Source organism: Schistocerca cancellata, chromosome 3 (assembly GCF_023864275.1).
Source record: "Schistocerca cancellata isolate TAMUIC-IGC-003103 chromosome 3, iqSchCanc2.1, whole genome shotgun sequence".
Taxonomy (NCBI): Eukaryota; Metazoa; Arthropoda; class Insecta; order Orthoptera; family Acrididae; genus Schistocerca; species Schistocerca cancellata.
This window is the reverse complement of record NC_064628.1, coordinates 868,832,614-869,266,022: the sequence shown is the minus strand read 5'-3', so window position 1 is coordinate 869,266,022 and position 433,409 is coordinate 868,832,614. Positions and strand designations below refer to the sequence as shown.

At 43.0% G+C, this 433,409-nt stretch overlaps 2 protein-coding genes, 1 non-coding gene and 1 pseudogene across 3 annotated transcripts; 1 reads left to right on the top strand and 3 right to left on the bottom strand.

Annotated features, from left to right (window-relative positions):
* Window positions 1–2,990: 2,990 nt before the first annotated feature.
* LOC126176624 (uncharacterized) lies at window positions 2,991–81,158 on the bottom strand. The gene is made up of 6 exons (XM_049923783.1): window positions 81,024–81,158; window positions 72,737–73,218; window positions 53,441–53,540; window positions 35,783–35,896; window positions 16,469–16,624; window positions 2,991–3,259 (listed from the first exon to the last, which is right to left on the bottom strand). Exons 1-6 carry the CDS (start codon window positions 81,156–81,158, stop codon window positions 3,200–3,202), a joined length of 1,047 nt encoding a protein of 348 aa, XP_049779740.1. The 3' UTR covers window positions 2,991–3,199.
* Window positions 81,159–91,336: 10,178 nt separating this feature from the next.
* LOC126176622 (15-hydroxyprostaglandin dehydrogenase [NAD(+)]-like) lies at window positions 91,337–248,236 on the top strand. The gene is made up of 7 exons (XM_049923782.1): window positions 91,337–91,419; window positions 171,548–171,566; window positions 205,460–205,583; window positions 210,370–210,476; window positions 219,269–219,442; window positions 239,343–239,497; window positions 248,050–248,236. Exons 1-7 carry the CDS (start codon window positions 91,337–91,339, stop codon window positions 248,165–248,167), a joined length of 780 nt encoding a protein of 259 aa, XP_049779739.1. The 3' UTR covers window positions 248,168–248,236.
* LOC126177740 (5S ribosomal RNA) lies at window positions 167,099–167,216 on the bottom strand (annotated as a pseudogene).
* A 131,331-nt stretch (window positions 248,237–379,567) lies between the features above and the next one.
* Trnas-cga (transfer RNA serine (anticodon CGA)) lies at window positions 379,568–379,642 on the bottom strand. Its single transcript has one exon. It is a non-coding gene; the product is annotated as a tRNA-Ser (tRNA).
* Between the last annotated feature and the right edge of the window lie 53,767 nt (window positions 379,643–433,409).

The window sequence follows — 433,409 nt, the reverse complement described above, 5'->3', positions numbered from 1 at the left end:
CACTACCTAACCTTTGCTACATTTTTGTACCTTCCATTATGCAGTCTCCTACCTCTGTTCATGGTATTGGAGCAATTTACTACTGGTATTCATCCTTCAACATAAGTGACTTTGTTTGGATCTAAATCTCTACTATGAAGAGCAGAAATGATGCTGGTCATCATATTCCTGATATTATGGTAATCAACAACTGTGGTTGTTGGCAATCTGTTGCTGAATACTTCTTGTATCTCTGCACATGAATGAGGAAAATAATATGGAGTTCAGATGTACTGGTACACTGGATGTAATACACATTGGTCACTACTAAGTTACTGAACCTGTACAAAACAAAAAAGGAATTGACTTTATGATGCAGTCACTTCAACATGCTTATAGGCTTCAGCCATGATTCTTCCTTTCCCTTGCCCAATCCTATACCATTATCTTGACGATTAGGACTGTATACTGATTCTGCTTTACATGACTTATTTATCAGCAACCGTGTTTATGAGACACTTTACTCATATTATAACCAGATTATGATTTATACTAGTGCACCTGAGCACTATCAATTCTTTCGAGTTTAATGATGTTATAGAGTTAGATAAATTTACCACACATTTGTTGTACAAGGTACTTCCAAATAATTGTCAAATTTGCTAAACCCCGCTGGAGGGTTGTGAAAGGGGTATACTGGTGTACATTTGTGTGTGGCACCCAAATATGATTCTATAAAAGATTTATTTATTTGATAGGCTTTATATCGCAGACCCAGAGATATTGCTAGTCTTGCAGTAAGAGAGCGCTTGGGGCACAGTTGTAGGTAGCTGTTTGTGAGGACAAGACGATGGTGTAGGCAGTTTTTGTGGTGTGCTGTGGGAACCCACCACGAGTTAGATTATGGAGTTCAGATGTATTGGTACACTGACTGCAACTCACATTGGTCACTACTAAGTTGCTGAACCTGCACAAAACAAAAAAGAAATTGACTTTATGATGCAGTCACTTCTACATGATCATAAGTTTCAGCCATGACTCTTCTTTTCCCTGGCCCAATCCTATACCATTATCTTGACGATATTGTTGAACTTGGAAGCAGAAGTCTTCATGTAAGCAAGGTAAAGATGTTAAATAATTATGATTTCCGTTTTTGCCAGCTCGTTAGTATAGATGAGTTGGCTGATAATTTGTAATCGTTGAGCAACCCCAGAAAGTACGTAAACGATTTTTATAAAACAGGCTAGTTAGATATTTAATTTTTGTAATGCTTCTAAGATTTGTTAACAGAGCTATATTGAATTTGATTTGCATTTATGTTGGATTAATGAAGTCAGATAATACTTGCTGTTTAAATCTCATTGTAAAAATGATGTAATTTTTTGAGTAATGTAACTTCAATTGTCAGATGTTTTTGAAAAGTCAAACTGAACTTGCAATATAATTTTGCGAAATAAACTCAGTGTTAGTAATTCACCACAATCTGTACCGCCTCCATTTACAGGTCACATATTTTTTAAAGAAGTGGGTTTTCAAAAATGTTTTCTTTTATCAGCCAAAAGAATTTATTGTGTATTTCGAATGTTAAATCCATCATTGCACACTGCTGAGCCTGTAGCTAGCTTATTTTTGTTTTTCACAAGAGACCAGAATATATAGCATTCTACTGGTGCTGCTCTAGAGGTAAGACAATTTAATTTATTTGTTATGCGCACAACAGGCCATATGACTCGTTGCCTAAGGGGCTGAATGTGTTTTTGCAGTGATTGTATTTCTTTGTGGTATTTGGAGTTGCATTGCCCAATCAGTTCGTATAAGGTTTGCTAACAATCACACAGAGTAAGCACACCACTTGCACTTACAATATACAACACGACAATACGAATTCAGTACCCATTCCACAAATCAGGCATTCAATCAACGTAAAGTTTATTATTTCACTTATTTAAAGAACGTTACAAGGTTTTAAATAGCACCCAAAGCTAGTGATCGATCTCAGTTCGGTAGTCTATTTTCTATGGGGGGGGGGAGGCCAGTCTTCTACGTTTGCTTCAGTCTTGTTTCCAGACCACATGGACCTACAGCTTAGGCAAGAGTTCAAATGAATACCTAAGAGATCAGAAGCTAAGAAGTAGAACTGTTGGTTTTGTCGAGTAAAACTATTTACAGTTATACCGCTCGTTAGTCATGACAGCTAAGTATAACGGAATTACGATGGTAGTTCGTAATCGAGGCCGCATCCACACCATAGACGCCTCTATGACGCCGCTAACACAAGCAGTCTTCTACATTATACTCCCGACCTCGTAAGATCTGGTGTTCTGCTAGCATTACTAGACGTAATACATCTCTCTCGGCTTAATTTGCACTTTTGATTTTTTATATTCATCTATGTTCCATCATGATTTCGTGTGTGTGGTTTTTCATTATTGACAGAAAGCTGTCTGTCAGTCCCTTGACCAATTTTTCTTTACAATAGCAGCACTTTTGTCATTTATTTCAGTAGTTCGTATTTGTTAAATGTGTGAGTCTTCTTGTAAATGTATTTGCAGGCCTCTATGAAAAATATCTTGTTTAAATGAGCCTTTAGTTAACTATTATTGTAGTGGATTGCTGCTGTCTGATTCTGTACTTAATTTAAACATGCTGACACTATCACTGTGATCAAGGCGAATTAAGTCTGTTGCACGTACGAGAAAAGATGCTGATTTGGGCAACAATCACGACAGTGGGTTGGGATGTTAGGAATGCTTGTATTAATCCACGCTGGTAAACAAAGGGTCAGTGTTTTTCGCTTTTCCCATTATTTACTTCAGTCTTTGGCGGTCTGAATTAAAATTGTAGTGGTAGCTTGTTTCACTTGTTGAGAATATCAACTACAATCGCCCCTGCAATATTAAAAACAGAAAGGGATTGTGTAAGCGTATAGGAACAGGAACATTTATTTTCTGGAATGAGAGAGTAGATCAGACATACTAAGCAACAGCTTATTTTATTACAACCGTCAAAAAATAAATAATCGAAGCATTGAAGCAAGAAGGTATAGCTTAAAATCTTGACAGAGAACTATGGTTTTGATTGGCACTATGACCTTCCGGAGGCTGCCCCCAACCTGCTGGTGGTTGTGCATGCATTTTCTAGTAATGTGGTTGTCTTTTTATATTTTACGAGCTGAGGGTAGGTCCATTACGACAATGTGTATTCTTCCAGATTACATCCTTCACTTGTTCCCTTGCACTTGATACAGCATGTTGAAGAGAGAGTACGAGCCATTAAGAATCTGAAATATCAACATACATAGGCATAAAGTAAAGTTTAGTAGGAAGGAAAATGCAATTTAAGGATGAGTGTGTGAAAAAGAATATTTGAAATTGTCGTGCAAGTGCGATTTTTTACGTGAACATATACAGAAGTTTTAAATTAATTTATTTAGATAGTGTTTCACCAAATATCTAGATCCTGTGTAATGCGCTTAGGATTAAGACACAAGTACCACGATTTCGCAATTATTAGGTGCGCTGTTGGCAGTCAGAAACAGATCTGTGCTTAATTTTTTTGTTTTTCTTAGTACGCCATTAGTAATAACACTCTTCTAGACATACATACACACAAAGTGAAGTCTAGTAGGAAGGAAAACACACTTTAAGAGTGAGTATGCGAAAAAGAATATTCGAAGGCGTCATGCAAGTATCTACGATGTCAAGCAAAACCAGAGGAGAGTAATCAAGATACCACCTCGTTTCAACATACGAGATGAAGAAATTAAAAGTGGCCTGAAAATTACGAAGCAAACAACAGTCTCAAAATTATTCAACTGCGTTGCAGCGTACTGATAAGCGATTCCTGATACAAAATGACGCGTGTTCCACCGTGAGGCTGTTAACTCCCTTGCTGTGGCCGTTGAACGTCGAACGACGGTCGTAAACGGCTTGCCACGGAGTTCCCTGAACGTAGAAATTGACTCAGCATCTAGGGGCGGAAAACTGCAAACTACAGGAATTTAATTGATATCTCAGTCCCAGGGAATGCAGGCAGTAAACATTGATCCTACTTGCCGAGGAATCCAAATTAATTAGGAAATTGAGGAAATTTAACAGAGGATACAACTCTAATTAAAACAGAGTGAAGTGTAATAATGGGATATATTACCCTAAAATTTATGAACGTGTAACCGGCAGCAGCTCTCACTGAAAAGATAAGCTACAGATGCAAAGAGACAGTAATCAATATATATAATCATTAAAAAATTAACGCACCCATGAATTCTAACGAACAGGAAAGAGCTGAATTCATCTGGGGAGAATCCTAACATATCACAGAGAGAGCTAAATATAGGGCCGACATTTTTATGATCTGCTCAAGATAATGTGCAAGCAAACATTAACCTGACTCAAGGCGGCAAGTGCTGAGATTTCATTACGCCCGCGTCAAAGTCATCTTGCTGCAACAGCTGGACCGAAGAGAAGGTGGCAAACCGGGGCTGAGGCGGGTGCACTCTGAGTTTTGTGACATCTGTTAGGAACAGCCGGACTCCGATCAGCTCCCGACCTCAAAAAGAGGGGCTTGTACCAACTGCAAGCAGAGGCAGTGGTAAACGACTGCCGGCTGGGACTTGCAGACCAGACAGTGACTTTTGACCACAGAGGTTTCCCATTCTGCATTGACAACAACTGTCGAAACACAATCCTTTTTGTAGCGCTGCGTTCCGTCTACGAAGAAGAAAAGTTTTATTTTTTTTTCTGAAATTAACAGTTGGTGACATGTTGAGCGAATAATCAGATTCTTTCAAAATGAAAGCATTGGAATTTAGATTTTGGATTACTGTTCCTCAGGGTGTCAAGTATGTATTTATTAGGGCTCTTTCCTCTCTGAATACTTAATCTGGAGAAAATTAGCATTTAATGTCTGGAGAATTTGAAATAAAGTTGATTATACAATAACATGATCGCCCGCGAGTAACTCATTAAAAATGAGTCGGTAATTGATTTTTACTGATCTAAGTTTCTTTGTTAATGGCCTCTCGAAAACGAATACGCTCGCGTCCCCACGACGACGCGCCTTGCTATGGTTGCATTATAAGTTCGCGTACTCTCGTTAATTGAAACAGGCCTCACCTGATGAAATGAAAAGCTGAGGAGCCAAATGTCCCAGTATCTTTTCGTTCAGAGAACGAAAAAGTACAGCTTGGTCTGGAACTTATATGGACTAAGATGCAGGTCCTTTCCTACAATGTTCTAATGATTGGCTAACTCCCACATGCACAGCTAATTAGCATTTCTTTTGAGTCGAACTTATTTGGAACATATCTTTCACTTGGGATAAGTTTTCTGGTGTTCACACTCGTTTCGGATAGTATTCCAGTGATTGCTTTACGTTTTGCATTACATTGGCTCAAAAAAATCCTTTGGGACTATTTTTTAATGCCACATGTGCACTTGTGGGCATTAAAATTTTAGCACTATGAAGACGGAATGTAAGAAACTTCCAATTCCCATGGAGTGTACTAGCTGGTCGGATTTGCAAATGATTTGCGACCACAGAAAGAACACAGGCACAATGCCATCTACATCATTATATAAGGAAAGACTACACTAGGCCTTTCTCATAGAGAAATCGCACTCTAATGTTGTTTGTTTGTGAGACGAGCGTGTTACGGCGTGTCCAAGGTGGAGAAAGGCCTGCATGAAATTTGAAATTGACGAGTTCAGGAGAACTATAAACTACACTCATTAAAGAATAATGCTGATACATGGTGAAACAACGCACTAGTGGGCGGTTTGCGGGTTTAAATCACCTCGGGGTATTACGATGCGGCGCATTTGACCTGCAGTCGTCGCACGGTGGCGCTGGCAGCAGTCCACATACACAGAGGTTTTTTGGTGCATGTTAGAGTACGGTGCATCGAGTAAGTGTGCAGACGTTTTCAGACGTGCTAATGGTGACTGTGTGTTGAAAATGATTCAAAGAACACATATTGATGTCGTTATGAGGGGTAGAAAACTAGGGCGACTGGAGGCTGATCACAGGCCATCCGTGTGCCACAAAGTGTGATCTCAAGATTATGGCAACTATTCCAGCAGACAGGAAATGTGTCCAGGCGCTACAGTACGGGACGTCCAAGGTGTACAATACCACAAGAAGACCGATATCTCACCATCAGTGCCCGCAGACGGCCACAGAGTACCGCAGGTAGCCTTGCTCAGGACCTTACCGCAGCGACTGGGACAGTTGTGTCCAGACACACAATCTACAGATGACTGAATAGACATGATTTATTCGCCCGGAGACCTGAAAGGTGCATTCCACTGACCCCTGGTCACAGGAGAGCCCGTAAAGCCTGGTGTCAGGAACACAGTACATGGTCATTGGAACAGTGGTCCCAGGTTATGTTCACGGACGAGTCCAGGTGTAGTCTGAACAGTGATTCTCGCCGGGTTTTCATCTGTCGTGAACGAGGAACGAGATACCAGCCCCTTAATGTCGTTGAAAGGGACCTGTATGGAGGTCGTGGTTTGATGGTGTGGGGTAGGATTATGATTGGTGCACGTACACCCCTGCATGTCTTTGACAGAGGAACCGTCAGGTCAGGTGTATCGGGATGCCATTTTGCACCAGTATGTCCACCTTTTCAGGGGTGCAGTGGGTCCCACCTTCCTCCTGATGGATGATAACGCACGGCCCTACTGAGCTGCCATCGTGGAGGAGTACTCTGAAACAGAAGATATCAGGCGAATGGAGTGGCCTGCCTGTTCTCCAGACCTAAACCTCATCGAGCAAGTCTGGTATGCTCTCGGTCGACGTATCGCTGCACGTCTTCAAACCCCTACGACACTTCAGGAGCTCCGACTGGCACTGGTGCAAGAATGGGAGGCTATACCCCAGCAGCTGCTCGACCACCTGATGCAGAGTATGCCAACCTGTTGTGCGGCCAGTGTACGTGCGCATGGTGATCATATCCTGCATTGATGTCTGGGTACATGCGCAGCAAACATTGGCGTTTTGTAGCACATGTGTTTCGGGACGGTTTTCTCATGATTGTATTTAAACGGTCCCAAGCTATTAGCGCCCAAAGGCTGCGGTGCGCCCAGCTACAACCATGGACATTGCAGGCGGCACTTCGTTGTCTCTTCAGACTAGTCTCGGTTCTGTATGGAGCGACACAATGGCCATACCCACGTGAGGAGGCTTCGAGGAGAGCGCACGTCGCCATATTAATATTTGACATCGTCATACTACAGTACAACACCTTCGAGGAGTACTGACAGCTTCCGGAATCCAAAGATGACATTGAGTATACACGTAACTTAAAAGTATTCCGTGTCAACTTTTTCTTTGTAGTTTGTTTAGAGAACAAATAATGTGGCGTCAGCATCTACTACTACCTTTTCTTTTCTCGGCACTCCTCCTGACTGCACATTATGCAGAAGGTGGTTTCATTCTTTTTTGTATATTTTTATGATAATTATAAAATTAATGAGATGCAGTTGGTAATTACACATTATTTTAAAGATTTCCTTGTCATAAATTGTTTCTCTAAATGTTTTTACAGCAAAAGTCGGTCGGCTTAATGCAGTAATGCCATTGGTCAGCCCCGCCATTATAGCAACTGTAACTGCATATCGCAAGATCAGTGATAGAACCTGTCTTCGCTTTAAATTTTCATTATGAGGTCCGATATTATTTTGAAGAGCCATTTTTCTACAAGGCCAATTTTGGCGCTGAGATTCTTAATTGTCTTCTCACGGTCACGTATCACCTTATTAACGACTGACAGTTTACCATGGGTTACGCCGATTTTTCCATCCTCCTCATCAGTCATTTGTAAACTGCCCTTCCGTAATTTCTTAACTTTTCCCATTGCTAACAAAATTTCAAAAAATCGATACAACAGGAAGTGTAGGTTACAATAAAGGCTCAGCACCTTGGGTGATGGTATGGGGTGTCAGTACACAACACCATCTCCCTTGGTTCGCATAGCTGTTAATTTGCAGAGCACCCGTTACATTTCTGACGTGTTAAAGTTGTTGGCTGTGCTCATACTTGGAGGTTATCTTTTAACAATATAAGACAAGAAGTGTTTCCCATGTTTTAATGACCTGCCTACATACAGAGTTCTCTGCTGTTGCTCTGACCAGCACGTCCTCCTGAACTTTCATCCACTGAACACATCTGTTCTTGGTTAGTCACATGACAGTCACGCCTTCACTCACGAGCCACTATGATTGGTAAATTGTGCGATACATCTATGTCATCCAATCTCAGATCACGCTCAGCCTGTAAAGCTTCATTTCCTTTGCTGCTCCACTTCTGGGTCATTCACTCTTTCGGCAGGTGGTGTATATGCAATGACTTAGAAAATTTCATGGGATAGTGGGGCACAGATGGCGCAGGTAAGGTGTATGCGCACCGCATGGTCCCTGTGTCACCTGCTATTGGATAGGAGACATTCTGAGAAATGGTTGTGCAAGTGATATGTGTAACATGCAATATCGCCGTGAGCTGACGCCGTTCGAACGGGATATCGTTGTCGGTGCCCGACGGATAGGAGTTTCGATATCGTGCAGGAATTAGGCTTCACACATTCAACCGTGTCCGGGATGTATCGTGAATGGCTGAATAAGGGTGTCACAATCCACAACAGACAAATTACCGGCCTTCCAGCCGCCCTCGATCACCGTCACTAGCGACATCTGAGATGGATCGTCAATAGTGACAGAAGGGCAACAGTGCAACAAATCACCGCTCAATTTGACATAGGACCTGCTGTCGCAGTGGACAATCCACAGGAACATGGGTGTTTCATAGTGTACGGGAGCTGGCGTGACACACTGGTACCACTTTTTAACCCAACGTGATTGGGCAAAACGACTTGTATTTGTCGCCAATCACCAGGGATGGGCACTGGAACATGCCGTAACGTGCTATGGTCGGACGAATCACATTTCAACTGCACCATGCAGCTGGGAGGCACTGTGTGTGGTGCAGACCAAGAAGATGTAGTACAAGGCAATGGTGTCTCTGTTATGGTCTGGGATGCATTTTCCTGGCATGGAATGGACCCCCTAGTTGTTCTGGAGCGGAATTTGAATGATTCGCCATATGTTGAGCTGCTCGGAGACCATCTTCATCCATTTTTGGTCTTTCAGCACCCTGACGGTTCTGCGGTGTTTCAAGATGATAACACACCACCACATTACTTCTATGACGCTCAAGACTGGTTCCAGGAACAGCCAAAGGAGTTCCAAAGACTGAAATGGCCATACCAGAGTCCAGATTTGAGCTCCATCGAAGATATCTAGGCTCCATGCCACGTGTCCTGCAACCACGAACAGACCAGAATTGGCTGCCGTTCTGCAACGATTTGGTGTCAGCTGCTTCGAGAAGTGTACCAGGGACTTGTAGACTCACTTCCACGGCGTCTCATTGCAGTCTACAGGGACAAAGGGGCCCCACGCTATATTAGGTGCCTATCACCATGACATTTGCTAAGTCAGTGTACACTCCAGTGCTTGGGTGGGCAAAAGCGCTATTGTGGGTGCGGACACCAGTAACTGCCCACACCGCCTGCCCGTGGGCGCTGTCAGCCAGCAGTTCCCCCTCCACCCCTCCGCTGACATCGATCGTTTGTTATCGATACTCACGATGGCGATGCAAGACAGGCCTGCTTACTTCATGTTGTTAGTGTTGGTGGTGTCGAAGTCTCTTTGGCGATCGTGGTAGGACAATATTAGTGAGAGGAAAATGGCTAAGTAGGCGTTAACGTCCTCAAAACTAAAATCGGTTGAATACCTACGCTCCAGGTCACAGTGGGAAGAATATTAATTTTTCATTGAAATGCAATCCGGCCCGCTGTCAGTGTCTATTTTGTAATGCTAGTTTATAGCGGTGGGAGAGGTACCACGTGAAGCGAGTTTCAACTCCTTCTTGAGAAAATTCGTGATCACTTTTGATGATGAAAGAAGGAAGGCCAAACTTCTCGAGCTAAAACAGGAAAGAGAGAAAGAAGAAAGTTCATGTAGATATATGTCACTTCTTGAAAACGTTACTCTTATTTATAAAGCGTTATGTGGTTTTGACCTCGATTTTACCTTCACTTGTAATGGGACACCCTTTTGTAGCATAACCTTTTTTTTGTAGAAATGACCGATACCATTTATACTATCGATCTCTGATTATTCGCGTAGCGTGACACAGAGTGTTGGAGGAAGTCCAATTACTGGCACAGATATGAAGAGGTCACGATGTGGCTGGTGCACAATACGGGGATTTTCCATTGTGGTGGTCAGACGTATTCGACCAGAACCTCGACGACGAATATGCCTGCCACCACGCTCCCATGCAGCTCATCATTGTGCCACTGTCTCTTCCTGATGTCCTATAAATCTGGTTATTGCACGATTCGACCAGCAGGCCAAATGGTGGCCCACAATGAGGTCCATTTCAAAATCTTATGCTCATAATGCTGTCTCTGACGAGTACATCTCCTCCACAGAGATCACTCAGTATCTGATGTGTTCACACTCATTACATATCCCACTAGATCTGGTAACAACACTAAATACGAACAGCCCTAATGAACTCTGTCGCCATTCTACCTGTTACAGAGAATCACAACTCTAATAGTTTACTAACTGGCGATGGTGTGTACATTTTCTAAGTTACATTGATATCAATGCAGCTCATTTTTCGTCAAGCAGTGTAATTAATTTCAGCACTGTAAACAATGAGCAAGATAAGCTTTCCTCAAAGGCTGACCACCACAGTCTTTTCATAGGCATGATGTTACTGAATGTTGTCGAAAGGTAGCTCTCACAGCAGCAGCAGAACATCAGAGTACTGCGAGCTGACATAGCTTCTCATTAGAAGCGACTTATTTTAAATTTCGTCAGTGTTCTTTAGCTTCAGCCCCTATATTTCGTGTGTGTTTGTACATTTATCAGGCACAGTTCTACGCCTTAGTGCACAGAACCGATGTTTAAATAGCACCAACCATTTGTTTTGTGTTTCAAGAGCCACTTGATAGCAGTTAGATCTTTCAGCCGAATGGTAACTTTCATAGCAGCAGCAGCCCATTAGAGTACTGGGAATTGATTTACTTAAAATTTTGTCAGCTCTCCTCAGCTTCAACTCCTATATGTCGTGCTTGTCTGTGTATTTATCATGCTATCTTTAGTATGGATATGAACTGTGATTGCTGTGCTCAGATGCGAGTTGAGCTGGTGACTTTTTGCTCACAACTCCAGGTGGTATTGACTTTGGTCACACATCTTGAGGCTGTTGCCAGTGGGCATCACTGTGGGAGCGGGGGTGGGGCAGACAGGATAATCCGAGGGACATCCAGCATGACCCACATGTCTCCCAACTGGTCCACTACAGTGTTTGCTCTGGGTACTACCTGCACTGAAGTTGAACCCTCACCAGCAGTCAAGTCGGAGGTCGTTCCAAGTTGTGGCTGGCAGTGAAAGACTTTACGGGGGCCAATAGGAGGCCCACCCTGGTTCGTCTGATGAACAGGTTTAAGTTGATATCTGTGATTGACGAAGCCCCTGAGCAGATGAAGCCGCTCGCCTAGTTCCAGAGAACACCACTCAGCTGGCAAGGTCTGGGCATTCACAGAGAGTGGGATTCCTGGTAGTTGGGAGCTCCAATGTTAGGAGCATAATGGGGCCTCATAGTGATATGGCTGAGAAGGACGGGAAGGAATCCAGTGTCCATCCTGTGTACATACTAGAAGCAGTCATTTCAGATGCGGAACAGGTGCTTCGAGATGCCATGAGGAAACAGGGTGCAACCAACTGCAGGTGCTGGCTCATATTGCTGCTAAAGGTGCGTGTTGCTCCGGATTGGAGGAGCGCACTCTGGTTTTGGGCGGCTAGCTGAAGTAAAGACTGCCAGTCTAGCTCGTGACATGAAGGTGGAGCTCACCATCTGTAGCGTTGTCGACAGAACCGACTGTGTTTCTTTGGCACAGAGCTGAGTGGAGGGTATGAATCAGAGGCTCAGATGGTTCTGTGACCTTGTAGGTTACAGATTCCTCGACTTGCCCCTATGGGGCAAGTCGAGGGCTTCCAGGTTCCTCTACATAGTTCAGTAGTCCACTACATAAAGAAAGCCGTTACACGGTTAGCAGGGGCTGTGTGGTGGGGACTGGGCGGTTTTTAAAGTTAGAGAGTCTTGAGAAAGTGCAGAAAAGGCTTCAGATTCAAAGGGTGCAGGGCGAGTACAGGAAGATGGTAGACATAACAACAGTCAATATCGTGGCTGTAAACGGTCGTAGGTGTGTTGGGAAAGAGCCAGCGCTCCAGATTCTAATACAAAGCACTGAATCGCAAATCGTTACAGGTGCGGAAAGCTGGTTAAAGCTGGAAAAAGTTCGGAAATAAGTTTGTACAAAGCATCTAAACATGTTCAGAAATGATAGATTAAATATAGGCGGTGGTGGAATGTTTATTGTTATCATATGTAGTTTACCTACTAGTGAAATCGAAGTACAGAGTTTCTGTGAGTTAGTATTGGTAGAGGTTATACTTGACAGCCGGAATGAATTAATAACTGGTTTCTTTTACCGAGACCCGATTCAGATGATACAGTTGCTGAACAGTTCAAAGAAAATTTGAGTCTCATTTCAAATAGGTACCTACTTATAAATTATAGTTGAGGGTGACTTCAATCTACCCACGGAATTCTAGCGAAATACATGTTTAAAGTCCGTGGTAGGCATAAAACGTCTTCCGAAATCACACTAAAGGCCTCCTCAGAAAATCATTTTGAACAGTTAGTTCAAGAGCTCTCTCGACGTGCAAATGGTTTCGAAAACATACTTGATCTCTTAGTAACAAATAGGGAAAATCATGACAGAGATAGGGTTTAGGGAACGCCAAGTTACTGCAACTAGACTGAACATCGTAATATCCAAAGCCTCCAAAAATTAATGCAAAATACATCTATTTAAGGAACAGGTAAACATTCACATGACAACAGTCTCCACTCCTTCCGATCAATGTAAGAGTAGACCAGATGTGGTTTAAATTCAGAGAAACAGCATTGACAGCAGTTGAGAAATATATACCAAATAAATTAATAACAGCTGGTACTGATCCACAATGGTACATAAAACAAGTCAGAAGACTATTGCAGAAGCAACGAAAAAAGCATACCAAATTGAAACATCGCAAAATTCCCAAGATTTACCAAATTTTAAGAAGCCGAAATTTAGCACAAACCTCACTGCAAGATGCATCTAACAGTTTTCACAACGAAACTCTTTCGAAATCTTGCAGAAAACGCAAAGAGATTCTGGTAGTGTGTAAAGTACACCACGGCAAGATGCAAACAATACCTATACTGCGCGATAACAATGATGATGTTATTGGAGACAGTGTCACTAAAGGAAACTGTTAGTAAACACATTTTCAGAAATTCCTTCACAAAAGAAGACGAAGTAAATATTTCAGAATTCGAATCAAGAAGAACCGCCATCATGAGTAGCTTAGAAGTAGGTATCCTCAGTGTACCGCTGCAAATTAAAACATTTAATAAAGGCAAGAAGTGCAGTACACGTTGTATACCAGTCAGATTCCTTTCAGAGTATGCTGATGCAATAGCTTCTTACTTAGGAATCCTATACAACTGTTCATTCGTAGAAACATCTGTACCCAAAGAATGGAAAGTTGTACTAGTCACACCAACACCCAAGAAAGAAAATGCGAGTAAATTGCTGAATTACAGATCCATTTCACTAAATTCAATTTTCTGTAGGGTTTGGAACATATACTGTGAATGAACATTATCAATTACTTCGAAGAAAACGATTTGTTGATAAATAGCCAACAAGGATTCTGCAAATATCGTTCCTGTGAAATATGACTAGTTTTTTATCATCATGAAGTAATGAGTGCTATCGACAGGAGACATCAGACTTATTCCATATTTTTAGATTTCCGGATGGCTTTCAACACGATTCTTCACAAGCGACTTCTAATCAAATTGCGTGCCTATGTAGTATCGTCTTAGCTGTGTGACTGGATTCGTGATTTCACAGAGTGTAATAATCGACGGAAAGTCAACGAGTAAAATAGAAGTAATATCTGGCGTTCCTCAAGGAACTGTTATTGGGCCTCTGCTGTTCGTGAGCTACATAAACTATTTTGGATACAATCTAAGTAGCTATCTTAGATTTGTTTTGGAGATGATACTGTCATTTAATGACTGGTAAAGTCTTCAGTGACCAAAGCGAATTGCAAAATGTTATACAGAGGATATTTATATGGTGCAAAAAGTGCCAGTTGAGTGTAAATAAAGAAAAGTGACAAGTCAATACTAAAAGAAATCCGCTAAATTTCGGTTACACGATAAATCATACAAATTTAATATTCAACTAAATACTTAGGCATTACAATTACACATAACTAAAGACTACTATTTATTGGCAGAACACTGAGAAAATGCAACAGGTCTAATAGAGACTGCCTATACTACGTTTGTAAGTCCTCTTCTGTAGGATTGCTGTGTGGTGTAGGATCCACATCCAATAGGACTGACAGAGGACTTCGAAAAATTCAAATAAGGGCAACTCGTTTTGTATTATGGCGAAATAAGGGAGAGAGTGCCACGGATGAGATACATGAACTGGAATGGGATTCAAAGTCGTTTTTCGCTACGGCAGGTCCTGCTCATGAAATTTCAATCACCAACTTTCTCCTCCAAGTGTAAAAATATTTTGTTGGGGCCCACCTACAGAAGAAGAAATGGTCGACATAATAAAATAAGGTAAATCAGAGCTTGCACAGAAAGATTTAAATGTTCGTTTCTCCTGCGTGCTGTTAGAGAATGGAGCGGTAGAAAATTATCTGGAAGGTGGTTTGATGAACACTCTGCCAGTGAGAGTGCCACGGATGAGATACATGAACTGGAATGGGATTCAAAGTCGTTTTTCGCTACGGCAGGTCCTGCTCATGAAATTTCAATCACCAACTTTCTCCTCCAAGTGTAAAAATATTTTGTTGGGGCCCACCTACAGAAGAAGAAATGGTCGACATAATAAAATAAGGTAAATCAGAGCTTGCACAGAAAGATTTAAATGTTCGTTTCTCCTGCGTGCTGTTAGAGAATGGAGCGGTAGAAAATTAGCTGGAAGGTGGTTTGATGAACACTCTGCCAGTCCCTTAAACGTGAATTGCAGAGTAATCACGTAGAAGTAGATGTGGTATGGCCTTGCCTTCTTCTGAACTGAATTAACTAGCCATTTATTGAGGAACCTACAGTTCAACAAGGACTCCGAACTACGGTACAAGTCGGCATATTTGATGTATACAAATCATTGGCTGAGAGGAAAGAAGCTATAAATGAGTGAACAATATCTTAGGATAATCTGGAGATTGAACCACTGATCTTTGTCCAATAATTGCTGATTTAGTCTCTGATTACAATTGTTAGTAACTTTAAGCAATTTAGTACAACCTTGGAAGACGTTTCGATATTATCAAAAATTGTATGGAGAAGAAATACACAGAAACGGATCTTATCTGAGCCACATTTGATTTGCAGACGACGCTGTTTTGTTTTCTTCAGATCGAAAAGAACTTAACCGAAGGATAAGAGAAACGGACAGGGGAAAGTTTGTCGATAAGTCCAGAAAATTAATAGCAGCAAAACAATGTTCACTAAGTATGCCGGCAGGAAAAATATAAAGATTCGTAATAAAGTTATAGAAACAATCGATGAATTTATGTACTTAGGGCATTTGAAAATAAATGTGTATGGACTGCTAAATAAGCAAACAGGAGGGTATAAACGGCTCAAGTTCATTTGGGAAACTAAATGCCGTATTTAGAAGTATATTCCCCACTTGCCTTACATGGAAAACATAACCATTGCATAATATTAGTAATAATTTACAGAAATAAAATATGGACGTTAAGTGCTCTAACAGTTCAAGAGCTAATAGTTTTCAAGCGTTTAGTGGAAAGACAAACAAATGGATAATGGAAATGACAGGTACTTGAGGACTGTTAACGAAACTGAAATGGAGATAGTTGGGATGGAGATACAGCGAGATGAAATGGTGGGAGATGGGCTAGGAAGGTGCTACGTTGGATTCTTTGTTGTAAGGAAAGATCTAGACGACTGCCTAATGGAAAATGAACTGACAACATAAAAAAAAACAAGCATGGCAAATTAGGTTGTACAAAGCTAATGATAATTCAGTGTGTAGAAGTTTGGAAGAGGCCTATATCAACCAGCTGATGATAAATGGATGCTGCTGGATGAAGTCGCCAATTTTACTACACTTAAAAAAAAGTACATCGTTGACTTCTTTCGATATCTCAGAAACTCCTGTCTTTGGGGTCCACGGGAAGCAATTCATGTGGTAACACACTCTACTTTCTCGATCCTGTCGACATTCTGGAATGATAGCAGCAGGGAAAACTTGGGTATACATTTCATTTGAGCGACAATGCAAGAAGAGACGATAATGACAGGGTGTTACCTGGAGAAAGGTGTGCCTGGAGAGCGTGTAGGTCTTGCCCACGGTTAGAGTGAGGGGGTGGACGGCACGTGACGTCAGCAGCAGCAGCGCCCTCCGAAGACGCACGTCGCCCTGCAGCCAGGTGCCGCTGTAGGCCGAGCTGGACAGCCGGTCGCTCTGCAACAACACCACTTTCTTTTGTATGTCCGTCCTTTTAGCAGGAGGTCTCTGGGCGACGGCCGGTTACTATCGTGACAAAAAATAAAAACACCTACAGCCGTCCTTATGATTTAATTTATTTTGTCACTACCAGTTTCAACGCTTCATTGCGTCATCTTCAGGCTGTCTTTGATGCGATACAGGTTGATATGATCCCCATGCTTAACCCATCAGTTGCGAGCATTACTGGATACACAGATAATGTGTCAGCACTCCAACCGTGGATGGTTTGGTGGACGGCAGAATACCACTGTGAGAGGGGTGGGAAGGATAGTAGGCATGACATTTCTCATTTCAGGGCACAACGAGAGGTAGTCGAAATCCTGGCGGAGAATGTAATTCAGTTGCTGCAGTCCTGGATGGTACTGAGTTACGAGGGGAATGCTCCTCTGTGGCCGGACGGTGGGACTTTGTGAGGTGGTGGGAGACTGGAAAGATAAGGCACAGGAGATTTGTTTTTGTACAAGGTTGGGAGCATAATTAGTGTTTGTGAAGGCTTCAGTGAGAGCCTTTCGAAAGTGACTGCTCCGCAAATAAAGTGGCTAATGATCGTGCTACATTCTCATGGTTAAAATACAGCAGACAATCAAAAATACCAGTGACTGGTTCAGTAACCTTATAAAACATAAAATTAAAATTAAAACAGAAGAAGAAATAATTAACTTTATACTATGCTATTATATTGAAGCTTTAATAAATTGTACAAACAATTCCAATCTCATAAAATTAACATTTAACTGTCTGTGCATTATTCAGTATAATACCCTGAAACTTATTCAAGTTCCATATGGCTATATATTGTCTCTGCTTGACATGAAACTAAACAAACTACAGCCATACTTTAGAAATTATCCCCTAAAGAATAAATAGTTAACTGAAGCACTAGGTATCTTACTATATAACTAAAATAATTATGACACATCAAGTGTGTATTAATTGTAAATCAGCTTCAATCAGATGAGTAGTTAAATGCTAAAATTTTGATAAAGGCTAGATGAGGTGCTAATATACAAAAAATTAATTTTCTTTGACATACATTAATTACTTCATAATCTAGTTTAATACTTATAAAGTATCTTAAAATATCTCTGTTTTACAAAACATTCTAATTCAGTAGCACTAACAAAATTATTTCTATTAAATTTTAAAAGTAACAGAAAGAAAGAAATATAATAAATATTCAAAATATTCTGATATATACAGAACAAAGTCAATGTACGTGAAATACTTCACTAGTAAGTTACACGTTGAACCTCTATAACTTACAGTACATCTACTTTGTTCTTATTTGCTTCATATAATCTGAAACTACTACAAATAACCATTAATTAAATCAGTCATAGTGAGAGGCACTATCAGTTTGGTCACATACATTAAAGAAATTAAATTGCTATCAGTAATATCGTCAACCATAAGTTTGTTTGGTATGAAAGGAAAAAAATACAAAAAAAGTTTAATAATTTCCATTGAAAATCCATAATTTAATTCCAAATTAATAAATAACTGTTTCAAATGATAATATACGATTGTCTGATGGCTCAAAATATTTTGATGCTAAATATGTTTGTTAATTGCAAACAGACTTGATTACAATATGAAATTACTGCATAAAGGAAAACTTATTTTAACAAGTCTTTCATACACTTAGTGATAAATAATGAATGTATCAAATGTCTCAAAAATGATATCGACAGGAAGAGCAAAATAGCTAAGCAGGGATGGCTAGAGAACAAATGTAAGGATGTAGAGGCTTATCTCACTAGAGGTAAGATAGATACTGCCTACAGGAAAATTAAAAGGACCTTTGGAGAAAAGAGAACCACCTGCATGAATATCAAGAGCTCAGATGGAAACCCAGTTCTAAGCAAAGAAGGGAAAGCAGAATAGTATAGAAGGAGTATATAGACGGTCTATACAAGGGCGATGTTCTTGAGGACAATATTATGGAAATGGAAGAGAATACAGATGAAGACGAAATAGGAGATATGATACTGCGTGAAGAGTTTGTCAGAGCACCGAAACACCTAAGTCAAAACAAGGCCCCGGGAGTAGACAACATTACATTAGAGCTACTGACTGCCTTGGGAGAGCCAGGCCTAGCAAAACTCTACCTTCTAGTGAGCAAGATGTATGAGACAGGCGAAATTCCCTCAAACTTGAAGAAGAATATAATAATTCCAATCAAAAGGAAAGCAGGTATTGACAGATGTGAAAATTACCGAACCATCAATTTAATAAGCCATGGCTGCAAAATACTAACACAAATTCTTTACAAACAAATGGAAAAACTGGTAGAAGCCGACCTCGGGGTAGATCTGTTTGGATTCCATAGAAATGTTGGAACACGTGAGGCAATACTGACCCTACGACTAATCTCAGAAAATAGATTAAGGAAAGGAAAACCTACATTTCTAGCATTTGTAGACTTAGAGAAAGCTTTTGACAATGTTGACTGGAATACTCTCTTCCAAATTCTGAAGGAGGCAGGGTTAAAATACAGGGAGCGAAAGTCTATTTACAATTTGTACAGAAACCAGATGGTAGTTATAAGAGTCGAGGGCCATGAAAGGGAAACAGTGGTTGGGAAGGGAGTGAGACAGGATTGTTGCCTCTCCCCGAGGTTATTCAATTTGTATATTGAGCAAGCAGTAAAGGAAACAAAAGAAAAATTCGGAGTAGGAATAAAAATCCAAGGAGAAGAAATAAAAACTTTGAGGTTCGCTGATGACATTGTAATTCTGTCAGAGACTGCAAAGGACCTGGAACAGCTGATGAACGGAATTGACAGTGTCCTTGAATGGAGGATATAAGATGAACATCAACAAAAGCAAAACGAGGATAATGGACTGTAGTCGAATTAAATCGGGTGACGCTGTGGGAATTAGATTAGGAAATGAGACACTTAAAGTAGTACATGAGTTTTGCTATTTGGGGAGCAAAATAACTGATGATGGTCGAAGTAGTGAGGATATAAAATGTAGACTGGCAATGGCAAAGAAGGTGTTTCTGAAGAAGAGAAATTTGTTAACATCGAGTATAGATTTAAGTGTCAGGAAGTCGTTTCTGAAAGTATTTGTATGGAGTGTAACAATGTATGGAAGTGAAATGTGGACGCTAAATAGTTTAGACAAGAAGAGAATAGAAGCTTTCGAAATGTGGTGCTATAGACGAATGCTGAGGATTTGATGGATAGATCACAGAACTAATGAGGAGGTATTGAACAAAATTGGAGAGAAAAGAAATTTGTGACCCCACTTGATTAGAAGAAAGGATCGGTTGGTAGGGCATATTCTGAGGCAGCAAGGGATCACCAATTTAGTATTGGAGGGCAGCATGGAGAGTAAAAATCGTAGGAAACCAAGAGTTGAATGCACATAAACAGATTCAGAAGGATGTAGGTTGCAGTAAGTACTGGGAGATGAAGAAGCTTGCACAGGATAGAGTAGCATGGAGAGCTGCATCAAACCAGTCTCTGGACTGAAGACCATAACAACAACAACAATGGATGTATGAGCAAGAATAAAATGTTAGTGGAAATAGGAATACTTGTAGTAATAAATAAGAAGTAATTAAACTTTAAAAATTAACAAATAAAAAAGAATATACGAAAAATTTAAGAATGGCATACTCTGCACTAGATGACCAAGCGAAATTCTAAGTTGTATGTAAAGAAAAAAAGATGTTTGAACAAAGATAAATTTTTCTAACAATTACATAAATATCATTATAATGTATGTAATATTATTCAGTCCTATCTCTTTTTTACAAAATAATATAATTTATATTTGTTCAATTATTTTTTAACTTTATGAAATGTACTAATAAATAGTTAAGTATGCTACATATATGTAATAGATAATTTTAATATTTCAATATAAAATTATAATAATTGTACTAATAATTTTAAAAACTGTTAACATTGATTTAATATATTAATTATGGAAAGCAGTATAAGATATTTAATTACACTACTCTAAGTGTTTTGTTATATAGTCTGTATTCTTTCTCATAAAATAGGTGCCTGTATAGAAAGAGAGAGAGAGAGAGAGAGAGAGAGAGAGAGAGAAAGAGAGAGAGAGAGAGGCAGAGGCATGGAGGGGGAGAGTGATTTATTTCTATTAATTAAGTAGTGGTATTTATTATATCATAAATAAATACTACTAAATATTTAATGACAGTACTGGAAATAACTTACCAGATGCCAACCTAATGTGAAGCTGTAATCTAACCATATATCTTAAATATAAATACACTTATCCTCATGCCACATCAGCCAGGCAAAAAGAAAAATTATATAAAATGTACCTTCAGAAAATTTAATTAGGAGAACTATCGGTAATCAACTTTCTCCTCCATAGAGTAACAAGGAATTTGAGTTTCATAAGACTGGGGTGATCCAGATTGTTCAGGTGGAGAACTGTGAAATACTAGAAGAGACGCTACGGTTTCCATGGTATACACTCACTTAACTGTGTGAAATACGCTATCTGGCGTAGTCGAAAGCAGGAGCGGTATTGGGCTGTTCTTTTTTTCTATTTCATGTACGTACCAGGAGAAGTCGAAGTAGCATGTAGGCGTATCAGATGATGCCGACGCTAGACCCTCAACTACCAACGTCGGATCACGTATCACAAACAAAAGGTGATGAACATCCGAAGTAATCGATAGTGAAACTAATAATCAACGAACGAGTTAGCATAAACTATGCGCCTCTGTTTTTTGACAAGTTAGAGAGCAGGATTTCATGCAGAATATAAACGAAAACCATTATCTCTGTTTATAAGGTTACTTGTAAATTTAATTTCAACATCTTTCTTAATAACACTATCTCATTAGTTAGAAGAGGATGCCAGAATCTAGGTGTTGTTATATTCTATAGGATGATCGGTGCCAAGACAATGTTCTGCAATGGCGGATTTGCTCGTTTGTTGTAGGCGTGTGTGACGCTTCTGCTCCGTATCCCGGTCCTCCACAGTCTTGATAGTCTGACCAATACATGACAAGCCACAACTGCATGGATTACGATAGACACCCGCCTTATGCAAACAAAGATCATCTTACACGGAACCTAAAAGTATCCTGGCCTGCGATGGTGGTCGCAAAACACCAATCACATCATATTTACGCAAAATGCGACGAATCCTGTTCGAAATGCTCTCTGCGTAAGGCAAACAGGCCGTAGACTTTGAAGCTACCTCGGTATTATCATCGCTCACCCAGTCCCTCAATTGGTCGATGGCGAAATGCACATTTAATTAGTCTTTCACTATAACTATTCTGTCGAAAGGTGACTTCGAGGTGATCTAACTCAGCTGGCAAACTATCAGCGTGCGAGATGACTCGGGCCCTGTGAACCAAGGTACGAAGTATTCCTTTACGTTGAGCCGGGTCGTCACAACTATAAGCCTACAGATACAAGTCAGCTACCTATAAACGGCATGTGCCAACGTACCATCCATCTTCCTCTTGGCCGGCACATCTAGGAAAGGACGACAACCATCCTTTCCTACCACCACCGTGAAACGAATGTTCGGGTGGACTGAATTCGGGTGTTCTAAGAAGTTGTTCACATTGTCCCTGCCATGAGGCCAAATAATAAAAGTATTATCCACATATATGAAAAAACACGCCGTTTTCAAAACCGCCGATCCCAAGGCTCGTTCCTCGAAATCTTGCATAAAGAAACTGACAATAATAGGAGACAACAGGTTTCTCATCGCTACTCCTATTTGTCTGTTCCTAGTACTAGTCATTGAACAGAAAGTAAGTGTCAGTCAAAACATGTAGGTTCAACAACTCAGCAGCAAACCTAACCTCACTGAACCGTAACGAATCAGACAGGGGAATCCGGGTAAAGAGAGAGAGAGACAACATAAAAACTTCCTAGAATATCAGTTATTCAAACGTATTCCCTCCAGGTATTTGTATGGAGTGTAGCCATGTATGGAAGTGAAACATGGACGATAAATAGTTTGGACAAGAAGAGAATAGAAGCTTTCGAAATGTTGTGCTACAGAAGAATGCTGAAGATTAGATGGGTAGATCACATAACTAATGAGGAAGTATTGAATAGGATTGGGGAGAAGAGAAGTTTGTGGCACAACTTGACCGGAAGAAGGAATCGGTTGGTAGGACATGTTCTGAGGCATCAAGGGATCACCAATTTAGTATTGGAGGGCAGCGTGGAGGGTAAAAATCGTAGAGGGAGACCAAGAGATGAATACATTAAACAGATTCAGAAGAATGTAGGTTGCAGTAGGTACTGGGAGATGAATCAGCTTGCACAGGATAGAGTAGCATGGAGGTCTGCATCAAGCCAGTCTCAGGACTGAAGACCACAACAACAACAACATTCCCTCTAATCGACGTAAGAAATCCGACGAGTTCTTAGTGTGGAGTTCCCACCGATTTACTATAGGGCTTAACAGAGTAGCAAGGTCCACACACGATATGTCGGACTAACAACGTTACTCACAATCGGACGAAGAGGAACACTTTCCCCGTGGACTTTAGGGAGGTCATAAACCAAAGGGGACAGCACAGTTAAGAACTGAGACTCTTGATAGTCTCTTGTGATAAGTAACTTTTCTTCGGGAGGGTGTTAGTCTTTCTCTTAAAACTTTTTGAGGGGACAACAGCGATCCTGTGATACTCTGAATCAGATAGTAAACACTGCATCATTTGAACGTGTGGACAAGTTACAAGCGTTTTACTGTTGAAAAATGGCAAGTGTGAGTGAGTGTTATCTATCCGGAGTTTCTCTGAAAACTGAGTTTTCAAATTCGCTTGGACAGCGCTTAGTTGCGGCAGTTTTGCCTTGAAAATGCCGTCGAAAAATCAGGGGTTGTCGGCGATGTCACCAGGTTGCATTCCCGTTACTTACTTCACTTACGGGAAATGCTTGTCCGCAGGTAAAATGACAATATCTGGATCAACTCTAAGTGATATTAGTTTTAGGTGGATGTGCCCCTGTCAACACACCCTCCTAGCCTCCTCTGCAACATCACGAGGTAGTTTAAAAATAGCCTGTTCATTAAAGCCAGTAAAATCAATCACTGGCAAACGCTTGGGAGTCGATGCAATATTTAAATCTTTCGCTAGCACGGATAAAACTGCAACTACACTACATTTTGCTATGGTACTACTGTGGCCAGCAAGATCCCGAGGCGTGTCCCCACAGAATATGTGTGATACCAGCTCAGACGCCACTCCATTCCAGTGGCACTATCCAGGATATTAAGGGCTGTAAGACAGCTCGTATCAGGAGAGTATGTAACGGCTACACGACACCCTTCCAAACAGAGTCAGCGCTTGCATCCGTACCAGAGGAAGCGCAACGTGATACTGATAACTGGGGTCCTACTGCCAAGTTCTTTGCAAATCTGACTCGATTTAGTAGTCGCTGAAATAACATCAGATACTCTCCAAACCTGTGAAGTTTCGTTTTGCTTCTTCCTCCCCTCCTGGGTGCTTCACTTTGTTCGTCTGGCAGTATAATATGTAACCAACACCTCGAAAAGGAAAAGAACAATTAAGGTACAAAACCAATTGACGATATTTTGTAGTTTTTGGTAACTGAAGAAGGCAGAAAAAGAAAAAAAAAACGGGAGAGTAAAAATCGAATGGAATGTTTTTGGTAAACTAAACAGTACTGCCTATAGAGAGACATGATGAAAGAATTGAGAATTTCTCAGCGAGCATCAGAGAGAAGGATGTTGGGAATTATTAGGAGAGATATGCACAGAGAGAAAAGCGTCAGGGAACAGACTGGAGTGTCAGACACAATCATGACTGTAGTGAAGATGAAATGCAGGTGGGCACGAGAAGTATGCAGGCGAATGGATGGTAGAGAGACCAGGGAGGCGATTCTCCAGATTTACACTGATGTGAAAAAAGTCATGGGATACCTCCTAATATCGTGTCGGACCTCCTTTTACGCAGCATGCTGCAGCAACTCGACACGGCGTGGACTCGACAAGTCGTTGTAAGTCTCCTGCAGAAATATTGAGTCACGCTGCGCCTATAGCATTCCATAAGCGAGGAAGTGTTGTCAGTGCAGGACTGTGTGCATGGACTGTTTTTGGTAAACTAAACAGTACTGCCTATAGAGAGACATGATGAAAGAATTGAGAATTTCTCAGCGAGCATCAGAGAGAAGGATGTTGGGAATTATTAGGAGAGATATGCACAGAGAGAAAAGCGTCAGGGAACAGACTGGAGTGTCAGACACAATCATGACTGTAGTGAAGATGAAATGCAGGTGGGCACGAGAAGTATGCAGGCGAATGGATGGTAGAGAGACCAGGGAGGCGATTCTCCAGATTTACACTGATGTGAAAAAAGTCATGGGATACCTCCTAATATCGTGTCGGACCTCCTTTTACGCAGCATGCTGCAGCAACTCGACACGGCGTGGACTCGACAAGTCGTTGTAAGTCTCCTGCAGAAATATTGAGTCACGCTGCGCCTATAGCATTCCATAAGCGAGGAAGTGTTGTCAGTGCAGGACTGTGTGCATGGACTGACCTCTCTATTATATCCCATAAAAGTTCGATGGGATTCATCAGAATGTTCTTCAAACCAATCACAAACAACCCAGTAACATGACGCATTGCCATCCATAAAAATTCCGCTGTTGTTTGGGAACATGAAGACCATAAATGGCTGCAAAAGGTCTTCAAGTAACCGAACATAGCCATTTTCAGTCAATGATCGGTTGTTTGACCAGAGAACCCAGACCATTCCATCTACACACAGTCCACGCCATTACGAAATCATCACCAGCTTTCACAGTGCCTTGCCGACAACTTGGAACTATGGCTTTGTGAGGTCTGCTCCATAGTCGAACGTTACCACCAGCTCTTACCAACTGAAATCGGACTCGTCTGACAAGACCAAGCTCTTCCAATCATCTAGGGCCCAACCAATATGATCACAAGCCTATGAGAGACGCTGCAGCCGGTGCCGTGCTGTAAGCAAAGGCTCTTGTGTCAGTCCTATGCTACCATGGCCCACAACGCCAATTTTCCCTGCACTGTCCTAACGGATACGTTAGCCGTACCTTCCACATTGATGTCTGCGATTATTTCAAGCCGTGTTTCTTGTCTGTTAGCAGTGGCAACGGTATGCAAACGCCGCTGCTCTTGGTCGTCAAGTGAAGGCTGTGGGCCACTGCAATGTGCGTGGTGAGAGGTAATGCCTGAAATTTGGTATATTCGGCAAGCTCTTGACACTGTGGATCTCGGAATGTTGAATTCCCTAACGACTTACGAAATGGAATGTCCCATGTGTCTAGCTCCAACTACCATTCCCTGTTCAATCTGGCCGTCGGTGTGGCCGTGCGGTTCTAGGCGCGTCAGTCTGGAACCGCGAGAGCGCTATGGTCGCAGGTTGGAATCCTGCCTCGGGCATGGATGTGTGTGATGTCCTTAGGTTAGTTAGGTTTAAGTAGTTCTAAGTTCTAGGGGACTGATGACCTCAGCTGTTAAGTCCCATAGTGCTCAGAGCCATTTGAACCATTTTTTTTGTTCAATCTGTTAGTTCTCGTCATGCGGCAACTATCACATAGCAAACCTTTTCACAGGAATCATCTGAGTACAAATGACTGCTCCACCAATGCAGTGCCCTTTTATACCTTGTGTACGTGATACTGCCACCATCTGTATATGCACATATCGCTATCCCATGACTTTTTGTCACCTTCGTGTAAAGAGATAAGAAAGACCTAGTAGACTACATAATGGAAGGTGGGTGGATTGCATTGTAGAGACTGCAGGGGCACTATAGGAGCGTGTAGCTGCATGTGAAAAGTCTAGAGAAGGGCTTGCACCTGCGGGATGCGCCAAATGGTTGATGATGATGCTGGCAATGATCGCTGAATAATTGACAATTCCCTAATGGCCGAAACCTGTCGTGGTGAGATGCAACCAAAGGTGTGGTTTATTGAAAGTGTGGTTCCTGTCTTTCTTTGGCCAAGGGTTTGTGCGTGTATCCCAGTTTGATTCTGAAATGACACTGTGACGTGTGCTTATGCCAAACCACTTATGTCACTAACGATTTTGCGTACAATTTATTTATCTCCGGTGACTACATAAGATTACTAACACAGCGAGGTGGCGGCAGGAATCCTGATCTGGGTTTGAGTGTTTTCACTCAGTGATATCTGCCTGAAATGAGAATGTCCAACTGCATCTATCTGACGGTTTAGTCCAAATATCCTTGTACATTTCTTCTTGTCTAGTTACAAAATGGATGCTAAGAAGTGTCGCTAAAATGCAATAGAAAATGCTTTCTCAGTGTACACCCATGTAAAATATTACATTCGACTTTCTAGGTCCTGGAGAGGAACAAAATGTTCTGTTTCAAAACCATTACAAAAAAGGTGCCTTTTCAGAATTCGGAGATTGGCAGCCTGATTGAAAATTGATTTGCTTTATTTTCACTAATGCTTCACTAACTCATTCCGTGGTCGTACACAACAGTGCGATGAGTTGCAGTAAAAATCGGTAAATTAGCTACACACTGTATTAGCCAAATCTATGAGTACATTAGCTGGTAAAATGAAATATCCCAAATAATATATGCCGGGTGGTTTGAAAAGTTCTCGGAACGGAATACAAAAAAAGTACTTACCTCACTGAAACTTTTTTTATGTTTCAATGGAGTCTCCTTGTAGATCAATGCACTTGGTCCAACGATGTTCCGGTGCCTTGATTTCATCTCGAAAATGAGTTTCTTCCAGGCCTCCAAATAGTCATCAACTCCGGCTGTCAATTCTCCGTCTGAAGTGAATCTTCGTCCATCCAAAAAATTTTCAGTTTTGGGAAGAGATGGAAGTCTGACGGAGCCATACAAGGTGACTAAGGCGGGTGTGGCAACAATTCATAACTTAGTTCGCGTAATTTTGTCATGGCGACAGCACATACGTGCTGGCGCTCATTGTCTTGATGGAAGATGACTTTCTTACTTGCTAAACCTGGCTTTTTTCGCGTATCTTTTGTTGCAATTTGTCCAGAAGGTTAGAATAGTATTCTCCAATAATTGTTTACCCAGTGGGGAGATAATCTACAAACAGAATCCCTTTCGCATCCCAGAACACTGATGCCATGACCTTTCCCGCCGAAGGATTTGTTGTTGCTTTCTTTTGTGGCGGAGAATCAGCATGTTTCCATTGATTTTACTATTGTTTTGTCTCTGGGGTATAGCAGTGCACCCAAGTTTCATTTGCGGTCACAAACTGGCGCAAAAAATCTCCTAAAACGGGCCAAACACTGTTCTCAGGCGTTTTTGATCCAGCGTCAAGAGTCACGGCACCCATCATGCAAACTATTTTTCCATTTCTAATTCTTAAGTTAAAATGTGATCTACCCTTTCAGATGACATCTGTCAAGCGTGAGCAATTTCACGCACTTTCAATTGGCGATCCTCCATGACCATTTTGTGCACTTTTGCAATGATTTCTGGAGTAGTGACACATCTTGGCCGACCACTACGCTGGTCATTATCTAAGCTCTCCCAACCAAATTTAAATTCATCTGTCCACTTGGCAAGAGTTGAATATGAAGGAGCAGAGTCACCTAGTGTATTCTCGAAATCCGCATGAATGTCCTTTGCTTTCATACCTTTCTTTCGAAGTAGTTAATCACTGCTCGAATCTCAATTTGTTCCATCTTCGCAAATACTAAGCAGGAACAACAACAGAGCCACGTCTCCGCCACAGCTCTCTTCCAAGCCCACTGACGTGGCACGCGTTTATAGGCAACAGTCCAATGAGTATCACGTGAACAGCTCGTTGCGCCAGCGCTACCTCTCGTGGTGATTCCGAGAACTTTTCAAACCATCCTCTTACTTGCCTCTTGAACAAAACCGAAATCACTTGTTCAAATGTGCCACTACTGCTGAATGTGTGTGTGTGAATTCCTAAGAGACCAAACTGCCCAGGTCATAGGTCCATAGACTTAAACACTACTTACACTAACTTATGCTAAGAACAACACACACACCCATGCCCGAGGGAGGACTCGAACCTCCGGTGGGAAGGGCCGCGCAATTCGTGACATGGCGCCCCTAACCACGCGGTCCACTCACTACTGCTGATAAAGACTGTGAAGGAACTACGCAAGTATTCCTTAAGTAGAAACTGATTTTAATATATGCAATAGCACTTCTCAGCACAAAGCGAAATGCAACTACAGACTACGTACCTGGCGTCATAGAGACATGCACTGCAAATGTGACAGCATATTTTCATCAAATGTCGTGCTCTCAAGAAGACTTCTGTGTGCTATATGTGTCAATTTTGACAACAGCGAGTCTACATCTACATATACATCTGCATCTACACTCCGCAAGAGACCTGACGGTGTGTGGTGGAGGGTACCTTGAGTACCTCTATCGGTTCTCCCCTCTATTCCAGTCTCGTATTGTTCGTGGAAAGAAAGATTGTCGGTATGCCTCTGTGTGGGCTCTAATCTCTCTGATTTTATCCTCATGGTCTCTTCGCGAGATATACGTAGGAAGGAGCAAATATACTGATTGACTCCTCGGTGAAGGTATGTTCTCGAAACTTCAACAAAAGCCCGTACCTAGCTACTGAGCGTCTCTCTTGCAGAGTCTTCCACTGGAGTGTATCTATCATCTCCGTAACGCTTTCGCGATTACTAAATGATCCTGTAACGAAGAGCGCTGCTCTCCGTTGGATGTCCTCTCTCTTTTCTATCAACACTATCTGGTACGGATCCCACACTGGTGAGCAGTATTCAAGCAGTGGGCGAACAAGTATACTGTAACCTACTTCCTTTGTTTTCGGACTGCATTTCCTTAGGATTCTTCCAACGAATCTCTGTCTGGCATCTGCTTTATCGACGATTAATTTTATATGGTCATTCCATTTTACATCACTCCTAATGCCTACTCCGAGATAATTTATGAAATTAACTGCTTCCAGTTGCTAACCTGCTATAATGTAGCTAAATGATAAAGGATCTTTCTTTCTGTGTATTCGCAGAAGTCTTTTATAACGTGACGGATAATGAATTTCAGCAACAATGTTAATTTAGTAAGTTAGCCGTGACTTTTTGTTAACGTTTGCAGGAACAAACTCACAAGATAATTTGCAAAGGTAGGAATTATTCGAGTTATGCTTGAATCATCTAATGAAATATTGCAGTATTCTGTTGTTCTTGTAGTTTCCTGTTACAATCAATGGCATAAGGTTTGTAACCAGGAATGTCGAAGTAACCCTGAGATACAACTTAATGTGGTACCATCTGCGGGTCTTACACATAGTCCCGGAATGATAGCCGTTGTGAATCTTGTGAAACCTCGACTGATGCCTAGCGACCCACACAGGCCGCCCCACAGACATTCGCAGAGTATGTTTATTCAACGACCTATGCATGGAGGTTAAAAAAGAAGGAAGTTGTCATTACGTCATAAACTTGAAGCCGACGTCCACCATCTTAAGTAACCCAAAAGATAAGGTTCACCGCGTTCATACTTCACAGCGGTGATACTGCCACTTGTCTCGCTGACTGCCCGTGACTGTTTCGACCGTGTTGGGCGCTTTGATTGTATAGAGACGTAGATGTTTCATGGAAAATGCCAGCTTGATTTGTTTGCGGATGTAGGGCAACTAGTCGAGCCGATCGTAGTCTAAAGTCTACAGGAATCGCATTTCCTTCGTAAGTGGAGCAGTTCAAGCAATATTTTCTTGTGTATACGTGAATTATAGTTGCATTGTTTGCTTTTATCGTAGTGGTTTTATTTCCGTCATTTGACTTTAGATTTGCCTTACGCTACTCAGTGTCTGTTCTTTCTCTTCTTTTCTGCTTTTTTCACTGTCTTCCAAACCGCAAACACTCCGACATCCGAGCCACACTGTATCAACGGTCTCGACCCCGCAGAACACTCGGCTACGTAACCGCGCTGTTTGTTGGGAAAGCATTTCGTGCCCTACATTCCTCCCATCAATAATTATTCATTGCTCTCATTTACTCCTTTTCTTAAAAAAAGATTCTAGCTAGAACAACCGGAGACAGCGGTCATGTGTGTGTGAGTTTTGCGAGTATGATTCTACACTCCTGGAAATTGAAATAAGAACACCGTGAATTCATTGTCCCAGGAAGGGGAAACTTTATTGACACATTCCTGGGGTCAGATACATCACATGATCACACTGACAGAACCACAGGCACATAGACACAGGCAACAGAGCATGCACAATGTCGGCACTAATACAGTGTATATCCACCTTTCGCAGCAATGCAGGCTGCTATTCTCCCATGGAGACGATCGTAGAGATGCTGGATGTAGTCCTGTGGAACGGCTTGCCATGCCATTTCCACCTGGCGCCTCAGTTGGACCAGCGTTCGTGCTGGACGTGCAGACCGCGTGAGACGACGCTTCATCCAGTCCCAAACATGCTCAATGGGGGACAGATCCGGAGATCTTGCTGGCCAGGGTAGTTGACTTACACCTTCTAGAGCACGTTGGGTGGCACGGGATACATGCGGACGTGCATTGTCCTGTTGAAACAGCAAGTTCCCTTGCCGGTCTAGGAATGGTAGAACGATGGGTTCGATGACGGTTTGGATGTACCGTGCACTATTCAGTGTCCCCTCGACGATCACCAGTGGTGTACGGCCAGTGTAGGAGATCGCTCCCCACACCATGATGCCGGGTGTTGGCCCTGTGTGCCTCGGTCGTATGCAGTCCTGATTGTGACGCTCACCTGCACGGCGCCAAACACGCATACGACCATCATTGGCACCAAGGCAGAAGCGACTCTCATCGCTGAAGACGACACGTCTCCATTCGTCCCTCCATTCACGCCTGTCGCGACACCACTGGAGGCGGGCTGCACGATGTTGGGGCGTGAGCGGAAGACGGCCTAACGGTGTGCGGGACCGTAGCCCAGCTTCATGGAGACGGTTGCGAATGGTCCTCGCCGATACCCCAGGAGCAACAGTGTCCCTAATTTGCTGGGAAGTGGCGGTGCGGTCCCCCACGGCACTGCGTAGGATCCTACGGTCTTGGCGTGCATCCGTGCGTCGCTGCGGTCCGGTCCCAGGTCGACGGGCACGTGCACCTTCCGCCGACCACTGGAGACAACATCGATGTACTGTGGAGACCTCACGCCCCACGTGTTGAGCAATTCGGCGGTACGTCCACCCGGCCTCCCGCATGCCCACTATACGCCCTCGCTCAAAGTCCGTCAACTGCACATACGGTTCAAGTCCACGCTGTCGCGGCATGCTACCAGTGTTAAAGACTGCGATGGAGCTCCGTATGCCACGGCAAACTGGCTGACACTGACGGCGGCGGTGCACAAATGTTGCGCAGCTAGCGCCATTCGACGGCCAACACCGCGGTTCCTGGTGTGTCCGCTGTGCCGTGCGTGTGATCATTGCTTGTACAGCCCTCTCGCAGTGTCCGGAGCAAGTATGGTGGGTCTGACACACCGGTGTCAATGTGTTCTTTTTTCCATTTCCAGGAGTGTATAAATGTGTTTGTGCCTGCGCCTTGCCTCCTTTCTGAAGAAGGCTTTGCCTGACAACTTATGTTTACACAGTTTTCGTCGTGCCTGCCTGCTGCTCGGAGCGTGAGTAGGAATGTAATCACTTCACAGTATAGTTATGCCCTTGTGAAATATGTAGTAAATAATCCCCTGCACTTCAACACGAACAGTGATGTACAAGCTACAATATCAGCAGAAAAAATTACATTCATTACGCCACTTTAAGGCTGTCTGTAGCACAAACAGGGGTTCGCCGCACTGCAGCCAAAACTTTTGCTCACTTATGGAATGATATAAAATGTCTGAAAGACAGCAAAGTAAGCCGGCCGGAGTGGCCGAGCGATTCTAGGCGCTTCAGTCTGGAACCGCGCGACCGCTACGGTCGCAGGTTCGAATCCTGCCTCGGGCATGGATGTGTGTGATGTCCTTAGGTTAGTTAGGTTTAAGTAGTTCTAAGTTCTAGGGGACTGATGACCACAGCAGTTAAGTCCCATAGTGCTCAGAGCCATTTGAACCATTTTTTTTGACAGCAAAGTTAAATTTGAAATTTTATGACTACGGGTAGGTGGCGCTCGGTGGTAGTGTGAACCGGCCGTAAGGCGCACCGAGATACACTGTGCAGTTGTGATCGCGGGTTTCGAGATGGTTACCGCACCTGCCAGGTAAGCAGGAGATTCTGGGTTCGTATCCCGGTCCGGTACACATTTCCTTTTGGCACCGCTGATTCCGCTTAATGTCCTGCTGCAGCTGACAGCAGTGATCTCCCATTTAAATATAAAATTTTAAACTACACTGAAAACTTTTCTACTTGACAACTCCTATTCCGCAGAAGTCTGTATACGAGGTGCTACAATAAAGTAATGAGACTGATTTTCTTTGCAACATGTGACAACCCTGCAAGCTTGCGTAGGCACAATATCTTTGACCTTAGTCTATAAGCTGCTTCTAGTCCAAGTGGCACATCGATGCAGCTGCTCAGTCGTGAGTTGTGACGGTATGCCATTTCTTTTTGTGTAAAATTGGGTGAAAACGCGACGACAGCTTACAGTAAGCTTCAGAAGCCTTTTGGAGAGGAGGTTATGACAAGAGCTCAAGTTTTTCGTTGGCATAAAATGTTTAGTGCAGGCAGAACGAATGTTGAAGATGAAGACCGCAGTGGACAACCATCAACCTCATGGACGAATGTCAACTTGGCCATGGTGCGTGAACTCGTACAATCTGATCAAAGATTATCCGTGAAAATGATTGCAGAAGAACTGAACACCAATCGAGAGACAGTTCGTCTAGTAATAATTGGATTCTGCATCACGATAAGGCGCCATTCCATACTGCTCTGTCAGTACATAAATTTTTAACCTCAAAACAAATTTCAGTACTATCACAGCCACCTTATTCACCACATATCGCTCCGTGCGACTTTTTTCTATTTCCAAGAGTCAAAACGGCGGTCAAGGGACAAAAAAATGGTTCAAATGACTCTGAGCACTATGCGACTTAACTTCTGAGGTCATCAGTCGCCTAAAACTTAGAACTAATTAAACCTAACTAACCTAAGGACATCACACACATCCATGCCCGAGGCAGGATTCGAATCTGCGACCGTAGCGGTCGCTCGGCTCCAGACTGTAGCTCCTAGAACCGCACGCCCACTCCGGCCGGCGTCAAGGGACACCATTTTCAAATAACACAAGATGTTCAAAAAGCTATGACGAGGATCTTGGAGGATATTACAGAAGATGAGTTCCAGAAATGTTACCATCAATGGCAGAAGCGCTGGAACAAGTGTGTGCAATCAGAAGGGACCTGCATTGAAGGAGACAACACTAAACTTGACAAAACGGTAAGCAACACTTTTTTCACATGAGTCTAATTACTTTATTGTCGCACCTCGTATTATTTAATGTATAAATGCTGATGACTAGGAATTATTGACTAAAATCTGCTTGTCTTTAATTACAAAATAAAAAACTGATAAATGATCAGTGTCGAGGCATATTTACAGAAATATTGATGTTAATATAAAATGACTCGTTCCACATCATCAAGATTTATCGTGCAAATGATACACTGAATATGAAACTAATTACTCATTGGCATATTACAAACCGTGATACGGAGCAAAATGAAATTAAAAAGTAAAATGAAGCAAATGATCAGAGTAGACCTACGTTCCAATTGTGATATGTTTGGTTATACCTGAAAAACTGACAAGAGTCTGAGAGAGTTAAGTGTCTAGAAATATTCCGGGAAAAGAAGCAAACAGGTTACTGTTGGAAAGATAGGCTTATATGTTACACAGATTCGGCTATTATTATTTAAAAAAATTATTTACATACAAGTTAAAGCAAAATATTCATTCCACAGGGTCTGAGTCTGAAACCATCTCCTTAATCACATTTATAGTATTTCACAATGTTGGAACATGCTTAAAAAGCTATATCGTTTTTTAACGTTATAAATTATTATTATTGGTGTCACAACATAGGTAAGACTTGAAAGTGAGAAGATGTGCAAACTACAGTGAAACTAATGTACTGGGAATCTAATAAAACAAGAACTCTATTCTGTATGGAGGTACACCTCTATGTTGTTCTGTTTCTTTGACATTTTAACAACCGTTCACTTATTTGCCAAGAACAAGGTGCATCTTCCCTCATTGCACACGTTTATGAGCTAGCAAAGAACACGTAGGTAAGCTTTTGCAAACGTGAACATTAAAAACGTTGTGCCTACTAGCTAAAAGCTCAAAATGTAAGGAACAAGGAGCAATACCAGTAAGCAGACAAGCATTAGTTTCGGAGTTACACTTCATTTGCTACCGATACAAATATAGTAAAAGCGAAATTAAATAGATTACGGAAGCATACTCTTCGTATCATTTCCTTCTCTTCTTGGTTATTCAAAATATATCATCAAATAATAAATTACATTAAAGAGGCTAAATATGTCAAATTACTAGAGCAAATATGCATTTCAGACGTTCGAAATTTCCTTCCTGACACTTTGCTTTTCATGAAAGCGCTGCAATTTTTAGTACCTAAAACAGCTGCTGCCTGCACACGACAGAAATAATGAACAATAAGCAGTCGTAAATGGTAGTCTGCTAATGTTTTGGTGGCAGCAAGCCCCGCCCACTACGGTTTCAAAACAACATACAGATTGTTTTTTTACCTCCATGGACTTATGGTGCACACCAGTGATCTCTATACAAACTGGATGTAGAAGTGTGGTCTCTGAGTATAGAACTGTAGCCTGTCTGCAGATTCATGTGCTTTGCATAGTCCGCCATGTTGTAGTGTGGCAGACAAATTTCCATCCGACTGAAAGTCATAAAGAATTGCAGACTGATTTTTTATTTTGAACTTTATGTTAACATGTGATGTAATAGGCTGATTCGGGAGTGGAATCAAAAAGTATTTTCTTTTTGTGTTCTAGTAACATTTCCTAACAGTCATGCTATAGTTTGGCAAGAAACAAAATAGAAGCTTCTATGGCAGGCGTGATCAGACAGCTGATTTCAACATCCAGATAGTATAGAGATCACTGGTGCACACTTACACTGATATATCAAATATTATCATGTCTCTGGCTGCACTTACCTGGTCGATAATGATTTGACCAAACACGCAATAAAGTCCAGTCTCATACAGATAAATCGGCAGCGTGAACAACACCTTGAAAAGCGTTGTCGAGTCATTGTCCTTCTGCAACAGCTGTTAAAAACACCATTGACACAACAGCTTTATTATGAACTGTGAATCAGCACAAAATTGTTACCAGAGAAAATCGTTTTGGATCGTTGTCCTTCATCAACAGCTCTGTTAGAAAACCCTCTCGACACGACACATTTATTATGAAATTTGAATCAGCATAAAATTTTTACTTGCGTAAATTTTAATTTGATGAACGTCGTGCGATAGCAGATTGCAAATAATGCTCATCAATGTTTAGGCTAATTTCATTCTGTTTTTCATTCCCGTCATCCTAATCTCACTTTTATTTATGTGCATATTACAGTAATCGTCTGTAATACGTTTCGTTTCATTAAGCACCTAACTCAATTCTTAATTGCTTTAGATAATCATTGCTAACTCATCAACTAATTGCACAACACTGATTTTCGGTCTGTTAGAAACTACTCCCGCATCGAGAAAGTTCTTTACTTCCCCCATCATCTCTTCAATGTGCTGATCAAATAAGAGAGATGAGAACAAGCACTACCGCCTTCCATCTCTCCTCATTTTGCCCTCTTGTATCCTTCCGTCAGTCCTGACTACTCCAGTCTCCTTCACATAATGGCAATGGTTTACCCTTGTTTCCCTATAGTTGATTCCATACTACCTAAGAATGGGAAGCATTTTATTCGAATCCATGCTATCAGAAACCTTCTCCAAATATGCGAACGCTATCTTTCCTTGCATTTTTCTAAATTCGTTCGTTATTATAAACTATAGTGCGAAATTGCTTCCAACGTGGATCACTTCAGCTAATACCGAATCGGTTCTCTCCTTTCGGTTTATCTCTTCCATTCTTCCATAAAGTGCTCTGGTACTTGAATATGAAATTAGAATGATTGTTCGGTAATTTTAACGTTCTTCCTGTGGTGCTTCCTGTGGAGGTATGATAATTAAATTCCTTAAAAAAATTTGATGGAATTTCCGCAGTTACATAAATTTCATCCATGAACTTACAATAGTTCTTATCTCGGCCCTTGACCTGACGCACACAGGAGTTTTCGCTGGCATTATTAATAAGTGAAGAATTTGTTCCTTCCCAGTTTGCGGAAAGAATGTTGAAAGTCATAAATAATGTACTGAATCTCCCCTACAATTTTCTTGCATCGGATTCTTATTTTCAATCAGCCTATTTTCTTCTGGGTAACTATAAAGTATCTTAAAGTATTGTTTCGATCTTCTCGCCTTATTTTCAGCTTCCATTGCACAGTCATCTTTCACCATCTCTAACCATTATGTTCCTTGTATTGTGTAATTAATGAGTGGTGATTGAATCAAAGGTGAGATGATTAAAACGCCAAAGTGTGAACAGTGCTTTTTTTGGAATTATTCGTATATTGTAGTAACGCTTGTGTCATTGAATATGGCTACACGAAAAGTATCCGAAAATGAACACGTGCCGTTCACATGTTGGTGAAATCACTGCAATCACTTTTCCCGTTGTAGATATGTGCCAGCAAGCGAGTGCGTTCTTTGTACCAGCAAGCACTGCCCAGGTGCGTGTGCAAGGGTTCACTGGACTCAAGGGACAGGAAAAACCTAGCATCGTCTCATATGCGACTCCAGGTTATACGGCCTAATGGTAGTTCGACTGTGGGATAGCGTCTGTGCAACAATGGACTACGTTTGTTGCCAGTACACTTTGATTATAAATATGATGTAGATGATTTAGTGGAACAGAAAATATGTGTGAGTGGAAACCCAGTGCGCGGATTGTAAAATTCTTGACCAATTACGACACGGCTTCAGTGGCACGTTTCGTTAATTACAAGTACAGGAATGTTCATTTGAACCACAGTTGAAATACTTATCTTTGTGGTCGATTGTATAGTCCAAGGTTAAATATTAAGAGATTCAGTAATTGAAAATTTTTGTTTTGTGGTACATTTCATTAACTTACAGACTCACAGAGAACTTATTACGCATTTATTTTGTAAACAAAATAACCATCTTTCACTCTAACGTATGTGGCGACATACCTGCCATATTACTAATCTAAAATTCCTAAAAATTATATACCACAAGTCGACAGCAAACAGCCGTATTGCTAGAGAGAGAGCTCAGCACGAACTGCACTTCTGTCTGAAGCTGTTGTACGTAAAAACAGCACTAATTATACCATTATTTATGAATCAAAATGCATGGGAAATGACGTTATCGTTGCCTGAAGCGCAGACTCAACTACAAATTAAAACGACTGCTACTTCTGACAGTGTCCCAGCGTTTTCCAGTCCTTTTGTTAAGAAATCATTTAGCAGAAGTATTTGATTTAACTGGGTTCTAAGAAGAAAATGAGTGAAATTTATAAACGAAGATCAACATCTTACTACAAAAACTTGAGTGACAAAATAATTTTCTGATGCATGACATTCAGTGACATCTCAGACGGCAAAGTTGATTTTGAAATTTCCTGTGATGTAGTTAATTATTTAATGTAGATATAGTACCCTACTGGCCATTAAAATTGCTACACCAAGAAGAAATGCAGATGATAAACGGGCATTCATTGGACAAATATATTATACTGGAACTGACATGTGATTACATTTTCACGCAATTTGGTGCATAGATCCTGAGAAGTCAATACGCAGAACAACAACCACCTCTGGCCGTAACAACGGCCTTGATACGCCTGGGCATTGAGTCAAACAGAGCTGGGATGGCGTGTACAGGTACAGCTGCCCATGCAGCTTCAACACGATACCACAGTTCATCAAGAATAGCGACTGGCGTATTGTGACGAGCAAGTTGCTCGGCCACTATTGACCAGACGTTTTCAATTGGTGAGAGATCTGGAGAATGTGCTGGCCAGGGCAGCAGTCTTTCTGTAACCAGAAAGGCCCGTACAGGACGTGCAAATTGCGGTCGTGCATTATCCTGCTGAAATGTAGGGTTTCGCAGGGATCGAATGAAGGGTAGACCCACGGGTCGTAACACATCTGAAATGTAACGTCCACTGTTCAAAGTGCCGTCAATGCGAACAAGACGTGACCGAGATGTATGGCACCCCATACCATCACGCCGAGTGATACGCCAATATGGCGATGACGAATGCACACTTCCAATGTGCGTTCACCGCGATGTCGCCAAACACGGATGCGACCATCATGGTGCTGTACACAGAACCTGGATTCATCCGAAAAAATGACGTTTTGCCATTCGTGCACGCAGGTACCTCGTTGAGTACACCATCGCAGGCGTTCCTGTCTGTGATGCAGCGTCAAGGGTAACCGCAGCCATGGTCTCCGAGCTGATAGTCCATGCTACTGCAAACGTCGTCGAACTGTTCGTGCAGATGCTTGTTGTCTTGCAAACGTCGCCATCTGTTGATACAGGGATCGAGACGTGGCTGCACGATCCGTTACAGCCATGCGGATAAGATGCCTGTCATCTCGACTGCTAGTGATACGAGGCCGTTGGGATCCAGCACGGCGTTCCGTATTACACTCCTGAACCCACCGATTCCATATTCTGCTAACAGTCATTGGATTTCGACCAACGCGAGCAGCAATGTCCCGATACGATAAACTGCAATCGCGATACGCTACAATCCGATCTTTATCAAAGTCGGAAACGTTATGGTACGAATTTCTCCTCCTTACACGAGGCATCACAAGGTTTCACCAGGCAACGTCGGTCAACTGCTGTTTGTGTACGTGAAATCAGTTCGAAACTTTCCTCATGTCAGCACGTTGCAGGTGTCGCCACCGGCGCCAACCTTGTGTGAATGCTCTGAAAAGCTAATCTTTTGCATATCACAGCATCTTCTTCAAATGGTTCAAATGGCTCTGAGCACTATGGGACTCAACTGCTGTGGTCATAAGTCCCCTAGAACTTAGAACTACTTAAACCTAACTAAACTAAGGACATCACACACGTCCATGCCCGAGGCAGGATTCGAACCTGCGACCGCAGCGGTCGTGCGGCACCAGACTGTAGCGCCTTTAACCGCTCGGCCACTCCGGCCGGCCACAACATCTTCTTCCTGTAGGGTTAAATTTCGCGTCTGTAGCACGTCATCTTCGTGGTGTAGCAATTTTAATGGCCAATAGTGTAATTAATTCAGTAGTAGGTAAAATATAACCTCACATTTGATTTCGATTTTTCTTACTGAAGTACTTTGACACACTGGATTGTCTGGAATAGCACAGTGACCAATATGTAACATAACAAAAATGTTCCTTGCGATCTACGCACTTCTCCACGTACCAGGTGGGATAGATTAAGCCATTGAAGCAGTTACTAACAAATCCCACTCTGGTACAGTGAGCTAGGAGAACCTCTGTCTTCCAGTGAACGTTGGTATAGGTTTGTTATTGTGGCCATCATCCGCAGCAGGTATACAATATAGAAGGCAAAACGCGTCTGTATGTAAATACGTCAGAGTATCCTAAAAGGATGTTAGCACAACAGCAAAACAGAGTAATGGTCGTGTCTCTTGGATTTGGTTTTAGATATCCACAGAAGTAAAGTAAATGTATTTATTGCGTCTGGTGTTAAACAAATCACACACTCGTAAGCAATATCAAGGGGATCTCAGAACAATATGTTCGAAAAATCAAAAATTAACTGAAATACCACTTAATCTGGATTATTAGCCATAAAAATTCAGCCTACAGGAATCAGTCAGTTATCGGTCATTTCAATGCAATGAATGTTTTTCCCATGAAAGTCAGCAGGTAACTGGAGTAATATCTCGAGCTGCGATAGTTTTCTTGAACATTATCAAAGCATGACATGGCTACGTTAATCGAGAGACAGGGATCTCATCAAACATATTCCCGAGTTTATTAGATGTTCGACAAGTTCCTGTAATGAAGGTTCTACATTAGTTCAGCAAATATGGTCAAATGTGGTGCACTTCGATGGGTCAATGCAGCTCCCAGCCGGAGGATGGCAGGAGTCCTGTGATCTTTGTCATATTATTGCACATTCATAAAACAGAGACTGTAACATTGCCGTAAATGCGCCCCCTACATTTAGGTTACACGACGTTTGTTGTTTACAACATTTGTTACTTAGTTCATTAGTGTCGACATTTCCCCATCCTTGGAAAATCAGTTCAAAGAATTTCTCTCTCCAGCTCGTCAAATCTAAGAGAATTTCTGTACTATGGCCGGAAGGAGATGCGAAAACCATATGACGACATTAGAAGCCGTCACGACTCCAGTACTGTCACTTTCATTTTTTCTCCAACTAATCAATATTTCGACTTTTGATTATGTCCTATATCTTTTTCTAATTTCTACTAACGATTTAATCTTAACGCAAGCGTTAGGCTCCAACACGCTCTGTAATCTGTTACATATGTTCTAGTCTTCACCACAACGTTTTTCCACGTAACTGCTTCTTGGAGCAATAAGATATACAGAGGGGTCAAAAAAAATGTATCCACTGTTTAAAAGTCCATAAAGGGCAAACTAATTGACGGAGTTGTCTCATCTTTTGTAGTGTAATAGTTTGTAGTTTCAGCAATCGCCACACAAGCGTTGTATTGCGTTGTTTTGTTTTGTCAGATGACAGTCGCCAGATAGTCAGTGTTTTGTTCTTAGTTGCGCAACGATGAAGAGTTTGCAGAGATGATTGTGTGGTCTGATGAGGCACAGTTCAAACTCAATGGTACAGTAAATCGCCACAATTGCATCTACTGGGCCGCCGAAAATCCGAACGTCCATGTAGACAAAGCCGTGAATTTACCAGGAGTAAATGTAAGGTGTGGGTTGTCTTACAGGGGCTTGATTGGGCCATTCTTCTTTGACGGCACAGTTACCGGTGAGGTGTACCTTCAGAAGCTTCAGACATCCATTCTACCTGCCATCCGAGACTTGTATGGAGACGGAAGAGTTTACTTTCAAGAAGATGGTGCCGCAGCCCACTACCAAAATCGTGTTAGGGCGTATTTCGACGAAAATCTACCAGGAAGATAGATAGGCCGTAGAGGTGCTGTGGAGTATCCACCACGTTCCCCAGACGTAACTCCTCTGGACTTTTACCTGTGGGGAACACTAAAGGACATCGTTTATCGACAAAAGCCACGCACATTGCATGAACTTCCAGAATCCATCGTACATTCATGTGCAAACATCCAACTGAACACGTTGCAGTGAGTAGTTTGTGCTGCAGTTTGGCGGCATTGTTTGTGTGTGGATGTTAATGGTGACCATTTCGAACACCTACAAGGATAACTTTGAGTTGGACTTTGAGCTACACTTTCACAAAAAAAAGAGACCGTGAATTAGTTTGCAAGTTATGGACGTTTAAACAGTGGATACATTTTTTTGGACCCCTCTGTATATTTCTGAATGTGGTAGCCCGCATTACGTACCTGATCCTCCTTCACGTAAGATCTTCCACAGATTTCTTTCCTCATTTATTCTTTTCAGCACATTTTCATTTCCTACTTCATCTGCCTCCATCACATTCAACATTTTTCGATAGCATCACAGTTCAAAAGTTTTCAGCTTCTTCTATGGTTTTTCGATGGTCCATGTTTCACTTCCACAATGCTTTTTGGTCTGGATGTGCTCTTTCAGAAATTTTTTCCTCATTCCCATATCCCTGGAACACGTAGAGCTCTTTTAATATAGGAAGTTTTCTCCACTTGTACCAATCCACTTCTGATATCTTCCTTGCTTCGGCGAGCCTGCATTGTCTTGCTGCCAAGAGTGGAGAATTCTTCAGTTTCATTCACTGCTCTGCAATCCTCTATGTTAAGCGTATCATCACTCGTATTTTTAATATGTACATACATGAAATTTGCCTGTGCTCTGTTTATCCAGATGTCATAGATGCCATATTCCTTGTTTTGTATGCCGTTTATTCTACTCACAATCAGCAAGTTTTATTAGTCTTTTCTGTGACGAAGAGGTACATCGTCTGCAAAGACTAGGATTGGTACCTGTTTCCCTTGCAGTTTTGTTGTTCTTCTGAAACTATCTTTCGCTTCTTCCACTGCTTTTTCTGAGTACAAGTTAAACCACTGTAGTGTTAGCTGTAACTCTACCCTTCTTAATGTTAGTGCTGCGACAACCTACTGTTTTAAACAGCCGATAGGCTGGTCGATTGTTTTTTCTTTCAGTCGGTTTCTTTAGTCGAATGAAACAATCGAATGAGAAACTAATTTGCGGCCGTGTCACTCTCCAGGTTTGAGTGATTTCACGTAATGTGAGACAACTGACAGACACAAATATCTGTCGGTTACGTCAGTTATATGAATGTTTTGACTCGGTCTCTGAGTTTGAGTGATTTTCACTTACACACTTTCTTTTCACCTTTTTCCGTGGTGGTCGGTCGTTGGGGGCAGGAGTGTGGCGCCACCGCCGTAGCCGCCTTCTGCGGTTAGCAGAGCCAGGGCACAGTCGGCGTGAGGAGGTGGCGCGGTAGCCTGCGCTAGCGGCGATTGGCTATCCGCCACCTCCTCTCACAGGGTTGCGGCCCTGGCCGTGGCAGACGCAGGACGCTGACGTGGAGCGTGCGTGACGCAGGCGCAATCTCAAATTTTAATTTTAGTTGATGGACATGATCTCTTTTCAGTAAAACGTAATGCAAACAGTCACAAACAAATGTGACAATGTTCCTTTTTTCTTCATATATTCTAAGAGAAGATCTATGCTTGCTCAACATTGTGCTCCTAATGAAACTTTATTAGTTACGTGCTAACTGCACTGCAAGATATTTACCAATTGTAAAAGGAAAAGAAGGATTAGTTTTTCAGCACATAATGAAACGAATGTGTTTATTGCTTGTCTTCACATACAGCTGGAGGTATGTGCACCGCAGTTTGTATTGTATACCAGTGATTTACTTCTTACTTTACTTCATGGAAGTAGTACAGACTGTTTTGGTCAACTCGGTCAGCTAAACCGCCGAACACTTTTTTCAGTTGACTGAACAGATGAATGCTTCAACTAACAGAAAAAGTACAGACCGGGTTCACTCAAAAGAATGAGTAACTCAGCCGATACGTAAAGCTACAACCGAGTGGGGCGATTATTTTTCAACAATATACCGAGTCGGCTGTTTTCATTCGGTTGTTCTCATCACTGCTTAATGCGTACTTGTCTTTCTTGACCTTGTAAGCGCCTCCCGCACTGTTTCGGTATGTATCGGTACTATTTTAATACGTTATTAGACCGCTTTGCCTTTACCTGTACATGGCGCGCTAGGAAATAAAAAGTGCTGTTGCAGTTTTATGTTCACTAATGTCCAACCAGATCACGATGCAGTTTATGTCGGTCACTCGATTTTCGACAGTACCTAGGCTGCAACCGTTCACCGTCCACACTGCAGCTGATCGTACCTGAAAGTGTTAATTATATGGGTAGCAAGGCGAGTTCCGAATAATGTACCACAAACCCGCATATATTCTCAGAATCCTTCGATGAAAATAACATATTTCACTTTACGCTTGATGACAGTTAATCAGATATGTATAGCCTTAACTACACTACTGGCCATTAAAATTGCTACACCACGAAGATGACGTGCTACAGACGCGAAATTTAACCGACAGGAAGAAGATGCTCTGAGATGGAAATGATTAGCTTTTCAGAGCATTCACACAAGGTTGGCGCCGGTGGCGACACCTACAACGTGCTGACATGGAAGTTTCCAACCGATTTCTCATACACAAACAGCAGTTGACCGGCGTTGCCTGGTGAAACGTTGTTGTGATGCCTCGTGTAAGGAGGAGAAATGCGCACCATCACGTTTCCGACTTTGATAAAGGTCGGATTGTTGCCTATCGCGATTGCGGTTTATCGTATCACGACGTTGCTGCTCGCGTTGGTCGAGATCCAATTATTGTTAGCAGAATACGGAATCGGTGGGTTCAGGAGGGTAATACGGAACGCCGTGCTTGATCCCAACGGCCTCGTATCACTAGCAGTCGAGATGACAGGGATCTTATCCGCATGGCTGTAACGGATCGTGCAGCCACGCCTCGATCCCTGAGTCAACAGATGGGGCGTTTGCAAGACCACAACCATCTACACGCAGTTCGACGACGTTTGCAGAGGCATGGACTATCAGCTCGGAGACCATGGCTGCGGTTACCCTTGACGCTGCATTACAGACAGGAGCGCCTGCGATGGTGTACTCAACGACGGACCTGGGTGCACGAATGGCAAAACGTCATTTTTTCGGATGAATCTAGGTTCTGTTTACAGCATTATGATGGTCGCATCGGTGTTTGGCGACATCGTGGTGAACGCACATTGGAAGCGCGTATTCGTCATCGCCATACTGGCGTACCACCCGGCGTGATGGTGTGGGGTGCCATTGGTGACACGTCTCGGTCACCTCTTGTTCGCATTGACGGCACTTTGAACAGTGGACGTTACATTTCCGATGTGTTACGACCCGTGGCTCTACCCTTCATTCGATCCATGAGAAACCCTACATTTCAGCAGGATAATGCACGACCGCAATTTGCACGTCCTGTACGGGCCTTTCTGGGTACAGAAAATGTTCGACTGCTGCCCTGGCCAGTACATTCTCCAGATCGTTCATCAGTTGAAAACGTCTGGTCAATGGTGGCCGAGCAACTGGCTCGTCACAATACGCCAGTCACTACTCTTGATGAACCGGGGTATCGTGTTGAAGCTGCATGGACTGCTGTACCTGTACGCACCATCCAAGCTCTGTTTGACTCAATGCCCAGGTGTATCAAGGCCGTTATTATGGCCAGAGGTGTTTGTTCTGGGTACTGATTTCTCAGGATCTATGCACCCAAATTGCGTGAAAATGTAATCACATGTCAGTTCTAGTATAATACACTCCTGGAAATGGAAAAAAGAACACATTGACACCGGTGTGTCAGACCCACTATACTTGCTCCGGACACTGCGAGAGGGCTGTACAAGCAATGATCACACGCACGGCACAGCGGACACACCAGGAACCGCGGTGTTGGCCGTCGAATGGCGCTAGCTGCGCAGCATTTGTGCACCGCCGCCGTCAGTGTCAGCCAGTTTGCCGTGGCATACGGAGCTCCATCGCAGTCTTTAACACTGGTAGCATGCCGCGACAGCGTGGACGTGAACCGTATGTGCAGTTGTCGGACTTTGAGCGAGGGCGTATAGTGGGCATGCGGGAGGCCGGGTGGACGTACCGCCGAATTGCTCAACACGTGGGGCGTGAGGTCTCCACAGTACATCGATGTTGTCGCCAGTGGTCGGCGGAAGGTGCACGTGCCCGTCGACCTGGGACCGGACCGCAGCGACGCACGGATGCACGCCAAGACCGTAGGATCCTACGCAGTGCCGTAGGGGACCGCACCGCCATTTCCCAGCAAATTAGGGACACTGTTGCTCCTGGGGTATCGGCGAGGACCATTCGCAACCGTCTCCATGAAGCTGGGCTACGGTCCCGCACACCGTTAGGCCGTCTTCCGCTCACGCCCCAACATCGTGCAGCCCGCCTCCAGTGGTGTCGCGACAGGAGTGAATGGAGGGACGAATGGAGACGTGTCGTCTTCAGCGATGAGAGTCGCTTCTGCCTTGGTGCCAATGATGGTCGTATGCGTGTTTGGCGCCGTGCAGGTGAGCGCCACAATCAGGACTGCATACGACCGAGGCACACAGGGCCAACACCCGGCATCATGGTGTGGGGAGCGATCTCCTACACTGGCCGTACACCACTGGTGATCGTCGAGGGGACACTGAATAGTGCACGGTACATGCAAACCGTCATCGAACCCATCGTTCTACCATTCCTAGACCGGCAAGGGAACTTGCTATTCCAACAGGACAATGCACGTCCGCATGTATCCCGTGCCACCCAACGTGCTCTAGAAGGTGTAAGTCAACTACCCTGGCCAGCAAGATCTCCGGATCTGTCCCCCATTGAGCATGTTTGGGACTGGATGAAGCGTCGTCTCACGCGGTCTGCACGTCCAGCACGAACGCTGGTCCAACTGAGGCGCCAGGTGGAAATGGCATGGCAAGCCGTTCCACAGGACTACATCCAGCATCTCTACGATCGTCTCCATGGGAGAATAGCAGCATGCATTGCTGCGAAAGGTGGATATACACTGTACTAGTGCCGACATTGTGCATGCTCTGTTGCCTGTGTCTATGTGCAAGTGGTTCTGTCAGTGTGATCATGTGATGTATCTGACCCCAGGAATGTGTCAATAAAGTTTCCCCTTCCTGGGACAATGAATTCACGGTGTTCTTATTTCAATTTCCAGGAGTGTATATTTGTCCAATGAATACCCGTTTATCATCTGCAATTTTCTTGGTGTAGCAATTTTAATGGCCATTAGTGTAACTGTTGATTGTTCATTATTGTACGAGAAAGTTCAGTTTTTTTTGCGACGTCTTACTGTCGGTAAACCCGTTTGTGCACAAGAACCACAGTTAACTTTATTAATGTTACTGGAATTTCGTAATGATGCACACACAAATATCTTGGTGATAATTATTCGTGCTTGTGTGTGTATAAATACTGTGATTAGACAGCACTTCTAAAAATATTTCGTCGTATTTTTCACAATATTCAAACCACATTGGAATAAGCCTTTAACAGAAATATTACTGCTTTCCGCATAACGTGATTTGAGTTATGATACGGCAATGTATAGTTGCTGAAGCGAGTTCCCGACACACGCTGACTGTCTCGTGCTGGGAGTGACCAGCTCAAGCGACTATGCCTCAAACAAATTACTACCGCCGGCGTGCTAGTTTAATGTTCAAATATTGGGTAAGGCGCAGTGATATAGTACCGTTCAGCTTTTGTAGCTTGTCGACTGTTTGTCTGTCTGTAACACCAAACTTCTAAGGAATGTCAACATCTTATTCTACCTTACACGGTCGTTCTCTAGATCCACAAATGCTAGGAAGGTATCGTGGGTTTCCGTTAGTCTGCTTCCCATTACTAGGGGCAACGTCAGACTTGCTCCTACTTTCTCCTATCCGAAAGCAAATTAATCTTTGTTCAGAACGTCTCCGATTTTCTCTCTATTCTGCTATATCCGACTTTGATCAGCAGTTTACAAGTCTGTCTTGCCAGACTAACCGTCCGACAGTTATTACGTTCATCTGCAAATGTCTTTCTCCATAAAGGGAGTGTCATGCTTTTCTGGAAGCCTGGTGGTAAGTCACACGTTTCATAGATTTTTTAACACCAAATTAATTTATTTTTTAATTCCTACATATCCCACCGATTTTAGTGCCTCTTTCTCCGCTCTCGTCATTTAGTGCTCTGACGAGCTCTGGCTGAGCCGACCCTGTGGCCGAGCGGTTCTAGGCGCTTCAGTTCGGAACCGCGCCACACTGCGGTCGCAGGTTCGAATCCTGCCTCGGGCATGGATGTGTGTGTGATGTTCTTAGGTTAGTTAGGTTTAAGTAGTTCTAAGTTCTAGGGGACTGATGACCTCAGAAGTTAAGTCCCATAGTGCTCAGAGCCGTTTGAACCATTTTTTTGAACTCTGGCTGTATTGTTGGTTCACTTATCTGTCTGCCCTTCCTTCACAATTCGATACAGTCTTTTCTTGTTTTCAGAGGCATTCCTAAGCTATCCATCTTTATTTGGAAACGACTCGGCCACACGATTGATTAGTATTTTTGTTTCTCCGCAATTTGGAGATTATTTGTGGTGTCACCGCCAAACACCACACTCGCTAGGTGGTAGCTTTTAAATCGGCCGCGGTCCGCTAGTATACGACGGACCCGCGGGTCGCCACTGTCAGTGATGGCAGACCGAGCGCCGCCACACGGCAGGTCTAGAGACACGTCCTAGCACTCGTCCCAGTTGTACAGCCGACTTAGCCAGAGATGGATCACTGACAACTACGCTCTCGTTTGCCGAGACGATAGTTAGCATAGCCTTCAGCTACGTCATTTGCTACGACCTAGCAAGGCGCCATAGCATTTGATATTGAGATTATAACGTGTACCGTCAAGAGCGATGTACACCAATTGTGGATTAAAGTTAAGTATTATATCAACTACGTACTTTATTTGCTACTATTAATTCCCTTAACTGTTCCAGACCTCACGCCAGTCAGCGTGTAATTAAACGCGTGCATTTCGGTCTCCTCTAGCAACACAGTGTTGGCTCTTCTGCCAACACTTCATTATTAATAACTGTACTGCATTGTTGTCTCTAAAACTTCTAAAAATACTGAATATTTTTATAGCATTTAGATAAGTTCACAATACACAAGTACAATATGTTCGCTATTGCCACCACGTAGTAAATCTGATGGGCATGAGACACAAGAACCAAGCCTCCCGTACCTAGGTAGGCTTAGCAAGTAGCAGGACCTGTATCTACGGAACAAATCTCTGAGTAGTAGTTTGTGGGCTAATGTTTCAGTCTACAGTGGATCGTTTCATAGTGAACATGTCCTCTGATGCGATTGCTGATACTGGTACAGTTAGTAGAATAGGAAGGAAAATGGTGCTTCAGAAAGGCTACGCTATCGGATTCCAAAAATTGTTAAAAGATGGTGTAGTACAGATGTGTTCATGACTCAAGAGGACATAAATCACATGGAAACAGCTGGCGACGTAATTCAAAGACAGATAATAGTTTGTGATCTGACGCAGAAGCTATAGAAGATACAAGAGTATGTGAAAGACCATCAAAACTAATATATAATGAACTGACAGGAGGCCACACGAAAGAAGTAACCATGTCGACTGCTTACAAAATTCCATTTTCAAAGGTAGACAGCAGATTCTGCCTAAATTACCTACTAATATTCAGGAGGGTTATATTGTTGTGAACAGATTAAAACGTGAAAACTACATACGGGTTGCGTTCTTTCTTACATAATGATGCTGACAAAACCACTGTAATAGTCTGCGAAGTTGAAAATCTCAAAATTCTTAGCATGACGCACAATATACGTTGATGGTAGTTTTAAGCATTGCACGAAGTTTTTTTGTCAGCTATTCACGATCTATGGGCTTATCAATGGACATTTGCTGAACGATAAGAAAAATTCATGTTATCAATAAGTCTTTTCAACAGTTTCTGACAAATGTGATAATCTTCAGTTTGAAATTATCTCCATCAACAATGTTTTCAAACTTTGTAGAAAGCTTTATGTGTGGACTTATGTAAGAACCCGAAGATGTAAATTTCATCTAACGCAGAGTTGGTGTCGAAATAGAGAAAGACAGAGACTTGCACATGACTGCTATTCAAGAAATGAAATCGGAAAGTCTTTATCTTATATATTTTGTTTGCCAGCGCTGGAACCCTGATTGTTTGTTGTTCATTCTGTTGAATACTTAATGTAGGCGGTGCCTATGTCTGAAAAACTGCAAATGTTTTGTGACTACTTAGAGGATACTTAATAGACGAAAACGCACTCTTTCCTCCATGCAGCCGGTCGCTGTGGCCGAGCGGTTCTAGGCGCTTCAGTCTGGAACCGCGCGACCGCTACGATCGCAGGTTCGAATACTGCGTCGGGCATGGATGTGTGTGATATCCTGAGGTTAGTTAGGTTTAAGTAGTTCTAAGTTCTATGGGACTGATGACCTCAGATGTCAAGTCCCATAGTGCTGAGAGCCATTTGAACCATTTTTCCCTACATCCACGTGGGCAGAACTAAGTTTCAGTAGACAGAGAACCATCAGTTGTAAGTAGGCTGTTTATGTTTTCTTATCGACAACGTTACGTAGCGCTCGGTATGAAAATCACTGGCTGTGCTGTGTGCAGTCTGTGGCTAGTTTGCATTGTTGTCTGCCATTGTAGTGTTGGGCTGCGGCAGCTGGATGTGAACAGCGCGTAGCGTTGCGCAGTTGGAGGTGAGCCGCCAGCAGTGGTGGATGTGGGGAGAGAGATGGCGGAGTTTTGTAATTTGTAACACTGGATGTCATGAACTACTATATATATTATGACTGTTAAGGTAAATACATTGTTTGTTCTCTATTAACATCTTTCAATTGCTAACTATGCCTATCAGTAGTTAGTGCCTTCCGTAGTTTGAATCTTTTATTTAACTGGCAGTAGTGGCGCTCGCTGTATTGCAGTAGTTCGAGTAACGAAGATTTTTGTGAGGTAAGTGATTTGTGAAAGGTATAGGTTAATGTTAGTCAGGGCCATTGTTTTGTAGGGATTATTGAAAGTCAGATTGCGTTGCGCTAAAAATATTGTGTGTCAGTTTAAGCTCAGTCCTGTACAATTGTTCAAAGGAGATGTTTCACAGTGATTACGAAAGTTTCCACGGCAAGTACAATGTTGTTGTACTCAGCCCAAATCTATGCGGGTCTCTTGAAGTACTAAAGCGAATTCAACTCGAAACCAAAATTGCAACTATTCCTCAAAAATCAAGAAAAAGGAATGGTTCTATCTGAGTTTAGAATTCATGAAGCAGCAAGTGGCGAACTTCAAAGCTGGTTCAAAATGGTTCAAATGGCTGAGCACTATGGTACGTAACATCTGAGGTCATCAGTCCCCTAGAACTTAGAACTACTTAAACCTAATTAACCTAAGGACAGCACACACATCCATGCCAGAGGCAGGATTCGAACCTGCGACCGTAGGATCGCGCTGTTCCAGACTGAAGCGCCTAGAACCGCTCGGCCACCCCGGCCGGCTTCAAAGCTGGAAAAATTACAGGAGTTTCCTATAAAATAAAACCTGGAAGTGCAAACTAAAATGATTGTCAGTTTTGGAGATGGGCATACGTAGTTCCTATGTCGGGACAAGGCCCTGGGGGTAGACAACATTCCATTAGAACTACTGATAACCTTGGGGGAGCCAGCCCTGACAAAACTCTACCATCTGGTGAGCAAGATGTATGAGACAGGCGAAATACCCTCAGACTTCAAGAAGAATATAATAATTCCAATCCTAAAGAAAGCAAGTGTTGAGAGAAGTGAAAATTATCGAACTATCGGTTTAATAAGCCACGGCTGCAAAATACTAACACGAATTCTTTACAGACGAGTGGAAAAACTGGTAGAAGCCGGCCTCGGGGAAGATCAGTTCGGATTCCGTAGAAATATTGGAACACGTGAGGCAATACTGACCCTACGACTTATCTTAGAAAATAGATAAAGGAAAGGCAAACCTACATTTCTAGCATTTGTAGACTTAGAGAAAGCTTTTGACAATGTTAACTGGAGCACTCTTTTCAAATTCTGAAGGTGGCAGGGGTAAAATACAGGGAGCGAAAGGTTATTCACAAATTGTACAGTAATCAGATGGCAGTTATAAGCGTCGAAGGGCATGAAAGGAAAGCAGTGGTTGGGAAGGGAGTGTAATAGAGTTGTAGGCTATCCCCGATGTTATTCAATCTGTATATTGAGCAAGCAGTAAAGGAAACAAAAGAAAAATTTGGAGTAGGAATTAAAAGCCATGAAGAAGAAAAAAAAAACTTTGAGGTTCGCCAATGACATTGTAATTCTGTCAGAGACTGCAAAGGACCTGGAAGAGCAGCTGAACGGAATGGACAGTGTATTGAAAGGAGGATATAAGATGAACATCAACAAAAGCAAAACGAGGATAATGGAAAGTAGTTGAATTAAATCGGGTAATGCTGAGGGTATTAGAATAGGAAATGAGACGCTTAAAGTAGTAAATGATTTTGCTATTTGGGGAGCAAAATAACTGATGATGGCCGAAGTAGAGAGGATATAAAATATAGACTGGCAATGGCAAAGAAAGCGTTTCTGAAGAAGAGAAATTTGTTAACATCGAGTATAGATTTAAGTGTCAGGAAGTCGTTTCTGAAAGTATTTGTACGGAGTGTAGCCATGTATTGTAGTGAAACGTGGACGATAAATAGTTTAGACAAAAAGAGAATAGAAGCTTTTGAAATGTGGTGCTACAGAAGAATGCTGAAGTTTAGATGGGTAGATCACATATCTAATGAGGAGGTATTGAATAGAATTGTGGAGAAGAGAAGTTTGTGGCACAACTTGACTAGAAGAAGGGATCGGTTGGTAGGACATATTCTGAGGCATCAAGGGATCACAAATTTAGTACTGGAGGTCAACGCGGAGGGTAAAAATCGTAGAGGGAGACCAAGAGATGAATACACTAAACAGATTCAGAAGGATGTAGGCTGCAATAGGTACTGGGAGGTGAGGAAGCTTGCTCAGGATAGAGTAGCATGGAGAGCTGCATCAAACCAGTCTCTGGACTGAAGACAACAACAACAACAGTACGCTAAAAAGACAAAAAAATGTAGATCTATTTCAAAACAAAAAATATGAATTTGTAAATATTTTTGGGTGTTGGAGTGTACAGGTATGCTTCTTCGTGCTGCACTCTGGGTAACGCTAGACTAGGTGGTAGAAAAACTACTAATTTATATTTAAGCATTAGAGGCTCATTTTCTTTTGATCGCGACATGTAGGATAAACAGGGCCATTATTCCTTGTTACTAAAGACAGACGAGAAGACTGTTTTACAGCTTGTACTAGAAGTATACAAAGACCTGGTTTGAACGGGAGACCGGGTCATATCTCTGATCTCGGGAGGCGTGGTTCTAGCGCCCTGTCCATAAGCAAGTTTAAAGGGCAAGAAGAACAAATTTCGCTTTTAATCATGTTTACTTACGAGAGAGGTTACGAAGATCTGTGCGCAGATGTTCACCATGTGTAGAAACAAAAGAACGAAGATGGGTAGGTTCATTATAGCCTCCAGTTCCTTGACACATCTGCGAAAGATAATGAGAAGCAGCACTTTTAGGCGTAACTTATTAAAGCAGTTGCTAAGTATATAGAAGTATCCGAGACAGCAAATGAAAACTCTTTATGCTCAATAATTATAACAACCTATCGCCTGGGAAGCAGAATAAGTTCAGATGCCCCATTAACTGAATACATGTGAGTTCACTACCTAAGCTGTATTTCAGGGTGGCTCATTCGGCTTCGGAGAACGACGTTTTGTGTGCAGAATGAGATTTTCACTCTGCAGCGGAGTGTGCGCTGATATGAAACTTCCTGGCAGATTAAAACTGTGTGCCCGACCGAGACTCGAACTCTGGACGTTTGCCTTTCGCGGGCAAGTGCTCTACCAACTGAGCTACCGAAGGACGACTCACGCCCGCTACTCACAGCTTTACTTCTGCCAGTATCTCGTCTCCTACCTTCCAAACTTTACAGAAGCTCTCCTGCGAACCTTGCAGAACTAGCACTCCTGAAAGAAAGTATATTGCAGAGACATGGCTTAGCCATGCGTATCTCCACGACATACTGGCAGAAGTAAAGCTGTGAGTAGCGGGCGTGAGTCGTGCTTCGGTAGCTCAGTTGGTAGAGCACTTGCCCGCGAAAGGCAAAGGTCCAGAGTTCGAGTATCGGTCGGGCACACAGTTTTAATCTGACGTTTTGTGCATTCATCAAGTCAAGTGACCCTGTTATGTATTAAGTCATTTATATAATGAGTGACATCAGAGGTAGCTGTATCGAGCATCATGCACATTAGGCAATGATCATGCGGTTATTTTATTATCAACTTGCCTGACGTCTGGAGCATATTATCAGTTAGTTTGGCACATGGTTACTATCCATGCTCATACATTTCATCAGATTAGGTACTTGGTCCGTCACTCCAGTGCCATAGAAATGCAACGAAACATCTGTTAACACTCTTTGTCACACCCGCCCTCAGTCCTGAAGTATAACTCCGGCAGTTGGATGTTAGGGATGGAATGCTTACAGAAGTATCTGAGTAGGTGCACTCATCGCATAGCAATAACACATCACGTAGAAATGTCACCATGTACAACGTGCCTTCATAAAGTGTTTAAATACAGTTATTAACTTTTTCATGGTCAGACATGAAACCAAAGTTAAGAACAGTTTATCTATATCTACCTGATTATTATGTACTCCCAACAATGCGCTCCTGACTGTTTTCTAAATCTCACCCACTCTACAAAAATTACTTACATATTTTCAGAGTTTGGAACAGCGAAATCCTCCAGAAAATTCTGCATACTGAAATGGTTCTACAGATCCACTGTCGCCACCAGTCAATAACGTCACTCTTTTGAGTGCTTCAGTGATGGGTGAATGGTAATGAAATTTTGAATAACCTGTGTCTTGCTTAAAATAAGAATAATTTCCTAAACTCAATAAATACTGCATTTTGGTTTTCTATTTCCATAATAGTTTGTTTAGGTTACCTGGAAAGAGTAACTTTACAGACTTAACTCCCATTTTGTTTAAATGTATTTGAAAGCACATGCAGATCTGGGTGACCACAGGGAAGTGGGAGTAACTTTTTCCTTTCTGTCTTACGGATGGACCTACCTAAAAGTTGCTAGCGACCTATTTCTGTGTTCTCTATTACTTCCTGTTTTTTTGAGGAAGAGGAAGACAAATTTTCAAATGTTTTCTGTAAATTTTCCACAAAAAATTGTAATGATTTTATAATGGTTTTGATATTGGAGTTGCCAGAAGAAGTTATGAGCCCAATTGCTTTGGAACTTGAACAAATTGCAGGAATTAACGAAATGTTCTGGTGTTTGGAACAATTCCATCTTTCTTATATACAATTCACTATTTTGAATAGTGATGCTCGTATATTTTTTGATAAAGTGATTATATAGACACATAAGGAATCTATAATTCTTGTTCTGACTAATATAACAACTTTAATTAATAGTGTTATAATTTCCAAGTATGGTACTGAATCAGTACCGTAGGTACTTTCAAGTTTTCTTTCCCTAACCCTTTTCTTAGGTGGTGAATTCAAACTGGTGTTTTCTTCTTCCTCTTCTACGACAACTTCAAAATCTTTTCGGGGGTTTTAGGGGGTTCTTGATCAGTGACTCCCTCACTGTCAGAATAGTTTGAAGATGAAACAGTAGCACTAATTTTATTACTGAAAGGTCATTGTTAACCAGTAACTCACTAATCCTAAGATTTAGAAGAATTCAGTTTTTCTTACATAAAAAAAATTCATTCTGAAATATTGATTCTAATCTCATTTCATACAAAATTTTGTCGCCCTGAAGCTTTATTCTCATTCCGTTTTTGATAAAGCAGCGGTATTTAGCATTTTTCACTTCAGGTCGTAGTGCATATCCTGAAAGTCCCAACAAAACTAATTAGTTTTGACTACTATTTCTCTTTCGCATTAAAATAATGTATATAAAAAAGGAATATCATTATCTGTATCTACATGCGCAATAAATATTTTTCAGCAGTGAATTTCATTTAGTGCACTTTTCCTCGAAAGACTTAAAGGACAATGACTCCACATTCAGTTTCTACAACATGAACAAGTATGGATTCAAGGCAGGAAGACACGATATTTTAATTGACCACATGTCTTACCAAATCTGAGGCAGTAAGTTACCTTCTTTCTTGCCAAGTCTTACATTGTTTATTTTAATACTTGTGCAGTGCAGTTGAACAATAGAGATGCTGCGTGAGAAGAAGCTCCAGGTTTTTGGGATAATGTTAAGATACCCATCAGACACATTAAAGATCATATGGGAAGCTGGAAACTTTATCATACCGGGTGGTTGTAATTTCAGTGCAGCTGCTCACGGAGGTTCCAGTGAGGAGTGTAATTACCGTAGGGCAGAGAAACTTGGTAAATGTGCTAGTGCGTTAATGCAGAACCGATTTACACTGGAAAAAATGAGTACCAATTTTAGCCACCAGGTGCAAATCTGGCACTGTGAAGGGAAGAAAGATATACAGAAATACACTCCTGGAAATTGAAATAAGAACACCCTGAATTCATTGTCCCATGAAGGGGAAACTTTATTGACACATTCCTGGGGTCAAATACATCACATGATCACACTGACAGAACCACAGGCACATAGACACAGGCAACAGGCTGAATTCATTGTCCCATGAAGGGGAAACTTTATTGACACATTCCTGGGGTCAAATACATCACATGATCACACTGACAGAACCACAGGCACATAGACACAGGCAACAGAGCATGCACAATGTCGGCACTAGTACAGTGTATATCCACCTTTCGCAGCAATGCAGGCTGCTATTCTCCCATGGAGACGATCGTAGAGATGCTGGATGTAGTCCTGTGGAACGGCTTGCCATGCCATTTCCACCTGGCGCCTCAGTTGGACCAGCGTTCGTGCTGAATGTGCAGACCGCGTGAGACGACCCTTCATCCAGTCCCAAACATGCTCAATGGGGGCAGATCCGGAGATCTTGCTGGCCAGGGTAGTTGACTTACACATTCTAGAGCACGTTGGGTGGCACGGGATACATGCGGACGTGCATTGTCCTGTTGGAACAGCAAGTTCCCTTGCCGGTCTAGGAATGGTAGAACGATGGGTTCGATGACGGTTTGGATGTACCGTGCACTATTCAATGTCCCCTCGACGATCACCAGTGGTGTACGGCCAGTGTAGGAGATCGCTCCCCACACCATGATGCCGGGTGTTGGCCCTGTGTGCCTCGGTCGTATGCAGTCCTGATTGTGGCGCTCACCTGCACGGCGTCAAACCCGCATACGACCATCATTGGCACCAAGGCAGAAGCGACTCTCATCGCTGAAGACGACACGTCTCCATTCGTCCCTCCATTCACGCCTGTCGCGACACCACTGGAGGCGGGCTGCACGATGTTGGGGCGTGAGCGGAAGACGGCCTAACGGTGTGCGGGACCGTAGCCCAGCTTCATGGAGACGGTTGCGAATGGTCCTCGCCGATACCCCAGGAGCAACAGTGTCCCTAATTTGCTGGGAAGTGGCGGTGCTGTCCCCTACGGCACTGCGTAGGATCCTACGGTCTTGGCGTGCATCCGTGCGTCGCTGCGGTCCGGTCCCAGGTCGACGGGCACGTGCACCTTCCGCCGACCACTGGCGACAACATCGATGTACTGTGGAGACCTCACGCCCCACGTGTTGAGCAATTCGGCGGTACGTCCACCCGGCCTCCCGCATGCCCACTATACGCCCTCGCTCAAAGTCCGTCAACTGCACATACGGTTCACGTCCACGCTGTCGCGGCATGCTACCAGTGTTAAAGACTGCGATGGAGCTCCGTATGCCACGGCAAACTGGCTGACACTGACGGCGGCGGTGCACAAATGCTGCGCAGCTAGCGCCATTCGACGGCCAACACCGCGGTTCCTGGTGTGTCCGCTGTGCCGTGCGTGTGATCATTGCTTGTACAGCCCTCTCGCAGTGTCCGGAGCAAGTATGGTGGGTCTGACACACCGGTATCAATGTGTTCTTTTTTCCATTTCCAGGAGTGTATTTCCATACGTAATGGATTAGAAACTGGATGTGAGTAGAAAAGGTCAAACAAGTAAGAAAGGAATATTGTTGATTTATTACTAACCGCTGATTACACAATTTTTTCAGTACGAGCGTCAGAGACGCCGATGAGATGCTGCATCCATAAAAACACAATATCAAACACTGCTCGGCCGGCCGGAGTGGCCGACCGGTTCTAGGCGCTACAGTCTGGAACCGCGAGATCGCTACGGTCGCAGCTTCGAATCCTGCCTCGGGCATGGATGTGTGTGATGTCCTTAGGTTAGTTAGGTTTAAGTAGTTCTAAGTTCTAGGGGACTGATGACGTCAGATGTTAAGTGCCATAGTGCTTAGAGCTATTTGAACCATTCTTGAAACATTGCTCGCAACAGTCCCCGTGGAATCTGAGCAACGTGTTCCAGTATACTGGCCTTCTCATCAGGTAGACCAAACATATCCCTGGTGAATACCTTCTTTTAGACATCTCCAGAGCCAAAAGTCACATGGATTTAGATCGGTCTATCTTAAAGGCTATGCATGTGGAAAACGTCTGGAGATAACACGTTCGTGGAGAGCTACATTCAGCAGATCTTTCAATGGGCCAGCGACAGGAGATTTTGTCCCATCTTGCATGAGAACAGTGGTTTCCACACAGCTGCGCTCTTCCAAAGCAGTAATCACATGCTGTAAAAAGAGGTCTCGATAAGTTGCAGACATCACAGTACACCTGACAGGCCCTCTGGGCGTATTCCCTTCAAAGAAGAACGAACCGAGAATAAGAGTGCTTGTGAACCCACACCACACAGTCACATACGACGAGTGCAGTGGCTTTCGTGCACAACACGCGGTTTAACAGCACCCTAAACTCGTTCTGTAAATTTACTGCACCCTGCAATGTAGAGTGTAAGTCCACTTAATGTTGCCCAGCCACATATCATCAACTCCGATCCATGCCAGAAACTGAAGAACATATTCAGAAAGTTGGTGCTGATCATGACGTTTCAGTTGCTACGCTGCCTCGGTCTTGAGCGCAAAATCTTCCGAGCTGTTAACGCATGGGAGGGACGATTATCGTGACATGACACGCTATCACTACCCTGGGCATGTGCTGTGTGGTTAGTTAAGCAACAGCAACCTCGTCAATAATTTCACCGGAATACGCCACCTTCCTCTTCCAGGCGCCACACCAAGCTCACTCGTGTTTTAGAATTTCATTGTCATCTTCTTTAAATCATTTAATGACGTTTGACTTCTCCTCAGACCTTCCAGGCAGTGATACTCTCTCAATACAGCACTGCAATTGCTTCATATAAAACAGATTCAAAACAGCACTTAAGGCTTGTCAGAAGACAACATGGATGTCATACCATCATACAAACAGTGTACAATGTCTGATTTGCACCTGGTGGCCAAAACTGCAAATAACTTTTTTCCCAGAGAAAATTGGTTCTGCATTAAACCATTTGCATATCTACCACGTTACGCTCCCATTTAATAATTGCGTTCTACAATGGTATTCTACGAATAGCTGCAGTTTAATTACAATCACATGTTATGTGAAGAATACTGCAGAAAAGTTTAATCTGCAAGCTACATTCAAAATCGAAAAGTAGAAGCTTTCAAGTCAATCCTTGACAACCTATATGATGTTGCACAATTAGATGCATTTATGAAACCTCCGTAGGACACAGATAGTTATTGTTATTAGAGAGAGAAGAAGGATGTCCTGGGTACATGAGAGGTATAGACATGAAATTCGTACAAGATGAAGGGAAAAGAGGTGAGAAGTTCAGACGGCAGTACTGGAAAAATCAGGAGTAAGTTTCGATTACGTAGAGTATTTCACGCAATGTTATTAAGTTCTACTTAGACTGACAGTTAAATATGAATTATATTTTGTTTCAGAAGGTGAGGACATAGAGCACTAGAATCTGTAATAATCACTAGCAGCACGTTATATGAAGAGGAGTTGATAGAAGAAGATACGGATGATAATTTTTCACTCTTACAGGACGCGGGACCAGTAACAAAGAGAAGACGGTACTGTCACAGTGATGAATACTGAAGTATTGTCTATATTTTTACGCGGGTGTACTTTTTCTGATAGAGACTTGCAAGGATAATGTCAATCGCAGCAGAAACCATTTATGCCCTCAACATATGTTTTCAGGTATTAATTTTTGTTAATGATTCAGAGATTTATATATTTTTGTTTTTATTCATAATTAATATACATGTAATAGTGTGGGTCAGCATCCCTAAATCACTTCAATCGCTAAACAATACCCACAATTAAAATGGTTTTGTTAATTACGCGATAGAAAGAGGTTGGAGACAAGGTGTTGTCAAACTGATGTCTGTGATCTTGGGGAAAGTTTCATTGTTATGCTTCACTGATACTCTAGGATACAATGTCACAACACGACTTGTTCGAAAAATTTTGGTGTATTAGGAGTAGGATACACTAAATTTTTTCGAACAAATCGCGCTTTATGAGTAGAAACCCTTCCTCATGAACTATGCACCTTGTAGTTGGTGTGGTGGCTTGCATATTTCGGTGATACAGATAGCCATACCACAGGTGCAACAACAACGGAGGAGTATCTGAGAGACCAGGCAAACGTTTTGTTCCTCAAGAGGGGCAACAGCGTTTTCAATAGTTGCAGGGTCAACAGTCGAGATGACTGACTGATATGGTCATCAACAAAAACGGCCTTGGTGTACTGGAACTGCAAATGGGTGAAAGCTAAGGGAAACTATCTCCATCATTTATCCCAAGGGCAAGAAGCACTGCTTATGGTTAAATGACGAGGGCAGCCTCTTAGGTAAAATATTCCAGACGTAAAATAATCCTCCACACCGATCTCAGGGCCCGGAATACTTAGGAGGATATCCTCATAAGAAGAATCAAAACTGGCATTCTACGGGTCACAGCGTGGAACGTTAGATCCCTTAATCGGTCAAATAGGTTAGAAAATTTAAGACGGGAAATCGGTAGGCTGAAGTTAGATATAGTGGGGATGTGAAGTTTGGTGGCAGGAGTGGCAGACCATCTGGTCAGGTGAATATAGGGTTACAAATACAAAATCAAATAGGAGTAATGCAGGAGTAGGTTTAACGACAAATAAGAAAATAGGAATGTGGGTAACCTACTATGAAGAGCGTAATGAACGGATTATCCTAGCCAAGACAGACACAAGGACCACATCCACCACAGTAGTAGAAGTTCATATGCCACCTAGCTTCACAGATGATGAATGAAGAAATGTATGATGAAATAAAATTCGATAGTAGGAAAAGGAAGATGAGGAAAAATAATAGATGAATATGTTGTGGGGGAAAGGAACGGTAGAGGCAGACGTCTGGTAGAATTTTGTACAGAGCATAATTTAATCATTGCCAACACCTGGAAACATCGGAAGAATTGTATAATGCTAAGACAGAGATGTCGAAACGAGATCCTAAACTGTAAGACTTTCCCACGGACAGATGTGGACTATCACCACAATTTATTGGTTGTGAACTGCTAATTGAAAATGAATAAATTGCAAAAACATAGGAAATTAAGGAGACGAGAGCTGGATAAGTTGAAAGAATCAGAGGTTGATGAGAGCTTCAGAGGGAACATTTGGCAAAAATTGACTAGAACAGGGGAAATGAATACAGCAGAAGACGAATGGATGGGTTTGTGGGATGAAAACGTGAAGGCAGCAGGGGATCAATTAGGTTAAAAGAGAAAGCCTAATGGAAATCCTTGGTTATTACCGCAGGTATTAATTTAACTGTTGAAAGGAGAAAATATAAAAACGCAGTGAATGAAGCAGGCGAAGGAAATACGAACATCCAAAACATGATAGTGACAGGAAGAGCAAAATGGCTAAGCAGGAATGGCTAGAGGAGAAATGTATATCATTGGGAGGAAAAGATGGGTAGCAGCTACAAGAAACTTACAGAGACCGTTGGAGAAAAGCGAAAAGAGGTCAGATGGAAAACCAATACTAAGCAAAGAACGGAAAGCTGAAAGGTGGAAGGAGTATGTAGAGGGTCTATAAAAGGGAGATGAACTTGAGGGCAATAACACAGTAAGGAAGGAGGACGTAGACGAGGATGAGGTAGCAGGTATGATACCGCGAGAAGAATTTAACAGAGCACTGAAAGACTTAAGTCGAAACAAGGCACCGTCAGAAATACTGATAGCCTAGACTTCAAGAAGAATGTAATAATTTCAGTTCCAAAGAAATAATCTGCTGACAGGTGTGAATATAACCGAACTACAAGTTTAATAAGTCATGCCTGAAAAATACTAACACGAGTTCTTTACAGAAGAATGGGAAAACTGGTAGATGCCAACCTTGTGGAATATCACTATGTTTGTTGTTGTTGTGGTCTTCAGTCCTGAGACTGGTTTGATGCAGCTCTCCATGCTACTCCATCCTCTGCAAGCTTCTTCATCTCCCAATACCTACTGCAAACTACATCCTTTTGCATCTGTTTAGTGTATTCATCTCTTGGTCCGCCTCTACGATTTTTACCCTCCACGCTGCCCTCCAATACTAAATTTGTGATCCCTTGATGCCTCAGGACATGTCCTACCAACCGATCCCTTCTTCTAGTCTAGTTGTGCCACAAACTTCTCTTCTCCCCAATCCTATTCAATACCTCCTCATTAGTTATATGATCTCCCCAGCTAATCTTCAGCATTCTTCTGTAGCACCACATTTCGAAAGCTTCTATTCTCTTCTTGTCCAAACTAGTTATCGTCAATGTTTCACTTCCATACATGGCTACACTCCATACAAATACTTTCAGAAACGACTTCCTGACACTTAAATCTATACTCGATGTTAACAAATTTCTCTTCTTCAGAAACGCTTTCCTTGCCATTGCCAGTCTACATTTTATATCCTCTCTACTTCGTCCATCATCAGTTATTTTGCTCCCCAAATAGCAAAACTCCTTTACTACTTTAAGTGTCTCATTTCCTAATATAATTCCCTCAGCATCACCCGACTTAATTCGACTACATTCCATTATTGTCGTTTTGCTTTTGTTGATGTTCATCTTATATCCTCCTTTCAAGACACTATCCATTCCGTTCAACTGCTCTTCTAAGTCCTTTTGTGTCTGACAGAATTACAATGTCATCGGCGAAAATCAAAGTTTTTACTTCTTCTCCACGGATTTTAATACCTACTCCGAATTTTTCTTTTGTTTCCTTCACTGCTTGCTCAATATACAGATTGAATAACATCGGGGATAGGCTACAACCCTGTCTCACTCCCTTCCCAACCACTGCTTCCCTTTCATGTCCCTCGACTTTTATAGCTACCATCTGGTTTCTATACAAATTGTAAATAGCCTTTCGCTCCCTGTATTTTACCCTTGCTACCTTCAGAATTTGAAAGAGAGTATTCCAGTCAACATTGTCGAAAGCTTTCTCTAAGTCTACAAATGCTAGAAACGTAGGTTTGCTTTTTCTTAATTTAGCATCTAAGATAAGTCGTAGGGTCAGTATTGCCTCCCGTGTTTCAATATTACTACGGAATCCAAACTGATCTTCCCCGAGGTCGGCTTCTACCAATTTTTCCACTCGTCTGTAAAGAATTCGCGTCAGTATTTTGCAGCTGTGACTTATTAAACTGATTGTTCGGTAATTTTCACATCTGTTAGAACGTGCTTTCTTTGGGATTGGAATTATTATATTCTTCTTGAAGTCTGAGGGTATTTCACCTGTCTCATACATCTTGCTTACCAGATGGTAGAGTTTTGTCAGGGCTGACTCTCCCAAGGCCGTCAGTATCAGAAACACATGAGGCAATACTGCCCTACGACTTATCTTGGAAGACAGATTAAGGAAAGGCAAATCTACGTTAACAGCATTTGCAGTCTTAGAGTAAGATTTTGATAATGTTGACTGGAGTACTCTCTTTGAAAATCTAAAGGTAGCAGGGATACAGTACAGGGAGCGAAAGGTTATTTACAGCTTTTACAGAAACCGGATGGCAGTAATATGAGTTAAGGGGCACGAAAGGTAAGAAATGGTTGAGAAGAGAGTGAGACAGGATTGTAGCATATCCCCGATGTACATTTGACAGTCGGCTAGCAGACGGTACTTTCCGATGTAAGCGGGAAACCAAGCGGAAAATCAACATAAGTACAAACAGACATATTGTTAACGAACTGTTTTTCGATCTTAAAGCAAATCAAAATGTAAATAACTTAATTATAGACCACTTATGAGGCTTTACCTCAATAAAGCGAAACGCATTTGGTGAAAAAAATGCGCATTTTTGTATTTCTAATGACAGAACAAAAATACCCTCAAGAATTGTAAAGCAACTACTAACGACATGGCCATACAAATGAAGAATTTAAAGAAAGCTTTTGATGATATTGACGGGAATTCTCTCTTTGAAATTCTGAAGGCAGCAGGGGTAAAATACACGAAGTGAAAGGCTACTTACAATTTGTACTGACACCAGATGGCAGTTATAGAAGTCGAGGGGCACGAAAGGGAAACAGTGTTTGAGAAGGAAATCAGGGTTTTAGCCTGATGTTATTGAATGTGTACATTGAGCAAGCAGTACAGGAAATAAAGAAAAATTTGGAGTAGGAATTAAAGTTCAGGGAGAAGGAATATAACCTTTAAGTTTTGCTGATGAAACTGTAATTCTGTCAAAGACAGAAAAGGAGTTCAAGAGCAGCTGAATGGAATTGACAGTGTATGAAACTTCCCCCTTGAATGTAAAGAACGACTGTGCTGGAAAAACTTCTACATTACTTGATTTTCAAACTCCAGAGTGAAACTAAACATACTGAGACAGTTTTCTGTTTGCTTATTCTGATCATTACTAAACTGACACGCAATATTTTAGAGCAACGCAATCTGACTTTTAATAATCCCTACAAAAGTATAGCCCTGACTAACAATAACCTATACCCTTCATGAATCACTTACCTCATAAAAATCTTCGTTACTCGAACTACTGCAAGACTGCCAGCCAAATAAAAGATTCTAACTACTGAAGGCACGAGCTACTGATAGGCATATAGTTAGCAAATGAAAGATTTTGATATAGAACAAATAATGTATTCATCTGAATAGTGTTCAATATATATATATATATATATATATATATATATATATATATATATATATTAGTGACATCCAGTTTAACAAATCTCTTTTTCGGACGGACACACATCCAGATCGTCTGCTCATATCTCAGAACTCTGGCATCTCTCTCCCCACATTTATCACTGCTGGCGGCTCACCTCCAACTGCCCAACGCTACGGGCTGTTCACATCCAACTGCCCAACAGTACAAAGGCGAAAAACTTCTAACAATGAGTCCAACCAGCCACAGACTGCACACAGCGCTGTCAGCGATTTTAATACAGAGCGCTACCTGGCGATACCAACATAAAAACCTAAACAGCCTACTCACAAGTGTCTTGAAAGAAAGTTATGAGATTAACATCAGCAAATGCAAAACAAGGTTAATGAAATATAGTCAAATTAAATTACTTGATGTTGAGAGAATTAGATTATGAAACAAGACAAAACAGTAGATCAATTTTGCTATTTGAGCAGCTATTTTGCTATTTGAGCTGCAAAATAAATAAGAATAGCCGAAGTATAGAGGAAATAAAATGTAGGCTGGAAATTGCAAGAACCATTCCTTAAGAAGCGGAATTTATTAACATCGAATATAGTTTTAAATGTTAGCAAGTCTTTTCTGGAGGTGTTCGTCGGAGTATAGCTATATACGGAAGTGAAACGGTAAACATTTTAGGCTGGATGAGAAAGGAAGCTTTTGAAATGCGGTGCTACAAAAGTATGATAAAGATAAGTGGGAAGATCGCGTAACTAATGAGGAAGAACTGAATAGGATTGGGGAGAAGAGAAGTTTGTGACACAACTTGGCAAAAAGAGGGGATCGGTTAATACGAAACATTCTGAGACATCAAGGGATCACCACTTTAGCATTGGATGGAAGTCTTGGGGGGGGGGGGGGGGGAGAAATCGTAAAGGGAAACTGAGAGATGGATACAATAAGCACGTTCAAAAGCATGTAGGTTACAGTAATTATTCGAAGATGAAGAGGCTTGCACAAAACACAATAGCATAGAGAACTGCATAACACAAATCTTCAGGCTGCAGATCAGAACAGGAAAGAAGGAGATTACGGACGCTCAACGTCCAGACTGCAATATAGGATCAGAAAATGTTTTAGATGATTGTGACGACACGTATGCAAGAGCTACACATAATCTATAACAAACTGAAAATTTAATCAACACAGGAGTTATCTTTTTGTTTCTGCTTCATTCTCGAAGTTTTCTAAGCGATTTGAAGTCGATACAGATTTTTAAGAACTGACCTCAATGTGTGATGTAAAAATCAACGTGATTTAAAAGTTAAGAAAACTGTGAAAGATTAAGGGATTTTTAGTGACACAACTGAAAAGAGGATAAAATTAATCAAGATTTAGCAAAAGGCAAATAACAACATCAGTGTTCTACTTGAATGTAGACAATTTTTTCAGACTTCAAAAGCTAGTTGATTGGGATATATTTTAAAGAAAAATTAATGGAAGTGAATATGAACAGTATTTCAAGTAATTTTGACACACTCCTTGCTATTGTTTTTCTCAAATAGTGTCATTCGCAATATCGCTTTTTTTTTTAAAAAAAAAACACCTCAAATTAATTTCTTTTGTAATGAACAAAATGAACGACACAAAAAATGTTCTTGTGTGGTCTTCAGACTACACTTGATTGATACAGCTCTGTTCTGTGTAAGTCTCTTCACTTCTATGTAACTACTCCAAGCTACATATATTTAAGCCTGTTTACTGAAGCTGAGCCTTTATCTTTCTATACAGCTTACAAAGCTTTTTACGCCCCTCTCTTCCCTCGATTACAGAATTAATGACACTTCAGGATATGTCCTACCAACTGAACCCTAATTTTGCTTAAAGGTTCAGGAGAGTTATTGCAGAATAAAGTTAATATACATTTTAATTTATTCCTCAAACAATATGAAAGATAATTTCACGCAATTTATTGTGTTAAGAAATACGTATACAGGCAAACAGAAAAACTGATAACTGGATAACTAACTAGTTTGCAAATATTTTAAGTAACAAATAAAATTTTACCTTGCAACGCTGTTGATTTTCATAGATTCCTTGATAAATTGATATGTAACGAAGATTTTGCATTTATTCTCGTTTGGTTTTATAGTTATAATATATAGGTAGAACATTCACTGGGATCTTACAGTCATTCCTTATGGAAATAGTTTTATAATAAATTGAGTCACCTAACAACTTTTTTTACCATAATTACATTACACGACTTTCCGTCATGTATACAATAAAAAATCACGAGAGATATTGTTCTGCTCTCAACTTTAATTACAAATTCGGTATGTTGATTACATTTCATTTGCAGATCTGGATAACCTAAAATCATCTACATGCATATTATACACAGTGCCTTTTTACTTGTGGAAACTCTTAAAAATTTCGTTCACTCGTTTAATTAGTTTCGTGCAGCACGGTAAAAATGGAAATGAGCGTATGGTACTGTGGGCTGGGAGTCCCCCATTCGGGGAAGTCGGCCGCCGAGGACAAGTACTTATTGCATTCTACGCCGCCTTGGGCGACTTGCTCGTCGGAGATGGGGATGAAATGATGATGAGGACAACACAACACCCAGTCCCTCAGCGGAGAAAATCTCCTGCCCCAGCCGGGAATCGAACCCGGGCCTCTTGGCGTGCCATTCCGCCGCGCTGACCACTCAGCTAACGGGGGCAGACCTGCAGCACGGTAACTAAGATAAATAACGAAAAGGAACCACTCCTTCATCGGGTGAAGATACCAGGCTGTGAGATGTGAAAGAATCAATTTTTTTCACCAAATAATTTTCTTAAAAACTGGGTGTAAGTATTTAGTAGGAAAAGGTGGCTTCGCACCAGGGCTTCATCTGAAAGACTCATAGCTGTTGCTAGCACTGTCGCAAGTGCTGCAGCGACAACATTCAGATATGTTTAATTTCAGAATTGCCGATTATAGAAGACGACAAACAGAGGCACGAATATCGCCAATCTAGGACACTTCCTTAGCTTTACCTACGGTCATGTTTTGTTGGCTCAAGCAGTCGTGCACTGTCAGTTGCTAGAGTCGCTCACGCAGGACGCGGTCTTGGACTCACAGTGATACTGTTCCGCTACGAACATCTATTTCAGACTTGATGTTGATTATAAAGCTATAAGACAGTTTGCCATGTCCGACTTAAGCACTAAGTCTTGTTGTGTTTATGTGACTGAGTGACTGCAACCCTTCTGGTTTTGTGAGATGTGTCTCTTTCATGTTACACCAAACAAAGTGTGTGTTGTTATACATCTAGGGCTTGCTCTTATTTAATGAGACATTGTCACGTGACTTCAGTCAATGTCGACTAGACATTTCACTTTAAGTTTCCCATAACTTCTAGGTTAGACGGTGCTCGTAAGACAGTATTTAGCATATATGATGTGCTAACATTCAGTTCTCGTTGTAGAATGTCTGGTGTCAACGCAGATGTGACCACCCAAGTGTTCTCACTATTGGAAAACATACAACAAGCGCCATATTGGAAAAGATACCAATTTCACTGCGTCACCAGAAGTTTCCAACCAACTTTCATGAACCGACACCACGATAAAAAGATTGCGGGCGTCACTGCTACCATTTCCTTATTCTGACGGGAAAGCAGAACTATGGGCTAAGTATATCACACACTTGGATCAGCATGAGGTGATACCCATCAATGAGCTCTCTCTGATAAGCATACTTAGATGCTGACATTTATCACAGTTGAATCCTGATGTCGAACCTTGTGACTTGTTTAAGGTCAGTATAGAACTAAATTAATGAAATATTATGATTGCCAAATCCATGTGGTAGTTGTCCACCACAAATTCTTGAGGAGTCATAAAAGAAATGGTCTAACCAATCGGGAATGGGTCGTGCAGGTATAGCGACTTTCTTCGGACTATCGTTGCAAGTGCAGTAATTCCTAGTATAAACAATGGTATGCTAATTCTTTGGTGAGAGATATGATACTGGCCCAAGCACCCAACAAAGGCTTCAGTAACAGTCTGCAGTCCCTCGTTGTTGGCTTGCTTTCCACTCATTCGGGCATTTGAACGAACATCGAGTTCTTCAGTGAACTTACAAGACTTAATGCAACTGTTTTACACCACTCATGCACACAGGACCCAAGCCCAACATCTCTGATCAAAAATCACGTCCCTACCGAATGTGGCACCGCATTCTTCTGAGATTTCGACCAGCTGTGCTTCCCTGAAGTTGCAGTTTTGCAGTAGTTCTATTATTTCTCACAAATAGCAACAGTACTATTTTCGAAACGTAAAATGTTCATTTTGGGGAAAATTGGGTTACGAGGTGGAAATATGTAGTTTCATGCAGAAGATGAATGTGGGTAGAACACGTCTTCGGAACATGGACTTGGTTTCAGAAGCTGGTTAACTGCACTTAAGTCTGGGTATTTTATATGAAGAAGCTGTGTTTCCTATTTGAAATCGGTTATTGATATTGGAAGTATCCCTTAATAACATTCCAGTCACATTCCACATCAACACAGCGTCATCCACAGCCATCATTAATTTGCCAACTTACAGGCAGCTTGGATCATTATCACTTCAATCATTTACTGATCAGTCAAAGAGTTACAGTAAAAATACCATTTACGTAATTGGCCAATTTTGCTCTACCATCAAATATCACAAATCTTCTGTTATGACTGGCTGTTTGTTCGTCAACACCAAGGGTGGTAGAAACATTCTGAATTTGAATCTTCCCACGACCTGGCTACGGAAATACACGATTTTCTTCTCCTGGTGGCACTAGGGATTGCTCCCCAGTGTGGCACGGTGCAGGACAGGACAGGGCAGGACAACATTGGACAGGACACCAGCTCTGACAATGGGATATATGCTCCTGCATGCACGTCTAGTTGGTGCCTTTGGTTCCTTACTTTCAGCTTCATGTCAGATCAATGACCAAATTTTCCAACCACCCCTCCAGTTTTTTTTTTCAGATTTTCCCTATTCTAGTTCCAGATGGGTTCATTCTATACTGCAGCAACTCCTCAAGATGGGGGATCCTAGTGGGAAGGGTACATGGCCACCCTCAGCACTCCCAGCTCTTCACTGTGAACCCTTTAGCCTCTGACCACCCTTCATTTGGGCTGCATTACCATCGCTACTGGATCAAAATTGACATGTGATGAATGGTCTTGTCATGGGGTGGGCATCAATGGGTTCCAACATGCATCAACTGCCACCTCAGCAGAACATTTGTGGAGGTCCAGCTGCAGGATGAGTCCCCATCCGGCAAGCATATCAATCAACGGTGCCTTTAACAGCCACCAGTGTTTCAACCTGTGGCTACACCTCTATCACTGTTCCAGATCTCCAAATCTGAGCTAGATCAACCATAGTTGCAGCAGCAGTGCCCTATCGAATGGGAGGCCACCAGTCAGCAATATGCTAGCATCCTTCATGGTGTGTCAACTGCTGTTGATGCATCCTTTCCCATAGATGTTGACTGCAAGGGCTCAAAGCCTTTGCTTCTGACGGTCACTGATTCTAGTGCTTTCAGACTCTGTGACATCTAGGCAGTCGTCCATCTCGCCTACAGATGTGGAGGGAGGGAGAGATGCTGTGTTGGTCCATATATTCTGCTGACATAATAGGCCTGTGCAATTGGTGGCCAAAGTATGCTTGTCATTGTGAATCAAGCAAAAAGAGTTCTGGAGGACAGTAGAAACAATGGCTCATTTTATAGGCGACTGTTGGAGCCGCTATTGCAGCCAGAGTCTTCCTCTTCACCAATAGTCGGTCCCCACACTGCCAACAGGAAGCATGGCAATTGTGGCACTAATTGTCTCTGTGATGTCACGTGCCTGAAACTATGTTGTGCTGTATTCCTCTCCTGGTACAGTATTCAGGCCACCTCATGTCCACAGCCAGACAGTTGATGCCGGCACACCATCTTGGATACCATTGCTTTGGAAGTCTTCTATGAGCCACCAGCCATCTACAACGAGCCATGCTCCTTCACCATGGCTCCTCAGGACTAAGGCACCAGATTCTGTTATCCACCAATCTTAGGCTTTTTGTGATTGTGATTTTCGTACAGCCATTCAAACTGTGCTTCATCTGGACATACATTTTGTACCATTAGACTCACAGTGATAGTGTTACACTATGAATCTACCATTTCTAATCTACTATCAGTAGTCCAGCTTGCCATTGATTATCAAGATATAAAACAGTATGCCAATTCTGATTGAACGAAAAGGTCTTGTTGTGTTTCTGTGACTCCATAACTGCAACCCTTGTGGTTTAATATGAAGTGTGTCTTTCATGTTATACCAAATAAAGTGCTTCTTATTATATGTCTACCTATGACCTTGTTCTTGCTTAATGAGCCCTTGTCAGGTCGATTCACAAATTTTAATCTACTTAGCCCCATTGGTATTTTTAGTCTCTTACGGTCTGGAACCACGTGACCGCTACGGTCGCAGATTCGAATCCTGCCTCTGGCATGGATGTGTGTGATGTCCTTAGGTTAGTTAGGTTTAAGTAGTTCTAAGTTCTAGGGGACTGATGACCTCAGATGTTAAGTCTCATAGGTCTCAGAGCCATTTGAACCATTTTAGTCTCTCAATAACTTTTGATCTGCCATCCATCCCGTCATTAAAAGTAATCACAGTATCACAGATCTCCAATTGCTCTTAACGTCTTCGAAAAAGTCAGTATCTGGACATATCTTCCAAATTTTGGAATGGAATGAATCATTAGCATTTTAAGTGGATCCATCTACACACCTTTTTAGCGATTTTGGACCACAAATGTCATGAAATATTGGTTTCACCATCGCCACTGTAAGGTTATTTTCGTGTTTAAATTAATCCAAAGTTTTTTCGTGTAGTGGTGTTTGGTATTTCCACCACATCAAGCCTCACTTAGCATTGACTACAGGAATGTTTGGCTTATGAGGAGCTGCTTGAGCATTGTACCCCATTCTTTTTAACTCTCTATGTGCACTCATTGTGTTAGCTGCAATGCTGATAGATCTGGAAATCTCACAAGTGATTCCCTCTGCTGATGTTATGCGATGCTTCACAGTCAATCTCCATGACTCTCAACATACCTGCCTGTCAGTACCTAAAGTCTACTTGGTCTTGGTTTCGCTGTGGCTGTACCTTTACATTTCCACTTGACAATCTCATTATGAGCAGCGGTCTTAGGTAGCATTAGAATGGTTGAAGTACCCCTAGTAGATTGTGTGGTCAAGTGAAATTCTATGACTAGCCTTCGTTTGAAGCCACTGAGTTGTTCTGATAGACCCAGTCTGCTGTTACGGATGCTGTAGAGGTAACTAAATACTCCGATCTTCTTTTATACTGTCAGTTTCCCTCCCACCACATCTAGTGGACAGTTCCATGTTAGGATACTTTTGATCAGATACTGTATGTACGTACATCAGTACTGCCGAATCGGTATAATTGTGCAATATGTTATATGTAACAAAAAGGTAATTATCGAAATGAGAGTGGGGTTCGGTCAAATGTGATACTCACCTTATAATCAACTGATGATGGCGAATGTTGTTCGCCAAGTCGCAATACATCTGTCGCTGCAAGTGACTTCTCTCAAAACTGGTGACTGCGCCATAGTTTGCAGCATCTACTTCAGAAGCACGGTGGCTTTTCATCGTGGACAAACTGTGTTGTCGCCTGGGAGAGCTCGACACCTGCCCACTGTTCCCGGCAATGCTGTCGTTGAGCACGTGCAGCTCGGCAGCGATGCTGAGCATGAGGACGAGGAAGAAGATGCCAGTGAAGACGGAGGTCTGCAGGACCACCAGCATGGAGAATACCTGCAGCCCGTACACCATCTCGTAGGCGGGTGAACTCTGCAGCGCCGGCGGCAGCCACATGGGCAGCGGCGTACTGCGGCTGAACGCAGGCTCCGTCACGTTGGAGAGGGTCGCGGCGCTGCCACCAGGCGGCACCAGCAGCGGCTGCAGCGACCACAGCAGTGTCGGCACGCTCAGTATCGCCTGAGGACAACACAGCGCTGGACGCACACCTGCCCACCTGCCGTGCCACCAGGAAGAGTGGTTCTCTTCCTGTCGTCACGACACGCAAAAATGGAGGTTGGCAAGCCGTTCTAGGTTATGTGGTTGTAACTGCCCATAGTTGGATGATTGAAGGTGGAGGAATAATTCTCTGAAATCAATATCCTTTAATAATATAAGTTGAGGCAGAAGTTAATTTTATTCACTTAAAATAAAAAACATTAGGACAGAGTTTAGGCAAAGCCCATGCCCAAAATATCATCTTTGTAACTGCAAGACAGGGGAAAGGGGGAGATGAAGCGCTGGTGAAGCGTGCAGATTGCCTTGAGGTTTACCAGAGCTGGATGATGTGTGTTTTTCAAGTAACATAAGGAACACTAAAGAGGTTGTGTCTGCCTGACACACATCAAAGACAGTGTTTAAGTTCCACCTTTATGATAACACCCTGAAGACCTGCAACACCGCATTGCAGCAGCTGTTCTTAACATCACTCCTGATACAAGGTGTGTCTGGAAAGTAACTATTGTTCCGTTCAACTACCACCAAAGCACTAGTGCCGCAGTTCCACACATTCACACTCGTCTCTCTGGTTTGTTGTCTACCTCCTGACGACATTACAACTGCACTCTGTAGTGTTCACAATTGTAACTGATGGTTCAAAATGTTTAAGACAATCTTTGAACCTGCTGATTGTGAAGTGCGAAGTGCATTCTGTAATACGATTTTTGAATGCAAAGAATGTTATGCCAACTGAGGTTCATTGTCAATTTGTAGACATTTATGGTGAAAATGTAATGACTGATGGAATGATGAGAAAGTGGGAGAGGCAATTCAATGATAAATGAACAATGTTTATGACAAAGCATGGAGTGGGTGGCTTTCTGTTGAGAAAGTGAAAGGAAAAATTCGTGAAAACAGACGGTTCACAATAAGAATGCTTTGTGATGGGTTTCCACGAATCATAAAAACTGTTTTGCACAGGTTTGACAAAAATTATTTTAACTTTCGAAAATTATGTTCCCATTGGGTTCCGAAAATGCTTACAGATGTCCACAAAACGAACAGACGTGACAGTTCTTTGACATTTCTTACCCAGGACAGGTATGAGAAAGACGAATTCTTAAACAAAATTGTGACCAGTGGTGAAACTTGGATTTGTTCATGGAGTGGAGGCACTAGGCACTCACGGGCTCCCTAAAAACAAAAATTCAAAACAACATTGTCAGCACAAAAAGTCAAGTGCAGTGTGGTCTGGGACGGATAGGGCGTTCTGCTCGTCGAATTCCTTCCCAGAGGTGGAACCGTCAATGCGGTACGATACTGAGAAAACTTCAGCGCGCAATTCAAAACAAAAGGCTTGAAATGCTTAGTCAAGGCACTACGTTGCTTCATAATAACGCACGTCCCCATTCTGCTGGTGTCACATAAAATCCTATTCAAGAATTCGGTTGGGAGTAGTTCGAACACCAGCCATACAGCAACAATTTGGGCCTTCTGACTACCACTTGTTCTTAAATTTGAAGGGTGACTTTAGAGGAGGCACTTTCACAGTGATGACGACGCAAAAAACAGTATTCGGCAGGGACTGCCTTCACTGGCGCCATGTTTCCATGAAGAGGGCATAGAAAAATTAGTTTCTCACTACGACAAATATCTGGAGAATGGTGGCAAATATGTAGAAAAGTAGTTTAAGGAATGCTCTTTCCTGTAAAAGTAAAGTTTCGTTTGAAGAAAATGTTTTATGAGTTTTTTCCAAAATGGTACTTTCTTTCCAGGCATGCCTCGTAATATGGGTCGGGTATGGATGGATGTCGACTACCAGTTAGATGTGTGCTGTAGCCGAAGAGTGGATGCACTGAACATTTATAAACTCTGTAAAAAAAAACTCTGAGAGTTACATACTGTAATATTTGCTAAGTTGTTCTTTACCATTTATCTATACCAATATTTTGAAATATTTCATGGACTTTATAATTGCCTCGTATATGCAAAAATGTATATGATTTAATATAAATGAATTTTTAAGGGGTTATGGCAGGCGTTAAACTGGCTTTGAGAGGTGGAACCTCAGGCTGCATATGAACCAATCTTATTACTCATTGGTAACCTACATAAATTAGTATGTTACGAGCAGCCAACAGAGTGGCTATAGTACTGGTGCAATAAGTTCTCTGCCAGCCCCATGTGGAATAATTTGTGTCAGCTGTTCTCTGTTGCAGATTGCTGCCAGCCTCAGCTACCCTAAAGATGTGGCACTGCAATTCCTCGAGGCAGTGATGCTTTGTCTGTTTGACCAGACAATTAATTGGTTAATAAAGTAATTGTACTTATATTTAAATGCATTATGTAGAATGAGACACGATCACAAATGTTTACTAAATGTGTTAAATGACGTGTTTCTTCTATTCATTGCATCATGCTTGATTTAATTTCATGTCCCTTGTGACAAAGACTCCCTTTGTCAGAGAATTTCTAGGACAGTTTTTTTTTAAAGATAGAAAATTTCATTTACCAGTAATGATCCTAGCTCCTATCAAAGTAGTCGCCTATGCACTGTTGCCAACGTTTGTGAAGGTCTTGGAAGAAAGCAGGGAAATCTTAGTCTGCGATGCCCGTAAGCTCATTTGTCACAGCGCGTTGGATGTCTGCGATATTTTGATGAAGCTTTCCTATCAGTCGGCTTTTCATTCACGGAAACAAGAAAAACTGGCAAGGCGAGAGGTCGGGCGTATATGGTGGATGTGCGATGGCTATAACAGAGCGCCTGGCTAGATACTCGGTAACAGATAAAGTAGTATGGGGTCTTGGATTGTCGTGCAGTAAGAACCAGTCCTGAGAGTGCCCCAAATCGGTCGGCGACGTACAATTACTTGCCGCAAATGCTTCAAGACTTCGATGTAAGAGTTTGATTTACTGTTTGAACTGAAGGAATATATTCATGGTCAACCAGTCCTTCACTGTTTTGTTCCCGAAGGTTGTCGTTTGACTTTTTTCGAGGCTGGTGATCCATGACTCGGTGATTCAGCGCTTTGACGCTTCGTGTGGGTGTCACACTGGTGGCATCAACGTTCATCTCCAGCAGTAACCTCTGACAGCAATGGGGGATCACGCCTGGCCCTATACAGTAGTTGAGCAGAAATCCTACGTCTTTCCTCTTTCTGTCCATCTGTTAGTGTGCGAGCGACAGGTTTTTCATTAAGTTTCCGTTTCCCTAAATCTTCGCGTAAAATCTTATGACACTTCACGATTCAGATTATGTCAATCTGATATCTCACGCACAGTTACATGACGATCTTCTTACAACAACTACCTTAAACGCACCGCGTTTGCATCGGTATATGCTATAGGCGGGCGACCAGCTCTAGGATCGTCTTGCATTAAATCTTTGCCTTCACAAAACCTTTCGTGCCACTCGTAAATACTTCTTGAAAGTGCCTCGCCTGCATATCCTTGCTTAATCATTGTCCATTTTTCACCAGCGATTTTCCAGAGCAAAACGCATAACTTCAGCATCGTTGTGTCAGCGTTACTAATGCGCCGAGAACCCAAAGAGTGTGCTACTAACAAAGGAAACTCCCCATTGCACCCACTTCAGATTTAGTGGCAAGATGGCCCATTGGATAGCCTGTCAAAAACTGAACGCAGATCAAGCATGATACTGGAAGAAGGTGTACTGAACTGTGAAAAAAATCAAATTAGAAACAGTGAACGGTCCAAGAACAAGAAGTGCAATAAGGAGCATCCTTTAGCAACACGCGGCATTTGTTTTATTTTATTTTTTTCACAACATTATGAACTGTCCGTTCGGTCATTTAACTCTTTGTTCTCTTTCCGTAGTCTTGGCAGTTGTCATACTATAGTTATAGAATATGAGTCATGTGGCAAAAATATGTTACCATCGCAAATAAACGTGGTGAATAGTGAGAGCAGGCGATATACCACATAGACGTCGTACAGATATGAAAACAACAAATAAACGGGTCTGAACTATGTGTCAGCAAAGGAATTCAATAGTCAAGACTTCCAAAACAGAACGCAACTTCAAGAATGTTAAAAACATATGTTTCGACAGGGCACAGAGAAACTGAGTGATTGTGAAACTGTTGCTTTCATTTGTTGCGGCTCATGTGATAAACTTTTATGTTTTCATCATTTCCTAGGGAATGATCACATCCATATTCATACGAAAACCTGTATCGGGCGAGGACGCATATCTCATTCACTTTCCAATTGTACAAATTTGGTGTGTCGATAAGAGATTCCTAAAAAATGGTTCAAATGGCTCTTAGCACTATGGGACTTAACATCTGAGGTCATCAGTCCCCTAGACTTAGAACTACTTAAACCTAACTAACCTAAGGACATCACACACATTCATGCCCGAGGCAGGAGTCGAACATGCGGCCGTAGCAGCAGAGCGTTTCCGGACTGAAGCGCCTAGAACCGCTCGGTCACAGCGGCCGGCAAGAGATTCCTACCATCTGACACGCCTACTGTCACTAATGCCGTGTATAGTACCAGATGTGTTTTCCGGTGGAGGGTTCGGTTGACTTTTCACCTTGTCATCAAACGTTTGCGGTTCCCATTCGAAAGCCACTTCCTTTCAGCTGCTAACAGAGTTATGCAGAATCAGCTGTCGTTATAGGTCCCTAGCTTAAACCTCGTTGTTGCAAACGGACGTCACACAATGACACAGACACAAATTTGAATAAAGCTAATAGCGAGGAAAAAAAAAAGAAAAGGCACCATGGAGGTTTCAATACGGCTCGGCCTCTTGGTAGTCTGACAGCGTAAACACTTAACCACGACGTCATTTGTCTTCTCGATTGCATTATATTGCACTTCTTCTTCTTGGATCGCTCACTGTTTCTATTTTGCTTTTTTTTTCACAGTCCAGTACACCTTCTTCCTGTTTTCATGCGTTATCTGTGTTAAGTTTCTGACAGGCTGTCCACCGGGACCTCTTACCACTAAATCTGAGGGAGGGAGGGGGGGGGGCGGATGCGATAGGGAGTTTCCCTTGTAAGCACAGCCCTGCGAACTAGTGAGTTTGCGTACACATACCAGGGAACATTATTTGTTCCTTTTTAGTATGGAAAACTCAGAAATAAAAAAGAAACCTCACCTGGAAGTTTTCTGACAAAGATAGCATTGGAAGACGTCTGTCTCTATAGTACGCATTCACGCAGGGATGGATTTTTACGTAAGGATTGGAAAAACCGACCGGTTAATATTGATATTGGTATTTGTTTGCTCTTGATTATAACAAGTGGTGTTATTTTTTGCCAATAACCAAGTACAAAACCGGAATAGCAATTAGCCATAGCAGCAGCCTACAAATTTTCGTTTTAAATAAACTTCTTTAAAGAAAAGTAATTTTTATTCATAAAATAATCATTGCTTTAAAATAAATGTTCAAATGGCTCTGAGCACTATGGGACTCAACTTCTGAGGTCATTACTCCCCTAGAACTTAGAACTAGTTAAACCTAACTAACCTAAGGACATCACACTCATCCATGCCCGAGGCAGGATTCGAATCTGCGACCGTAGCGGTCTCGCGGTTCCAGACTGCAGCGCCTAAAACCGCACGGCCACTTCGGCTGGCGCTTTAAAATATTGCGTTACTGTAATAATAGGATAACGATGAGTGCTATTTTAATAATAATGAGGACAGAAACGAGCAACAAACACATGCCATAATAACTCGTGACAGCATTGCTGAGACAATAATGTGCACTTGTCACAGCTGGTCTGTGTGGCAGTTTCTGATTGTCGTCGCAGTCAGTTGTGTTAAGGAGTGGCATCATCTCAAGTCTGGAAATTTTTACGAAGTGCGGCATCTGTGGAGTACAGTGCTCCATTTGCTTTATAATATTAAAAAAAGGGGGAGCACGACGAACTTGTGAGATAGTCGTCGGCTACAACTCGATTCCGTGTATGCACAACTTCTTCCGGCGCAGAATGGGCATTTCAACGTAACTTACGGCTGTGTTTCCGTTGGTTAAACAGACCAAAGCTGGCTTAAATCATGCGTCCACACAAATCGCACTGAATGGTTGGAGGGGAGCAGAGTTACAACTGACGGAGCTTTCTTGCTTGTCGCTTGGCATCTTCGTGCCTGCGACGATCTCCTTCTAACAGGTTGACAGCGGTGGATGCAGTATTCCTCCACAGCAAATGGTCCACAGCAAATTCTCCCCACGTTTGTATGTTTATGCCAATCGTCTTCATGATGCGTTTTATCTGGTCCTCAAAGCGCTTGAGAGGGGTCCCATGTGGTCTACTGCCAGAGCAGAGTTCACCATAAGGCATTTGGCGGGGAAGCCTTGTGTGAATCATGCCATGTACATAGCCTAACCATCTCAGTTGATGAGCGATAACGATTGTCTCAACGCTGTTTACATACGCTTTCTCAAGAACCGCAGTCTGGACCACATGGTCCTCCCACTTAATGTTCAAGATGTATTCGATTTTTTTGTTGATGGAAGCGCTCAAGTTTCTTGATATCATGGCGATAGAGTGTCCAAGTTTCACAGCCGTACAGGAGCGGAGAAATGACTACAGCTTTGTACATTACGAGTTTGGTATGCAGCTTTAGGTCTTTATTGATGAAGACTCTGTGTATTAACCGCCAAAATCCTGCATGAGCAGCCCTATTTTTTTATCGGTATTTTGTTCACAGGTACAACGGCTGGACAAAATACTTCCAGGATACAAAAAGTGCTCGTCTTATTCCAGTGCTGTGTCTAGGATGGAGATATTGAACTCATGGAGAGTTAATCCTGGGGAAGGTTGTGCGAGTACCTTCTTTTTTCCGGCATTGATAGTAAGACCAAGTATGTGACATAACATAAGGATAAAGACAAGGAGAAAACTTAACAGTTCATTGACAGTTGGTTGGTTCAAATGGCTCTGAGCACTATCAGTCCCCGAGAACTTAGAACTACTTAAACCTAACTAATCTAAGGACATCACACACATCCATGCCCGAGGAAGGATTCGAACCTGCGAACGTAGCGGTCGCGCGGTTCCAGGCTGGAGCGCCTAGAACCGCACGGCCACACCGGCCGGACATTGACAGTTCAAAATGAAAAGAGAAAGCACCTAACGTGCTGCCTGTGCCTACATAATATGCCTTTTCCGCTTGCAGCCCTTAAAAACGGAAAAATTAAAACCTAAAATAGAGTTCCTCGACCTCAGTTTTCATCCTTTAGTACTGGCTATTAGTAATGTCCAAATAGTGATATGATCCCCGTTTAAAACATGATTATTAAACAGATTTAAAAAAAATTAGAATCAATAAGAGAATACTGCTGTTTTTTTTTGTAGTAGTCAGCAATTTATTACTTTTCGAGAAAAGCAGCGAACGAAGAACAGACTAAGTTTTATTTGCCTATTTATCTAGAAAAGAAACCGAGGGAGTCAAAATTTTTCCATCTTTGTTCGATTTCTACGTTTGTTACGAGAAATAATAGAAAAAAACCAAAAACGGTATTTCAGAAATCGGTCATTTTGACCAGTTTTAATAGTCCAGTTAAACTGGTGTTGGAAAAAAAACCGATGTAACCGAAATGGCGGTTACAACCGTGTTTTAGCGATAGCCGCCATCCCTAGTTTGGCAACTGCTAGGTTGGGGGCTCACGATCCCCATGAACCCCATCCCCCAACACGTTGGGTCGGCTCCCAAGTACTGAGGTATCTCGACAGGCGGCGCAGCCTCCCTAGCCGCTGGTCTTGGAATAAAGAGTGACAGAGCACAAGCTGGAGAAGTGCGGCCCGCCAGACCTGCAGGTAGAGGAAGACCTCGCGGCCGCGCTGGCGGTAGCGGCGGCGCGTCTCCGCCCCCACGTCCGGCCGCAGTCCGCCCCCGCAGAGCTGCGTCGCCAGCTGCAGCAGCCGGGGACGGTATCTCAGGAACATGGCTCCCTGCAACACCGTAGCACACGCACCAGCTATACGAAAAGCGCGGGACGAACTGAAAAGCTTTTCGTGGAGATCCCTGCAATTGCAAAGAAAGAGCAGGATGAAGTCATACTCAGAGGATATGTAGAGGATAGTGTACTAATGTGGACTCCCCCCCCCCCTCCCGCAAAGCCAGCCCCCTGGACTCTTGGCTCTGCGTTCTCCTAAACTCTAGTGGGACTGGGACCAAGTGTAAACTCACCCTAACAAGAAAGGAAAAAACGAATCCACTCTGAATAAATTATCCAAATGGGAATGGAATCAGTAGATGTGACATACATATACAGCCAAACACAAAACTAAAATTTCAGAAAAATTAACAGAGTTGTTGGATGTACTCCTGAGGCATACCGTGCCCCTTTCTCTCCAAGTGGTGCCTTATTACATATTTATTGCGTTACGACCGTTTTCGTTCATTAAGCATCTTCACGTTGCTGAAGTCTTGACATAAATTGTCTGGTCTTCCCATGTTATGCTGAAGATAGAAAAGACACTGGTCAGAAACATTCTGCAGAGCGCCTGGCGGAAATATGGCGAGTAGATACCGCGTGCTGCGAACGACGAACACTTTACTGGCCTTCCTTCAAGCCATCTTCATTTTCTGTACCCCGTTGAGCCGTGCACGGCTCGCGTTTATTCCATTTATTATTTGTCATCTTCTATTACGGTACTGCCGCCTCGTTTTCTTATTCCATTTACTGGTGTCACTAACTTCCTGCCTTAGTTGCCCGTGAGTTCCAGCAGCAACGCGTATCGATAAGTACACTCTTGTACCATCTCTGGATCGACCGATAGTATTTCCCGGTCGTCGTGTGTCTGGCAGTCGGTTGGAGACGGACCAGCAGTGCAGTCGGGGCGCAGCAGCAGTGAAGTCGGGGACGGAGCGCCGGTGAGGCGTGGACAGCCAGTGCTCGCCCGACCGCTGCCGACACACGTGAACTGTCCGATGGAGGGGGATTGGCGCGGGACCACCGTTGGTTGGTCGTTCAGTTGGTCGTCACATCGGTCGAAGTGTATTTGGTCCTTCACCGTTTCCGGGCATGTGCAGGTGGTCGGTTGGTGTGGAGCAGTGAGGAAATCTCAAATGGTTCAGCTGGCTCTGAGCATTATGGGACTTAACTTCTAAGGTCATCAGTCCCCTAGAACTTAGAACTACTTAAACCTAACTAACCTAAAGACACCACACACATCAATGCCCGAGGCAGGATTCGAACCTGCGACCGTAGCGGTCACGCGGTTCCAGACTGTAGCGCCTAGAACCGCACGGCCACCCCGGCCGGACGAGGAAATCTCCGCAGCACGTAGTTTGGCCGAGACCGCGCGATCGGAGTGTGTGCTGCTGTTCCCATTGCTACGAGGTCCGTGGCTCACCGATCCTGGACATGAAAGTTGACTTAATCTACCAGCAAGTCACGACTATTCACATTGTGTCGTTTAGGTTTCGTTGTCGGCTGCTGGGACATTCCCGCGATCACCAACGTGTGTTTTCAAGTTGCCAAATTTAGGCCACCCTCCGGTGGAGTTTAACTGTACTTGCTTATTTTGAATTGAAGTGCACCAGCGGAATCTTCTGCCTTGTGGCCGCTAACGTTCCGGTTACCGGCCCTGGCCGTTGACATAAATTTAGGCAGTGTATTTTCCTCATCGTTTTGTCGCTGTCCGGCACTGTGTGTCGTTTGACAGCTCAATGTATAATTGGTTGTGGGCGCCAATACCTTCTACGTTGTTCCATTGAAGTCCTTGTTGTGTGCTGGTCGGGTGGAGCCGAAGTTACCTCGTCGGCGCGTCCGATGACTGTCGGCTGGGTTGTCGTCGGGTCGAGAATGGTTGGGCCGACTGCCTGTCTCACCTAAGCGAGCGTTAGTGTTTGAATTCCAGGCCGACCCTCGGAAACTTCTGAGAGCCGTTGGGTGTACTGCCTTTTCTTATTTGTCCTTGTTGTTTGTATTTTTATGGCTTCTAGCCGATTTTTAAATTATGGTAGTTTTGCCTCTAAGCCGTAAGATTGTTTGAGGCTTCAGCCTAATTTAAGGAGCTGTTTTTAGTAAGGCCTTTGGCCTTTTTAAAAATTTGATTTTGTTGAATCATGAGTGATGGGCCTTCAACCGATTTTTAATTAAAGTTGTTTTGCTCTTAAGGTGTCAGATTGAGCCTTCAGCCTAATTAAAGAAATGTTGTAAGATAAGGCCTTTTGCCTTTTAAAAATTTAATGTTTAAGTCTTAAGAGATGGGCCTTTAGTCGATTTTTTTTAAAAATTAAAGTTATTTTGCTCTTAAGGTGTGAGATCGTTCGGGCCTTCAGCCTAATTGAAACCACTGATGTAAGACGAGGTCTTCTGCCTTTTAAATTTCTGATCTTGGATTGAGTTTTAAGTTATTGGCTTTCAGCTGACTTTAAATTAAGGTGGTCTTGCCCAAGGAACATAGAATAAAAAAGGTATGCCAGATTGGCTTAGTGCGCTCTCATTGGTCAGCGACTTGTTACGTCACCCGGCAGCCAGACGGCAGCAGTCTCCGTTTGTAGAATATGAGAGATTGCAAAATAACTGTTTTCACGTCTCTTCTCTTCTCATATAACGTAAAGTTTCGCGCTCACAGGGTTGAACACACTTCATGTTAATATTATATACAAGGTTTCCGAAAGAAATGCGTTAAATATTAGTAGCAATGATGATATATCGCCACGCAAAACTAGTGGCCGATGTTCGCATCCGCATTCATGCTCGTGTTTTAGGCATCTGGCTACGGTAAATGTTTTACAGTCGGGTACTGCCGATTTTACACATGTTTTTGTAAATAAAAAGATAGTAATCTTCGAACTTACCTTACAAAGCTGATGCAGAAGCTACGTCGAAGATGCTGAAGGCGACGCTGACCAGAGCCGATGCTTGCCGAGTTCCGTTTCATTGCATCAATTTTGGCTCTTTTGTTTAAATGTCTAATCCGTATAAAAGTTCTTGTTCTGACATATAACTGAACTATTTTGCTATTAAGTTCGGGAAATTTCGCACTTATATGATCTGCTAGGGTTGCCATCACTCTATTACAATGAGAAATATTTGATCCATGAAAAGCAGCAAATATAATTTCTAACTCACGTATTTTAGCAAACCAGTCAGTAGAGGGAGAAATGAGGCCCCCTTTCGAAATAATGGTAATCCAGTCTTGCTTCAGACTTAATTCTGTATCAACAACACACTGCCCTGCTGTATTTCCCAAAGAACTGTCAACGTTTTTGCACTTGAATGCTATATATCCTGCTAGATATTTTAGAGCATCGTCATTCACGTCTTCACTGGTACACACTGAATCACTGAGCTCGAAATCTAAGAGCAAGTTTTCGTCATCTGTAGCGACGTCAAATGATTTATCAGTTACTCTTATACATAATTCACTCGAGAGAAAACGTGCAAAATCTTCCTCAGTTTCATCAGCTGGTGTCAGGTAGTTTTCAGAAGCAGAATTCTCATTTCTGTCCTCTGAAGTCGAAGCACCAGAAGACAAAGGTATTTCACTTGCACTTCCAGTCAGTATCAATAAACGAATTCTGTTTTTCACCTCGAAAGGAGTGGGATTGTTGTAGAAGACACCAAGGCCACGGATTCTGGAAAAGAAATTTTCCAGACAATCTTGATTAAGTCTGGCTGTCAATATATAAGTCGCTCCGGAATTTTTCATATCATTGTAAAGTCCAAAAAGTGAATTTATTGATATAATGAATCTCTTCTGAAATGGGAGAAGACTGTTTCTTTTTCCTACTCGCATACTAGAGCACATTTCAAGAAATCTTTTTAGAGAGTTTTCCTGACTTCTGATATGAAACCCGTAACCACTTCTAAGGGGAGCTTTCTCATCTTGAGGGTATCTCGAATTCAGCACATCGAAAACATCGTTCACGAGCTCAATGAAGCTTCCTTCGCGATCTTTATGCAGAACATATCTCACAGCTTGGGCAGTGCGACGTGAAAATATCTGTGCAGCCCTTCGGACATTCTGACGATCACGTCCACTAACGTTAAGACGAACCTCCGATATGTGGTGATTGATCGAAAGATCGCCTTTCTGATGTCGAAGAAGATCTTCTATAACCATTTTTGTAATCAGAGTACCATCAGGCAAAGTGATTCCGTCATCAAGAAAATGATTTCTTAATAACTTAAGCAAATGTGGAACATCAAAAATAACCCAAACTTTTCTGCTGTGATCAACAGGGTTTGAAAAGAATGTCTTGGATGTAGACACACCAAGTTGCTTCCACACATTCATATTTTTTTAACCCATGTCACACGTAACAGCTACAATACGGATTCCTGCTGTTTCAACTTCTTTTATGACATTCTGCAACAAATCACTAGACATTGCAACATCAAAGTCATAATACACTGGCTGCTTCCATTTTGAAAACAAGCTGCGAACCATGACGACTTGGACATTGTTGTGTGGTCCGAGTACTACATCGTCGGACGAATCTTAAGTCACACGACCGTCAATGCTCATCTCGTCGAAGCTTAGGACACCAATCGCCTCTAATGGTATGAACATTTCTGACCTACTTTTAATTAACTCCAAAACTGGTTTCAAAATACCTGGTCGGCACTTGAACTGTTTCGTCCATGTCTGGAGTGTTGACCTGCAGGGAAAAGAATAATTCTTCCTCCTCAGGTAGGCATATGCTTTAGGAGACAAAGCTCTCAATGTGAGAGCATTTGCAATGTCCTCTGAGCACCACTTTACTTGCTTCCTCTTCTTTAACAGACAACGAATTTGTCCTGGTGTGAAACACTGAGAAAGTGTACTTCTCACACCCGAGCATACACATTTGTGCTTCTTAGTGTGAGACACGTTACGTTTTATAGATGTAGCTTGCTTTATAACTTCTTTCATGGACTTAATTCTTTGTTCCAGTCGAACTTTTTAATCTTCAAACTAACCAATTCTTTCTTCAGTGCTTGAATTTCCTGGTCTTTAAGAGAAATTAGTGGATCAGTAAAAACGTCTGTGTTGCTGGATTTGTCCAGCTTACTTTTCTTGGGAGATAAAGTTTTCAACGTTGAGAGAGCTCTTTTTTTTACTGTTCTAGTGTCACAGCGACGTTCTCTCTCTGTTAGAACACTACCGGTAACATTCGCGGTGCTGGGACCTGGAACTTCGAATACATTTCCGTGCCAGTTTGGTATTTTTAGAGACGGAACAGCATTATCCTGTAGCAGTTTCCGTGTAGGTAGACCTAACGATTCATTCTGCAAGTCTCGTTTGTAATCGCTTTCACAAAAATGTTCAGAACAAACTCTTGCATTATTAACATTAATTTTGTCCTCTCGTTTACAACGAGCAATCCACTTACGCTGTAGTTCAACATTTTTTGGAAAATGATAAATTACGCCTTCAGTCTTACGTCCACTATTACTACATTCAGCAACTGCACAATACGACGTATTTGTAGACACAATTCCAAGAACGAAGCTACAAGACTCACGGAACAATTCCTTTCCAACTGAACACTCGGCGGGACAAGAATTACACACAAATTAACGTGTAACACGAACTCGCATGCACGCCTTCGGTAGAAGCACTGAGCGACACCGTTGTAAACAAGCTGCAGTAGCTGCCAGGTGACGTCACAGCTCGAGATTCATCATGGCGGATAAAGGAGTGGGAGGTCGCATTTGCCCTTTAGGCATAGGATTGTATGGCGTATTTAGCCGGTTTAATTTTCTTGGCCCTTGTAATGTTTGCCAAATAAATAAAGTTGTATGTTCGACTGTAACTGACAGCCGCTTATTTTGGACCCTTTCCATAATTTAAACTACCTGTCCTGTCCATTTTAAATGGACTCTACTTTTTTTTTTTTTTTTTTTTTTTTTTTTTAAATGGACTTGTAGTCCGGGGTGATATGTTGCAATACAGCATCACCGGTCTATTGCGGTCTAACTGTGTTGGTGAGGCAGTAAATTTCCACAGGGCAGTGACTGCGTCACTGCAATTCACTTTGGAGGTGTGGCGGTGGGACTTGTAGTCCCATACCACCCTCTGACGGTGGTGGTACTGCATCAGTCAGGCAGAAAATTTTGCCTAACAAGGGCAGGTGAAGGTGTGGCGGTGGGACTTGTAGTCCTGTACCATGTGTGATGATGGAGCACCTTTCCTCTTTATCCTCTTGGAATATGCAAAGCAACTGCAAGAGAACATGTATGTGTGCTGACACAGGTAGACTTCAAACACGAAAAAGTAAGGCGTCTGGTTTAAACTATTGAAGAGGGTACAATTTACACGACTACAACCTACATTTTGTTAATGAAATAATTTTTTAACAAGACTTTTAAATAAAGCGGTTTACCCTTAACCCTATTTTTCACGAACACGTATAGAGTGAAATGCTTATGTGCCAATATCTACGAGAAATAACGAAAAATTTAGCACAATGTTAAAACTTTTTCCATTGTAAAGACATGTTATGGCCAACTGATAATCAAAAAGTGAAGCTGGCGACTTGGGTAACCTGCTGCAGAGTGGCTACTATACTCTAAGGCTGAGAAAAGACGCACTACAGAGGAATTATTCGAATGGAACAAATGATTACAGTTTCAGAAAATTTGGATGATTAATTCAAGAGAAAGAGATTTACAAGTTGAGTAAACCAATAATGTGTTGGGCCACCTCTGGCCCTTATGTAAGCAGTTATTCGGCTTGGCATTGATTGACAGCGTTGTTCGATGCCTTCCTGAAGTATATCGCGTCAAATTGTGTCCAGCTAGCATGATCGTCAAAATTCCGAGCTGGTTGGCGAACCCAGCCTATAACGCTCCAAATATTCTGAAATGGGGAGAGATCCAGCGATATTGCTGGGGAAAGCTGATGTCTTGAGTCAAATTTCCTGCCTTAAAGCTCATTCTCTTAAATATCTTAATGCTCCATTGTTTGTTGTTGTGGTCTTCAGTCCTGAGACTGGTTTGATGCAGCTCTTCACGCTACCCTATCCTGTGCAAGCTTCTTCATCTCCCAGTACCTACTGCAACCTACATCCTTCTGAAATGGCACAATAGGCTACAATTCTGACAAGTGTAGCAGATGAAAATGCGGTTTTAGGGCATTGTTTCATACGAGTGAATTTAGAGACTCATTTGGATTCTGAGTTTTGTCATGAAAACACTTTTTTAGCAGTTTTGGATCGTCCAGAAACCTGTAAGCGGGCTTGACAACATCTAGGATACAATTTGAAATCATCTTCTTGTGAATGTAAGGGTTCTTATATCTCTGAGCCTGTAGATATTTACACCAACTAATGTGGCACAGATGATGAATGAGACGTTCATCTGTTTACACCATGTGGAAATATGTAGCCCCTACAGCACTTTTCATATCACTTACACTGGATAGTTTCTGGCTGACAGAATTCCCATACTACAGTTGAAGAGTCTCTATCGTCTTCTTTGTCGTCTGTTGTGTCCAGCTGGTTTGTTATTGTTTCTAAGATACAGAACAGAGTCGCAGATGATCTATAAAACCAAAGAGAATATATCGCAGCCTACTAGATGTATCCCATGCAAGTTTGTTTGAAAATAATCCACAGAATCTTTGTTTACTGAGCTGGTATTGAAGTGTTGCTTCAAAAAGTGGGCCTGACATCACACATTCAATTATTTTTCAGGAACTTTGGATGCGATTTCATCTTTGAAACTTTGGGAACTTATTGTCCATGAGTTTCTGCTAATAAATAAAAAATAAATTGAAAATTGACATTTTCGGTCAGTTTCGTGAATTTCCCCCCCCCCCCCCCCTTTAATTTACAAATTCCACACACAAGTTCAATTTCAAATATTGTGATTCACTTTTATTCACTATGCAAGTGCAATTTGTGATGTTGCGTTTACTTTTATTAAATATGCAAATGACACATCCAGGTGCAATTTAATAGCATATTGTGAAATTTCGACCACTATAAACCTCGGACTTTTCGAATATGCTGCAGTCATCTGTAATGAAATACTGTATGAAAAAAGTTGCACAAATATTCTGTTGAATCTTGACAAGATTTCAAAGTGATGCAAAGACTGGCAACTTGCTTTAAATATTCAGAAATGTAAAAGTGTGCACTTTTAAAACGAAAAAACATAATATCCTATGACTACAGTATAAACGAGTCACCACTGGAATCTGTCAGTTCACACAAATGCATGGGTATAACTCTTTGTAGGGATATTAAATGGAACGATCACGAATGTCATATGTAAAGCAGGTGGCATAATCGGTTTTTTTCCAAACACTCTTCATGAACTACATCTGGCACAGGTACATTTTAGTGTTGATATTTTACCTAATAAAATGCATAAACTAGGAGAACCAAGGAAGTAAATCGCAAAATATATTAAACCAAATATTATCCGTTATGAAGCAGTTATGACAATCTGTATTCCTCTGATCCCAGATAGCTCCGGAATCAAAAATAGCTGAAAAAAGTCCTGCCCAAAGTTGTCACTTGTATTTTCCACACTTGGAATTGCCTCGTAGGCCCAAAAACAAAACAAACACTACTCTCCACGTATGGTTGTTTCATTGGAATATACAGAAGGACAGCACGAATGGTCACAGGTTTTTTGCCCATCGAAGAGCGTCACAGAAATGCTAAAAATCCTGAAATGGCAACCTGAAGATAGATGCCAACCTCCAAAGCCTACCTACAAAGTCTCAAGAAGCGTAGAGATGAATATACTGCAGCCCTGAACGCATCGCTCCTGAAGGGAACATTTTGTAGTATAGACCATACGAGATGTACAGGAAGAGAGCCAGTGAGGTTCTGGAAGGTGCAGACACCCATGCAGAGCCATGGTGATTCCATTGCCATGGCTGGCTTCTTGGTTGAGCATCATGACGCGCCGGTCAGTGTGGCGGAGCTTCAGTCTGGAACCGCGCGACCGCTACGGTGGCAGGGGTAAAATACAGGGAGCGAAAGGCTATTTACAATTTGAACAGAAACCAGATGGCAGTTATAAGAGTCGAGGGGCATGAAAGGGAAGCAGTGGTTGGGAAGGGAGTGAGACAGGGTTGTAGCCTCTCCCCGATGTTAATCAACCTGTATATTGAGCAAGCAGTAAAGGAAACAAAAGAGAAATTTGGAGTAGGTATTAAAATCCAGGGAGAAGAAATAAAAACTTTGAGGTTCGCCGATGACATTGTAATTCTGTCAGAGACAGCAAAGGACTTGGAAGAGCCGTTGAACGGAATGGACAATGTATTGAAAGGAGGATATAAGATGAACATCAACAAAAGTAAAACGAGGATAACGGAATGTAGTCGAATTAAGTCGGGTGATGCTGAGGGAATTAGATTAGGAAATGAGTCACTTAAAGTAGTAAAGGAATTTTGCTATTTGGGGAGCAAAATAACTGATGATGGTCGAAGAGAGAGGATATAAAACGTAGACTGGCAATGGCAAGGGAAGCGTTTCTGAAGAATAGAAATTTGTTAACATCGAGTATAGATTTAAGTGTCAGGAAGTCGTTTCTGAAAGTATTTGTATGGAGTGTAGCCATGTATGGAAGCGAAACACGGACAATAAATAGTTTGGACTAGAAGAGAATAGAAGCTTTCGAGATGTGGTGCTACAGAAGAATGTTGAAGATTAGGTGGGTAGATCACGTAACTAATGAGGAGGTGTTGAATAGGATTGGGGAGAAGAGAAGTTTGTGGCACAACTTGACTAGAAGAAGGGATCGGTTGGTAGGACATGTTCTGAGGCATCAAGGGATCACAAATTTAGCATTGGAGGGCAGCGTGGATGGTAGAAGTCGTAGGGGGAGACCAAGAGATGAATACACTAAGCAGATTCAGAAGGATGTAGGTTGCAGTAGGTACTGGGAGATGAAGGAGCTTGCAAAGGATAGATTAGCATGGAGAGCTGCATCAAACCAGTCTCAGGACTGAAGACCGCAACAACAACAACAACAACAACAACTGACTTTTTGATCATCCGGTATATCGAGGTATTTCTTTAATAATACCAATATATCGATATATCGAAATTTTATCAATAGCCCTAGCCTGTGTCCGAATTGAGCAGACAGGAGGTGCGGCGTGCGGTCACGTTCACTGCGGAGCAGGGCCGTGCCTTGAAAGTGAAGGAGGAGCCGGTGACGAAGATGAGGGCGGCGATGGCGAGCTCCTCGAGGGGCCGCCACGGCTCGGCCAGCAGCTGGGAGGCGGCGAAGGCGACCACGGCCAGGTAGCAGGCGCACACCAGCCGCGCCCGCGCCCGCGCCGACGCCGACGCCGCCCCCGGCCACACGCCCAGCAGCCGCAGCGCCGCCGCGCTGGGGCCCAGCAGCTCGTCCGCCGCCTCCATGACGCTGCGGGCGCTGCCTCTGCGGACACGTTTATCTGCTAAGGGGCCCACGCGAGTAATAAACGTTGTCAAAACACACTTGACCTCTTGTTGTTGTTGTTGTTGTGGTCTTCAGTCCTGAGACTGGTTTGATGCAGCTCTCCATGATAATCTATCCTGTGCAAGCTTCTTCATCTCCCAGTACGTACTGGGACCATCCTTCTGAATCTGCTTAGTGTATTCATCTCTTGGTCTCCCTCTACGAATTTTACCCTCCACGCTGCCCTCCAATGCTAAATTTGTGATCCCTTGATGCCTCAGAACATGTCCTACCAACCGATCCCTTCTTCTAGTCAAGTTGTGCCACAAACTTCTCTTCTCCCCAATCCTATTCAATACCTCCTCATTAGTTACGTGATCTACCCACCTAATCTTCAACATTCTTCTGTAGCACCACATTTCGAAAGCTTCTATTCTCTTCTTGTCCAAACTATTTATTGTCCATGTTTCGCTTCCATACATGGCTACACTCCATACAAATACTTTCAGAAACGACTTCCTGACACTTAAATCTATACTCGATGTTAACAAATTTCTCTTCTTCAGAAACGCTTCCCTTGCCATTGCCAGTCTACATTTTATATCCTCTCTACTTCGACCATCATCAGTTATTTTGCTCCCCAAATAGCAAAACTCCTTTACTACTTTAAGTGTCTCATTTCCTAATCTAATTCCCTCAGCATCAGCCGACTTAATTCGACTACATTCCATTATCCTCGTTCTACTTTTGTTGATGCTCATCTTATATCCTCCTTTCAATACACTGTCCTTTCCGTTCAGCTGCTCTTCCAAGTCCGTTGCTGTCTCTTCTTCAGAAACGCTTTCCTTGCCATTGCATAGCAAAAATAATCCTCAGCTAACATCCAGCATCCAACCGGATACAGGGATTAATGAACACAGTGTTGTAGATAGAGTGAATATTGTAACCCCCAAATCCTCCAAAAATAACCGAGAAATATACCTGCCGCGCGGGATTTGCCGAGCGGTCTGGGGCGCTGCAGTCATGGACTGTGCGGCTGGTCCCGGCGGAGGTTCGAGTGCTCCCTCGGGCATGGATGTGTGTGTGTATGTATGTATGTGTGTGTGTGTGTCTTTCTGAGAGACAATCTCCACTTCTTCCAAACCGACTATGTAACTGTAGATCGAATTATCAGTTTAATAGGTCATGGTTGCAAAAATACTAACGCGAATTCTTTGCAGACGAATGGAAAAGCTGGTAGAAGCCGACCTCGGGGAAGATCAGTTGGATTCGGGAGAATTGTAGGAACACGCGAGGCAATACTGACCGTACGGATTATCTTGCAAGATAGGATGAGATAAGGCAAACCTACGTTTATAGCATTTGTAGGCTTAGAGAAAGCTCTTGACAATGTTGACTGGAATACTCTCTTTCAAATTCTGAACGTTTCAGGCTATTTCCAATTTATACAGAAAATAGATGGCATTTATAAGAGTCGAGGGGCACGAAAGGAAAGCAGTGATTGAGTAAGGAGTGAGACAGGATTGTAGCCTATCTCCGATGTTATTCAATCTGTATATTGAGAAAGCAGTCAAGGAAACAAAAGAAAAATTTGGAGTAGGAACTGAAATCCATGGAGAAGAAATAAAAGCTTTGAGGCTTGACGATGACATCGTAATTGTGTCAGAGACAGCAAAAGACCTGAAACAGCAGCTGAACGGAATGGATAGTGTCTTGAAAGCAGGATATAACATGAACGTCAACAAAAGAAAAACGAGGATAATGGAATGTAGTAGAATTTAATCAGTTGATGCTGAGGAAATTAGATTAGGAAATGAGACACTTAAAGTAGTAAACGAGTTTTGCTATTTGGGGCGCAAAATAACTGATGATGGTCGAAGTAGAGAGGATATAAAATGCAGCCTGGCAATGGCAAGGAAAGCGTTTCTGAAGAAGAGAAATTTGTTAACATCGAGTATAGATTTAAGTGTCAGGAAGTCGTTTCTGAAAGTATTTATATGGCGTGTGGCCATGTATGGAAGTGAAACGTGGACGGTAAATAGCTTGGACAAGAATAGAATAGAAGTTTTAGAAATGTGGTGCTACAGAAGAATGCTGAAGATTAGATGGGTAGATCACATAACTAATGTGGTGGTACTGAACAGAATTGGAGAGAAGAGGGCTTTGTGACGCAACTTGACAAGAAGAAGGGATCGATTGGTAGGACATGTTCTGAGTCGTCAAGGGATCACGAATTTATTATTGGACGGTAGCGTGCTACAGACGCGAAATTTAACCGAGAATAAGAAGATGCTGTGATATGCAAATGATTAGCTTTTCAGAGCATTCACACAAGGTTGGCGCCGGTGGCGACACCTACAACGTGCTGACATGAGGAAAGTTTCTAACCGATTTCTCATACACAAACAGCAGTTGACCGGCGTTGCCTGGTGACTTTGTTGCGATGCCTCGTGTAAGGAGGAGAAATGCGTACCATCACGTTTCCGACTTTGATACAGGTCGGATTGTAGCCTATCGCGATTGAGGTTTATCAAATGATGACATTGCTGCTCGCGTTGGTCGAGATCCAATGACTGTTAGCAGAACATGGAATCGGTGGGTTCAGGAGGGTAAAACGGAACGCTGTGCTGGATCCCAACGGCCTCGTATCACTAGCAGTGGAGATGAAAGGCACCTTATCCGCATGGCTGTAACGGATCGTGCAGCCACGTCTCGATCCCTGAGTGAATAGATGGGGACGTTTGCAAGACAACAACCATCTGCACGAACAGTTCGACGACGTTTGCAGCAGCATGGACTATCAGCTCGGAGACCATGGCTGCGGTTACTTTTGACGCAGCATCACAGACAGGAGCGCCTGCGATGGTGTACTCAATGACGAACCTGGGTGCACGAATGGCAAAACGTAATTTTTTAGGATGAAGCCAGGTTCTGTTTACATCATCATAATGGTCGCATCCGTGTTTGGCGACATTGCGGTGAACGCACGTTAGAAGCGTGTATTCGTCATCGCCATACTGGCGTATCACCCGGCGTGATGGAATGGGGTGCTATTGGTTACATGTCTCGGTCACCTCTTGTTCGCATTGACGGCACTTTGAACAGTGGACATTACATTTCAGATGTGTTACGTCCCGTGGCTGTACCCTTCATTCGATCACTGCGAAACCCTACATTTCAGCAGGGTAATGCACGACCGCATGTTGCAGGTACTGTACGGATCATTCAGGATACATAAAATGTTCGACTGCTGCCCTGGGCAGCACATTCTTCAGATCTTTCACTAATGGTGGCCGAGCAATCGGCTCGTCACAATACGCCAGTCACTACTCTTGATGAACTGTGATATCATGTTGTAGCTGCATGGACAGCTGTACCTGTACACGCCATCCCAGCTCTGTTTGACTCAATGCCGAGGCGTATCACGGCCGTTATTGCGGCCAGAGGTGATTGTTCTGGGTACTGATTTCTCAGGATCTATGCACTCAAATTGCGTGAAAATGTAATCAAATGTCAGTTCTAGTATAATATATTTGTCCAATGAATACCCGTTTACCATCTGCATTTCTTCTTGGTGTAGCAATTTTAATGGCCAATAGTGTAGATAGTGAGTGGTTCAGAAAAAGAACGTGACTAGTAGTGGTACAGGATACCCTCCGCCACGCACCATTCTATGGCTTGCGGAGTATCTATGTAGATGTAGATGAAATGAAAAAAAGCGAATGCGCATTCGCAGACCAGTTCTCCCGTGTTTTCTACCGTTTGCTAGTATCTGTGAACAAGCGTTTACACTTGCGGGAACGGAAGAGAACACCGGATAACGAGCGTAGCCTATAAAGCTGCGTTTTTTTTCTTTCTTGGCGCTAATAACGGCTAGGGAGGATACAACGATACATAGTATAAGGGGCGTTCAAAAAGAAACGAGCAGGAGGCATAACTACAGAAACCAGTACCTGTATGCTAGAAGGTTGACTCTGGCTGTTGAGACATTTATCCCACTGTGACACAAGATGGTGAATTACTGTCTCATAAAATTCCCGGGGTGCGATGTTAACCAGTTCATCACGTACAGCTGGACGTTGACGTCCGAGGTGAATCGTTTGCCTCTCAGCGCCTTTTTAAGGGGACCAAAATTGGCTTAATCACGGGGAGAGAGGTCCGGACTGTATGGAGGGTGGCCGAGAACCTCCCATTCGAATTTCTGCAGGAGTGCCGCGACTGTGTTGGTCTTATCAGGGTGCAATGTCTTGGAGCAGAATGACTCCACGGGCGAGACTGCCTGGTCGTTTTGATTTGATCACTTGGCGAAGGGTGGTCAAGGTTTGTGAGTAACGCTGGGCATTCACTGTTGTTGCTTGCTGCAGGAAGTGAATCAGAAGGGGGCCGTCTTGGTCATAGAAGAACGTCAGCATAACCTTTTCTGCACTCATGTGGATGGCTTTGGCTTTTTTTGGTGGTGGTGACCCTGGATGCTTCCACTGGAGACTTTTTCGTTTTGATTCTGGTTCAAAGTGATGACACTATGACTCATCTCCAGCCACCACTCCTGGCAGGAATGGATTCCCTTCCCGAGCATACCGCTGCAGATGAGCAAGACAGTGGGCCATTCGACATGCTTCCTGGTGTGGTTGAAGACTGTGGGGGACCCTTTGGACACACACTTTGCACATGTGCAGTCGTTCCTTCACGATGGTGTGAACACTTCCGACGCTCAATCCGACCACGGCGGCTCTGGCTTTCACTGTTGCTCGGCGGTCCTGGTTAATGAGTGTATCCACCAACTGGACGATGTCATCGGTAATGCAGTGTGGTGCTAGAGAGCGTGCATCATCGGCTAACGACACCCGTTCTTCCCTGAAGTGCTTGTGCCGCGCCTTGACCCTTGCAAGGGACATGCAGTGTTCGCCATGCACTTGTGACATCCGCTGTCAGAAAACGAACAACACCTGATTGCTCTTCTTTTGACGCCTCCATGTCACTGTTTGCAATGCGAGTGGCAGCGTTGCACGATTGATGCATCCTGCTGCTAGCTCTGCATAGTCACGTGACGTGCCCTCTAGCGACAGGCTGTGAACTTCCACGCTCTGGTTGGTTACACACGTCACGATATTACCTTCCTGTCACTGGTTTGCGCACTTCAGACTCCGGTTCGTTTATTTTTGAACGCCGTTCGTAACGTATTCAGGGTGTGGTAGAAAAACGAGCTGTTTTCATTAATCTCTAAATGTCTGTCATTACGTTTCAGGTTGGAGAGCCATTTGCTGAGTTGGACCGCTGGGGCGGGGCTGTACATGCTGGTGTGATCTAGAAACCTTGCTGTGAAACTCTAGCTGAGGGTTCTCTTTGTATGATAGTATCATTTGACATGTACAGTACTCATATCTATGATCGGCTGGTAAGTTTCGTCTACTGAAGCCACTTGGTTAACATTTTCTTCTATTTAAACAGAATGTCTCTCCTTACACCAGGTGCTTGTCTTCAACAAATCTTCCTCACTGTTAAAACGCTTCACTGGAGGGTTCAACCGTCTTGGAATTACAGCAACGTCTGCAGAACTTTTAGAGGGCATTTACATCCTAGACTAAGTAATTTATGTATACCACGAGTAGCATTCATTGTAACACATATGTCTGAGACATGCCAAATGTTTCGTTCATATTATAAGATGAATGGGAACGAAACAATGCAAAAGTTTAATGAAGCAAGGATGAGCTGCAATTAGAATTAGTCAGCTCATACAAATACGTAGCTATAAACTACTTGTAGTGGTGTGAATTAGAACGATCACATTGGCTCAATTGTAAGTAAAACAGGTGGAAGATTTGGCGTATTCACAGGAAACTAAAAAATTTAATCACACTAAAGAGGAGATTGCTTTTTTATTTATTTATATAGCATCCATCTATCTCATTATTATAAAAATGACACAGGATTTGTCACAGATGATCTTATATAGATAATAGAACAAGAAAGATTTACAATTATATGTTGCCTTATAAAATATTCTTATGTCTAACTTGAAACCATACACATAACAAGAGTCATAATGTACGAAATCAGAATAACAAACACAATTTATTTTTCGGACGAGAAATTTGGTGACTATCATGAAGGAAATAAGATATTCTATTTTGTTTGCATACTGATGATTCAAGTATTGCTTGACACTATAAAAACTCTTGTTAATTAGCACTTCTTTGAGTTCTTTTTTGAATATATGGAATTTTGACATTCTTTTAATTTCCTATGGTGGTTCACTAAACAGAATTTTAAGCTGTTAAAGAGCAGTCTTTTGATGCATGGCTTTTGTGTAAATTTTTCTATGAAAATCGTCTCTATTACTCGTTTCGTAGTCGTTCTGTTTAACACAGAATGTTCCTGTTATACCTTGAGAAAACACCTACTCTCATGAATATGCAGGGTGTTTCAAAAATGACCGGTATATTTGAAACGGCAATAAAAACTAAACAAGCAGCGATAGAAATACACCGTTTGTTGCAATATGCTTGGGACAACAGTACATTTTCAGGCGGACAAACTTTCGAAATTACAGTAGTTACAATTTTCAACAACAGATGGCGCTGCAAGTGATGTGAAAGATATAGAAGACAACGCAGTCTGTGGGTGCGCCATTCTGTACGTCGTCTTTCTGCTGTAAGCGTGTGCTGTTCACAACGTGCAAGTGTGCTGTAGACAACATGGTTTATTCCTTAGAACAGAGGATTTTTCTGGTGTTGGAATTCCACCGCCTAGAACACAGTGTTGTTGCAACAAGACGAAGTTTTCAACGGAGGTTTAATGTAACCAAAGGACCGAAAAGCGATACAATAAAGGATCTATTTGGAAAATTTCAACGGACTGGGAACGTGACAGATGAACGTGCTGGAAAGGTAGGGCGACCGCGTACGGCAACCACAGAGGGTAACGCGCAGCTAATGCAGCAGGTGATCCAACAGCGGCCTCGGGTTTCCGTTCGCCGTGTTGCAGCTGCGGTCCAAATGACGCCAACGTCCACGTATCGTCTCATGCGCCAGAGTTTACACCTCTATCCATACAAAATTCAAACGCGGCAACCCCTCAGCGCCGCTACCATTGCTGCACGAGAGACATTCGCTAACGATATAGTGCACAGGATTGATGACGGCGATATGCATGTGGGCAGCATTTGGTTTACTGACGAAGCATATTTTTACCTGGACGGCTTCGTCAATAAACAGAACTGGCGCATATGGGGAACCGAAAAGCCCCATGTTGCAGTCCCATCGTCCCTGCATCCTCAAAAAGTACTGGTCTGGGCCGCCATTTCTTCCAAAGGAATCATTGGCCCATTTTTCAGATCCGAAACGATTACTGCATCATGCTATCTGGACATTATTCGTGAATTTGTGGCGGTACAAACTGCCTTAGACGACACTGCGAACACCTCGTGGTTTATGCAAGATGGTGCCCGGCCACATCGCACGGCCGACGTCTTTAATTTCCTGAATGAATATTTCGATGATCGTGTGATTGCTTTGGGCTATCCGAAACATACAGGAGGCGGCGTGGATTGGCCTCCCTATTCGCCAGACATGAACCCCTGTGACTTCTTTCTGTGGGGACACTTGAAAGACCAGGTGTACCGCCAGAATCCAGAAACAATTGAACAGCTGAAGCAGTACGTCTCATCTGCATGTGAAGCCATTCCGCCAGACACGTTGTCAAAGGTTTCGGGTAATTTCATTCAGAGACTATGCCATATTATTGCTACGCATGGTGGATATGTGGAAAATATCGTACTATAGAGTTTCCCAGACCGCAGCGCCATCTGTTGTTGAAAATTGTAACTACTGTAATTTCGAAAGTTTGTCTGCCTGAAAATGTATTGTTGTCCCAAGCATATTGCAACAAACGGTGTATTTCTATCGCTGCTCGTTTAGTTTTTATTGCCGTTTCAAATATACCGGTCATTTTTGAAACACCCTGTAGATACATGGTGGAGTCATGATTTTTAGTTCCTTGAAAAAATTTCTGCACTGACATATGAAGGGCTTATTTAAATAGTGGTACAAGTCCATTTTTGTTCATTTTGAGATACAGAGCCCTAAAGTTAAATGAGAGCTGAAAAATTTGCGGTTGAGATACCAGAAATATTCAAGCATATGGCTTCTTGCTAGAGATGAATCTTTCTTTCTGTTTGTTTGGATCATTAATTTAAGTATCATTATAGGCAGAAAAGTGGAGGTAATGGACTTGTACCACTATTGAAATAAGCCCTTCCTATGGCCCTGGTAAAATAAAGAAACTGACAGTACCTACATTGCGCAAAGGAAACGAAACAATCAACTATTACGAATCTCACCTGCAAAATGAAATACTGGTAGAAACAGCAACACAGCAAGAGTCCGCAACAGCTAAAAAATACTGCTAAAAACTAACCACAGTTGGTACATGGAAATTAGGTTGCTTGACACAGAATGCCCATGAAACACATGACTCAATCTTTAAGTTCTGAAATTTCAGTTAGGAAGGAACTCATAAAAAAATTACGGACTCTAATATGAAAATTCATTTAATCTAATAACTTCCATGGTACAGTAAATTAACTCAGAAGATCGATCAATAGAATAATTATCAAAAACTCGACTGTGACGAGGGTGAAGTGCACAAACAATACAAGTCTACAAAAATAAAAATAAAAACATTTTACCTCATCAAATAATACCTTGTTTTTCATTTCAAAACCTTTTTTATGGCCGTATGCTGTACAGCCATCGTTCTGAGTCATCATTCCTCAATCTGCAACTCACATAGCTCCAAATGTGCGTCCATGCGTTACACTGGAAACTCAACGAACCCCGCCTGCTCCACACCGCACCTATCCACTACTGACTCTCACAGATTCTACAGCTCCACAGTGCTGCCACCGCAGGCACAGATACTGATGCCTAACAAATGTTTCTCTGACCACAACTCTTCAGATACATCATTTTCCTTTACAAATATTATCACATCCAATAATATCATCAAAAAGTTGCCATCTTACACCTTCTCCAGGCAATCGACAAACACTAACTCTTCCATGGGATTGCCACGGAGTACAGCGTGATTCATCAGTCCGAATCACTTGTCTACACTGATCCCCTGCCCTCAAGCGCCATTTAGCATTGCCCACAGAAACGTGTGGCTTATGAGGAGCTGCTCAGCCATCATACTCCTTCTTTTCAGCTCCTTGCACACAGTCGTTGCGCTAGCTTCTTCGGTAGATTTCAATGAGTCTTTAATGTACTGGTCGTCAGCGATAGATCACAGGCTCTGATTATTTCAGGATGGGGAAGGAAATCGGCCACTCCATTTTCAAGGGAACCAGGCTAGCGTTCCCTCCAGAAGATTTAATGAAATACGGAAAATTTAAGAAGTTGTAAGGGAAGCATTCACGCTTGACCACAAAATGTAAATCTAGAATCAGGCATCAACGATGTATCACTGTAATTCTGTAGGGTCAGCAGTGGGATTAAAGTTTAAGGTGAAAACATATCAATAATAAGATTCTCTAATGACAGGCCTATCTTTAGTGAAAATAAAGAAGCATTACTGGACCTGTTGAATGGAGCGAACAGTCTAATGAGTACAGACTGTGGGAGGGAATAAACAGAATAAAGACGAAAGTAATGATAAGTAACAGCAACGATAAGCAATGAATTTAATATAAAAATGGTAACCACGAAGTAGACGAAGTGAAGAAATTCTGCTGCTGTGGGAACAAAATTACACGCGACAGACGAAATAAGGAGGATATAAGATGCCGATTATTACAGGCAAAGAGGGCATTTATCCTAAAAAGAAGTCCATATAACTGAAGTTGAGGAATGAATTTCCGAGAATGTACGTCTGGAGCACAGTATTGCATGTAAGTGAATCATGGACTGCCGAAAAACCAGAGAAGTAAATAATCGAAGCGTCGGAGATTTAGTGCAATAGAATGATGTTAAAAATTAGTTAGATGTATAAGAAATGAGGAGGTTCTATGTAGAATCGGTGAGGGGAGAGAACATTTGGAAAAATACTGACGGGCAGAAGGGACAGGATGAGAGGACATTTATTAAGACATCGGGGAGCAACTTCCGCGGTACTTGGGGAAGCTGTAGAGCATAAAAACTGCTGGGAAACATAGAGCCTGGAATACATCCAACAAATAATTGAGGACGTTGGATGTGAATGTTGTTCTGAGATGAAGAGATTCGCTGAGGACGGGTATTTTTCGCGGGCAGCATCAAACAAGCCATATGACTAATGGCCCAAAGGAGAAAAACAAGTAACAATCTGAATTATACTTCCTTCAGCAAGTCTTTACAGCACACAAAATCTACATTCCGTTGTTCTACGAGCATCTGGGCATGTCACATATGATCAGAAAGCAGTTATTTTAGAGTTCGTTATTTAAAATGTAGTTTCAGATTCGTTTATAGCATACATATAGGCTTCCTTGTCTTGCTTTTGATCACATGATTCATTCCTGAATCCAATGAGTTCTTTTTCAACATCTTGGTTCGTTCTGTTTCGTTTAAAGCAGACCTGTCCTATCACTCAATACCTTTGGCAAGCATTTACTGATTAGTAGCATTAAACAATAAGTTTAACACAAACCGCTTTTTGTTCCACTGATATTTGTGAAGTACGACTCTGATTAGGCTTATTACACTATCGTCAGGTACCAATATCACTTACTACGAGGGTGAGTCAAATGAAAACCTTAAATATTTTTTAAAATATTATTTATTGTGCAGAAGTGGTACAAAGCTGTACCACTTTTCATCCCCCACGCTCAATGCAAGTCCTCCAGCACTTACAAAGTGCATAAATTCCTTTAGCAAAAAATTATTTTGGTAGTCCGCGCAACCACTCATGCACCGCGTGGCGTACCTCTTCATCGGAACGGAACTTCTTTCCTTCCATTGCGTCTTTGAGTGGACCAGACATATGGAAATCACTTGGGGCAAGGTGTGGTGAGTATGGTGGATGAGGAAGACACTCAAAATGCGGGTCTGTGATTGTTGCAACTGTTGTACGGGCAGTGTGGGGCCTTGCATTGTTATGTTACAAATGGACACCTGCTGCCAGCACTCCACGTCGCTTTGATTTGATTGCAGACTGCAGATGATTTTTTAGGAGATCTGTGTATGATGCACTGGTGACAGTGGTCCCTCTAGGCATGTAATGCTCCAAAATGACGCCTTTTTCGTCCCAAAAGAGAGTCAGCATAACCATCCCTGCTGATGGTTCTGTTCGAAACTTCTTTGGTTTTGGTGATGAGGAATGGCGCCATTCCTTTCTCGCTCTCTTCGTTTCCGGTTGGTGGAAGTGAACCCAGGTTTCGTCCCCAGTAACGATTCTTGCAAGGAAGCCATCACCTTCTCGTTCAAAGTGCCGAAGAAGTTCTTCACAAGCATCAACACGTTGTTCTCTCATTTCAGGAGTCAGCTGCCATGGCATCCATCTTGCAGACATTTTGTGAAACTGGAGCACATCATGCACAGTGTGGTGTGCTGACCCATGCTAATATGTAAACATGCTGCAATCGTCACTCAGTGTCACTCGGCGGTTTTCCTTCACTATGGCTTCAACTGCTGCAATGTTCTGTGGAGTCACAACTCGTTGTGCCTGACCTGGACGAGGAGCATCTTCCACTGAAGTCACACCATTTGCGAACTTCCTACACCATTCGTAGACTTGCTGCTGTGACAAACATGCATCACCGTACTGAACCTTCATTCATCGATGAATTTCAATAGGTTTCACACCTTCACTACGCAAAAACTGAATAACAGAACGCTGTTCTTCTCTGGTGCAAGTCGCAAGTGGGGCGGCCATCTTTATTCGGATAATGCGACGGTATGTGTGCATCTGCACTATGCTGCCACCTACAGGTCATTCTGCACGCTGTTTGTACCACGCTTACCAACTTACAGGATAATGGAACGAAATTTCGATTTGTTATTACAAATTTAAGGTTTTCATTTGACTCACCCTCGTAATTAGTGACGAATATTTTACCTACGATAATGTGATTCAAATACAGAGAAAATAATGAAGTTAATAGTGAATTTATCGGGAGGTACAGGATGTCCCAGGAGCAGTGTGAGCAAGTGACTTTATAAGAGTTTTTTTTTTAATTCGTTTGTTGTGTAGCTCGAGATGTCCCTTAGATCACGCGGACTCCAGTATACTTCCAACACGACGGAGCCCCTCCACATTCTGTATAAGACGCGCGAGGGAACATCTCAACCACCCTTACCCTAATCCCTGGAGTTTTCGTGGTAGTGCAGTTAACTAGCCACCAAAATCGCCAGATCTTACGCAAACAGATTCCTGTGTATGGGGTTGGATGACGTCTGAGGTGTGCAAACGAAAGTTGACCAAGCGAAATGAACTACTTAGTCGCATTGTGGACGCCTCTGCCTTCATTAGAGAATATGCAGAAGCATTGACACAAGCAACACATGTTCCCCCAGGAGTGTACAGATGCACTGGAGTTGACAGTGGCATCTTCGAACACTTATTGTGAAATGCATAACAGCTGTAAAGTGATGTGTACCATAATGCTTAGAGGTGAATGTGTTAAAAACAAGTAGTTTTAAATCGATGTTTTGTAACACGCATCTTCTAATGTTTAGTAACTGTTGTACATGCGTAAACCACACAATGTATTGAATAAATTCAGAAAATAAATAACAATGTACATTAAATGCGTTCTGTCTCGGAAACCATTCGGAACAGGGCATATGTCCATACGAAGTTTTTCGCCTCAAATGAACGTTCCTGTCATATCCCTCAATATTTAACATTACTCCTGGGACACCTTATGTAACATTGTAGTGCAAGCGTGAAGGACCTACTGGCATAAAATGTTGAGTACAGACATCAGAGGATCTGACATATCTATGACACAGTACTCAATGACAGCAATCTTCAATAGGGAAAACACAGAGGTAACAAATATCTAGTACAGCATGGTCGTAATCTAATAAACAGCAGTGCAACAATCGAAATACAAGGGGCGTTCGATAAGTAATGCAGCGCAGTTTTCTTCTCGGCGAATCTCGGTTGAAAAAATTCACAATTTGTTGTGGCACATTGTGGAATATTCCCGCTTCAGCACCTATAGTTTCATAAGTTCCGATAGGTGGCAGCGCTGTTCGTAACCTTCAAAATGGCGTGTGTAATGGAGTTGGCTCCAAGCAGAAAAGTGTCACTGAATTTCTTTTGGAGGGAAACCAGAGCATCGCGGGTATTGATACGAGCTTGGAGAACGTGTAAGGAGACTTAGTAATGAACAAAAGCACGGTGAGTCATTGGGCGAGGTGTCACCATCGCAACCTGTCCAATCTCCCACATGCCAGCCGGTTGTGACTCCTGCAGTGTTGGAATGTGCGGACACTGTCATTCGAGGTGATCGAGAGATCACCATCAGACACCTCACTACACAATTGAATGTCTCTATTGGTGGTGCTGACACTCTCTTCACAACAGTTGGCGCAATCAAAGGTGTGTGCCCATAACATAGGTTCATCACATCGAACTGAAATGGAAACGGATACCCATGGTGTGGTGCCACACCACCAATTTATTCCAATGAAGGATGCAGTTCAAGAGAAGGAGTATGTGGATGATGGGGAAGTTATTGATGCAGCAAGATGTTGGCTCCAATGTCGCCAAGTAGAGTGGTACCATGCACGCATAAGCCTCCCCCCCCCTCTTCTCCCCAATAAGGTGGCGTAAGGCTGTCATATTGCATGGAGATTATGTTCAAAAATAGGGTTTTGTAACGAATGGGTGTATTGGAACGATGAATGAAACTAACCTGATTACTTACTCAACGTTTCTTAAAAACGGAATTCATCAGCTGCCAGGCAACTAAAAATCCATTGACATAATAAAATTTTACATCAGCAGGCCTCTGCAGTTCCATCAACTTTTGCGAATGACTTTGCAGTGAAGCACAACTTTTTTTCCTACCATTAGGTAGGAGATTTTGGTATTACTATTTTTGCAGTCTGGGTAATTATTTGTTCACTAACAGCTTTGTGGTTTCCGATCTTAGCGTTTAAATCCTCTATATTGTGAATGGGACAGAATCTCTAAAATACTGATACACTGATGAACCAAAAGATGACCATTGCTTACCGCGAGAGTGAATGCCACCTGGTGAAGTTGCGGGCACATGATATGGTGAAGGAAGTAGACTCTGAGACAAATAAAAAAAGAAAATGGACGCTCCACGACTGAATTAACCGAATGGGAACGGAAATCGGTAGATGTGACGTACCTCTTGACAATCAAATGATTAAAATTTCAGAAAAATTGGCCGATTTATTCAAGAGAAAGGCACGGCATCGGCCTGAAATCTCACTCACTGGAGTAGAATTGTGTTCAGTGATAAGTCCTGCTTCGAAATCAGCCATAATGACCAGCGAAGGCGTGTCTTGAAATACCGCGAATACCAGTGGGATACCAACCTGACTGTTGCCCGCCATACTGCCCAACAACCAGGAATGATGTTCTGGCGTGCCATTTCCTTTCATACCAGGACCCCGTTAGTTGTCATCTGCGGAAACCTTACAGCACAGCTGTACGTCGACCGTACTCTACGCCCCGTTTTTTTGCTGCCCATGGCAAGCCATTCTGATCCTACATTTCAGCAAGATAATACCCAGATGCATACGACGAGAGTTTCTACTGCTTGTCTTTGTGCTTGCCAAACCCTACCTTGGCCAGCGAGGTCCCGGATCTCTCCCAGACTGAGAACATTTGGAACATTATTGGGAGGACCCTCAAACCAGATCGGGATTTTGACAATCTAGCACAAGTGGACACACACAGCTCTCTACGATCTCTCTCAGGAGGACGACCAACAATTCTGTCAATCAAAAATGGTTCAAATGTCTCTGAACACTATGGGACTTAACATCTGAGGTCATCAGTCCCCTTGAACTTAGAACTACTTAAACCTAACTAAGCTAACGATATCACACACATCCATGCCCGAGGCAGGATTCGAACCTGCGACCGTAGCGGTCGCGCGGTTCCAGACTGAAGCGCCTAGAACCGCTCGGTCACAGCAGTCGGCCACTGTCGATCAATACCAAGCCCAATAACTGCTGGCAATATGGCCAGAGGTGAACCAATGCATTGCTGACTTGCTCAACTTGTGAAGCTCTTTCTCTTGAATAAATCATCCAGATTTTGTTTTTGTTTGCCTGTACATCTACATCACATCTACTGATTTCAGTTCCATTTGGATAATTCCTTCGTGGTGTGTCGTTTTTTTTTGTGTTGGAGTGTACACTGAAGAACCAGAAAATTATGTCCACCGCTCACCGCGAGACAGTGGCACCTGGTAACGTAGCGGGCACATAGCACGGTAAGTATATAAGCGGAGGAGAAACGAACGGGCTGCATCTTGGAAATGGCGAAGCTGATCGGCCATTCGCGGTGCTACTGTCTTGAGCATCTAGACAGTGAAACAAGATCTTTGACGTCCAGGCCCCATTACAGAACATGGTGGTCGAAGGCAAGTTCGCTCTTTAGAGCAGTAGAGGCGGCGATCTGTGGCAGATCTGACGACAAAGTGCGATGCTGATGCAGGCACAAGTGATTTGGAGAGTACCGTTCACTGCACGTTGTTGAACTTGGATCTTCGCAGCAGACATCGTACTGACCCAACCGCATCGTAAATTACGTTTGCAGTGTGTATAAGATAATTGAGATTGGACTATGGATCAATGTGAGTGTGTCTCCTAATCCAATGAACCATGTTCCTTGCTAGACCGTCGATGGTCGTTTGCGGTTACGCCGTCATCCAAGCGAATGGCTGCTCGAAACGTGCACAACGGGACGAACGACGTCTTATGGTATGGGAAACATTCACCTGTGGTATGAATCAGCGGTTGGCGTCATTGGCCGGGAGGCCCCTTATGGGGCAGGTCCGGCCGCCTTTGTGCAGGTCTTATTACATTCGACGCCACACTGGGCGACCTGCGCGCCGGATAGGGATGAAATGATGATGATGACAACACAACACCCAATCCCTGAGCGGAGAAAACCCCCTACCCAGCCGGGAATCGAACCCCGGCCCCTGAGGACAGCAGTCCGTCACGCTGACCATTCAGCTATAGGGGCGGACTATCTGTGGTATTAAACGAAGGCACTGTTACATATGTGGAATACGTGAATATTATTGTTGACCACCCGCATCCCTTTATGCATGATGTCTTCCCTGACGGCGATGACATCATCTTGAAGCGTAAGTGTAACCTCACAAAACTAGAATCGTGTTTCAGTGGCTGAGGATCGTAACAGTGAATTCACACGGATGTCTTGGCCACCAAATTCGCCTGATCTGAACCTGATGGAAACAGTATGAGAAGCCTGAAAATGAGTCCGTGATCATATTTTGGCACTTTATTTTACAGGTTCGTCTTGATCACACAAACTTTTACGCTTCACCATTACCGGTTTCGGCTACTGCCATCTTCAGATCTGTTGCAAACAAAAACAGGGTGTGACCAATTAAGCTGAGTTTGCTGACGCTAAATCTACAAAAGCCTAGTGTTACATAATACAGACAAAAAGTGTTAACATGATTAACAGCTATGTATACCAGCCATAGTGCGACTGATTGGCTGAGAGGTTACGTGCAGCGGGCCAGGGTTCGATTTCTAGCCGGGTTCTAGATTTTCTCCGCTCGTGGACTGGGTGTTGTCTCATCATCATTTCATCCTCATCACCGGCGCGCAAGTCGACTACAAGAAGACTCGAACTCGGCGGCCGAACTTACTCGGATGGGGCCTCCCGGCCAACAATGCCATACGCTCATTTCATTTTATGCCAGCCTTTTTTTTTTTTTTTTGTCATCAGTCTACTGACTCGTTTGATGCGGCCCGCCACGAATTCCTTTCCTGTGCTAACCTCTTCATCTCAGAGTAGCATTTGCAACCTACGTCCTCAATTATTTGCTTGACGTATTCCGATCTCTGTCTTCCTCTACAGTTTTCGCCCTCTACAGCTCCCTCTAGTACCATGGGAGTCATTCCCTCATGTCTTAGCAGATGTCCTATCATCCTGTCCCTTCTCTTTATCAGTGTTTTCCACATATTCCTGTCCTCTCCGATTCTGCGTAGAACCTCCTCGTTCCTTACCTTATCAGTCCACCTAATTTTCAACATTCGTCTATAGCACCACATCTCAAATGCTTCGATTCTCTTCTGTTCCGGTTTTCCCACAGTCCATGTTTCACTACCATACAATGCTGTACTCCTGACGTACATCCTCAGAAATTTCTTCCTCAAATTAAGGCCGGTATTTGATATTAGTAGACTTCTCTTAGCCAGAAATGCCTTTTTTGCCATAGCGAGTCTGCATTTGATGTCCTCCTTGCTCCGTCCGTCATTGGTTATTTTACTGCCTAGGTAGCAGAATTCCTTAACTTCATTGACTTCGTGACCATCAATCCTGATGTTAAGTTTCTCGCTGTTCTTATTTCTACTACTTCTCATTACCTTCGTCTTTCTCCGATTTACTCTCAAACCATGCTGTGTACTCATTAGACTGTTCATTCCGTTCAGCAGATCATTTAATTCTTCTTCACTTTCACTCAGGATAGCAATGTCATCAGCGAATCGTATCATTGATATCCTTTCACCTTGTATTTTGATTCCACTCCTGAACCTTTCTTTTATTTCCATCATTGCTTCCTCGATGTACAGATTGAAGAGTAGGGCCTAAAGGCTACAGCCTTGTCTTACACCCTTCTTAATACGAGCACTTCGTTCTTGATCGTCCACTCTTATTATTCCCTCTTGGTTGTTGTACATATTGTATATGACCCGTCTCTCCCTATAGCTTACCCCTACTTTTTTCAGAATCTCGAACAGCTTGCACCATTTTATATTGTCGAACGCTTTTTCCAGGTCGACAAATCCTATAAAAGTGTCTTGATTTTTCTTTAGCCTTGCTTCCATTATTAGCCGTAACGTCAGAATTGCCTCTCTCGTCCCTTTACTTTTCCTAAAGCCAAACTGATCGTCACCTAGCGCATTCTCAATTTTCTTTTCTATTCTTCTGTATATTATTCTTGTAAGCAGCTTCGATGCATGAGCTGTTAAGCTGATTGTGCGATAATTCTCGCACTTGTCAGCTCTTGCCGTCTTCGGAATTGTGTGGATGATGCTTTTCCGAAAGTCAGATGGTATATCGCCAGACTCATATATTCTACACACCAACGTGAATAGTCGTTTTGTTGCCACTTCCCCCAATGATTTTAGAAATTCTGATGGAATGTTATCTATCCCTTCTGCCTTATTTGACCGTAAGTCCTCCAAAGCTCTTTTAAATTCCGATTCTAATACTGGATCCCCTTTCTCTTCTAAATCGACTCCTGTTTCTTCTTCTATCACATGAGACAAATCTTCACCCTCATAGAGGCTTTCAATGTATTCTTTCCACCTATCTGCTCTCTCCTCTGCATTTAACAGTAGAATTCCCGTTGCACTCTTAATGTTACCACCGTTGCTTTCAATGTCACCAAAGGTTGTTTTGACTTTCCTGTATGCTGAGTCTGTCCTTCCTACAATCATATCTTTTTCGATGTCTTCACATTTTTCCTGCAGCCATTTCGTCTTAGCTTCCCTGCACTTCCTATTTATTTCATTCCTCAGCGACTTGTATTTCTGTATTCCTTATTTTCCCGGAACATGTTTGTACTTCCTCCTGTCATCAATCAACTGAAGCCAGCCATACATACCATAAAATATTCTAATGTAGTGTCAACCTCAGACTAAACGTGTAGATACATAGTAAGTGCTGGTGATGATCGGAACACGTCTGGTATTTATACAAGGAAACTGAGGCCAGCAGAGGGCACTATAGCTAGGGTACATGATTAACCAGTATCGCAAACGTAATGGTTAAAATGCGGTATGCGTTGTCATTAATTAAAATTACTTCACATGGCAAACAAAGCGTCTGACAATAAAACATGTACTGACATACTACACGTGCAATTAGATACATTCTTAAAATCCACATAAAGCTGGAAGATTTTGTTTTTTATATGTGATTTTATTCTTAATCTATTTATAATGGCTCTTACACAATTATTTGTTTTACTTTGCCAAGCTAGGAGTTCCACATTTTCAGTATTTGCACTTTTAATGTGGATTTTAAGTGTGGATGTAATTCCACGTGCAGTATGTCAGTACATGTATTATTGTCAGACGCTCGTTTTGCCATGAGAAGTAATTTCAATTAATGAGTACGCATACCGCATTTTAACCATTACATTTGCGATACTGGTTAATCATGTACTCTAGCTATAGCTTTGTTGAACTCAGCTTTTTTTAAAAATACCAGACGCATTCATATCATCACCAGCACTTACTACATACCTATATGTTCAGTCGACGTTGATACTACATCAGAATATTTTGTGGTACGTATGGCTGGTATACACGGCTGTTAATCATGTAAACACTTTTCATCTTGAAACTTCCTGGCAGATTAAAACTGCGGTCCGGACCGAGACTCGAACTCGGGACCTTTGCCTTTGACGGGCACGTGCTCTACCACCTGAGCTACCCCGGCACGACTCACGCCCCGTCCTCACAGCTTTACTTCTGCCAGTACCTCGTCTCCTACCTTCCTAACTTCACAGAAGCTCTCCTGCGGACCAGTAGGGCTAGCACTCCTGAAAGAAAGGATATTGCGGAGACATGGCTTAGCCACAGCCTAGGGGATGTTTCCAGAATGAGATTTTCACTCTGCGGCGGAGTGTGCGCTGATATGAAACTTCGTGGCAGATTAAAACTGTGTGCCGGACCAAGACTCGAACTCTGGACCTTTGCCTTTTGCGGGCAAGTGCTCTACCAACTGAGCTTCCAAGCACGACTTACGCCCCGTCCTCACAGCTTTACTTCCGACAGTACCTCGTCTCCTACCTTCCAAACTTTACAAAAGCTCAGTTGGTTGAGCACTTGCCCGCAAAAGGCAAAAGGTCCCGAGTTCGAGTCTCGGTCCAGCACACAATTTTAATCTGGCAGGAAGTTTCATATCAGCGCACACTCCGCTGGAGAGTGAAAATCTCATTCTGGACTTTTCATCTTTCTTATGTAGCACCAGGCTTTTATAGATCTAGTGTCAGCAAACTGAACTTAGTCCGTCACACACTGTTTTTGTTTGTAACAGATCTGACGATGGCAGTGGCTGAGACCGGTAATGGTGAAGTGTGAAAGTTTCTGTGACCAAGAAGGATCTGTTAAATATCGAAGTGTGTGAGGCGCTATAGGTGCCAGCTCCAAGCCCACAAAGCCACTGGCCAGTGATTTATGGGAATTGTGTACCTGTGCGTAGACATCTGGGCCCACATGCCTTTGAAGACCTACCAACGACTTGACGAACCCATTCCACGCAAAATCGCTGCTGCATTCCATTCCAAAGGTGGATCAACATGCTGCTAAGGACGTGGTTATAAATGTTTTCGCTCACCAGTGTATAACTTCGATTTGGTTGTGTTACACAGTATTCTAAACAATTTTTTGATATCGCATGATACGTGACACCTTTAGTTAACGCTTAACTGCACCAATAAATACCTTCTAATCTGTGGTGTCACCACCAGACAGCACACTTGCTAGGTGGTAGCCTTTAAATCGGCCGCGGTCCGTTAGTATACGTCGGACCCGCGTGTCGTCACTATCAGTGATTGCAGACCGAGCGCCGCCACACAGCAGGTCTAGAGAGACTTCCTAGCACTCGCCCCAGTTGTACAACCGACTTTGCTAGCGATGGTTCACTGACAAAATACGCTCTCAGTTGCCGAGACGATAGTTAGCATAGCCTTCAGCTACGTCATTTGCTACGACCTAGCAAGGCGCCATTACCAGTTACTATTGATACTGTAATCATGTACCGTCAAGAGCGACGCTCATCATTAATGGATTAAAGTTACCAGCTACGTCCATTTTTCTAAAGTCTAATTTCCTTGTCCTGTTCCAGACCTCACGCCAGCCTGCGTGAGCTAAAACGCGTGCCTTTCGGCTTCCTCTAGTACCCGGTGTTGGCTCTCCTGCCAACCCACAACATAATCAATATCAAGTTACTAGGACACTTGAGTGCACTATTTTTAAGGAATCTGATGAATCGATTCGTTACTTCAACAGCTGAGACATGAGGCTGATAATAATATCCATCCAGAATTTGAAATTTGTCTTTGGTACGTACCAGAGAAGCAATTCTGTCATTGCGCTTTGATATGGAAGGCAGGTTGAAGAATATTAGGATCCTTCTTAGTGTTTGTGTACCCAGAGAAAGCCTGCGGCAGTGTGTAGTGGAATAAGAAATCCGCAATTAGTAGAACCCTGTGGCTGAAGTGGAGAAACACACAAATAGTCTACAACTGTAAAGCGCTAGTGAGAGTAATGAAAGTGCAAGGTGAGCAAGACAAGTTTCTCATAAGAAGGGTGTACGCGTAAGAAGAGAAAGGAAGCTGGTAGTCGCCCAGCGCTGCACACAGAGAACGCTGGTTAGCCCACTAGTCAGGGTGCAGCACTGCCATCAGTGGCAGAACATCACGCGCGCTCCATGATCTCTGCAGTCTTTCTCGATTTTGCAGAAACTATTCATTACAAAAAAATCTGATATTTACAGTAGGCTTAGTTTTATATGTTAGCTTTGAAATATGATCACTATTTTTATATACTTGAATTTAGCATATTTCGTGACAGTACTCACTTTTCCGTGGATTTTTATAAGATGATATTTGACTTTTTTGTGTTGGCTTCAGTCGTCTACTGAAAGTATGATTCCATAATGCTGTTTCGTCGGCTGCGAAAATGTCCTGGTTCAATGCGTTTGCCTCATTTTTGGTGCTTCAAATACCATTTTTCCGAATGTGCTTCCTTCTTGATGTTTATATAAAAAAAAGTAGTAGAATAACTCATTTTTGCTGGTCACTTGCAAATTATTATAACGGGGACCTGTACATTGTTCCACCGTCACACACCGAGTGCTCACTGCCGACTGGGTACGGTCAAAGACGACTCCAGCGTCAAAGACATTTCACACAACACATAAGCTTCCACTTGTAACCAGTCTCTTTGATATTATTCGTCACATCTACTAATGTTAATCAATATGCTGTGATTCTCGAACATGTAATCAAATTAGCATAAAATAAGGCAAATTACAATTCACAAAAAATATTCTCATAAAAATATAAGATTTGGTATCGACAAATCCGGTAGAAAATAACACATCTCCCAGATCCATTACAGCTTCATGGTGAAGTGTCCATCATCTCGCTAGTGGTCGTACTTACAAGTATTGTGATAGTCACATTTAAGTAAGACACTGTGCGAAATTAGAATACTTTGGAATGAAAAACTGCTGTCTATTATTTTGCCTCTAGTGTGTATTACACAACATGTTGCTGCGAATTTTTCTTTAGACTAGATGTCTCCAATCTCAAAAAAAAAAACCGATTTTATGTTCCACACTTACTTCCGATCGAACACATGTGAGAATAAAATATTCATAATACATATCGTATCTTCCAACCGTTCGAAATATCGAAACAAGATTTTGGCAAATGGTAGCACACGAAGTGTATTTTTTCCTGTGGTTCCCATATGGGACTTCCTTACCTATGTCGGTATAACAGAAGCTACAATTTTATTTCATTATTTTCAACCCAAAACTGTTAATTTTTAAAAGTCATCGATCGATAGTGACAAGGAAATTTGCTAGAATGAAAGTAAACGTGAAATTTCTTCTCTTATGTTCCTGCAAACAGACACAGTGAGACTTTGTCTTAGGTGTTGACCTCTCTGCCCTCCTATTGCTTGTTTAATAAGACAGGCTGTTTCAAGATTCTGTCACAATAGCTAGTGCACAGTGAGTCTGTGCAAATTATGTTTTTTATGCAAAAAATCAAACCTGTCAACAAGACAAGACCAGAGCTGTTACTCGTAACTGATCATGCTTCTTCAAATAAAAAATAGTTAACAATCCAGACAAAAATAAATCACGAATTGTCCTTCAGTGTTGGCGAAATCTTGAAACCCATCGTATTTTTAATAGGGGACGACTGGAATGGAAACTTATCAAAGGATTTTCCCGTTGTTCTTCATCTGAAAAATATGTAGGACGGAAATTTATCACCACTGTTGCTTAATTTGTAAACGTAAATGTATTCTCCGCTTACGGATTAGGCCTCAAGTCGTTCCGACTAGCCGGCTGCTGCCTACATTAGGGAGCAAGGAGCGGTCTATGATGGTGGGACACGCTATCAACATATCGCCAACCCCTCCAGCCGTTATTGCCAGTGGATGAACTATGGTGGTGCTGCTGTTTCTTTATTCCAGCAGCTTTTCATTTAGCCTCCCGAGACTGAGTGAACGTCACTACAGCCGGCCGCTGTGGCCGTGCGGTTCTAGGCGCTTCAGCCTGGAACCGCGTGACCCCTACGGTCGCAGGTTCGAATCCTGCCTCGGGCATGGATGTGTGTGATGTCCTTAGGTTAGTTCGGTTTAAGTAGTTCTAAGTTCTAGGGGACTGATGACCAGAGATGTTAAGTCCCACAGTGCTCAGAGCCATTTTTTTGAACTTCACTACAGACCTTCCTACCTCAGAACAATCTGAGGAGGTACTAGGAACCAAACCAGGGTCCTTCTGCACCGAAGGCTACTACGCTAACTTAAAAAATAAGGAATGTGGCTGGTACTGAACCCAGGAGCGTGACGTTTTTGGCTACTAGTCAAAGGCGCTACCTCCACTATTTTTGTTCAGCTAGCTCCTTTCGCTTTATGAGCTATAATGAATTTCCTTGATGCTCGTGTCACAGTTTATCATCATTCTTGATAATATACAACTAAATAATTTTCTCCTCATTATGAATAAATGAAAGAGACATGATTATACACTTCTTTTTCTTCTTGGTTCCGAAGTCTCCGTTGGCTATTCTAGTTGACGTGAGCGTATAGTGGCTTCTATTAGTTTGGTATATTAAACAACAAATCAAGGCCTCTTCTATTAAGGGAAATAGAAACATACAGTAAAAAGATAAACAGAAATGTTTTGTAACTGAGTAAATCAAAAGAAACTTTTTGTATAAAATGTGAAAAAACAGTTTCTTGTTTTAAAATCGACTTAGTTCGTATCAAATATATTTCTTTTGTTAAAGGTATTTCTAGAAATTTGGCATAGTTTTCCTTGTAGCTTTTGGTCTTCGCTGACAGAGTGACCTGTGTTGTGATATACAACCAGAACTTGTCCGTACTTTTGGTTCCTCTAACCATTCGGTTATGGAGGCGGGTATTGTTGTTTAACTTGTAAGTGAAAAATCAGCGGAGGAAGAACAATAAAATTCCTTAGTAAAGAATAAAAATGCAAGCGGAACAGATACGATGTCTAAGATTCACAGATGACATAAACCTTCCGGTTGGCTATAATGGAGACTCGATGAAAGCAATACAAGATTGTATGAGATTAAGCAACATGGCCGAATAAGGCTAGGCGAGGCGAAGAAAGTTTCTGCAATAAAAAAAAAAAACCTCCTATAGAGCACCGGAAACAAGGGGAAGCAAATTTGGATGAATTTAAAATGTAGCGCAATCAATGAATATTAAAAATTAAAAATTTCCTTTGCTTTATGTCTACGGCAACAAAGTTTTTGTCATCAGACTTCAGGTTTCGGTCTATAATGACCTTCTTCAGATCTGAAGCAAAATATGGGAAAAACACAAATACATTAGCAGATTGTCTACAGCTGAAAACAATAAAATAGACCACCATGAAACGTATTACTGACATACTTGTGCATTTGTGCGCTTTAAATATGAAGAGGCATACCCGTTTTATGAAAGAGAGTCCTAACATATTGGAGTTATAGTGGCATCGTCAAGTGCTAAACATAAAATTAGCGCGAGCATCGTCAAATGTATATAAATGATGATATATACAAGAGTCATCTTGTCAGCAGCACTACTGCTCAAAGCAAACTGTCGTACAGTAGCGGCAAAATGTTTGTTATTCAAGTTCGCCAGATGTCGCTACTGAAGGCGCTCACATATTCTTTACTGATTAATTGTACGACGAAAAATAGAGGGGGCATACAATCAATAAAGCCTGTAATGGGCTTATAAGGTGTAAGAGGCATTAAAGTAATAAAAAGCAATGAAATAAAACATGACAGTAGTTACATGTTCAAAAGGAAAAAGTTAAGAGACGGTAACTGACATGAGGTCAAGTGGCGATATTATAGATAATGACATAAATAATAAACAGCTTTCCGAGTACATAGAATAATATAAAAAATTACAAAACAAGTAGCTAAAGAAGCCCAATGAATGAAATCAGACTGTCGCACATAAAATTAAGTGAACAGATGAGGTATGCAATCAAGATTTACATAACGATTAAGTGTGAAAATAAGTCTATGGAAGATTCTTGCCAGAAGAAGAATCAGCTAACACGAAATTTGCTATGGTATACTCCAATAGTTATACACTACTGGCCATTAGTGCTTCATGTCATTAGAGACCGAGCTCAAGCTCGAATTAAGGAAGAATGGAGAAGGAAAACGGCCGGGCCGTTTCGAAGGGAAAGATCATTTACCATTTAGCTACAATATAGCAGGTCAGCAACTGGAAGCAGTTAATGCCATAAATTATCTGGGAGCAGGCATGAGGAATGATTTAAAATGGAATGACCATATAAAGTTAATCGTCGGTAAAGCGGATGCCAGACTGAGATTCATTGGAAGAGTCCTAAGGAAAAGCAGTCCGAAAACAAAGGAAGTAGGTTACAGTACACTTGTTCGCCCACTGCTTAAATACTGCTCACCGGTGTGGGATACACACTAGATAGAGAAGATCCAACGGAGAGCAGCGTGCTTCGTTACAGGATCATTTAGTAATCGCGAAAGCGTTACGGAGATGATAGACTCCAGTGGAAGACTCTGCAAGAGAGACGCTCAGTAGCTCGGTACGGGCTTTTGTTGAAGTTTCGAGAACATACCTTCACCGGGTAGTCAAGCAGTATATTGCTCCCTCCTACGTGTATCTCGCGAAGAGACCATGAGGATAAAATCAGAGATATTAGAGCCCACACAGAGGCATACCGACAATCTTTCTTTCCACGAACAATACGAGACTGGAATAGAAGGGAGAACTGATAGAGGTACTCAAAGTACCTTCCGCCACACACCGGCAGGTGGTTTGCGGAGTGTGGATGTACATGTAGATGTAGAACATCCTGGCATTTGCCTTGAGAGATTTAGGGAAATCAGGGAAACCCTTAATTTGGATAGCCAGACGCGAGTTTGAACCGTCGTCCTTGCGAATCCTAGGCCAGTGTGCTAAACACTGCACCACCTCGCTCGGTAACGCAGAAGACATGGTCGGATATCAGTGTAACTTCGTTGCCCGACATCCATCTGCGACTGGTAAGATGGCCACTACAGTGCAACAGCGCTGTTCGTGTTTAGCGTCACTAAAAGCCCTGGTGTGGTCTTTAGGGCTATAACAGCGTCGAATGTTCTCTGTGATACACATAGAGACACCGCGTAATGAAGTGAGACAGCACTATCGGCATCCAAAATAGAAAATGGCGTCATTGTGAAATTCCATTTGGTCATCTGGTCTAACGGTTCAATATCCAGATTTGTGGGATATTTGGATGTGATAATGGACCTATGTTGGACTTCATGGGGACGTACATACACGTTGTCAACGTTTCGCTCGACCACGACTGGCCACCATAAGAGAGTATCGCCGTAGTGTCCACCAAGCATATCGTAATCGCTTCACATCTGCGCCTGCCATCCGAGAATAAGTAATGGACCAACTCGAACATTCCGTGTGATTCCACACCACTGGTCCGACTACGGAACACCGTCCCTTGCGTTGCCTGACGTTAACACCAGAACACAAACAGCTGCGTTCAGATTGGTAGTGTGACCGGTAAATATGGACTGCTGATGAATCTCGTCGCAATGTGCTCAGCACTGAATCGCTGTTCTGCACTACTCTGAATGACAATCGTCGGCTAGTATGGCCGCAACCTAGGGGGGAGGTACCACTCCTCCAATGTTTTGGAGACACACAGCGGTGTCATTGTGTTGGGAGCTATCGGGTATTGCTACACCAAGAAGAAATGCAGATGATGAACGGGTATTCATTGAACAAATATATTATACTAGAACTGACATGTGATTACATTCTCACGCAGTTTAGGTGCATAGATCCTGAGAAATCAGTATCCAGAACCACCACCGTAATAACGGCGTTGATACGCCTGGGTATTGAGTCAAACAGAGCTTGGATGGCGTGTACAGGTACAGCTACCCATGTAGCTTCAACAAGATACCACAGTTCGTCAACCGTAGTGACTGGCATATTGTGACGAGCCAGTTGCTCGGCCACCATTGACCAGTCGTTTTCAATTGGTGAGAGATCTGGAGAATTTGCTGGCCAGGGCAGCAGTCGAACATTTTCTGTAACCAGAAAAGCCCGTACAGGACCTGCAACATGCGGCCTTGCATTATCCTGCTGAAATGTAGGGTTTCGCAGGGATCGAATGAAGCGTAGAGCCACGGGTCGTAACACATCTGAAATGTAACGTCCACTGTTCAAAGTGCCGTCAATGCGAAAAAGAGGTGACCGAGACGTGTAACCAATGGCACCCCATTCCATCACGCCGGGGGATACGCCAGTATGGCGATGACGAATACACGCTTCCAATTGCGTTCACTGCGGTGTCGCCAAACACGGATGTGACCATTATGATGCTGTAAACAGAACCTGGATTCATCCGAAAAAATGACGTTTTGCCATTCGTGCACCCAGGTTCCTCGTTGAGTACACCATCGCAGGCGCTCCTGTCTGTGATGCAGCGTCAAGGATAACCACAGTCATGATCTCCGAGCTGATAGTCCATGCTGCTGCAAACGTCGTCGAACTGTTCGTGCAGGTGGTTGTTGTCTTGCAAACGTCCCTATTTGTTGACTGAGGGATCGAGACGTGGCTGCACGATCCGTTACAGCCATGCGGATATGATGCCTGTCATCTCGACTGCTAGTGATACTAGGCTGTTGGGATCCAGCACGGCGTTTCGTATTACCTTCCTGAACCAACCGATTCCATATTCTGCTAACAGTCATTAGATCTCGACCAACGCGAGGAGCAATGTAGCGATACGATAAACCGCAATCGCGATAGGCTACAATCCGACCTTTATCAAAGTCGGAAGCGTGATGGTACGCATTTCTCCTCCTTACACGAGGCATCACAACAACGTTTCACCAGGCAACGCCGGTCAGCGGCTGTTTGTGTATGGGAAATCGGTTGGAACTTTCCTCGTGTCAGCACGTTGTAGGTGTCGCCGCCGGCGCCAACCTTGTGTGAATGCTCTGAAAAGCTAATCATTTGCATTTCACAGCATCTTCTTCCTGTCGGTTAAACTTCGCGTCTGTAACACGTCATCTTCGTGGTATAGCAATTTTAATGGCCAGTAGTGTAGGTAACTCTGACAACACAGCTGTACGTCACGAATGTCCCATGCCCTCGTATGTTACCTCTTATGCGACATTACGGTGGCGCCGTTTTCCAACAGGACAATGCTCGTCCATACATAGCATATGTCTCTAAGAATACTACGTTATGTTGAGGCATTTCTGTGGCCATTGGGATCCCCAGATCTGTCTGCGACAGGACAAATGCGGAACTAGCATGGACGTCGACTCCGTCTCAGTGCCATTATCCAGGATATCAAGATCAGTCACAATGGTTTTGGGCCAGTTTGCCTCAGGATACAACTGTTCTATGACACTCTCCCCAACATAATTAGCGCACGCATCCAGGCCTGATGAGGTGCAACGTCATACTGACAGGTGGACAAATACTGCCAAGTTCTTAGTAAATTTAACTCACTTTTTAATCACTGAAATAATAGCACATATCCACTCAACCAGTGAAGTTTAATTCCGTGTGTTCTTCCGCCTCTGAATGCTTCACTTTTTTGTCAGGCAACGTAAATACAAGCAACTTGGTCTCGAGATACGGAAGTCCAAAACGGTAGTTTTGTACATTAGTTGTTGGAACATCTATGCCAACAACACACTGTACAATTATCTTGTCAATGTAGTAGCAACAGAAAACCGATAATCTGCCGAACTCGATAGTGAAGCATACACTGGAATACAATTACATCGTCTTATGAGCAAGCTTTTTTTCAGACAGAAAAGATATCGTGTACCACATACAGTCTAGAAACCTCATCCAAACCGACATAAATACCAGCAGCCATCATTTTAGACGAAGTTCTTAAGAACTATAACTCTGAAAACCAAGAATGTCAAGACTAGAAAAAAAAGACTACAAAATATGTCATGTTGTGCGATTGAGACAAGACATTAACGAGAGGCACTCTGAAGCGGAGATGTCGTTGAGATCTTAACTAACGCTACGTTCAATTACTTTGGGAAATAATAGATCTAAGAGCAACGAAAGCGTGGCACGGGAACATTGCTGAATCAACAAACAACTGCAGTTTGTGTTTATTCCAGTGTTTAAAAAACGGTTGCAATAGTTATGTGTTAAACAAAATTGCTTGTTATTTCGTAGTAATTTATCAATGGTATGAATGCATCTCTGTGTCAGACGACTGTTCTCCACTTCATGCGTGCACTTGATGTCTACACCTGTTACATCAAAGGAAATTTATGTAATTGTTCGTAGTACTTGAGATAAATCACGTATTTATTAGTCCAAAAAAGACAAAATTAAATGTTTTAGGAAACATTGCAGTTATAAAGTAAGAACAACGAAAAATAATAAGCTAGACATGTTACCGCGAGCTGAGGCCGATCGTCGATTACCGAAAACCCAGGCTGCACAACAGGGGTTCCTGTGCATATGTGTGTGTATGTGTGTGCGTGTGTGTGAGTGGAAGAGGGAGGGGTGAGAGGTGAGGGGGACAGGTAGTAACCTAACATTCAGTAATTACGTCAGTCCTAAAGATTTAAAACGTAACACGCATTAATGAAGCATCATCTCACACGCGTCGGAGTTTGAATTGTGTGCTGTATTAGACACGTGCGCGTCGATAAAAGGAAACGTTATTTATTGACTACAGCTAAACAGCACCGTCGCAATTGTTAATTCGGTAGTCGTTCTTCATAAAATGCATATACCCTTTTATGACATACGTGACGAAGTCAGAAACACTGCTTTCTTTCCCACAGTATGTCAGCACACAAAGCAATATATTTTTCAAAGTTCTACCACCGCCCAAGACTTGCATTCAATAAACCATTTCGGCTGCCCGTATGGCTGCCAGCGCGTACTAATAATATGCCCTTGTTGTACGTAATAAGAAATGTCTTTTGTATGAAACGTATGGCACACAATAAATATTTCGGTTTGTCGATGTGGGTGACAGCCTTGATTGGAGACAGTCGCTCTGAAATGAGTGGTGGCTACAGGCTTTCTTTTGAAGTATTCTCGGCCGGCCGCAGCTTATAAGGAATTCATCGACCACGTGGTGCGCGCGCCTGCTACTGTTCAGAATGCTCCGACCTCCACATCGGCATCATTGTGAAGGAGCTCCTTCACGTAAGACACTGGCGGCTTCTTGCAGCTGCATCTTGCTCATTGTTTATGCACAGCAAATACGGGACCGTCGCCTGTAAAATTACTATAACTGTTAACAAGATGTTCATTTCGAGCGCACCATTTCACCGAAGTAGTTCCATGTTACTCAAAATATTTTGAATAAGCCTTTTTAAAACTCATATCATTAAAAATGGTCTTTTGTTATTTTTTATCTTTTGCATTCCATAAATTTTATTGTTCTTGATAGTTTTTGAATACATTTCCGATATCTTTTAACTACACTGTCGTGGACATTTTCTAACGAATTATAAGCGACCAGTAACCCTAGATCGCTCAAAAAAAAAAAAAAAAACCTTTATTCTTCAAAAGATCGAGCTCCCGTATATAAAACATCTTCAGACATCAGGTTACTTTAGACATGAGTTTATGTGTTAAATATTTGACGTTAAGCTTCTAAAACCTTAATAACTCAAGCCGAAAGACTCTAAATAAGTTGAAATGATAATTAAATCAAGACCCGACGGTGTCGACAGGCGTTGATAAACATCAACGGGGACAGTTGAAAATGTGTGCCCCGACAGGGACTCGAACCCGGGGTCTCCTGTTTACATCCATCTGAGCCACCGAGGGCACAGAGGATACTGTGACTGCAGGGACCTTACACGCTCCCCGTCAGACCCACATTCCCAACTTAATGTCCACACACTACATTCGTAGTGCCCCTGCCCATTGCACTCATTACTCGTGGCAGACAATCTTACTGAGTCCCGTAAGAGTTCGGGCAATACGTGTGCATCTGCACAGAAGAAGAAGGTCAATGGCAGGTTAGCCTTAACTATATGAAGACGGCATATACGATCTTCATATATCTAAATATGTTGGTTATATAGTGAGTGAAAAAAGTCATGGATTATCTCCTAATAACATGTCGGACACCTTTTGCTCACCGTAGTGCAGCAATTCAACGAGGCATGCACTTAGAAATTCGTTGGAAGTCCCTTGCAGAAATGATGGGCCGTGCTGTCTCTATAGTCTTCCATAATAGCGAAACTGTTGCAGGTGCAGTATTTTGTGCACGAACTGACCTTTTGATTATGCCCCAGAATGTTCGTCAAACCAACAGCGAACGATTATGGCTCGGAGAAATAGCTCGTTAGCTTCCATAAAAATTCCATCGTTGTTTGGGAACATGAAGTTCATGAATCGCTGCAAATGGTCTCCAGGTAGCCGAACGTAACCATATCCAGTCAATGATCGGTTCAGTTGGACCAGAGGACCCAATCGTCTCCATGTAAACACAGCCCACACCATTATGTAGCCACCACCAGCTTGCAAAGTGACTTGTTGACAACTTGGGTCCATGGGTTCGTGGATTCTGCGCCATCAGTTCTTACAAACTGAAATCGGAATCCGACCAGGTCACTCTCTAAGGTCATCTAGCGTCTAACCGAAATGGTTACGCGCCCAGGATAGGCGCACAAGCGGTGTCATGCTGTTAACAATGACACTCGCGTCGGTCGTCTGCTGCCATAGCCTATTAACACCAAATTTCGCCACACTGTCCCAGCGGATACGTTCGTCGTACATCCCACATTGATTTCTGCGGTTATTGCATGCAGTGTTGCTTGTCTATTAGCACTGACAATTCTACGCAAACACCGCTGCTCTCGCTCGTTAACAGAAGGCTGTCGACCACTGTACCGAGCGAGGTGGCGCAGTGGTTAGCACACTGGACTCGCATTCGAGAGGACGACGGTTCAAACCCTCGTACGGCCGTCCTGATTTAGGTGTTCCGCGATACTGCTAAGTCGCTTCAGGAAAATGCCAGGACGGTTTCTTTGAAATGGCACGGCCAATATTCTTCCTCAACCTTCCCTAATCCGAGCTTGTGCTCCGTCTCAAATTACCTCCTCCTCGACCACTGCATTGTCGGTGGTGAGAGGTAATGCCTGACGTTTGGCCTTCTCAGCACACTATAGACACTGTGGTTCTGGAATACTGAATTTCCTAACGACTTCCGAACTGGAATGTCCCTTGCGTCTCGCTCCAACTACCATTCCAGGTTCCCGGCTTGGAGCCATAATCACGTCGGACCTTTTTTCACGTGACTCACCTGACTACAAACGACAGCTCCGCCAATGCACTGCCATTTTATACCTTGAGTACCTGACACTACAGCTATCTGTATATGTGCATACAACTATACCATGACACGTCACTTCAATATATTATTTTGGGGTTAGTGACCTACAGGTAACGGAAAAGTCAAAACACAAAATATACTGAAGTTTGCGGTTTTCTATCCACCTCCATGAATGCGGGCTGGTTCCCTTTATTCCGCCTCAGCTACACTGTGTCGGCGATTGCTGCGCAAACACCGTTTCGACGTACGTGTACACCATAATTATTCTACCACGCAAACATTTGGGGTTCACTCGTCTGGTATGAGACGTTCGCTGGGGGGTCCACTGGGGGCTGAACAGCACAATAACCCTGGGTTCGGTGTGGGGCGGTGGTGGGGTGGGTGGACTGCTGTAGCCTGTTGTGGGGTTGTGAACCACTGAGAGCCACGGCTGGACGACGCCTTTCCGTCGTTTCTAGGTTCTCCGGTACAATACATACATACATACTGAAGTTATAGAGCATGAACAATGAGCTTGTAGCAAGCGATAAAGAACTTTTCTTCTGCTATTTTGTTGGTCTGTAAAAAGTTTAGAAAAAGTTTGACATTATGTTTAAAGTCTGTTGCAAGTCTCTAAGTGTTCTCATTCTGAAATACACAATATTGTCAGGTTAATTTAGGCTCCTTGAGCTGTGCTGCCTCAAGATGTGCACCCAGTTTCTAATTCTAATACTTACATTACTGTGTTAAACTTTTAACGTAAGATTATACCTCTTAATTAGTACATTAAAAGCATTTTAAATTCCGTTGGTTATTACAATGCTTACATGATACTGGAAACCACTTTTTTTTGTTCCTGCAAGCACTTTGACAGGCAACTTTTTACAGCAACTGGGTGACTGGGTGTTCGTTTTAGCAGTTGATTAATATACAAGTGCCAGTCGAATGAGAAACGAGACAGATGGAAAGAAAGTAGCTGAACTGTTTATCTTTTCAAAAGTAAACACCATAACCGTTAATACGTTCACCCGATTGGGAGATAAGATGGTCAGTGCCTTGATGGCAAAATATTTGGGGTTGCCAAAGGACCCATGATTGTCCCCAGGCGTGCATCTCTTTGTCCGTAGCAAATCGAACGCCACGGATGTCTTTCTTCACGGTTCCAGAAATATGGATATTGCGTGCGGAGAGATCGGGACTGTACAGTGGAAGTGTAAGGGCTTCACAGAGAAACTACTGCACCGTAATCGAAACAACTTTGGCAACGTCTGGGCGGGCATTACTCTGGAAGAGAATGATGCAGTCCGCCTACATTCCTGAGTGTTTAGCCTTGATGGTGCACTTCAGTTTTTTTTAAAAAAGTATCCACGTAATCGAGCAGCGAACGCTTAAAGAAATAGGTCATCGTGGCTTACCATAAGCTGATGTGCATGATTTGGGATTATTTTCAGTTGGGCTGAATCCATGTGCAGGATTGTTGGCTCTGACGCTTGCTCTCTGGCTCAAAATAATCAGACCATGTTCCATGTCCAACGACAATGCGGGACAGGAAACGATAGACGCCATCATGATACCGTTCCAGGTGTTGCGGTGACATCGACATTCTATTCAGCTGCTGCTCCTGGCTGCGGGAAAGTCACTGCGTACAGATTTTCTGGAACTTCAGGTGCCCCCTGATGATGGCGCGGCGCTAGCGTGAGTGATGTCCAAAATGAGCCGAATGTCCTCCAGCGTCCGCCGTTGTCTTTCCTGACGGCAGCATCCACCTCAGCGACGACAGAACGGGTAATGACGCGATGAGCTTGTCCTGGTGGACTGCTGTCTTTCAGTGACAGCCGACATTCGCGGAACCGTGTATTCCGCGCAAACGCACGCACACGTGACATACTGTGATTGCCATAAACAGCAAACATGCAGCTGCGAATTTCACTTCCTGGCACTCCTTCCGAAGTCAAAAAGTGGCACTAGACCTCCCTGTTCCTCTTTGCCAGTTATCTTTATCGATGTCGGACGTATATACGAGTCGCTGACCTCACGTGGAGCACGTCTGACAAATAGCACAGCGGTGAATGTACGCGCTGCTTCCTCCTGATTCCCAAAGAGGCCACTTCTACACAGACTCTATAGCGTCCCCAGTGCTATATTACGAAAAGACTTAAAAAACAGTATTTATAAAGAAGAGACATTTAAAAATTGAATAATTATTTTTATCATGTAGCCGTAAAACAATAATTTCTCTGTCTAAGTTTCGAATGCAAATAAATATAACAAAATGACCTAAAGAGACGACAAGATACGCTATTTTGTTAATTTTTTAGTCATCCTTACTTCTTCTCTTGTCTTGGTTGTGTGTAGACGGACATCTTGCGAGTGCTGGCAAATGTAAGCATATTTGTATGAGTTAAGCAGATAATATATTGATTTAATATTATTGTGTACTTTTAATTTGTAAGATGTGATCCAGATTTCATGTCCACCTTCCTTGAATTAACCTGCATTCAAGTAATTTACAATTTCAACAATTGCAGCGGCCGATGCAGCCAACGACGCCATTACGTGGCGATATTAACTTATGAAAAATTAGCGGAAGCGAAAAACTCGCCCGCTATTAACATAATATTAATTTTTCTCCACAGCCGCAAGAAGTTGCAGAAATACGTAGCTTTAAGATTCTTATTTTCAGTATCATAGCCGAGAGCCAGAGCCAGGACTCCGACTACAATACAATGGTTAACGGAGGTAAGAAAAAATACTCTCGCGCGTGTGTGGGCCGCAATTGTAATTAATAACTGAAGATCTTTTGCTTTAAAGTGAACTGACTAGCCGAGGAAATTAATATGAAAAGTTTATTCCAATGTTCAACTTGTATGCTCATGTTTTAAGATTCAGCGAGTCTAACATTCATTAACGTAACAAATAATTTAAGATTAATATTGTTAAAAAGGAGAACTTCACAAAAGCATTTAACCGTAAATCAAAATTGAGTGAAATATCATCTTTATTAAGGCCCACCACGTAAGGCGGCAACAATCAAAAAATCAAAATAACAATAATAATATATTAAATTACGACGGCCGACGGACCCGAGAACTCCTATCTGCGTTACCAAAGTCCGCACCATGCTCCTTACACAACGTCATTCTTAAAGTTTAGAAACCCCCGAAGAGACGTAGATGACGCTGAGACAAGTAATTTAATGAAGGAACGCGGGGCCGCGAATGTCGGGAAGTACCCGTCACCCTGACTTCATCTCATACATTGTATCCAATTTTGATGTTAAGTTTGTCTCTAAACTCTTTTATGCTACTGTTCACTGATTTCGCCTCCCCTTGGTTTCCTCTCCGTCCATATTGTGTACTCAGCAGACTTTCCATCCCATTCTGGAGATCCTCCTTATTCCCACTTTCACATAGGACTGTAATATTGTGAGGGTACAGCTGAGTTTTCAACACACCCCTGTGGATGTCGAAATGCTACATCGGTTGGACTGGTCGATCATATGCATTTAATGAAAAAGATATTGCACAACAGGTAACTAACAGGACGGGGTGGCCCTAGCAAATATGAGACATGGCTGCTGTACCTCACAAAAGATAACAAACAGCGTGTTCATCTAACTATGAAATGAAACAAGGGCCCACATTGATCCTATTACAAAAGTTGCACCTGACACACATGAATAACAAATTACTAAAGGATCTGTTCGATCACAAGAAATTCAAGAAACAAGAAATTTATCGGTTGTTAACACGAGTCAATACTAATCTAATCAGTGGATAACTCAGCAAAGATTGGATGGTTCACGGGAACAGGATAAGACCGCAATCTATACGTGAGTTATCGAGAGATAGAACCAGTGGTGCTCGCAGTGATTGCGTGAATTCGCAAGAAGGATGGAAAGCTAATCACGCTACTAACATTCTCTACTGACCAGTAATGACCCTTTAATCACTCGCAAAAAGCAATGGATCTCAAATTTGGCTAATCCTAACAGCGCACCTACACACGCACATTAGTTCTCCCACCCTTTTCACCCAAACTGCAATTTCTCTTCATGTTAAGCACTCAGATGCATGGAGTGTAGCGGGCGCCGCGACCTACCACAGATTGCGACATATCAGCTCTCCATCCGATCTCCAGACGAAGTCGCTAGGTCAACTAGTGTCTTCCATAACCCAAACCTAAGCCTTAACCACTGTGTCCCAAGCGAAGTGTTCTCTCCCTAATCTCGATCAGAAGAAAAATGTTCTCTACCGAGACTGCCTTCATTCTCCGCTCTGAAAGTCCACATAGTTCTTGTGTCCCAGTGGTAACGGCTCTGCAGAATGCTGGAATGCAGGCCAATGATCTTTTGGTTGCAAGACAACAGTTTCCCCTCCGTGCAAAAGTTTCACAACATTGACCGACCGTTACACACCAGGGCTTGCGTTCTTAAACAATTCTGAGTTGCTCTCCCACTCTTCTACCAATTCGATGTTTTAGCCAGTATCATCACCTCTGCATATCCACATGACGGAATTAGGAGTCCTGAGTTCCTCTACTCTGGTAATTATTTAGAAGAGCTCTCTTAAAACTTTTTAAGCAAGGTATTATTCGTACTACATGAGCAGACGACAGAAAGTTGGTCCAATGGTTTTCAACTCGCTGACCACCAGGATCTTATATCTTTTTTCGACAACCCCTCAAACAATGTTCCAAGAAGACGATTTTTTGGCACAAAAAGAAGTTCCTTTGAGGTTTATTTTTTCCAGATGGCCATGCTTGCAAAAACTGAGAATCTCCGTGAGTGCAGATTTTCTTCATGCAACGTTAACTATTTCTCTGAATGTATTCCTGATCCATACCGCGCAGAGGACTAGGATTATGTGAACGTTGCCGAAAGGTGATGACCTGCGCCAACCCTGGCAAAAGTCAGTGTCCGCTACGTGCTCTTAGCGGTCATCTTATCATGCATTTTCCTCTGAAAATGAAAAAAATAGTTCAGATGGCTCTGAGCGCTATGAGACTTAACTTCTGAGGTTCAAATGGTCCAAATGGCTCTGAGCACTATGGGACTCAACTGCTGTGGTCATAAGTCCCCTAGAACTTAGAACTACTTAAACCTAACTAAACTAAGGACATCACACACATCCATGCCCGAGGCAGGATTCGAACCTGAGACGGTAGCGGTCGTGCGGTTCCAGACTGTAGTGCCTTTAACCGATCGGCCACTCCGGCCGGCTAACTTCTGAGGTCATCAGTCCCCTAGAATTTAGAACTACTTAAACCTAACTGACCTAAGGACATCACACACATCCATGCCCGAGGCAGGATTCGAACCTGTGACCGTAGCAGTCGCACGGTTCCAGACTGTAGCGCCTAGAACCGCTCGGCCACCCCGGCCGGCCTGAAAAGGAAATCGGCAGGTTCCAGATGGGGGTCTGTGCGAGCATCAGGTCACTGGCATCCCGTACAGCGTCAGGCTTGGCTCATCAAATACCGAAACGGTCCACAAGAAAATTACATACAAAACCATCTCCAGCATGAAGGAATTAGTATAGCAGTTCACGGCTTACACCCGACAGTCACTGACGTTAGTCATTCCAATCATTAACTGTTCCTACGATATTGCAGTGTCCGTCTTGTCGAGAAGAACAATGCATCGTTCTTCTTAACAACACAGGCGCTACAGTACCGTATTTATCAGCCGATACCCGACAGAAACTTTCAATTAAAATGTCTTCCCCTCTACCGGAATTACATAATGATGTACGGGAACAGGTTGTGACACAGGAAGGACGACATATTGAGGTTTAGGTCTGGCTATGAGTCTCCAGGAGGGTGAAGTGGCACCACTGCCGCTTGTGCGGACTTTCCGGTACCTGGGCATTACCTTTACCCCCACGGTCACACGCACGGCGGCAACGAATTTCCGTCGCCTGTTACACGTCATCCGCAACAACGTCCGCCAGAACCTCTTGCGCCGCCAGGACACACTTCAACGGGTTGCGTTTATTAATCTTTATGTGGCATCAAAATTGGTTCACATCGCGCAAGTTCTCCCTCTGCCAACTGCAATTGGGCGCAACCTTCAGGCGGCTTTTGGCTATTATCTCACGGCTGGTTCGATGTTCAAAGTCCGTTATGAGACACTTACCCTGCCCTCACGGTATGGTGGCGTCGGGCTCGTCAATGTCCGTATGCGAGCTGCAGCCTTGTACATGAGTACCATGAGAAAACAGTGGATGGGCCAGGGTACAACTCTAACACGCAGCTTGCTTGAGGTCCTCCTACCTGCTTCCACCTCACCACCGGTGTCTGTCGGCCATATCGTGCCTCATTTGTCCCATATTTCGACCTTTTTCGTCGACTACAGTTACATACATACCAGTCTCCCAGATACACGCCCACCTAGGACTAAGGATTTTTACAGCCTGTTGCTGCGCTGTGTTCCCCGGAATGTGATGGAGACCAAACACCCCTCCATCCAGTGGCCCATAGTGTGGACTACCGTCCACCAGCCCTTCCTCCCTACGAACGTCCGGGCACTGTGGTATCACATAGTCAACAGGAAATTTGTCACGAAGCAGCGCCTGCACAACATTGGCTTGTCAGAATCCCCTCTTTGTCTCCTTTGCCAGCAACTGGACACTGATGAACACCGTCTGACATGCGCCTCATCGCGAGATGTATGGCGCTTCGTGCAGCAAATCATTGCCTGCTATCTCCGGGTGCCACCAGACACAGTCGAGCCTCGAATGTTTCTATACCCGGAGGACCGACATTTTCCCGCCGCCAAAAGTCATGCTATTACGTGGGTCAAAGGGTGGGCGGTCGCTTATCTCTTTCATGAGGGACCTAAATCCCGCCTCGACTTCTGGACCTATTTACGAACAGCCCATGCAGCTCTCGAAAACACGCCACGTTACCGAACATTATTTGCTAACGATCTTCGAGCGGTCTTTGTTAGACCTCCACTGAGTTGGGGGTGCCTGGCACAGAGGGCACCCACCCCTCCTCCCCCGGCGGTGTCTGAGTTTCAACCGCCGACGATCTATTCTACTTCTGACCTCCGCGGATGGGAGAGCGCGTCGCAGATTGCGCGGATTTTATTTCTTTTTGCTTTTCCTTTTTCCTTTCTTTTTCTTTACCCAGAATTTATATTTCATTTTCTCTTTCGCATATGTGTTCCCATAATTTCATGCTATTAGTGAATGTTACAAAAACACATGCAAATAAATAAATAACAAAGCCTTCCACTACTGTTGATTCCTGTTTCTCCCACTTCCCTAAGCACAGGCTCGGTGGTGGTGAGGGGGACACTGTGGCCTGGCCTCAGGTTTCGACCCCTGCCCACTTTGCCCCCCGAGCCCCCACCGGTCCACTAAAAAAAAAAAAAAAAAGTGGTTGACGCGGCCGCTCTTGTAGAGCGGGAAATCCGGGTTCGAATCCCGGTCCGGCACAAATTTTCATTGTTGTCGTTCCGTTATACAGCTGTTGGCTGTTCGTATTCGCAACTGCGAATGCATTTCGTGTATTAACTATGTCATTAACCGACCAGAATAAGGTTAAGATAGTAATGACTTTAAATGAAATTATACATAGCAATGGACTGCCGCACGTCAACACAGTGAATCTAATAATTGCCATCCCTTCTTCCTCGGTTATAATCTTATTTCTTTGTTTTCCTTCGTTCTCTCTTTGGTGTACTAGTTAAACAGTAGAGAAGAACTACACTACTGGATATTAAAATTGCTACACCAAGAAGAAATGCAGATGATAAACGGGTATCCATTGGACAAATATATTATACTAGAACTGACATGTGATTACATTTTCACGCAATTTGAGTACATAGATCCTGAGAAATCAGTACCCAGAACAACCACCTCTGGTCGTAATAACGGCCTTGACACGCCTAGGCATTGAGTCAAACAGAGCTGGGATGGCGTGTGCAGGTACAGCTGCCCATGCACCTTCAACACGATACCACAGTTCATCAAGAGTAGTGACTGGGGTATCGTGACGAGCCAGTTCCTCGGCCACCATTGACCAGACGTTTTCAATTGGTGAAATCCAGTCGAACATTTTCTGTATCCAGAATCGCCCGTACAGGACCAGCAACATGCGATCGTGCATTATCCTGCTGAAATGTAGGGTTTCGCAGGGATCGAATGAAGGGTAGAGCCACGGGTCGTAACACATCTGAAATGTAACGTCCACTGTTCAAAGTGCCGTCAATGTGAACAAGAGGTGACCGAGACGTGTAACCAATGGCACCCCATACCAACACAGCCGGGTGATACGCCAGTATGTCTATAACGAATACACGCTTCCAATGTGCGTTCACCGCGATGTCGTCCTACACGGATGCGACCATGATGATGCTGTAAACAGAAGCTGGATTCATCCGAAAAAATGACGTTTTGACATTGGTTCAAAATGGTTCAAATGGCTCTGAGCACTATGGGACTCAACTGCTGTGGTCATCAGTCCCCTAGAACTTAGAACTAATTAAACCTAACTAACCTAAGGACATCACACACATCCATGCCCGAGGCAGGATTCGAACCTGCGACCGTAGCAGCAGCGCGGCTCCGGACTGGAGCGCCTAGAACCGCACGACCACCGCGGCCGGCACGTTTTGACATTCCTGCACCCAGGTTCCTCGTTGAGTACACCATCGCAGGCGCTCCTGCCTGTGATGCAGCGTCAAGGGTAACCGCAACAATAGTCTCCGAGCTGATAGTCCATGCTGCTACAAAAGTCGTCGAACTGTACGTGCAGATGGTTGTTGTCTTGCAAACGTCCCCATTTGTTGTCTCAGAGATCGAGACGTGGGTGCACGATCCGTTACTGCCATGCAGTTAAGATGTCTGTCATCTCGACTGCTAGTGATACGAGGCCGTTGTGACCCAGCACGGCGTTCCATATTACCTTCCTGAACCCACAGATTCCATATTCTACTAACAGTCATTCGATCACGACCAACGTGAGCAGCAATGTCGCGATAAAATAAACCGGAATCGCGATAGGCTACAATCCGACCTTTATCAGCCGGCCGGTGTGGCCGTGCGGTTTAGGCGCTTCAGTCTGGAACCGCGTGGCCGCTAAGGTCGCAGGTTCAAATCCTGCCTCGGGCATGGCTGTGTGTGATGTCCTTAGGTTAGTTAGGTTTAAGTAGTTCTAAGTTCTAGGGGACTGATGACCACAGATGTTAAGTCCCATAGTGCTCAGAGCCATTTGAACCATTTGAGCCGACCTTATCAAAGTCGAAAACATGATGTTACGCATTTCTCCTCCTTACACGAGGCATCACAACAACGTTTCACCAGGCAAAGCCGGTCAACTGCTGTTTGTGTATGAGAGATCGGTTGGAAACTTTCCTCATGTCAGCACGTTGTAGGTGTCACTACCGGCGCCAACCTTGTGTGAATGCTTTGAAAAGCTAATCATTTGCATTTCACAGCATCTTCTTCCTGTCGGTTATATTTTGTGTCTTTAGCACGTCATCTTCGTCGCGTAGCAATTTTAATGGCCAGTAGTGTATATCCGTGCCTCTCCCCCTATTTACTCCGAGTATTCTCACTTGTCTTTCCATTAACTGTCTTTTTGTTCGGAAAACAAACGGAATGTTCGGAAAGTGTGCACCACTCTTTAAGACACGTATTTTTTTACGAACTTGCAGCGTGCTGCAGGTAAAAAATAGGTCCGCATCTTGTTTTATAACCAACCATTTATTTCAATCCGCTTTCACAGTGATTTTTAAACCCCAGTTTATTGTTTTGGACACAATCCTTCAGTGCCTTCAGAAAAAATTTCAGCCCACATAATTATACTATGGGAATGTAGCTCACTAACATCAATGGGATACGAGACAATATGGTTCATATTGTTCATACATATCTTTATCGTTGGTGATGTTACAATCATTGACGCACCCGGATAGCTCAGCACATTAACGCGTCTCTTTCAGTTTTCAGAGAGCTGTATCTGAACCAGATCGAATCCACGTCGAGTTTCAACGATGAGACATGGTGAGTCGGCCAGCATGGATAGGGATTTTAGGCAGATTTCCACATCCAACTAGATGAATACCGTGCTGGTATCCAAGTAATGCTCTCAGATACACACTAGGCAAACATTTAAACAACGTTCTGACGCTTGAATATGAGACTGCTCCAGATCCAGACAGATGAAGTACAGTACACTAAGCCATGTGCGGCTCGTGTTCATACCATTTGTTGCTTGACATCTTGTCATTGCGGTACTGCCGTCCCATTTCTTATTCGGTTTACTGGCGTCACTAAGTTGCTGGCTTGCCTGCCCATAAGTGGCAGCACCAGCGCTTATCGACAAGGGCACTGTCTTACTATCTTTGGAGCGACCGCTAGTATTTGCAGGTCATCGTACGTCGGAGGTCAGTCGGGATGGAGTAGCAGTGAGGTCTGGACAGCCATGACTCGCCTGACCATTGCCGACACACGTGACTTCAGTGGGGACGACCTTGGTTGGTCGTTTGGTCGTTCGTCTCGTGGGATGACTTATATTTGGTCGCCGACCGCTTCTGGGTTCTCCGTATGTGTCGACTTGTTATTCGTCCTTGTTGTTCCACAGTCACTGGTTTTAGTATTGTTCAAGTTGTTTGTGGAAGTGTTTCGTGGAACCGTGTGTTGCTTGTATGGTTTTGACTGAGCAGCTATTTTAATGCTGTCTGCGTGCTGCAGGCAGTCGATCTTTTAGGACAGAGCAGCTAGGAAGTCTACGCTCTGCGAGATCAGGCCAGGACTGCTGGCAGCATGCACACGCGGTCGGATTGTGAGGCGCCAGCTGCGAGAGCTACAAAGTTCGTTGCCCACCGAACCTGGACACTGCAGTTGAGTGATCAGTTAACCTGTTACGAAACCTCAACTGCTGTGACATCTCTTCGTTCATTGCCGGTTGTTGCTTCCTGGGCTAGCAGCAACGTATGGTGTGTTGGAGTCGGCGAAATTTTGCAGCCGTCTTCCTGTATGGTCTTTAACTATTAAATTGGTTGTTACTTATCAGTGAAGTGCAGCAGCGGTATTTTCTGCCTTGTGGCCGTTAACGCCCCAGTTACCTGCCCTGGTCGTTATCGTAGTTTTCCGGCAGTGTGTTTTCCTCACCGTGTTGATGCTGTCTGGAACGGCGTGTAGTTCAACAGCCTTTTAATTGTTTGTTCATATTTTTTCTTAAGACTGGTTATTGTGCCTTGGCTGTTTTTAGATGTCAATTTTGAAGACATAGTGCGGTTGCTATCTTCGTCCGGCTGATATTTTCCATTGTCGTACTGTTGGTCGGACAGAAAACAATTGATTAGGTTGTTCGTCGGTCCTTCAGCCATCCCTGGGTTGGGTTGCAATCCGATTATTTAACCTTACTCTTGGCTGCCTGTCTCACCTCAGCTTACGTTAGAGCTACCTCCTCAGGCTGACCCTTGGAACACTTCTGATCACCACTGTTCTGTTGGTTTTAGATTGTGATTTTCATTTTAGTGTGATGTACTGTGCGAGGCCTTCAGCCATCTATTAATTTGTTTTAATTTTAAAATAATGCCTTCAACAGACATAAATTAAAATTTTAATATTGATTTGCTTAAAACTAAATTTTGAAAGTTTGTTCTATCTGAAATTCTTGTTATCCAGGCCTTAAGCCCTGAGTTGTTCAGTGTCCAATGTGTGGTCCTCAGCCAAGCTTTTACGAGAAATATTTTTAAGACTTAAATTAAAGTTGAAGATTTATCTGCTTGAAAACAAAATTTCGGAAGTTTGCTCTATCTGAAATTCTTGTTATCCAGGTCCTAAGCCCTCAGTTGTTCAGTGCCTTGTGTGTGGCTTCCAACTGAGAATTTAGGTGAAATTATTTAAAGTAAAGTAATTTTTATTACTTGTGTTCAGGCCTTCAGCCGTTCTTGTTTTTGGTGTGGTTTTGGGCCTTCAGCCCAGGAGCTATTGCAAGTTTTCTTAACTAGGCCTTCAGCCGTATTGTTTTAATTTGATCCTTTTAAGGCAATGTGTAATTCAGTGGTTCTTAGGAAAATAAAGTTCGTGTGTTTTGTGGAACTAACAGTAATTGATTACGGCCCCCTCCACAACCATAACCTGATCCACTCTATCCTGCAAAACCAGATTTCATACTCAGATTCCATACCGGCCGAAAGTGGTTGACATCAGGAATGGCACCTGGCTTCCCATTGTCGCTATTATCACCACAACCTATATAATAGTGCTGCCCCTACAGAGCAAACAGGAAAAGGCAAGGTAGAAGGAGAAGAGAAAGAGGATGATGTTATAATTATTGTGATTATCTTTTGATATTTTACACCCAAATGTATTCACATTTTGCCGTCAACATATACAGGGTGCAGAATGAGATTTTCACTCTGCAGCGGAGTTTGCGCTGATATGAAACTTCCTGGCAGATTAAAACTGTGTGCCCGACCGAGACTCGAACTCGGGAACTTTGCCTTTCGCGGCCAAGTGCTCTACCATCTGAGCTACCGAAGCACGACTCACGCCTCCTCCTCACAGCTTTACTTCTGCCAGTATCTCGTCTCCTACCTTCCAAACTTTACAGAAGCTCGCCTGCGAAACTTGCAGAACTAGCCCACCTGAAAGAAAGGATACTGCGGAGACATGGCTTAGCCACAGCCTGGGGTATGTTTCCAGAATGAGATTTTCGCTCTGCACACAGTTTTAATCTGCCAGGAAGTTTCATATACAGGGTGATTTAGCTACGCCTGCAAACCGCAATGCCTTCATGAACTACGCGTAAATTTTATTTCGCTCGCCAAGCAAGAGGTATTAGTATTACAGAAAAAATAAACAGGACCTTTTTATAGGAAATTTTTTGCCGTTTAATTTTTCGCTGAGATACGTTTCCGCTGGAGGCCACAGTTCTCGAGTTATTCAAGAGAAAGGCTGTTGTCGGTCACTGCGGCTTTTAGTGAAAACGTATCCCAGTACAAAATTTAACTACATAAAATTTTCTGCAAAACGGTCCTGTTCATCTTTTCTGTAGGACTAACAGTTTGCGCCAAGCGGGCGAGAGAATATGAAAAACTCGCGTGTGGTGTTAGAAGCCGTTGCAGGTAGCATAACAGCTGAAACACGCAGCATATAGAGTGCCCGAAACCTTTAGGGTCAAAATTATACTCACTGCAGAGAACTTTAAACTGTGAATGAGAATGAACATATCACCTTAATAATTTTTTATGCCTGGCGCCATAGCCACAGATCCGTTGAAAGACAATCCGTTTTTCAGCCCAGCTCTTACATAATCGATGTCACAAATATTTACCTCAGGTTTCCATTAGGGAAAAATATTTCTGCTGCAGCTAAGACATAGTAAAAGGTAATGAATTACCTCTCTGTAGCGAGAGGTTCTGAAAGGGTTAATGTGCGATGTAGCAGGATGTAATTATCAGATAGCAGACTCATGTACAGAGGATAGTTTCACGAGAAGCATCATTCTGACAGAAAGAAGTAGATCGCTGTGGACAGAAGCTTACGAGATACTGACTCGTTCAAGCGACAGAGAGCTGGACAAAGCTCTCGACGAAGAGCTGTTCACACATTAGAATCTGAGTAGGTGACGTTGAGTGGTATGAGAGAAGCTTTATCTCTAATCACCGGCCAATTTGCCCGCGAAATTCAGTCTCCGAGGAACACAGTTTGGCGAGTAGTAAACATTGTGTGCAAGCATGGTGTACTGTCACTGCAATTCTCAGCAACGAGATTGTTACTACAATCCGTGTGTGGTTAATTAATTGCACCACTTTTGTATGTTTACTCTCTATTATATGGACTATCTATTAATGTTTATGCCCTGTAAATGTCAAAGTTTTAATTCGTGCAACGGTTTTATTTTTGTATGATCAAATCTGACTGCAAAACGAAATGTTAGGGAGAGAATCTGCGACGTGTAATATTCATTCTTGAACACTGAATATCACAGTCTTTTTGTTAAAAAAATTTGTTGTGATACCTCTTCTCGCTCTTTACCTAATTGGATAGTGCCTGACTATCTCTAGGTTATGCAGGCTAAGTACTTTGCACTATTCCTGCGCTTCTTAATGTGTATTTTAGGTGGTTGTTTGTGTCGGTCCTATTGTGTGTTTGACATTTTATGGTGGTTAATGTACATCGCTGTGGCGTTTTTTTACTGTCTTACCAGGTCGGGTCATCTCGTTGTGCCCCTTCTGTGCGGTTTATTCCCGAGATTCTAGACAAGCCTATTTTCTGACTGCTGCCACTTCTCGTAGGAAAGTCGAGCTGTCTGTCTGATTCTACCCTTAATTGTCTGTACTCCTGTGATATTATGTAGCTCCCTAGTGGGGAAATCAGGTGGGAGTTTCATGATCATCCTAAGGGTTCTATTCTGGAGGCCCTGCAATCTTCGGATGTGGCAGTCTGCCACATTGCCCCACACGACTGCCGCATACTCCATTACCGGCCTTGTAAGAGCGAGAAACAGCGTAATAGATACGTCTTCTAAAGAAGGGAAGAAGATGATGATCTCCCGTCGACAAAGAAGTCATTAGTGGCGGAGCACAAGCTAGGATTGTTTCAAGGACGGGAAAGAAGTCGGACTCGCCACTTCTAAGAAACTGCCTGGAGCGATTTAAGGAAATCACAGAAAACCTACATCAGTATGGTCAGACGTGGATGCGAGTTCAACCACTGCGCCACCTCACTCCACGTGCGTCTTCTACGCTCGAAGACATATTTTCTGGAGCATGCCAGTAACGTGCTCAGTGGAGAGCCCTGGTAGAGTGCGTCCCCCCTTACATGGTGATGCTCTGAGAGAAACCCACAATTAGTCGCTCTGAGCTACAAATTATTACTCTTGACTTTGCTTTTTCGGCGCCAACTGTTAACACACACTAGTAACGACTGCACAGCCTCGCTTAATCACACTGAAATGTCGAAAGTCTTGGGAGAACGATATGCACCTATACAGATGGTGGCGTTATCGCGTACACAGCGTACAAAAGGGCAGTCGGAGCTGACATTTCTACGTAGATGATTCATTCGAAAAGGTTGTGAGCGTGTGGGTGCTATTCTGTCATTCTGCGCAACAGATTAATCTGAAATGTACCCTTTACCCTGTGGCTCCTGCAAGATGCAATTTGCACCCCAACACTACTACAGAAGTCAGACAGACGCTCCTAACGTTCTATAGAGAAATGCCTGAAAAACTTTCAGCAATAAATATCTTCTGGAGTGGTCCGCTGTAAGGAAATGACACAAAAATTCACAAAATGTCTTACGTAACTAGTGGGATACTTGGGTACTCGAGGTGTGCTAGTTAGTGTAAGAAGAACATGAAACTAACGAAAATTATTATTTATTTTGCAAAAATTCTGAGAAATCACAATGGCACTTTTAGTTATGAACTGAACAAGTTATTTCCGGGTTCTTTTCGGAATGTGAAGTTACCTCTTAAGGATAGGATTCGCTAATGAAATTTCTATACAAAGTTTAAGATTGTTATTGACTTGGCAGAATGGCTGAGAGCTGCACCTACTCAACTTGAATAATTATCTGTTAGAATGTTGCTAGGTACGGTCGAGGCTGTCGCGTGTAAAATGCAGTGAAGTGTACCGTTGTGGAGGAAATATGGGGCTCGCAAGAGCTGTAGCACACAATACCGTAAGCTGCGATGACTGCTGTCTGCGCCGCTCCCTGCTGACAAATAAGGTAACTCTCGTTCTATCTGGATTGACCTTCGCCAATCAAACTCTCCCTACACGTTGATGAAGTCAAGGACTCCCATTCGCCCCTAGTCTAACTATTGGCGTGGTACACTGGTCAGATAACCAGTCCACCGCGATGCCACTAAAAAATTCGCTCGCAGGCGTTTAACTATAACTCTGTTCGTTCACACCGCACAATAAGTGTGGCGGCCAACACAGTGAACAACGCTTAATCGCAAGGACTCAATATAGAGTCGCACTCCGATTCGCTCTCGACAGAGGTGCTCTCCCAGTGAAGTGCTGTGGAGAGACTTTTCCCTCGCTCTTTGAGTACACATGCGAGCGCACACACTCTCGTTACGTCTTCTCGCTCCAAGAGTGACAATGGAACGGCCCCTCTCCACGCCAGACGTGAAGGGGTATATCTTTCAGTCTGTTCCATTACTCCTTCAGCTCAAGGTGTCAGGAACATCGTCTGCGAATCAGCATTGCTCTTCTAAAACGGGAGAATGACGTTTCGTTTAAGGTCACCAATCCGGAAATCTGTAGCATCGGCGTTTGGCGTTTGCTGTCTCCCTGTGAAAACCTCTGAAACTGCGTGCTATGTTTGCAAAGAATGTGAAGGCTGGCCGCTCCCACACAATTTAGCGGAATTTGCTTTTAAGCCAAACAGGGGGTCGTTCTTCCTTTCACTCGGGCAAACACTGTATGCTCTACGGGTGGTCACCGGCCAATGTAGATAGGTTGGCTCGTCCTCTGAAGGGACCGGCCTCCCGGCGTGTGGTCTGCCTCTCCCGAACTAAAACTTCCTGTGACCATCGTGTCTGGAATGTGTGTGTGTGTACGCCATCCCCCAGTATTTCAATCTCGGTGCACATTTGCGATTTACTAGTTATTTGCATATCGTTTACATGAATTCATACAAAATTGACTTTATCTTATCGAGTTTGGGTTCGAATGAAGCGTCTTTATGTGCAGAATATGATTGAGAGAGTGGAATATGTAAGCAACGAAGGTCAGGAGACCACGACGTCTTACAAGGTTACCGAAGTCATTATGGCCACACGAGGGGAATTAATAGACGTTGAATGTGGAATGGTAGTTGGAGCTAGACGGAAGGGTCATTACATTTCGAAAACCGTAAGGGAATTCATTATTCCGAGCTCAAAAGTGTGCCGAGAATACCAAATTTGAAGTGGTACCTCTCACCACAGACAACGCAGTGGCCGCCCGCCGTATTGGCTGGACCCTAGACGACTGAAAAACAGTGGACTGGTCAGATGAGCCCTGATTTCTGTTGGTTAGAGTGTGGTGCAGACCTCACGACGCCAGGGATGCATCAACAAGGCACTGTGCAAGCTGGTGGTGGCTCCATAATCATGCGGGCTGTGTCTACATGGAGTGGGTCCTCTGGTCCAACTGAACCGATAGTTGACTGGAAATGATTATGTTCGGCTTTTTCAGCCATTCATGGAAGTCATGTTTCCAAACAGTGATGGAATTTTTGTGGATGACAATGCGCTATGTCACCGAGCCACAGTTTTTCGCGACTGGTTTTAAGAACATTCTCGACAATTCGAGCGAATGATGTGGCCATCCGGATCGCCAGAGATGAACCGCATCGAACATTTATGGGACATAATCAGGAGGTCAGTTCGCACACAATTTCCTGTACCGGCAACAATTTCGTAATTATGGACAGCTAGTGAGGCAGCATACTGTGCTGCACATGTTAGCCTGTATTTAGCCATATTAGTAATTTTTCCTTTAGGAATGGTCAGTTTCCTGAACGATCAAAGCACTCAGTAGTGAAGCCGCTTTTTTTAAAAAGGGAGAGTCCGCCCCCAGTAGCTGAGTGGTCAGGGCGTCAGAATATCAATCCTAAGGGCCCGGGTTCGATTCCCGGCTGGGTTGGAGATTTTCTCCACTCAGGGTCTGGGTGTTGTGTTGTCCTAATCATCATTATTTCATCTCCATCGACGCCCAAGTCGCCGAAATGGCGTCAAATCGAAAGGCTTGCACCCGGCGAACGGTCTACCCGATGGGAGGCCCTAGTCAGAGAACATTCACATTTATGTAAAAAGGGATAACGCAGATAATTCTAGACATATTTCTATGCCATCATTGTTTGCTGAAGTTATGAAAAGGCTGTGTATGAAGGATAATTGATAATTTTATTTCACATTATTTGCTATCAAATGTACAGTTCGGCTTTAGAAGTCGTTTAACAATTGAAAATGCTATATTCTCTTTTCTCTGTGATGTAATGGATGGATTAAACAAAAGATTTCGAACTCTAGGCATATTTTTTTATTTAACTAAGGCGTTTTTTGTGTTGATTAGAAAATATTGCTCCAGAAGTTGGACCATTATGGAATACGGGGAGTAGCTCACAGTTGGTTCACCTCTTACTTTAGCAACAGACAGCAAAAGGTCATTATCACAATGTTGAGAATGACTGTGATGTGGGGTCTGATAGGGGTACAGTCAAGTGGGGGGTGCCCCAGGGATCAGTGCTGGGGCCACTCCTGTTCTTTATTTATGTAAATGATATGCCCTCTAGTATTACGAGTAACTCTAAAATATTTCTGTTTGCTGATGACACTAGCTTGTAGTAAGGAATGCTATGTGCAAGACTGACTCGGTTTCAAATAGGCCAGTAATTTCATAGCTTGTAGAAAATAAACTAACGCTCAATCACAATAAGATTCAGTTTTTACGGTTTCTAACACACGATTCAACAAAACCTGACGTTTTAATTTCACAGAATGGACATATGATTAGTGAAACTGAACAGTCAAAATTTCTAGGTGTTCAGATAGGTAGTAAACTGTCGTGGAAAGCCCACGTTCAGGATCTTGTTCAAAGACTTAATGCTGCCATTTTTACTATTCGAACGGTATCTGAAATGAGTGACCGTTCGACACGAAAATTAGTCTACTTTTCTTATTTTCATTCGCTTATGGCGTATGGTATTATATTTTGCGGTAACTCTTGCCATTCTAAAAGGATATTTTTTGCTCTGAAACGGGCGGTTCGGGCAATATCTGGTCCAAGTTCACCAACCTCTTGTCAACCCCTGTTCACCAGCCTAGGTCTATTGACATTGGCCTCACAATATATATATTCTTTACTGTCGTCTCGCCGGCCGGTGTGACCGAGTGGTTCGAGGTGCTTCAGCTTGGAACCGCGCGATCGCTACGGTCGCAGGTTCGAATCCTGCCTCGGGCATGGATGTGTGTGATGTTCTTAGGTTAGTTAGGTTTAAGTAGTTCTAAGTTCTAGGGGACTGATGACCTCAGATGTTAAGTTCCATAGTGGTCAGAGCCATTTGAACCATTTCTTGAACTGTCGTCACTTCTTACCAATATCAGATTATTTCCAAGAATTAGCAGTTTTCACTCAGTTAATACTCGGCAGAAATCCAACCTGCATTTGGATTAGACTTCCTTAACTCTTGTACAGAAAGGTATACGGTATACTGCTGCATCCATTTTCAATAAGTTACCACTCGAATTAAAAAATCTTAGCAATAATCCACGCGCTTTCAAATCGAAACTGAAGAGTTTCCTCATGGGTCAATCCTTCAATTCTGTTGAGGAGTTCCTTGAAAAATTAAGCTGATTCTTGTTGTCTTTCCTATCTTAATTTTGAGGTGGTTTTCAGAGAGAAAAGTTTCTAAAAGCTTTGAAATTATGTATAGAGTTTGTTGGAAGTCATGGAGTGCTCTCATTTTCGAACACTGGATCAATGTAATCTGGGTAATTTGTGCACTGTGTTTTGGTGCCTCAAGGCATGCATACTGTTTCGAACTTTAATATTTGTCTTATTGTGTAAAATAGTTAACGTAAGGTTATTATTCTTGATGGGTGGACTGTGACAGCACTTTAAATTTTTAAATTCTACCAATAATTATATGAGAAATACTGAAAATGAAATTTTTGTTGTCCTTGAGACCGTTAGAAGAAGCAACCTGCAACTGGTATCAGGTGTTTGTAGCCGCATTGTAACATAAGTTTTTTCCTCTATTAGGTTGGAACACCCTGTATACTGAGAGTTATGATTATGTGTAATAGATACAATTATCCTATCGCATAAAAAAAGCTTGTGCAAAAGTGGTCAGCAAGACGCTAGATATTTTCAGCAGGGTGTTTGCAAATTCGTTGTAACGTTTGTTGCGGCGGAAACTGTAGTTGTTTCCGTATTGTGTTCCGCGGTTTCTATGTTCCCGAGTGTTCGATCTGGTTTCTCTTCACCATTTCACACGTTTCGTTTATTCTTGTGCCGACGCTTCGGTACCTAGCTCCTGTTACCTGTAATTAGGGAGGGAAAAAATTTTTCGTAGCTGTTGCGTCAGATACGCCGCAATGCGTTGACCTGCGCTCGTTGCAAGCCAAGTTATTAAATTCTTACGCTACGAAGTGCTCTTTAGATGTACACACGTCTCCTTTACTCAAATGGTTACATTACGATACGTGACTTCATCAGTTACGTAAAACTGATTTATCGCACAAGGTCGATAAGCATTCACAGTTGGCATGTTTTCTGATGGAAGGTACTGACCGATGCAAACGCATAGATTAAGCTGTAAGGGACAGCTCGTTACGAGGATGACTCATGGTTAAAATTACTTGTTTACCTCTAAGTCGCAGGTCGTACTTTATGTAACACAGTACGCTCTGACGGTCACGTGTACGAAATTCTTGCACAGTTGTGACACGAGTACTACACTCCTGGAAATGGAAAAAAGAACACATTGACACCGGTGTGTCAGACCCACCATACTTGCTCCGGACACTGCGAGAGGGCTGTACAAGCAATGATCACACGCACGGCACAGCGGACACACCCGGAACCGCGGTGTTGGCCGTCGAATGGCGCTAGCTGCGCAGCATTTGTGCACCGCCGCCGTCAGTGTCAGCCAGTTTGCCGTGGCATACGGAGCTCCATCGCAGTCTTTAACACTGGTAGCATGCCGCGACAGCGTGGACGTGAACCGTATGTGCAGTTGACGGACTTTGAGCGAGGGCGTATAGTGGGCATGCGGGAGGCCGGGTGGACGTACCGCCGAATTGCTCAACACGTGGGGCGTGAGGTCTCCACAGTACATCGATGTTGTCGCCAGTGGTCGGCGGAAGGTGCACGTGCCCGTCGACCTGGGACCGGACCGCAGCGACGCACGGATGCACGCCAAGACCGTAGGATCCTACGCAGTGCCGTAGGGGACCGCACCGCCACTTCCCAGCAAATTAGGGACACTGTTGCTCCTGGGGTATCGGCGAGGACCATTCGCAACCGTCTGCATGAAGCTGGGCTACGGTCCCGCACACCGTTAGGCCGTCTTCCGCTCACGCCCCAACATCGTGCAGCCCGCCTCCAGTGGTGTCGCGACAGGCGTGAATGGAGGGACGAATGGAGACGTGTCGTCTTCAGCGATGAGAGTCGCTTCTGCCTTGGTGCCAGTGATGGTCGTATGCGTGTTTGGCGCCGTGCAGGTGAGCGCCACAATCAGGACTGCATACGACCGAGGCACACAGGGCCAACACCCGGCATCATGGTGTGGGGAGCGATCTCCTACACTGGCCGTACACCACTGGTGATCGTCGAGGGGACACTGAATAGTGCACGGTACATCCAAACCGTCATCGAACCCATCGTTCTACCATTCCTAGACCGGCAAGGGAACTTGCTGTTCCAACAGGACAATGCACGTCCGCATGTATCCCGTGCTACCCAACGTGCTCTAGAGGGTGTAAGTCAACTACCCTGGCCAGCAAGATCTCCGGATCTGTCCCCCATTGAGCATGTTTGGGACTGGATGAAGCGTCGTCTCACGCGGTCTGCACGTCCAGACGGAACGCTGGTCCAACTGAGGCGCCAGGTGGAAATGGCATGGCGAGCCGTTCCACAGGACTACATCCAGCATCTCTACGATCGTCTCCATGGGAGAATAGCAGCCTGCATTGCTGCGAAAGGTGGATATACACTGTACTAGTGCCGACATTGTGCATGCTCTGTTGCCTGTGTCTATGTGCCTGTGGTTCTGTCAGTGTGATCATGTGATGTATCTGACCCCAGGAATGTGTCAATAAAGTTTCCCCTTCCTGGGACAATGAATTCACGGTGTTCTTATTTCAATTTCCAGGAGTGTATGTTGCAATTCACTTTCGTTAAAAGTTACGAAACTTGGTGACTGGTGGACTGTACGGTCATTTCCTCAAGTCACCAATATGCAACTGTGATACCATAAAAGAAAACTGAATCTTGGTATGGAGTTAGGGAAAGAGAGAACTTTTTAATCTGTAAACCACAAACCATGTACCGGCTGGTTGTAATTAAAGTGCAGCTACTCGCAGAGGTCCAGTGTGGGCTGTAATTATCGTATGGCATCGAAACTTCGTAGATATGCTAATGCGTTAATGCGAAACCGATTTACGCTGGAAAAAAATTAGTTCCAATTTTGGCCACCAGGTGCAAGCCTGGCACTGTGATTGCAAAAAAGGCGTATAGAAAGTTTTCAATATGTAATGGATTAGGAACGGGACATGGGCAGAAAAGGTCAAGCATCTCACAGCACCATAATGTCGATTTTATTATTAGCACCCGCTTACACAGTTTGTTCAATATGAGAACCGGAGATGTTGCCGCCGCCAATCGACCGCGTGGTGAAGAGATGCCGGGGCTAGACTTCAGTTAAGTAGTTTTAATTCGACATGGTACCACGGTACTATAGGTTTTAATTTTAATGTTGACTGTGCCTTACTCTGGCATGTTATAGTAATTTTATGCTTCTGAAGAAGGCTAGATTAATTTAGCAGGAAACCGGGTAAAGACCAGAAAAATTGCGCAACTGAGGCTGATCCTTCAAAATATCAGTTAATCTATGCATGCAGTTTGTATTATAGAAAGAGATACCGGCCACCAAACAACATCCTCTCCTTGTTCCCTTGGTGAAAGACTACAGAGACAAGAAGAAGACATAAAACTGTCTTTGGTTGGTTTTCAATCTTTACTTCTCATAGCATTCACCTAGAGAGCTTTTCGAGTTAAGAAACGTGAAGACAAATGACAGTAGTAAAACCACTACAATAAACGTCAGTAAAAGGAAACAATGCAATCAAGATTCATGTAACTAAAAGAAAGTATCATGTGAATGAGCTCACTTACTGACGAAATGCCATTCTTTTACTCTTTAGACAATAATCTGAGTGATTAGTACACCCGTATGTGACGCAAGCTGGAATTTTTGATCAAAACACTTCAACCAGAAGCTAATGTTTGGGGCAACTAACATGGTGGGCGTCCGCTTCAAGTTTAAAACGTCATGACAATACCCCTTATTATGCCTCCATGCAAAATTCTCAGGCATTTCTAACAGTGGTTGTCTATCACTAAAGTGCAGATTCAGAATTACCAGATGTTACAGGCAATACTACGGTTTTTGCAATTACTCCGTCATTTGGGTTTGGTTGGTTGTCAGTTTCTCACGAGATATATACTGTTCTTCAGCGTAGTCTTAGGTTTAGTGCAGTCCTGCAGTTAAGACGTATGCGAACATTTACAGATCAGAGGAAATATGAAGTCCCTAGTCTCCTCATACAGTCATCATAAAAGTGTAGAAAACAATCAGCCCAAAACCCTGGTGTCTGGATTTGGCGGTAAATTCCAAACATCGTATACACACAGGAATCAATAAACCTGACCTGGAAAAAATATTTCATGTACCCTAAGTCAGCACACGCCGGGTAGCTGCGCGTGTTAAAGCACACACTCCCGGGATGGGGAGGCACGCTGTCTTCAGTTGAATTCTGTCCAGCGGATTAACGACGAGAGCCGGCGTACCGTCAGGCTGAATGCGGTTTTTAGGTGGTTTTCCACATTTCGGTAGGTGAATACCGAGCTGGTAACCACATTACCTCAGAGACACACTACGCAATCATTAAAAAACTTTCTCACATCTGCAATCAGAATTTACTGTGGACATAGACGGAAGGGGTGCACTGATTCCGTTCTGAGGGGTGAGTAGGAGACTGACGAGAATTAGATGTTTAGGCCCCTTAAACCCTAATCAGCAGCAGCAGCTTAAATATAGGCAACCCAACTTGCGTAATCATCCGATTTGCAACTGAGAATGACTGAATCAAAATTCATTGCATACTGTACTGAGTACGGCATTTAAGAAATGCTTGTACACAGGGGACCGATTATCAATTTTGTGCCTGTTAAATATTCCAACAGAATTCTCTCTTCTTAAAATGAAACTCTGGACGTACTTGTACAGATAGAATGCTGACGAACAAAATATCTCCTTGTTTAATGTAGTGACTGGAACTAAGTGTGATAGTAATTTCACATACGAAATCTCGGTTAGGATGATAGATCTATTGCATGATCAGAGGTCTTAATGCGGTTGGAATGTGTCGGTTAGGTTCTGAGCGGGCGAAGGCAGCTAATTTAAAAAAGAGGGCACGTTGAAACGTAAAGCTTCCTGATATTTATATTGGTCTCAATATAGGTTGAGGTATTACATGTCATGCGTATTATTCGGTCGACTTCCCGCTTGGATGACGCAAGTTACAACCTCCTGCCACTAGAGGGCTCCGAATTGAAGCATGGAACATGGCGGAGTGTAACGTAACTATGTATGTCAGTGAGAAACAGCGATCTATAATCGAGTTTCCAACCGCAGAGTTCGTCCACATATGGAGCATCCTGTCCTTCAGCATGAAAATGCCAGACAACACATGTTCACTGTCTTCCATACAGTCGGAACTTGGCAGCATCCGATTTTCATCTGTTTCCAAAACTTAAAGAACACCTTCGAGGACTTCACTTTCATAGTGACGAAGCGGTGCAAGCAGAGGTGAGGTTGTGATTTCGACAACAGAGTCAAACGTTCCACAGTGTCGGCATCGACAAACTTGTCTTTCATTGGAAAAAATGTGTTTGTCACCAGGGCGAAGCAAATATTGTCGCTCCTTAAAAAGAGCAAAATTGTCGTGTTCCATCCTTCCCTATCCAAATAAATAAATACTCCTGAAACAGCAAAGATGTCCGATCTTTCCCTGTGCTTCCCCACCACTCACCCGCAGCAAAGCTGCAGCACAAGAGGCGGTAATGCCGGCTACTCCCGCCATCATTTCCGTCCCACTGTCCACCTTCCAGGAGCAGGTTGCCCTGAAGGACCAGCAGATCGCGGAACAGCTGGAGCTGATCGCAGAGCTGATGGGCAGCGAAAACACACGAACAGAAACACCCACACCACACACACAGGCACCTGCTGAACAACAGAAGGACATGCCCCCTATTTCACCTCTGGTGGCCCAGGCACCGACGGAACCGGATCCAGAGCCGACAGAGGACACAACAAACACAGATGGAGACGGGCCGTGGCAGCAGGTCGGCCCAAGGCGCAAACAGCAGCCAACTACGCAAACAAGTGAGCCCACAAACTCACGAGGCAACGGCCGAGCGCTGCTGCCAACACCATCCACGCCGCGAACAAACAATAACAACACAGGGACCAACACAAACAACCCTGCGACTGCAGCAACCACAAACATACACGCAGCTACGCAGAACACAAACAACACCGCGACTGGCTTCCCACCGGTCATCATTCATAACTATGGAGACCTAAGTCTCCTAAACAAAGAATTTAACAAAAAGCACAGCCCCACAACATACTACTCTAAGCTCACCGGGGAACACGCCGCACTGTACGTGGCGAACAAGGCAGACTACACGAATCTACTGGACTTTCTCAAAGAAAGGAAGGTAGAACACTTCACGTACAGGACAATCTTGGAAAAAACACAACAGTACGTGATTAAGGGGATAGACTCACGAACCCCGACCGACACGGTACACAACGAACTCTCTGCTCTCGGGTGGGAGTGCATTCGGGTAAACCGGATGTCAGAGTTTGGCACAGCGAGACCGCCACATAACTACATGGCGGAGCTGGCCGACACGGCCAAATCCCGCGACCTGCTGAAGTTAAAATTATTTCTTCACATGGTCGTTAATGTAGAGGTGTACAACACGCCGCGCACCCCCCAACAATGCCACAACTGCCAGCGCTATGCGCACGCGGGTATCAGATGCGGTCTCGCACCCCGCTGCCGCATTTGCGCTGGCGGTCACACAACCCAACGCTGCAAACTACCCCATACAGCACCTCGCAAGTGCGCCAACTGTGGTGCTGCCCATCCGGCAAACTACAGAGGGTGCATTGCATACAAAGCAGCTCTGAGGCGCAAAATCGCGAAACATGCGAAACCAACCGCCATCACAGTTCCAAAACCGCCCCCGCGCCCAGTAAGAAGTGGAATATCCTTCGCTGGAGCGGTCGTTGGCAGCCCCAGCAGCGCGGGACGGTCAGAGGAGCCCCAGAGCTCAGAACACGCTCAGCAAACACCCCCAGCAACAGACACACAACAGACAAGCACAACAAATGACACCACACCCGCACCGGGCACACCACACGAAAGAAGCAACAACACCACCCTACCCCCTGAGATCGCGAACTGCAGCCCACCACAGGCTACAGAAAACGCACCCACACAGGGACAACCACAGCGCCAGAGGAGGAGGAGAAGGAGAAACAGCCGCAGCACGAGGAACACGACCACACCACAACAAGTACACAGGCAACAGAACACCAACACCCACGAACACATCCCGGACACCAACTCAACAACCCACATAACACACCCACTCACCACAGAAAATACACAGGCGCCCACAACTACCACACGAACAACCGACTCGCAGGCCAGCCCTCACCAAACGCCAACACTGGAACAAGCGGCCGCTAACACGACCAACAACTCACAGGCCGACATGACCAACATTACAACAACATTCCAGAGAATAATGGAAACATTATTCCCCGGACGCACGACCACCGAAATAGTCACGAAGATTATGGGGTGTGTCTCACAACTTTTCATGCGGTTCATGTCGGGTACGCTCAACTGGACTAGCTTCCAAGCCACTATCACACCGCTTTTTACACTACTACATGGATAATACACCACACCAGCCCCGAAACGCAGACTTAAACACAATCACACAGATCCTGTTCTGGAATGCCAACGGGATCGCAAACAAAAAAGCCGAGATGGCCGCGTTCATGGAGCGAAAGGGTATCCGAATCGCTCTTGTGAACGAAACACTGCTTAAGCCTCGCAAACAACTAAACCTCCCAGGTTATTGCGTCTATCGTACCGACCGAGCGGATGGCAGGAGGGGAGGCGGCACAGCAATCATTATACACAGAGACATAGACCACACGAACATCGAGCTCCCAGCACTTGAAAGACTAGAGGCTACGGCCGTCAGGGTCAAGTTCAACGGAGCCAACACCACACTGGTATCGCTATACAATCCTAAAAACATAGTAACACGCGATATCAGCACAGTACTCAACATAGCACCGCGGGTAATAGCCGCTGGAGACCTCAACGCAAAACACCCCGATTGGAACTCACGAATACGAACCTCCAACGGCAAGAAACTGTACGAACACGCACTAGGCCGAAACTACATTATACTCGGGCCGGACGTTCCCACGTTCGTGCCTACACAGGCTCGACATAGGCCAGACGTGCTAGACATAGCCCTCATAAAGGGCATCACATGCACACTCAACCTAACGGTTGAAAACGATCTGGACTCAGACCACATGCCTGTAATACTGCACATGGAAGAGACACCGCAGGACATCGAACCACGCAGGATGCTTAACTACAAGCGTGCGAACTGGACACTGTTCAAGGAAACGCTTGATAGTCGCATTCCTGACACCCACGAAATTAACAACACACAGCAAATCGATGAGGCTGTGGAGGCTCTCACAACTGCCGTCCAAGACGCAATGACTGACGCCATTCCATTTACAACACCAAGACAACACTCTACGGCCCTGCCCCAGGAAATCCTCGGCCTTATCTCAATGAGGAACCGCCTCAGGAGATACTGGCAGCGTACCAGGCGCCCGTTCTATAAACTGCACGTCAACAGACTCCAGGGCATAATACGGAATAAAATCCAAACATTCAGAAACGAACAATGGGGACAGAAACTCGCTCGGCTGGATACCACACGTCCTGGCGTGTGGCAGCTGGCCAGACACTTCACCAGGGAGAAACATTACATTCCCACGTTACAAGGACCAGACGGCCCAGCCTACTCCGCGACGGAGAAGGCAGAGCTCATGGCCACAACACTTGCAGCGTCCTTCATGCCGAATTTGGTTCCTTCAGACCCAGCATTCACACTTGAAACGGACCAGGAGGTTACACGACTTGTAGCCCAGCCCTCGCGCGACGAAATAAGACGTACTAGCACAAATGAAGTCACATGGGCTATCAAGCACACCAACGCTAGAAAAGCCCCTGGGCCTGATGGCATTCAAAACCGTGTCCTTCAGGAGTTCACGGATAAAGCCGTAGAATACCTCACACACCTAACGAATGCCATCCTGACACACCAACACTTCCCTGACTTTTGGAAGGCGGCCAAGGTCCTGATGTTCAGGAAGCCAGGGAAAGACCACTCCCTCCCACAAAATTACCGACCCATCAGTCTACTGTGCTCGCTCAGCAAGATTGTTGAGAAGGTAATACTAAAACGTATCACTAGGCATTGCATCGCCAACGACACCCTAAGACCGGAGCAATTCGGCTTTAGGAATCACCACTCGACAACACAACTCCTCCGCGTAGTCGAACATATAACACACGGCTACAACATGAACAAAGCCACAGGGGCCGTGTTCCTAGACATCGAAAAGGCTTTCGATCGTCTCTGGCACAACGGACTCATACGCAAACTAAGCGAAGCTGGTTTCCCAGACGGACTCGTACGTCTCATACACTCATATCTCACGAACAGATGTTTCAACACTAACGTGCAGGATAAACAATCAACACAACACGGTACCCAAGCTGGAGTACCCCAAGGAAGCATCCTGGGGCCCATCTTGTTTAACCTGTACATTAATGACTTCCCAGCGACACGAAACACGACGTTAGCCGTCTACGCGGATGACACAGCCATCCTCGCGCAAGACTGGAAACCGTCGAACATCAACTCACGAATACAGACAGCACTCAGAACAGCTGAGCCTTGGCTGGAGCGATGGCGTATTAAAGTAAACGTCGACAAGTGCGAAGCAGTTCTGTTCACACGCAGACCGAAACTACTGCGCAAACACCAACACTGTAAACCGATAACACTACATACACGCCCAATACGTTTCCGAGAGAAAGTCAGATACCTAGGTGTCTGGCTGGACCGGAAACTTACATGGGGGGACCACATCGAATACGTTGCCAACCGAGCGCACGCGAGGCCCAAACAGCTCTACCCAGTGCTCAACAGGGAAAGCACACTGAATAGGAGGGTGTCGAGGTCCTTATACATGACACTGATTAGACCTCTGATGACGTACGCAGCTCCCGTCTGGGGATATGCAGCTCCCACACGACTGCGCCGCCTGCAGATCATACAGAACAAAGTGCTACGAATCATTAGCAATGCTCCACGCTACACACGCACCGTGGATCTTCACCATGAATACCGCCTTGATACCCTCAAGGAAGTATTCAAGAAACACGCCACACGACTATACAGGAACTCGAGACACTCGAACAATCCTTTCATCCTCACTCTGGGAAACTACGATCACAACCACAGATGGAAACACAAGCGACCAAAGACACTGCTAGCTAGGGCATAACCACCTATGGTAAACTAACATACGCAAACAGCGACAAACGTCGGTAAGCCCCTGCATACCAGCAACACTGACTGGCAACTACCAGCTGCTGTTAGAGCCGACCAACAGGCCACAGCAGGGACACCGACGAGCTCGCCCACAGACGCACGAACAATCTCCCAACAGTCCCTCACACTGTGCCTCCGGTATATGACCTATCGGACACAAGACCGATAACAAACATAACTGTTGCAGGTTGCAGGACGCTGAACGAGGACTCTGTACCAGCACCCAGCGCCAGCCGCCGAGCAGCACAAACGCACAACGTCAAGGTATCGACATGCATGATACCCACTACTAACAAAGCCTATCCTTGCACAACCTATCGCAGGCAGCAAGACAACCGCTACTGCTCTTGCCGCCCGACCTAACTTTCGCAGAGGTTTTTTTCCCTTGGCTCTTGCCTTGGCACTTTTTTTCCTCTGCCCTTCAGACCGCTACCCTTCGTCAGATTTCGACCAATCTATCTCCAGATGAGCGCGTATTAATGGTTAATCCTAACCAGACGTACGCAAACATCGCAGTACCCACATCCTGCGACACCTCACTTTAGTGAATACTAACCCTTATGCAGAGATGGCAGTAGACCTTTTGTGTTGGCCATCATGCCGGTGTGGGCGTGGAGGGGCTCCACCTCTATTTAAAAAAAAAAAAGGGGCGACTACAGGAGATAGGCAAAAAAATGTGAACAGTGGTAGTAATCGGATGGTTGTGTTTGACGGTCAATAATGCACGTAAGGCAAGCGTCACGCTGGACTGTGCGTGTTCAGTACGGACTAGGCACCAGTGAAGGTTGTTTGCCAGTAGTGCACACGTCTTATTTGCATTCAGAGGCTTAGGTCGACGTGCAATGAAAGATCTAACAGAGTTCCAAAGAGGGCAGATTGTGGGGGCCCGATTAGCTGGACCATCAGTAACCAAGACAGCGAACTAACTGAATGTTTTAAGAGCAACTGTTTCAACAGTCATGGCAGCCAACACAAAATATGAAAAGACATCGTCCTGTAATCGGAATAGTGGGCGCAAACCAAAACTAAATGACAGAGATCGTCGTGCGCTAACACGAGTTGTGTCAAAACAACACAAAACTACTGTGGCTAAAGTGACTGCAGAGCTCAATAGCAATCTTCGAGACCCCGCATCTATCGACACTGTACGCCGAGAACTCGATAAAGCGAATATTCATTGAGGAGCTGCTATAACGAAACCGTTAGTGACGACAACCGACGCAAAGAAGCGTAAAGCATGGTGTCAGGAGCGTAAATCCTGGACTGCTGATCAGTGTAAACACGTCATCCGACGAGTCAACGTTTTCGTTATTTCCAACATCAAGCCGGATTTACGTCTGGAGAACGCTAAAAGAAGCCTACAATCCTGATTGCTTGCTTCCAACGGTTAATCATGGACGTGGAAGTGTGATGGTGTGGGCAGCCATATCATGGTATTCTACTGTTCCTATCATTACTCTCAAAGTCCATGTTACAGCCAACGATTAAGTGAACATTTTACATTATCAGGTGCATCCCATGATTCAAATGTTGTTCCTCAACAATGATTCCGGAAGATAATGCATCCATTCACACAACCAGGGCAGTACAATCTTGGTGTAAGGAGCATGCAACGGAACTGCAGCGTCTTTCCTGGCCAGCACAGTCCCTGGACTTGAACATTATCGAACCCTTGTGGGCGGTATTGGAGCGCAGACTCCGGAGCAGATTTCTGCCTCCCTCGCCATACAGGAGTTTAGAGAAGTTTCTCATCTATGAGTAGCATAACATTGCATTGGAGACTATACGATTGTTATATGTTGGTATTTAAAGAAGAATCGCAGTTGTATTACGGGATAATGGCGACGAACACCTTATTAATAAATAATTCCGAAGGAAGCACAGGCGTTCACATTATTTTGCCTATTCCCTGCATGTTGAGAAATAAATATGTAGACAAGAAGAATAAAAAGTGTAGAATATTTTATTTGAGAAATTCTGAGAGTTTTCACACAAAACATTCGGAGGCATTACTTTTCAGTATGCCCACCTAGGATACAGAGGGTCTGGCAACCAGTTGATGAATGGCTTACAAAGGCCTAACTTTTGTCATTGGCAACTTTTACTCTCTTTTGCTAGACTTGATCATGTCGACACGTGAACCGTTTTCCAAACATTTCCATTTTCAGAAAGAATCCGTTGTAGCAAGCTTTCGCTCCGAATTAAGCTTTCGGTTGTATACAACCAAAATTGCAACGTGCATTCAGAAATTGCGTATTACATAATAGTGTTATCCAAACTCGGCCATTGCCGGTCCCAAGCCCGGATCCTCAGCTTACAAGTGATGAGGGAGGAGGAGGGGGAGGAGTAACAACCTCGTAAAAAAACCTGGGTCCATCTGGCTCCGGATGGTAGCACCCTGTGAGGGCCCCTGCCTAGGGTTACGGGTGAAAACCGGTCAACGATCTCGTAGGCGGATGAGGAATTTTTAACTCCCAACGGCTGAGAGAGCGGAGGAACCAAAAATATCTATAACTGCAAGCGTCTGTACCCAGATTGGGCGGCTTGTGGGCAGCGTCTGTTCCTCATGTTAGGGGCGGCTGTTTTAAGAAAACCTTCTAACGCTAACAACGTTAGTCGTATTCCTGGTAGGTTACGCAAGTAATCTCCCCAACTTTGAAGAATTTCAACAGTTACAATCTTAACGCATGATGGAAATGTCTTTCAATAACGAAACTACCCCAGGTGGCCAATCCACCGTCGGCAACGACGCAAGCAGACCCATGGATTCTGGGGAGTCTGCAACACCATGCAAATCCAACAAGATTACACCCAGAAAAATCTTCAACATAGCAACTCTCAACATAAACTCTCTTCTCAAAGTGGGAAAAATTAAGCACCTTACAGACCAGTTACACACGGAAGACATACAAATTGTGGCGCTACAAGAAACTCGCTTCACTGATGAAAACACATTTGAATCAAACAAATTCAGAATATTTAAAGGAAAACCTGGAAAAATTGTAATGAAGAAATGCCCTCAGCTTGGGACAGCTTTTGCTGTAAACACAAAAATTCTGAACTCTGTCGAACATTTTTGGTCAACATCATCGAGAACATCTTTCCTCACTTTTCGATGTGCAAATAAAAAATACACATTAATCAATGTTCACGCTCCCACAAATGACAAAAATAATGCTAAAAATAGGGAAGAAACAGATGAATTCTGGGAAAACCTTAAGGATCATATATCAGAAATTCCAGAAAACAATGCAAAAATACTTCTAGGAGATTTTAACGCTCAGATTGGAAAAGAAAAGAAATTCCGCGATATTGTCGGCAACTTTCCCGCACACTAACGAACCAACAAAAATGGAGAAAGGTTAATTATGCTCTGTAAGCAGTTTAAACTCAAGCTAATGTCAACACGTTTTAAACATCTTCCCAGAAAACAAAAAACCTGGGTATCTCCGATAAAGAGTATCGGAGAATTTCAAATAGATCACGTTGCCATCTCCTCCAAATGTGAAAAAGAAATATTGAACACACGTGTCCGAAAATCTCTAAACCTCGACTCCAATCACTATCTCACGAAAATAAAAACTAAACTGATCCCACAAAACAAACAGAAAAGCAGAAACGGTGAATATAAAAACAGAAATAAAATAAATTTTGATCTTACAACCCTGAGAAATTACAACCTTAAGTCCAACTCTAACCTCAAGGATTTTCAGAAAAAACTAAAGACATTCTCCCCTTTACAAAACCTCCAAGAATTTCAGAACAACTTGATTGAGGCAACAGAAACAACCTTTCCAAAAAAGAGCAAACCGAGACACCCGTGGTGGGACAGCAACTGTAATGAAGTTCTGCATGAAAGACTTAAAGCCTGGAAAAAGTGGAACTCACATAAAACTGAAAACAACTTTGATGAATTTAAGCAAGCCAGAAAGAATGCCTCGAAAACTATTCGCAACAGCAAGAGACAATATGAAAAACAACAACTGGACTCAATCGAAGAGAATTTCAAGAAATGCAACACGGCAGCTTGGTACAAAACATTCAACCAGAAACTCCGAGGATACCAATCCCCTTGCCTAAACCTTATGAGAAATAATAAGACTCTCGCCACCAACAATACTGAAAACTGTGAAATCCTGGCTGAATATTTTGAGACACTCCTAAACTGCCAAACACCCATCCAGACTCTCAGTTTTACGCAACCAGAAACATTACCAACACATTCAACACCTCCGACACGAGAGGAAATCACAAACATAATCAAAAATCTCAAAAACAGGAAAGCATGTGGAGAAGACACAATTACAGCAGAAATGCTCAAGCTTGGGGGAGAAACATCAGTAGAAGCACTACACAAAGAACTTGAACAAGTATGAGAAACCAAGAAAATCCCAAGTCACTGGAAAACTGCCCTAATTCACCCTTTGTTTAAAAAAGGTGACAAAAGGGATGTTAACAACTATCGTGGAATATCGCTTCTCCCAGTCCCATACAAAATTCTATCAAAAGCCCTGCTCAATCGTGTATCACCAATTATAGAGGGAAAACTTGGAGAATATCAAGCTGGCTTCAGACCAGGAAGATCCTGCGCCGAACAAATTTTTAACCTCAAAACAACAATGAACTATTTATCTACAAGGAGCAAGAAATATTTCATAACATTCATTGATTTCAAAAAAGCTTATGACTCAATCGATAGGGACACACTCATCAAAACACTTCGAGAATATGAAATAGATGAAACAACAATCACCATAATCAAAGAAACATTAACAAATACAACATCAAAAGTAAAATTCCAAGGAGAAATTTCACGGCATTTCGAGGTCAAAACTGGCGTCAGACAAGGAGATGCGCTGTCCCCGTTACTCTTCAACTGTGTTCTGGATAAAGTCATAGCAGAATGGAGAAAACTAACGCAAAAACATAGAGTTAGAAAGTCCAAATTGGAGGGAAGTGATACAAAGCCATTGAAACCAACTGTTTTGCCTTCGCTGACGATCTCGCCTGTTTAGCTTACACACAAAAAGACACAATAAAACAAATAGAATTACTTAAAGAAACTGCTGAAAAAGCAGGCTTGCAAATTTCATTTGAAAAGACAGAAATCATTACAAACATCGAAAATACACCAAAGAAAATAACTACGAAATACGGGAAAATACAGGTATCTAAACATTTTAAATATCTTGGTGAACTAATTCATCCTGTGGCAAGAGGTCATCCAGCCTGCAGGGCTAGAATACAAAAAATAGAGACAGCAACTCACTACTGCAGACAAATGTATTCAAAAACTGTATATCCAAAAACATTAAACTCAGACACTACCAGACTGTCATTAGACCGCAGATACTATATGCATCAGAAACACTGGCAAATTTTACATACGCAGAACAGATACAAAATCGTGAAAGAAGAATTGTGAGGACAATTCTTGGACACAGGAAAATAACAGATGATCAAGGCAAGCCCGTATACAGACTAACAAGCAACAAAGAAGTGTATACGAAGTGCAGCAAAATTACAGACGAAATTAGAAAAAGAAGATGCTCCTTTTATGCTCATATCATGAGGATGAACCCGAATAGGCTTACAAAACAAATATTTTCGTACATCGCAAATCTAAAAAATAAAAAGTATGGTTTATCAACACAGAAAGAGATCTAAAAGAAATGGACATAGATCAGGAAACTATATTTAACAGAAACCTTTGTAGAAAAAAACTGAATTCGTTCACGGGTTTCGGTGTGAAAATTAAGAAGACTTGTGGAACTAAATGGTCTGAAGAGAGAAAAGCCGCCTTCAGCGCAAGAATGAAAGAAGTGTGGACTGAGAGAAAGAAGACTTCCCAGAAGCGCAAGAAATAACTGTTTTCACGGTCTTTAACGGCCAAATTTGTATAATAATAATAATAGTGTTATCCACGATGAGTAACTTGGGCTCATATTATCTACTTATACTATATGCCGTATATTAACTATAGAAAATACAACAGAAAAGGGGGAGGGGTAGGGCAAAACGCAAATATTATAGTATTATTCGTGGATACAGAAAGCGCAGGTCGTGTCATCTTTTTACTACGACCCAGTAGTTTCAATTTCGTCGTTTCGCCGACCATTCCCTTTTGGATTTCGTCGCATTTTTTTCCTGTAGCCTTTAAGATTTAATTTCTTTTTTCCTTTTTTTTTTTTTGCGGCGAAATCGTTTTTTCCCCAACATGTTTTGCTTTTCTTTCCTATCATTCCTTAGATTAATCAATATTTGTCGCAATTGTTTTTCTTTCATCTACATTTTTCTGTCCAATGTCTGTGATTACACGATATCCCAAAGAGATTCTGGCCGTATGTAAAGTACACCAGGAAAAAAAAAGTCAGTACCGTCACTGCGCGGTAGCGATGGAAATGTTACCGATGATGGTGCCACTAAAGCGGAGTTACTAAATACAGTTTTCCGTAATTCATTCACGAAAGAAGACGAAGTAAATATTCCAGAATTCGAAACCAGAACAACTGTTAGCATGAGTGACATAAAAGTACATATCTTAGGTGTTGTGAAACAGCTCAAATCACTTAAGACAGGCAAGTCTTCCGGTCCAGATGCTATACCAATCAGGTTCCTCTCAGAGTATGCAGACACAATAGCGCATTTCTCAGCAATCATATACTACCGCTCACTTGACGAAAGGTCTGTTCCTAAAGACTGGAAAGTAGCACAGGTCACACCAATATTCAAGAAAGGAAATAGGAGTAACCCATTGAATTACAGACCCATATCAGTGACCTCAATTTGCAGTAGGATTTTGGAGCATATACTGTACTCGAACATCATGAATCACCTTGAAGAAAATGACTTATTGATACATAACCAACACGGATTCAGAAAATATCATTCTTGCACAACACAGCTAGCTCTTTATTCCTATGAAGTAATGAGTGCTGTCGACAAGGGATATCAGATTGATTCCATATTCCTAGATTTCCAGAAGCCTTTTGATACCATTCCTCACAAGCGATTATTAATCAGATTGCGTGCATATGGAGTATTGTCTCAGTTGTGTGACTGGATTCGTGATTTCCTCTCACAGAGGTCACAGTTCGTAGTGATAGACGGTAAATCATCGAGTAGAACAGAAGTAATATCAGGCGCTCCGCAAGGTAGTGTCATAGGCCCTTTGCTGTTCCTGATTTATATAAATGATCTAGGCGGTAATCTGAGCAGCCCCCTTAGGTTGTTTGCAGACGACGCTGTAATTTACTGTCTAGTAAGATCATCAGACGATCATTTCCAATTACAAAATGATCTAGAGAGAATTTCTAATGGTGCGAAAAGTGGCAATTAGCACTAAACAAAGAAAAGTGCGAGGTCATCCACATGGGTACTAAAAGAAATCCCATGAACTTTGGGTATATGATATATCGCACAAATCTAAGGGCTGTCTATTCGACTAAACACCTCGGAATTACAATTACGAGCAACTTAAATTGGAAAGACCACATAGATAATACTATGGGGAAGGCGAAACAAAGACTGCGCTTTGTTGGCAGAACACTTAGAAGATGCGACAAACCCACTAAAGAGACAGCCTTGTCCGTCCTCTGCTGGAATATTGCTGCTCGGTATGGGATCCTTACCAGGTAGGATTGACGGAGGACATCGAAAAAGTGCAAAGAAGGGCAGCTCGTTCCGTGTTATCGCTCAATAGGGGTGAGAGTGTCACTGATATGATACGCGAGTTGGGGTGGTAGTCACTGAAACAAAGGCGGTTTTCTTTGCGGCGAGATCTATTTTCGAAATTTCAATCACCAACTTTCTCTTCCGAATGCGAAAATATTTTGTTGACACCCACCTACGTAGGGTGAAATGATCATCATAAAAAAATAAGAGAAATCAGAGCGCGAACGGAAAGATTTAGGTGTTCCTTTTTCCCACGCGCCGTTCGAGAGTGGAATGGTAGAGAAGTAGTATGAAAATGGTTCGATGAACCCTCTGCCAGGTACTTAAGTTTGAATTGCAGAATAATCATGTACATGTACATGTACATCGGTCTTCGAGAGGGGCTGTAATGCGTAGGCTACTTTGTCCAGTTCACCTTGTGTACTGACCTGTCTCCTTACAGCGTGTCCACAACGTATGGATGACACGTGCAGAGCCATTGGTATCTGCAGCAACACGACTGAAAGTCCATTCGATTTGGATCAAGCAGACCCCCCTTGCAACTCGCACTGCATTTACATGTCGCATTGCAGGACAACTGCCCTCTGAGTACCCCACTAGAAAACTCTGAGACACCGGTATTCACTTCTTTCTGAGGGGTCACCTGACACTGTAAAGCGTAACACAGCCAACAGATGGCGAATGAGTTTGATTGTTGCCTACATTGAAAGCGAAGATCTCAAGCCATGCAATAAGACCAAGGTACCGCCTATATCAAAATAAATTATTGGTACTTATCGTACCCAAAAATCATGATGTTTCGGGGTTTTCTCAGCAACCGTCCATGAATAAATTTTGTTTCCATAGCCCGCCTAAGGTCCACCTTAGACCACACGTAACGCAAAAACCCAAACGATTTGCTCAACTTGCCTGAACTGGAGGAAGTGTGTAGTGTTCAAATTTTGACCCTATACTGTAGGATAGCTACTGTATGCCAGTTCTTCCGAAATGTATACAAACGGTCACTAGGTCAAGGGCTGTCCAAAACACTTAACCCCTTTCTGGTTAAAAGAACCGGATATCGGCCCCACTGACGAATCCCATATTCGCGCCCGGCTTTTTGGAACATACGTATTTGTACCGGGCACTGTCGTGCATTGTAACTCTTTCTCGTCTCTCATTCCTATTACCGAGTCCATATTCTCTCGCCACTCGGTCACCTACTCCTATCCTTACTACGGCGTTCCAATGCCTCTTCATTTTTAGATTTTCGAGCCCTTTACATACTGAGTTACCTGACGTATACCCTCATACACCCTCTCCATTTCATGTTCTGCTTGTACATCGACATGTACATCTGAAGCATTGTCGTTAGTGTTCGTTTCCAGTCGATTCTGATGAGAATAACTACATAACACAACCATCTGTTCACAGTTACTCACTCTTTGGGCAACCTTCCTATTCACACCGAAATCTACTCGCATTGTACCACTTTTCGCTGCAGTTGTTACTACACTACGTTCGTCTTCCTTCTTTTCATTTAACCTCACTGTCTCTTAGAAGACCACTCCATGGCAATAGCATTGCTATTTCTTTTATGTTACGAGAAGTTCAGATATCAAATACTAGTTCCTGTAAATAGTTCGACGCAACTCTCAAAAATTCTCGAGAAAACAGACTCTGTAGTCTAGACTGTTTTAATACGTTAAAGTGAGGTGAATTCTTCTCGACAGGTCGTGTGGCTGTGTGTGAAATGTTTCTCTACCACGTGTGTGGCACAGGTTCAATTCCCAGTCTTGCTAAAATTTTAAACAAAAGAGCATGTTACTTGAACATTTCCACGAAGCGTGATATACAAAAGATTAAAACGCATTTAATTTGTAACGTTCTTTATTTAATTTAAAAAATCTGTTGTAAAATATCAGTAATTAAGTATTTATATTTGCAATGAAAACTAGTTTTTGTGTGATGTGTAATTAGAAATACCAAGATGTGCATTTTACATAAAAATAGCAATTAGATATGCGTTAATTGGCAAATAACTGATTAATTTTATATTTAAATGACACAAGTATTCGAACTGAATGGAAAAAATAATGGCCGAAACGAGATTCGAAACAACGTCTTGAGGCTACTGATTTTTTCCGTCTTTATGTATTTTAAACAGTGTGTGTATTGTGTATTGAACCGTGGACCGAGAAACGACGGAGAGGCTTCGCCCCGCCGTATCCCTAGTGGTTCGCAACCCCACAACAGTCCACCCACCTCACCGCCGCCCCACACCGAACCCAGGGTTATTGTGCGGTTCGACCCCAGATTGACAAATCATATGACCGTGTCTACATTTTTCTTTCTTCTTGGATCCATCATCAACCACAATATTGCCTCTCTGGTGCTATTACCTTTCCTAAACCGAAACTGATCGTAATCCAACGCAGCCTCAATTTTCTTTTCCAGTCTTCTTGTAAGTAACTTCGATGCATGAGCTGTTAAGCTGATTGTGCGATAATTCTCGCACTTCTCAGCTCTTGCAGTCTTCCGAATCGTGTGGATGATGTTTTTCCGAAAGTCAGATGGTACGTCGTCAGACTCATACATTCTACACACCAACTTGAATAGACGTTTTCTTGCAATTTCCTCCAATGATTTTAGAAATTCTGATGGAATGCTATCTATCCCTTCTGCCTTACCTGATCTTAAGTCCTCCGAAGCTCTCTTAAATTCTGCTTCTAATACTAGATCCCCTCTCTCTTCTAAATCAACTCCTGTTTCTTCTTCTATCACTTCAGACAAATCTTCCCCTCACAGAAGCCTTCAATGTACTCTTTCCACCTACCCGCTCTCTCCTTTGCATTTAACAGTGGAATTTCCGTTGCACTCTTAATGTTAACCCTCTTGCTTTTAGTTTCACCGAAGGTTGTGTTGACTTCCCTAAAAGCTGAGTCAGTCTTTCCGGCAATCATTTCTTTTTCGATTTCTTCAGAGTTTTCAAGCAGCCTTTTCGCCTTAGCTTCCCTGCACTTCCTATTTATTTTCTTCCTGGGAGACTTATATTTCTGTATTCCTCAATTTCCCTTAACATTTTTGCACTTTCGTCTTTCATCAATCAACTGAAGTAGTTCTTATGTCACCCATGGTTTCTTCGCAGTTGCCTTCTTTGTACCTTTGTTTTTCTTTTCAACTTCTGTGACTTCCCGTTTTGGAGATATTCTTCAGCTGGACTGCCTACAGAGCTATTCCTTATTGCTGTCTCTATAGCCTTAGAGAACTTCAAGAGTATCTCGTCATTGCTTAGTACTTCCGTATCCCACTTCTTTGCGTATTGATTCTGTCTGACTAATCAAACTTCAGGCTACCCTTCATCACTACTACAATGTGATCTGAGTCTATGTCTGCTCCCGTATCTGATTTTTGAATCTCTGTCTGAACATGATGTAATCTAACTGAAAACTTCCCGTATCTCCCGGCCTTTTCCAACTATACCTCCTTCTCTCGTGATTCTTCAACAGAGTATTCGCTATTAGTAGGCGAGATTTATTACAGAACTCAATTAGTCTTTCTCCTCTCTCATTCCTTGTCCCAAGGTCATATTCTCCAGTAACCCTTTCTTCTACTGCTTCCCCTACAACTGCATTCCAATCCCCCGATCACCCATGACTATTAGATTTTTATCTCCCTTGGCTATGTAAGTAGGCTGTTTATATTTTCTTATTGGCAACGTTACGTAGCGCTCTGTATGAAAATCACTGGCTGTGCTGTGTGCAGCCTGTGGCTAGTTTGCATTGTTGTCTGCCATTGTAGTGTTGGGCAGCGGCAGCTGGATGTGAACAGCGCGTAGCGTTGCGCAGTTGGAGGTGAGCCGCCAGCAGTGGTGGATGTGGGGAGAGAGATGGCAGAGTTTTGTAATTTGTCATGAACTGCTATATATATTATGACTATTAAGGTAAATACATTGTTTGTTCTCTATTAATATCTTTCATTTGCTAACTATCCCTATCAGTAGTTAGTGCCTTCCGTAGTTTGAATCTTTTATTTAGCTGGCAGTAGTGGCGCTCGCTGTATTGCAGTAGTTCGAGTAATGAAGATTTTTGTGAGGTAAGTGATTTCTGAAAGGTATAGTTTAATGTTACTCAGGGCCATTCTTTTGCAGGGATCTTTGATAGTCAGATTGCGTTGCGCTAAAAACATTGTGTGTCAGTTTAAGCACAGTCCTGTATAAATTTTTCTAAGGGGACGTTTCACCCTTTGCATACTATGTTACCCTTTCAGTATCCTTATATACTTACTCTAGCTCTTCATATTCAGCCTGCGACATCGGCACCTCCCCCTTGGCAGTCCCCTCCCGGATATCTGAATGTGGAACTGTTCTGGATTCTTTAGCCAATGGAGAGATCATCATGACACTTTTCAGTTCCTGGCCGTATGTTCCGTGGATACAAGTTATGTGACTTTCAGACAGTGGTTTCCATTGCCTTCTGTATACTTATGCCGTTGATCAGTGCTGATTCTTCCGCCTTTAGAGGCAGCTTTCCACCCCAAGGACAAGAGAGTGCCCTGAACCTCTGTCCGTTCCTCCGCCCTCTTTGACAAGATCGTTGACAGTATGAAGGTGACTCCTTATGCCAGAAGTCTTCGGCCGACAGTGCTGATTATCAATCAAAAATTAAGAGGTGGTGCGTTTCGAACCTAGGACCGACGATTAATCAAAGGCGCTACTCCTAGGTCGCGGGTGCCACTTTACGGTTCACAAAAAATAATTGAAATATATAAAAAAACCAGACTCCATTTGGTCCCCTTGTTAGATTTCTTAGCTTCCCTACCACATTCAGACATTCAGATATTGCAACTACTAATCGGAGTTGCCCTTTCGATGGATTCATAATCTTTATTTCACTGTCACCTGTTATTCGTCTTCTGTATAGTAGTTTCCATTGCATATTGCATCCTCATGTCTTTGACCGTTACTCATTCTTACGCAGTTTCCCATAACACAGAAAAGAAAGTACCCTGAACTTCCATCCACTCATCTACCCCTTTGACAAGGCCATTGGCTGAGCGAGGATGATTTATTATACAGGAAGTCTTCGGCATTAATTACTGGTGATCTTTTTCAGAATTTAAACAGTGGCTTAGATCGAACCCAAGACCCAGAAAGTTTTTATTAGTCAGAGACACTACTGTGTTTTGTATTCAGAAATATTTTGTTCGCAAGTTCTGAGATTACCTTAGCTGACTGCTGAAATTGTTATTGTGTATGTAACTTAGACGTGCCCTGTTGGTTTGTTACGATTGACTGGGGTGGAGTTGTACGCGCGTCTCGAGTGTGGTGTTTGTATTCTGTGTTTCCAGTTGTCTGCATCCTATTTTCGACCTTCCCTGAATGTAGCAGAAACGCTTTAATATCTTTACTCCTAATAATTTACATGTGTCCACTCCGTCTACAGGCCGCAAGTGGCCCATCGGGACCATCCGACCGCCGTGTCATCCTCAGAGGAGGATGCGGATAGGAGGGGCGTGGGGTCAGCACACCGCTCTCCCGGTAGTTATGATGGTATTCTTGACCGAAGCCGCTACTATTCGGTCGAGTAGCTCCTCAATTGGCATCACGAGGCTGAGTGCACCCCGAAAAATGGCAACAGCGCATGGCGGCCTAGATGGTCACCCATCCAAGTGCCGACCACGCCAGACAGCGCTTAACTTCGGTGATCTCACGGGAACCGGTGTAGCCACTGCGGCAAGGCCGTTGCCCTAAAAATTTACATCCACAGTCGAATTTTGGAAACCACTGTGGACAGCGGAGGGTCCTTCCAGTCGTATCACATATTAGGATTTTTTTCTTCGTGCACGAAATGACTGAAGCACAGCAGAGGGGAACAGCTCGTAGCATAGATATGGATATTGTGATAACTATATATTTTTTTTTACTTTGGACTGCTACAGGGCTCAAACTGTTTCACTCCGTTGTGTTTTAATAACTTAATTCAAATTCCTCATCAGCACTCTTATGACGAAGAAGGGAAGAACGTACAACAACACAGCGTCTTTTGTTTCGGAGAATATGACTCTATGAGTAATATATATGTAAATATATGTTTTTTCAAGCAAATGTTTAGCTTTTTGCCATATAGTGCCTCATATATGACACTTGTGAATGTGTTGGTCGCAACAGTGTGTTACACTCTATTGTTTCATCACCACCTTACGCTTCTGCAATCTTTGGAGTTGTTAAACTTGTCATGGAACTCGTTGAATCATTAGCCATGGACATCTGACTGCGCCTGTGTAGATAACAAGATATTTTTATCACAAGGAGGTACGTACACGCCATCGGCTGTAAGCTGCTATTTGTAAGGAGCTTTTTTTTTTGTTTTGTTAGTTTAAGTGTAGGGTCTGCCAGTTCACTTTTATGAAATATCTAGCGGTATGTATATCTCGATTTACATAAAAATAAACATTATTATAGGCACGAAAAGGACTTAATTGTTTGCGAATAACTTCCCATATTTTTTAAAATTAATTTATTATTATTATTATGTGCGATTAGACCCTCTTGGATCGCACAAAGCTTCTTGATTGTTTTTCCTTTTTTCCACACTGGTCTCATTTTTTCTGCATGAGCTCTCTTCCTTTCCTCTGTCCATTTTTTTCCTGCTTTCTTCGGAGCTTCTTTCTCTGGCTTAACTTCCCACCTGTCAACTTTCTGCTTAAATACCTTCTGTCAAAAATATCTGAATAATTTATCTGAGCTTTCTTTAGGTACTTTTTGACCTCTTGTATCAAGGGCATAGTTTTAAGTCGTCCTTCTATGTATTTAAGAATTTTGTGCGTAAGTCTTGTTTTGGGAAGCCTAGAGACGTTCTCACAATGTGTGCTGCAAGGTTGGACAATTTCTGTTGTATTGGCCCTAGTATCCTTCTGATGATTTTACATTCTTCCTTTAATAAATTTTCTAGGTCACCTTTTATGTGGACTGTCAGGGTTTCTCTGGCATACTGTATTATAGTGACTAATTTTAGTATTTTTGGACAAGCCTTTTTTATTGTACACCTTGTCGATTCTTCCATAGGCTCTCTTTAGTTTTTGGAGGGGAATGTTTTGGGCTATTTTCTCTCGCCCCATAGGTTCAAGGACTTCACCTAAGTATTTAAAATATGGGACTCTATTCACATAACCGTATTTTGTAGTCAAGTTTTGGGGGTCAGTTTTTGTGGCGATGAACTCAGACTTTAGGAAAGATATTTGCAGACGAACTGTCTCTGCACATTCTTTAAAGGTTCCAACCAGTTCGATTGTTGTTATCTCATCATCCGCTAGTGAGACTAAGCCGTCAACAAAAGCTAAACTTGAAATTCTTATGTCATCCTTGACTCGCCCCATCTGTATATGTTTCCAGCAGTTTTTATTCTTCAATTATTTTTCCCATTCACGGATGACCTTGTCCAGCACAAGGTTGAGTAGGAGAGGAGACAAAACATCACCTTGTCGGACGCCAATTTTAATCAGGAAGGCCTCGGATATTTCACCCACGAATTTCACCTTAGAGGTAGTATCGGTCAATGTTTCTTTGATGAGGTTAAGAGTTTTTGGATCTAACCCTTGTTCTTCAAGGATATAAAACGTGTTTCTTGGTCAACTGAGTCGCATGCCCTTTTAAAGTCAACAAACGTGCAAATCATTGAGCTGTTTCTGACTGCTTTGTATTTCAGCACGGTCTTTAGATTGAAAAATTGTTTTGTATATGATCTACTGGGGCGAAAGCCACCTTCGTATTCACCAATTTTGTTTTCCAGTTGCTCTTGTGCTCTTTGAAGAAGACGGGCTGATAGAACTTTGTATGCGACCTGAAGTAGGGATATGCCTCGATGATTTTTTACATCAGATTTGTTTCCTTCTTTGTGTAACGTATGCGTAAGCGCACATTTCCATTCCTGGGATAATTTTTCTATCTCCCAAATATCTGCAATGATTTGAGTTAACTCTCTGAGAGAATTTGGCCCTAGAGTTTTCAGTAGCTCAGCAAGAATCCCATCTTCACAAGATGTTCTATTGTTTTTTAATTTAACAATGTGTTTATGAAGTTCTTATGAATTTGTTGGTGGGGACGATTCAGGATGCGTGTAAGTAGGTATTTCTTTAGGGACTCTCGAAGGTGGTTCCGGACAATTAAGGAGTGTTGAAAAACAATGTGCCAGTTCCTTGAAGTTTGCTTGGTTAGTGAGTGCAAGTTTTCCGTCAGATTTCTTGAAACATATATTTTGTGGGCTGTATCCGCGAATTTTTTCTGAAAAAGTTCTGCAGAAATCTCGTGTATTGTAGTTGCGAAGTTTTCTTCGATTAAGTTCAGTATTTTCTTTTTGTGTGCCTAATGATTTTCGCCACTTATTTCCTAGTTTCATAACCATATTGAAAATTTTCCGGTGTTTTCTTTCTGTTGTAGTTAAGAAAAACCTTTTTTCGTTTTTAAAGCTTTATCACACGCTGTATCCCACCATGGATGTTTTGTGTGTTTCTTCAGGGGTACTACATCTTTAGCCTTCTGGATTATTTTACTGTGAAATTTTCCCAAGTATCTGCCTGAACTTTTTCCTGTTCTTCTCCAAGCCTAGTTTCTTTGATCCTTCCGGTGTCAAATTTTTGCAGGTACACTTTCTTGTGGTGTGGACTCTCTTTGGGGTAAATTTCATTTTTATTCGTGTTAGATAGTTGTCTGAATTTATGTTTGCACCTCTATGGATTTGTATGTCATGAACTTCCTCCTGTGGAGGATACGAGATGGCTGCATGATCAAGCTGATATTCATCGAGCTCTTTTGTTGGGTATCTCCAGGTCTTTTGAACTTTTATTAATTTCTTTTTTTATTAATTTATTTTATTAATTTATTTAAATATTTCATTTCCTGCATGAAAGACCACCTACTGAGAAAAGAAACACAATAATATTTTTTATCAAAATTTAAAGTAGTGCGAAATGTAGGTTTAAAGATTTTGGGGACATATTAGAGACGGTTTTCTGTAGTGCTGCCTAGGACCTGAACCTGTTTTAAAAACCAGTGAAGAGCGAGTATTAAAAAGTTTTGAGCCCTGCTGTGTGGAGTTAACAAAATGCACAAGGTAAGGTGATTCAGTGGTAAGAACAACAGGGTAAGAACTGCATTGCTGCGTTAAGTCATCACTGTCACACCACAACTATTCGTAACACCAGACTGTCAACCTGCTGCGAAAGCAGCAAAAACGCTCCATTCTCTTTTTGGGAGAAGTGAATCGAATCGAAAATGGTTAATAAAAGAGACTGAGATTTATCTGTCTACATCTAGATTCAGACTCTGCAAACCAGTGTGAAGAGTTAGGTAGAAGGCACTTTCAGTTACAGATTAGGATCTGTTAGCGATCCATTTGCGTTCTTGAAACTTTGCAAGTAAGCTTTCAAAGAATAAAAGGCGTTCTACTTGAAGCACTGCCAGCTTATGTTCTTCAGCATTTCAGTTACTCGCTCCCATGAATAGAACGAACCTTGGACACTTAATGCTGCCCTTTTTTGTTACATTCAAGATCAGCTGTTAGTCCTACTTGGTACGGGTCCTACATACCTGAGACATATTTTAGGATGGGATGCACGAGAGATTTGTAAGCAATCTCTTTTGTTCAGCGACTGCCTTTACCCGGTCCTGTATTCTACCAGTGGACAGAAGTCCACCATTTGCTTTACCTATGACTGAGCGTATGTGGTCATTCCATTTCATGTTTACACTAATTGTTACTATTTATAGCTTTAATATAAAGTGTAATGATTCGCGTGCAAAACTAAACACCGAAGAAGGCCCGTAGTGCGACAGAAGACAACGAATGAGCAACTCCTTAAGCGCTGTCGCATCAGACAAGACAGCGCAAGGGTCGCCACTTTTCATCTGAAACAACGCCGCTTTATCGGGACACGACGCCATGTTTACAAGACTTGACTTGACAAGCAAATAGCGGCGTCGCCACTATCTAACCAATCTCGATTGGCCCGTGTGCGGTCTCCGCGGCGGCCTATATAATCACTTACGTGCGGACGGCAAGCGCGTTCCTTCATCGTTTGAGCAATACTACACCCAGGCAGGTAGGCCTGTATCATTATCTCTTGGAACTAGAAAATAACGCTCAATACGATTACGCTATCGATAAGTCCTTAGTTTTTTAATGGGCATTTAAATTCCGTCTTATGCAATAGATAGTTCTTATGCCATATGTGCTCGGTTTACCGGCGTACGTTCCATTACCTTCTGTGCTGCGATCAATGTGTGACCTTTCACTGCCTCTCTCTTAACTGTGCCACGATGTACACAGTTAGTTCAGTTAAGTCCCGGCACTACATCGAAATAAAATACAAAGTGATATTAAAAACGTATAATCGATTTAGATTTCAACATACAGATAATTCCTCCTCTCGTTAAACACTCGCAGCACCGTACACATTCTATGACAAGTTGGTGAAAGCTTCGACTGAAAAGCTGTTATGAATTTCCGTTAATTCTGCCGAATCGACGGAACAAGCTCTGAAAATTCTTCCCCTTGAAGATATGTTCCAGTTTCGGGAACAGCATGAAGTCTGCTGGGCCAAATCATACAAATACCAGCAATCATACCCCCCCCCCTCCCCCCCCCCCCCGCCGCCCTCCGCAACCAAAGCTTTTTTAAAGAATTGTTCAGGTCCATGGACAAAACAGCTTTAAACGACCGACTACTTTAGAGATGAGTTAATGTGTTAAATGTTTGACATTAACAATGTAAAACCGCTGCCATCGAAGACGAAAAACCAAAATTTTAGAAAAGGTTTGGAATTACGTTTAAAGTTTGTTGCAAGATGCTAACTGCTCTCATTCTCAAATATTGAATGAATACAATCTGGGTAATTTGGTCACCATTTTAAAATATTAAATTCGGTCAATAATTATGACAAATAATGAAAATCAAATTTTTGGCACCCCTGGAAGCCGCTAGATACTCAGGCGGGTTAGTGTAACCGTTTGGTAATGTTGATACGTTACTGTTACCTACTTTCAAGATCTTAAGCCAGTCTGTTCATCAATCGCCGATTCTATAGAGCAGAGCATATTCCCCAAACAAACGCCAAGGAACTTCCAACTTTTTCTGCTGTACTACTTACGGAAACCAGATGGCACTTATAAGAGTTGAGGGGCACGAAAGGGAAGCAGTGGTTGAGAAGGGAGTGAGACAGGGTTGTAGCCTATCTCCAATGGTATTCACTCTGTGTATTGAGCAAGCAGTAAGGGAAATAAGAGAAAAAATTTGGAGTAGGAATTAATATCCATAAAAAAGAAATAAAAACTTCGAGGTTTGGCGATGACATTGTCATTCTGTCAGAGACAGCAAAGGACCTAGAACAGCAGTCGAACGGAGTGGACAGTGTCTTGGAAGGAGGATATAAGATGAACATCAACAGAAGCAAAACGAAGATAATGGAATTTAGTCGAATTAAATCAGGTGATGCTGAGGGAATTAGATTAGGAAATGAGAGACTTGAAGTAGAAGATGAGTTTTGCTATTTGGGGAGTAAAATAGCTGATGATGGGACGAAGTAGAGAGGATATAAAATGTGGACTGCCTCTGGCAACGAAAGCCTTCCTGAAGAAGAGAAATTTGTTAACATCGAGTATAGATTTAAGTGTCAAGAAGTCTTTTCTGAAAGTATTTGCATGGAGTGTAGCCATGTATGGAAGTGAAACGTGCGTCATAATTAATTTACACAAGAAGAGAATAGAAGCTTTCGAAATGTGGTGCTACAGAAGGATGCTGAAGATTAGATGAGTGGATTACGTAAGTTATGAGGAGGTACTGAACAAAATTGGGGAGAAGAGGAATTTGTGACACAACTTAACTAGAAGAAGGGATCTGTTGGTAGGACACTTTCTGAGGCATCAACGGATCATCAGTTTAGTATTGGAGGGAAGGACGGAGGGTAAAAATCGTAGATGGAGACCAAGGCATGAATACACTAAACAGATTCAGATGGATGCAGGTTGCAGTAGGTACTGGTAGATGAAGAACCTTGCACAGGATAGAGTAGCATGGAGAGCTGCATCAAACCAGTATCTGGACTGAAGACCACAACAACAACAACAGCTGTCTACATTTGTCAAGATCAACAGCGGACCTGTAATACTCCTTCGGAAAAATTCAAAGGGTTTCTTTATATCGATCGATTTCGCCACGTTAAAAACGATGTGTTGAGTTCTTTGACAGGACGCTGAGTCGTAAATCTATATTTATCTCCCCTTAGCGAGCTAGTTTCCTTGGTTTCATAACGTTACGACACAAAGTTAGCTAACGGACGTTCGGTACTGTGTGCACTGAACAGCGTTTAGTGACTGTCCCACTTGTCTCGGTCAGGGTCACGTTATCGCAGCGGGCTTGGCAAGTGCGCCGAGCCTTGAGATTACGGAGGCGTGGCTGGCAATGCGACTTCAGAGGGGCACGTGCGCAGCAGTAGGAAGCCGGCTGCCAAAACGTCGAACACTCTGCAGTGACAGTCTGTCTTCGTCATCTAGTCGTTACAATCGGTTACTACCGAAGCGGAGGCCATAGATTCGATTCGCGGTTGCCACGTAAGACTTTTATGCTGTCGGAAGGACTGCAATAGAGCCCCTGTTTCGTGAGACCAAATGATAAGATACTTCAGAGAACAAGCATGGAAACTGACAAGCAAACTGTTTTTCACGAAGCTCATGGCCACACGACGTCCAGCAAACCTGGTTGCCACACGTTCTCCAGACATGTGTCGGCACACCTCTTGATCGCCATCACGCATTACTTTAAGCGGCGTCTCTAGCCAGTTGTGGACGATGGTTCAATCCTGTCTCCAGCCATCCTGATTTAGGTTTTCCGTGATTTCCCTAAATCGTTTCAGGCAAATGCCGGGATGGCTTCTTTGAAAGGGCACGGCCGATTTCCTTCCCCATCCTTCCCTAACCCGAGCTTGTGCTCCGTCTCTAATGACCTCCTTGTCGACGGGACGTTAAACAACACACTAACCTAACCTAGCCAGTTGTGCTAAGAACGACGGACAAAACAAGAAGAGATGCAGATACCGAAAGGTGTCCGACAAGGTTGCGCACTATCCCCTGTTATCTTTAACCTATACATTGAAGAGGCGCTGAAGAAAGTAAGGGAAAATTCACAGACAGGTGTAGTAATTCATGGCCAACGGATAGATATGATAAGATATGCCGATCATATAACTGTCCTAGCTGAAAGTGAAGATGATATTCTAGTCCTACTGAATAGACTGGATGAAGTTATGGGGGGAAGAATATAATATGAGAATTAATAAAGCAAAAACAAAAGTAATGGCATGCGACAAAAAAGACCAAGTGGAAGTCCAAGTTCATGTAGGCAAGTTGATAAATTTACTTATCTGGGCAGTAATATTACCAGGGATGGAAGGAGCAAGGCAGAAGTGAGAAGTAGATTTTGCTCAAGCAAAGGCTGCTTTTAACAAGAGGAAAAACATTTTAAAATCTAAGAGCATCAGACTTGAAATCAGGAAAAGATTTTTGAAATCATATGTGTGGAGTGTGGCATGCTATGGGTGTGAAACATGGACTCTCGGGACAGAGGAAGACCAGAAGCTAAATTCTTTTGAAATGTGGTGCTATAGACGCATGCTCAAAATAAAATATATCGGCAAGGTCACAAACGAAGTGGATCTGGAAAGAGAGGGTGAGAAGAGAAGCTTCTGGAGTTTCATTGTTAAAAGAAAAGTGCAATTTACAGGCCATCTATTAAGACATAAAGGACTCCTGAAGACAATCATAGAGGGATATGTCGAGTGAAAAAGACCAAGAGGAAGACCACGGCTGAGGTACATGGATCAAATGTGGGATGTAACACCTACAAAGAAATGAAGAGAAAAGCTGAAAGACGCACAGAATGGAGACAAGCTGCCATTGTAGCTGTTGCAAACCAATCCTTGGATACACCACTGAAGAAGAAGAAGAAGATTCATTGTATTACGTGCGAATAAAACAGCCCTAGATACACGGCAATAAGAGAAGCCGCTTACATATTGCGCCATGACACGTACTTCCCGGCTGCCAGAATGAAATTTTCACTCTGCAGCGGAGTGTGCGCTGATATGAAACCTCCTGACAGATTGAAACTGTGTGCCGAATCGGGACTCGAAGTCGGAACCTTTTCCTTTCGCGGGCAAGTGTTCTACCACTTCAGGTACGCTAGCACGACTCACGACCCATTCTCACAGCCTTAATTCCGCCAGTTCCTCGTCTCCTACCTTCCAAACTTCACAGAAGCTCTCCTGCAGACTCTGCTGAACTAACACTCCTGAAAGAAAGGATATTGCGAAGACATGGCTTAGCAACAGCGTGGGTGATGTTAGAGCAGTTTCCCGCGAAAGATAGCAGTCCCGAGTTCGAGTCTCGGTCCGGCACACAGTTTTAATCTCTCAGAAAGTTTCACTTTCAGGCTGGTTTTTCACAAACCCAATGGGGCCACGTCGTGCGGTAGGACGTCGCTTCCTAATGTAATGGAGCGGAGATGTTCCTTTCATTTAGGAAAGTCTGGAAGCTGACACTTCTTCTTGAAATTAGCACAAATCTTTAGGCAAGGATACGAGCACTGCTAAGGCGCTGGTATACACCGTCAAACAGAAACACCGTGGCTAGTAGCGCCACTATGAGGATGTAAATTAGGTTTGTTTTAAATACACTCTCTAACGGTCAGCGTTAGGTACCTTAGGGTCATGTGGCGAGTTAATGTTAGTCAACAACGCCTTTAAGGCGACAAGCCGACATTATCAGCACCTCACTGAATTTGAATGAGGTCTTGGAATATGCCTACAATAAGCTGAATGTTCCTTCTGGGATACAGCAGAAAGGCTTGGAGGGAATGGAGGCACTGTGCATGATTGCTGGCAGCGATGATCGAGAAATGACTGGTTGCATAAGGCCGAGTTCCGGACGGCCATGTCGCACTACCGAGAGGTAACACCATCGTATTCAGCGTATGGTTCTGGTGCGTCGTACTGCATCTGCAGCAGTAATCTGAGCAGCAGTCGCCACCACGATGACACAACGAACGGTTACGGCCAGATGCCTTGTAGCGTGCGTTCCACCGACCCTAAACCATCACCTCTTGAGACACCAGTGGAAACAAGCGAGAGTTCATAGGAGTGCAGAGCGGAGGTCTGTTGTGTTTTCTGATGCCTCGGTGGCAGTGATGGCCGTGTGTTGGGTAGAAGGAGACCACTTGGCCTGCAACCAACCGCCCACAGCTCGTGGTCGTGCGGTAGCGTTCTCGCTTCCTACGCCCGGATTCCCGGGTTCGATTCCCGGCGGCGTCAGGGTTTTTCTCTGCCTCGTGATGGCTGGGTGTTGTGTGATGTCCTTAGGTTAGTTAGGTTTAAGTAGTTCTAAGTTCTAGGGGACTGATGACCATAGATGTTAAGTCCCATAGTGCTCAGAGCCATTTGAACCATTTTTTTTTTGCAACCAACCTGTCTGCGACTAGACACACTGCACCTATACCTAGTGTTATTGTTAGGGGTGCGATTTCCTATTACAGAAGGAGTACTTTCGTGGATATCACACGCGCCGTGACAGTAAAGTTTTACGTCAACCTTGTGATCCGACCTGTTCTGCTGCCTTTCATGAAGAGCATGTCAGATGATGTTTTCCAGCAGGATAACGCTCGCCCGCATACCGCTATTATGACCCAATGTGCTCTGTGGAGCGTCGACTTGTTGTTGTGGTCTGCACCATCACCAGATCTGTCTCCAGTCGAGCACATATGGGACATCATCGTACGACAGCTCTAGCGTCATCCACATCCGGAATTAAACGTCCCTGAATTATATAATTCTGCAGGCATGGCCGTTGTCACTGAAGTTAAAATATTCTCGGTTATTAGGCCGCGTCATATTTCTACTAAAATGATCAACGTTTCGACCCCTCTACTGTGATCTTCCTCAGGATCTTATGAAGTCCACTACTGCTAGAACACTGTCAGAGACTGGTGTCGTGTCCTCTTATAAAGGGAGTTTTCACGCGTTCGTGCTGGAGAAGTGATAGTATTGATTAAAGTTCTTGTGGCTACCACTGGTGGGCTATAGTCATAGGCTAATATTCCCGCTCTGGTGCAGAAGAAGGGGCGTTGTTGGTTGATCTCCTGTGGATACCATTGGCGGCCCATCGTCATTGGATAGAAAAGCACTATTCCACACTTACAATGGAGAAGGGAGTATTGGTTCAAATTCCTGCTAGTGCCATTGGTTGGTCGTTTGGTCGTCATCATTGGACAGAGCAAGAGAGGGGGACTGTTTACCCAAAATATTATTGTCCGCCGAGGTGACTTGCAGTCCGCTATTTATGTCGCTCGCACACCGCGGCAGCGTATTCACTTCCTTGATGGCGGGGAGCCACGATGCCGGAAGCCTAGAGCCGTCCTCTCTATTGAAATTGATGTGTTGACATAAGAGCCAACACCGTATAGCTAGAAGAGGCCGAAATGCACGCGTTAAAGCTCACGCAGGCTGGCGTGAGGTCTGGAAAATGACAAGGAATTATAGTAGCCAAAAATAGTACATAGCTTCCGGAATACTTAACTTTAATCCATAATTGGTGTACATCGCTCTTTACGGTACATTATATAATCTCAATATAAACTGGTCATGGCGCCTTGCTAGGTCGTAGCAAATGACGTAGCTGAAGGCTATGCTAACTATCGTCTCGGCAAATGAGAGCGTATTTGTCAGTGTAGTAAAGTCGTCTGAACAACTGGGACGAGTGCTAGGATCTGTCTATAGACCTGCCGTGTGGCGGCGCTCGGTCTGCAATCACTGACAGTGGCGACACGCGGGTCCGTCGTATACTAGCGGACCGCGGCCGATTTAAAGGCTACCACCTAGCAAATGTGGTGTCTGGCGGTGACACCACAGAAATTACATGCCTTCTTGAAAATTTCAACCACTTCTCGGAGTTTCCTTCTATAAATATTTGTTTCCTTAGCCAGTGCACGTACATTATTAAAATCGATGTCAGAGCCACAGTTCTCATGATGTTCCACTACTGCCGATTTTGAGCTTTCTTTTAGCCGCATGCGCCGTTCGTGTTCCTTAATGCGTTCCTTAATAGTTCTTCCCGTTTCGCCTATACAGGGTGTTACAAAAAGGTACGGCCAAACTTTCAGGAAACATTCCTCACACACAAATAAAGAAAAGATGTTATGTGGACATGTGTCCGGAAACGCTTAATTTCCATGTTAGAGCTCATTTTAGTTTCGTCAGTATGTACTGTACTTCCTCGAATCACCGCCAGTTGGCCCAATTGAAGGAAGGTAATGTTGACTTCGGTGCTTGTGTTAACATGCGACTCAGTGCTCTACAGTACTAGCATCAAGCACGTCAGTACGTAGCATCAACAGGTTAGTGTTCATCACGAACGTGGTTTTGCAGTCAGTGCAATGTTTACAAATGCGGAGTTGGCAGATGCCCATTTGATGTATGGATTAGCACGGGGCAATAGCCGTGGCGCGGTACGTTTGTATCGAGACAGATTTCCAGAACGAAGGTGTCCCGACAGGAAGACGTTCGAAGCAATTGATCGGCGTCTTAGGGATCACGGAACATTCCAGCCTATGACTCGCGACTGGGGAAGACCTATAACGGCGAGGACACCTGCAATGGACGAGGCAATTCTTCGCGCCGTTGACGATAACCCTAATGTCTGCGTCAGAGAAGTTGCTGCTGTACAAGGTAACGTTGACAACGTCACTGTATGGAGAGTGCTACGGGAGAACCAGCTGTTTCCGTACCATGTACAGCGTGTGCCGGCACTATCAGCAGCTGATTGGCCTCCATGGGTACACTTCTGCGAATGGTTCATCCAACAATGTGTCAATCCTCATTTCAGTGTTCTCTTTACGGATGAGGCTTGATTCCAACGTGATCAAATTGTAAATTTTCACAATCAACATGTGTGGGCTGACGAGAATCCGCATGGAATTGTGCAATCACGTCATCAACACAGATTTTCTGTGAACGTTTGGGCAGTCATTGTTGATGATGTCTTGATTGGGCCCCATGTTCTTCCACCTACACTCAATGGAGCACGTTATCATGATTTCGTACGGGATACTCTACCTGTGCTGCTAGAACATGTGCCTTTACAAGTACGACACAACATGTGGTTCATGCACGATGGAGCTCCTGCACATTTCAGTCGAAGTGTTCGTACGCTTCTCAACAACAGATTCGGTGACAGATGGATTGGTAGAGGCGGACCAATTCCATGGCCTCCACGCTCTCCTGACCTCAACCCTCTTGACTTTCATTTATGGGGGCATTTGAAAGCTCTTGTCTACGCAACCCCGGTACCAAATGTAGAGACTCTTCTATTGTGGACGGCTGTGATACAATACGCCATTCTCCAGGGCTGTATCAGCGCATCAGGGATTCCATGCGACGCAGGGTGGATGCATGTATCCCCGCTAACGGAGGACATTTTGAACATTTCCTGTAACAAAGTGTTTGAAGTCACGCTGGTACGTTCTGTTGCTGTGTGTTTCCATTCCATGATTAATGTGATTTGAAGAGAAGTAATAAAATGAGCTCTAACATGGAAAGTAAGCGTTTCCGGACACATGTCCACATAACATATTTTCTTTCTTTGTGTGTGAGGAATGTTCCCTGAAAGTTTGGCCGTACCTTTTTGTAACACCCTGTATACATTTTGCCGCAGCCACATGTCACTTGATAGACGCCTGCATTGTTGAGGCAATCAGGTGCATTCGTTTTCCGTCGGATAAAACCTTTTATTTTGTTTTGACTAAAGAAAAATGTCTGAATACCATTTTTCTTTAGAATTATGCTAATGCATCTTTAGAATTCTGCTTATACATAAGCAGAATTCTAAATAAAACATTTTGCATGTGAAACTCGGTGGTTACTGTCACAGGACGCCCAACTGTTTGTGTCGCAGGTCAGATGTTCCCACCTCATCATCCTTAAACTTACTCGCGCAATGACGCACAGTACTCACATCAACACAATCACTACAAACTGCTTTCATTCTCTGAAGAATCTCCTTTAGGGTGACACCTTTTGGTGTCAAGAATTTAATGACTGCACGTTGCTTAAATCGCATTGACCGACCATGTGTACAGGGTTCCATACTTTACACTGTAACAACACAACCGCTCAATGCTAAGGCTTCCCGCCAACTGGAGCTTTAGAGAAGAGGCTACAGAACAAGCCAGTACCTGCCGCATACCAATGCTGCCAACTGTTGAAGAGTTACGAAGGCCTTTTACTTTTCAGTCAACCCTCGTATGTGTGGAAGAGACCTGGAGCCACTTGAAGGTTTCAGACAGAGATTTCAGAACCAGATTGTAAATTGTAAGACATTTCCAGCGGCAGGCTGGTTGTGAACTGTATATTCAAACTAACACCACGACTTTCCACAATTCCCGTCCATGTCCTCCACGCTCGCTAATATTAGATTCGCGCCACAGGCTATGGATTCATTAAGCATCGAGGCACTGTATCCGGGTGGCGCAGTCGTCAACGCAGCTGCCTAATAAGCAAGAGATCCTTGCTTCGAATCCCGGTCCGGCACAAATTTTCATTCTTCACCTCCGGTTCCGCAAAAAGTCCCGATGCAGCTCCCATCACCAGTTCCTTCCCTTTCCTTTCCTTTCTCGCCCTGCCACCTTCAATTTGCACAATTCCGGTGTCCGAAAGAAAAGACACCACGCATTCATATAATGGAAATGAGCGTTTGGCGTCATTGGCCGGAAGGCCTCTTACGGGGCAGGTCCGGCCGCCTTGGTGCAGGTCTTACTGCATTCGACGCCACATTGGACGACAGCACAACACCCAGTCCTGAGCGGAGAAAATCCCCGAGCCAGCCGGGAATCGAACCCGGGCCCGTAGGAAGGCAATCCGTCACGCTGAGCACTCAGCTATGGTTCAAATGGCTCTGAGCACTTTAGGACTTAACATCCGAGGTCATCAGTCCCCTAGAACTTAGAACTACTTAAACCTAACTAACCTAAGGACATCACACACATCCATGCCCGAGGCAGGATTCGAACCTGCGACCGTAGCAGTCGCGCGGTTCCAGACTGAAGCGCCTAGAACCGCTCGGCCACCAGCGGCCGGCACTCAGCTATCGGGGCAGACATATTCATATATTCATTAACTTCTTTGCCAGTTGTATGGGATTTCAATTTAATTTGTCTATGGAAATTCATTCATATAATGAATTTCGCTGGTGGTCGTGTATACACATTCGAAGAGGAGTATCTTTCAATCCCTTCAGTGCAGTACCTTAGAACTACGCCGCAAAGTTAACACTGCTTAGTAATAACACATCACTTAAAGTTAAAAACTTACTAAAGTTAAAAAGACGAAGTCAGGTCCCCACTGTCCCTAATGAAAAACACAGAAATACTGGAAAAGAAATGGTGCAGATTACCTTCCATAAGGAAAACATCAAGTAGCATAAGTAACACCTTGAAGGCAAAGGGTTTCTCTGTATTTTTCTATGTCCCTCAGACAATACGTAGTTTCCCGTTCAATGCAAAAGACAAACAGCCGGCCATCATAAAAAGTGGGGTTTATAAAATCACATGCCGTTGAGTGTCAGCCGTGCGGGATTAGCCGAGCGGTCTTAGGCGCTGCAGTCATGGGCTGTGCGGCTGGTTGCGGCGGAGTTTCGACTCCTCCCTCGGGCATAGGATAATTTAGGTTAAGTAGTGTGTAAGCTTAGGGACTGATGACTTTAGCAGTTAATTCCCTTAAGATTTCACACACATTTGAACATTTTGAGTGTCAGTCTTGCTACGTTGGACAGACAGGGAGGTCAATCAGTACCAGGATTAAAGAACACCGCAGAACCTGGATACTGAAGAAGCCTGGTTCAGCCTTTTCAGAACATCGCCTGAACAATAACCACAAATATGCCATATATGTAAAAGTCTCATACACAGAGGAAAAGGGGGCCAAACTCAACCAATTACAAATTTTAGAAATTACAAGACAGATGTGTGCATCCCCAGACCTATTATGAAACGAACAAACCCAATTCAATTATTCACCTCTTTGAGATGACATCACTGTCCCAGGATAGAAGGAAAACTTTGGGCCCCATTAGTTGGCTCTGAGCACTATGGGACTTAACAGCTGAGGTCATCAGTCCCCTAGAACTTAGAACTACTTAAACCTAACTAACCTAAGGACATCACACACATCCATGCCCGAAGCAGGATTCGAACCTGCGACCGTAGCGGTCACGCGGTTCCAGACTGAAGCGCCTAGAACCGCTCGGCCACCCCGGCCGGCTGCCCCATTAGTTAAAACGTTCTTGGCTGATGCATAACTTTAGGCTTACCAGCATAGGGCAAACACCGGTAACATCCATAGGAGAATGAAGAATGTGTGTCTACATCTACATCTTCATCTGCATGATTAATCTGCAATTCAAAATTAAGTGCCTGGCAGACGGTTCATCGAACCACTTTCAAACTATTTCTTTACAGTTCGACTCTGGCACAGGACGCTGGAAAAACGAACATTTAAATCTTTCCGTACGAGCTGTGATTTCTCTTATTTTATTATGATGATCATTCCTTCGTGTGTAGGTGGGCGCCAGCAAAATATTTCCACACTCTGAAGGGAAAGTTGGTGATCGAAACTTCGTGAGGTGATCCTGTCAAAACGAAAACCGCCATTGCTTTCACGATTGTCACCGTAACTCTCGTATCATATCCGTGGCATTCTCTTCCCTATTTCGCGATAGTAGCTACAAAACGAGCGACCCTTGTTTGAATTTTTTCGATGTCCTTTGTCGATCCTATCTGATGCGGTTCCAGAACCGCACAATAATACTCCAGAAGGAGACGGACGAGAGTACAGTAAGCGGTCTCTTTAGTAGCGCTGTTGTACACTCCTGGAAATGGAAAAAAGAACACATTGACACCGGTGTGTCAGACCCACCATACTTGCTCCGGACACTGCGAGAGGGCTGTACAAGCAATGATCACACGCACGGCACAGCGGACACACCAGGAACCGCGGTGTTGGCCGTCGAATGGCGCTAGCTGCGCAGCATTTGTGCACCGCCGCCGTCAGTGTCAGCCAGTTTGCCGTGGCATACGGAGCTCCATCGCAGTCTTTAACACTGGTAGCATGCCGCGACAGCGTGGACGTGAACCGTATGTGCAGTTGACGGACTTTGAGCGAGGGCGTATAGTGGGCATGCGGGAGGCCGGGTGGACGTACCGCCGAATTGCTCAACACGTGGGGCGTGAGGTCTCCACAGTACATCGATGTTGCCAGTGGTCGGCGGAAGGTGCACGTGCCCGTCGACCTGGGACCGGACCGCAGCGACGCACGGATGCACGCCAAGACCGTAGAATCCTACGCAGTGCCGTAGGGGACCGCACCGCCACTTCCCAGCAAATTAGGGACACTGTTGCTCCTGGGGTATCGGCGAGGACCATTCGCAACCGTCTCCATGAAGCTGGGCTACGGTCCCGCACACCGTTAGGCCGTCTTCCGCTCACGCCCCAACATCGTGCAGCCCGCCTCCAGTGGTGTCGCGACAGGCGTGAATGGAGGGACGAATGGAGACGTGTCGTCTTCAGCGATGAGAGTCGCTTCTGCCTTGGTGCCAATGATGGTCGTATGCGTGTTTGGTGCCGTGCAGGTGAGCGCCACAATCAGGACTGCATACGACCGAGGCACACAGGGCCAACACCCGGCATCATGGTGTGGGGAGCGATCTCCTACACTGGCCGTACACCACTGGTGATCGTCGAGGGGACACTGAATAGTGCACGGTACATCCAAACCGTTATCGAACCCATCGTTCTACCATTCCTAGACCGGCAAGGGAACTTGCTGTTCCAACAGGACAATGCACGTCCGCATGTATCCCGTGCCACCCAACGTGCTCTAGAAGGTGTAAGTCAACTACCCTGGCCAGCAAGATCTCCGGATCTGTCCCCCATTGAGCATGTTTGGGACTGGATGAAGCGTCGTCTCACGCGGTCTGCACGTCCAGCACGAACGCTGGTCCAACTGAGGCGCCAGGTGGAAATGGCATGGCAAGCCGTTCCACAGGACTACATCCAGCATCTCTACGATCGTCTCCATGGGAGAATAGCAGCCTGCATTGCTGCGAAAGGTGGATATACACTGTACTAGTGCCGACATTGTGTATGCTCTGTTGCCTGTGTATATGTGCCTGTGGTTCTGTCAGTGTGATCATGTGATGTATCTGAGACCCCAGGAATGTGTCAATAAAGTTTCCCCTTCCTGGGACAATGAATTCACGGTGTTCTTATTTCAATTTCCAGGAGTGTATTTTCTAATGCTGTCTTTGGTTTGTTTTACCCACAAAATTATCTACGTGATCGTTTCAATTGAAGTTTTTCGCAGTTGTAATCCCTAAGCATGTAGATGATTTTATAGCCTTTAGATTTGTGTGCTTTTGGTGTAACCGAAACTTAGCGGATTTCTTTTGGTACTCATGTACTTCACATTTTACATCATTTAGACTCAAGTGTCACTTTTTGCATCATCCAGATATTTTACCTAAATTGTTTTGCAATTTATTTTGATCATCTGATGATTTTATAATACGGCAAAGGACATCAAACAATCTAAGAGCGCTACTCAGACTGTCTCCTAAATCACGTATGTAGATCAGGAATAGCAGACTGTCTCCTAAATCGCTTATGTAGATCAGGAGTAGCACAGGGCCTATAACACTTTCTTATGGAACTACTGCTGCTGCTGCTCCTCCCGAACAGGCCAAGAAGGCCCAAAAGCACCGACCGGCCGCCGTGTCATCCTCAGACTGGATGCGGAGATGGAGGGGCATGTGGTCAGCACACCGCTTTCCCGGCCGTATGTCAGCCGTATGTCAGTTTCCCAGAAGGGAGCAGCACCTTCTCAATCAAGTAGCTCCTCAGTTTGCCTCACAAGGGCTGAGTGCACCCTGCTTGTCAATAGCGCTCGGCAGACCGTGTGGTCACCCACCCAAGGGCTAGCCCAGCCCGACAGCGCTTAACTTCTTGGGGAACGCCAGCTATTAATTCTGTGTTACTCGATGACTTTCAGTCAGTTAGTAGGAAGTGTGACTGTGTGGCCTTTTCCACAGGAAATCACTAATCCAGTCGCGCTATTGAGACGATACTCCATAGGCATGCAATTTTGTAGAAGTCGTTTGTGAGGAACGGTGTCAATAGGAAATCTAAAAATATGGAATCCATTTGATATCTCCCTGGTATGGAGCAGGATGTCTGTCGAAAAGCGCTACTGAAGAATGGTGTGCAAAGGAAAGCTGCTGCTCCATGATGACGCACGTACCCATATCGCAAATGTCGTAACGTAGAAGTTACGCCAATTTCAGTGGGAGGCACTCGAACAGCCGCCATATTGCACTGATCTTTCCCCATGCGATTATCACGCCTTCCCTTCCTTTAACAAAAAAGGACGGGGATATCGCGAAGGCAGTTAAGGATTTCTTCACGTAGCAGGACATGGTGTTTTCTCTAACGGACATCTTCAACCTGGTGTGTCGGTTAGATGATTGCCTCATTACTCACAATTTTGCCTGACTGGCACACCGATTTTGGAATGTACGGCCTTTGAAAGGAAACTTTTTGATCGCATCTTAAAGAAACGGTTACCCGGTGGTTTCCTATGCAATCCCCTTCGTTGACCGATTGCATTCTCCTAGTGTCCTGACAATAAATCGAAGTAGGCTACCTACTTTTTCTACCATTGATACGACACGATCGTTACATTTCAAATCCTTACAAATTATTAGACCCCAGGTGAGTTTTCATTGAGATAATGCATACAGGGTGGTCCATTGATAGTGACCGGGCCAAATATCTCACGAAATAAGCATCAAACAAAAAAACTACAAAGAACGAAACTCGTCTATCTTGAAGGAGGAAACCAGATGGTGCAATGGTTGGGCCGCTAGATGGCGCTGCCATAGGTCAAACGGATATCAACTATGTTTTTTAAAATAGGAACCCACATTTTTTATTACATATTCGTGTAGTACGTAAAGAAATATGAATATTTTAGGTGGACCACTTTTTTCGCTCTGTGATAGATGGCGCTGTAATAGTCACAAACGTGTAAGTACGTGGTATCACGTAACATTCCGCCAGTGCGGACGGTATTTGCTTCGTGATACATTACAGGTGTTAAAATGGACCGTTTACCAATTGCGGAAAATGTCGATATCGTGTTGGTGTATGGCTATTGTGATCAAAATGCCCAACGGGCGTGTGCTATGTATGCTGCTCGGTATCCTGGACGACATCATCCAAGTGTCCGGACCGTTCGTCGGGTAGTTACGTTACTTAAGGAAACAGGAAATGTTCAGCCAGATGTGAAACGTCAACCACGACCTGCAACAAATGATGATGCCGAAGTAGGTGTTTTAGCTGTTGTCGTGGCTAATCCGCACATCTATCACAAAGCGAAAACTGACTACACGAATACGTCATAAAAAACGGGGGTTCCTATTTTTAAAAATGCAGTTGATATCCGTTTGACCTATGGCAGCGCCATCTAGCGGGCCAACCATAGCGCCATCTGGTTTCCCCCTTCAAGCTAGACAAGTTTCGTTCTTTGCAGTTTTTTCTTTTGACGCTTATTTCGTGAGATATTTGGCCCGGTCACGATCAATGGCCCACCTTGTATATATTTATGCAGCTATGTTTTCCAGAGCTGTCAGAGAATCGTTTGCACCCTTCTCGTTCTGCAGCGCGTCACACAGCAGTTCTCCCGTGTTGCAGGATGGACCCCTCTGGCAAGGTGGCGCTGATCACGGGGGCGGCCGGCGGCCTGGGCAGAGCCTTCAGCAGGGCGCTGCTGACTGCAGGCGCCAAGGTCAGTGTGTGTGTGGGTGGGTGTTTGTGTGGGCGTGAGTCACGTGGCCACAGGTCACGTGGTCACGGCGTCTGGATCAAGGCCGAGGAAAGTGCGCAGCGTCCGCACCGCGCTGATAAGCTACGCTGAAGAGCGCCTCGCGGGATGTGCAGTGTTGCGCAAGTCACCGATTTGTCCGCAACAGCGTCGACCGTTTTTACACATCTGCCATTGTGCACCAGAGGTCAGAAGACTAGCACTTCGTTTTCCTATTACCGGTTTGTGTAGTCGATGTTGCTCTTGTGGGGTGTCATTCGACTCATAGGTAGTCGTGCGACTCCTGGTATAAAGTACCTACAACAAATGGAGCCTATGTTAATCTGTGAAAATGGACTCGATAAGCAATCTGAGCTATCAATAATCGGAATCTAATCTGCACAACGCTTTGTGCATGCTGTATGAGTGTCAGTTTCACTGTCATTTAAACTCTCAACAGATCGTTACACGCATAACATAGGGATACGCTATCTGACTCTGTATTTGAATGCGAAAAACTATGGAAACAAATGAATCTATAAGAATGAATACCTACAAGGTGTGACAAAAAGTAATGAGACTGATGTGAAAAAAAATGTTGCATACCGTTTCAGTCAAGTTTAGTGTTGCCTCCTTCAAAGTAGTTCCCTTCTGAGTGCACATACTTTTTCCAGCGCTTCTGCCATTGATGGTAACATTTCTGGATCTCATCTTCTGTAATATCCTCCAAGACCCTAGTCACAGCTTTTTGGACATCTTGTGTTGTTTGAAAATGGTGTCCCTTGACCACCGTTTTGACTCTTGGAAATAGAAAAAAGTCGCACGGAGCGATATCTGGTGGATAATGTGCCTGTGGTAGTACTGAAATTTGTTTTGAGGTTAAAAATTGCTCTACTTACAGAGCAGTATGGAATGGCGCATTATCGTGATGCAGAATCCAATTATCAGTAATGTTGGCACGGACACGGAGAACTCTTTTACGAGTCTTTCTAAAATTTCTTTGTAGTAATATTGGTTAACTGTTTGTCCAGGAGGCACACACTCTTTATAAACAATTTCCTTGGAATCAAAGAAGCACACATGCGAGCTATTTTTATTCTGAGTGATCCCTGTGAGCACCATTGCTAACTTTGGCGTTTTGTCTCTGCATCACCAGTGATAACATGGCTCAACAATTCTGGATTGATTTCCGTTTGCTCTAAGATCGGCTGCCACATTCTTGCGCTTTTTCGCTGTTGTGGTGTGAGATTTTTGAGGACCATTTCTGCACAATCTTTCTCATATCAAGATCTTTAGTTATTATTAGACGAATCGTTTCTCGATTGATATTCAGTTCTTCTGCAATCATTTTCACGGATAATCTTCGATCAGATCGTACGAGTTCACGCACCCTTGCCAAGTTGACATCCGTCTGTGACGTTGATGGTCGTCTACTGCGGCCTTCATCTTCAACATTCGTTCAGCCTTCCCTAAGCATTTTATGCCAAAGAAAAACTAGAGCTCTTGACATAACCTCCTCTCCAAAAGCCTTCTGAAGCTTACCGTAAGTTGTCGTCGCGTTTTCACCCAATTTAACGCAGAAAGAAATGGCAAACTGTTGCGCAATATTATGTGGTTCCATTTCCGTGACGAGAGACACAAACACGTGTTAACTTATTACAGCACAACTCACGACTGAGCGGTTGCATCGATTTGCCGCTTGGACTAGAAGCAGCTTATAGACCAAAGTCAAAGATATTGTGCCTATACAAGCCTGCAGAGTTGCCACGTCTTGCAAATAAAATCGGTCTCATTACTTTATCTGACTGTGTATTTGAATAAGAATTCACAAGTGATACAGAATCTGGCTTGTTCAACGGAATTTACTGGATTATATTACATGACAATGTTGTGGTGTGTCAGTGTCTCTGGTTTGGACCTAAGTTTTGCACTCACCTCTTTAGTTGAGTGCCTTTTTCCAAGTCGTTTACATCAATTCACAGCGGCATGCAGCAGCTGCGGCTAAAGCTATGGTTACTAAGAATGGATTTAATAAAAAGGAGTTTGCTTGGGACCTGTTAACTACTAAATAACTTGTAAGATGGGATTTCATAAATTAAGTCTATTTAAAAACCTCAGAAATCAAGACGTGTCACGCTGCCCTCATGTCGCTGATGGCAGATCTTACCACACTCAAGGCCTGATTTCATTTATATGGCCAGGGAGATTGAGATGGCTTAATTACGCTTGAAGATGGAACTCAAAGTAAAATTCTCAAGCATAGGGTAAAGCGCAATTACAGGGTTAGGCTCGTGATTGTTAGTCTGAGTTTGCAATAATCCAATGTTTTGCTTGTCAGTTATAGAAGCCTCCTTAACCTCCAAATAATAATTATTCTCCACATCTAATTCATAAATATGCTGTTTTTATTAAATGTTAATGTAACTTTGAAAGTGAAATAATTTTTTAATCTGGGACTCAGTCATTATTGACACTTATAAGATCATTGTCAAGCATTTCGCCATTATTAATACTTCTCAAACTATTATTGGTCATGATGATTCTACAGTTTTTAAATAGACTTAATGTATGAAATCCTTTCTTGCATGTTATTTAGTAGTTAACAGGTCCCAAGCAAACTCCCCGGAGTGGCCGTGCGGTACTAGGCGCTACAGTCTGGAGCCGAGCGACCGCTACGGTCGCAGGTTCGAATCCTGCCTCAGGCATGGATGTGTGTGATGTCCTTAGGTTAGTTAGGTTTAATTAGTTCTAAGTTCTAGGCGACTGATGACCTCAGAAGTTAAGTCGCATAGTGCTCAGAGCCATTTGAACCAGCCAACCAAGCAAACTCCTTTTTATTAAATTTATTCTTAGTACCGATAAGCTTTAGCTGCTGCTGCTGCATGCCGCTGCGAATTGCTGTAAACGACTTGGAAAAAGGCACTCATCTAAAGAGGTGAGTGCAAAACTTAGGGCAAACCAGAGACACTTACACACCGCAACATGTCATGTACTCTAATCCAGTAAATTCCGTTGCACAAGCCAGATTCTGTATCACTTGTAAATTCTTATTCAAATACGCAGTCGGATAGCTTAGGTATTCACTGTTACAGGTTCATTTGTTCCCGTAGTTCTTCGCATTCAAATACAGTCAGATGTTGTTGTTGTTGTTGTCTTCAGTCCTGAGACTGGTTTGATGCAGCTCTCCATGCTACTCTATCCTGTGCAAGCTTCATCATCTCCCAGTACCTACTGCAACCTACATCCCTCTGAATCTGCTTAGTGTATTCATCTCTTGGTCTCCCCCTACGATTTTTACCCTCCACACTGCCTTCCAATACTAAATTGGTGATCCCTTGATGCCTCAGAACATGTCCTACCAACCGATCCCTTCTTCTGGTCAAGTTGTGCCACAAACTTCTCTTCTCCCCAATCCTATTCAATACTTCCTCATTAGTTATGTGATCTACCCATCTAATCTTCAGCATTCTTCTGTAGCACCACATTTCAAAAGCTTCTATTCTCTTCTTGTCCAAACTATTTACCGTCCATGTTTCACTTCCATACATGGCTACACTCCATACAAATACTTTCAGAAATGACTTCCTGACACTTAAATCTATACTCGATGTTAACAAATTTCTCTTCTTCAGAAACACTTTCCTTGCCATTGCCAGTCTACATTTTATGTCCTCTCTACTTCGACCATCATCAGTTATTTTGCTCCCCAAATACCACATAGAGAAGATCCAACGGAGAGCAGCGCGCTTCGTTACAGGATCATTTAGTAATCGCGAAAGCGTTACGGAGATGATAGATAAACTCCAGTGGAAGACTCTGCAGGAGAGACGCTCAGTAGCTCGGTACGGGCTTTTGTCAAAGTTTCGAGAACATACCTTCACCGAAGAGTCAAGCAGTATATTGCTCCCTCCTACGTATATCTCGCGAAGAGACCATGAGGATAAAATCAGAGAGATTAGAGCCCACACAGAGGCATACCGACAATCCTTCTTTCCACGAACAATACGAGACTGGAATAGAAGGGAGAACCGATAGAGGTACTGAAGGTACCCTCCGCCACACACCGTCAGGTGGCTTGCGGAGTATGGATGTAGATGTAGATGTAGATGTAGATGTAGATGTAGGGAGCAGTTCGGTTGGGGACTCCGGAGGAGCCAAGAGTGCAGTGGGAGGACACGCCGGGACCGCTGGCGGCACGCATGCACTGCCGGATGTTAGGGCTGTGGTCGCGACGGTACACGACCTGGTCGTCAACCGGATCCAGCAAGCCTTCAGCTGAGTGGATTTTAATCCGAGTAGTGAAACCTCCACCATTGTGATATCTCGCGATTCTCCAGTGACTTGAATTTGTGTTGCGAGTGGAGCGCTTGGGGAAGGCGGATCTAATTAGCTTTCCTCGACTTCTTGTTACTAATTTCTGCATTATATGTGTTACTGTTTGTTTAATTCAACCAGCGGTATTTTTCCTGCCTAGTAGCCGCTAACGCCCCAGTTACCTGCCCTGGAGGTTAGTGTATATAACGGCAGCGTACGTTTCCTCGCCTTACCGCTGCTGTCCGGCAAGGTGTGTAGTTTTGACGGTTTCCTTCATTTGTAGGTCGGTTGGTGTTTCTTCTACTCTGGTAGTAGTGGTTCCTTTCTCCTTTCGGACACTCTAAACACAGCCTTCTGAGGACATAGTGCTGATCGCCGGTTCCGGTCTTGGCGTGTTGTTCCATCGTTGCATTTGGTTTATCGAACGTCAGGTAGCTTCAGCAGATTATCATTAGTCATTCGTTAGACTGCCACTAGTCTGAGTTACCATCTTGCGATGTGAGTGCAACTCCTGAGTGCTCTTCTCATTGCTTGCGAAAGTGTTTTTTGGCTGATATACTCAGAGGTCGATTCCGGGGACATCATCTGTGACTGGACCTTGTGTTTTATTATTGTGTTATTATTTTATTATTGTATTGCCAAGTTACCATCATTTGTCTCGCCTGTTTGGGGATCAGTTGCTTATTCTTTTGAATTAACCTTATTATTATATTTGCTCTTTTATTGTATCTCCTAATTTTTTTTAAATATAATTGCCACTCTTTTCGTTACAGCCAGTTAAACGGTTGTCCTACCAAGTTTATTATCATTTTGTCTCACCTGTTTGATCAGTTGCCTGTGTTTTAAATTAACTTTTGCTATTGCATTGCTGTTTGACTGCATGTTTGTTAATTTTTTTTTAATAATTGCCATTCTTGGCATTTAAGGCCTTCAGCCATGAAACAATTCGTAATTTATTGCTAGTAAGGCTTTCAGCTGTGAAAAAATTCTTAATTTATTGCCATTAAAGCCCTCAGCCGTGAATGTCGTTACTTGTCTTAAAATTCTAACACGGCAATTGTATTTCTGCAGCGAGCTTTAAGACTTTTGGTCACGTGTCTTTTATATTTTAATAACTGTAATTGTAAGTTGCAGCAAGTTTAATGAATTCTTAATTTGTTGCCACTGAGGTCTTCAGCTGTGACCATGGTTTACTTGTTTTAAAATCCTAGTTTGGTAATTGCATTTTAGCAGTGAGCTTTAAGATCTTTGGTGATTTGTCTTTTATATTTTAATAACTGTAACTGTAAGGTATAATAAGTTTAAACAATTCTTTATTGATGCCCATTAAGGCTCTAAGCCGTGAAACAATTCTTAAATTATAGCCATTATTTTAATTTGTTGTTGATTTTAAATAAATTGTGTGTGATGAAAAAAGGCCAATCAATAGTAACTGAATACGGCCCCATCCACAATCCTGCCTTCCTTGACTACTAGGTTTCAGTTACACTGGAGGTGGAAGGAATTTGCTGCGGATCGCCACACTGGACACTAGCGTCCTACATGAAATTCAAAGCTCTCCGCCGTGTCTCATGAAGTGAAGGCATGCGACACTGTCGTAGTTGATCCGTCCGTCGGTTACATGTTGTGTCTCCCTTACACTCTTTGTGGATCTCTAGTGGATGCAGGAGCGAAGAACGGATGCCGTTCATGAACAGAGAATTCAGATATTAATTTATCCTATATCTACACTACTGGCCATTAAAATTGCTACACTGCTTGCTGTGATATGGAAATGATTAGCTTTTCAGAGCATTCACACAAGGTTGGCGCCGGTGGCGACACATACAGCGTGCAGACATGACGAAAGTTTCCAACCGATTTCTCATACACAAACAGCAGTTGACCGGCGTTGCCTTGTGAAACGTTGTTGTGATGCGTCGTGTAAGGAGGAGAAATGCGTAACATCACGTTTCCGACTTTGATAAAGGTCGGATTGTAGCCTATCGCGATTGCGGTTTTTCGTATCGCGACACTGCTGCTCGCGTTGGTAGAGATCCAATGACTGTTAGCAGAATATGGAATCGGTGGGTTCAGGAGGGTAATACGGAACGCCGTGCTGGATCCCAACGGCCTCGTATCACTAGCAGTCGAGATGACAGGCATCTTATCCGCATGGCTGTAACGGATCGTGCAGCCACGTCTCAATCCCTGCGTCAACAGATGGGGACGTTTGCAAGACAACAACCATCTGCACGAACAGCTCGACGACGTTTGCAGCAGCATCGACTATCAGCCCGGAGAACGTGGCTGCGATTACCCTTGACGCTGCATCACAGACAGGAGCGCCTGCGACGGTGTACGTAACGACGAACCTGGGTGCACGAATGGCAAAACGTCATTCTTTCGGATGAATCCAGGTTCTGTTTACAGCATCATGATGGTCGCATCCGTATTTGGCGACACCGCGGTGAACGCACATTGGAAGCGTGTATTCGTCATCGCCATAATGGCGTATCACCTGGAGTGATGGTACGGGGTGCCATTGGTTACACGTCTCGGTCACCTCTTGTTCGCATCGACGGCACTTTGAACAGTGGACGTTACATTTCAGATGTGTTACGATCCGTGGCTCTACCCTTCATTCGATCCCTGCGAATCCCTACATTTCAGCAGGATAATGCACGATCTCATGTTGCATGTACTGTACGGGCCTTTCTGGATACAGAAAATGTTCGACTGCTGCCCTGGCCATCACATTCTCCAGATCTCTCACCAATTGAGCCGGCCGCGGTGGTCTAGCGGTTCTAGGCGCTCAGTCCGGAACCGCGCGACTGCTACGGTCGCAGGTTCGAATCCTGCCTCGGGCATGGATGTGTGTGATGTCCTTAGGTTAGTTAGGTTTAAGTAGTTCTAAGTTCTAGGGGACTGATGACCACATATGTTGAGTCCCATAGTGCTCAGAGCCATTTGAACCATCACCAATTGAAAACATCTGGTCAATGGTGGTCGAGCAACTGGTTCGTCACAATACGCCAGTCACTATCTTGATGAACTGTGGTATCGTGTTGAAGCTGCATGGGCAGCTGTACCTGTACGCGCCATCTAAGCTCTGTTTGACTCAATGCCCATGCGTATCAAGGCCGTTATTACAGCTATAGGTGGTTGTTCTGGGTTCTGATTTCTCAGGATCTATGCACCCAAATTTCGTGAAAATGTAATCGCATGTAAGTTCTAGTATAATATATTTGTCCCATGAATACCCGGTTATCATCTGCACTTCTTCTTGGTGTAGCAATTTTAATGGCCAGTAGTGTAATATCTAACAGTAAAAATAATACATAACTTTTTAGTTCTATTTGCAGCGTAAGCTGCTAACAGTAGATCTGAATGTAGAAAAATACACGTATTTATGAATCTGTTAGTCTTCAGTACAGTGTGTATTCAGAAGATGTCGAGCCCTGGATATTCGTAAATGTTATTCAACGCGGAAAAAGGCGGTCTCTGCATGAATGTTCGACCCGGCGCTGGAGCTCCGGAGAGGGGATGCTTTGCATCTCATTGGCAGCGGTGTAAACGTTGTGGCAGCACTCTCGTGGCGGCTGTAGGAAACGCGGAGGCGTGACTGGCGGCGCGGGTATTTGAAAGTGCCGCCGATCTGATGGCGGCCGACACCGCAAAACGAACGTTGTGTTTGGCGGCTCCTCTGAAGCTGTCAGAGGAGAGTAGGCTGTGTGTCGGCACTGAGTCTCGCCCTTTCTTTTTCTTATAACCATATTTTAAGACAGAGGTTCCCCACAGCTCTTAAATATTTAAAAACCATTATGATTCATCGCCCAGACCAACCCATAAAATTTCTGTATTATGCAACCAGTCTCAGTCCACAGAGCATCATAAGGTATCCATAAAATATTTACAACAGCTTACAAGGCGATAATAAATTTTATGGTTTTTGACAGTATTGATTACATCATAAACTGTTCTGTCGATATGATTCTCACGTAAGATACACGAGCAAAGTCCACGGCAAACACACCCTCTAAATTTACAGCACTGGGAACTTAATCCTTAGATGTCCTCCAACTGATCTCATTCAATTTGAAACGTCCCCTTAGAAAAATTCATGAATTACTGTGCTGATAAACCTCTTACATTATTTGATCTTCAAACAGCTGAGCAGAACTGAATGTACTCAGACATTTCTCTCTTTACTTACTCTGATCAACACTAAACTGACACACAATATTTTTAGCGCAACGCAATCTGACTTTCAACAATCCCTACAAAAGAATGGCCCGGACTAACAATAACCTATAAGTTTCATGAATCACTTACCTCAAAAAATCTTCGTTACTCGAACTAATGCAATACAGCGAGCGCCAATAGTGCCAGCTAAATAAAAGATTCTGACTACTGAAGGCACTAACTACTGATAGGCACAGTCAGCAAATGAAAGATTTTGATAGAAAACAATGTATTTACCTTAATAATGTTCCAAAGTCATCATATATATATCAGTTTATGATATCCAATATTACAAATTTACTCTTTCTGATGGACACACGTCCAGATCGTCCGCTCTCAAAATTCTGCCATTTCTCTCCCCACATCCACCACTGCTGGCGGCTCACCTCCAACTGCGCAACGCTACGCGCTGTTCAGATCGAACTGCCCAACACTAGGCGAATATTCCAACGATGCCAACCAGCCACAGACTGCACACAGCTCAGCCAGTGATTTTCATACAGAACGCTAAGTGACGTTACCAACATAAAAACCTAAACAGCTTACTTACAAATTGCCTTGAGCATCACTTTTGCACGGCTTTACAAACGTATTACCATCTTAAATTATAGCTAGGAAGACTTGCTAAAAAGTCTAAAACTGTCGAGAACCACCATGTATCGTATTACTTCTAAAAAAATACCGCAAATCATTTAAATTAAACTGATGGACCAAAACTTATGACCGCTGCTCACCGTGAAATTGAAATCCACCTGCTGCCATTTCGGGCACTTTCCGAGGTAGGGGTAGCGTGAGGTGGGCAAAGCAAAACTGGCGTTGAACCAATACTGTACGACACAATTAAAGGATCACTGTTTTCGAAACTCCGTGATTTCCACTCATTTGCGACGCTTAAGTTTGAAGTACGGCTTAAAGGTGGCTGCAACGTTCCACTGTGATGTCAGAAATGCATGGCGCCTGCGACATCACCCCAGGGCTCGACGACTCAGCAAACAGCGAAAAAAAGGCCACAGCTCAGAAGTTACTGTGAAGCGTAAGGTAGGTTAATGGCCTCACACAGGCACCAAATATCACCATAAATCTGCACAATGACACCGTGGAGGCGTCACACCACAGGAAGGTCGTCACAAACTCTCTCACATTTCACCGCTTCTTTTGACACCTCTACCGCGACGCTCATCGTTGAAATCACACGGTTTTCTTATGAGTGACAAAGAGAAACTCCAGACACGCCGCCGCTGAGAGTCAACACGAAGGGGGAGGAGTGGCAGAAGAACGTCTTTTTCCTGGGACGTTGCTCCCATACATTTCGCAAAGTGGCAACACGTGGTCTATGGTCTTCACAATTTTCGACACTGTTGACGCCCTTGGACGTGTCAACCATTTTTAGGAACGTTGTGAGGCTGCATCCCCATCTAACGTGATCCTACCTGTTTGGAGCGCAGCGCGACCGCAGTTTTTGCTCTCGTGTACAGATTGGAACCACTAGGGACCGTCAAAGCCTTTCGATGAAATTTGAAAGTGACCCCGAGGCAGCTACAGGTGCTCATGCTTCCTCGGAGCTCCTATTTTGATTCCTCTAGTGGCGTGATCACAGAGGGATGTGACATTGACATATGAGTGAATAAAACGGTAAAAGGTCCCTCAAGACCTCCCCCCCCCCCCCCCAGTTCGTTAAAACCCTCGCTGGCACCCGCCAACCTATATCGAGAATTTTAAAAATGTACCTTTAAAGACAAGACCCGTGACGAGCGTTCTAGTCGCCTGCAGGCGGGCTAGCTGCTGCTCTTTCGCTGCTACAGTGCTGCTCTTGCGCCTGATAATAGGCCATCTGGAATCGGAGACTGTCAAAAGGGTTGCCAGTCTGAAAGCACCTACACTTCGTCACGGCTTCTGTCCATACAGGTGTTGTTGTTGTTCTTGTTGTTGTTGTGGTCTTCAGTCCCGATACTGGTTTGATGCAGCTCTCCATGCTACTCTATCCTGTGCAAGCTTTTTCATCTCCCAGTACCTACTGCAGCCTACATCCTTCTGAATCTGCTTAGTGTATTCATCTCTTGGTCTCCCTCTACGATTTTTACCCTCCACGCTGCCCTCCAGTACCAAATTGGTGAACCCTTGATGCCTCAGAACATGTCCTACCAACCCATCCCTTCTTCTAGTCAAGTTGTGCCACAAACTCCACTTCTCTCCAATTCTATTCAATACCTCCTCATTAGTTATGTGATCTACCCATCTAATCTTCAGCATTCTTCTGTAGCACCACATTTCGAAAGCTTCTATTTTCTTGTCCAAACTATTTATTGTCCATGTTTCGCTTCCATACATGGCTACACTCCATAGAAATACTTTCAGAAACGACTTCCTGACACTTAAATCTATACTCGATGTTAACAAATTTCTCTTCTTCAGAAACGCTTCCCTTGCCATTGCCAGTCTATATTTTTGATATCCTCTCTACTTCGACCATCATCAGTTATTTTGCTCCCCAAATAGCAAAACTCCTTTACTACTTTGTGTCTCATTTCCTAATCTAATTCCCTCAGCATCACCTGATTTAATTCGATTACATTCCATTATCCTCGTTTTGCTTTTGTTGATGTTCATCTTATACCCTCCTTTCAAGACACTGTCCATTCCGTTCAACTGCTGTCTCTGACAGAATTACAATGTCATCGGCGAACTTCAAAGTTTTTATTTCTTCTCCATGGATTTTAATTCCTACTCCAAATGTTTCTTTTCTTTCCTTTACTGCTAGCTCAATATACAGATTAAATAACATCAGGGATAGGCTAAAATCCTGTCTCACTCCCTTCCCAACCACTGCTTCCCTTTCATGCCCCTCGACTCTTATAACTGCCATCTGGTTTCTGTACAAATTGGTTCAAATGGTTCAAATGGCTCTGAGCACTATGCGACTTAACTTCTGAGGTCATCAGTCGCCTAGAACTTAGAACTAATTAAACCTAACTAACCTAAGGACATCACACACATCCATGCCCGAGGCAGGATTCGAACCTGCGACCGTAGCAGTCCCGCGGTTCCAGACTGCAGCGCCAGAACCGCACGGCCACCACGGCCGGCTCTGTACAAATTGTAAATAGCCTTTTGTTCCCTGTATTTTACCCCTGCCTCCTTCAGTATTTAAAATAGAATATTCCAATCAACATTGAAAAAAGCTTTCTCTAAGTCTACAAATGCTAGAAACTTACGTTTGCCGTTCCTTAATCTGTCTTCTAAGATAAGTCGTAGGTTCAGTATTGCTTCACGTGTTCCAACATTTCTACGGAATCCAAACTGATCTTCCCCGAGGTCGCCTTCTACCAGTTTTTTCATTCGTCTGTAAAGATTTCGTGTTTCGTCTGTAAAGATTTCGTGTTAATATTTTGCAGCTGTGACTTATTAAACTGATAGTTCGGTAACTTTCATCTGTCAACACCTGCTTTCTTGGGGATTGGAATTACTATATTGTTCTTGAAGTCTGAGGGAATTTCGCCTGTCTCATACATCTTGCTCGCCAGATGATAGAGTTTTGTTTGACTTGGCTCTCCCAAGGCTGTCAGTAGTTCTAATGGAATGTTGTCTATTCCCGGGTCCTTGTATCGACTTAGGTCTTTCAGTGCTCTGTCAAACTCTTCACGCAGTATCATATCTCCCATTTCATCTTCATCTACCTCCTCTTCCATTTCCGTAATATTGTCCTCAAGGACATCGCCCCTGTATAGACCCTCTATATACTCCTTCCACCTTTCTGCTTTCCCTTCTTTGCTTAGAACTGGGTTTCCATCTGAGCTCTTGATATTCATACCAGTGGTTCTCTTTTCTCCAAAGGTATCTTTAATTTTCCTGTAGGCAGTATATATCTTACCACTAGTAAGATAAGCTTCTACATCCTTACATTTGCCCTCTAGCCATCCCTGCTTAGCCATTTTTCACTTCCTGTCGATCTCATTTTTGAGACGTTTATATTCTTTTTTGCCTGCCTCACTTACATTATAAAAATTAAAATCTCTCAGGGTAATTTTTCACAGGTTTCAATTATTGTCACTCTGAGACAAGTAGAATACATGCAGATAGACGATAGTGGGAATGCTAAACTGCACATTCATACAAGGTGGTGATCGTTGTGTCATCGGCATCATAGGGCAGCGTGTGAGAGTCGGCAAATAAGCAGCATTTCAGGGCTGTGAGCGAGAAGCCAGAGGCTGCCTGGGCTGCAACTTCATTTATTTGATCTGCTGTGCAGTAGAACTGACAAAGGTACCGTCCAGTTCGCCACGTCGAAACCTACCCTGAAATTTACCGAACAGGGAGAATACATCGAAAGATACACAAAGGCAAAATTTTATCTGCTAAGACACATTGTAAGTATTTTTTTTTAAAAATGTTGAAAATTGCCAAATTTGCAGCTCGCCAAATCTGACGGGAAATGTACACCTCTGCCGTAGCATGCGCAACACGATAGCATACACCCTCGGTTGACAACACAATGGTAAACAGATAACACTGCACAACACGATCGTATTTCCTAAAGCGAATTTCAGTTTCTATTGATTGTTTGTCTGAGGCAATTTAGTTACTATTCGGTTGAAATTGCAAGTCATTTAATATCCCTAACGATTATCAGTTACTTTTTCAGTATTTCTGGGCTTTAACAACGAAGGTAAAACTGAATTAATGTTCTTCCTTCATATATGCTTGATAACAGCATCTACCTTTGCACAGATGCCAGATTTTCACAGAATTGTAGAATATAGTTATTATTTACAACCATGCGAGGACGAAATATGAAGAATATGGTATGCAATCGAAATCCCCCACTTCTCCTGAAGACCTACGTTGTGTTATTTATTCGTTAGTTTCTTGCACATTCATTCAAATGTTGTCGACATTTGATTAGAAGTTGTGGAAACATTAGAAGCAGCTGGAAATAACTAACGATTCTCTGAGTTTTGGCTCGATTGTTCATTGTTGTCTAGAACCAAAACAGAGTAGCTTCCAAGCCCAAAGAAAGTACGTTAACATGCACAACTATAGCTTTCAGTAACAAATAAAAGGCTGTAAATTGTTTGGTTAAAGGAAGGAGGGAGAAAACACTTAACTTAAGCGGCGTGCAAAGCCGGTTTCATTTCGTAAAATCTGAACATGAATTTTGTATAACAGAAGAAAGATTTACATGAAGTATGAAATATGCGTCAAAATGAAACTCGCAAAAGTGTGAAAGAAAGGCCCTTAGAAACATTTAGAACTGTTAGTTAGAGTCGGTGCACCGTTATTGGGAGAGATCTACAAGCCTAGAAGCCTAGAGCTGAAAGTGACATAACCGTTACTCATCTCCAGGTTTCCTCGATCTGGTGAAACAAATTCAGGAAATATACTGAAAAGGAAGTCGTAAAATTATGAAGTTTACTTCAAGTAAACGTGTAGAGGATATATTGTTAATGGATAATACTATAGAGAAATTTGTAGCTGACGTGAAGATGAAGCTTCTTATCCCCCAAAGTGCTGTGTATAAATCCAGTCAGGCTGCCTTAAACAAACTATATGGAAACTTTTAACATTTCGAGCGAAAAAAAAGACCGCTTTTGCAGTCGATGAATGCTATGGCTATACATGTACAACAATCCCAGTCATAAGATATCAGGGGATTACTATTCCGCAGCTTTATATCTGCTTTCAGAGACATTAAGGCAAGTTTGGAGTACTTTTTTTTTAAAAAAAAGGCCTGCTTACTTACAAAATTCTTATAAGCGACGTAGCAAAATATGCAAATATGAGAGAGAATAATTTTCACTATTACATCCGAACGTCTTCTTACCATTTCTTTTGTTGAACTCTTGTCCTGGACATAACGACAGCTTCGTTTTTAAGAGGCGATGAAAAGACTGGTAATATAATTCAGATTCCATCCAGAACTAATAGTGTGAGTTAGCCTCTCGATTAAAAAATGTTTCAACAGTGTAATACATTTTTCAGAAAACTGATGGACAATATAATTTCCGAAAGATCTTTGTCATTTCAGCTATTTCAGCGGAACAGTATTGTTAAACTTCAGTCATTTCTGCACTGTCAGACACATTTTTGGAATTTTATCAAGTACGCCTGTTAAGCAGCACAATATGCAGAACAACAGCCACGAGCATTTCTTATTTCATTTCAGTTCTGTCTGAATAAGACTAGTAATTACTATAAAGTGCCCGAATGCATTCATTTTTCTTTTATCAGGTGTGCCTGGTGTAAGGAAAATGTTTGTTTTCCTCATTTTTATGATGACTACGTGAATAATCAAGGAACTGTTTCATTATTCAAAAACTATCGTGAGAATTGCGCTACAGGAATTGTAATGAAATATTCAGTATCAATAAATTAATGTCCTGATTGATGGATGTCGTCTGCAGTGTAGCGTCGCTCACTGCCTTGATTTTTCTTTCCTTTGTCACTTGTGTAACGATTAAATCTGCTATAGTTTATACATTGACGTGAACTGCAACGTTCAACATAGCTGCTGTAATGTGTTGTTTCCATACCCGCACACAGTAGGTGGTACATAGGGATGTCAGACAGCTAAACCATTGTCTACTAAAAGAGTATTCGGGAGGACGACGGTTCAATCCCGCGCCCGGCCATCCTGATTTAGGTTTTCCGTGATTTTCCTAAATCATTCCAGGCAAATGCCGGGATGGTTCCTCTGAAAGGGCACGGCCGACTTCCTTCCCCATCCTTCCCTAATCCGATGAGACCGATGACCACGCTGTCTGGTCTCCTTCCCCAAACCAACCCACCAACCAACCAACACACACTAAAAGAGTGGATCACTTTTAGAAAAACAGGTTGATCACAGTCTGGGAGTGAAATGGAACAACAGCTGGAAATCTACTCCAAAGTAGAAGTGCGTATAACATTACAATTGTTGTAGACAGACGTCTAAATTTCATACAGATTCATCATGAAATTCTGGTAGTATGAGGACCTGTTGAGAGTTCTGTCCATGTGGTTTATCTCCGTGTATTGGCAACACTGTTAGAGATATTACTCAACACTTTATTATGGCAGTTCATGTTAAAAAAAACTCACACAGTCTACTGCATTCAGTGCTACACGCTATACAAGGGGCACTCAATAGGTAATGCAACTGTTGTGTACATAGTTCCGCGTAGTCAGCGCGTCCACAACTTTACCACTAGAGCGCTCCCCATTAAGCACAACAGCGCAGGCGCAGCACTCGTCCGTCTTCGCACTACGAGATGGTGCTGCCTTAGAGATGGACCAAATTCTGCTTCCGCCAATCCGCGTATTAATATGTAACGCAGCCAATGAGATTGCTGCTAACGTAGAACCTTTTCTCCTCATGGATCACATGAACGTGCGAGGTATTATAACGAGTGTACAGACCTCCGATTAGTCAGTCTGCTTTTGTCTGCAACAGTCTGTATGAGTTCTACATTTGTCCGTACCAGTCTATGTCAAGTTTCAGAAAATGGTTCAAATGGCTCTGAGCACTATGGGACTTTACATCTGTGGTCATCAGTCCCCTAGAACTTAGAACTACTTAAACCTAACTAACCTAAGGACATCACACACATCCATGCCCGAGGGAGGATTCGAACCTGCGACCGTAGCAGTCCCGCGGTTCCGGACTGAGCGCCTAGAACCGCTAGACCACCGCGGCCGGCTCAAGTTTCAGTCTGTGCCTAATAAGATTATCATATTCCTGTACATAGCTATGAAGAGAAATGTATAGACACTTTGTCAAGTATCAGAGATATGTGAGAATAAGATTAACATACCAAGACCAAAGGAACTTCAGATTGTCAATTGTAAACAGCATCCAGAATCAAGTTATGCAATGTCTATGCTTCTTATTATTTTAATAAATGTGTGTGAAAATTAATCAAGTTCTGTTTAAAGTTGGTCACCATCAGTCTGCTACTCTAAGCATGCAAGTGGCATTTCTATCGTCTGACCTAACGGCAGAAGATAAACACCCCACGATAAGACCACTGGACATATTGCTGACACTCGCCTACTTCGTTAGAGTGGCAAGTCAAATAATCTGATGGTGTGTGTACCAAAGGTCTTACAGTACGCACACCACAGCAACATATTTCTTTTCTCGGCCATTTTCAGTTGAAAAAACGCGGGATTTGCTCTGGGAGATCGTGAAATATTCCCGTTTCAGCCCCTATAGTTTTATGAAGTTCCAATAAGTGGCGGCGCTATATGCAGGCTTCAGAATGGCGGCTGTAGCGAAGGTGTGTTCCCATCAGAAAGCTGTCATTGAGTTTCTTTCGGCGGAAAACTAGAACATTGCAGACACTCATAGGAGCTTGCAGGTTGTCTACGGAGACTTGTCAGTGAACAAAAGCACGGTGAGTCGTTGGGCGAGGTGTCATAAACGCAACAAGGCTGTGTAAACGTGTCCGATTTCCCGTGTGCCGGCCTGTGGCACACATCTGTGACTCCTTCAGTGCTGCCCTCTGCATACTGAAGAAACCACTTCAATGTATTCATCGTCACAAAAATGCAAATGCACTTCTCCTTCTCCATTAGAACGCAAGGCCTCACCCAAGTCTGCGCACCCTAGAGGATCTCACTAACGTTCATTGGGCCGTTCTTCCTCATCTACCTTACAGCCCAAATCCCGCACTTTCCTGACTCCCATCTTTTTGGCCCAGTGAAGGATGCAATCCGCAGGAAGCAGTATGTGAATGATGAGGAGTTAATATATGCAGCGAGACGTCCGACGTCGACCAGCAGTGAGGTCATACAGGCTCTTCCACTCAATAAGGCGGCGTGAGGCCATCGCAGTGAACAGAGATTGTTGAAAAATGAGGTTTTGTAGCCAAATAATTGAGGAATAATATGGTGTACAGGAATCCTGAATAAAAACAAACTGCTTTCAGAAAAGAAATGTGCAGCATTACTTATTGAACGCCCCTCGTACAAGAAATTAGATATGTCAGAGATGGTACACATGACATGACAAGACATGAGCAAAGCAAAGACACTTCTGTATAAAAGACAGGCCAAAGATCATGGCTCACAGAGACCACAGATATTCACTCGAATGCTTTGTGTGAGCTCAACGGGACCAACTGTATCGATTTCTGGCCATAGTGAAACGGTGCCAACAATTTGACCAAGGTTGCACAGACGTGTGTAGTGCTGGTTCAGATCTTGCAACATGCCAGTTCCATGGTTGTGGCAAGCTGAGTGAACATCTGGGGGAAGAGGTTTTTCCAACGATGAGGACGTTCACACAGAGGTTCACTGATGGCTCGGCGACCGAGAAGCGGATTTCTATCGTCGAGTTATTGAACGACTGCTGGCGATTGTCTATAGAGACTAGCTGACCATGTTGAAAAATGTCATGTACCTGTGTCACTTTGAAATGTAGTTCAGCATTCGATAAAAGTTACTTGGCCTGCCGTAATGACATGTAGCTTACTATTCAGTTTGTTTACGTTGCTGGCAGCGAGGTGGCTGAGCGGGCGCCATGTTTGCAGGTGGCGCTGTCGGACGTGGACGCGGCCGTGGGCCAGAAGTTCGCGCAGGAGCTGGAGCAGCAGTTCGGCAGCGGGCGGGTCGTCTTCGTCAAGGCGGACGTCACCGACGCCGCACAACTGGAGGGTGAGTCAAGTGGGGCCGTGAGCGATAACGCTATTTGCATACTTGCAACTGATATTTCAAGATTTCAGTTGTTTCTTGATTTTACACCTGAGGTTCTTTCTCTGCCGTGCTAGCAAGTTTTCAACCCTAGGTAGCCAGCTACGCCTCACATGTCTTCGCCAACTGTCTCTTTTCAAGCTTTGACAAGCTTTTAGTCTTTTGGGAAACGCTTTTTTTTATCATAACTGAAGAAAGGATGCGACTTCTAATGCTCAAGTCTTCACTAACCTTAATGGTATAGTGTACAAGTATAAACTGAACTAGCGGTCTCAAACGAAAAATGTATGGAAAAACAAGGAACTGGGTTATGTGTTGAACTGAAATTCTGCATCACTCTAAGAATTGGAAATGATGAGGTAGAAATTGTAAACAACTTACAGCACTTGAGTAGCGCTCTTTGGGTATTGGAACAGAAAACAGAAAGATACCAAACTCTACCGTGTAGTGCGTCAAGTACGATGGGATGAAATATTTCCACAGCCTTTTAAACGCGACATGTGCCTTTGTGGGCTATGATTTAGAGGCAACAGCAGTCACTGGATCAGCTAAACACAAGTAATAGAAGGACCTTCTGTTCTTTGTCTCATATGACAAAAATATATAAAACAAAGTTTGGAAATATCTGATAACAACAGGGATATGCATGAAGATGCATGTTTAAGATGCATGAAGTAAAACGATTATAGTGGTGCATAATATGAATGGAATGGGTTTTCACAGAAGTCTGAGCACACGTTGATTTGAACATTTCTGGAAAAGACCAATAGCTAGACCTCAAAAGCATATTTTTAACGACATCAAAACTAAAGATGAGAAATGGATCAAATGTGTAACTGTAGGAGAGGCTTGTGCGAATCACATGTGGCTTTCGGTGTAAAGTAACGAATGTAATGATTTCAGCCATGATTAAGATTACAAACAATTCATATTGAAGACACAACAATGAATCATTTCACCATTGTTAACTACCAATATTTAGCGATTTGAAAGTCATGAAGTGTCTATAAAAGAAGACTTCAAATCACTTGCAGATGCAAGTAGGGAGACAGACAAGTCATCAGACATTGACGCTCAAGGAGAGCCCCAAAGCACCATGGTCCATCCAGAAGGGACAGCATTTTGTTGACCTACAAGGTAGGAAATATTTACACAATGGAGACGCTAGTGTAAGGATCTTACAGTACATGCAGTTGAATTGAAGCCACAAGCTGGCAAATCAAAAGTAAGCAGCTGCCTAGAGGAAAATTTTGCAGAACGGCATTGATTATCATTCGCACTCAACGCCGGTAGACGCAACTCAACTAGACCACTGAAATGAATGAAATGCAGTTGATTACCGCCATTTGCAGAGAGCTTTTTTTTCTTTCTTTTTTTTTCTTTTTTTTTTTGAGCAGCATGGACATCATGCACTGTAGACACCATCCACAGACCAATCACCACCTGCTAATACCACGAACTGAGGCACTGCTATCAAATTCGAACTTTCTGTGCTTTGTTAAAATTCATTGTGAACCTTCAGCTGTCCTTTATTTTGCACAATTCGTTTCGCTACTAGTTTCAATCAAATGATCATTATCAAGCATAAGCTGGCATGAACGGTTGGAAAGTTATACTATAGTAAGAGTAATCTACTCTTTTACAATAATAGCTGTGTACAATAGGTTTCGTAAACAAGCAAAGTTCAGCACGACAGCTAGTCATCCTCTAGCTAGTGTGTGACTAGCTGTCATTGTAATAATAGCTGTGCACAACAGATTTCATAAAGAAGCAAAGTTCTCCACGACAGCAAGGCACACTCTAGCTAGTGTGTGACTGGCTGACTTTGTGAGCTTTGGGTCTGTATGAAATCTGTTGTACACAGCTATTATCGTAAAAAAATTGCTCAAAAGAGCAAATTACTCTTATTATAGTACAACTTTCCAGCACTTCATGCCAGCTTATGCTTGATAATGGTTGTTTGACCAAAACTAGTAGCGAAGTGCATAGCGCAAAATAAAGGACAGCTGACGGTTCACCATGAATTTTAACAATTAACTGAGAGCTTAACATCCCCTCCTGCAACGTACATGTTTCTCTATGCTTTATTTCTCTGAAAGTAATACCTTATACCCAAAGAATTAACCATGAGATAATTTTAAGGCAATTAACATTATCTTAAGTCTTGGCGTGTGATGGAAAGAAAGTATATCGGAGAAAATGTTGTAAAGTGTAACTGCAATCATTTGGCCCGTTATACAAAACAGAATATCTTACGAAAATAAACAGTTTTAATGTAATTACATTTCAGCAGTTGGCAAACATAATATGTCAATTTGTTATTGATTTCAAACGCTACACACAAGTACATTTTTTATAATTAATAAATGTAAGTGATACAAAATTATTTTTTGAGTAACACAACAAGACCACCATCATCTCATTAGCTTCCCAGTGTGTGCGTAAGAGAAGCAACAATATCTAGTATAACTGTCACAAGTGGTTCTAACAAATTATTTACTATATAAATGGTGCACAGTATAGAGGTAGTGAGGATATTGCTTACTAAAAAGTGAACACACTAATTTAGAAAGCTTACCTTAATTATTTTTTGTTTTATCTCATTTCTGTAAACATAAAGCTTGTGCTCCCCCAATGCGTACTCCAATAGCAAGTAAACAAATGACGCAGACAGCTCACACATCACATTATTTCAAAACTAGGTTTTGTTTGAGACATATTAATGGTAACAAGAAGATGTCTTGCGCCTAAGTCTAGATGGAACTGAAGGCGCCAGATTGGCGAGCTCATATAAAAGCAGGAGCAAGGTAGTTTTCCTGGAGAAATGTATCTGAGCCAGGATCTGACGAAGAGCAAAATCAAACGAAAACTTATTAGGGGAATGAGAAGCAGTTGCCTCGGACAGCTGTGCGTTTAACAGTCCAAAATCCGTGGCCTTGCGACAGGTCTGCTACCGTGCCCCATTTGACGAGCGTGAGCAGCTCTGTTCTATTATAGCAAGTCAACAGAAAGAAACAAGTATTCAGTACACAACTACTTCCTTTCATTGGTTGAATTTTGCAAATTCTTGGTACAGGCAGATCAGGTGAAGCATACGCCACCAGATGTAATTGGAGACTCCCGATGTACGAGGTGCATTCAAGTTCTAAGGCCTCCGATTTTTTGTCTCCGGACTGGCAAGAGATAGAAACATGCGCATTGTTTTAAAATGAGGCCGCGTTCATTGTCAATGCGTCCCAGAGATGGCAGCACCGTACAGCAGATGGAATTTTACCGCCAGCGGCGAGAATGAGAGCTGTTTTAAATACTTAAAATGGCGACGTTTTCCTTACTTGAACAGCGTGCAATCATTCGTTTTCTGAATTTGCGTGGTGTGAAACCAATTGAAATTCATCGACAGTTGAAGTACACATGTGCTGATGGAGTTCTGGACGTGTCGAAAGTGCGTTCGTGGATGCGACAGTTTAATGAAGGCAGAACATCGTGTGACAACAAACCGATACAACCTCAGGCTCGCACAAGCCGGTCTGACGACACGATCTAGAAAGTGAATTGTTTTGGAAGATCGCCGAATGACTGTTGAACAGATCGCCTCCAGAGTCGGCATTTCTGTGGGTTCTGTGCACACAATCCTGCATGACGACCTGAAAATGCGAAAAGTGTCATCCAGGTGGGTGCCACGAATGCTGACGGACGACCACATGGCTGCCCATGTGGCATGTTGCCGAGCAATGTTGACGCGCAACGACAGCATGAATGGGACTTTCTTTTCGTCGGTTGTGACAATGGATGAGACATGGATGCCATTTTTCAATCCACAAACAAAGCGCCAGTCAGCTCAATGGAAGCACACAGATTCACCGCCACCAAAAAAATTTCGGATAACCGCCAGTGCTGAAAAAATGATGGTGTCCATGTTCTGGGACAACGAGGGCGTAATCCTTACCCATTGCGTTCCAAAGGGCACTACGGTAACAGGTGCATCCTACGAAAATGTTTTGAAGAACAAATTCCTTCCTGCACTGCAACAAAAACGTCCAGGGAAGGCTGCGCGTGTGCTGTTTCACCAAGACAACGCACCCGCACATCGAGCTAACGTTACACAACAGTTTCTTCGCGATAACAACTTTGAAGTGATTCCTCATGCTCCCTACTCACCTCACCTGGCTCCTAGTAACTTTTGGCTTTTTCCAACAATGAAAGATACTCTCCGTGGCCGCACATTCACCAGCCATGCTGCTATTGACTCAGCGATTTTCCAGTGGTCAAAACAGACTCCTAAAGAAGCCTTCGCCGCTGCCATGGAATCATGGCGTCAGCGTTGTGAAAAATGTGTACGTCTGCAGGGCGATTACGTCGAGAAGTAACGCCAGTTTTATCGATTTCGGGTGAGTAGTTAATTAGAAAAAAAATCGGAGGCCTTAGAACTTGAATGCACTTCGTGCTATATACCTGGGCCATCTCTTTCATTTGTTGTTTCTGTCCTCAGCCGGGAGAGAAGAGGGATATTCTGTTTGAGTACGGAGTATCCGTATATTTTTTAATTTTTTACTTCGAATTACAACCCGTCATTCTGCAGCTCCCGTTGCCAGGCTCGTGGTTGACTTGACTCGTCTCTGGTATTCGGTGCGTGAAATTCTTGAAAACGGAGGCATAACAGCGGGTGCCATGTACATAGACCAGCCTGATAACGTGTGTGTCGCAAAAGGCGGTGCAATGTTTTTATACTCCTGTTTGTTTCATTTTTCAGAAGTGTTCAAAAAAGCGAAAAGCACCTTCAAGCGCCTGGACATCGTCATCAACAATGCTGGTATCATGCGGGACAGCATCTGGGAAAAGCAAATCGACATTAATATGGTAAGTCACATAGAGGTCGTACTAAGTAACAAGCAAATGAAAAAGTCTTCCAGGCATAATGTTTAGAGTGGCAGTCGACCCTTTTGTATTTTTTGTTATAGGTTCTGCTGGTTTATTTATATATTTATTTCGTGTCAGAAATATATAAAAGTCCGATACGTGTTCTAACATAGCTAGACAGGTCCGCTATGGAACAATGTAAAACATACAGCTAACAAACTAATTAATTCATACACTACTGGCCATTAAAACTGCTACACCAAGAAGAAATGCCGATGATAAACGGGTATTATTTAGACAGATATATTATACTAGAACTGACATGTGATTACATGTTAATTTGGGTGCATAGATCCTGAGAAATCAGTGCCCAGAACAAACACCTCTGGCCGTAAAAACGGATTTGATACGCCTGGGCAGTGAGTCAAACAGAGCATGGATGGCGCGTACAGGTACAGCTGCCCATGCAGCTTCAACACGATACTACAGTTCATCAAGAGTAGTGACTGGCGTATTGTGACGAGACACTTGCTTGGCCACCATTGACCAGACGTTTTCAATTGGTGAGAGATCTGGAGCATGTGCTGACCTGGGCAGCAGTCGAATATTTTCTGTATCCAGGAAGGCCCGTACAAGACCTGCAACATGCGGTCGTGATTTTCCTGCTCAAATGTAGGGTTTCGCAGGGATCGAATGAAGGGTAGAACCACGGGTCTTTTTTTTTTTTTTTTTTTTTGGTCATCAGTCTACTGACTGGTTTGATGCGGCGCGCCACGAATTCCTTTCCTGTGCTAACCTCTTCATCTCAGAGTAGCTCTTGCAACCTACGTCCTCAATTATTTGCTTGACGTATTCCAATCTCTGTCTTCCTCTACAGTTTTTGCCCTCTACAGCTCCCTCTAGTACCATGGAAGTCATTCCCTCATGTCTTAGCAGATGTCCTATCATCCTGTTCCTTCTCCTTATCAGTGTTTTCCACATATTCCTTTCCTCTCCGATTCTGCGTAGAACCTCCTCATCCCTTACCTTATCAGTCCACCTAATTTTCAACATTCGTCTATAGCACCACATCTCAAATGCTTCGATTCTCTTCTGTTCCGGTTTTCCCAAAGTCCATGTTTCACTACCATACAATGCTGTACTCCAGACGTACATCCTCAGAAATTTCTTCCTCAAATTAAGGCCGGTATTTGATATTAGTAGACTTCTCTTGGCCAGAAATGCCTTTTTTGCCATAGCGAGTCTGCTTTTGATGTCCTCCTTGCTCCGTCCGTCATTGGTTATTTTACTGCCTAGGTAGCAGAATTCCTTAACTTCTTTGGCTTCGTGACCATCAATCCTGATGTTAAGTTTCTCACTGTTCTCATTTCTACTACTTCTCATTACCTTCGTCTCTCTCTGATTTACTCATACTGTGTACTCATTAGACTGTTCATTCCGTTCAGCAGATCATTTAATTCTTCTTCACTTTCACTCAGGATAGCAATGTCATCAGCGAATCGTATCGTTGATATCCTTTCACCTTGAATTTTAATTCCACTCCCGAAACTTTCTTTTATTTCCATCATTGCTTCCTCGATGTACAGATTGAAGAGTAGGGGCGAAAGGCTACAGCCTTGTCTTACACCCGTCTTAATACGAGCACTTCGTTCTTGATCGTCCACTCTTATTATTCCCTCTTGGTTGTTGTACATATTGTATATGACCCGTCTCTCTCTATAGCTTACCCCTACTTTTTTCAGAATCTCGAACTGCTTGCACCATTTTATATTGTCGAACGCTTTTTCCAGGTCGACAAATCCTATGAAAGTGTCTTGATTTTTCTTTAGCCTTGCTTCCATTATTAGCCGTAACGTCAGAATTGCCTATCTCGTCCCTTTACTTTTCCTAAAGCCAAACTGATCGTCTCCTAGCACATTCTCAATTTTCTTTTCCATTCTTCTGTATATTATTCTTGTAAGCAGCTTCGATACATGAGCTGTTAAGCTGATTGTGCGATAATTCTCGCACTTGTCAGCTCTTGCCGTCTTCGGAATTGTGTGGATGATGCTTTTCCAAAAGTCAGATGGTATATCGCCGGACTCATATATTCTACACATCAACGTGAATAGTCGTTTTGTTGCCACTTCCCCCAATGATTTTAGAAATTCTGATGGAATGTTATCTATCCCTTCTGCCTTATTTGACCGTAAATCCTCCAAAGCTCTTTTAAATTCCGATTCTAATACTCGATCCCCTATCTCTTCTAAATCGACTCCTGTTTCTTCTTCTCTCACATCAGACAAATCTTCACCCTCATAGAGGCTTTCAATGTACTCTTTCCACCTATCTGCTCTCTCCTCTGCATTTAACAGTGGAATTCCCGTTGCACTCTTAATGTTACCACCGTTGCTTTTAATGTCACCAAAGGTTGTTTTGACTTTCCTGTATGCTGAGTCTGTCCTTCCGACAATCATATCTTTTTCGATGTCTTCACATTTTTCCTGCAGCCATTTCGTCTTAGCTTCCCTGCACTCCCTATTTATTTCATTCCTCAGCGCCTTGTATTTCTGTATTCCTGATTTTCCCGGAACATGTTTGTACTTCCTCCTTTCATCAATCAACTGAAGTATTTCTTCTGTTACCCATGTTTTCTTCGCAGCTACCTTCTTTGTACCTACGTTTTCCTTCCCAACTTCTGTAATGGTCCTTTTTAAAGATGTCCATTCCTCTTCAACTGTACTGCCTACTGAGCTATTCCTTATGGCTGTATCTATAGCGTTAAAGAACTTCAAACATATCTCGTCATTCCTTAGCACTTCCGTATCCAACTTCTTTGCGTGTTGATTCTTCCTGACTAATGTCTTGAACTTGAGCCACGTGTCGTAACACATCTGAAATGTAACGTCCACTGTTCAAAGTGGAGTCAATGCGAACAGCAGGTGACCGAGACGAGTAACCAAAGGCATCCCATAACATCACACCGGGAGATACGCCAGTATGGCGATGACGAATACACGCTTCTAATGCGCGTTCACCGCGATGTCCCAAATCACGGATGCGACCATCATGATGCTGTAAACAGAACCTGGATTCATCCGAAAAACTGACGTTTTGCCATTCGTGCATCCAGGTTCGTCGTTGGATACAGCATCGCAGGCGCTCCTGTCTGTGATGCAGCGTCAAGGGTAACCGCAGCCATGGTCTCCGAGCTAATAGTCCATGATGCTACAAACGTCGTCGAACTGTTCGTGCAGAAGGTTGTTGTCTTGCAAACGTCCCCATCTGTTGACAAAGGGATCGAGACGTGGCTGCACGATCCGTAACAGCCATGCGGATAAGATGCCTGTCATCACGACTGCTAGTGATACGAGGCTGTTGGGATCCAGCACGGCGTTTCGTATTACCCTCCTGAACCCACCGATTCCATATTCTGCTAACAGTCTTTGGATCTCGACCAACGCGAGCAGCAATGTCGCGATACGATAAACCGCAATCGCGACAGGCTACAATCCGACCTTTATCAAAGTCGGAAACGTGATGGTACGCGTTTCTTCTCCTTACACGAGGCATCATAACAACGTTTCACCAGGCAACGTCGGTCAACTGCTGTTTGTGTATGAGAAATCGGTTGGAAACTTTCCTCATGTCATAACGTTGTAGGTGTCGCCACCGGCGCCAACCTTGTGTGAATGCTCTGAAAAGCTAATCATTTGCACATCATAGCATCTTCTTCCTGTCGGTTAAATTTCGCATCTGTAGCACGTCATCTCCGTGGTGTAGCAATTTCAATGGCCAGTAGTGTAATTTGGCGATCCCTTGATGCCTCAGAATATGTCCTACTGACCGATCCCTTCTTCTAGTCAAGTTGTGCTACAAATTTCTCTTCTCCCCAATTCTGTTCAGTACCTCCTCACTAGTTATGTGTTCTAGCCATCTAATCTTCTGTAGCACCACATTTCGAAAGCTTCTATTCTCTTCTTGTCCAAACTAATTTTCGTCCATGTTTCACTTCCATACATGGCTACATTCCATACAAATACTTTCAGAAACGACTTCCTGACACTTAAATCTATGCTCGATGTTAAAAAATTTCTCTTCTTCAGAAACGCTTTCCTTGCCATGGCCAGTCTACATTTTATGTCCTCTCTACTTCGACCATCATCAGTTATTTTGCTTCCGAAATAGGAAAACTCATCTACTACTTTAAGTGTCTCATGTCCTAACACAATTCCCTCAGCATCACCTGATTTAAATCGACTACATTCCATTACCCTCGCTTTGTTTTTGTTGATGTTCATCTTATAATCTCCTTTCAAGACACTATCCATTCCGTTCAGCTGCTTTTCCAGGCCCTTTGCTGTCTGACAGAATTACAATGTCATCGGCGAACTTCAAAGTTTTTATTTCTTCTCCATGGATTTTAATTCCTACTCCAAATGTTTCTTTTCTTTCCTTTACTGCTAGCTCAATATACAGATTAAATAACATCGGGGATAGGCTAAAATCCTGTCTCACTCCCTTCCCAACCACTGCTTCCCTTTCATGCCCCTCGACTCTTATAACTGTCATCTGGTTTCTGTACAAATTGTAAATAGCCTTTTGTTTCCTGTATTTTACCCCTGCCTCCTTCAGTATTCAAAATTATTTCAGTCGACATTGACAAAAGCTTTCTCTAAGTCTACAAATGATAGAAACTTACGTTTCGCATTCCTTAATCTGTCTTCTAAGATAAGTCGTAGGTTCAGTATTGCCTCACGTGTTCCAACATTTCTACGGAATCCAAACTGATCTTCCCCGAGGTCCCCTTCTACCAGTTTTTTCATTCGTCTGTAAAGATTTCGTGTTAATATTTTGCAGCTGTGACTTATTAAACTGATAGCTCGGTAATTTTCACTCTGTCAACACCTGTTTACTTTGGGATTGGAATTATTATATTCTTCTTGAAGTCTGAGGATATTTCGCCTGTCTCATACACCTTGCCCACCAAATGGTAGAGTTTTGTCAAGGCTGGCTCTCCCAAGGCTATCAGTAGCTCTAATGGAATGTTTTCTACTCCCGGGGCCTTGTTTCGACTTAGATCTTTCAGTGCTCTGTCAAACTCTTCACACAGTATCATGTCTCCCATTTCATCTTCACCTACATCCTGTTCCATTTCCTTAAAATCGTCCTCAAGTACATCACCCTTATATAGACCTTCTGTATACTCCTTCCTCATTTCTGCTTTCCCTTCTTTGCTTAGAACTGGGTTTCCATCAAAGCTCTTGATATTCATGCAAGTGGTTTCCTTTCTCCAAAGGTCTCTTTAATTTTCCTGTAGGCAGTATCTATCTTACCCCTAGTGATATATGCCTCTGTATCGTTACATTTGTCCTCTAGCCATCCCTGCTTAGCCATTTTTCACTTCCTGTCGATCTCATTGTTGAGACGTTTGTACTCCTGTTGCATCGACAGTTGCATAATAGGAAAGGTGAAACGCTTCTTCATATTTAGGACAAAACTTGACAGAAATTTCGTTACACTTACACTCTAATAGCGCGATTACGTAATCACTCTTAATTACAAGTAAAAAGTAGCTATTTTCCGTCATTTTACGAAAGGACCCACACTACAGTGACATCTTTGAAGGTCGTATTCTGAATTTTACTCTACGTACAACAAAATGGTGACTGACAGTAGCTGGTAATTTGTTGTTAGAGATACATATTTATTCAAAGACTCTCGATAGCACATATCATACGTAACGTGCATCGATACAAACAGTGAAACTCCTGAATAGTGTCTCGTAACTGCCGTCTCTGTTGCAAGAAAAGTTGATTTATCAGCTCACAGTCCCAGAAAAGGAAAAAATTAAGAAGTGAAATAAAATCGCTGGACGAAAACACCGATATTTACAAAAACAAAATGGCTTCATTGTCAACTGAAGCTAAAAATAGCAGCAGTTCATAGCTTGCACATGTGCAGAATAATGAATTTAAAAGCTTATGTGATAAGTTTTTAACGGAAGATTTATAACAACTTGTTTCATTATGGTTTCATTTGAAAAAAGTTTCTATTTAGTTAGATTACTTCAATTTGATAAGAAACTCCAGCTCGGGCAGTAGCGATAAGCAGCTATCGTTTCACGATTACCCGCTTTCAATTAGGCATCGAGCGCTATGCTACACCTCACACAAATGAAAGGAGCCGCCATCTGCTTTCGTTTCAGTATACTGTCTATTCTATGGTTTAGTAATATTATAGTTCTTTATATTACATCAGGCTTCTTGAGTTAGTTCTACCCAAAGGGCCGGCCGCGGTGGTCTAGCGGTTCTGGCGCTGCAGTCCGGAACCGCGGGACTGCTACGGTCGCAGGTTCGAATCCTGCCTCGGGCATGAGTGTGTGTGATGTCCTTAGGTTAGTTAGGTTTAAGTAGTTCTAAGTTCTAGGGGACTTATGACCTAAGATGTTGAGTCCCATAGTGCTCAGAGCCATTTTTTGCCATCCACCCAAAGCGCATATCGATAGGGCTTTGCTCCGTCAACAAGAAATGATGTGACTTCCTTTTTAATCTTAGAATGTACGTGACCAGAGAGTTTACTTTAAGTGTTCAGAATAAAACTTACTCCACTGTACATACGACGGCTCTGCTACGGACAGCCTGATGTTTGTAACGTACGGCCGTAAGCTAAGTGATGTAAGCAACCACGTTGCAAGTTGAATAACTGATATTATTTTATTGTACGGTGGTGTCACACTTCGTTTTCCCATGCCTCTGAAGATGCTCATGTTGGATGAGTGAAACACGTCAAAATAAAGTTGGATGCTGCTGGGGGCTGCTCTGGAATTTTAATTTGTATATTTTAAGTTCAGAAAAAGTTATAGTTACAATTTAGAAATATTAGTGCAATGCACGTAACTATAGAAATATGTAGGTTTGCATTGTCCCTGCTTCTCTGTATATATGTTTGTAAGGTGTCAGACAAACCCAACACCTTCCATGAAAACCCTGACATGATAGCAAATCCGGCAGTATGTCACATAGCTCCGAATAAATCCTGACATTAAATTAACCCAAGTAATACGATCAACGAGTGAGCAAATGGAATACCACAGACTAACACAAGAACGCCTAAATGCATGTCATACCTTCCTACCGTGAAACAGACGCAGTTCCGAGGGGAGAAACGAGAACAGAAGCCGAGAGCAGAGTCGCGTAAGCTAGAAGGCCCTACGATAAGGGACGGACATCCACTTCGCCAAGAGCAGCCCCCAGCCCATGTTAAAAGATAGTATAGATAACACTAAAAGGGCCACACCAGCTGCAAGTTTTAGCGTGAGACTATAAGCGTCTCTGTTACGTTGCAAACATTAAGAACATTGCCCCACCAAGAAAAGTATAAAGTTACTCATTGGATAGACAGAATTTTTGTAGGCAGAGCTTAAGGTTAACATTGAGACCCTGATTGGTCAGTTGAAACACAGCCAGATACCTTTTTCTTAAACCCACTTCAGTAAATTGTAGTAAAAGAGAGGTTAGAGAGTTGCTTCCTAGATGGCGAGGTGTGTGGAGCTGCGCCGCCCTGACGCTGCCTAAACACCGACAAGGTAACTAACGCACGCGATGCTGCATAACAGCGCATAAAGCTTCACTCAGAACTGCAGAAGTCTCATCTGTTACATCCCCTTTTTACGTAATACTAGTGTCGATCGTCAATTAAACTTCGTGGTATTCACATTTGCTACTAGAAGTTAAAATCTGAAACGCGATGATTTTTCTGTTATATAATTATTGAGAAGCCACATCAGCCACTGTAATTTACGACAAGTTAAATAAGTAATTAAAGATAATTGAGGGTCACTGTAGACCATTTTTGATAGTTTTCTCTTTTCTGAAACTTAATTTAAACGTAGATTATAGATGTGATATGACATAGGTCATCCTTCGATCCATTATAGAACTTGGAAACCCATTCAGGGAATATTTGTTCACATTTTTGTTGAACGCAGTTGGTTTTTATCATCCTGTATTAAAATATTTCCTTTCATCAATAGCGCAATTTATAAACAATATTTTGTGAGTAGAATAAAAATTCCAATGGTAAACTTAACTGCTTTTTCGACGTTATTTTACCAGCTAACTAAAAATAGGAAAGCCTTGAACCCACTAAATTTAGTTAGTATTAAGATTCTTTTACAGGGAGTGCAGTGGAGATGACGCTGAAATCATTAAGTATTTGATTATATCATCGCTAGTCTCACTGAACTCTTCTGAACTCTACATGTCATGTTTGGTCTGGCGTCTCCTTACCAGCAACAGGTCTCAGGTTCAAACTAGTCAATTCCCTAAAAAACACGCTCAGAGCATCGTTGCGCGAAAGTGGTAGGGAGACACGACTTAGAACAAACAGACACCACGCAGAATGTTAGATGTTCCCATTTCTCATTTTTAAAACATATATTTACTTTAGGTACAATAGAACAAGTTGGTTGTAACAGTTCTACAAAGACATGTGAAAGGTAATTTACTTACCTTTGATAATAAATTAAAATTGTAATTATGTCTTGCGAAATAAGATATGTGTTGGCCTCTAGACTGCAGGTCAAAAGAGTAAACTGAAACTCGACAGACAAGTGTGTCCGTTGCTGTCACTGCTAATAATGTCCTTTTCATCTTCCTCACGCCTCCCTTCCCTCCCTCCCCCCCCCCCCCCTCCCAGCAGTCTTGACGTTGCACACTCTTGTGAATGCCAGACAGCTGCTGGGTAAACGGAAGATGTGTGTTTCCTTCCCTGTTCCGCTGTAGTCATCAGGCTGCTGGTCTGTTTCGCAGAAGGGGGTGGTGCACGGGATGCTGCTGGCGTTCAAGCACATGGGCAAGGAGGGCGGCGGTCCCGGCGGGCTGGTGGTCAACGTGGCGTCCATCGTGGGCGTCTCCGTGGTGGCCAACCTGCCCATCTACTGCGGCACCAAGCACGCCGTCGTCGCCATGACGCGCGGCTACGGGGTGAGTCCAGGCGCCGCCACGCCCACTGCACCGCGTCACTCACTTGCAGTCTACCGTCTCCTGTCTCCGCTACAGGCTCACGTCTGTAACTTACTCGGGACATGAAAGTCTGAGCACCACAGTTTTCCGATAATTAACTATTTCAGTTTGATACAATTAAATTTTTCTTGAGGCATTTGAGTCTAAACTTTATTTACGATAATAATAGAAGCTGCAGGAATGAATTAAAATTTGTACCGAGGCCAGGCCTTGAACTCCCCTGAAGATGTGAAATGAAGTATGTGCTAGGGAGTGCACTTTTTATTTTTTTGCGTTTTTGTTTTTATTGCTTTTTATTTTTTATATTTTTTATTTTCTTTTGATTATATTTTTTGTAGTTTTTATTCTTGTTTCTTTTTTTCTCTTATTTTAAAGCCCCTTAGGGGAAAAAAAAGAAACTAAGTGGCACCGCCACTTTTCATCCTACAGAAAAAAAAAGACAGGTCCACTTCAGGAGTTGGCTCCTGACTAAACCTACCCCAGAGAGCTGCCTATATACCAGGGGAAATATGGGAATTCAAGGTTAGGGCTATCCTTACGAACAAAACTAAATCTTCCTTTTTCTGAATATTATTTTTATTATTTTGTTTGTTTGTTTATTTTTGTTGTGTAATTGATCAGAGGCCTTCTGCACCTCGCTGCAAATATGTTACGTCTTCTCGAAATTGATGTGTTCTGTTCAATTGTTCAGAAATGTTCATTGGTTCAAACAGGAAACCTTCTCCCTTGGCTTAACACATTCCAGCTGCGAGGCGGGTCGTGGAAAGCACTCCCAAGGAAGTTCGAGAAAGATTGTCTGTATTTTGGGTGTCGGAGAACGACATAATGACGGTCATTGAGGTATGTCCAAAAATCGAGTACAGAGTCTACAGTTTATCCAAATATGTAGTGAATGGCATGTCCGCGAATCCAATTCACAGCATTGGTCTTTGTCGGAGGAAAATAGTCACGTTTTGGAAATAATAATGAAAGGGGAGTAATCCTATCCGGAATGTCCCGCGTTAGAAAAGCCACAATACGACGAATCGATTGCCAAACCTCCGCCGCCGGTCCGACAACAAACCGATGCTCGTCATCGTCTGGCACTCCACACGTGGAACATAGAGGTGATTGAGCGAGTTTGGCTGATTTACTTACCATTGACTGTTAGGTACCAGACAGATTGAACATTCGTGTCAAGGTAACAGGCGAAAACCGCGCGCCATACATGGCGCCAGTCAACCTGGGGGAACTTTTGTTCAATCGGGTTAGGTGGACGACCTAATTGGAGGACATTATATACTGTCTTTGTCTTGAGTGAAAGCTGTCATGGTAAGGTGAGGCGTAGATAACTGAGTTCAAGAAAGAAGTATCTTATATAATGGAACTGGTCCGGAACATCCGAGATCACCACTGGGGCTGACAGTGAGACCGGCGTATACGCCGACAGGAGGAGACCAGTGAGGCTCGTTGGGCAACGCGTCCATACCGACATCTGGGAGCTGACAAATACGGCGCGAGCTCTATCCGGCACGTGAAACAGACCTATCCCACCTCGTTCACGGGGAAGAGTAAGGGTTGCATAGTTAACTTTGAAAAACAGCCCAGAGCTGACGAAAGATGCCATCGCATGCACTGGACTATGATAGGACATGCAAATGTGTTGCCAATACTGCTGTAATGGCTAGCGTACTTACTTAGCAAGCAAGGAGAGACCTGGGTTCAAGTCCCAGCTGTGGCACAAGTTTCAACTCATTTCTTCAGCTTCTATCATTATTCTAGATAAAGCTGAGCCTCAAATGTCTCTAGGAAAACTTAATTATGTCAAATCTTAGAGACCACCTCCACCTGAGATACAGGCAGGATCTCCCCATTACGTCCAATGCTGCGATGCTATTTAAATACCGGACAGCCTTGGCAATAGTGACGATTTAAGATGAAAATAAGCTTAAGACCTGAGCTGAAGTATGTGTTAGGGAGGGAACTAGACTAGGATAGTCCATGCAGCTGTGGTGGTGTACGTAATGGCTAGCACACCTACATACTAAGCAAGGAACCAGGTTCAAGTTCCACGCGTAGCACGAATTTTAGTTCATTTCTTCACCTTCTGTTATTATCGTATTTCAGTTTAGTCGCATTTACAAATTCGAATTATATCGTGCATGTTTTTCACTTTTAACCGCGTTGGTTCACGGAAATTTTACATTATAATCGTAGCTACATTGCCTGCCAAAAAAAGTGAACCTCTCAGGAGGAGAGGAGGAAACGGAATGAAATTTCGCTGGTTCAGAGAGTAGGTGACATTTTTTTTATTTTACAGATTACAAAATAGCATCAAATTTACAAAAGACTTGGGAGTATGAGTCCTCTGATTGGCACCATGCCGCACGCCATTCGGACTGGATGCTTGTACTGCTTCGTTTGGCAACGCTGTAATAAAGCCATTGTATCCTCTCTGAAAGCAAACTGGCCTACAAATGTTGTAACGGATCCGTAATATCCTGGACACTGGTAGTGGGAGAGAGTTGATGTCATAGCTCGTCCCACGTATGTTCTATTGGGGACAGATGTGGGGACGTTGCTCGCCACTGTGCCATGCAGTCAGTTCATAAAGACATGTGACATTTGTGGAAGAGTACTGTCCTGTCGAAAACTAGCACCGCGATACTGTCGCATCAGAGATGGTACGTGAGCAGGTAGGATATGTGTGACATACCGATGTGACAACAGAATCTCCTCACTCACCACCAGTCGTGACCTAATGCCACACCCGATGGCTTCCCACGCCAGCGTGATGCAACTCAGCCTCTCCAAAGCATTGGGGCTCTTCCACAAGGCACTGCTGTATTCACTGACGATTGTTATCTAGCGTAGTGCAGAAACGTGATTCATTGCCCAACACAGTGCTACGCCATTCATCAGTTGTCCATGTTTTCTGGTCGCAGCACCACTCCAAATGCAGCCGTCTGTGTTGTGGTGTTAAATGTAGTCCACATATGGGACGGTTTTTCCCATGTCCCACTGCTGCTGGTCTCCAGTCAATGGTGCAGGATGACACAGAACGTTGCTGGGACTCCATTACTTGTTCTCAGATGGCAGGCATACATGTGAAGCGAATAACATGTGCTTGGTGCATAATATAGCGATCCTCCCCTGTTGTGATGTGGTCGACTGTAGCCTTGACGACAAGTTGCGTGCCCTCACATTCCCATACAGACCAACAATGGGCCACTGTCACATCCAAAGCATGAATACTCCAGCTAGCCAAATGGGGCCCACAACGAGGCTCCTATCAAACTCTGTTTTGTGCTGATAACCCCGAACCACAAGAGTGGGTGACTTCCGTGTCATTCACAATGATTACTAATCATCTGACGCTGTTCACTCATGTTGTATACCCTACCCTGCTTGGTAACAGCACTAAACACGAACAACATTAATGCGGTCTGATGGCTGTTCTACCTGTCACACAGAATCGCAACTCTAATCATCTACATACCCACCAATGGTATGTACATGAACGAAATTACATTGACATGCGACCATATCTTGCAAGTGTTCCATTATTTCTCTCAGGCAGTGTATCTACCAAACAACTATTGGTCTTCATACCGTGAGGTGGTATTTTCTCTAATTCCTTTCCTCTATCTACAAGGGGTAGTGACAAAGTTTGAATTAATGGTTCGAAAAAAAAAAATCAAGCTGCAGCCGTAAAACTTGGTCATTCTCTAACTTATTAGCTCTTCAATGCCGCATTTTTTTTCTCCAAAGAGAGACGAGTCGGCGGAGGTCTTCATAGTCGATGTCTACATCTCAGCTATTCAAGAAAAATGACACCTCTAAAGCCGCCTGGTCTTCACTATGGAAATACCTGACAACTAATAGTTCCTTCACTTGAGCAAACAGGAATAAGACACTGTGTGCCATGGGAGGAGTGTGTGGGAGGCAAGATTTCATAATCCAAAGAAGCAGCATGTGTAACTGTGCCCTGTGCAGAACGAAATGGATCTTTGTCATGGAACAAAAGCACCCTCATAAGCAATGCATCTTCAGCCTCTCGTAACCTGAAATCACAATTAAATCAATACTATGAAATGAATACCCTTAGCTGCAAATAGGCGTTGATATACGTCAACAACGACAGTTGAAAATGTGTGCCTCGACCGGGACTCGAATCCGGGATCTCCTGCTTACATGGCAGTCGCTCTATCCTTTTTTTCATTGTTCTCATTTTGTTCGATTTTGTTCGTTGCGGATGTCCCACGACACCCGTTCAAGTTCAGTGTTGAGCTGTTGGTTCAAATGGTTCAAATGGCTCTGAGCACTATGGGACTTAACTTCTGAGGTCATCAGTCCCCTAGAACTTAGAACTACTTAAACCTAACTAAGGACACCACACACATCCATGCCCGAGGCAGGATTCAAACCTGCGACCGTAGCGGTCGCGTGGTTCCAGACTGTAGCGCCTAGAACCGCTCGGCCACTCCGGCCGGCGTTGAACCATTGACTCAGTTTTTAATTGCAGAGGGCAGCTAACCCGCTGACCGAACACGCTGAGCTACCGTACCGGCTCCTTCTGAGCCACCGAGGACACAAAGGATAGTGCGACCGCAGGGACTTATCTCAGGCACGCCCCACGCCCCCCGCCCCCCCTGAGACCCACATTCCCAACTTATTGTCGTGCACTGTATTCGTAGTGCCCCTGCCAATTACTCACGGCCTTCACCAGGGCAGTCGAATGGATATTCCAGAATTTGAAACACGAACAGCTGCTAGCATGAGTTTCTTAGAAGTAGATACCTTAGGGGTTGCGAAGCAACTCAAATCGCTTGGTACGGGCAAGTCTTCAGGTCCATATTGTATCCCGATTAGGTTCCTTTCAGATTAAGCTGATCCAATAGCTCCCTACTTAGCAATCATATACAACCGCTCGCTCACCGATAGATCTGTACCTACAGATTGGAAAATTGCGCAGGTCGCACCAGTGTTTAAGAAGGGTAGCAGGAGTAATCCATCGAACTACAGACCTATATCATTGACGTCGGTTTGCAGTAGGGTTTTGGAGCATATACTGTATTCAAACATTATGAATCACTTCGAAGGCAACGATCTATTGATACGTAATCAGAATGGTTTCAGAAAACATCGTTCTTGTGCAACGCAGCTAGCTCTTTATTCGCACGAAGTAATGGCCGCTACCGACAGGAGATCTCAAGTTGATTCCGTATTTCTAGATTTCCGGAAAGCTTTTGACACCGTTCCTCACAAGCGACTTCTAATCAAGCTGCGGGCCTATGGGGTATCGTCTCAGTTGTGCGAAGGGATTCGTGATTTCCTGTCACGAAGGTCGCAGTTCGTAGTAATAGACGGCAAATCATCGAGTAAAACTGAAGTGATATCAGGTGTTCCCCAGGGAAGCGTCCTGGGACCTCTGCTGTTCCTGATCTATATAAATGACCTGGGTGACAATCTGAGCAGTTCTCTTAGGTTGTTCGCAGATGACGCTGTAATTTACCGTCTAGTAAGGTCATCCGAAGACCAGTATCAGTTGCAAAGCGATTTAGAAAAGATTGCTGTATGGTGTGGCAGGTGGAAGTTGACGCTAAATAACGAAAAGTGTGAGGTGATACACATGAGTTCCAAAAGAAATCCGTTGGAATTCGATTACTCGTTTAATAGTACAATTCTCAAGGCTGTCAATTCAACTAAGTACCTGGGTGTTAAAATTACGAACAACTTCAGTTGGAAAAACCACATAGATAATACTGTGGGGAAGGCGAGCCAAAGGTTGCGTTTCTTTGGCAGGACACTTAGAAGATGCAACAAGTCCACTAAAGAGACAGCTTACACTACACTCGTTCGTCCTCTGTTAGAATATTGCTGCGCGGTGTGGGATCCTTACCAGGTGGGATTGACGGAGGACATCGAAAGGGTGCAAAAAAGGGCAGCTCGTTTTGTATTATCACGTAATAGGGGAGAGAGTGTGGCAGATATGATACGCGAGTTGGAATGGAAGTCATTAAAGCAAAGACGTTTTTCGTCGCGGCGAGATCTATTTACGAAATTTCAGTCACCAACTTTCTCTTCCGAATGCGAAAATATTTTGTTGAGCCCAACCTACATAGGTAGGAATGATCATCAAAATAAAATAAGAGAAATCAGAGCTCGAACAGAAAGGTTTAGGTGTTCGTTTTTCCCGCGCGCTGTTCGGGAGTGGAATGGTAGAGAGATAGTATGATTGTGGTTCGACGAACCCTCTGCCAAGCACTTAAATGTGAATTGCAGAGTAGTCATGTAGATGTAGATGTAGATGTATATTGTAGGGCGGGACTGGCCTGACACAGCTGCTGCCTCGGTTCAGCAGACTATTTCGACAAGTGTCAGCAGTCGCCCAATCCAGCAGGAGGTGACTTTTGTCATATTCAAAATGTAGTGCAGGATGCTGAAAACTAATCCATGACTCATCTGCACTTTTTTCACTATTGTCACAGTTGTGATAAAACGGTCTTCAGTGATCAGGGCCTTCTCTTGCAATTCCCAGTTCTTCACAGAGTAGTCTATCATTTTCTTCTTTTCTATTCAGACTCGCCTGACATCATTGGAAGACGCTAAGCCATTTGACAACTGTGTCATATGATGGTGGTGTTACCATGCACAAACACCAGCTAATCAAGACCATTGTGCCATATGATACTGCATTGTTGACACACACATCCACCACCTAATGATGATCATTGTGTCACATGATGATGCATTGTTGCCACACATGTTCACCAGATACTCATGACCATTGTGTTATATGATAGTGTATTGTTACCACATGTCCACCAGATAACAATGACCATTGTATCATAAATTGGTTCTACGTTGCTACACATGTCCACCAGATACGACCATTGTGTCATATGATAGTGTCTTGTTGCTGAATATGTTCCCCAGCTAATTGTGATCATGTTTTGGATGCTGGTGCATTGTTGCCACATACATCCACTGGTAAAACGACCAATGTGCCATATGATGGTGCAATGTTGCTGCTCAGTGAGATGAGCTAATCACATCAACTGTTCCGTATGTTGGTGCATTGTTGCAACACAGATCCACCAGATAATCATGACCACTATGTTATATGATGATGCATTGTTGCCATACACATCCACAAGCTAATCATGACCACTGTGTCATATGATGGTGCATTGTTGCTGCAAACGTCCACCAGATAATTACAACTTCAGTGTCACAAGATGGTTTACTGTTTCCACACATCCACCAGATAATAATGACCACTGAGTCATACAATGGTGCATTGTTATCATGCATGACCACCAGATACACACGACCACCATGTCATGTGAAGGTGTATTGTTACCATATATATTCTCCAGCTAATCACGACCACTGTTGCATATTCTGGTGCATTGTAGCCACACACATCCACCAGCTAATAATGACCACTGTGTCATGTGGTGGTGCATTGCTGTTGCACAGGTCCACATTATAATGACAACCACTGAGTCATACGATGGTGCATTGTTGCTCCACACATCCACCAGATATTTGTGACTACTGTGTCATATGGTGGTGTAATGATGTCACATGTCCCAACAACCATACTGTATAGTACAATAAAGCATTGTTGCCAGACACATCCACCAGATACTCACCACTGTTGTGCCATATAAAGGTGCATTATTGCCTAATGTTCCCAAGCTAATCACAAGCACTTTTTTGTATGTTTGTGCATTGTTGTCATGCACATCCATGAGATGATCACAACCACTGTGTCATATATTGGTGCACTGTTGCTGCACCCACTCACCAGCTAATCATGACTGAAGTATCATATGATGGTCCATTGTTACCAGACATGTCACCAGCTAATCACAACCAGTGTGTCTATTTGTATGATTGTCTGACAGGTCAAAATGCTTTTTCTTGGACATATCGAGCTGAAATTTATGTTACACATTAGAGTCTCTGACCCACTGACAATGTAAGAACGTGAATCATACAAGTCAATGCAACCAAATGATACGGCTATTTAAGTCACATATTTTGATACTCTCAAACTCACTCATCAAATCCTACATGGCACTTCCCACTGATGTAGAGTCATGAAATTTGTCAAGTAGCAAGGTTTCATAGTACAATCAAAGAAACTATCCGAAAATTGTTAATTTGCAATTATATTACACAAAATAATTTTTTTTTGTCATTTGTTATCAGACAGCCTGTCTGTCTGCCTGTCTGTCTGTTGACTCCTTCTTATCAACAATAGGTAGACATATCAAGCAGAAATTTATGTCACATACGGTTCCTTGGCGATGTAACAAACGTCAGCTGTAAGTCAGTGCTATCAGAAGTTACGGCCATTTGTGTCACATATTTTGATATTCGCAAACTCGCTCATTAAAACCTATAGGGTACTTTACGTTGGTCTAGAATCATGAAATTTGGCAAGAAGAAAGGTTTCACAGAACAAGTGAAGGAAAAATTCTGAAATTGTTGATCTGGAATTATGTCACACAAAATAAAACTTTTTTGCCATTTATTAGCTGACAGTCTGTCCGCCCGTCTGTTAAGACCCTTTTTCTCTGGAAAAGGTGTACGTATCAAGTTGAAATTTATGCCATACACGGAGGCCCACAGTTCTTTTGGGGAGTAAAAATATAAAGCTTACATGTCAGTGCAATCAAAAGGTACGACAGTTTACGTTACATGTTTTGATGCTTGCAGACCCACTCGTTAAAACCTGTAGAGTACTTCCCATTGACGTACAATAATGTAATTTGGCGAGAAGAAAGGTTTCACAATAGAAGTAAAGGAAAAGAATCTCAAAATTGTGAATCTGTAATTATATCACAGGAAAAAAATTCCTTTTGTCATTTGTTATCAGCCTTCAACCTTTAAATTAAAACATTGTCGAAAGTTCTGAAGTCTCTGGGACCGATATCTTGTTAGTATCAATGTCGATGACGGACAAGAATCGTCAAGATCCTCGATCCCCGGAATAGATGAACTGCCTACAAACATAATTAAGTTTGTACGGAAACCGCAGTGCGCGAGTTGTACTCTCGCCTGGCCAGTTTTTTTATCTTTGCTCTGTGCCCCATGGTAACCTCGTCCCCTACTGTTAACACCTGATGTGTACTGGAGTAATCGAATCTTGACCGTCTCTTCTACACTGTTCAGTCACATTAATGTTACCACTTGTGAGAAGCCTAAATGACCACATTTTGGAGCGTGGATCGCTGCGTGACTTGCGTGTAGTGTGTCTGATGAAGCATAAAACGATTCATCCGAAAAGACCACCTGCCGCCACTCCGTGGACGTGAAGTTGCGTGCAAATTCCAGCCTTCGTCACCATCGGCTTCACATTGTAAATATACTACCGGTTTTAGAGCAGTATCTTTAAGTACTGATTTATTATTAGATATTTTGTATACCAACAAATTAGCAGCCTGCCCATTCCATTTCGAGCAAGAATTGAAAGAAAAATTATGCACGTTCACGCTTGGCTATAACCATTTTGCTAACAATGTTAGCTGCATGTGAGTGGCACAATAAAAGGTGTCCGACGGATCCGTCGCTCGGTTTCGTCACATATCGGACTTGTCCAGAACACTTCATGTCGACTTCCTTGCTTTTTCATTTCTGCCAACGCCAGCGACCTAGCAGTTGTAGTGTCAAAACTGACAAGGGAACATCCTCATCGCACCCCCCGTCAGATTTAGTTTAGAGATGGCACAGTGGATAGGCCTTGAAAAACTGAACACAGATCAATCGAGAAAACAGGAAGAAGTTGTGTGGAACTATGAAAACATAAACAAAATATACAAACTGAGTAGTCCATGCGCAAGATATGCAATATTAACGATGTGATAATCACTCCAAAAAAAGTGATGAAAACATAAGAGTTTGTCACATAAACTGAAAAATAAAAAGTTAAACTTTTCACTCGAGGGAAGACTTGAACCAAGGACTTCTCGAACCGCAGGTGGTCACGCTAACCACGGGACCACGGCGCTCCTGAGCTCACACTCTCCTTGATATTGCCTATCTTGCGCATGGACTACTCAGTTTGTATATTTTACTTATTTTTTCATAGTTCCACACAACTTCTTCCTGTTTTCTCGATTGATCTGTGTTCAGTTTTTCAAGGCCTATTGTAATATAATAAAATAATGGAATAGATGATAATAAAATACGTGGCTTTTTAAAATGTATTGAATTAATGAGATTAATTTTTCGGCATGAATGACAAGCACAATAAGCTGAGCTATGCCTGGAAATAAGTTCGTATTAGTTCATATTATTTTGCAGGGCGAAGTAGTTTCTCTCTCCGCTGTAGATTTGTGCTTACCATTCTTCCATTCTTTATAATGCTACGTTTGGTCGCCGTGTTCACCTTTGAAGTCTTGACCGTGTTCCCATTAAGCTTATCGGATCTTCGTAATTTTCCAAAGTACACAGGTGGGGTTCAGTTCTTGTAATTATTGTACTATTTGAAATAACAACTCACACGACCTTTCTGTTAATAAAACAATACTGTATTTTTCTAAACGGTGCACATATGAAATACATACTTCTCACTTATTCAAAGCGACCCCAAAATGGCGGTCTACAATTACTCGCTAAAAATGGCGTGCTTCTCACTCGTTCACTAGCTGAGCGCGAATCCTTCCTTCCTCCTACTGGTACCACAAAAAAACCTCTGTTTCTTAACAACTGAAAGTCAAAAAATACATGACGGTAGGCATAGGCTCTATGATGGGCTACCGCTTCATCTTCTCTCCTTGCCTTTAAAGAAGACGAAAACATAAAGGAAATGCAAAAGGTTTATCACACTATCCACTGTGCGAACTTATAACTAAATCTGAGGGGGGGGGGGTGCGATGGGGAGGTTCCCTTGTGAGTGGTGAAGCTAAACGCTGCAGTTCCTGTTGGTATCGTTGAGCGCCGATTACGTCAGCATTTCCCCTCACACGTCTCCGCCCACCGCAAAGACCACTCCTCTCATTTAGATTTTTGTTAATCATTTTCAGCAACTGTTTTCGAAGAATGCCGATGTGAAGAAATAGCACACTAGTCGCATTAAAGATTGTTTTTTAACGGAACTGATGTGCTACTTCTTCACATCGGAAATCTTGTTATTCCAAATTCACACCGACACCCCCCAGTGCAATTGGACTTCTTCTTTGTGCCAGCTTACTTGCTTCATGCAATCAAAGAGAAAGATTGGACGTGATGAAAGCTCAAAAAATAGTAAGAATTTAAAAAGAACAACGTCAAATATGTACCGAAAGTTGTGAAAAATATAAAATAAAAATATCGGTACACGATTGTGACATTTCGAAATCTACACTACTGGCCATTAAAACTGCTACACCACGAAGATGACGTGCTGCAGACGCGAAATTTAAACGACAGGAAGAAGATAGTGTGGTATGCAAATGATTAGCTTTTCAGAGCATTCACACAAGGTTGGCGCCGGTGGCGACACCTACAACGTGCTGACATGAGGAAAGTTTCCGACCAATTTCTCATACACAATCAGCACTTGACCGGCGTTGCCTGGTGAAACGTTGTTGTGATGCCTCATGAAACAAGGAGAAATGCGTACCATCACGTTTCCGACTTTGATAAAGGTCAGATTGTAGCCTATCGCAATTGCGGTGTATCGTATCGCGACATTGCTGCTCGCGTTGCTCGAGATCCAATGACTGTTAGCAGAATATGGAATCGGTGGGTTCAGGAGGGTAACACGGAACGCCGTGCTGAATCCCAACGACCTCGTATCACTAGCAGTCGAGATGACAGGCATCTTATCCGCATGGCTGTAACGGATCGTGCAGCCACGTCTCGATCCCTGCGTCAACAGATGGGGACGTTTGCAAGACAACAACCATCTGCACGAATAGTTCGACGACGTCTGCAGCAGCATGGATAATCAGCTCGGAGACCATGGCTGCGGTTACCATTGACGCTGCGTCACAGACAGGAGCGCCTGCGATGGTGTACTCAACGACGAACCTGAGTGCACGAGTGGCAAAATGTCATTTTTTCGGAAGAATCCAGGCTCTGTTTACAGCATCATGATGGTCGCATCCGTGTGTGGCAACATTGCGGTGAACGCACATTGGGAGCGTGTATTCGTCATCGCCACACTGGCGTATCACCCGGCGTGATGGTATTGGGTGCCATTGGTTACACGTCTCGGGCACCTCTTGTTCGCATTGACGGCACTTTGAACAGTGGACGTTACATTTCAGATGTGTTACGACCCGTGTCTCTACCCTTCATTCGATCCCTGCGAAACCCTACATTTCAGCAGGATATTGCACGACCGCATATTGCAGGTCCTGTACGGGCCTTTCTGGATACAGAAAATGTTCGACTGCTGCCCTGGCCAGCACATTCTCCAGATCTCTCACCAATTGAAAACGTCCGGTCAATGGTGGCCGAGCAACTGGCTCGTCATAATATGCCAGCCACTACTCTTGATGAACTGTGGTATCGTGTTGAAGCTGCATGGGCAGCTGTACCTGTACACGCCATCCAAGCTCTGTTTGACTCAATGCCCGTGCGTATCAAGGCAGTTATTACGGCCAGAGGTGGTTGCTGTGGGTACTGATTTCTCAGGATCTATGCACCCAAACTGCGTGAAAATGTAATCACGTGTCAGTTCTAGTATAATATGTTTATCCAATGAATACCCTTTTATCATCTGCATTTCTTCTTGGTGTAGCAATTTTAATGGCCAGTAGTGTATATATCGGGAAGAAGTAGCGCCGATGTATACCTATATTTTATGGAGAATATATCGATATATCTATGTATTTTCAGCAGCCCTATTTGCAAATCGAGCGGCTCTTAAGTCTCTCGCGAGTTCGTTGCTTGCACGTGTAAATGTTGTTTGCGTTCCACGCGGGCCACCTATTATCGGTTCCTTGATACAATAATTTATCAACAGCCGTAAGTATTGTAGAAATTTATTTTATGAACTTCTTATATGCAACCAGTTTCGTCATTACATTGATGCCATCTTCAGGCCCAACACGTCATGGTTGTAAAACCGCTATACAGGCGAGTGTCGCCCGGCCAACAAGAGCTGTTGCATAGCGATTTGATTCACGGATCCAGTTATATGGCTCCTTCCGTGTATAGCGGTATTACGACTATGACGTGTTGGGTCTCAAGATGGCATCAATGTAATGACGAAACTGGTCGCATATAAGAAGATCACAAAATAAATTTCTACAATACATACGGCTGTTGATAAATTATTGTTTCAAGAAATACATGTCAGCCGTTGCCCCACAGTCCATAATGGATCAACAAAGATGTCATCGGTTCATCCGGTGAACAGAAAGGAGCGCTCGGGGCTACTGAAGACGATGCTGATACGCGCTGAGAAGCGCCTACGCACTCGCAAGCAATGCTCAGGAGGAATCTTCGCGCCAGTCTTTTGTCCGTGTGGCCGACGAGCCGGTCGCGAGGAGATTACTTGCAAGTGTATACTCTGTATACTCAACTTTGAGATAAGCGTCCGTTGATCAGTGAGCAAACACGTGTTACGTGTGGTCTGGCTCCTGTTCCGGGTGATTTTGCTAAATCCCGACAGGATGAGGAGTAAAAAAAAAGGTCATCTGGACGTATGGTCGGAAATGCGTTCCAAGGTAGGCACGCCCACCTGAATGTAAGAGATATTTGACAGGCTAGGTGTCAGTGATTGAAATTGTATAAGAACATTCCAGGCGATTGACAATGTTCTGTCTGTCCTACTGTATTAAAGTTTTAGCTCCACAGTCAAGAAGGCGTGCGTGGTATGTATGGTGCAGAGGCAAGTTTGTACGTAACGAGGCCTGCAGGCGGTGCCAGGGATACACATAGTGGCTGTTGTGGACGACATTGCTACTCTCTTAGGAGTGAATCTAGAACACTAGTACAGACAGCCAAGTGTCTTCTGATGTGTGCTTTCAGTCACTGAAACCTTCACTGTCAAAGATCTTTTATTTCCTGCTTCAAGTCGGTGTACCTTATTTGCAACATATTTCCAGTCACATGTCAATAAGACCTTTTTTTATTCATCATCCTCTCATGCGTAGTTTACTGCAGTTCACCCCCATTTAGCAACAACACCCTGTATGAGACAGACAATAAGATAACAGCGTGTTGTTTCAACAAGCATGAGGACTCGACAATGAATATCAGAGTAAATAGTAGCGATTAAATAAATAAACAGATAGCTGTGGAAATATTATGAGCTATGGGACTACGACAATGTTCTCCGCCGCGAAACACTCTGAGAGCACACAGCTAGCGCCATGTGTTGTCTGTCTTTCGCGAAGTCCTGGCAGCTTCCTACGTCTGTCTCACTAGAATTGATATAGCCTTTATCCAAATCGCTGATGTAATGCATCAATTGTTTCTGTGCCATCCAGGTTGGGTGAACAATCGCTTTTAAAGGACCTGGTTAAAAATCTCCTGGGAAAAATATTTTTACCAGCGAAATATACATTGCTGGGGTCCTGAATGTTCATCTGATTGTGAGTTATAATGTTTCGCTATTGTTCCAAGTTTCTTCGAAATTCCAAGGAATAAACAACTGCCCTAGATTGTATACAATGATTTTTCGTTAAAAACTTTGCTGCACTTTTATAAAATAAAACTCTTGTAAATACTCATTTCGCATCTGTTAATAGCATTTCATGACGCACTCGCGTGCACGCAAACACACACACACACACACACACACACACACACACACACACACACACACACAGAGACAGACAAAGACACACATTTGTGGGGTTGGTAAACAATAAACACTTGAAATTTTCTCTTTCAAATTTTCAGACACAACGTGTCGCTCGCTGTCTTATGTAAACTTAAGCATGTTTGTGTTGCTATGGTCTTTAGTACGAAGGCTGGCTAGATGCAGCTCTACATGCTACTTTGTCCTGTACAAGCCACTACGTCTCCGAATAACAGCTGCAACCTACATCCTTTTGAACCTAATTATTGTATTCATCTCGTGACCTTCCTCTACAATTTTTATTCTCACCCTTCCCTCGACTGCTAAACTGCTGATCCCTTGATGTCTCAGAATGTGACCTATAAACCTATCCTTTCTGTGTGCCTCAAATATCGTTTCTTCCCAGTTCTGTTGAGTACCTCCTCGTTAGTTTCATCCACTACCCCTCTAATCTTCAGCAGTCTTCCATAGCACCACATTTCAAAAGCTTCTACTCTCTTCTTGACTGATTTGTTTATCGTTCACGTTACATGTCAAGACTACACTCCAGACAAATGTCCTCATAAAAAAATTTCATAACAGGTGCATTTCGTACGTTCAATGTCAACAAGTTTTCATATTCAGAAACGCTTTTCTTTCCATTGCCAGTCTACATTTTATATCATCTCTACTTCGCCCATCATTAATTATTTTATTGCCCAAACAGCAAAACACATCTAGTACCTTCAGCGTCTCATTTCCTAACTTAATTCCATCAGCATCGCCTGATTTAATTCTAACACATTTTGTTAGCGTTCATCTTATTCTCCATTCCGTTCAACTGCTCTTCCGAGTTCTTTGCTGCCTCTGACAGAATTACAATATCATCGGTAAACCTCAAAGCTCTTATTTCTTCTCCCTGAAATTTAATTTCTTCGCCAAATTTTTCTTTGGTTTCCTTTACTGATCCTTTACTACTCCATGTGCAGATTGAATAACATCGGGGACATGCTACAATACTGTCTCGCTCCACTCTTAACTTCGCTATGTGGAGAAGTGAATCAAACAATACCCGGCCTGGCGCTAACAAAACCGACGGTCCAATTCGGATATAAAGCAATGGCTGATTCACTTACAGTATAGTATTAACTGTCCCTTCCGAAATCGCATCCGAGTGTGCGCCCCATCGCGCTCCGTGCGGCCTCTCTTCTCCACTTCTGTCGCATCCACTTAGTTTTCCAGGTACTCGGACCTGGGCGATGGCTCAGTGGTTCTGAGACAGCCAGCAACATGAAACTGATTAATAGAAGAAATTTACCCGCTTGTTCTCCTCTAATTTCCTGCTACAGGGAGAATAAATAGATTCAGCTGGACGGTTACAAAGTGCAACTAATGGCCACTATAATGACTTGTTGCTTGAAATGATATGTCACACGTGAAAGCCTAATAACGTATGTGAAACGTCCCCTTTGGAAAATTATTAATTACTGTGCTGATAAAACCTCTTACGTTATTTAATTTTCAAACATCGGAGCAAAACTGAACGTACTCAGACATTTCTCTCTTTACTTATTCTGATCAACACTAAACTGACACACAATATTATTAGCGCAACGCAATCTGACTTTCAATAATCCCTACAAAAGAATGGCCCTGACTAACAATAATATATACCTTTTATGAATCAGTTACCTCACAAAAATCTTCGTTACTCGAACTACTGCAATACAGCGAGCGCCAATACTGCCAGCTAAATAAAAGATTCTAACTACTGAAGGCACTAACTGCTGATAGGCATAGTTAGCAAACGAAAGAGTTTGATGGAGAACAAACAATGTATTTACCTTAATAGTGTTCAAAAGTCATAATATCCATATCATTTCATGACATCCAGTCTTACAAATTTCCTTTTTCTGGCGGACACACGTCCTGATCGTCCGCTCTCAAAACTCTGCTATCTCTCCCCCCATATCCACCACTGCTGTCTCTCTCCCCACATCCACCACCGGCATCTCCAATTGCGCAACGCTACGCTCTGTTCACATCCAACTGCCCAACACTACAATAGCAAATATTCCAACAATGCAAATCAGCCACAGTCAGTGAGTTTCATATAGAGCGCTACGTGGCGTTACCAACATAAAAACCTAAACAGCCTACTTACACATGCTGTACACAAGTACAGGGGTTCGACAAAAACATCAAAACCACAACACATTACCAAACCTAATAAGGTTAGGAAACACGATGGCATTCAGATATACACCCCGTCGTCTCGGAATGGGTTAATACAGGTCCTGTATGGTTTTCAAGGGAATCTTACATCTTTGTTACTGCAAATAACGATTACGGAGGTGGATAATGATCAAGCTCCTTTCTATCCAAAACAGGCCACAAAAGTTCAACGATGTTGAGATCTGGTGACTGTGGTTGTCAGGGGAGATATGGGAATTCATCTTTGTTGCCCTCACAAAAACAGTCCTGGACTATGCGAGCTGTGTAAAATAGGGGACTTGTCTAGGAACACAGTGTCACCACTGGGGAACAGACACTGTACCGTGGGATGGACCTTATCAACCAAAATGGTCACATAATCCTTGGCAGTAATGCAACTTTGCAGAGTAAACGTGGGGCCTATGGAATATACGGCTGCTCAAAACCACCACCAAACCTCTGTCATGTTTCATTCTTGGGACGTGAACGCGACCAGAAGTTGCAAATACTGTGGAACAAGACTCATATGACCGAATGACTTCTTCCATTGTTCCATAATCCATGTATTACGGCTGGCCTACTACGTTTTCAAAGTACGGCCATTTGTGTCACTAATGAGTGTTTTTGGAATTCCATCCCGCCCTCAATTCTCTGTATATGAAGTTCCCTTCGTGTTGTTTTGAGGCGGAGAGGGTTCACAATTGTGACATTCAGTTCTGCAGTAACTTTTGCAGCTGTCATCTGTCTCTCTTCTTTACAATTTTCGTCAAAGACCGTTTGTCACGATCAGTTCACATATATTCAAGTCCGCTTTGTGACATAGCGGATGATGTTTTTCGATTTTCCTTAAATGCGGTATAAATCTTTGGTACTGTGTCTCTTGAAACACCAAACATTTTGGCTCCCTTGTCTGGTACCGCGCGCCGCGGAATTTGAATCCCCGCCAGACGTCATGGACGTCGAAGACCCCTAGAGGTCTCTGCACCATCGCGCCGTAAGCTGTGGCGGCGCGCGCCTCCTGGCCCGCTTTTAGTGTGAGGGCGCCACAGTGGAACACGTGGCTCCAGCGGCCAATAGCGGCGGCCCCGATAGACTACTTAAGCGCCTGCGTCTCGCTCAGCCAGCTCATTGTAGGCAAAACCACCCCTTCCTTCCGCCTCCTTGATTTCTATCTCACCATCTATGGCCGTCCTATCGCCCTCACTCCCACCCTTAAGTACCTTGGCGTCACCCTCGACCGTCGCCTCTCCTGGACTCCCCACCTCCGGACAATCCAAACCAAGGCACGCTGCCGACTCAGTCTCCTCAAGCTCCTCTCCGGCCGTACGTGGGGTCTGGACCCCTCCACCATCCTCCACACCTATAAATCCCTCATCCGCCCTATCCTTTGTTACGCCCATCCGGATTGGATCTCCGCCCCCCCCCCCCTACATTTTATAAATCCCTCCAAATCCTTAAACGCCATGCTCTCCGCCTCGCCTATCACATCCGTCTCCCCTCCCCCACGCGGATCCTGTACGATCTCATCCCCTTCCCCCAACTCCTCCTTTTCCTTGAAAGGTTACGGATCCTGTACACCTCCCGTAAACTCGATCCTCCTCACCCGCTAGTCTCCCCGATCCTCTCCCATCCCCGCCCACTGCCGCGCCTGTATTCCCCCGTCCCCCCTGGTCACCATCTCTCCACCCTCCTTACCCTCTCCCAAGGTGGCTTCCGCCAGCTCCCTCTCCCTGATGATGCCCTCCTCCCCTCCATCTACCCCTCCTACCAACTTTGATCCTCCCACCCTTCTCCTGTGTTTGCTCCTCTGGGCACCCTCCCTCCCTTCTCTCCCTCTTCCCTCCCTCCTCCATTTCTCCCCACTCCTCCCCCGGGCTTCCCCTCCCCTGTCCCTCTCCTCCTGCCCCAATATCCTCAGCCATTGGCATCCTTGTTCTCCCCTCTCCCCCACCTCACCCTTGTTCCCCTCCTGGCAGGTCCCCGGACTTGCACACGCTCAGTGGACATCGCGCGCCGGAGATCACCGCCATCAGTGTCTCGCGTGTGTCGTCGTGTTTAGTGTTCAGTGTTCACCGTCACACTCCATCGTTCACCAGTGCCATCGTCATCTTCAGTGTTTGTGCGTCGTATCAACAGTTTGCAGTGTGGATTATCGTCGAGTGTGAACGGCTCCGTGTTTGTCTTTATGTGTCTACTGTTTTATTGCCCACCGTTCTGTAACTTATGTGTCTTCTCCCTGTTTTTTCTCATTGTGTATTCTATGGCTGAAGAGCAGCGTAGAGTGCTGCTGACAGCCTGCCTGTTGTACGGGTTTTAAAATAACAATAAAGAAAAAAAAAAAGCTCAGCCAGCCAGTCTAATCTGGCGTACGTCTGTGGACACATCGCCTCGCGTTAGACAGCTTACCAACTTTCTTGTTCTGTGTACAAGTGGACGTGTTTGTTAGGTTTCCTTGTGACTCTGTTGTTCGTTCTGTCCTTCATTGGTCGTGTTCGTCCTCTCCTGTTGTGTTGTTGTCCGCGGGCCTCTCCGCGAGTCCCACTGCGCTTTCCCTCATTTCAACTCCGCGACCGTCCCAGTCGCAGTTACAAAACCTTGGTTATGCAAGCACCCACCACACAAGTGCCAACAATTTGCCCACGGTGGCATTCGCTTGGCTCCGACATAGTGCACTCACAACTATACGCAACATTCTTTTGAGAACGATTGACACTTGCAGTGTACTGAAGACATAGCATATGCGCCGTTCGTGGTCAAATACAACAGCAGGACCCGCAGGCTTGGGCCGTATCTGCATTTGTGTTCAAGCGAGAATTTCACGCGGTTTTTTTGTATTTTCATCAAATCCCTGTATTGTTAATCGGAGATTTATGTCTATTATTTTCCGTACAGCTGGTACGGTGCCGTAGTGACTGGAGTGACGTGGTGTTTCAGATGCCGGTGAACGTGGAGCGCACAGGCGTGAAGGTGGTGGCGCTGTGTCCTGGGGCCACCGACACGCCACTGCTCAACGACGCCAAGCACTACCTGCTGCACCCGCAGCTCGCCGGCGACCTCCAGAACGCCATCGACACCTTCGGCATGAACAAGTGAGTCTGATGCCCACGTCCAACACATCACACGGTAGCTACTTTCTCCATCATATTCATCTCCATCACCTTCTCCACCTCCATCATCTTCTTCATTATGAACTATCTCATCCAAAATGACATCGACACTTTCAGCATGTAGAAATGAGCCTGGTGCCATCATCTATCAGAATGGGCAGTGGCCTCTTTCATAATGCTGTACGGTCTCCCTCATCATCTACATCTACGTCCCCATCCCAATCACCATCATCTTCTCCATCTCCATCACCTTCCCCATTATCTCCCGAACGTTGCTGACAACTTTGGCATTTACAAGTGAGCTTGCTGGCACATACAGCAAAACGCACAGTGACCACTTTCATAGTGCTGTAATATCTCTACCACCATCTCCGTCATGGTCTGTGTCACCTCCCCCGTAAGCTCCCTCGTAAGCTCGCCCGTCACTTTCTCTGTCACCTTCTCCATCACTTTCTCCATCGCTTTCTCCATCACTTAGTCGATCTACATCATCATCACCATCTCCATCATCTCCATATCTATAGCCTTTTCTATCATATTCTCCACCTCTTCAGTAACACCTTCGGTATCTTTGGCACTTAAGAGTGAGTAAGCTGCCCAAATCCAGCAACAGTGCATGGTGACCAAGAAGTCAAGCCTCAACCTGCCTCTGCAATTTTACCTCTACAGCTTAACATCTAACGTCCCTTCATTACCAAATGAATCGACGATTTCTTGATGCCTCAGAATTCCTACCAACCAATCCCTTTTTTTACTCAAGTTTGCCACAAATTTCTTTTCTTCCAGCTCAGTTCAGTATCTTCCCATCAGTTATTCGATCCACCCATCTAATATTCACCAGTCTTCTGCAGTACCACATTTCAATAGCTTCCACTTTCTTCTTGTCTGAACTGTTTACCGTCCACATTATACTTCTCTACAAGGCTAAATTCCAAAAAAGAACACTTGATAATACTTTCTAACCCTTAAATTTCTATGTGATATGAGCAAATCTCTCTTTTTTGATAAAAGCTTTTCTTATTACTGACAGACTCCATTTTATATCCTCCCTAACAAAAGTTATCTGCTACTTCAAATGTCGCCTGATTTAATTCAACTACATTTATTTACTCTTTTATAAATTTCGTTGATAACCCTTCTACGTTGAGAATTTCAAATACTTTCTCTGAACCCACAAATACTATAAACATAGGTCTCCCTTTCTTCAGTTTATATTCTGGTAGCTCATAGTCACATTGCATCACGTGTTCCTGCATTTCTCCGTAATACAAACTGATCTTCCTCAACGTCAGCGTCTACCAATCTTCTGTAATTAATCTGTGTTAGTATTTGGCAGCTATGACTTAATAAACTGACGGTTTGGTGATATTCAAACCTGTAAGCACCTAACTTCCAGCAAAATTGAATTATTACATTGTTCTTTAGCTCTGACGTTATTGCGCCTTACTTATGTATCTTGCACAGCACTTGGAATAGGTTTGTCATGCTATATTGCCCCAACTATCCCAGTATATTGACGAATTTTTTTCTTATTTCGACTTGTGTGGTTCCGTGCTCTGTCAATTCAGTTCAATATCTCATGTGTTATCCAAGGATAACATATGTTACCCAATGCGATATCAAATTCTTCTCGCAGTATCGCTTCTCTTATTTTATGTTCATCTACTTCCTCTTCTGTTTCCATAATATCATCTTCGGGTATCTTTATCCTTCTTTCGACCATGTCTTGTTTGGCCACTGTCTTATTATCTAGCTCTTGATGTTCATATAGCTTCTTCCCTTTCCTACTGAAATATCTTTAGTTTTCCTATAGGTAATATCGCCTCATAGTCTCTTCTACAGCTTTGTATTTCTCCTCGAGCTTTGCTGCTTTTCTGTCAGTCTCATTTTCTAGACTTCAGTATTCCCATTTGCATGTTTTATTCCTTGCATTTTTATACGCTTTCCTTCTGTCAGTTAATTTCAATAACTCGTCTTATCCATATATTTTTACTGGGCTTTGTTCTTTTGGGTATGTGATCCTCTGCTGGCTTCACTCTTTCATCTCTCAGAGCTACCCATTCATCTTCTGTTGTATTACTTCGCCCTGTTTCAATCAGTTGCTGCCTAATACTCCCTTCGAAGCTCTCAAGAACCTCAATTCGCTTCAACATATCCATGTCCCTTCTTTTTAATTTACTAGCTTCTTACAATTTCTTCATTTTTAATTTACTAGCTTCTTACAATTTCTTCATTTTTAATCTGAAACCAGTAACCAATAAATTTCTGAAATGTTATGCTGTGGCTTCGAACTCTCGTTTTACCATTAAACTGTACGCAACTTTCCATTCTGTCTAGGCCTCTTACACGTACACAATCTTGTTTCATGTGGCTCTGCGTTAAATTAAACTAGGTTGCTTCTCCTTTTATTCCTTTCTTCCAGTTAATATTCTCCTACCACTCTTCCTTCTGTTCCTTTTCCTACTCCCAATTAATCTCACATCAAAATTAAATTTTAGTATTTTTTAAAAATCTGAAAAATTTCTTATATTTTCTCGTATATTCCTTCAAGCTCTTAATCACCGGCGGATTAGCGGGCTAATAAACTTGTCCTACTGTTTTGTATCTACTTTGTGTCCATGGCTGTGATAATACGTTCACTATGCTTTTCACAGTAGCTCACCCGCATTTCTATTTTCTTATTTATTATTAGATCTAATACTGCATTACCTCTAATTGATAATACGTTGAATAGATTGTAGTCTTCCGTACAGAAATCTTGTTCTCCGCGCACCACACTTCACTAGTGTATCTAATTTTCTCATGTCTGTCTTAAATTCTGTACATCCCGGATTAAGTGATCTAACATTAAATGCTTCGACACGTAGATCAAAAAAATGGTTCAAATGGCTCTGAGCACTATGGGACTCAACTGCTGTGATCATAAGTCCCCTAGAACTTAGAACTACTTAAACCTAACTAACCTAAGGACAGCGCACAACACCCAGCCATCACGAGGCAGAGAAAATCCCTGACCCCGCCGGGAATCGAACCCGGGAACCCGGGCGTGGGAAGCGAGAACGCTACCGCACGACCACGAGATGCGGGCCAACACGTAGAAAGCTAGTTTTGTTTTTCCTGATGACAACATCCTCCTGAGCAGTCACCACCCGAAGATCCAAATGGAGGGTTTTTTCCCCTCCGGAATATTTTACCCATAAGGATACCGTCTTCATTAAATCACATAGCATGCACCATATATATATATATATATATATATATATATATATATATATATATATATATATATATATATATGGTGCAGTAACGGCTGTATCCTTAGAAGTTTCTTTATAGTGTTTGTATACCAAGAAAGGTTCCTCCAATGATAAACTGTTCTGATTGACACATATCGATCCATCGGATGGTCAAGTAGCCTTCTGAGTATGAGCTACAGTGCTCCTATGCACACCTACCCATATACAGGGTGTTACAAAAAGGTACGGCCAAACTTTCAAGAAACATTCCTCACACACAAATAAAGACAAGATGTTTTGTGGACATGTGTCCGGAAACGCTTAATTTCCATGTTAGAGCTCATTTTAGTTTCGTCAGTATGTGCTGTACTTCCTCGATTCACCGCCAGTTGGCCTAATTGAAGGAAGGTAATGTTGACTTCGGTGCTTGTGTTTACATGCGACTCATTGCTCTACAGTACTAGCATCAAGCACATCAGTACGTAGCATTATTAGATTAGTGTTCATCACGAACGTGGTTTTGCAGTCAGTGCAATGTTTACAAATGCGGAGTTGGCAGATCCCCATTTGATGTATGGATTAGCACGGGGCAATAGCCGTGGCGCGGTACGTTTGTATCGAGACAGATTTCCAGAACGAAGGTGTCCCGACAGGAAGACGTTCGAAGCAATTGATCGGCGTCTTAGGGAGCACGGTACGTTCCAGCCTATGACTCGCGACTGGGGAAGACCTAGAACGACGAGGACACCTGCAATGGACGAGACAATTCTTCTTGCAGTTGACGATAACCCTAATGTCAGCGTCAGAAGTTGCTGCTGTACAAGGTAACATTGACCACGTCACTGTATGGAGAGTGCTACGGGAGAACCAGTTGTTTCCGTAGCATGTACAGCGTGTGCAGGCACTATCAGCAGCTGATTGGCCTCCACGGGTACACTTCTGCGAATGGTTCGTCCAACAATGTATCAATCCTCATTTCAGTGCAAATGTTCTCTTTACGGATGAGGCTTGATTCCAACGTGATCAAATTGTAAATTTTCACAATCAACATGTGTGGGCTGACGAGAATCCGCACGCAATTGTGCAATCACGTCATCAACACAGATTTTCTGTGAACGTTTGGGCAGGCATTGTTGGCGATGTCTTGATTGGGCCCCATGTTCTTCCACCTACGCTCAATGGTGCACGTTATCATGATTTCATACGGGATACTCTACCTGTGCTACTAGAACATGTGCCTTTACAAGTACGACACAACATGTGGTTCATGCACGATGGAGCTCCTGCACATTTCAGTCGAAGTATTCGTACGCTTCTCAAGAACAGATTCGGTGACCGATGGATTGGTAGAGGCGGACCAATCCCATGGCCTCCGCGCTCTCCTGACCTCAACCCTCTTGACTTCCATTTATGGGGGCATTTGAAAGCTCTTGTCTACGCAACTCCGGTACCAAATGTAGAGACTCTTCGTGCTCGTATTGTGGACGGCTGTGATACAATACGCCATTCTCCAGGGCTGCATCAGCGCATCAGAGATTCCATGCGATGGAGGGTGGATGCATGTATCCTCGCTAACGGAGGACATTTTGAACATTTCCTGTAACAAAGTGTTTGAAGTCACGCTGGTACGTTCTGTTGCTGTGTGTTTCCATTCCATGATTAATGTGATTTGAAGAGAAGTAATAAAATGAGCTCTAACACGGAAAGTAAGCGTTTCCGGACACATGTCCACATAACATATTTTCTTTCTTTGTGTATGAGGAATGTTTCCTGAAAGTTTGGCCGTACCTTTTTGTAACACCCTGTACACGCAGTGCTGAACCTCCAGGGGCTCAGAAGACGACTGCATAAAATACACAAGACGTACGGAAAAATGAGACGTATCAGTGGATACAGCATCTCTCCAAGTTTTTGACTCACATTATAGGCGCTCAAAATAAGAACCGGTAAATGTCAATACAGGCGGCAGGACACAAGCGTGTAATTATTTAAACTCGTTGCTGCCGTAGATATGGCAGCAGCCCGCTCTGGAAATTTGTTCATTGGGTCGCCTGTCTGCAGGTGCGGAGTAATTCGGTGCGACAGTACGGAGTGGACATTTGTCTTCGTGGTCTGACTCGCCACGGCGCGCGTTACGAACAGAAACTTGGAGAGATGCCCTGTCCACCGATCTGTGACAATTTTTCTGTATTCCTTGTGTATATACTGCAAAAAAAAATTCGGAACAGAAAAATAATAATAAATGTACAGTAACGAATTTTTCGGGAATACATTCGTCTAGGTAATATATTTAAGTGATTAACATTCCATGGTCGCAAGTTAATGTACACGCGAGATAAGCCACTACACATCTGGAATGGTGACATATTAATAACCAGTGTAACCGCCGGAATGTGCATGCTTTCAGACGTCAGTTTGCGGGACTGAGTTCCATGCCTGTTGCACATGGTCGGTCAATACAGGGATGGAAAATGCTGGAGTTGTCGTTCGATGATGTCCTACATGTGCTCGATTGATGACAGATCTGGTCGTCGAGCAGGCCGAGGCAACATGTTGACATTCTGTAGAGCATGTTGGGTGGTATGCAGGCGAGTGTTATCCTGTTGGAAAACACCACCTGGGATGCTGTTCATGATGGGCAGCAAAACAGGTCAAATTTGTCACTTGACAAACCATCCACCGTAGACTTGATTGTCATCGTAAATATTACCGAACTTTGAACCGGAATCGGTCGATTTTCGTAGTACTGACCAACATCATAACGTATCTGTAGGAGCAATTTTGTAAAGAAACGTCCTATTAAACTTTCATATTATTGTGCTTAGGATTAATGTAAAGAAACTTCGAATGAAACTTTCATAATATTGTGCTTAAGATTAATGTTCTTTCAGAGAGTTAATATTTAACATTGTTGTGTATAAACTTATTTCACTTTTTGATGTTGGCAAGATGCGTTATCCATTGCGCTGTTTTTATGTTGGCGAGTTGAAAACTGTGTGAAAAGCTGTAATCTGGTGAGAAATATTGCGACATTAAACTTGTCATTTCACCTCACACAGTTGTTCTCAATTGAAGAATAAGCAAAAACGAAACCCCCACAACCATACACTGCAAACACGACACTCTTCCCTCTCGGCAGTACCACGTGGCCGCCTGGAGCCGGATCTTGTTGCCCCTGTACCTTCCTGTGAGCACCGCTGCCAGCAATCAGGCACAGTGGCTATATTCTTGCCAAGTCTTTCTGCAGACGGAACATCCAGCTTCTCGTAGCCCTATTACGCGACCTCGTTCAAACTCAGCGAGGTGCTGATAATGGTGTCTTTGTCGTCTTAAATGGATTCTTGACGAACATCAACTTACTATGTCCAGTCTCAAAGGCAACTACCGTTCACACCCGTTACGGAGCTTATTCAAAGCAAACTTGGTTTGCGTCCTCATGGTGACACTAAAGCGCCACTCTTATGAGACTGGAGCGAAATATGAATAGATTTCATCTTTCATATGTGGAAACATGCCTAACAACTTTCGTCTGTCTCGCACAACTCCTTCTTCGTGTTGCGATTTTTTTTTTTTTGTCACAGTATGTAACGAGTGTAAGTTCTGATATTTTTATATACGGCACGTTAATATATGTAGATATCAGGGTACCGGTTGTTTTTCCTCTGTGTATAACAATCTTCCCACAAACACGTCACAAACTTTATGACCTGATGTGTCCTGCACAGTCGTAACTGCACCACCGATCGGACTGCTGCTGTTCAAATGGTTCAAATGGCTCTGAGCACTATGGGACTTAACATCTATGGTCATCATTCCCCTAGAACTTAGAACTACTTAAACCTAACTAACCTAAGGACATCACACAACACCCAGTCATCACGAGGCAGAGAAAATCCCTGACCCTGCTGCTGTCACCATAGACTAACCGTTTTGTGTCCACCCTTCAACACCTGACCTGCAGCCCAGTGGCAACAACAGTCGACTCGGAACTGCAGTTACGACTGTGGTCCACGACTTTAGGTCCTAAAGTTTGTGACGTGTTTGTAGCAAGAGTGATGGACACAGAGGAAAAACATTAATGGCTTGCTCTTGTCACACATACTTATAGGTGCTATCCAACCTAAAAACATATTACTCCTAATAGCTATATTCTTAGTCTGCTAAGGATGTAAATGCTGATGAAATGTTGTTCAGTACACCATCCTCACTCACCAATAGAAATGTCTACACTTATAGACATTACATCAGCTCTTTTTTCTGCTTCTTGAGTTGGTTTTGGTAAGTGGGTAATCATTGTTATCACAAGTGCCTCACGGTCACTCACATCCGTTTCAGTGAGAAAATTTCGAAACACACCAGGTATATCTGGTGACGTTAAATCTTGTGTATTGATAATTTACTAGCGAAACTGAAGAACACTCGGTATTGTAGAGCACTCAGTATAATGTCGTTTATTGAAACTAACTACACTTCTCGAAAAATCACTATATACACACAAAACAAATGACCTGTAGACGACCATTCATCAAGAGCGTCGGTGAGGTCCGTCGGAGCTGGTCCTAGCTCGGTGAGGAACTGGCTGTACTGTTTTTTTTTTTTTTCCTTTATTGAGTTTCGATTCCCCCTGAAGGGGGCGGGCTGGCAGCAGCTTATTACGCCGCTCTTCAGCCTAGGCTGTACTGCTGCTGCGCTGGCCTTATAAAGCCGGCGGAGGCCAGCGGAGTACTCCAACATTTCCTGTATCCGTGAGGCGACCTCTGCAGAAAAAGGTTCGCATCAGTCTCTAGCAAGTTCTGTTTGTTTTGAAGAATTGCTTTCCTTTTGGTTGCGCCTGCAAGTGCTTGTGTATGTTATATGGTACACAGGGGTGTCTTGAGTGTAGTCTGCCTGGCAGGGGCCGTCTGTGGCAGACGTAACAGAAACAATATCAAAATAAGATATACTACACACACTATCCACTGACCATTTTAGTTAGCACTTAGTTATCGTTGATCACACAGTCGTGAATGCAGTAGTCCATGAAGCACTGCTCTTGTTATTCAAGGAAACAGAGAGCCTGTTATACAAGGAACGTTCCTAGAGCTCCCTTCTGATGCTTTCTGACATTAAAGTAGACTGTTTATCTTGGTAACTAACCATTTCCAAACTCATCTTGACAGTACTTCCCTTCCTCCTTATACATCACTAAGCCGACACTTCATTATCGGCCACCGTTTACCATACACCTCGTATGTTGCAATGTAGCTGTGAGGAGGGAGCTGTGGTGACTCGTTGAGAGCAGCTACTGCTGTGTTGCAGGCCGGAGCAGATCGCGGAGGGCCTGATGCACGTGATCCGGAACGCCGAGTCCGGCTCTGCGTGGGTCTCGAACCTGGGAGACCACTACGAGGTGCACTTCCCGCAGCTCCACAAGTGAGGCGCGCCCGCCACGCCTCTAGCGCTGTACTCGCCCGCTCTACGCATCCTTTACGATGTATGTTTTATTTGCCTGTACAATAAAATGTGAACCTAACAGTTCCTACAGAAACTCATTTCATGTGACTGACTCCATTTTCTCATACGTTGTTTCCCGTTACCTAGCCTCTAAAGCAGCTTGTGCTACTGTTTTACGACGCTGCTTACTGTACTAAAAAGGTAGCGTTCAGGAATTTGAAGTGTAATAAAATGGTTTGTATGACTTGTAGCGTGACAATTACTGAACTGTATGAAATAAAATCGTCATAACTTCTGAGCAGTTTGCGTTAGAACTAGAGATGGGCAAACTCTGTCCTTCTTGGGAACTAAGTTCACTGGTGATCGCTCTTTTGTGGGAACCATTCATTTTTATTCGTTCACCGTTCATTGGTGCTTGGTATGTGGTTCTTATGAAAAACTGAAAATTAGTAGCATAGGTATCAATCTTTAGACGATGACCGGTTTCAGTCCGTAATGACCATCCTCAGATCTTTTTTACACCATGTCCTAAAGTGATAAGGCCATAATGGCATCGTCAAAACATATAAATTTAATCAGCACATCATCTGGCCTTATCACTTTAGGACATGGTCTAAAAAAGATCTGAGGATGGTCATTACGGACTGAAACCGATCATCGTCTACAGAATTGATATTGTGATCAAAGACTGGAATAAAAAACATTTGACAGTATTGGATCACTGTTTCTATACTCGACCATGTCGTAGTAGCATAGGCGACTGAAGATGGAAGGCGCCAAGAGGGGACACTTGCCTCTCCCCCCCCCCCCCCCCTCCTATGGAGTACAGAGTTTTTATTCATAACAGAATTATCACAAACTTGTAATTTTCGTGATTCTCCAAAACCTCTCATTAAGCCAACTGTAGCGTTATGTGGCTGATCGCAGTGAAATAATATAAGGTGGAGCAAGAAAAACCAGCCCCGAGTACAAACTGCTCGCCAGTTACGCACGATTTGTTGACCGCTACGGGCAGAATAAATAAATACGTAATAATTAGGCAGTGAAGAAATAACAAATAGGCTAATGCAAACAACAACTTCGAAACAGTAGATGACGATTGGTGGGAGACAATGAGCAGCCTAGTGCTAGGGGTCGATTTTTCGTGCGCCACCCCGTACCACTGAGATAATATTGTAGAAGTTTTATCTTTACAAAATCTGACACCAAACACACTGTTATATAGCGCGGGCTTCATTCGGTTGTAAGTCGGTCTGCCCTCCATAACAATGAACAAGCCCTTTTACCTTGGATCAAAACCGACGGAAATTGGCCTCTCGTGTGTGCCGTGCCGACTTGCCTTTTTACAAGTTTCGGAATAGTGAAGTAAGCTGATATGCCGTTTTGTTACCTGAGAAGATGTTTATATTACATAACACGTAATTTATATGTAATTAACGTAGCTATAAAATACATTTTAATTGCCGGTCGTGGACGCTGAATAGAATACAAAACAAACCAGAAGTTTAGAGTTCAAAAAAGGTTTGAAGCAGATGAATGGGCGTGCGCAGCGAACGAAACGAGCAACAACTCTATGCTGAACTAACCATGAGCAGTCGGCAGTGGAAATGCGACGAGTGGTCACGCGAAGACGAGTCCGGCCGAACGAGACAGAAGGGAACGGGACCGAGGCTGGAACGAGACCGGCCAACGTGCCGTTGCGGGAACGAGACAGACCGTTTCCCGTTCCCGGGAACTATAAGTAGAAAGCAGCGACCGAACTAAGAAAGACTGTTCCTTAGAATTTGTTCCTCGCTCGTTCCGTTCATCTTGGTGAACCGCTCCTTCGGCCCCGTTAGCTCGCGAACGACCCATCTCTAGTTAGAACGTTCAAACTGTGCGGTTGTCTGCGGGGTATGATGGGAATTAGTATGCGCATGCGCACGTGGCTTGCTGTTGTCGGCCATTTGTACGTGAAAATGTCAAGGTACAGTGTGTCTGAGCGAATAGCGCTTGTGAAGGTCTACTAAGCGAGTAGCAACAGCCCATCTGCGCCTCAAAGGAAGTTTGCGACCGAGTTCCAGCTGAAGACAACCGGTCCAAATGTGCTAACAATCTAGAACTTGATTCGCAAGTTTGAGGGATGAGACTGTTGGCAACGTCAGTCGTCCAAAAAGGTAAAAACGCCTGAAAAAATCGTGCTGCACAGCAGGTGGGAATCAACCGGAAGACACTGCACAAATTGTTGTTGAAGACCTGTAGCCGGCTGGAGTGGCCGAGCGGTTCTAGGCACTTCAGTCTGGAACCGCGCGACCGCTACGGTCTCAGGTTCGAATCCTGCCTCGGGCATGGATGTGTGTGATGTCCTTAGGTCAGGTCTGGGGGACTGATGACCTCCGATTTTAAGTCCCATAGCGCTCAGAGCCATTTGAACCATCTTTTTTCGAAGACCTGTATGTCTTTGCATACAAAATTCAAATCCGTTAGCCACTAAGCCCTAAGGCCTTGGAAAAGCAGTTGTGTTTCGCCAACACTAATGTGCACAGAATTGACGAACAGGACTTTGATGTGAATATGATTGGGTTTAGCGACAAATCCGACTTTCATTTGGATGGGTTCATCAATAAGCAAAATTGGCGGATTTGGGGGACTGAGAATCCACATTTCGCGACGAGAAGGCTATTCACCCTCAATGGGCGTCTGTGTGGTGTGCAATGTCCACTCACGAAATAATCGGTGCGATAGTTCTTGATGCCGCAGTGGCTATCGAACGGTACGTGAAGGTTTTGGAAGATGATTTCATCCCCATTATCTAAAGTGACTCTGATTTCGACAAGATGTGGTTCAAACAAGACGGAGCTCGACCCCATCAAAGCAGGAGAGTGTTCGATGTCCCGTAGGAGCACTCTGGGACCGCATTCTGGCTCTGGGGTACCCAGAGGACACTGGCATGGCCTTCGATGGCCATTGGCAGCCATATTCTCCGGATCTGAACACACGCGACTCTTTTTTTGTGGGCCTGAGCTGAAAACAGCCATTCAGGAGGTCATCGACAGCATCGTTGTTTCGACACTTGGGATCGGGTTATGCAGAATTTCGCTATTCGTCTGCGCCACATCATCGCCAATGATGTCAGGCATATCGAACATGTCATAATCTAAATCTAAATATCTGTAGTGACGTTTGCATGTTGAATAAAGTGTGTGCACGCCGTTTGTTTGCAAAAAATTTAGGTTTTTTTTCGTATAGTTCAATAATTCTCACCCTGCATCTACTCTGCGGTAACTTAGACGGATTTCCATCTCCGCCAGAATTACGCGGGCTCACTGTGCACTACAGAGCAACGTTCTACGTAACACAAACTAGCCTATAATATGAGGTCCGTTCAAAACGTTCCGGAACATTTCTAATTTCGCGCCAGTGCTGTGTTGAAACGAAATGCTGTTGGAATTCCTGCACACGCCTGTTTTTCATGTGTTACTGCTGGAAGTTGTATGTCTGTTAATTATTGTTCAGTGCTGTATAAAGTACAACGTTGCATCGTACAGTTTGTGAATTTCGTGATGGTAGAGTTAGAGGAGCAATGCGTCTGTATTAAATTTTGTGTGAAACTCAAGAAAACCTTTCCAGAGACACACACTGAATGATGCAGGAAGTCAACGGTGGTCAGTGCTTTAGCCGTACTCGGTGTTACGAAACGGTTCAGACAGTTTAAAAATAGCTGTACGGAAGTTACAGATGACCCTCGTTCAGAACGTGTACCGAGGATGTTCGTGTCAGGAAATTGTGCGTGCCAGTCGAAGACTGACTGTCCGAGAGATTGTAGAAGACTGAAACATTTCAGTTGGATAATTTCATGAAATCCTGACACAGCATCTTTGAATGCATCATGTTGTCGCCAAGTTAGTCCCTACGGCTCATGAGTGAAGACCAGAAAGAGCTTCGCTTCCCAATCTTTTTTTTCTTAAAGAGCTTTCGGATCACGCAAAAGAGCACGAGAGGTTCCTCAAGAGAATCATAACTGACAATGAGAAATGGGTGTACAGCTACGATACTGAGACAAAGGTTCAATCTTCACATTAGGTCGGGAGAGGTCATGTAAAATGTCCAAGCCATGCTATAGTTTTCTTTGACTTTGAAGGATTCATTAATCATGAATTCGTGCCATAGGGACAAACTCTTAATCGATGGTACTATCGTCCGCAGCTCGTGGTCGTGCGGTAGCGTTCTCGCTTCCCGCGCCCGGGTTCCCGGGTTCGATTACCGGCGGGGTCAGGGATTTTCTCTGCCTCGTGATGACTGGGTGTTGTGTGATGTCCTTAGATTAGTTAGGTTTAAGTAGTTCTAAGTTTTAGGGGACTGACGACCATAGATGTTAAGTCCCATAGTGCTCAGAGTCATTTGAACCATTTTGATGGTACTATCGGAACGTGTTTCGATGCCTGCGAGAAAATGTGAGAAGGAAACGACCCGAAATGTGGCGATCCAATCATGGCTCTTGCATCACGATAACGCACACGCACAATAACCCCTGTTGGCGCGTAATTATTCTACAAAAGTCGCAATTACTCTGCTGCAGAATGCGGTTGAAGAGGGAAAGTGTGCTGGCATGTCGAAGGTAAGCAACAGCTTAATGAACAATCAGTAAATAGTTGGAGCATATTCCTGAAACTGCTGTCACATGGAACACACATTAAAGCCCTAATATTTTTGTTTGATACGAACGAACGACACTAACGTACCGATTATTATTAGTCAACAGGAATTGCAACATGGATGCGCAATTACTCACACACAAAGCAAAGTTCACCGCTAACTATTAGTATATGGATCATCAAAGCGCCTACCGCGGTGGCCGAGCGGTTCTAGGAGCTTCAATCCGGAACCGCGCGACTGCTACGGTCGCAGGTTCGAATCCTGCCTCGGGCATGGATGTGGGTGGTGTCCTTAGGTTAGTTAGGTTTAAGTAGTTCTAAGTTCTAAGGGACTGATGACCTCAGATGTTAAGTCCCATAGTGTTCAGTGCCATTTGAACCATTTGAATCATGAAAGCCTACTCGTGACTCACAGCGAACAGAATCACGAGATATAACTGGACACACGATGCATGATGTGGATTGTATCCGATTAACGACCGATTTCAATTCTATATAAATTTACGTAAAACGGTACTTAAATCGTCAGTCGCCAGAATTCCGCACTGCTCCTAACGATTTAGTTTACTCGCTCTAGAGAGTCCTAACTCAAAATCGAGCTAACTCCTGCCCAAAAATCATTTTCAACTGCGTACAGAAACAGCATGTCACACTTACTTGGTCGCGGAGCAGCGACTGCTTTCTGCGGCTGGACTCCTCCGTGCCCCGGTAAAATTCTGTGTCGAATGTAAACTGCCTCGCCTCTGCGCACAGTCTCTGCGCAAAGTCTTGGTGGGGACACACTGACCAACCACCAAGATGATTTTGCCATCTGTAGCAGATCGAGTACGGTAAATCGCGATCTTAAGGTGACCCCACAAGAGAAAAACCATTCGCTGTCAGGTCAGGCGATCTTGGGGGGCCATGCAGTGTCATCGTGCCTCGAAATAACACAGTTACCAAACAATCGTCACCCAGCTCTCGTTCGTATCTGTACCGTAACTGACGTTGCTCCGTGATGTTGAAACCAACTGTTGGCAGGAAATTGGGGCAGCTCATGGGCAACAAAACTTTTCGTCATGGCAACATACGGATCATTACATACAGTGTCTGTTACCGTGACCATCTTCAAAAAAGTAGGGTCGTATAACGACAGTCGATGACATGGCGCACAATGCAGTAACCTTGCTGCTGTGCGATGGAGGCTCGTGTAGCTGACGTGGATTTTTCTGTGACCAACAGTGAAAATTCTGTCTATTGAAAAAGGCACAGGTGGAAGTGAGCTTCGTCCGACATCCACAGGTTCTTAATAAAACTGTCCTCGTCGTGCATGTTTGCCAACATGCGTTCAGCATATTGTCCACGCATTAGCAGATCATTAGATTGAAGTTGCTGAACGATCTGCAGCCTGCACAGATGGAACTTTAAATCCTCTTTCGATATTCGATGCAAGTGTAGAGACTCTGCGTGACGAACTAAGCAGTTTACGAAAGCAGTTTAACTTTTCTCTCGTACGAGCGAGTTCGGGTCTTCTTGCAGATTGCTTTTTCAATTCAGAACCGTTGCTTCAAAACTGAGAACGCAAGTGTTGACTGCATGCGCGCCACGCCGGCCGATGTTGTTACGACGCCGATATTCTTGACCCGCGGCTTTCACACTTCATTCTTGTCATAGGTTTTACGTCAAAGGAACATTGCACACCGCCAGCCGGGGTGGCCGAGCGGTTCTAGGCGCTACGAACACAGGTTCGAATCCTGCCTCTGGCATGGATGTGTGTGATGTCCTTAGGTTAGTTAGGTTTTTAGTTCTAAGTTCTAGGGGACTGATGACCACAGAAGTTAAGTCCCATAGTGCTCAGAGCCATCTGAACCATTTTTTTTTCTACTCGCGAACTGAGCGAGCGAAAACGACTGTCCATATCCCTCCGTACGAACCGGGATTACTCTCATCTTCTCTGCGTGTTCCTCAAGCGAAATGTACGTTGGCGGCAGTAGAATCGGTCTGCAGTCACTCACTAGTGCAAGTTTTAGATTTTCTCGATAGTGTTTCTCGAAAAGAAATCCGAGTACTGCTAGAGAGCTTGGGATCCCCACCAGATCGGGTGAAAGGAACACGTCGAAGCAATTCAAAGGCGTGATGCGTGATTTGTTTCCGGTAGGTTCGGATAGTACGAGAGCATTAGGAAGATTCTTCGTGACGTAAATGGGAATCCCTGGAAGGAAGACGACGTTCTTTTCGCGAAACACTATCGAGAAAATTTAGAAAAAAGACGAAAAGAGTAATTTATTTGCCGCAATATACACGTAACTATGGATCATCTAAAGCAGGGATGGCCAGCCTCTTCGGCAGGCGGGCCATATTTTTGAGAGGAAATTACCTCACGGACCGAATTACAAATTTTTGTTTTGTGAACCAAAACAAGCAAGAAATATTAATTTATATTTTAAAGACGAAAGAATATTTATTATACAGTGTAATGAAATATGATGTTAGCGGGATGTCTGGCTTTGTTTGACTGAACTAAGTGAGTCAATGCTGATGTGAACTGCTGATGTCAACTGAAGTTGCTGCTACATGCAAAGGTTTTCCAGATGAACATCAGTAATTCGTGTTCTCATTTGTGATTTGATGTAATTCTCCCGACTAAAAAGCTGTTCACATACGTGAGTGTTACCAGATAATGAAATCATTTTTAAAGCATGTTTGTAAAACGAAGGCTATTTCTTCTTGTCCCAATATATTTTATAGAACTCTTCAAAACCAACATGATTAAATTTCTCTTTTAACTGTGCATCACACTGCATTTCTCAGTATTCTGTTTGTAAATGTCACGGTACTGAACTCACGCCCAAGAAGAATGGCATAGCAAATACAGAAAGAAGCAGACATGTTTGTTAAAATCTTGAAATCGGTTTTGGAATTTGTGTTTCAAGTCAGATATCAAAAAACGTATTTAATTGTTTCTGCTTGAGTGACGTCCGATTGATTTGACAATGTAGGAAATGTGTGAAATTTTTTTGTTCGAAAGTTTCATTTGGAATGCGGCAATAACATCATGCATAACATCGATCGGCTGATCTTTTACTTAGAGTCGAGTATTAACATCAATTAGGTGGTTAGTTATATCGACCAAGAACGCAAAGTCGGAAAACCATTCTTTATCTTCGAACCCCGAGAGTCTCTTTTTGCTTTCAAAGAGTGATTGTATTTCTTGCTTCAAATCAAACACTCAACATTTTCGCACAGATTGACCACCATCCTTGGAACTGAGGGCGAGTCAATCCTTTCGACTTCACAAAGTTCACTTTGTCAATGACATGGTCCATTTTGAGGGACCTGGCACATAATTTCTCTCGATAGATAACGCAATGAAAGTTTAGCATCGACGTATTACCAACTTTGGGGGCCTCGTTTTCAATCAACTGAACTAAGTCTTCTTGTTTCCCAGCCATTGCTGGAGCACCGTCCGTTGTTAGCCCTGATAGGTCGTTAAGGTTTAAAATGGTTGAAATGGCTCTAAGCACTATGGGACTTAACATCTGAGGTCACCAGTCCCCTAGACTTAGAACTACTTTAACCTAACTAACGTAAGGACATCACACACATCCATGCCCGAGGCAGGATTCGAACCTGCGACCGTAGCAGCAGCGCGGTTCCAGACTGAAGCGCCTAGAACCGCTCGGTCACAGCGGCCGGCGTTAAGGTTTAACGAAAAGCGACTTCATGCAGACATAACTGCTTCCAACAAATCGCGTGACTTCGTGGTATCCATAAGTGGATACAATGCCGCTAATTCTTCTGTTTTATTAAAATGGGCATCAACACCTCTAACATAAATCGCCACTTGGGCGGTATCCGCCACATCTGTGCATTCATCCAAAGTTAGAGAATGAAATATAAACTCAGATGCACGATTTTTTGAATCAACTTCAATTTGTCTTCCATTGTCAGGTTTAGTAATAGTTTGACGAGACAGGCTTATTTTTGAGAAATTCTTTTCGTTTTCTGGAGACAGCATTCCTTAACCATTTTTCTATCTGAATATGGCTTTGAATCTCTTTTTTTTTTTTTTGCAGTATCAGAGATACTGCGTAACTCGCTTTCACATAGCATATTGACACTGAATTCGCCCTTGTAAATACGTCCTGTTGAGAAGAAAGTTTTCATTTTAAGTCGGTTACCTGCTCTTATCGAAACTGTCCGTTGTACTTATCAAACATAACTGCATGTTGAGTATCATAATGTCGTTTGATGTTACATTATTTTGGAACCGAGACAGATTCACTGCATATCAGACATATGGGTTTTGTTTCATATTCCACAAAAAACGGTTTAGAGACCACTTACTTGAAACGTTTGCAACTCCTCTGTAACTTTCATCTACTTAGGTCCTATTTTTTTACTAGTTGACGCCGTACCAAGGCTACGTCTTGATCTGAAATAGGCATTATTTTACCACAAGTCGGAAACTGACAAAGAGATCAGACGGTAATAGAAATTTTATAATTTTTTATATATGTGGTGCGTGAAGTTCAGAATCAAATACTAGTTACCTAAAGTAGTTCGTTGCAAGTTTCAAAAATTCCTTACAAAATCTACTTTAAAGTTCCCCGCAGTTGTTTAACACCGTAAAGGTGACTGTATTGATGGACTGTGTGGCTCTTTGGTAGGATGCCTAACTGGCACGTGAGTGGCCTTCGATTCCCGGTTGTAATAAGCTTTTAAAGACAGGTTCATGTTTCAGGGACATCTCTGTGAACCGTAGGGTACATGAAGATGAAAAAAATTAATTTGAAACGTTTTTCGTTTTTTTTTTTAAACAACCTTATATGTAAAGGAACGGTGATAGTAATGTATATCTGCAATGAAAATTGGATTTTTGTTTGTGAAATGAAATTAGAAAACCTGCATTTTTCATAAAGATGAGAAAAGTGTGCTACTTAGCATATATTTAGATGACGTAGGTATTTGAACTGAACGGAAAAAAACTAAAAAAGTAATGACCGAAACTAGACTCGAAACAGCAATCCAGCAAGTACCAGAATCGGGCGCTTTTTTTTCAATCTTTATGTATTTTATGCTTCACGGAATAGAGCAAGCGACTATGTTTAAAAAATATATATCAATTATGAACTTATGTTTAAAAATGCAACTCACTGGGAATCGGACCTAGCCTCGTATCACAGAGCTACTCTGCTTCTTCAAAAAGAAAAAAGAAAAGGTTCCAATGGCTCTAAGCACTATGGGACTTAACATCTGAGGTCATCAGTCACCTAGACTTAGAACTACTTAAACCTAAATAACCTAAGGACAACACACACATCCATGCCCGAGGAAGGATTCGAGCCTGCGACCGTAGCAGCAGTGCGGTTCCAGACTGAAGCGCCTAGAAAGGCTCGGCCACAACTGTTGGCTACTCTGCTTGTCGAGTTATCGGTCTTTCACTTGAGTATTATACGCACTTGTGAAACTTTATTGTCTGTTCTATGGAGAATTTTTGAGAGTTGTATTCAACTGCTTTACAGAATTGATATTTAGTTCTGAACGTCATGTGTCATAAATATAAAAAAATTACTTATGCTTCACTTAACCTTAAAAATTCGACTTATTTTGTTATTATTCTACATTTCAAGTTGATAATATTATTAGTTACTGTGAATGAGAGGGAAAGACAAATGGATGAAGTTGCACTAAGAGGGTTCCTTTTCTGCCTTTGTAACGCGGAATCCTTAAACGTCAACAACAAAAAAACACGTTATTACAATTAAGTGTTTATTTATTTTGGACTGCTAAAATTTAAAGGAGGTACTGAGGTAGAAACCGTTGCTAAAGTCGATTGATGTACTTGAACACCGTAACTGAATACATTAAATAAATGCAAGTCCACTAAAATTAAAGACAAGAATCACAGCTTAATTGTCAAAAGATAAAAGGTGGCTTTACTTACCTGAGGTAATAACAGGTCTATTGCGATCGAATGTGCGCCACGTATACACGTAAATGGCCTTAACTACATGCCTGATAGTGTTGTGAGTTTGCAGCAAAATTAAATATGGAAAGTATTGGCTGTGTCTGACACTTGTCTCACTCACGCAGCACTAAAAACATACCCGATTGTGGAATCCATACTATTGTAGATTGTTGGTTGCACATCGCTAACGCGAACTTCATTTTCTTCAAGATGGCGCCCGGGCTTTCCAAATCATATCTCACACAGTTAATTTTTTAAACAGGAATATAGACGAAAATCTAACGATAGCTGAATCAATGGATTGAGATATTCCTATTGTAATTGGCTATGATGCGATGGGTAGATCACATAACTAATGAAGAGGTACTGAATAGAATTGGGGAGAAGAGGAGTTTGTGGCACAATTTGAGAAGAAGAAGGGACCGGTTAGTAGGACATGTTCTGAGACATCAAGGGATCACAAATTTACCATTGGAGGCAGCGTGGAGGGTAAAAATCGTAGAGGGAGACCAAGAGATGAATACACTAAGCAGATTCAGAAGGAATGTAGGTTGCAGTAAGTACTGGCAGATGAAGAAGCTTGGACAGGATAGAGTGGCATGGAGAGCTGCATCAAACCAGTCTCAGGACTGAAGACCACAACAACAACAACAATGATGCCAAAGACGATTGATGGAATGCTCTTTTGTGGGAGTCAAAGGGCCACAGATTAGTGCCTCGAGGGCCGCTCGTGGCCCACGGGCCTCGGGTTGGACGCCCCTGATCTAAAGGGTGACTTTTGATGCATACGAAAACGCCACTTGCAGAAAGTGTAAATAACTTACTGTGGAAAATTTCTTCTCCATTACTGTGATTGAGTAATGGTTCAGCAAATAACCAGTAACTCTTGTTCCCATCCGTAATTCTATAAAGAACCGTATTATCAGGTATAAAACTGCTCAGTTTTAAGAAAACCACGTTTGTCACATATTTCGATGTTTACGACGTCGTATCTCGTGAAGTAGGTATCGTACAGTGACATAAATTTGCAGGGACATTCAGTAGTGTATGTGGATGCCGTCTCCAAAATGTGTTGCGAATGGAGTTGGTAGTCATCATCATTAGTCGTTTTACTCATTACTGAGTGTCGTGACCTCATTTCGTTATTCATTTGGACGTAGTTGAAACTTCAGACCCATGTCTCATCCACAGCGATCTTCTGCCTTTCTTAATATGATGTGAAGAGGCAGGCTGGTAATCTTCTTCGCTTGATTCAACTATCTGTTTGCTGCTCTCCCACTTGGTCTTCTGCCCTCAATTTTTCCCTGCACGATGGTCTTTCTCTAAATTATCCCCTTTCCCTCTCAATATCTGCCCAAGGAACTAAAGGTATCTTTGGCTGGCAGGAGAAGATAACCTCCTTGTGATTTTAAGTTCTTCTGTTATTGAAACATATGTTCTTTTTTGTGTCCACGATGCACGTAGCATCCTCCGCCAACACTACATCTCGAAGGCATCTATGGGGCTCTCATGACTACCTTTCACGGTCCAGGTCTAGCATTCGCATAAGAGTACAGGAAACAGCAATGCTTCTACCAAGCGCATGTTCGTTGTCTTGGATATTGACCCATTCTGCCATATCTTAGTAAGTTTGACCGTTGCAGCTCGGGCAAGAATGATTCGTCGTCTTATCTCTTCATCACACTTTGCAATTGATGAGACAGCCTAGATATACTTAATGACCTACTATCTTCAGATTCCTTAAACACCCTGTAAGTTGGATTTTATCGATTCTACTGGCCATTAAAATTGCTACACCAAGAAGAAATGCAGATGATAAACGGGTATTCATTGGACAAATATATTATACTAGAACTGACATGTGATTACATTACACGCAATTTGGGTGCATAGATCCTGAGAAATCAGTACCCAGAACGACCACCTCTGGCCGTAATAACGGTCTTGATACTCCTGGGCAATGAGTCAAACATAGCTTGGATGGCGTGTGCAGGTGCAGCTGCCCATGCAGCTTCAACACGATACCACAGTTCATCAAGAGTTGTGACTGGCGTCTTGTGACGAGCCAGTTGCTCGGCCACCATTGACCAGACGTTTTCAGTTGGTGAGAGATCTGGAGAATGTGCTGGCCAGGACAGCAGTCGAACATTTTCTCTATCCAGAAAAACCCGTACAGGACCTGCAATATGAGATCGTGCATTATCCTGCAGAAATGTAGGGTTTCGCAGGGATCGAATGAAGGGTAGAGACACGGGTCGTAACACATCTGAAATGTAACGTCCACTGTTCAAAGTGCCGTCAATGCGAATAAGAGGTGACCGAGACGTGTAACCAATGGTACCTCATACCATCACGTCGGGTGATACACAAGTATGGCGATGACGAATACACGCTTCCAATGTGCGTTCACCGCGATGTCGCCAAATACGGATGCGACCATCATGATGCTGTAAACAGAACCTGGCTTCATCCGAAAAAATGACGTTTTGCCATTCGTGCACCCAGGTTCGTCCACATGAATTGACTCAGGGATAGAGTCGTGGCTCCAGGATCCGTTACAGCCATGCGGATAAGATGCCTGTCATCTCGACTGCTAGTGATACAAGGCCGTTGGGATCCAGCACGGCGTTCCGTATTACCCTCCTGAACCCACCGATTCCATATTCTGCTAACAGTCATTGGATCTCTACCAACGCGAGCAGCAATGTCGCGATACGATAAACCGCAATCGCGATAGGCTACAATCCGACCTTTATCAAAGTCGGAAACGTGATGGTACACATTTCTCCTCCTTACACGAGGCATTACAACAACTTTTCACCAGGCAACGCTGGTCAACTGCTGTTTGTGTATGAGAAATCGGTTGGAAACTTTCCTCATGTCAGCACGTTGTAGGTGTCGCCACCGGCCCCAACCTTGTGTGAATGCCCTGAAAAGCTAATCATTTGCATATCACAGCATCTTCTTCCTGTTTGTTGAATTTCACGTCTGTAGCACGTCAACTTCGTGGTGTAGTGATTTTAATGGCCAGTAGTGTATAACCATTAGTTTTTTTTTCTTTATGTTTATCTGTCGGCCAAGGCTTCGACTAATATCTTTAACTCTTGACAACGGTTTTCCAAGTTCTTCCTCACTTCCCGCTATGAGTGTAGTATCATCTGCGAAGCCTAAATTGTTGATTTTCCTGCCGCCAATTGATAACCCACCGTCCCAGCCACCCAGCAATTTCCTGATTATGCACTCTGGTTCAAATGGTTCAAATGGCTCTGAGCACCATGGGACTCAACTTCTGAGGTCATTAGTCCCCTAGAACTTAGAACTAGTTAAACCTAACTAACCTAAGGACATCACACACATCCACGCCCGAGGCAGGATTCGAACCTGCGACCGTAGCGGTCTCGCGGCTCCAGACTGCAGAGCCTAGAAACGCACGGCCACTTCGGCCGGCGATTATGCACTCTGCATAGATATCGTAGAGCTGAGGTGTCAGAATGCAATGCCATTTGTCACATTGAAAAATTACGAGTATTAACCATCTACTTTCATGGTTGCGGTATGGCTATTATAAAGACCTTTTAATAACGATATCAGGTGTTTTGGAAGCCCAGACACGTCGAGCACATGCCACAGCTTTTCCCACACGACACAGTCAAAGGCTTTTTTTATAATCTATGAAGAAGATGTAGGCAGGGACACAGAACTCATAACATTTTTTAGTTATCTGCCTTAAATTCAAGACTGCCTCTAGAGTATCTTTACCTGACACGAAACCCTCTTGTTCTGCGGAAATCTGAGACTGGAGAAAATTTTTTAGGAGTTGATTTATTATATGCAGGTATGAGTTGGTAGTAACGAAGTAATAAACTAAAATGTCCTGTCTGACGCTGAAGATGTACTGCATGAAACGCTAAAATATAGTAGGCGATAAACATTATTCGTGTCGTTATTTTGCGGGGGATGTCAGCGAGAAACCATTTCGAATGGGATTGAAATTAAGCGCGAAGTTTTTTCGAAATCACTAAACGCTCACTTTCTCAAACACTGGATGAATATACTGTTGGTAATTTGCGCTCTGTGAGTTATGCTGCGAGACGTATATACAGTTTCTAACTTTAATACTTGCCTTATTGTGCTACACCTTTAGCGTAAAATTACACCTCTCAATAAGTAGATTATGAATCAATTTTAAATATTTCAGTTCTGTCAAATACTGTAACTCAAGTAGTTGTTGCATTTGGAAGCCGTCAGATAGGTAACCTGCAACGGGATTTGGTGATCGGTTGCCGTTTTAGCCGTTTAGTAATACAGATAAAAGCAAAAGTTTTTGTTTTGTTTTATTTTTACTTTCTTGTAGGAACGACCTTTGGAATCAGCCTGTGGCCGGAACAGGCAGCTGCATGCGGATGTTGGAACAAGCAGTCACGCTAGAGGCTTCCTGTTTTGTTGACACTGCACAGCAGATATACTGTACGTACGACGATAAACACAACCACACTCACTCGACGACATTCGCCAATTGTAACTTCCGAGTGCAATGTTTTCACAGCTTCGCTTGGTTCACTACTGAAACTTATCGATCTTCTTGCGGCCAACGAGTTTCTTTTACACGAAGCATCTCTGTGCAATTTTTATAATGAGATCATTTTACTTATGAATTAATTTTATGTTCCTCCGACTTGTGGTTTACGAACTACGAAAATGTAGCGAAAGCTCCGTAACGTTGATCTGCTTGAAAAACAGTACATAACTTTACAGAAGCTTTCTGCATTACCTGTACGTTGTTTGTTTTTCTGTACAAGTCAAAAAGTCACTCTGTATAGGAATTACAGTACTACGTCGTCACTACACAAAATATGTCTGGTTGTATGATGATGATGATGATATCTGGTTTGTGGGACGCTCATCGGCCTTTCGCGGGCAAATGCTCTACCATCTGAGCTACCTAAGCACGACTCGGGCAAAGTTCCCGTGTTCGAGTCTCGGTCCGGCACACAGTTTTTATCTGCCAGGAAGTTTCATATCAGCGCACACTCCGCTGCAGAGTGAAAATCTCATTCTGGAAACATCCCCCGGCTGTGGCTAAGCCCCGTCTCCGCATTATCCTTTCTTTCAGGAGTGCTAGTTCTACAAGGTTCGCAGGAGAGCTTCTGTAAAGTTTGGAAGGTAGGAGACAAGGTTCTGGCAGAAATAAAGCTGTGAGGACGGGACCTGAGTCGGGCTTGGGTAGCTCAGATGCTAGAGCACTTGACCACGAAAGGCAAGGGCCCCGAGTTCGAGTCTCGGTCCGGCACACAGTTTCAATCTGCCAGTAAGTTTCATATCACCGCACACCCCGCTGCAGAGCGAAAATCTCATTCTAAATGTAACATATCCTCACAAAATTACGATCTTTCTTCTTACAGTTAAGACCTCCATAGCGAATAAATTAAAATGCTTTTCTCTCCCATTATCACAAATAACACCTTCTAAAGTGGAGAAAGGTGGAAAACGAAAGAAAAAGTAAAGTTAACGTTCTCTTGACGAGCTGAGTTTTAGGCCTCAATTTTCTGTTAGGAACATAGTCCAACTGATTAAAAATTTCAAAAATTATTGTGAGTCTTCCAGCGTAAGTATAAATCTAAATTACCGGTAGCGCTTTTTACGTTTGTAGATTGTTAATGCTAAGTATCTTTTCGGGTTATGTGAACTTTATGTATATAATAAAGGCGAATCTCCCATAGTTTTGAAATTAATTGAAATAAAATTTCTTTCGAACTTTAGGACTACCATTGTTCTATGTGACTGCGTATATGGATAGGTTCTTCTTATGAAACGCATAACGTACATGATTTCCTGACTCTAAATATCGATGTTAAAATGCGATTGAACCGACGTTTTAACATTGATTTAGTTAGGATTGCTTTTTCTTTTTTCCCATATTAGGACTTGTGAGTACTTTCCACCTTTCATTTCTCAAGTGACCTTGGAAACCATAGCCTGTGGTTTCATTACGTTTAACGCTTCTTTCTGCATTTACTGTAGCAGGCTACGTCAGATGATCATCTACCTCACTAAACGGCCATTCCGGTTCGTGGTCCACGGTGGCAGTTGCGAATTGCATATCTAGTGGTTTCTAGCTGCATCATTAATTTGATTTTCAATATTCTGCATAATTATTGACGAAATTAAAATTTTTTTAAAATGCTACCATAATGTACTCATTGAGAAGTATAACATTATGTCAAAAGTTTAACACAATAAGGGAAGTATTACAGTGAAAAACTTTGTGTTTGTCTTGAGGCAATGTAACTGACAGCGCTCAGATTCCCAGACTTTATTCATCTAGTACTTGAAAATGAGAGGGCCTAGCGATTTCCAACAAACTTTACACATGATAACAAACATGACAAAATTTTTTCTCTCTGACACCCCAGACAAAGGGCCGAAAGGAAAAATTTCACATACTACAATTTCGCTGATTATATCAAAAGCTACTACAAACAGCATAGTGAACGCATTATTGTGGCTAACATAGACACGAAGCCCACGCCTACTACAGTAGTACAAGTTTATATGCCAACTATCTCTGCAGATCAGGAAGAAATTGATGAAACGTATGTTGAGATAAAAGAAATTATTCAGGTACTGAAGGGAGACGAAAATTTAATAGTCATGCGTGACTGGAATTCGAGAGTAGGAAAAGGGAGAGAAGGAAACATAGTAGGTGAATATGGATTGGGGGTAAGAAATGAAAGAGGAAGCCGCCTGGTAGAATTTTGCGCAGAGCATAACTTAATCATAGTTAACACTTGGTTCAAGAATCATGAAAGAAGGTTGTATACATGGAAGAACCCTGGAGACACTAAAAGGTGTCAGATAGATTATTTAATGGTAAGACAGAGATTTAGGAGTTTTAAATTGTAAGACATTTCCAGGGGCAGATGTGGACTCTGACCACAATCTATTGGTTTTGTACTGTAGATTAAAACTGAAGAAACTGCAAAAAGGTGGGAATTTAAGGAGATGGGACCTGGATAAACTGAAAGAACCAGAGGTTGTACAGAGTTTCAGGGAGAGCATAAGGGAACAATTGACAGGAATGGGGGAAAGAAATACAGTAGAAGAAGAATGGGTAGCTTTGAGGGATGAAATAGTGAAGGCAGCAGAGGATCAAATAGGTAAAAAGACGAGGGCTAGTAAAACCCTTGAGTAACAGAAGAAATATTGAATTAATTGATGAAAGGCTCTGAGCACTATGGGACTTAACATCTTAGGTCATCAGTCCCCTAGAACTTAGAACTACTTAAACCTAACTAACCTAAGGACATCACACACATCCATGCCCGAGGCAGGATTCGAACCTGCGACAGTAGCAGTCCCGCGGTTCCGGACTGCAGCGCCTAGAACTGCACGGCCACCGCGGCCGGAATTGATGAAAGGATAAAATATAAAAATGCAGTAAATGAAGCGGGCAAAAAGGAATACAAACGTCTCAAAAATGATATCGACAGGAAGTGCAAAATGGCTAAGCACGGATGGCTAGAGGAGAAATGTAAGGATGTAGAGGCTTATCTCACTAGGGGTAAGATAGATACTGCCTACAGGAAAATTAAAGAGACCTTTGGAGAAAGGAAACCACTTGCATGAATATCAAGAGCTTTGATGGAAACCCAGTTCTAAGCAAAGAAGGGAAAGCAGAAAGGTGGAAGGAGTATATAGAGGGATCTATACAAGAGCGATGTACTTGAGGACAATATTATGGAAGTGGATGTAGATGAAGATGAAATTGGAGATAAGATACTGCGTGAAGAGTTTGACAGAGCACTGAAAGACCTGAGTCGAAACAAGGCCCCCGGAGTAGACAACATTCCATTAGAACTACTGACAGCCTTGGGAGAGCCAGTCCTGACAAAACTCTACCATCTGGTGAGCAAGATCTATGAGACAGGCGAAATACCCTCGGATTTCAAGAAGAATATAATAATTCTAATCCCAGAGAAAGCAGGTGTTGAAAGATATGAAAATTACCGAACTATTAGTTTAACAAGTCACAGCTACAAAATACTAACGCGAATTCTTTACAGACGAATGGAAAAACTGATAGAAGCCGACTTCGGGAAAGATCAGTTTGGATTCCGTAGAAATGCTGGAACACGTGAGGCAATACTGACCCTATGACTAATCATAGAAGAAAGATTGAGGAAAGGCAAACCTACGTTTCTATCATTTGTAGGCTTAGAGAAAGCTTTTGACAATGTTGATTGGAATACCCTCTTTCAAATTCTGAAGGTGGCAGGAGTAAAATACAGGGAGCGAAAGGCTATTTACAATTTGTACAGAAGCAGATGGCAGTTATAAGAGTCGAGGGGTATGAAAGGGAAGCAGCGGTTGGGAAGGGAGTGAGACAGGGTTGGAGCCTATCCCCGATGTTATTCAATCTGTATATTGAGCAAGCAATAAAGGATACAAAAGAAAAGTTCTGAGTAGGTATTAAAATCAATGGAGAAGAAATAAAAACTTTGAGGTTCGCCGATGACATTGTAATTCTGTCAGAGACAGCAAAGGACTCGGAAGAGCAGCTGAACGGAATAGACAGTGCCTTCAAAGGAGGATATAAGATGAACATCAACAAAAGCAAAACGAGGATAATGGAATGTAGTCAAATTAAGTCGAGTGATGCTGAGGGAATTAGATTAGGAAATGAGACACTTAAAGTAGTAAAGGAGTTTTGCTATTTGGGGAGTAAAATAACTGATGATGGTCGAAGTAGAGGGGATATAAAATGTAGACTGGCAATGGCAAGGAAAGCGCTTTTGAAGAAGAGAAATTTGTTAACATCGAGTATAGATTTAAATGTCAGGAAGTCGTTTCTGAAAGTATTTGTATGGAGTGTAGCCATGTATGGAAGTGAAACGTGGACGATAAATAGTTTAGACAAGAAGAGAATTGAAGCTTTCGAAATGTGGTGCTACAGAAGAATGCTGAAGATTAGATGGGTAGATCACATAACTAATGAGGAGATATTGAATAGAATTGGGGAGAAGAGGAGCTTGTGGCACAACTTGACTAGAAGAAGGGATCAATTGGCAGGGCATGTTCTGAGACATCGAGGGATCACCAATTCAGTATTGGAGGGCAGCATGGTGGGTAAAAATCGTAGAGGGAGACCAGTAGAAGAATACACTAAGCAGATTCAGAAGGATGTAGGCTGCAGTAGGTACTGGGAGATGAAGAAGCTTGCACAGGATAGAGTAGCGTGGAGAGCTGCATCAAAGCAGTGTTAGGACTGAAGACCACAACAACAACATCAAAAAACTGCGGCATCGTCACGACTTTTTAACTTAATACCTATTTACTACCTCTTGCAGACAATATCTACACATAACAGTGAACGCATCTGCAAAATGACATCATTGTGCGACACATAGTTCAGGAGATACGCCGACCTTTGCGACCGAGCGGTTCTAGGCTCTGCAGTCCAGAACCGCGCTGCTGCTACGGTCGCAGGTTGGAATCCTGCCTCGGGCATGGATGTGTGTGAGGTCCTTAGATTAGTTAGGTTTAAGTAGTTCTAAGTCTCGGGGACTGATGACCTCAGATGTTAAGTCCCTTAATACTTAGAGCCATTTGAAGAGACACGTCATAAGTGTGGTGATGTGTGTAAATTATCGAGGCAGCGCAACTCACAGCGCACAAATAAGCAGATTGTATTCAATAACTATTGAGAATAAGAGCACTTAGTGACTTACAACAAACTTCAAACTATTATGTAACATCTCATTATGTGACATCTCTTGCAAAATGATGAATGGAAAAAAAAGTTATCGGATTTTTCATTTTCGCAGTTCATGCAGTAAAGTTACCGCATCAGCATACACATATACCATTGAATGTACCTGCAAAATTATGTAAGTGTATGACACACATTTCGGAAGATATGGCGTTATAAGCATTGACATGCGTGGAAAACCAGCTTTTGTTTAAAACTGAGCGCCAGGTACGAAGACTATACTCATCCAGTGTTTGATAAGGAGAGCACTTAAGGACATCCAACAAATATTTAACGAAGTTCCAAAACTTCTCTAAATTTTTTCTCATTTACATGCTTAACAATTATTTAACACATTAACTCATTTGTAGAGAAATCAAAAGTTTGAAACTGTTTTATACGTGGCGATTCGATTGCTTAAAGTATCGGGGCTTTATTGTTTACTCGCCACTGGACAGCCCGTTGCGTCATATGCCCCGATGCCGTGTTCCGCTCCCCAGTTCATTCTGTTAGCTCATGAATTACTTTGAGTTGCGGCTCAGAGATTGCCGTGATTTCATTATCCTTCTCTTCCCTTTTATGGTATTCGAGAATGGAGTTTGGATTTCAATTCTCAGATTCTTCACTGAGTTCCTTACCTGCATTGAACAAGTTACTTTTGTTCGTTTGTGCTTTCGCGATGAAGATTTTGAATGTCACAGATTAGAAGAAGGTTACTTTTATCGCCTCTATTTTCCACAAATTTTTCCAAGATGGTAGCCTCATCGGTCATAGATTTGCTGTCGAATTTGTTTTCTGCGTATTCAGAATAGCTATTTTCACGGTTTTTGAGTTGTTCTTCGCTTTTACTAACGCTTGCTGCCATCTTCACGTCCAATTCTATAGGCGCACTCTGATTTTCCCCACCCTGTACGTTGGCAGCTTCGTCTACTAATTTGCCACGGTTGTCTGCTGTGCCGCTCTCTACTGCGTCCCATTGCCCTGCGCTGCTAGTTTCACTAACACTCGGTGCCGTCTCCACATGCTCTTCCACTTCCATAGGCTCATTCTGGTGCTGATTATCAAGTGTGTCATCAGTGACGAAGATAGCATCTTTGTCGATTGATTTACTTTAATTGTCAGTTTTATCGCACTCCATTTGATTTTATTGTAGTCACAGTTGGATTCTGTAGCTTTCTCATTCACATTTCTTCCACTTCCAGGCCCTGATGTACCCATAGTGGGGTCAGTCCTCCCTGACAGAACAACTACATATGTCACTGCTCCTGGTTGTTATTTTTCAAAAGGCAATTGTACAGGATGTCTGCAATCACTATTTTCCCTCAGGTGTTCAGTGGAACTGCATATGCAACATGTGCGATGCAAGTTTTCGTCCACAACATACGCCCTATGACCACATACACCCACATAGAAGGGTATCTGGTATTGTAATTCTAGTTTAGCTATTCGACTGTTGATGAGCTTGCCAAGCCAAAAGTTTTTTGACAACACTTTTTCTCTGATACTGTAAACTGTCCCAAGTAAACTAAAAATCTTCTATAATCTTTTCCAGCGACACTTCGAACGGTAAATTAAACACTCCCCAAGCCAAGACCTGCTTATGTTACTGATAGTGAGCTGACATAACAATCATTATGCTACAGTTCAGCTCTGCCGTTGATATTCCTGACTATTCACTGACAAACGGCATTATTTATACATTCTGTATATATACTATTCAGATCATTGTAAATCTGAATGCCTATCACTGCCTCATCAAGTGGTTTTATATCAACAGTTGCGCATTTACGAATAGCGAGAGGGGCATGCCTTTCGGTATCATATTCAAACTAAATGTGAAGATTTCTGTCCTCGAGGAATATATGTCACTTACTGTTCAGTTTACACTTCCCTGCAGCACGAACCTCTTCTACATACCCTGCGGGAATAACACTCCTGGAAGAATGGGAGTTGCGGTGACATGGCGTAGCCGCAGCTTGGGTGATTTTTTACGGATTTATTTTCACTCTGTAGTGTAATGTCCGTTGATCTGAAACTTCTTGGCAAAACCGGAACTCGAAGTTAGGACCTTGAAATGAGTTATCAGAAGTTCAATACTAGACTCTTACTTATGCGTTTATATTCTTAAGGGACCAAAGTGCTTAGGTCATCGGTCCCTAGACTTACACACTACTTAAACTAACTTATTCTAAGAACAACACACACACCCATGCCCGAGGGCGGACTCGAACCTCCGGCGGGACGGAATTCTAGACTCTCACTACGCAGCAAATTAATACAGATTTTGGTACAATACGGTACTTTTTAAGTTCTTTTAATTTTACATCACGTGCAACCAAGTTGAACAACAAGGAGAAAAGTCTTTAAGTGAAAATACAAAAATATTTCCAAACACTCTTCTTAATCGCAGTAATTTTCCTAAACTTTGATGTAGAAATCGCACTAATTCTACCAATTGTAATTATTTTCAAAACATCAGACATTATAATCTGAACAGTATAAACAATATTTTTTATTCTAGTCCTATTAGGCGGACTATATCACGAATGAAATCAAGGAGCCTTACAATGAGAAGAATCAAAAGTTACTTAGAACGTCATACCCTTCACAAATATGAAATTGAATACAGTTCACAAGTTTGGTTAACCTCAATAGCACTCCCAGTTGTTGAAGCCGTCAGCTGCCATTTTATTTACGTCGGAAGCTTATCAGAGGATGTGGATCGCAGCAGTCTCTACGAGAGGGGCCATAAGGCATGTTTCAGCTGCGACACAGGTGTCATTGGAAGTCAGCGTTTGCAGCCATTGCAGTTGTGTAGCTGCTGAAGTGCAAACAGGCTGCGCGGATTAATACACCGGAGCGGCTTGGTGGTGTATACCCAATGCTAAGGTACGTTGTTTCGGCTGCGCAGCTGCGATAATATATACGAATAGAAATGTTTTTGTTTGAATTTTGTTTCTACTTTCAGATAGATCTAATTATTCACTATATCGCCTTTTTGTCGTTTTTGAAATGCCACCATGTCTTGTTCCTCATTCTCTTCCGGTAACGAGGTTTTGGCCATTGTAGCGCCAATCACTCGACTCCGGACCGCTGGTATTAGAGCGGATATGAGATGAAGTACGTAGTAGAAGTACGTAGTACGTACCGGTTATTCCATTTCCTTAGTATATTTACACCCTTAACAGCACAAGTGGCGTACAGCTGCAACCAGCATTAAAAAAAAAAGAATTCCGATAAGAGGTAATTCCAAATTCCTGTCCTGTTCCTTATAATCTATGAAATACATTATGTGTGATATATTTCGACAGTTCTTATTGTCAGCCAGTAGCGGCCTGAAACAGCGAACATGGCTTATCCTGTAGATTTGTGATTAGTCTAAAGCGTTAAGGGACTGTTAAAAACGTTCTGGAACATGCTAATGACGAATATTAAGGGCTGCAGTGAGCTATTATGGAACAAGTTTTATATTCATGTGTCATAAGTTAGATAAAATCGTTGATAAATCTCCAAGATGTTACTGTAACAGACAGTCAAATGAAAACGAGACAGATGGAAAAATAGTAAGAAAACTGTTTATTGGAATGAGATTTTCACTCTGTAGCGGAGTGTGCGCTGATATGAAACATCCTGGCAGATTAAAACTGTGTGCCGGACCGAGACCCGAACTCCGGACCTTTGCCTTTCGCGGGCAAGTGCTCTACCATCTTTCTCTTTCCATTTTGTTCGTTGTTGACCGTTGTGTTTGATCGTCGCGGACGTCATATGACATCCGTTCAAGTTCGTTGTTGATCCTTTCACTCAGTTCTTTTATTACAGAGGCCAACCAGCTCTCTGACTGAACACACTGAGCTACCGCGCCAGCTGCATCTGAGCTACCCAAGCACGACTTCCGCCCCATCCTCACAGCTTTACTTCTGCCAGTATCTCGTCTTTGTAAGGTAGGAGATACCGCCAGAAGTAAAGCTGTGAGGAGGCGGCCTGAGTCGTGGTTGGGTAGCTCAGATGGTAGAGCACTTGCCCGCGAAAGGCAAAGGTCCCGAGTTCGAGTCTCGGTCCGGCACACAGTTTTAATCTGCCAGGAAGTTTCAAACTGCATATTATTTAAGAAGTAATCGCCATGACTATGGATACATTTACCCCACTGTAAGACAAGACGGTCAATGCCTTCACGGAAACATGTTTGTGGTTACATACGGAACCGTGACTGTACTCCAGGCTTGCACCTGTTTGTCGAAGCAAATGGACGGCCGCAAATGTTTTCTTCAGGCCTCCATAAATACGGAAATAGTGTGGGGAGAAATCGAGGCTGTAGGTAGGATGTGTAAGGGCTTCCCAGAGAAACTTTTGCAGCATAATCGAAACAACCTTGGCAATAAAATTCCAACTCACATGTTGCACTCCGGGGCATGTAATTTTAATCTGAACTGGTTCAAATGGCTCTGAGCACTATGGGACTCAACATCTTAGGTCATAAGTCCCCTAGAACTTAGAACTACTTAAACCTAACTAACCTAAGGACATCACACACACCCATGCCCGAGGCAGGATTCGAACCTGCGACCGTAGCAGTCCCGCGGTTCCGGACTGCAGCGCCAGAACCGCTAGACCACCGCGGCCGGCTAATCTGAACTCTCTACTAATATACAACAGGAAATGAGAACGCTTGATCTCAAAGCAGTATCGAAGAACTGATGCTTCAGTATGAATGTAGGCTACGGAGCACTGCGGAATCACACTATCAGTGCGGTATCATGCTTGTTAGTCAATATTTTGTGCAGAGGTTGTTCAAATGGCTCTGAGCACTATGGGACTTAACATCTGAGGTCATCAGTCCCCTAGAACTTAGAACGACTTAAACCTAACTAACCTAAGGACGTCACACACATCCATCCCCGAGGCAGGTTTCGAACCTGCGATCGTAGCAGTCGCGCGGTTCCGGACTGAAGCGCCTAGAACCGCTCGTCCACAGCGGCCTGCTGCAGAGGTGGAACATGAAGTTTGGTTGGCATCACAGAAGAACACGATCTACATTAGTCTTTATAGGATTACTAAGAAGCGTGCAGTAAACGCGGCCCGGGAATGCTGCTGTTTGTGGTGTCAGTCTCAACAATGGAAACGCTCCTGAGATGTTATACTGAGGCCAAGAAACCCAGCAGACAAGTATTGCTAACCGGTTTAATTTCAGTACTTTAGGAGGAAAATAACTTTTACATGATATGTCACTGCCAAGTAACATAGATGAAACTTGGACAATACACTAAAAGAACCGTGATGTATACCGCGGAAGGTAACTGAAAAAGATACGCAATGAGATGAACAGAAATTACATTTTACTCAATGGCAATGAATACACTGAAGTCATCACGATTCGATTCTTGATGGTCTCCTGGACATTATAAAAGGCGGGACATGGTTCTTGATAGGGTGTATGATCGCTACGGACATCAATGCATACTCTGCAACGAGTTCCCATACTGGCCACAGGCTTGGTTACGATTTCTTGTGGTATGGCATTCTACTTCTCCACCACTGCGATTTATTGTGGTAGGGAGTTTTGTTTCTCCACCACCGTGATTAACAACTTCTGAATGCCCGATGGTGCATGTCGACCTGCTGCAACGCATACACAAGTGCTCGAAGGCATTGAAGTCGGGGGATACGCGCAGGCCAGTCTGCTCGAGGAACGTACAGTATCATAACAACATTGACCAGAGAGCGTACCGTGTCCAAAGACTTGGGGGTCAGTACTCGTTACGCCTCCCACGCCATAACACCTGGAACACCAAAACGATCGTATTCTAAGAAGTTCTTGGGTGAACTACGCGTTGATGACCTATAAATCTTAGAACTTCCTGAACTCACTGGTAAACGATATTCTGACACTGTATTCTGTTCCCATGTGCGTCCTTTGAGGAGTGCATTCGGCCCCAATTCCATTTTTGTGCATGCCAGTAGGCGAGAGCATGGAACTGCGCATGTTGGAGAACTCTGTGGAAGGAATGGACTGGCCTGCCCGTTCCCCCAACTAAAATCTTATTGAGCACGTGTGGGGTGCGTTCGGGTTGCGTATTGCAAGAGGGCCACATACACCAACGACCGCCCGGCATTTGTCGTCCGTGCTGGTGGAAGAATGAAACACCCTGCAACCCTTATCAGCCTTGGTGGCAGCATAATACACACACCAAAAAAAGTTTTTCGTCACCCCAGTTCCCAGAACTTTTGAAGACAGACGTTGACTATGGATACTGTACCACAAACACAGTCAGTCTGACTGTTCATAGAAGTCACTAAACCCGTCCAAAGATGTAAACGACCATGCATGAGCAGCGCCTAAAGACGGAGGGGGTCCGACAGCCGATAGCCATTCCACGAGGAAGGAGGTACACGGCTCGTGTTGTCTGTAGTTCAACCATGCCTAGACGGTCAATACCGCGGTTCGATAGCGTCCGCATTGTTACTTTGTGCCAGAAAGGCCTCTCAAGAAGGGAAGTGTCCAGGCTTCTCGGAGTGAACCAAAGAGATGTTGTTCGGGCATGGAGGAAATACAAACAGACAGGAACTGTCGATGACATGCCTCGCTCAGGCCGCCCAAGGGCTACTACTGCAGTGAATGACCGCTACCTACGGATTATGGCTCGGAGAAACAGCAACGCCACCATATTGAATAACGCTTTTCGTGCAGCCACAGGACGTCGTGATACGACTCAAACTGTGCGCAATAGGCTGCATGATGCGCAACTTCACTCACGACCTCCATGGCGAGGTCCATCTTTGCAACCACGACACCATGCAGCGCGGAACAGATGGGCGCAACAACATGACGAATGGGCCGCTCAGGTTTGGCATCACTTTCTGTTCACCGACGAGTGTAGCGGATGCCTTCAACCAGACAACCGTCGCAGACGTGTTTGGAGGCAACTCGGTCAGGCTGAACCCTTTAGACACACTGTCCACCGAGTGGAGCAAGGTGGAGGTTTCTTGCTGTTTCGAGGTGGCATTATGTGGGGCCGACATACGCCGCTGGTGCTCATGGAAGGTGCCGTAATGGCTGTACGATACGTGAATGCCATCCTCCGATCGATAGTACAATCATATCGGCAGCATATTGGCGATGCATTCGTCTTCATGGACGACAATTCGCGCCCCATCGTGCACATCTTGTGAATGCCTTCTTTCAGGATAATGACATCGCTTGACTAGAGTGGCCAGCATGTTCGCCAGACATGAACCCTATCGAACATGCCTGTTTATGGACGACGTGACCCACCAGCCACTCTGATGGATCTATGCCGAATCGCCGTTCAGGAGTGGGACAATCTGGACCGACAGTGCCACTACGAATACAGGCATACATCAATGCAAGAGGTCGTGCTACTGGGTATTAGAGGTACCAGTGTGTACAACAGTGTGGACCACCAACTGTGAAGGTCTCGCTGTATGGTGGTACAACATGCAATGTGTGGTTTTCATGAGTAATAAAAAGGTCGGAAATGATGTTTATGTTGATCTCTATTCAAATTTTCTGTACAGGTTCCGGACTTACGGAACCGAGGTGATGCAAAAGTTTTTTGATGTGTGTAGAACGTTGCAGAGCATGCAGAACTGTCATTGGTGATCATGCGCCCTATTACAAATGAGAACCATGTCCCGCCTTTTGTAATGTAAAGAGACCACAATAATTAACGGTGATTACAACGCAATTTAAACAAAAGTGTCATTTCTGTTAATCTCACTGTCAATTTCTTTCAGTTACCTTTCTACATACGGTGCAGATTTCACTGAACTACGTTATTTGGCAGTGACACATCATACGAAACTTACTTTCGTCAATAAGTTTTACACACTAGTGAGCTTAGTGGCGAAAAAAGCATTATTGTGATTTAGTATTTTATTTATACATTCAAATGTAGACCTTCAAGAGTAAATTACTAGGGGACATTGCGCAGTGATAAACGCCGGTAATATCACTGACCCACAACTATAAATTGTCAACTCATAAAAATATCTAACCCTATTTAGGAATATGAAATGGAATGGTCACATAAGCTCAAGGCAAGACTTCGTTTCATTGGTAGGATAATGGGAAAATGCAGTCGCTCCGCAAAGGAGACTCCTTAAAAATCATTTGTGTTTGCCATTTTAGAAATGTTTTCAAGTGTATGGAGCCTGCAGCAAGTAGAACTATGAAGGGATACTGAACGAATTAAAAGGATGGCGACACGAATGATCACGGGTTTGAAATTTCCAAGCAGACTAAAACTGTGTGCCGGACCGGTACTCGAACCTAGATGGCAGGATACGAGGCACTGGCAGAAGTACAGCTGCGAGGAGCGGTCGTGAGCTGTGTTCCAAGAGCTCAGTCGATGTAGCATTTGCTCTCAAAGGGCAACGGTCCCAGGTTCGAGACTCTGTTTGGCACCCAGTTTTAATCTGTCAAGGAGGTTAAGATCAGCGCGCACTTAGCCACAGAGTGAAAAACATTCTGGTCACAGATTCGTTTGACTCAGGGAAGTGCGTCACGGAAATGTGGTCAAACGTCTGTTGCCAGACCCTTGACGATGAATCGCAAATTAACCCGCGAGAAAGAGCATACTTACAAAACTGCAAGAACCAATGTTAAGTGAAGAATCTAGGAGAGATTCTTCATTCCCTGCGACCGAAAGGACGGGATGAGACTAATCACAGCGTGCAGACTCGTTTACGCAAACATTCTCCCCCGCCCTCCAAACGCGATTGGAACGTGAAGATACCTCAACACCTGTTACCGTTCTAAGTATCCTCTGCCGTGCACTTGACAGTGGTTTGCAGTGTGCGTATGGAGATGTAGGTGTGTATGCACACGGTGACAGCTATTGAACTATATGAAATTAAACCGTCGTAACTTCAGAACGTTTTGAGTGAGGACATTCAAACTGCACGGTTGGCCTCGAGGTGTGATGAGAACAACACTGCTGGCCGTTAAAATTGCTACACCAAGAAGAAATGCAGATGACAAACGGGTATTCATTGGACAAATATACTATACTAGAACGGAAATGTGATTACATTTTCACGCAATTTGGGTGCATAGATCCTCAGAAATCAGTACCCAGAATAACCACCTCTGGCCGTAATAACGGCCTTGATACGCATGGGCATTGAGTCAAACAGAGCTCGGATGGCGTGTAGAGGTACAGCTGCCCATGCAGCTTCAACACGATACCACAGTTCATCAACAGTAGTGACTGGTGTATTGTGGCGAGCCAGTTGCTCGGCCACCATTGACCAGACGTTTTCAAGTGGTGAGAGATCTGAAGAATGTGCTGGCCAGGGCAGTAGACGAACATTTTCTGTATCAGGCCCGTACTGGACCTGCAACATGCGCTCGTGCATTATCCTGCTGAAATATAGAGTTTCGCAGGGATCGAATGAAGGGTAGAGCCACGGGTCGTAACACATCTGAAATCTAAGGCCGGTATTACACTATCAAATTTCTTTGTCCAATATATTTGTCCAAAGTCTTTGTCAAAGATATTTGATAGTGTAATAGGGACTTTGTCAAATGTCGTCCAATATTTGATCAAATCTAGGGCCTCGCTGTATATTTGATCAAAGAAACCGCTTGTCTTCTGTTTACTGCAATGTGACATGTTACCACATGGAGCGCTAGCATCACTGCAGCGTACTGTCGTCTGTAGTGTTTTTATAACCATTGCCGGTAAATACAATTGGTGTGTGCCGACAACTACAAAATTAATAGAGATGTCTGAAGCTGATGAGGCGCTTTACAACGTGAGGCACCCTGAATACAAAAATAGATTAAGAAGATTGGAGACCTAACCTGACCTAACCTAACCTATTCTAACATAACATAACCCTCTCCTGTAGCAAGGAATCGGAGTGTTATAGTGAGCCTGTCTTATGAAGATGTAGCAGTTCTTAAGGGAATATTGTGCTTTGTGATATGAGGATACACTTCATTGAGCACATACAAAAATTTATGCTCATCCATTCTTAAGTAATTGATGTACGACTTGACGTCTTCCACTGTAAGCTCACGTAACAAGTTTTGTTGAATGCTTTTATCGTGTCGTCGTAAAACCCACGGCTTCACCCAGATTAGATTAGTTTTTCGTTCCATAGATCCGTGCTGAGGAGAGCCTCGTGGATGTGGAACATGTCGATTTTTTTTAAGCTGAAATAACAATACTAATAGTATGAATAAATACAATACATCATTTGTTTCTATTAAAAATTTCGCCAACGGAGTAGAAGGAGTTGGCCAGTAGTAAGTCTTTCAGTCTCCTTTTAAACTGATCTTTATTTCTAACTAAATTTTTTATGTTTCCTGGCAAATTATTGAAGATGAGTGTTCCTGAGTAGTGGACTCGTTTTTGAACTAAAGTAAGTGCTTTTAAGTCCTTGTGAAGATCATTTTTGTTCCTGGTATTGTATGTATGAACTGAGTTGTTTGTTGGAAAAAGAGATATATTATTTACGACAAATGTCATTAAGAAGTAAATATACTGAGAGGCAGTAGTTAGTATACCCAATTCTTTGAAGAGGTTTCTGCAGGAGGTCCGTGAATTTACTCCACAAATAATACGTATTACACGCTTTTGGACCTTGAAAACTTGTTTGACTTCAAGATTTACCTCAAAATATTATCCCATATGACATTATGGAATGAAAGTATGCAAGCTTTTTCATTTTTATGTTGCCTATGTCTGGTAACACTCGAATTGCAAATACAGATTTGTTAAGGCCTTTCTGCAGTTCTGTAGTGTGCTCCTCCCAACTGAATTTATTATCAAGTTGTAATCCTAGGACTTTTAAGACAGTCAACCTCGTATGTACGGTTCCATTTTTTCCCCCACTTCTTTTCCGCATGTACACACAATGCAATTGAAGTACGGAGAACTGCTGCGGTTAATAACAAGTTGTTGTCAGCCATCTTGAACTTTGACGAAAAATTTGATGACAGTGTAATACACCCTCTAGCGCTACGTCAAAGATCTTTGTCAAATATATTGGACGGAATATTGGATCACATCTTTGATCAAATCTTTGACAAAGAAATTTGATAGTGTAATACCGGCCTAACGTCCACTGTTCAAAGTGCCGGCAATGCGGACAAGAGGTGACCGAGACGTGTAGCCAATGGCACCCCATACCATCACACCGGCTGATACGCCAGTATGGCGATGAGGAATATATGCTTCCAATGTGCGTTCACCGCGATGTTGCCAAACACGGATGCGACCATCATGATGCTGTAAACAGAATCTGAATTCATCAGAAAAAATGACGTTTTGCCATTCGTGCACCCAGGTTCGTCGTTGAGTACACCATCGCAGGCGCTCCTGTCTGCGATGCAGCGTCAATGGTAACCGCAGCCATGGTCTCCGAGCTGACAGTCCATGCTGCTGCAAACGTCTGCGAACTGTTCGTGCAGATGGTTGTTGTCTTGCAAACGTCCCCATCTGTTGGCTCAGGGATTGAGACGTGGCTGCACGATCCTTTACAGCCATGTGGATAAGATGCCTGTCATCTCGACTGCTAGTGATACGAGGCCGTTGTGATCCAGCACGGCGTTCCGTATTACCATCCTGAACCCACCGATTCCATATTCTGCTAACAGTCATTGGATCTCGACAAACGCGAGCAGCAATGTTGCGATACGATAAACCGCAATCGCGATAGGCTGCAATCCGACCATTATAAAAGTCGGAAACGTCATGGTACGCATTTCTCTTGCTTACACGAGGCATCACAACAACATTTCACCAGGCAACGCCGGTCAACTGCTGTTTGTGTATGAGAAATCGGTTGGAAACTTTCCTCATGTCAGCACGTTGTAGGTGTCGCCACCGGCGCCAACCTTGTGTGAACGGTCTGAAAAGATAATCATTTTCATATCACAGCATCTTCCTGTCGGTTATATTTCGCGTCTGTAGCACGTCATCTTCGTGGTGTAGCAATTTCAATGACCAGTAGTGTGGTATGCGCACGCGCACGCGCCTTGTTGTTTGCCATTTGCATCTGAAAATGTCACGGTACAGCGTACCTGAGCGTATACCGCTTGTGAAAGCCACTATTGCAAGCGGTAACAGCTTAACTGCGGCTCAAAGAAAGTTTGCGACCGAGTTCAAGCTGAGGACAACAGGTCCAAGTGTACTAACAATCGCCGGCTGCGGTGGTCTAGCGGTTCTAGGCGCTCAGTCCGGAACCGCTCGGTCGCAGGTTCGAATCCTGCCTCGGGCATGGATGTGTGTGATGTCCTTAGGTTAGTTAGGTTTAAGTAGTTCTAAGTTCTAAGGGACTGGTGACCACAGATGTTAAGTCCCATAGTGCTCAGAGCCATTTGAACCATTTTTTGTACTAACAATCAAGAGTTTGATTCGCAAGTTTGAGAGAACGGGTAGCGTTCGTGATGGCAGTGATGGCAATGCAGGCGTACAAAAATGGTGAAAACGCCTGAAAACATCGAGAAGACACGCGCTGTATTTCAAACCAGCCTCAGGAAATCGATCAGATTGCCACAATTCAAACCCATCAGCCATTAAGCCCCAAGACGATGGAACAGCGGTTGTGTTTCGCCAACACTATTGTCCACAGAATCGACGAACAGGACTTTGATACCAATATGGTTTGATTTAGCGACGAAGCCCACTTTCATTTGGATGGGTTCGTCAATAAGCAAAATTGGCGCTTTTGGGAACAGAATCCGTGTTTCGCGATCGAGAAGTCACGTCACCCTCAACGTGTGACTGTGTGGTGTGTAGTGTCCAGTCACGAAATAATCAGTGCGATTTTCTTTGATGACACGATGACTAGTGCGACTGGTCCCGGCGGAGGTTCAAGTCCTCCTTCGGGCATTGGTATGTGTGTTTGTCGTTAAGATAATTTAGGTTAAGTAGTGTGTAAGCTTAGGGACTGATGACCTTAGCAGTTAAGTCCCATAAGATTTCACACACATTTGAACATTTTTTGACACGGTGACTACCGAACGGTATGTGAAGGTTTTGGAAGATGATTTCATCCCCATTATGCAAAGTGACTCTGATTTCCACAAGATGTGGTTCATGTAAGTCGGAGCTCGACCCCATAGAAGCAGGAGAGTCTCTTGATGTCCTGGAGGAGCACTTTGTGGACCGCATTCTGGCTCTGGGGTACCCTGAGGCCACTGGTATAGCCCTCGATTGGCCACCATATTCTGCGGATCTGAACAAATGCGACTCCTTTTTGTGCGGCTGTATTAAAGACAAGGTGTACAGCAGTAACCCCAAAACCATTGCTGAGCTGAGAAAAGCCATTGTGGAGCTCATCGACAGCTTCGATGTCCGACACTCATGTAGAATTTCGCTATTCGTCTGTGCCACATCATTGCCAATGATGGCAGGTGTATTGAATATGACATAATCTAAATCTGAATATCTGTAGTGACGTTTACACGCTGAACAAATTGCGTGCACGCCGTAGTTTGTAATTAATTTACGTTTCTTCTCATATAGTTCAATAATTGTCACCCTTCAGTTACCACGGAAAGATTACTGTGGATCGACTGTGACGTCATACCGAAATTATCGATTCCTTTGACGCGCTATGTAGCTTCCTCCTACCGCCGCGACATGAAAAAATGGCTCTGAACACTATGGGAATTAACTTCTGAGGTCATCAATCCCCTAGAACTTAGAACTACTTAAACCTAACTAACCTAAGAACATCACACACATCCATGCCCGAGGCATTCCAACTTGCGACCGCAGCGGTCGCGCGATTCCAGACTGTAGTGCCTAGAACCGCTCGGCCACACCGGCCGGCTCGGGACATGACACTGAAAGCTATTGTTTATGAGGTAACATTTGTATATGTAACGGCACTTTTTGTGCCGTGGCCTGAAACAAACTAGGCCGGTCGTTAGAGCCAGTTACGTAAAGCCTAGAAACCTAGACAGGCGCTAAGTCGATGGCTGAAAATGTAGCAGGTAGTAAACTTTATTACCCCCTGTAATGTTATAACACAAATACGGTGAAAAAACAGCGAAGTGAAAATAAGCAGTGGAGAGCGATGTGCACTAAAGATGTCCCTTTTCATCACCTAAATGGTGGTCTTCAAGGTATATGCTCAGTTCCTACTAGATACTGCCGAAAATTGGTATGCACACTTCCGCTTCCTCAAATTGCACCAGCCGGCACTGAACTTCACCGTTCTCGTTACACGAAGATAACACGGACACTATGAAATTAAAGTCACTTACACTTTTTTCCATTTGCGCCTTGTGTCTTCACTGCTCACCTGGAGGTGTTCTACCTCACCTGGCGTCTTCTACAGATGTCTCGTGAATGCCTTTTGTTGACACTGATGTCCCCATTGGATTCTTCTTTTCAGTAGGTCCCAATTCGTTACTCCTTTTCTGAACGGTGCAAGGACGAACAATGGTGCAAAAAATCCCAAATTATGACATGGCCGAAATAAGGGAACGGACGGTGATTTAAATTGCCATAAATGCCTCTCCAAATTTAGACTAACTTTGCCGTGAACAGCCAATAAAAGTAAATTCTAAAACTTGAATGATTTCCTGAAAGCCTAGAATAAGTCTCATTGGACGTAATATGCTTTAACAGTTATTTTATATATCTTCCGTAATGCCGGTCGGAGTAGCCGTGCGGTTCTAGGCGCTACAGTCTGGAACCGAGCGACCGCTACGGTCGCAGGTTCGAATCCTGCCTCGGGCATGGATGTGTGTGATGTCCTTAGGTTAGTTAGGTTTAATTAGTTCTAAGTTCTAGGCGACTGATGACCTCAGAAGTTAAGTCGCATAGTGCTCAGAACCATTTGAACCATCTTCTGTAATACAGCACGAAACATTTCAGTGTCACTCAGTGTCCTATCACTTACAACACACGTCTTTACAGCTTTCAGTCCCGATCGCGATTCCTGCAGACGCTTAACCACCGTTTCGCTCCCGTCTCTTCCTGCTAGCTTCTGATTGGTCCCTATAAACATCTAATAAAAGTTCACCTTAATTAAAACATCTGACTTTTCTCATAAAAATTATTAAGGTTGTTGAAATTATTAAATGATTGTTCTCAGTACAAGCAAGACCACCGGTATGTTTGGAAGTTAAAATTTAATAATAATCTGCAACAGCAAATTGTGAGTGATATGCGGCTTGGGGCGCCGTCCGTACAATTATTCCCCCACTGCTCCAGTGTGGGAAGCCTCTCGAACGTCCCCTGTTCCCATACTGCGTGACCCATCTGGCATCGCGTGGTGTGAGGTCGGTTACCGACTAACGGCTACTGATGCAGCTTAGTCCTATACGCTGCAGCTTATAACGTAATATAGGAATAACAGTTGGGTGCGATGTAGCATAAGTGCTACAACGTGAACACAAATCAGTATCGATGAACAAAGCCAGAATCTTCTTACTCAGCAACACACAACAACATTTCCAGACCCAATAAGAGCGACGTTACATTTGTATTCTGTGCCACTCCCTTAGTTTATCTCCATATCGCTGGAGTGGCGGTGTACCAAAACCCCATCTTTAGAAAATTACGTTGCGGTTGTTGGACGACATTCATTGTTCACAGTTTTTGTGTAGCGTTTCAACAACCTTTCGGGTAGCATCAAAGCTAAAGACTACCAGAAACCTTCACTGTAATTTATGTGCTAACCTAACGTGACACGCGGTGGATCATCCCATAATTTCTCAGCACCCACCTGAAGATGCCAGTAAGGTAGAGGACCAAACATTAGTGCAGCGCCAACGATTCAGACTGTATGAAAACCCGGAAAGAACTGAACTTCAGATAACTCATTTATTCCTCATTCATGTTTCACAGAGACCGAGTTACTCTACGACGAATGGAGCACCAGACATGGGGCTACTTGCCACACATACATCCGCACTCTGGCCGTGTTCACCTGGTCTCTTACTGAACGTGATACTTCTGGAGTTCGTTTAGCTAAAGTTCATGAAAGTGTCACTGAGAAAGAAAGCGCTAAACAACCACTATCCTTGAACGAGTAATGTATTTCATCGTAACAAGTTCCGGTGCTGTGAAATAAATTATTTGTTCAAAGATTGTAGCTGATGGCAGGTTTCGCCTGCACTAATATTTCGTCGGCCGTTGTGGCCAAGCGGTTCTAGGGGCTTCAGTCTGGAACCGCGCGACCGCTGCGGTCACAGTTTCGAATCCTGCCTCGGGCATGGATGTGTGTGATGTCCTTAGGTTTAAGTAGTTCTAAGTTCTAGGGGACTGATGACCTCAAATGTTAAGTCCCATAGGGCTCACAGCCATTTGAGCCACTAATATTTCGGCGGACAGCTGCTGCGTCCTGAATCCATCACTGATAAAATAATTATAAACAATAAATTCAAATGTGTAATGCTTAGTCTCTCAATTAATTACGTGCATCTTCGTCATAAATGGTTCAGAGTTTCAGTTAAGAGATCCGACAAAAACTCCATCCTAATACCTTATTAACTGAACGACGTTAAAAAAGTGATAAGACACACATAAACCATCACGCATGATATCAACACAAATAAAATTGCAGTAGCCATTGTGAATGGAACAGGAAGAAGTTCTACTAACAGGCTGAGTGGGAAGTACCCTCTGCCATGCACTTCTCATTGGTTTTCAGAGTATTGACGCAGATGTAGACGACAGAACTTTCATACCAGATTCTGGACACAAACGAAGAGTTGTAATTTTCTATAGTTACTATGCTCTGCGCGTATCTTCAGAAAACCATGCGCTAGCACAAATACTGGATTTTCCTTCTGATAAACAGATATCACGTGTTCCCTGAAGAACTGCAGTGGAAATTTATATCTGAGATACTGCCTGGAACCATTTGTTTCTCAATCCCTCGGTGTACATATGTGTGATCGCTAAGCTGATGTTGTCCCAACATAAGTGGCTGACATGCTCTAAGGATAATCCTCCATTAATCGCGTCCGAATACATCATACACTCACCGAGAAAATTATTCTCTACAGCTCAGGTTGAGAAGTTTTCAACAAACAAGACAGGAAATTAGGAAACAGTGAAGTGGCCTGTAAGAGCATAGAACTGCATCCCTCCAGAAAGATGAAGACGAGGAAGACCGAGGAGAACATGGCGGCAAGAAGATCAGGAAGTTGTCAACAACAGGCAGCTGAGGAATGATGTCGTACATAAAGAAGACTTTGGCGTATAGACGTAGGAAGTGCGTATGCTGTAAAACAGCTGTTAAAAATGTAAATTATAAATCTAAAAAGAATTTGATAATCGTAACATTTGCTAGTACGTTATTGCAATTCCTCTGTTATTGCAAATTACGATGCAAAATCCCTTCAGACGGATGAATGTCCGAAAGAGCACGCACTGCGGCGACTACAGCCGTATGAAATACATTAAATGTATTCGCAGTTGGGAATATGGATTACCATCAGCTATGTAACGGTTCAAATGGCTCTGAGCACTATGGGACTTAACATCTATGGTCGTCAGTCCCCTAGAACTTAGAACTACTTAAACCTAACTAACCTAAGGACGGCACACAACACCCAGCCATCACGAGGCAGAGAAAATCCCTGACCCCGCCGGGAATCGAACCCGGGAACCCGGGCGTGGGAAGCGAGAACGCTACCGCACGACCACGAGATGCGGGCAGCTATATAATGGAATGACGACAATGATGACGTTAAACAGTGCCTGTTCCTACGGGCAAGCACGCACATCCGAAGGAACTTTGCATCGTAATTCGGAATAATACAGGGTGATTCTAAAGTCACTATACATTTTGTACTTAAACAAAATTTATTAATGACACTGCAACTTATGTTACAATAGCACATAATTTCAGCACATTTCAATGTGACCACCTTGCATGTCTAGGCACACCCCCCAGCGCTCCACTGTAGACCGAAAAACCTGCCCAAGCATATCTGGTGTAATCTCAGCGGCGGCTCGAATCCGCTGTGTTTAAAGTGTTCAGTGCTGCGGATCTTCACCTGGTATACCTTAGACTTGATAAACCCCGATGCAAAAAAGTATAAGGGTGTCAAGTCAGGAGAGTGGGGTGCCCACATCCGTGGAGAGGCACGACCAATCCATCCGCTGGGAAATGCTTGGTTCAGATAATCCCGAACAACGAGAGCAAAATGCGGTGGTGCACCGTCCTTTTGAAAAACAGTCTGCATAATCCCATCAATATCAACTGGGGCTCCAAAAACTGTTCCGACATATCTAGGTGTGTGGTTTGTTCTGCAAAGAAGAAGGGCCCGTACACAGCTGACCTCGTTATCCCTAACCACACGTTCACTTTTGCTGTGTCCCGTTGCCACTCCAGCAGCACACTTGGTTGTTCGCCCAGATCCTGCAGTTGTGTCTGTTCACGTGACCGCAGGTATGGAATGTAGCTTCATCACTGAACGAGACATTTTGCATCAAATTATCATTTTCCACAGCTTGCAGCAGGTCATGACACATAGCTCGTCTGGCTGCGTAGTCCTCCGCTTCAAGCTTATGTACGACCTGGATATGGTACACACATTTGTGCAGCTTGTAACGAAGAACTCTCCACACAGTGCTTTGAGGAATACCAAGCTCCCTACTAGGTCTCCTTCTAGAAGGGCTACGTGTGATTGCATCCCGCACACTTTGCACGGTGTCTGGCGTTATGGCCGGCCTCCCTGGACGTTCTTCATCTGCAACACTACCAGTACGCTGGGATTTATTTACTAGGGTCTTGATAGCAAGCCTGGTGGGGCCTGTTTCCGGAATCGACGGGCAAAGTCTGTCCGCACCTGTTTATACTTCATTCGTCAAAGACGAATAGCGATTCGTTCTTCCTTGGTTAGCATTCTGTCGTAGTACCTGCAAGAAACAAATATTCCGTTACTATATCATTGAAATGTATAGTGACTTTAGAATCATCCTGTACAGGCACTGCAATATCGTATCGAGCAAGCGACTATCAAGTACAATGTCCTCCCCCCCCCCCCCCCCCCCCCAGTACGGGAATATACATAATGGATGCCATATAGAAGTTTGGCGGGGAGCCTGGCTCGTGATTGGATAGCCAAATGGTAAGGCGAGCGCTCGCGATGAGCGGGAAGACCACGTTCGAGTCCCGATCCGGCACAAATTTTCATTGTCGCCATTCCATTATGCAACTGATGGTAGTCCATATTCGCGACTGCGAATACATTTAGTGTATTCCATAACGTCTGTAATCGCCGCGTGCCGGCCGGAGTGGCCGTGCGGTTCTAGGCGCTACAGTCTGGTCCGCGTGACCGCTACGGTCGCAGGTTCGAATCCTGCCTTGGGCATGGATGTGTGTGTTGTCCTTAGGTTAGTTAGGTTTAAGTAGTTCTAAGTTCTAGGGGACTTCTGACCTCAGCAGTTGAGTCCCATAGTGCTCAGAGCCATTTGAACCATTTTTTTGTAATCGCCGCAGTCTTTTTTCACGAGTGTTTAGAGGAGAAATGACACGGAATACAATCGACTTAAAATCCTAGGAAAAAGCGACAATCAACGGTTGCAAAAAAGATTTTTTATTGTCCGTCTTGACTGCATTACTTTTTAAAATACCTGTTTCGGTTCAATATAAACCACCTTCAGTTCTATTGACAATAGTAAAATAACTAATCAACAACTACTTTAGGGCAGTGGTTCCCAACAGGTGGTGCGGACCCCCAGCGGTACGCGAGCTATGCGAGAGTGGTCCGCAAGATGCTATTAGAATGAAAAATATATTAAATATATTTCGTATGATAACAGATTTTTTGTTTTGGCCGCTTCCTGCATGAGCAGAGCTTTAGCGAACGCTAACTTCTGCGTCTAGCGTCTTCCTAGAGCCAACTGACACTAGTACAAAACCAGAATTAGATAGAGACAAATAGTTCTGCTGTATACCGCTAGACTGCGCGTGCTGCCTCTTTGCAGCTGACAACTTACAGTCACTTTACACAGAAACTCGTATATCAGACGACAATCGGCCATTGTTAATTTATTGCCAGTGCTTTCACAGACCGTGTTGTTTACATATTCAATATTCTGTATTAAAACAGTAGTGTTTGTAAAGCGTTGTTTTTCGCGGAAGGTTCGTGTAGTTGGTTAAAAAGTGGTTCGTTAAAACGAGAAAGGCCTACAGATGAAGAGGAAGATAACGCATTTGATGTTCAAATGTGTGTGAAATTTTATGGGACTTAACTGCTAAGGTCATCAGTCCCTAAGCCTACACTCTACTTAACCTAAATTATCCTAAGGACAAACACTCAGACCCATGCCCGAGGGAGGACTCGAACCTCCGCCAGGACGCATTTGATGTTCAAGCAAGTAAGTCAGTGACTCTCGAACCGAAGTTGTCAGTGTCCATTGAACCTAAATCGTCGGCGTCCCTTGAACCTAACCCTTCCAAGATCAGTGTTAAGCTTATCGGAAAAATTAGAAAATATAACTCTGATTACTTGGAAATCGGTTTTACGTTCACTGGACCTGAGCAACAGCCTAAACCTCAATGTGTAATTTGCTATGAAAGCCTTTCGAATGAATGTATGAAACCAGCAAAACTCCGGCGCCATCTTGAAACAAAGCACCCAGAGTACAAAAGTAAGTCATTAGACTAAAAAAATAATAATAAATTAGGAGAGTTGAATACATCTCGTAAAACAATTACCAAACACTGTCGTGCAAATGTAAATGAAAATGCAACCCTTGCGTCTTACGAGGTGGCTCAGCTTGTTGCTAATTGGTTTTAGGCTAAGTGGTTCTAGGCGCTTCTGTCTGGAACCGCGCGACTGCTACGGGCGCAGGTTCGAATCCTGCCTCGGGCATGGATGTGTGTGATGTCCTCAGGTTAGTTAGGTTTAAGTAGCTCTAAGTTCTAGGGGACTGATGACCTTAGATGTTAAGTCCCATAGTGCTCACAAGGGAGCCTCCCCATCGCACCCCCCTCAGATTTAGTTATAAGTTGTCACAGTGGATGGGCCTTGAAAAACGGAACACAAATAAATCGAGAAAACAGGAAGAAGTTGGGTGACACTATGAAAAAAATTAGCAAAATATACAAACTGAGTAGTCCATGCGCAAGATAGGCAACATCAAGGACTGCCTGACCGCAGGAGCGCCGTGGTCCCAGGGTTAGCGTAGGCAGCTCCGGAACGAGAGATCCTTGGTTCAAGTCTTCCCTCTAGTGAAAAGTATAATTTTTTATTTTCAGACAATTATCTGAGTTCAGGCACTCACACATAATCAACTTCGCTCTCCAAAATTCCAGTACATGTTCAGATTTGCTTGGACATATGCAGGATTTGACGGTCTACACACGGACTGTGCTACTGTGAAACTGTTGCATTCATTTGTTGCAGTTTATGTGACAAACTCTTACGTTTTCATCACTTTTTTGGGAGTGATTATCACATCCACGAGAAAACCTAAATCGGGCAAAGTAGAAGAATCTTTTTACCCATTCGCCAAGTGTACAAGTTAGGTGGGTCGACGACATATTCGTGTCATGTGACGCACATGCCGTCACCAGTGTCTATAGAGTATATCAGACGTGTTTTCCTGTGGAGGAATCGGTTGACCTATGACGCTGTGATCAAATGTTTTCGGTTCCAATTGGAGAGGCACGTCCTTTCGTCTACTAATCGCACGGTTTTGCGGTGCGGTCGTAAAACACAGACACTAAACTTATCACAGTGAACAGAGACGTCAATGAACAAACGGGCAGATGATAACTTTGGAAAAATAAAGAAAGTAAAATTCTCACTCGAGGGAGGACTTGAACCAAGGATCTTTCATTCCGCAACTACTCTCGCTAACCACGGGACCACGGCGCTCCTGAGCTCACACTCTCCATGATGTTGCCTATGTTGCACATGGACTACTCAGTTCGTATATTTTGCTTATTTTTTTCATAGTTCCACACAACTTCTTCCTGTTTTCGCGATGGATCTGTGTTCAGTTTTTCAAGGCCTATCCACTGTGCCAACTTATAACTAATTCTGAGGGGGATGCGATGGGGAGGTTCCCTTGTCAGAGCCATTTTTTTCTTGCTAAATATGGGAAAAACCACACAATTGCTGAGGAACGTATACTGCCATCAGCAATAATACTTTGCAAGAGACTGTTACGTGATGCAGCTGCTAAGGTAATAGGAACTATACCGCTCTCAAATAATACTATTCAAAGACAAATTACTGATATGGCATTTAACAATGAATAAACATTGCTGCCTAGACTTTGCATGGGGGACATGTACGTTCTACAGTTGGATGAAAGCACAGACATATCAAAAAAAGCTATAATGTTGGTTTTTGCACTATTCTTATGGGAGGACCAAGTGTTCGAAGATTTTGTTTTTTCATGCGAACTACTGCATACAACAGCAGACGATATTTTTACTGCATTAAACAATTATCTCAATGAACACGATATCACCTGGAAAAAATGTGTAGGCTTGTCGACCGATGGAGCAAAGTCAATGGCTGACAAAAAAACAGGACTTCTAGCTCGTATCAGTGCAGTAGCCCATCAGGTGAAATGGACTCACTGTTGTATCCATCGTGAAGCCTTAGTAGCCAAAAGATTGCCTGAACCTTTGCAAAAGATACTTAACGAAGTAGTTCAAATCATCAACTACATTAAAACTCGACATCTGCAATCCAGATTATTTTCTTTGTTGTGTAAAGAGATCGGCAGTGAGCATGACCAACTTCTTACTCATACGGAAGTAAGATGGCTTTCTCAAGGTAGGATCTTGTCAAGATTTTTTGAACTTAGAGACAAGATTCGTGTCTTCCTTCTTGACGCAAAGTACGTGGATTTTCTCACTAACTTCTCTTGGCTTTGCTCAGCTGCGTGTTTGAACACTTGAATGTGTTAAACTTGAGTTTACAAGGAAAAAAAAAATATAGACAATTTCAAAGTTGAGGATAAGATTAGTGCTATGGTCAAAAAGTGTCAGATCTGGGCGTCAAGGATAGAAAATGAGTCACTAACTTTTCTACTTTAAAACAATTATTTGAGTCATCAGAGGAGAGTTTGACTGACCAGCCGAGCACCTACGCAGCCTAGCCACCACTTTTAGAGAGTATTTCCCTGAAACTGACCCTGAAGACAGATGGATTCGAAATTTCTTCAGCTGTGAAGAAATAGACAAAATCCAAGACCTCACTGAAGAAGAGCCACATCAACTTGTGGATCTGTCTAGCTGTGGTACGATAATAAACATTTTCATCGGTGATAAAATTACAGATTTCTGAGCATCAGCACGCAAGGACTACAAGAAACTTGTAGATAAGGCAATGAAAAAGATCCTTTCATTTGCAACCACATATCGGTGTGAGCAAGCATTTTATTCCATGTGTTTCATGAAAAACAAATATGGGAATGGGCTTGACATGCGGTCGGATTTCAAAGTGAAAGTTTCAAGTTTGAAACCTAATATTTCAGAAATAATGGACTCAAAGGTCAGATTGAACTCATCTCATTAAGAACTGAAAATTAAAACTAATTGTATACTGATGGAGTACTCTGTTGTAACTGTATTTTTTCAAATAAATAATACCTTGTATGAAATTAGCGTTTTCTTCTTTTTCACACATGTCTACTAAATGCTATCTCAAGTGTAGTACACTTGAAAGACCAATACACTCATTTTTAATTTTTTCCTGTCATTTTCAGTTCATACTCAATTTTTATTTTTAAGGAGTTTGTTAACACTAAACACCCAGATTTGAAGACAAAGATTTTGACCAATAATCAAAAATTTAACAATAGCAATGATGGCTAAATTGAAAAAGTTTTAAGCTCAATATTTTTTCAAAAATGAATATGTCAATGTTTTTTCTAAGTACCAAGACTAGAAAACGTATAAAAAGATTCTTAATTTGGCTTTTTTAGGTACTTGATATTGTGACACGACAAGGTAACAATCATGGATCGATGAGGGGGTCCTCGAGAAAATGTTGTGGGGAACCCCTGGTGTAGAGATTATGAGCGTAAGTAGAAAGAGATCATAACGTATATCGATTTGTATAGAGTATAATTTTTTCCTTGTCCATTACGTGAACAGAAAAGGGCAGAAAGACGCTAGTAAGGGAACAAAGTACCCTTCGCCACGCACTGCTCAGTAATTTGCGGAGTGCACGTGAAGACCCAGGCGTAGGCACGGCCCTTTTAGGGCTCATGAGCTAATGATCAACGTACATCGCTGGAACATCCACTGAACAGATTCGATTCTCAATAAATATTAAATTGTTTGTTGTTTCTTTTGTGACTGCATTTTAAGTATTAGCTGACAAATACGACATTCCCGTGTGTTCATTTTGCCTGTTTTCCTGTATTAGAAACGGAAACAAAAAATGCACAGTGTTGGTACTGTAACATCGAAAAAATTTAATTTCCATGTATTCGTGAAAATACCGTTGAAATTTCTAAATAGTCGTACAAAGAAATATCCATAAGGTACAAATATATAAGTGCAGCTATTCGTGTGTCTACAACTCGATTTTGTAAACTTCTCTATGGCAACGCCTCTTCATAGCCCATAGACGCTATTTTCGCCTACAACCTTTTCCGTTTCACAGTTGAAAGCTACCAAAAGCCCTGCTAGGTGTCAGGGATTTCATTAAATTGATGCGACAGCAGCAGTGTCTTAGTAGCAAAGACTAAATGTATTAAAACTTCACGCATGATTCGGCATTTTTTCACGCGGTGTTTATGACGTCATACCTCTTCAACTACATGTCGTGCAATGATGTATTTGAGTCGGTACATTTAGCGGCATATGTGGATACTGTCTGCGAAATATGTTGCGAATGGAGTTAGTAGCAAAGAAGTAATAAATTTAAGCGTTGTTCATTATACGAAATTTATTCACACATCTCAGTATTTATTTTGAGATGACATGCACATATGCACATGACGACAGAATCGCGTAGACCCCAATGTAAATGGGCAATGCATTGGCGGAACTGTCTTTTGTACTCAGGTGGTTCATTTAAAAAGGTTTCCACCGTAATTATTCCAGCACGTCGGGAATTAACAGAATTTGAACAGGGACTGGTAACTGGAGCGAGGCGCATGGGACATTCCACTTCGGAAGTCGTTACGGAATCCACTATTCTGCGATCCACACAATCAATAGTGTGCCGGGAATACTTTAGATTTCATGCATTACCGCTCACCGCCGATAACGCAGAGGTCGACAGCCTTCGCTTAACGACTGAGAGTACAGACGTTTACGTAGAGTTGCAAGTGCTAATAGACAAGCAACAATGCGTGAAATAACCGCATAAATCAATGTGATACGTATGGCGAGCGTATCTGTTATCCAGTATGGCGAAATTTGGCGGTAACGTGCTACGACCAAGCGAGGTGGCGCAGTGGTTAGCACAATGGACTCGCATTCAGGAGGGCGACGGTTCGAACCCGCGTCTAGCAACACAGATTTAGATTTTTCGTGATTTACCTAAATCGCTCTAGGCAAATGCCGGCATAGTTCCTTCGACAGGCATGGCCAATTTCCTTCCCCTTCTTTGACCCAATCCGAAGTTGTGCTCTGTCTCTAATGACCTTGATGTACGACGGGACGTCTAAGAGGCTCCGGAACGCCCTATACTTGCAATGTAAAAATAACGCTTATAAATTACATCTTTCCTCACAAAGTATTTGAGGTAGGAAGTTGAACATTTTACAGATTATTTATTGGAATATGGGCTACAACTTAACACAGGGATTTTACAAAATTTTAGTTTAGTTATTAAAGATGATTCTTTTTCAATTGTAATGAAAATTCACAACATTTTTTTGCAATTTTTTATTTATATATTCAAAAATATACAGTTTTTTGGAAAAAGGCTGTGTTAAATTATGCAGAAGGTACTGTGTAACATTTACTGAAAGTTTGAAAGAAATATGTTTGGAAGATCCTTAGAAAACATGTAATTAGTATGAGAAAATAAAAGTTTTGGGAATCGAGCGACAAAGATTGGATTAACTTTTTAGTGCATTCCAGGTCCATAGGATGGATTATCTTCATCCTCTGCAAACTCCTCCTCCAGCTTCCTCTTGTTCCTCCTCCTGTTTACTCTTGCTTGTATTTCTAGACTCTTTACAGCCCTGTCTGCAGCCCAAAGGCGTTCCTTGTCTAAGGCAAGCATCGCTCGTACCATGTTAGAACCTATCTTCATTCCCATATTTGTAAATACCTTGCACCTTACAATGTTGCCATCATTGAAAGTCGCAACAGCAACTTTACTTTTACTCATTATTATACTTCAACAAAACAGAGACTCAAGAAACAGAATTAATTACGAATATTTTCGAGATAACGACAGAGTAAATAAACATGAAACAATCGACAATCACACCAGCGATATATATTGAACCATCACAGGTTAGCCACAACACATACTTTATCTCACATCACTAAAATGTACCTGATGAACACGGACGTCAATAATAACGCCATTTGACAGCAGTTTAACAGCGCCACAGTGGGTCACGCCCATGTAGAACACATTTAAAAAAAAATTTTAAAAATAGTTGTAGTCTTCGGAATTGAATAAATTATATATCTACTAAAAAGTAATAGTCTGCAGATTCAGAAAACGCAAAAAAGTAAAAATTGAACTTTTCATGATTTTGAGCCTTTCCGGAGCCCCTTAACCCAGTGTTCCTTCATTTTCCTTTATTGTGCTATAGCAACAGACAACCGACGCCACTGCCTTTGCTAAAAGCACGATAAGGCCTCCAGCACTTCTCCTGGACTCGTGACCACATCGGTTGGACCCCAGACGACTGGAAAATCGTGGCCTGGTCTGATGAGTCCCGATTTCAGTTGGTAAGAGTTGATGGTAGGGTTCGAATGTGGAGCGGACCCTACGATACCATGGACCCAAGCTGTCAACAAGACATTGTGGAAACTGTTGGTGGCTCCATAATGGTGTGGTCTGTGTTCACATGGAATGGGCTGGGTCCTCTGGTCCAACGAAACCGATCATTGACTGGAAATGGTTATGTTCGGCTACTTGGAGACCTTTTGCAGCCAAACATGGATCCCATGTTCCCAAACAACGATGGAATTTTTATGGACGACAATGCGCCATGTTACTGGGCCACAATTGTTCGCGATCGGTTTGAAGAACGCTCTTGACAATTCCAGCGAATGGTTTGGCCACCCAGATCTTCCGACATGAATCCCATCGAACATTTATGCCACATAATCGAGAGGTCAGTTCGTACACAAAATCCTCCGACGGAATAATTTCGCTGTTGCGGACTTCTATAAACGCAGCAAGGCTCAAAATTTCTCCAGGGGACTTCCAGCGACTTGTTGAGTTCATGCAACCTCGAGTTGCTCCGCTACGGCGGGCAAAATGAAGTCCGACACGATTCTACAAAGTATATGGAAATGGAAGAGGATGTAGATGAAGATGAAATGGGAGATAGGATACTGCATGAAGAGTTTGACAGAGCACTGAAAGACATAAGTCGAAACAAGGCCCCAGGAGTAGACAGCATTCCATTAGAACTACTGATAGCATTGGGAGAGCCAATCCTGACAAAACTCTACCATCTGGTGAGTAAGATGTGTGAGACAAGCGAAATGCCCTCAGACTTCAAGAAGAATATAATAATTCCGATTCCAAAGAAAGCAGGTGTTGACAGAAGTGAAAATTACCGACTATCAGTTTAATAAGCTACGGATGCAAAATACTAACACGAATTCTTTACAGACGAATGGAAAAACTGGTAGAAGCCGACCTCGGTGAAGATCAGTTTGGATTCTGTCGAAATATATTGGAACGCGTGAGGCAATACTGACCCTACAACTTATCTTTTAATCTAGATTAAGGAAAGGAAAACCTACGTTTCTAGCATTTGTAGACTTAGAAAAAGCTTTTGACAATGTTGACTGGAATACTCTCTTTCAAATTCTGAAGGTGGCAGGGGTAAAACACAGGGAGCGAAAGGCTATTTACAATTTGTACAGAAACCAGGTGGCAATTATAAGAGGCGAGGGGCATGAAAGGGAAGCAGTGGTTGGGAAGGGAGTGAGACAGGGCTGTAGCCTATCCGCGATATTATTCAATCTGTATATTGAGCAAGCAGTAAAGGAGACAATAGAAAAGTTCGGAGTGGGAATTAAAATCCATGGAGAAGAAATTAAAACTTTGAGGTTTGCCGATGACACTCTAATTCTGTCAGAGACAGCAAAGGACCTGCAAGAGCAGCTGAACGGAACTAAAAAATGGTTCAAATGGCTCTGAGCACTATGGGACTTAACATCTGAGGTCATCAGTCCCCTAGAACTTAGAACTACTTAAACCTAACTAACCTAAGGACATCACACACATCGATGCCCGAGGCAGGATTCGAACCTGCGACCGTAGCAGCCGCGCGGTTCCGGACTGAAGCGCCTAGAACCGCTTGGTCACCACGGCAGGCTGAACGGGAATAGTTTGGACAAGAAGAGAATAGAAGCTTTCGAAATGTGGTGCTACAGAAGAATGCTGAAGATTAGATGGGTGGATCACGTAACTAATGAGGAGGTATTGAATAGAATTGGGGAGAAGAGAAATTTGTAGCACAAGTTCACTAGAAGAAGGGATCGGTTGGTAGGACATATTCTGAGGCATGAAGGGATCACCAATTTTGTATTGGAGGGCAGTGTGGAGGGTAAAAATTGTAGAGGGAGACCAAGAGATGAATACACTAAACAGATTCAGAAGGATGTAGGTTGCAGTAGGTAGTGGGAGATGAAGAAGCTTGCACAAGATAGAGTAACTTGGAGAGATGCAGCAAACCAGTCTCTGGACTGAAGACCACAACAAAAACAACCAAGACATTTACCACCTCAGTGTATAGCGTCATATCTCCTGAACTATGTGTGGTAGACTGATTTAATTTTGTAGCTGCATTTAGCGGCATTGAGTGTATACTGACTGTGACATTTGTTGGGATTGAAAGTAATATCAGAAAAGTAATAAATTTCAGCGTCGTGCATGGTGCGGCAGTTTTGTAAGAGTCTCGTTGGTTAGGACATCATATCTCCTCAACTCTGACAGGTATGTGGTTCTTACCCCGCAAGTAATTGTTGTCTGACAGTTGGGGCTACGTGTACAGGGTTTGGTTGAAATCGACACAGTGGTTTAGGGGGGGATGTGGAAATAACACACGCACGCACACGTACATGTGTGTGTCTGATTATAATCTTATTAAAAGAAATCGCATTACAAATACAAAAAAATCCCCTTGTAACATTTGCAAACACGTGTTTCCCCATCCCGAATCATAAAAGTCTTGACCGATGTAAGTATACTCCTTGTTGCATCTTCTACTGGAAGTCGCAGTCGTAAATTAGTTAAATAAGTCTGCATTGTCCCATCGAGATGTATTAGAAAACCCTTCTTGGTCGGCCGCATTATACCCTGTTAATTTCAGTCTGCACAGCTATTATCTGTAATTATTAAGTGATGCCTTTTTTTATTATTTACGTATTAGGCACTAGTCCATACGTTTATGATAGCCAGGTGATTATGACCTCGGCTTGTTGCCATTATCAGGTGATCAATACGTACAGATAATAACTTCAGTATTTTGTAGGTTGATAATATCTGCGCTTTTTTTCACACCACGGGGCCCATCTCTCTGGCGATGGGGCCTGCGGTATATTATGACCAAGTATGAAGTTAATTCACTATCCGATTTTCTGTAGAAGCCAATAATGGCTTCATCGCTTTCATATTCTTTACAAAATAGAATTCCAATGTATAAAACAGCTTCAGACGTCTGATTACTTTACAAATGAGTTAATATGCTAAATATTTTACTTAAGACATGCAGCCGATAAACTTTAGCAAAGATCTGTTATTATTATTATTTTTAGTTTGTCTGATGCAGCTAATTGCTTTCATTATGAAACACTAGACGAATATTTTCTGGGAAATTAGCGCTCCATTGTAAGCATTTCAATGTTTATGTCATCATATCTCTTGAACTATGCGTCGTACAATGGCAGGCCCTTGCAGGTACATTCAGTGATAGATGTAGATTCCGTCTGCAAAGTGTGTTGCGAATAGAGTTACAGTAAAGAAGTAATAAATTAAAACGTCACGTCTGATGCTGAAGTTTCGCTGCGATAAACTTTTTGCCTTTCAACATTTTGCGGGAGATGTCAAGTTTCGCAAAGCTTTGAAATTATGTGAAGAGTTTGTACGAAGTTGTGCTGGCACAGAACGATTTCGCACGTTTTGGCGATGTAAATTTTGTAGAGTTCGTTTCGCTCTATTGAAACAGCACGAGGCAAATAAAATATGGGAAAAGGGGCATTTAAACATTTGTAACATTCTGTATGTAATGTATGTCTTACGTATTCGTGCAGACAGTTCAGTACCATGTACAGCGTGTTCGGGAGGTGGCGCCAAAGATCATCAGATAGCCGAGAGATAACCGCAGAGCGCTGGAGCCAGAGACCATCGTGCACCAGCTGGCCACTAGAACGGCTGACTGCTATATGTTGCTCATTGATAATTGTTAAACAATAATGGTGGCGCCGTGCGTTTGTCAACGAAATGGTTCAGCTAAGGGCTTATGCCTGAGGAAAGGCAGTTACTGTCGAGGATCAGTGAGAAACACTTAAGGGGCTCCGGAAAGGCTCAAAATCATGAAAAGTTCAATTTTTACATTTTTGCGTTTTCTGAATCTGCAGACTATTACCTTTTAATAGATATATAATTTATTCAATTCCGAAGACTACAACTATTTTTAAAATTTTTTTTTATATGTGTTCTACATGGGCGTGACCCACTGTGGCGCTGTTAAACTACTGTCAAATGGTGTTATTATTAACGTCCGAGTTCATCAGGTACATTTTAGTGATGTGAGATGAAGTATGTGTTGTGGCTAACCTGTGATGGTTCAATATATATCGCTGGTGTGATTGTCGATTGTTTCATGTTTATTTACTCTGTCGTTATCTCGAAAATATTCGTAATTAATTCTGTTTCTTGAGTCTCTGTTTTGTTGAAGTATAATAATGAGTAAAAGTAAAGTTGCTGTTGCGACTTTCAATGATGGCAACATTGTAATGTGCAAGGTATTTACAAATATGGGAATGAAGATAGGTTCTAACATGGTACGAGCGATGCTTGCTTTAGACAAGGAACGCCTTTGGGCTGCAGACAGGGCTGTAAAGAGTCTAGAAATACAAGCAAGAGTAAACAGGAGGAGGAACAAGAGGAAGCTGGAGGAGGAGTTTGCAGAGGATGAAGATAATCCATCCTATGGACCTGGAATGCACTAAAAAGTTAATCCAATCTTTGTCGCTCGATTCCCAAAACTTTTATTTTCTCATACTAATTACATGTTTTCTAAGGATCTTCCAAACATATTTCTTTCAAACTTTCAGTAAATGTTACACAGTACCTTCTGCATAATTTAACACAGCCTTTTTCCAAAAAACTGTATATTTTTGAATATATAAATAAAAAATTGCAAAAAAATGTTGTGAATTTTCATTACAATTGAAAAAAAATCATCTTTAATAACTGAACTAAAATTTTGTAAAATCCTTGTGTTAAGTTGTAGCCCATATTCCAATAAATAATCTGTAAAAAGTTCAACTTCCTACCTCAAATACTTTGTGAGGAAAGATGTAATTTATAAGCGTTATTTTAACATTGCAAGTATAGGGCGTTCCGGAGCCCCTTCAGAGTAACTAAATTTGTGAGTAGAGGGTCGGTAGGACCGGATATGTAGTTGCTGTTTGTTCGCTAACTGGAGCTGAAGCGGTTAGCTATCGACATTAATTAATAGGGCGGTTATATTGATTTATGGTGCAGGTGGGAAGTTTCCGCAATGTTACAAGTATGACTGAAAGTGTATTTCGGCGAATGATTGCAACAGCGGGTATAGGACTTATAACGATATGTTTACGTAATGAGTATACATAAACATACAGTTATAAACGTCCCCGTTCGTAGTCGCTAATTATAACAATATGTTTACTTTTGTGCTGTAACATACAGCTATAATCAGCGGTGGAAACATATTTGCGAACGCCGACCGTGTGCGGCTGATTCTTCTTTGATCGTCTGATCAGTCGGAAGTTGCATTGCAGAGGAGAGTAAATGCCTATTCAAAATATAATTATTTTGGATAGCTCAACATGAATTTCCTAAGGGACCGTAGTTTATCATGCATTTATCAGTAGAGTATGGCACGGAGAAAATATTTCGCCGCATGCAACTTCCGTCCGAACTCGACGAAAGAATTCGTGACTGTGAACTCTCTATTTGGCAGAAACATAAAGAAAATTAAATAACTTCATGAAGGAGTGAGACATAGATTCTATATTAAATAAATAGTCCATACACCAGTTCCATTTAACTCTGAATTTATGGCAATTAATAGACGAACTTACACTGCAATGAAGGATTTAACATGGATGCCGTTTTGACTGGCACTTCTCTTAATGAAAACAATTCCTTTGACGTTTTCACATACACGTCGCACAATAAATCTACTGCTAGGCACTTTTAGTATTACACATTTACTTTACACTTGAACAATATTAATTTTAACAATAATAATACGGCGGCAAGACATGCGCGTCCGACACAAGTTACAGGAGACAAGAGAAGAATGAGTAACTGTTCATCGAGAATATCTCGTACCACCAAAAAAAAAAAGAAAAAATGTGTAAAAGTGTTCTTCTTCTGTCCGTTTTTCGCGCCGCGGTTTTCAAAGTCAATAACTCACTGCATCTCTGACGGCGCTTCGACAGTAAACAAGTTACGTCACAGGTCGTTCACCTTTTACATTCTCGCAACATTATTTGCTAACTGTAGCTGTTGCCGAGCGACTGCTCGATTAGTGAATGATTTAAAATGATAAAACAATCACAAAATGTTACATTGCCTTACATGGGAATCTTGGAAATCAAGGAGATTACCAAGATTCACATGTCGCCGTTAACATTATGGGATTGAGTATTCTACAGATTTACATTGATCAAACACAGTATTCCTGTCATTTGATTATTAGGATTACACAAATATGGTGATCTCTCATTCATAGACAAAGACAGTTCTTAAGGTTTTTTTTTTTTTTTTTTTTTTTTTTTTTTTTTTTTTTTTTTTTTTTTTTTTTTTTTACAGAGTTCATACCGACCATCCTTGTGGCCTCAAGTTATTGTCCAGAGCTCATAGGCTCTTTGCTCCTGAAAGAAAAAACATAGGATTCATCTTTTTATACGCACATAATTCTCACACATGGAATTTCTCACACGTGTCCATTCTTATACACATATAATTCTCACACATGGAATTTCTCACACGTGTCCATTTTCCATTGCTCACTAGTTGTCATGATTTTTACGCTTTCACTGTTTGTGTATTGACAGGTAAGTTAAAATTTGATTCTTCTCCAGGTGAAGCTTATGCCTTGAGAAGTTGGATCGCTACTTTGCAGTCTCCGAGTAGAAAACGTTTCATCAGCTCTGGCGGGCGAGTCTCACTCGCACGTTACGTACACACGTTACATGTAACAAAAGAAATATAAATACCCATTAGTCTAAAAACTAAGCTTAAATCTATTTTAGGACTTGGGATTCATAGGAATTTGACTTTGTCACTATTCGCGTGTGGTTTGGCTGTTCACATTTCATTCATGGGATATAACATTAGCATAGTATGTGATATGTTGTGAACTCATATAAAAGTCTTTTATTTTGGGAGCGGCTTTCATGGAAAGTCCGTTTCGTCGAACTGCAGCGGCAGTGCTGTGCAAGTACATCACTTTAAATTTAACGCGTTTGTTGCGTCGATGGACGTTGACACCGGCTGATTGTTAGAGCTGAATCGCAACTCGAGGCGCTCACTAGCCTCCACGCGGTACTTCAGCTTTTCCGCGCACGGTTCAGTGAACACGTTGCGTCGATGGTATTGTGGTATTTTGTGGTTTGCTGAGGCTGGTGAGGAGGGACGAGGATTACCAGGGACAGAGGCTCCATTGAAACCATCCCTGTCTCCACATTTTCCAGCCGATTTTGAAGATTTTAAGGTAGGCTAGCGCTCGCACTTTGCAAAGCAGCTAACACTCTTGGTTTCCGATGCACTGCACGTAATCACATCACCGCCTTCGGTTACACAACCGGACTATCATTGTCCGTCGGCCTATCTGCACGTTTAACACTTTTTTCTCTTCACCGTGAATGAAATTATCACTTACTTATAACAACGATGCATTGCTTCGTGTCCGTGGCAGACTTCCACACCATTTTAAGCCTTCACTTATACTCTACTATGTACACAATTTTTTTTACAGTTTATAATCAAATAGTTTGTCTCACTTTGAAGCTTGCTAAGTGAGAGCTTTGATTATCATGTCCATTTCAATTTCTGTTACTTTGTTGGTAACTACCTTAACATTTCGCTTTACATTGTTCCTCATCTTTCTCTAAGACTAATTATGCTTTTAGTTCACAGCCACAATACATTAGTTTCTCCGATCTGCTAGCAATTATTATTATTTTAATTCATTTCAATCGTTCTTTCTATTTATTAGATTCATTAAAGTTATCACTGTCATTTCAACAAAAATTCTCTTTTTACTAGATGTGAGGATCAATCAGTCACATTTGATTGCCCTCTCACATGAGAACAGAACACCATTCAAGAAAATTTCAAATTCCTTATCGTGATCTCGGTTTGCGTCTCGGATTGACTTTAAAAGGAAAAATAAAGACATTTCAAAACTAGCTTTTCCCGATTTCGTTCACGCGCTTCCTTTTGAAAATCGTATGCCAAACCAGCCTTCCACTTCAACCGCATTTCTCAATCTGTGACGTCAAGTCTGCGGGACGGGTTTAGGCGGGTTAGGATATTTACACAAATTCAGAAGAAAGACATAGATATAATAGTACATAGAAGAAGAAATCTAGCAAACAACTCCTTGTTCCTTATGACTTAGAAATTAATTTTCCTTTGCACCGTACGTCTGCGTACACGCTCCAATTACAAACTAGCTACTTTGTTTTTCCGGCGGTTTCATTGTCATTTTATTCTCGCCTTGACGCCTGCTTGCACTACACTGCGTTGGCCTCTATATATGACCTTAAGTCATAATTGCTTTGTCCTTGCCACTTACGCTCTTATACTTGGTATTTATTTCACTTATGGCTTTGAATGTATCTGTCCTGCGTATTGCAATTACAATTAATGCTACTTTGTTTATCTAGCTGAAGGATAGCGCTTTCGTGGTCATGTTGGTACTTACAAGTAACTCACATGCTTCGTAAATATTACGTTATTTTAATGTAGAGATGAACCTGTTCCAGATTTCTATGTACATTGGAACTTAATGTAGACATAGCTGACTTAGAAACTAGTTACTTGTTTTCCTTTTTAGTGGGATCAGGAACCAATAATTGTCAAGCGACCCTTGTCCTTGACGAAAATAAATTTCGTTTCTGGATCATTGCTCCTTGAACTTAAAAAAAATTCTTACATACTATGTTTTATTTTCACTTCTTTAGCATTTCCTATCGCAGAAGCCGGCTTGTTAGGCACATCCTTCGCTTTATATTTCATTTTTCTCTCTTAAATATTATCTCCTTAAAACTAAATCTTAAAACTAGAGTTCTTGGAGTTGATCACTTTCTTTGTTAAACAAGAATTTTTTTTTATTTATCAGCTTGTCTGTACTTAAATTATGGCTCAAGATAACATATTTTAAATTGTCTGCTGTATAGCAAGATAGACTCACTGTCGTGTAATATATTCTAAGCATTTTTTTTTTAACGAAGTCAAATCAGTTGTCACTTAGTCACTAGCGGCTAACCTTCTCTTGTCATTATAAAGCTTTCCTTTTGACTTATTCTGTAGCATGATATTTTTTAAGTTCAGAGCGATGGTATAACCCTTTTATTTTTCCATTTGCGGGATCAGAAATCAGATAACAACCTGTATGCGGTATACGAAGGATCTCGTAAGGCCCCTCTAAAAGACTTTGCCATTTTCGATTTTTGTGTAAGAGCAACGATGGTTTAAAGTGTGTTTTTAGCAAGACCTTTTCGCCTACTTTATAAGTTAATACCTTATTAATATGTTTGTCATACGCCTTCTTGCGTAAATTGGCTTGGGTGGTCAACGTTGTTAGAGCTTGTCTTATTCTGGCGTCTAAACTAGCACTTGCGTTGTTACACTTAGGAATTGAATTGACCCATTCATTTTTCTCTTGGTGAGAAGACATCAACTCACTCGGAGTGAAACCAGCAGACAGGTGTGGTAGATTATTCACAATTTCCTCAAAAGGTGACACAAAGTCAACCTAGCGAGTCTGCTGATTTGGTATATAAGTACGAATAAAACGATTAAACTCCTTGAACACCCGCTCAGTCGGGTTCGACTGCGGTCTAAACTTGGAGATAAGGATTTGCCTAATTTGATGACTAGCAAGGAAAAGTTTCCATCTTTTGCAGACAAAGTTAGACCCATTGTCTGAGAGAATTGATTCAGGTTTCCGAATCTAGGAAAGTAGTCACGTTCTAAGCGATTGATGATTAGTTGAGTATTTGCAGATCTCATAGCGTACAATCTCAAATGTTTGGTAAATAGATCAATGACAGCTACAAGGTACCTTAGTCCTCCACGACCTCGTGGGAAGGGTCCTGCCAAATCTATGCCTAGGGTTTGTCTAGGTTTCTCTGTGATAATAGGATTCAAAGGCAGTATATTCGAAAGATTAAAGGTTTTGCCTTTTGACAAATGATACAGTGTTTCAAGAGCTTGTGAATTCTGCTATGAAGGTTAGGGATGTAGCAGTACTTTGCTATTTTACGCTTACACTTTTCTGGACCAAAGTGTCCCCACGAAATATGTGTATACCAGAGTAAGTGTTCTACATATTCCTGCGGAATGCATACTAGCCAATTTTCTGATGACAGTGATGTTCGATGGAAAAGAACTTGATTATGCAATTTGTAATATTTGCACATGCGATGGGTAGGATTAGTTTCGAGGATCTGTTTCACACCTCTCCATTTTGGATCAGTTTCCTGCAATTGGACAATCTGGTCACAAAGATCAAGAAAATATTTCCGATGTATTGGATCCTTCATCAATAGAATTCTGTAATTTGACATTTGTTCCAAAAGTTCAGTACTGTCCGAAGAGCCTTCAGGCATGCGAGATAGAGCATCCGCAATAATGTTATCTTTGCCTTTTATGTAGATTATTTCGAAGTCATATTCCTGTAAGAAAATACACCACCTCGTTAAGTGAGGATGTAGGAGTTTGCACGTCAGAAGAAAACTAAGAGCCTGATGATCAGAATAGACTTTGATTTTCTTGCCATTGATGTAGTAGTTGAATCTCTTGAAAGCCCAAACTACTGCAAGAGCTTCCAACTCAGTAACAGAATAGGATCGTTCAGTTTCTGTAAGAAACCTACTAGCAAAACTAATTACTCTGATGTCTGGTTTTCCATTGGTTTCATGGATCTGGAAGAGACATGCACCTAATCCCTGAAAACTTGCGTCAGATGACACACAAAATTCCTTATCCATATCTGGATGATAAAGAATGTTGCTATTTAACAAAGCTTCTTCGATATCGAGGAATGCCTTTTGACAGTCGTCAGTCCAATTCCACTGAGTATTTTTCTTTAACAATTTCAATAAATCAGGGTTGTTCATTACTTGCTTTGGTAAAAATCTTCTGAAGAATGAAGCGAGTCCAAGATAACCTTTAAGTTGTCGTTTTGAAGATGGGACAGGAAAATTTTTAATTGCACTTAGCTTAGCCGGATCAGGACGGATTCCGTCAGATGAAATGACGTGTCCTAAGAATTTGATTTCGGCTCGGCCAAAGTGTGACTTTTGCAAGTTGGCAGTGACTCCGTATTCCAGGAATCGCTGAAACACTTTCTGTATTAGTTCAACGTGGCCTTCCCAGGTTTTAGTAGCAATTAAAAGATCATCAACGTAGAGAGTGACTTCATCAATAAGATCTGGACCAAGAACATGATCTAAGGCGGAGATGAATACTCCAGAACTAACATTCAATCCAAAAGGCATGACCTGAAATTGATAGGATCTGCCGGCGAAGATAAATGCCGTATATTTTCGTGAGTTAGGATTTAGTCTCACTTGCCAAAATGCCATTTTCAAATCTATGCTACTCAAATATTTAACTCCATAAAATCTCTGGAGGTGTTCTTCAATCGCTTCAGGTCTCGTTCGTACTGGCACAACAATTTTATTTATGTTTCGTGCGTCAAGTACGAGTCGTACGGTGTTATCCTGTTTCAAAATCGTCAACAACGGGCTACTATATGGTGAATTAGAATACTCTATGACTTTCCAGTTCAACATTTTCTTAATTTCATTACGAACTGCTTCCCTTCTTGCATACGGTATGGATATGTCGTGCGACAGAAAGTTTGGTGCGGCACCACTTCCATAGTATATTCATAGTCTTTTATAATACCGGGTCGTTTTGAAAACACGTTGATATAGTGTGACAACAAACTGAATAATTCCTGTCGCTGAGGTTCGGATAACTCTGTTGATTCTGTAGTCTTATTGGTTATTTCCTGCTGAGAGGGTAAGTCACTGACTGTTATTGTATCATTAAATGTATCACAGTTACCATAAAACAAATTGAAATGATTACGACAAGGTTTTCTGCCTATCCTTTGTAATCTAATGCTATTGCAAGTGCCAAAGTTTTTTACTCTTTCTTTTACTAACTCCAGTGCAACTTCTGTTTGCTGTACTAACAGTGTGCAAATGCCTATATAAAGATCTATTCGGGCTCTATATCGTCGTAGAAAATCCATTCCCAAGAGACATGGCACTGCCAAATTCTTGACAACGAGGAAAATACATTTTATGGGTATTGATTGAATCTCCAGTGGTACCCAAGCTTGTATACTGACCTTTTGTGTCTGGGAGCCGATGGCTCCTGTTATTGAACATCCTTGGACGGGTAATGTTGGAATTTTAATTAATGTACTAATTTTCTTATAGAAACATAAGGACATAGCATTAATATTTGCACCTGTATCTAGGATTACAGTCGTCAAAATTCCGGCTATAGGAAGTTTTGTCATAGCTTGCACTTGGTCATCTATCGGTTCATCACCGTCAGTTGTCTCTTTCTCTTGTAATAATTCTTGTCTCATGTCAATTCCGTCATTGTATCTCAGTACAAGTACGTCATGGTTAGTCTCTCCGTCGAAGTGGTAGCCTCCATTCTGTCTCACAGCATCACTTAGGGAGCTTTCAGATGCTGAACTTAGTTTTCCTGTTTGTGTGGTTTTGATTGGCCTTCATCATTAGAAAGTTCGACCAATCTGACATTATGAGAACACTGAGGAACAAAATTACCGTTATGCACAAATTTTGTGTCAAAATGTTGCTGCGTTTGTTCTGGTGTCCAATACGTGTTACTGTCTTCCGCGTTTGCGAAAAATACAGGGGGATTGTAATGCCTTCGCGGGGTCTGATGATTTTTATTACTATTATGATTTCCGGAATTGTTACTGTGAAATCCACCTTCACACTGTGGTTTGCCGTTAAACTGTGTGTTTCTGTGCATTCCCTGCGCTTGATTTTTACTAGGCGCGGAGTTGTGTTGGTATGAGTGGGCGTTATCAGCTGTTTGTTGCTGCCCGTAATCTGAGTGTTGGCTGCGCGAGTACGGTGCATTCCATTGCGATCCGCTCTGCTGTTGCCAACCTTTTTGACTGAAACCATTTCCAAACTTCTGCTTGTACGGTTGATTGCCGCACTGGTTACCAGTCGTGTTATAAACGGGATTGAATCGGTTGTGTTGATTATGTCTATTCCTTTTGTGCGGATACCCACTGCCTTTACTTCCGTTTTGCCAATCGTTACTATTTTTTGAACCGTTCCCTGGCTTTTCATAGCCGTTACTGTCGTAATGTTGTGGCCAAGAATTGTGCGGAGTATTCCGCGGTTTGTTAGCTCTCATGTCCTCATAGATCAGGTCTAGGGAATCTAATATCGACAGAAAGGTATCTGGATCATCATCTGGTATGGCTATCAGCTTTTCACGAATCGAAATGGGTAATTTAGACTTGAGAATCATAATTACATCTTTACTATTGATAGGGTTATCCCAATACCTAATTTTGCCAAGATATTTTTCGAAGTACATTCTCAGGCTACTATTCCTGGGGTCAAATTGTTCTGCATTATAGACTTCTTTACGAAGGCGCTTCTGAACACCTTCGCTCCAAAATTTGCTGAGGAAACAGTGCTCAAACTCCTCATATGTTCGACACTTATCAACCATTTCTGTTCCCCATATTGCCGATTCGCCACCTATATATCCGGTAACAAATTGGATACGCTGTCTATCAGTCCACGAATTTGGAAAAATGCCGGAGAATCCACGAAGAAAGACAATTGGGTGGATATTTCGTTTTTCTGGGTTAAAGGTTTGAAAAACTCGATGCTTTATCATGCTTTCTTCCTTCATCATTTTTACTACTGAGTCAGATTCTTGATTTCGGTGACTAACTGGAATATGTGGTGGTGAAGTGTGTTCATTAGATGCAACAGGTATTCGGAATTGCTGAAATAATTCATCTTCTTCCTCTGAGGCTAAAGAGTTAGGATAACTCGGTCTCTGTATTCGGGAACTACCACTCACTTGTGCCTTCAGGTTATTTAGCTGTTCCGTTACCTCTTGCTTCCAATTTGGTAATTCTTGCTGAAGGGTACGCCTAATGCTACCGAGTTCAGACATTACGGTATCTCCGGAGCTTCCAGGAGCTGACAAGATACCAAGAGTGGTTGCTTTCACAGTCTCTACTAGGCCTTCGTTAATTTTATCTTCGACAAATTTGTCCTTTCCAGCAATCCAGTTCTCATACTTTTCTCTAAATTCTCTCTCATGACTATCTAGCCTCTCCTTTACTTTCGTTTCCGTTTCCAGAGTCAAGTTTGACATTCCCTCGGTTAGTTTTTCTACCTGCGTAGTTACTCTGTCTAATCTGTGATTAACCGTGGTTACGGTGGAGTCAAGATTCTTGGTTGCGTTTCGGATGTCAGCTGTCTCGCTTTGTATGGTAGCTAAAGTGTCATTCAGTTCGAAAATTATTCCACTTCGCATTTGAGAAACAGCATCCTTAACTTGCTTTGCTACTTCTTTGGCTACGTTTTCTCTAACAGTTTTTATTTCTTCGCTTACTGTAGAAAGTTTATCTTCAATTACTGTAGAAAGTTTATCTTCAAGTGAGGCTAACATTTGTCTATTTTCGTCTTTCAAATCATTTTTAATGGAATTCACCATTTGGCGATTTCCGTCCTGCATCATTTGACTTATTTGACTCAGTAGCTGTTTGAATACATCGTCTGTCACTACCCCTGAATTGCTTTCACCTGCCTCCCTTGTAACCGGTATATGGCTACGACTACTAGTGGCAGAAAGTATGCTGGCATTGTCTAGTTCAGTACCGGTAACATTATGGTGTGAGGCACCAAAGTCCGTAAGATTTCCCACTTCACTTTCTACAATTGTTTCAATTGGTGTCTCAGCCCTACTAATTACCGTGCGGGACCGTAAGCGACGCGACACTTCACTCGTTTCATTCCGTTCATTTGAATCTAGTGATGACATTTTATCGTCTGCCATAACTCACTTATTTACAAACAGTAAGTCAATGAAGTTCGTTTGAGCTACGGCCGTCAGCTGTCGACAAAGATGTAATTTATCGGTTGCGAGTCGGTTGTCACTGCTACGTCACAAGATCGGAATGTCGGGAGATGCACGTCACGAGAACAAGAGACTATTCTGGACCGTAAAGAAAGTATGGCTGCACACTGTTCAAAATAAATGAAAACTAAGGCTGGTCAGCTCCGTGAACAGGCAGCGGACATTTAAAAACAAATGATATGCAATACACAACAATGGAATTTAAACAATACTTGAAGAAATTACTAATCTACTAAATGCAATCTACTGAATTCAAAGCAAATTTTACTGCAACTTGAACTATGCGTCGTACAATGGCAGGCCCTTGCAGGTACATTCAGTGATAGATGTAGATTCCGTCTGCAAAGTGTGTTGCGAATAGAGTTACAGTAAAGAAGTAATAAATTAAAACGTCACGTCTGATGCTGAAGTTTCGCTGCGATAAACTTTTTGCCTTTCAACATTTTGCGGGAGATGTCAAGTTTCGCAAAGCTTTGAAATTATGTGAAGAGTTTGTACGAAGTTGTGCTAGCACAGAACGATTTCGCACGTTTTGGCGATGTAAATTTTGTAGAGTTCGTTTCGCTCTATTGAAACAGCAAGAGGCAAATAAAATATGGGAAAAGGGGCATTTAAACATTTGTAACTTTCTGTATGTAATGTATGTCTTACGTATTCGTGCAGACAGTTCAGTACCATGTACAGCGTGTTCGGGAGGTGGCGCCAAAGATCATCAGATAGCCGAGAGATAACCGCAGAGCGCTGGAGCCAGAGACCATCGTGCACCAGCTGGCCACTAGAACGGCTGACTGCTATATGTTGCTCATTGATAATTGTTAAACAATAATGGTGGCGCCGTGCGTTTGTCAACGAAATGGTTCAGCTAAGGGCTTATGCCTGAGGAAAGGCAGTTACTGTCGAGGATCAGTGAGAAACACTTAAGGGGCTCCGGAAAGGCTCAAAATCATGAAAAGTTCAATTTTTACTTTTTTGCGTTTTCTGAATCTGCAGACTATTACCTTTTAATAGATATATAATTTATTCAATTCCGAAGACTACAACTATTTTTAAAAAATTTTTTAAATGTGTTCTACATGGGCGTGACCCACTGTGGCGCTGTTAAACTGCTGTCAAATGGTGTTATTATTAACGTCCGAGTTCATCAGGTACATTTTAGTGATGTGAGATGAAGTATGTGTTGTGGCTAACCTGTGATGGTTCAATATATATCGCTGGTGTGATTGTCGATTGTTTCATGTTTATTTACTCTGTCGTTATCTCGAAAATATTCGTAATTAATTCTGTTTCTTGAGTCTCTGTTTTGTTGAAGTATAATAATGAGTAAAAGTAAAGTTGCTGTTGCGACTTTCAATGATGGCAACATTGTAATGTGCAAGGTATTTACAAATATGGGAATGAAGATAGGTTCTAACATGGTACGAGCGATGCTTGCTTTAGACAAGGAACGCCTTTGGGCTGCAGACAGGGCTGTAAAGAGTCTAGAAATACAAGCAAGAGTAAACAGGAGGAGGAACAAGAGGAAGCTGGAGGAGGAGTTTGCAGAGGATGAAGATAATCCATCCTATGGACCTGGAATGCACTAAAAAGTTAATCCAATCTTTGTCGCTCGATTCCCAAAACTTTTATTTTCTCATACTAATTACATGTTTTCTAAGGATCTTCCAAACATATTTCTTTCAAACTTTCAGTAAATGTTACACAGTACCTTCTGCATAATTTAACACAGCCTTTTTCCAAAAAACTGTATATTTTTGAATATATAAATAAAAAATTGCAAAAAAATGTTGTGAATTTTCATTACAATTGAAAAAAAATCATCTTTAATAACTGAACTAAAATTTTGTAAAATCCTTGTGTTAAGTTGTAGCCCATATTCCAATAAATAATCTGTAAAAAGTTCAACTTCCTACCTCAAATACTTTGTGAGGAAAGATGTAATTTATAAGCGTTATTTTAACATTGCAAGTATAGGGCGTTCCGGAGCCCCTTCAGAGAAACTAAATTTGTGAGTAGAGGGTCGGTAGGACCGGATATGTAGTTGCTGTTTGTTCGCTAACTGGAGCTGAAGCGGTTAGCTATCGACATTAATTAATAGGGCGGTTATATTGATTTATGGTGCAGGTGGGAAGTTTCCGCAATGTTACAAGTATGACTGAAAGTGTATTTCGGCGAATGATTGCAACAGCGGGTATAGGACTTATAACGATATGTTTACGTAATGAGTATACATAAACATACAGTTATAAACGTCCCCGTTCGTAGTCGCTAATTATAACAATATGTTTACTTTTGTGCTTAACATACAGCTATAATCAGCGGTGGAAACATATTTGCGAACGCCGACCGTGTGCGGCTGATTCTTCTTTGATCGTCTGATCAGTCGGAAGTTGCATTGCAGAGGAGAGTAAATGCCTATTCAAAATATAATTATTTTGGATAGCTCAACATGAATTTCCTAAGGGACCGTAGTTTATCATGCATTTATCAGTAGAGTATGGCACGGAGAAAATATTTCGCCGCATGCAACTTCCGTCCGAACTCGACGAAAGAATTCGTGACTGTGAACTCTCTATTTGGCAGAAACATAAAGAAAATTAAATAACTTCATGAAGGAGTGAGACATAGATTCTATATTAAATAAATAGTCCATACACCAGTTCCATTTAACTCTGAATTTATGGCAATTAATAGACGAACTTACACTGCAATGAAGGATTTAACATGGATGCCGTTTTGACTGGCACTTCTCTTAATGAAAACAATTCCTTTGACGTTTTCACATACACGTCGCACAATAAATCTACTGCTAGGCACTTTTAGTATTACACATTTACTTTACACTTGAACAATATTAATTTTAACAATAATAATACGGCGGCAAGACATGCGCGTCCGACACAAGTTACAGGAGACAAGAGAAGAATGAGTAACTGTTCATCGAGAATATCTCGTACCACCAAAAAAAAAAAGAAAAAATGTGTAAAAGTGTTCTTCTTCTGTCCGTTTTTCGCGCCGCGGTTTTCAAAGTCAATAACTCACTGCATCTCTGACGGCGCTTCGACAGTAAACAAGTTACGTCACAGGTCGTTCACCTTTTACATTCTCGCAACATTATTTGCTAACTGTAGCTGTTGCCGAGCGACTGCTCGATTAGTGAATGATTTAAAATGATAAGACAATCACATAATGTTACAGACTGGATATTAAAGACTGGAAATAATTTAATGCTGTTGCCATCCTCGATTTGAATTCAAGAATTATCGCTATGACACATTCTTCAATTAGCTGAGTGGGGGTTTAAGTTTTGTACTTGTAACGAGGTTACGAGTTTTCTGCGGATTGTGAATCGTGTCTCGAAGAAGTATTGTTTGACATCAGCGATCTGACTGAAGCTATTTGAGCCGGAGTTCCGGTTATGGTGTATTTGTAGCATGCCTATAAAGTGAGTGCTGTGATTAATTATGAAACTGATCAATATGCACAGATATTAACTTCAATGTTTTGTAGGTTGATATTATCTAAGGCATAGAGTAAGGCCGTGAATATATTGGATGGGTTTGGTATTGAGATGATATGTGAGTAGGATTTTGTGGATACTGAATTACTTTATTGTCGAGCGGAGTTTTCGATTGTTGAAGAGATTTGATGATTGTTACCGAACATCCAGACGGATGTTTTTTTTATTATTACTTTGACAAAGTTTACCTCACTCAGAGTTGTGATACTAGCGTTTCATGTTGATCGAGACCCTGGCTGAACCATATTTCAGCGGAATTCCATTGCAGTCATTATTCATGTAGTTAACAGTGACAAGTGGCATTTTCATTGGGTGTTTGTTAGTGGGATCGAGGATCGCTAACACCTGAAGTGGCTGAGAATTTTGCAATTTGTGTTTTAAATTTAGTTAAAAAACGGTGGTAACACCTAGGATTTTTTTTCATTTCGTTTAGAGTGGGCATTTAGTTTTATTTGTCACTCAACCACTCGTGGGCGTTTGTCTCTGTACGTAGTTTGTAAAGAGAAGGAAATACACCGTTTTGTTTAAAAGTCAAAACCTAGTCCCCGAGTTCTCATTTAACTCGAAGTTACTAAATAATTGAGACAAATCATTCCTGCGGATTATTAACAAGTAGAAGAGAACTGTCAAAGTCAGAGATTCCTGAGTGACAAATAAATGCAAGATAGATAATCCAAAGTATTTACAGGTTAAAGAGTTTTCACTTCAAGATCATTTAACTGACAAAATCATAACAAAATAATTAGGGCTATAGTTTGTGTTTAAAAGGATGTAAAAGGGAGTCATCTATTTAAAAATACAGAAAAATATGAAGGATTGGTTTATTTTTGTTCTAAAGTTGAAAGTTTACGAACGTAGTTTCTTAAAATATAGACAGAGACATTGTGTATATTACCGAAGAGCGTTGCTGTAGCAACAAAACAGATCGCTGACTGTTATCTGTCAAAATTCATACACTCGGAACAATTTTGAAGGTACGCGTAAGTAAGAAGGTAGCAAGGTATAACAACCTTTACTGTGATTTTACTAAATGCTGAAGAGAGAAGTGAGGTCATTTAAGGTCTGTGAGTATGTTAAAGAGCGGTCTGGCGTGTGTACTGCTAGTAGTGATTCTTGGCAACTCGAAAGGCTACGAGTAAGAAAATTAAATTATCTCCGTTATAGGAACAGTTCTAGAGCGCTACCACTTACATTCATGCTTAGACAAAATAATTTCAGATTAATTTCGATCAGTTTATAGTATTTAATCTTTGGCATTGCTGGACTGTGTACAATACGCAATTGCATTTTTCCGTTAGTGTGTTGACGTCAATCTAAGAGGAACTACCTCTTACAAGTCACTGCTATTGACCTTAACATAATAATAATACGTAACGGAAAGGCATTTAGCAATCTACGCAAATAGCTCCCGTTTGTGTGCTCAATCGAAATTCCCCAGAACATGAACTTTTGTTAGTGTTACCGCCCCGTTCCTTCGCATTTTGAATCAGAATTCTGAAGATTATGTAATTTTTTTTCTTTTTTATCAATTTCTTCTCTTATTGGGGCTGGGTTGTGTTTGCTAGTGCGCATCAAGGTTGGTTACATGAAGTTAAAGGCAGAAATTCATGCACAGTGCAAAGTCGCTAGGGATTTCGTTATTTATTTTTGTCATTTCTACTTGTCAATGTTTTCCGTATATTCCTTTACGCAGATTCTGCGGAAAACCTCCTCATTCCTTACCTTATCAGTCCACCTAATTTTCAACATTCTTCTGTAGCATCACATCTCAAACACTTCGATTCTCTTCTGTTCCGGTTTTTCCGCAGTCCATGATTCACTACCATACAACGTTGTGCCCCAAACGTACATTCTCAGAAATTTCTTCAGATTAAGACATGTTTGATACTAGTAGACTTCTCTTGGCCAGGAATGCCATTTTTGACTGTGCTAGTCTGCCTTTTATGTGATCCTTAATTTATCCGTCATGGGTTATTTTCCTCCCAAGGTAGCAGAATTCCTTACTTTGGAGTCACAGATTTTGGTATTAAGTTTCAGGCTACTCTTAGTTCTGCTGCTTCTCATTACTTCTGTTTTTGTCCGGTTCACTATCATTCCTCATTCTGTACTCATTAGACTGTTCATTCCATAAAAAAGACCCTGTAATTCTTCTTCACTTGCCCTGAGGATAGCAATATCATCAGCTAATCTTATCATTGATATCCATTCACTTTTAAATTTAATCCCGCTCTTGAATCTTTCTTTTCTTTCCGTTACTGCATTTTCGACTGAACAGTAGGGGCAAAAGAATGCATTTCTCATAATTTCGAACATATTGCACCATTTTACAATGTCGAACAGTTTTTCTAGGCCGACATATCCTACGAGCATGTGCTCATTTTTCTTCCGTCTAGCTTCCACTATCAAGCGCAACGTCAGATGCACTTCTCTGGTTCCTCTACATTTCCTAAAACCAAACTGATAGTCACCTGACAGATCCTCAATTTTCTTTTCCATTGTGCTGTACATTATTCTGTCAGCAGTTTTGATGCATGAGATATTAAGCTGATTGTGCGATTGATGCTCTTTCTATCTTCGGAATTGTGTGGATGATATTTTTCCGGAAGTCTGATGGTACACTGGCAGCCTCAGAGATTCTGTCCATCAACTTGAATAGTCGTTTGGTTATCACTTCTCCCTTTAATTTTAGAAATTCCGGTAGAATGTTATCCATTCTTTCTGCCTTAATCGTATTTAATATCAAGTCTCATAGAACTCTTTCAAATTCCATATCGACTCCCATTCTTTTTCTATCACGTCATCAAAGACGTCCTCTATCTCATAGAGACTTTCAGTGCATCTTTCCACCTATCCGCTCTCTCCTCTGCTTATAAAAGTGGAATTCGCCTCGCACTGTTAATGTTACCACCCTTGCTTTCAATTTCACTGAAGATTGTTTTGACTTTTCTGAATCCTGAGTCAGTCCTTCTGACGATCGTTTCTTTTACGATGTCTTCACACCTTCCCTGTAGTCATTTCTCCTTGCGTGCCCTGCAATTTCAATTTATTTCATTCCTAAGAGATCTACGTTGTAGTATTCCTACCTTTCCCGAACATTTTTGTACTTTCTTCTTTCGACGATCAGTTGAAGTGTGTCTTTTGTTACCCATGGTTTTTCAGTTATCTTCCTAGTACCTATGTTTGCCTGTGTAACATCTGTGATTGTCCTTTTTAGAACCGTCCACTGCTCTCCTAGTGAACTGCCTGCTCTCGTTTTCCTTATCGCAGTATCCACATCCTTACCGAACTTCCAAGGTTTCTCATCATTCCTCAGTACTTCAATATCCCACTTCCTTCCACACAGATTCTTTCAGACGACTCTCTTGAACCTCAATCTACTCCTCACCATTACTAAAGTTTGATATGGATCTATATCTGCACTTAGGTTTTCCTTACAATCCGATATCCGAAATCTCTGTTGGACTATGATGTAATCCAGCTGGAATCTTCCCGCGCCCTCTGGTCTTTTCCAAATATACCTCCTACTCTTGCGATTCTTTAAAAGAGTATTCGCTATTACCGTCTGAAATTTATTGGCGAACTCTACTAATCTTTCTCCTTTCTATTATTCCTGTGTAGCTCATATTCTCCTGTACCCATTTCTTCTATTCTTTTTCGTACAGATTATCATGTCCCTTTACATAATGAATCACTCGTTCGTTATCATCATGTACTTACTCCGCCCCTTCATCTTCTGCTTGCAACGTAGCCATATGTACCTGAGCCATCGTTGTTGGCATTGGTTTACTGTCAAATCTGATTAGAGCAGCCTTATCACTGAACTGTTCACAGCAGCTGACTCTCTGCTATACTTCCCTATTTATAACGAAACCTGCTCCCCTTATAACATTTTCTGCTGTTGTTGATATTGCCCTATATTCTTCTGAACAAAGCTGCTTATTTTATTTCCATTTCACGTTACTGATTCCCATTATATCTAGACTGAGCCTTTGCACTTACCCTTTCAGATTTCCTAGCTTTCCTACTACGTTCAAACTTCTGACAAACCAAGAATGATATCCCGTTGTTAGTTATTCCATCTTAAATCAAATACTGGATGAATAGAGTCGGAGTATTTGCGCGTCATCAGTTACTCCGCCTCAACATAAATGCACAATTTCTGACTGTAATGCTCCTCTTAACATAAGATTATGCCCCTTAATGAGTAGATTATGACAGCCCTTTAAATGCTAACTTTCAGCATGCTGGAATAATTGCAGGTTAGCAACATATGTTCATCAGTACAACATTAAATCAGTCAAAGTTGCAAATTTCACTTTTTTATTTACTTAATGAGTAGTTTCAGGCCGCGACCCACTTTGCCAATCATCTAGATATTTAAAATGGTATTTCCAAAAATACAAAAACCATGTCAAGATAAGTTATACGGATCATGACGTGCAAATGAACAGTTACAGCACATACAGGTAACTTCTAATGTTTAATGTTTGAATTCGGTCAATAGTTACGCGGAATGTAGAAAATGAAGGTTTTTTGCGCCTGGAAGCCACTAGGCAATCTGCAACTGGTAACCAGTTCCGGGATAACAGTTTACTGCTATATAGACAAGACTCTGGGTTGTAGAAAGAAGTGAAATATTTAAATGCAGTATACTGAAATGACTGAACATCATAAAGTAGTAGTGCACTAGGCGGATAGTGCTTCCGTCGGAGCACGAAACAGGTGAATATGTTTTAAAAGATTCTGATTGAAAATTGTACCTGTTGCCTCACTTTATCTTCCTCAGCATATTCGAATATATTCGCGCTCTTTTTAACATGCTGCTCACTCCCTCAGGCTCCCCTAACTGTAACTCGCTCGCACCCAATAGTCCATCACTGTACGTTGCTCATACCCATCCACTCTCAATTGCCCAGTTTCATTCACTCATACAGCCCAACTCATTATCATTATATTTATGTCCCTCTATAATTGTCACTGTCTTCTGTCTCACAGCCACAATCCCCTTCGTTCTGTCCTACTACTACTTCTGGCTCCTTGCACTGTCACTATTTACCTGTTACTACATCTTACTGCCAGTATCTCATTCATTCCTTCCCACTGCTGTTGCCTCCTCTTACTCTCACTAGCTCTCTCTTCCTCATTGTCATTGTCATACACTCTGTCTTCATTATCATTGTCTCTCACCCACTTCCACTTTCTCCTTCATTCCTCTCTCAGTGGCACCGTCTCCTTCACTATTTTTCTAGCACTGTTCTGTCACTGTCAATTTTGTTCCACTCCCACTGTGTCACTCTCTTTCTGCAACAATGCCATTGTTCCCTTTTTCTATACCGTAACCACTGTCTACTGTCATCCAACATTTATTACTTTTTCGTCCACTCTCACTTCCACTGTCTCCTTCTCTCTCAGCATGAAAAAGCGCGAGTATGTTCGCATGCTAAATTTATTTGGAAAATTTTTAATAGTGCTTATGAAGATAGAACGAGGCAGCTGGTACCCACTTTTCAGATAGTCTTTTAAACAGGGGTTGTTGTTGTTGTTGTTGTCTTCAGTCCTGAGACTGGTTTGATGCAGCTCTCCATGCTACTCTATCCTGTGCAAGCTTCTTCATCTCCCAGTACCTACTGCAACCTACATCCTTCTGAATCTGCTTAGTGTATTCATCTCTTGGTCTCCCCCTGCGATTTTTACCCTCCACGCTGCCTTCCAATACTAAATTGGTGATCCCTTGATGCCTCAGAACATGTCCTACAAACCGATCCCTTCTTCTGGTCAAGTTGTGCCACAAACTTCTCTTCTCCCCAATCCTATTCAATACTTCCTCATTAGTTATGTGATCTACCCATCTAATCTTCAGCATTCTTCTGTAGCACCACATTTCAAAAGCTTCTATTCTCTTCTTGTCCAAACTATTTACCGTCCATGTTTCACTTCCATACATGGCTACACTCCATACAAATACTTTCAGAAATGACTTCCTGACACTTAAATCTATACTCGCTGTTAACAAATTTCTCTTCTTCAGAAACGCTTTCCTTGCCATTGCCAGTCTACATTTTATATCTTCTCTACTTCGACCATCATCAGTTATTTTGCTCCCCAAATAGCAAAACTCCTTTACTACTTTAAGAGTATCTAAACAGGGGTATGTTCGCATTTTTGTGCGCCGATAGGAGCGTTTTTCCGCTAATTCCCTTCTTTTCCCTGTCACAGCAAGGCACGTGACTTATATGAAAATACTTTTACGGGTCAGTAAAATTTTAATAGCTTACTTAAGTGAAACTGAAATAACGCAAAACTAATTTTACATCTCAGACCAGATTTTACGTGCACAAAAATGTTGTATGTGCTTCAGTACTAGTACGTGGGGTTCCCAGAACTCTTCTGATGATAACACAGACACTTCACAGCATATTTTTTCGTGCTACGCCACTTTATAAACTACATTTACGACTCACACTCGATTTTACGTGCACATATAGGGTAACCTTTGAGTCTTCGAATCTCGAAAACGGATACCAAAAAAATTTCCAAGATTGTTCGAGATAAGGATTTTAGAAATACAGTTTATCGTAAAAATTACAGCCATTTTCTCAGCATAGACGACTTGGAATCAGTGGCTTGATTTTGGTATCCAAACACCACATTTTTAGTGTGTTTCTCGACCACGTATAAAAACTTTTAAAAATGTTAAGATGGAACTTCTAGATAAATGCCTAGATTAGTGGTTCCCAACAGGTGGTCCGCGGACCCCCAGGGGTCCGCGAGCTATGCCAGAGGGGTCCACAAGATGCTATTAGAATAAAAAATATTTTAAATATATTTCGTATGATAACAGATTTTTTGTTTTGGCCACTTCCTGCATAAGCAGAGCTTTAGCGAACGCTAACTTCTGCATCTAGCGTCTTCCTAGAGCCAACTGACACTAGCACACTCTAGTGCAACACTAGATTTAGATAGAGGCAAATAAGTTCTGCTGTATGCCGTTAGACTGCGGGCGGTGCCTCTTCGCAGCTGATTTTTCGATAATGAATACGTCTATGTTTTTTCTAAGTACCAAAAATAGAAAACGTATAAAAAGACTTATTTGGCTTTTTTAAGGTATTTGATACTGTTATACGACAAGGTACCAATCATACTCGGTGAGGGGGTCCTCGAGAAAATTTTGTTGCGAACCCCTGGCATAGAGAATATGCACTTAAAATTTGAACAAACTGCTGTGTTAGTTATTTATATATCCGCTGCTGAAGGTGAAAAAGTGATGAAAAACGCTTTTTTCGGGTTTTCTCAGAAACCACCCATGAACTATATGGCGCGTCCATAAGCCCCTTAAGGGCGCACCGTAGAACACATCTAATGCAAAAAGAAGCAACCGATTTGCTCCATTACCCTAAGCTGGAGGAAGCGTGTAACATTCAAACTTTGACCCTGCACTGGAGGGTAGTTAGTAAGAAGGACTATCCAAAGCACTTGACTTAGGTCACCAATAGAAAACCCAGACATGAGCCCCGGATAAATCCCGTTTTTATGCTTGGCGTTTTGGAACATATTGGTAGCGCACGCCGTCGTGTGCTTACCGAATAACAATAAAAATATCCTAATTCGTTAATATGAAGATTTCTTGTGAAGACTTCAATGGAGCAGGAGACGTTTGCTCAACAGGAAGTTCTTTAATATTTTCTTAAATTCCAGTACATTTCATCTACATGGTATTTGAAACTTCCTGGCAGATTAAAACTGTGTGCCGGACCGAGACTCGAACTCGGCACGTTTACCTTTCGCAGGCAAGTGCTCTACCATCCTTTTTTTCAGGAGAGCTAGTTCTGCAAAGTTCAAAGGAGAGCTTCTGTAAAGTTTGGAAGGTAGGAGACGAGGTACTGGCAGAAGTAAAGCTGTGCGGAGGGTTGCGTAAGTCGTGCTTGGGTCGCTCAGATGGCAGAGCACTTGTCCGCGAAAGGCAAAGGTCCCGAGCTCGAGTCTCGGTCCGGCGCACAGTTTTAATCTGCCAGGAAGTTTCATACCAGCGCACACTCCGCTGCAGAGTGAAAATCTCATTCTGGATACATGGCATTTAATATTCCCGGGGAGGTGTTGTATTGATTTTTAAATCATCTATAGCAAAATCACGCTTACCGGTAATGTAGCTATATTTTTCGCTCACTTTATTTTAGGACATGGGTTTTCCAGTTTAGTTGGTGATCACTCTGTAGTCCCAAAAACGTATGCTATTCGTTTATTGCATAGTTTTAGTGGGGTATGTTCATAACTTGAGGACTTGCGAAGAACGATCTGTTGAGTGGGACAGAAGTCCTGTACTTGCTTCGGTAAAAATTACCCACCACACGCTTAATAGTGACTGGCAGAACAAGGAAGCAGGAAAGATTGACGGCAGTGCTACAACATTTTGAACGGGGAAAGTTTTGCCAAGACGGAACCTGGAACAAGGAAATTAGAAAGACCAGCGGTAGTGCTGTAATATTTGAACGAGGAAAGTCTCGCTAAGACGGAGTCCTGCCGCTTTCGACAGCGTTCGGCGGGCCGGAAGGGGCGGCTGTGGGAACCGATAAGCAATCTTATCTGGCAGCTCGGCGCCTTAGCGGCCGATACGCAGGTACAGCTAGGAGCGGCGCCGAGGCAGGATGCGTGTGCGTGCACACAGTCTCTCTCTCACACGCACACACACTCATGCACCAGATAGCGCAATGGCCCACACTGCGGCCGTTACTCCCAACTATCGGCTCAGACCTCATATTGCTCTCGCAGATCTCATTTCCTAGTAGGCCTACACTGAAGTCGCGCGATAAAGGAGAGACCACGCCATATTCTACAGGGTGTTTCCCTAAGAGCGTGCAAAAATGTAACAGGACACAGAGAACGCTCCGCTGAGATAGAGAAACTGGGGTCGGAGAAGCCAGCTTAAGGAGATACGGAAGTAAACTTGTCTACCGCCTCGTCTAGCGTTATTCTACCTCAGCTTATTGACAACTAATATGCGTAAAATTTTACACACAAAAAATGGTTCAAATGGCTCTGAGCACTATGCGAGTTAACTTCTGAGGTCATCAGTCGCCTAGAACTTAGAACTAATTAAACGTAACTAACCTAAGGACAACACACACATCCATGCCCGAGGCAGGATTCGAACCTGCGACTGTAGCGCCTAGAACCGCACGGCAACTCCGAGTTTACACGCACTGTGCTGTTTATTTACATGTAATTTCTTTATTTCTTGCAAGGAAACAAGGAGGACGAGCCTGATTATTAGGAAGTCATGATGCAAGTTTTGTTTACTTAACCCTGAATATGCAGTACGAGGAAGAAATTGCCCCTGGTCCGATGTTTCTGTTTTATCATAAGCAGTTGCGACAACGGAGAATCTAACGTACAGAAATTCGTAAAGGGTACACACCGTTTCTGTGTTTCCTGGATGTGGGTTTTAGACAGTTTCCCACGTCCAATTAGATTAATGCCTGGATGGTACCAACTTTCCGCCTCACATACGTTGACACGTCCCCTTAGAAAAATTATGAGTTACTGTCCTGGTAACACTCTTACCTTATTTGATTTACAAACAGCTGAGCAAAACTCAGTGTACTCAAACAGTTCTCTCTGTAATAATTCTGATCATCACTAAACTAACACACAAAATATTTTTAGCGCAACGCAATCTGACTTTCAATAATCCCTACAAAAGAATGGCCCTGACTAACAATAACCTATACCTTTCATTAATCACTTAACTCACAAAAATCTTCGTTACTCGAACGACTGCAATACAGCGAACGCCAATACTGCCAGCTAAATAAAAGGTTCTAACTACTGAAGGCACTAACTACTGATAGGAATAGTTAGCAAATGAAAGATTTTGATGGAGAACAAACAATGTATTTACCTTAACAGCGTTCAAAAGTCATTCCAATTAAACAAATTTCCTTTTTCTCACGGACACACGTCCAGATCGTCCGCTCAAAACTCCGCCATCTCTCGCCCCACATCCACCATTGCTGGCGGCTCAACTCCAACTGCACAATGCTACACGCTGTTCACATGCAACTGCCTAACACTACAATAGCGAATATTCCAACAATGAGTCCAACCAGCCACAGACTGCACACAGCACAGTCTGTGATTTGCATACAGAGCGCTACTTGGAGTTACCAACATAAAAACCTAAACAGCCACTTACAACATACGCAAACTTTTGGAAAACATTTTCGCACTTGAGAATTTCTCTAGATGCGGACAGTCGGGGTACAGAGAATTCCGTCCCTGACGGAGTGGTGGCCTCGACCGCTACGTGTCACAAAATTTGCCAGAACCCGTATAACAATGCCGACCCCGTAGAGGAACGAGATAGTGTAATGAAGAAGGAGGAAATGTGCAGAGCTAGAGGCCCGTATCACTATCAGTTTCTTGTGGAGCTGTGAAAAGTATTGAAAACGTTCCTCGTCTTTCCTGTGGCGTCACGAGAAATTTCTCACCACGTCAGGAACCCAAGTGACCCTAGCGACGTTCGACACGTGTGACAAATTATCCGAAGCATTGTACCAGTCGTTAACAAAGACACCTTTACTGGTGGACCCGCATCCATAATCGGTACTTCATTAGTAAGACTTATTTAATAAGGGTCACAAGTTTCGCTTTGACCCGCCAGACAAAGTCAGTAATCCTGTGCCAACAACAAATGGCCTGTAGCAACATAATTACTCCCAAATGAAATGTCGTGTGGCTAGGGTCTCCCAGCGGGTAGACCGTTCGCCTGGTGGAGGTCTTTCGACTTGACGCCACTTCGGCGACATGCGCGTCGATGGGGATAAATGATGATGATTAGGACAACACAACACCCAGTCCCTGAGCGGAGAAAATCTCCGACCCAGCCGGGAATCGAACCCGGGACCTTAGGATTGACAGAAAGTTTCTGACGCCCGACAGTTGGGCTGGAAACATGCTAACAGTCGCTGCACCACTTTCAGCTGGTTCTTCCCGACTTCCATAGAAGACGAAACAGGAAATCAATCCACACGTATGTCAAAGGTAACACCAAAACACTTAAAATTTCCACGTAAATGTGTTCACCTTTGATCTTTATATGATCAGGATCAATGGACCAGTTGAAAACTATCGTACAATATGTGTTAGATGAGTATGCGCCAAGCAAGAGATGGAAAAGAGCCACTGCGGTACAACAACAGAGTTAGAAAACTGCTGCGGAAGCAAAGGGAACTTCACAGCAAATATAAACATAGCCAAAGCCTTGCAGACAAACAAAAATTACGCGAAGCGAAATGTAGTGTGAGAAGGACTATGCGAGAGGCGTTAAATGAATTCGAAAGTAAAGTTCTACGTACTGACTTGGCAGAAAATCCTAAGAAATTTTGGTCTTATGTCAAAGCGGTAGGTGGATCAAAACAAAATGTCCAGACACTCTGTGACCAAAATGGTACTGAAACAGAGGATGACAGACTAAAGGCCGAAATACTAAATGTCTTTTTCCAAAGCTGTTTCACAGAGGAAGACTGCACTGTAGTTCCTTCTCTAGATTGTCGCACAGATGACAAAATGGTACATATCGAAATAGATGACAGAGGAATAGAAAAACAATTAAAATCGTTCAAAAGAGGAAAGGCCGCTGGACCTGATGGGATACCAGTTCGATTTTACACAGAGTACGCGAAGGAACTTGCCCCCTTCTTGCAGCGGCGTACCGTAGGTCTCTAGAAGAGCGTAGCGTTCCAAAGGATTGGAAAAGGGCACAGGTCATCCCCGTTTTCAAGAAGGGACGTCGAACAGATGTGTAGAACTATAGACCTATGTCTCTAATGTCTATCAGTTGTAGAATTTTGGAACACGTATTATGTTCGAGTATAATGACTTTTCTGGAGACTAGAAATCCACTCTGCAGGAATCAGCATGGGTTTCGAAAACGACGATCGTGTGAAACCCAGCTCTCGCTATTCGTCCACGAGACTCAGAGGGCCATAGACACGGGTTCCCAAGTAGATGCCGTGTTTCTTGACTTCCGCAAGGCGTTCGATACAGTTCCCCACAGTCGTTTAATGAACAAAGTAAGAACATATGGACTATCAGAACAATTGTGTGATTGGGTTGAAGAGTTCCTAGATAACAGAACACAGCATGTCATTCTCAATGGAGAGAAGTCTTCCGAAGTAAGAGTGATTTCAGGTGTGCCGCAGGGGAATGTCGTAGGACCGTTGCTATTTACAATATACATAAATGACCTTGTGGATGACATCGGAAGTTCACTGAGGCTTTTTGCGGATGATGCTGTGGTATATCGAGAGGTTGTAACAATGGAAAATTGTACTGAAATGCAGGAGGATCTGCAACGAATTGACGCATGGTGCAGGAAATGGTAACTGAATCTCAATGTAGACAAGTGTAATGTGCTGCGAATACATAGAAAGAAAGATCCCTTATCATTTAGCTACAATATAGCAGGTCAGCAACTGGAAGCAGTTAATTCCATAAATTATCTGGGAGTACGCATTAGGAGTGATTTAAAATGGAATGATCATATAAAGTTGATCGTCGGTAAAGCAGATGCCAGACTGAGATTCATTGGAAGAATCCTAAGGAAATGCAATCCGAAAACAAAGGAAGTAGGTTACAGTACGCTTGTTCGCCCACTGCTTGAATACTGCTCAGCATTGTGGGATCCGTACCAGATAGGGTTGATAGAAGAGAGAGAGAAGATCCAACGGAGAGCAGCGCGCTTCGTTACAGGATCATTTAGTAATCGCGAAAGTGTTACGGAGATGATAAACTCCAGTGGAAGACTCTACAGGAGAGACGCTCAGTAGCTCGGTACAGACTTTTGTTGAAGCTTTGAGAACTTACCTTCACCGAGGAGTCAAGCAGTATATTGCTCCCTCCTACGTATATCTCGCGAAGAGGCCATGAGGACAAAATCAGAGAGATTAGAGCCCACACAGAGGCATACCGACAATCCTTCTTTCCACGAACAATACGAGACTGGAATAGAAGGGAGAACCGATAGAGGTACTCAAGGTACCCTCCGCCACACACCGTCAGGTGGCTTGCGGAGTATGGATGTAGATGTAGATGTAGAACCTCCCCAATCCATTACCTTGATCAAATCCCACTTTCAGGTAGCTAATAGTTTCACGATCTAATATAAAATCTCTGTATAACCATGGACCAAAACGATTGCCTACGTAAACAGAAAATCCTGATCTGCGCTCCATGCTCATACACCGAAAAGGCGCCAGTGAACTCTGTTAATCCTTCTGTAGTGGGGAATATCTACATCCATTATAGGTGATCACTACCTTCCGACTTTAGAAACAGTAAACAAATACCACCTCTGAAACTTCCTGGCAGATTAAAACGGTCCGGCACACAGTTTTAATCTGCCAGTTGGTAGAACACGTGACCGCGAAAGGCAAAGGTCCCGAGTTCGAGTCTCGGTTCGGCACACAGTTTTAATCTGCCAGGAAGTTTCATATCAGCGCACACTCGGCTGCAGAGTGAAAATCTCATTCTGGAAACATCCCCTAGGCTGTAGCTAAGCCATGTCACCGCAATATCCTTTCTTTCAGGAGTGCTAGTCCTGCATGGTACACAGGAGAGCTTTTGTAAAATTTGGAAGGTAGGAGACGAGGTACTGGCGGAAGTAAAGCTGTGAGGTCGGGGCGTGAGTCGTGCTTGGGTAGCTCACTTGGTAGAGCATTTGCCCGAGAAAGGCAAAGGTCCCGAGTTCGAGTCTCGGTCTGGCACACAGTTTTAATCTGCCAGGAAGTTTCATATCAGCGCACACTCCGCTGCAGAGTGAAAATCTCATTCTGGAAATACCACCACTTCACCAGACGGCTGACGACTCGGACACCTATGACGACCGCCCACCAACTCCTCGATTTTGCGACCTCTAAGCATTACCGGAACTGTTGAGACATTTCATGATTCATGTGCAGTGTGATTGGCTTTTGACTCAAATCTGAACTTCGCATCGGTCATCCACTACTCCTGCTAACAACTTCCCTGGAAGGCACTGCCTCCTGACAAGACATTTCGTGCATCTCCGCCCCTCTCACTCCCCTTACTTAGATCTGTATTACCACATCAAAAATAATTATTGTGCTAGATAATTAAATAACAATTTCTGTTGTTGTAACGTTTATAGAAAGGCCGATATCATAACAAGACTGCTATGCTCTTCATACAAACAATTGTCCCAACAATGTTATTATTTATTGTATGCTCTGCCGGAAGCAGGTGTTGCCACCGTTGTTCTCCAAGTTCTTCTGTCTTCTACTATTCTCTTCATTTTCATGCAACGTCCACTTCCTTAATGTTATCCACCATCTTGTATCTTCTCCTTCATTTTTTCTGCACACACAAATCCTTTCAATGCACTCGATATCGAACAGTCCCATCACAACATGTGGCTGAACCAAATGCTTTCTTCTTTTTCTTATAAATTCCCGTAGCCTTGCTCTCTCCTCTATTCCTCCCAGTACCTTTACATACGCCATTCTGTTCCCAACTATTTCTTTCCATCTCGAACGCTTTCGATTTCCTTCCCTCCTCTGCTCGGAATGTCCATGTTTCGGCTGCACGCAGCGCCACATTGCGCTTGGCTAGACTTTTCCTCAGCTCTTTATCTAGCTTTGCACGTAATACTCTCCTGTTTCCACTGAAAGTGTCCTTAGCTACAACGGTTCAAGCTCTGATCTCCTGGTGACAATTTAGATATACGCTAGTATGCTGTCTAGGTACTTGAAATCAGTCACTTGACTAATTTTAAGTTTTACTATCTTAACATTATCTTCTTTACCAATCACTATGGTCTTTGTCTTGCTCTTCCTCATCATCGTACCATACTCTACATAGGACTTAAATAGTTCAAATGACTCTAAGCACTATGGCACCTAACATCTGAGGTCATCAGTCCCCTAGACTTAGAACTACTTAAACCTAATTAACCTAAGGACATCACAAACATCCACGCCCGAGACAGGATTCGAACATGTGACCGTAGCAGCAGCGCAGTTCGGGACTGAAGCGCCTAGAACAGCTCGGTCACAGTGGCCGGTTCGTAGGACTCATTCAGATCTATTAATGTTTTGTTTGTGCAACTTTCACTTCCTTCTAGTAACAATGTATCAGCTGGAAATCGTTCACATACTGTTCTGTTTCCAAACATAAACTCCACGGTTTACGATTGAGTTTTTATCAATAATTTTTCAAACATAAACCTTAAAAGGAGGGAAATATAGCAGCCTTTGTTCACTCTCTTTCCGATCATACTTTCCTCATTGTTCTTTCCTTTCCAAGTGCTCCTTTTTCGAAGAATGTGGATCATAAAATTATTGTTTACTAGATCTGTTGGCAGAAAGTTTTCACATTAGCAAATGCATTTAATTTTATTTTATAAAACCAATTATGTAACACAGCTGGAAAACAGATATTAAATGAAATAAGCAACCATGTACACAGCAAAGCATAAAAATATCATTCAATAGTCATGTGGCATTTCATAAGTTAGTAGAAATTCTCTCAATTCTCGTAGAAAGACACTTGTCATAATCAGGTGTGCAGATGTAAGAATTTTTCCAAGTAATGAGCGTGTCGTATTTGCGATGCTTTCTAGAAAGGAATGTCAATAGCGAGGTTAATGGCATCTCCTTTTTTGTTGTGCCTCTGAAAGGCACAGCCTTTTTTTTTTTTTCCGAAGCGACTGTCGCATAGCTTTGCGTCCACAGCGCATTACGTCAAGGTCACTTGGCTTTCTTACCGAAATATTTACGACAGCAGTTTGCACTACAGTGACAGTCTCATGTAAAAAATTTCACAGGTCAAGAATTTGCGTTACAAATGTGTAGAAACAAAATCCTGTTAATATAACAGTGACCAAAAGTTTTCGTCGGCATTGTAATACATTCACACATTTTCACACCTTTCATAACTCTGAAAGTACAATTCCTGGTTTCCAACATCCTTTTTCACAAGTCAGAGTCTATAACCACTATTCATTATTCCTTACCTTATTACACATATACATATTCATCGACACTTCTTCAATAGTTCATCATAATAAATACGTAGCATAATCAAATTCTTAATATAGCATCAGTTTATTGATCATAAACATACCTCAGCACCATAATACACATCGTCATCGTAATAATAACATCGTAACACCTCAGTCAAATCTCAAAATCGTTGTAGCTTCCTCCAATAATTTCAAAACCTAAAAAAAATCTCTGCCACGTCAATAGTGTCATCTACCTCAAACGTACTTTAAAAATCTTGATCCCATACCAAATACATCATTCAAAGCTCTCATAGCATCACAATGGTTCCAAAAAATATGAAGGGTTCACACAGTACAGACAAAATACAATTTCATAAGTCTGAAGTTATTGAGCTGTGTAATTGCGTAAACATCTGTCACTGACGTTGTAAAAAACATGTTTCTCTCTCTCAGTTAAATGATCAGATAGCTGTGTATTTTATGTTTTAGAGAAATATGGTAGCGATGTGTAAAGTTGTATAAGCAAATACCATATTAGCTAGGGCTCCTTGTGCTTGCCAAACACATGGTACACAAAGTAAGTGTGTACCCCCCTGTCGATTAATGTAATTATACCCTCAGGTGTTACAGATTACAGCAATGGAATGAAATGTATCATGGAAAACTTTGTTAGTAATTCAAAAAATCTTGAAAAATAAATGGTTTAAGTACAAAATTAATCACTCAAATGCGTGTCCTGTAGCGCTAAATGTGCGTCTTGCTGTAAGATAATTCTGTGGAAGTGTCGTAGTTATCGTCCTCTGTAAGCAAAGTTCTGCTGAAGTCAATGTACTTACCTCATCATAAATGAAAGTGAAATGCTTTGCGTATAGATATCGTAGTTATTATGCTTATTGCCTTGATGAAGAAAGTACTGTACTGTAACGTATTGTTGTGCTACAAAAAAGGCTGTCTCATTGTAGCTATACCACGAAAGTTACTACTAAAACATGTTTTACTTTCCAGAATAATACATAAAAACTGTGCAGATATAAAACAGGTACACCACAAAAGCAACAATGTAAATTGTGTCACACGTTAGTAGCGTCGTGACATAATCGTGTAGATGTCAAAGAAACCAAATACTAAGTCGTCTTTAATCTCACAGAAAGTACTTCAAATAAAGAATGTCTTTTCAACTAAACCAAAATAGTGCATTAAAATCTCATTAGCAGTACCGGTACATGTTGTAAGTACGTGAGCCTTATAGTCGTTACGTAATCGTGCAAGCAAGAATGTACACACACAATAACATTGTTTCGTCTGTTCACTATAACAATGCATTCGTAATTTCTGTTTAAATAAGTTCTCTTGCTTCTTGACTGGATATTTAACTTCAAACATTGTTGCATGTTAACAGATTCTCAGTGTGACAAATTGTACTAGTAGTGTGAAGTGAAAAATTTTATGGCAAAGACTAAGTTAAAAATCAGATTATCTCTCAATAAACGGTTTTATATTGTGAAATGTGGTGCACTCTTTTACCCTTTCTAGTGCGCAGAGTTTAAACTTCAAAGCAGTTATCATGTTGTATACGTCGGTAAGGAATGCTAAAATTTGCTCAAGGTTAGCGTCTATGTTATTTTTCTCTGAGCCAGCTGGCGCACGTGGCTGCCTGCGGTGCGAGTCATTGTCTGCTATCTCTTTGTTGGCGTGCGTCGTTATTGGGATTAGGAGACCTAACTTCTACAAATTCAACTTGCCGAGAGGGCCCAGCCCTGTTTGAATCCCACCAGTTCTGATGAAATTCAGGTCTGTCGTTATATCGTCTGTCGTCATGTCGGTAGTTCCTGTAGTTTATTACTTGGCAGTTAAGTGGTAGAGAGTTTCTCCCTGAATTATCACCGCATGGTGGATCGTTGCGTCTGAAGTTATTCTTCTCCCGTGAAAATAATAGTTCTCGTTGCCATATTGTCTGTTTCTATGATTGTCTCTGTCATATTCATTACTACGGAAATGCGATCTTTTTCTGTAACTATTACTCTGCCAGTGGTTGTCATATGGGTGGTGTCTGTTTTGTTCACGATTTACGTCGTAACAATAGCCTTGTGGTATCCAGTTATTATTTCTTTCATCGCGTAATTGTGACGAATGTGACCTGTAATTGTTGTGTTCCTGTTTTCGAGTTCTGCGATTGTCAGTGTCAATTTCTAATTCTTGTAAGAGACCCTGAAAAGCTTCAATGTTGTCCTTGCAACGTCCTGCCAAAATAATATGTCGTAAATGTTCAGGTAGTTTGATTAAGCAAATGCGGGTGACTTTTGAGGGGCTGTATGGGTTTGACAGGTACTGATTCTTGTGCAACATGTCTTCAAAATATTTCACAAGACTGGAAAATTCAGATTGTTCGAAATGTTTCATCATTATGATGCTATGTTTTACTCGGTATTGTGTAGCTTGAGACCAATATGCTGAGAGGAAGGCATGATAAAATTCTCCTTCACTGAGACAATTGTGAATAACCGATCGCATTCTTACACCTGGTTCATTCTCTAAATAGCCACACATAAATTCTAATCTGTGCTCTAATGACCAGTTGGGAGGAAAACAATGAGAGAATTGATGGAGCCACGCTTGTGGATGAATGTCGTTGCCGGAATTCTAAAATGTTTTGAATTTACGTGTAGTAATAAACAGCTTATAGTCAAAATCATCATGTCGGCGAGTCGCATGTCGGTCATTGTTACGTCGTTTCGGCGGTTCCATCTCAAAATTCGGTGTACCTTGCCAATTTCTTTCATAATTTCCGAAGTGCCCTGTGTTATTATTTTGTGGCTGTTCCGTATTTCTAGGTCCCTCTTCCCGCATTGGAGCGCGAGTGTCCTCTGAAATATGTAATTCTTGTATTACTTGTGCCAACTGATCTTGTACTTCCTGGATTTCTCTTTGGTGTTGCGTATTAATTTGATTCTGATTTTGCTAGAATTTCCTAATTTCTTCGTACTCTTCTGTGTCATTAAAGTCTACCGGTCTTGTGTCATTCAGATTATCATCTACCTTCGTAGAAAAATTATTTAGCTGATCCGAAAGTTCGACTACTGTCTCTGATAATGAACTAATTTCCTCCATGTGTCTTTCTGAACCAATTTTCAGAGTATCTACTGTGTCCTTTAAGTTTTCCTGAGTTTTTGCAAGTTGCGCAACCAAATTGGTAGATGCAACTGAGTCAATTTTAGCCCACAAGTTCTCATGATTTTCATGAACAATGGTTTGCAGTTCTTTTATGGCTGCTTCGTGATTCTGTAATGCATTTTCACGCCGCGAAAAAATAGGTTGAAAATGCTCACAAATTTGTGTTTTTACGTCATTACAGACTTTTTGACATTTCGATTCAATGTTATGTAACTCAGTAGTTAAATCTTCACGTGTTTGTTCAAGTGTGGTGTCTAACTTGAAGATTTTGTTCCGTTATGTCTAACTTCCGAAGATTTTGTTCCATTGTGTCTAACTTTTGAAGCTTTTGCTGTGTTTGTCTCTGATTTTGTTCTATTGTGTCTAACTGTTGCTGCGTTTGTCTCTGATTTTGTTTCATTTGTTGCATTAATTGCAATAATAATGTATTAGTGTCAGGAATCTGTTCCTCTATGCTTTTCGGCAGTGCATTTGCACCGGCAAAATTCACATTTTGACAAGCAGAAAATGTGTCTTGACTTATTTGAGAAAACGGTGAGGACGCAAAACCTGAATCTACAGTATTTGCAAGATTGTGTCCTGCCATTTCCGATTCCTGAGGCGAGCTGTTGCCGACCGATCGATCGATCGATAATGTTTCCCTGTTCACTAATTGTTTCACTGCCTTCTCCATTATTTGCAGCCCGCTCCATTTCCCTATGCACAATTACCAAATTACTACTTTGAACATTAGTTAATTCATTACTCGGCGGCGCCAACACACTTCTATCGTCTTTCTGTCAAATGGCTCTGAGCACTATGGGACTTAACTGCTGTGGTCATCAGTCCCCTAGAACTTAGAACTACTTAAACCTAACTAACCTAAGGACATCACACACATCCATGCCCGAGGCAGGATTCGAACCTGCGACCGTAGTGGTCTCGCGGTTCCAGACTGTAGCGCCTAGAACCGCTCGGCCACTCTTTACGTTTTACGTTTTTCACACGCCATTATTGTCACAATCTTTCACACGACAACACAGAAAACCACAATTTGAAGAGCAAAATAAGAAAACAAATTAACATAGCATTGAAAATAATATCTCGTTAATTGCAACCGCAGCTGCGAAATACTTGGTGCAAATCTACATGCATGCCACAACTGTTTTACTGTACAAGAATGAAAAACTACAACTACAAAGGAAATTCTCTCTACAATTACGCGCTAGCAATAAACAAAGGCTGCACTAATTACACAAACTACAAGAAAAAATCAGAAGATTCCAGTGAGGTATCCTCGGATAAGGGTCGACATATGAAACGTACCCTTAGAAGAATTAATGAATGACTGTGCTGATAAACCTCTTACATTATTTGATTTTCAAACAGCTGAGCAGAACTGAACGTACTCAGACAATTCGCTGTTTACTTATTCTGATCAATACTAAACTGACACACAATATTTTTAGCGCAGTCTGACTTTCAATAATCCTTACAAAAGAATGGCCCTGACTAACATTAACCTACACCTTTCACAAATAATTACCTCACAAAAATCTTCGTTACTCGAACTACTGCAATACAGCGAGCGCCACTACTGCCAGCTAAATAAAAGATTCAAACTACTGAAGGCACTAACTACTGATAGGCATAAAAATCCGCTATCTCACTTCCACACTTCCACCACTGCTGGCGGATCACCTCCAACTGCGCAACGCTACGCGCTGTTAACAGCCAACTGCCCAACGCTACAACGGCATTACAACAATGCCAACCAGCCACAGACTGCACACAGCACAGCCAGTGATTTTCATACAGAGCGCTACGTGACGTTACCAATATAAAAACCTAAACAGCTTACTTACAGTACTAATCTCTTTTCCTTCCAATCAGTTCTGCATTCCTCAAAGTATGTATCAACTTGCTCCACTGTACTCGATCGAAAGTCTTTTCTAAATGGTTTAAATGGCTCTGAGCACGATGGGACTTATTATCTGAGGTCATCAGTCCTCCAGAACTTGTGTGTGTGGTCTTCAGTCTAGAGACTGGTTTGATGCAGCTCTCCATGCTACTCTATTCTGTGCAAGCTTCTTCATCTCCCAGTACCTACTACAATCTACATTCTTCTGAATCTGTTTAGCGTATTGATCTCTTGGTCTCGCTCTACGATTTTTACTCTCCGCGTTGCCTTCAATACTAAATTGGTCATCCCTTGATGCCTCAGAATATGTCCTACCAACCGATACCTTCTTCTAGTCAAGCGGTGCCACAAATTTCTCTTCTCTCTAATTCTATTCAATACCTCCTCATTAGTTATGTGATCTACCCATCTAATCTTCAGCATTCTTCTGTAGCACCACATTTCGAAAGCTTCTATTGTCTTCCTGTCTAAACTACTTATCGTCCATTTTTCACTTCCATACATGGCTACACTCCATACAAATACTTTCAGAAACGACTTCCTGACACTTAAATCAATACTCGATGTTAACAAATTTCTCTTCTTCAGAAACGCTTTCCTTGCCATTGACAGTCTACATTTTATATCCTCTCTCTACTTGACCATCACCAGTTATTTTTCTCCCCAAATAGCAAAATTCATTTACTACTTTAAGCGTCTCATTTCCTAATCTAATTCCCGCTGCTTCACCGGATTAAATTCGTCTACATTCCATTATCCTCGTTTTGCTTTTGTTGATGTTCACCTTATATCCACCTTTCAAGGCACTGTCCATCTCGTTCAGCTGGCCTTCCAGGTCCTTTGCTGTCTCTGACGGCGAACCTCAAAGTTCTTATTTCTTCTCCATGGCTTTTATTTCCTACTCCGAATTTTTCGTTTGTTTCTTTTACTGCTTGCTCAGTATACAGATTGAATAACATGGGGGGTACGCTATAAACCTGTCTCACTCCCTTGCCAACCACTGCTTCCCTTTCATGTCCCTCGACTCTTATAACTGCCATCTGCTACAAATGCTAGAAATGTAGGTTTGCCTTTTCTTAATCTATTTTCTAAGATAAGTCGTAGAGACAGTATTGCCTCACGTGTTCCAACATTTGTATGGAATCCAAACTGATCTTCCCTGAGGTCGGCTTCTACTAGTTTTTCCATTCGTCTGTAAAGAATTCGTGTTAGTATTTCAGCCGTGGCTTGTTAAAATGATAGTTCGGTAATTTTCACATCTGTCAACACCTGCTTTCTTTGGGATTGGAATTATTATATTCTTCTTGAAGTCTAAGGGCTTCCACCTGTCTCATACATCTTGCTCTCTAGATGGTAGAGTTTTTTTAGGCCTGGCTCTCCCAAGGCTGTCAGTAGTTCTAATGGAACGTTGTCTACTCCCGGGGCCTTGTTTCGACTTAGGACTTTCAGTGCTCTGTCAAACTCTTCACGCAGTATCTTATCTCCCATTTCATCTTCATCTACATCGTCTTCCATTTCTATAATATTGTCTTCAAGTACATCGCCCTTGTATAGACCCTCTATATACTCCTTCCACCTTTCTGCTTTCCCTTCTTTACTTAGAACTGGGTTTCCATCTGAGCTCTTGATATTCATGCGAGTGGTTCTCCTTACTCCAAAGGTCTTTTAAAATTTTCCAGTAGGCAGTATCTATCCTACCCCTAGTGATATGCCCCTCTACATCCTTACATTTGTCCTCTATCCATCCCTGCTTGGCAATTTTGCGCTTCCTGTCGATCTCATTTTTGAGATGTTTGTATTCCTTTTTGCCTGCTTGATTAACTGAATTTTTATATTTTCTCCTTTCATCAATTAAATTCAATATCTCTTCTGTTTCCCAAGGATTTCTATTAGCCCTCGCCTTTTTACCTACTTGATCCTCTGCTGCCTTCACTACTTCATCCCTCAAAGCTACCCATTCTTCTCCTACTGTATTTCTTCCCCCCATTCCTGGCAATCGTTCCCTTGTGCTCTCTCTGAAACTCTGTACAACCTCTGGTTTAGTCAGTTTATCCAAGTCCCATCTCCTTAAATTCCCACCTTTTTGCAGTTTCTTCAGTTTTAATCTACAGTTCATAACCAATATATTGTCGTCAGAGTCTACTTCTGTCCCTGGAAATGTCTTACAATTTAAAACTTGGTTCCTAAATCTCTGTCTTACCATTATGTATGCTATCTGAACCCTTCCAGTATCCCCAGGCCTCTTGCATGTACACAACCTTCTATCATGATTCTTGAACGAAGTGTTAGCTATGATTAAGTTATGCTCTGTGCAAAATTCTACCAGGCGGCTTCCTCTTTCATTTCTCACCCCTATTCCATATTCACCTACTGCTTTTTCTTCTCTTCCTTTTCCTACTACCGAATTCCAGTCACCCATGACTATTAAATTTTCGTCTCCCTTCACTACCTGAATAATTTCTTTTATCTCATCATACATTTCACCAATCTCTTCGTCATCTTCGGAGGTAGTTGGCATATAAACTTGTACTACTGTGGTAGGCGTGGGCTTTGCGTCTATCTGAGGCACAATAATTCGTTCCCTATTTTGTTTGTATTAGCTTACCCGCACTCCTATTTTTTTATTCATTATTAAACCTACTCCTGCATTACCCCTATTTGATTTTGTATTTATAACCCTGTATTCACCTGACCAGAAGACGTGATCCTCCAGCCACCGAATTTCACTAATTCCCACTATATCTAACTTTAACCTATCCATTTCCCTTTTTAAATTTTCCAACCTACCTGCTCGATTAAGGGATCTGACATTCGACGCTCCAATCCGTAGTACGCCAGTTTTGCTTCTCCTGATGAAAACATCCTCCTGAGTAGTCCCCGCCCGGAGATCCGAATGGGGGACTATTTTACCACCGGAATATTTTACCCAAGAAACGCCATCGTCATTAAACTATACAGTAAAGTTGCATGCCTTCGGGAAAAATTACGGCTGTAGTTTCCCCTTGCTTTCAGCCGTTCGCAGTACCAGCACAGAAAGGCCGTTTTGGTTAGTGTTATAAGGCCAGATCAGTCAATCATTCAGGCTGTGGCCCCTGTAACTACTGAAAAGGCTGCTGTCCCTCTTCAGGAACCACACGTTTGTCTCGCCTCTCAACAGATACCCCTCCGTTGTGGTTGCACCTGCCGTACGGCTATCTGTATCGTTGAGGCACGCAAGCCTACCCACCAGCGGCAAGGTCTATGGTTCATGGGGGGAAGCTCTAGAACTTAGAACTACTTAAACCTAACTAGAACTACTTAAACCTAACTAACCTAAGGACATCACACACATCCATGCCCGAGGCAGGATTCGAACCTGCGACCTTAGCGGTTTCGCGGTTCCAGACTGAAGCGCCTAGAACAGCTCGGCCACTGTGGCCGGCAGTGTTTTCTAAGCCAACAGTATTAACGTCTCTACCTCTTTCACTACACCTCTCTCCTGTTCATTACAGCAGTCTAATTACAGATTTTGTTGGTTTAATCTTTCAAAATCCAGTCTTTTTCTCTGCAGTTTACCAGTCTAGCTTCCCATACAACCATTTCAGCACTCTCAATAATACACTCCTGGAAATGTAAAAAAGAACACATTGACACCGGTGTGTCAGACCCACCATACTTGCTCCGGACACTGCGAGAGGGCTGTACAAGCAATGATCACACGCACGGCACAGCGGACACACCAGGAACCGCGGTGTTGGCCGTCGAATGGCGCTAGCTGCGCAGCATTTGTGCACCGCCGCCGTCAGTGTCAGCCAGTTTGCCGTGGCATACGGAGCTCCATCGCAGTCTTTAACACTGGTAGCATGCTGCGACAGCGTGGACGTGAACCGTATGTGCAGTTGACGGACTTTGAGGGAGAGCGTATAGTGGGCATGCGGGAGGCCGGGTGGACGTACCGCCGAATTGCTCAACACGTGGGGCGTGAGGTCTCCACAGTACATCGATGTTGTCGCCAGTGGTCGGCGGAAGGTGCACGTGCCCGTCGACCTGGGACCGGACCGCAGCGACGCACGGATGCACGCCAAGACCGTAGGATCCTACTCAGTGCCGTAGGGGACCGCACCGCCACTTCCCAGCAAATTAGGGACACTGTTGCTCCTGGGGTATCGGCGAGGACAATTCGCAACCGTCTCCATGAAGCTGGGCTACGGTCCCGCACACCGTTAGGCCGTCTTCCGCTCACGTCCCAACGTCGTGCAGCCCGCCTCCAGTGGTGTCGCGACAGGCGTGAATGGAGGGACGAATGGAGACGTGTCGTCTTCAGCGATGAGAGTCGCTTCTGCCTTGGTGCCAATGATGGTCGTATGCGTGTTTGGCGCCGTGCAGGTGAGCGCCACAATCAGGACTGCATACGACCGAGGCACACAGGGCCAACACCCGGCATCATGGTGTGGGGAGCGATCTCCTACACTGGCCGTACACCACTGGTGATCGTCGAGGGGACACTGAATAGTGCACGGTACATCCAAACCGTCATCGAACCCATCGTTCTACCATTCCTAGACCGGCAAGGGAACTTGCTGTTCCAACAGGACAATGCACGTCCGCATGTATCCCGTGCCACCCAACGTGCTCTAGAAGGTGTAAATCAACTACCCTGGCCAGCAAGATCTCCGGATCTGTCCCCCATTGAGCATGTTTGGGACTGGATGAAGCGTCGTCTCACGCGGTCTGCACGTCCAGCACGAACGCTGGTCCAACTGAGGCGCCAGGTGGAAATGGCATGGCAAGCCGTTCCACAGGACTACATCCAGCATCTCTACGATCGTCTCCATGTGAGAATAGCAGCCTGCATTGCTGCGAAAGGTGGATATACACTGTACTAGTGCCGACATTGTGCATGCTCTGTTGCCTGTGTCTATGTGCCTGTGGTTCTGTCAGTGTGATCATGTGATGTATCTGACCCCAGGAATGTGTCAATAAAGTTTCCCCTTCCTGGGACAATGAATTCACGGTGTTCTTATTTCAATTTCCAGGAGTGTATTTTGGCTGCATGAGAAATTAAACTAATAATCCTACGCTCATCGCACTTTTTGGTATTCTTCTTTTTCTCAGCTGATATTATTACTATTATGAAAAAACCGTCACGCTATTCCCCTGTGTCGTATACCTCATTAAGGTAGGTGGTCTATCTTTCTCCTCCCCCTGCCTACCAAGCTCTACATCAGTTCTGCTGTCAATTTGTCAGTTCGCCAGGTCTTGTTATTTCTCATCTTGTTCAGCCCTTTTTGCACACCTACATCCAGAACATTATGCTAGTTTTTGTAATTTGACATTGTTAGAGAAGTTAATTATGCGCATGTTACCCAGAAAAATTTAATAGTCGTGTACATTTAATAATAAACAGCTGCAATAAAGTGAATATGTGTTTGCCATAACCTAATAGTTCAAGGTCACGTTAATAAAGACTACAGATAAAGCAGCAGTTCACGTTAAGTTGTAGTTAGTTTAATGTTTACGTATAAACAGAGAGATTCGAAAGTCATGTCCCTTAGGGCAAGTCTCCATTGACGATTCAATAGTCCTGGGCCATAGGACAAAATCGTATTCAGGGATATGACGGCAACGAACTTTTGAAGCAAAAAAGTCTAGTAAACGTGGGATCCAAAATGCATACCTTAGGAGGTATGAGCACTTCTTGATCTTCGATATTGTGAAACGCATCTCTTCTACTGAACAAGCGCTTATGGCTCTTAAACCGTGAATTTTAGAGCCCATGGTTGCTAGAGCTTTTTGTTTCGAATGTTTGTTCCTCTCATATCTCCGAATACGATTTTGTCCTATGACCCGAGGCTATTGAATCACCAATGTAAACATTGTTCTGTGGTACATGACTTTTGAATAACCCAATACATACGTATAAAAACTGTAATTTTCTGAATCTGTAATTTATGGCATGCTATTTTTCAACATCCATGTTAACAGCAGTATGGATCGATGTGTCTGCCCACTCAACGCTTATGTAACGTACACAAAACCAAAGAGCTCATTCCAAGCGAAAATGTTATATCTCTGTTCCTAGATCTTCACTTCAGTTGCACAACACATGCTGAATGCTGAGGGGTTATTGGTGACACTTAGTGTTTATAGTGGATAGTGATATATTCTGTGTTCGACAGGCGGTGGTAAAGAAAGCTGCCAGATGGATATTAACAACAGTACTACTAACACTGCCATAGTATGTAAAGAAATTCGTTTTTCGACATAACTGTCATCTGAAGCGGTACATTAAAGTTTTTCTATATTATTGGCACATAACCGGAATCCAGATTCATTTTTAAACAGAAATCTGTAAGTTTTACGAGCCCCATCTGAAGACTAACTTGAAATGATTAGAAAACTAGTTTATGGAAATTTAAAAAATATTTCATGAGTGACCTGTCACAGTTATTTGTATTTATATTCGGGTCATGCATTATTACTTCAGTTTAAAGAAGTGGGAGAATGCCTGACGTTACCGTCAGCGCAGTGGACTCAGAACCCAACCATTCCGCAAGCATTGCGAATTTTATACATAGCTCAGTTTAGAGCGTCGTGGACGTAGACAAACTGACATTTTCGGCCTCAAAATGAGCATCCTTAGTCTATGAGCTGACAAACGTCGCAACATCTTGCATCGCTAACAACGGATATCAGTTCCCAAAGTGGCACCAGCCCCAAATAAATGCAGAATCATTCCACCGAATAAAATTCAGATCGGATAATTACTGCTCTGATTTCTCATCTGTATATATCGACTTCGATTCGATTTCAGACTTCCAATAAATAAACAAAATAGTGCATGGGGAATACCGGAACAAGTGACGTTTTCCTTGTCTTCTAGGGTTCAAAATACAAACTTAGGAAATATCGGACCAGTTGTGCGACTGTATGTGGAAATTATTAACAATCATATAAAACAGAAAAATCCGTACCCAAAGACTGGAAAGTTGCACAGGTCACACCAATATTCAAGAAAGGTAATAGGAGTAATCCACTAAATTACAGGCCCATATCGTTAACGTCGATATGCAGCAGGATTTTAGAACGTATATTTTGTTCGAACATTATGAATTATCTCGAAGAAATCGGTCAACAGTCAACATGGGTTTAGAAAACATCGTTCCTGTGAAACACAACTAGCTGTTTAATCACATGAAGCGTTGAGTGCTATTGACAAGGGAATTCAGATCGATTCCGTATTTCTGGATTTCCGGAAGGCTTTTGACACTGTACCACACAAGCGGCTCGTAGTGAAATTGCGTGCTTATGGAATATCGTCTCATTAATGAGACTGGATTTGTGATTTCAGTTCATAGTAACCTACGGAAAGTCATCGAGTAAAACAGAAGTGATTTCTGGCGTTCCCCAAGGTAGTGTTATAGGCCCTTTGCTGTTCCTTATCTATATAAACGAGTTGGGAGACAATCTGAGCAGCCGTCTTCGGTTGTTTGCAGACGACGCTGTCGTTTATCGACTAATAAAGTCATCAGAAGATTAAAACAAACTGCAAAACGATTTAGAAAAGATATCTGAATGGTGCGAAAAGTGTCAGTTGACCCTAAATAACGAAAAATGTGAGGTCATCCACGTGAGTGCTAAAAGGAACTTGTTATACCTCGATTACACGATAAATCAGCCTAATCTAAAAGCCGTAAATTGAACTAAATACCTAGGTATTACAATTACGAACAACTTAAATTGGAAGGAACACATAGAAAATGTTGTGGGGAAGCCTAACCAAAGACTGCGTTTTATTGGCAGGACACTTAGAAAATGTAACAGACCTACTAAGTGGACTGCCTACACTACGCTTGTCCGGCCTCTTATAGAATACTGCAGCGTGGTGTGGGATCCTTGCCAGATAGGACTGACGGAGTACATCGAAAAAGTTCAAAGAAAGGCGGAACTTTTGTATTATCGCGAAATATGGGAGAGAGTGTCACAGAAATGATACAGGATTGGGCTGGAAATCATTAAAAGAAAGGAGTTTTTCGTTGCGACGGAATCTTCTCACGAAATTCCAATCACCAACTTTCTCCTCCGAATGCGAAAATATTTTGTTGACACCGACCTACATAGGGAGGAACGATCACCACGATGTAATAAGGGAAATCAGAGCTCGTACGGAAAGATATACGTGTTCACTCTTTCCGCGCGCTATACGAGACTGGAATAATAGAGAATTGTGAAGGTGGTTCGATGAACCCTCTGCCAGGCACTTGAATGTGATTTGCAGAGTATCCCTGTAGATGTAGATGAAAGGACTCATTTCAACACGTCGTTCTTAACTGGGAGAAATTGTCACACATGAAAGTAGCTTCGAGATTTTGCCAACGACCTTTTCTGTCCGTTATACACATACATGATATGATGTACAATGCTGAAAGATAAGTAATGCTGTCCGCAAATGATGCTGTTGTGTATTCAACTGTTACAACCACGCCAAAACTGCAATGAAATGCATGCTATGTGCAGGTATTTCCAGCTGACCTTTAACGTAAATGTATGTAAAATACTGTGCATAAATAGTCTGAATTAAGCAACAGTAATCGATTATACAGTGCCATGACAGAAGTCGTCGGATACCTCCTAATATACTGTCGGACGTCTCTTTACCCGGCGTAGCGCAGCAGCTTGACGTGGCATGGACTCAACAAGTCTTTGGAAAGTCTTCTGCAGAAATATTGAGCCACACTGCCTCTATAGCCGTCCATCACTGCGAAGGTGTTACCGGTATAGGATTTTGGTGCACCAAATGTCCCATAGTTGTTCGATGTTGGGGATGTGTGGGCAAACCATTCGCTCGAATTCTTCAGAATGTTCTTCAAACCAATTGCGAACAGTTGTGGCCCGGTGACATGACGCACTGTCATCCATAAAAATTCCATCGTTGAGGAGGAATATGAGGAACACGAATGGCTGCAGACGGTCTCCCTCTAGCCGAACATCCAGGGGATCCAGTCCATTCCAAGTAAAGACAACATCTACACAATTGCCGAGCCACCACCAGCTAACACAGTGCCTTGTTGACAACTTGCGTCCATTTCTTCGTGGGGTCTGCGCCATCAGCTCTTACAAACTGAAATCGGGATTCATGATCAGGTCACCGTTTTCCAGTCGTCCAGCGTCTAACCGATATCGTGCTGTTAGCAAAGGCACTCGCGTTAGTCGTCTGCTGCCATAGTCCATTTACTCCAAATTTAGCCGCACTGTCCTAACGGATACCTGTGCCGTACGTTCCAACATTGCTCTCCGCGATTATGTCACAGAGTGTTGCTCGAGTCTTAGAGATGACAACTCTACGCAAACGCTGCTGCTCTCGGTCGTCAAGTGAAGACCGTCGGCCACTGCGTTGCCCGTGGTGAGAGGTAACGCCTGAAATGTGGTATTCTCGGCACACTCTTGTAACTGTGGATAGCGGAATATCGCGTTTCCTAAAGATTTCCGAAATGGAGTGTCCCATGTCTCTAGCTCCAACTACCATTCCGCGTTCAAAGTCTGTTAATTCCAGTCGTTCGGCCAAAATCACGTCGGAAACGTTTTCACATGAATAACGCGAATAGAAATGACAGCTCCCCCAATGCACTGCCCCTTTGTACCCTGTGTACGCGGCACTACCGTCATCTCTATATGTACACATCTCTATGCCATGACATCTGTCACCTCAGCGTACTGTTGGCGATTAATCTCTGGAAACATGAACAACAGTTAAATATCTAGGAGTATCCAAACTGAAGGAAAGTGGAACGACCGCAAATTACTCTTCTTGTACTAGTAGTAGTTTTATTCATCCGTAGATCACTTTTACAAACACATGTCTAATATCCTACTGAAATGATCTACGTGGTAATAAAACTACTACTATTACCACAAAAGAAGAAAATAGAAGCACGAGGTAGCACAGTGAAGTCATAATCAGGAAGATGACGGATCATATTCACGTCCGATCATTCTGATTTAGATTTACCGCGATTTCCTTAAATCCTTTAAGGCAAATGGCGGATAATTCCTTTGAAAGGGATCAGCAGATTTACTCCTTTCCCTTAATCCTAGCTTTTGCTCCGTCTATCGACCTCGTTGTCGACGGGACGCTCAACACTAAGCTTCCTTCCTTTTCCTTGTACAAATAAAGTAATTGCCTTTAAAACAGGAGCCAGGCTGAGATTTAGCAGAAGGTTATTAAGGAAATATATTTCATGCACGGAAAGGGTGCCTTACAAAACACTTTATGAAGTAAGATTACGACAATGATTTTATTTCGGGAGACGACTGTAATTACCAAAGTAGTTAAAATGTTTGATTTTTTTTATTTTTCCACACAAAGTTATCCTTACAGATTAATTGTTTTTACAATCAAAGAAGAAACGCCCTGTAGTCGACCTTGGCCATCTCTTGCGGTGAACCGACTGCGTTGCGTCAATTAAGCTCAGAATAATGGCTTTTCAAAATATTGGAGTCCATTGTTCGCTAATACTCCGTTGGTTAAAAGGCGTCTCAGCTGTATACAGACGTGAATCATTATCAATTCTTATTATCGCTAGATTTTAGCTTTTATACAATAGCGACGAAATATTTTCTTGAAGTGATTGATTGACCGTCTCACCGCACAGTAATCTTCTTTTGGTTAAGTTTTTTGTCTCCACATCCTGTAAATTTGTTACTTAAATCTTGCAAGTATGAAACAGGTACTTTTATCGAAAGACAAGTGATCGGAAATCTTTCAAGTCACTTTCTGTTAACGCTTAAGTTCGAAAATGCTCGTTTGTGAAAACAGCAACACGTCGTTGCTAACATCGATAATTCATAGATGCATATGACTGTATGTCTCGGAATCATTAGCCGCGCGGGAGAGCCGAGCGGTTTGGGGCGCCTTGTTACGGCCAGCACAGCTCCCCCGTCGGAGGTTCGAGTCCTCCCTCGGGCATGGGTGTGTGCGTTGTCCTTAGCGTAAATTAGTTTAAGTTAGATTAAGTAGTGTGTATGCTTAGGGACTGATGACCTACCTCAGCAGTTTGGTCCCATAACACCTTACCACAACTTTCCAACTTTCGGAATCATTTCCGCATAAATGTTTCTTGAAGCTATGAGCTGATAAATGTGTTATGATCACTGTGTGTAAAATAATACAAATCATTCTTCCTGATTTCCTTTTTTCTAACCACCTTCAGAGTCACTTCTAACACTGAGTAAATTTTGACTCTCTCTCCAGGGAGGCTACTCTTCACCGCTGTTCTTAATATTCGCGTAATTGTTTTGTGAGTAACTTAATCAAGTGAAGTAGGTATAACACTCGGGATTCAAACCAGCAACTTTCTTTTGAACAAACTGCTTGCAAATTTGTACGTTTTTAATTAAATTTACGTGAACTGATTGATATTTTCCGTAACTGCAGACTACATCACTGAGGTACTGTACTTCACTTCTCAAGAGACGCACGCAATACAACATATTGCAGATCCACCTTGTATTATGCAGACCGTGATAGGTGTTATATATGACAGGACATTACAAGAACTGACACAATATTAAATTTTATGTAATTCAATTTTTATGAACAACAGAGTAAACATTCTATCCTGACAATGAGGTCCAGCAAATCTTGCTGGCGCTAACGTTTGCCTTTGCTCTTTCAGTGACCCACTCTGGCACTGGCAGCGCCGGTAGATCATCACTGGACCACCTCGTCAGGAGCCTTCCTCGTTCAACATGAAACAAGCAAAAGAAAACCAAATAAAGATACTGGTCAGGTGCGACTACGACTGACGCTCTGAGGCTTCCATTCTTGGAATCCAGAATATCGACTATTTTTGTCTGTTATCGACACTGATACCAACAAGATATCGGTAAGGTTTTGGGGTCAGAACAACAAATGTGTAAGCTTGTAGTGGTCGCCTAGTCGTAGATATTCCTAATTGCTATAATCGCACTATTTCACTCCCATTTACGGAGCTTGTTAGCACTTGATGTTAGGTTGGCACAATTAAAATGCATTGTCGTAATCGCTGCTGCTTGCTGGATCGCTGCTGTGTCTCGATGCTGATGCTGGCTCTAAATCTGGTTGTCTAGGGTTAAAAACATGAGGTCCCGTGTTTTTTTATGTGCTTTTGATGATAAAGAACGAGCGAAACCAACAAATATGTAAACTTCAAATATTTATTACTTTGGTGGCCATCTTAATTCCACTGTCCACCAAAGACCATGACACAACACAAAGTAGTACTTCCTTTACATGTTCTTTGCATTGTTTATCCACCTCAAACAATAACACACAAACACACTTTACCAAAGTGACATTCCGACTGCGCCCCCGACCCTTCTTGCTGCTGGTATTTATAACATTGTCAAAGAACTACTAAAAAGAGATATAGTTTACAAGTCACATGTACATCTGTTATCATAATTTGTGCAGAAAAGTTATTAATTTGCATCGAGTGACATAATTTAACATGTTATTAAAATGACAGACAGATTTGTTGACTTGACAGAATAATTCTTTGTTACAAAAAGGCCGTTTTTTTAGAAGTTTGTCAACTGACTTCTCTAATTTGCAAAAATAAGTAAATAACATGAATTATTAAGAATTACATTGGTTTTCGTCTAAAATAGGACTAAGTACATGAATACTGAATGAAAACGCTCCTAGTGAACAAATAGGTTTCACTGGGTGATTTTTATTTAAGGAGATCCAAAATACCTAAGTTGGCCACTATTTTTCGTACTTCATATTAATTATTTAAGATGAACTTAGTGTTTTTACATGATCACATTTGCTGTATCAGTGATAGAGTGATATTAACTTTTGTGTGGGTCAGTTATTCAGTATAATTTAATGGGTTGACTGTTTTGGAGACATGTTATGCAATCATTGTTAACATACACAATAACTTTTCTATAATCATAAATACTCGTTAAACTGGTTGAATTTGGAGGGTATCGCATACTTCGGTAAAGTAAAGCCTTTAATATGTTCCATTACAAGCTGTAAATTTTGTTTGTTTAATGTTTCAATCTTATCACAGAAATACACACATTTACACAGTTGACAATGTGACGATGTGACGACAGTTGTCAAACGAACGCATCTCGTCCTCAGAAAGAGAAATAATTCTAAACACAACAACATTAAATTTTAACTAGAAGTTTCTTTACAAAATTCTTCTTATGATTACGTTATGATGTTGGCCAGTACTGCGATAAATCCTCCGATTCCGGTTCAAAGTTCGGTACTATTCAGGATGACAATCGAGTCTACGGAGGATGGTTAGTTTTGTGACAACTTGAGCAAAAGATTACCCAAGGTCGCTCGAGTTTACAGTGGTGACAAGCTGGTGAACCAACACGTTTATGCCTCTGCTCGCGGTATTTACCTTAGCTGCGATGAGCTGCCGTCTGCTTGGCTGCTTGGCTTCAAATGGTTCAAATGGCTCTGAACACTATGGGACTTAACTGCTGAAGTCATCAGTCCCCTAGAACTTACAACTACTTAAACCTAACTAACCTACGGACATCATACACATCCATGCCCGAGGCAGGATTCGAACCTGCGACCGTAGCGGTTACGCGGTTCCAGACTGTAGCGCCTGGAACCGCTCGGCCACCCTGGCCGGCGCTTGGCTTCTCTCGTCCTCTGAAATTCCTATAAAAACTAATTAAGTCTTTGCTGATTTTTTCAGCAGAAACTCTCCGTATGTTTCTCATCATGCGAGAAAACATGTACCCAGTGTACATATTAAAACATGTACTCAGTGTACATATTAAAATGCCCTCTCAGTCCTCAAAAGGACAATTAACTAACTGGCTGGTTCGTTTCTCCCCAGCTGGAGCTCAACAAAGCTACAGCTAATATCTAGCCGAATGTCAGCCACATAGAACACAGTGTTCACACAAATTTCTCCTCTGCATCGTACAAAGCGTTATGCGCCCCATTCTCCACTTGACGCCAGTTTAGAGAAGAGTCCTCGAAAATTTCCCTCTTGTCTTTCTCGTAGCCGAACTGTCTCCCCACCTGGGTTCTTTCGTTCTCCACGTCACGGCTTTTTTCAACCAATAGGAACGTTCCTTTCATTTTGTGGAAACTCTCTCTGCAAATCGCAATGGCCCTACCATTAAACTGAGTCGAAATCATCGCACTTTACTCCTTCATGGATCGTTTCCGCCAATCGGACGTTTTGTGCCCGCTCCAGACGCCTAAAAGTTATTTGCCTACATCACATCTGTACCATTCGCTGTTCACGTGATCAGCTGCGTCACTGGTTTTATTCATATCCATTTGTAATTCCGAAACGCTTCTTTCTGTCCTACTTCTGGTGGCTCGTCACGTGATCTCCAGTATGCGTCACCTGTCCGGTCGCTGACTCCCGCCGTGGGCCGCCCCCTGATAGCTTTTCGTGGTGCCTCCCGTGGTGCAGCCTCTGCTTCTGGCCCTGCTTCCTTCCTCTCAAAACGTTTCCTCTCGCTGATTGTTTCACCTTCTGCTCATTGACATGCATTATATAGGAGCGGTGTGTTAATACTGTCGATTGAGTGTCATCCCTTTTGCACTACATACTTAAAGGCAAATCTGCTCATTCTCGCCGAAGTAAGTTAGGTGTCATTTCACCTTCCTGTTACGATGTATAAAACTCTTATGTAAGGTGCGAAATTGACCTCCATTTATTCTGCCACCCTATAGATTGGCAGTTTTACTTAAGTCTAGATTTTTTTGGCATATGTACTTATTGCATCTTTGTGTGGACTTCGTTTTCTGTCTGTATCTATTGTGAAACGTTATTTAACGTAATATTGAAAACTGGTTTGACAAACTTTAAAGATGTTGTTTGTTTACTTTTATTTATGACGTTTAGGTTGTCGTCTATAGTAATCATGGAGGTATAATATTATTTATTTTTTTGGCCTCTGACAGCTGACAGACATCTAGAACGCTAAATGTTGAGTGAGAGAAATGTAGTACAACTTATACACTAATGACAGACATAACAGTGATATAAATATAACAGCGTTAATGATTAACACCGCAAGTCAATACATAAAAAAACTGGAGCACTAAAAGCCTAAATTAAAATAAATATATATATATATAAAATACATATCAACAAACTAGTTAACATAGTTCCCATTGTTGATGTATAATAATATCTCCATAACAGAAGCTGCGTATGTAATCTTATAGTTTCGATTCTATATAGTTTATTGTTTTAGAATTTCAATAAAATTTTCTAGGCAATCTTTGTTTTGATCCATTTGTTCGTTTAACACCACCTAGAAAAATTTATTGAACTTCTGAAACGAGAATCCATATAGGATGAAAACCCAAGGATTATACATGTAACGACTATAGACGACAAGTATGTTACAATTACCTACATCATAGACAGTAGTGATGTGCAGAGATTTCAGTCTGTTCCAGGACTGCACACATCAACCTGCAAACAAACAAAAAATTAATTACGTAACTTTATTTTTTCCAAGATGATAGTTATAATTTTAAGATGACCCCCGGTATTTAACGTACTTAAAGCGAATGTACCCGTGGTCTAGACAGTCGGCTTTCAGCCGTGATACCGTGCGGACGGGCTCGGCGCGCCGGGCAGTGCTCCGCAGGTGTTGTTTACCCGCTAGCGCGCGGTCGCGTCGTTGTATTGCCGTATAGTACCTGTACCGACCCGACATGGCGTTCTCATATCGAAAAGCTACAATCAAACTAACGTTCAACGCATCGTACACGAGACCGAAGGCCCATGAAATTGAACGGTTTCTACGAGACATCATGCACATAGAACCACAAGAACTGATAGGAATTCATCTGTCTATTGTCACCAGCACAGTGTACCTCAAACTGATTGACGAAGCGGCGTGCGACAGATTACTCCAACGATCTGCAAACGGCTTTCGCTTCTGTCACGCAGACGGTAACGTGAGCGTGGTAGGAGTTGACCATGCCGGTCTGGGGGTGCGTACCGTGCGCATCTTTGAACTACCGTTCGAAGTTCCTGCCAACCTAGTCGTTGATGCGCTGCGGCTATACGGCACAGTTCTGAGCCACACAGAGGAGAAATGGAACACATTCGAAACGTACCCGGTCCTTAACGGGGTACGACAAGTGCGCATAGAACTTAAGAAGCACGTTCCATCGTATGTTTTCGTTGGTGGCTGCCGCGCAATTGTTATATATGATGGACAACCGAGGACCTGCTCGGGCTGCGGCCAGGAAGGCCATGTTAGAACTGAGTGTCTGCAGCGCCGCCTCGTTCAGGTGCCCCGCAATGAACTTCCCCAACGATCCACTATGACCTCTCTCCCGCTAACATACGTGGAGGCGGCACGCCATGATGTGATGGATGATCAAAACCTGCTACCTCCTCAAGCCGCTGCCAGCTCCGTTGGAGAGTCAGCGCCGTCGACGACGCCGCAGCCCAACGGTGCAGAGGTTCCTACAGCCTCTGCCCACCGCAGCGTCGTGGGCACCCAGCCACCGTCACTGTCGGAATCTGACACAGGGGTTCCTAGCGACCGAGACTGTGTCGAGCCCCGCCCTTTAGTGGATGTCGAATCGCACTTTACCAGCCATTCTGCCAGTCGTCTGGACCGGATATACGTCTCGCGTGCCCTCCGCACAGCAACCCGTGATGCAGAACTCTGGCCGACGGCCTTCACGGACCATCTCGCGTACATCTGCACTATCACCTTACCCCGACAACTTACAAGACGCAGCAGGGGCCCGTGGACGCTGAACGTCTCCCTCCTTCACGAGGAAGCGTGTCGGCGAGCAGTCACTGACACGTGGCGTCGATGTATCAGGCGCCTGCCCATGTATGCTTCCACGTTGCTGTGGTGGCTGGGATGTGTCAAACCTGCACACCGAAAGACCTTGATGGCCTATGGGCGTGACAGATCGAACTGGCAAAGGGCAACATCGGAATTTTACTATACAGCGTTACGTGAGCTGGCGACGCAACCGCCGTCTCCCGAACGTCAGATGTCAGTACAACGCATCAAAGCTCGTCTACTTCGCATCAGGACCGAGCAGCTCGAAGGTGTCCGCATCCGTGCGCGAGTGCAAGACTGTATCCCCAACGAAACAGCGTCAGTGTATCACATTGTGCGCGAGAGGCGCCACCGCAAACGTCAGCTCATTACGGCGGTAAACACGGAGGAGGGCGGCCGCGCAGTGACACAAACGGACATCGCGCACACGTTCGCCAGACACTATGGGACCTTGTACATGGAAGATACGCGAAATCTACGTGATTATGACGAGCTGTTGCACGATTTTCCCGCCCCTCGGGACGTGGCACCCGATGATAGTCTGCTGTTGCCCATTACACCCGACGAGCTGACATCGGCCTTGGCACGTGGAGCACCGAACAAGTCGCCTGGACCGGACGGTTTACCCCTGGAATTCTACCGCACTTTTTACCACCTTATGGGTGACAAGTGGCTCCAAATGTTTCAAGACCTGATCCGTCCTGATTTCACTGTCCCCACCGAATTCACAGAAGGCATCTTGATCCCAGTACCGAAACCGAATGGTGGTTGTAGGTGGCAGGACTTTCGCCCACTCACACTCCTCAACAACGACTACAAGATCTTCGCCCGTATCCTCCGCGTGCGTCTCCACACCGCTATCGGGAAAGCCATCCACTCCGATCAAACATGTTTAGGTGGTGTCAGCAACATTCATACGGCGTTAGGAGCATACCGCGACGTAATTGCTTTGACGGCGGCCTGCAAAATACGAGGCGCCCTTGTCGCCGTAGATTTTGACCACGCATTCGACCGCGTCGACCACGGCTTCTTACGCGCAGTTTTGCAACGCATGGGCCTCTCTCCGGAGTCTGCACAGGTGGTCCTTCGACTGGTCCACGGAGCGCGCTCCCGCATGATGGTCAACGGTTATCAGTCTGGTCACATTGTTGTTGGACGGTCAGTGCGACAAGGGTGCCCCCTGTCGGGTATATTATTTGCTGCAGCGCTTGAACCAGCTTTACATGGTCTACGACAGCGATTAACTGGTATCTCCTTGCGGGACGAGACCTTTCGTTGTGGTGCATTCGCCGATGACGTGGTGTTCCTGGTCAGATCAGAGGATGAAATGCATATGGCGCTACAGTGCCTACGCCAGTACGGGGCGGTCGCTGGGAGCGTCATCAACGTGAAGAAGACAAAATACATGGATGTCGGAGGGGGGCTTTCCCACACAACGGCGGTGCCCTTTGACAAGGTGCCCGTACTCAAGTGTTTAGGAGTGCAATTCTATAGCAATGTCCGCCGCAAGGCGGCGGCTACGTACCGCCGGCTCCTACACCAGACACGTGCTCTGCTGCAGGGCAACAAACTGCGTCGCTTGGATATGCTTCTCAGAACACGTTATGTCAACACCTATCTTGTCTCAAAACTGAACTATTTTGCGCATATCCTTCCCTTGACGGCTACGATGGCCGACAGATTTCAAGCAGGATATGGACATTTCGTAAGCACCGGTCTGGTTTTTAAAGTCCGATACGCCACCCTGACGCTGCCGCAGCGGGCGGGCGGTATCGGTTTAATTCATGTATATAACCGTGCGCGATCGCTTTATCTCAACACTATGCGTCGCAGGTGGACCTCTGCCCACGCCACTCTGACGGGCACCCTGATAGCGGAAGTGGCACCACACTCTCTGCATCCCCCGGTTTCTGTAGGACACATTTCACCGGCACTCACCCACATCAGACAGTTCTTGGTTGACTTCAGCTACTTACGGTCAGAACTTCCGACGACACGGAAGCCCAGCACAAAAGACTATTATTGCATCTATCAACAGCAGCAACCTGTAAATACGGTCACCCAGAGACATCCTTAAGTTGCCTGGAACACGGTGTGGCGAGCGGTACACACGCCTTTTCTACCTACGACGGTGCGTTCATTGTGGTACGTAGTTGTGAATGGGAAGTTCGCTACTCGTCAGAGGCTACATTCCATACATCTGACGGACGACCCCTTGTGTCCGACATGCTCAGTCGCTGACTCTGGGGCGTTCCGGGTATGAGACGCTGAAAATGAAGAAGAATCCTGGAGCATATTGATCCTCTACGGACGGAATAGGGGGGAACCCCTCCCAACAGACGAGAAGACGACTCGGACGCACGGCTACGGCAGTTGTAGGATATTTCTTTGTAATGAAACAAAAATAAATCTATAAAAAAATGTTATAAAAATTTAAAAAAAAGAATAAATAAATAAAACAACATCGACAAACCCACTACATCCTCTTCCTGATCCTTCGATCCTCGAACTCGAACACGTTGCTTGGGCGTGGCGGCGGGATGGCCAGGCTTCGGGTGTCGACCCCTGCCTTACCCGTCGTCCTGCTCCTGCAGCGGTTCATTAGATTTTTTTTTAAAAAAAAAGGGGGGGTAGCGTCTTTGATACTTAATCAAAAACGTCTTCGGTCCCGGGTTCGATCCCCGCCACAGCCTAAATTTTGAAAAAAAAGGGGGGGGGGGGGTAACGTCTTTGATTCGTAATCAAAATGTCTTCGTCCCGGGGTTCGATCCCCGCCACTGCCTAAATTTTGATAAATAATCGGCATTGGCGGCCGAAGACTTCCGGCATAAGAAGTCACCCTCATTCTGCCAACGGCCGAAGACTTCCGGCATAAGAAGTCACCCTCATTCTGCCAACGGCCTTGTCAAAGAGCGGATAGAGGTTCAGGGCACTCTCTTGTCCTAGGGTGAGAAATTGCCCCTAAAGGCGGAAGAATCAGCAATGATCAACGACATGAGGATGCAGAAGGCAATGGAAACCACTGCATTAGAGACAAGTAACGTGTATCCACAGGACATGTGGCCTGTATTTGAAGAAGTGTCATGATGATCTCTCCATTGGCAAAAGATTCCGGAATAGTCCCCCATTCGGATCTCCGGGAGGGGACTGCCAAGGGGGAGGTTACCATGAGAAAAAGATTGAATGATCAACGAAAGGATAACGTTCTACGACTCGGGGCGTGGAATGTCAGAAGCTTGAACGTGGTAGGGAAACTAGAAAATCTGATAAGGGAAATGCAAAGGCTCAATCTAGATATAGTACGGGTCAGTGAAGTGAAGTGGAAGGAAGACAAGGATTTCTGGTCAGATGAGTATCAGGTAATATCAACAGCAGCAGAAAATGGTATAACAGGTGTAGGATTCGTTATGAATAGGAAGGTAGGGCAGAGGGTGTGTTACTGTGAACAGTTCAGTGACCGGGTTGTTCTAATCAGAATCGACAGCAGACCAACACCGACAACGATAGTTCAGGTATACATGCCGACGCCGCAAGCTGAAGATGAACAGATAGAGAAAGTGTATGAGGATATTGAAAGGGTAATGCAGTATGTAAAGGGGGACCAAAATCTAATAGTCATGGGCGACTGGAATGCAGTTGTAGGAGAAGGAGTAGAAAAAAAGGTTACAGGAGAATATGGGCTTGGGACTAGAAATGAAAGAGGAGAAAGACTAATTGAGTTCTGTAACAAGTTTCAGCTAGTAATAGCGAATACCCTGTTCAAGAAACAAGAGGAGGAGGTATACTTGGAAAAGGCCGGGAGATACGAGAAGATTTCAATTAGATAACATCATGGTCAGACAGAGATTCCGAAATCAGATACTGGATTGTAAGGCGTACCCAGGAGCAGATATAGACTCAGATCACAATATAGTAGTGATGAAGAGTAGGCTGAAGTTCAAGACATTAGTCAGGAAGAATCAATACGCAAAGAAGTGGGATACGGAAGTACTAAGGAATGACGAGATACGTTTGAAGTTCTCTAACGCTATAGATACAGCAATAAGGAATAGCGCAGTAGGCAGTACAGTTGAAGGGGAATGGACATCTCTAAAAAGGGCCATCACAGAAGTTGGGAAGGAAAACGTAGGTACAAAGAAGGTAGCTGCGAAGAAACGATGGGTAACAGAAGAAATACTTCAGTTGATTGATGAAAGGAGGAAGTACAAACATGTTCCGGGAAAATCAGGAATACAGAAATACAAGTCGCTGAGGAATGAAATAAATAGGAAGTGCAGGGAAGCTAAGACGAAATGGCTGCAGGAAAAATGTGAAGACATCGAAAAAGATATGATTGTCGGAAGGACAGACTCAGCATACAGGAAAGTCAAAACAACCTTTGGTGACATTAAAAGCAACGGTGATAACATTACGAGTGCAACGGGAATTCCACTGTTAAATGCAGAGGAGAGAGCAGATAGGTGGAAAGAATACATTGAAAGCCTCTATGAGGGTGAAGATTTGTCTGATGTGAGAGAAGAAGAAACAGGAGTCGATTTAGAAGAGATAGGGGATCCAGTATTAGAATCGGAATTTAAAAGAGCTTTGGAGGACTTACGGTCAAATAAGGCAGAACGGATAGATAACTTTCCATCAGAATTTCTAAAATCATTGGGGAAGTGGCAACAAAACGACTATTCACGTTGGTGTGTAGAATATATGAGTCTGGCGATATACCATCTGAATTTCGGAAAAGCATCATCCACACAATTCCGAAGACGCCAAGAGTTGACAAGTGCGAGAATTATCGCACAATCAGCTTAACAGTTCATGCATCGAAGCTGCTTACAAGAATAATATACAGAAGAATGGAAAAGAAAATTGAGAATGCGCTAGGTGACGATCAGTTTGGCTTTAGGAAAAGTAAAGGGACGAGAGAGGCAATTCTGACGTTACGGCTAATAATGGAAGCAAGGCTAAAGAAAAATCAAGACACTTTCATAGGATTTGTCGACCTGGAAAAAACGTTCGACAATATAAAATGGTGCAAGCTGTTCGAGATTCTGAAAAAAGTGGGGGTAAGCTATAGGGAGAGACGGGGCATATACAATATATACAACAACCAAGAGGGAATAATAAGAGTGGACGATCAAGGACGAAGTGCTCATATTAAGAAGGGTGTAAGACAAGGCTGTTGCCTTTCGCCCCTACTCTTCAATCTGTACATCGAGGAAGCAATGATGGAAATAAAAGAAAGGTTCAGGAGTGGAATTAAAATACAAGGTGAAAGGATATCAATGATACGATTCGCGGATGACATTGCTATCCTGAGTGAAAGTGAAGAAGAATTAAATAATCTGCTGAACGGAATGAACAATCTAATGAGTACACAGTATGGTTTGAGAGTAAATCGGAGAAAGACGAAGGTAATGAGTAATAGAAATGAGAACAGTGAGAAACTTAACATCAGGATTGATGGTCACGAAGTCAATGAAGTTAAGGAATTCTGCTACCTAGGCAGTAAAATAACCAATGACGGACGGAGCAAGGAGGACATCAAAAGCAGATTCGCTATGGCAAAAAAGGCATTTCTGGCCAAGAGAAGTCTACTAATATCAAATACCGGCCTTAATTTGAGGAAGAAATTTCTGAGGATGTACGTCTGGGGTAGAGCATTGTATGGTAGTGAAACATGGACTGTGGGAAAACCGGAACAGAAGAGAATCGAAGCATTTGAGATGTGGTGCTATAGACCAATGTTGAAAATTAGGTGGACTGATAAGGTAAGGAATGAGGAGGTTCTACGCAGAATCGGAGAGGAAAGGCCTATGTGGTTAACACTGATAAGGAGAAGGGACAGGATGATAGGACATCTGCTAAGACATGAGGGAATGAATGACTTCCATGGTACTAGAGGGAGCTGTAGAAGGCAAAAACTGTAGAGGAAGACAGAGATTGGCATACGTCAAGCAAATGATTGAGGACGTAGGTTGCAAGTGCTACTCTCTCTGAGATGAAGAGGTTAGCACAGGAAAGGAATTCGTGGCGAGCCGCATCAAACCAGTCAGTAGACTGATGACCAAAAAAAAAAAAAAAAGCGAACGAGGGCCCTACTTCTGGAGGGAATTGCTACTAGGAATTTCACTGAAACCGTTGCAGAATTATTAGCTCCTTCCCTAGCCGATATTTATCAAAAAAAAGAATGGTTCAAATGGCTCTGAGCACTATGGGACTCAACATCTTAGGTCATAAGTCCCCTAGAACTTAGAACTACTTAAACCTAACTAACCTAAGGACATCACACACACCCATGCCCGAGGCAGGATTCGAACCTGCGACAGTAGCAGCCTCGCGGTTCCGGACTGCAGCGCCAGAACCGCACGGCCACCGCGGCCGGCTGGTATTTATCTAGAATATCTACCGCAGCAGAATCCTACGGGATCGGAAGAGAGCGTAGTCTATTTCCAATCTAAAAAGGGTATCCAGACAACTGCAGACCAATATCTCAGACAGATGTTTTTGCCAGACATTAGAGTACGTTAAAATCTTACTATGACTCAGAGCATTACTCCTCACTTACTGCACTTTGCATTTTCTTCTTTGCAGTCAAGATGTGTTGCAAATGATATACACAGGCGAGTGATAATGAAAATATGTTCACATGGGATATATTTGCAAATATGCCATGGCCAAGTGGAATTTTTGGATGATGGGGCAATTGACATCATAATTGTCGGTGAATTTTCAACGGGAAAGAACCAGGTCGGGTGCGGTTCAGGGAAACGTAATAAAGTCGTTAATATTTCTCCATATAACAAACGACTTACCAGAGAGGATCAGCAGCTCATTGAAGCTGTTCGCTATGCCGCTTCGCGCAGAAAATTATCGTAGCTTTCTAAGGAGAAGGAAGGACTCAGACGGTCTGCTTTCTGCCATGTGCAATTATGTCCTTCCAATCTACATTGCAGCTACGTGCACTAGAGAGAAGCATTACAATTATTAATCGATACAATTGTAAGAGTTAGCAGCTAGTATAGGCTTGAAATAAACACCACAAAGACAAAACCCATGATCTAATTAATGAAAATATTACATGAGTAAGCTTAGTCATAAACCAAAGAACTATAGAAAGGGTAAAACAACACACATACCTTGAAACCATAATAAATGAAAATCGAGACACCTCGCAAGAAATCAAGGTTCGCATCAGGAAAGCAAGAAGAGTGTTTCAGAAAATGATTGCTGTCTTCAAAAGCCGTATTAAACGACGGATAAAAATCAGACTTTTGCACTGCTATGTATATTCTGTCCTCCTATAAGGGTTAGAGACGTGGACCTTAGATAAGAAGCCGGAGAAGATGAATTGTGGATTTATAGACAGATCCTGCGAATACATTGGACCCAGAAAGTGACAAATATAAGTTTTGAGAAGAATGAACACAACACCCAGATTAATCAAGATAATGAAATGCCAAATGTCGCAATATATAGGACATATCATGCGTAAAACATATAGATATGATTTGCTACAAATAATACTTCAAGGGAAAATCAACAGCAAAAGAGGTCATGGAAGAAGACGAATATCTTGGTTTCACAATATTAGATGGTGGTTCAGTATTCCGTGTTGCTACCAACAACAACAACAAAATCCATCATGATCGCCAACATCCGAACAGGGTAGGCATGAATGAAGAAGAGACAAGCATTACTCGGCCAATAGGGAAACAAAATGCACCAGATATGATCCGTTGACACGTGTGTAGTGGATGGGTGCCAGGAGGTGCCGTATTAAAACTCGGCCGAGCATTTCAAATGATTTATTCGTTTTGTAAGTAGGCTGTTTCGGTTTTTATGTTGGTAACGTCACGTAGCGCTCTGTATTGTTGTAATATTCGCTATTGTAGTGTTGGGCAGTTGGCTGTTAACAGCGCGTAGCGTTGCGCAGTTGGAGGTGAGCCGCCAGCAGTGGTGGATGTGGGGAGAGAAATGGCGGAGTTTTGAGAGCGGATGATCTGGACGTGTGTCCATCAGAGACAGTAAATTTGTAAGACTGGATGTCATAAACTGCTATATATGTTATGACTTTTGAACACTGTTAAGGTAAATACATTGTTCGTTCTCTATCAAAATCTTTCATTTGCTAACTATGCCTATCAGTAGTTAGTGCCTTCAGTAGTTTGAATCTTTGGCAGTAGTGGCCCTCGCTGTATTGCAGTAGTTCGAGTAACGAAGATTTTTGTGAGGTAAGTGATCTGCGAAAGGTACAGTTTAATGTTAGTCAGGGCCATTCTTTTGTAGGGATTATTGAAAGTCAGAGTGCGTTGCGATAAAAATATTGTGTGTCAGTTTAGTGTTGATCAGAACAGGTAAAGAGCGAAATGTCTGAGTACGTTCAGTTCTGCTCAGCTGTTTGAAAATCAAATAATGAAAGAGGTTTATCAGCACAGTCATTCATAAATTTTCAAAGGGGACGCTTCAGTTTCCACTACAGAGCACCATTCACCTCGGTCTGCGTCACAGGCCCCGTATTGCTGAGGTAGCACCCCAGTGGCCTGTGCAATGCACTGTGTCAACGAAGAGTGGCACCCCTGGCTGGCTGTGGACCCCGCGTCTGCCTCAGAGGGTCGAACCAACGAACGGCCGTGGACTGGGATGCTGTCGCCTCATCTGTCCATCTGTTGCTTCATGTGGCCCGGCAGTGTGACACACCGCCGTCCAGGAAAGCTGCCACACTTGAATGCCCCGCGTTGGCTTCAAAGGGTCGAACCAACGACCCGCCGTGGACTGGGACGCTGTCGCGCCATCTGTTGCCGCATGTAGCTGGCGGTGTGACACGCCCTGCCGTCCAGGAGAGCTGCCACAGTTGAATGAATCTCGTTAGAAAACAACACCTATTTACACTCGGCTGTGCGCCCGTGTTTTGCTAACGCATCGCTCCGAGTCATGTACGCCCGACACCCCGGTTGCGCCAGTGGGTCCCTTCTGCCTAAAGCTTGCGACGTGAGAACTGCTGCGTTTACTCTTTTCAGCGGTTCGATGGCCCCTGTCGTCACTATTCCACTTAGCATCCGCTGGTCAGCGTAACTTACTGCAATCCAGCCCGCACCTGGTTGTAACTTGTGCGCTCCGAAATATTGCACCAAATCTAACTTCCCTGTCTTAAAATGTGGTGCGGCTACACGTGTTACTCTTTTGTTTTCCCAGTTGAAGCACCTCAAAACTTGCTCTACAAACCCAAATAGTCATTTACACCACTTCACTCAAGCGCGGACTCTGGGTTCGTTTCTGGAGCGGAAGTGAATTATGCTCCCACCATCCCAAATACATGCTAGTGCCACTGCCACTTTTAACGAGCCACAGATGCCAGCAGTTTAATATCAGTTACAGTAAAATACGAAAAAGTGAAGCATCCAGAAGAGGAGGAGGAAAAGAAATGAAATTTCACGGGTTGAGAGGGATGTGACGTTATTTCACTGACTGCAAAATCAAACCGAATTTGCAAGCAGTTTCGTAGAATGAGCCTTCTTCTCAGTGTGACGTTGCATCCCCTCTAGCCTGGATGCATGCACTGATTCGTTTGGTAACGGGGTCATAAGGCCGCTGTATCCTCTCCTGAGACAAACTGGCCAGCTCTTGTAAACGGTCCTCCACATCTCGGCTGTAGGCACTAGGATCGAGTTGACGTCGAAGCTGATCCGACAAACGGTCTATCGGGGACAGATCTGGGCATCCTGCTGGCCAAGGGAGTAACTCAACATCACGCAGACGATTCATAGAGACACGTGCCAACTGTGAACGAGCATTACCGTGTTGAGAAGTGACACCAAATTCACTGCACTACAACGCGATCCATCAACAATCCATGCTTCTCAATCATAGCGACACCGTTTCTCTTGTGGTGTTAACAGTTGCCTCACATGGGATGATGATTCCATGGTTCGGTTGCTGCCATTCTTCGACAAGTAGTGCTGTGGGATCAATTAGAATGATCAAATGGTTAAAATGGCTCTGAGCACTATGGGACTTAACATCTTAGGTCATCAGTCCCCTAGAAGTTAGAACTACTTAAACCTAAGGACATCACACACATCCATGCCCGAGGCAGGATTCGAATCAGCGACCGTAGCAGTCACGCGTTTCCGGACTGAAGCGCCTAGAACCGCTCGGCCACCACGGCCGGCAATCAGAATCACCCATTGAGTCCGTTAGTTCTTCTTGGATGGCAGGGGCAGAAGTAGAGGGGTTGCGATGGCTTTCGTACACAGCACGGCGATCCTCTCTTGAGGTGTTCACACGTGGTGTTCTGGTACCTTGACGACGCCTATGCCTACCCTCACATTCTTATGCAGTCCAACATCCGCTGTCACACCCGAATGCCCCACAAATCGGGATATTGCACAATTCCACCAGCCGGCCAAATGAAGACCCACAATAAGGTCTCTTTCAAACTGTATCAGGTTCTGACAACGCTTTGTCAAACGTCTATGTGGACCTCTACGTGTCCTTCACAGTGACTACTCGACGTCTGAATCTGTTCACGACACTTGTATAAAGGACGATCAAAAAGTGTCCATTTGGGACGTTGCTGCAGCTTGTTTGCAACGTAGCGCCACTCCGATGTGGGTATACGTGCACCAACATGTAGGCCAGGGACTAGTATGGGATTCCTGTCTTTGCGAAGTGCGTGCGGTAAATGCGGAAAAGTGAACTGTGGTGGTGTTACACTACTGGCCATTAAAATTGCTACGCCACGAAGATGACGTGCTACAGACGCGAAATTTAACCGAAAGGAAGAAGATGCTGTGATATGCAAATGATTAACTTTTCAGGGCATTCACACAACGTTGGCGCCGGTCGCTACACCTACAGCGTGCTGACATGAGGAAAGTTTCCAACCGATTTCTCATACACAAACAGCAGATGACCGGCGTTGCCTGGTGAAACGTTATTGTGATGCCTCGTGTAAGGAGGAGAAATGCCTATCATCACGTTTCCGACTTTGATAATGGTCGGATTATAGCCTATCGCGACTGCGGTTTATCGTATCGCGACATTACTGCTCGCGTTGTTCGAGTTCCAATGACTGTTAGCAGAATATGGAGTCGGTGAGTTCAGGAGGGTAATACGGAACGCCGTGCTGGATCCCAACGGCCTCGTATCACTAGCAGTCGAGATGACAGGCATCTTATCTGCATGGCTGTAACGGATCGTGCAGCCACGTCTCGATCCCTGAGCCAACAGATCGGGACGTTTGACAACAACCATCTGCACGAACAGTTCGACGACGTTTGCAGCAGCATAGACTATCAGCTGCTACGGTTACCCTTGACGCTGCATCACAGACAGGAGTGCCTGCGATGGTGTACTCGACGAGGAACCTGGGTGCACGAATGGCAAAACGTCATTTTTCGGTTCGGTTCTGTTTACAGCATCATGAAGGTCGCATCCGTGTTTGGCGACATCGCGGTGAACGCACATTGGAAGCGTGTATTCGTCATCGCCATACTGGCGTATCACCCGGCGTGATGGTATGGGGTGCCATTGGTTACACGTCTCGGTCACCTCTTGTCGCATTGATGGCACTTTGAACAGTGGACGTTACATTTCAGATGTGTTACGACCCGTGGCTCTACCCTTCATTCGATCCCTGCGAAACCCTACATTTCAGCAGGATAATGCACGACCACATGCTGCAGGTCATGTACGGGCCTTCTGGATACAGAAAATGTTCGACTGCTGCCCTGGCCAGCACAATCTCCAGATCTCTCACCAAACGTCTGGTCAATGGTGGCCGAGCAACTGGCTCCTCACAATACGCCAGTCACTACTGTTGATGAACTGTGGTATCGTGTTGAAGCTGCATGGGCAGCTGTACCTGTACACGCCATCCAAGCTCTGTTTGACTCAATGCCCAGGTGTATCAAGGCCGTTATTACGGCCGGAGGTGGTGGTTCTGGGTACTGATTTTTCAGGATCTATGCACCCAAATTGCGTGTAAATGTAATGTCGGTTCTAGTATAATATATTTGTCCAATAAATACCCGTTTATCATCTGCATTTCTTTTTGGTGTAGCAATTTTAATGGCCAGTAGTGTATTATCAAATGAGCCCAGAGAGGACTAACGTACTGTTATACTTTTCTTGGCTACCGAAGGACAAACACCGGTCGACATCTATCGGAGAATGAAGAATGTGTATGGGGACCATGTCTGGCGAAAACCATTGCGACAAGGGAAGCTGCTGCTTCGTGATGACGCACATCCCCATATCGCAAATGTAACACACAAGTTACGTCCACTCAAGTGGAAGACACCCGTATAGTCCTCATCTCTCCCCGTGGGATTACCACCCATTCGGTCCCTTAAAAAAGGACTTGAAGGGCTGGCGGTTCCCGTCGGACGAGGATGTGTAGCAGGCAGTTACGGTCTTCCTGACGCAACAGTACACGGTGTTTTATCAAACGGGTATCTTCAACCTGGAGCGTCGGTGGCATGATTGTCTCAAAGCTCACGGCCATTTGCCGGATTGACATACCGATTCTGGACCGTTCGGCCTTCGGGGAAGCTTTTTGATTGCGCCTTACATATCCTCCTAGACCTGGTAACAATACTATAGATGAACAACGCTATCCTGTGGCCTTTCTACCTGTTACAGGGAGTAGAACTGCATCTCCAATCATTTACATACACGTGAATGGTGTGTATATATGTACGAAGCTTCACTGACATTCGAACATTTTTTATCAGGGAGTGTATATAAAATATTGTGGTACAGTAATCATAATTTCTTTACATCTTTGCATACTACATCGTCTTCGAAGAAATTGCGTTTCACAGAAAGCCATCAGTAAAAAATAATTTGTCCAAATGTCTGAGAAGTATTTGTGTAAAGCAGTCATGTAAGAACTATGAAAACAACAAACTTTTAAAACTTACAAGGGGACTGTACGAACTGCCCGTCGCCGATTTTGTTCTTGTTGACAGGATGTGTAGGCACGGCTACAACTTCAAGATACGTTTTCGAGAAAACCGAGTTCGAATTTATATATTTTATATACACTACTAGACATTAAAATTGCTACACCAAGAGGAAATGCAGATGATAAGTGGGTTTTCAGTGAAGAAATATATTTTACTAGAACTGACATGTGATTACATTTTCAGGCAGTTTGAGTGTATAGATCCTGATAAATCAGTACCCAGAACAACCACCTCTGGCCGTAATAACGGACTCGATACGCCTGGACATTGAGTCAAACAGAGCTTGGATGGCGTGTACAGGTACAGCTGCCCATGCAGCTTCAACACGATACCACAGTTCATCAAGAGTAGTGACTGGCGTATTGTGACGAGCAAGTTACTCGGACACCATTGACCAGACGTTTTCAGTTGGTGAGAGATCTGGAGAATGTGCTGGCCAGCGCAGCAGTCGAACATTTTCTGTATCCAGAAAGGCCCGTACAGGACCTGCAACATGCGGTCGTGCATTATCCTGCTGATATGTAGAGTTTCGCAGGGATCGAATGAAGGGTAGTGCCACTGGTCGTAAGACATTTGAAATGTAACGTCCACTGTTCAAAGTGCCGTCAATGCGAACAAGAGGTGACCGAGACGTGTAACCAGTGGCACCCCATACCATCACGCCGGGTGATACGCCAGTATAGCGATGACGAATACACACTTCCAATGTGCGTTCACCGCGATGTCGCCAAACACGGATGCGACCATTAAGATGCTGTAAAACAGAACCTGGATTCATCCGAAAAAATGACGTTTTGCCATTCGTGCACCCAGGTTCGTCGTTGGGTACACCATCGCAGGCGCTTCTGTCTGTGATGCAGCGTCAAGGGTAACCGCAGCCATGGTCTCCCAGTTGATAGTCCATGCTGCTGCAAACGTCGTCGAACTGTTCGTGCAGATGGTTGTTGTCTTGCAAACGTCCCCATCTGTTGACTTAGGGATCGAGACGTGGCTGCACGATCCGTTACAGCCATGTGGATAAGACGCCTGTCATCTCGACTGCTACTGATACAAGGCCGCTGGGATCCAGCACGGCGTTCCGTATTACCCTCCTGAACCCACCGATTCCATATTCTTATAACAGTCATTGGATCTCGACCAATGCGAGCAGCAATGTCGCGATACCATAAACCGCAATCGCAATAGGCTACAATCTGACCTTTATCAAAGTCGGAAACGTGATGGTAGGCATTTCTCCACCTTACACGAGGCATTACAACAACGTTTCACCAGGCAACGCCGGTCAACTGCTGTTTGTGTATGAGAAATCGGTTGGAAACTTTCCTCGTATCAGCACGTTGTAGTTGTCGCCACCGGCGCCAACCTTGTGTGAATGCCCTGAAAAGCTAATCATTTGCATAGCACAGCATCTTCTTCCTGTCGGTTAAATTTCGCGTCTGTAGCTCGTCATCTTCGTGGTGTAGCAATTTTAATGGCCAGTAGTGTATTTGTATATTTTGTATGAACGCTCGTACTCGAGGGAACTGCACCCTAGCGTGTTGAGAAGTTAGTTTCAGGAGAGTGAATTCCATTACTGGAATAAGCGTGCCTGTGCTTTTTTCTGTTTTCTTCCCACGTAATTATTATGTTCGTGTAAACTGTCGTTACTGAATAATTCGTTTATTATTCATAATGTTTATCCTAAAAACAAGGAGAAAAAAATTTTGCAATGAGATTTGAAAAAATGGACACACAAGAACTTTCAATAAAATTAGTACAGTCATTACACTTATGTATTTTCTCTACATGTGTGCCAAGTTTAATGTATAACCTACGGAGCACTGCCCGAATACTGATCATAGGAACATGGGAAACAATAATTATTGCGACGTACACCACTCGTAATGAACGCTGAACCTCTCCATATGCATGTTTTTTTAATTTTATTTTTTTAAATTTTGTGCCTATGGCAAAACAAACTTGGGTTACATTCGTAACCGGTTCTCGGTACTAACACAATTTCGTGGTGTACAACGCATATCTCTTGTTAGAATTACGTGGGGATGACCTAAAGAAAGAATACCGAGATCGAGATTTGATCCAGAGACTTCGCTCTTATGGAACTAAGAGCTTTCTGCTTAGACCATACGGTGCATATAACCAAGCTTAAAATGTTAGAATAATTTCTCGAAAACGGTTGAGATTTACGTCTTGCTGTTTACATGCTCTGAGGTCCTACTCGTACCCTACACAGCTTGTCAATATGAATCGAATCGGCGGAAGAAAGTCCGTACGGTCTCCTTGTTAGAGAACGTCGTAGTCTTGAAAGGGGCTGTCTTATTTGCCATCACGATTTTCAAGAAGTTTTGCCCATAACTGTGAATGAAATTGCGAATTTGATAAATGTACTCAACCTCTGTAATATAGACATAACCATATTCTTTGCAATTCCGTTCTTGAGACCACAGATGTTGGTCAGAGACGTTACTTCTTTTCAAGACAGTAGCGGGCAGCCGGACGGTGTGGCCGTGCGGTTCTAGGCGCTTCAATCTGGAACCGCTGACCGCTACGGTCGCAGGTTCGAATCCTGCCTCGGGCATCGATGTTTGTGATGTGCTTAGGTTAGTTAGGTTTAAGTAGTTCTACGTTCTAGGGGACTGATGTCCGCAGATGTTAAGTCTCATAGTCCTCAGAGCCATTTGAACCATTTGAGTAGCGGGCAGAGTGTGTTGTACAGTCTGGCTACGTACTTTATTTGAAAAGGATGGAAGCTGACCTGTCGCGTAGTGGAGACATCATTTTGTAACAATACACTTTAAGGAGTTTTTGATGAGAGTATATTAGTAAGAATGGTAAAACCAACAGGTAAGGCAATCCAGTTTTATTATATACGTTATTAAGTGTATAGTTTCTTACTGTTAGGACGTTGTGTATGGTTAAAGTTTGCCGCAGAAATTTTATAGTGAAGCATATGGACCTGTCTGATAGTTGAAATAAGTGTCAAGGAATGCAATTATACACAAAAGAGTTGCTAAGAAATATTTGGCTAATTTGTCTAGGTGTGAGAACTTCATGAAAAGGTGTATTGTTGTTATACCTTAATGAAGCATAGTGATACTTGGAGTCTTTCTTCTCATTTATCAGTTGTTTAGTTCCTCATTTTCCATTCTTTACTTCCATAACAGTGTTTGCATACTCGCATTGCACCTTGCGAGTTGTGTACTAAGAAGCATTTCTATGAAAACTGGTAATATACCTACTTGCAATGCACATTGCAAGTACGGTAAATGAAATTAGATTTTTCACAGTGTCATCATTATCCTAACAGTGACAGGCTGCAGAGCAGACGAGCGTTCCGTGCGCACAGGTAAGCCAATAAATTTAATTTTCATCAAAGCTTATGTGCACCGTAAGGCACAGTGACTGTCAGAGCGTATCTGTGAAAATAATATAATGTCAGTTCAGAGGCTTAATATCACTAGAGGACTTCGGTGAAGCGCCATCATGTGAATTTTCAAGCAATTTCTGCAAAGTCAGATGCGTTTATTGTTATGTTCCTTTGCTCTGTAATTACAACAACAATTCTGGTACAGTGATTGCTTACAGGACTAAATGGTTCAAATGGCTCTAAGCGCTATAGGAGTTAACATCTGAAGTCATCAATCCCCTAGACTTAGAACTACTTAAACCTAACTAACCTAACGACATCACACACATCCATGGCCGAGACAGGATTAGAACCTGCGACCGTAGCAGAAGCGCGGTTCCGGACTGAAGCGCCTAGAACCAATAGCCCACTGCGGCCGGCACAGGACTAAAGATAGATTACAAATATTCAGGAATAACATTTTAATGTGAGTTGTTTGTTTTGCAGTCAGTTGGCATATGAAATTTCATTGAAAACGGATTGCTTTCTCTGAGACGAAATGTTTGATATACTGGCCGGTCTGGATTTCGCATCCTGTAGCGTGAGCGCCACATATTTCTGTTCAAAACTGTATTTTCACATAGTTCTGTTGCCATGCATCGAAATTTACTCATTTTTATATCCAAATGAGTTTCTCAGATATCATCATGACACTTGAAAACACGAGTTCAGCTTTTACACATTACTTTCATTATAAAATATAAGATCGGGATATGCCCTCTGCATTTTCAGTATTTCACTTGGCACTAAGACTGTAAACACAGGTTTCCAGACTTTGGACACGCGAAAACATCGATGGACGATGGGCGTACGCTCGGTAAAGTCAGTCTTACTGTAATTTTGTGGAGCGGCTCTAGTCTTAATTCCTATGATTTGGTGGTTCCACCTGTGTACTCGCGAACCATAGCTGCAAGCAGCGGGTGTGGTCATCCTGTGGCCGGATGCCTTCAGCTGACTGGAATCTTTTCTGCAGCCATTCAGGCCACACACCAGTCGACGTAGGCTAACATTGACGGAACCACCTGGAAACTGTCCCAAGTAACAGTTTTAGACTTTCTTAGTTTTCATGCTGCTACACTATGTGAGCAGAAGTATCCGACACCCCCAAAAACATACGTTTTCCATATTAGGTGCATTGTGCTGCCACCTGCTGCCAGGTACTCCATATCAACGACCTCAGTAGCCATTAGACATCGTGAGAGAGCAGATTGGGGCGCGCGGCGGAACTCGCGGGCTTCGAACGTGGTCAGGTGATCGGGTGTCACTTGTGTCATACGTCCGTAGACGAGATTTCCACACTCCTAAACATCCCTAGGTCCACTGGTTCCGATGGGTCGTAATGTGTAATAAGCACACATCTATCCAGTCCATCACACAGGAATTCCAAACTGCATCAGGATCCACTGCAATTACTATGACAGTTAGGTGGGAGGTGAGAAAACGTGGATTTCACGGTCGAGCAGCTGCTCACAAGCCACACATCAGGCCGCTAAATGCCAAACGACGCCTCGCTTGGTGTAAGGAGCGTAAACAATGGACGATAAACATTGGACGATTGAACGGCGGAACAACGTTGTGTGGAGTGACGAATCACGGCACACAGTGTGGCGATCCAATGGCAGGGTGTGGGTATGGCGAATTCCCGGTGGGTATGGCGAATGCCCGGTTAACGCCATCTGCCAGCGTGTGTAGTGCCAACAGTAAAATTCGGAGGCGGTGGTGTTACGGTATGGTCGTGTTTTTCATGGAGGGGGCTTGCACCCCTTGTTGTTTTGCGTGGCTCTATCACAGCACAGGCCTACGTTGATGTTTTAAGCACCTTCTTGCTTTCCACTGTTGAAGAGTTAATTCGGGGATGGCGATTGCATCTTTCAACACGATCGAGCACCTCTTCATAATGCACGGCCTGTGGTGGACTGGTTACAAGACAATAACATCCCTGTAATAGACTGGCCTGTACAGAGTCCTGTCATGAATCCTATGGAACACCTTTGGGAAGTTTTGTGACACTGACTTTGTGCCAGGCCTCACCGACCGACATCGATACCTCTCCTCAGTGCAGCACTCCGTGAAGAATGGGCTGCTATGCCCCAAGAAACCTTCCAGCACCTGATTAAACTTATGTCTGCGAGAGTGGAAGCTGTCATCAAGGTTAAAGGTAGGCCAACACCATACTGAATTCCAGCATTACCGATGGAGGGCACCACGAACTTGTAAGCCATTTTCAGCCAGGTGTTCGGATACTTTTGATCACACAGTGTATATTATCTGAAAGTTAGCTGAAAAATTTGGAAATATGTGTAAAATCAATATCATCGCTCACAAAATGTTGTTTGTAGGGATAGAGGGGAAGTAGTTGGTAGGGTTCTGACACGTAAGACACACCTCCTTCCCCCCCCCCCCTCCCCCTTCCCTCATCCGAAAGCAAGAGGACTAGTGGTCATTAATATCGGTACCAATTACCATCTGCTATGAGTCTTACAGCCTTCCCTCGCGTTTCCATTTCTTCATACATCCCCAACCACTGATTCCGCGCCACGTCTCGCAGGCGGCCAACGTTCGGCGTTGTCGACTGTAAAGCTCTGTCTAAGAGAGCTTTAGGCGACTGTGGCCAATTGTGCCATCTGTCGGCCTGGCGTGTGTACTGTGAGCCTCCTGCTTTCGAAACTCCTGAGTGGTTCGGTCGGAACCAGGCCCCCACAACCGCACGAGTGGTCGACTGTGAAGAGCGGACAAATTGAATAGCTGGGCGGCGGCCATTAGAGTGGTAAACTGACGCGCGGAGTTCGAATGTTTATACATCACTTTTGGTTATAAAATGCCTTCCCTTGAGTTAGGTCACAAACATAATGCCTCATGTAAATATGTTACTACAATATACTTTTTAACTTATGAACAAACAGCAACTAGTCACTGTTTATGAATTTATCTTACGTACTACATGGAATCTGCCGTAGCTAAAAGTTAAGTACTGGACCCCTAGCATTTTTCGTAGTTCATTTACGATAGATGTACGCAAAATGCATCAAAATACTCGAAGATTTGCCCACTATATTAATAGATATTTTCTGACTCTACCTTGCTTTAGATTTTATGACGAGAAGTGCGTTATATATGGCATAGTGCTTTGGCAAGTCACGACCAAATTATCAAGTTTCAACCTAACCTAGACCATGAAAACACTACAGATCAGCCAACTTTCTTCAAAATGATCAGAAAATATAAAATGGTATTCTGTCGGTCGGAAATGTTGCCTCCTGACAGCGTGTAACCATTTTTGTAACAGCTATGGTTTTGAGAAAGGAAACCTGCAAATAGATGCACAGACATTATACTAATACCGTGTTACAAAAACATTTATTAAGCAAGTGCACTGACATACAAAACAACTTAAAATATTCACTTACCTGTGAAATGTAATATTCGTTCCTTTCTCGAATTTATTTGTACAATTAATCGCTGCACGACTCTTCACCATTGTACTTCTTTTGATTGGAACGTACAGACAGTAGAATTACGAGTAACAAATACTGTATGTACGTCCCAACAAATATATAACGTTGAATCAGGGTCTTCATAAACAAATGTACTACACAACACATCAGATTACAACCACTATAATGGCGTCCAGCCGAAGGTTCAAATTATCCCGCGACTGCAGCGCCATCAGTGAGTCTAGTTATTTTTTACAAGGTCTTTGGTCGGAACACACCGAGCTCCTTGAAGAATGAATATCTGTGCCACAACGCGACACTGGTTCTCTTGCTTATTGCGAGCACGCTTCCAGTACCAACACAAAGTTTTAGTCCCACTGCTGAGGCTGTGACACTCGTTAGTGCTGAACACTACAAGCACAGGATCTTCAGTTGGGTGTGTGGAAATAACACAGAAATTACGAAATAAGCAGCAACCAGTCGCTAAATCATGTTCTCTTTATTTACTTTTGCAAATCGATTTCATCTGATTAACAGCCAACAGCTTTCAACGTATATGTTCCCTGTGTAGTAACACTGTCTTAAGCAGAGGTCAAACACAGTTGCGGGAATAGATTTAGGACAGGATTGTGGCCATGTCATGGGAACATACATTATGTGAATTAAATTCACGGAAATGGAGTGAACGCAAATTCATAATATCGACTGTGCTGGGTGTGACACAGTCATCACACGGTGCTATTGACACCTCTGTGGCGAACTTTAACATATATTCAGTCAAGGTTGTCGGTAATATTTTTACATAATTTTTCGTACGTCTCTCCTTATCGTTCCCCAAGGTCAGAATCACACTCTTCTGCAACATGTTGAGCTGCGTAGATAGTACACAGACAGGAACATAAAAGCATTTATTTCAGCTTATGAGGTGAGTTCGCCTCAGTAAGAGTCCACGAGACGCATAGTTTCACAGGTAAAGCAATGCAAATATCCACATTTCAGCACATAATATAAAATCGTGAGGCGGTTCAATCCTTTCAGATTATAACGTTGATTTAAAACAGTCCCGGGGTTTTAGAAAGTTTAATTTCCACTAATGCAATTCGTTTCAGAATTAGAGGTCTCAGACTCATAAATTTTCATATTTTTAAAGGCAATCCAAAAGGATCCTCCACTTCAAGATAGTTTTCACTCTTGTCGGCACAAACGACCAAGAATTTATAATAGTATTTTTCACACACTGCTTTCTTTTCATGCAGTATTTTTAGCGAATGGCAGAGTCCACTGGACGAATTTACTTCTATTGAAAGTTTCCATAACTGTTTGTTTGGGTTGCACTGATCGGTAACATAGCTCTGGCAACCGATTAATCGAAAGAAATACGTCATTTTGACCAAGTAGTTTATTTAAAACAAGTACTTTATTTTGCTTCAATGTCCGGTTTCGAGTCAGCTCAATTTTAAGCGCACAAATGCATGTGGACACACAAATGATCTACTTGTTTTAACAAACTCCGCTGGTGGAGTTGAATTTTTAGAGATTGTGGTGACCACTCGGAAGAAATCAATCAACCGCGTAATCTTCGGATTGGGTCGAGCAATACATCTACTAGTATTATTGGGCGTTGTAAAATGAGAATATGGTTGCAATGACTACTTCTTCCAAGTTTACTGATCCTTCACGAGTCGTGAATTGTGCCGACTGTGGAAGAACTATGTTGTTGTTGTTGTGACCTTCAGTCCAAAGACTGGTTTGATGCAGCTCTCCACGCTACTGTATCCTGTACAAGCCTCTTCATCTCCGAGTAACTATTGCAACTTACATCCTTCTGATTCTGTTAACTGTATTCCTCTCTTGCTCTCCCTCTACAATTTTTACCCCGCTCTCTTCCCTCCAACATTAAATTCGTGCCCGCTTGGTGTTTTATCAGACCGACTCGTTCTTCTACACTCCTGGAAATGGAAAAAAGAACACATTGACACCGGTGTGTCAGACCCACCATACTTGCTCCGGACACTGCGAGAGGGCTGTACAAGCAATGATCACACGCACGGCACAGCGGATACACCAGGAACCGCGGTGTTGGCCGTCGAATGGCGCTAGCTGCGCAGCATTTGTGCACCGCCGCCGTCAGTGTCAGCCAGTTTGCCGTGGCATACGGAGCTCCATCGCAGTCTTTAACACTGGTAGCATGCCGCGACAGCGTGAGCGTGAACCGTATGTGCAGTTGACGGACTTTGAGCGAGGGCGTATAGTGGGCATGCGGGAGGCCGGGTGGACGTACCGCCGAATTGCTCAACACGTGGGGCGTGAGGTCTCCACAGTACATCGATGTTGTCGCCAGTGGTCGGCGGAAGGTGCACGTGCCCGTCGACCTGGGACCGGACCGCAGCGACGCACGGATGCACGCCAAGACCGTAGGATCCTACGCAGTGCCGTAGGGGACCGCACCACCACTTCCCAGCAAATTAGGGACACTGTTGCTCCTGGGGTATCGGCGAGGACCATTCGCAACCGTCACCATGAAGCTGGGCTACGGTCCCGCACACCGTTAGGCCGTCTTCCGCTCACGCCCCAACATCGTGCAGCCCGCCTCCAGTGGTGTCGCGACAGGCGTGAATGGAGGGACGAATGGAGACGTGTCGTCTTCAGCGATGAGAGTCGCTTCTGCCTTGGTGCCAATGATGGTCGTATGCGTGTTTGGCGCCGTGCAGGTGAGCGCCACAATCAGGACTGCATACGACCGAGGCACACAGGGCCAACACCCGGCATCATGGTGTGGGGAGCGATCTCCTACACTGGCCGTACACCACTGGTGATGGTCGAGCGGACACTGAATAGTGCACGGTACATCCAAACCGTCATCGAACCCATCGTTCTACCATTCCTAGACCGGCAAGGGAACTTGCTGTTCCAACAGGACAATGCACGTCCGCATGTATCCCGTGCCACCCAACGTGCTCTAGAAGGTGTAAGTCAACTACCCTGGCCAGCAAGATCTCCGGATCTGTCCCCCATTGAGCATGTTTGGGACTGGATGAAGCGTCGTCTCACGCGGTCTGCATGTCCAGCACGAACGCTGCTGCAACTGAGGCGCCAGGTGGAAATGGCATGGCAAGCCGTTCCACAGGACTACATCCAGCATCTCTACGATCGTCTCCATGGGAGAATAGCAGCCTGCATTGCTGCGAAAGGTGGATATACACTGTACTAGTGCCGACATTGTGCATGCTCTGTTGCCTGTGTCTATGTGCCTGTGGTTCTGTCAGTGTGATCATGTGATGTATCTGACCCCAGGAATGTGTCAATAAAGTTTCCCCTTCCTGGGACAATGAATTCACGGTGTTCTTATTTCAATTTCCAGGAGTGTAGTTAGGTTGTGCCATAATTTTTCTCCCCAATTCTATTCAATATCTCCTCATTAGCTACGTGATCTACCCACCTAATCTTCTGCATTATTCTGTAGAACCACATTTCAAAAGCTTCTACTCTCTTCTAGTCTAAACTGTTTATTGTTCATGTATCACTTCCATACGTGACTACACTACATAGAAATACTTTCAGGATAGAATTCCTAACACTTAAATCTACATTCGATGACAACAAAAAACTGTCCTTTCCGTTCAACTGCTCTTCCAAATCCTTTGCTGTCTCTGAAAGAATTACAATAATTACAACGTCATTGGCAAACTCACTTTTTATTTAGTCTGCCTGAATTTTAATTCTCACTCCAAATTTTTCTCTTGTTTCGTTCATTGCTTGCTTAATGTACAGACTGAACAGTATGGGCGATAGGCTACAACTCTTTCTCACTCCCTTCTCAACTACGCTTCTCTTTCACGCCCCTCGGTTTTTATAACTGCCATATGGTTTATATACAAGTTGGTACAAGTTGTAAATAACCTTTCGCTCCCTGTATTTCACCCCTGCTGCCTTCAAGACTTCAAAGAGTGTTCCCGTCAACATTGTCGAATGTTTGCTTTAAGTCTAGAAATGCTATAAAGGTAGGTTTGCCCCTCCGTAACCTGCCTGCTAAGACATGTCGTAAGCTCAATATTGCCTCGCCTGATCTTTTAACAGTTTTTCCATGCTCCTGTAAAGAATTCGTATTAGTATTTTGCAACCGTAATTTATTACTCAGATAGTTCGTTAATTTTCACACCTTTCTTCGACTGCTTACTTTGGAATTGGAATCATTATATTCTTCTTGAAGTCTGAGGATATTTAGTCTATCTCATACACCTTGCACACCAGATGGTGTACTGTTATCATGACTGGATCTCCCAGAGCTATCACCAGTTCTGAGGGGATGTCGTTTGTTGTCGGTGCCTTGTTTCGACGTAGATCTGTCAGTCCTCTGTCAAATTCTTCTCGCAGTACGATATTTCCCATCTTATCTTCATCTACACTCTCTTCCATTTCTTTAATATGCCTTCTAGTTCATCTCCCTTGCATGGATCCGCTACATACGCCCACCACCTTGAGACTTGTTTTCCATCTGAGTGCTTAATATTAACATAGCTATTTCTCTTTTCTCCAAAAGCCTTTTAATTTTCCTACAGTTGGTCTCTACCTCTTCCCTAGTGAAATATGCTTATGAGTCCTCACATTTTCCCTCTAGCCGTTCCTGTCAATCACATTTTTAGATTTTTAGATTCTCTTAGGCCTGCTTCATTTTCTGCATTTTTTTGTTTTCTCCTTTCATCACTTAGATTCAATATCTCCTGTGTTATCCAAGGATTTCTACTAGCTCTTGCCTGTTTACCTACTTGATCTTCTGTTGCCTTCAAGTCATCTCTCAAAGCTACCCAATCGTCTTCTACTTCATTCCTTTCCCCTGCTCTAGCCAATCGTTGCCTAATGTTCCCTCTGGAACTCTCAAAGGCCTGTGGTTCTTTCAGCCTATCCTGGTCCCATCACGTTAATATCTTACTGTAAGTGGGCTGTTTAGGTTCTTATATTGGTAACGCCGCCGCCACGTAGCGCTCTGTATGAAAATCACTGGCTGTGCTGTGTGCAGTCTGTGGCTGGTTGGCATTGTTGTAATACTCGCCATTGTAGCGTTGGGCAGCTGGATGTTAACAGCGCGTAGCGTTGCGTAGTTGGAGGTGAGCCGCCAGCAGTGGTGGATGTGGGGAGAGAGATGGCGGAGTTTTGAAATTTGTAAAAATGGATTTCATGAGCTGCTGTATATATTATGACTTTTGATGACTATTAAGGTAAATACATTGTTTGTTCTCTATTAAAATCTTTCATTTGCTAACTATGCCTATCAGTAGTTTGAATCTTTTATTTAGCTGGCAGTAGTGGCGCTCGCCGTATTGCAGTAGTTCGAGTAACGGAGATTTTTGTGAGGTAAGTGATTTGTGAAAGGTATAGGTTAATGTTAGTCAGGGCCATTCTTTTGTAGGGATTTTTGAAAGTCAGATTGCGTTGCGCTAAAAAATATTGTGTGTCAGTTTAAGCACAGTCGTGTATAATTGTTCTAAGGGGACGTTTCATTACCATTTTGCTATTTATTTAGTTTACAGCTCAAATCAATAAATTGTGTTCAGTATCCACATCTGCCCTTGGAAATGTTTTACAATTTAAAATCTGATTCCAAAATTCCTGTCCAACCATTATATAATCAATCTGAAACCTGCCAATGTCTCCAGGTCTCTTCCTAGCTTACAGCTTTCTATCATTATTCTTAAACCAAAGAGATGATTAAATTATGTTCTGTGCAGAATTCTGCCAGGTAGCTTCCACTTTCATTCCTCTCCCCCACAAGCGCATAAGATGTACGAAACTGACGGAGCCCGATTGAATCTATTCTGGACGGACAGATTTAAGACTGGCGAGCACATTAGCAGTCGGAAGATAGTCCCAGTGGACGCCGGCGAGTGACGAAACTAGGTGGCCGTGGCCCACACAGACTGGCTGGGAAAGTTTGGTGGCAGCCGATGGGCTCACTGCGCCTCTAGCAGCGGATCTCACTCAGCCACACGTGTCGGCGACGTCCGTACCACAGTCTGCGGTAAGTCGCAGCGCCACGCCTCTCGCTTCCCTATGCTGGTGGCTATGCCAGGGGCGGGTTAATGAAGTTTTGTGGGTGGGGCGGTTGCTAGAAGAGAAAGAAGACCCAGGGGTCATTCCCTCCAGAGTTAAGGAAAAAAAACTTCAAAAACTACTCTTTTAAGCTGTTTGGGTACTTAAAAGTGTCAAACAATTGCAAAAATGTGTTTTATTTTTGACGAAAAAATTTAATATTTCTTGTGAAAGTATTCACAACCTTTTGCTGAATAACTTCTTTTATATAATTGTTAACATACAGCAACAAGCTCATAAACCTTATATTTACAGAGTTGATATGCAAATTAAAAGGAAATAAACTGAAATTAGAACAAAATACTTCTAAAACCGTAGTTTGTTGACAGTTATATTTTTGCCAGTTTGGCTCATATTAATGCTTATATTTTGAAAATAATAATTGTGAAGTCTTGAATAGATACTCAAATATTTTTTTTCTAATTTTTGTTTTCAATGCAGTTCAGAATGATATGGGTCACCCAGCACTTTTTTTGCTGATGTGGCAGATCGGAAAGCCCTGCTAATATTTGGTGACCACCATTCCAACAGGAGGGGTAGCACAAGTCACTGCCACGCCAGTTAAGGTGGCTTGGGGATTAAATGACTCAATCCACTGCCCAAGACTCTAAATTCGAGTGCTTAACTTTGGCGCAGATTACAAAAATTACCATTTGATTTTAATTAAGTTTAATTTAGTTTAGTTTAGTTTAATCCGCCCTTGGGCTATGCATGTTGCTTGAGACTAAGAGCACGGAATCTCTCTTTTTCTCCACACCCAGAAGCCACAGACACGTCACGTGGCTCGACTGACTTGCTTAACGTTTTTTTTTTTTTCACTCTTCCGCTTACTGCGTAACATAGGGTAAGCGGTGTAGTGATGGCCACATAAGAATAGATGTCTTCTGAGGAAGTTGTGCAAAAGAATTACAGTTAGACAACTCATTAATTTCATTAATTCAGCAAAAAGCCTTTGTCTCAATGTCAATTAAAATAACCATTTACTTTTATACTAGGCCTATATTGCTTGTATTCGAAGGTAGAATGAAATTTATATTTCCATGCAGTCACTGGCCATAAAATAGTTATTGGCCACAGGTAGCACAGTGATTGGCTATTAGATAAGTCTAAAAAATACAAATACTGGATGTTCCTAATACATGATGAGCTTTCGCATTTGTTTTTTAAGATTCTTATACACTTTTAACCTTGCTATAATTAAATTAAAACACACACCGGCGATTATTATATTCACAATACTAAAATGAAATCTATAGCTCTTTGTCTTTAGTAAGCTGTAGACATTTTCATAAGAAGACTTAGGCTCTCTGTCGAATGGATCTGGTTCTAATGAGCTTCTAGACGAATCTTCCTTCTAACAGTTGTGGTACGTATATGAACACGTGTTCACCATTTTCACGCATATTGTACTGGTGTGGCTCTGGTTCTTACGGTATATGCCTATTCGTAATTTATGGAGTACGCTGTAGCTGTTCTCCCCTGCGTCTTTGCTGCTCTCTTTCAGGTGGAACAGAAAGCGAAGAGTGTTTACTACTTCTCCTTGCTTGATAGACGAGGTTTTTGCAGCAGTACATGCTTCTTTATTTTCTTCTAATTTGGATATTTTCCTCTCCCAATTTCCTGGTCCTTCCGCTTTTTTGTATTTTTTTCAAACGTTTTTCTATACCTCTGAAGTGATTCCATAGGGCTGCCTCTTTGTTTGACGGCTCCCGTTTCGCTTCCGTATAGTCATAATTAAATAACCCAATCCTCTTAACAGATTTTGATATTCTTTGAGAACCATCATGGATGGGCCCACTGTTTACAAAGTGGACCCTACTGGAGTCGAGGATGGTCTGTCCAGCGTGTGGAGTTACAGGATGACACTTGTCTGTTGTTTTTCTTCATCATAATGTGTAATGCCAAAGTGCCAAATAATAATATAGGTAAGGTATCTGTGAATTAATTAATGTTACGTTTCCAGACTGAGATTTTCACTCTGCAGCGGAGTGTGCGCTGATATGAAACTTCCTGGCAGATGAAAACTGTGTGCCGGACCGAGACTCGAACTCGGGACCTTTGCCTCTCGCGGGCAAGTGCTCTACCAACTGAGCTATCCAAGCACGACTGACGCCCCGTCCTCACAGCTTTACTTCTGCCAGTACCTCGTGTCCTACCTTCCAAACTTAACAGAAGCTCTCCTGCGAACCCTGCAGAACTAGCACTCCTGAAAGAAAGGATATTGCGGAGACATGGCTTAGCCACAGCCTGGGGGACGTTTCCAGAATGAGAATAATGTTATGTTATTGGACACTTCCTGTTTCAATGATTTCGGGGGTTGTCAATCAGTGAAAAAAAAGAATCGGTATACAGGAGTATATTTTCTATTATAGTTCAAAAAATACGTGAATCACGTTCTTTCGTCACATACGAATCTGTGGGATCCTGCTCACTACTCTAATATAGAGCCCTAGGAATCTGTTTTCTCGGACAGCTCGGCAACATTCAAGCAAATCTTATTAATGGAGTTTATTGCAGCAATGGAATTGACAATACTTAACATTGCCTTTTCACAAAGGAATTCCTTTTCGCAAGGAATTGGCGACATGCAATTAATCAGTGTCCTTTGATACATACAATTTCCATGCAAGTAAATAATACAGATCGCAAGTCACGACTAAAGAGCTAGGATGACGGCTCGTCTTCCAGTGCGGCTCTCCTAGTACGGCCGAGGCTGGTTGGAGCGGCGATTGTATTCTCTTCGTGTGGGTGCCGCTCCTTTCGTGGTGCAGTCCTAGTCAGAATTCTATTGACTCACGCCGTCTCACAGCCTTCTCTGCAGTTACGTTCCGGGCCGACGTGTCGGCGCTTGATGTTACGCCGGAACAGAGTTTATATTTCTAGTTTTAAATTTATGTAATACATGGAAAAGGTACCTAGAACAGTAACCCCTAAAAATTCATAAGGCTGTCCCATATGGTATGATAACACAACACTGTAAAATGGATTTTCAACTATTGTTCTGCAGTGCTACAACCTGTACATATACTTTTGGATTGCTTGTACAAGAAGAGCCTATGGATGTCACGTGTGAACTAATCAGATGACTCGTATGAGATGTAAAAGGTGGACAATGACTGTATTGTTTCCCCTACGTTGTTACGGAAATGGTCACTTCTTAGCGACCTGATGATTTTTTGACGCGTGATGGCAGTGTGCCTCATTTGACTCTAAATGGTGTAAAATTTGTTTAAATCAACGTCTGCACTCAACGATTACGGTGTCCTGTGGAATATACACGGAGTACCTCAATCACTTATCTGCCTCCCCACCTCACCTGCGAATGGTAAGCGGAAAATTTCGAGTCATCAGTTCTGTACTGTTTTAATGCCACACGCCACGAATTCCTCTCATGTGCCAACCCTTTCATACCAAAGTAGCACTTGCATCCGACATCCTCAATTATTTGTTCGATGTATTCCAATTTCTGTCTTTTCCTACAGTTTTTGCCTTATACAGCTGCCTCTAGTACCATAGAAGTTAGTCCCTGATATCTTAACACGTTTCCTACCATCTGTCCCTTCTTCTTGTCAATATTTTCCGCACGTTCCTTTCTTCGCGGATTCTGGCGAGAATCTCTTCAATCCTTATCTTATCACTCTAGCTGATGCTCAACATCCTTCTCTAGCGCCACATGTCAAATGCTTCGATTCTCCTATTTACCAGTTTTTTCACAGTCTAAGGTTCACTATCTAAGGTTCACTACCATACAATGCTCTGCTCCAAATGCACATTCTCAGAAATTTGCTATCAACGCCCTCTGTGCACTTGCTAATCTGCTTTTTGTGTCGTCATTGTTTCGTCCTCCATGTGTTATTTCGCTACCGTGGCAGTAGAATTCCTTAACTTGCAATGTTTTGATGCTAAGTTTATCGCTAAACTCATGTCTGTCACTTCTCGTTGCTTTGGTCTTTCCTCAGTTTGCTGTTGATCAACATTCTGCATAGTTAGACTGTCATTCCTTTCAACTGGCCCTGTAACTCTTCACTTTCACTCAGGACAGCAGTGCCATAAGCGAATCTTATCATTGGTGACCTTTCACTCTCAATAGAAATCCCACTCTTGAACCTTCCTTTATTTCCGTCATTGCTCCCTCATTTAGTAGATTGTACAGTAGAAGCGAAGGCTACATCCTGGCCTTACTCCCCCCTGGAATCCGATCACTTCGTGCTTGGTCTTCCAATCATATTGTTCCCTTTTGGCCGCGCGGGATTAGCCGAGCTGTCTAGGGCGCTGCAGTCATGGACTGTGTGGCTGATACCGGCGGAGGTTCGAGTCCTCCCTCGGGCATGGGTGTGTGTGTTTGTCCTTAGGATAATTTAGGTTAAGTAGTGTGTAAGCTTAGGGACTGATGACCTTAGCAGTTAAGTCCCATAAGATTTCACACACAGTTGAACAGCAATTGTTCCCTTTTGGTATTTTATGTTATCCGTCTTTCCCTACAGCTTACTCCTATTTTTCTCAGAAATTCGAACATCTTGTACCATTTTACATTTTCGAACGCTTTTTCCAGGTCAACAGATCTTAAGTCCTAACTGTATTATCAAGTGCAATGTCAGAACTACTTCCCTGGTGCCCCTTCCTTTCCGAAAGACAAACTGGTACTCACTTTTTAATTCCATTCTTGCTTTTACTATCTTTGGATTGTGTGGAAAATCTGATGGAATGTCTGCAATTTCTACACAGCTACCTGAATAGTCGCTATTAAAGTATCACTGTAATACTGGATTTCCTATGTCTTCCAGATCGACTACCATTTCTTCTTCTGTCACATCATTAGCCAAGGCCTCTCTTAGAGATCGTAAATGTGGCGTTTCCACCTGTCCACTCTCTCCTTTGCACTTAACATAGATTGCTTCGCAGTTGCCTTCCTTGTCCCTACATTTGTTTACTTAATTTCTGTAATTATATTTTTAGTAATATTCATTACTCTTCATCTGAACTGGCTACTGTGATATTCATTAACGCGGTATTTACAACCTTAGAGAAATTCATCTTTCCTCAGTGCTTCAGTATCTCACTTCTTTGCACAGTAATTCTTCCAGAGTAGTCTCTTAAACTTCAGCCTCGTAATACGACTCTGTATCTGCTTGTATGTTCGCGTTAAAATAAAATATCTGATTTCGGTATCTGTCCGACCATGATGTAGTGCAGGTGGACTTTTCCTGTATTTGCAGACGTTTTCCACATATACCTCCTACTCTTGGCATTTTTGAACGGTGGTTTTGCTATTACTCTCTTGTGCCTACTACCAAGTCCATATTCACTCATAACTCTGTCTTTTATCATTTTCCTCTCGGTGGGCACCAAAGTATCAATAAATTAGAAGGACGTTATTCCACTGGGCTATATTTGAAATTTCTGTATTTTACAATTTCGGGCACGGCTCAGGCTAAAGTGCGTCTATAACAGCTGATGTGGATACATTGCCCTCGTCTAGTCATGAAATTGGGTGCCATGCGTATTTATGAGTAGCAAGGTCAACGTCCGTCTTGTAGTGCCGAGCGGTTCTAGGCGCTTCAGTCTGGAACCGCGCTACCGCTGCGGTCGCAGGTTCGAATCCTGCCTGGGGCATGGGTGTGTGTGATGTCCTTAGGTTAGTTAGGTTTAAGTAGTTCTAAGTTCTACGGGACTGATGACCTCACATGTTGAGTCCCATAGTGCTCAGAGCCATCTTGTAATGCACGGCTACAAAACGTACACAAACACGCACACACATGTTCCTTCCTCTACAACTGTGTTTCAACCCTCCTTGATTATTAGATTGTTATTTCCTTTTCATAGTCACCTACCCGCTCAACATCCTCGTATACCTTATCTGTTTCTGTATCCTTTATTTGTGACGTCGGCATTTATATCTTAAGTAATCTTGTTCGCGTTGGTTTTTGTCGATTCTGACGACAACAACCCTATCGCTGTAAATCATTCCCTCTCTTACCTACCTACTCATAACGAATCCTATACCCCTTATAAAATTTTCTGCTGCTGTTGATATTACCCCATATCCACCTAAGCTCTTCACTGACCCCCACTGCATCTAGAGCGACCTTTTAAATTTCCCTTTCCAGGTTTTCTAGCTTTCCGACTACGCTCAAAGGTCTACGTCCTGCGTAAGATCCGAAGTTTCTGTAGTTTTAACGGCGACATCATTACAGGAAAAGTTTGTTGAAAGCCTTTTCTTGCCTCGTTTTGGAAATTGGATTCTTGGCATTGCCTAAGTTAGGCTCTCCGAGATTAAAAACGCGTTCATAGTAACTTCTTTCACTACAGATTTTTTAATATTCCTTTCAATCTAAGGCTGCCTTGTAACCTTCTTTTAAAATAAAAAAGCTTTTGAATGAATGTCTGAAATGTGGAATGGATACTAAACTCGAGTGCAGCGTGTACTAACGGCAAGTGTTGTGCTTACTCTGTGTTATTGTTAGCGAAACTTTGTACGAACTGATTGAGGAATGCAACTCCCAACACCAATAAAGACATAGTCACTGCAAAACACATTGAGCTCCTTAGGCACAGAAACCTCTGGCCCTGTTTAAAAGTGATAACCTTGGTTCCTGTGCACATAACAAATAAATTAAATTGTCTTACCTCTAAAGCAGCAACTGTGGAACGCGATATATTCTCGTCTCTCATGAAAAGAAAAAGTATGCTAGCTACAGACTCAGCAGTGTACAATGCTGGCGCCGGCCGGAGTGGCTGTGCGGTTCTAGGCGCTACAGTCTGGAACCGAGCGACCGCTACGGTCGCAGGTTCGAATCCTGCCTCGGACATGGATGTGTGTGATGTCCTTAGGTTAGTTAGGTTTAAATAGTTCTAAGTTCTAGGCGACGGATGACCACAGAAGTTAAGTCGCATAGTGCTCAGAGCCATTTGAACCATCTACAATGCTGGCCATAATATTTTGAAATGCACACGAAATTCTTTTGGCTGATAAATGAAAACATTTAAGAAAATTACAACTACTTTAAAAACATATGACATGGAGAGGGAGGCGGTACTGATTGTGGTGAATTACTAACACTGATACTTTTTAACAACATTATATTGCAAGTTAAGTCTGGATTTTCAAAAACATCTGACAATTGAAGTTACATTGGTCAGAAAAATACATCATATTTACTAAGTCATCCACAAACAATGAGATTTAAACAGCAAGTACTATCTAACCTCACTAAGCCATTATAAATACAAATCACCAAATTACATATAGGTCTGTTAACTAATCTTAGAGAAACACTATAAAAGTGAAATAGCTAACTACCCTTTTTACAAGATATGACGTTATTCAACAATTACAAATTACCAGGCAACTCATCTATACTAACAGGCTGGCAAAACGATAGTCCTAATTATTTAACATCTTTAACTTGCCTATGAGAAGACTTCTGCGTCTATGTTCTCGTAATTCCTATATAAATAACTTGTTGGCTTCACAGAGCACACGACAAAACTACCTACACCATCCTCTTTCACCTACAGATAGCTAATTAGAACTGTGTGCCTAGCGCTCCCTTACTCCAACACTACAGACTCAGACCAGAAGCAGTAACTTTGGCTCTGCGGTCGTACTCAGTCAGCAATCCGCATTATACAGCCTATCAGAGACATATGTCGTTTATAATATACTAGTTTCATGTTAATTTACATTAATATTATTGTCATACTCGGGTGCCACATACAATTGTGTCCCAGTAGACCCCTTTCAGGCTAAACGAACCCATGGCTGTTCGGGAATACGTAGCACAAAATTTGCGAAAACAAGTGCAATTTTCGTTGTTCCCCAGTTTCATGGCCTCCAGAGCACCCAACTTGAACCTGATGGTATTTTGTGAGGGATACTTAAAAGCTTCGGTATATTCCAGCACTGCTAATACTGTCGATGAACGGAAACACAATGCGGGTGGTTCTCAATCTATTCGGAACACGCCTGGGGTTTCTGAACGCGTATGAGCATCGATGAGGAGAAGTGCTGAATCCTGCCTTCACATGAACGGTGGTCATATGGAACAGTCGTTGTCGTGTGTGTCCTCAAGTGCTTATCTGCAGTTGGACCCTTGGAGGCTCTTGTGTATTGTGTTCACGTACTCAATCGTAATACGTCGTATCAGGGACTCCATTGGTTTCCTGATCTATGTTTATTAGGATTCTTTTCATTTTTCATGATCCTCTACTCGCCCCTTTCCTTTGTGCCTGCAATAACCAGCACCCTCTTTACAGGATGCACAAGAACTAGTAACAAAAATTGACGGGGGTGGGTGGGTTCAAGTACGAAGTGCTGTGACGTCCGAACAAGACACAGCCAGGGCAAAAGCACCACAGGAGCAAAGATGCGAGCTGGCGTTTTAAAGAGAGATGGGGCCCCTCCACGCCCGCACCAACGTGGTGACCAAACCAAAAGTTCTACTGTCACCTCCGTAAACATGTTAGTTATCTAGTAGGTGGATCACAGGATGCTGGGCTGTGATGTTGTCCGTGCGTCTGGGTAAGGCTACGCATTAACACGGTCCATCAGGTGATAGATAGTGGACGAAACGCGAGTGAGGGTAGCGATTTGAACAGCAGAGGGAAAAAAGTGCCATGGCTCGTGCCGTGGGAAAAAAACCTCTGCGACAGTGGGATGGGTAGTAAGAGCAGTAGTGGCTTACTAGCTGCGATAGCTCATGCAAGGTTGGATTTGTTAGTATAGGTATCATGCATCATTACCGTGACAGGCGATGGCGATGTGTCCCAGTTGCTGCGGCTGCTACTTTCCTGGAACAATCAAGATCGTTATACAGTAGTGGGAGATCGGCCATAGATCATCTCACTGTGTGGGGGATGTGTGGAGCTTGTTTGCATGCAGTGTACGGTACGGCTTCCCTGTGTGGTGCCAGTTATTCGGCAGTGTATTTCAGCTGGATATCCAGTAAATGCGTCTGATTAACAGGGGCTGGCCTGTGCCGTTATGTTTGCGTCACTTGCGCGAGTTCCACCAGCGCCAGGGCGGCGCTGAGGATGAAGATATCGACTTCGCCTCTGCCAATCGCCGGCCGAGTACAATCCGCCAATGACCCGATGACAGAAGCCTACTCGGGAGACAGGAGAGGAATTCTCGCCCACTTGGTTGTAGATCATCGTCCAGAGGTAAAAAATGTTCAAATGTGTGTGAAATCTTATGGGACTTAACTGCTAAGGTCATCACTCCCTAAGCTTACACACTACTTAACCTAAATTATCCTAAGGATAAACGCACACACCCATGTCCGAGGGAGGACTCGAACCTCCGACGGGACCAGCCGCACAGTCCATGACGGTAGTGCCCCAGACCGCTCGGCTAATCCCGCGCAGCTCGTCCAGAGCTGACTTAGACACGGAACGTCGCATAGTGAACACTTAGAAGTGAAAGGGCAGTTGTAGATTGAATTTGCTATGTACTGTGAAGTCTACCTACAATTACACTACTGGCCATTGAAATTGCTACACCAAGAAGAAATGCAGAAGATAAACGGGTATTCATTGGACAAATATATTATACTAGAACTGACATGTGATTACATTTTCACGCAATTTCGGTTCATAGATCCTGAGAAATCAGTACCCAGAACAAACACCTCTGGCCGTAATAACGGGCTTGATACGCCTGGGCATTGAGTCTTGGGAAATAAGTGAAAGTCGCTTGGTGCAAGATCGGGCTGTAGGGCGGATGAGGGAAAATTTCCCATTTGAATGAATTAAGGAGTTCTTTAGTCCTGTTTGCCGTGTGAGGTCGGGCATTGTCGTGAAAAAACAAAATTTCGGACGTCAGCTTTCCTTGGCGTTTGTTTTCAACCGCTCTTCTATGGCTGTGAAAAGTTTGACAGTACCAGTCAGAATTTACGGTTGCTCCGCGTTCGAGAAAATCAATAAGAAGCACACCTTGCCTATCCGAAAACACTGTCCCCATCAACTTCCTTGCTGACAAGGTCTGCATACATTTTCTTGGTTTTTTTTGGGGGGGGGGGGGGACCTTGTGTGCCCCCACTCCATGGTCTGTAATTTTGTCTCGCAATTGACGTGTTTCACCCAAGTCTCGTCATCGGTTACGAGTTGTAACTGCCGTCTGCTTCACATCTGCTGTGCGGCAAGCTACGTAAATTTAAGTATTAACTGTGTTTTTCTTACTTGTCACTTCTTTTTCCGTGTGTTTTTGCTTTTAGTAAGCTTTAATTTACGATTACTAGTAATAGTGTTCCACAGATTTCGTGTTAGTTTTGAATACAGTTCAGAGACAGGTATTGCTTATTTTCATTGTTTTCAACAAGAAATGTCTAGTAACCACAGTTTAGTCAGCTATCAGCCGCCTTCAGTGAATTAGCAGTCTAGTTAAAAGTTGATTAACTCTCTACAGTAAATTGTTGATTTCTTAGGATGGATAGGATGTATGACTGCTGTGTACGGACGCATGAGGAGCTGGCCACTGTTCGCGAATAGCTGAACGTGCTGATGGCCGCAGTCGGCCGTCTTCAGGCGGCTGCCTCGGAGTGTAGCGGCAGTGGGGAGTCTGGTGCGTCGCATGGTACACCCCAGGTGTTACATGCTTCACCCACTGTCCCTGCTGTCGAGACATCTTCGCGGTTACCGGGCGCGGTTGGGCCACCCTCTCCCCAAGGGGAGTGGCGGGTTCAGCGGCGTTCGCGTCGCACGAGGCGGAGGGTTAATGTGGAGGCTGGCCGTGTGGCATCGCCCGCTCTGCCTATGAGTGGACGTGTGGCCGTTCCTTCAGCAAAGTCCGAGCGGACACACGAGGGGAAGGGGTTTATTAGTGATTGGGAGCTCCAACGTTAGGCGGGTGATGGAACCCCTTAGAGAAATAGCGGAAAGGTCGAGGAAGAAGGCCAGTGTTCACTCTGTCTGCTTGCCGGCGAGTCTCATCCGAGGTGTGGAGGAGGCCCTGCCGGCGGCGATAGAGAGCACTGGGTGCACCCGACTGCAAATTGTTGCTCGTGTCGGTACCAATGACTTGCCGTCTGGGTTCAGAGGTCATCCTCAGTTCATACGGGCGGTTGGCGGAGTTGGTGAAGGCGGAAAGCCTCGCTCGTGGGGTGGATACTTGTAGTATCGTTTCCAGAACCGATTGCGGTCCTCTGGTTTGGAGCCGAGTGGAAGGCTTAAACCAGAGGCTCAGACGATTCTGCGGAGATCTATGGTGCAAATTTCTCGACCTCCGCTATCGGGTGGAGAAATGTAGGGTCCCCCTGAATAGTTCAGGCGTGCTCTACATGCAGGAAGCGGCTACAAGGGCAGCGGAGTACGTGTGGAGTGCACATGTGGGTCTTTTAGGTTAGAGAATTCCCTCCCTAGGCCGGCCGAGACGCCTCCTGAGACGCGACAAGGTAGTAGTAGGCAAAACGCAACAGGGAGTAACAATATTAATGTGGTTATAGTCAACTGCAGGAGCGTCTATAGAAAGGTCCTAGAACTGCTCTCATTAATAAACGGTCACAATGCCCACTTAGTACTAGGGACGGAAAGTTGACTGAAACCAGATGTAAACAGTAATGAAATTCTAAACCAGATTGGAATGTATACCGCAGAGACAGGCTGGACAGTGAAGGGGGAAGCGTGTATATAGCGCTAAAAAGTGGAATAGTATCGAAGGAAATTGACGGAGATCCGAAATGTGAAATAATTTGGGTAAAGGTCTCGGTTAAAGCAGGTTCAAACATGGTAATTGGATGTCTGTATAGGCCTCCTGGCTCAGCAGCTGTTGTGGCAGAGCACCTGAAGGAAAATTTGGAAAATATTTCGAGTAGATTTCCTGACCATGTTATAGTTCTGGGTGGAGATTTTAATTTACCAGATATAGACTGGGAGACACAAACGTGTATAACGGGTGGCATGGACAAAGAATCGAGTGAAATTTTTTTTAAGTGCATTATCTGAAAACTACCTTCAGCATTTAAACAGAGAACCGACACGTAGCGATAACATACCTTCTGGTGACTAACAGACTCGAACTATTTGATACAGTTTACACAGAACAGGGAATCAGCGATCATAAAGCGGTTACTGCATCGATGATTTCAGCTATAAATAGAAATTCATATTAAAAAAGGTAGGAAGATGTTTCTGTTTAGCAAAAGTGACAAAAAGCAGATCACAGAGTACTTGACGGTTCAACAAAAAAGTTTTATCTCAAGTACAGATAGTGTTGAGGATCAGTGGACGAAGGAACCATCGTACAATATGCATTAGATGAGTATGTGCCAAGCAAGATCGTAAGAGATGGAAAAGAGTCACCGTGGTACAACAACCGAATTAGAAAACTGCTACGGAAGCAAAGGGAACTTCACAGCAAACATAAACATAGCCAAAGCCTCGCAGACAAACAAAAATTACACGGAGCGAAATGTAGTGCGAGGAGGGCTACGCGAGAGGCGTTCAACGAATTCAAAAGTAAAGTTCTATGTACTGACTTGGCAGAAAATCCTAAGAAATTTTGGTCTTATGTCAAAGCGGTAGGTGGATCAAAACAAAATGTCCAGACACTCTGTGACCAAAATGGTACTGAAACAGAGGATGACACACTAAAGGCCGAAATACTAAATATCTTTTTCCAAAGCTGTTTCACAGAGGAAGACTGCACTGTAGTTCCTTCTCTAGATTGTCGCACAGATGACAAAATGGTACATATCGCAATAGATGACAGAGGAATAGAAAAACCATTAAAATCGCCTAAAAGAGGAAAGGCTGCTGGACCTGATGGGATACCAGTTCGATTTTACACAGAGTACGCGAAGGAACATGCCCCCCATCTTGCAGCGGTGTACCGTAGTTCTCTAGAAGAGCGTAGCGTTCCAAAAGCTTGGAAAAGGGCACAGGTCATCCCCGTTTTCAAGAAGGGACGTCGAACAGATGTGTAGAACTATAGACCTATATCTCTAACGTCAATCAGTTGTAGAATTTTGGAACACGTATTATGTTCGAGTACAATGACTTTTCTGGAGACTAGAAATCTACTCTGTAGGAATCAGCATGGGTTTCGGCAAAGACGACCCTGTGAAATCCAGCTCGCGCTTTTTGCCCACGAGACTCAGAGGGTCATAGACACGGGTTCCCAGGTAGATGCCGCGTTTCTTGACTTCCGCAAGGCGTTTGATACAGTCCCCCACAGTCGTTTAATGAACAAAGTAAGAGCATATGGACTATCAGACCAATTGTGTGATTGGATTGAAGAGTTTCTAGATAACAGAACGCAGCATGTCATTCTCAGTGGAGAGAAGTCTTCCGAAGTAAGAGTAATTTCAGGTGTGCCGCAGGGGAGTGTCGTAGGACCGATTTATTCACAATATATATAAATGACCTTGTGGATAACATCGGAAGTTCACTGAGGCTTTTTGCGGATGATGTTGTAGTATATCGAGAGGTTGTAACAATGGAAAATTGTACTGAAATGCAGGAGGATCTGCAACGAATTGACGCATGATGCAGGGAATGGCAACTGAATCTCAATGTAGACAAGTGTAATGTGCTGCGAATACATAGGAAGAAAGATCCTTTATCATTTAGTTACAATATAGCAGGTCAGCAACTGGAAGCAGTTAATTCCATAAATTATCTTGAAGTAAGCATTAGCAGTGATCTAAAATGGAATGACCATATAAAATTAAGCGTCGCTAAAGCAGATGCCAGACTGAGATTCATAGGAATAATCCTAAGGAAATGCAGTCCGGAAACAAAGGAAGTAGGTTACAGTACACTTGTTCGCCCACTACTTGAATACTGCTCACCAGTGTGGGATCCGTACCAGATAGGGTTGATAGAAGAGATAGAGAAGATCCAACGGAGAGCAGCGCGCTTCGTTACTGGATCATTTAGTAATCGCGAAAACGTTACGGAGATGATAGATAAACTCCAGTGGAAGACTGTGCAAGAGAGACGCTCAGTAGCTCGGTACGGGCTTTCGTTGACGTTTCGAGAACCTTCACCGTGGAGTTAAGCAGTATATTGCTCCCTCCTACGTATATCTTGCGAAGAGACCATGAAGATAGAATTAGAGAGATTAGAGCCCACACAGAGGCATACCAACAATCTTTCTTTCCACGAACAATACGAGGCTGGAGCAGAAGGGAGAACCGATAGAGATACTCAAGGTACCCTCCGCCACACACTGTCAGGTGTCCTGCGGAGTATGGATGTAGATTTAGATGTAGATTCGATCCAGTAATGCATCACCACGTTTGTGGTCGGTCTCCAGAAATGTCAACATTGCACCCATTCGCTGTTCTTTATGGTGCTCTGTCAGCATTTTGGGCACCCATCGTGCACAAAACTTGTGGAGTGACAGTCCGTGAAACTTGTGGAAAAGAAAGCGAAAGCTCCGTTATTGTGAAGCGACGGTTTTCACAAACCGTTTCATCAACTTTAGCGACAAGAACGTCAGTCACAATTCTCGGGCTTAACTCTTCTCTTCATCAACTTCGGTCATTTTTAAACCGAATGCACCATTTCTGGACGGAACATTCACTCTTTACGTTGTTTCCGTGCACTTCGCACGGTTCATGATAAATTTCTATAGGTTTTAGGTTTTTCGCCAACAAAAACCGTATCACAGACCGCACCTCACAACTGGCGGGATTTTCGATTGTAGCGCACATTTCAAATTGGAATATCGAACTAACCAGACGCGCAGAGACGTTCCCGCTGTCGCGGATAGATGCCGATTGAGCTGCCGAGCACGCACGCACATTCCAAAATATACGCGATCGGCGCGCCTAGCGGCGTCAGACGGAAACATTCCCTACTTTCTGAATAGCCCTCTTATTTGCAGTGATTTGTCGCCAGTAGTATAATCTCTGCACCTCTTTATTCGTAATACGTCACATTTATTTACGTTCAGGCCAATGAATGCCTATTCCTCCTAGCAGTAAGATACAGTTGTGTAGCAAATTGTATAAACGTGTAAACTTCCTTTAGAAGACTGCCTTCATGTAAGAAAACTGATTTCAAAAACTTTCTCCTCATGTAACGCATGCTTTAGATATCACATTCAATTACTGAACAGAACTGGCTGTTGGTTGGCTCTATGTTGCGTACGTGAACCGTGTCGTGAAATAAAACTTTAAATTTCATGAAATGCAAAACTTGAAATAAAGAAAATGAATCTAATTAAATGACAAAATAAATAACCTAATTATGTGTTCAATGAAAACTATGTAACTAAAATTCAAGATCAAAGTACGTTATGAACGTTCTGTGATGTGAAGTGCAATGTTAGACTAAGAATATTCACGAAAGTAAATTATTGCTCTGTTCGGAAGAAAATAATTGAAATTAGGAACACTGTTCACTGGAAATTAATCTGCTTGCTAGCACGACACCTGACAATCCTGACAACACACAGTTTGCTCAAGAATGCAAGGTGAGGTCTGCCCTGAATTAAAAGTGACTCACCTCTTACTCAGCATGCTTTTTTTGTCTCTGGAGTAGTGACGTGCTCGAAAGCAAGTACAACTCAGCACATGCAGCACCTAAAGCGAAATAAACTACTCACTACCAATTTATTTCTTTTTGCTTGTCAGAAACAATCTGTGACTTCGTGTAGCGCAAGATGCAATGCACACACACGACAAAATATTCAAAACTTTACTATGAACCGTGGATGTGGGCTTTACTTTGAAGAAAACCATCCTTGACAAATTAATCTGTGATTACTGATGAATTAATTGAAAAATGATCTCATTACAAAAACCTTCAAACATTTCAATCAGTTGGGTTATACATGTCATAATGAAAAACAAAGAGATCAAATTAACACTAATCATGAAGTTATTAGTTATCTGAGGGACAAAGATTCCCTTCAGTTAATAATTATGAGAAACAAACATTTCATTCTTGTACATTCCTTCGTTACCTTTATAATTTCGCCAAAGTCTTCTCCATCAATATAAAGAAAGAGAAAGTATTATAAATGAGTCTTTATCTCCACAATAAAGTATTCTAGATAGCTTCTCCCATATTCGCAAAAAGCAGATCTCGTTCTCTGAAAAACTAAACTGCTAGCCACAAAAGCAAAAATAAGAATGTACCACCGCTGCACGACTGACTGACTAGCAAGTCAACCACAGACAAAACTAAACAGAGTCAAGGGTCTTCTTTACTGCTCATGCATTGCGCTCATTCATCTTTGTCCCAGTGCATTAAAGGTGAATAGTTTACAAAAGCAGAAAACATATGGGAATCTTACATTATCCTCTCCTATCACCCCCCCCCCCCCAAGAAAAAGTTTTACACGGATTGTCGTAGCTATGGTAAGACAGGTGCAAGAAAATGCTCTTTGACACGTGCAGATTGTCTTTGCTCAGGGAGGAAGCACACGTACTATTTGCCAAGTTCTGTAGACTGTAGGTAAATATTGCATCACTTACAATTATCGCATATTGGCATATTGGCTGTAATGTCTCACGTCATTAATCTTGAAGCCAGTATGAGAATACAATTCAAAGTAAAATGTTGCATTACTTAGCACCAACGAAGATACTATTGATGTGTCTTTGTCGTTAATTTTGTGGCTAAGAAAAGGAATGGAACTAGTGCAATATTAACACATTTCTCGAATCATTGATGAAGTTATATCAGAGGCAGACTTTCCATCACTGACCACACTCTGAAGATTGGGAATAAATGTAGAATCAAATATGCACAGACTCAGGGAAGAAATTTTCCACTGATAACTCTTATACTTTGCTCGTGTACCTTCGCGTTTCCACTTCACTATCACATCGGAAACATTAGGCCTAGGGATGTTAAGGAGTGTCGAAATCTCGCGTAGAGACGTATGACACAAGTGACACCAAATCACCTGACCACGTTCGAAGTCAGTGAGTTCCCTATTCTGCTCTATCACGATGTCTAATGACTATTGAGGTCGCTGATACGGAGTACCTGGCAGTAGGTGGCAGCACAATGCACCTAATATGAAACACGTATGTTTTTGGGAGTGTCCGGATACTTTTGATCACATAGTTGTCTGAACTGCATATACAGGGTGGTCCATTGGTAGTGGCCGCGCCAAATATCTCACGAAATAAGCATCAAACGAAAAAACTACAAAGAACGATACTCGTCTAGTTTTAAGAGCGAAACCAGATGAAGCTATGGTTGGCCCGCTAGATAGCGCTGCCATAGGTCAAACAGATATCAACTGCGTTTTTTTTAAATAGGAACCCCCATTTTTTTTATTATATATTCGTGTAATACGTAAAGAAGTATGAATGTTTTAGTTGGACCACTTTTTTCGCTTTGTAACAGATGGAGCTGTAATAGTCACAAACGTATAAGTACGTGGTATCACGTAACATTCCGCCAGTGCGGACGATATTTTTTCGTGACACATTACCCGTGTTAAAATGGACCGTTTACCAATTGCGGAAAAGGTCGATATCGTGTTGATGTATGGCTATTGTGATCAAAATGCCCAACGGGCGTGTGCTATGTATGCTGCTCGGCATTCTGGACGACATCATCCAAGTGTCCGGACCGTTCGCCGGATAGTTAGGTTATTTAAGGAAACAGGAAGTGTTCAGCCAGATGTGAAACGTCAACCACGACCTGCAGCAAATGATGATGCCCAAGTAGGTGTTTTAGCTGCTGTCGCGGCTAATCCGCACATCAGTAGCAGACAAATTGCGCGAGAATCGGGAATCTCAAAAACGTCGGTGTTGAGAATGCTACATCAACATCGACTGCACCCGTACCATATTTCTATGCATCAGGAATTGCATGACGAAGACTTTGAACGTCGTGTACAGTTCTGCGACTGGGCACAAGAGAAATTACGTGACGATGACAGATTTTTTGCATGCGTTCTATTTAGCGACGAAGCGTCATTCACAAACAGCGGTAACGTAAACCGGCATAATATGCATTATTGGGCAACGGAAAATCCACGATGGCTGCAACAAGTGGAACATCAGCGACCTTGGCGGGTTAATGTATGGTGCGGCATTATGGGAGGAAGGATAATTGGCCCCCATTTTATCGATGGCAATCTAAATGGTGCAATGCATGCTGATTTCCTACGTAATGTTCTACCGATGTTACTGCAAGATGTTTCACTGCATGACAGAATGACGATGTACTTCCAACATGATGTATGTCCGGCACATAACTCGCGTTCGGTTGAAGCGGTACTGAATAGCATTTTTCATGACAGGTGGAGTAGTCGTCGAAGCACACCATACCATGGCCCGAACGTTCACCGGATCTGACGTCCCCGGATATCTTTCTGTGGGGAAAGTTGAAGGATATTTGCTATCGTGATCCGCCGACAACGCCTGACAACATGCGTCAGCATATTGTCAATGCATGTGCGAACATTACGGAAGGCGAACTACTCGCTGTTGAGAGGAATGTCGTTACACGTATTGCCAAATGCATTGAGGTTGACGGACATCATTTTGAGCATTTATTGCATTAATGTGGTATTTACAGGTAATCACGCTACAACAACATGCGTTCTCAGAAACAATAAGTTCACAAAGGTACATGTATCACTTTGGAACAACCGAAATAAAATGTTGAAACGTAGCTAAGTTTTGATTTTAATTTAAAAAACCTACCTGTTACCAACTGTTCGTCTAAAATTGTGAGCCATATGTTTGTGACTATTACAGCGCTATATATCACAAAGCGAAAAATGTGGTCCAACTTAAACTTTCATATTTCTTTACGTACTACATGAATATGTAATGCTTATTTCGTGAGATATTTGGTGCGGTCACAATCAATGGAATACCCTGTTTAGTGTTGTATGTCTAAGAAATGTTCTTATTGCTAACAAATATGTGGAATTGTACAAGAGCATTGCAGGAAAATGTAAGATGAAGCTTATGTACGTAACATGAATATTTGTAGAGTACAATAGTCAGTGTGAATAAAAATCATATACATACAAACAGAATTATGGAATATTCTGCCAGATACAACGTTAATAAGAGGAGCAGCTGACAAAAGATCAATAATGTCTAATATTGACAGATGGCCGTAAAATCTAAAAGAAAATCTAGTGTTCACACAATGATAGATCTTACTTTACAGAAAATGCTTACTTACTCAGATCTAACATGACAAAAATAGGAACAGTGGTAACAAAAATACATGCATGAAAAACATACACAATGTAAGAGCAAGGAGGTATATAAATCAGAAAACAAGGAACAAACAAACATGTATCATGGGTCATGTGAAGGCAAATGAAAGGAAATTGAGTGTATTTCAAAATCAAAATCTCAGTCAGCCTGTATAATATTTTACCCTAGTGTCATGTATCGTTCATCTTCTGTACTATATGCACACTATACCTTTACTGAAACGTCGTACTTGTCTCATATGTTTTGCCTTAATTTACCTTCAAAAAAGTCAAAAATGGTTCAAATGGCTCTGAGCACTATGGGACTTAACATCTGAGGTCATCAGTCCCCTAGAACTTAGAACTACTTAAACCTAACTAACCTAAGGACACCACACACATCCATGCCCGAGGCAGGATTCGAACCTGCGACCGTAGCGGTCGCCCGGTCCCAGACTGAAGCGCCTTTAACCGCGTGGCCACACTGGCCGGCTCAAAAAAGTCATTTTCACATAATAATGCCTTTCATGTCAATTTACCTGCCAAAAACATCATGTCAGTTTGTCTGCATTTCATTACCACATAATCATAACCACATAATGATCATTCAACCTGCCTACTCATTCATATTTCCAGGCTGCGATCAACATTTTTCATCAGCCATACCATACATGCAATTTGATTTGACCTACCTACTCACACATTTTACTGCTTCCATGTTTTTGTTCTCATTTGTGTATCATTTCTAGGTATATCTGTTACGTTTTCAACTTACTCTCTCCCTATACTCGTTTTTCATTATTCTGTTATGTCATGACATTTACCTTATTTACAGCCTCTAATAGTAAATGCTTTCCTAAGTCAGCTCTCATAATATTATAGGTATCATGATATACATATAATCGTAAAGATAGTCCATCAGAAAAGAAATGCAGTGAAAGCCATTATCGTGAATATGACAAGTTTTTCGTCAAAAAGCCAATGCAGGGAAATATTTTATCTTGCACATATTCAGTAAAAATCATTATGGAAATTCAGTAAACAAAAATGAAGAACACATTCTTAGTCTAAGACGAAACACACACAAAAGTTTCATCATAAAAGCAATACAGTAACTAAAGTCAACTATGTCATCACAAAAATACAAGGTACCAGCTGTCATCACAAAATGCCAATAAAAAGTCAGTGTCAAAAGGTGTGTTGGTGCATCGGTAATGTGTAACGGATGAGACTAAAAGAGAGGAACGCTATGTTAAGCAAGTCGTGTCATGCAACAATATTATGAACATTTCACAATACTAACCTTAGCCATGGCAAGGAAATTAACAATTGCTAAAATACAAGAAGGAAGTAAACATTTATTAGTCGCTAATTGTTCATAAAAATACTCATTTTACCACAAAATTTATCTATATTTTGATTAATGGTCTTCTTATTCATGTTTTCCTTCTCTGCCTAGTGTCATCAAAACACTTGTCATTCAACGATGTATCTTATGTGCAACTATGTCTTGTAAATCTGAAATATACAATGAAGCGCCAAAGAAACTGGTATAGGCATGCGTATTCGAATAAAGAGATTTGTAAACAGGCAGGATACTGCACTGAGGTCGGCAACACCTATGTAAGATAACAAGTGTCTGTTGCGGTTGTTAGATCGGTTACTGCTACTAAACCTGTAGTTTATCAATATTTAAGTGAGTTTGAACGTGGTGTTATAGTCGGCGCACGAGCGATGGAACACAGCACTCCGAGATAGCAATGAAGTGTGGATTTTCCCGTACGACTATTTCACGAATGTAGCGTGAATATCAGGAATCCGGTAAAACATCAAATCTCCGACATCGCTGCGGCCGGAAAAAGATACTACAAGAACGGGACCAACGACTACTGAAGAGAATCGTTCAAGACGACAGAAGTGCAACCCTTCCGCAAAGTGCTGCAGATTTCAATGCTGGGGCATCTAAAAGTCTCAGCGTGCGAACCATTCAACGAAACGTAATAGATGTGGGATTTTGGAACTTTCAAGCTGGTGGAGGCTTTGTAATGGTGTGGGGCATGTGCAGGTGGAGTGATGTGGGATCCCTGATACGCCTAGATACGACTCTGACAGGTGACACACTGCCAGATGACCTGCATCCATTCATGCACATTGTGCATTCCGACAGACTTGGCCAATTGCAGCAGGACAGTGCGACACCCCAAAGTCCGGAATTGCTACAGAGTAGCTCCAGGAACACTGTTCTGAGCGTAAACATTCCGCTGGCCACCAAGTTCTACAGACACGAACTTTATTGAGCACATATGGGATTCCTTGCGACGTGCTGTTCAGAAGAGATTTCCACCCCCTCGTACTCTTACGGATATACGGACAGCCCTGAAACTAGCGCTTACAGCTGGGTTCAGATTGCACCCACGACCTACCTTATTGCGTGGAACGCTGAAGAATATGGTGCATGCATAATGGGTCACAGGCACATTTTACTGGCTGGCGTAAGACGACAGGTAAGGCAGCAGTGCAGTCCGAGACAGGTAGGTCGCGTTTCGCCTGAACGTGAGCCTCTAAGGTCATCTGACCTCTGGATTTTACACTCTGGGTTCATCTCAAGACAGTACAACATTGGTGCTGATGCAGTTGAAGAACTGGAGCAGCGAATTTTACAGTCTTGACAGGGTTTGCGAGAGGGTTAGGGAGACGGATGGAGGGGAGAACTTAAATAATTCCTTACTACTTCAGAGGCGTGAGCAGCACTGCATCCAAATATGAGGACGATACATGGAACACCTGCTTTAAGAGGTAGATTGTAACATCTAACGTGCCGAGGCAATATTGTACACTACTGGCCATTAAAATTGCTACACCACGAAGATGACGTGCTACAGACGCGAAATTTAACCGACAGGAAGAGGATGCTGTCATATGTAAATGATTAGCTTTTCAGAGCATTCACACAAGGTGGGCGCCGGTGGCGACACCTACAACGTGCTGACATGAGGAAAGTTTCCAACTGATTTCTCATACACAAACAGAAGTTGACCGGCGTTGCCAGGTGAAATGTTGTTGTTATGCCTCGTGTGAGGAGGAGAAATGCGTACCACCACGGGGTCGTGTAAAGAGGAGAAATGCGTACCATCACGTTACCGACTTTGATAAAGATCGGATTGTAGCCTATCGCGACTCCGATTTATCGTATCCCGACATTGCTCCTCGCGTTGGTCGAGATCCAGTGACTGTTAGCAGAATATGGAATCGGTGGGTTGAGGAGGGTAATACAGAACGCCGTGCTGGATCCCAACGGCCTCGTATCACTAGCAGTCGAGATGACAGACATCTTATCCGCATGGCTGTAACGGATCGTGCAGCCACGTCTCGATCCCTGAGTCAACAGATGGGGACGTTTGCAAGACGACAACCATCTGCACGAACAGTTCGACGACGTTTGCAGCAGCATGGACTATCAGCTCGGAGACCATGGCTGCGATTACCCTTGACGCTGCATCACAGACAGGAGCGCCTGCGAGGGTGTACTCAACGACGAACCTGGGTGCGCGAATGGCAAAACGTCATTTTTTCGGATGAATCCAGGTTCTGTTTACAGCATCATGATGGTCGCATCCGTGTTTGGCGACATCGCAGTGAACGCACATTGTAAGGGTGTATTCGTCATCGCCATACTGGCGTATCACCCGGCGTGATGGTATGGGCTGCCATTGGTAACACTTCTCGGTCACCTCTTTTTCGCACTGACGGGACTTTGAACAGTGGACGTTACATTTCAGATGTGTTACGACCGTGGCTCTACCGTTCATTCGATTCCTGCGACACCCTACATTTCAGCAGGATAATGCACGACCGGATGTTGCAGTTCCTGTACGGGCCTTTCTGGATACAGAAAAAGTTCGACTGCTGCTGTGGCCAGAACATTCTACAGTTCTCTCACCAACTGAAAACGTCTGGTCAATGGTGGCCGAGCAACTGGCTCGTCACTATACGCCAATCACTACTCTTGATGAAGTGTGGTATCGTGTTGAAGCTGCATGGGCAACTGTACCTGTACACGCCACCCAAGCGCTGTTTGACTCAATGCCCAGGCGTATGAAGGCCGTTATTACGTCCAGAGGTGGTTGTTCTGGATGCCGATTTCTCAGGATGTATGCACCCAAATTGCGTGAAAATGTAATCACATGTCAGTTCTAGTATAATATATTTGTCCAATGAATACCCGTTTATCATCTGCATTTATTCTTGGTGTAGCAATTCTAACGACCAGTAGTGTATTTCTTGTTGAGGTAGGCCTTAGGTGAAATTTCAGCTCTATTATATGGGGACTTCTAAGAGTTTACGTTTCAGATGCAGTTTTACTCAGTAGGGCACTTGATACTAAAGTCAGTGGGAGATCTTAACAACATACTCACAAATAGATCCGAAACGGCTTGTTTGCGGCCCTATGTTTGTCAGAAGCTTTTTGCTTCGACAGGTGTTGTCGTATACTCTCACCCACGTTAGGTTTCACTACTACACTCCTGGAAATGGAAAAAAGAACACATTGACACCGGTGTGTCAGACCGACCATACTTGCTCCGGACACTGCGAGAGGGCTGTACAAGCAATGATCACACGCACGGCACAGCGGACACACCAGGAACCGCGGTGTTGGCCGTCGAATGGCGCTAGCTGCGCAGCATTTGTGCACCGCCGCCGTCAGTGTCAGCCAGTTTGCCGTGGCATACGGAGCTCCATCGCAGTCTTTAACACTGGTAGCATGCCGCGACAGCGTGGACGTGAACCGTATGTGCAGTTGACGGACTTTGAGCGAGGGCGTATATTGGGCATGCGGGAGGCCGGGTGGACGTACCGCCGAATTGCTCAACACGTGGGGCGTGAGGTCTCCACAGTACATCGATGTTGTCGCCAGTGGTCGGCGGAAGGTGCACGTGCCCGTCGACCTGGGACCGGACCGCAGCGACGCACGGATGCACGCCAAGACCGTAGGATCCTACGCAGTGCCGTAGGGGACCGCACCGCCACTTCCCAGCAAATTAGGGACACTGTTGCTCCTGGGGTATCGGCGAGGACCATTCGCAACCGTCTCCATGAAGCTGGGCTACGGTCCCGCACACCGTTAGGCCGTCTTCCGCTCACGCCCCAACATCGTGCAGCCCGCCTCCAGTGGTGTCGCGACAGGCGTGAATGGAGGGACGAATGGAGACGTGTCGTCTTCAGCGATGAGAGTCGCTTCTGCCTTGGTGCCAATGATGGTCGTATGCGTGTTTGGCGCCGTGCAGGTGAGCGCCACAATCAGGACTGCATACAACCGAGGCACACAGGGCCAACACCCGGCATCATGGTGTGGGGAGCGATCTCCTACACTGGCCGTACACCACTGGTGATCGTCGAGGGGACACTGAATAGTGCACGGTACATCCAAACCGTCATCGAACCCATCGTTCTACCATTCCTAGACCGGCAAGGGAACTTGCTGTTCCAACAGGACAATGCACGTCCGCATGTATCCCGTGCCACCCAACGTGCTCTAGAAGGTGTAAGTCAACTACCCTGGCCAGCAAGATCTCCGGATCTGTCCCCCATTGAGCATGTTTGGGACTGGATGAAGCGTCGTCTCACGCGGTCTGCACGTCCAGCACGAACGCTGGTCCAACTGAGGCGCCAGGTGGAAATGGCATGGCAAGCCGTTCCACAGGACTACATCCAGCACCTCTACGATCGTCTCCATGGGAGAATAGCAGCCTGCATTGCTGCGAAAGGTGGATATACACTGTATTAGTGCGGACATTGTGCATGCTCTGTTGCCTGTGTCTATGTGCCTGTGGTTCTGTCAGTGTGATCATGTGATGTATCTGACCCCAGGAATGTGTCAATAAAGTTTCCCCTTCCTGGGACAATGAATTCACGGTGTTCTTATTTCAATTTCCAGGAGTGTAATAGCGATACAGCCTGTACACAAATTTGGCACTTGGCGCTTCTCTCAGCCTGTCAGCTCATGTGGCCGCTTGTATCGCTTGAGTCTGTAAGTCGGCTTTCGTGCAGACAGCTGCCCTTTGTTACAGATTTGAGGAGGAGCCTGACTGAGGAGACACGAGCCGGCCATGCTGTTCAGAGCGGCGACCACGCTGCGGCTGTCACTGAGGGCAGCGCGCCACGCCCACCACAGCGTCACACCAGCACCAGCGACCACGCCCCCGTGAGTCACGGCACCTCCGTTGTTTATTTCTCTGTAGAGTATGATCGACTGTTTCAGAGTTGGCTCCGTTCCTTTCTCCCTTTACACGTTCATAGTGCCATAAAACACTGATGGAAACGTAAACCATTACATCGTGAACACCATGACTGTACGTTACCTCGACGGATACTCTTGAAACGCCTGCTAAATCACGCATGGCTAACAGCTAATTAGGATTGTGGAAAGGGCCAATGGAGTTGCGGTCGGATTCATTTCACAATTGTAATTTATTAACATTTGGTTCACAAATACGCTTTTGAAAGAATTAAATTTGCTTCGCGGCTGAAGGTGTCCAAACAGATACTATAGAATAAGTTCAATTTTGAAAAGACATGGCACACAACAGGTGAGGAACAGACACTGCCTAAAAACTACGTTAGCGGCCAGGGCAGGTAACCAGAACACTAACGGCCACAAGGCAGAAAATTCCGCTGGTGCACTTGACTACGGATGAATTAATTTGATCACTTCCACCTGACGGCGGCTATCTCGAACACTTCACTCGTTGTTGCTCACAGGAAAACCTCCACAACAGCAATGCCGGAACCAACAACGTAATGCCCAAAACCACTCAACCTTCACGTCCTGGGTCGGCGAGCGACGAGGCTCGTACCAGTCGGACAGCTCCAGACAGACTCTGACACTACAGAGAGACCGCCAGCGGGCCCAGTCGACCACTCTGCACAGAGATGTCCTCAGTACAACCGGCCGACCAACAATCCACCAAAAGTCAGGCCCCGCTTAAGTGATGCGTGGCAGCAACGGTCGGGCGGGCGATGTCCACGCAGGGCTCACTGCTGCTGCAAGCCGGCGACTGGCTGGCCCGGGCTGCGCTCCAGACGCGTTGCAACTGACTGCCAGGGCCCAGGTCACGACCCGAACTGCCGCCGCGAACTCTCCTCCTCTCATGTTCCCAGTGACTCCACGGCAGATGACAACCGGGAAGTAATAGCAGCGGAGCATAGATCCTATCAGAGGGGATATAGCGATACGCGCTACTAGCGCCGATGATGGTCAGGCAAAACAGCAACTCAGTAAGACCAGTAATTTAAATCAACGTGGTGAGATGGAGAAACGCTAAAACAGGGTGTAAAATGCCAAGTGATGGGACGGCGAGCCATACACGGCTCAACTCTGGTATTTCCATGCCTGTAGTATATGTCAGTCAAAAGATGAAATTCCGCAGTGTGTCACCACGAACCACCGGGTACACATGGCTGGAAGCTAGGTTGACATCTCGAATTGCCATACATAATTTTCTGTTGACGCCATACCACAGAGGACAGAGATCTGCAAGGTGTCATAGTTAACTACATTGTCACACCAGTAGTTGGACACCTATTACTAGCCATTAGTATGGCGTGTGTCCACCCTGTAAGTAGGCTGTTTATGTTTTCTTATTGGCAACGTTACGTAGCGCTCTGTATGAAAATCACTGGCTGTGCTGTGTGCAGTCTGTGGCTAGTTTGCATTGTTGTCTGCCATTGTAGTGTTGGGCAGCGGCAGCTGGATGTGAACAGCGCGTAGCGTTGCGCAGTTGGAGGTGAGCCGCCAGCAGTGGTGGATGTGGGGAGAGAGATGGCGGAGTTTTGAAATTTGTTATACTGGATATTATGAACTGCTATATATATTATGACTATTAAGGTAAATACAATGTTTGTTCTCTATTAAAATCTTTCATTTGCTAACTATCCCTATCAGCAGTTAGTGACTTCCGTAGTTTGAATCTTTTATTTAGCTGGCAGTAGTGGCGCTCGCTGTATTGCAGTAGTTCGAGTAACGAAGATTTTTGGTGAGGTAAGTGATTTGTGATAGGTAGAGGTTAATGTTAGTCAGGGCCATTCTTTTGTAGGGATTTCTGAAAGTCAGATTGCGTTGCGCTAAAAATATTGTGTGTCAGTTTAAGCACAGTCATGTATAATTGTTAAAAGGGGTCGTTTCAACCCTTCGCGCGTATGACAGTTCGAACTCTGTTGGGTACACTCCCAGTGAGGTGTCTGAATCTCTGGAGGAATGGCAGCCCATTATTCCTCGAAAGCCGTAACCAGAGAAGCTTTGGGTTTTGCAGCGAAATCGACGTCCGAACTCATCCCAAAGGCGTTCCAATGGTTTCACATCAGCCCCAAGGTAGGCCAGTCCATTTCAGGAATGCTGTTGTCCACAAACCATCGCCTCATAGACACTGAATTATGACAGGGTGCATCGTCATGCTGATACAATCATCGGTTCTCAACAGTCCCTCTACTGCACGCAGAACACGATCCTGTAAAATGTGTTCTTACCCTTCCACATGTAAGGTTAAAGTTAAGTGGTTTCTTACTCTATGACTGAACGCAACTGTGTAAGCTGTAATGACATTGTTTAATACTGCAATTTTGTTATGGATATGCACGCTTTTACACAGTTTACAATGTCACAATGTTAAGACAGTTGTCAAAATGACGCATCTCGGCCTCTGACAGTAGACTAATCCCAAACACAACAATATTAAATTTTAACTAGAAGTTTCTTTACAAAATTATTCTTATGATTACGTGATGATGTTGGCGAGTACTGCAATAAGTCATCCTTTTCCGGTCCAAAGTTCGATACTATTTTCAGGATGTCAATCAAGTCTACGGAGGATGGTTAGTTTTAAGACAAGTCGAGCAAAAGATTACCCAAGGTCGCTAGATTTTACAATGGGCGCAAGCTGGTGAAGCAAGTTTACGCCTCTGCACGTGGCATTTACCTTAGCTGCGATGACTTGTCGTCTGCTCGGCCGCTCTTGCCCACTGAAATTCATATAAAACTAATTAAACCATTGCTGAATTTTCCAGCAGAAACTCTCCCTATGTTTCTCGACATGCGAGAAAACAGGAACTCATCCCTAGTCTCAGACTATGGCGATATACGAGCGCATGGTTGGAGCAGCGTGCATATTATAATGGCCTCTCAGTTCTCTCAAGAACAATTAACTAACTGGCTGGTTCCTTTCTCCACAGTTGGAGCTCAACGATGCTACCGCTAATTTCTAGCTGGAGGTCAGCCGCTGTGAATTTCTCCTCTGCGTCATACAGAGCATTATGCGCTCTGTTCTGCACTTGACGCCAGTCCAGAGAAGAGTCCCTGAAAATTTCGCACTCGTCTTTCCCATAGCCGAACTCTCTCCCCACCTGGGTTCTTTCGTTCTCCACGTCACAGCTTTTTTCGACCAATAGGATCGTTCCTCTTATTTTGTGGAAACACTCTCTACCAATCGCAAGGGTCCTACCATTAAACTGCATCCAAATCTAGGCACTTTACTCCTTCCTCGTGCGTTTCTGCCAATCGGACGTTTTGTGCCTGCTCCAGACGCCTAAAAAGCTACGTGTGTCTATCACGTGTGTACCACTTGCAGGTCACAAGATCGAATGCGTCACTGGTTTTATTCGTATCCATTTGGAATGCCGAAACGCAGTTTTCTAAAGCTTCTTTCTGTCACATTTCTGGTGGCCCGTTATTCACCCTGCAGTATGTGTCACCTGTCCGGTCGTTGACTCTCAATGCGGGACGCGCCCCCTTAAGAGATTTCTGTAGCGCCTCCTGGGGTGCGGACTCTGCATCTGCCCGCGCTGGCTTCCACACAAAACGTTTCCTCTCGCTGCTTGTTTCCCCTTCCGCTCATTGACATGCATTATATAGGAGTGCTGTGTTAATACCATCGATTGAGTGTAATCTCTTTTGCATTCCATACTTATAGACAAATCTGCTCATTACCACTGAAGTAAGTTAGGTGCCATATTAACCTTCCCATTACGATGCATAAAACTCTTATGTAAGGTGCGAAACTGACCTTCATTTATTCTGCCACCTTACACGCATTTAACCTTTTCTTAAGCACAACAAGGGGACTACACGCTAAACAAGAAAAAACACTCCCATAAGGTTACATTCCCTCCCCATATTCCACTGTTGGCACTACATACGACGGCAGGAAACGATATCCAGACGTTGACCCAACTCACACCATTCCATCGGATTGACACAGGATTTATGATGATTCATCACTCCAAGATACTCGTCCCCAGTCATTCGCTGTCCACTGGCGTCACTCTTAGAAATGTGTGGCTTATGAGGAGCTGCTCGGCAGTTATACCCGATTCTTTTTAACTTCCTACGCCCAGTCATTGTGATAGGAGCTCTTTCCACTGATTTCATGCGATTTGTTACAACCACCCTCCTCAAGGCTTGAGGGGTCCTGTCCATCAGCACATGATGTCTACCTGTGGTTGTCCTTTCTCATTTCCACCTCTCAGTCATATCATCAACGGTCGTCTTGGGCAGCTTTAGGAGGGCTGAAATGTCTCTGATGGATTTGTGACTCAGGCTACATCCAGTGACTGGTCCATGTTTGCAGTCACTGAGCTCTCTGGTCCGACCCATTCTCTACTCACTCCGCTTTCTTTTATAGTGGTGGGTCCGCCTCTCATGACATCTAATGGTCAATCACGCATGATATACAGACGTCCAAATACCTTTATCAGGTAGTGCAGACACTGAGTAGCATTTTGTGGTATTGGGTAGATAATTTCGCTTCTGTTTTTGACGGTAAAATCGACGCCAACGTGTCCTTAAATGATTTGATGCAAGGTCACAGGGAGATGTGATTCTCTCCAACTCCTTGGATCACAGTGCGCGGCACTAGTGAATATGACAATAAAACTGATTTGATAATTTGTTCATGAGAAGCTGACAGTTCGCCAGTATGTGTCAGCAATGGCAAATCCTGTTATCATACCTTTCCTGACCGGCGTACGAAATAGTGTATTCCAGTAGGATACTGCAGGACTTCACAGTGCAGTTCAGATCACAAACGCTCTGCAGTATGTACCACTCCTTGAGTGGCCTTCCTGGTCCCCTGATTTGTCATCCCTTGAGCGTTTCTGTTAAGTGGTGGGCAGAGACTTATACTCTCATATTAGCCTCCGCCAGCATTTCGAATGAACTGATGTAGCAAATTGTTTCAGGCATGGGACGAAATTATTCAAGATGACGTTCGGACACAATTTGCTTTATTGTCACACGAATACACATTGATGTTGATAGGCGTCAGCTGCAAATGGAATAAAATGTTAATCGTTTAATATCAGTTGCGTTATTGACAACTCCAGAAAGCTTGATAAATATCGGGCTGGTGCTTCATGGTTTTACACATCCCACTTCCATCAGTGTAATAATGACGCCATGTCGTCACATGATCATTTTCCTGTTGCATGTTAATAAGGTTTTCATATAATGCATTTAAGATCCAAATCTATAAATACTGCCTTAAGTTCATTTCTAATTTTTTTAAACTTTTAACTTTTAACCTGCATTATACATTACATTCTCGGATTACATTTGAAAAGAGTCGATACATGGCTTTTAGCATCTGAGAGTGATTCGGATTCTCCGCCCAGTCCGAGTACCGACAGGGAAGTAACGTCATAGATATTGAGATACTCTACTCCAGACTACAGATGCTGCGGCAAGCACGACAGGTGGCATCTCCACCTGACGACTGTTCGCCATTACACTGCAGCCCAGCGATTGCACAGCTTCTCGATATACATGAAATTTGCTGGCAGATGCTAATACGAACGACCATCACCTGTAGAAGGGAGCATGAAGATAAGTGCCGACCGGGGCTCGAGACAGGCTTTCCCGCTTTACGCTATCAGTTGCGTTAACCACTTTGGCTATCCATGCACGACTCACAGTCAGACCCAGACTCCCACATGTCTTCATCCCTGCATTACAAACTGTTCTCGTACATGAGCCATGGCGGGGCTGGCTCCAGGGATATCTTTGGCTTAGGCACTATCGATTTCCTCTGGCAGAAGTTTGGCTTTGGAGCCTGGGCCGGCTCAGGATATAGAGGGCAGGACTGAGTGGACAGGGCCTCCCTCTCTCCTCCCCCCGGGCTTCCCCTACCACTGTACCTTCTTTCCCCCTCCTTCCATCTCCACTGCGACTGGCATGAACACACTCCCCTTTCCATCCTCCCCCACCTCTTCTCCATTTGGCAGGTCCCCAGACTCACACACGTCAAGTGAAGATTCACGCGCCAGAGATCATGGCCATCGGTTCTGTGTGTGTGCCGTCGTGTTAGTGTTTTCACCGCCCACGCTCCATCGTACACGTGTGTCGCTTCAGTCATCAAGTGCTGAACGTTATTTTTTTATTATGTTCCGCCTGTGAACGTCTCCGTGTTTTTTACTCAAGTGTCTACTCTTTTTTGCCCACCATTATGTTTTGTTTTTCTGTGTCTTGCTTGTGTCTATTTGTTCTATCTATGGCCGAAGAGCTGCTGCCGGCCCACCTTTTGTGTAAGGTATTGAAATAACAATAAAGGAAAAAAAAGTGGAAGGGGAAGAACAACGTCGGGCACGCCAGGCGGAAGTGCGCGTATTAGCCAGACGTTGGAGAGACGACAGCGAGCACGGCGTGCCCGAGTACGGGCGGCAGTGAGCTGAGCACTTGATCGTACTGGGGTCAGTAACAGCAGGCCGGCGCTGTGGCTTCTTGGCAACCTCGTGAAGCTATGCATGTGCTCGCTTCTGTGAAGGAACACGCTGTTACTATCGGACTAAGCAACGTCTGGCGTCTTCGCCACGTCGATCCAGCAGCTGGCATCAAGTTAAGTAATTCAACTCCTACCAACGATTAGGGAAATATAAGGATGATTGTTCTTGAGGCAGCAAAGGGTTGCAAGGACTGTGATGTGATATTTCATGCCTCTTATTAAGTATGTGCTTCGCTTCTTAATAGTACTGTTCTTACTTCAGCTGGCAAGTGTAAAAAAAAAAATTGATATGTGTACGCAGCCTTACCGAGCAATCTGTATCCTGTGTCTAAAGATTGCTGTGTGGTACCTTACAGGTCCACATAAGGTGCTCCATGTGATGCTTGGGTTTAAATGAGCCAATTTCGTTTGCATCATTAGTGTACGTGGCTCTGCTTAAAGGAATGAAATTAGTTTTATTAGTGTCAATTTTATCGAAGTAGTTTTCTGTATAAGTTTGAGTATTAGGGTGAAGGAAAGGTTGTTTCGTTCCCCGTTGTCGCTTCTGATTTATATTTCAGAGATTGGAATCAGTGCGCCACCAAAGTGCAGAGCCTCCCCTTTTAAATTACTAGCAGGCATACGAGCGGTGGACTTCGCCTGAGCTCGCATGTGTTGTTTGGTTCCGATTTCGGTGTTCTGAACGGGATGGAAGTAGAAACGGAATCCACATCTTAAGATAAGTACTCAGTCGCCTCCACCGGTTGTGGCCAAGCCGTGGCCTCACAATCTCGGGCCTCAGTTATTGTACAAGCTGCAGTTTTTTAAAGCTTGTGGTGGCTCTGCAAGGTTGTCCGGGTTAAACGTTTTAAATATTTGTCTCAAGAATTTAGAGTAATTTCTAGAAGAATGTGTCATAATTGAAACGGTTTTTTAAAAATTGTGGTGCAATTCAGCCTTAGTGGCGTCAATTTTGATGGGGAAATAACTGGGTTGTTACTGATCAAACTGTCTATAACCTTGTAAAGTTGTTTGGTAATATCTCGCCTGGGGTGGGGGGGGGGGGGGGTGCGCTATTCAATATATGTGGAAATAATAATTGATTGCCTGGTTATTTGATGTAAAGTTTATTTTTATTTTAAATGATTTACATGTCCCAAGTGGATATTTTTTTTAATGTTTGCAAAGAGATTAATTCGTTTGTGGTTTCATATAACAAGCAGTTTGTAAAATTTGCCTGAGTGGCGTTTTTTAAAGAAATTATTATCTGATTTATGATTGTAATTCTGTTAATGATTTATCTATGATGCAAATAAATATGTTGAAATGAAATGGTCACTGTATTGGTCAAGTCCTTGCATTCCCTTTATAGTAAAGGTTAATGAATTTATAGTTCAAAAAGAAATAACGTTCCAGTACACACACTATGTAATTCCCGTATAGGGGAACACATATTAATTGGAAGTCGTTGCCCGGTATTGGCGGATAAATACGATACTGCAGTTTCTTCAGACATACATCAATGTCTGAAGGAATACTGCATCCTTCTTCTTAACAAAGCAGGCACCGCAGTATCGTAGTTTCTCACTAGTTCCTGAAGCCTGAGTATCGCTGCACTGAATAGCAGAGTATTTTGACCTTGCCTGTGTTATGTTCTGAGATCTGGATTATGCCTTGGTTTGTGATATATGTTTAGAACAGTTGGCTACACCTTGGACTTCTGTTGGTTATTCATTGCCCTCGTGATCTTCGCCGTCATTCACCTACAGATCCTTCTGTCTTCCTTCCGCCGGTCTCCACGTTGCCAACAGTGCGAATTCATTTAATCTGGTTTTTTCACACATTCGTTTTACACACACCAAAAAAAGTTTTGCATCACCCCAGTTCCCAGAACTCCTGAAAATAGATGTTGACTGTGGATATTGTATCACAGACACAGTCCCTTTGTTCATAGATGTAACTAAACCCGCCCAAAGACATAAACAACCATGCAAGAGTAGCGCCTATTGCAAAGAGGGGGTCCGACAGCTGACCAGTTCCAGTCATTACACCAACACGGAATTACATGGCTTGTGTTGTCTGTAGTTCAACCACGCTTAGACGGTCAATACTGCGGTTCGGTCGCTTCCGCATTGTTACTTTGTGCCAGGTTCGGCTCTCAACAAGGGAAGTGTCGAGGCGTCTCGGAGTGAACCAAAGCGACATGGAGGAGATACAGAGAGACAGGAACTGTCGATGACATGCCTCGCTCAGGCCACCCAAGGACTACTACTGCAGTGGATGGATGACCGCTACCTACGGATTATGGTTCGGAGGAACCATGACAGCAACGCCGCCATGTTGAATAATGCTTTTTGTGCAGCCACAGGACGTCGTGTTACTACTCAATCGGGTCGCAATAGGCAGCATGATGCGCAACTTCACTCCTGACGTCCATGGCGAGGTCCATCTTTGCAACCACGACACCATGCAACGCGATACAGATGGGCCCAACACCATGCCGAATGGACCGCTCAGAATTGGCATCACTTTCTCTTCACCGATGAATGTCGCATATGACTTCAACCAGACAATCGTCGGAGACGTGTTTGGAGGCAACCCGGTCAGGCTGAACGCCTTAGACACACTGTGCAGCGAGTGCAGCAAGGTAGAGGTTCCCTGCTGTTTTGGGGCGGCATTATGTGGGGCCGACGTATGCCGCTGGTGGTCATGGAAGGCGCCGTAACGGCTGTACGATATGTGAATGCCATCCTCTGACCGATACTGCAACCATATCGGCAGCATATTGGAGAGGCATTCATCTTCATGGACGACAATTCGCGGCCCCATCGTGCACATGTTGTGAATGGCTTCTTCCAGGATAACGATATGGCTCGACTAGAGTGGCCAGCTTGTTCTCCAGACATTAACCCTATCAACCATGCCTGGGATAGATCGAAAAGAGCTGTCTATGGACGACACCACTGAATCACCAGTGGATAGTGGATAATATGCCATGACGAATACAAGCATGCATCAATGCAAGAGGACGTGCTAGTAGGTATTAGAGGTACCGGTGTGTACAGCAATCTGGACCACTACCTCTGAAGGTCTCGTTGTATGGTGGTATAACATGCAATGTGTGAATTTCTTGAGCAATAAAAAGGCCGAAATGATGTTTATGTTGATCTCTATTCCAATTTTCTGTACGGATTCCGGACCTCTTATAACCGAGGTGATGCAAAACTTTTTTTTATGTGTATGATATTCATTTTAAAAATAGAGATATGCCGTATGACAGAAATGTAAAACGTCACTCCTATCTCTCTCTCTCTTTCTGTTATTATTGTTATTATTATTATTATTATTATTAACGTTGATTCCCTGGTAAGGAGAGCGCTAAAACACAATCAGTTTTCTTGGCTTTTTTCTGTCTCTTTTCTTCCCAAAAACCTCTCATATTCGCTTTGTTTCTTCTTCCTCTCTTCTGTCCACTTCTTTCTTGTTTTTTTCTGTTTGGGCGATTGCTGAAATTTCTGTTTTCTGATTTTTTTCTCTCTATTTCTTCCTGTCTGTCATGTCATCTGCGGAGATGTTCAGTCTCTTGAGGTCTTCCATGGTTTCCTTTACCTAGTTGGTTTTCACTGTATTAGTTGCCACTACGTTAAAAATTTTCTTGAGCAATTTATTTTCGTTCGTCTTATGTGTATGTCCGTAGAACTTCGTCCTTCCTTTCCTGATGTTGTTTGTAATTGTCTATGACTGTTTGTATAGTTCTTTTGTTGGTCTCTTTATCCAGATCCGCTCTTGCTGAACTGACCTGTAGATCTTTCTCAGTATTTTCCTCACTTGTTTTTCCATCTCCTTAATTTTCGTTCTTCCCTTGATTACTGTTGTTTCTGAGGCATACAAGGCCTCTGGCAAGACTACTGTACTACAGTGTCGTAATTTGGCATTGATGGAAATATTTATTTTTTGTAATGGTTCCATGTAAGTTTGTATGATTTTTGTAGTTTTATGATTCTTTCTTCATTGGATGTTGCGTTCAGTCATCTTTTCTGTATAATCTCTCCCAGGTATTTGAAACTATTTATTTGTGTTATCATTCCAAACTTCACTGCCAGTGGGTGTCTATCTGTGGATATTTTGTGCATGTATTGCGTTTTTTCATGTGAGATTTTTAGTCCTATTTTGGCTGACCTTTCGTTTAGTGTCCCTGGAGCGTTCTTGGCTTCTTTCCTGTTATTTGTTATGATGGCTATATATCGGCAAAGGCCAGACATTTTATGTTGACGGTCCTATCCTTGTGCCTCCCCATCTTTACCCCAATGACACCTTTGTCCCATGTCCTCATTATTTTCTTCAAAACCGAACTAAATAGAATGGATAACAAATAGCCTATCTCTGTGCCTCACTCCTGTATTGATATCGAACGGTTCCGAGATCTCTACCTTAAACTTTACTTTGGATGTTGTGTTTGTCAATGTTTCCTGGATTAGCTTCCTGATTTTGTTGTCCACCTTCATTTCTTCCTGTGTGTGGGAGAGTGTTCCTCTGTATATGGAATCGTAGGCCTTCTTGAAGTCGAAGAATGTTATTGTGGTGTTCCTGGACTTTCTTGTTGTCAATATTGTTCTAGGGCACGAGAGATGTTCATTGTATGGTCTTCAGTTTCCGAATCCTCCTTGGTATTCTTCTATCTGCGGATCTGTTTGAGGCTCTAACCCATATAACAGGGCTTTTGATACAATTTTGTATGTCACAGGTAGCAGTGAAATTCCTCTGTCGTTATAGGGTTTTGTATCCTTTCTTATGGAAGTGTTGATTATCGCTGACTTCCATTCTTCTGGTATATTTTCCGTTTCCGAGAGGTTTTTGATAATTATGTGTATTTTGGGTGTGATGTAGTCATGGTCTAATTTCCAGATTTCCGAGTGAGTCCATCGTCCCTAGGTCCTCTGTTATTTTTCAGTGATTTTATTATTTTCGAGATCTCCTCCTGTGTTAGAGGTTTGGAATCGAGGTTGGGTTCTCGTTTCTCGAACTGTAGGATTTGCAACGGTTTATCACAGTTTAGTAGTGTGTCAAAGTACTGCGCATGTATTCAACAGTTTTTTTTCGAGTTTGTCTCCAGTGTTCCATCTTGTCTTTTGAAGCATGAGCTCGATGGTTGGTATCCTCTCATATTTTCTCTGAATGTCGAGTTTCTTAATTTTTTTCTATTATTTCATTCTTGTTTAGTTGCAGGAACTCCGGGGCTGTTCCGAAATTTCTATTCGTTCTCTTGATTTGTCTCCTGGGTATACATGTCGCTTTAATTTGGAGTAGGAGGTGATTGTGTTCGAAAAATTCTTTCCTTGTTCTTACATGCATAATTCCTCTGGTGTTTTGCATGGATGTCGCAATGTGATCTATGTGAAACTCTCCTAGCGCGTTGCTGGGGGATTTCCAAGTTCTGAGTTTTTGGTGTGGTTTCTGGAATTGCGTAGACATGATCTTAAGGTCGAAATTTCTGCAAAAGTTTATCAGGTTCTCCCCATTTTTGTTTGTGCGCTTGTGGGCCGTGTGTTTTCCTGTTTCTTTGAATTTTCTTTCCCTGCCTGACTAGGCATTAAAATCTCCTAGTAAAACTTTAATGTGATTCGTGGGATTTCGTTGGTGGTTTCATCCAGATCTTCTCAGAAATCTTTTATTTTCTGTGGATTTTCTTGTTGAAATTGTTTGTGGGGGCATGTGCATTGATTAGTGTATAAGCTTTGTTTCCAGTTCGTATCGTGACTGTTGATATTTTGTCTGATATTGAAGTGGAATCTATCACAGTCCAGTATCGATTTGTTTACTATAAATCCCATTCCAAAGTGTTTTGGATTTCTTCTTGGAACAGTTATGGCTGGTTTCCCCTCGTATATGCAGTAGTTTTCCGAGTCAATGTGGGTCTCATCTGAGAATCGTGTTTCCTGTATTCCCAGAATTTTAATATTGAATTTATCCATGGTGTTTGTCATTTCTTTCAATTTACCTGGTTTCAGTAGTGTGCTTGTGGTGAGCGTTCCCACCTAAAATATTCTCTTAGTTTTGAAGGTTTTTGAGAAGGTCTGGTTCTTCTCTTTATGATATGTCTGATCCCCTGGAATCCTACGATCAGGTCTGCTACCGAGACTTATTGACTGGGGCTCTGGCTAGAGAATTTTTTTCCATTGATCTGTAATGATTACTGGTTTGTGTTGAGATTTTGGTGGTGAAATCCTAAAGGATCACACGTAATTCCTACAGAAGTTTTGAGTTACAGGAGATTCAGTCACAGCCGAGCTCACAGAGCCAACAGACGTTGACCAGAATACCGGCATCTACCATACGGACGTGTTTAGATTTTGCGGTTTCACCTGTAACGCTAGACAAGGGGCGTCACGGGGTGCTACCATCCAGAGCCAGATGGACCCAATAAATTTTAATGATGTTACTCCACCCCTCCCCCTCCTCCTTCCTCATCACTTGCAGGGTGAGACGCCAGGCTTGAACGAATATATATATATATATATATATGTATGAATGTGTGTGTGTGTGTGTGTGTGTGTGTGTTACAAAAAGGTACGGCCAAACTTTCAGGAAACATTCCTCACACACAAAGAAAGAAAATATGTTACGTGGACGTGTGTCCGGAAACACTTACTTTCCATGTTACAGCTCATTTTATTACTTCTCTTCAAATCACATTAATCATGGAATGGAAACACACAGCAACAGAACGTACCAGCGTGACTTCAAACACTTTGTTACAGGAAATGTTCAAAATGTCCTCCGTTAGCGAGGATACGTGCATCCACCCTCCGTCGCATGGAATCCCTGATGAGCTGCTGCAGCCCTGGAGAATGGCGTATTGTATCACAGCCGTCCACAATACGAGCACGAAGAGTCTACATTTGGTACCGGGGTTGCATAGACAAGAGCTTTCAAATGCTCCCATAAATGAAAGTCAAGAGGGTTGCGGTCAGGAGAGCGTGGAGGCCATGGAATTGGTCCGCCTCTACTAATCAATCGGTCACCGAATCTGTTGTTGAGAAGCGTACGAACACTTCGACTGAAATGTGCAGGAGCTCCATCGTGCGTGAACCACATGTTGTGTCGTACTTGTAAAGGCACATGTTCTAGCAGCACAGGTAGAGTATCCCGTATGAAATCATGATAACGTGCTCCATTGAGCGTAGGTGGCAGAACATGGGGCCCAATCAAGACATCACCAACAATACCTGCCCAAACGTTCACAGAAAATCTGTGTTGATGACGTGATTGCATAATTGCGTGCGGATTCACGTCAGCCCACACGTGTTGATTCTGAAAATTTGCAATTTGATCATGTTGGATTGAAGCCTCATCCGTAAAGAGAACATTTGTACTGAAATGAGGATTGACACATTGTTGGATGAACCATTCGCAGAAGTGTACCCGTGGAGGCCAATCAGCTGCTGATAGTGCCTGCACACGCTGTACATGGTACGGAAACAACTGGTTCTCCCGTAGCACTCTCCATACAGTGACTTGGTCAACGTTACCTTGTACAGCAGCAACTTCTCTGACGCTGACATTAGAGATATGGTCATCTGCACGAAGAATTGCCTTGTCCATTGCAGGTGTCCTCGTCGTTCTGGGTCTTCCCCAGTCGCGAGTCATAGGCTGGAATGTTCCGTGCTCCCTAAGACGCCGATCAGTTGCTTTGAACGACTTGCTGTCGGGACACCTTCGTTCTGGAAATCTGTCTCGATGCAAACGTACCTCGCCAAGGCTATTGCCCAGTGCTAATCCATACATCAAATGGGCATCTGCCAACTCCGCATTTGAAACATTGCACTGACTGCAAAACCACGTTCGTTATGAACACTAACCGCTTGATGCTACGTACTGATGTGCTTGATGCTAGTACTGTAGAGCAATGAGTCGTATGTCAACACAAGCACCGAAGTCAACATTACCTTCCTTCAATTGGGCCAACTGGCGATGAATCGAGGAAGTACAGTACATACTGACGAAACTAAAATGAGCTCTAACATGGAAATTAAGCGTTTCCGGACACATGTCCACATAACATTTTTTCTTTATTTGTGTGTGAGGAATGTTTCCTGAAAATTTGGCCGTACCTTTTTGTAACACCATATATATATATATATATATATATATATATATATATATATATATATATATATATATATATATATATATATATATATATTCACCAAAGATCTGGAGGTGGTATACTACGTCATGGGCAACAACTTTTGGTACGGAGAAAAGTTAGTTGGTGCTTCCCGGTGACACTAGGCTACTTTTTAACTTTTTATTATTGATTTGTCCCTGAGAAGTGTCAGGGCGTAGGCATTCTGTACCGTGTACATGTAATGTGTGTTGCCCACAGTTTAGACATACTGTATGCTTGATTGGCTGTGACATAGCCCTGCAGCTCTCCAAGAGGTAGCATCACAACAACAAGAACAGCAGTTCACTGTGTCTGTTGTCCGTAGTTCCTCACTTCGTCTCCCATCATGCAAACCCCTCAATAAGAACATGAGCGATCACAAAAGACGTGGTTGTCACTGACACTTCCGTGTGAAGTGTGACCCCATCAGCACCAGTTTCACACATTCCTTTCACGAGAGGTACAAGCCCTTGGACCAGCTAACTGCGGACCCTTGTGCGGTTTTCACAGTGATTGATGCAGTAATGCATTGTGGAGGTGTAGTGTTCATAGTGCGTCTTGTTTGCAGACAATGCGTGTGTTACGAGAGACGGTCGTATAAACATCCACAGCAGTCAAATGTGGGCAGAAGAAAACCTCGTGCAACTGCTGCCAGGCGCCACCAACACAATTTTTAGTAAACGTATGGGCTGATGTCGTCGTCGAACATATTAGTGTATCCGCTATTTTTCCAGTATGTCTACAAATCAACCGAATGTGCCACAACTTTCTGGGAAATGACCTGTCCAAGCTGCTAAGAGGCAGTCCGATGAACTTATCAGTGAAACTGTGATTGCAAGATGATGGCGCATCACCGCATTTTAACTGTCGTGTGCGAAAACACCTCACTGGCGCGTTTGGTGTGAATTGCGTTTGGGATAGGTGGCTGGTTGCCGTGACCACCACGATCACCCGACCTCAGGCCGGTCGATTTCTTCCTTTGGGGTCACGTGCAAGTAACCTTTATACTACGAGGGTAGTTCAATAAGTAATGCAACACATTTTTTTTCTGAAACAGGGGTTGTTTTATTCAGCATTGAAATACACCAGGTTATTCCCCTATCTTTTAGCTACACAACACTATTTTTCAACGTAATCTCCATTCAATGCTACGGCCTTACGCCACCTTGAAATGAGGGTCTGTATGCCTGCACGGTACCATTCCACTGGTCGCTGTCGGAGCCAACGTCGTACTGCATCAATAACTTCTTCATCATCCGCGTAGTGCCTCCCACGGATTGCGTCCTTCATTGGGCCAAACATATGGAAATCCGACGGTGCGAGATCTGGGCTGTAGGGTGCATGAGGAAGAACAGTCCACTGAAGTTTTGTGAGCACCTCTCGGGTGCGAAGACTTGTGTGAGGTCTTGCGTTGTCATGAAGAAGAAGTTCGGGAACAAATCTTTGAATATCCCAGCTGGTGAACAATTGTGACAGCACTACCAACAGAGATGTCAAGTTGAGCATTGAGTTGTTTGATGGTGATCCGTCGATCATCTCGAACGAGTGTGTTCGCACGCTCCGCCATTGCAGGAGTCACAGCTGTGCACGGCCGGCCCGCACGCGGGAGATCAGACAGTCTTGCTTGACCTTGCGGCGATGATGACACACGCTTTGCCCAACGACTCACCGTGCTTTTGTCCACTGCCAGATCACCGTAGACATTATGCAAGCGCCTATGAATATCTGAGATGCCCTGGTTTTCCGCCAAAAGAAACTCGATCACTGCCCGTTGTTTGCAACGCACATCCGTTACAGACGCCATTTTAACAGCTCCGTACAGAGCTGCCACCTGTCGGAAGTCAATGAAACTATACGAGACGAAGCGGGAATGTTTGAAAATATTCCACAAGAAATTTCCGGTTTTTTCAACCAAAATTGGCCGAGAAAAAAAATGTGTTGCATTACTTATTGAACTGCCCTCGTACGTCATGTAGAACACCGCGACACTCTCGGCAGACGAATACAGGAAGCATGTAATGTCATTCAGAGCAAGTCACACTGTAGCTTAGAGCCATTTGCTCAGAGCAAGTCACACTGTAGCTTAGAGCATAATTGATCTCTGTCGGTCAATAGTTTTTAGTGCGTTGACGGGAGCGATGTTCGCCAAGTCACACTTAAGCTTTGAATATAATTCCGCTGTCATTCCCTAAGTCCAATGGCAATGGTCACCAGGCCCGAATTATGATGGCAGTGTTCCACACACAGTTTCTACGATATGTGTGTGGATCACCTCTGTGAAGACAAATTGAGTACCCCATTGCCGCCCATTATCCCCTACTTTAGTGTTTTTTGTAACTCATGAAACGTCCCCTTAGAAAATTTATGAATGACTGTGCTGATAAACTTGCTTTTCAAACAGCTGAGCAAAACTGGACGTACTCAGACATTACTCTCTTACTTATTCTGATCAACACTAAACTGACACACAATATTTTTAGTGCAACGCAATCTGACTTTTAATAATCCCTACAAAAGAATGGCCCTGACTAACAATAACCTATACCTTTCATGAGTCACTTACCTCACAAAAATCTTCGTTACTCAAACTACTGCAATACAGCGAGCGCCAATACTGCCAGCTAAATAAAAGATTCTAACTACTGAAGTCACTAACTACTGATAGGCATAGTTAGCAAATGAAAGATTTGATAGAGAACAAACAATGTATTTACCTGTTCAAAAGTCATAATATAAATATCAGTTCATGACATCCAATCATCCAATCATACAAAATCCAGATCATCCGCTCTCAAAACTCCGCCATCTCTCTCCCCACATCCACCACTGCTGGTGGCTCACCTCCATCTGCACAACGCTATGCGCTGTTAACAGCCAACTGCCCAACACTACGACTATTCTCATAAAGACAGTCCTGATCATTCATCACAGTAAAATTGCTGTGTTTTTTTTTCTCAAAGTCTGAGCAGTAAAAGAAAATGCACATGGAAGTAGTGGATTTCCATGCATTCTTGAAGTAGTAGTGTTGTCCTTCCAACAGAAAGACTGTGCTGACTCTTGACATGCAGACAGGGAATGGGCCACAACAGAGAAAACCCACCGCAGAGTCAGTCGAAGTTTTGAAGAATATTGATAGGTAGGTCATCACAGAGCAGACCCACTGTAGTCCTAGTAGAGATTACGGTATTGGTGGGCCACCAGAGGTGCAGACCCACTGCAGTCTTTGTGGAGACGGCCAGCAGCCATCTGTTGCGATTCTGCAGGTGCACAATCACCATCTAAGAGTCTTGTGGACAATATAGCAAGTCCATGAACCACCACTTGTGCACTCACAACATTTTTTTTTTTAAATGTCCTTAGAACCAGCAATGCTGTTAACCAGTCCCTTGCTGAATTATTCACACACGTGCAAGCACTAACAGTCCCAACTTCTCACATATTGTGCATATACTATGACCAACAGAAACGTGTGCAGTGAAATGTAACTTAATTTGAAGAACTGGTGTCTATACAATTACACGTTTACGATATGAGAATACAATTACAAAGGTACAAAATGCATCATTAAAGAACATAACAATACAGATAACATTTGTAGTAATAGGGGCTTTACAAAAGAATAGAAATAAACATATACATTAGTGTTACAGCAATTATGACATAAGTAAATACATAAAAGGTCAGAATAACTTTCCAAACACCAACTTCACACTTGAGCATTAAAACAAAACAGAATAAATAATGTCTAAACATCTTTACAAAGAAAATAACTTATTATTAGAAAAATTCTACAACGTAACTCGTATCAGCTTAACACATAAATACAGGAAAAACACAAATACACAAGAGTACACAAACACATAGCAGAATAAAACAAAAGGAAAGGACAGGGTTTGTTTTACTGCAGTATTTTGCAAACAAAACATTCTTTACTTCTTGGAGATCTCCCTTCATTCATCATTATTCCCAAAAAAACCTATCTATACCTGTTGTCCCTAAACCCTACTGTTTTGTTCATATCCTCTTCCTAAATAAATTTTTCTCATTGTACAATACTCATTTTTGCCCAAATATTTTTCATGTAACTTCTCACTGCATTCTTTCCCTATTCTTCATAGTTAGTTTCTTATATAGTCTACCTCCTCTTAAGCTAACTTAAATCTACTGAGCTCAGATATATATACTAAGGGATGAGGCAATGCAGCAACACAAAAACATATTAACACAAACAGGAATGACAAAAAAATGCAAATTGGCAAAGCAAGCTGCAGTATATCTAAATTAGCAGAGCAAATGCAACATTACAACTAATATGAGCCAATGTGCAGCAACAAGAAAAATAAATCAGTAGTAAAACTGGCTTAACAGGGTAATACAAAGTGAAATTAAGTAGCACTATGCCTGGCACACAGCAGCAGCAAATGCAATAACTTATACCTAAATGTGACAAAGCTCAAGCAGAAAAAATATTACAGTAAAGATAGCAAATGTCTAATAACTATGTGACATCTTAACACTAGAGTGATGCATCACCTTGACTTACTCTACGAAACAAGTTACCAAATCGTTGAAAAAAATTATGTTTGCAATTCCTGTGAAGGGAAATGTCTATTTGTACTCTCTTTTCTAAGCACATACATCATAATATTATTCTTTACTGGGTCTGTAGACAGAACATAGTGATATTAGTACATCTATTAAATTTTATTTTAACCAATGCTGCAGTGCAACTAGAAACTAGATATTAAATGAGCAAATAAGTACATAAAGCAAGGGGTGAAACGTCATTCACTAGCTATATTGCATTTCATAAGGCAGTAAAAAATATCTCAATTAGCAAGACAATAGATGTAAATTGTTTGTCATCATTTCATTAGGCACTTTAGTAAATATCATAAATTAAGAGCTCCACAGTGTAATCATATGTTTTCAATTTCGAGCATGTCGTATTTGCGATGCTTTCTGCAAAGAAATGTCAATAGCAAGGATAATGGCCTCTTTTTTTCTCCACCTAATGGTTTTTTCTCCAGGCAGCTGGCACAGCTGGGCGCCACAATGCATTACATCAAGGTCACTTAGCTTGCTTACCCAAAAATTTACGACAGCATTTTCTGCTACAGTGACAGTCTCATAAAAAAATTTGACAGGCCGAGAATTTGCGTTACAAATGTGCAGAAACAAAATCCAATAAATATAACAGTGTCCAAAAAATTTTCATCGGCATTCTGATACATTTACGCATATACACACATTTCATAACTCTGAAAGTACGATTCTTGGTTTCCAATGTCCTTTTTCACAAATCAGAGTCCCTAACCACTAGTCATTAATCCTTGCTTTATTACACATATACATATTCGTCGACACGTCAATCTTGCGTCGACACTTAAATATTTGATCATAATAAATATGTAGATAATCAGATTCTTCATATATCATCAGCTTATTGATCATAAACATACCTCAACAGCAGAATACACATCATCGTCATAATAATAACATCATAACACCTCAGCCAAATCTCAAAATCCTCGTAGCTTCCTCCAATAATTTCAAAACCTAAAAAAATTGTCTGCTCAATTCAATAGTGTCATCTACCTCAAACGTAATTTAAAAATCATGATCTCATACCAAATACATCATTAAAAGCTCTCATAGTATCACAATGCTTCCGAAAAAATATGAACAGTTCACAAAGTACAGACAAAATACAATTTCATAAGTGTGAAGTTATCCAGCTGTGTAATTGCGTACACATCTGTCACTGACATAGTTAAAAAAATATTTGTCTCTCTCAGTTAAATGATCAGATAGCTGTGTAATTTATGTGTTAGAGAAATATGGAACCGATGTGTAAAGTTGCATAAGCAAATACAATATTAGCTGGGTTTCCTTGTGCTTGCCAAACACATGGTACACAAAGTAAGCGTGTACCCCCCTGAGGATTAATGTAATTATACCCTCAGGTGTTACAGATTACAGGAATGGAATGAAATGTATCTCGGAAAACCTTTGTATCATTGTAATTCAAAAATCTTTAAACATAAATGTTTTAAGTACAAAATCAATCACTCAAATACGTGTACTGTAGCCCTAAACTGTACGTCTTGTTGTAAGACAATCTCTGTCATTACTTAAGGGTAAAAAATATGCCAAGTGTCGTAATTATCGTCGCCCGTAAGGAAAATTCTGTAGAAGTCAATGTACGTACCCCGTAATAAACAAAGTGAACTGCTATGCGTATAGATATCGTAGTTGTTACGCTTATTGCCGTGATGAAGTGTACTGTAACGTATTGTTGTGCTACAGGAAAGGCTGTCTCATTGTAGCTATACCACAAAAGTTACTACTGAAACATGTTTTCCTTTCCAGGAGAATTCAGAAAAACTGTGCAGATATAAAACAGATACACCGCAAAAGCAACAATGTAAATTGTGTCACACATTAGTAGCGTCGTGATATAGTCGTGTGGCTGTCAAACTAACCACTGTGTCATCTGGTATCCCTCAGAAAGCACTTTAAATCCATAATGTATTTTCAAGCAAAGCAAAATGTAGCAGTAAAATCTCATTAGCAGAACTGGTGTGTATTCTAAGTGTGTAAGCCTTATAGTCGTTACGTAATCGTGCAACTAACAAGCAAGAATGTACACACACACAGTAACACTGTGTCCTCTGCTCACTATAACAACGCATTTATAATTTGTTGTCTAAATAAGTTCCCTAGGTTCACGACTGGATAGTTAACTTTAAAACATAGTTGCATGTTAACAGTTTCTAAGTGTGACAAAGAGTACTAGTAACGTGAAGTGAAAAATTTTATAGCAAAGACTAAGTTAAAAAGCAGATTATCTCTCAATAAACGGTTTTACATTTGAAATGTGGTGCAGTCCTTTACTCTTCCTAGTACGCAGACTTTCAACTTCAAAGCAGTTATCATGTTGTATACGTCAGTAAGGAATGCTAAAATTTTTCTCAAGGTTGCCTTCTGTGTTACTTTTCTCAAGCCCAGCCGGTGCGCGTGGCAGTGCGTCCGCAACAATGTTCTGCTTGCCGGGAATGTAGACTATTGTGAAGTGGAATTCTTGCAGAAACAGTGCCCAACGTTTTAATCTGTCATGATTTAATTTTGGAGACATAAGAAATTGTAATGCACGATGATCACTGTATACTTTTACGTGCTTACCAGAAAGAAAGAAACGGAATTTGTTAAATGCCCAAACGATAGCTAAAGCTTGTAAATCAGTAACGGAGTAATTTTTTTCAGATTTTGTTAGCACTCAGCTAGCAAAAGCAATGGTTTTCTTAACAGTAGTGTCATTTTCTATGGCTTTTTGAAATAAATGGACACCAAGGCCGACTTTAGAAGAATCCGTGCTAAGGCAGAAATCTTGTGACAGATCTGGATGAGCTAGTATTGGCGCGTTAAGTAATTGAATTCCAACTGTGCTTGTTCGTCCCAGTTCCAAACAGTATTTTTTCTAGTGAGAGAACAAAGTTTTGGTGTAACTAGAATTTGCATATTCAGAAAACGACGGTAAAAATTTACGAGACCTAGAAAACTGCGGACTTGTTTTTTTGTGGATGGAACTGGAATGGCTCTGATTGCTTCTAACTTTTCAGGATCCGGCTGAATGCCTTCAGAAGAAATAATATGACTCAAAAATCTCACCTTTGACCTACCGAATTCAGACTTTTCCAAGTTAATTGTAATTCCAGATTCTGCAAAGATACGTAACAAACTGTAGAGGATGCGATTATGTTGTTCCCATGAGGCTTCTGCTATTAGAATATCATCCACACATAAGGTGATGTGACGTTTTAAGAAATCAGGTAATATGGAATTTAGCCCACGAATGAATGCTGCCAAAGAAATGTTCAAACCAAAAGGAAGTTTAAGAAATTGATAACAAACGCCGAAACAAAGAAAAGCTGTTTATTTTCTACATTCTGGATGAAGTTCGACCTGATAAAAGCTGGATCTGAGATCCATAGAAGACAACACTTTTACACCATTAAAATTCTGAAGAAGTTCTTCCAACGTTTGCGGCCTGTCTGTTTCAGGAATGATGATAGTATTGATTTGTCTCGAATCTAAAACAAGCCTCATCGATCCATTTTTCTTCTCAGCAACATGTAATGGATTGTTGTATGAGCTAACTGCAGGCTCAATAATGCCCTCGTCAAGCATAGATTGTATTTCTGTTATAACACGGTCCCTATAATGTGCTGAAATTACGTATCGAACAAGATAAAATTTATTATGCTCACGAACACGAAATTGGTATTGAAATCTCTTGATTGTTCCTGTTTTGTGAGTAAAAACTGTGGAATGTGCTTGTAAAATCTCAAAAAAGTCCTGCCTATCAGTGTCATTACAATTCTCAATTGTTTGAATTTTATTCTGAATTAACTCATTAGTATCAAATACGCTGTCGATATCATCCCTGTCAGTACTTGCAGAGTGATTGTTAGTGTCAAGTTCCGTCGAAAATTCCGAACTGTTGTCTAACAGGAGGTAAAGCCGATTAATTTCCTTGTCATGGTTTGAGAGCCAATCTTCAAATTTCAAAGCTACTGACTTACCTTCTTTTTCTAAACTTATTTCAGCATCGTGAAAGTTTAAGATTGCTTTGTACTCATTCAAAAAGTCTACTCCCAATATAATTTCCGTCGACAGTAATGGAACAATAAGAAAGTTCATAGAGAAGGTGTGGCTTTGACAAAAGAATTCTAAGTTGATTTGTTGGCGTACATTTTTTCCAACAATGTTGTTGTTCTGGTGGTCTTCAGTCCTGAGACTGGTTTGATGCAGCTCTCCATGATACTCTATCCTGTGCTACCTTCTTCATCTCCCAGTACCTACTGCAGCCTACATCCTTCTGAATCTGCTTAGTGTATTCATCTCTTGGTCTCCCTCTACGATTTTTACCCTCCACGCTGCCCTCCAGTACCAAATTGGTGATCCCCTGATGCCTCAAAACATGTCCCACCAACCGATCCATTCTTCTAGTCAAGTTGTGCCACAAACTCCTCTTCTCCCCAATTCTATTCAATACCTCCTCATTAGTTATGTGATCTACCCATCTAATCTTCAGCATTCTTCTGTAGCACCACATTTCGAAAGCTTCTATTCTCTTCTTGTCTAAACTATTTATCGCCCATGTTTCAATTCCATACATGGCTACACTCCATACAAATACTTTCAGAAACGACTTCCTGACACTTAAATCAATACTCGATGTTAACAAATTACTCTTCCTCAGAAATGCTTTCCTTGCCATTGCCAGTCTACATTTTATATCCTCTCTACTTCGACCATCATCAGTTATTTTGCTCCCCAAATAGCAAAACTCCTTTACTACTTTAAGTGTCTCATTTCCAAATCTAATTCCCTCAGCATCACCCGACTGAATTCGACTACATACCATTATCCTCGTTTTGCTTTTGTTGATGTTCATCTTATACCCTCCTTTCAAGACACTATCCATTCCGTTCAACTGCCCTTTCAAGTCATTTGCTGTCTCTGACAGAATTACAATGTCATCGGCAAACCTCAAAGTTTTTATTTCTTCTCCGTGGATTTTAATACCTACTCCAAACTTTTCTTTTGTTTCCTTTACTGCTTGCTCAATATACAAATTGAATAGCATCGGGGAGAGGCTACAACCCTGTCTCACTCCATTCCCAACCACTGCTTCCCTTTCATGTCCCTCGACTCTTATAACTGCCATCTGGTTTCCATACAAATTGTAAATAGCCTTTCGCTCCCTGTATTTTACCCCTGCCACCTTCAGAATTTGAAAGAGAGTATTCCAGTCAACATAGTCAAAAGCTTTCTCTAAGTCTACAAATGCTAGAAACGTACGTTTGCCTTTCCTTAATCTTTCTTCTAAGATAAGTCGTAGGGTCAGTATTGCCTCACGTGTTCCGACATTTCCACGGAACCAAAAACTGATCTTTCCCGAGGTCGACTTCTACCAGTTTTTCCATTCGTCTTTAAAGAACTCGCGTTAGTATTTTGCATCCGTGACTTATTAAACTGATTGTTCGGTAATTTTCACATCTGCCAGTACCTGCTTTCTTTGGGTTGGAATTATTATATTCTTCTTGAAGTCTGAGGGCATTTCCCTGTCTCATACATCTTGCTCACCAGATGGTAGAGTTTTGTTAGGCCTGGCTCTCCGAAGGCTGTCAGTAGTTCTAATGGAATGTTGTCTACTCCCGGGGCCTTGTTTCGACTTAGGTCTAACAATGCTCTGTCAAACTCTTCACGCACTATCATATCTTCCATTTCATCTTCATCTACCTCCTCTTCCATTTCCATAATATTGCCTTCAAGAACATCGCCCATGTATAGTCCCTCTATATACTCCTTCCACCTTTCTGCTTTCCCTTCTTTGCTTAGAACTGTGTTTCCTGTAGGCAGTATCTATCTTACCCCTAGTGAGATAAGCCTCTACATCCTTACATTTGTCCTCTACCCATCCCTGCTTAGCCAATTTGCACTTCCTGACGATCTCATTTTTGAGACGTTTGTATTCCTTTTTGCCTGCTTCATTTACTGCATTTTTATATTTTCTCCTTTCATCAATTAAATTAAATATTTCTTCTGTTACCCAAGGATTTCTACCAGCCCTCATCTTTTTACCTATTTGATCCTCTGCTGCCTTCACTACTTCATCCCTCAGAGCTACCCATTCTTCTTCTACTGTATTTCTTTCCCCCATTTGTGACAACTGTTCCCTTATGCTCTCCCTGAAACACTGTACAACCTCTAGTTTAATCAGTTTGTCCAGGTCCCATCTCCTTAAATTCCCACCTTTTTGTAGTTTCTTCAGTTTTAATCTACAGTTCATAACCAATAGATTGTGGTCAGAGTCCACATCTGCCCCTGTAAATGTCTTACAATTTAAAATCTGGTTCCTGAATCTCTGTCTTACCATTATATAATCTATGTGAAAACTTTTAGTATCTCCAGGGTTCTTCATGTATACAACCTTCTTTTATGATTCTTGAACCAAGTTATGCTCTGTGCAAAATTCTACCAGGCGGCTTCCTCTTTCATTTCTTAGCCCCAATCCATATTCACCTACTACGTTTCCTTCTCTTCCTTTTCCTACTGTCGAATTCCAGTCACCCATGACTATTAAATTTTCGTCTCTCTTCACTACCTGAATAATTTTCTTTATCTCATCATACATTTCATTAATTTATTCATCATCTGCAGAACTAGTTGGCATATAAACTTGCACTACTGTAGTAGGCATGGGCTTTGTGTCTATCTTGGCCACAATAATGTGTTCACTATGCTGTTTGTAGTAGCTTACCCGCACTCCTATTTTTTGTTCATTATTAAACCTACTCCTGCATTACCGCTATTTGATTTAGTATTTGTACCTCTGTATTCACCTGTCCAAAACTCTTGTTCCTCCTGCCACCGAGCTTCACTAATTCCCACTATATCTAACTTTAACCTATCCATTTCCCTTTTTAAATTTTCTAACCTACCTGCCCGATTAAGGGATCTGACATTCCACGCTCTGTTCCGTAGAACGCCAGTTTTCTTTCTCTTGATAACGACATCCTCTTGAGTAGTCCCCACCCGGAGATCCGAATGGGGGACTATTTTACCTCCGGAATATTTTACCCAAGAGGACGTCATCATCACTTAATAATACAGTAAAGTTGCATGCCCTCGGGAAAATTTACGGCTGTAGTTTCCCCTTGCTTTCAGCTGTTCACAGTATCACAACAGCAAGGCCGTTTTGGTTAGTGTAACAAGGCCAGATCAGTCGATCATCCAGACTGTTGCCCCTGCAACTACTGAAAAGGCTGCTGCACCTCTTCAGGAACCACACGTTTGTCTGGCCTCTCAACAGATACCCCTCCGTTGTGATTGCACCTACAATATGGCTATCTGTGTCGTTGAGGCTTGCAAGCCTCTCCACCAACGGCAAGGTCCATGGTTGATGGGGGGGTTTCCAAGGATTGCACCTTGTAATTTAATCTTACGTAATGGAAGTGTGGGGCAATCGTTCGATTTGTTGCATTTGCTAAAGGTTGTTTCACTAATTACTGAAATGGGACTGCCAGAGTCAAGCACTGCCATAAATTGTACGTCATTTACTGTAATGTGAATTACAGGATATGCAATGTTGTTATGTTTTACGTCGTGTTCCTGGAGTAAGATGTCGTCTTCCATTTTTTCATAATTATTAGCCACGGCAGCTACGTCATCAGCTTCATAAATACGTTTTGTGGCTGCCAGCGGTGTGAGTCATTGCCTATTGTCTCTTCGTTTTGCGCGTCTTTATTGGGATTTGGAGATCTACAAATTCACCTTGTTTCACCTGTTTGAATCCCGCCAGTTCTGATGAAATTCAGGTCTGTCGTTTTGTCGGTAGTTTACATAGTTTCTTTTTTGTCGGTCATGTGGTGGAGAATTTCTCCCGGAATCGTAACTGCACGGTGGACCACTGCCTCTGGAGTTATTCTGTCTCCCTTGATAATAATTATTTTGGTTCCCATATTGTCTGTTTCTCTGATTGTCTCTGTGATAGTCATTACTGCGGACATGTGATCTTTCCCTGTAATTCTTACTACTGTGCCAACGGTTGTCATATGGGTGGTGTCTGTTTTGGTCACGATTTACATTGTAAGAATAGCCTTGTCGTGTCCCGTTATTATTTCTGTCATCACGGAATTGTGACGGATGTGACCTGTAATTGTTGTACTCCTGTTTTCGCGTTCCGCGATTGTCAGTGTCAATTTCCAATTCTTGTAACAGTCCCTGAAACGCTTCAGTGTCGTCTTTGCACCGTCCTGCCAAAATAATATGTCGTAAACGTTCAGGCAATTTGATTAAGCAACTGCGGATGAGTTCTGAGGGGATGTATGGGTTTGAAAGATAGTGATTCTTATGTAATATGTCTTCGAAATATTTGACAAGACTGAAAAATTCAGATTGTTCGAAATGTTTCATCATTATGATGCTATGTTTTACTCGGTCTTGATTAGCTTGAGACCATTAATCTGAGAGGAAGGCATGATAAAATTCTCCTTCACTGTGACAATCGTGAATGACCGATCGCATTCTTACAGCTGGTTCATTCTCTAAGTAGCCACAAGTAAATTCTAACCTGTGCTCCAATGACCAGTTGGGAGGAAAACAATGAGAGAATTGATGGAGCCATGCTTGTGGATGAAAGTCGTTGCCGGAATTCTTAAACGTTTTGAATTTACATGTAGTAATGAGCAGCTTATAGTCAAAATCATCATGTCGGCGATTCGCATATCGCTCATTGTTATTTCTTTTCGGCGGTTCCATCTCAAAATTCGGTGTACCTTGCCAATTTCTTTCATAATTTCCGAAGTGCCCTGTGTTATTATTTTGTGGCAGTTCTGTATTTCTATGTCCCTCTTCCCGTATTGGAGAGCGAGTGTCCTCTGAAATATGTAATTCTTGTATTACCTGTGTCAACTGATCTTGTACTTGCCGGATTTATCTTTTGTTCTGTGTATTGATTCGATTATGATTTTGTTTGAATTTTCTAATTTGTTCATACTCTTCTGTGTCAGTGAAGGCTACAGGTCTTGCGTCATTCAGATCATCATTTACCCTTGTAGATAAGTTAGTGAACTGATCCGAAAGTTCGGCTACTTTCTCCGATAGTGAACTGATTTCCTCAGTGTGTTTTTCTGAACCAAGTTTCAGAGTGTCCATTTGCGTTGAAATCGTATCTACTGCGTCATTTAAGTTTTCCTGAGTTTTTGCAAGTTGCGTAACCGAATCGGTAGATGCAACTATTTTAGCTTGCAAGGTGTCGTGATTTTCTTGAACAATAGTTTGCAGTTCTTTTATGGCTGCTTCGTGATTCTGTAATGCATTTTCCTGACGCGAAAAAATAGGTTGAAAATGCTCACAAATTTGTGTTTTTACGTCATTACAGACTTTTCGACATTTATATTCGATTTTAAGTAACTCTGCAGTTAAATGTTCACGTGTTTGTTCAAGCGTTTCTTCCATTGAGTCTAACTTTCGAAGCTGTTGCTGTGTTTGTCTCTGGTGTTGTTCCATTGTATCTAACTTTTGAAAATTTTGTTCCATTGTGTCTAACTTTTGCTGTGTTTGTCTCTGGTTTTGTTTCATTTGTTGTTTTAATTGCAATAATAATGTATTAGTATCTGGAATCTGTTCTCTATGCTTTTTGGCAGTGCATTTTCACCGGCAGCATTCACATTTTGACAAGCAGAAAATGTGTCTTGATTCATTTGAGAAAACGGTGAGGACCCAAAACCTGAATCTGCAGTATTTGCAAGATTGTGTCCTGTCATTTAGGATTCCTGAGGCGAGCTGTTGCCGACCGATCGATCGATAATGCTTCCCTGTTCACTAATTGTTTCACGGTCTACACCACTGTTTGCCGCCCGCTCCATTTACCTATGCACAATAACCAAATTACTATGTTGAACAGTAGTTAATTCGTTACATGGTGGCGCTAACACACTGCTTTCGTCTTCACTGTCATTTCTCAGTTTACTTTGGAGCCTAGTATTACGTTTTTCACACGTCATAATTGTGACAATATTTCACACAATAACACAGAAAAGCACAATTTGAAGAGAAAAAATAAGAAAACACATTAACATAGCACTGAAAATAATATCTAGTTAATCGCAAGCGCAGCTGCGAAATAGTTGGTGTAAATCTACATGCATGTCAGAACTGTTTTACTATACAACAATGAAATACTGCAACTACAAAGGAGATTCTCTCTACAATTACGCGCTAGCAATAAACAAAAGCTACACTAATTACACAAACTACAAGGAAAAATCAGAAGAGGTATCCTCGGTTAAGGGTCGACATCTGAAACGTCTCCTTAGATAAATTTATGAATGACTGTGCTGATAAAATTCTTACATTATTTGCTTTTGAAACAGCTGAGCAAAACTGAACGTACTCAGAAATTACTTTCTTTACGTATTCTGATCAACACTAAACTTACACACAATATTTTTAGCGCAACGCAATCTGACTTTAATAATCCCTACAAAAGAATGGCCATGACTAACAATAATCTATACCTTTCATGAATCACTTACCTCACAAAAATCTTCGTTACTCAAACTACTGCAATACAGCGAGCGCCAATACTGCCAGCTAAATAAAAGATTCTAACTGCTGAAGTCACTAACTACTGATAGGCATAGTTAGCAAATGAAAGATTTTGATAGAGAACAAACAATGTATTTACCTTAATAGTGTTCAAAAGTCATACTATATATGTCAATTCATGACATCCAATCTTACAAATTTACTGTCTCTGATGGACACACGTCCAGATCATCCGCTCTCAAAACTCCGCCATCTCTCTACCCACATCCACCACTGGCTGGCGGCTCACCTCCAACTGCGCAACGCTACGCACTATTAACAGCTAACTGCCAAACACTACAATAGCGACTATTTCAACAATGCCCACCAGCCACAGACTGCACATTGCACAGCCAGTGATTTTCATACAGAGCGCTACGTGGCGTTACCAATATAAAAAGCAAAAACAGCCTACTTACACTCATAACCATAACTTCGTCATGAAGCTCAATCAGGCACGTGAATTAGTTAATTTTGACTTGATTCTAGAGCATTTCAGGTCAAATATACTTATCTTGAATAATGACCATCTATTTTATATGGTCCGTATTGCCGGATGTTACAGATTAGATGTAGACGTGTTCGTAAATACATTCATGGCCGTTTCTGTGCTAAGTGACTAGGATGTTCATGCGTTGCAACCATAGCTAAACAAATGCTTAACATTTATGT

What these genes read in the sequence shown, in the direction of transcription:
- LOC126176624 (XM_049923783.1), bottom strand. Translation starts at nt 81,158, where the DNA reads ATGTTCCTGAGATACCGTCCCCGGCTGCTGCAGCTGGCGACGCAGCTC. An exon ending in AGATCTTCGTAACCTCTCTC is followed by an intron (nt 35,897 to 53,440) that starts GTAAGTAAACAT and finishes TGTTTTTAACAG; the next exon opens with CTGTTGCAGAAGGACAATGA. An exon ending in GTCAAATCATTATCGACCAG is followed by an intron (nt 16,625 to 35,782) that starts GTAAGTGCAGCC and finishes GTGTTGTTGCAG; the next exon opens with AGCGACCGGCTGTCCAGCTC.
- LOC126176622 (XM_049923782.1), top strand. Translation starts at nt 91,337, where the DNA reads ATGAGGGCGGCGATGGCGAGCTCCTCGAGGGGCCGCCACGGCTCGGCC. An exon ending in AGCAAATCGACATTAATATG is followed by an intron (nt 210,477 to 219,268) that starts GTAAGTCACATA and finishes TCTGTTTCGCAG; the next exon opens with AAGGGGGTGGTGCACGGGAT. An exon ending in CCATGACGCGCGGCTACGGG is followed by an intron (nt 219,443 to 239,342) that starts GTGAGTCCAGGC and finishes GTGGTGTTTCAG; the next exon opens with ATGCCGGTGAACGTGGAGCG.